General features: G+C 40.8%; 33 protein-coding genes, 1 long non-coding RNA gene, 1 other non-coding gene and 2 pseudogenes across 68 annotated transcripts; 14 read left to right on the forward strand and 23 right to left on the reverse strand.

Moving 5' to 3' along the window:
• Positions 1–10,623: 10,623 nt before the first annotated feature.
• On the reverse strand, positions 10,624–20,355 carry LOC103708505 (Plastid-lipid associated protein PAP / fibrillin family protein). 3 transcript variants are annotated; one of them, XR_005509400.3, is made up of 10 exons: positions 19,364–20,355; positions 19,165–19,290; positions 18,933–19,067; positions 18,741–18,836; positions 15,301–15,381; positions 11,720–11,806; positions 11,281–11,336; positions 11,071–11,190; positions 10,912–10,974; positions 10,624–10,828 (listed from the first exon to the last, which is right to left on the reverse strand). XR_005509400.3 is itself a non-coding variant. In XM_088718617.2 (9 exons), coding segments are annotated over exons 1-9 (858 nt in total). In that variant the 5' UTR covers positions 19,520–20,355; the 3' UTR covers positions 10,624–10,973. The 3 variants fall into 3 exon arrangements, 2 of the variants coding, with proteins under 2 accessions (XP_088574743.1, XP_038977076.1); XM_088718617.2 differs by having other exon boundaries at positions 10,624–10,974; XM_039121148.3 differs by lacking the exon at positions 10,624–10,828 and having other exon boundaries at positions 10,840–11,190.
• Positions 20,326–22,292, reverse strand: LOC103708503 (uncharacterized). The gene has a single exon (XM_008793460.6). The coding sequence runs from the start codon at positions 22,290–22,292 to the stop codon at positions 21,861–21,863; it is 432 nt and encodes a 143-aa protein (XP_008791682.1). The 3' UTR covers positions 20,326–21,860.
• Positions 22,293–27,890: 5,598 nt separating this feature from the next.
• EMB1687 (ribonuclease P family protein / Rpp14 family protein) lies at positions 27,891–38,078 on the forward strand. 2 transcript variants are annotated; one of them, XM_008793466.6, is made up of 5 exons: positions 27,891–28,095; positions 28,738–28,937; positions 29,110–29,247; positions 37,437–37,624; positions 37,853–38,078. In XM_008793466.6, exons 2-4 carry the CDS (start codon positions 28,760–28,762, stop codon positions 37,583–37,585), a joined length of 465 nt encoding a protein of 154 aa, XP_008791688.2. In that variant the 5' UTR covers positions 27,891–28,095; positions 28,738–28,759; the 3' UTR covers positions 37,586–37,624; positions 37,853–38,078. The 2 variants fall into 2 exon arrangements, with proteins under 2 accessions (XP_008791688.2, XP_008791686.2); XM_008793464.6 differs by having other exon boundaries at positions 27,892–28,095; positions 37,810–38,078.
• A 1,173-nt stretch (positions 38,079–39,251) lies between these two features.
• Positions 39,252–90,310, reverse strand: LOC103708528 (DNA mismatch repair protein MutS, type 2). 8 transcript variants are annotated; one of them, XM_039121125.3, is made up of 20 exons: positions 89,479–90,290; positions 89,250–89,378; positions 85,989–86,156; positions 85,813–85,896; positions 78,769–78,819; positions 74,892–74,948; positions 74,730–74,812; positions 67,237–67,366; positions 67,105–67,164; positions 65,082–65,336; positions 60,010–60,093; positions 59,764–59,911; positions 55,611–55,738; positions 49,888–49,935; positions 47,840–47,967; positions 46,620–46,702; positions 44,229–44,332; positions 41,343–41,413; positions 39,732–40,021; positions 39,252–39,606 (listed from the first exon to the last, which is right to left on the reverse strand). In XM_039121125.3, the coding sequence occupies exons 1-20, from the start codon at positions 89,719–89,721 to the stop codon at positions 39,440–39,442; spliced, it is 2,511 nt and encodes an 836-aa protein (XP_038977053.3). In that variant the 5' UTR covers positions 89,722–90,290; the 3' UTR covers positions 39,252–39,439. The 8 variants fall into 8 exon arrangements, 5 of the variants coding, with proteins under 5 accessions (XP_038977053.3, XP_038977057.3, XP_088574745.2 ...); XM_039121129.3 differs by having other exon boundaries at positions 67,243–67,366; positions 89,479–90,287; XM_088718619.2 differs by having other exon boundaries at positions 85,989–86,146; positions 89,479–90,284.
• A 1,828-nt stretch (positions 90,311–92,138) lies between these two features.
• LOC103708507 (AP-2 complex subunit alpha-1-like) lies at positions 92,139–123,413 on the reverse strand. Its single transcript, XM_008793467.6, has 27 exons — positions 122,789–123,413; positions 119,799–119,930; positions 116,479–116,604; positions 112,416–112,478; positions 112,237–112,334; positions 111,931–112,138; positions 109,430–109,501; positions 109,258–109,350; positions 107,829–107,930; positions 107,556–107,653; positions 102,978–103,059; positions 102,643–102,731; positions 100,210–100,315; positions 100,033–100,098; positions 98,681–98,787; positions 98,486–98,590; positions 98,236–98,356; positions 97,922–98,098; positions 97,601–97,840; positions 97,254–97,334; positions 96,902–97,066; positions 96,730–96,816; positions 96,496–96,621; positions 94,232–94,312; positions 94,087–94,158; positions 92,792–92,871; positions 92,139–92,716 (listed from the first exon to the last, which is right to left on the reverse strand). The coding sequence occupies exons 1-27, from the start codon at positions 122,918–122,920 to the stop codon at positions 92,557–92,559; spliced, it is 3,069 nt and encodes a 1,022-aa protein (XP_008791689.2). The 5' UTR covers positions 122,921–123,413; the 3' UTR covers positions 92,139–92,556.
• Positions 123,414–127,943: 4,530 nt separating this feature from the next.
• LOC103708508 (21 kDa protein pseudogene) lies at positions 127,944–128,570 on the reverse strand (annotated as a pseudogene).
• An 8,329-nt stretch (positions 128,571–136,899) lies between these two features.
• On the forward strand, positions 136,900–137,798 carry LOC103708529 (21 kDa protein). Its single transcript, XM_008793488.5, has one exon. It carries the CDS (start codon positions 136,988–136,990, stop codon positions 137,612–137,614), a length of 627 nt encoding a protein of 208 aa, XP_008791710.2. The 5' UTR covers positions 136,900–136,987; the 3' UTR covers positions 137,615–137,798.
• Positions 137,799–139,747: 1,949 nt separating this feature from the next.
• LOC103708509 (elongation factor G-2, chloroplastic) lies at positions 139,748–145,068 on the forward strand. The gene is made up of 4 exons (XM_008793469.5): positions 139,748–140,101; positions 141,746–143,160; positions 143,729–144,241; positions 144,714–145,068. Exons 1-4 carry the CDS (start codon positions 139,864–139,866, stop codon positions 144,879–144,881), a joined length of 2,334 nt encoding a protein of 777 aa, XP_008791691.3. The 5' UTR covers positions 139,748–139,863; the 3' UTR covers positions 144,882–145,068.
• A 1,265-nt stretch (positions 145,069–146,333) lies between these two features.
• Positions 146,334–150,976, reverse strand: LOC103708510 (jagunal-like protein). The gene is made up of 6 exons (XM_008793470.6): positions 150,661–150,976; positions 150,514–150,569; positions 148,945–149,068; positions 148,736–148,842; positions 146,652–146,721; positions 146,334–146,564 (listed from the first exon to the last, which is right to left on the reverse strand). The coding sequence occupies exons 1-6, from the start codon at positions 150,743–150,745 to the stop codon at positions 146,488–146,490; spliced, it is 519 nt and encodes a 172-aa protein (XP_008791692.3). The 5' UTR covers positions 150,746–150,976; the 3' UTR covers positions 146,334–146,487.
• A 4,713-nt stretch (positions 150,977–155,689) lies between these two features.
• Positions 155,690–162,020, reverse strand: LOC148714406 (hsp70-Hsp90 organizing protein 1-like). The gene is made up of 7 exons (XM_088718621.2): positions 160,909–162,020; positions 158,461–158,749; positions 156,770–156,855; positions 156,433–156,656; positions 156,273–156,339; positions 156,134–156,193; positions 155,690–155,949 (listed from the first exon to the last, which is right to left on the reverse strand). The coding sequence occupies exons 1-7, from the start codon at positions 161,776–161,778 to the stop codon at positions 155,836–155,838; spliced, it is 1,710 nt and encodes a 569-aa protein (XP_088574747.2). The 5' UTR covers positions 161,779–162,020; the 3' UTR covers positions 155,690–155,835.
• A 23,644-nt stretch (positions 162,021–185,664) lies between these two features.
• TTN1 (ARM repeat superfamily protein) lies at positions 185,665–229,839 on the forward strand. Of its 5 annotated transcripts, none has more exons than XR_015976473.2 (18): positions 185,665–185,956; positions 186,119–186,666; positions 189,529–189,631; positions 194,826–195,002; positions 201,630–201,821; positions 203,754–203,870; positions 204,145–204,249; positions 206,620–206,790; positions 206,920–207,135; positions 212,643–212,841; positions 218,049–218,254; positions 218,444–218,668; positions 218,764–219,315; positions 221,014–221,289; positions 224,534–224,578; positions 226,833–227,029; positions 229,036–229,221; positions 229,465–229,839. XR_015976473.2 is itself a non-coding variant. In XM_008814131.4 (18 exons), exons 2-18 carry the CDS (start codon positions 186,231–186,233, stop codon positions 229,750–229,752), a joined length of 3,393 nt encoding a protein of 1,130 aa, XP_008812353.2. In that variant the 5' UTR covers positions 185,681–185,956; positions 186,119–186,230; the 3' UTR covers positions 229,753–229,839. The 5 variants fall into 5 exon arrangements, 4 of the variants coding, with proteins under 4 accessions (XP_008812349.2, XP_088574749.1, XP_088574750.1 ...); XM_008814131.4 differs by lacking the exon at positions 226,833–227,029 and having other exon boundaries at positions 185,681–185,956; positions 186,119–186,429; positions 186,531–186,666; XM_008814127.6 differs by lacking the exon at positions 226,833–227,029.
• Positions 229,840–230,436: 597 nt separating this feature from the next.
• Positions 230,437–262,610, reverse strand: MAP1A (methionine aminopeptidase 1A). 3 transcript variants are annotated; one of them, XM_039121068.3, is made up of 18 exons: positions 262,314–262,610; positions 261,947–262,000; positions 261,729–261,806; positions 256,482–256,532; positions 255,191–255,364; positions 253,079–253,154; positions 248,817–248,864; positions 248,676–248,720; positions 246,497–246,596; positions 242,687–242,738; positions 242,546–242,587; positions 236,642–236,703; positions 236,461–236,559; positions 231,938–232,011; positions 231,767–231,836; positions 231,503–231,568; positions 231,350–231,438; positions 230,437–230,791 (listed from the first exon to the last, which is right to left on the reverse strand). In XM_039121068.3, exons 3-18 carry the CDS (start codon positions 261,800–261,802, stop codon positions 230,714–230,716), a joined length of 1,200 nt encoding a protein of 399 aa, XP_038976996.1. In that variant the 5' UTR covers positions 261,803–261,806; positions 261,947–262,000; positions 262,314–262,610; the 3' UTR covers positions 230,437–230,713. The 3 variants fall into 3 exon arrangements, with proteins under 3 accessions (XP_038976996.1, XP_008812354.1, XP_088574751.1); XM_008814132.6 differs by having other exon boundaries at positions 261,729–261,823; positions 262,314–262,525; XM_088718625.2 differs by lacking the exons at positions 261,947–262,000; positions 262,314–262,610 and adding an exon at positions 261,141–261,182 and having other exon boundaries at positions 261,729–261,786.
• A 5,333-nt stretch (positions 262,611–267,943) lies between these two features.
• TRNAN-GUU (transfer RNA asparagine (anticodon GUU)) lies at positions 267,944–268,017 on the reverse strand. Its single transcript has one exon. It is a non-coding gene; the product is annotated as a tRNA-Asn (tRNA).
• A 4,083-nt stretch (positions 268,018–272,100) lies between these two features.
• LOC103712206 (pectinesterase) lies at positions 272,101–274,075 on the forward strand. The gene is made up of 2 exons (XM_008798669.6): positions 272,101–273,035; positions 273,128–274,075. Exons 1-2 carry the CDS (start codon positions 272,129–272,131, stop codon positions 273,814–273,816), a joined length of 1,596 nt encoding a protein of 531 aa, XP_008796891.3. The 5' UTR covers positions 272,101–272,128; the 3' UTR covers positions 273,817–274,075.
• Positions 274,076–277,541: 3,466 nt separating this feature from the next.
• On the reverse strand, positions 277,542–280,605 carry PDLP8 (plasmodesmata-located protein 8). The gene is made up of 3 exons (XM_008814139.6): positions 279,788–280,605; positions 277,881–277,982; positions 277,542–277,798 (listed from the first exon to the last, which is right to left on the reverse strand). Exons 1-3 carry the CDS (start codon positions 280,515–280,517, stop codon positions 277,794–277,796), a joined length of 837 nt encoding a protein of 278 aa, XP_008812361.2. The 5' UTR covers positions 280,518–280,605; the 3' UTR covers positions 277,542–277,793.
• Positions 280,606–287,589: 6,984 nt separating this feature from the next.
• LOC103723263 (auxin-responsive protein SAUR36-like) lies at positions 287,590–288,451 on the reverse strand. Its single transcript, XM_039121033.3, has one exon. The coding sequence runs from the start codon at positions 288,313–288,315 to the stop codon at positions 287,734–287,736; it is 582 nt and encodes a 193-aa protein (XP_038976961.3). The 5' UTR covers positions 288,316–288,451; the 3' UTR covers positions 287,590–287,733.
• A 2,697-nt stretch (positions 288,452–291,148) lies between these two features.
• On the reverse strand, positions 291,149–302,166 carry LOC103723264 (uncharacterized). 4 transcript variants are annotated; one of them, XR_016399918.1, is made up of 5 exons: positions 299,956–302,166; positions 296,063–296,372; positions 295,350–295,515; positions 292,284–294,644; positions 291,149–292,191 (listed from the first exon to the last, which is right to left on the reverse strand). It is a non-coding gene; the product is annotated as an uncharacterized LOC103723264 (long non-coding RNA). The 4 variants fall into 4 exon arrangements; XR_016399919.1 differs by having other exon boundaries at positions 291,149–292,202; XR_016399916.1 differs by lacking the exons at positions 291,149–292,191; positions 292,284–294,644 and having other exon boundaries at positions 294,999–295,515; positions 299,956–302,012.
• Positions 302,167–313,393: 11,227 nt separating this feature from the next.
• LOC103723267 (NAC domain-containing protein 7) lies at positions 313,394–319,862 on the forward strand. 2 transcript variants are annotated; one of them, XM_008814144.6, is made up of 4 exons: positions 313,394–314,442; positions 316,964–317,148; positions 317,249–317,520; positions 318,876–319,862. In XM_008814144.6, exons 2-4 carry the CDS (start codon positions 316,989–316,991, stop codon positions 319,446–319,448), a joined length of 1,005 nt encoding a protein of 334 aa, XP_008812366.1. In that variant the 5' UTR covers positions 313,394–314,442; positions 316,964–316,988; the 3' UTR covers positions 319,449–319,862. The 2 variants fall into 2 exon arrangements, with proteins under 2 accessions (XP_008812366.1, XP_088574752.1); XM_088718626.2 differs by having other exon boundaries at positions 313,473–314,442; positions 317,249–317,524; positions 318,880–319,862.
• Positions 319,863–321,929: 2,067 nt separating this feature from the next.
• LOC103723265 (uncharacterized) lies at positions 321,930–336,206 on the forward strand. Of its 3 annotated transcripts, XM_088718627.2 has the most exons (12): positions 322,165–322,360; positions 322,794–322,908; positions 323,000–323,079; positions 327,248–327,388; positions 328,065–328,140; positions 328,230–328,294; positions 328,404–328,466; positions 330,379–330,460; positions 330,559–330,721; positions 334,787–334,864; positions 335,031–335,792; positions 335,875–336,206. In XM_088718627.2, exons 4-11 carry the CDS (start codon positions 327,302–327,304, stop codon positions 335,776–335,778), a joined length of 1,362 nt encoding a protein of 453 aa, XP_088574753.2. In that variant the 5' UTR covers positions 322,165–322,360; positions 322,794–322,908; positions 323,000–323,079; positions 327,248–327,301; the 3' UTR covers positions 335,779–335,792; positions 335,875–336,206. The 3 variants fall into 3 exon arrangements, with proteins under 3 accessions (XP_038976916.3, XP_038976918.3, XP_088574753.2); XM_039120988.3 differs by lacking the exon at positions 327,248–327,388 and having other exon boundaries at positions 321,930–322,360; XM_039120990.3 differs by lacking the exon at positions 327,248–327,388 and having other exon boundaries at positions 321,930–322,360; positions 335,881–336,206.
• A 429-nt stretch (positions 336,207–336,635) lies between these two features.
• LOC103705169 (Pentapeptide repeat-containing protein) lies at positions 336,636–362,737 on the reverse strand. 2 transcript variants are annotated; one of them, XR_015976476.2, is made up of 8 exons: positions 362,468–362,736; positions 362,210–362,378; positions 362,058–362,087; positions 358,415–358,521; positions 342,768–342,802; positions 340,490–340,618; positions 337,160–337,823; positions 336,636–337,040 (listed from the first exon to the last, which is right to left on the reverse strand). XR_015976476.2 is itself a non-coding variant. In XM_039121007.3 (7 exons), the coding sequence occupies exons 1-7, from the start codon at positions 362,580–362,582 to the stop codon at positions 336,849–336,851; spliced, it is 777 nt and encodes a 258-aa protein (XP_038976935.3). In that variant the 5' UTR covers positions 362,583–362,737; the 3' UTR covers positions 336,636–336,848. The 2 variants fall into 2 exon arrangements, 1 of the variants encoding a protein (XP_038976935.3); XM_039121007.3 differs by lacking the exon at positions 337,160–337,823 and having other exon boundaries at positions 362,468–362,737.
• An 8,708-nt stretch (positions 362,738–371,445) lies between these two features.
• Positions 371,446–374,475, forward strand: AFO (Plant-specific transcription factor YABBY family protein). Its single transcript, XM_008788791.6, has 7 exons — positions 371,446–372,105; positions 372,345–372,503; positions 372,660–372,813; positions 373,444–373,492; positions 373,638–373,713; positions 373,841–373,915; positions 374,075–374,475. Exons 1-7 carry the CDS (start codon positions 372,004–372,006, stop codon positions 374,147–374,149), a joined length of 690 nt encoding a protein of 229 aa, XP_008787013.1. The 5' UTR covers positions 371,446–372,003; the 3' UTR covers positions 374,150–374,475.
• A 16,958-nt stretch (positions 374,476–391,433) lies between these two features.
• Positions 391,434–393,240, reverse strand: LOC103712172 (protein GRAVITROPIC IN THE LIGHT 1). The gene has a single exon (XM_008798620.6). The coding sequence runs from the start codon at positions 392,938–392,940 to the stop codon at positions 391,570–391,572; it is 1,371 nt and encodes a 456-aa protein (XP_008796842.4). The 5' UTR covers positions 392,941–393,240; the 3' UTR covers positions 391,434–391,569.
• A 4,581-nt stretch (positions 393,241–397,821) lies between these two features.
• Positions 397,822–405,263, reverse strand: LOC103705166 (monocopper oxidase-like protein SKU5). The gene is made up of 11 exons (XM_008788790.6): positions 405,171–405,263; positions 404,556–405,044; positions 402,562–403,200; positions 402,267–402,376; positions 401,909–402,179; positions 401,676–401,814; positions 400,844–401,210; positions 399,939–400,304; positions 399,767–399,845; positions 398,343–398,542; positions 397,822–398,216 (listed from the first exon to the last, which is right to left on the reverse strand). Exons 3-11 carry the CDS (start codon positions 402,712–402,714, stop codon positions 398,108–398,110), a joined length of 1,794 nt encoding a protein of 597 aa, XP_008787012.4. The 5' UTR covers positions 402,715–403,200; positions 404,556–405,044; positions 405,171–405,263; the 3' UTR covers positions 397,822–398,107.
• Positions 405,264–414,783: 9,520 nt separating this feature from the next.
• LOC103705165 (beta-fructofuranosidase 1) lies at positions 414,784–420,236 on the reverse strand. Of its 2 annotated transcripts, XM_008788789.6 has the most exons (7): positions 419,414–420,065; positions 419,232–419,240; positions 418,200–419,065; positions 416,651–416,812; positions 416,337–416,572; positions 416,152–416,239; positions 414,784–415,263 (listed from the first exon to the last, which is right to left on the reverse strand). In XM_008788789.6, exons 1-7 carry the CDS (start codon positions 419,811–419,813, stop codon positions 415,048–415,050), a joined length of 1,977 nt encoding a protein of 658 aa, XP_008787011.4. In that variant the 5' UTR covers positions 419,814–420,065; the 3' UTR covers positions 414,784–415,047. The 2 variants fall into 2 exon arrangements, with proteins under 2 accessions (XP_008787011.4, XP_088574754.2); XM_088718628.2 differs by lacking the exon at positions 419,232–419,240 and having other exon boundaries at positions 419,414–420,236.
• A 3,528-nt stretch (positions 420,237–423,764) lies between these two features.
• On the reverse strand, positions 423,765–442,834 carry LOC103705163 (Aldolase superfamily protein). 5 transcript variants are annotated; one of them, XM_088718629.2, is made up of 20 exons: positions 442,709–442,834; positions 442,507–442,598; positions 439,078–439,135; positions 437,612–437,710; positions 437,435–437,534; positions 437,314–437,355; positions 437,169–437,232; positions 436,011–436,140; positions 435,819–435,933; positions 435,659–435,737; positions 435,490–435,565; positions 435,251–435,334; positions 435,081–435,185; positions 430,065–430,145; positions 429,876–429,940; positions 426,842–426,911; positions 426,693–426,770; positions 425,746–425,843; positions 425,521–425,656; positions 423,765–424,182 (listed from the first exon to the last, which is right to left on the reverse strand). In XM_088718629.2, exons 8-20 carry the CDS (start codon positions 436,059–436,061, stop codon positions 424,036–424,038), a joined length of 1,185 nt encoding a protein of 394 aa, XP_088574755.2. In that variant the 5' UTR covers positions 436,062–436,140; positions 437,169–437,232; positions 437,314–437,355; positions 437,435–437,534; positions 437,612–437,710; positions 439,078–439,135; positions 442,507–442,598; positions 442,709–442,834; the 3' UTR covers positions 423,765–424,035. The 5 variants fall into 5 exon arrangements, with proteins under 5 accessions (XP_088574755.2, XP_088574757.2, XP_088574756.2 ...); XM_088718631.2 differs by lacking the exons at positions 439,078–439,135; positions 442,507–442,598; positions 442,709–442,834 and adding an exon at positions 437,833–437,943; XM_088718630.2 differs by lacking the exons at positions 439,078–439,135; positions 442,507–442,598; positions 442,709–442,834 and having other exon boundaries at positions 437,612–437,740.
• On the reverse strand, positions 442,605–454,888 carry LOC103712166 (3-hydroxyisobutyryl-CoA hydrolase-like protein 1, mitochondrial). The gene is made up of 5 exons (XM_088718633.2): positions 454,756–454,888; positions 454,571–454,651; positions 454,323–454,391; positions 454,138–454,195; positions 442,605–442,794 (listed from the first exon to the last, which is right to left on the reverse strand). Exons 2-5 carry the CDS (start codon positions 454,571–454,573, stop codon positions 442,664–442,666), a joined length of 261 nt encoding a protein of 86 aa, XP_088574759.1. The 5' UTR covers positions 454,574–454,651; positions 454,756–454,888; the 3' UTR covers positions 442,605–442,663.
• A 1,056-nt stretch (positions 454,889–455,944) lies between these two features.
• On the forward strand, positions 455,945–461,948 carry LOC103705212 (beta-ureidopropionase-like; annotated as a pseudogene). Its single transcript, XR_015976857.2, has 5 exons — positions 455,945–456,007; positions 459,144–459,263; positions 459,613–459,842; positions 459,932–460,156; positions 460,558–461,948. The product of XR_015976857.2 is annotated as a beta-ureidopropionase-like (transcript).
• A 566-nt stretch (positions 461,949–462,514) lies between these two features.
• On the reverse strand, positions 462,515–468,569 carry LOC103705161 (putative trehalose-phosphate phosphatase F). Of its 2 annotated transcripts, none has more exons than XM_008788783.6 (13): positions 468,407–468,569; positions 468,177–468,304; positions 465,550–465,652; positions 464,986–465,479; positions 464,749–464,889; positions 464,542–464,613; positions 464,283–464,411; positions 463,790–463,846; positions 463,598–463,699; positions 463,428–463,505; positions 463,197–463,337; positions 462,991–463,083; positions 462,515–462,878 (listed from the first exon to the last, which is right to left on the reverse strand). In XM_008788783.6, exons 4-13 carry the CDS (start codon positions 465,286–465,288, stop codon positions 462,825–462,827), a joined length of 1,170 nt encoding a protein of 389 aa, XP_008787005.1. In that variant the 5' UTR covers positions 465,289–465,479; positions 465,550–465,652; positions 468,177–468,304; positions 468,407–468,569; the 3' UTR covers positions 462,515–462,824. The 2 variants fall into 2 exon arrangements, with proteins under 2 accessions (XP_008787005.1, XP_026659695.1); XM_026803894.4 differs by having other exon boundaries at positions 464,986–465,472; positions 468,407–468,520.
• Positions 468,570–511,245: 42,676 nt separating this feature from the next.
• INP1 (transcription factor) lies at positions 511,246–512,558 on the reverse strand. The gene has a single exon (XM_008788847.4). The coding sequence runs from the start codon at positions 512,297–512,299 to the stop codon at positions 511,367–511,369; it is 933 nt and encodes a 310-aa protein (XP_008787069.1). The 5' UTR covers positions 512,300–512,558; the 3' UTR covers positions 511,246–511,366.
• Positions 512,559–522,271: 9,713 nt separating this feature from the next.
• LOC103705160 (Exostosin family protein) lies at positions 522,272–524,876 on the forward strand. Its single transcript, XM_008788782.6, has one exon. It carries the CDS (start codon positions 522,392–522,394, stop codon positions 523,829–523,831), a length of 1,440 nt encoding a protein of 479 aa, XP_008787004.4. The 5' UTR covers positions 522,272–522,391; the 3' UTR covers positions 523,832–524,876.
• A 5,394-nt stretch (positions 524,877–530,270) lies between these two features.
• LOC103705159 (protein RGF1 INDUCIBLE TRANSCRIPTION FACTOR 1-like) lies at positions 530,271–532,012 on the reverse strand. Of its 3 annotated transcripts, none has more exons than XM_088719387.2 (5): positions 531,781–532,012; positions 531,452–531,650; positions 531,260–531,334; positions 530,903–531,043; positions 530,271–530,759 (listed from the first exon to the last, which is right to left on the reverse strand). In XM_088719387.2, the coding sequence occupies exons 2-5, from the start codon at positions 531,647–531,649 to the stop codon at positions 530,451–530,453; spliced, it is 723 nt and encodes a 240-aa protein (XP_088575513.2). In that variant the 5' UTR covers position 531,650; positions 531,781–532,012; the 3' UTR covers positions 530,271–530,450. The 3 variants fall into 3 exon arrangements, with proteins under 3 accessions (XP_088575513.2, XP_038971376.3, XP_026659671.4); XM_039115448.3 differs by having other exon boundaries at positions 531,452–531,698; XM_026803870.4 differs by having other exon boundaries at positions 531,452–531,631; positions 531,781–532,011.
• Positions 532,013–540,073: 8,061 nt separating this feature from the next.
• LOC120107596 (BURP domain-containing protein 6-like) lies at positions 540,074–541,349 on the forward strand. Of its 2 annotated transcripts, none has more exons than XM_039120927.3 (2): positions 540,074–540,217; positions 540,321–541,349. In XM_039120927.3, exons 1-2 carry the CDS (start codon positions 540,182–540,184, stop codon positions 541,149–541,151), a joined length of 867 nt encoding a protein of 288 aa, XP_038976855.3. In that variant the 5' UTR covers positions 540,074–540,181; the 3' UTR covers positions 541,152–541,349. The 2 variants fall into 2 exon arrangements, with proteins under 2 accessions (XP_038976855.3, XP_038976852.3); XM_039120924.3 differs by having other exon boundaries at positions 540,122–540,217; positions 540,309–541,349.
• Positions 541,350–545,012: 3,663 nt separating this feature from the next.
• LOC149768115 (BURP domain-containing protein 6-like) lies at positions 545,013–546,269 on the forward strand. The gene is made up of 2 exons (XM_089929971.1): positions 545,013–545,143; positions 545,251–546,269. Exons 1-2 carry the CDS (start codon positions 545,108–545,110, stop codon positions 546,079–546,081), a joined length of 867 nt encoding a protein of 288 aa, XP_089786097.1. The 5' UTR covers positions 545,013–545,107; the 3' UTR covers positions 546,082–546,269.
• Positions 546,270–549,320: 3,051 nt separating this feature from the next.
• LOC103705209 (BURP domain-containing protein 6-like) lies at positions 549,321–550,692 on the forward strand. Its single transcript, XM_089929708.1, has 2 exons — positions 549,321–549,556; positions 549,664–550,692. Exons 1-2 carry the CDS (start codon positions 549,521–549,523, stop codon positions 550,492–550,494), a joined length of 867 nt encoding a protein of 288 aa, XP_089785834.1. The 5' UTR covers positions 549,321–549,520; the 3' UTR covers positions 550,495–550,692.
• Positions 550,693–556,572: 5,880 nt separating this feature from the next.
• Positions 556,573–564,581, reverse strand: LOC103705158 (BAG family molecular chaperone regulator 7). The gene is made up of 3 exons (XM_008788780.6): positions 562,598–564,581; positions 559,708–559,992; positions 556,573–557,088 (listed from the first exon to the last, which is right to left on the reverse strand). Exons 1-3 carry the CDS (start codon positions 563,315–563,317, stop codon positions 556,855–556,857), a joined length of 1,239 nt encoding a protein of 412 aa, XP_008787002.3. The 5' UTR covers positions 563,318–564,581; the 3' UTR covers positions 556,573–556,854.
• Positions 564,582–564,768: 187 nt separating this feature from the next.
• LOC103705157 (flavin-containing monooxygenase FMO GS-OX-like 4) lies at positions 564,769–569,991 on the reverse strand. The gene is made up of 7 exons (XM_017842277.5): positions 569,094–569,991; positions 567,441–567,511; positions 566,902–567,054; positions 566,707–566,789; positions 565,979–566,114; positions 565,715–565,888; positions 564,769–565,116 (listed from the first exon to the last, which is right to left on the reverse strand). Exons 1-7 carry the CDS (start codon positions 569,854–569,856, stop codon positions 564,937–564,939), a joined length of 1,560 nt encoding a protein of 519 aa, XP_017697766.5. The 5' UTR covers positions 569,857–569,991; the 3' UTR covers positions 564,769–564,936.
• Positions 569,992–573,136: 3,145 nt separating this feature from the next.
• Positions 573,137–573,799, forward strand: LOC149768116 (uncharacterized). The gene has a single exon (XM_089929947.1). It carries the CDS (start codon positions 573,137–573,139, stop codon positions 573,797–573,799), a length of 663 nt encoding a protein of 220 aa, XP_089786073.1.
• Positions 573,800–576,716: the final 2,917 nt, after the last annotated feature.

The raw sequence follows: 576,716 nt of genomic DNA on the forward strand, positions 1-576,716 counted from the left end.
CCGACCCCGAACACCTAAACCTCGGCAGGGTCCGAGGGAGATAGCTGTGAAAGCCCTAGTGGTGATTTGGTTAGTGGCTCATACTCCCTTTTGGAGGACGGCACTAACCCCTCTTTATAGACCTACGGTCTGAAAACCGAGCTCGAAAAGCTCAGCTAGACCTCCAAGAAGCGGCCTAGCACGGCCCCACTTAGCGGTCAGAGGCCCAAACCCAACGCCTCTACAATCTAAGAACTAAACTCGGCGACCCTCGCGATCTTCGGATCCGAGCTACAAGACTTGGTGAAATTTCCTAAAATCTGAGCTAGGAGCCCCCCTAATTAGCGTAATTGGAGTTCGAACACTCAAACAAGTTAGAAGAAAGAAAGGCAAAGCACGGCCAAAAAACATACCTTTATTAAGCAGCCCGAGGGCTCGGATACAAAGTCGAGAGTCGGCAAAAGTACCAACCTCGTTCACAAGCAAAAAAGATAAAGGGAGAAAGGTAAACGCGGAGAAGTGAAAAGAAATCTTTTCATTAATAAAGAAACGCCGAAAGGCTAAGTACAAAATCAAAGGTCGACCGATCAACAGTTTTGAAGGCCGACCTCATCTACAATAAAAAAAAAGAAGAGAGAGAAGAAAGAAAATATACGCCCTAAGGGGCGGCGGCAGCATCGGCGTCACCCTCAGGGTCATCTATGGCGACGACCTGGGGGCCTTCGGCAGGCACGGGCCCGGGGTCTACGGCGGGAACCTCGGCGGACGCCTCGGTAATTCCGCAAGGGGGAACCTCCGTCGCCGCCAGCGCGGCTGAGTCTGCCTCAGCCTCGGTGGACTCCTCCTCGGCCGCGATGGCATCGGGAACGTCGTCGTTGGAGCCGCAGCCCAACCTCATCATCGGACGAATCGTGAAGAGGTCGAATTGGGGGCAGATCCAAGCCATCTGCCTCCGGAAGTTTTCGAAACCCCGGAGGAACCCGTCCACAGTCTCCTCCTCCAACATATCACGGAACTCTTCCGACTCCTTGAAGAGCTCCACGGCGTTCTCGGCCCGCTCGAGCGCCTTCTTCTCACGGGCCCCGAGCTGCTCGATCTTGAGGCGGAAGACCCCGCCCTCGTACTTGAGGCCCGCGATCTCGGACTGGGCCTCCCCCAGACGCGCCTCAGAGGCGCGCAGGGTTGACTTCGCCAGCGAATGGGCGGCCCTCTCCTCCTCGAGCACCTCGGCCATAGCCAGGCGCCCGGCCTCAGTGGCCTCCCTCCGCGCCTCGGCCTCGGATAGTGCCGCCTCTAGCTCGGCGATTCTTTTCTTAGCCGGCTCCAACTGCCGGCTAACTCGCCGAGTCTCTTCTTGACACCCTTGGGCGATGAACACCAGGGTGTCAACCTCATGAATGTGCTGCAAGAAAAAAAAAGAGGAAAACACTTATGAGCTGAAAGACCTACAATATGCTCGCCGATAACTTAAAGAAAATCAGGAAAGTAGCTTACCCGAGCGGTATTACGGTAAGTACCGTCGACGACTTCTTCCAGCGGGATGTTGGCAAACTCGGCCCGGTCCGCTGGAAGCATTGCACGCCGAAACACAGCTCGTGCAACGTCGGCATCATGGATAGCCGAGCGCCCCTCGAGGATTGGGGATCCCGGCTCGCCCGACTCCTCTCGCCGGGCCCTCGAAGAGCTCGGCTCCCCCGAGCTGGGGACCTCAGAGCCTCTGGCCGGCGCCGGTCCCGGGCGCCGTAGGTGAATGGGGACCGGCCTCCCCCGCTGGGCAACGGGAGCGGGACAGAGAGGGGCCGTTGTGCCCGCATCGCCGGCGTCCTGCGTCCGCCCCTGATCAGATACAGAGGCCCCCGCCTCCGAGCCCCTCGCCCCTGTCACGACCCCCGCCCCGTTCCCGGCGGGCCGCCGCGACGGTCCTAGGGTCCGGGTAGGCATAAGGCCACCAGCCACCGCGTAGAACCCTACTACCTATCAATCATCAATAAATCTTGAAAAATTTGGCATGATGCATGCACAAAATGATCACTTTTCCTATGGTGACCTGTCAGGATTATCTCATTACATACAACAACGCTACCTGTCAGAGCAGCAATCACATAACCTGTCACATAACGAACCTGGACAATATATATCAATACATCATCACAGGCATATAACTCAACTGTATAAAAATCTGGTTCCCATTCCATCCATGGTCAAACCCATATCCACAACAGGATCTATGACTGTAACTATACACTATATACAACAGAAGGTTTATAATACACCAAAAGGGTATAAACCTCTATCTACATTATACTATACTATACTATAGAGCGGCACAGCTAGTAGGCAACCACTAATCCTGCTCCTCTCTATACAATACCTGCCCTGCAATCAAAAACACCAAACTGGGGAGTGAGTATATAAATACTCAGTGAGTGGAGTAGAGAGTACTATGCACATGAGACAGAATATAATCATGGCTCGAGATGAAATCTCAAGATCAATAACAACATGAACATGAACTCAACATAGAGAATATGGAGTAAATCATCAATATCACCACAATCAATATCAACTCATCTGAAGCATATATGGAATAATCAAGTCAACATATATGCTACTCATGAATATGTTCAACAGATCATAATGCTGGAACATACAAATCAGGTGTCAATATGCTGAAATTATCACTAGACAGCTATCGGAAGGTGGGTTTTACGCCCCAGGCGAACCAGCAACAACTCCCTACTGCCATATGCATATATCGAATATGACACCACACCAATATGTAAATCATCACTAGACAGCTGTCGGAAGGTGGGTTTTACGCCCCAGGCGAACCAGCAACAACTCCCTACTGTCACATGCATATGCAGGATAAGACACCATACCGATAACATAAATGCTAGACAGCTATCGGGAGGTGGGTTTTACGCCCCAGGCGAACCAGCAACAACTCCCTACTGTCACATGCACATGCAGGATAAGACACCACACTGATCATATAAATGCTGGCCAGTATCCAGAACAGAAATCCATCTCACATCTACATACTAAACGGCACCTCGCGGAAATTCTACATCCGCGGAAAGCCATACTGCACCTCGCGGGGTCTTACTATGCCCGGCGGCAAGCAGAATATAAGTCGTAGGACCGGCCGATCCTACGCCTAGGGCCGTGTCCCCCCTAGAAAAGGACTGGGCTCCGCCCACCCAGAAGGCTACTATGTGCACAAAGGCCGATGTTCAACCCCATCGACTCTAGGTGTCCTGCAGATACTGCCAAGCCATGCATAAATGCCATAATGCACCCTCCCAATACTCTACTAAAAAGGAGTATAATCAAGACTACCACTCACTCGATCATGACCCAATCATAAACTAACATCAGGGTTAGGAGTGAGGGTCAAGGAAGTGCAATACAACTCAATATACCACTAAAAAGGCTCTACAAATCTTTGAAATGGAGAAAATGAAATCAATTTACAAAAGAAGTCATTTCACAATTTGGAACCAATTTAATTACTCATAAAAGAGTATAATCAAGCTACGACTCACAAGTCTTTAAAATAGAGGAAATGAAATCAATTTACAAAAGAAATCATTTCACAATTCAGAATCAATTTGATTACTCATCAACCCCTCGTAATTCCTCTCAATGTTCCCTCAAATGCATGTACAGAATAATCAAGCATGGAGAATCAAGATTATAGAGGAATCTACTACAATATCAATCAATATGCTCAAGTGAAATCAATTCACACTTGGCGACATTCATGAAAATGAATTAAGGATGCTCATGGTGCAAAGTACATGACTCCCACTCACCTGTCAATCTGGCACAGCCCTGATACGCCTCCAAAAATCTACAGCAGGCAGTGGGGAACTTCTTCCTCTTGTTCCCTAGCTTCTTGCCCAACTGTGACATGCATTTACAATACATTTAGTTTTGTATCAAGGGCTATAATCTACGTGCCAATTATAATATAGGGGACTTTAATTAATTCAACTCCCCCGTTCCCTAAATCTTTTCTTTTCTTTCTCTTTTTCTTTTTCTATTAATTAACTCATCATTTATGTGTATTAGGGACTCCCTTGCACGAGTACAAGGTCTCCCTTAGCCTAATCTAGGCTTAATACTCTATTATAGCATGAAATCCCCTATTTTCCACCCGGATGAACAGTAACCCGAACTGACAGTGGGTTACTTCATCCCGGTTTTGATCCACTTTCAAGACTCCAAATTTGATGAAATTTTTACCTAACATTCTACACTCACAGAGGATTCCAAAGAGATAACATGCATCATCATCGGAGGCCGTTTGACCCCCTAAATAATTTGCCGAAGTTGGGACTTCGACACAGTTTTTCCGTAGTGCCGGAAAAATTTGTCAAAATCCGATTCTTCTTCTTTTAACCACCTCTACAACCCTTATCCGACCCCTCTAGACTATATCCACCCTTTGTATAGCCTAATGTCATCAAAAGACTAGATAGGGATGGATATTTACCTTTTTCTTTTTGGAAATCGAGGTCCTTGCGTAGAGGGGAAGGAGATCTACGTTTTTCCCTTCAGCTGGAAGTGCAACCGGGATCCCTTTCCTCCTTGAATCCCCTTCCTCTTCTTCTTTCTTCTTCTTCTTCTTCTTCTCTTTTTCTTTCTTTCTTTCCTCTGTTTCACGCCTGAGAACCCCCTCCCTCTTTCTCTCGGTTTCACTCCCGTGAGCCAGCTCAAACCCTCCAATTAAATCACATCAAAACACTATTCACCCTTTTTTTAATATTATTAATTTTCCATTTTGCCCTTGCCACTTCGATATATCTGCAATTATGCCATTATCTTTTGATTCCTTTCCATTTTGCCCCTAACACTTCAACGCATCTACTATTATGCCATTAACTTTTGATTCCTTCCAATTTTACCCCTTATATCAATTTTAAAGGACTATTCTATCCTTTTTTTTATATAAAAAAAAAATATTTTGGGGTTATTACAGCCCCGGCCGATGTAGAAGCACCGGCCGACCTCGACTTCTTCCGAGGCTGGGGAATTGCCCCCCCGGCCTCGGCCTCCCACCTCTTCAATCGGGAGAAAAGAGACGTGCTGCTGGTCGGCATGTGAGGGATGTCTGAAACCAAAAATTTTTCTAAGTATCAGACCACCGTTAGGGAAAAAGAGAGAACAAGTAAAAACAAGGCGATGCGACTACTCTTACCCTTGGGGCGTGCCCAACTTAAGCCCACGCTTGCCAAGGCGCCCTCTCGTAGGAGCTCGGTCAGGTTGAACCCCTTTCCGAGAGCCCGCAGAGAGTCCAAAACCCTCGACTCCCTCCCCGAGGGATCGGAAAGCCTATTGAGGGCTTTCAGCCGCGGGTGCCCCCACCTCGGGTCGAACCCCCACGGCGCCTCGGACGCAAGAAAGAAAAATTTTCCCTTCCACTCATAAATAGAGGAAGGGGCACCCTGGAAGAGTGACATACCGCCCCGAAAGGCAAAGTATAGCCACCCCGCATCCGCCGGGTTTTTCTTCAATAAAAAACACCGGCGGAAAACGCTCACCGAGATCGGGATCCCGTGCCCAAGACACAAGGACAGAAACCCGATTATGGTCCTCCACGAGTTCGGAGTAAGCTGTGCTGGAGCGAGTTGGTACTCTACCAGCAGGTTGCTCACGAACTCGTGAACAGGGAACCGCAAGCCAGCCCAGAGCGTCTCGCGATAGATCGCGATCCGACCTGGGGGCGGCCGCGTCACCCTGTCTTCCGGCCCTGCGGTTTCGAGACGAAACCCGGGCTGGAAGAAGAACCGGGAGCGGATCAACTCCAACTCCTCCCCCGACAGACTCGACCCCACATCCTCTGGACCAGAACCCATCCTACAGGAAAGTGGAACAAGCCGGAGGAAAAGAAAATAAAGAGGAGGGGGAAGAAGAACCCTAACTGGTACAGGGTAGAGACCTACGGAGAAGTCGCCGGAAATCGCTCCGGGCACCGTCAGCAAGATTGGGTTGAGAGGAGGAGCAAAGAAGGAGACGGCAAAGACAAAGGCAACCAAATAGAACCTTTAGGGCAGGTTCGTGGGGTTTATATAGGCCCCCCTAACGGCCCAGATCGGCGGGCTCGGTTTCCGCCCCCCGCTCGGATTGCGCCATGTGTCAGCCTCAGAAGCCGAAGCACTGTATTGAATCCAGAGCAATGAATCGAGTACGAAATCGAAGCGCCGTCCCATCGGATCTCGCGGCCTCATCATGGGTCCGAAAAACCGGACCATCTTGAAAGACGAGCGGACGCCACTCCTGCTTCCTCCGTTTAATAGGCCTCAGGGACACGTGGAGCGTCGATCTAGCCCCCGCTTTCCCTGATCGTTGTCCCACCAATACGAGAACAGAAACACCCGACCTTGGATCGTGCCACGTATTCACTTTGAGGCACGAAACGACGTACCTATTTAAGAGGGGAGCCTCGACCACGAGATCGAGGCGCCGCCTCATTGGGCCCAGGAATCCTCATCATGAGTTCTCCGAACGGAGCGACTTCGGAGATCCAAGGGGCGTTGTCCTCGTTGTAGCCGCCTCGGGATGCCTAAGGGCGCAGACCCCGTCATAAGTCCGCCACCTAAAGGCGACCTCGAGGTACCAAAGGGCGCAAACTCCGTCATAAAAGCTCCCGGACACGTAAGGACGCGGACGCGATTCTCTCCGACCTCGATAACCGCAAGGACATTTTCTACTTCCCGCATCCGAGCCTGCAAGCTGCTCGGACTCGGAAGTCGGGGGGTAGTGTTGGGGGAATACGGTTTTCCCCCGGTAATACAGTAACCCCGCCGCTAGAAGGCCGCATGACCGCCGACCCCGGACAACTGAGGTCGGCGTCCGACCTCAGAGCCTCCGACCTGGAGAATTCCCGACCCCAAAGGTTTATCCACGTCAGCCACCTACTACGGCCGTACCCCTCAGAGGTCTGGCCAAAGGCCATACCCTGCCGCTGTCCCAGCATTTATTACGCGTGATCTCTGCAAACCTCTGGATCACTCAACAATTGATGAAAGTCTCCGGCCTACTCAACAATTAATGCATACCGCCGGCTTACTCAACAATTAATGCGCATGGCTCCAGTTATCTACGGACCCGCGACTCGCCACGGCAAGTCAGCCCAGCAGAGTCCAATCAACGATGATAAGTCTCTGATCTCGGCCATGCCTCCAACATCAATGCAATGATTCACCTGATCGTGCGCCAGTCTGAGCGGCATATCGAGCCGTACAAGCGGCCTCGTCCAATCACACCACAGGTACACCGACCCCCCCTTATAAAAGGGAACCTTCGCTTTTCAGAGGGGGGGACGAAAAATTAATAAACACACTTTCTTCTTCTCACATAGATTGCCCCCCTTCTGACTTGAGCGTCGGAGGGCCGGCGCCGGAAGACCCGGCCACCGGCTTTTTGCAGGCACCCCAACGGAGGACGCCACTCGCCGACGGACAGCCGCTCCGCTGCCGCTCCCTCTCCTCGACCGACGATCGCCCCCGGGTCCAATTTCCAGCAACACCCATCAATGCAAAAAATAATATTTTCAAAATTTATAAACACTTGGATTATGATTTTTGTGACGGCTAAATTTGTCTGATTACAATTTTGATTATCAGTTTTGTCACAGATATCCGTCACTACAATGGTCACTAAATTTTGGCGTTTATCCTATCCGCATATTTTGTGATCGATTTGTCACCAATTTATCACTAAGTTTATATTATGGTGATCAAATTTTTATATATTACTAATTTGTTATAAATAATGATCGGTAACGGACCGCCACTAACTTTTGATCGCGATGCCTTTGTTTTCTGATGGTGACAGGGTGGCTGTTTTTTTTTAGATTTTCCCATCATTCTTCGTGCCTCCACGCTACGCTTGTCGGAAATGTCGCATTGCCTCGGCAAAGTGGTGATCACTGTATAAAATAATGGATAAGGAGAAGAAGATTGCTTGTATATTGCCTTTTTTTATGGTTAAGTTCAAGTGAATGACAAACGTGTGGTCATGGGCTGAGATTTACGTAAAAAAAATAAGAAATGCAAGTTGGGTTTGCGGGTCGGTAAGAATAAAAAAGTCTCATATGAATGCAGACTTGCTTCGCAAGGTCGGTAATATGTATCTCACAATTATAATGCAAAAACTCTGAAGATTTCAGAAGCATTATAAAGTTGAATTATTACAGAAAGTAGATTTATCTAATTTATCGAGTTATAAAAAATGGCACAATAGTGGGATACCAGAATCTTTTAGAAAAGAACTAGTGATGATGATTTCACTCATATAAATAAGTAGTAATTATTATTTGTTTTCTATTTTTTTAATCGTGACTGGCAAACGTACGGGAAGAAGGGCCATGCCATTTTGCGGTACCCTCCAAGCTTGCTCTAATTGTCCAGAAAAAAGAAATCTGTGCGTGATAGAACGTGACAGCGATGTTTGAGGTGACGCTGCAGTGGACTTTTTGGAGTGGAACGCTACTGTATGAACACCAAAATAATAATAAAAAAGAATGCTACTGTAAACCTTATAATTTTTTTTTTAAAAAAAGGATCAGCTTTGATTGCTTGATGCCTGGGATCTACTTTTTTGCTTCGACTTTTCTTTTGCCACTAGGTTTTGCTGAGATCAAAAATGACTCGGCGCGGAGCGCATCTGCATGTTAAAGTAGTACCTTCCCTTCTGATAATGAAATAAAAAATTCATATATTCACTCTTTGGTGGACCGTGGGCCTTTGAATGACGATTTGCTCACTTGTCTTGTTCTCGCAGAGGCCCTGATTGGAAAACTTTTATTACCTATTTTCAATAAAAATACCGAATCCAATGCAAAAAATATATGTTTAGTTATCATAATTTTATTTTTAAGATTATTTTTATTATTTTATTAAAAAATAAAAATGAAAAATTTTACTTTTATTTTTTAAAAATAAATTCTTACGAAAGGTGCAGTCGAGCTGAGCCAAGTAGAACAGCTAGAAGTACGAGCTCGATTTAATCCAAAATACTCATATTTGAAACTCCACTCGACAACAATCGAATCTTAATATCCAAGCTCGAAGCCAGTTTGATAATAAAAAAATAATATTCGAAATCAATTCAATTCAATTCGACTCAAATATTGACCGAGCTATACTCAAGATCAAATTCAAAGAATTATCATATTTAAAAATATTATTAACACATATAATAATATTATATTCTAAATATTATATTTTAATAATATATATTATAAATAAAATATAATATTATTAAAAATATATATACCCGATTAGGCTCTCAGCCTAAATGGAAATCGGATTATATAAGGCAAACGTACATGCAAGGCTCCAACTACCAACATGGAAGCCCTTGTCACGAGATGGTCTCATGAACCCTCCTCTGATGGTTTGAGCAAATTTTTGGTTGGCTCGGTGGTCACCCTCACCTACGAACTTATGTACCCATAGATCCGTTACAATATCGAACATTTATCTTTCACCGAAAAAAAAAAAAAAACATTTATCTTGTAACAAGGCGCAAAGAGTATCGGCAACGAAAACTTTATTAGTGCTCGGTTATGCTCCTAATTCTAGCAGTGTCAAGTCATCAGCTTTATGCCTTTATCTTCGCCGGTCTCCTCTGGAGCTCTTTTCAGTGTAAGTTCGCATCTGACCTCTCCACTTATATATATATATATATATATATATATATATATATATATATATATATATATATATATATATATATATATATATATATATATATATATATATATATATATATATATATATATATATATATATAACTTTATTAGCATCGCAGTATTATGGGTCCAATTCTCTCTCTTGATAATGTAAACTCGTGCCTTATAGTCACGATGCTTAATTCTGTCTCAATATAAAGCAAAGCGAAAAGAAAGTCAAGCTCTATGATTTCACTGTGCCAAATTTTTCTCTATTGGAAGATTTCCAGTGTTCCAATTTCCTACGGCCCTTCTTGCGCCCGCATGACGATTGCTTTCGCGTTGCAATCGGTCCTGCACTTGGTATGAGGTACAGCATCCACCAGATAAGCTAGTTGATGGCGTGCATGCATAAGGCCACATTAAATAGGTATAGGCTGAGATATTATTCCATGAATTAGATTCATTATAGACCTAGAATAAAATCAATTTCTTTTTTTCTTTTCTTTTTTTTGCTCTCTCTCTCTCTCTCTCTCCTTTTATATATATATATAATACCCAAACATACCAAAATTATTTTTTCAGATATCATATTTTCAAAAATTAATTTCTTAAAAAAAAAAAGTTTGATTAAAAAAAAAATCTATCCTCAAACCGAACGGCTCCTTAAACTCTTTATGATCAAAATAGGGCCCTACAGGGATTTGGACAGGTCCACCATCGAGTAATTTCTCGGTCAGGCCAGACATCTTTTAACACCCCGATCTACTTCAGCCAATAATTCCTACCTTTGGCAAACTTGTCTGCCATGTGTTGCAAAGGGGATCACTGTATGTTTTTTTTTCTCTGCCGTTAACAGGATGGATTTTGGTTGGACCGAGAAAGATCGGAATCCAATTTGGATAAGACAAACCCGTTTCAGATCATATTGTCAAAATTGATGCAACACCGGAATCACGTTCCAAAATTTCAAGATTATTGTGTCCTCTGATATTTCATGGAACATCTTTCGAGAATTAGTTCAACTTACATATAATTAATCATATGACAAAGGAAACACCAATTAAGATAATTCGTGTTCATAATTTTTTGCTTTTACCCGTGATGCTTGATAGTTTCCACCTCTCAGAATCTCAGGTTCTGATTACATTACACCTCAGTAATCTGCCAAGCAATTAAAGTAAAATGATAATGTTAAAATTTAATCAAGCATTTAATTCTTCCTATGATCATACAAAGAACATTACCAGATTTCCTAAGTCCATACGTGAAGCATGAGATCATGATCTGGTTGTAAATCTAACATCAGTCTGCCAGCATAAATTCCATTGATATTAGTAACTGTCCACCATGCTTTGATACTTGTATGTCCATGGATATTTCAGTGGAAGGAAAAGCCAACTCACTATGATGCAAGAGGTTGTGCTCGGGTGAAAACAAAAACTCCACCACCCCCAACAGAACGGCCCAAAAGCATGTCACGGTCCATATATGATAGATAATACAAGCCTCCAGGTGATCTGCGACTGCAATGAAGTTGGATTTGAGCTATTCACATCCTATGAAAGATGAAATTGATATTTCCCGTACTTGAACAAAAAATAATAATAAAGTACCTTTCTGGGCTTCTCACTGGCACCTGAGCTCGAAAAGTCCTAAGGAACTGCAAAATCTGCGTTCACAAACACCATTAGGAAGGTGGGCAACAAAAAAAAATCTGCGCTGGGACTAAACCAGAGATTTCTGCTGTTTACTGTACAAGCCTGCTTATTTCTAGTTACATAATAGCATCTCCAGGGAGATCCAAAACTTATCCACTGACCCCAAAGGTGGTCAGAAGACGATCGTTCAGCCAACAAGCTAAATAGGTGGAGGTAAGATATGATTCAACCAGTTATTTTAGAACAATTAACAGTGGACATGTATTAACTTGTGCTTACCAATTTATTAATATGAATTTGTCAGGTACTTAACACTATCATATATGATCTGGTTTAAATTTCAACAACAGAATGAATAATTAGGTTGATAAATTTGTGGTGCCTCATGGCATACCTGTAGGCTTAAAAAAGAACGAGGAAGAATAGCTGGAGCTATCAATGCTTGCAGCTCTTCGCTAATCTTGATATTTTCCACAGCGACCTACAAGACAGTAGATCGGTAAATCACTAGAACTCAAACCACAAAATAATAAGCAGCAATGTAAAGAACTTTTCTTTTCAAAATTTTCTTGACCTAGAAAATAATATGCACAACAATAGACCCAGTCTTTTGGCAAATTAAGTGTACCATCATGCTACATAACTGATTCCATCTCTATTCTCATTACTGAACTTGAATATCAGAATGGACAAGCATGCAAGTTATGCTGCCATTGTTTGATATAGAAGTATAACATCACATATGATTACAACAGGGAAGACACAAAGTGAAGGAGAGAGCCTGAGAAAATATATCAATCAAAATGTCTTCTTTATCAGGCAGGGGCGGCCCAATATATTTGGAGGCCCAAGGCAGATTCAGTGAATGAGGCTTTTTTTTTTTAATAATAAAAAAATTAATAAGTATAAAATATTTAGAAAAAAGATATGAAAATAGATAGCCATCAAGTACATTATTTCAACAAAAATGCATGTATGCAACAAAGACAGATAAAAAATCCTTTCAGCTTAATATAATTTTTGAATGGAAGCATGGAAAAGTAATTATACTTAAGGAAGGGCCCATAAAACTGATTAAATAACTAAGATAATGCTTGACAGTACTGTTTACCATGTCAAGCAAGAGCAGAGTAGGAAAAGGTTATCCCATGGCACTTCATGGTCAAGGTAAGGGAAAGAATTTGTCCAGAAAGGAACCTCTCTATAAGAGAAAGTAGGGGCATTATGGGAAATTCACTCCATCTAATTAATAAAAGTCCCATCCCACCATCTCCCCTTCAAGTGAGCACCCAAGCAGCCGCTGCAACATCACGGCACAGCAGCCATTCAACCCCCCCTCCCTCCTTTTCTTTCTCTACCCTCCAAGAAGTCGACCTCCAATCCCCCTATCTTTCTTGCTGATGGCCCAGCTGGATCAGGAGTAATGTGAGGGAAGGAAAACCAAGACCAAAACCAAAAAAGAGAAGGGATGAAAGATAAGAGTGGCTTCAGACGTGCATGAAGCCAACCAAATCCCTCCTCTCTCTTTCTCTCCACCCAAAACAAAACTATTGTCCCCAACTTCCCAAATTGCCCCTCTGCAGGCCAAGAAACTCTCCACCTCCCTTCCATCAAGGGGGAAGACTCGTAGCCAGCTCCTGTTCCCATTTTATATGGGGCCTTTGCTTCCTTTTGGTCAGCCTCCCGGGGGCCTTCCATTGGCCCGGGGCCTTAGGCGACCGCATCGGTCGCCTAGGGCTCGGGCCGGCCCTGTTATCAGGTATATGTCTTCTTTATCAGGTATATGTCATGGTCATGGTGACAAGGCGCTTTGGTAGTGTGCACCTAATTGACAGGTATTCCTCCCTAGGAGTCCACTTTGACAAAATTTATCTTCACCGTACCAGAGCATGTGATGTTCCAAGTTTCTTTTCAAGAAATTTTAGGTTCACCTAGTTCATTGAAAGGTTTGTCTCACTCTGTCAGACAGGACATAACACATTACAGAGGCTCTTGAACTGCACTATACTTGAAGAAGATAATATACCCTTGCACCAAAGGACAAACCCAAGATTTTCAATGGGCTCATGAATATATCAAATATTCAACAATAAAATATAAGAAAGTGAGAGAATACATCTTCCATGACCTCTAGGATGCCATAGCCCTTTTGCGTAGGTAGATCCTAGTATGTTTGTGTTGAGTATCCATAAGGGCTTTGTTATAGGTTCTTATGCAGAACAGGTAATCGACGTTGATTAGGAAAGCCGCTCATTATTTTATTTATCATCAAGGCAATGTCTTAAAATGCAGTTTGTGTGATCATGAATGCACACACATATGCGGATGCAACCTAGTGACCATACCACATTGGACCTGGGCCACACTATAAGATATCAAGTGCCTACATAAGCCTAAGCAGCTCACATGAGACCTGAGCCCAGATGATTGTAATCATGATGAATGATATGTTATTTTCTGAATAATATTGACTTCGGAGTGTCTATTTGAATATTGGTAACTTACATACTGCATGTCTAGTTTACTAGGTAGGTACTTTAAGATTAACTACAAGCCATGAATCCTTGTTGCTCATTTTTGTTAGTTCATAATTTATTATTCATTGTGTTAGTGTATCTGAAATATGAGCTTAATGCAAAGGAGATTTCTTCTCCATTTAACATGGCAATAATATATAAGATAGGCTCTAAAATCACAAGTTACCAACCACATAGGTGAACTAAAATAACAAGTTACCAACCACATAGGGGCCCATACATGCACCCATATACCACATTGCACTAGGCAGTAATTTGATAGCTTGCATATCATGGCTGCTTTCCAAACATTGAGCAAGGGTCTGACATGGACACCTACAATATAATCTACTCACTGTAATCCATAAATAACTTACCTTCTACTTCATATAGAGAACCTAGTCAGCTTCCAAACGATGATATTGACTTCAACTAGCTTTTTAGAACTGAAGATTATGACAGAATCTTTTAATGAAAAATTTTATTATGTGTTCAAAAGGGTTTAGAGGGCAGGAAAAAAACACCAGAATGGAGTAACCTGTAAACGATGTTCCTGCAACTAAGCACAAACTGCAGAAGCAGTAACAGGATATTAAGAAAACAAATTGACCAGGTGAAATAATGTATATCTGAACAGTAATTTCAGCATTATTTTTAGGAGAATATGGTAAAAAGAATAGCCATTGCAAGTGCTTCTGTTGTATAAAGCAAGGAGTTCATGTCAATCAATCATTCTACAGTTATTTCCTCTAAAGCAGGCAGCAAGGGATCATAGGCATCAAAAAGATTAGAAACCAAACATATTGGAATGAAAATAAATCAGAGATCTACAAACGTACAGGACAACTTATTTTAAGGACCTTTATGCATCTAAAAACTACTTCTTTTAAGGACTTCTATCATCCAAAGCCAGCATCAAGCAACGCAAAGATAAGATTTTTGCTTAGAGTTGTTGGTTCAGGCTGATGGAAAAATGCTTTGAAGTTCTAAAACATTCTAATCGTAACTTTCTTTCCCCTATAATAGCCTGCTCTATTATCACCGAATCATAGATTTAGCTTTCAAAAGAAAAAGTTGCATCAGAAAACATGACATTTTAAAAACCATAATTTTTTTAAGTTCTCTATCCGAGAACATGGTATTTAACATATATAGTAGGGTATAAGCATATAAACCAGTTGAACTTTTGGCAGCTAGACTTCTACGTGTTTGCAAGTTAGCAGTTGGTCTAATATGCTATTCTGTTATTATATAACAATAGGCTTCCTTTTTTTTTGTTTTAAAGGAAAGGATTAGAAAAACTGTTATCCAATTTGAGCAAGCCTTTTTATGATTGAATAATTTCACTCTTCGTTTCATTTGGACCAGTATGAACAAGACATTTAAAAGCATGTGCAAGATGAATGGCCAACAAGATGTCATGTGTATAAGAGATACAACTAAATTCTTATGTACCCACCTCTTCAAACTGAAGATAGATGTTGCGCTTAGAAAGAACAGAAAATTTTGCAGAGACCAGCAGTGTTGCACCCTCTTGCTCCTATAAAGAAAATTTTTATGAGGTTCGAAACATCAAGAAGACCAAGCCCAAAAAATTGCAAAACATAAAAGAAATCTATAAACAATAGCGGCAGGACATGAGTAGAACTGTTGCAATTTTATGCAAAAAGCACACATACAACCCCCAAAATCAAATTCATGCATGACATGACAATTGGCCAAAATTTGATAAACACTTTATATGCAAGAATCCACTTGTGAGAGTTTTCTGATCTTGATCAGATGAAACTGAGACCACTGGAGGGCATTGCCTGTACTTACATAATGCACTTTCTTCTATGATATTAACCTTTAACCAGTTAAGGCCTGATATACATTGTTGACCCTTTACCTAATAGTTTAAGCTTTTGAGGACTAGAGACTAGTTAACATGGTATCAGAGCCTTATGGCCTTGGTGCAATCCACCAAACAGTCTTCCATTGCTTTTGGTGCTTCTTCAACAATCTTGCCTTTCTTCTAGTGGTCTTCATCTTTGGTATTGTTGTTAACTCAAGTTAGCTACTCTCTATGTTCATCACTGGTCAAATGCAGCTCAAAGCTTGTTCTTTTCTCTCTATTGAGCCTTCATGCTGCTGCTGCAATCAGCAATAGCTGATTCATTTCTCCAGCCTTATTACTCTTTTCTGTTATAGCATTCACAATCTGTTTGAGAATTTGCTAAAGAAGCACCAGCATCTTCCATCCAGATCTGACTTACATTTCCCATCATCAACAACAAGGTCTAGAAGCAGCTGACCATCTACCATTCCAGGCACTACACTTACAGGCTCCTCATGGATGGATGATAACCACTGCCACCGGTCCATCCTCAAGAGGTCGGTCAGGGATGCTGCCATAACAGAATCTCCCCTTATAAATCACCGATAGTAATTCACCAATCCAAGAAAGAATTATAGCTCCATCACAGCCGTAGGAGTCTCCCACCCCTTGATGGCTTGGACCTTTTTCTTGTCCATCCAAATGTTCCCATGCTCAATCTAATGACCCGAGAAGCATTCCTCTTGTTTGGGCAAAGAACACTTTTCCTTCTTTAAATAGAGTTGGTATATAAATAAATAAATATATATATATATATATATATAGAGAGAGAGAGAGAGAGAGAGTTGGACTTCAAGTGTTGCCAAGCTTGGATCCATTCGCCTCTGCCACTATTGGATTAGCATGGATCTTGGAACCTAAAAGCAAGCTGTTACCAGTAGCCCCTCCACCGTTACATCCAAAAACAAAAAACAAAAAAAAGACAAAGCATTAATGGGATGGGACAACCCTCAAACCTTTTTCCCCTTTTCTCGGATACAACACTCATTTTTAACAGGATGGGACACGACGTGCCGCCCTCTCTCCCACTATCTCTCCTCCACCCCAGGCCAAATCCTTTTTTGTTTATTTCTACAATGTTTATGTTTATTTCCGTAGATTAGGCATTTATTGTTTGGATATTGGTATTTATCATGGACACATTAGTGTCTATTTCTTTAGAGTTGTTGTTTTCTCCCAGTAGGTTAAAGTTTATTTTTGAGCACTTAGCATTTGCTCCTCCGAACTTTTTGTTTATCCTCCGTTGTTGTTTGCTGTAAGGTAGTCCTCACCTGACCAAGGGTGGCAAGATCTTTTTCTGTTTATTTCTGCGAGATGTGTGTTTATTCTCGCAGACTAGTTGTTCTCGTTTTGGTGTTTAGTGTTTATCTTGGATAGGGGTAGAGAGAGAGAATAGGATGCGTCCCCAGGAACAGGAGCTTCTCCCAGTGGCATAGACATCACGTCCCATCCCACTAATTAATGCTTCTCTTATTTGAGGAATGGGTGTTGGCATGGACAACATGTCCCATCCCACAAATTAATGGTTCTCTTTTTTTCCTTTTCCTGCGACGGACCAGGCTTGGCTATTAATAACTGTTTGGAATGCCTCAAGATCCATATTAATCCAACAATGGCAGAGGCGACTGGATCCAAGCTTGGCTTCACTTGAGTGTAGCCTAGTCCAACCCTCTCCCTCCCATATACATATATATGAGAAAAGAATATCACAAGATATCTTAGATTGTCTTAATCAGCTTGTGATGCCCATTCATGCTGCTATGCCTACCTCTTTACCTTGCTTAGCCTCGACCACATCTACCTCTAGTTGGATTCTTGATTCTAGAGTCTTCCACCAGATGACTGCTAATGCCTTCTCTTGGTGCTTCCATCACCACTTTACACTCCATTTCAAACAAATAGCTCTACCTCATCAGTTACCCACCATGGTACACTTACTCCTTGATTTGATGCTTCTAGTTAGTTTTCTATTTCACATGTCATGTTCCTAAGCTTGCCATGAATATTTATTCTGTCGATCAACTCACCGGTAGCCATTGTACTATTAACTTTAATTCTTCATCTTGTTTAGTGCAGGACCATCATACGGGGAGGGTGATTGGGATGGGCTTCAGACAAAGAGGCCTCTACTACATGAATCACTTACATCTCTTAGATTTTGCTTCCATTACTATAGCTAACACTTTACCTCTTACTAAGGTTCGTTGTACCAGTGCGTCCCTTTCTGTATTAAGCATACCATTTCATACCGATATGAAACTGAAACTCGGTAAGGGGGTGTACTAAGTCTAGGTATACCAAATTGACCTTCATACTGGGCAGACCGACATTGTACCAGTATGATATGAGTATAGAATCCAGTATCGAGATGATGTACCTTGATTAGTCCTTTTGACTTATGGCATAAATAGATGAATAGACTTAACTACAGATCTAACATGGCCTTTCCTTCCCTTAAGTTAGACCATTTTGAATAAACCTTTATAGCGCATAGACCTGGTTCTAAACTAAAACATAGAATTTCTATGAAAACTTTGTCAACTATAACTTCTTACCTTTATGTAATGTTTTTGTCTGTAAGCATCAACAGAAAACACACGCATTATTTAATGTTATTAACAAATAACAACTCCAAACTGCATACCAAAATTCCACCTTCAAGGAAAGAAAATTCAAGACAAGTTTACATTTTAAAGATTGTCTCTTTTATTTTATAATAGATATCAATTGTGCCTATTGCCCAACCTTTTTTTTTTTTTTTTTTGAGAAAGGCAGGGAATCCTGCCTGATCATAATTACTTGGGTCTGAAATCTTGAGAATGGAGGATGCACCACTCAAGACAAACACAGAACCTCCAATTCTTTTTTATGCAAGTTGATATGGAATACAAACACTATCCACTTCTACAGTTGACCAAAGGCTTCCAAGTCCTTTTTTCTCTCCAATTACAGACAAATTTCAGGGAGCAAAAGCAGGCAAAACTTTATATCAATGAAGAAAAAGCACATCTGTCTGTTACCTCTAATAGAGTTGGAATGCTCCAGCGCACAACATTCCTTACAATTCCTCCATCAGACCGTTCCTTACATTCAAACTTCTGAAAAATTTGTCCCACCTACAGAAATTTCCCAGGGGAATGGGAAAAAAAACCATGGGTGATCCAGTAGTCCATGGAAAAGAAAAGGAGAACAAAAGGGAGCAGGATCGGGACCTGAAGGAAAGGGAGCCTGGCGGCAGCCTCGAAGAGGACGAGAACATCGGAAGCCGAGGTGTAGTTGAGCCGCCACGTGCCGTCCAGCTTCGATAGGTCCACCGGCAAGCCTGCATCATATCCTTCCACGCGCACCTGCCCACCCAGCTCCGTGGGTTTGGTTTGGCACCAAGACAAGAAAATTCAACAAGAAAGAAAGAAAGACACAGTGCCGATGTCTTCTGGTACATACCAAGGCCTCCTCGATGGAGGAGCGCTGGTCGGCGGTGGTGACGAGGCCGCGCTGCGTGTCCTGGACAGCTCTCAGGAGATCGTACTTCCTCCTCTCCAGGTCCGCCTCCACCGCCACCGCCACCGCCTAATGAGGTAAAAGAAAATTTTCCAAGAAAGGGCACCAAAAGAAAGCAGGAGAGAGAGAGGAGGATAATTACTGGGGAAGGGGCAGCGGCCGCGACGCGCGTCGAATTGGGCCGAGATGTTCTCTTGGATGCTGATTTGGTGCAGGGGTTCGGCCACGGGATCCACTTTCTTGTTGGCTTCACTGTAGGGATAGGAGTTTGTAGGAGAACGGGGAAAGGAAGGTCCATTTGGTCGCTTGCACCTTCCGGGGCGTGGAACGCCGTTATCCGAGCTGAAGCTGTCGCACTTTTTGATTCTCGCTTGTTAAAATGCTATTTGTGTCTTTTCTTCAATTTTAAGATCTATCTTCCTATAGGTCTATTAAGAGGCAGTTTGAGTCAGGTCTACAGCCCGGGCTTGCTACAAATTGGCCTAACTGCATTATTAACTTGAATTTACAAAAAAGTATTGTTAATGCACAATTCACTCTGGATGCTGCAATCAGAGATCAGTGTTAAACATTGTAAGATTGATGGTGTCAGGGACCTTGCCTGCACTCAGCCAATCATTGATTTCCACGTCCCCAGGTGAACCGAGGAGTGATCAGCAGTGGATGATATATAGCTTTCTCCATTCAAAAATGTTAGTATGAGCCCTACCTCTTTACTAAATGTGAATCCTCTCCTTGGCAGATTAACTCAATCTTGAAAATGACAATTCTTTCATGGATTAACCTGTGTAAACACCTCTGAGTGCTACTGTTATTGATCATTATACCATTAGCTATTTGCCAAAACCACTATTCATATATCATGGAACCACCTCTACGATGCTGCATTTGGTTCTCAGAGAATTGGAAATAGAATTGGAATGGAATAGATATGGAAGGCAGGAAATTGGAATCACAATTCCCATTCACTTGTTTGGATATGCAATGAAGGAATACATGGAAAAGAAATGTGAAATTCTATATTTCATTGAACTAGCCATATATTAGTTAAAGAAATAAGTTAAAGCAATAACAAGATGAACGGTTTATATAGAACTATGGAAATGAAAAATTTGCAGATAGGCATCCACATAAAAGATAATGTATAATATGTAACCATAATACAAAAAGTCTTCTGCAATAAACAACTTTATCATCATCAACAAGATGTTCAGATAAAAAGTGTGCAATAAACAGATATACAAATGAGACTTGAGAATACATCAAGAGTGACCATCCTAGAGTACAAAGTCAAGCTTCACAGTTCTTAGAAAACAGTAAAGGCGGTGAAAGCTCAAGCAGGAGATGATATTATCAATGGAAAACATCACCATGACCACCTTTACAGCACAGCCTGAAGCATCCAAGAGCACAGCGAGAGCCTCAAAACATGTCAAGTATATGTTAAGAATTTAAACAAGCTCAGGACAAAATGACTCTAGTTTCAATGCAGTCCAACCATGGTATGCTTAATGAGATCAAACCACCCACTAGGATTTCCTCTTAAAACTTTGCAGCATTTAAAAGAACCATTGCTGCCTTGCCACGCTGTGGTTAAGCTCCTTGATAATTGTACATAATGTTAGGAGAATCTGCTAGAAGGAATTCTTATGAGCTTTGAGCAGGAATCAACTATCTCAGTGTTGTGACAAGCTACGTGATAGGAATCATCCTTTTTGTACCTTCAAAATGCAAGACATAAGGTTAGAGTTTCCACATATTGAAATGAAAAACGATTAACTAAACATTATTTTTCAGTTCTCCTGAGCTTCAAGCCCGAATTATCCTGCAAAATAATTTGAAATGTTCACAAATATCAACATGGGAAGCAAAAGATTCGTGTCATATATAAAAATATTTCATCAACAACCTGCAAGGCTGCAACTAGCTAAGAGACACAATAAAATAAATAAATAGATAAATAAAGTTTTACCAGAACAAAACAATAGGAATACATCAAGTGGACTGCCAAAACCTGTCAATTCAAGTCAGTTGTAGATAATAATACCACTGTTGCAGCAGACAAATTCCACACAAAGGATCTAACACATAAGCAGATTAAATGATGCCCAAAACTAACAATAGAAAATAAAGCATACTTTCAACATAAAGGCATTAAGAAAGGATAACCATGACCCAAACACATGTACCAAGGACAGTATTACAGAGCATTAAAATTGCAGTTCATCAAGAGAACATGGAAGCAAAGATGTCAACATATAATACCATCTGGATCATCTAATCAAAGCTAAAAATGATGACAGTTGCTTTAGAAGGCCCTCTGTCTAAATTATGAATCAACATACTGCTTGAAAGAAATAGTAGATCTAATCTGATTGCTTGAAACATTCTATTAAAAAAGAACATCCATGAATGGCAGTCAAATCTGTTGTAGGTTCTAATGAAATGTTAAACAGTTAGAATACGACCATTCCACTTGGATGGTACTACAAAGGATTTTTAAGAGTTTCACAACATGTCCATAACATATTTGGTTCACTTCCAAGTCTCAATAGAGGAAGGACACTCTTAATATGCATCGCAAAGGGAGCAAAGGAAGGTGGAAAAAGAAAAAGAAATGGAAATGGGACTACTGAGCATTAACTCATGTCCATGCCATCTCCAACTTGACTGCAGATTGGAGACACCACAGTGAAAGACCTCTCAAAAGGAGGAGGATGCAGCTGGGCATCTCGCCTGCGCTTAAAAGCACAGCCATCAGAGTTCTCTGCTTCAAGCTTCCTCCGAACTCCTCTAACTGCCTGCTGTTCTGCTGGTGAAAGAGGAAAGACCTGCCTGCTTACTCTGCAAAAGGAGTTATGGTTATCATACAAAATCCTCTGGTTACAGTTCTGGTCACAGATGTGTGTTATTCCTGTTAGTTTGCAGCGGTACATGTTTCCAAATACATGTTCATTTTGGCATCTCTTATCACATTTGTGGCTAGGGATTGGCTCTTCCCTGTTAAGAATACTGGACAAAAAAATCACATTACTTGGCTCAGCAATCATAGATTTTCCATATACCTCCATCACTCAGTTGATTGATATTTTTGTATGTCTCTCTCTTTCTAGCACCAAAGCCTCTGCAACCCAAAAAACCAGAAGGATTTTCTTTAGAATGGAGTAAATGTCTCACGTGAAATGTGCATCCATTATAATTAATGAATTTTCCCCTAATTCAACATTTTGACATGAAACAGTTGACCATTTAAGCTATACATGGAAAGAAAGCAACATCAGAAGGTATAAGGTGCTCTATTAGGAGATTTGAGGTCTAAGATGGACACAATCAAGGGAACAAATAGAATGGGGCATGAAGTAAGTATATCTTGTTACAATTTTTCCTCAGGCAACAGTCAATACAAGACTATTCTTAACAAACTTCCCTCATCACAACCTTATCTTCCTTAAGCTCTGAGTTTTCTATTACAACGGCAAAAGCTAACCATCAAAAACAGATCTCAATGGAAAGTTTCCACGAGCAAACTGCTAACTGTAGCATGGTCAGAAATAAGTCATTAATGTGTGCAAGATAAAGAATACTTAATACAGATAAAAGTTGATTAGATGGGTGCCATTAGAATTTCAATCATTGGCCATCTAATTACATCACGAAATAAACATATAACAATACGAATTGGCAATCGCCAGGTACCACTCCTGTTATGTCATTGCTATCCTTCTGCATGGGCATCAGATCCTAGTACGCAATGAGCACAGAATGATTTGCATATCAAAGACACACCCGGCAATGGTGCAGAGCCACACACAACAAGAAATGCTGTTTGAAAACCAAATTTCAAGGCTCAAACCATAGGACCAATCTTCTTCAACCAAGATATACACAGGCCATTTATTAAATTTACCATAAATTAGCAACCAAAATTGGGGCTTAAGCGCCACCTGACATGGCCAGAAAACATGCAGAAGAACTCCACGCTCAAAGTACCAAACCACAAAGAGGGCTCAATACTGCATCATCTATCTGATCATCTCACTTAAACAATATTAGTCTTCCTATCTTGATTTGAACATATCCGAGTCATAAAATTATAAATTTATAATATAGATCTACATGATATGGCACCCAATCTCCCAAAGCCAGCTAGTTGTAGTTAATGGCACCATGATGATGACTGATAAGATGGATGCTGAACACTTGCTTGTGCAGATATTGGATAATACTCTCTTCTAGTTCAGACCGAAGCTAAGGTGAGCGAAAAAAAACCGAGCAAGGGATACACTCAGAATGAAGCTACGACGAGACCCAAAAGAAATCCAGAAATAAACTGAAGCACATACAGCGTTACTCATCTTTCAAAGAAAGGAAATCAAATTAAGGGGGAAAAAAAAAAGAAAAAGAAAACATCGAATAAAAAGAGATTTCAGACAAAAATCCAAGCAGTGAAAACAGAAACATCACTCTCTTTTGAAAAATCAGTATCGATAAAGCCCACCAAACCCAACCAAGAATCCACCCCTGAAACCCAGTGAAATTTTAACGTTTACATTTCACAAAAAGATCAAAAAAAATTCAAGCATTTTTGTTCACCAAACCAAACCCTAGCACGTAAAATTCGAGCAAATAAAATAAATATTTTTTAAAAAAAAGGAAAAAAAAAAAGAAAGATAAGAGACTTACTCTGGGGTGGGTGGGGTGTGACCTCAAAACTGGAAGTCGAGGAGAAGAAGATGAAGAGATCAAAGAAGCGAGAATAAACAAAAGCAAATATCTCCCCTCAACGAACTCGCTCCTCCCTTCCCTCCTGTGACCCTGCTCCCCCTTCGCCGCGTGGCAGTCAAAAAACGCTCCCGAAGGCAACGTTGGCTCGCCTATTTATAGAAGATGGACCAAAGGGCGGGACAGAGGTTGTATCTTTTGCGCGAAGAACAGAGGTTGTATCTTTTGCCCGAAAGAAGGATTCTCCTTCCTTCGCGCGAATCCACCGTTGGATCGCGCAAAGGTCGCTTCGAAAGCTGTACAGCGGACGAATTAAGGGGTTCGGAGTGCTTTAAGAGCTGTGCGGGTCGAGATCCAACGGTCGACATCGGGATCAAGACGCAGCCCGAACCCGGACCCAAGGACCGACCTTTCAACTTGCCCGCTGAACGACCGGGCGCACTTCGCTTGCTCGGTCTAACGGCTCAGCTGAGTCAGCTCGGCTTACTCCTAAGGAAACAGCTCCACGCCAGTAGTATAACGAGACGAGTCACATGGAGGGTTTCTTCGACTCTTTAGCCGAGCCGCTGTAGCTTCAGAGCCACGCGTTGAGAAGCGAACGCGATTTTAGGTGAAGGGGACCCTGTGACCAATTACATAGAGAAACGTGGTCGTGGATCCAGTTGTGGGGCCCGCTGCAGCGACTCTCTTCCATGCAGAACTTAATACCGCGTTTGGCGTGCCGTCGTTTATGGAATCCGAGGAACGGTGCGGCCGTGACGAGACGTAGCTCGCTCGATGAAGATCGGACGTTCGGATAGCGGGGAGGAAACATTGTGACCTCCTCTCGTGTGCTAAGATCCTGGAATGCGATTTTAAATCGCTGAGAGCGGATAACGTTGACCTGTTGCGTGCACCGAGGAGGATTGTGCGCGGGGAAGGGAGACGTGGCACGATCAGCTATGTCCAAAATCCGCGAAACATGTTGGCTCCCGTTACGATGCTGACACGCGTCCATGACAGGAAGGGACGTTGCATTGCGGTGGGTGAGCTGCGTGAAGGATGAAATTTTCTTCTTTTTTACTATTTGATAATAAAAAGGAATTAAAAAATTGAAGAGATAAATAATGCATCAGAATTTTCTCTCACAAACATATTCTTTTTTTCCTCTGAAAATAGTGTGTTTGTCAACAAAAAAAAAAAAGAGACATTGTTCAAGATGATCAAATTGTCCCTATGTCCATAATAATTTTTTAATGTAATTTTCTTACCCTATAAGAAAATATTTTGTACTTTTTTATAATGATTTATTTTTTTATATTTTTGTAATAAATTAAATAGAGCCTAAAAGTCGCAAGGTGTGAATAGGTTGAGCCGGATCAGAACTTGCTTGATATTGATTTGACCCAATTTTATGTAGGGGTCCAGGATCCAAGCACAACCTAATAAGTTAGAATAAGTCCATGGATAATCTTTTAGACCCGGTGGATTGTTCGGGTGGGCTCAAGGCCATGTATGTCCCGATCTCAACATAATATATTCGGATCTAGATCAGATTTGGACCATGTTTAGCCGCAGTAAAAACAAAACTTTGGTTAAAATACTAGGGTTATTTCACTAAGGTGTCCGGTAAAATCAGCTTTACATCATTGACTTGTGAATAAAAGACCGCACCAAGGAAGCCATTGGCAAAGTTGCTAAATAGCCTAAAAACTGTAGTATATGCAGAAATTACATTCTATGCCATGTGAAATTCTAGATCAGTAACAAAGGTATTTGTTTCACATGCTTTATGAAATAAAAATACCAGCACAGGTTGCGAGGAGAGCAGGAGAAGAAAAATGCAAGAAAAATTTAGGATGACTGCAATCCTAAATGATCCATTGCTCTCGGGGTAATGTATGCATGCATAGGCTGAAATTTGTGGGTTGTGAGCTGAATCTATATGATCTTCCTCTCATTTCAGTCTCCGCTCAACTCTTGTACGAATCTATCAATAGTTGTAAAAGAAATTAGCATTGCCTGAAAAGATCTAGCACATATTCTTCTTCTTGCTCTAAAAGTCGTCTTGTAAAGGTCCGTTGGTTCAAAATTGCTAGCTAAAAATCTCTCAGGCTTCCATTCTTCAATTTGATTCCGGTCCTTTTTGTCCACATTGCATGCATAAAGATTGATGGCAATCTGTAAACAGTTGCGAGCTTCATGAGATGACCTATGTAACACTACAAAATCAACAAGCAGATTTTCAAAAGGTCTCTATTCCTCATAATGTTCGATTGTGTCCCAACTAGAATGTCATCACCTCCTAGTTGGGTGTCTTCATGGGCATGTCTAAGGGGGACAATAGGAGCAGGACAATACCTCCTTTGAGCTCCGTGGAAAATAGCATCCTAGTATGGCACCGCCTTTTTTTGGGTTTTTATATCGCGGGTTAATACATCCAATCATTTGGGTCAGGTTGGGTAACAAAAAAGAAGATCCAACATAAACACAAATAATATAAGGATTTGGTCGGGCTGGGTCCAGTCGAGTCAAGATTCTATAAACCCAGACTCGACCCAAAAATGTTGAACAAATCTAAGTTTGGGACCTGACCTACCCCTCCAGCTCCTTAGAAATCATATTGGATAAAAATGGGTTAAGTTGGATCGGGTCATGGGTTAACCAGATCCATTTGCAGCCATATGCAAATCCAAGAAATTCAACAAAGATGATGGAGGTGACAAGTTCCAACATAGCTACATGAGTGAAGTCCACCTAAGCAATTTGATCCATTAATATAGCCTCTATACAAAGATTGTACGACGTTAGTGGTAGAAGATATTTAGGGCCATGCCCTTATCTTAGAATTCCATAACAGCTATAAATGGCACTATTTTGGGTTGCCAAGACTCGAGGATGAGCACCTCGGATAGACATCCATGCCCCCATTGCCTGCTTGAGGATGACCATCCGAGCGATGACTATCCATGGCCCCATTGCCCAAACCTTAAGCAGGTCTTACTCAGTAGCAAAATGTAACCCCCCCAAAAAAATATCATCTAACTTGACTAGCAGTTGAAATTCATGCTTAAGGTTCCAATAAACTTTGAGGTCCAAAGTAATAGCTCCAATGATGGCTATCGACCTAGAAACTTTCTGACCAAGCAATGCTCCCATGCCTACCTTAAACAGTCGAGCTTAACATCATCGAACCCCATTGACTTGGTAAACCATACTTGGAAGGGCTCAATGACCTACAGCATCAGTGATTAGACCGACAAGCTGAGGAGCTCCCTCAGCCATCGATAGTAGAGAAATGGTTGCTTTCACCATCATGGCTAGCGGACCCCTTGAACTAGGGGAGGATAATGAGGTGACCAGACTCACATGCATGGCTTGCTAAAAGCAACCCTTCTATTGACAACATCCATGCCACTGCAGGTTGCTCTTAGTCATCCCTCTTAGTCATCATCGAGTATTTCTGTGTGTTGCATTTTAACGTATCTACACTTTCGAAACCTAGTTTCTTAATTTATAAACTAATAATAATAATATATATATTTAAATTATTTAAAAAATTAAATTTATTTAAAATAGTTCACAGACCAATTCCTATGGTTGAATAACCCCAAACCGTAGAAAAGAGTGAGAAAAAAGAGCAGAAAAATAGATAAAAGAAAAAACTACCATCTTTATTAATAATCCTTTCGGAGTTGATGGTTGTTTTTTTTGGGTGGGGGGGGGGGGGGGGGTTGGTGGTGGTGTGACTTACAAAATATCAAGTATGTTCCCGATGGTCAAGAGAAAATAGTGAGTTAAATAAGTTCAGAGAAAAATTTCGCAAACCATTTTAAGGAAAAACGTGGATTAAATAAAATAAAATGTGGGGCTTTACTGGGCACCGGATGGGGGTTCGGGTTGATCAGGCCCGGCCCGGGTTGGGTGGGGGCCGAGGGTTGAAAGCCGGGGGAAGGCAGCTCCAGTGGGATCCACCTGTTCCCAGAAAAAGCCCTTAACCTCCATTCAAGAAACCTCCGCGCGCTCTCACGGTTTCACCTTCCTCGATCGTTTAAACCCTAGCCCCGCCCGACGGTTGCGCGCGGACGGATCTCCGGCTGAGATTCTGGCGAGGCATCGGCGGGCTTCGGCCGATTCCATCTCCGGCGACGAAGAGCGTCCAAGATTCATCGGGTATGTACTTCCTCCCGTCCCCAACTCCACCGTTCCCTCTCTCAGCCCTAAATCTCGCCAATGAAGCCCCCAAAACGTCTAATCCCAGCCGTTATTCATAAATCTCTGCTCCAGTCCCCTACTAAACTCAGATGACGGCAAAAAATATAATTCCCTGTTCGAACCAAAACCTCCTCCCTTGGTGCTTAACGTCAACCGAAGGTTATCTTTTCTGTATTCGGTTAAGGCCTGCTTTTCCCCCTTGAAGGAATGATTTTTTCTCCAATAAATTGTCAAAATTTTTGTTAGAACAATTTGTCTTCTACTTGTCTTCGTGAAAAGGAAAAGAAAAAAAAGTTGTTGCCTTAACCGCAACAATATTGCATGTCCGACTGACTCCAATTTTCATAAACAATGTTCATAATGATAACCATAATTTTCGGCTCACGCTGATCAGATTTTAGCATCGAAATTTATTTATCGTGTACTTATTTGTCAATTTTATATTCATGATGCTTGTTGATTGACTTTATGGCTTTTTCCATGACCTTTTCTTTCATGCTGTTGTGGTAGTCTGTCAACTGTTTAGGTAGACAAATAATTGGCAGTAGGTTGTGAAATCATTTAGATGTTTGTGCTGACCTCTTTAATCGGAAAGTGCAGGTTTTATATGAATTAAAGCAGCATGGTGCAATTTAAAAATAGATATATGGTACTGGAAGTCTTTATAGATTCAAACAGAGACTTGGCTGACAATGATCCAATAATTATTAGTGATTTCAATGTGTCAAAAGCAATCAAAGATAGCATCCAATTAAACTTTGGGGAGTGTGGTCTGGCCTTAGCACTTGGATCATTCCAAGGTAACCTTCTTTTTGGCATCTACTTTAATAATTACAAATACTATCTTGGTACAGAATCCTGAGTTTATTTATACTTTTTAAGTGTTGTTATTTTTATGCGGCACCATTTCGTATTTTTTCCAAAGTCACATGTTTCTGAAACTTCTGGTTGTGATCATTTCTGATTGTATAGTTAAATATGTGAACCCTACGACGAAGATATGCATTATCAGAACCTCTCGCGAGGATCACAAAAAAGTATGGTCTGCTATTACAATGGTTAGAAGCATTGGAAAGTGCCCAGTAACATTCAACTTACTGAACTTGAGTGGTAAGTCAAGTGAAATTTGGAATTTTTAATTTGCATCGTGGATTGTAAACTGAACTTAAGCTGCATTATTTCCTAACATAATATTTAACGGGAACCCATATATGCTAATATGAATCACTCGTATCTGAGCTGTGTGCAAACTATGTTTCTTAGAAACTTGGAAACAAGGGTTAAAGTCATGTTACCGGTCCCTGTCTAGGTTTGGTCAAGGATTGGTACAGTACCATCATGGGTTAGGATGGAACAAGATGGACTGGAACAACCATCAACAATATGACCGGAGAGGGACAAATAACCAGGCCATCCCAAGTGTCTGGACATAATCATCCCAATCATTCCTTGCCGATACCTACCATGATGGTTGGGATATCCTGATTCATTAGCAAACCTCAATGTAATTGTATGATAGCGAGATGCATCAAGCTGTGAATCCTTGCTTAGCAAGTGACATTTATGTTGTAGCTTGAGTCATTAAGTGCATTATCTTCTTATCTCGATGCAAATTTATTAGTTTGGAAGTATGTAGTGAATTTTCAATGCTTGCTTCTTGAGCCTTATCTCATGTATGTGTTTGAGTACCATTTTAGCTGCATTTGTATAACATGAATTTAGAGCTTACCATGCTATGTAGAAAAGAAATATATGCAGTTCAATCACAGTAGTCCACTAATAAAGATTGTGCTTCACTATTGGCATGGCTCGATAATCTAATTAGGGCCAACTCATTTACTACTAAATAAAGAATAATTCATTTCTTTCAGCTAACACGCGGTAACCATCCTCAAACAAGGTTTGCAAAAGCATTCTGAATTCTGAACTGCTTGGTCTGAGGCATATTGAACCAAGCCGATGTGAACTTAGGTTGATTTGTTGGTTCAGTTTAGGACTCGGTTTGAAAATATCCGAACTGACCGGAATTGCCTTGTTGTACTTGGTATCACTTGATTTGAGTCAGTTTCAGGCCCTCCCACGAGTAAAAGGGGAGGAAAAGGCATCTTGATGCCTTTCTCATCCCTTTTTTGTTGAATGTGAAGAGAAGGGTGGGAAGGTAAGGAAAATCAGGGGCGAAGATTTTTTTTTTTTTTTTTTTTTTTTTGTGTGGTTTTGAGTATCCAGTTCAAAAACTAAATCTTTGATTTCTTTAGTAGAAATGGGAGCAAAAACATTGCTGTAATCCATGTGCTGTCATTATAAAGACAGTTCCAGTCAAGATTCACTTCTATGGAATCACTGTTCTAGAATGTCGTTTTGAAGAAATTGGTGAAAGCTGAGAGGATGCCCTCTTGATCTGAGAGCTCACTGCTCCATCTTGGAACGAAGTTATATTGTTTCTTCTTTTTGACAGTTGCAACTCTGAAAATAGGCAGAATTTCTATCTCCTTCGAGAATCCAATTCAGTTTAGATCTTTGCTGCGAGTACATCTCTTATTTTGCATAAATTTCATTAATTTGTGACTTCACTTAACTGTGGAGATCTCTCAGATCCTGTGCAAGTTCTCTGTCTTCTTCTAAAGTATCAGTGTTTCAATTTTTCTCAGTATTACCTGCAATGTTTCGTTTTGCTCTCTTCTTAGTTCCTTGGACCATTTTTTCAGATTTGTTCTTAGATCCTTAGATTGGAAACTCACACTGTAGCAATATCATCATCCTCTTGAGCTTTTACCCAACTAGAACTGACTATGGAATCCAAAAATGTTCCTCTTTTGTCCACCATTTCTAAAATATGAAAATGCAGCTAGAGTTTGCTCTTTTATAAAGGTGAAACCCAATTAGGGAGGGATCAGATTGAGGTTTTGGAAGAGCTGGCATTAGCTAATGGAAAAAAGCTTTTGCAATTCAAGTCAAAGAGGAACTTTTCCAGTTGCATAAGAACCAGCGACTCGCTCATGTTACTCCAAGCGTATTTTCTCCTCTTTTAATCTGTTTCCAATAAATCATTCCCTCTCATGAAATCAACAAATTTCAGCGCATTTGTTTGTTGTGAGGATTACTATTCCTGTTTGCAAGTAGTCTTGTAACATTGAAATCGCCTCCAATCACCCAATGCCTAATCTTCATCTGTATAATATTGTTGAGCACTGTAGAAATCTTTTTTGCTTTGTCTGTCATTAGGCTCATAAACTGTAGTAAAAGTCCAGCTGTTTTCTGTGATTATGTCAATGAATTAAGAGTAATATAAAAGTTTTGCAAATGATAGTTGGTATTGATAAATGTCCTGGAATTATAACCCACAATTAGACCTCCAGAAGAGCCAATTGCATCCAAGTATTTCCAAGCATTCACCTTGGGTGCACCAATACTTCTAAGGCGACTAACCGAAGGTTTAGCAATCTTTGTTTCTTGAATTGCTAGAAGTTCATAGTCAGTGGACGTTGCCAAATCTCATATTGCTCTTCTTTTAGTAGGTTGACCCATTCCTTGAATGTTCAACATAGGAAAAGCCGAGCAGAATACTTACATGAAAGAAACCCATCATAATATTCATTACTAGTAGACAACTTCCATATCCTATTCTTAGACTACCAAAACGACACCAAAGGTGCTAGCCAAACACTAAAAAAGGGCAAACCAAGTCTAAAATACATCCAGTACAATAGGATATAGACAAAAGAACCACAAGAACAGCACTAACCAACAAGAACAACATAACAATACCATCCCACCATGATCGACACATAATAGAAATAGCAAAATATAACCTCTTCAAAACAAGAACACATAGCCAGAATAAAACTGGGCAATGTTGCAGAGATGCTGCCACGACCTACCCGTCATAATTTCCGGGATAACTCCACTAGAAATACGACCAAATATATTTGCTTGGTTCTTTCCAAACCTTGGATCACTTTAAGTGCTTCCTTTGCTAGGTCATCTGCAAATAGAAAACCACATTTTTGTCCCAGTGCTTTGAAATCTTCAGCATCCAGAGAGTTGAGGATTAGTGTGTCATCTGGGATCCCCTGTATGTGGAAGAGCATGAGAAACAACAAAATTGTGTGTATTTGTTTTTTTTGGGGGGAGGGGGAGGAGTGTCCCTGGGAGAAGGGGGCCCAATTGGGTCTACCGCAGCTAAGTCCAATGGGGTTGGTGCAGCCATATGGTCTGATGAGAGAATTTCTGTTGAAGACCGATAAGATAGGACATGACTATAAAATTCCAACATTTTTTTCTTCTAGAGTGGAGTTATATTGTCTAAGTAGAAGGAGAGAGGGAATCTTTTGTAGAACTACCAAGTCAAATCGATGATCCCATATAACCATGAGGTAAAAGCATAGACTCAGGCAAATAGATAGCATGTACCTGAGGTCCATGTCCAACAGTTTCACACACCGCATCATTCATCAAATAATGAGCAAATTGTCAAAATTCTTTTGAAGCCCCTCCAAAGAGAAGGGTTAGGAGACCAGAGATTTTCAATTTCAAAGTGTACTTGCATTGATTCTGTCATAGGTTCCTCCACTGGTTTGACAACAAGAGAAATTGGTTCCGTGTCTGATTCAGGGTTGTGATTAGCAGCCAGTTCCGAGCTTTTAACTGGTATAGTAATAGAGCCAACTCCACTTTCCAACTCCTCCTTCACCCATTCCTCCCAGAGTGCTGCTTGATTTCATTCTAGATCGGTTCATTAGGTTGGTTCACTAGTTCAGCTTCATCCTTCATTTCAGCTTCATTAGAGCATGCATCAGAAAGAGGATGCTGTCCTCCAACATTAGGATTACCTTCGGCCACTGGCTGTCCTTGCCATTGCTGGGGTTAGAGGAGCTTCCAAGCCAGAATTCTTAGTCCTTATCCCAAACTCTTTTAGGTAGCATAGGGGATGGAGCAGGGTCTTCTTCCATAAAATAAGTATTAACAAATTTAACTAGATATTTGAAGTCACCAGCAATGATTGATATGGTATTTGGTATGCCAGCAAGATTGTCAAAATACATGGATAATTCAGACCCTGAAAGTTCTAGCTCATGCGGTGATTTATAGCTAGCGACATCAAGAATTCCAAAGCTACTAATGATAATTCTAAAATTGGTAATCTCAACAAACATAACCAGACTTTGAACATTGAACTTCTATTCCTGGCCCCATCTCAAGTGGACTATGGCTGAATGGAAATAAGGAAATTCTTATAATCAGAAAGAGCATTTCTCATAGCGTCAAACATGCTTTGCCTAGAAGGGAAGGTTACCATAAAAGAGTTGTATCCATACCTCCAGACTCTCCACGCAATACTCTTATAGGGCGCGATGCTCTACATAACTTCTTCAATAAGTTCCTCATTAGCTTCTGCATCTCTTGTACATCAGTTGTAGCTTTCACTACTGCTTCTCTGTCTGTTGGGGTAACAATGGCATGCTCAGTGATGGGGGCATACACTTTGGATCTCTCCACTTTCTCATTGATCTCCATATTCTTGTTGGTTGTGGCTTTTTTGTGTTGGTAGCTTTGTGTCCTAGTTCCTTGGAGAAGAAGCATGCTAAAGCATTTCTAGAACTCTGTTTATTAAAACCCTTCTCTTTGCATCGCTAACAACCGCCTCTTGGGAAGGGTTTCCCTCTGGTCTTGTTCTGAGATTCCTTTCTTCTTTCTTAACTCTTCTCGTTAACAGCTTTACCTACAATTTTTGATTTGCCTTTGACCACATCAGCCAAGTGAGGAGGATAAGATGCCTTGGAAATTTCTCTCTCTAAGAGCAGGGGGTTCAGAGGAGGGTTAAAAGACTACTTTGAGGTTTCGAACGATCATGAGGTCAGGAGGGAGAGATTCTATCTTGACTCTCACGATTGTCTTGATGAAACCTCTCAATCCCTTGGGCAATGTTATCACCATCTTTAATTCTTCTTAATCGATATGGAGGCTTGGAATAAGACCTCTTACTAGAGAATTTATTAGAGACTCCTCTGGTTGAATGGCAACTATTTCCAAGATTCCTTGTAGGTCTCCCTGGCCAGGATTCCATTGGTTGTTTCTCCTCTTAAAACCAGTAGATTTGGAAGGAAAACAGATAAAACTTCCAGATCTGTCTCTTGAAATCATTACGAAACCTTCCCCCATCTCCTTCCTCCTCTCCCCCTTTCATGGCTCCTTCCTCTCAACATCCTGCAGCCCTCAATTAGTTGCTTTCTGAGCCTTCTCTCATTGGAAGATTAACTGCTGTATATGACTGTCCTTAGCAGGGATAGCGATGGCCTGAGAGTATTCTGATTTTCCAAATTTCAGGGTCAAGGCTTCTTCTCCTGCTTTCTCATACTCTTGGATTATAATAATTGTAGTCTTCATTAAGGCATGCTACAAATATACTACTTCTATGCTTTTAAACAAATACAATATATGATATCTGGTCACTTTATTCTCTGGTTTGCTTGTGGTGTGCTAGAATAAGATTTATAAGTTTCTTCATCTTAATCATTATGGTTTAAACTTATGCCAGATTTGATGCGTTCTCTACACTGTCAGGTTTCCTTAATTTGAACTTAAAATCCCTTATTATAAACATTCCTTTTGTTCTCCTACTAAACACTATCCCAACCTACCTGGCAACTATTTTTTAGTTGAACATCAGTTTCTCTAACAATTGTGTCGTACGATTATCCCTGTAACTCCCTACTGTTGTTTTTGCAATTATTTTTTTATGGCTTATGTTGCTAAAAATTATTCTTAAAACTTTGTTCTTTTCGTAAGGACACATTGGATCCTATGATAAGACTGCCTTCAACAAGAAAACTTAGCAATTGGTTCATGTTTTTTTCAGAGGTTACTCATTTCATGAAGTGAAAATGCAGAAGTTTTAGTTTTTGCGTTGTCAAGACTCGAGAGTGCATTGAACCAATATATTAGCTGTATATTTAGTTAGTGTGATACTTGATGGAAACATTTATGTTTTTTTTAAATTGTTATTTGTTTTTGAAAAAGTAAAGTTAGAATTTTGATTATTGAGCCTTAAGCTAACTATGTGTTCTTGGATGCAATTTATTCTCTTCATCTGCTTATTCAGCATATATTAACATGCAGAAGATTAATCATGTTGTGGTATATTCTTGTACCATCTATTGCCATGGCGGATATGTATTTGCCCGCCTTGCCTATAAGGCTTGCCATGTCAAGACCAAGAAAAAGTGTTGTAGTTCTATTGGCTCTGACATTTGATAGGCCAACCTTTTGCCATCTTTTGATCATTTTACTTGCTTTAATATTCATAGGGCATAACAAACTCAGTTATGCCTATTTATACTATGCAATGGACATTCTAATCGGTAATCCATTCCTTTCAAGATCTATCAGGAGTGTCTAAAACAAAATTTCAAAGGTTTTGGCGATGTATCACCTGTGTGCCAGATGATCATGAAATGGATGGGTTTTTAATAGGTGATTTGTTTGATGTATAATAGCAATTTTTCCAACCACTTACGTCCTTGTATCTTTAAGATATGTAGAACTTCATGAATGGTCTGGATCATTGACTTGGATGACCAACCATGTCTTTAGTCATAAGAAGATTTAAAGTAGTTATGCCTTGATAACAATTAAGCCATATTTATATATGTGTATGCATTTAGATTCTTAAATGACACGTATATGCTATGTAGAAGTGTAAATGATTTCTATCTGTAAGCATTCACAACCCTTGGATCTTGTTAAGTTAATTTTGGTTATCTAAACTACACCATTGGCTATGCAAATACTATTCCAAATAATAAGGATCCAAAGGACTCAATCCCAAACCCATATTTTCCTGCCACACATGCTTTCCCAATTTAATGGGCATTACAAGAGACCTTACTCCTAAAACCTCGCTGTCCTCCGGAGTCTGAACTCCTTGCTTTCAGTCATCAAGGATACCCTAAGTTTTGACATCCAGTCTTTTCTAAAAGCAACAAAAAGTTGAGTTCTTCAATATCGCAATTCCAAATTCCAATTGATCTCCTTGCTACAAGTCCTTCATCCCACACAAATGAATTTGCTCACCAGGCAACTCCATCTTACAGTTTGCACTTCCCCCTCCTTTTTTCAAGTAGAACAATGACTAAGAAAACTTCAACCTTCTATGACCACCATGGTTTCAGGAAAAAAAAAATCCATTTGGGATCTACAGTTGCACAGATGAGAAGTAATATCTTAAAATTATGAGGTTTGTGACTTATACCATGTGTAGTCAACTCTAACCCACGCACGCATGTAGGTCTAGAGTTACTATAACTAGTATTTCTTATAATTTGATTCATTTTGTCATCAGCATTAACTGTCTTGATGGTATATTTGGTTTGAGTGAATAGTTTTAAATTATATTGCCCTTGATCTCTATATTAAATTAAACTAATGAGATCCAAAGCGTGATGTCGCATGATTGATCATTTCACATTCAAGTGAAAGAATGCAGAGTTTCAAACAGCACCCCTCTATCTGGAGGAGGTTCTAGGCAAACTACAGAGGTTGTTTCTGAAGTGTTTGACCTAGCTAATTGTCAAATATTTCTTTACAATAATTGGTTCCCTCCACATGGCATTTTGAAAATCATAATATTTTCTCCTTTTTTTTGGTGGAAAGAAGCCAAATAAGCCTCATTTGCTACAATTTCTCTCCTTGTGAATCCAAACAGTATTTTAGAAAAGTGTGATCACAGAGAGTGTGAGCGGGTGCATTATTTTTCTTTATTTCATGTTTTCTGTCATGTGCTTGTGCTGCTCTCGTAGAGTATGCGCATCCACTTGAATCTGCAAGTATATGTTAAACCCATGAGATTCCAGTAAATATTTAATTGCTCTTGTTTGATATTGATGCCTACCCTCATGTAAATTTTGATGGAAGTGGATTATGTTCTGCATTCTAGATCCATACGGTGATCGCAGGTTTCAAATTAGCATTGTGAAAGTAGCTGATAAAATCCAGGGATTGATTTTGCTTTTCCTGGATTAGCTGATTGTGGTATTTTGTCTGCTTTCTCTCTCTCTCTCTCTCTCTCTGCGTGTGTGCGTGTCTGTGTGTGTGTTGATCACTAGGGAGGAGTTGAGTGAATTTTTTGTCTGACCATCAGGGTTCGGTACGTTAGATAACTTATTACACACTTACCTTTTTCTTCCATTAGAATTACCCCAACCTTCTTGATTTGATTTATGGTTGAAGATCGGTTGTTTGTGTAAATTTTTGACGTAGTGTTGTTATTGCTAACATTTGTACGCTTTTGTTTCTCTCAATAGGAAGCATCAAAGCCTGTAAGAGGGCTGCCTTAAAGTGTGATGAAGCAAAGTTTGAACAATACAAGCTAAGTGCTGGAGATCGTGTCACACCAGAGATAACTCATTATGTAAAAGGTCGCTTTGAGAAAATCAAAACTTTAGAAAACTAGAGGCAGGAGGTTGCCCATCTGCACCAATTCTGAGTGGAAGTATGTATGCTTAACATTGCAAATTTTTGTGGACTCTTTCTTGTTTTGTACCATTCAGTTTATGAGCCTTTCTTTTCCCCCCCTTTTCACTGAGCAAAATATATTATGTATAAGAGACCCGGGTCTTCAATCTCTTGATCAATTTCTCATTTTCGTTCTTTTTTTTTTGTATTTTTCATTACCAGTTTCCTGGATTTGCAAAAGTTTTATTGGCAATGGTATCTGCAGAGGGAAGAAGAAAGATAAAAAGGAAATGGAAGGATCGGTTGCCAAAACAGGGAAAGAAGAAAAGAAGGGCCACACGCTTTGCCTAATGGAGTTCTAACATTAGTTTGAGTGGCAAAAGTGCCGTGTCAGTGTTTACAAGATTCTTCCAATTGAAAAAGAAATTGGATTTATATGCACTTTTTTGTTGGTATATATTTCGATGAAGGCCTGTGATATGTCCCAAATATCTAGTATCTTGTAATTCTACTTAGTCCGGTTCCTCTTTGTGTACATGAAATATTGCTTAGGGAGGCCATGATTATTTCTACAGGGAAAATAGTGAATTAAATAGAAAAAAAGCAAAATAATTAGGATCTTCGTGGGGAAGGATATTGTTTTTATAAGCAATCTTAACTGGTCCCGATGGAGTACCATGGCGTGAAAACCAGGTAGTTTAGCCCAGCCAGCAAATGTTTTGGTACTTGAGAGGATTAGAAGTTATTTTACTGGTTCCATTAAAAGATGATTGTGCCATTGTCCAGGACTTGCTGTCTTAAATTAGTTCAGACCAATTCCGAAACTACTACATAGTCTGGATGTACTGGAAACATGCAACGTGAGGCCCAGAAATCAAGTAGAATATATCTTGGAGGATAAGACTCGATGTAAATGCTTGCTCAGGTCGGTGAATTGCCATACCCTACAAATGGATGAAATCAGTAGTCCAACTCAGATAAACCATTATCATTCGGGCAAATCCCACCACATAAGAATGTCTATTGGACATCATGGCTGGCCTCTAAAAACTGTCATTAAGGTTCTCTAGCATGCACCGGCATTGTATACTTTGTTAGAATAATACTACCAATCCAAAGGACTTCTTTTTACCTTTTTCCGAAGAGAAATTCTGCAAGGACATTGTGCTTCAGGATTGGAAGAAATTGAGCTACACCAGATACATCGCAGGCATGGCTATTTTGTATCAGAGGCATCCCCTCGGCTGCCAAATTCCCTTCTTCAGCACAATGTCCACCTTCCTAAACTCCAAACATGATCCAGTTCAAACAGAAATTGGGTAAAGCGAGCAATCAATTATTGTTGTGGTTAATTTATAATTTGAAAACTCATCCAGTTTCAGATTGCCTGTCCATGAGAAAGGTGCCAGTCTTTACCACATCAAATCAATTCTCAGATTTCAGTTGTGCTATACTTGAAGGCAAAATACAAAAAGTTTAATAAAAGTTGCAAGTTCTTCATGTTTAACGGACCATAACAACAACCGCAAGATCCTGCTTCAGACTATAAAGCCGGTGGCCTCACCAAACACTGGGAAGAAACAACGGTTATTTGAAATTAAATATTGCGGACTCCTATTCTATGATTGCATTGCACTATATAAATTAACTCTGTATACAGAAACTTTGCAAAGAAAAGCCTATGAATTAGGGAATGATGTGTACATGTCTTGACTAATATTTATAAAGCTTGACCAAGTCATCTGCAATATAATTGTAAAACAGAAACCTATTACAAGGATTTGATGAGCTGTTGGAGGCTATTATCATGATTTATCAAACATAAATGCAGTTCACATGTCAACAGTGAATCTTACACTTGTTGGGTCTCAATGTCCCCCAATTTTAATCTCAGCTTGATATTACTGGTTTGGACTAGGATCTCTTTTTTGGATGCTTCCACTTTTAACACTATTGCATGCTTACCCAGAGAAGGAACATGAACTGCATCACCAATGCTTGGAATTTTGATTTTTTTCTCTGAAAACCAGAAAAAGAAAAGTGTGAGGAGAATACCTTACACCTATTTGGAGACCAATATGAGCTTTCCTTTTCCTATGAAGCATCGCCATCTTTAGATCATTTTAATGTGGCTTAATACCTACCATGAACAAGTGTGGTGTCCGACAGTCTGATCCTTTCTGTAGGAATGGTAGGTAAAGATGACTGCTTCACGTTTTCAATGGAGTGCCTGCTGCTCTCTGCCTCACCATTTTCTGGTGTCTTTTCAGTCATTGCAAATTCACGAACCTCGTGCAGTTTCTTACGAAGGATTGAACGTGCTGTAGCTGCATTCTCTGAAATTACTTTCACCTTTCTCTTTTCTTGAATAGCAACATGGTCTGCAACCTTCTGCTTTGCCATGAACAGACTTTCTTGAAGCTTTCTTGACAGCCTGACATTATATCAATAGTCAGATACAAATTAAACGTTATGAGGTAACAGATACTGACCTAAATCATATAACAATATTTCCGTTTCATTAAAATACAGAATGGATTTCCTGACTTGTGAACTTTTCATCGTTGATGCAACTAATGGTACAAAATTATTAATGACACATCCAATAAGAAGATCCACACTATTGATCTATCTAGAAATCAAAAGTCATCCTGGAGGTCTCCTATTTGAAGTGAACACAAAACATATGGTTTTTATAACAAAATACAATGTTTTTCCTATCAAATTTGGGCTCATGCATGTTTTAAGATACATTGACCATGACTATCAAGATATATTTGCAATACATCCCTATCATACATTTTTGCACATTATTGAGTAACTGCTACATCTATTTTTGTGCCCAAGATACATAGGTAGGAGATCTCCAAAGCATGTGATTTTTACTTATAGGCATTTTAGTGCAGTATGCTATCTTACGTGAACTAGGGCTCGTTTACCTGGTTGTGGGTGCAAAATGAAGTGTCAAATCCTTTTAATACAAAAGAATTTCTTTTTATAGAGACATTCAAATATCATACCATTGTTTGTGTCTTAAGCATTGATTATAGCTACTTTAGGCTAAATTTAAGGGTCCGGTAACATAGTAATGCATGTCTTCAATTTGAATGTTTAATGGGAATTTTATGATATGATTGGATCAACTCCTCCCAGAAGGTCGATTGTGATCTATAACATTCAAAAATATCAATTAAACTAATGACCGTGATCTATAATATCATCTAAAGATTAGTGACTTGGATGCCAATGATCAAGATCACATACAGTTAATGAAGAACTTAGTTTTCTAGACTATAACAATATATATATTTTTTACTAATAATATATAAAGATATATAATTTAAGCAAAAATAACTACACTCACAGTAGATAATGCCACACATCTCAAAAACATTCTTGGGGTATTGTTTGAATCTTTCCAATATCTTTTTTAAGGGAATGGATCTCTCCAATATCCACTATCAGCTAGAATGCACACATCTTATTATTATGTTTTTAAATGGATCTATTGTGCAAAATCAATGGTGGCGGGTGGCCAGTCAAGTAAAATACCTGCACCATTGATTGTCATTTACAACATTTAAGATACCAAAACACTAAAAATCATATTTTCCAGAGGTCATATGAATACCATGTAAAGAACTATGATTTGCATGCCAAATCCCAATCATGTGGTTTAAGAAAAACATAATTAGTCTGTAAGACTATATTTATACACGCAACTGTAAAATGCAAGCAAAAATAACTACCCTCACATTAGATAATGTTGTGCCTCCTGAAGATGTTGCTGGAAGTTGTGTTTAAATCTTTCCATATCAACTATGACCTGCCCAGAACAATTTACATGTCAAACAGAAAGTACTATATGGGTAATGAAAACAAAACATCAAGGTGTTGGAAAAACACACAATGTTCCACTTTCAGCACCTCACATCCATGAATTTTTAATTAAGCAATATAACAATTTTGAAAGTAACACTGGTAGAGTTATTTTTAAGAATTTACATTAGTGGGATTCTAATATGATAGAACATTTACTTTATCACTCTCTTGACAAAAGAAATTTACATACATAACAACCCAATTTTGCCGAAATTGGCATACAACTCATATACATAGTGATTGCATTATGAGAAAAACAATGAAACCCATACCTGTGAGGGAAAAAACAGAGTGCAAATTTACAGATACAGGGAAAATGTAAGGATTTAAGTATGATCAACCGATGTTTGAGAACACACAACCTTTTCCAAGTCACGGCCAATGTTTTCTAAATAGGCACCAAAGTTCAACAAGCTCAAGACCAGCAAAGGGCTTTGTAGAGTAGCCTACAAGACTAGTTGGTGAGTCTGACTAGTTATGCAGTTTAAACTATGGAAACAAGAGTAAAACTCGATGATATGCCTAAAGTCAGAAAGAGTAAACAAAGAGAAAAGATATCAAGGTTCATATATGAATTTTCTCATGCATTGATTATAAGACAAACAGTCAACAACAAGGACTATAATGCCGGAATCAGAGCCCGGACCGGTTGCCCCATGCGGCACAGGTTGGTACACCTCTATGCCATTCCATGTCGGGTCCATACCGACACAGTAGAGGGGGCGGGGGAGAGGGAGAACCGGAGAGAGAAAGGGAGAGAGAGGGGGGAGAGAATGAGGGAAAGAGAAAGATGGCGACGGAGGCCGACGAGCCACGCGGAGGGGTAAAAGAGGGGCTCCACCTCCGGTTCCCCTGTTTTGTTCGAAATATAGGAACCGGAGGCGGAGACCCTCCTCCGCCCCTCCGCACGGCTCTCTGGCCCTCGGCGGCCCTCCACCGGCTAGCCTCCACCTCCCTCTTTCTTCCTTCATCTCTCTCTCTCTCTCTCTCTCTCTCTCTCTCTCTCTCTCTCTCTTTCCTTCTCCTTCTCCCCCTCCGTTGCCAATTTCTTATTTTAGTTGCCGAAACCGTCCCGGTCCGTCGTCGGTATGGCTAGATATGCCCCGAACTAGGCGGTTCCGCCGACCATGGTCCACAAAAATACAATCCAATGCAAAACTCTACCTCTGTTTATATGAACAACAATATTTTGCAAGTGAACATTTTGCATTCGAAATACAGCAGTGTGCTAATAAGAAAAACAAAGGGAAGATGCTATCAGATTTGCAACTTTGAACATTAAAATTCAAGATTCTTTGACATATCTAGAGAAGAATTCTAGTGGCGATACCTATCCAAATTCAGTAATCACAAGTGGACACAAAAACTAGTAGCCTCAGTAGCCACCTTATCTATACTGCTCTGCTAAGTCAAATAATATATTTTGATTGGTTGAATACATCAGTTTGACCATTCTTATGCCATAAAAGACATTTGTCTAAATTTTCTGTAACAACTATATATTTACAAATAACATTTGATCCTAGATTAACAAAGAATACAGTCACGCAGAATGTTGTGTTGCTTTTGTAAAGGATAAAGGACTAAATTGACAAAATATGACTTGAAGATTTTTATAAATATTTCATATTTACTTAGAATGACTTTCATTAGCAAATAAATATAGCATAGGTATGCAAGGCGCAAGAAGAGAGAATACAAAATACATAAGAAATATAAGTCTGCTCAATGAAAAATGACTTATAAATGAGTTTGACATCAAAACATGCTTATCTATAGGAACCAAGATTTTAGATCCTAGTCCTGGATCTGGTGTAAGTCAAGGACTCGGTTGGATGATATTAGGAAGATACCATCTCGACACTTGGGAATTGGGATAGTGTTGGGATAGCATTTACTCCACACTTGGCATAGCATCCGAATGGTACTGTTTCAACACTTGGCACAGGGCTGGTATCACAGTAATTCGTTAGGAATTTGGGATGCCTTTTTTTTTTTTTCCTTTGTTCTTTGTTTCTTCTATTGTTTGTTTTCAATGATAATTTAGAGGCCCTTTATGGTTCTTCTATATTATGATTTAGATTAAGGAAGCTTTTAAGTTAATAAGTGACAGTGCTGGTACCAGTACCGGTACCGGAACTATGTTTCTTTTGGTTGATTCCTTCATCCAGAAGAGGAAGGAGAGAAAGGACAGAGGGGAAGAAGGGAAGAGGCATATCCAGCTTCTATTGCTCAGATCTAGCCTCCTCCAAGTCCAATCCAAATTAAAACCCAGTAATCTTCCCTCCATGTCTCCCACTTCATTTTTTTTGCCATTTTTTATCAGAAATCAGAAAATTCCATTATCAGTACCATAAGCCACCTATTGCCACAAGAACATTCCGTAATCCTAAATTATGACATAAATAAACCCTACAAATATCTAAACAACCATTAAAAATAACAAACAACATAAAAAATTGGTGTCTAAGTAAATTGTTGGGACTCCAACCCACCCAAGTTTGTACCAACTGGTACCGGTCAGAAGTACCTGATATTTCATGTACCGTGGTCCCCAACCCATCCTAGGACACGATATCTTATCGATCCAACTAGGGATGGACCGGACAAACCAGGGCTTCTAATCCTTGATAGGAACTGTTAAACATCAAATTTTTTTAGATAGATGCTCTCAAGACTTTTGAAGTAATAGTCACACTAGTAAAGACAATTTTGTAATTGAGAGAAACATGAATATAGAATTCTTTAGATAATTTTACCTCATTGATTTCAGCACGAGCTGTTCCATGAAGTTTGCGTGCTCTATCTAGAACATCAATGGGTAAACCTAATCTCTCGGCGATATTAACTGCATTTGAGCGGCCTGTAACATGGATGTTTTGAAAATTAATATCGACAAATTAAAGATGTTTAATGTTACCATCTGACATTACCATCTGAAAGAAATAAAAACCCACATTACATAAAAATGATAAGAATTGTATGAGGGGTGTTGCTCAAAGTCATAAGTAGGCTGACTTGAATTACTTTCTATCCATAGCTGTATTAGGAATAGGATAATTTTCTTTTGCATCAATAATAAATTCCCATAAGCATGCCAAAGGCCTCAGTTTTCAGATATTTGTTTTTATTTCTCCATATATTCAAAATTGTGAATCAAAACACCTTTAGGGTTTTGTTCTAGTCTACCTCATTAGCTTACAATTCCTGCACTAGAGATGAACACAATTTTTTTAAAAAATATCCTTGCCATCTTCCCTCTTTGACTAGACTATTTTGAGTTTAAGGTAACCTTGGACAGCACCCTCGACACCTTAAAATAATTGATATCAAACTAAAATTGGTCAGAAGCATTTAATAAGATCTTAAGATGCTCTTTACTTTTCTTATAGCCTGTTACTTCAAAAGATTTACTCAATTTTAGTTGTATCACTATCTGAAATCGTTTGATGGATTTGCGAAGAACTAATGATCTTGGAATCAGAACTTTGTAAACAATGCCTTTTTTCCTTCAGAGGAATCTGGTTGTAGCTTTCCATGTAACTTTATACTTAACCCATCCTACATCGCCTTATCATCCAGTATTAAAGCCTAGTACTCGATGAATATCATTTTTGATATGTTATACAGAACCATTTAGCTTTTGCACATCATCACAAATTTCACCTTCCATTGTACCTCCCATTGTACAACAGTATTGGTAGTATTGGAGATTTATTCATTTGTGCCGATGGCGTGGAAGGCTGCTGCTGGGTTCACTTGTCAACAAATCAATGACTGAAGCACTAAGGAACAATGACTACTGACTACTTTGGCTTAAGGCTAGATAAAGACATTGGGTGTAATCGCTCTGGTTCGCTCAGATCCTGCTCTTCATTGAGTTGGCTTTTCCGGAGGGTCCTCGCTTTGTCTAGACAGCGGTACAAGCAGTCCCCCCATTGGAAGACCTATTTTCAATTTCATAACCTTTTTCTTTATATGAACTATATCCACTACACAGACTTTCCGATACAGAAAGAGAAAGAGAAAAATCGCCTACCAAAACACTTTTTTCGATCTCCATTCTCTAACGAATATCTCTTTTCCAGTAGATCTATATTCTCTGGAAGATCCCCCTTATCCATCGGAAGATCATTTTTATCATAAATATCCTTCTGTGACCTCTAATTCTGCTCCTGCTCCCGCTCCCCCTAATGGATTCAAAGGTTCACACCTTTTCCAGATTCAATATACACTTTCCATTTTGTTTGTTATTGTTGTAATATAAGATTACAGGCACCTCCACCATGTTCTTTAGAGCACTTTCGTATTTATTTCTTTTGAAGTTTTCACCCAACTATTCTGTTTCTAGGTAGTATAAGCATTTAAATCCTGGCAGCACTGGGCATGCCAACCCGTGGCTAGCATGTCATGCAACACTTCTAATGCAAATAAAGAAAAGGGTCTCAAGCATGGAATGCCGTACCGGCCCGTACCGGCCGGTACGTACCGGTCCGGCCGTGGACCGGTACCGGAACGGATAAAAAACCGGTATTTCCCGATTTTTTATCCGAACCAGCCGGTTCGCACCGGTACGATTTTTTTTTTTTTAGAACCACAGCGCCGCGCGCTGTGGTTTTTGAAACCACCGCGTACCGGCCGGTACGGGACCGGTACCAGCCGGTACGTACCGGACCGGACCGGTACCGTACCGGTCCGGCCGGCCACCGGTACGCCGACCGGTACCGGTACGGCGGACCTTGGTCTTAAGCATGGCATGAGACAGTACCAACCTGCTGGGTGCCAACCCAGTGTTGGGTCCTGGCACAGGGTACAAACCCAATGCTGGATGCTGGTACTGGCCTGCAGGAACCAGCAGTTGGCAGCACTCAGCAGTTAAATCCATGGGTAAACGTCACTTACAAATAAGGTGAAGATTCGGATTGATGATATTTAACATGGTTCATTTAGAAACTAGACACAAGCTCTATTCATTATTCATGCATCTAGTTTAGAATATATGATGATTACTAAAATGAAAAAAATAATGAAGTTACTTGCTCATCTTATAAAAAAGTACCATAATCAAAAGCATCGCAAAAAGAAACAATCTTAATACATCATTAACATTCTGTTAATTTGAGCATAGGTGGATGAAATGTGGAAAAAACCTGGTATTCCCCAGAGTATCTTATATGTTGGCTTTAAGCTCTCTTCATCAAATTCTACACATGCATTCTCAAATGCATTATTGCTGCAACAAAGTCATTTAGAATTTTAATTTATATATTCAAAAGGCTAGAAAGCATTCTATGGACACAAATATCTCAGTCAAATAAAGATGAAAACAAGCAATGACTTAAGGTTTGAAATAGCTGATACATATTTGGTAAAAGAAGGGTCAACATCTAAAGATGCATGAAAGCTCGTTTCGATCTCATTGGTGGTACAAGTGCTCACAATAAGTGTATCAGACTGTCCAAAAAATTTTATGCAAATAAAAAGGATGCTTTGGTGATAGTTTGCTGCTTGACACTTCTTAATCCAGAGAAAACGTAGAGTGTAGACTTTCTAATTAGATCAATTACATTACGTTGTCCTTATTATCTAAATTTAGTTATTGTTGATGTTATTTACATTACTTGTTACTATTTGCTTCTTACTGATTTTTTCATGATATATAGAGCAGACAGCCTCCAAGACAATGTTTAACATGCTATTTTAGTAGAAAGAGATAACAGCTTGCATAGCAAGATGGACCAACAGCTGCTGCAAAAACTAAAGACTGCAGTTATAATATGGCACGACATGTCAGGCAGTTCATATAAAACAATGAACAAGGATGGCAAACAAAAAAGTTTCACTTTAGTTCATTTAAAGCAAGAATCAGACAGGACATTATGGAAAGACAAAAGTATACAAAGACTTTCACAAGAATATCACCATTATAATAACATCCAAATGTAGTGATCCTCCTTTTTATGAATGATGTACTAGTTGCTTGCCATAGCTAGTGAAAATATCTACTTCATATGCTGAATTGTCAATGCTAGCAACTGAATTAGTTACAACAGAAAATTCAGGTCCACCCTCTCGAATTACTGCCACTTTATTGTAGTCCTTGTTGAGCAAAAACTGTCTCTGGCCCTTGATTTCGGTGTCATTTTATGTTCAAATTCTGGCCCATCCAAAAATGTGTCCAGAATAGGTAAAACTGTGTACAGAAACAGGCATAAATGTGTGCAAAAACAGGTCTACGTGAACAGGACTAAACATAAAATGCTACCTGTGTCAGGGCTAAACATAAATTGGCAGTCAAATGAAGGACCGAGTGTTAAGTTCTCTTATTCATAATGATAACCATCTTCCGTTAATATGAACTGCTACAAACCTGTATTTCAATGCTTTTAGTTCTCCATGATGAGTAGTTGCTATGGTTAAAAATGAAGTTTCAGCAAAAGATTCTAGAAGTGACATCCCTAAAGCTGCCCCTTCAAGTGGATTGGTCCCAGCACCAACCTAACATAATAAGAAAGTTAATATTATATTATCAATAGATATTATAAATGAACCATTAAGAAATGTTTTTCTATTATTGTATCCAGTCAACAACTTGTCAACACACACAAACGTTTACTTGCAACCAGCACACCATTTTAAACAGATCCTACCAGACACAAGGAACATTATAAATAGGACCATGATTAGTTTGTTTCTTTGCATTGTTAAAAGAGGTGACTGATGGTAGTTTAGTGCTCTATCCTCAACTCTACCTTCTGCCACCGACTATAAGCAGGTACACTAGGAAATGTTGTCTCATGATTTACCATGATAGCAAGCCATTCCATTGTATGCCACTCTCGCAACATCTAAATTCTTGGCGTAGATATGTAGCTTGTAATTACTTATGTTCAAATTTCTGTTGAGAAATGATAGGATAAAAAATCTTTAGGTACCAATTTATACATAAGGATTTTGATCAAGCAAAACTCATGTAGGTGGTATAAGCCTTGCAGTTTAAAATTTTCTATCACCATGGATTTAGTTTTAGTTTCAAATTCTTCATATGAAGTCCTTGTAAGATAGAAGAGTAGGTGTAGATTTTAGAGCCTTTTTGTTTAATTTTTTTCCTGAAATGCAGTTTTACAGAAAATTTGGAGGGACGTAACTTTAAATTTGTAACCTGATTTTGACATTGCGTATGCTTCTAGAGTAAAACAGTTCAAATTGCAAAGCACAGCAAAGGATTTGTATGGACAGAATTATATAGCTCTAAATTGTCTTACGTTGTAAAGCAAAACGATTGTATGACTATATATCTAGCCGATATAGATGATTAGGTTTCACTCACTTTTTATCAATGGTTCAAATTGACTTAATGATTAAGTTTTTCACTAAATCATTCTTGCTTTTAAAGATTTTAAAGAGTCAAGCGATGAAGGCAAATCATCCCAAAAAGTTTCCTCCTTTTTTTTTTCTCGAGTGATTCTATAGAATAATATTGTCAATCAGAGGGCACTTAAGCCTTGTTCCAGAAAAAAGTAGAAATTCAATGGGAACAAGAAGACAGCTCTATGTATCGATATTTTTTACTCCAAGTTACAGAAAAGAAAATCAATCATTATTTTTCTATTATTACTTTTTAGAATAGCTTTCACTTTATGTATCTGCAATTAGGTAGCAATGACCAAAGAAGACATCATTTTCACCTTTTTGATTGTACATAACAATCAAGGATGATCCACAAGACATGGTTACGGAATGTATGACAAGAGCGCCATATGAGGGAACATAAGCAGAATTGGCAGCATTATTTTTAGGAATCATTACTTGCACACTAAATTTCTTTAAAAATTAGAATTCTATGAGCATGTAGGATAGGCAATCTTAGCTAATGTTCATACATAGTTTATTAACATATTTGATTATTTGTGTTTTTAAGATATAATAATCATCAGATGTAGAAATTATTAATTTTATTTAATCCACATTTAATGAATTCCAGTAAGCTTAATGTTAAAAAAATAAAAGCATATCAAGTTATCAACAATCGCTAAAGTTGAATCAATCTAGATCAAAGTTCGCCTCCTCGGTAGCGGACCCCTATGGTATCGGTATGGCACGATACAGAGTTTTTTTTGCATACCGAGTACACCTGTACCGAGTACCGGTACCGAACTGGTATGGTACGGTACGCCTCGTATCGCCCAGTTCAGGCCGGTACGGCATACCATGGTCTAGATACAATCATGGACTTAAACATCTCGAGCCACTCCATTAGTTTTGCATCTCAATCATGAAACATTCCATAAAGAGATCTTAATGAGAAAAAAGGGACCTTCTCTTAACATAAAGCTGTTTCTTATGCATAATTATGACTGATCACTGAAATCAAAAAAAAAAAAAAACAGCTGACCGGAAGTACTAGTTTTCACATACTTCATCTAAAAGAACCAATGACTTTCTCGTCGATTGTGAACGAATAACCTGGAAAAATAAATTCAAAAGTAAAATTAGTTTCAGGTATGGACAGACACTAAGATTATATATTGTTATCATATTATTTGAAAGATGCTGCAATTTTGAAATGCTTATGTTTCATTACAGGATGATAGGTGAAAAGGTACTAGAGTAAGGAAGCTAACAAACTAGACAATATATTACCATGTAGTAGTTTTCAGCCATCAGAACATTAGGTACAACCAAATCACATCAATAATGAAATACTGTGACAGATATCTAAAGTTAAATACTTGGTAGAATGATATAGTTCTAGAACAGAATATGCATTATCCATAATATCAGCTCCACAAGCTTCTTGTACATAATGTTGTGCTACTTCATATAGCAAGGTTCGTCGACCTTGTACTAGTACCATGCTGGTACAATGTCAACATGCCTAGTACACAGGTCCCCCATCCAAGTCTCGGTTCGATACCAGCCTGAAATAGTAATGCCCGGTACATCACGATATGCACCGGTACAGCGAATCTTTTTCTTATAGTCTAGTGCTTAACATGCAAATGGCTTGGTTGACTAAAAGAACTCTTCCATGATGATATTAATTTTTGCTCTGAATGCTTCGTATGGTCTAGTTATGAAATTTAAGGCGAAATACAACGATTTTTTCCTCTCGATGACCTTTCATTTCTAACCTAATGTAGGATACTTCATCAAGAAATTATCCTTGCATTTTTTATTCTAGATAATCATATGCCATTTTGTTACAAACATAGTAGTAGTTCAGCAATTTTAGATTATACTGGGTTAATTGCTACACTATATTATCTAAGATTTGCATAACTCTATCTTATAATCCTATCATTTCAAAAATTAATTTAAATTAAAAATTTTCCCTACATGTTATGTATATTACTTAACCTGCTGCTCATATTTTACAAATTTTATCAAGCAAGGTCTGCCGAACTGGTACCAGGATCCGTACCAGTTGGTGGCCGATACGGTTCAGTATCGTACCATGTCGGTACAGGTAGGGCATGCCAGTTCCATACCGGCACGCCCATTTTTTTTGGTTTAAGAATTTTTAATTGGTAATCACTCTTTTTAAACTTTTTCGATAATTTTAAGTCTAATTTGATGTTTTTTTGATGTTTTCTTTTTTTGATGTTTCTATGATCCTGATTTAACCTAAATGATACATCTTATTGTTTTAAAATGATACAAATCATAAAATGATTAGTGAGATGTTATATGCTACAATGAACAATATAAAATATCCTTAAATTAAGTAGTGCGGTGAAAATTAAAAAATAATACAATCAATTACATATATTTAAAGTACAACATACATACTGATATTTAAAATCGGGTCGAGTGACAATGCCTCTCGCAGATATCCGGATCATCAGCATAGTTAGGAGGTACATCAACCCACTCCTCTAATCAAGCAGCCAACGTCGGCAGAACCGGTACCGAGCACCCTACCAGTTGCTCGGCCGGACGAGTCGATACAGACCCGCGCCATGCTATGCCGTGTCAGGTCCGTACCGACACAGTAGACAAGATGGAGAGGAAGAACGAGAGAGGAAAAGAGAAAGAGAGTGGGGGAGAAAGGAAGAGGGAGAGGAAGGAAGAGAGGCCGGCTAGGTTCGGCCGGCGGAATCCGGAGAGCCTCTGCGTGGAAGAGGCGGAGGTCGAGGAGATTCAGAGGCGGGGCTCCGCCTCCGGTCCCTGTTTCGTTCAAACAGGGCCCGAAGAGGGCCCTTTTATTTTTGCATTTTTTAAGTTGAAGTCGGCAAACCCATTGCCGACTTCACTTATAATGTGGTCTCAATGCTATTGCCAATTACTATATTTTTCACATGATCTCAAGGTTTAAGTACTAGTTTCAGTACTTGTTTTGGTACACCCCATGCTGAGTTTATGTATGTTGCATACTTGCATCCCTTGGTACCGACACTCAATATGAGGGTGTTCTAGGTATTAGTTCCATATTGGCTAGTACAGTCCAATACTCAAAATGTTGATAAGGAAAAACATAAACCATCGAGCCTAGGCCCACTATTTGAGGCCAACTTTATGAATAATCATTCAACATTTATTTTTTATTTAGGTTTACCTCTTATGCTGTTACAACCTTTTAAATGTCCTTTTCACAACTTCCACCCATTTTAGCTCTAGGTCTCCTTCTCATCTTCCTAAATCCTTCAACATCAATTAGAATAGCTCTCTTTACTTATTTCTTTCCATAAGTTTGATGGACATGCTCATACCATCTCAATCCATTGTCAATAACTTAATCCATTAGCAGTGTAACTTCCATGGCTCATCCAATATTCTCTTTCCTCACTTTATCATTCCTAGTTTTGCCATGCATCCATCTCAAAATGATAATGTCTATTACATTTAACTTGTTCTTATACAACATGTTGGTCCTTATTGTTGTTTGATAAAGTTTTTCCTAGTTACAAAGGCATGCCTCGTTAATCATAACACACCAGAAGCATCTCTTTATATCATCTTTCCAATTGTAAGTCTACTACATATTTCTTCATGTATCTTCATCTGACACTATCACTGCTAGTCCCATGCTTGGATGAAAAAGGTGTAGTGCATGTCAAGCCATGGAAAAATTCTACCAAGGATAATTGGCTTGGAAATAGTCAGGACTCAAGTTGAACAACTCAGCCCAAGCTTGGTATGCCCATATCCAATTAAAGCCAAATTAAAATGTTCAGGTTGGGTCCAATCACCCAAGATGGACCAAGATAGACCTAAATCTTCACAAGGCTGAAGCCTTGGCATAATGTTGATTTGAATAAGATGGAACAAGAGAGAGAGAGGAGAAGAGATGAAGGGAGGCCAATAATTACAGGTTACCAAGGCAATCCATAGTAGCAAAAGCAACACGGCTAGGTGGTGATCCAACATAAAATGTAGACTAGTGAGTGCTAGAGGGAAGCAGAAAGAACATCTCATTGGGGTGGGAGCCCAAAAATGATGGCTTCAATACGAAGGTTAAGGGGAAGGTTAGTACTAGCTTCCTAGGGTGGCATCTAAAGCTACACTATAGTTCAGAATTTGAATCTAAAGATATGTCATTGTTCATGCATGATCGTCCCCAAAATCTACTGTTATCTCCTAAAAGAAGGCAATAAAGATAAAAAATGAGGGACTGAGGCAGACAACAAGGAGCTTGGAGCCAAAACAAAGATTATTGTATATCATGTTCGTGCAAGTAGCAGACAACAAGGTAGGCATATTGTTCTATATTATATTGAGATTCAGTATGTTCCAACAAAGATTCATAGCTCTGCAAAAGATTCATGATTAACATGAATAAAAAGACTACTTTATTCAATATTTTTGAACACCTACAATTATAACTGCTTTGTGTTCTTGTAGACATTTGTAATTAGTAAAGATAATCTTCAATTAACCTATAGAAAGCTAGGATTATAAATCATTTTTTAGACATCTATGCTAATTGCAATTTAACATGCATATTACATAATTTAAGTAATTTGTCATATAAATTAACATTATCCAACAATTTTACAAATTAGCAATACGAAGGCTCAAATTTCATAATAGAAATATAGGGGAACATGCAACCATGTCCGCACAAGAAAATGTTTAAAAACCTAACTGTTTACACATAGCTAGTACTATGGAAAGCTTATATACTGCTACATATGTGAAAAGCTTATTTCTTTAAGTTACTTTAATTGAAACATCAAGTATGCTCTATGGTCCTTCAAATTCTTGTTGCGAAAACAAAAAAAACAGGAAAGAGCTGTTGACCACCTAGTCTAAAAACAGAAGCTATTCAAGATGGTTGACTATAGTTTAATTGTTTAAATGAAAAAGCTGAGTAGAAGCCTATAGCATAATTTATCAGATTGCATTTATTGGTATTCGAAGAGAGATGCATTGACACGATCAGATGCACATTGATGCGGGCAAGCACAGGGCACGGAGATAGACACTCTTGCCGTGCCAATAACATGCTAGGATGGTATCGTAGATAGGTCATGGTATAGACAGACACTTGTTTCTTGGTCACCTATGTGAGCTACCATTATATACTATAGTAAATACTATACTGGAACATATGCATTGCAGAAAGTAAGGTAATCCAGTTTTGGCAAATTACGTCAAATATTACCCTTAAAAGGGCAGTCGGTCAGCAATCTATCAAAAGTCAAAACCCATGACCTCAATCCAACGGCTTTGGAGATGTTTTAAATTTGCTCTCAAGAGAAGTGAATGACTAAAATATGAGAAAGAATCATTCACCTTTTCTTCTTCTTGCTCTGCTCTCTTTTGCAGAATCCCCTCCAAGAGTTGTTGACACAGGCAGTCCAATATGTTCTTTATAAAAAACCTCTTCTATTATAGCTCCAAAGCTCTTTTCGACATATAGGGTTATCGCTTTTTCTGTAGCACAATCAATTAATTCATTTCCTTTTGACTTCAATTTGCCTATGTACAAGCAAGGTCCACAATCTCGATACTGGATACCCTATCGGTACCTTATTGGTTCGGTACAGTACGGTATGCCTTTGTGCCGAAATAGCTCTCTTACCCATTTTTCCAATTTTCATCTCGATACACCTCGGTACGGACCGGTATACACCCCAATATAGGCGATACAGGGCTTGTACTGACTTGAATGGATATTTCGTACCGATTTTCTTCCGTTATGGTGTGGTACGGGGCGGTATGATAGACCTTGTGTACAAGTATTCCTTTTCTCTTCAATGTCTTGTTACATTTTATCCTTCCACATTGTAGGTTCTTCAAACGACGGGGATGATTAATAGATCACATTTTTGATGGTTCATACTTCATACAACTGAATCTATATGCTAAATAAAATTTTCTTATCACCCTTCAAATTAATGTACCACCTAAACAAGGGCATTGTTGTTTGGCAATTGAGGTTTGTACATTGCACAAGCACTTCCTTGATCTTGAAAATCTAAGAGAATGTACCTTTTGCACATGTTCATTAAATCATTTAGGGTAGTGATAGAGTTCCATATAGAATTGAAAAGGTAGTTTTTTTTTCAGTGAAAGAATTTGTTATCAGTATTGACAAATATGCTGCAATAGTTATTTTAGAATGGCTCAAGCTTTTTAAATCACTGATATCACAATTTCTGCAGCTTGATAGGCTTATATACACTGATTGTATTCATTACATGCATGTTTTATGTTTCATCTTTCAACATTCTTGTTCTCAATCCTAAACTTTTGGGACCTTCCTACTGAACCAGATATAACTAACTTTTATCATGTTGCTCAGACGTTATGCCATAATAGTAAGCAACTAACTTAACTTTATGCATCACATCAGAATAAGCTATCCAAATGAAGTCTATCATGTCAGACAACTATATTTTGGATTCAATTACGAGACTGTTTTTCTCTTCAATATCTAGTATAAACCTCCTCTATTGCCCCGCTGGAGTAACATATGCCTTGGAAGTGACATTTTAAAGTTACTTACCTACATCATCCTCTCAACTCTCAAGGATAGTGCATATTTTTTTAGCAGTCATCAGGAAATCAAAACAGTAAACAAAGTTTATTATTTCTCTATATACTCACAGCTTTCGTCAAGGTGAAATAAATGTTTGAAAAATCAGCAGTAATCCTGATATAAATGGGTTAGAAACTGAAACTAAAGAACCTACACCAATCTGTTTTAGGTGGCCAGAAAAGGTAGATAATGATTGCGTCAAAGACTGCTCATCACCAATATCAGCAAAAATTGCATCGAACCATGAGATTTTAACAGGCTCAGAAGCTATAACATAAAGACCTGCAAAGATCAAGTGACATTATACATCATTCCATTCCCAAGATCTGAAACATAATTTTCAAATGTGTAAACAAGTTAAATGAAAAAAGAATGTAGATTCTCAAGATTTGCCTTGTCCAACAATCCTGACCTGAAAATTTGCGTGGAAAAAAGGGCAATACCATTTTGAAGGATGAGCAATATAATATTTCAATAAAAAAGTAACTAAATTTTGCTGATGCTACAAACTTCATAGAATTAGCCCCTACCTCAAATACCATTTCCGAGTATGATAAAGAAGTTTCTTTTGGGTTGAAATTTTCATGCCAGAGGACATGGACTTGGTTTAAATATGCAATTTTAGAATTCACAATTACAAATCAGCAAAAATTAAAAAAAAAATGGAAAAAGTCCAGATGGAGGGTGAGCCTTGGTGCAATAGTAAGGATACTCTATTGTGATTTGGAGGTCATGGGTTTGAAACACAAAAACAACCTTTCTGCATGTGGTATAAGTCTCTTATGGAAAAAGAACTACACCCCCCCCTCCCACATTGGCGGGAGCCTCGTGCACTACACCAATGGGAAAAATTCAGATAGTTAGTAGCAGTTTGAATATGTAGAGAACAAAAAGACCAATACCTAGAACTAGAGAAAAAAGCATTTTTTTACTACTGCCTGTTGCTAACATAAAACATGTAGTATGCTAGTATACAAGGTATGCCGTCTTAGTACCACACACCCCATTAGTATGCGGTACACCCAGTATAAAGGCCGGTTCAGCGTACTGAGTATCAGTATACCCACCTCCAATACCACGAATCGGTACCAAACTGGTATGATAGGATATGCCTTGTACCATCCAGTTTAGTACGATATAACATACCTTGCTATTATGGATTAAAAATTATCCACGCTAATCGGAACTGAAGAGCTAAACGGTGCATAACTAATGCAATTATAGTTATATAATGGATGTAAACTAAGCTCCAACAAGAATTCATGGCCAAGAGGGTAACCTTGAGCGATCATAATCTCTATCTTGGTTCTACACTTCTACCATATAGAAAAATGGAAAAAAAACCGAAGAAATATATTGTACAAGTAGAGCAGAATGAAATGGAGAGCTTGTTGAGTGCCAATATGACTACCACTATTTTTTGAGGCTTAATGAAAAACTTTTGTAAGTTAACAATGGTAAGGAAATGTTGTTTAAGTCAAAAATGTTGGCAAGCAAAGATGACAAAATAGATGATAGTTAGGATAAGAACACTGAACTGCATGTGTGGTAAACTAAGAATTATAGACTTAATTAAGGAAGAAAAAAAAGCAAAAACAAAGGATAAACTATATAGGAACCAATGATGATTGAAAGTGGCCTAATATAGGGGCCACAATTTGTTTAGAAGATTCAAGAAACACGCAGCCTAAGAATGTTGAAGCCTTATAATGTGGTATATATTATAGGCTCATCAATGAGTTAAGTCTGACATGTTGTGCTAAATACCCGACCTCACCCAACTTGAATACAAGTTGGGTCGGCCAAATCTTGGCATGACCCAACCTGACCAAGGAGGCCAACAAGACCCGACTTGGGAGCCCGACCTGACCCAATCTCCAATCAAGAGAGCTGTGAGGCGATCATCGAGGCCATCCCATCTTCACCCTCTCCTTTGCCTCCTTTTCCTCCCTATTTATTGCCACCTCTTACCTTCCTCACCCTCTTCTTTGCTGCCACCTCCTACCTTCTGCATGTTGGTGCCATCATCGACCCCTATTTCATCTCTACCCTCTCCTCTGGCTCCTCCCTCCAGCCCCTCTTTACAGCCACTGCCTCCACTCCTCCCTCTCTTCTCTATCATTGCTTCCTCCCTTACCACCTCTTCCACCATCACCTCCTGCCTTTCTCATCGTCGCTGGCCCTGTCCCATCTCCACCTTCTTCTCCACCTCCTCACTTCCCACCCCTCTCCACCACCACCTCCTCCCCTCCCCCTCTTCGCTGCTATCACTGATCCCTCCACTCCCCCCTCGACCCCCCTACCACCCCTCCCCCAAGGCGACAGATGGTGGAGGTGGAGGCATAGCTTTGTTGGGAAGAGAGGGGGACAAGGAAGAGAATAACAGATCTGTTTGGGTTAGGTTGGATCCAAGATGGCCAGGTCAGGTTGAGTTCAAGTCACCAGGTTGAAGAGGTCAGGACCCAACCCATTACGAGGCCTAGAATGTAGCCCTTAATGGAAATAGATGCTAACAATGGATTCATACTGCCAGACCAAAATAATAAGAATAAGGCTTGTCAGATTAATGCCATGGTTATGAAGCATGAAAATCTAGTTGCAACAACTTCTCAAAAAAAAAAACTGGTTGCAACAGATGACCACTAGCATTTATTGTGGCATTAAAAAGCCATGCATTCTCATATATTTGCATGTGTAGATTTATTATCCTTAAATAATACTTTATTTAATTGGAAGACCATGGTGGAATTGTCATGAGGACCAAAACTATCTTGAGGAAAATTATGAAACATTCCAAGCTAAAGCAACATTCTTACCGAAAGGAGATGGGTAAACTGGTTAAAATTATGGATTAGGGTCTAAATTGTAAAATGGAAATTTCAATGCTTTTGTACAAAAGTTCTATTGACATCCTGGTTCAATGTCTCACTCGAGTTATTACTTGCCAGTTAGATTAATGCATGCTTCAGCTGTACATTAGTATCATCCAAATTCATTAGAGTTCAAGTGGCCAACTGTGTTAGTCCACTTAGGCCATGTTAATCTACTTATAATTGCTGAAGTAGAGTTACATTAAATCAGAAAAGAGAGATCCGCAAATTAGATAAGCAGATGAAAGAGTATATATCAACCGATGATGGCATACAGTCCAGCAGATTAGTATACCAAGAAAATGATTTTTTACTTTAACTATTCTGGATCCATTATTTACTTACGCTGATGCACCTAAAAGGAACACTTAAGTGCTGGGGAGAGATCTCAGTTTAATTATGAATGGAGCTTGCTACACCACAAGAATCTTACACTGTGATACCACTTGTGGTTCTTCCCTTATATCTGCAACTTCCATTCAAATTATCTTCCAAATTAAAAACTCACATTATTATAGCAACAATGTGACATAAGTACTTTGAAACATATGAAAAAGGTTTCAAACATATTTGTTTAACTCATTTCACTTCCTTAAATAGCGCTTGAAAGCCTATCATGTCAAAACAAGAAATATTTCACAGAGTATTATATGAAAAGCAGACAAATGGGCTGGAATAAAATTAGATTTGCATCAAAAGACACCTTAGGGTCATCTAGCTTACTCCAAAATAATCAAGGCCTGCCGTACGGGCTTGTATCATCTCGTACCAGATGTACCGTATCGTAAGGTAAGGTACTGGTGCAGTATCGAGGTTCAATTGGGTTTACGAGCAAAACCGGTCTAAACCAACTGGAACCATCCTGTTCCACCCTATGCCATGTCGCAGCAACCAGTACCACCTAGTTTCATTTTGCACTATGTTCAGTCATGAGAAAATGCTATGTTGATATAGCATACCGTTTCGATAAGGTACCAATATGGTGGCCGGCAAGTGTGTAGAAAACCTTAAAAGTATATTGGTATCAAGCCATATTCTTGCAAACTTATGCATAGTTAATTGATAGCCTATATCTATGGGGTTAGAAGATTGTTAAAAGACTTTGCCTACTTTCATCATGTTACTTTTGAAAAGTTCTATTTCTGTTATGTGGCTGAACTTCCGTGGGTATGATTTTGGCTCATATATACCGGTGATCTGATTTACTTCATATCTTGTCATGAAAAATGCATGACCAAGTGCTTATGCACGAATGCAAAACCACAAAATTTTGGGTTTAATATATTCAATTCATATAATTTTTGGTTTTCTAAATTTCTTAATAGTAATTTTGTCTAGACAAGTGGTTGGCTGATTAAAGGAAAGAGTGCTACAATAAATGCTATTAAAAGGGTAAGCATGATAAATATTATAAAAAGAATTTAAAAAAGAGCCAACCAGTTTTAGCCATCAAAGATGCTAGACCAACTGTCTTCAAGCTGATAGTTTTGCCCCCTGTATTTGGACCAGTTATAACCAGCACTCCAGTTTTTGCAGAAATCATAAAATCTACAGGAATAGGATGATTCTTTTCCAATTCAATAACCTGAAAGCAGAACATAATTAAAATTAAAGAATAAAAAATTTCATACATGTGGCATGAAGAAAATTGAATTCCATTTCATTTCAAAATTTAAATATCACCTGGAGTTTCATGGATGCAAGATGTGAATCTATTTCATCTTCTTTTGTAATATTCTTCACTTGCAATTTTCTTCTCCTGATTTCCTATAGATTTAAAACCATCACAAAATCATGGGATGCAAAATCCAAAACAGCAAGCGATGGCAACTGAGGCCCTGTTTGGATGCACAAACAGACTATTCATGCATAGCCTCTTCGTATAAGAGATTTTTAGGGATAGCTACATGTGTTGGAAAGTAGTTTTAGCAGATCAGGAGAGGGATTGAAGTACAGTTTGATTCCTTTATCCCTATAATTTATTAATAATTTAAATCATCTTTTAGTCAAATTGTTTGTCCTCCTTATTCAAGTTAACTTGTATTGACAAATCTTTTAATTACCTTCAAAATCTACTCCAATGCATCAGTTGCTCCTCAGTTCATTCTTGTGTCAGAAGGTTATGCACAGATAATTCATCTGACAGGCCCTAAGGAAGCTTTGTATTTGACATTTTTCGTTATTCCAACATGTACCAGATAAACATTAGTTTCCATTCCAAAAGCTCTTAAATGGTGATTTTTTTATTTTTAACTATGAAGGCCCGGTCGAGCCCGGTGCACTTCCCTGGCCTAACTGGGTTTGGCCATGCTAGCCCTATGCGTGCTTCGCACGTGATTGGTGGAAGACTCCCATCAGGAGTCTTCCTTCCTCCCCTCTCCCCAACGACTCCGACTAAAAGTCAGAGAAGTCTTCCTTCCTCCCCTCTCCCAGACAACTCCGACTAGGAGTCGGAGAAGTCTTCCTTCCTCCCCTCTCCCCGACGAGCCCTAGGTCTCCACTATATAAACACCCCCCCCCGGAAAGCCTTCCAAGATGGTGATCACACCTTCTCTCTCTTTTCTCGCTTCAAAATCGCGGCCATTATTGTGCTAGCCAGAAATCGAGACCAACGACACCGTCCGAGCCAAGGTAATGCTGCGACCCGCTTTTCCTTTTCTTGTTCTTCTTTCCATGACCCGAAACACGGCCGTTGGCCGCGAAATCAGCGAAAAATCGACCGAAGTAAGCATCCCATGTTTTTGCCTCTTTACCCTTCTTTTCGACCACCGCCGCCGCCGGTGTTTGTCACCGAGGGCCTTGGGATGAGAACCTCAGCCCGCCAAGCCAAATTTCGGAGGAAATGGCCGAGGCCAACCTCGGCCAAGACCAATCAACGAGCCAAATCCACTGCTTGGAGGCTTGCCCAAGCAGTGGCCAACCTCGCCACCAGCCGGCTCAGCCTTGCGCAGGCCCTGCCCAGCGCCCGTGCGAGGTTCAAAGCCAGCAATAGCGGCACGCGTGCGCCCGTGCGAGGTTCAAAGCCAGCGGCGGCGGCACGCGGTCAGCCGCGCGCATGCCCGGGCACAGCCACGCGCGAACCCCACGCGCCCACCGCAGCGCGCGATCCTCCGCGTTCCCAGCCAGCCTCAGGCACGCGCGGCCAACCGTGCACACACGCCTCAAGCGTGTGCGGCCAACCGTGCACACACGCCTCAAGCGTGTGCGGCCAACCGCGCGCCAGCAGATTGCGCACGGCCCTCCGCGCGCACCACAGTCCGCACGCTGCCTCCTCCAAGCGCCCGACGCCCAGCAGCGCGCGGCCCCCCCGCGCACGCCCAGCAGCGCACGAGACTCCGCGCGCACCAGACTCAGTGCGCAGACCCCCGCGCGCATGACCAGCAGCCAGGCTAGCCAATGCCCAAGCGCCAGGCCGACCCGACACCACGCGCACCGGAGCTCTGCGCCCGCGCCCACATTGCGCGCCCGAACCTTGCCATGGCCAGACAGGGTCGGGGCACAGCCAGGCTACCAGCACCAGGCACATGCGTAACAGCTTGTTGCGTGCACACCAAGAGTGGGAATGGACATGGGTGATGATAGGGGGCACCAGCCCTTGCGCGCGCACCTGAGCACGCGTGCACAAGAGAAGGACCAAGCGCACGGCATGGCACAACAAGCACAAGGCTCGGCCAACACCGCATTCAGCCGAGCACGATCAGGCCAATCGGGTCAAAGGCAAGCGCACGGGTTGAGCCAAGCCAAATACATCCCAATCAGTCCAAGCCCGCGCGCATTGAACCATGCCCGGCCAGCGCATGTGCGCTCGAAAGCCAAATAAGGAAAGCTATAATCGGCCAAGCCTGGCAACCATCCGCGCGCAGCAGCAAACAAGAAAAGGCCCTGCAAGGCAGCACTTGGCCAAAGACAGCAGGCCAAGCCACATGGCAAAAATCCCAGCGCAAGCGCAGGGCCAAACAAGGAAAAAGCACGCACAGAATCAAAGGAGTCCGTGGGCTCTTCCATTAAGATTTGGCGAGCAAAGGCATGGGCGGCCAGGATGCATCAAGCCGCAAGATGAAAGGAGGATAGAATGCCAAGTCACTGATCCATGGAAGAGCAGGCAGCTGGATCCACGTCCCGGCCAACAAAGACCCGCATCCCAGCCAGCCCGGGAGCCCATCCAGCCAACCAACAAAGATCCCATATCAGGCCAACCGCGGACAATTGGTGGCAGCGCACGCACGGGACGCGCCCCCCGGCCAACCAAGCGACGCATCTCGAGCATCCAAGGATTTCAGCACATGGCCGAAGGAGGCCAAACTTAGTTGGAACCCTTGCGGCTAACTTAGAATCTTTTCAATTTTGAATTGTTTCCGCCAATAAGCCATGGACATTAGGCCTATATAAAGGAGCCATTAGGGCCCTTCAAAGGCATATGGAATTATCTTTGACTTGTCATATTTCTTCATTTTAAGGGTTGTCCCTTAGGTCCCCTAGATGGGAATTTCGGCCGCAAGGCTTGGGCTAGGGTGGGATAAACCAACTCTCCTTAGATTGTTCTAGGCAAAACATGATCCCTTCCCGATCTTGCTAAGAGTCCTTGTTATTTCGTTGCTTATTGGAATAGAGTCATCTTTCTTTCATATTGAGCCCCACACTTTGATTCTTTCCCATTGCCGAGCACCAATATTGGAGAAGCATAGGCGTGGTTCCAAAGGTAGCAAGAAGCGAGCACGTTACCCACATCAAAGACGGTCCCAACACCATCTCCATCCTTGGACCTTGGCGCGGGGTTTGGGACCGCAAAGCCCCGCGGGCCAACACCTTAGCCCCTTCCCTGCATCGGCCCCCAGCTGAAGCCGAACCCCCCAATATCGATGAGCGGATTGGGATTCGAGATCGACCGAGCCATGACTCCCCTGTTCGGCCCTATTTTTGGTTTGATTTTGGCCGGCCGGCTGCCCCGCCGACCGCCCTCTGCCTCATGTCTCCGCCGCATGCTGTCACCTTGCCAGACCATGACCATGGCAGCCACCAGCCTGCCTCCCTTCATCCTCTGTTTTGCGAAGAAAGAAGAAGAGAAAGAAGAGAAAAAGACGACGATGAGAAGAGAAAGAGCCATCCCTCTTTTGTTTCTCTCTGCCTTCTCTCTCATCTCCCTATTTCTCTCTCTAAGAAGACCCATAGATCCATTCTATGGACTCGAGTGGACCCCAGCAAGGAGCCCTGATCTGTCTCTGTGCCTAGGCCGCTTGCCAGACCGATCACCCTAATCCTGTTAAGTGCCAATAAAACCCAATATTGATGAACCCCATCAAATGGCCTTGGCCCTAATCGAGTCTGTGCTCCATGATTCATTGATCAAGTTGCTTAAACCTGACCTAACTGGGCAACCGTCATCCGACTAACCGTTTTTCTTTGTCTTGTTATTTCAATACTATTAAAGTTATCGAATGAAGATTAATCTTACTTTTACTATCTTTAAATAGGTTTAGCAGATTCGCCGAGTGAAATTTGAAAGTCTAAGACGGAAGAGGTAAGTAACCCTAACACGCCTTATCAGTTTTTAAGCATACGATATTACAAAACTCATGATTTATTGCGAAATAATGGTTCCATGATTATTTTACCGCTAACCACTATTTATGAACTATGAACTCCATATTTATGAAATTTGTATTTTGTTATGAAAAGAATAATTTCATGATTATTCTACTATTAAAGGTTTAATTATGGACTACAAACTCTTATAGTCTTTTACCGATTTATTCATGTATGATTTAAGACAATGTGATTTAAAAAAATGACTCAAGAAAATTTGTTTTAAAAAAAGATATGACTATGGACTCTTAGATAGCTATGTACGGCCCCCGCCAATGATTTACAGTAGTTGGCCTATGGCCCTCGCCAACGGATTACAGTAGCTTGGCATACGACCCTCGCTAGCGGGTTATAGTAGCTTGGTATACAGCCCCGCCAGCGGGTTATAATAGCTTGGCATGATATTGACTACGACCATATCATGGATAGAAGGTGATCTAAGCATTTAGTCTGAGAGAATTATTATAAATTACGATATGGAAAAATGACAAATGATTTACGACTTTATAAAATTAGCATGATTTATGATTTTGTTTATGCATTGGGAACCATTTATATAATTGCATGATTTATGCATATGCAAGAGCATGATTGATTTATGATTATACTGTTATTATGAAATATTCTTTTTTTAATGGCAGTTATCTTCTCTAAATGATTTATTGATGCATGTAAAAAAACTTATACTCGATGTAATAAGGTAGTGAAAAGTTTACTTACCGAGCTGTGTCACTCATATATCTCTATTTTTATTTTTTTCTCTCTAGACGAATAGGTCGATAGGAACGAAGGATGGTGCAGACTTAGAGTTCACGCAAGCAAGCTTGACAATTTTATAGAAGAATTTTAGTATTTTAAATTGACTATGAATTTATAGTTAATGATTTTCTGAATATTGAGGATCATGGGCTTAGTATTATGTTTGGATTTAGATGCTTTGATCTAGTATTGGTAGCATTTAATGGATAATGAAATTGAAATTTTATTTATTATATTTTGTTTGAGATGAATTTGAAAGTTAAATAAAATATTTGGCTTCGTGTTATCGTGGGTTGTACCCTTCGGTAGCATGGCCGTGTTATGTCCCAGATTTGGGGCGTGATATTAACTAGATATGGGAAAACAGAAACATGATTAGCATATTAGATATCTAGTTCTGAATTTCAACTCACAGCGGTAGCATTAGCAACATCCTTTTTGGCCCTACGCAAGTAATCATGATGTTGTTGAAGTAACAGAGGATGGTAGGCTTTTGGCATATATAGTTTCCATTCTCGTGGAGGGCGATGAGATAAGGAGACCTTGCTGAAAGTTTCATTTGGAGAGAAGTTACTTTCAGTGATGGATACTCCACCCTTATCACTTGGCAGATATAAGTCTGGAAAGGCACCATTATATGCAACACTGTACTTCGCTCGTGCAGTGATCTGCAACCAAAGAGAAACTCTAAAAAGAATTAGAAAATCGGGCATAAAAAAGAAGATGAAAGCTATTGCATGCTTAATTAGATATTGTAGAAGTGCTAGTTGAAGAAGACCCATCGAAAAAGTTGGAGAAAATAGATAGGAGGAAGAAAAACAATTAAAATAGACTCAATTGGCAAATGGGAGATAAGAACTAATAATTAAATGCAACTCAAAGAAAACTTCACTATGGTTAAGCACCCCTATTTGTAGATATAGAAGTCTTAGAACTTACACTCGAACCTGCTCGCATTCATCTGTGTTAAATAAGGAGATTTTTTCAGTTATGAACAGAAAAAGAGAAAAAAATCTAAGCATGATCTAATTTGGTAATTAGTTAGGATTTTGACAGAATCTCTAACTGATCAATGCTACGTTTATGAAATATTTAATCTTCAACTCTGGCCAGATCAGATTATGTGTGACTTATTTCATCAAATCTGCGAGATTTATATCCTAAATCGAACTAGCCAGCTAACCGCCAACTTAAGTCTAAATCAATCACTGGGATCCTTCACTTCTTATCAGCTAGGACTACGGCATGTGCAGCAGCACCAATTTTTGGCACCATATGATCCATCTAGAATTAACTAATACATGCACAATATACATCATATTCTAAGCACGCTCATGAACATCATCTTTAACTATGAGTAAATGAACATGAATTATTCTTCTAATTATAATGGTAGTTGGTTTACAATTGTGCATGAGAAATTTGGCAATCATTACAGACAGTGATCTCTCTAACCTCACTCCTTTGTCAAAGACGGTACATAAGTTCCAGTTCAGTGATGGACCATTAGGCTTACTTAAGGAAAAAAAAGGAAAATAAAAGAAATGGTAATTTGTCCTCATGCTTGAAGTGCATGAGACTAGAAGAAATGATGAGGTCAGTGTTCTAGTGGCATGTTTTAAAAGGAACAACTGAACAAATTTGCTCTATGCAAGGAATGAGGTATCATGTATTGGTGCTGTGCTAGCCTAGCACTGACACTGTACATGCAATGGTCTGCCAATGCTCGGCATGCTCTAGTACTGCATGCCAAGCATTGGCACGCAGCCAGTACCATGCCAGGGGTGTCAATAAGGCACTGGCATGGTGCATACAATGATGTATCAGAGTGTTGGACTCAACATGTACTTGCATAGTAGGTGCCTCCTTAAATTTTGTCGGTTATGCAAATTGAGTTTGGGTGGAAATACATTTTGAGGGATCTATGGGTTTTAACAAAGCTAACACTGGAAGATTTAGCATATTGTCGACTACTGCTATTAGTTAATGACATATGAGCAAACTATGGAATTATAACTCGAATTCCATATCATTCTATTAACAATTACACAAAAGTTAGGCGATACATAAGTTAGTTTGCTAAATATACCATTAATAAATGTAAACTATAATATCACTAGCAAGAGAAAATTTTAGGCTCTTGATATGAAGACAAATTGCTGAAAACTAAGGAAGTGCTCTGGAAAACACTCAAAATCTTATGGATTGAGTACAAAAGCAAGGGCAGGCAAAAGTGGACAACAATTAAAAAACATGTAATCCAGGAAATTAGATACATTATGCATACCATAGCATTAGCTGGTCCCAAAGAATCTCACCATAATCAATTGCAGACAGTAGTAGGTCTGTACATTTGCGGATGGATGTGCAATGTAGACATGATTCTAAATGCTATCATGAAGGTTTATAAGAGAAAAAACATTAAGAGTCACTTACAACATCAAGCCGAATTATGGTGTGCAACAAATTTTGGATGTCATCAAGTTCTGCCAGCATCTGTAAATAAGAAATGGAATAGTCAGATAAAATCATAACACTATCAAAAGCATAATGATTTGTTAAGCTTGCCTGAACCTTATCAGTTAACCTTGACAGCACATCTTCCTCAGCTCTGGCCACTAAAACTCTTGCTTGTTGAAACTCATCATTTAATGGAACAGCAACAATTGGCTCTATTATACTTCCAACACCTGATCCACTAAAACACATGATCTGTATCAAGAGAAGTGACACTTAGACATTTGAATAAATTATTCATGTTAACATTGTAGACCAAGTTTATAAAAAGGAACTATGCTAGATTCGCAGAAGCATAAGTTGAAAAGCCATGTGAAAAATAGAACAACTGCTGTCCACTTGACATCAGCTCTTCATTCCCTAGTTCCATCTTGGTAGGAACAACATGTTTCATATTACTTCTTTTCTTTTCTTTTCTTTTTTTAAGGAAATCTTCATGTTAAAATAGGATGAGAAAAAGATGCATGGTCAGCCCTAAATAAATGGGTTAACAGTTGTTAGTAATAATAATTGTAAGTTTGTAACAAAACCTTTCAAAATGCAAGTTCTTAACACCATGGTGCTTTATTCCGAAATTCAGCAAAAATAGATAACCAACCTTTTTTCTCAGTTATTTGGCATTTGCTCTGGAATTTCTATTTTGACTTCTGTTCCATGCTCAATCCAAATCTTTTAACATTGTAAGTATGTATATCCCTTTCTCAGAAACATGTTTAGTCTTTAAATACAATATCTGCACCTAATCTAGGACCCCTTTGACATATGCTGCAGACTTCCAATCCATTCAACAATTTTTCTATCCTCTACTTGTACTTTTTTTGACCTTCTATTGATGTAACAATCAAGGTACACCATCTCAGTACTGGTGCCACCCTATTACTGTGTCGGTACACCTAGTACGAAGGCTGATTCGGCATACCGAGTGTCAATACACCCTCTATAGTCTATATTGCATACCGGTACCGAACCGGTATGGTACAGTGCACCCGGTATACCATAATAACAACTCTAAGTTCTTATTATCTTACAATAGAATCCATGATTTTTTTTTCCATGCTTTCTAATTCCTTGGGAAAGCCAAGAACAAGGAGCGCATTTCATGCTCAAAGTTGCTGCATTGATTATAAAGAAAAAAACTTCTGATGGCATTTGTAACATGTTGGAACAAAAAAGTGAACTTTATAAAAATCAGCATTATGATGTTTAGTTACTTGGACTAAAACTAGCTCAGTTAAATTTCTTTTCACCACTTTAACAATCTTGAGACACATAAGCACCACATCCACTTTGCAGGCAGATTTAGAAGATACACTGTAGTGATGGGCATCGGGCCGTGCCGGGCCGGCCCGGCCCAGGCCCACTGGGCCACGGACTAAACGGGCCGTGCCTGGCCCGGCCCGCTTCGTAGCGGGCCGTGCCGGGCATGGCCCGCTCAGCGAAAAACCGAAGCCCGGCCCGGCCCCAGGCCCGTGGATTGGCGGGCCGGGCTCGGCACGGCACGAGACGGGCCGTGCCAGGCACGGCCCGTCTCGGGCGCAAACGGGCCGTGCCTGGCACGGCCCGTCTGGAAGGAGGGGAGAAAATAGCCGTTTCCAACGGCTATTTTTGGTTTTTTCCCAAAATACCCCTCCCAACAGTCCAAAAACGGCTAATTTGAGGGGTATTTTGGGGAAAAAAATTTTGGAGTCCTATAAATACCCCTTTCCTCCCTCATTCTCACCACACCAAACCAACTATTCTCTCCTGCTCTACTACTACTATTTCTCTCTTCTAAAGTGCTCTTCTAGCAATTTAATTTTTAGTTTGCATTTAGCAAGTGTTCAAGTGCTACACAAGAGGAGATTCCTGTTGAGAAGAGAAGGTCACTCCTGTTGAGAGCACAAGAGGAAGCTCAGAATCTCGGCTCTACCTCTGCCCTCTGACCCTCTACTCAATTCCTCCTTGTGGTTAGTTTTTATTTTTTGCATTCATCAATTTAGATATGTCATCTTTTGAGTAGAGCTGATCAAAACCGGGCTCGGGCCGGGCTCAGGCCGGGCTCTACAGCAGAAATTAGGCCCGATGGCTATGCCCAGACCCGGCCCGGCCCGACTGTCGGGCTTAAATTTTTGTCCAGGCCCGACCCAACCTTATAAATCTGGTCCCAGGCCCGACCCGAGAGGCCCAACCCGACAGGCCCGACCCGACAGGCCCAATTTTTTTTTTTTGTTTGGAATCTAGAAATGGGCAAAAATGGCCCAACAGCTTAATGAGCTCTCTAAAACTAGATGTATTTTTCTATCTTTATTTTATTTCTCCAATGATTAATTGGTTAATGTTAAGGATATAACTAGCCTATTTCAAATAGATAGTGAATAGATAGTGTTGGTGGTGGTTTTAAACTTTGAAATTTGGATATATCTACAAACATTAAAAAAAAAAATTGCATTTTCAAGCCAATAGAAAGAAAATAAAATGTATGAAACACTATTGTCCAGCTGAAAATTACAACCTAACAATAAAAACTACAAACTTAGACAATTACATATTTAGACAAAATACAAATTACATTGTCCCATTAACATTATAACAAACATGCATCTTTGTGCATTCAAAAGTAAATGTAATCATAATTCTTGAAGCCACTTTCATAATAGAAAACTGTAGAAGAACATCCTTGCATCTTCTAACTTTCAAAACCTACAAACACAAAATTGAAATATTAGCTATTGTTAATGATTGAACATGAATAATTAAAAAAAATAAAGTTCCATCCAACTGGAAAAAAAAAGGATCAGAAGTCCATCTCAGGGAGAAGAAACCAAGAGGAGAAAATTAAAAGAATCTCCACCCTCCAAGAAATCCATCTCCAATCCCCCGATCTTTCTTCCTGATGGCTGGAACTGGAGCAATGTGAGGGAAGGAAAACCAAGAACAAAACCAAAAAAGAGAAGGAGCTGGAGCTAGAACTCGTAGCCACCTCCCTCCCCCCCCCATCTCTCTCTCTCTCTCTTCCATCCTGGAACTCGTAGCCGGGATCGAGCTCGAAGAGGAGGAGGACTGCCGGCTCGCACCCGGCCGTCACGGCGGCGATGGTCTCGCGGAGGCGGTCCACGCAGTCGACGAAGTCGAGAAGACGGGGTAAGGAGGAGGTCCTGGATGAGAGGCGGAGGAGGCGGCGCTGGAGGGACTCCACGAGAGCGAAGCTGCGGAGGAGGGAGAGGGCCGGGGGGACGGCGCGGTTGATGCGGGCGTGGAGGGCCTTGGTGGCCATGGCCTGCGACTGTAGCGGTGCCACCGCCTCGGTGACCGCGTCCAGGGAGTCGAGGCTGAGGGAGAGGCGGGCGTCCACGGCGGCGAGGCCTTTGTCCATGCGGGCGGAGGCACGGAGAATGGAGACGATGTTGGAGCGGGAGGCGCGGAGTGCGGCGATCACCGCCTCGTCGTTGTCGTCGACCGCCATCGTCGCTCGCTGCTCCTCCTGGTGCGGCGGCTCTCCGCGAGGGAGGGGGGGTGCGGCGGCTCTCAGTGAGGGGGGGGTTTAGGACTTTAGTCTTTAGTCTTTAGGGTTTCTCAAAAAAATTTTAATATATTATATCAATGTTTTATGGTCGGGCCGGGCCGAACCGGGCCATTTTTAAAAGTTTCCAGGCCCGGCCCGATTTTTTTGGTCGGGCCGCTTTTCCTGCCCAGGCCCGACCAATGGGCGCTTTTTCAATGCCCAAGCCCGAAAATTTTCGGGCCGGGCTGGGCGGGCTGGGCGGGCCAGAAGGCCCGTGATCACCTCTACTTTTGAGGAAAGTCATTTTGGCATTCCTCCTGTTTCTGAGGGAGAAGAAACTAATCCCCAACCCCATGTTCCTAGTTCCTCTAGAACTAGTGAACCGAGTGGAGATCAAACCTCTTCTCGTAAGAGGACTAGTGCTGTATGAAATGAATTTGATAGAATTATGGTTGATGGAGTCTGGAAAGCAAAATGTAAAAAATGTGCCAAACTTTATAGTTGTAGTAGTAGTGGGGGAACAGGCCATTTAAAAAGACATCAAGAGAGTCATAGGATGCATGATTCTCATGCTCAAACTCAAAGTACCCTTAATATACAAGGGGGATCACTTGTAGGTAATTTTGCATATAATCAAGAAAATCAAAGAAAAGCACTTGTAAAATGGATAGTTAAGGATGAATTACCTTTTAGTTTATGTGAATCTTTTAATTTTGAAGAATATGTTCAATTAAACCTACAACCTGCTTACAAAAGAACTAGTAGGCGTACATTTAGAAGAGTAGCTATGACTAACTTTTTAGCAATGAGACAGTTTAATTGAAACACTCTCTACTTTAAATGTAAAAATTTCATTAACTTCTGATATTTGGTCAGCATCTGTAGGTAGTAATTGTTTTATTGCCATTACTGTTCATTATATTGATAATGATTGGCAATTAAATAAACGCATTCTTGCTTTTCGTGCTTTTGATTTTCCACATTCTGGGCAACAAATTTCAAATGTCATTTATCAAACTGCATGTTCATATAATATTAATGATAAAATTATGTCTATTACTTTTGATAATGCATCTAATAATAATTCTGCTGTTACATTATTAAAGGACTCATTGCATCCCATGTTAAATAGAAATTTATTGCATATTAGATGGGCATGTCATATCCTAAATCTTTCTGTTCAAGCTGGCATGGGCATGATTCAAGATGTGATTTCAAAAATTAGAAATGCAGTTTCTTTTATTCATGCTTCAAGATCAAGACTTCAAGAATTTAAGGAATTATGTATAAATCATGGTAAACGTTTTAAAAAATTTAAACTTGATGTAATTACTCGTTGGAACTCAACATATAGCATGATACATGATGCATACCCATATAAAAACTTATTAAGTGCATATATTAATGATCGTGGATTAGGCTTTACATTGACTGAAACTGATTGGAATAAAGAAAAAATTTTGAAAGATTTTTTGCTTAGTTTTTATAATGCTACTAATGCTCTTTCTGGTATTTATTATCCAACTTCATGTTCATTTTTACAACAAGCATATATAATTAGTCAAAAATTTACAGAACATAGATATGATGATGTTTTAATGCCTATTATTGAACAAATGGAATCTAAATGGAATGAGTATTGGGACAAGATATGTCCTATGCATAACTTAGCTGCTGTATTTGATCCAAGAGTTAAATTGAATGGCGTGCTAATTTTACTTGATGCATACTGTGAAAATATGATTCAAGATCCTGAACCTGTTAAAATTGAGGTAAAACAACTTCTTTATGATATTTATGCTATATATGATGAAAAAATTCGTGGATCTAGATTCTCCGTACAAAGCTCTATTTCTTCTTCTAGTAGTTCTCGTTCGTCATCTATTTTTTCATTCATTGCACAGAGAAAACACACACATGCTTCAAGTTCATCTTCATCTTCTTCATCTTTAAGTAGTGAACTAGAATTTTATTTACGAAATGATCTTCAGTCTGCATATGATGAAAATCAAATAGAGAGTCTAGATGTATTATCTTGGTGGAAGAGTGTTAAAAATCAATATTCTGTTATGTCTGCAATTGCACGCGATATTTTAGCTGTGCCGATGTCCACAGTAGCATCGGAATCCGCTTTTAGTGCAAGTCGGCGTGTTCTTGACGAAAAGAGAAGTAGGATGACTGGCGAAAAGGTTGAGATGCTTCTCTGCTTCAAAGATTGGTTGGATGCTGAGGCGAGACTTCAAGATAAAGGTGGACATAATACAACATCCTCTGATGATGATGATACAAACACTACTGAATAGTGAATACTGAATCACTGATGATTAGTAAGATTTCTTAATTTTTTATAATTGTACATTTTTATTTTTTTAATTGTTAAAGTGAGTCATCTCTATTTTTTCTCCTTTCTTATTATATTCTGGAGGTCAGACCAAGGTCCAAAGTCCAAACCTCCCTTCATGTACCATTTTGATTTAAATTAATAAACTGGTAGGGGTCTATGCCAAACCCCCCACCATTAAGGTGGCTTTATATTAATAAATCCTTAGTTTTCAATATTTATTAGTTTATAAAAAAAAATTATTTCCATTTATTTTAAGGGAGACGGGCCGTGCCTGGCCCGGCCCAGGCCCGGTTCAGGCCCTTATGGGCCGTTCCGGGCTGGCTCGCGGGTCGTGCCCGGCCCAGGCCCTTATGGGCCGTGCCGGGCTAGCCCGCGGGCCGTGCCGGCCCGCGGGCCGCGACGTTCTTGGCCCGCGGGCCGTGCCGTGCTTGGCCCGCGGGCCATGCCAGCCCAGGCCCTAATGGGCCATGCCGGGCTCGGCCCGCGGGCCAGAAAATGGCAACCCAGCACGGCCCCCTTTAATGGGCCATGCCAGGCACGGCCCGGTACTGTAGCACGCGGGCCGTGCCAGGCACGGCCCGGTACTGTAGCACGCGGGCCGTGCCAGGCACGACCCGCTTCGTGCCGGGCCATGCCAGGCCATGGGCGGCCCGGCCCAGTGCCCAACTCTAAGATACAGTCCACAAAATTAGTTACAAAGAGTAAATACTTGGTGGATGCGGTACCTTTAGCATGAATAGGTAGTGGTAGAAAATGTGCTACAAATTGGAGAAAAATTATAATCTAAATAGGTATACTAAGACTGTATGGATGAAATAACAACAAACAAAACTGCTCGACTCTACTCTTTAATCTATCACTATGCAGAGCAGAGTACAAAATATGGTACGCATCTATACAGTATGATAGATCAAGGATGCACTTGTTTGGTCCTTATGCAGTTGTGCTTCAAATCACCGAGAGCCTGGGGGGAGGAGGGGGAATACAGTAAGTAGGTCTCACATGTCAACTCAAAGGAGAGAGAATGGTAGGAGTCGTAGGACCATAAGAGAAATAATAACCCACACAGATTTTTAAAAAGCTAACCACCACTGAAATCTAAATTAAACATCCAATCCTAAATTGATCTGCACTACAGAGAAGCATAGAAAAAGAAGGTTGTTGGGCCTAAAAACATGAAAATATTCAGTTTTTTTTCTTTTTTGTGGGAAAACAAGAGTCTCACTTCTTAAAAAAAGCTAGACTATGCATCCAGTGGTGAAAAATGGATAGTTTGACTAACATGAATAATGCTTATATTTTGACCACTGGAGATCTCCAAATCAGATTATTTTTTGATAACAATCAGTTTAGAGAGTAGATCACATCCAACAGCTTGTTTCACCAATGCTTGGACCCTAGTCGTCCAATCAAGATCGACTTTATTCGGACTACTATATGGGGAGTGGGGACCCACATATTAGCTCTATATATATGCACATATGTGTGTGTTGCTTAGCCAAACACTTAAATATCGAAAAAATGCCAGCAAGAACAAACATTGCAACGGCCAACCTTCATCTTGAGACTGCATTAATGAAATTTATGCTTTTCAGCTGAACAAATATTTGCACACACAGGCACAGCAAGACACAGCAGACACTAAGAAATGCATGGATAATACTTTTTTTGATGAATGCATGGATAATACTTAATGCGCATGGATAATATTTAACACACCTGGACAGTAGTAATCCATTGAACGTTGTAAGCTGATCAGCCATCACTTTCAAGCAGCACCTGCCATTAACAACACAAACTTCCTAAAGCAAATCGTGAAGGATGTTCACTACTTACCCATGCAAGATGCAAAAGGAAATTTTGCCAATATTAAGACCATACCAAAGTGGATTCTTCATTATCATTGTTCCTTATTAATTCGACCAATAGCTGATATAACTGAACAAACAACAGGAACAATCAGTAGCTGGAGAGCTAGTATCTGCAATTTAAAATGAGTAATCATGCACCAATATGCTAGATAACAATATAATGCAAGTCAAGGTGTAAAATACCGATACCAAGATGCCTATCAGTATTTCATTAGGACAGTAAGGTACTGGGGCAGTATGGTCCCAATGCGTAGAATAGTCCTGCATGCTGGTACTATATTGAGACATATTTTTTGTATTTTTTTATTTTTAAATCTTCATTTAAAAGAATAATTTTTAGTGAATATTCTTTTGTTTTCCATGTTTCAGTGGTTTTTGAACAACGATGGGGTGTCTAGCACAAGTATCAGTCTCAATCAAGGTCTGTTGAACCGGCCCGAACCGGCCGGTTCAGCACGTACCGTACCGGTACCTGCCCCAACTGGTACGGTTCAGCTATAAAAAAGGATTTCGGCCCTACAAGGGCCGGAACCGGCCATTTTCCGCCGTGTACCGGTGCGAACCGGGCACTGGCCCAAGAGCGGCTTCCCTGCGGGCTGCGCAGGGAGCAACGCGCTTGCGTGGGCCATTTAATGCCACAGACTGTGGCATTTAATGCATCCGCGCGCGGACGCATTGTTTTTTTTTTTTTGCGTCCACATGCAGATGCGCGAGCGGGAATCACGCACCCAGCTCGTGCCCGTGCGCGATTCCCCGCGCATGGAATCGCGCCCATGGCTGGTTCTCGAGCAAGGAATCGCGCCTGTGCATGATTCCCCGTGCGGGGCAGCGCACCCATGCGAGCGTCGCATCCATGCGCGCGTCTCTGGTTCGGGACCGGTTCCAACAGGTACCAAATCGGTACCGTATCGGTACTAGTGCCCACCGGTACATCGGTACAGTCGGTCTGGCCGACCTTGATACTCTCGATACTCATGGTTTTAATAATATTTTAAAAATACCAACAAATATAAATAAAGCATCTCTTTCTCTCTCTCCTCTCTCTCCATCTCACTTTCTTGGTCTCCACCTGTGGTACCCTACGACTAAGGCAAAGTAAAAGAGAGACTAGCTCCGTACTACCTATGTCATTTGGACACCCATTTTTAAGCTATTTGAAAGTGTCACTTGGACACAACTAAGATATGCTGCCGGGCCGGTTCAGCACGTACCGAATCGGTACCGGCGCCAACCAATCTGGCTCGGATATACAAAACGGTTCCAGCCCTATGGGGCCAGAATTACAATGTTACCGAGCTAGAATCGACCTAAACCGACCGATATGAGAGGCGTAATCGGACGAATCGGCTAGGAATCGATGCGAACCGGTCGGTTCGCACCGGTTCAATTTTTTTCTTTTTTTGCCACAGCGCGGACGCCCTATGGCGCACTGTGGCCTAAATTGATTCAGTACCGGTTCGAACCATTACTGGCGCCGACCGGTACGTTGACCGGTATCGGTTCGGCATGCCTTGGATACAACAGAAGATGGCATCCCAAACAGTTGGACACTCCTAGTTGAATTGTCTTGATGATATCAGTACAAGTACACACTTTTTCTAGAGTGTGATGCAGGAGACCCTTAGTTTTAAGTGACGGACACTTTTAATGAAGTGCCCTTAATTTTTTTTTGACACTTCAAGTAGTTTTAAGATTTTAAAATAAAATTATCAAATCAAGTTTGTTGTACACGTATTGGCTATCATTGAGTACCTTACTAGTGCAGTATGGTTGGTATTGTATAGTATGCATGCTATATTGACACAATAATTTCTCAAACCCAACCATGTTATTGCCCAAAATCAGGCAATCAGTGTCAGTACAACAACCAACTAGACAACATGAGGCGATTTCACTCTATTCAGACTAGCGCAGCTCATATATCGAGCCGAATAATAGTACCCTATCGGTTATGATATAGGTGGTATGGGGCAGTACAAGTTGGTATGACAAACTTTGTTATCAAGATTAAATGGATATTTTAATCAATGTATTATTACACGTTTACTATAAAATTATCACAGTTATACAGACACTTTAAACAAAATCTCATTATATTTTAAATACAAACATATCATGATTAGTTATCATTAAGTATCTCATCACATCTCAAAAAGTAAATTGAACAACTTGCAAACTTTCCACTAATTTATTTGTTAAATATAATTCTTACTTTCTCTTTTTTTTCAAATAAGCATCAAAACACACATACTATAACTTTACACATACATAAATAAACACACAAATATGTAGAGACAATATAAATGGATTTTATATATGTGTTGTCTCCCCATGCCTAGATTTTTGGATATTGCCATGCTTGACACTTGAGGACACTTAGGCAGTAGGCACCATGCCAAATATCTATGTAACATTAGCCACTACTTTTCTTTTTCTCTTAAAAGCACCATCAATTGATCTTCATTGTTGTCAAGTTTTAAGAAGAGCAACCAATGCCTATGGATGTTAGCATGGTTTCAACTACAAGTCGTGTGGGACCAAGGAAGCTGGCACATATTGTGCTAAGCTAGTATGGACACTGGACACAAGGCCAGTATCATGTACAAGAGCTTCTTAGTATCGAGCAAAGCCGATCCGCGTCTACTGATGTGGATCTGGCACAAGCCAATATGGCTTGTTTCGAAGCCAAAATGGCTCTTTAGTTACTTGTTTATTTGTTTGTTTTGAACAGCACAACACGTGTAGCATAGCACAACATGGCACAACATGTGTAGCATGGCACATGGCACATGCATGGTGTATCCATTGGCTAAGCTAGCATGACCTATGCCAGCAGCATGCAAACCCTTACTTCCCATCGTCCTAGTAACATGTGTGTAATGCCTATAATGTGTTGTTAATGTGTGTTTATAGTACCAATCCCCTATAAATTTTTATAATAAATTTTGAGCTTACTTCTATTGTTAATGTGCAAATATAGTTGTGTGATTTTTGCATTGCTAAAAACTTGAGATTACTCAATGCACATGTTAAATATCAGTCAACAAAAATATCTAGACGATAACTATCCCAAATTCCTAAGTTTCAGTTGAAACAATGCTTATTTGATTTGAACATGTATACATAGTATAAAGCAATTCAAATTAATTTATGTCAAAAAAAATGAACAGTATAGCATATCTTAATGAACCTTTTAAAAATGCAAGGAATGCTGAACCAGGTACCGGCCGATTTAGCCCGTACCAAATTGGTTCGGTCTCTAACAGGGTCAGTTCGGGCATAGAAAACGGTTCCGGCCCCTTCGGTCTCTAGCAAGGTCAGTTCGGGCATAGAAAATGGAACCGGCCGGTACAAGAGTGAACTAGACGGAACCGGACCGAGTCCGATTAGATTTGCAGCAGGAGCGCGCTATGGCATTTTTGGCAACCGATTTGGACCAGATCGAACCAAAACCGAATTGGACCAAGCGTCGATCGGTACGCACCTGGTACCGGTTCGGCAATCATTGTTTCTATGCCACCATTCCAAGTGTCAGAATTTGGTACCCTTGCTGTGCCAACATTGGCTAGCAAGGGCATGATGCACATTAGTTTGCTTTGTGGTAAATTTTCCAAGCCATATATAGTTTGAAAGGAAATCGAACTATTTGCAGCAAATCAAATTGGATAATCTGAAACACAGAAATAAATTGGTATCCGTAGTGGTCCACTAGTGGTGTTAACCAGTGCTTGACTGATGCCCAATCTGCAAGTGAGACATGCAGTATCCATACCCATATTAGTCAGTTTGGTATGTGGGTTGGGTCCAAAAATTACCATCCTGATCAGAGACAAACCAGGATTCTCCATATAAAGAAGTTAACTTTAGATATAACATATGTAAAATACCTTCCTTTCAAGGGCACGAACTTGATCTCGAGATCTTTTGAGCTCAGGACTCTGAAAGAACAAAAACATAAACTTTTCAATTAAACTATATAGAATTATGTTGTACAACTAGTATATGCAAAAATTTAGTAATTGGTGATAGTTTATCAAAAAGGAAAAACAATGTCAGTAACAGTGCTTTTGTAGAGTTGATGATTGCTTCACCAATATATTTTGAGAAACCAAAGGTTTAAACTACATAGATAACAAATTGTTCTTATAATTCTTGCTAAAAGAGAATTTGATGTAATAAATACATATATATATATATAAAGAGCTTCTGCTTATGTTCACTTGAAAAAAAAGAGCATCAAAGTTCTGACACATAAGCAAGGTCAGCATGTACGTAGCCACGCAAATATGCTTCTCAGAAGTCATTGACTTAATCTCTCAGAATTCATTGACTTAATCTCTAGGTGCAATTCGAGAGTCATGTGGCTCGGATTAGGAAACTAACAGTCACATGCACATATGCTGATTGAATGAGATCGAATCGATAACTTCACTAGAGGGGAAAAAAGATTATGAAAGTAATATTCCACATAACTTCTAAGCTTTCATAAATCATAAAAAGAGACCATTCGTGATACTTCTTTAGCTTTAATCACTTTAACATTTCATGTCATAATTGCATCAATCCACATACACTACAAAGATAGCGAAATCTGCTCCCTTCTTTATAAATATAACATTAATATGCATACTAGTACACAACAAAGTTGTCAAAAAGCTAAGAACTCATGATTAGTTGCGAGCTAAGCAAGAACACAGATTCTGGGCCCATAAGCTCATCTTGAACCAGGATAAATCTAGATTACCAAAGTTAGCTCAAGCCTAGATATGATGGGCTTAGCATAATTCAAGCTTGGCCTCATTTACATCGCGTAATTTTACATTCAAACATATAACATAGAAGTGAAAAGGAATTCAAGTAAAAACATTAACTATGTTAATTAACAAGTATATTTACTTTTTCATACTTTCAAACAAGGTACGCTGAACCGGTACTGGTAGGCGTACCGGTCGCCTATCAGACCAGTTCGAGACCGATTCCGGTAGGAACTGGGGGAACCGCGCACAGGGCGCTCTGCCCCACCGCGGGGCATTTTGCCCCGAGGGAGCGTGTGGCCCAAAATCCAGTAGGAACCAAGGGAACCGCGCACGGGGCGCTCTGCCCCTTTCAGGCCACGCGCTTTCACACCCCAGCACACGAGCGTTGTAGTTAAAAAAAAGGTACCGGTGCGAACCGGCCGATTCGCATAGGTACGGGCCGGTACGAGACCGATACGCAGCTGGTACGCATGCGTACTGATCGATACCAGCCTGAAAATAGCTGGAACCGGTATCCAGATAGTGGATACCGGTTCCAGGCCAGACCGGTCGGTTCGGCAGACCATGCTTTCAAAACTTTTCTTATGATAACGATCATATGTTCTGATATATATTTAATGGTACAGGGCTCATGTTAGCCTGATTTAATACATACTGAAATATTGAACTGAGGCAACCAAAGCCCCTCCACAACACCCCACACCCCCACACCCCCGGCCCGCAAAAAAAAAAAGAGGAAAAAGAAAAATAAAAGAAAGTTAAAGAGAAGAGATAAGATCCAGCATTTGAGCCTCACTCCTAGGATTTAAATCCTGACTGGAGCAACAAAAAGCTCTAACAGCTCTTTGACAAACCTAATATACAATTATTGTTCCCATGAATATAACTCTACGTTTCAGACATGTATCCCATCAGATTCTCCTTTTTTTATCATCTCCATACTTCACTCTCACCAGCGAAAAATGCAGAAGTGGCTTGTGATCATGCAATTTCAATGAAGACTCACTCCAGTAAAGTTCCGCTTATCAGGGTCTTCAGATTTTAGAAGATCAAGATCATCCATATATTTGATCTATTAAGATGAGCATACAACTAAATACTTGGCGAGGTTCTGTATTTTTTGGATGCAGACCCACTAAAAAGCACCAATTATAAAAGTTGTTTAGAAGACTACTTATCCATGATATAGTTCATCAACCCTCCTGCTCTACCCTACCAGGACTGAAGCATCATATATATGAAGCATATACAATTTTTCAAACAAAAATGAAAACATGCGGTAAAAATCAGCCTATAGCATTACAGGATCCATCATCCTTAACAGCAACGGCATAACAACTTCATCTCCAGTGTAGCCTACAGCATTTATTGGTGGAATGATATGTTTATAATTGGGGCCAAATCAGCCTCTCCAACATGCTTCAATTCAGGTTTAGGCCTTTCCCTGTTGCTAGCAGTACTACATAAATTTGAGCCCCTTCCTTTGCCAAGAAGTACTTTAGTCTTTGTTGCACTTGGAGACACCATCTTTATTGGTTTCCATATTGCAAACATTGATGCAAGTCTAAGCTTTGTTCATGTCACTTCCCCTCAATTTCCCAACTTTACCACATCCACCTCAATGTCATCATTGTTGTTACTTACTGTAAGTTATGCAGTTGCTACATATAACATTATCTTGTAATATGTTTTTCTTCTAATCCTAATAGAAATGCAAGATCTAGACCTTCTAAGCTAGCTTGCAGCAACTGCTCGAGACAATGTATTACCTTCTTGAACTTGCATAACTTACAAAAACCCTCCATGTAGCTTGAATCCTAGCACCGGTGTCATGCGATTCCTATTCACTCAGAATGTCTTCTTAATCTTTAATTGAAGTTCTGATATAAATGTTATAACTTATAAGTATCTGGATAAAGGTAAATATCCTACTTTTATGGATTTTCTCATATAAGTAAACATCTCATGAAGGATGTCCACCTCATCCACCAGATCTGCAGTTGATTATAGTGCCCAACCTTGATTGAGAGAAAAATACCCCAAACATCAAGAAATCCTCAACAAAGACTCTTTTCATATGCTTGGAGGAGGGAGATAACAATTTCAATATTGGGTCCATATTTAGCTTTAAGCCCTTGAACCTCTTCAAACTGAAAAGAAAAGAACAAAAAGAAGAAAAAACCCCACTCCCGAGCAATGAACCTTCTTAACACAAAGCTACAAGTTCAATTTCTCATGGAATACGGATGCCTGGTGATCAGAAAAAAATAATCTATAACTTCTTTCATTATAAAATCTAAGACTGATTAATCATTTGCAGGATGTTTTCGCTCCGTTGTCTTAGAAAATCTTTCTAGGGAAATCTCACTTTATATAATATTATTATAGCCTGTATTGCAACTAGGTAAATAAAATGGTACAGTAAGGTTCAGCATACCAAGTGTTAGTATAGTACAGTGACAGGTACGGTATGATACCGACCAGTACCACAAACCTTGCTGACCAATCCCTTTTCTAGAACATGACAACAACAATAGATAATTAGATATTGTAGAAGAGAATTTGTAGGTTAAAGGGAACTTGTAGCCCAAAACAAGACACTAATGTTGGGACAACCCCCTAAGCTAAGGTCTCTACTAGAAGCAAGGGCAAACTTTGGATGTACTTCTAATTCTGGAGTCCACTAAGTGTTGAATTAAGTATTACTCATAGAAGCTAAGGAGAAACAAATTATAGATTTACAGAGTACATACGGGCTTATTAAAATTATAAGAAGGCTTACAGTTAACCTAAGAAGACAAGAATTGTTAGACAGAACTTATAAAAAAGGAGGAAAAAGGATGGTTAAAGAAAAATCATGGATTAAAGCTTTAATATAGAAACTAGTCTTGTTGAAAGAAATTAAGGGATAAAAGATTTTTGAGATAGCCTTCAAGATATACGAGGAAAACCCGGCTTAACTAACATCTAAACAGTAACCGGAAAAACAACGAAGAGGGACAGATAAAACAGAGCCACCACCACTGTTTGACACGGAGTTGTCATTTGGGGCTAGAGTCATCAATGTAACTCACTCAAATACCACCAATTAAAAAGAATCTTTTCATTTTTTTTATAGTTTGCATAAAATTTGACACCCCTTAACAACTATATATCAAGACTTAAGAAGCGTCTCAAAACTGGTACTAAATAATTAGATTACTTCCACCTATTAGGAGCCTTTCATATACATCCATCATAAAATATGTCACCCATACTAAATGACCTGTATGGTTCCCAAAAAACTCAGATTACAGCCCAAAAATACCTGCAGCACCCCTAATTGTGTCCAGATTTATATCTTTAGTAAACAAATTTGCCAGAAAGAAGGATTAGTTCCTTATATCCAACCATGCTTTCCATGTTTCAGTGCTCAGAGATCCTTGGAACTTAGCTTGCTAGATTCTTTGAGCTTAATTTGTCTACCCTCAGACTCCAATTGAATAAATAGACAGTACTAGCACATATTTCCTAGAATCAAATGGCTTATAGGTAGTCATTCGATATAGTGTCATTGGGGCTAGAGAGAACTATCACCAATTAAAAAAGAATCTTTTCACTTGTTGTTTTAAATACATAATTTGCATATATTTAATTTGCATAAAATTCAACACAACTTTACATCTATATATCAGGACTTCGGGAACAAACATACCAAACTAGTATTAAGATAATTAAATTACTTGCCATATAATAATTTAGGAACCTTACATATACACCATCATAAAATATGGACTCATAATCTCACACAAACTAAGCAACCTGTATGGTTCACATAAAACTCAGATTACAACCCAAGAATACCTGCAGCAGCTCTAATTCTGTCCAGACTCATCTCTTTAGCTTAAAAATAAAGTGTCAGAAATAAGAATTAGTTCCCTGCATCCAACCATGTTTTCTCTTTGTTTCAGTTCTCAGAGATCCCTTGGAATGTAGCTCCTAAATTCTTTGAGCTTAATCTGTTTAGCCAAAAATAGTTTTCTTTCTGGTAAAGTAGCTTCCAAAACCTAATGGCAGCCCCTCTTTATTCAAATTGCCACCCTTAATGTGGTGGCCACTCCAGTAGGGAGGCCAAGTTAAGAGTGAGTAGAAGGCTCTCAAACATCAATGAATTGTATGGTGATCTCAAAGGCCAACTAAATAAAGAGAATAATGCTAGTCAGAGTGCACAACTTATGCATGCCAGAACATCCTAAATGTGAAATAGAATATCCAATGAAAATACTTGGTCTACCCTCAGACCCTACACTGGAATAAATAGACAGCACTAGCACATCTCCTCCAATCAAATGGCTTTTAAATAGTCATCCCATATGGTGATTCCCACAGTCTGCTACGCCGGTACCGGGCACCATACTGGTTGCCCAACAATACGAGTCAGTACGGGCTAGCGTCGTGCCGTGCCGGGCCAGGCCTATACGTCAAGAGAGGGCGAACGTAGACCGTAGGAGAAAAGAAAGAGAGGAGGAGAGAGGGAGGGAGAGAGGAGTCCGACGAAGGGTGGCGGAGGTTGGCACCCAGGCAGGACGCAAGGCCGTGGCAGGGTCCTCTGTTTCGTTCGAAATAGAGATCTGACAAGGGCCTCCGCGTCCTGCTCGGGCACCGACCTCCGACGGCCTCCCTCCCTTTCCCTCCCTCCCCCACTCACTCTCTCTTTTCTTCTCTTTCCTTCTCCTTCTCTCCCTCTGGCAACAGCATCTCGATTTCGTTGCCGGAACCGTCCTGGTCCACTGCCGGTACAGCTTGAAATGCCCCGAACCGGATGGTTCCGCCAACCCTGATTTCCTTAGCTGACAGGCCTTCCCAATCAGCATTATGCTCTATTGTTTTCCTAATGCAATCCAATGCATGTGCCCTTTAGTCCTTTGGTTCTTTAATATTGGCTCTTTGTATGATCCAAAGACAGCAGAACCGGTACCGAGCACCGTACCAATTGCCCGGTAGGACAAGTCGATACGGGCTTGTGCCGTACCAGGCCGGGCCTGTACCGACACATCTTCTACAACGGGAGAGAGGAAGAACAAGAGAGGAAAAGAGAAAAAGCGAGGGAGGGAGGGAGAGGGAGAGGAGGAAAGAGAGATCGGCTGGGCCGGCTCCGTTCGAAATAGGGGCCCGGAGGCGAAGCCCCGCCTCCGCATCTCTCCAGCCTCCGCCTCCTCCGCACGGAGGCTCCCCGGCCTCTCTTCCTTCCTCTCCCTCTCCCCCCTTCCCCACTCTCTCTCTCTCTCTCTCTCTCTCTCTCTCTCTCTCTCTCTCTCTTTTCCTCTTCTCTTTCTTCCCCTCCAACAAGACGTCTCGGTTTCAATGGCGGAACCGTCTCGATCCGCTACCGGTACGACCCGGGATGCCCCGAACCGAGCGATTCGGGACGTTTTGCAGACCTTGGGTGCATGACTATGATCCTTTGTGCATTTGATCATTTGATCTTATCTATAGGCTCAGTCACACATGTTCTCTCAGATCAAAATAATTCAAAAATAGTTACTCCTTGGTCAAGTATAATACATAAATCTGGTGATTCCTTAGCTGATTGTCCTTTCCCGATCAGCATCTGTCCTTAATTGTTTCTTTGATGCTATAAGATGGATTCTCATTTCATTGCTTTGGTTCTTTTGCATGATCTTTTTTGCATTTGAACTTATCCTAAGACACAGAGTTGCATAAGATAAATCACTAGAAGCCTTAGACATTGCTCTCGTTCTCCTTTTTCATGAATATTTCCGAAATACAGTGTTCCCTATTATTTTATTCTACTTCACAAGATCCATTATATGTTTGGCTTTAATTATTTTCTTGTGTAAAACTAATTTTTTTGAGACTTGAGAGTGTTTCTATCAACAATGTGAACTGCAAACTTGTGAAACAAATCGGATTACAAGAAATTACATAACTTTAATCAGATAAAAGTTTCCAAGAAGTAGGTTGACCATTCTGAAAGTAATGGGAAGCTAATATACATAGAAGGCGAAAGTAGAAAAATCATGAAATATGATCTATTGTTGCATCTCACTTTAGTGTCTACCACAAATTATTTCTTGCAGTTTCTAATTAATAGATGATACAATAATAATCATATGCTATTTTCTCCAGAGAATAAGCAGCCAAATTTTAGGACAGGGGTTTCAGGAAACAAACTGCACTATCTTTGACGGAGCCATCTTCATCTATCACTTGTTGCACCAACTTTGCAAATGATCGGCTTATAGCAACATCCATTATCTACAGTTAACTCAAAAAACAAAGAGTTAACTATACGCACAGCAGCAACATAATAGAAATAATATAGAGTGAAATATCACATAAAAGCTTACCATTTCTGAAAGAGGCATAAAACGGTTGTACCAATTTGCATTTTCTTTGACTGCTGTTTTCAGAGTAATTTGCAGATTTTCAGCAAACAGTATGAGGCTAAGAACAGCTATTGCTTCCCTTCCATCTAACAGAGAACCTCTAGAAGCACGATGAATTGCTGATTTTACCTTTGAAGAGTGACCAGATTAATAACAACAAAATGCAAGCAATCACTGATTAGTGCAGCAGGTGATGAAGCAAAAGAGTAGACAAATTCTATAATCATTAATCACCAAAACTATAAAATGATAGCATATAAATATTATGACATTGAGAAGTTTGACTGGAATAGCATTCTAAAAAATCTAGCTACATAAAATTGGTGTATATATAAAGCTCTAGATAAACCACCTGATATGACTGCCATTACCAAAGAAAGGTCACCCCTTAGTATTCTATTATTATTTTTCTGAGGACTATTCTACATGTATGCACAATGTACATGAAATCTAAAAAATAAATTTAATAAAAAATATTTGTATCGAAATAGAAAAGATTACAAAGGAGGAATTGTTTATATGGAGAGTGTGGGCTTCTAAGGCGGTTCATGGAGAGCAAAGAGAAGAGATTATGATGAAGGGAAGTTTCTATCCTTAAATTTGAATTGATTCTATGCTACTGAGAGAGCTGTATATTTTACCAATTTTGCCCATGGACACGATCTATACAATATAAAGATTAAATAGAAAGATGAATTGATTTTCCTATACGGGCAAATTTGACAGAACCAAGGACTTGACTCATGATTTTTATTACAATATAACTGTAAGAGCTATTTGGTCTTTTTATTGGTGCATTAAAAGCCATAAAATAGTGCAAGTCAAGATACGTTGTCTTGGTACCGGACCCCATACTCGTACCATTCTATTATAATGTCGGTATGCCCCATATATGAGTCAATTCGGCGTACCAAATGTTAGTACACTTCCCGTACCGCATACTAGTTCGGTACTAGTTTAATACGGCACCATCAGTACACATTAGTACCGACTAGTATGGCAAACCTTGGTGCAAGTTATTGCAAAAGAGCTCCACAAGCATAAAAAATAGCCATGAATGTGAACCTAGACAATTCGACAACAGAGTGCAATTCATTTACTTCAGAAAGGAAAAGTTTAACTGGAATATGAATATATATACAAGTAATACTTTGTCTTAAACCAGTTCATTCAGCATAGGATGAAACGAGCATGTTACTGCCAGCATAATCTGCCAAATGGAACCATTGTTTCTATCCATAAAACTGACTAAACATCTCAGACAGAACAAAATGTTAGAGAAATATTTTTGGTTGAAACCCGGTAATACTGAGGGTTTACACCTTACAACAATAGCAGGATTTCTAAAAGGTATATAATTTAATTGCATATTTATTACTGTAAGCAGTAATGGTGATAATTATTCAAGAGGAGCAGCACAAGATTCTAGGAATTAAATTAAGAATTGTTTGAGGCAACAATTCAACATTATAACCTAAAGCAAAGATGATGCCAATCACCTACAGGATGGCACTATCTCATAAGCAATGGCAAGGGAATACAGGCTGATAATAAATGTCAATCCTAGTGATGAAGGTGTTTGAGTCACATGGTTGACATTTTCAGGCCAGGAGAACATCATAGCAATGCAGATATGCAAGTAGGAAAAGTAGACAGCCTAAACTACATGAATGTCAGGGAAAAGGAGACGGGTTAGTCTTTATAGGATGCCTGTTGCGCAACTAAGGGAAAAACAAACCTCAAAATGGTCCAGCTTCAGATGATGGACAAAATATGGACAATTGAGGTCAAAAAAGAAATTCTGGAAACTATTTAGAAGGTAAAGGTTGAGAATTATTATCTTAGGATTCCTTTGAGTTTCCAGCAATGGAAAGACAAATACATAGAGTCCTCAAATCTACAGAGCATTTTCAGTAGTCACCAGCAACCAGTTCATTATATTTTAGCCTATTCAGCAAAAGAAAACTATTAGTGTAGACAGAGAGGATCTTACTGTGAGGATTAATCTAATGAGAGGACCCATCTAATGATGGTCAGATACCCAGTTACATACTATTAAAGCTTCAACATGGTCCAAAGTTAAATGTTCATAACCTTAATATGGTGAAATTTCAGGAGCTAGTGTTTTACTGAATGCTTTATCTCATTCCGGCTTAACCTAATATTTAGAAGACTTACACCAAAATGTGGGAAACCAAACACCAAGGTTGCAGCAACACAAACTCTACACCAAAAGGCATATGAATAATTGACAATGTAACAAACATTTTTGTTCTCTAACATACGTACATACATGCACGCACACATGCACATGCACACACACCCGTGCACCCACCTGCACGCACACGCATGCACACACGTGCACGCACACGCATGCATGCACATATATGTATGTATGTATATATGTATGTGTGTGTGTGTGTGTATATATGAGATTGCCTTACCTCCAAAAAAAAAAAAGCATGCTAATTGGCCTAATTTAAATTCCTTCTTGGGACCAAGAGAAAAATATATCATTATCCAGGACAGAACATTTTTGTCTTTCAAAAAAAAATCATTCTGAATTTCTGATGTCCCACAGAAACCAATCTCTTCAAAGTTTAACATACAGAACAAAAAAAAGGTGAGTATTTCAATCCACAACTGGAATATGACTGTCTTCCTCTGCAGATTGTAACATAAAGCACCACAAGAAGCTAACAAATCGTTGTTTCAAGGAAAAATGATGGGTGCAGATATGCTCAAAACTATTTTCATTGAAGGAATATATGCTTAAAAAGTGTTATCAAAGGCTATCAGAAACGAATGAAATGCAACTAAGAAAAATTTTCAAAATTAATATTTAACGTTCTTCTTCAAGATTCTTCAAGGCTAGGCTAATTGAGAAAGTGACTTGGGAGTTGGGACCTGATGACCGAGAATTGTATTCAGTTATTTTTATTTTCAAAAGGGCGTTTTCTTGATTTTCTCAGGTCATAAAATGATCGAACTCGCGTTCTTTAGAAGGGTTCGTTGGTAGCAGAAAAGAAGGGTGTAAATACATATCAATTTGAAGCATCCATATGCAACTGCACGCTCTTCAAGTTCGCTCGTTGATGGAACAAGCGTTAAGGAAAAATCTAAAAAACTGTTAACCTAAAAAGTTCCGAAAAAGAAAGAACAAAAGGAAGGGCAAAAAAAAGAGTAAGAGAAAAGAACGAAAGAAAGAAAGAAAGAACTCACCAAATTAGTATCTATACAGGCAAAATCCATCCCACCAGCACCATACTTGATCAGTTCAATGGCAGCGGAGGTCTCGTCCAAGAGCTTCTTGCTCTCCTCGTAGCTCACATCTACCGACCAAAGCTGCGCCTAAGGCATACCAGGAAAAGAGCAAACGGTTCAAGAACCAAGAAACGCGTGCGGCGCGAGGAGAATGACAAGACCGAGGGAAGGGAACAAAAGAGGAGACCTTGGTCGCTTCTCGGCCCAAGGCCGTGCCGGCGAAGGAGGAGACGGAGTCGCAGACTTTGTCCCATTCCAGGAGCCTGAGGCTGTCGGAGATGGCGGCAGATTTGGGAGGGCGGCCGGCGGAACCGACCTGAATAGGGAGGAGACTGGCGCGGGGGTGGAGATGAGAGGCTCGGCGGTCGGGGAAGGCGACGGCGGTGGCAAAAATTGGTACAGAACGGGAATCGAGGGAGAAGAGGAACATGGGAAGGCGAATCGGGTTAGCGGAGAGCCGTTGGGTGGAGGCGAGGGAAATCTTGATACGATACGAGCACGTCCGGATAGGTGGTGGAAGTGGCTACAAATAGACTGGGGCATTACGCCGTTATTTCTACGCTAAATGGTCGTGCCGCTGAGCGGCGAGACTGATTTTGCCGTGAGGTTGTCTCAGTTTTTAAGAAATTTTGGTTCAAATTCCATCATCGTCCGTGTTGAAATCTAGCCGTGCAGAAGCCCACCCGCAATTGTAAAGCACGAACCACTACCATCAAGGCAGGAATTATTACAAAAGGTGCTATTCAGCCAGCTGGTGAAGTCTAAATTATGTTATCATCGGCCCTTTGGGTTTGTGAGGTTGGGGGAAGGCTATCCATGGAAGTGAGACCACCAAAATAAAAGTACGATCTCTAATTTCTGATCCACCTAATCAAGGTTGGGTTTGGGGGGTATTGGAACAAGGCCATTTATTTGTCTTAGCTCGCTGAGCAGGGATGCGCCGTGGATAACCCGTCACCCGGTATAGCTTCACCACGCGTCAACTACCAGTATTAATGATAACTTGAGACATTAGCACCGAGAACTATTGATCCCATCTTTGCATGCATATTTTTATATAGGTATCTGAAAAAATAGCGTTTTCGTTTATGTGATCCAATCTATTACTCTTATAGGTAACATGTAAGAAATGACAGATAGAAGTCATCTTCGGTATCAGAACAAGGCCGAGAAAAGATTTGCAAATGTTGAGACATGAATCATTTGTCCTCTGAATGGGGGAATATTGGTTCTGGAAATGCCTTCAAAAGATATGCAAGGAAAGTATGACAACAGCTCACACTTTTTTTGGGTAAAAAGTAGGAGGGGAGTGGGAGGGGCAGAACTCCACCCGCGTAGTTTCCACAGAGAATGTTCGATGCGGATCGCAAGTTTCCACATGCCCTCCCCAACCCGTGAGAAACTTCACTGGGCCATCCACGTGTGAGTACGTCACCCTAGCGCCACTTCAGTACTGATGAAAAAAAAGCATATCCACACAGAGCCATTCGGAAGTGAGGCATGCGGTCCCCTAATTTAATTGACACCTGCGCGTTTCGAATCCGAACAACTCAGGTGGAGTCTAAGCCCTCTTACCACCAGGCTGCCACCTTGGCGGCACAGCTCACACTTTGAGCTTATGAAATGAATACAACAGACAAAATCGAGACATTGACAGCAACAAGATTGGGACCTGAATTGACAAGGCCCAACAGATTCTAATTCATATGCTCCACTGACGGAACAGAGCAATAAATGAGTACGCACCCTAACTTACCTAAATTACCTTATGGACTGTCATAGTTAAATTATTTTCACCTTCGCTTTAAGGCTCGTTTGGTTCACGGAAAGCATTTTCCCTCCTACGAATATGATTCCTACGAAATAAATTCCTAGGAAGAGAATGCCTAGGAAAGTACTTTTGATATGTTTGGTTGACCATGGGAAAGTAACAAATTTCCAAAGTGCTTATGTTTGGTTGGTCATCTAATTTCCTAAAAAAATTATGTATAATTCCTATTATGCCCTTAATAAAAATTAGATCTTTAATACCTCTTTAATGTTTCTTTAATGCTGAAGGGCCTTTTTGGGAAAAAGTAAAAATGAAGTAATTCTCACCCCATGGAAAAGTAACTTTCCTATGTTTCTCATGAGAAAGACTTTCCCATGAAATGTGGGAATCATATTCCCATAGGAATACAACTTTTCCATCTCTCTCCTTTGAAAACTCTAACCAAACAAGAGGCATCTCATTACTTTTCTGTTGATCACACTCCACCCCCCCCCCCCCCCCCCCCCCCCCTTCTTATTGCCATGTGTCATTTCTGTTGCCTTCTTATGAGGCAAGTCAGCAGCCTGGTGTAACTTCTTGGCATGGAGTAGAACATTTTGTTCCTCCATACCTTTTCCAAGCTCGGCATCAACAAAGTTCTTACAAGAAATTAACGACAAACAGGCGTACCACAAATCTTTACTCAAAACGAAAATGAAAATCTGCAATATGCGGTTGGGTGAATGATGGTAGGGAGAGCCTCTGGGTTCAGTTATGCACCTTAACTAACAATCTGCAGCATTCAGTAATGCAGGGACTTGCTGAGAACGTTCAGTAGGCACAACTTTTCACTCCCCAATAAACACACACTATGGGAGAACCCTGTAACCTCTTGGCCAACAGTTGAACGCTGCAGCGTGAAACTGGGACCAATGAACCTGAATAACAGTAATATTGTTTTGCAACACCTTAAATCACTATATACTTCTTCCAATGCAAAAATGTAGATAAATGGTTCAGGTAACTGATCCAGATTTCTTGGGTATAAAATTGCAAGAGAATAAAGGTTACACATCTCCACGAGAAAACCAATAATATGTTCCAGTTTGCTCTACCCTTATTAAATACATAAAAATATGGAATTGATGTCAAAGAAAGCATTTACAGCGGCCTTTTGCAAACAGTGAATCCAATACATTGCTAAACAGATTACAAATATTTGACCACCAGATCTTAGGGAAAAGGGATTATATTAAAAAAAAAGGAAAAAAATTTCACACCATGATAATACCTCTACAGAGGGCCTGGAGCAGTGGCCCCAAAGAATTTAACACTTCACTGGAGAAAATCCAACTAGAAACCAAGTTAATCACAATGAGCTTGCCTTTGCCCCGCCAGCACTGGCACTTGCAGTCCTCTCCCAAGCATCCTTTCCTCTCCAACAGGACTTTTGCTGGTCTAAGGACATTCTCTGGAAAATTAAATGAGCACATCCAAACACAACCGCTTAAGATGTCAAAGTAGCCCAGCAAGCATGACACCAGGATCAGTATATCCTGCTCGGGTAATTGGTGATTGTGGTTGTAATGCAGCTGCAGCAAGGGCAGGAGAAGGGGCAGGGGCAGGGGTTGGTGTGGGGATGTTGATCAAATGTTCCTTGATAAACTCCTTCAACCTGTCATAATGAACGCTTATAAAAGTCTGCTAGTGGGACAAACCAAATAAAGGGAGAGTCGAGAAAGAGACATACTCAAATGTTAATGTTGGATCTCCTGATGCAATAGTTATCCGGAGCTGGGTTCTGTCTGATGGATCTGTTTCAACTCTAATCTGGAAAAAATTAAAAAAAATCTATTAGATAATAAACTAATAGAACTCCAATGTGTAGGATAGAACCATTGACCAGAAAATCAACAACTCATTCAAATTTAAGCTCGACTTGTTCCACCTTTAATTATAGTAGGCTAAGAAATCAGGAATAGAATGCTGCTTAGGGAAAAAGAGAACACAGTAAAAACTCAATGACTCCTCTTGATAAGAAATAAGCCCACTACTCTGAGACTACAACAAAGACCGCACATGCAGTCTGCTACTCGTAACATAAACAAAAATGCATAGAACAATAGGTAACTTTAAAATTACTCAAGATAGCAACATTATTCATAACATTTAAAAAGTAAACAGACTATTTTTCTTTGACAAATAAACCAGAAGCAACGAGGATAAACAAATTGCAAAAGAAAGCATAAAGTGAAATCCCAAAGTCCTTATCGGCATACATTGCAATAGATGGGGCATCCCAATGCTCGAGGCTCCCGCCATTGCAGGGTTAGGGTCAGATGTAGCCTTATCCCCATGAGTTTAGAGGTTATTTCCATATTTCGAACTCATGACACCTAGGTCATAATGGAGCAACCTTAGCATCGCTCTAAGGCTCATCCTCTATGCATTGCAACAGATAATTTTATAAAATTGGAAAGCAGCAGGGACTGCATGTAACCTCACACTTAAATGTATCCGAAAGAAAGAGATCCACCAACATCTAGCACTGGTTTCAAAGCTTCCCCTAGGAGAAGGGGATGCCCTCAACATCCCAGTCACCAATTTGGATCCAGGTTAGCCCATGGGTAGGGGGAGGTTATTCAATTATACAGCCCAACACTATTGCCTCTTGGGTGTTTGGATCCCCCTCCCTGCATTTTTTTTCTCCCCATTCTTCCCTTCTGCGCTCACATTTTACTCCTCTTTACAGCTGCCATTTCACCCAAAAGTGGCACATAACCACTTATTGCATGCCTTTTTAACCCACCAACATTTTTGCCACACCAGCAAAAAGAAATGGATAAGCAGCAGCAGCCAAACAACAGTTTTTTCAGCTTCACGAAATGGATAAGGTAGGATACCAATAGTCACAGTCATCCAACCCCTGGTTAGCTATCCTGCAACCAAATGCAGCCTAAGGGTTGTTCAAAGGCATTTTTAGTAATATAGGGCAGCAAGAATTTTCGTACCTATGGAAGGAAACAGAGATTTTTATTTTCTTACCAGGCAAAGCATGGCTCGAGTGCTCTCTGAATAGAAGCCAGTGCAAGAAACCAGATTATTTGAATTTGTGTCCTGGTAAAGAACATCAAACATTAACTATCTGAAATAACAAAAGCAGTTAAAATTCAAACAAATGACAACTTACAAGTCCTGGAATAACTCCCAAGTGAAGGCTAGTAAACAAGTTTGTCATTTCAGGAAGAGACATCGGTTTTACCACTCTAACCTGCTCAAATGGTCACATGTGGTTCATCATAAAAATAGTTCATGAAGAACATCAATATGAATCTAATTTACTACCAGAACAGAGGAAATAACTATAAGCAAAATGTGGTAGGGCATGTTCTACAGGCTGATGCTTGCCTCAGTCCCATAGGCCCTTGTGGCTTTGATGATTCACCCCAAGGAGCACCCAGTGACATTTAAATACATGGAGAGGGCACAAGCAGTTTAATAGTAGCAAACAATAATTTGATTGGGTACAAGATGGTCATTTTATCAAACCCATAATCACTAAATGCAAAGAGACAATAGAGGCAGCAAACAATAATTTGATCGGGTATAAGGTGGGCATTTTATCAAACCAATAATCACTAAAGGCAAAGAGACAATAGAGACATGCCACATCCAAATCCTAAATCAGAGTAAAGCAAGAAACCACATGAGTTATCACTCGGATTGCATCCAAACCCAAAATGACATTAATATCTGACAAAATCTATTAGTGATATCTAAAATGACAATTAACTGGAACATAGTAAGTTAAGTATCATTTCGTTTTGCCAATCATTTTTGTGACAGTCAGAGTTATCATTTGACTAAATGCCTCTTAATGGGCACTATTAAGAATCATGGCAAATCAGGGTCCCTAGTCATCTAATTCTGCAGAAGATTAGGAAGTAAACAATGAAAAAAGGGAGAAAAGATGATTGCTGGCAAGGTTTGTGAAAAAGCAGATATAACACACTAGCAGATATTTATGACTTATTCCACCTCCCAAGACAAGTCGCCAAGGACAGCAGGTTAACCAAACAATGCATGAAAGATTAAGTAGAAGTGTAGAACCCTTCAAATTTTGACATGAGAAGTGGTAAAATGGTGCATCTTGTGAATTGGGGGAGGGTTTGTCAAATTTCTAAGGAGAAATGAGATGAATTTAGCATCTTCATGGAATGACTGAAAATTTTAGCTGAATTCGGAATTGGTACAGAATCAGATCTGGTTCCAGGAAACAGCGAAATATGGTAGCACCTAGGAAACAAGCACAGAAGAGGGTATAGGAGCCCAGGAAGAAGATTCCAGATACTAGCTAAAGACTACTAATAATAACATTAGTCTTTTGAAAATCATTGCGATATCCTACAGATAATGAGAAAAGCACCAAACTGCAACATCATCTCCTTCCAAATTTGGGACCGTTTTCCAAAGCTAAAAGGGTTGACAAAAGTAACATGGTGAGTGCATGGTATTGCTGTCACACTGATATTCCCCACAAATTTCTCTAAAATCAACTTTCCTTGTAGATTATAGGCAAACTGTTAACAATAGTTTTATTTGGAATCATTGTCTCAGAAGGAATATATATATATATAATAAATGGACATGATAGTCTTATTTCTATCTCGATGTTAATATAATTGGCCTTCAGTATTGTTTTATGGAAAATTCATGCTGCCATCAATCCTCTCTAAGTACAAACCCTTGTACGAATAGTATAACATGGCAAGCAAAAGAACATGGGTTGGATAGCAACTGGCACATGGACTCTTAGAGTGGTGAAGAAATCAAGCATGTAATGTTTTAGTGGGCTACTGTGACAACTAAAAACATCAGCTAAAAACATCAATCATGAAACTCTTCCAAAATGAATAGCATCTACATGCAAGAATTGTCTAAAATAATTTAAGAAAGAAAATTCTTGAAAAGAGAAGTCTTCAAGCACACTGTTTGCTGGTTTGTTCGGTTATGCAACCTAAGGGATTTGAGAAGAAGTCGACTTTTAGGTCAAATGGATTGATAAAACCTTGCCTGTTTTAGGATGGAGCAACTTGCGGATTGGGAGGAACTTATTACTGGTCGAGCTGTTTTCTGTTTCTGATCATGCTTTCCATTAGTTCATTTACCTTTGTTGTCTATTAACTCTATCCTTACCTAGTCCCTTGAGCGGTTATGTATCTCATATAACTTAGATTTTGGATTCCTTTTTCCTGGATGAAGAGATAAGGTTTCCATGTACCATTCTTTGCCATTTTAATCCTAGTAAAAGCTTCAGTACCATCATATAGCTTTGGTTACAATATCAAAACGACAACCTAAAAGCATTTTATATCTATTGGTGTCAGCCTCATACATTCTTCTTCACCATATGTCTTCAGAAAGGACTAAATCAGGAGGCAAGTGCAAGCTTACCACTTCTTGAAGCTTCAAAGGTGGTCCAGACAATGATTTCCACTGGGGGAAAAACTCTTCAGCAGAGACTGACTTAGGTTGCAAAAACTTATTTAAGACAGCTGGAAGCCGTAGCTTTACACTAACCTGAATGAAGGAAATAAAGTATATTATCATAAATCAGGGAAAAAGGAAGCATCTGCTTAGACTTATAGACAAGAAGTGGATAAAACCAAGCTTAGAAGTAGGACAGACCACTGTAGTTCCAAATTTATACGAGAAATCAAGAACGGCAATGTCCCTGCTTGCTCGAAGATTTACAACTTCAAGTGGGCATTGCACCTAGAACATGTAAGAGAGAAATGTTGATGGACCATCACACAAGCAAAAGAATTCACAGAAGGCAACACATTGTAATGCTCCTGACCTGTGCTCTTGGAGGAATAGTCTCGGGTACTAATGAGAGTTCCACCTTTAAGTGAGTTGGAGGCAATATCACAGCTCGCACTGACAAGAGAGGTGAAGTATTCTTGTTTCCCAAGAAAAGAACAAGATGCCCATGATGGGCTCGCCACTCCGACTTTATGCCAATCTAAACAAAAAAGACAGGAAATACAAACAAACATTTCGGAGAAAAAGGAAAAGCATGGAAGAATCTGACATCAAGATAGCATAGTTAATTTCTAAGCATGGTATTGGAATGAATAAGCAGTATAGGGCTTTTTACATGCCAATTATCTGATTTATGTCCACATAATAAAAGTTGTTCGGTAGCAAACCTGCATGTAGGGATCCTCATATAGCACCCCACTGTCTTTCAGGCACAGTGCATGAAACCTTTCCGCAATATTAACAATTGGCTGCAGAACAGGCAAATAATTACTTGAACAGCATGGACAACCCAAAGGAAAAAAGAGAAAAAAGGGAGGAGGGGCTACCGTGAACCCAGGACAAGAGAAATGCATTATTTATAGAAAAAAGGTATTTGTTTCTAAGAGTAAGGAATGGTGCCATTTAAAGGTTAAGTGCAAAATAATTTGCATGCTGTATGCTAAAAACAAGATCATCGAGGTATCAACTATCTCAAAAGCTTGGAAATTTGAAGGCATGGAAAAATTATTTATACCTGGACTGAGTTTGATTGATCACCAACAGTTGCTAATGCTAATGCATCTGCAGCATTAGGAGTAGCTTCCAATCCCGAGATCATATTTTGCTCGGCTGAAACTGTAGCAGCTGGAGGGCCCTCTATTGCCAGAGGACCTAAAAGATCTCCAAGGAAATCTGCTGAAGGGGCGGGTTCTGGATCAACTTTACTGACAGCTCCATTTTCTTTGGTCAGTCCTTGATTGTGGGAGCTAGCTTCCTGCATATATCCACAACTTTTAATGAACTCATCACAAAATGACTATTTGCAGGATCATGAACAGAGAAGAACAGATCTAACCATTTTCTGACTTGGTATTCTAACAAGGCCTAGCTGGTTGATCGGAAGAGGTCCATTGACAGGTTGCTGATCAGTTACAACCAGCGCATTCGATGTCTGTTGTTGACTCCGTAGTTTTATGGCACTTTGTTCTGCTGTATCAACTTCAGCATCTTCAGCCTTTTTCAGCAAAGCAGACTGGTTTTGACGATGGTAAACAGAATTAGTTTCAAGCATGATGCCTCAAATCCATCCCTTGCATCAGCCTTCTCAATTTCTTTCAAATAACAAAGTTTTCTCAAATTTTTGATAGAAGGTCTTATGCAGATTTGTACCTGTCGTTCTGGAAACTTAGGCATTTCAGCCAAAACATCCGCTAAAGCTGCACCTTTCCTACTCAGTACAAAATATTCAACTGCTCTTTGCTGTATCTCGACATCAATATAACTCTCATATCTGACCAAAATGCACAAAGGGGTAAACTTTCAAGGTCATGGTTATGACACAAAACCTAAATTAATAATAAGAGGCTAACAGCAGTACTTACAGAAATCAAATAAAAGACGAGCTAATGGTGAAACTTACTTTCTGAATATTGCCCAGATCTGTTCCTGCAATTCTGGATCGGAGGGTTCAGTGTGCATCAATATCTTGGCATAAGTTGAAAGAAGGATGGCAACCGTAGGCTTTCTGAAACACATGACATTCTTAAGCTTGTAGAAAACATCCGGCAATGTTATAAACAGGAAAGGACAAAGATGCAAAAAATTATCATCTTACGATACTGTAGGAAGCTTCTCATTTATAATAGTAAAAATTTCCTTAGGGTTACAGCCAGGTCTTCTGGCCAAAAGGTGACTGTACTCCCCAAGAATATAAGCACTGACCTGTTGCAGGAGTTGCAATAAATAAGATTTCTGTAGAACTACTATACTTGGTAATAGAATGCAACTCAAGTCCAAATTAATAACACTTCTCTGACCTATAAATGTTTTGCCATGTCATGAAAGAAACGTGTGTAAAACATTAAACCCAAAAAAAAACATTGCACTAAGGTTGGGTAAAGTATTTCAAGTACAAAGATTTCAACCTTGGATCCAAGCTAAGTAGAAAATGAATATAGCTTTCAAGCCCAGACCAAGCTCAAATAGAAAAAAATTGACATGGCTTGGGAAAGCTGTTCTTGCATTCTTTATAATGTCTTTGGACTTAAGCAAATGAGCCTACCAATACCTTCCCAACAATCAATCTCCATCCAAGGTCAACAATATTTATGACCTCGCAATTGGTTCAGCTCTAGGTCAACAAAACCTAACTACTATCCTAGGTATTTCAGTATAGGCTTGTAATATTGTCTTTTTGGGCAAAGAGTTTGTCATCATGACAGCCCATGCATAGGCAGACATGCTACATGCATAGGGTTGATGAGAATAATATGCTATGAAACTAACAGAAACTAAACAAGGAGGTTAAGGGGAGAGAAAAAAAAGAAAGAGGTAGCTAGGTGGAGAGACAAATGGGGTAGGATGAAAATACTTCCTATCCAATGTTATTTGCAATAATCAGTCAAATAACAAATTCTAGAACTTCATAATGGCTTTCGTATGAAGAATCCAATAACACTTCAAAACAGAATCCTAAATGGCTTCACTAGTTATGCCCAAAATGTCAGGAAACAAAAAAAAAATATTTTTAAAGAAAATTCCATGTATGGTTGGAAGAAGAGCAGCATTCATATTTGATATCACGAACACATTTCAAACCAACTTTAAATTGAAGTCCTCAATAAAAGGCCTTCCTTACATCAGTGTACCAGAAGAAGTGTTAAATATTTTTGAGAGACCAAAAGGTGTTTAATATATGATCACTTCTTTAACTTGCATCAGCGTGAATTTGAATTTGCAAATTTAATTTTAGCTAGTCGAAAGTTCTGACTATTTTAAAGATTCCTTTTAATATTTAGTTTGAAATCTTTTTGTGTGAACCATGTACTTTCGTGCAAAGGACTAATCAGGTTTGCTCCAAGACAAAGCATGTTTTCAATGCTTAGCTTTGTTAAATACTTTCAGTTGCCAATTTACGTTGAACATCATTGATATGGAAAGAAATGGAGATTGGGACAAGACAAACACCTTGACCATTGTTTCATGCAAAGCAGGCTTGTCAAGGTACTCTCTCGCCTTGGCCGCGGCATATGGCTGATACATTACAAGAATCAGATTTCTAAACAAAAAGAAAATGTGCAATGATAGCTTAGAAAGTCATATTAATCAAGAAAAGCATCAATGATGATCGCAAATTAAGTACACCTGTAAATCTTCATTGTTGGTGACAAATTGAACCACACGATACCATATGTCATCACTAACAAAATCCCCTGCTTTGTCAATCAACTGAAGAATAACATCAACATACCTATAAGAAAAGAAGGATTAGCAATTACAGATCTGACCAATGAAAAACTTGAAGGTAAATAAGCATTATGGAAGATATCATCACATCTGAGATCCCACCCAATTCATAAAACTTAATCACCTAACCACACCTCAACACATGCATTTGTATCCATACAAAATTTTAAGCAAAAACCTGCTAATTTTTCAGAGGATTCTATAGTAAACAGAAACAAAGGGATATATCATCTGCTTTCGAAGGTTCGCGTCTACATAACTAAAACTGTTTTACCAATCTTTTCCATAGGCTCAAAAACCTGCCCCATAGATAGTTTTCCAACGACCTTATTATAGAACAATGATGTCTCTGTTCACTTCCATCCTATATATGGAATACCATGCAATCTTCCATCCATACTCAAAACTAAGTCATAATAATCCCATTTAACTTATTTTGGGCATCCATTTTTCACTGATTAACCCTTTGCAAGGTTCAGATATTTCTTCTCCCAGAAGTCTCCATCTGAAAGGGTCAGTGCTACATACATTCCACAATCTTTGGAGATGAGTGTTCTTGCTCTTACAAATGTCTAGACGCCAATAGCAATAAAGAAGTACTAAGCTGACTTCTCAAAGCAAGGAAAGACAGATATATTAAGGTAGCGAGAATACTATAAATAATAAACATAAATACCCCCCCCCCCCCCCCCCCCCCCGCCCAACCTCTTCCTAAAAAGCAAGTGGGCCTACCATCTTACATGAGGCTTCCCCATGATGTGCATTGTCTCTGATCTTAGTTGATAATAAAGCCAGTACTTTTAGGTACTTAGAGCTTGCAAAAGCCAATTCCTAGATAGAATATCCCTCAAGAACATCACAAGTGTATTCTTTTTATGGAAGCAGGAGAGGCCTTAAGAACACAACCTATTACTATCCAACATTCTCAAGTGATGGAAGCAGAATAACCACTAACGAGTACTCAAATAATTTTTCAATACTTGATTAGTGCCCTAAACATAATATAAACCAAGGTTTTCTGCACCACCATATGGTTCTGTACTGAGACAAAGGTACAACTACTGTCTCACCGCTAGTAGTCTACCATGTTGCTACAACAGTCTACATACTGACCTGACCCATACTATTAAGCTACCATTATGGGGTTCAATAATGAAAACCTTGATATAAACAATAATCACACAGGCCTGACCCATCAAATTGAGAACCATGAATGCAAGGAAAGAATTGCAAGAATATTCCATAACTTCTCAAAAGGTGCACATTACATTAATCATAAAATGATACATCAACTTAGACTGTGATTGGTTGGTCGGCACTGACTTTTTTTAAGTTCACAGCTCCCCACCCATGCAGATGGGTGGGGGATGACAGAAGATGCAGTTACTCCACATAAAACTCACATCAAGAAAGCTTTATTAACATATATTTTGGTACAATTGCCATTTCAGATTTGAGACAATAGATATGACAATTCACATGGTAACTTATAATATTAACCTTTAAAAAGCTGGTATCAAATAATCAATATCCTAGATATGTTCGTACCAAGGTTCGCCGTACCGGTACCAGTCGGTGTATCGGTGGCCGGCCGGACCGGTATGGTACCGGTCCGGTCCAGTACGTACCGGCCAGTACGCGGTGGTTTCAAAAATCACAGCGCGAGGCGCTGTGGTTCTATAAAAAAAAAATTCGTACCGATGCGAACCGGCCGGTACGGGCTCCGTACCGGCCGGTTCGGCTAAAAAACCGAAAAATATCGGTTTTCTTGTAGTTCCGGTACCGGTCTAGGACCGGACCGGTATGTACCGGCCGGTACGGGCCGGTACGGCATTCCATGGTTCGTACCCTTTGGCTGCCAGCCACTTCACAGCATCATGAAGATTATGCTTCAAGAAAAATCATGCTTCATAGTAGAGACTCACCTCCAACCTATTTTTTTCGAGCAATATGGTGGTAATGTGCCACCACCAGGGTCTGAACCCTGGACCTCCCGCAAAGGCAAGCCCTTAGGAGAGGGGTGCCAACCAGCCAAGCTAACAGCATTTGGTAAACCCACTTTCAAGTTTCAATCTATAGAGCTATTCTTTTAGAGTGGAAAAAATCAGGTTTCCATGTGTTATTTTCAATGAGAAAAATATAATTTCCTCCTGCATTGCTGATTAATTGTTCTCTGACCAAAGCAGTGGAATCAAATCTTAAAGCATGCCATCAACCCTTCGAACAAAAGTTAAAAAAGAAAGAAAGAAAAAATAACAAGGCAAACACTTAATAGGATATAAAATAAGAAAAAGTTTTATATAAAACCCATGTGGAAGCTGGTATTCTTACCAAGAAAGATCTGGGGCAAATTTCTCTGCTAGAATGGCAGCTTTTAGTGCCAGTTCTTCACGCATTACAAAATCTGCTGTGCTCAGATACTGAGGAAAAGAAAAACAGTGAGATAACTTTCATAATTCAGGTGCCAACTGTGAATATACGACATATATTAACCAATTCCTACTGCAAAATCTGCGGTGCTAAGATGCTGATGAAGAAAGAGAGTTGAGATAACTTTCACAATTCGTGTTGCAACTAAAAATATACAACATATATTAATTTAATAGTTATATGTAGGCACTCATATTCAGAAAAAGCTCTTTCTATATCATAAGGTTCACTTGTACCTGCAATAACTCCTCAACTATATCCTTGGCATTTGTCACGTCACACATTCCATAGAGCAAATCAAGAGCACGTCTTCTAATACTGAAAATAAAACAGCAATATGAGGGACAAGATTCGCTATAGATAAGGAAGAAATCGCATTTATGCAGGAGAAGACGCATTCAATAAAATGTTTGACAATCCCATACCCTGCAATTAAAATTACAAGTGAACTACTAAACATGCTTAAGCACCACAAATTTCTGAAAGAAAAAAAGTTTATTCTAATATTGAAGCATACCAGCAGGAATATGTGCTCAAGAAAGGTAACATCCAAATACAAAATAAGAGACGTCATGACAGATTTTATTTTTCAAAAGCTAAAGCCAAATATGACCTAAAATTTGTTACCACTGGTTTTTAAATCTAGATACTGTAATTTAAGCCTTTACATTCATCATAATTAATGGACCAGGAAAATATTCAGGGAACACTATGAAACATGAAGAACATCCACATCGACAGAGGTTTGGAACTCTGGAAAGTAATTTATCCATATGAAGGAAGATAGTGAGCGCAACAGTTAGAAATGTTAAATATTTTCCACTGAAAAAAAAGGAAGCTTTTTCTTCTTTCCTCAAAAAAAAAATGGAAGCTTTTTCTTAGGGATATTCAAGCATGTTCAAGACATTGTAACAATGAGAAACAATCCGGAAGAGAAGGGTGACTAGAAAAAAAAGTTTGGAAGCACTAATTGTTATATGCCATTTCAGAATTTGACTTGATTTTACCTGCCACTAGGCAGGCAGATTTAAATTGACTAGGCAGTCAGATTGAAATTGTCCACAAAGGAAAGCCAGAGGGAATTGGAGGTTCTGACCTCCTTAGTCAGGAATGCTTTCAAAAAAGTGTTTGAATATATTGACCCTGCATCAATCAGAGCCCAGAAGGATAAAAATGACCATATATAGATATACATATATATGCATGTAATATACTTTTTAGTTAAGAAAACCACAACCAACAAGTACTGCCCCCACTATTCTGGCAGGTTTTATGAAGCTCTATTTACAAGAAGTCCTATCTAGGGTTATCAATGAAGTTATTTTAAGCTTTTTATGTACTTCTTCACAACCTCCATCCAAGTTACCTCAGATCTTCCCCTCCTTTTCCTACACATTCTCCAACAAAAATTAATGTGCATCAAACTGGGCACTAACCAAGTAGTCGCACCCATGCTCCACATGGCAGGATGTTTTGGCTTTGAATCTTGGTGTAGTTTCCAACATATTGGGCCTGGATAACTATATTAGGTGGTTCTCTCAACTTCTTTTGCCTTCATGCGAGGCGGGGCGGGGGAAGAAACAGCTGCAAAATTGTGCGATGATGCTGTCCCATGGAAAAGTGGACTTGAAAAGAATAAAATGTGGTAAATTCACCACGATCATTTTCATTTTCCCCTCTTTTTTCCCCACTTCTGCATCTCCTTTCCGGTGGACATGATCTAACAAAAGCAGGCCTCATCATTTAAAGTTGACGCCGCAGCTCCTAAAACTAACCACATACAAATGACATACAGCATGGTAGTGTTAAGGTGGTACCGAAAGCTGGAAGTCCTAATAAGTGGTAGTGAATATCCAAATTTCCTGGGGATGGACATTGGACCAGTGATTAAATGTCCAATTTGGAGCTAACCCCCGCCACATCAGCTACCATACTCTAATTCAGTGGTAGAGTCTCACTAAGGATCATGTGATTATGAAGCAATGGTGCAGGTGAACCAATTTTGGCTTAGATTATGCTCTTTTTAATTTATATCCAAGTTCTATTTGCTTTTTCTTCAATAAGAAATATTCGAATCCAAAGAATCTTGTGCATTAATTCATAATATGATACTACAATCATTGGTCTGACTCTAGACATTGTTGACATCAGGTGGAAAAAACATTGGTGTAGCTCCAAGCCCTATCCAATTAATTCCTATACTTATGGGCATTAATTTATGATATTAACAAGACAAGAATTTCCTCGTTTTTCAGAAAACCCTTCATGGCAAGTCTATGACAGCCTTGCCCAAGAACTAGATTCCATGGTTTGACTGTGGCAACTTTTTTCCTCAGAATGCACAGCAGTGGCTCTAATAAAACCCTTCTTTACTTAGTCTTTTAGATGCAATTGAAAATAAAGTACTTTAAAATTATTACCTATGGATAGAATTGTCTCTTTTGTTATCATTGGGGTGGAATAGGAGTAATAATAAGAAATTTAAGTTCTAAAAAGACAAGTGTTATTCTCCCTTCAAGCAACCACTAGCCATGATATTGGCTAAGTAAGGTGGTTCAAACAAGCTATACCTAATGTCTTTCAGTCTCTTAATTGATCATTCCAGTTAAACAACGGATTTGGTGGAAAACTTGCAGCTAGATGATGGCACATGCTTATGGTTTAGCATTCCCTTTTAAGTATGTATAGCATGTTTACATTATAAATTATTGTCTTCTGTACAAAAGTATGTACACCTATATACAATTATAACTTAAATGTACTGAATATGATTTACTTAATAAAAATAATATACTATCATAATAGATGTATAACATATCGAGGTTTTTAAGTATTGATACCAGCAAACAACTGGTACGAGCATCATACCAAGAATCAGTATGGTATGCTGAAACAGTATCTAGTGTTGGTTTGAGGGGCATACCTAGCACCAATTTCCTACTGATCTGTTATGGTGCCCCAAATATAGACCATATTTAAGACCTTGATACAAACCAACATAATATAGCATGTTTTTGTAGTATATTATGCTTACTGTTAGCATGAAGACTTAAGCAGCATCAATATATTAAAAATATATGTTAACATGCTACAATAAATAATATATTGTACAGCATTTTAAATAATATTCAACATAAGATAAATAATTGTGGGGCTTTATTTCCACTGTTGCCCCTAGAATAGAAATGGGTACTTAAACCTAGAGTAACCAAATTCCACCATTACCCGGGAACAGTCATCCTTAGATGAGGGGCATCAAGTGGAAAAACGATTGAACCTTATTCTTAGTACAAACTATGGTGTTTAACTGGAATAACAGTTCCCCCTTATCGAACACTATTCCCCAACTTAACTAGGATGAAGTGTTCCTAAGGACTAACATCACAAAAGAGTTAATCTTTCAAATCAATGGCCTAGATGATTAAAAATAGTTTTCAATAGCCAAGAGAACATTACCATGGGAAAATGACAGACAAATAAATAAATTTTAGTATTAGTTAACAGCATACTGAACCCAATCATTTCTTAACTAGGCTCCCTAATTATAAAATTTTCTACTTGTGCCACCCTCCCCGAACTTTGTTGAGCCCATATCATCTATTAACATTTTTTTCAGTATGAATCATGATCCGAAGATGTTCCTAAAAGTCAATACGACAAACTGTTGATATTAGTTTTCCCAAACTTCTTTGAAAGTCACATTTAACAAGTATTACAAACTTTTTAATTTAATAGAGAATATACTGTCACTGATAAACTGAAATGCACTAAGGGCCTGGTTGGTTGCTTGCAATGAGGAATGCTGCATAAATGGAGCTTCATGCAGTTGCAATTCTAGTATTTTGAATTACAAGTTAGCTGTTGGGTTGTTTGTGGTGAGAAATAAAACATAAGAATCTGGTTGCGTTATATATAAGACACATTATTGAAGCATATATAATATCATAATCTTACTGCACATGACTATCATAAATTCATAATATTGTTATTGTACCTTTATATATAAACTTATCTTGCCAAAATCTTGCAATGAGCCTCAAACTGACACTGCTGCATTAACATGTTGGACATTAAGCTAAGTGAAGCTAAATACTGGATTTTAGTTGCAGATACTAGAATCGCATCAAGTTCAGTGACATGCAAGCAAACAGGCCTTAGATATTACAGCCTCATGCAATGACCAGACTAGAATACCATAGCTATTCTCATTAACTATAAAGCATGTTTAAGGCATCTAAAACTTTAAGACATGCCAGATCTAATTAGGATTTCATCGTGAAAGACTTCATTTTATTGACAATCTGTTTGAAGATGATCAACAGAAATAATAGATACAGCAAGAGAAGACAGAAAGTATCAAATCAAACATGCAATTCAGTGGCATATACCAACATATTTTTATAATCATTTACGAGGTAAATTGGATCAGCAAATCACACAAAATTGCCAATTCCCTTTTAATAAACTCAAAAGCTCTGGCACACCTCTGCACTTGTTGAGTCCACAGTAAACGCACTGCTCATGAATACAAGGAATAAAAAGACTGAGACCCTGATAAGCTCACTAAACCCACCAGGTCCTGGTGGGTTTAGTGAGCTTATCAGACCCACATTCATAGATTGCACACGAAAGTCTAAACTCACAAGTCAAACCAACCTAACAAACAAATATAGATTACGAAGCAATGATTTGAAAATATGAAGCAACAAAGGTTATGAGTACACAGAATATAGCATCAATATATGCATATTGCTGCCAACATTTGTCATGAAAGCAAAAACGATGATTTATTCTTGTGAAGACTTGAAAGCTACCTGATATCAGGATCTTTCAAAGAAGTAACGATCTGTGCTTGATGTCTTTTAATAAGATCCTGCACATCTGTGATCAACAACATCCTGGTCATATTCTCCTGCACCAATTTATTAGAATTTATGTAAGAATACAGCTGACATATTTCAATATGACCAATGGGCTGTCATTAAAGAACTTCAATATCCATAAATGATATACCTCCACTAGCACAAAGGCCCAAAGACCAAATGCAAATAAAAATCCACATCGTAATTTTGATTTTGCACACTTACTAGGCCAAGATATCGAATATTTGGTTCTCGGACAGCTATAAATTTCCCAAGCAAAGCCACACACTGAGACATCATCTCCTTTTCAGCATCAAGGTGCATAACCTGTAACGGAGAAAAGGAAGGAAGCATTATAAATTATTTTTGCTACTTAACACCAGGATGCCTATATCAGATATTGATTAATACCATCAAGCAGTAAAATTTTACACTACCCTATAAAAAAGCAAGCTCCTATGGTAAAGATTCATGTTATCGAACATAAAATTTTTGACAAAAAAAGCAGAAGCTAGAATAGCCGACAAGCATACAAGAATGAACAGTCATTCCTGTTTTGACTTTAAAAAAGATACTAAAACTTAACAAGCAGGAAACCAGATAAACAAACTCAGCTGAACAAATGACCATAATTGCTAAGAATTTCTCATCAAGAACCATACAAGCACATGAAGAAAACAATTTTCAATTGAACAAACATATAATGTAAGTAGCAAGGTATTCCGAACTGGTACCGGTAGGTGTACCGGTGGCCTACCGGACCGATTCATCGTTCTCGGTACTATTTCGGTACCAGGCCCGTACCGAGAGCCCCAGCCGGAGCCAGAGAAGACGAGGTGAAAGAGAGAGAGAGCGGGGGAGGGAGGGAGAAAGAGAGGCCTCTGCCGCCCGCGAGGGAGGGGGGCGCGGCGGAAGCCGCGGCTGCGGCCCCTATTTCTTTCGGCGTCCGCCACGCCCCCGCGGCATCCGCCGCCCCCTCTCCCCCCCCCCCCCCCGGCGGGCCCCGCCGGCCCTCTGCAGCCCTCCGCGGGCGGCAGAGGCCTCTCATTCTCCCTCCCTCCCCCGCTCACTCTCTCCTCCTCTTCTTCCCCGACTCTGACTGGGTTCTCTCGATACGGGCCCTGTAGCATTTTTCACTGCGGAACCAGACCGGTCAGCCATCAGACCGGTCCAATACAGGATGGTTCAGCATACCATAGTAAGTAGAAAAATTTACATCTATAGACAGAATCACCTTCAATAAAATAATATCCATGTATATGTAAGTGACATAGTCAATTCGAATTGATAGGCAAAAACAAATTGAGGACTAAATTCCGAGAGCAAAACAAATAGCTTTTATTTTTATTTATCTTGATAATTGTTTCATATTAAAACAACTTTATAGACAACTAACTGTCTAATTGACTCAGGCTTGGCCTTCACAGGTTCATTTATTAAAGTTGAATAATAAAAAATATTTTTTAATAAATTGAGACATTTTAAAATAATACATATGCTTCATGGCAGTCCTGAAATACATGCAAGAGTTTCGTAAACTCCTATTTTTTATCCTGGTAAGATAACTTGACAGTATGGTGTAGACCACACAATCTGCACAAAGTGAATTAATACAGTGCACTTACGTGCGCCAAACTTTAAGCCGCAGTCTTACCAGAGCAAGGGCTTCAAAAAGAACAGCATGTGATGCGTTGTTCTTGTTAACATTTTTAACAACATCAGTGCCCATCAAAATACGTTGCAGAACCTACAAAAATGACATGGTATATGAGAAATTCTGAGCTAACCGAGCATACCGACATACTCCATTCCAGAAAAAGCTGTACCTCAAACAGAGCTCTTCTGGTGTTTGGATCTTCAACAGTTGGAAAATACTGAAGAGCCTTCATCGTCTTTACCTGCATCAAGTAAAATATCTACTAAGATGCTATGAAGATTTTTGTTCTATAAAAGTTTTAATTTCCTTTTGTGATCCTTCAGTTCAGTAAGCAACATGGCTAAATGAAGCCAGTGGCTATAAGCAGCTGTCTTACAAAGTGCAAAAAAGCAGTAGGCTAGCTGAAACAGATCTCTTGTAAAAAAATCAATTTTCTAGTGTTCTGTCCTATTAATTGTATTCATGTTTGTTAGCTTAGTTTCAATTCATCTTCTAGTTGAATAAACTCAAAGTTACATATATGTATAGTTATGTTATTAATATAGACATCTAAGCTTAAGGGACCTAAAATACAAATGGAGTCTTATTAACTTATTGACTAAAGATGCTCCAATCACAAATGTAATAAATGCTGTCCTTCCAGAAATGGTGCAATCCTCCATTGGCAATAGATTTCCAAGGGACAGATCCAATCCTCTGTTCATAAAAAATAACACTTATACATAAGGAAATGCCTAAAACTTAAAATGTCATTTAAGCATAATGACAGATAATATACAGGGGCGTCCAAGCACCTAGATTAGAAAGCATGTCCACCTAAGCTTGGGATTTCAATGGATTCCTAAAAAACCATTTTAAAAACACCTGAAAATTAATATAAGCACCTGGATGCACCCTATAATAGAGTTAAACTAGGTACTGCTTCTTAAAGAAGTCTCAAACCCTGAGGGGTCAAAAACCAAAAGATGTGTGAAGTTTTTAGAACAAGCTAAAAGAATCATAAACGGAAATCCAGCATCCAATATCACTTGAAAATATGTCTAGGCATGGGCTCATGTACATGTATAATGTATAGCAAATTGAATGTTCTACAAAGTAATGTATAACGCTATGGTTCTATTGTGGCCTCCTCTTCCAAACCTTTATTTACCATTATAATGGAAGTAACAAGGTTATTTGCCAAGTCCAGCTTGGAATTAGATAAGGGATGTTACCATGGTCACTATTAGCCTTTACAATGTAAAATAAGTATAACTACACAAAAAAAAAAAACTTTAATCAATTATATCGCTGCTCACAGAATAAACTATTGTCTTCAAAATTGATATGGAGATTTGAATGCTCCAAAGTATTGAATAATGGGAGTCATGGGACTGTGTTTTATTTAGCTATTAAAGATTTTTGTTTCATAAAGAGGAACACTTACCTATCCTAATATTTATCTTCTCCCTCTTCATCTTTAGAACTTTTGTACTTCAGGGGAATTCTGGAGGATTTCTGTTAGGCTGCATAGACCTAACTTGCAACCATATAGTAATTTACCCCATCTCCTAACTAGCCTTACAGATATCCATAGCAAACCCCTCGCTTCTCTAAATCAGCCTTGACTGGGAAGGCACCAAGTTCTAAAGGGTTGGCATCAACACAAAAGTTGATTGCAAAATCCTTGCATGTAACCTTCTCAATTAAGTGACATGCCCAAATTTCTTTGACATTATGAGAGCCAAAGTAGGAAAAGTAGCCGATCAAGGATTTTAATAAGGGTTTTTTAGTGCGTTGTTTAGGATTAACACATTCTTTCAAAGCATCTAATAGGAGTATTATTAGTGGCCAGCCAAGCCACTATGAAAGGAATAGTAGCGGGCTGTTTCCGGGGAAGATTACCGGAGTTGTACATGAGATTTCCTGAGAATAAAAGTGGATGTAGGTCTTCACTTTCCTCCTTTCTCATCTTGTACTTCTTATTTATATATATATTTGTCCCACATTCATCTATTATTACTCAATCTCTATTCTAACGTATAAAAGAACAGCAGAGTTAACAGGGTTTCAGATCTGAAATCAAATCTGAGCCAACTTTCTGCTGTCATCTTCTTGTAAGCAGCAGATCTATCTTCAAATTTTGAAGGTGATAGCTGTTGCAACTGAGTGAAGCATGAAGATTGTTATATAACTCAGATTAAATCAGATTTGAACCAAAATTGGGTGCAGAACTATATTTTGTATCCTTTAAATCTCAAGGAGGATGCATCATATGGTGGACATGGAGAATGTGTAGAAGAGGCACGCCTTGCAACAGCTATGCCCATAATGAAGAAGTGCTATTCTAAGCAGTAGCATATCACCTTCCTGTACTCCTTCCTTATCTTCTATCCCCTCCAACTCTATAACTAACCAATCTAGCCAATTAAAAAGACCATCCCTGACATGTGACTTCCATGTTCTACATGTCGATAAACTTTGTTGCTGAATAGTGACCAAATTGGAGAGATGACGGCTTTAACAATATAAAGTTATAATGGACAATCATTTAACAGAATAACTGATATCAATGCATGTAGTTAGACTAATAGTTATCATATGAAGGCCACACCATCTCTTCTCTCATTCAAAATACTGACTTTCAGTCAATAATTAGCGTCAAGAATAAAGTAACAGAATTTCACAGACCTGAAGCCAAGGAGATGGAATTCCATAGTAAGTGTATTCTTGTGGAATATCTTGATTCCTAGCCAATCGCTCTAAAATTTTCGCACATTTTGGAAGACAATTCCAATATGCTTCATTGTTATTCGAGACCAGTGCAACGAAAAGGCTCATGACGGATGTCAATACACCCAAATCACGTTCATCGAGAAGCTGTGACATACGATCAGACCTGAAAACAAGAAAACCCATCAAACATACAGTTATACATACATATAATAGTGCATACATGGATGCATGTACATTGTATATGTATACATATAAGCCTACCACCCATCTATATTGACAACATCTGGGTTCTTCCTATAAAGACGCAACAGGCATAGTGCAGCCTTTTTTCTGACGAGCGGTCTGCAACTACTTGAAATCTGATGAAGAAAACAGTAGCTCCTTTTTTTAGTACTCCTCACATGATAAGAAATAAGAATGAAAATTTCTGATTATCTTACAAGCAGTCGTTGGACATCAGGAGCTAGTGATTCAGCAAACTCCTTCCCACCAATATTTCCTACCTGCAAAGGACAAGAGAAATAAAAAAAATTCAAAAAAAAAAGCACCCAAGCAAGCATAAATACACAGCCAATTTGTTCTTCAAAAGGTAATATATTTTATTGCCTACAATGGCATAACAAAGCAACAGGGTCAACAAATCTTATCCTCATATTCCACCTCAGTTTAATATATTTCTACGTTTTTTGATTTTTTTAATTTCCGGCCAGATTTGATAAAAAATAAAATAATTACTCTCATGAAGTTACCAACTTGGCTTTCTTAATTTTATCTAAAGTTTGTCTGGACCTACTAAATTTCTATCTTGATCCAAATTAAGCTAAAGGCTCTATCTGTTATACTAATGTATATGTGTGTGTATGTTGCACCATTCTTCAAGTTAATTTCCAAAACTTGCCCTACCAAACTTCACCATGGGTTTCACTCTTTCCAAGCATAGATTGTTTCTAAATGAACTCAACAAATAGCATGTCTCTCGTTAGATCCAACAGAACAATTCTCCATTACTAGATTCCTTAATTTGGAGGTTATGAGTTATAGAGGAAACAATGCCCATGTTATCTCTGAAGCGATAAACCGATGCTAACCTCCTGAACTTCATAAACTCCAGGGGTAGAAAATTTCATTAATTATAAATAAATTTAAAAGGATGCCATGCATCACTTTTTTTTAATCACTTTTAAAACCATGCAAGATGAATGCAAGCTCTGATAAGTTTGAAACATCAATAACAATTTTCAACCTAGTATGTAAGAGAGACATCATAAAAAGATGCATGTTGAATGACAAAATAAAGATGAGTTAACCAATGATTTAACCAAATGCAGATCACTAACTATGTGGTTGAAAAGCATCTCTATGGAGCCATGACTAATGCTTACATTCAATACCCATAACGATGCTGCCAAGTGCCAAGACTACACTTAAGTCAACCATACATATTCACTGCAGTTCAGATTCTAAGGAGCATCCATTAATTATATTACAGAATGAAGCAACTTGAGCAAGAACCATGCCAGGGGATACACAATTTCACACACATATACACATCTTTAAACTATATAAAAACAGATCAACTCTCTAATTTCTCAATTCCAAAAATAACCTAATCAGATCGCTCCATTGAAAGTTTTGAGTGTTCCTATATAACCCTAATTGAATTTTTCTCTTAAATGGTTTAAACCATGCTAGATTTTCATAGAAGAAGGGATTCTAACATTTCTGGTCTACAAGCAAAATTCAATTTAGCAAGAAAAGAATATTTCAAAAACTTCTAAAAACGATATCTTACTACATCTGAACTCTAAGACCTTTCAAGGGAGAAGGAAGAGAGATGCTTTCAAACCAAGAGACAAAGGTAAAATATGATGCATTAAAAAAATAATAATGAATTAACTATTTTCAGGTCCTTTTAGAATTAAGGATTTTAGTTAATTATTCCAAATTTAAAATCTTTAGCCACCACATGCATCTGAATGTGCACAAAAACACGATCCATATAATTTATGAGTTAAAAAATAAAAAAATTAAAAGAATAAATAATTGGATGTCATACGAGACATACAGGCATTGGACATAATTTTATGTGACGTAATACCATCTCTCGCACTCCCTCCCAACTTTTTAAACTCAAGGAAGCTATACACCACGAGTTTGCTGGAAGACCAAGTAAAACATGATGAGAAAGTTTGTGAAGCGACATGGAAGAAGGAACACACGGAAGGTATCATAAAAGCTTTCAATGCATTGATGCATTACGCAAGTTAAAGCACTGGAGGCACAATGCCAGTGACTGTGTAAGTTTGCAAGCAAGATTAAGTCAAATTGATGATCATGGAAGTGGCATATCATAATAGAGGCAGTTGGATAGTGCTAAAACATATAGAGTCTACTATTGCAAGAAGCCTGAATTATCCCACCCCAATGGCTTGGATATTCTCTGAGAAAAATACCTCAATAAGTAGACGAACCTGATGATGTTAAGGACATAAGCTAGGGTGCGATGACACAACTGACAGAGTAGTAAAAAAATCAACAGTACATAAAGCAAACAAGAAGCAAAACAAATCACATGGACAACCATTTAAACTAGAGCATATATGATGCCAAGAATCATCAACCAGAGAATGCCGAAGGAATTAAATATATTGACACTATCAAATGTCATACAGTTGTCAAATTACATATGTGGTATATACTACTCTCACCAAAATTTGCATAATTGCATTTACATTTGTATGTGCAAGCATGAACAGAAAGCAAAGATGATAACTTTACTATTAACAGGTTATATGCAGATGATATTTTTTTTCTTTTTTCTATTTTTCGTTGGGTTTGGTGGTGGTGGTGGTGGTGGGGGGGGGGGGGGGGGGTGGGGGTTACATGTCAGAAGAATGAGAGATGAGCCATCATCAGAAAGAATTGGAGATCAACGTGTTTTAATTTCTTTTCAGAGGGAAATAGCTCTCTTCCTAAGGTATCTTTGGTTGCGGAATGAATTTTAAGGGATATCCTTTGTATTGTTGGAGGGATAGGCCTATTCCGCAATTGGCATCTGGTTGAAGGAATAAGTGCAGGAAATAAGGTACATTTAATATGCATTGGATTTTGAGATGCTTTGGATTTTATCATGGTGACCAAATTGCCCTCCAACTTTTCGATGTGTTTATCTAGTGGATAAGGGCAAAAAGGTAATTGGTGACAATATACGTCTGATACACCAAAATGGTGGAACAGCATTATACTGTGTGGGCCCACTTAAACCCCGACACAATATAAGCCCTTATTTCATGGCCTTTTTTTTGACATTTCGCAATGGTATCCCCCACTTATTCCGCAACCAGATAAGCCCTAAATGTGTGATTTGTATGAGTGTGTACAGGTACAACAACTACTCTACTTTCCCAAGAATAACCAAAATGTGCCCTAAAACCAAGATACTAGTCAATCATCCAAATTAATGGCACACAGTGATCATGATTTTTTTATCTTGAGATGCATGCTGACCAAGTCATATTTGTTTGAATTTTTTCCAACCATGATTAATATAAAATTATAAACCATTTAGCTTGTTATGAAAGAAAAAAATGTTTGGTTGTTGATCATGTGTTGCAAATTTAGAAGCCCATAGAGCATTGGTTTTATAGTGCTCGGTCCTTTTGAGTGGTGTACATCATGATAAACATGTGGATCCTCGAGTTTGAATGTCCCAGCATGCATTTTGACTCTAGGGCTTAACTATTCAATCATGCCCCAAGAACATAAAAGAAATAACTTATAAGTATACAATTTCATTCAACCTTCAATATCACTTGACACTTATTATTGAGTCAAAAACCCCTCCCCCCACCCCCCATAAAACAATTGCCCTCAGCCTTTATGATAATGAGGATTAATTTTTAACACATTCTTTCTATCTCTTTTCAAATGGAGAAAGAACTGCATTAGGTCAATGAAAAAAGGAGTTCAATTGAAACCCTCTAATCATATTGCCATTTCATGTAAAAAGTCCTAATCATTCATACACTAAACTCTAATCTGTTTAAATTGGTTATTTTAACATAAACATAAAATTTCAATATATGTTCAAAATACTGTTGCTTATGCATCCAAGTATGTAGATACACATATGTGCACCATGCATGGGTGGCTGCACACTGCAATGTTTGTTTTTATGAAGATTTGCTGTATCAAAACCCATAAACATGGCCCTTGTAGCAGCAGAGTTCATGTGGGCGATAATCATTGACATGGTTGCAAAAAGTTCGCGGATGAAGTGTATGGATCCAGGCATAGATATAGTAAAAAGTGTTAAACTAAATTTCTGTATTGTATAAAGGTGATCAAGTTTTGGTGAAAAAGAAACCAATGCTACAGCATGAGCACCTTTTATAAAGGCTTACATACAATGTACAAAGAAGATTAGTTCTAAACAAAGAGCCATCAAACAGAGTTTGCACGAGCAAAAAATTCTCAATCTAACAGAAGGCAGCAATATCATACCATTGTAAGTGCCAAGCATTGGAAGGTTTCATTTCTCCCAATTATGTCATTGCGTACAGTATTTATAACCATTCTTAGGAACTCATGGCTCTCATTGAGTAAGCAAGATGTCACAATGTATCCCACCTGCAGCATCATCCAGTAACATATAAGGAGAAAGCAATGATGAAATCACTTAGCATGTCATTTTCAACGAAAGTAAGCTGATATCACGATGCATCACAGATAAACAAGTATATCATCATCAAAATTTATGCAGCCAGAAAGCTATAAAATTCAGGATCTTGGGCAAAAAGAAAATTACTAAGTTTGGAATTCCCATCATCAACAACACAATTAATTCAGCCATTTCGTAAAAATCTGTTGAGAATTGTGTCCCAAAGCTAATTTTTTAATTGTAAGAAATTGGTGTGTGTATATGTTTTATTAAAATGAATAAAAATTTATTCTGGCATTTTTCTATTCATCACAAGTGTTACAGCTTCAAATTGAACTCCTGTGTATTGTGATGAAATCCTTACGACTAATTTAGTGGATAAAGGAGGTTTTATCATTTAGTCCTTAAACCAGTTCGCGACCAAATGATGAGCTGTCAATTGGACGATAGCTATGTCAAGTATAGGTCGTTGTGTGCCATTTAGTTGGTTGTCCTCTTAAACCAAGGAGTGTGGAGACACTGTATGGCATACAGGTGAGATGTAGGAGTACATCATTACTGAACAGTGACTCACCTGCGTAGCACTCCACTGTCGGAAGTTAGCTAGCAAAGCGTATGGGCATAAGTACCCCTTAGACCTGAAACTGTCACAGTGACTTGCAAGCAACTCACTATACTTAGGCACTGGACGACCTGAATTTCTAATTCAAGAATCGGAAGGATGCTGGGTGCAGTCAAGTACTCGTGAAGTCTGTGTATGAGTCAAGATGGGATTGACCACTCCAGATTATAGGAGTTGATGTCTCGCTGTATTTCAATTCAGTAAAACCTTGGCCAGGGTAAACCAAATGATAGGTTACTTCATTTGATTATTTGAAATACACTATGGATGACCGAACCCAGAGTTCGACAGTCCACTCTGAGGTCATCTTGAGCATAGGGATGAATTATGCAATAACCATATGTCTAGGTTCTTGAATGTTGCTTTGCATATTCGACCTATCCGGACGTCGGGTATCATTGCTAGATGGTCACCTCGATTAGTGCATGGAGTAGTCCATGTACTACCGGCTTAGTGTTCGAACCTATCAGAGTCACGCACATTAGTCAAGCTAAGTAGGAAAATCTTGACCCAATTTAATTAAGAATTAAATTATGGGTCATTTGGAATTTGGTTCTGTCTATGTTCAGCTAGCACTAAGCATGAGGTACATGCTAAATTTCATGGATGAACAACTAATTAAGTCTGTATTCAGGGTCAATCAAGTTTCATTTAATGTAATTGAACTTGATCAGGACTCAATTGTTGAGATTGGGTTTGATTAGGTCTTAATTAGAGTAATTGGGCTCGATCATGATTTAATTGGGATTTAATTTCGTATTTGTTTTGATCTAAGTCGGACTTGGATCGACCCGAGACTGGACCCAATTGAACCTTCCATGAGTCGGACTCATGTGGAATTTTTTTTGGTCAAAATCATTCAATTGGGCCACCAATTTGGTTTAGAACCAAGTAGGCTAACCCAATTTATTGAACTGCTGACCCAATCCCAATTTAAATAACCCATGGACCCGTGGACCCTTAAGCTCCCATGGACCCTTAAGCATCCCCTATGAGGGGCGATGGATAAAAGCTATGAACCCTTAAGAAGTGTCCTGTGAGCCGCGATGGGAGAAAGCCTGGGAGAAAACAGAGGACTTTCCGCCGATGCTTCAAAGCCACGCCACGTCTCCATCCGGACTCCATTTGGATTGTCGTTTGGACTGGAATGTCCGGTTTTGAACCGGCTATATTCCAGTTCAATTTAATTTTTGAAATACGGCAGTTATCGGCATTAATCGTTGTTTTTTCCCTACGATTGTTTTTGAAACAAACGTTATGAAATTCATTCATATTAGATAACGAATGAATACAATAACGCTCGGCCATTTACGCCTCTTAACTCCTCTCAGCATTAGCCTATTTGTAGACCACCGTTTCCTCAAAGAAGGAGATGAAGAGAGAATTTTTTTTCTTGGGAAGAAAACGTCAGACAGAGAGAGGTAATCTTGATTCAGCAAAGAAGAAGAAGAGAGAGGAAGTTCTCTCTCTCTCTAGTGGTACGGAGTCCAGCTCAGATCCGGCGTTCTCTTCTGCCTTCCCTCTTCCTCTGTGATCGGGATCAAACTCAGGCGTCACTGCTCTCGGGCGTGCCGTGAAGAAACGGGAGAGGAAAGAAAACAGTGATTTGCTGTTAGGGAAAAGGAAAAGAAAAGAAAAAGGGAATTTCTTTTCTTCTAGGGTCCCTTTTGCAAAAGGTGTTTTGCACGAATATCAAAGTCATCCTTCCTTCCTATGAAGCTCGACGTGCGTGCGAAGTAGAGGGCCTGCAGATCCAGGCCTCGCAGAGCTACCTTCAAGGATCCAGATCCAGATCCGGCATACCTCATCCAACTTCCGCTGCGGGATCGAGGTATGTTTTACATATTAGTATGTTTAATATTTATAATTGTTATAAATAAAAATTTTAAAACTGATTTTTCATGCCTGGCGTCCGATTTTATCGAACAACTCGGGAAATTCTCCCTTCAAAATCAACGTCTGATAATGAACAGAGAGCAAGGACCATTGCCTTCAAAAACAATTATTAGCCTGCAGTGCAGTTATACCTAATTTTCAGCTACTAACATCTTAAAAAAGTGAAGGTAGTAAATCATATATGAAAGAGAGGAGCCATTGTTCTAAATAACTTGAGAAGAGCCCATTTGAAGACAAATACAGAAAGCTACGCTATTCATAGAATATTTTGTTTATACAATCTCCTCATGGCAGCAACTGGCTTCATGTGTGCAACAGCTTTTGAGGCATTTATGTTATATGGTAGGGATGACCGGTACTTAGCATTTTCTATCCTTGTGTTTAAATTGATACACTGTGTGGAATATCTCTACCCAGCACACATGCATCCATAAACACGTATATGCATATACATGTATACAGAATAGAAGTCTATAAACCTCACAACACCAAAAGGTTCACATTCTAGACCTGATAAGAACCCCATATTCCAGGAAAAGAAAGAAAAGCATCCTGGTAAAATGAATATAGAGATTCTGGAGAGTTAATGAACTTGAGGATCTGATGTAACATAAAACTGCAAAAATAAACTAAAGAAAATGTTACCTGCTTCTCAGGATATTTTGGTGCAGATATTAAAGAAAGAGCCTCCATATGGCCAAAATCAACATCGTAGCCCAACATGTAAATGTAAAGCATTTTCCAGACATATTTCTTTTTTTCATTAGGTGTCAAGCCCTGTCAAAGAAAGTGAATCTTACATCTCTATCTTTTCCACTGCAATCGAATAAAGATACTAAAATCATGTGTAACCTAAAGACAGGTTTTCCAAAATTAACAGGATTATCAGAAACACGCATAATTCAAAGTTGGGGTTTCGGATATTAACAGGATATCAGAAATATACCAACTTCTCATCGTCTCCATGTGCAAAAAAAGTAAAAGGTTTTTTCTTTTTCACATCCCCCAAAGGAAAGGTTAGCAAGAAGAAGGTAACAAGCAGCTGGCTATCAAATATGGTAGCCAAAAACTCAAACAAAAGTTAAAATAAACATGTAGTTCTCAAAATTGGATAATACTTTGATCTGAAGATACATCTTTTTCAAATTAATCAGTGCCTAAGAGAATGTTTGAAGTTTTTCCAAAGAATAGCAACAAAATTATATACTCCAAGATCATTACTATAACTTGAATTAAGAATAATGAAAAAAAGCCAAAAAAAACTTGATTTTGTCAAAGTAGCATCACTAAAGCAATTGCACAAGCACCGGCATACAGGGACCTAATTGTACGATGATCTTCTGTGATTCTTCTTGTATAATCCAGCAATTTTTTTTCCAAGGAAGATAGTCCAAATAAGAACAAAGCATTGTTTAATACTACCAACGCATTGTTTTAGGTTTTAGACAAAATTCAAAAACTGAAAACAATCTTTTTGATTTCACTCAAACTCAATCCAAAACAAAAGTCAGTTTTCTCAGGTTTGGCTCAAATAAACTTACAAGTCCATGTTTGACACATAAATGGGCAGAATTTGCTTTGTTTGATCATTTATTCATTTATCCATTCGTTCATTTATATGAATCTCAAGAAGTATTGTATCAAAATTCGACAAGGATTTTGCAGATTTTGAGAAATATTGAAGCATTTAGGTGTTTGATTCCAACAAATTCAATAGAAAAAGGAAAAATTTTTCAAGGTTTCCAGAAATTTTAACTTTTTGGGAAAAGAGGTTCATATAGTAAATTGAGACCCCGAAAAATGGATTTTCAAGCTCTGTTCTTCAACTTACAAAATTCAAGCAAAAATTTCATATGTGAAGTATCAAACTAAAATCCTAAAAAAAAAATTAGGCATGCATCTCAATCCAATCCTCATTACTCTAATATTTGTATACTTTATCATCTCCATGTGTAAATTTTGATTCATGTAATCATGAAATATATAGGGATCATTGTTTGGTGTAGTTGTAAAAGGCTTGGGCTAACCAGTGCAATGGGGCATGTTCGAGTTCTGGGACAGTCATTTTGTGCAAAAAAATGCCAAAGGTTAGGTCTGCCCTCAATTTGCCCATCCCAAGACCCCCAATTTCCTGGACCATAACTAGGTAATGGTGTAATTATGAAAGATATTGATATGTTAGTCCTGTACTATTTTGCATAAACATTAGCACAATTCATATCGCACCAGCTCATCCTTTTTACTCATTATGTTGTCATGAGTTAAATTAACATTAAATAGTTAGTGATTTGCTACCCTCTAAAACAATATAAGCATACTTCATAACATATCAACAGAATTATCTTGAAACAACCAAAAATGTATTGTCAAATATCTCAAACTATGCAATCCACTTTAAATGATTCCTATTATGTTATCTTACATCATTTTAGGTTTTATTATTTTCAGTTCTTTACTTTTGGATTGTCATATCTTTTACTATATTTTAGTTGAAACCTTAGCAACATGAAACTTCTGCCTAGGTTAATGCATCTGCTTTAGAATCTCCTTTTGAAACATGTTCCCACAACCGCTTCTAATTGAGGTAACTAAATCTGAAAATGCTGAAAGTAAAGCTCATTCTGCCCAACAAGAAAACCAGGATGAGGAACAAGATTATACAACTTATTTATAAATTTTAATACTAATTTCTGTTGTACCTCAATGACATGATCTTTTGGTAGCATTAAACATACCAACAGTGTCATTTTGACCAAGTTATCAAAGCCAATATAGTTTTATATGAGATTAGATCTTTTTTTACTGTGTGATTTGTTTTCTATATGGTTAGGAGATGTCTTATTGTAGGCCATGGATTATATTACTTTGGATTAATTTACTTTCAAAACCCATTTGGTACAAGGTCTATATATTGAAAACATGTTTATTATTGACTTAATTTTGTCCAGTAATTAATTTTCATATTCAAAGCTCAATAAAGAGAATATATTCATGAAATCTCTTCCAAGTGGTGGGACTTCATTGAGGCTCTATTGGACGATAAATCAGACTCCAAGTCCTGTTAAAGAACAGATATTACACCAATGATTATCTTTTCTCGTCTTTTTGGATACCTAATCTCAGAAACATATGAAAGGGAAAGATTTGAACTTGATGTTTCATTCATGTTCATTCCATTCGAAGTTTGTTGTTTCATCGTATCACAATTTGCAATAATCATACAAATCTACTCAGTAAATTGCGGAAAAGTTACCCAGTTACCCCCCTCCCAGCCCCGCCCCGCACCCCCCCCCCCCCCCCAACCACCCCCGCGCAGAAAAAGAAAAAAAAAAAGAAAAACCCATACGTTTAAAGATGCTTCTGAAGCATGGTCGAAATTTGAATCCATTTGCCGTAACGAGCTAGATATTGATGCTCTTATTTCCAAAGGAATAATTCAAGTAAGTTAACGGACAACGTGTTTCAATAGATCATACAGACATGTCCCAAGAATTCACTCCGGAATCCAGTGACTGGCAGCAATATTACAACCGTGTGCACAAAACCAAGGCTTTTAGCAAGAAAAGGGCGAATCAAGAACTGAAACAGGGAAGATCACATAAAGAGATGAGAGGGAGGGAAGAAAAGAAGCTTACCTTCTCGTTCTTGAAGCGGGTCCGGATGTTGCCGAGCTCCTTGTCGATCCTGAGCCGCTCCTGCTCCTTGTTCTGGCAATTCCGGACGTCGCTGATGAAGACGGAGAGGCCTCTCATCCCCAACAATGCCATCGCCTCCTCCTTCGATTCACCCTAGCCCGGCCGATCGGATACGCCCGCCACTGGGCCTGATCGATCGCAAGGCGCCTCGGATCCGCCGGATCTGCTGCCGGATAGAGAGATCTACCGCCGCCCACCGATCTCGAAACCCCAGAACACCACCAAACCGACCGAGATTTTTGTTCCGGGGGGAGGGGGGGCGGAGAGAGAGAGGAGAAGACCGGGAGCTGAGCAGATGATGGCGGATTTGGAAAACGCGCCGATGGCCGTTTCTTTATTTTGTTTTCTTTTCTACTAATTTGTTTTATTTGAATTTTTTTACATATCATACATATCTAAGTTGAATATATTTAATAAAATTAGAAAATAAAATATTACTCAACAGTCAAAAAAACGATCTACCACAAAAGAGGTAACTCTACCTAGCCCTCTCTACTTTATGGTAAACATATTTAGCCTCCTAAAAAAATATACACCTTCACATTTTTCCAAATATCAAGCAAGAGCCTTAGCTAACACCGGACACCATATGACTATGAATCCAGCCAATTACTATTGTTGAATCCTTCTCGATAACTAAGTAGTCAACTCTCAAAACTTGCCTCATTCTTGCCCATATCGTCGTTAGCTCAACTTCTGAATCGAGGTACCAAATATCGCAACTTGCCTACTGCAATCAGCCTAGAGTTTAAACTCCGGATTACAAACTCCACTCCATCTCTGCTGCCATCGCCCATCATATTACTATTGAAATTGAACTTAAGAAAGTTCAGAGATAGAAGCTTCTACGTGATGTAAACCAACCAAATCGTTGCATAAACAGAAAGAATATCTCAATCTCTTGAACTATAGTGAGAGAAAAGACCTCATCAGTCTGCACCAACACTCTCTCTAATCCAAGCCTCAACACGTGCTGCCCTTAAAAAAGGACATTTCTAGTAAGTCGGATATGATAGGCGGTACTCCAATTTTTTTTGTTTTTTCGTCTTTTATCTTGGTTTCCTTCTCGTACGCTGGCCAAACTAGCCATGAGGGAGCAACATAACGCATTTCACATTCTCGACGATTTTGATCATCAGTGGAGGTTATGGCTTATTTTACCTGCGACGAGTTGCTTGGATCTGGTAACCATTTCTTTCTGGTTACCTCAAGTACCTCGCCCCTATCCTTGAAGAACAGATGTAGTTGACCGAATGTTTCCCTTCGTAGCCGGCTTTGATCCGTTGTTTAGGCTCTTACAGAACCATGGAATGACTTACGGAGCTAGGTAATAATAATCTCATCGGATTTCAAAATTTCTACTGTGAATTGTGAATCACGCTAGCATGTAAAAGGTCACGAATAAACGGCATTGTGTACTTTTTCTGAGATTAGTCACATAAAAATTCTTTATAAATCATCTTTTAGAAATATTTAATAAGATAAGCAATGCAGTATACCTTTTTTAACGGCATTACATCAGCTTCACATTAGCTGAAGCTCACAAGCGTGTCAAAGTATAAGTTTACGAGTATAGCTGATATTGTATTATATAAAAATGAATGTTATATAAGCTAATCCCATGAGAAAGGTTCCACCAAATGGAACGTGAGGATTATATCTTATTTTGGATATGTACATGAGCCCTTTGTAGTTAGAAAAATGTCATAAAATTGTCTCCATCATCCGGAGGTTAAGAAAAAAATATTCTGTTAATACTTATTTACCAAAAAGAAAAGGAGGATAATACTTCAAAGCAAAGGATGATTTCATGTCAAAAAAATTAAGAGGCTCAGGTGCAGAACGAGAAAATAGGCGTTATCTGAACTACAATTTCAAATTTAACAAGAACGGAATTAATTAATCAAATAGGTGGATCTCTGATACAAAAGAAGCACATGATCTGCTATAGATCAATTTGACCATTTTGAATTGGTTTAAATAAGTTTGAGTGAGATCTTCTATATAGAGGACTTACCCGGATACTAAAATTTCAGAAAGTCAGTAGGTTGAAGAAATTCCCCTCTCTTTTTTTTTTTTTTTTCTTTGACAAGATCATAGAAGGGCAAGACTTCTTTGCTTGACAAAGATTACTGTTGATATTCTTTTTGCTTTCAATTTTTGGTTGGGAATCCATGCAGTGTATAACTGGTCGCAATGCAAAACCCATCGGGTTAGGAAAAGGAAAGGAGGTAGGAATCATGTTAGAAATTTGACATCACAATATTTAATTACAAAAATAGCACGTGGGCGAAGGCCATTCAGCCTTTCAACGAGATAGAGCTTGAGGATCCAATGATTAATGAGGTGGACTTAGTATCAAGCTTTCTCGGAACTTATTTTTTTTATCTTTAAAGTAGTCCTGAGCACGCATGATGCATCTGTGAAGATAACAAAAGGCATCATCTCACGTAATTTGTGTTCTATTTTAGTGTGATTATATTAATAAATACCCTACCATCTCTACCCAATAAACTTGTTTATGCTTCTAGTACTATGCAGAACCAAAACAAGTGTGAAGAGAGGTGTATCGATCGCAATTGGTAGGACATGATCTTTGATGTCTCAATTCCACGAGCGGAGTTGAGGATAGCCTGGACGGGTATTATCTACATGAGGCAGATATTGAGGGCTAATTTTATCGCCATCGAGAATAACATGGCAATGGTAATCAACTGAATCTAGAGTCGGACGAGTTTTGAAGCTGCTCATTCGCCCCGATACGACATCTAGAGATTTTTGAGGAAGTATATCTTCTTAGTGGTCACACATATCTATAGTGAAGCAAATAGTATTCCGGATTAAGTTGCTTCATTTATGACAATGCATTTTGAGTAGTATTGCAAATTAGGTGCTTTGGACTAATTTGTCGGCTGTTTTGAATATAGTGTATGATATTTTATTTTTAAATTTCATTAGATATTATATTTATATATATATATATATATATATATATATATATATATATATATATATATATATATATATATATATATATATGATCCATCCATTTTATTAAAAAAAATAAAAAGACCCCCCCCCCCCCCGAAAATAATTGTAGAAATATCATGAATTATTTCGTAGGAATGGTACCACGCAAGCAATCACCCACACAAAATGGATGGTACAACTGCTATAATGCAGTTTGACAGGGCCTTCCGTCCTAGCGACTTGACTGCACTCATGAGAGGTAATTTCTTTTTTTTTTACAGAATTGCATGCGATTTCTATAAATGAAATACTTTCTTACTTGGGAAGTCAAACCCGTTGAAGAAGGGAAGTAGAGGAAGGGGATTCTAAGCTCGGAAGAAGGCCAACTCATTTATCGTTTAGTTACCCCCCCCCCCCCCCTTAATAATCAAAATTCAAAGACCTTTGACAAGGAACTTTGTATTTTTTTCGGAGACAACTCTGACAAAAGGACATTTGAATTGGCACACCGTAATTAGATATTTGGAGCTAAATGTCTTTTTCTTCCGAACATCTTCCCGGTGTAAGTACTGAGCATAATGTATGTATGGAGAATTTATAGAATTGGGGTTTTAAAAAGTTCTCCATTATACCTGCATTAACTAATGTCTTAATGATGTAATCTGCCATTAACTTGTTAAATCCATTAGATCTCTATCTAATTGATGATGAAGGTTTCTCTTTTTAGTCTACCATAAGCAATTGGTTAACTAATAATGTCATTTTAGTCTACCATTAGTTGCAGATTAAATTTTGAGAGGCTAAGGAAACTTATTCAGATTATAGGACTTATTCCAAGTTTTATTTTTTGGTTAGAAGGATAAGTACAGGAAGTAAAGTGCATTTAATGCGCATTAAATTTTGCAATAATTTGAGGGAGTAGATGGATTAAAAAGTAATTGGAGGAATAACTTCTCCTTTGGTGTAAGTCTATTCTACCAAAATAGTAGAATAAAACTATATATTTGACCATCTATTTAGCCGTTCTCATGGATAAGCCTATTCTCTCCTCTCTCTTTTTTTGGGTTTTTGGGTGTTTGGTGGGATATCCCCCACTTTGGAGAGATATCCTAACCAGATGCATCCTTAGGCCCGATCTCCCTTCTTCATATTATCGGATTTAATATCTCTATTTCTCGATGGATATCAACTTTTGTATTTGACAAAGCTATTAGGTCTGTATCCAGTGATCAAGGTTCCGATCCCACCTTCACCTAGTCAATTAGGTGAGGGGTAACCCCTTGTTTCAACAACAACGCACACGCGCGCACAAAAAAAAAAGCCTTGAGGGTATGACCATTGAGATAAGCCACAATTTGTGGTTGTGACTGGTTATTTGATTTGAAAAAGCTCAAACAAATTGATTGGTTGTTGGAACTTGAACCTGATCTGGATGATGTGGAGTTTTATCATTCTTACATTCAGCAAAAGTTAGCTTGGTCAATCGAGTCAGCTGGGGCTAGGTCTTTGGAAATTATTTCTTGAGTTAGGTCATATACAGCATATACATCAATAAAAATTCTACAGCACAGCTACCTACCTTGACCAAGCACCATGACAGGCCCTGCCTGTGCCCACAGGTTGAGTCCAAAGACAATATTTGAGTATGCCTAACATGTATGTCTTTCTACATGTAACATCTATGTCTTTCTACATGACCTAGCTAATTCCAGATAAAAATTCTATAGCATAGCCGCTGTAGAGTATCATATAATAAAGATCTCATATTCTGCAACTTAGCTGATTTTTGAATCTTAAAGAATTAAGTTCTAAAGTGAAAAGCCTCGTTAACTTGCTCTCGAGACGTCTCGACTGGCTAATCTGCCTGGATTTTTTTTTTGATGAAAACTAATTGAGCGGATTGACAAGGATTATAGCACAGCCTGGCTCATGCACATTCTGATCAGAATATATATAGGATAGCTCTGCACTCAGAGTCTTTGAACTAGAATAATCCATCGAATATATAAGCCACTTTGAAACATTAGTTATAAGCTACATCAGACCCCTTGCACAGATAAACGTGAAACTGTATACATCAACGCATGGTAACCCTTGCAGGCTAAACAACTCCTAGCTAGTGGCATCATGGAGACGAAGAGCCGAGACCATTGACAAGAGCCAAAGCAATGCTTGTGAGCCGTTCAGCGTTCATAATACTGCTCGTGACACCACCATCCATGCTGCTCCCCGCTAAACCCTCCCTACACATGGTCACGTCCGTCAGCGCCGTGCTCATCCAGGTCTGTATGTCATTGATCCGAAGAGCCACGCCTTTCTTTCCTCCGAGGCTCCCCATCGACCCCAGGGACTTCTGGAGCTTGTCCGCAGAGTCTCCCATGGTGGTCTTACAGTCACTGACCGCGCCCGCGTCTCTGGCACTCATGCCCCCAGTGGTTGACAGCCTCGACAGCACGGCCGATGTGCTCCGCGCGCTGGCCAGGCACACCGAGATGGCCGTCTGGGCGAGCTGCGAGGGGTTGTCCTGGATCGTGCTGGCATGGGCTGAGAGCGTATCAACGCAGAGTCGTGGGTAACTCGTGGTGCCGCATTTGGTGGCGATGAAGTTTGTGCCTACTTTCTTCTGGACGTGGATTCTCGCTGCACTGCATGTTGTTATGCCATGGAAACCAGAGAAACCAAAGGTGAGCAGAGTGATGAGAGCAGCTGTGACATAGCAGGAAGAAAGATAGGTGCTACTATAACGTGCCATTTTTTCCTTCTTGTATGGTGGTGATAGAAACAGTGTTGGGAGGACCAGGAACAGGATTAAGGAAAGGGATGGATGACCGAGGGATTGTTTCCAAGTGGTTTGGGTGGATTATATCCCCTCTCATGCTGCTCTTATATAGTTGAGAGAATGGGCCGGGCTTTAGTAAGGTCATGCGTTCGACGGATGGGATTCTTCGGAGGAGGTTCTCGAGACACGAGTCCATCCGAGTAAGACTTGAGCTGGCTCACGTGATGCACATCGGTTGGTGAAGCCGAACAACTCCGGAAGGTTCGTCCAGTTGTCCAACGGTGTTTGACCGTGCCTATCGCATTGGCTTAGGTCAACTTAGTATGGTGCCAACCTGGCGACCATGTCGTCAGACCCAACTACGTATCTACGGTTAAATCTAGCACCCGTGCAATACTACAGCGCCTCTCCGTGTTCTTACTGAGTCATGCCGACTAAGGCCCGTAGTTTTTGGAAGGCTCTTTAAAAATATTTTTTAAATTTATTTATCAAATACTAAAATACTATAGCATTTTATAAATATAGTTATCAAATAATAAATAATTTTTTTATAAAAATTTTACTTTCAACTGCCCTTCAAACGGAGCCTAAGGCACCACTTTCGGCAGCTTCGGGACCTGCCCAAACGTGGCAGACACCGACATACCAATGTAGTTTATTGTCGATTGGCCACTGATGATTTGCCCAATGAACCACGCTGTGGCACTGGATGGGACAGGATGGTTTTTTTTTTCAATTTCCATAAAAGAATACCGTGAAATGTGGATCTTGTACACCTAAATCACGACCATTAGTTGCCCATATAGATGGATGTTAGTCTTCGCTGGGGGTAGGCGACATTGTCACTGGTTGAAAGACTTTGCTGTGAACTCAAGTTACAGAAACCAGGGCCTACGGATTTAAGTAGTAGACTCGGTAAGATTGTGTAAGATTCCTCATTTATTTATCCATGGCTCTGTGCACGTGAGAGATTTAATTACTGGATAAGTATCACAGTGCGGTACCGTTGAATTTTATTTTGTTTGGTACAGTGGTAGAGTTGACTTCAAGTAACATTAAATCCAGCATTCTAAAGTTTTGAATTTCTTTTCCGAAGTTGCTGCGTGGGTTGTTCATCCAAATCTGAGTGTCAAAGTTATAGTCACACTTGACCCACATGTAATTTCTTTAACTATATAGTGCCATTTTAAAATATAACTTGAATATGTCGTTCTTGGATCTCTCAAACTAAGCGCTTGCACCATGAATTAGTATTACATCAAACGTGAATTCAAGCCATTCTATATAGAGTGCCATACTTGACCGACATAACCCACATGTAATTTCTTTAACTATAGAGTGTCATTTTAAAATATAACGTGAATATGCCGCTCGGGTATTTCTTAAACTAAGCGCTTACACCATGAATTGGTATAATATTAAACATGAATTCAAGAGATGTGCCACTCAATATAGAGTGTCCTACTTGACCCACATGTAGTTTCTTTAACTATAGAGTGTCATTTTAAAATATAACTTAAATAGGTCGCTCTTGTATTTCTCAAACTAAGCGCTTGCACCATGAATTGGTATAATATTAAACGTGAATTCAAGAGATGTGCCACTCAATACAGAGTGTCATACTTGACCCACATGTAATTTCTTTAACTACAGAGTGTCATTTTAAAATGTCACTTGAATATCTCGCTCTTGTATCTCTCATGCTAAGCGCTTGCACCATAAATTGGTATAACGTTAAACGTGAATTCAAGAGATGTGCCACTCTATATGGCTCATGACAGCTTAGAAATTCTAGATTTGGGAAAACCCCAAGTGCTTGCTACATCCAATTCAGGAAGGAAAAAATCAAGGGCCTGTTTAGACACCCGCATGGGCCGCACAAAGTGCACCCCTTTTATGTCTATGTTTAACATTGGCAACGACTTATAGGAAACTAGACACCTCAAGATTATCGACTTTTAAGGAATAACAACTAAAATCGCCTCTTGGGTAGAATTTGTTATCTGAAAAACTGAGAGTAGAACGTAATCCATCCACGGATGAGAAATCCACGCATCCAGACAAGCTGTAAGTGCTTCCTTTAGTTTACCAATTTAGGCATGTTTGAACATTGCAAAATCCATCCAAGTGGAGCCATTGGTTTGAGGATGCGGCATTTCTAATTTGGTTCAACGTGTACTCAAATACTTATCATCTCCGTGGACCCGAGTGCAGTAACCAATCGATGGAGTTGAGATTAGGTTTGGGCAAATATATCCGATGATATCGTGATGAATGATTACAGGCGCAACATAAATAATGTCTAATGAATGCGTTGAGGTCATGCATGGCACTTGGGACGAAAATAAAGCTCCTACTAGATTTTTCTTTTTTTTTTTTGGGTAAAGCTACAAGAGCAGCCACCCAACTTTTATTAAAGATCAAAGATCAGGAGAATTTACAAAAGTTTAGGCAGAGAGATACAATGAAGAGGAGTAAAGATACAAAGTCAAGAGCATTACAACAGAAAAAAGAAAACAATACTGAGAGGAAAAACAACATAATAAACTCCTTAAGCAAGCACGGCAACTGTGGCCTTGCTCAAGCTTATGGCATCTCCAAGGAGGTAAATAAGCAAGGCCTTTCTGCATGGCACCAGGGGCATCAAATGTTCATTTGCAAGCATGCTCTGGAAGTTCAGGGTCTTGTCAGAGATTAAATACTTTGTTTGGTTATGCTGGAAGAGGAAGTTAAACGCGAGAGAAAATTTTGGTGGACAGAATGAAGGACTAACTTTAATCCATCAAAGCAACTGTTTTCTTTCACATTGCAGGTGGGTAGCTGATGAAGGAAGTAGGCAAGAACCCATACATTTTATAACACATGAAATATTCTTGGCTTCCGCGCCTCTGTAATGCAAGATCAGGCTCTTATACCGTAAGAGGTCGGCGTGGAGAGCTCCATCCATAGCGCTGGCAATATAAAGATCTCATCCATCTATACACACCCGTGTTTTTGCCACTGTAGTTTCATTTTTCTTCATTCTTTCCCATTCTCGATCTCTCTTCTTACTTTCTATGTATATTGTTCTCTTCTTTTTCCTTCGGAAGAGCAGTGCTAGCTTGTCCTCTTCTACGTTCTTGCACCCTGTGCATTCCTCTATTAACAATATCTAGGTGATTAAAACAGAAAAGATTGCCCTCAAGATCGATGCATGCATAAAGGGTTTATATTTGCACCAGATTTGCTAGAACATTTTTTATTAACTTTCTATCATTAATAAATATTTTTTAATTTTATTACTGGTGCATTTTTATTTTAGTCTAAATTCGATAGTTTTTTTTTTTTTTGATAAGCAACGTTTACATTAGTTTACATTATCATTAATCTGCACATTTCTTAATGCTGCTATTTACGAACGAACGATCTTGGTTGCATCTGTCGCGTATCTTCGCATGTTGGATCATTCATGGCACAGATCTCAAAGTACTCTTGAACTCCGCCTTATCCATCTGCACAAATCACAAGGCGTGAAGTTAGATGATCCAACGGTGGCCGGGCGCGAAGGAGAGAGTGTCCTTTCGCGCGAAGGGTGGAACCATGATGCATTTACGAAAGATCTAGTAAAAATGTGGGCTGTTTTTGGTAGATTAGTAAATGAGGATTAGATATTTAGTTGATAAATCTATATTTTTTTAGCATGACACGACCCCCGGCACTGAAATTGAAACATGCAACTTGTTGGATGTTTATGTACACCGTTTTGATGATAAATCCCATCACGGCTAACTCAAGTGGAGACAGCACACAAAGAAGGACAGTTTTGATAAATCAACACTATTTTGGACCCATGGAAGAACCGCCTTATTCTACCACCATTCATGTGACAGCGGTAATGTCTCATGCTTCAAAGAGAAATCCTTTTTTCTTTGAGCAAATAAACGGACCTTTTTCGCAAAAGATTGGCTAAATAAATACTGAGCTCATAGAAGTAGAAGTTCATAAAGCAGTCTCTCTATAATTGGCTATATAAGTCGTAAACCAATTTACTCTACAGTTTGCATTCCTATAAACATATCGAGCATTAAAATAACATAAGTTGGCAATCATATATCTGCAATTTTACTGAAAATGATAAAATCGATAGCTATCTAATAACTGCCGCACAAAAAAAGAATGTGTGGGGCATCCAAAATTTGTTTATACATCATTTTTTTTTTACTGCTTGCAGTTTGTCTTTTTTTAAAATCATATGGTATCAAAAAAATCTAACTATGCCTGTAAGGATAAATAATTTTGCTGAACTTCTGATCACAAAGCCTGAATAGAAAAGAACTTTTGAAGATTGGCAAGCGATAGATGGCACCTGTGATGGCCAATCCTACTGACCAGGCCTTCAGATAATTTGAGGAAGAAAGATGCCGTTTTATGCCCTCATGGTACGTTGTGACTTGTGAGCTTCCAATGGATCACTTAGATTTCTTAATTGAGAAAAAAAAATATCATAAGAAACCACGAAGGCACATAGGAAAGTGGAACCAGACTCGGACACTTCATTTTCTCAGACCTATGGCTTGCGGGCCCCATCTTATCGCTCCATCATTTGCCGAGATGGCAGAACAGTGAAGGCTGGTAACATTTTGAGAACTTGGCTTCTCTGCAGCATTTATTTCTGTGTCCGGATTTCTGTGATTTGGTTTGCTGAAATTTACCCCAGAACGCGTAACTATAGATTTATATGATTTATTTGTGTCCAGATTTGTATGATCTGGTTTTAGCACGATAAAAGTCTAAAACCTGTCAACTTCTCCTTAGAATTGTTTGATCCAAATACTATTGATTAAATTCTCCATCGGGATTACTATTGGATAGCATAATTCCTGATTTCCTCATCAACGATTAAAGTTGGAAACCCGACCATCTTTAAGGATGGATTGTTGGTTTGTTATTTTAGAAAAATCTGAAAAATCTGACATTTATTCCCTTGTTTGAAGAGTTCAGATACTAGTCAATTTGACGCTGAGTAGCCTGAGTTGAAAATATCCAATCCTGCAATCACAACCTTCCTACCATGTTTTGCTCATTTTTTTATTTTCTAGATATTTTGTACTGTAAATCTTATTTTAAACATATTTATACAGGTTGATGATTGCAAGCTAAATGACCATCAAAATCAAGTTTTGCAAGCTAAATTCCCCGTCAATGACTCTTGATTGTTAAATGACAGTCGAACAATAGCCGAAAGTTAATATTAATCTGCTGTCGGTAACTTATACGGATACCCATGGCCTGATCAATTACCCAGTTACATGTAGTAGATCCCTTGGTTTATGATAGATGCATTGGCAGTAGAGAATATATGATTTAAACTGTATTTGTACTTGAGTAAGTCAAGTGGTTAAAGCTTATCTTGTTGCTCGTTATCTCTTTATAAGGCAAGCCAACCCATACATACACATTAAAATTCTAACATCTCAGCAAGACATGACCATATAATAACAATATTAAGTAAACCATGAGTTATATACGCGGGGCTACTAATACATTTGATTAAATTATTGCGGATTAATACCAATACCTGAGCTTAATCAACTGCTCTCACCTAATTTTTGACCAAGTTTCCTGCTTTCATAGTTCCTGAAAAGGTGCCCAATATGCTCTACATTTGATCTTACAAGAGCCAAAATGAGATTGAGTTCATAAAGTATACAACTTGGCACAAATTTGAAATAGGGACCTAGGATGTCAAATTTAGGGTTGAGAGATGATAAAGAATTTAGCAAATGAGTGTCAACTGGTTCAATTGGTAAAATAACTAAGAGTCGTTATCAATGCCCCAAGTTCGAATACCTTCCCTTATCTCTTTAAGATTCGTTATATCAATAAACTAAGTGAAGACTAAAATCTCAATTTAGCGGGCATCTATACTAATTGATGTCGTCCTTTATCTACGAGAGCAGTGTAGATGAGCATGACAACATATTAAGCACATTAAAATGTATAAGTTATATCTTTAAATATAATACGAATGCATGGGACTAGATGATCTACGAGGACCATCAGAATCAATGCAGACTACTTTAGCCGCCATGAAGAGGACTTGATAGAGTATAGAAGTTGCCACATTAGAAAACTAAATTCCACATCAAACTTTTGGAAGCCATAATTTGCCCATGTGGCATCTGATTGATTTGCTTTTTTTTTAAAAAAAAATGAATAGCTTTTCGAGCTTTATGGAGGGATACCATATTTCTTCAAGTGTGTGATGCATTAAGAGATCAAGACTAAATTCCATTATTTGGATCTCGAAACTAATCAGTCAGAATAATTTTTTTTTAAAAAAAAATGATTTATATGTTCTAATTCAAAAAGAATTAGACAAAGCGATTAAAGATAAAGTCTATATAGCAGTTGAGATTTATCTCTCGTGGAAATTTAACTTTTTAATGATAATATCCAACAATCATGTCTATTTCAAAAATACTGTAACATGTTATAGATGGCAGAGGAACCCCACTTAACTTGGATAAGAGTGGACCTTACTAATATAATTAGAGTCTTGGTAACTTAATTTTATGATTCATTAATATAGAAAAAGGATACTTGCACCCTACTTCTTTTATTTATTTATTTTTTTTTCAAGAGACTCAAGTTGGATGGGTTGAAGCAATTTCTTTATTCTCCTCTATAGAATCATAAGGTTCACTAGAAATTCCTTAAGTAAATCATTGGGTGCGCATTTTCCTTGTATACCCTTTTACTTTCACTCTAGAACAATCTAGGAATTAGGAAAAACTAGAAATACATGAAATTAAATATTATGCGTTTAAATCAAAAAAAAGAAATTAAATATAATGTGTATTTATCTGAACATTATTGATTCCGGAGATCACATCCGTCAAATACTCTCTTTTATTGAATTAATCATGCACATTTAACCCACCAAATATAGCAGGAGGTCCACGAAATCTTTACGGTGCTCGTTGTATTAAGCAAGGATAAATTAAATTATCGTATTAACACACCCAGGTAAGCATTCTGATTATCGAAAACATGAGGACGCCCCGCAAAGTGGATGAGCGCTAGAGGGCATGTAGCGGAATCTGAAGCCCGTGAATCGCTGGGACGGATAGAGGCCGTGTTCATGGCTCCATCAGCGTCACGATGCATGCAAACCAAATTGCTCTCAAGTTGCATGGCTGTGGGTGTCAATGGACACATCATCCTAAGCGCCCTACCTTCATTAGCCTTATCAACTGCCAGGTCACACCTAATTGTCATTCATCCCAATGTTTTGTTTCTTATATATATATATATATATATATATATATATATATATATATATATATATATATATATATATAAGGAATTGAACCTTCCAGTTAAAAAAAGAAAGAAAGATAAAACCAATAATATGGTGCATTATTTATTTGTAATCTGTAAATTCTTGAATTAGTTTATGTATATTCATATAATTTGAGATGATCAGATAGTTCCCGATTTTGTTTGTCTATATTATTTTGGTCAGACAGAGAGATTAAGAATAATTTTAAAAATTAATAATTCTTTTTCTTTGGGTTGGAGGGAAGGAATAAGTCAGATGATATTGTTATACAGCCTGGAGCCACTAAACCGTGACCATGATATGAACAAAAGAAACATAAGTGGGTTACAGGGGCTGCACGCCCATGGTAGGAGCCACTAAGCTAGAGCATTTTGGAGTAAGACATGGATCCGGCCAAAGAGCTTTCGCAAGTTGGAGGAAGAGACACATATCGCACTTGCTGTGCTCTAAGCCACAAGCACTGCTCTTGGTCTCGGAGATGGATCTGCTTGCACGAAAGAAAGATGCCATTTTTCTCCGGAGGATGGGGCGGCAATAGAGAACTTCTGCCCTAATAAATGGCAAAAAATCCGCTGGCCAGGAAAGTCTCATGACTATGACTGAAGTGGTCGACAACATTTATCCACGTATTTTTGAAAATAATTAGTTACTTGCAACCGTTGTAGCAGCATGGTGGTTCTACTCCGCAATTTGATATCATTTTATAATAACTCAGTATCTCATCTAAAAAGATTAATCATAAGATCTTATTTAGATTTCTTGATTATATATTACTCAAAATCTATTTAATGAATAATTGATACGGGACAAAATACATGCCCAAGATCTCACGAGGACAACAGCACAATAGTGATTGCAGCTAAACTTTAGCCCAAATTATAGTAGTACATTCATGCAACCAATATCAAGTGGCGAGAGTTGTGGGAGCCACAAATGGACTACTAATGTAGCTATAAAATGGCACCATATTCCCACCTATATCCACTCGCAACTACTCATCATAAAGAATCTAGTCCCCTGCCCCTTCTCCCTTCCGTTCCCGCTATCTTCTTTCTTCCATAGAGCGATGGAAAACCATGTTAGTGCTGCTGCTTCTTCCTTCTTACTCGCCGGCCTGTTTGCTCTTCTATTCACTAGCTTTCATTGGAAAGCATGCGATGGAGCAAGAGTAGGTCCTCAAAAACCAACAAACACGGAGTTCATAAGAACCTCTTGCAGTGCCACGGAGTACCCCATCCTCTGTTTCGACTCTCTCTCATCCTACGCGAGCACGATCCAAAACAGCCCCATGAAACTAGCTGACGCCGCCTTGACGGTGAGCCTCTCCACCGCCCGGTCCACGTCCACCATGATGTCGAGGATGTCGGCAGCGGGAGGCATGAAACCTCGAGAGGCGGCTGCGGTGAGCGACTGCATGGAGAATTTGGGCGACTCGGTCGACGAGCTCCAGGAGTCTCTCGCAGAAATGGCGCACATGAGAGGCAAGAACATGGGCCTACAGATCAATGACATCCAGACTTGGGTGAGTGCCGCGCTCACCGATGACGACACCTGCATGGATGGGCTGGCCGCCAATGCCATGAACGGCGAGGTCAAGAATGCCGTAAGGGGCCACGTCGTTAACGTGGCGCAGCTCACAAGCAATGCCTTGGCGTTCATCAATGCGCTCTCGTCCACCCGGTCCTATCCTTGATCGCACGGATGCGACTATATATCCTATTTGGATTGTTGGATTAATTCTAGAAGTTAAAGATTGGTGTGTGCATGGATGTATAAATTTGAGACGGTCAAATGCTGCCATCTTCATTAGTGTGGTTTCAATTCAGTTGCTCGATATATATTTAAAAGAGAAAAAAAAACAAGCATTTCGATGGTGATGTTCATGTAATTTTGCAGCGATTCCTAAACTTTTCTCCTTTTTTTTTAAAAAAAAAGGTTTGAAAATGAAAGAAAAGTAATAAACCAGGGTTCGATATACTAGAGAAATCCTGTTCTTCTCGTCGTTGTCCTCTTCTTCTTGCATGAGTAGGCTCATGAGGAAGCCAAGCCAAGCGGAGAGTTAGGCTACTGAAAGGTTCAGTTCACTATACAAAAGAGGCGTCAAGTTTGAACCTAGCTCATGCTCATTTGACAGGACATGCTCAATTTTGGCTTCTTGGTGAATGGAACTTGAACAAGCATTTTATCAAGTTAAGTCGATCTCCTACTTGCTTTTGTAAATCTAAGGAGTTAAAGTCCAACTCTTCTATGATTTGAGCTTTAAAATGTTTGATTTGGCTCTTATTAGGTTGAAAAAAGAGCGCCCACATGAGCCTGTAATCTAGTCAAGCAAGAAAGGCTATCCATGGATAATAGCTCAGTTCGCTTGCAACCTTGCAAATGAACATGCAATCCGTCACTTGGTTAGCCATCAACAGTACGCGTGACAGGCCTTCAAATAATGATACTCTCGTGGCTTGTTTTACATTCTAATGCACATGAATACATAGCTATCATGTACAAATTGTGGATGCCCACAAGCATCACTAAACATTGCGTTAGTTGTGCTTGGCATCCCAATAATCAAACCTCCACTATGATATTTGGTTAGACTTCCCCTCAACTTACCTTCTTTTCTTTTTTTAGTACATCGACTACTTCCACTGTTTTCGCATGAGCACAGCCAGCTATATCACTAACAAGAAGACTACACAAAGCAGAAGAAAAATATTGCTGGGTCTAGAGAAATTCTCCAGAATGATGAGCAGCTAATGAGGCAATCCAATATGTAGTTTGGTTTGGCTCATGAAGTACATGTCTGGCCTGAATAGCACAGTACTCCCACAGCATCCGTCGTGTCGCCTAGAAGCGGGTGCTCTGCCGTTTCCCGCTCTTTCTATAAGTGCTTAATCAACGAAGTTGAGTCGCCTTGTAGGATGATGCAGCTAGCCTCTAGTACATGTCTCGCATAGAAGAGTCCCTCTCATGCTGCCCTAAGTTCCGCCCCAAATGCTGAAGCCTCGAAAGAAAGACGTCCCTCCGTAACAATCAGCCTAGAGTCGTGATCTCTGATCACTCAATTTACCTTCAACGTGCGGTTCAGTACCAGTGTTGCCAAGGCTAGTTTGCAAGTTTAAAGGCCTTTGCAGCAAGTTTCAAACACGCATAGCAAAAGAGCAGATCTCGACGATGATAAAACCTACAGCCCAAATGCCCAAGTTGGTGTCCAAACAAAACCACCTGATTATAATTAGTGTGCAAGTTCTCTGCATTCACCAGGGTCTTAGCGGCATTTACTATTAAGGAGGGTTCTCTATTTGTAGTTCATGATGGCATGCGGACCTCAACCACTAAAAATAAAGTTCGCCACTGTCATATCATGGAAGGAACGGAGACCACCCTGCATCAAAACAAAACTTGTTGACCGTTAACTTGTGGCCAATGACGACGAAACCTGTTGAAGCAAGTATAGCGAGTGGACCTGAACGGATGATAAAATACTAGCCGTCCAATCCCTTTATTGCGGATAGAATGCCTGGTGACGTGGATCCTTCGCCGCCCTTTCAACCAAGTACCCATTCCTACCCTTCCCCTCTTTCACAAGCCACTCAACAAATCACCATCCAATCACCCACTAAAATGTTAAACTTAAACCCCATCACGGAGAAATTTAGCTTAATCCCTGACCCAGCCAGCTAATCCTGACCACCCGGCTCGGCCCAACTCAGAAAATTACGATTAATCTCTGCCCAAGATTTCACGATCGGTCATGGCAGTATCGATATTTTAATGAATGCCTAGGCTAAACATGTAGCAGTTTTTACTTTTTTTTTAACTCTCTTCCTCCCCTCTCCTGTTTCAAATGGTAAGAGTGGCAGAACGAAGCGGTGAAGCGAGGGGAGGAGGGTAAGGGAGAGCGAGGGCAACGGAGAAAGGAAAGAGCGAACAAAAAAGAAAGAGAAAATGGCGGGGGAAACAGTTAGGATAACGGCTTCGGCGGCCTGTGGCTTCCATGGCTCCCGCCGTCCCCTCCCTCTTGCTTCCCATCGCTTCCTGGGGCCTCACTACTTGTTCACCTCCGGCCTCCGCCGAGCCTCCTCCTCCGACCTCTTCGGCGGCCTCCGCCTGAGGCCCAATTCGAACGCTTCGACGTTGCAGGAAAGGAGAAGGAAGCCCTCCGTCGTTGCCATGGCTGCCGATGGTCAGTCCTATACCCTGCTCCCCTTTCTCTTCTCAGTTTCTAGGAGTTGCTATGGTTTCTTGCCTTCTATTTCTCTTAAACTATAGTAAGTTGAAGATTGTGGGAGTCTTGGATAAAGATTTCTGGTGTCTGTATTTCACTAACCAACAGAAATGGTAGTTAAGATGCATGTACTGTGGAACGCATTCAGTATGTTTGTGTAAATGATTCAGAAGCAGAGTACTCACTGAGTAACAAATTTTTTTATGTCTTAAATTCTTCTTTAGTATTAGGAATCGAGGTGATGTTCCTATGTCCCCGGAAATTCTCGTGTAATAGTTGATGGAGAAAGGAAAAGTTTCGGAGAGTATTATTATTATTATTTTTAAACCAGAGCCTCTGCTTTGCTGGTTAACTTATCATCTCAACTGATACAGACTCAATGAAACCATCATCTTCCAATCCGAGAATTTAAACATTATTATGAATATTTTTTTATTAAACTGAAGCGAGATGAGCGGTTTGGACATGGAAAGGTCCAATACCTACCGCTAGACTTGCTACAAAATGGCTAGATAGCATGTCCATTCTTCTTCTCGAAGTTTGTTCAAGTTTATGATGGATAAAAGGCTGATGATATTCCCAAATCTGGCTGAAAAATCTGGAGAGTTGAATTAGGTTGATAGCCGGTAATGAGAAGCATGTTAAAGTATGAAATGGATCCAATTTGGTATTCGAGGTAGCATAGATGAAATTTGTGAGAGAATCTTGAAGTATATTTGGCGAATGAAGATCCATGTAGCCAACTCCAAATAGCAGGGCGATGCTCACCATTATAGCTTATGATGGTAAGTTGTTTTCCTCATAGTTACGAAACTAGCACACATTGTATGTGCTAACATGAAAAACTTCCCATATCTTGGTTGTTCATTCCTTTATTTATTCTTCAGATATAAGTTTTATCAGCCAATATTTTCCGGTACTGTATGTTAACAAGGTTCTGTCTATAAGGTTTATCCGAGGCTGGGCTTGCCTTCCACCTCAAAACAAGGTTCCTCCAAAATGCCTTGAAGAGAGGTTCATATCAGGCTTACGCACCTTGCACCTCATCTTATACTTTGTATGAGAAGCACTGGTAATTTCTAGTCAAGGGAAGGGTGAATCTTCTTTTCTATTTACCAGATCATGGCATTCGAGCCTAATTGTGGTAGAAAGTATTGCAGTACGTTAACCGAGTCTTGGACAATTGGCTTTGTGATGTGTAATTATTCCTACCAAGTTTGGAACCAACTTTATACATGACAGTTGTATTACTTCACCTGGTATATTCACAGCATTCTTTTTTTAAAAGATTTCTAACTTTTTCTGGATTATCTATGAGGCTTGTGCCGTATATCTTGAGTCTTATGCCTTATCTTATCAAAGATATGAAAGTTTCACTGAGCTATCTGCATATTTAGGTATTTTCCATGTCATAGATGCACATGGTACATGTGTGTGTCTATTTCACGATGCAAATAAAGACAGGTAAGAAAATATACTAAACGAATTAAATTGTTGGAAATTTTTTGTCTATGATTTTTAAGATGCCAAAAGTCATTTTTGAAAATAATAATTGTTTGTCTGGTATATAAGCGATACATTTTTTAAATGGTTTCTTGCCAGAGACGAAGCGAAAAGTACCGCTGAAGGATTACCGCAATATTGGAATTATGGCTCACATAGATGCAGGAAAAACTACTACCACAGAGCGGATTCTCTACTACACGGGAAGGAATTACAAGATTGGTGAGGTACATGATGGAACAGCTACAATGGATTGGATGGAACAGGAGCAAGAGAGAGGCATCACTATAACGTCTGCAGCAACTACCACCTTTTGGAACAATCACAGAATTAACATTATTGATACTCCTGGCCATGTTGATTTTACGCTTGAAGTGGAGCGTGCTCTCAGGGTCCTGGATGGTACTATATGCTTGTTTGACAGTGTCGCTGGGGTGGAGCCCCAGTCTGAAACTGTGTGGAGACAAGCCGATAAATATGGAGTCCCTAGAATATGCTTTGTTAATAAAATGGATCGCCTTGGGGCTAATTTTTTTAGAACTAGGGACATGATGGTGACAAACTTGGGTGCTAAACCTCTAGTTGTTCAATTGCCGGTGGGTGCAGAAGACAGCTTCCAAGGAGTTGTTGATCTGCTGAAAATGAAAGCTATTTTATGGACAGGGGAACAGTTAGGCGCGGAATTTGTATATGAAGACATACCAGCCGATCTTCAAGATTTGGCTCAAGAATACAGAACCCAGATGATAGAAACTATTGTGGAATTAGATGATAAAGCTATGGAAAACTATCTAGAAGGAATTGAACCGGATGAGCAAACTATGAAGAAATTAATTAGAAAAGGCACAATATCGAGTAGTTTTGTTCCAGTTTTATGTGGCTCGGCATTTAAAAACAAAGGTGTTCAACCATTGCTTGATGCTGTTGTTGATTACTTGCCTTCACCAATAGACTTGCCACCAATGAAGGGTTCTGATCAAGACAACCCAGAAATTACCATTGAAAGGCCTGCTAGTGATGACGAACCGTTTGCTGGTCTGGCTTTTAAGATTATGAGTGATCCATTTGTAGGCTCTCTTACATTTGTGAGGGTCTACTCGGGGAAGTTGAGTGCTGGTTCTTACGTTCTCAATGCAAACAAGGGAAAGAAAGAGCGAATTGGAAGACTTCTAGAGATGCATGCTAATAGTAGGGAAGACATCAAGTTAGCTTTGACGGGTGATATCATTGCTCTAGCAGGTTTGAAAGATACAATCACTGGTGAAACATTGTGTGATCCTGAGAAACCTATAGTGCTTGAACGAATGGACTTTCCAGATCCTGTTATCAAGGTTGCTATAGAACCCAAGACCAAGGCTGATGTTGATAAAATGGCAGTTGGATTAATTAAGCTTGCTCAAGAAGACCCATCCTTCCACTTCTCTAGAGACGAGGAAATCAACCAAACTGTTATTGAAGGAATGGGGGAGCTGCATCTTGAGATCATCGTCGACCGGCTGAAGAGGGAGTTCAAGGTTTGTACTCTAACTAATAATAACTATCTTGAGTCCTAAAAATCTTTTTACTTTTCTAGAAACATGTTCTTAAGCTTATAAATAAATGATCCTTTGTTCCATAATAAGAAGCTTTTGTTTGAGTTCACTCAATTTCGTTCTATCTTCTTCATGAGTTGTAATGGTTTTTTAAATGTTATACAAATTAATCCACATATTTATACTTTAAAATTATAGTACTGTCATATTAGATGACTTTGTAAGCAAAATATGGTAATCATATAAGAAATTAGTGTTCTTTAATCACTTCACTGGGACCTATCACTTGTAGCTAAGAAAATTTTAGTCGTGACAATTTTTGAGTGCATAATTAAACTTTCTGATTTGCATGTTCATGTGTGAATGCTGTTCTTGAATTCTGAAACCACGTTTAGTAGCTAAACTCACGCATGCTTTATCATTTTCTTATTGGATCTCCCTGTTTGGCTGGTGTATCCTTTTATTTTTCATGGATGTTTCTTTTCCTAGCTCTTCATTTTCCAAGTTTTGCCAGCCATGTTTTTCATCATGGATTCCACTGCATAAACAGGTCGAAGCAAATGTAGGTGCACCTCAGGTTAATTACCGTGAAAGCATATCAAGAGTCTCAGAAGTGCAATATATCCACAAGAAGCAGTCTGGTGGACAAGGGCAATTTGCAGACATTACAGTCAGATTCGAACCCTTGGAACCAGGAAGTGGTTATGAATTCAAGAGTGAAATAAAGGGAGGAGCAGTGCCAAAAGAATATATCCCAGGAGTAATGAAAGGGTTGGAAGAATGCATGAGCAATGGCGTGCTTGCTGGCTACCCGGTTGTCGATGTCCGAGCTGTATTGGTTGATGGTTCCTATCATGATGTTGATTCTAGTGTTCTGGCATTTCAACTAGCAGCCCGGGGTGCCTTCCGACAGGGAATGAAAAAAGCTGGCCCGAAAATGCTGGAACCTATAATGAAGGTTGAAGTAGTCACTCCAGAAGAGCATTTGGGTGACGTTATTGGTGACTTGAACTCTAGGAGAGGCCAGATCAATAATTTCGGTGATAAGCCAGGTGGTCTTAAGGTATGTTAAAAAGCACCATAATTTATCATCCTGTTTAGTGTGTCTTACTTTTTTTTCTGGTTATTGCTAAACCCCTGTAGCAGAAGGCAGCATGGTAGACTCCAAAACCTGAATTGGATGAACACTAGTTTGATTCTAGTTCTTTTATTATTAGTAATATTCTTCTTCATAACATTGATGAATATAATATAATCCTCTTTTTCAAGCAATCATCTCCAATAGGTCTATCCCACTTACTGATCAACTTCCCTATTTAGTATTTATATAACTAGTTCAGATGCTTACTGTTAATTCAAGGGGAAGAGGAAAACCGTAAACTAATTGTTCATCCAGGATTATGTTCATGCATTGCTCAGTTATTAAATTCTTTCATCTTGTAGGCGAACTTTTCGTTTCACTACTAAGTTGTGCTTGTTTGTTAATGCTCTTCAATAGGCATTCACTGGGTCCTTGCCAATACTTTCAAATGCAGGTTGTTGATGCCTTGGTGCCCCTGGCTGAAATGTTCCAATATGTAAGTACTCTTCGGGGAATGACGAAAGGGCGTGCATCTTACACAATGCAGCTTGCCAAGTTTGATGTAGTCCCACAGCATATCCAAAACCAGCTCTCTTCAAAACAGGAAGCAGTTGCAGCTTAATACAGTTGATTGCGGAATTCATGCAGATAAGCAAGGCTGTTGGAGCATGGAAAGTTTCAACCCTTAAGTTTGAGAGGAGAGAAAACATTTTGTACTTGTAATATTTATTGAAAATGTAATAAAGATATATAGACCCACAGTCATTATCTCGTAATTCATAAAGATTGTTAATTCATAATGAGGAAAATTGATGTTAATGCAGTCATGACATTCTTATTGCCGACACTTGGACAATAATCTTAGGGCTTCTCCTCACACTTCCCATCAGTTGATACATCTCAAAGACTTTTTCTTGGGACCAAACGACTGCAAATTAGCCACTTGTGAAGACCAAAGCAATAGTTTCTTAACTGTCAGAACAGTGACTAATCGCATTCGGCCAACTTTTATTCCTCAACCTCTGGCAAGTGCTTCTTTTTTGAAATTTTATGGAATAGTTTTAAAAATTGCAAATATTTTATACATAAACGGCATTCCTTGGCTATCAGCTCGGTGCTAAATTTACTCAAATCAGAATTATTGTTTCAACATGATTACATCCCTTTGTGAGCAAAAAATCGGTGGAAAAGAGCATGATTACATCTCGCCAGATATTCTCGATTTAGAACTTAATTGGAAAAATAATGCATTTTTCTCCATTTCTATATCAAGATGAGAATTTCTTTTTATATGTTTCATGGCTCTAACTCTGATGGTAGATAGTACAGACACGTGGATGCTTTGCATACCAAACCAATAATATGGGGTGTGTGCAAACTTTTATCTTATTGATCATCAGCCACCGATTGAATCAATATGCACGCTCGGTCAAGCGGGGGGACGCCTGCCTCATTGCCACTTGCCAATTGTCAATTGGCAACTGGCAAAATATTCTTTTGGCAAAGAGAATCGAGCCAGTGTCTCACGGCCAGTGTCTTGGATCTTAATTCCACGAAAAAGATGAGTCAAGAAGGCATTCTCATCTGAATTATAAACTAACAATCTTATTTACGGACTATATTACTACACCGTATGAACCTATTCCATCAGCCAAAAAGGTATCGAGTACAAATTAAATAGAGAAGTACATATAAGCCTTAATGTGCCGTCGGGTACCATCAAAAATCTAAATATCTTGCTTCTTACCAGAGCGAGTTTCAGGAAATGTGTATTGTGGTCGTGAAAAGCAGTGTGACTCGGCATGCATTTTGATGTGGTGCATGATGGGCTAGGCATATCAAAGCTGTTCCTTACCAACATTAATTTAATAAACCAGAACTTAATAAATCCATAAAATATTGGTTCAACCGTTCAAACTGTGTAATATTATTTTTTAAAAAAACAATACTGATGAATGGTGTGTCCTCAGTAGGAAGGGAATGTGAAGATATATTCATTAGGATAACACAGCTAGTTGCTTATGCTGTCGTTTAAGGAACAAAATTCAATTATAAAATTAAGCTGGAGGAAATCTTCACAGCACTAAATGGAGAAAACTCTCTCCAAAAAATACTCCTTTAGTATATTGGCAGATTTACTCTGCAAAAGTAACTAAACACTTCTTTTGATACAGCATGCCAATATGTAATTTCTAGATGAGTAAAGTACTGCAGCTAGCATTACAAACTTAGGAATCTCTCCTGGTAGACATGTTCTGCACCAGAGTGACCGTCGTGATGATGACAAATATTTGCAACACCATGCCTGGTAACAGCACAGAATGGCAAGAGTTCAATAGTAAGATTTGTCATCATATAACTCAAAGAATTCAAAGGGAATAGTTCAACTCACTCAGTAAAACATGCACAGCCTCAATGAGTTCATAAGTTGATATGGCTGAAATGTTGTGATTATGGACAACCTAATAACAATCAAGTAGTGTCAGAAGGATTAAATCATGTTATGAATTTCCTCCAAACAATTTGCTTTTCAAAAGGAGAAGTAATTTTATGCAAGTAATGAACCTTTTGAACCAGTAAACAGTGTTTAATTAGAAGCATGCGAATAAATGCCTAACCATGTTAAGGATACAGACTTGTTAAATTTGTAAACAAGATGCATCTTCTTCTTTTTTTTTTGAGGGTTAAGGAAGGTATTATCCACCAAAAATATTTAGGAAGAGGAAAGGTAAGAAAATTACATGAAGAAGAAGAAGAAGAAAGAAAATAGAAGAGAGGAGAGAAGAGAGGGGGAAAAAAGGAAATGAAGTAAATAAGATGCATCGCAATGTTCATATATAAAATATATCAAGTACCTGATACTGTTTAAGTAGGAGAGATGAAATCATCTAGATCATGTGGTATATTTGAAACACTAAAGCCGGTCTTTTTTCCACTAGCACCATATGTGGCTGGAGTTTACTTCTCAAAAAGTGAACTTTGCAATTCCAACTCATCAATTCCACAGCAGCTTATATTTTATGACTAATCTTTAAACCTTTATATGCAATGTAAATAGCATAATCATAATCATGCTATGTTGACTCTGATTGTTTTATGTTCTTTCCTATATATATAGGAAAGAGTAACGACCTAATTGACTCAGAGAAATATTCTTTCAGCATGAATTCAGATCGCGAGATACATTTTGGAGTCCTTTGAATTCACCTGTTTTTTCTGCAATGATATTTTAGAGGATTGTGTGGATCCTGTTTTCCACATTACATAGAACTCCTTAAAACTTGATTCTAGCACTTGCATCACTGGCATCCACACAAGTAAATTGATGCTGCCATTTTGAAACACCACCGGTTCCCATATTTTCTTTAATATGAACAATTTAAATGTTCATCATCAATAATCCTTCTATACATTTTTATTTTAAAAAAAGAATCTATATGCATACCTTGATGCTTGCTGAATGAAAGTTGCTGAATTGAACTTTAATCTAGAGTTTACATTGTTTATCAATTTTGTCAAAGTAAATTTAGTTAACATAAACAAAGAGGTGAAGGAGGTTTCTCTTCTTTCCAAAAGGTCCACAGCATCCAGTATGATACAAGTTAATTTGCATGCTTGCATCTGTGAAAACCAAAAAGGCAAAAATGGAAAATAGAAAACAACAAATTTCAAGTCCAAATTTGCTCATAGAAAAGTAAGTCATTCCATAGTTCTTCCCCTTCTTACACATAGTGCACTAGAACGCTTTGAGATTATGGAGTCTCAGTTTTGGATAAACCTGTGAAAGTATCAGCTATCAAACTATGCATGCAAGAGAACATGTCATTGCTCTTATATGATAGAATATCACAACTACCCTTTCGAAATGCAAATGAATTTAAATAAAAAAAACAAAAAAATTCTCGAAAGCTGCAGCTGAAACAAGATCCATGCGTGTATGCATTGACAAAAAGCAAGCTCCTTATCCATGATGTCTTTCTAGGGAAATTATTCTGACCTTAAGATAAGTTTGTGGATTTTAATAAGAAAGGAAATTCTAAAAAGTAACAGAACAAGGGAAATTTTGGCAAGTAATGATTGATGACATTTTCAAAGGGTAACAAGCACAAAGTAATGGAGAAGCTCGTGGTGAGCAAGGAAATAAGTGGGGTTATTACCTAGAGGAGTAGTTGGTAGGACCAGAGTCTAATGTGACATTTTTATAGGCATCTCAGTAGCATACTACATGGTTAAAACTTAAGTACTGGAGGTTGATGAATGATAAGTGGGTCTAAAACAGGTTGTTAAAAAGTGGAGATGGAGCTGAGTATGCTACAGAGAACAAGGTAAGACTATCAATAAAAGGAAGGAGAAAAGAAAGGATGAGAAAACAACACAATGTGGAAGATGTTAACATCTAGTTAGGCAGCAATCCCATATAGCTAGCATGAGCAAAATATTTGAATAAATAGCAATAGTGTAATGAGCCTTCTGTACCTTCAAAAATATTTCAGTTCTAACCATGCATGCAACGGCAAATGCAGTTGCAATGGATGACATGCTAGTGTAGAGTCTCAACAAATTAGCTCGGCTGCGCCTCCGTCCTATTCAAACACAAAATCTAACATAAGTTCGCCTTTACAGCTTTATGTCATCAACTACTGCAAAGCAATCGCTTCAAAAAATAATTAGATTTTATGGCATACCCAGTTCTCCAATTATAAGAGAAATGAAGCCAATAGTAATTGATAGGACAGCAAAACTGTTAACATCTTTTGCTTCTAATGCAGTCAGATACACCCATAAAGATCCAATCACTTGATTAACAGTCTGCAATTAACAGATCCAAAAATAAATAAAGAAATTCAAAAGCAGTTCTAAAGATGGGATTTTAAAGGCACATCACATATTAGAATAATAAATTTTATGAACTGGGTAAACAAGCAAATATAGAAAAGGTTAGATTAAATAGATCCTACCAGCTAAAACATGTAGAACCTACCGAAGGTTACTTATGTAACTGGAACTTTACTACAAAACTTAGGTCCTAAGCACACCAGACTGCAGTTCTAAGCCCTATGCAAGCCTATAACAAGGGCAGTTAGCTCAAGGCTGCGTGGCCATGGGCTGAAGCCAATGGAGATCATGCACTTGTGGTGAAGATGTGCCAGGTATAGTGCACTATATTGGGTGCCCAACATTAACCTGACTCCTATGTAATACTGATGATGTCCAGAACATAAGCCTGACTTATGTGATATTTATGATGCCCGTGACATAAACCTGGCTCTTATGTAATATTGATGCAAGTCATTTATGCAAATATTATAAAAAAAAGTCACAGAAAAGAAATGGCAATCGTAGGACAGCCTAAAAAATAAAATAATCAATTCCTAAGCAGAATAATGCATCATCGATGCTGGATATGGATAGCAATTTCGGATCTCTTAAATATCTATATCAACACTCCACAAAGCTATTCTTTAACTGCTGGTTAGATGTTTGTATAGCACATTTCAGCAGGTAAGACATGGCAGTTCATGAACTAGTTCTGTTTAGGTAGGGCATTGCAAGACATGGTAGTACACATATGCGAAACTATTCTATCCACCATAAAGACGGGACCATATCTCCTCACAATGTTGCAAACGTAGTTTCAACTGTTCAAAAAAGCAACTGTGATGCGTAACAGGTAAACCAGTTATCTTTTCCAGATTGCTCAAAGGATAACCTACAACAAACCAACATACTTGTCCTTTAGTGACCAACATACTTATCCATTCCCAAAACATAAGGGGTCTGTTACTGCTAAACTCCAGTATCCATTGAGATGCTAAGCCACAGGAATATCAACAACAGCCTAAATTATAAGTAATGGACATATGATACAAACAATAATTGCACATCAAGAATGAAACCCATGAGACCAAAAAGCAAGAAAGATTTATATCATAATAGTAGTATACTCATAGCCTACATTCCTACATGTAGCTCTAACCCTCTTTCTTATCCACCGACATCCACTTAGAAACTCCGTCATAGCATTAACGTTAACTAAATCATTAGATCTCAGATCTGAAGCGTCCAATTGCGGTATCAAGACATAACGAAAAGATACAAAAAGAAACATTTTAATTTTCTCAACCATTACATGGGATTGAAACTGCACGCATGTTAATGGTGATCTTCTGTCTCCCATATCAACGGGAGAGAATAAGTGGGAAAATAAGAGAAGAAATCAAGAAAGGGGGATTGTAGGGTTTAAAGAATGGAACCTGGGCCGCCATCAGAGCTCGAAGGCGAGACTTCCCTTTCGCAACCTTGGTGTATCCTGTGATCGGGAAAACAAAAAAAACATCGATCTCTCCTTTTTCTTTTTCTCCTTGGGAAAAACACAAAAGAGCAAGAGAGAAGAAACTTACTGGAATCGACGACCATGCGGTAGGAGAAATCGGAGCCATCGGTTCCCGACGGCCGCCCGGAGACCGCTATTTTCCTCTGTTGCATCAGAGCGGGAGTCTTTTTCTTCTCTCCTTTCCCTTCTTCTCTGGAATCGATCTATCGAACCCTTTTCCTCTTCGCTAGTTCACGCTCCGCTGGTATAAAGAATCGTCGCGGTGGCGTCAGTGATCGCTTTTGTTTTTTTTCCTGATCACCGGCACCGGCGACCGCTTGGGGCCTTCCGAAACGGGCCTCGAAGCAAAAGCCGAACCGCTTCAATTTTTTCTTTCTTTCTTCTTTTTTTCCCCTTTCTTCCCTCTTATCTGCTTTACTTTTTAGCCATTGGCTCGGACCGGGCGGTTCAAACCAGCTGATCTGGTGATGATTCCTGATACGGCAGCCATGGGCCCATGGCCATCTACATGGGTCAAACGCATGGCGATCTGCTTTACTTTTTACCTAATTTCTATTAATTTTTTGCATGTAACCTGAATGGGTCACGCATTTCTACATGGACTCTATTCACTTTAAACCCGATTACGTTCGAATTTGATGCTTAGTTCTTTGTTATTTTCTTAAATTCTAGTTTGATAACTCTTATGACAAAACTCATAACCGTGACAAATATAACATATGGGGCTACATATAATACACAGTGCCAATGTCATTATCGCAAAACACTGCAAGGAATTAGTGGGAAATGTTATTATTTCATGTTAAGTAATTGCCATGGATCTTCGATTGTTGTTTTTTGGTCATTGACAATATGTGATATAATTGCAATCTGATTTCATAGATTCCAAATTTTATGTTAATTGCAAATCTACCTAATTGCAGCAATCATATGCAGTCAGTCTTTGTGAAATAATAAAATGAAATTTTAAAATTTTTGGTTACATTTAAATTTATTTCATCGATGTTGTATGTATGATTGTTGCAAGTCAATTGCTTAAGTACTCATTATTTTCCGAGGTTCGACGCATTGCATAGAGATAGCGAAACTAGAAAAAGGATTTGACATGGTGGGCTAGGATAAATCTAGTAACAATTGATTTATTTTTTTAAAGAAGAAAGGATTAAAAGTGGGAAACCATAGGTGCATAAATAGGCCTAGCCTATCAGGCTCAGGAAATGCACCTCGACGTGCACCCACAAATAAATGGGGTTAAACTTTGGTTAACTCATATCAGCCTTAAATCTAAATCATAGCAAAGGTAGGTCCAAGTGACTGACGGTAACACTTGCTTATGCTCTACAGTCAAAAATTCACCCCGCCAGACATGCACAGTAAAACCTGAGGCTGTGGTTGGTATCGTTACTATTTTTTTTAAAAAAAAAATAGAAATAGAAAATCTATTTTGAATTTTTTTAGATTTTTTAGATAATATGTTTGATTCAGTCTCTCATTTTTTTAAACAATAAGAACTGATGGGTAAATATTATTTTATTATATTATATTAAATATAACTACAAAAATCTATTTGAAATTATTATAATAATTATATATTATAATTAGAATAAGAAAGAAATATTTCATTCATAATTTTTTGAATATTATCATAATCATTATATTATATTTTTTATATTATTATAATAAAATTATATATTATTAAATAATTATTATATTAATTATAATAGTTTAACAACTAGATGTAGTACTATATATAATAATAATAGTAACGTAATATAATATATAATTATTATAATGATATTGTTATAATATAATATGTATAATATATGTTTATTATAATATTATTATAACATATAATTTATACTTATTCTAAAATAATGTTATATCTTATGTAATATAATTATAATAATATTTCCTTGATAATTATATAATATTTATTACATTAAAATAATATCTAATAATTATTATAATTATTGTATAAGAATAAAATAATATATATTATACATTATGTACATTATTATTACAATTGCAATATTAATATAACTGTAAATAATATATTTTATATAATAATATTATTTTAATTAGTATTATGTAATTGTTATAATGATATAATATATATATATATCTATATATATATATATCCTAATTATTATATAATATTTTTTGTTAGTAATTATTAAATCTTTTTTTAATAATATAATATGATATATATGATTTATAATATATAATCTATCATAGCATATGTAATATTATGATATAATATATTAAAATATATATTATATTTTATAAGGCCGAAGGGCGGTGCCAAGGTTGAGAGGTTGTGGAGAAAGGATAAGAGGGGGTATAAACCTACTTTGAAAAAAAAAAAAAAGCAAAAGTGAAATTTTTTCTCTACCATTTTTTTTAGAAATAATAAAAGCTATGAAAAAATAAGAAACAAAAACATAGTGACTAAACTTTTTTTCTGGATTAGATTCTGTATTTCTATTTTATAAAAATAAAATATCAAATGGGGCCTGAATCTTGTAGGTACATCATCTACAAGGTTCTATTTTCTCATATAAAAAAAAAAATCTTGTTGAGAAATGAACCAGATTCCCTTGTCCAATGACGGCCTATCTATTTTTCTAAATTTTAATAAATGGGGAGTTTGTCCTTTTAATATGCGAAGCGGACCGGAACAAAGGCGAGGTGACCAGTTCACATGAGAACACAAAACCATGACCTAAGGTCCAAAAACAAAAACCGAAGAAAAGAAAATAAAATTTGACAAAAAAAAAAGAAAATGCTTTTGAGCAGATGACAGTTTTGCATGCATCAACTACTGAAAATAAAGAATTTCTTTGATAACTCCTAAATGGGTCAAGATGCAACCAGCATTGGCTTTGCATTCCTTCAACCTGCCCAATATGAATTTTGTCCAATGTGTCTGCCACATTTTGATCTAAAATTAATAATGCAACATAAATCATAAAATATCTAAGAAGAGTGTAATTGGATTTCTTTGTGCACCATCAAGAACAAAACAAATAATTTGGTGTCAAAAAACACTCAATCCCTCGTGAATAACTTCAATGAACTGATATTAATTTTTAACCAGACTTATTTTTCAGTGTTTGAAGTTGGTTAATAAAAAAAGAATTCAAAGTTGCAATGTCAGTATTGGAAAAGAATTTGACCAAGGGAAAATATTAGGAATTAAAAAACAAAGCAAAAAATTTGATAAGAGTCCAAAAAAGATTCCAAATCATAAAATAAAAATAAATTATGAAAAGTAGAGAATTAAAGGTCATGAAAATATTATATTAATTCATGCAAAAAAAAAAGAAATAAAATAGCAAAACAACAAAAAAATAGTAATAAATACCACCATTAAAATAATCGACAAAATTATTAATTTCTAATAATCCCGAACATTTCTTAATTGAGTTACTAGTAAATAAATAAAAAAAATGAATTTCAGTCAACAATTGTTAATTCATTTCTGTTATTTCTTTGATCATGGAAGGTAGCTATAGTTATAATTTTTGTTTTTTGGAAATTAAGTGGAGAGCAACTACTCTGGTCGTAACTTTTGAAAGATTTTAGTTGTACTTTTGAGGCTTGTACTTTTGTTACCATAAAAAAAGATTAATTTATTTAATTTTGTGAGAAAAATCCAAGAAGGGCTCAATCAAATGGAAAGGATCTAAGGAATAGTTCAAGATTTTTTCAATATAGGCTATTAAAATTAGAGAATTAATCATAAAGAACATCTAAATCTAGTATTATGGATTCTTGGACGCACCATGTACTATTGTGGAAACTAGTTGGATCATGAGTTTAAGGCGAAGCATAGGATAAGTGAATCCAACAGCTCATTTCTTGAGAAAAGTGAATCCAATAAATTGGTAATATGTATTATTTTAATTATTTTATCCAGGGTTTGCAAAGGGTTGATGTACAATATTGTCCTCTTTTATGATAGCTTGAGCTTTTGGTTAAATTGGTTACCATAGGTTAATAGAGACTATAAGTTCACATCTTCTTTAATCTAGGACAAGGCACCGGCTTGCAATAGTATAGGCCATACTCTTGGCCACCCTTATGTCAGCTACTTGGCACACCTCTCCACTTGGAAGAGGTTCGGACTTTAAACTTTAGTGGCAGTCTTCCATTCAATGATCAAGCTAATTTAGAGCTCTCCAATTTAATCGGCATCAGTATCACCAAATTTATATAGTGTATTATTTTTAACATTTTACTCAACGATCCAGCACCATATAACTTGCATTTTTTTATATCTCCTAAAATGGAGAGGGAATGAAAACACTTTTATTATAAAATATTGTTGTTATCCTTGTTGTTGTATGCGCACGCATCTTAAAAGGATGTTAAGGATTCGTGGTTTGAACCTTGAGCACCATTATTCTTTAAGATTTTGTTTTGAGCATAGGTGGAAATTTACTCAAAGTGAAATTCTTAAGGTAGAATCCTAAGTTTATGACCACTCCAGTCATCAGGACCAGTGCCATGAAGTAGAAGGGTAAGAGCATAGAAAAAATCCATCAAAATTTTAAATTTTATAAAATAAAAAAAAATTAATTTCTCCATGAAATAAGATCCCTGCCGTTCCGACCATCGTACCTACGATGGTCCCAATCCCATGCATTCCAACAAATAATCTTCTTTCCTCTCCTTTCTTTTTTTTATATATTTTTTTTCTTTCTCTCTACCTACTTTTCTTTCTTCTCCCTTTTTTTTTATCTTTTTCTTATCCATTCATTTATTTCTTTTTTTTCTTCTTTTTCTTCCCTCCTTTCTTCTTTCATTCCAATAGGAAGGCGTCACCTATTGAAAAAACGACCCTCCGAAAGAACCATAACATCACGAATCCCGCAGCAAATCTCTGAAACCACCGAGAATCCAAGCATTCTGTCTTACATAAGTTCAATTATATTGGATACTTTTTCTGTATCTTCTTAAAGAGGTCCACACTTCTGCAGGAAACATTTTCTCACAACACACATTCAAATTTACTTAGTCCACGATTTGAAAAATTAACAAAACCAAGAAACAGAGGGATCAATAAACAACTAGCCACAATTGCAGAAACTAAATTTAGTAAAAAGTAAAATCCTCTCTTGACAAAATATTAAGTCCACGAGACAAACAAAAACCTCAAATTAACAAGTATCAGTCCAAGAGGTATCCAATGATACATGGGCAGCTTATGTTAAACACACTACGGTTGAACAAACATCGTTCATCTCATTTGGACTATTCCAGCGCCAACAAGCTTCTGTATCTTGTGCATCACCTGAGGATTCTTAAGATGTTCCTGGGCAGCCCTAGGGTTCTCCTGGAAGTCGATCAATACCTGCCCACATTTAATTCAAATCATTATGCATCAAGTTACTGCCAGGCAAATTGAGGCTTATGTGACAACCTTAAGCACAACCATGACATCATCTTAATAATACATTTCATTAATAAAAACATTTTTCCTCTAAAAAAAGTTCAAAAGTTCATTTCTTTTTAAAAATTTCAGCACAACCAGGTACCTGACGCATAATGGGATCAGACAAGATATTCTGTATTTCTGGATCCTGCATAGCCTTTGCCTGCAAGACAAACATAGTTAATATACTACTCCAGCAAATGACTACAGCAAATAAACACAGAACATAGAGAATAACTGACCTGTCTCTCTTTCAAATCCTCTGCGCTTATCTCGCCCCTATTAGTCTTATTAATCTGTTCTATGCACCTGTAAGGGGCCAAGTACACAAAATTTGTAACACCAAGTAGCTGGATAACTCCAGCTTTATAAAAGCCTGATGTAATATCACAGGTTTATTACCTCCTCACACCATCCATCAGTTCCTGATTGTTTGGGTCATGTTTTAAGCCCTCCTGGTATGTTTCTAATGCCTTGTCATGTTCTTTCATTAAGAACTGAAGTGCACCTTTCCTTGTGTATCCTTTGGAAAATGATGGATCCAGCTCAATGCACTTCTCTGCATCTTTCAGACCCTCAGGCATAGCACCCAACTTAGTGTAGCAAGCAGCTCTGTTGCTGTATACCTGTACATCACATTTTTCTTGAATGCTTAAAAAAATGGGCCAACAAATGGTTCCTAAACATCAACCGCCTTCTAACTTGTACAACATCAGCTATAAGAGATCATGGGCGTTACCCTTGGATCCTTTGGATTCCTTCTTAAAGCTTCAGTGTAGTGTTTCACTGCTTCTGGGTATTTTTGTTGCTTGAAAAGCTCGTTGCCTGCACATCAGTATGAAATCAAATAAGTTCATAAAGAGACACGTAAGTAGTAGAAAGAACAAATAAAAAAAGGAAAATGAAAATTGCCACTTTTCATATCTAACAAACAAAAATTCCATGCTCGACAGGCAATAAATTGACTACGTTCAGAGAATAACAGAAGTAGAAACAAGTGGCAATAAATGAGGGGTAAAAGGCAGATGATCAGTTTTTAATAAACAACAGATTTGCCATGTGTCAAAAGGTCAGCAAAGGCAGGTAATAGGCCAAAGGCAATCAGGCTTGACATCATCAGATAGGAGGAGGAATTATCCGTGTATGATATTTTAGAACTGTGCTTGGCCAAAGTGAAAGTAGATATAGCCAAAGAACAAAACTATTGATTTTTTTGCAAAACAAACAAGAGATGGACACAAGAGAAAGCATGTATCAGTAAATATATCAGTTAATCTCTTTTCCTCTCCCTCCCTTCCTCTCCAGCTCTGTTTTTGTCCATATAGCCAGAAATGGCACAGCATGGTCCCATACTGTAATGCAGGGCAACCAGAATGGTTGCGGTACCAGTACAAACAACCTTGGAGCAAACAATTATTATTTTAGAAGGCCATAAGCAGCAAACAGGCAGAGAACAGGTCACCTAGCACCTATGCACCAAGTAGCATCGAAAGTCAACATGATCCAAAAGTATATTATAAAAAATAATAAATATATGGAGAAAAATTGAAAGTTAATTATAATCCAGCACATGACATATAATATATCAAATAAGATGTAGCATGCCAATAGAGGGTTATCAACTTCGCAACACTCAATAGTAATTTATAAATCTATCTCACGCTTCATACTCAAGCATAATCGAAAACGTTATGCGGGCACTTAGGTGGATAAACTCCATAACCAAAGCAACCGTCTCATAAAACAGTAAGTGATGTTTCATTTGAAAAAAATAAATAAATAATTGAGCATACAATTTTATAAAATGATCATCACAAAAGAATTAATTCCTAGTATAGAGGTAACATGAGAGTTTGAAATTACCAAAAATTGAGAATAAAGACAACATACCAAACATAGTAGCCAAGCTATAGAAAAACGTGCCTAAGACTAGCCTAAAGAAAGAAAAAACAAAAACAACGAAAATAGCGATCATACATTAACAACAAAGCATCACAAATGATGGAGGGGGCACAATCTGACCCTTGAGCACTAAACATTATTCTTCGAAAGGTAAAAAGAAAAACTCATAAATCATCACAAAATTAATATGCCATCATAAACGAACACCTTTTAATTAGCAAGATATGCCAATTATAAAAAAAGTTGAAAACACAGGAACTGATCGAAAACATATTATTTTTGGCATAGAGCTAAGTAGGTGAAAAACAAAAACAACCCATAACTGAGTAAAGCTTATATTAAAAGAATGCATGAATTACAATATTGACATACTGCTAGTACACCACAAAAATTACCCAAGAAAAAACACACAGCACAGATAGATGCTGTTAACGTGCATTATTATTTAAAAAGATAAGCACAGAAAAAAATGAAAGCAGAATGAGAACGACAATAAAAATAACACAAAAATTGAGAGTTGAAACATACCCTTCTCACGTTCTTCATCAGCTATTTTAGGATCAAAGTACTCTTGCTGCTCTAGTTCTTTCTTTGCCCTCTCAGCTTCATTAAGCTTTTTCAACGTGTCAGGATTACGATGTTCAGTTAGAGCTTTCTGGAAGGTCTCAATAGCAGGTTCATAGTCCTTTGAGCATTTAGCAAGCTTCCCTAGTGCAGTTCCTTTCCTAGTCAATGCCTTTGCTATCATTTTAAAGTCAGAATGAAGCTCTCTGCCCCTCTCAACAGCTTTATCACAATCCTTTATACAATCTTCATACTACACACAAATGAATAAAATTTGTCAGGAAATATAATGAAACAGCCCGAATTCCTACCAATATGATAATGGAAAAAGCACAATAGTATCAAAGTAATGTTAGAAAAACCATGTAGCTTGTTTCTAATGCTAATCAGTGGTTGAGAAAAAGCACAATAGTATCAAAGTAATGTTAATGAGCTGCACAATAGTATCAAAGTAATGTTAATCTCAACAGCTCAACGCTACTATGGGCAATGCAGTGCAACATTAAGCAAAATAAAGCATCATAAGTCACCTAGATTCTACAATAAGTGAATATCACTTTCCAGTAATTGCTGACAATTACCAAGATAGCCCTAGGCATTCTAAAAGATGCAAATTGCATGATAGGAACTAGATCATCAGGCAGAGAGTTCATCTATTCACGTCATCAACAACAACAACAATATATTGAGGTAAAACTTCAACTGATAGTTAGAGATAAATTTGGAATCATCCTCATTCAAGGAATTACTTTATTAAGTATATCCTGATCAACATAACAAGGAAGCCCTGACTTTAAAAAGGATCTTGTAGTCTTTCATTACAAGATTAGAGCTCTATATATCACAAATAGGATAAGAAGAAGAATAAAAGTTGACGAGTCTCTGACCATCCTCCTGGAGATTAATCGAGATCTTCCACTTGGACAAATCATGTTTATCACATGGGAATGCATACCAAGAGCACTTCTATGACAGGACCATTTTTCTATTTCTCCTACGCATGACATCGGATGAGCAAGTTCACTTTCATAAAAACACCTCTTAATATTCAATACATAAACAATGACTATGACTAAGAAGGAAATTGTAGGGAAGCTTATAAATATAAATCATAATATATTTATCAAATTGCAGCTATTCATCAAGTTCCTCTCTCGAATAAACCATGAGAATACTAATTCAGACAACCATATGATGGGCCACAGCCATCCATCAAATGCTCAATCATTTTAAATAAGTCGCATGCATCACATGTGCCCAAAACTAGTGCTGTATTGTATCAATTGTCAGGAATGATTTTATGGGTGCTGACATAAACCATAGATGGTATTCACATGCGTAGAAAAAATGTAAATGAGGGAGATTTGGAAGAATATAAAAATATATTCTTTTTTGGTAACACAGTAGAAAGCAAATCAAGATTTTTCAATCTGAGATTTGAATATGAAACTAACAAGGATATAATCAAGAATACACGTTTGTAAGAACAACAAAATTTGCAAGAGATGCTAAGATCGAAGTGTGAACATCTGAGTAACATTCAAGGTGCAATGCGTCATCGCAAAAGAGCCAAAAAAAAATTTAAATTAAAGATACATACCTTGACTACAAGGTCTCCATATACCTTAAATTGCACTACTTTCAGCAACCTTTGCTTAATTTGCTCGAAATGGGAAATTTTAAACTGTTGAAGGATTATTCAGTTTCATCCTAAAGCCATCCATTGCTTTCGATTAGCTGATACATTTAAACCATATTACCAGAGTTCATGCTTAACCTTCACAAGATAAGTTCTTTAAACTGGACTTTCTCACTCCATTTCATAGATTCCAGACAACTTGTGTTTCTTCATAATTAAAATCAGATTACTAACCATTAGCAAATACTTCTTAAAATATGCCCTAAACAGGATTATTACACATCAAATTCATTGCAGCATTCATAATTTCTTTCTACATTTTGAGTTCATCTAGATGCCCATCATATATTAACAGGCCTCATCGATGTAATTATCACTACAAGCAGCCACCATTATCCACTTATAATCTTGAATTCTTGATAATAGAAAAGCTAATGACTTACCTGCGTCATTATATTCTATCAGTTAATAGAAAATTCCTAGAACTGAACACAGATAATTGGTAGCTACATTTGTAGTAGCAAAACTAAAGAACAAATTTTGTCCATTCAAATTAACATTATTAACCATCTGATAATATTGTTAAAAAACAGATTTAGTCTTCAAGTCAAACTCTCCGTATGAATTAATCTTCTGCATGAAATTACTAATTTAAGAATGTAGACCTTTTACTTTTTGGCATAGCCATAAAACAAGCAATTTATATCCTATAGCATAAGCAAGGGAAATAAGAACTTCAACCCACTCAGCTTATGTACGGGCAAAGCCATTACCTTTCCCATCTCCAGGTAAACTGCAGCCCTGTTGGTGAGGAACGATATGTCCCCATCATCAAGCTCTATCGCTCGAGTGTAATGCTGGATTGCCGTCTCGAAGTCCTTCTTTTTGTACGCCATATTACCCGCCTCCTTCTCCTTCTGTGCCTCCGCTTTCCTTTCCCTTTCTTCCTTCTCCTCCTCCGATACTTCCATCGGCTCAGGCTTCGGCTCTGGTTCCGGTGCCCTCTTTGCAGGCTCCTGCTGGGGCTTCACTGGCTCTGGTTCCGGGAAGTCCCTCTCCATCTCATCAGTAGGCGCCCTCATCTTCACATTGAGAAGGACACCGAGCACCTGCATCATCCTCTGGTCCGAGAGGTACAGGTTGATGTTGTTAGGGTTTTTCTGCACGTCTTGGATCATCTTGACGAAATCCGACTGCTGGAGGTACCCCCTGGTGGTCGGATCCGCGGTGAGCTTGGCCCACAGATCCGGCCCCTGGAAAATCTTGCCAAAGGGCGAGGCCCCCGGCAGCCGGGCGCGGCGGCGGGCGTCGGCGAGGCCGGACTTGAGGGCCTCATTGGAGGGATCGAGCTCGAGGCCCTTCTCGTAGGCGGAGACAGCCTCGTCGGCGCTGCCGAGGCCCAGGTGGGCGGCGCCGAGGCGGCTGTAGCCCTTGGACCAATCGGGCTTGAGCTCGACTGTCTTGAGGGCGTCGGTGAGGGCCTCGGCGTAGCGTTCGAGGGACGCGTAGGCAGCGGAGCGGTTGGAGTAGAGGACGTGGTTGGTGGGGGCGAGCTCGATCGCCTCCGAGAAGTGGCGGATTGCCTCCTCGAAGCGGCCGGCGGAGAAGGCCGCGTTGCCCCTGCCTTTCGCCTCGTCGGCCATGGGAGCAAGCAGGAGAGAAGAAGAAGCTGCGATCGAATATATCGAAAGTGAAAGATAGCGAGACTAAGCGAGCGTGGAAGAGTGGGAGGAGAGGTTGGAATCAGGAAGCAGAGAGTTGAGCGGCGGAGAGGGGAGGGGGGCGGGGGTCAGAGGGGAGCAGGTGCCCTTTAAGAGGTTGCAGAGAGTTCTAGGCGTTCCCTTCAGCGTGGTTCTGGAAAGTTCGGGAGTCATACGAGGCAGACGGATCTCGGTCGACGGACCGGGGATATATATCGCGCACGTGCGGGCGCACATCTGATTCGGGTACGAAGTCCAAGCCAGGCGGACGGCCCGGCCCAGAGAATTGCTGGACATCTTGGTTCCTTCACAAGATGGATATGTGCTTAAGCTTAAAAACAATGAATACTTTCCGATCCTTAAAATGGTTATGTATTTAAGCTTTAAAAAATTAGATACTTATGGATCGGTTCTGTCAGATCCACCTATGTATTTTAGTTTCTATTAAAATATTATATATTTATAGAAAAACTAATAGTATTGGTGATTGTCATCACATATCTATAAAAAAACTAATAGTGGACAATTATACTGAAACTACATGGCATAATTCTTTAACAAATGTTCCTGCATAATTTTTAAATATTTTATTTTCAATTTTTTATGAATGTATCTATACTCATGTTAATTAATTCATCCAGCATACCTCAAAAACAAATTGTGAATATTTGATACACTAGGTATTGAACTTGCATTAATTTTATTATAACTCTATTACAAACCCACAAGGGGCTCGTTTGGTTCGCGGGAAGCACTTTCCCTCCTAAGAAAGAAGATTCCTAGGAATGGAATGCCTGGAAATGTATTTTTGGCATGTTTGGTTAAACATGGGAAAGTGATAGATTTTCGGAGTGCTTATGTTTGGTTGACCATTCACTTTCCTGAAAAAGTTATGCATAATTCCTATTATACCCTTAATAAAAATTAGGTCTTTAATGTCTCTTTAATGCTGAAGGGATTTTTTGGAAAAAAAATAAAAATAGAGTGATTTCCGCCTCATGGAAAAGTAACTTTCCCATGTTTCTCATGGGAAAGATTTTTTCATAAAATGTGGGAATCATATTCTAATGGGAATACAACTTTCTCATTTCTCTCCTTTGAAAATTCCAACCAAACAAGAGGCATCTTATTACTTTTCCGTTGACCACTCTTTTCCCTTTCTTTTCCCGCGAACTTGACGAGCCCTAGATATCTATAGTCCTACTTACAGAGCTTTATCAGACGCCAGCTTTTAAGTAACACAACACGTGGATACAGTCTGCCTAGTCGCAACAGGTGCATATCACCGTGCACTTGCACGATTGCATACAATCCTCTCTCTCTCTCTTCTCGGTTCTGCACCTTAACTAGTTCGAAATATTCATGCTCTTAGACCTAGATCTACCGTGATGGTGAGGATCTTAATTCAGACGATGAGGATTTCAATTTCTTACTACCGATAACTTCTATAGAGTCTGGAAACTGAAAACCAACCCGCATATTATCTTATTTTTGTGGAAAGTGATATGGCTTAGATTGCCATGTAAAATGGAACCTCTGCCCAAGGGAATGTTAAATCTAATGGATATGGTTTTTGTGATATGTGCAGCGATATTGAAGATGTTGATCACATCCTTATCAACTGTTCGGCAGCTAAGGACGCTTGGACGAAGTCGGGCTTCACGTTCTCCCCTGATTTGATTTTGTAGCTTTCTCCGATATCATCACTGTTGGATAAGCACGACTTTTTTATTCTCATCAGTGGTTGCTTATGCTGATTGGACTTCAGGGTGTTATGGGAATCAAAGCGTATTTTGAGAGGAAGAATATTAAACCCGAGGATGTTGCGGACCGCTCAATTTAAATGGCTATTGAGTTTAATGAAGCTCTTTACCCTGGGCGTTGGCAGCTCTACGCGCCCCCTTCATTTTGAACCGATTTTGGTTAACTAAAGATCTCATAATCTTACTAAAATGATTTTAGATATCACATAATAACTTGTATCAGCTAATAATATATATATATATATTTTGGTTAGCATGCTCTTGTATCAGCTTATATTATTTTTTTTGTATACAGTTCATACACTAATATATACAACTCTTAAAATGTATGACAAAACAAAGAAATAAAAATTTTTTTCTCTCTCTCTCTTTCTTTTTTTTTTCTTTTGCAAATATTCAACATACTACCAGATCCACCAATCATCTAATCTGCTACTGTTATCTTTCTTTTTAGAACTCTTAAGATGTATATATAACTCTTGAGGCGAACAAATAAATAAAATTCTCTCTCTCTCTCTCTCTCTCTCTCTCTCTCTCTCTCTCTCTCTCTCTCTCTCTCTCGTGTTTTCCTTCAGCAAATATTTCAGCTGATAAATTGTGATGGCTCATTTTTAGATGACCAAGTAGGTGCAGGTTTTTTGATTAGAGCTCACGATGGAAAGTTGCTGATGGTTGGAGCTAAATCCTTTAAAACCCATTATATTTCATATGCATGCAGAATGCTAAGGAGGGTCTTCTTGTTTCGGTTAATTCACTGCATTGCAAGTGTTGGGGGGAATAAGATTTTTTCCCAAGTGACATAAATGCCCCTAAGAAGTCGTACAACTTTCGACCCCGGACGGCCGAAGTCGGCGTCCGACTTCGGAACACCCGACCTCGAGACCTCCGACCTAAGAAAAACCCCGATGTTCGAGGTCTACTCTTGTCAGCCACCTACTACGGCCGTGCGCCTCAGAGGTCTGGCCGAGGACCATACCCCGACGCCCCTCTGGCATTTATTGCGCATGGTCGCCGTAACCCTCCGGCTTACTCCACAATAAATGCGGATCTCCGGCTTACTCCACAATAAATGCGGATCTCCGGCTTACTCCACAATAAATGCGGATCTCCGGCTTACTCCACAATAAATGCGGATCTCCGGCTTACTCCACCATAAATGCGCATGGCTCCTGTCATCTACGGACTCTCAGCTCTCCACGGCAAATCAACCCAGCAGAGTCTAGTCAACTATGATAAGTCTCCGATCTCGGCCATAACTCCGACACCAATGCAATAATTCGCATGATAGCGTGCTAGTTCGGGCTGTACGACGCCCTCACCGCCGACATCAGAGCAATGATTCGCCTGACCATGCGCCGACCTGAACAACACGCCGAGCCGTACTACGGCCTCGCCCTGTTACATCGCAGGTAAACCGACCCCCGCCTATAAAAGGGGGGCCTTGGCCCCACGGGAGGAGGATGGGTACACTCTACAGACACCGTTTATCTCCTTTCTACACTGTTTGCCCCCTCCCTGACTTGAGCGTCGGAGGGCCGGCGCCGGAAAACCCGGCCACCGGCTCGTGTGCAGGCACCCGGACGGAGGACGCCGCCAGCTGACGGATCGTCGCCTCGCCGTGTGGACCCGCCGTCCCATCTCTCCGACCGCCCCAGACGGAGGACGCCGCTCGCCGACGGACCGCCGCCCCGCCGTGAGAACTCGCCGCTCCCTTTCCTCGACCGAAGATTGCCCTCGGGTCCAATTTCCAGCAACAGTTGGCGCTAGAGGAAGGGACTGAGTAGCAGTCATGAAGTTGAGAAGTAAGGGAGCCTCTAACGCCTCCCGGCGTCCCCCGCAAAGTCCTGGACACTCTGTCCAGAATTCTCCAACTCCGGCGGACCCGGTTCCTCAGGTCCAGCCGGAACAGTTTGACGCCTTGGTACAACAAGTCCAGGCCCTGGCCACCGCCGTTCAGGGTCTGCGGCGCGAGGAAGCCTTACCTACGCTCCCCCCACGGGCTCAGGCCCCGCCGGAGTGTCTCCCCAACGGCCCGGTTTTCCCAAGCCAAAACTTGCATGGCTCTTCTAGAGCCAACAACGGAGAACGAGCTTCTCCCCGGAGGGAGTTACCGGGAGAAGGTTTTGATCGGAGACCCCAACTTTCTGAGGCAGAGTCAGCCCCAGATCACCGTGAGCCGGCGCAAACCACAGCGACAATCCCACGGGTGGGGGAGCTCGACCGGAAAGTTGAGCATCTGGAGCGTCAGATTGCGGCGCTCCACAGCAAGAAGGCAAGACAAGAGGGAGACTTTGAGTTCACCACCAAGTCCCCCTTCTTCCGCCAGATCGAGGATGGGCCGGTTCCCGCGAGGTTCAAAATGCCTCAGGTGGAACCCTACAACGGGACGACCGACCCCCTCGACCACCTGGAGAGCTATCGGGCCCTCATGGCCCTACAAGGGTCCTCGGAGGCCATACTCTGCAAGGCCTTCCCAGCGACCCTCCGAGGGACCGCTCGGCTTTGGTTTTCTGGACTGAAGCCGAATACGGTGTCCTCTTTTGAGCAGCTCGGCAGGCAGTTCGCCACCAACTTCGCTGCCAGCCGGCGCCAGCGACGGACGTCAGACTCCCTCTTCGACATCAAACAGAAAGAGGGGGAGCCCCTCAAGGAGTACCTGGACCGCTTCACCGCCGCCACATGGGAGGTTCGCGAGCTAGACCAGTCGATGGCTATGTCGGCTCTGAAGACTGGGGTTCGCTCGTACCGATTCCTCTTCTCCATCGAGAAGAGCTTCCCGGCCGACTTCACTGAAATGTTGGCCCGAGCCCGGAAGTATGCCAAGGCCGAGGAGGCAGTTGCATCCAGGCGGGGGGCAATTGAGCCCGCCTCCAAGAAGCAGAAGAAACGCCGCGAGGAGCGCGGCCGACAAAGGAGCCGATCCCCCCGCCGAGAGAAGAACCTCCCCAGACTGAGAAGCCCGCCCCAACAGCAAAGGCGATCTCAGCAAAGGACCTCTCCTCGGCCGAGGTCCCCACCACGGCCTCGGACGTACCCGAGAAAGTACGAGAACTACACACCCGTCAACGCTCCCCGGGCCGAGATCCTGATGGAAATCGAGGGTCGGGACTTCTTCCGACCACCGCCTCCTATGCGAGACACGGGATTCCTCCGGAATCCCAGGAAGTATTGCCGCTTCCACCGAGATCGTGGGCACGACACGGAGGACTGCTACCAACTCCGGGATGAGATAGAAGCGCTCATCCGACGGGGAGTACTCAACCGGTTCGTGAGGAACCGACCTGAGGAAAGGAGGCCGGCGGAGAATGTCGCACCAACCGAAAATCCGGGCGACAACAGGCCCATCGCCGGCACCATCAACATGATCGGGCGGGCCTCGGCAGGAACGGCCGCCCAGGGAGCACCCCCGAAGCGCCCACGTACTGGTGAAGCCATCTCGTTCTCGGACGAGGACTTAGAAGGGGTCGAAACCCCCCATGATGATGCTGTGGTCATCTCTATGATTGTAAATAGGTTTGATGTAAAGCGTGTCCTAGTTGACAATGGAAGCTCAGCCAACATTTTGTATTATCATGCCTACCAGAAAATGGGATTGACAGAAGGGCATCTCCGGAGAGTCAATGCCCCGTTGGTTGGGTTTACCGGAGATGCAGTCCCGGTTGAAGGTGAGGCTAGCTTCCTTGTCACAGTCGGCCTCGCCCCCCGGGAGAGCACTGTGAGGATGGACCTCCTGGTGGTCCGTCTGCCCTCGGTCTACAACGCCATCCTTGGGCGCCCAGGGCTAAATGCCCTTCGAGCCGTGGTTTCAACTCACCATTTGCTCATGCGGTTCCCCACCGACCAAGGAGTAGGCGAGGTCCGCGGAGACCAGCTGATCGCCAAGCAATGCTACATGGCGGCCCACACAGTAAAGCAACCAGCCGAGGCGCCGGACCACCCGATGGGACCTTCGCTGCCCATAGAAATCCTCGATGCGAGGGACACCCTCTGGAAGAAGCAAGTAGAGCCCGGTGAGCTCCTTATTCAAATCCCACTACAAGAAAATTTTCCCGAGCTAACTGTGCAGGTCGGCTCCGGCCTCGGCGCCCGCGAGAGGGATTGCCTTGTCAGCTTCCTGCGGGACAACGCTGACGTCTTCGCCTGGTCGCCTGCGGACGTGCCGGGAATTGACCCTGGAGTCATGGTCCACCGACTCTAGGTAAGGCCGACCAGCAGGCCTGTAAAGCAGAAGAAAAGAGGCTCTGCTCCGGAACGACAACGGGCGGCAGCTGAAGAGGTGGACAAGCTCCTCGGAGCCGGTTTCATCCGGGAGGTCTCCTACCCGGACTGGCTCGCCAACATAGTCCTCGTAAAGAAGGCCAACGGAAAATGGCGTATGTGCGTGGACTACACCGACTTGAACAAGGCCTGCCCAAAAGACAGCTTCCCCCTTCCGAGCATCGACCAGCTCGTCGACTCCACTTCAGGACACCAACTACTAACTTTTATGGACGCCTTTTCAGGATACAATCAAATCCGAATGGCGCCGGAAGACGAGGAGAAGACGGCCTTCATCACCGACAAGGGCACCTACTGCTACAAGGTGATGCCCTTCGGCCTGAAAAACGCTGGGGCCACCTATCAGAGACTGGTCAGCCAAATTTTTAAAGACCAGATCGGCCGGAACATGGAAGTCTATGTGGACGACATGTTGGTAAAGAGCCGGGCGGCGGAACACCACATAGCCGATCTCAACGAGACATTCGCCAAGCTCAGAAGATATCAAATGAAACTCAACCCGGCGAAGTGCGCGTTCGGGGTCACCTCGGGCAAGTTCCTGGGTTTCATAGTGACCCAGCGCGGAATTGAAGCCAACCCGGAGAAAATCCGGGCACTGCAAGAGATGTCGCCTCCAAAGACTGTCAAGGAGGTGCAACGGCTCGCGGGGCGGGTTGCCGCCCTGGAAAGGTTCGTCTCTCGGTCAGCCGAGCGATGCCTCCCCTTCTTCAAGAGCCTTAAACGGTCGAAAGACTTCCGGTGGACAGAAGAATGCCAGCAGGCCTTTGAAGAGCTTCGGAGCCTTCTGGCCTCTCCCCCGCTGCTCACCAAGCCCCAGAAAGGCGAGGTCCTTTACTTATATCTGGCCGTCTCCCCAGCTGCAGTAAGCTCAGTCCTCGTCCGGGAAGAGGACAAGCTCCAAAAGCCGGTCTATTACACCAGCCGGGTTCTCAGGGATCCTGAGACCCGATATTCTAAACTTGAGAAGACCATCTTCGCTCTCATCATCTCGGCTCGGAGACTCAGGCCTTACTTCCGAGCCCACACGATAGCCATATTGACCGACCAGCCTATGAAGCAAATATTGCAGAGGTCGGATCGTGCGGGGAGGATCGCCAAATGGGCGGTCGAGCTCGGAAAATTCGACCTCGAATATCGGCCCAGGCCGGCTATCAAAGCTCAGATACTCGCCGACTTCATCGTGGAATGCACCCTTCCGGACGACCCCGAGAGGCCACCCGAATCCGTAGAGGAGGCCCCGAGGCAGCCATGGGTCCTGCACTCGGACGGGTCTTCGACCTCGGGGGGTAGCGGGGCCAGACTCATCCTCACCAGTCCAGACGGAGTGGTGGCAGAGCAAGCTTTGCGCCTCGAATTTCCGGCCTCGAACAATGAGGCCGAGTATGAGGCTCTCATCGCCGGGCTTAAGCTGGCGAAAGAACTAAAAGTGGAAGACCTGACGGCCTTCAGCGACTCCCAGCTGGTAGTGAACCAGATCCAAGGAGACTTCGAAGCTAAAGAGCCATCCATGCAAAAGTATCTCCAAAAGGTGCGGAAACTCATATCTACCCTGAATTCCTTCAATATTCAGTACATTCCCAGAGCGGAGAACCTCAGGGCAGACCAGCTATCCAAATTGGCAACCTCCCGCATGAGCGAGCTTCCCAAAGGAACAGCGCTCGAATATCTTCAGATCCCCAGCACGGAGGAACCCGAGCCCACGATGTGCATCGACTCCGAGCCAAGCTGGATCGATGGGCTCGTCTGCTACCTTCAGGACGGAATCCTGCCTCACGACGAGATGGAGGCTCGCCGAATCAAGCGTCAGGCTCCCCGGTATGTCTTGTACGAGAATAAACTCTATCGACGATCATTTACTTCTCCCCTTCTCAGATGCCTCCGCCCCTCCGAGGCGGATTATGCCCTCCGAGAGGTCCATGAAGGGATCTGCGGAAATCACCTGGGGGGTCGGGCACTAGCCCATAAAGTCCTGCGACAAGGATATTATTGGCCCACACTCCAGAAGGATGCAACGGATTTCGTCCGGAAGTGCGATCGGTGCCAACGAAACGCCAATATCCAGCGCCGACCTTCAGTTCTGCTGACCCCCATCATCGCCCCCTGGCCGTTTGCCCAATGGGGGATCGACATCCTGGGGCCCTTTCCCCTGGCCACCGGACAGAGAAAGTTCCTGGTCGTCTCCATCGACTACTTCACCAAATGGGTCGAGGCCGAACCCGTCCCCCGGATCACCGAGCAAAAGATGCGAGACTTCGTGTGGAAGTCCATAATCTGCAGATTCGGACTACCCCGTATCCTTATATCTGACAATGGTCGACAATTTGACAATATTCATTTCAGAAAATTTTGCTCTGAGCTCGGCATTGATCACCGTTTCACCTCAGTCGCTCACCCCCAGACAAACGGGGAAACTGAGGTAACTAACCGCACTATTTTGCAGGGGCTCAAGGCTAGGCTTGATCGGTCCAAAGGACAATGGGTCGAGGACTTGTACAATGTCCTTTGGGCGTACCGGACCACGTTCCGACTGCCCACGGGAGAGACCCCCTTCAACCTAGCATACGGCACTGAGGCCGTCATCCCGTTGGAGATCGGCCTGCCTTCTCCAAGGGTGGAGCATTACGACCCCGACACCAATTCTTCCCAGCTCAGGAGCAACTTGGACCTCGTCGAAGAGACAAGAGAGGTTGCCCGGGTCCGCATGGCGAGATACCAACAGCGAACGGCCCAATACTACAACTCTAGAGTCAAGCCAAAGCTCTTCAAAGTGGGGGACCTCGTCCTCAGGAGAGCCGAGGCTTCTCAACCGACTGAGCAAGGAAAGCTCGCCCCAAATTGGGAAGGGCCGTATCAGATCGCCCGGGTACAACGACCAGGGGCGTATAAATTAAAGTCCCTAGAGGGGACCCTGATCCCGCGAGGCTGGAACTCCGAGAATCTACGAATGTACTACCAGTAAAACCCCTAGGGGTTCAAGACAATCAGGACAATGGACTCAGCTTCCTTTTCGCAAACAATTCTTTTATCTTGATGGCTGTAATTCTCTTCTAATATTGGGTCGTCTGTGATCCTCAGATTTTCCGGCCGAAATCGGGATGCCTCGAGGCTCGACCGTAGAGTCCCAAACTCCCTCGACCTCGGGAAGAATCGCAGGACGACGAAACATCGACTTGGCGCGAAATTCCCTCGACTAAGGTCAAAATGCCCTGGTTCGTCGAGATGCCCCGAGACGTCGGGATGCCCCGGCCATAGGGATGTTCGAGACGTCAAGATATGAGCACGGTCCTCTCTGACCAGACGAGCTCGGCTCGTTCTCCATCAACTTCCACCTATGAGCACGGTCCTCTCTGACCAGACGAGCTCGGCTCGTTCTCCATCAACTTCCACCTATGAGCACGGTCCTCTCTGACCAGACGAGCTCGGCTCGTTCTCCTACCTCGACTAAGGTCGGGATGCCCCGAGGGTCGACCGTAGAGAACCAGACTCCCTCGACCTCGGGAAGGCGCCGTGAGGGGTGGAAAGGGTGGCTCCACCCGGGGCGCCACAAAGTGGACCCCCGGGAGCGGTCGACGATCTCCGATCCCCGAAGCGAGCGATCCCTCGACTAAGGTCGGGATGCCCTGAGGGTCGACCGTAGAGAACCAGACTCCCTCGACCTCGGGAAGCGTCGCAGGTCGGTAGAGCGTGCCCAGACCCGCCGACTTGACGAACGATCCCTCGACTAAGGTCGGGATGCCCCGAGGGTCGACCGTAGAGAACCAGACTCCCTCGACCTCGAGAAGGCGCCGTGAGGGGTGGAAAGGGTGGCTCCACCCGGGGCGCCACAAAGTGGACCCCCGGGAGCGGTCGACGATCCCCGATCCCCGAAGCGAGCGATCCCTCGACTAAGGTCGGGATGCCCCGAGGGTCGACCGTAGAGAACCAGACTCCCTCGACCTCGGAAAGCGTCGCAAGTCGGTAGAGCGTGCCCAGACCCGCCGACTTGACGAACGATCCCTCGACTAAGGTCGGGATGCCCCGAGGATCGACCGTAGAGAACCAGACTCCCTCGACCTCGGGAAGGCGCCGTGAGGGATGGAAATGGTGGCTCCACCCGGGGCGCCACGAAGTGGACCCCCGGGAGCGGTCGACGATCCCCGATCCCCGAAGCGAGCGATCCCTCGACTAAGGTCGAGATGCCCCGAGGGTCGACCGTAGAGAACCAGACTCCCTCGACCTCGGGAAGCGTCGCAGGTCGGTAGAGCGTGCCCAGACCCGCCGACCTGACGAGCGATCCCTCGACTAAGGTCGGGATGCCCCGAGGGTCGACCGTAGAGAACCAGACTCCCTCGACCTCGGAAAGCGTCGCAGGTCGGTAGAGCGTGCCCAGACCCGCCGACTTGACGAACGATCCCTCGACTAAGGTCGGGATGCCCCGAGGGTCGACCGTAGAGAACCAGACTCCCTCGACCTCGGGAAGGCGCCGTGAGGGGTGGAAAGGGTGGCTCCACCCGGGGCGCCACAAAGTGGACCCCCGGGAGCGGTCGACGATCCCCGATCCCCGAAGCGAGCGATCCCTCGACTAAGGTCGGGATGCCCCGAGGGTCGACCGTAGAGAACCAGACTCCCTCGACCTCGGGAAGCGTCGCAGGTCGGTAGAGCGTGCTCAGACCCGCCGACTTGACGAACGATCCCTCGACTAAGGTCGGGATGCCCCGAGGGTCGACCGTAGAGAACTAGACTCCCTCGACCTCGGAAAGGCGCCGTGAGGGGTGGAAAGGGTGGCTCCACCCGGGGCGCCATGAAGTGGACCCCCGGGAGCGGTCGACGATCCCCGATCCCCGAAGCGAGCGATCCCTCGACTAAGGTCGGGATGCCCCGAGGGTCGACCGTAGAGAACCAGACTTCCTCGACCTCGGGAAGCGTCGCAGGTCGGTAGAGCGTGCCCAGACCCGCCGACCTGACGAACGATTCCTCGACTAAGGTCGGGATGCCCCGAGGGTCGACCGTAGAGTCCCAAACTCCCTCGATCATGGGAGGCACCACAGGTCAGCAAAGCGTCCACGGACTCGCCGACCTGACGCAAGATCCCTCGACCAAGGTTGAGGCGCCCGAGGTCCTACCATGGGGTCTGAAACTCCCTCGACCTCGCAGAGAGCTACAATTCAATAAAGCCTCGCCAAATCCTCTCAACCTCGATGAGCGCTGTTGGGTCCGTGAGAAACCCGAGCCCCCCTTTAAGTCAAAATGACTCCGGAGGTCAACGAGGAAAGGAGGCAACCTACTCCACCATGCGAAGCGTGACTCGGAGAATGCAAGAGGTACATCCAACTAGACGCCCTCCTTATCAAATTTTATCTACATATTGCTGAGCGGAATCCCAACGTTGGAGTCTTATCTCGCCCCAAAGTCGGGCCTCTCCAATGGGTCAGCTTAAGATCGACCCCCTAACTACATTATGCAGGCTCCGTTCAGTCTCTGCAATCTGTACGAAGGCTTCATAAATTAGGGCCCAACTCGGCTCTTCTACGAAAACTCCGACATCTAGCTGAGAAAGTGGTCCCGACCACGAGTGTATCAGCCAAACATGGATACCAAGGCAATTTTTGGAAATCCCAGCCTTGCTCACCGAGATCTCGGCAGAGTCCGAGAATGATAACTACGAAAACCTTCGATGACGACTTACTTATTAGCCCGCGCTCCCTACGAGGGGTTCGGAGTTAAGTTCGGAAACCCGACTAAAATCCCCGAATAGCAGCAGGCATAGACCTAGTCCGGTCTTACTTGAAGGGCTAAGGCCCGACCTCGATGCCTTGGGATTTCCCTAAAGGCTAAACGTGATGACTTCCACGATTCTTAGATCCGAGCTATGGGACTTAGAGGAATTTTCTAAAAACCTAAGACTCGGACCTCCTCTTGGTCGGAATGACTGGAACCCGAGAAGGCTAAGACATAGCCCAGGAAAAGGGGACAACTTCGTTAAGCAACCCGAAAACTAAGATGTGAAGTTAGAGGTCGTCGAGGCAGTTAGCTAAGGCTCTAGCCTCGTTCGCAACAAAAAAGAAAGGCAAACACATAATGATGAAAGTGTTTTTCATTAACAGAAGGCCGAAGGCCGATTACAAAATTGGAGGTCGACCATTTAAGAGCCGACCTCGGATACAATGAAAAAGAAAGGAAAAATACGCTAAGTCCTAAGCGGCGGGAGCAACGTCCGGGGGGTCGTCCGGCACATTAATAACCTCATGATCTTCATCCGGAACAGGCTCGGGGTCGGGGGCAGGAGCTTCGAGCACCGGCTCCGGGACGGCGTCCACCTCGGCCGCTGGAGCCGCCTCCACGACACCGACCGCCTCGGCCACCCCCGTCGAAGGCTCGGCGGGGTCTTGTTCATATATTCCCACCTCGGATGTCAGGATGGCGGGAAGGGCTTCGACATCAGACCCCCAGCCCAGGTCCTCCCTCGGACGGACCGCCGAGAGGTCGTACTGAGGGCAGTACCGGCGCATCTGAGCCCGGAAGTTCTCGAAACCTCGGAGGAACCCGTCCACTGTCTCCTCCTCCAACATGTCGCGGAACTCTTGCGACTCCTTGAAGAGCTCCACGGCATGTTCGGCTCGCTCGAGTGCCCTCCTCTCCCGGGCCTCAAGTTGCTCGATTCGGAGGCGGGAGACCCCGTCCTCATGCCTGAGGGCCGCGACCTCGGCCTGGACCTCCCCTAAGCGCGCCTCCGTGCCGCGCAAGGCCGACCTAGTTAGGGCGTGGGCGGCCTTCTCCTCCCCGAGCCCCTCCGCTATAGCGAGGCGCTCAGCCTCGGTGGCCGCCCACCGAGCCTCGGCCGCGGCCAACGCCGCCTCCAGCTCGGCGACTCTTTTCTTGGCCGGCTCCAGCTGTCGGCCGAGCTGTCGGACTTCTTCCCGACACCCGTGGGCGATGAACGCCAAGGTGTCGAGCTCGAGAATATGCTGAAAAGAAAGAAGCGAGGGTATTATGAGTTGAAAAGCACACAAGTACGCTAGTAACTCAAGGAAATTAAGAAGGAAGCTTACCCGGGCGGTGTTGCAGTAAGCGCTGCCAACGACCTCCTCCAGCGAAACATTCCGGAACACGGCCCGGTCCGCTGGAAGTACCGCACGCCGCAACATGGAGCGCGCGACCTCGGCATCCTGAAAGGCCGAGCTCCCCTCGGGAATAGGGGAGTCCGGCTCGACCGACTCCTCTCGGAAAGCCCGGGAAGAGCTTGGCACGACCGGGCCCGAGGTCCCGGAGCCGCTCGCTTCGGGGCCTCGAGCAAGCCCGGGTTCTGGCTGCTGCGGGGCCATGGACGACTCCCCCCGCTGGGCAAGGGGGGCAGGGCAAGGAGGGGCCGACGGGCCCGCATCACTAACGACCCGCTCCCGCCTCGGGTCGGCTGCAGGGGCCCCCGCCTCGGGGCCCCTCGTGCCGGCTGAACTGGAGGCGCCGTCCGACCTCGCCCTCTTCCGGGGCTGGGGCCTAGCTCCCCCGGCCTCGGCCTCTCGCCTCCTCAGGCGAGAGAAAAGTGATGTGTTGCTGGTCGGCAGGCGGGGAATATCTGAAATCAAAATTTCGTTAAGTGTCAGACCAGTGACAGTAAAAGCAAAGAACGAAGAAAAAATAAAATAATGTAACCACCCTTACCCTCGGGGCGCGCCGAGCTCAGACCTACGCTCGCCAGGGCGTCCTCCTGCAGGAGCTCGGTCAGGTCGTTGCCCCTCCCGAGGGCTCGCACAGAGTCCAGGGTCCTCAGCTCCCTCCTCGAGGGCTCGGAGAGCTTATTGAGGGTCTTCAACCGAGGGTTCCCCCACCTCGGGTCGAACCCCCAAGGCGCCTCGGACGCCAGGAAGAAAAACTTCCCCTTCCACTCATGAATCGAGGAAGGGGCACCCTGAAAGAGTAACATACCGCCCCGAAAGGCGAAGTATAGCCACCCTGCGTCCGCCGGGTTCTTCTTTAACAGAAAACACCGGCGGAAGAGGCCTACCGAGATCGGGATCCCGTGCCCGAGGCACAGGGACAAGAACCCGATTATGGTCCTCCACGAGTTCGGAGCCAACTGCGCCGGGACGAGCTGGTACTCGGCCAGCAGCTGGCTCACGAACTCGTGGGCGGGAAAACGCAGGCCAGCCCAAAGTGTCTCGCGGTAGACCGCGATCCGACCTGGGGGCGGCTGCGTCACCCTGTCCTCCGGCCCCGCAGTTTCAAGACGAAACCCGGGCTGGAAGAAGAACCGGGAGCGGATCAGCTCCAACTCCTCCCCCGACAGGCTCGATCCCACTTCCTCAGGACCCAAACCCATTCCCACAGAAGAACGAAATAAAAGTTAAAAAAAAAGCGGAAAATAGAAGCTGGGGAGGAGAAGAAAAGAGGAAACCTTAGTGAAAACAGGGTGAAAACCTACTGGACATCGCCGGAAATCGCTCCGGGCACCGACGACAAGGTTCGGTTGAGAAAGGAAGCAAGGGAGAAAGGCAACAAAAATAAGAAGCAGCCAAACGAGACCTTTAGGGCAACCTCGAGGGGTTTATATAGACCCCCCTGACGGCCCAGATCGATGGGGTCGGTTTCCATCCCCCGATCGGGTTGCGCCACGTGTCGACCTCGGAAGCCGAGGCACCGTATTCACTCCAGATTAATAAATCGGGTACGAAATCGAAGCGTTGTCCCATCGGATCTCGGGGCCTCATCATGGGTCTGCAAAATCAAATCGTCTTGAGGAACGAGCGGGCGCTGCCCCGCTCCCCTCATTTAATAAGATCTGGGACACGTGGAGCCTCGATGTGGCCTCCACCTCTCCGGAATTGTGATCCAGTAACACGAAATCGGAAGCGTCCGACCTTGGGTCACGCCGCGTGTCCGTTTTAAACCCCGTAACGGCACACTCATTAATGAGCGAGAAGCCTCGATTACGGGATTGAGGCACCGCCTCGACGAGCTCGAGGACCCCCATCATTAATCCGCCGTAAGGCGATCCTGGCGATTCAAGAGACGCCACCTCCGCTTCAAGAAGCGTAATGATGCGAGCTTCATCATAAGCTCACCGAATAAAGCAGCCTCGAGACGCCAAAGGGCGCAGGTTTCACCATGAAAGCTCCGAGAAGCGCAAGGGGGCGGACGAGACTCGCCCCCCAACCTCAGTGACAGACTTTACTTCCCACGTCCGAGCCCACAAGTCGCTCGAACTCGGAAGTCGGGGGGTAGTGTTGGGGGGAATAAGATTTTTTCCCAAGTGACATAAATGCCCCTAAGAAGCCGTACAACTTCCGACCCCGGACGGCCGAAGTCGGCGTCCGACTTCGGAACGCCCAACCTCGAGACCTCCGACCTAAGAAAAACCCCGATGTTCGAGGTCTACTCTTGTCAGCCACCTACTACGGCCGTGCGCCTCAGAGGTCTGGCCGAGGACCATACCCCGACGCCCCTCTGGCATTTATTGCGCATGGTCGCCGTAACCCTCCAGCTTACTCCACAATAAATGCGGATCTCCGGCTTACTCCACAATAAATGCGGATCTCCGGCTTACTCCATAATAAATGCGGATCTCCGGCTTACTCCACAATAAATGCGGATCTCCGGCTTACTCCACCATAAATGCGCATGGCTCCTGTCATCTACGGACTCTCAGCTCTCCACGGCAAATCAGCCCAGCAGAGTCTAGTCAACTATGATAAGTCTCCGATCTCGGCCATAACTCCGACACCAATGCAATAATTCGCCTGATAGCGTGCTAGTTCGGGCTGTACGACGCCCTCACCGCCGACATCAGAGCAATGATTCGCCTGACCATGCGCCGACCTGAACAACACGCCGAGCCGTACTACGGCCTCGCCCTGTTACATCGCAGGTAAACCGACCCCCGCCTATAAAAGGGGGACCTTGGCCCCACGGGAGGAGGATGGGTACACTCTACATACACCGTTTATCTCCTTTCTACACTGTTTGCCCCCTCCCTGACTTGAGCGTCGGAGGGCCGGCGCCGGAAAACCCGGCCACCGGCTCGTGTGCAGGCACCCGGACGGAGGACGCCGCCAGCTGACGGATCGTCGCCTCGCCGCGTGGACCCGCCGTCCCATCTCTCCGACCGCCCCAGACGGAGGACGCCGCTCGCCAACGGACCGCCGCCCCGCCGTGAGAACTCGCCGCTCCCTTTCCTCGACCGAAGATTGCCCTCGGGTCCAATTTCCAGCAACAGCGAGGAAGTTGTTTTGGAAGCAGGCTCTAAAACTGTCACTTATTGGATTACCAATCGATCTTGTAACGGAAAGTCCATTCCATTGTTGCATGGTATTTTTTAGCTGATTGCTACCTTTGATTCTCTTGCAGCTGATCATGTATTCAGAGAAGGAAAATTCCGTAGTGGATTGGTTGGCTACAAGGCATGCTACAATGGATCTTCATTCGACTTCTCTTTTTCCTTCAGATTTTGCCAGTATTCTTCCCTCCGGTGCTATGGTGTGCACTTATTTTAGATTTCCTTAGTTGTTTTTTGCTTTATTTCTTTTTCTTCCTTTTTTAATCTGCTGTAACTTTTTGGCCAATCTACCAGAAAAAAAAAAGGTGGTCATGATATACTGGCACCGGGTGTAGTGTAATAGGATCAACATCAGGGACAAATATAATGAGCTCCTTTTGATCATTTCTCGCCAACATTGCTTGGATTATGTTTGGCTCGTGACTGAATCAAAATAATCGTATTCTCTGATGCATTTGGTTCATAACTGAAATTAAAATCAAAATCAGAAATCAATTAATATAAAAGTATTTTTAAAAAATAATTAAAATAAAGTTTTTTCAAAAATATTTTTTAAAATAAACTTGGCTTTGAATATTGCGAGAAGTTACTTATTCCCCCTTGATTAGGTTTTGAGAGGTCAAAACATTCTTATTCTCTCGTGAAATAGAAATGAGAATAGAACTTTCTCCAACCAAATAATTAGAGGAGTCACTCATTCCTATTTTTACTATAGAGCCTAACTCCCTTAACCAAATATGTCCTCAATATTTTTGGTGTGGAACGGAGGACTAGATTGATTCCAAGGATAATAGAAGAAAAAGGTCTATAGATAGCCTTGTGGAATGGGTGTTTGGGAGGGTGAAGAAGTGGTGAGATAAAAGAAAGTGGATAAAGCTATTTATAGTAAAAGTATGCTTTTTGTTTTACAATTATATGTTTTCTATTGGAAATGTTTTTTTTTTTTTTTTTTTTTTTTTTTTTTTTTGCTAAAGCGGGTAATTCATACAACACGGGTACGAATACACCCAATAGAGTCAGAAAACAAAAGGTCCCGAAGTGCTCCGGGCATCTCTCTCTCTCCATACCATAGGGTGTCTCCTGAGTGGCTCGCAACATATGCCGCCACCCAGTCGGCCGCCCCATTGGCCTCACGGTATACATGCATGGCTCGGAATGTAACACACTCCCTTGCCATCTCAAAAATGTCGAACAGTAAGGGATGGACCCCCCCATGGCTGCTTGGGCCCTTTCGGACCCAGCTGATCACAGTAGCCGAATCTCCCTCTAAAAGGATAGACCGCGCCTGAAGCACTCGCCGCGCATAGCACAAGCCCGTCCAAGCCGCCCGCAGCTCTGCCCCAGGTACCGAAGTGTCAAAAAGATGGCAGCCCCCCGCTGCCACTGCGACAGCACTCGGCCCCCTGATGACGAATCCCGCCCCTCCTCTCCTACCTCCATCCAAAACTGAGCCGTCAAAGTTGACCTTGAGGAAGCTCGGGGGTGGGGGCTCCCAGGTAAAGAATACCCTATGTGGAGCAGCCGAAGCAGTGTGGGGGCCCCAGATGTCCCGAGCTGTCAAAGGTCTGTAGGCTAGGTCTACATGTGTGATCTCTGCTGCCTGTGCTCGAGCCCGCTCCATCACGAACGCGGAGATAGCCTGCCCTCGCCAAAGATCCGGGCGTTCCTGGCTAACCATACCTGGTAAGCTGAACAGGACGCCTGAATAGCCAAGCTGCGCATCTGTGGAATACCAGCCCATCGCTGAACCGCCTCCAAAAACCAATCCCTCCGGCTCCAAACCTCCTCCGGAATCTCAGTCAGGCTCCACACACCTCGCGCCCGGTCACACTGGAAAAGCACATGATCCACCGACTCGTCCATCCCACAATCTGGGCATAGGGGGGAAAGACTCACTCCTCGTCCACTCAACACTGAGCACGTCGGCAGACGCTCCCAGGCCACCTTCCAGAGGAAAAGAGCGACCCTCGGATGTAGCCCAAACCTCCACACCCAGCCACAGTCCAAGCCTGGCACTGACATCCGCTGAATAGCTCGAGAGACATCACCGACCCCAACTCTCGCTCTACAAGTAGTGCTCCAAACCCTAACATCTGGGCCTGCGGATCCCGGAATGGGGAGCGTCCGAACCCGCTCCGCCAAATGCTCTCCAAACAACTGGCCAAGTCTGTCACCATCCCACTCCGCCGTCCCTGGCCTGAGAAGGTCAGAAACTCGAAGCCCCTCTACTCCCTCGCCACTAAACATCGTCGGCCATAATCTCAATGGGAGTGCATCCACCCACGGATCCTCAATCACATCAATGCTCCGTCCGTCGCCGACCAGCCATCTGGACTGTGCCAGGGCCATCGGCACATACCTCCCGATCTCTCGCCACATAAAGGAAAACCTCCGGCTGCCGACCGCCTGCACAGTGGCTCCGCCTCGACGATATCTAGCAGTCATGATCTGGCTCCAAAAACTATGTGGCTCGAGAACAAACTGCACCGCTTGCCGTGCCAGAAGGGCCTCGCGCCGCGCCAGGAGTGACTGCACCCCGAGGCCACCCTCACGCAGGGGCAAGCATACTCTCTCCCAAGCCACCAGATGTACTCCATGACCCCCCCCACAAGAGCCCCATAGGAAGCTCCTCATGAGCCTCTCGATCTCCTCCAGGACCCTCTTTGGCAAGACAGTATGTGCCATCAGATAAATGGGCATGGAAAATAGTACTGACCTGATCAGCGTCAACCTGCCCATCATAGAGAGTGATGATGCTCTCCAACCCTCTAGCCTGCTCCGCACCCTCTCCAACAAGATAGAGCACTCCGCCACCCGCAGTCTCCTCCCTGTGAGGGGGACTCCTAGGTAAACCAGGGTCCCCTCGTCCTCCTGCATCCCCAAAATCGCCCGTACCTCCCGTCGTGTCCTCCGCTCCGTGCTCGGACTGAAGTATATGGCAGATTTTTGGAGGTTGACTCTCTGCCCAGACATCTCACAGTATCCCTCCAAAACTCCCTGAAGAGCTCTCGCATCAGTCTCTCTCGCCCTGGCGAGCAAGAGGCAGTCGTCTGCAAAAAGTAAGTGAGAGATGGGGCGGGCACCCGGGGCTGGGCTATAGGCTACCAACTCCCGGTTCCCACAAGCAACATGCAAAGCACGTGATAGTACATCAGAGCAAATGATAAATAGATACGGGGAGAGAGGACATCCCTGACGAAGACCCATGGTGGCTCGAAAGAAAGGCGATGGTGTGCCATTGATCAGGATGGAAAAATTAGGCCCGTGCACACATCCCAATATCCAGTCAATCCAAATCTGGTGGAATCCGAAGCTCTCTAGCGCTCGCCGAAGGAAATCCCACCGTATCCGGTCATAGGCGCGCTCCATGTCCAGCTTTACTGCCATCAAACACCGCCTCCTCGAGGCGCGCAGTAGGTCCCCCATCATCTCTTGTGCTAGCAGAATATTGTCAGAAATATTCCTCCCCCCCACAAAAGCTCCCTGCTCCTGGCTAATGATCCTCGGCAATATATCTTTCATCCTCCTCACCATGATCTTCGCAACCACCTTGTACATAGTAGTGCATAAGCTAATAGGTCTATAGTGACTCGGTTCCGAAGCATCCTGACGCTTCGGTATCAATGTTATAAAGGTGGCCTTCCAATCATCTGCCATCACTGCCCGACCAAAATAAAACTGTACTGCCTCCACCACTCCCCTCCGAATAATGCACCAATATCTCCGAAAGAAGAAAGGTGGGAATCCATCCGGTCCTGGGGCCTTATCCTCGGCCAGACTCCATACCGCCTCCTGCACCTCCATTTCTGACACTGGCCGGATCAAAGTTGCATTTTCTGTCTCCTCAACTCTCACCAGCGGCCTAGGGAGCTGACCTGTGACATGTGTCCCACCATCCTCCGTCCACCTGGATCTGAAAAACTCCAACAGCACCCGTCTCACTGCAGCATCCTCCTCCACCCGTGGACCAACTCCAACCCTCAAGGAACGAATCATGTTCCTCTGCCTCCTGATGACTGCCGATTGGTGGAAAAAACTAGTATTCCGGTCACCATCCCTAACCCACTGAACTCTGGACTTCTGCCTCCAAAAGATCTCCTGCTGGCGGAGCAAGGAATGATGAGTAGCTAGTGATCGTCGTAAGTCCACCATCTCCGCCTCCGTGAGCTCCTCTCCCCGATCCTCCCGCCCCTGGAAATCCACTATCTGAGCCTCCACCCCCTCCAATCTCCGAAAAATATTACCGACGACCTCACGGTTCCATCGACGAAGGCGTCGCTTGGTAAGCTCCAGTCTGCGCGACACCCTCTGCATGGCATCCCCCCGTACTGGCATACCCCAAGCCTCCCTGACCACATCCCAGGACTGGGGGTATGACAACCATAACTTCTCGAACCGGAAGGAAATGTTTTTAATGAAATGAACTTTGCTTGAAAGTAAAAATATTTGGGCTAGAATTGATAAGATGGTGTAAAAACAGATGCATTCCACTTTATTTTGCCAAACAGCATAATTTTAATGTGGTTAATTAGGATATATTAACTTTTTCAAACTTTACATTAACTAACTATCCAATCTAACCTGGAATAAATATTTCACCGAGAAGGATATAGTAATTTATTCCAATTGTAGTTCCCATAAGCGTAACCATTCCTTCCAACTATATTTTTGTTTTCTATTATTTCTCTTCTCTTGTGAGCTAAACTTTTGATACCCCACTTTTTTGAATAAGAACCATATAGAGTGGGCACCGTAGAACAAAATATGGAGCGATCTTTCTATTTTGCCATATTTTTCTAAATACCCATTAAAAAAAATAAAAGTCAGAAACTCGGCCTACTAATAATGTCTTTAGTCTCAAAATTAAAAATTAATTAAAAAAAGAAAAGCAAATCACATGCAACATTTTCTTTATTTCTCATTTTTAGAACATACTTTTTAATGGTATGTATTATATAGTTAGGTGATACACACCAAGCAAAATAGCCATCTAGCAAATCAATATATACCTCTAGGTAAATCAACATACCGTTTTTAGAATATGGTGCTCACCAACGGTACATGATTAGGTGATGCATACTTAGTAAATTAGTTACCCAATAATCCGATATACACCTCTAAACAAATTGATATATAATTTCTAAAACATCATATTCACTAGTACACACTACATACATGGTTAAGTGATACATATTTATCGACTTTTTAATATATAGTATAAGCTTATTTGATACATATATAACACTAATTCAATACGTAACTTCGGATAAATAGATACATAATTTTTAGAGCATTATTTGTACTAGTATACACTATATGACTAGGTAATACATACCAAGCATATTAGTCATCTAACAAGCCAATACATATCTCTATACAAATCAATATATAATTTTTAAAATATGATGTTCATTAGTACTAGTACACAGTTTTAGCTTTGTCTAATATAAAAAATTATATATATATATATATATATATATCTCATTCATTAGATTTCATAAAGTATAAGGTGAACAATTCTAGATAAAAAAAATTGAAAGAGAAGAAAGAGATTTAGAAAAAAGAAGAAAAATCTCACGAATGAGAGATACAGTTTGACAAGAAAGAGTTTGGATGAAGAGGCTTGATGAAGAAGAAAATAGTCACGTGGGTGAGGTTCTCCTCACCCTCCTCTTTTCTTTTTTTCAAGCAAAGAAGAAGTAGGAGGAGGAGGAGGAGGATATTGCATAAAATATTTTGGATATTTTTTTAATAACTAGACTGGTAGCTATGTTGATAATTTTTTTTTTTGTCTTTTTATATATTTATTTATTTTTTCAAAAAGGCACTGGAGAAGGTACGACCAAATAAAAAATCTGCTCTGTGTTTTATTCTCTCGGGCCTGCGCCATGTGATTTTTTTCGTTCCACTTTCTTCTCCCCTCCGTGCTCCAGCCGATCAGCCCTCCATCTCCCGCCTCTCCCTGCCCTCGCCTGTCTCATCCCCCCATCACCCTCTAGAGGACGGGATACGTAGGCCGACATTTGTTTTTTTCGAAGAAAAAACACCTACACAACGGCACAGGGCGTGAGCCATTAAAAAATAAATGGACCCAACCGCATCTAAATTTTCTTTTCTTTTTTTATTTTAATTTTTTTGTTGCCCCTTAATTTCAAGAAACCCCAAACCTTTTTCCTTCATTTGGGAGTTTTGGAGAGAAAAGAAAAGCAAGAAAAATTTTAATAAGGAGGGCTCCTTCTGCCCTTGCCTGTCCCATCCCACCATCACCCTCTAGAGGACGGGATACGTAGGCCGACATTTGTTTTTTTCGAAGAAAAAACACCTACACAGCAGCACAGCACAGGGTGTGAGCCATTAAAAAATAAATGGAGCCAACCGCATCTAAATTTTCTTTTCTTTCTTTATTTTAAATTTTTCGTTGCCCCTTAATTTCAAGAAACCCCAAACCTTTTCCCTCCATTTGGGAGTTTTGGGAAGAAAAGAAAGAAAAATTTTAATAAGGAGGGCTCTCCCTGCCCTCGCCTGTCCCATCCCACCATCACCCTCTAGAGGACGGGATACGTAGGCCGACATTTGTTTTTTTCGAAGAAAAAACACCTACACAGCAGTACAGGGCGTGTGCCATTAAAAAATAAATGGAACGGACCGCATCTAAATTTTCTTTTCTTTCTTTATTTTAATTTTTTCATTGCCCCTTAATTCCAAGAAACCCCAAACTTTTCCCTCCATTTGAGAGTTTTGGAGAGAAAAGAAAAGAAAAGAAAATTTTAATAAAGAGAGAAAAAGAGAGAGAAAGGAATAGAGTAGACTTTCCTCTCCTCTTGTTTGGAAGTTTTAGAAGGGAATAGAAAATACTTTCCTCTCCTCTTGTTTGGGAGTTTTAGAAGGGAATATAAAATACTTTCTTTCCTCTCATTTGGAAATTTGTAGAGAAAAGAAAAGAAAGTATACATTTTTATCACCTTTACTAAAATACCCTTATTATAAAAAGGGCATGCTTATGGCTAGAGGTGCAAATGGATCGGGTCGGACTGAATCATGAGAGACCGGGTCAGCTGAAAGTGCAGCTTTGGAGATGGAGCTCCACAGAGGTGCAGCAGATGGGTATATGGAGATGGAGATGATATATGAAAGGTTAAAATAAAAGATGCCCTAGAATATATTTGTCCTTTTAATTTGATACTTCTTTAATTTAAGAATATAATAGGTATTATAAAAAATTTATTAAGTTATAATTTCTTTCTCTAAAAATTCTCCCACTTATGGGAGGAAAGAAAGGAGAAAATTGGAATCCAAATTTTTCCTCCTATTCTCTTTTTTTTTTTTTTTTTTTTTTTTCCTTCACTAAAAACCTTCCAAATATTAAAATTTTTAATTTTTTCTTCCATTTTGTCCTCAATTTCAAGTTTTCAAACAGAGCCTTCCGTTTGATCCGGTCTGCTCGCCTTCTCTGAACCCGGTCAGACCCTATTTAGAAACACCCTCCGGCCTGGAGACCCGTGAGCCCCGACGGCCACTTTGCATTATAAATTGAACCGGAAGCCTGATGCCGAGTGGCCACCGCCCGATCGGCTCTTTAGCTTCAAGAATCAAGAAGAGAGGGACAACCGCCGTCAGACTTCGCAACTCCCCCATGGAAGACGCCGTCGACGCCACCTCCGTTGTCGCCTCCCCTCTGGACGCCAAAGAAGACGACGAACATGATTCCAAGGAGAGCGTCGTCCTCCGGTACTTCCTCCAAGAATGGGAGCTTGTCAAGTCCCTTCTCGACCGCATCGTCTCCAATGGCGGCGTCTCCGACCCCTCCGATGTCCGCAAGATCCGCTTAATCGTAATCCTTTTCCTCTTCCTCCCCCTCTCTAAATCTCATTCATTCTCCAAGATTTCGCCCTTCCTCATCTCTCTAATCCCTAAAATCCTAAGAAAAGAAACAAAAACCCTTGTATACTTCAAGATTTTCCAGTTTTATCTGTTTATCCTCGTTGTAAATCAGATGGACAAGTATCAAGAGCAAGGTCAGCTGCTGGAGCCTTACCTGGAGAGCATCGTTTCTCCTCTGATGCTCGTAGTGCGCTCAAAAACGATGCAGCTCGCGGCCACCTCCGATGAGATTCTCGAGATCATCAAGCCTCTGTGCATCATTATCTATTCGCTTGTTACTGTCTGCGGATACAAGAGTGTTATCAAGTTCTTTCCCCATCAGGTCTCGGATCTTGAAGTTGCAGTTGCACTTTTGGAAAAGTGCCACCAAACAAAACCGGCGACGTCGCTGCGACAAGAAAGCACTGGAGAGATGGAGACGAAGTGCGTCGTGCTCCTGTGGCTTTATATTCTTGTTTTGATTCCTTTTGATATCACTTCAGTAGATACCAGTATTGCAAATAGTAATTATCTGGGTGGATCAGAGCCTTCACCACTGGTTACGAGGATATTGGAGATTTGCAAGGATTATCTTTCAAGTGCTGGTCCTATGCGTAGGATATCAGGATTGTTGCTCGCGAGGCTCCTCACTCGTCCAGACATGCCAAAGGCTTTTAACAGGTTCTTTCTTCTTACACACACCTTATATATTCATACAAATTCTGCCTATGTTGTTAACAGTATGGGTAACATGGGAGCTTAAGCCTGTTCTAGTTTCTGATTACGCCCAGAACTTCAGATGCAAATAATGTTGCGGGATCTGTGTAGCTTCATCTTGTTCTGATTGAAGAAAGATTCACATTTATGCAACAACATATGCTTACATATTACATGCATTATACTTATTTAATATACATCAAAGTATTCTTTCTCCATATGGCATGGACTTATAACAGAGTTGAGGGGCTTGAGGAAGGATATCCATTCAGAGGAAATTTATTCTTGCCAATAATATCCTTTGACTTTTGAGTTTAATTTAAACAACTTCAAGGATGGGTTTCTTCCTAGCTTATGCATTTTTCCTTTTCCCTCATTACATGATTCTGTTTCTAATAGAAACAATCTATGCTACTCATCATTGCCCCTATGATGATATGTTGAATCATCACCGAATCCCTGTTTGAGACTTGCATTACATACTGCAATGACTTGTGAATCCTGTATCTATTGGATCACTCTAACTATGATTCTTGTTAGCGCTCAACAACCTCAATTATCAATTGCAAGTTTCATTAATTCTTGATTTGCTTTTTTTTTTCTGAGGCTACATCGATTATTCATCATTTATAGTGTTTTGCTGCATTAGGTCACTTAAGATATCACCCATGTTCTTTTTCTGGATGATCAAGCAATATTGTTGTAGACTTTGTTAGGAAAGTTTGTAATAATACCAGTTATTATGCCATATTACACTAGATAAGTCGACAATTGACATGAAATTGTTTCTTATTTTATTTTTTTCTGGATAATTTTTACCCAAGGTATGCCGTACTAGCCTGAACCGAGCTAGTACCGTACCGGTCGGTACCGGTACCTGGTACGGATGGCGTACCGCCACTCGGAACACTAAAAAAATTCGGCACCATATCGTACCAATATTGTGCTAGTGTGGCATCGGTAGTCCAGTACAGAGTTCGGTATCGAGACGACAAACCTTACTTCTTATCTTTGATACTTTTTTTTTAATTTGATATTTGAAATGCTATTAACGTTCCAATATAATCTACCCAGGTGTCCTTATGAGCATTTTATCTTCTCCCTCAGCACTAAGCACTATCTTGGCCATTTGCAAGCTGAATTTATACTAATTCATAATTTGGGCTTCTTTTGCAAGTGACATCAAGTTAACATCATTCCCCATAATTCACACAAAAAACAACCACACTTAGAGAGAAAGGGACAGAGAGAGAGGCTTAGATTGGTTTGGTCATAGAATCTCTCTTTTTTTTTCCCTTTCTTTTGTTTTCTTTCATGTGATTCTTATTCATTGTAAGCCTTTGAATCACCATCTAATTACTTTCCATATGTATGATATGTAGCCATCTGGTTTCATTATATATATGTATAGTTTACGAGATGTATTATGAAGATTCATTTATTAGTGGAGACATGAGAGTGTGTAATCTCCATCTGCCACTTGATACCAAGAGAAAATTTCAAAGCCCACAACAACATTTAAACAACATGACACATATTAGGATATTAGGTAATGAAGGGTGCCTAAAAATAACTCTTGCATGACATTATGTAAATCCACAACAGTTAAGGTTATGCAGAGTACATGAGAGAAGCTCTAGGAGTTGCATTGACCTGTGTTAAGAAAACTCATTAATATAGTCCATGTTAAAGGTAAGAACTATCAGAGAATAAAAAGTTGGCACACATATGGAAGATTCATGAAAGCGATGGTGAGGCTTTGGTGGCTTAAATCTCCTGTATGGTGTGCTACACTTGCTTTAGCTTATGAAAAGATGGTAAATGGATAATAATGGATGTAGAACAGTTATCTGATATATACTGGCCCAAGAATCATCTGATTTAATAACTATATGTGGTATAGGATTGCACCCTTTGCTCTCATATGCGATGTCTTCTAGGGGCTACATGGAGATGGATTGTACACGATAGTTGGTTGTCAAAATTCACATTGATCCTAGTAATAACTACAATAAATGATGCCATTAAGGAAAATATAGATAAGATGGTTGTCAAGAGGATAGTGTCGAGTGTCAAACAGTTGGCTTACATTTATGAAGCTGGTAAAATGAACAAGACAATGTCCTTATGCTATATATGATAAACCCCCCCTCATCCTTAGAAGTTTAACTTACCAGCCAGAACATGGGATGAAATATTGACTATCATTTTTTTCCCTGAGAGAAGATTGACTATTCGCTCCTTGGGACCACAGAGCTGCGAAGATGGGGGGCTCCTGCGGGTCTACCATTTGATACCTGTCCTTTTTTCAGCAATCCGGATTTGCCAAAATCCAGACTTCATTTCAAACTTGCTAAAGATCGTGATTCGACGGTTTAGAGCATTACCCAGATAGCTAGTAAGCTCCTAGTAGCTCTTAGTAGATAGCCGGGGTTTATACTTCCCAACTACTGATAGAAAGGAATGGCTATATGCTTAACACAGGGAAGTCGGACTGACGTACCTCGAAATCCATAGTCGAAGAAGTCGACAGGAAAGAGAAATGTTAATCACATCATTTAACTTGCTCACTGTCAATTTCTCAAATGCATTGATTATTTTCCTATTATATTGCTTGTTTAGAGCTAGAACTTTTGTAAACATAGTGCGAGTTACTTATAATTTTAAACTTTTTGGTTGCTACTGTTTATCTGTTTTTTTTATACTTCATGAATAGGATTTCTACATTTTTATGCTTAGAAATTTAATTATATGTCGGTTTGAAGTATATGACTGGTTTGAGTTTAAGCACAGGCTAACTCCACATTCTTCATGATTTATCCTCAGTTTTACTGAATGGGCACATGAAGTCCTGTTATCTGTAACTGATGATGTTGTCGACCACTTTAGGTTACTTGGTGTGGTTGAAGCTCTAGCATCAATATTCAAGGTCTGTTTGTTTACTCTTTTCTTTTATTTTCTTTCCTTTTTCGATGAAAAGTAAAATATGCATGTTGTAATTTCTAGAAATGTCCAGATTCTTCACTACGAAATAAAAATGAGGCCTCAAGGTTCATTTTTGGTCTCTTCTTTTTCTTAAGAAGGTATAAAAACTCAGACTTTAGGCTAGATTCCATTCCATCTTATAGGGGACCTTCTGAAAATATACAGAAAAACCAGCCTTAGCACATCATTTATAAGATTGCTGCCATGTGATATGTATTTATGCTCGCTCCATCTTGCAGGCCAGTCTGCTGCCTGTTTTGTCTCTTCACTTAAAACGGATACACATATGTGGTAGCTGCTACAAATTCTGTTTCTTCTTAAGAGAAAGAAACTGATGCATAGATACAATCTTTAGAGTTGTTGGTGTAAGCTAGTCTTTTGTTTTATGGAATTTATATTATTTGGACCTGTATGCAGTTAATCCATTCCAACACGTTAAAGTTGCATCATCCTTTCTGGATAGGATAAAATGACGTGTACTAAATATGGTAGGACAAAACCTAAGTGCATCACTTGATACACAAGATTTCTTGAAAGCATTATGTAAGAAGGTGGAGCTGGTTTGCTTCTGTATTTGCTGGAGGGAAGTGCCGATATCAGGTTGAACATGGTTATCAAGCTTCAATCACTTTCTCTGCCTTTTTTGCTCATGGTTTCAGGGACAAGTTGGTTCATTTAACCAGACGAGAGAAGCTGCAGGATAATTTCTTTTTGGTGTAATAGTTCAAGTAGTGGTGTTGTTGCAAACCCAAGTACTAGCAGGAGTCCTATCCCTCCATGTTATATAGTTCATATCAGTGCCAGTTGCGAGGCAGTCCCTAGTGACTTTATTATATTATATGTAAACTATCTGAATAGTTTCTTTGGGAGCTTTGCTTTTAAATTGCAAGGCATATGTATGTTCCAGCTTTACAACATGACGCAACATTACTCCTATATGTTCTATGCTATCTGATTTTTTTTTTAGTTGTCCGTCTTCTCCAACAAACCTTTCTCTCCTGCTACACTTTATTCAAAACTCTACAGATTCCTCCACATCGTATTATCATAGGTAAAGATCATATTAAATTGGAGTGGTTGCAGGTTATGTAGATGAGTCATGAGGATGTATGAAAGCAACAGGAAACGGAGTTCTGGAGCATAATAAGCCAGCATCCTATAAAAGTGGAAATAATGAAACTTCAAGTATCTAATGTCAGGACTTGAAGTTTATGTAGAACCCTGAGACTCAAGAAAGAAAGAACTTGCGCATCAGTTTTAGCAATACTTGACTAGTGATTATCTCTTGCATGGTCGCAAGAAGATAATGTTCTTCGCAATCCAAAACCAGATACATCAATTCTTTTGATCCACTCATTCTTCATGTTGATGTTCATAGACATTTATTCCAATTTTATCTCTATTTTAAACTCTTCTTTTAGATCCCTTGAACAGGAAAGAAAAATATGTTTCTGTTCACATTTATTTGTGTCTCCAAGCATTCTGTGCATCAATGCATGTGTACACACTTGTGTACATGATTGTGCATGTATATGCTCAATTTACTGTCTGATTAAATTACAATCTTTAATGTGTTCTAGGTGCTTCAGAAACTTATACCTAGATTATGTATGTCATTTGTTCACTTATAAGGCCTTGTGAATTTATATAATGTGTTATGAATAAAGTCTCTTGGGGATATCTACAATGACATGAGAACTTCTTAACAATATTTACATCAAAAGAACACTTTTTTTTTTCTTGACATGCATGATCTAATGATATGCACATAATTTAAAATTGATTCAGTTAATGAATTAGCAGCAATAAATTAATGCATTAGCAACAATAATAAAGTCTGTTCAAGCAAAGATGCATGAAGTTATATAGATGAACTGATAATAGCTTGCTTTTTCTTTGTTAAAGATGATTTCTGTACTTTGATATGATGTAGAACGATGATTCACATCATAAAAATGTTTGGTTCGAAGATTGAGCCTTCAAAATCATGAAGGATGATACTTTAACTAAAAATGAGGTCCAACAATTTCATTTGAAAAACATAAGAGAAAACACTTAAGGAGGCTATCATGGTTCATATTTGCTTTACACTGGTCTCTGGCGAACAGCACAGACTGATACACACGACAGTCGAGCAGCAATACATACTGCTGTATTTTGCCCATATATATATATATGTATATGTGTGTGTGTGTGTGTGTAGTATGATGAAGATGCGCATGTACTAGATCTTTAGTAGTTGTGTTCATGATTGTTATTCCCGATGCATTTTAACATCTTATTCTCTGCAGTTTTTTGAATTGAACTTTTCCTCAAAGAATGCATCTGCAGAAGATAATATTTCCCCTTGATTTCTACCACTTTCTAGTTAATTATTTTCTTGCTTTCTTCCCTTTTGTACCGTCTCTCCTTAGGAAAATACTTTCATATCTCTCCTGCACCATTCCTTTTTCAGATTCCATAATGTTAAACATAAAACAGAGACAAAATCTGACAATATATATTTGACACTCAATCAATTTTATGATAGGTACTGTATCCGTTTCGTATGTAAGAAACCTTAATGTATCATGGCATTTACTTAGATGCACCAAAAAAAATGCATTTTTTTTTTTTTTTTTGCTTAAACGGGCATTTCATACATCACGGGTACGAATACACCCTAAAGAGTCAGAATACAAAATGTTCCGAAGTGCTTCGGGCATCTCTCTCTCCCCAGCCCATAGGGTGCCTCCAGAGTGGCTCGCAACAAACGCGGCCACCCAATCGGCCGCCCCATTGGCCTCACGATATACATGCATAGCCTGTAGCGTAACACCCTCTCTCACCATCATCCAAATGTCACGAAGCAGAGGATGAGCACCTCCGTGACCAACCGGGACCCTGCGAATCCAGCTAATCACCGTAACCGAGTCGCCCTCCAGAAGAACCGAACTCGCTCGAAGTACTCGCCGCACGTAGGACAAGCCCATCCAGGCCGCTCGCAACTCTGCCCCTGGGACCGAAATATCAAAAATCTGACGGCCCCCTGCTGCCACCACATCCGACGTCGGGCCCCTAACAACAAAACCGGCCCCTCCCCTCCTACCACCGTTCCAGACAGAGCCATCAAAATTGACCTTGAGGAAACTCGGGGGTGGGGGCTCCCAGGTAAAGAATACCCTATGTGGAGCTGCCGAAGCACTGTGGGATCCCCAGATGTCCCGAGCTATCAAAGGTCTATGAGCTGGCTCTGCCTGGATAATCTCTGTCGCCTGAGCACAGGCCCGCTCCATCACGAAACGTAGGGACAACCGACGCTCACCAAACACCCGGGCGTTCCTGGCCAACCATATCTGATACGCTGTGCAGGACGCCCTAATAGCCAATCCCTGCATCCGAGCAGAACCAGCCCAAAGCCGAACCTCCTCTAAGTAAAACTCCCTACTCCTCCAGGTATCCTCCGGGATCCCAGTCAGACTCCAAACACCTCTCGCCCATGCGCAGTGGAATAGAACATGATCCACCGACTTGTCCACCCCACAGTCCGGGCATGAGGGGGAAAGGCCCATACCGCGTCTACACAGCTCTGAGCATGTCGGCAATCGCGCCCAGGCCACCTTCCAGAGGAAAAGAGCAACCCTCTGGTGTAGCCCAAACCTCCACACCCAGCCACAGTCTAGCCCCGGCTGTGTACCTGGCTGAATAAGCCGGGCAACATCACCGACCCCAATGCTCGCTCTACTGGTGGTGCTCCAGACTCTGACATCTGGACCTCCGGACCCCGGAAGGGGAATCGACCAAACCCGCTTTACTAGATGCTCTCCAAACAGCTGGCCCAGCCTGTCACTATCCCACTCGGCCCCTCCTGGTCGGAGCAGATCGGAAACTCGGAGACCCTCCCCCGCCTCAGTGCTGAGAGTTGTCGGCCATAGTCTCAAGGGAAGTACACTCAATTATACTTGACCTTAGGTTTCCCTCCCCTAACCCATGAAACACACACACCTAAAATATCTAACTTTATGATGCCATTGTGATAAAAACTTTGTTGCTTGCAACTTTTGCTTAATACATACATTGGCATAGACTATGAATCCTCTGGGTTATGCTTTAACATCTCTACTGGTGTATCTTTCAAAATATTGTATTACCACTCTAACTATTCCTAGCCAAAAACTAACAACAAATTAACACCGCTAGGAGACTTTAAATCTAACGAGATTTTATGTAATAAAAAAAATGTGGGTCTAAGTCTAACAAGTACCAGCCATGCTATTATGCCGCACTGGATAATGATTAATACACTTGGATATGGAGTGAGATCCTACATTAATGATACAGGTTTATTGCAATTTTTTTTTACATTTTAAACAAGGTTCATTTCCCCTGGCTTTATGCTTAAGCATTCAATGCATGTAGTCAATTGTCAATCTTGACATCAAAGATATTGATATCAACAAACTGGAGATTCTTAATATCACCTTATGAAGGACTTGCTTGTTTCTGGCTATTATAAATGAAAATAGAGCATGCTCGACATATAAATTACTGTTGTCTTCATGGAAGATAAACAATTAACAATCTACTATGATTGGTTTAATGGTAATATTCTTTAACTTAGACATTAGATATTGTTCTTTTTTTCATGCTGCAGTTGAACCCTTTGTTTTGCAAGAGTTGTCATGCAGCATATATAGAGAAAAAATGGTCTAGTTCATCAATCTTATAGCAGGACCAATATTGTGTTGCCATGGTTTCAGTTAGGCTATAAATTCCTTTTAGCTATTAACTAACCCTGAAAACCACATTTATTCTGTGGAACTTGAATTATTTTCTTATAATTACATGATAATAGCTCTTTGTTACGGAACTGTTTTTTTCCTTAACCTCTGCAATCTTCCACTTTAGTTGTGCATATGTTAACACAATGAAGATAGAATTATATTCTTGGATGTATCCTTTTTTTTTCTTCTGCCAGTTATAAGAGCTGCCTTTATGAGTGGTTTTCACACCTTTTCTTGTGTCTCTTTCTTAAGCCAACAATGAAATGCTTTTAGGAATTTTAGTATAATCTATCACATATCTTCTGGTCTTTCAACTTAGTTATTGTAATTTTATACGTAATTTTATTCATGTGATTGCTAATATTAGTGATGCAGGTTGGAAGTCGAAAAATCCTGCTCGATGTGGTTTCTACAACCTGGAATGATAGTTCCCTCCTGATGAAGTCTACAACTGCAACTCGGAGTTCTTTACTTAGAAAATTTTTGGTTAAATTATCACAACGTGTTGGTTTAACTTGTTTGCCTCATCGTTCTCCAACATGGCGCTATATGGTTTGTCACTGTCTTAAACATCTTTTTAGTTGTTGAGATAATATATCTTCTGCTTATTATATATAGTTGTACTTTGTTCACTACATAGTCAGACTTTTTAGCTATATCAGACACCAGCAAACTTTTATTTCATATTGGCTTTTTTAGAGGTATCATGTTACTTTTTCTGTTGCCAGGTTCGAGTTGCTTTACACTTGTTTCTCTATCCATATCTGATTTCCTAGGATGGTGCTAAAGTGTGCTTTTGTATGTTTGGTCTCACTTCTAGCCTTTTGGGTTATTAAGATCAATAATAAATGGCCTGGCCATGATGAACTCGTTTAAGTGTGGCTATTTTGTTGAGTGGACTGAAAGGTGCATTTCTAAAATAATTATGTTGTGGTTGAAATGTTTGAAAGAACCTGGCTGCTTGAATAAGTTTTCTCTGAATGTGGCCTAACTTGGTTGAAGTGTTGAAGATACAAAGTGTATCTCACTTTCTATTCTTTGTTTGTGATATTCTGAGCTTGTATGTAGGCATATTCTTTTTTAGCTGAACGTCTATTTTAAATAATGTATTAAACTATGTAGGGCATATATCAAAAGGGGGTGCATAACTTGAGATATCAGATTTTGAGCCCTTGTTTCTTTCTTTCTTCTTTTTTCTCCCATTCTTTCTAGATGTTCTTTTTCTATTCCATTATGACATTGCTCGCTTGACAACCTGTGTAGTTGTATTTAGGTAGGCAATACTTCAATATCTGGCTATTCTTCCTTTAATTGGATCAAGGAACTAGATTCAGTATTGCTGTATGAGACTAAGGCCCCGTTTGGGAGAGCTTTTGGAAGGCCAAAAAGCACTTTTTGGCACTTTTAGATAAAATATGGGTGTTTGGTAAAAATTTCGAAAAGCTGTTTTAGTTTTTTTCAGAAAGCTAAAAACAACTTTTTGGGAGAAGCTCCATTTTGGAGCTTTCCGGAAAAGCACTTTTAGGTTCGGTTGGGAAGCTATTTTTTCGACCAAAATACCTATGATAAAATATAATAATTACACAAAATTTTTCTTTAATAATTGCTAAACAATTTTATAACCTAGTTAAAAAAATTGTTATAGTATAAAAAATTTGTTATAGCTAATAATTATAATATTTTATACCTTTATTATTGTATTATACTATAGATATAATATTATATTACATTATATCATAATACATTGATATGTTATGTTAAATAATTTAATATTATATTAAATTATTATGCTATAGTATAAAATATTATATTATTATATTATAATAATATTATATTACATTACAGTACTATATCATATGTTTATGTATTAATATATATTATATTGTATTATGCTCTGTTGTATAATATTATGCAATGTTCTTTATGGTTATTTTGTCATATCAAAAGTACTTTCTCTATTTCTTTACCAAACACATGTTAAAGCGGTACGATACTTTAGAAATATAGTTACCAAACAACAAACAACTTTTTATAAAAGCTCTACTTCCAAAAGCTCCACTTCTAAAAGCTCTACTGCCAATAGCTCCCCCAAACGGGGCCTAAGTCATGGCATGGTATTGGACTACCACAATCCATACATCTTTTATATATTTCATCTTTGCTATTCCTTTATTTTCTTCCTGTTCTGCGAGGAAAGATGCTAATCAAATCTGAAATATATCTCTGCCCTTGTTAACTTGTTGGATACTTCAATATCTGGCTATTCTTCCTTTAAATGGATCAAGGAACTAGATCCAGTACTGCTGTACGAGACTAAGTCATGGCATGGTATTGGTGTACTGCAATCCATACATCTTTTATATATTTAATTTTTGCTATTCCTTTATTTCCTTCATGTTCTGCGAGGAGAGATACCAATCAAATCTGAAATATATCTCTACCATTGTTTACTCATTGGACATGTGGATTCCATGATTATTCTGGTGTGGAGATCTTTTCTTTATGCTAGATGGACAAACCTGCCACAAAGAGGAGCTTAATTACCTATAAGAACTGTCCAGGAGCAGATTTGGGTACAACCGTACAGGTGTAGGGAAGGAAACCTATCAATGGAAAGAAGAAAGAATGGAAGCACTTAGGAAGCTGGTGCCGGAGCAAGTTTCCTGAGAGGTTGCGAAGCTAATGCAGTATTTTAGATAGAAGTTTCCTGCTACTATAACCGTTCACATGGTCTCCCTGCATTATATACATTAATAATTGCTAAAAAGGCTAAAATGTGCAATGTTCTTTTTCTATTTTTCTCCTTTCGGTTGCTTGGGAAATTGGAAGCATCAGTGCACAGGCCAATTGTTGTAAATGTTCTCTTAAAATAATTACAAGAATGTTTTGCAAACAGAGGGCTTATTATCTTTTTTAACATCTGTGTGACGAAGATCCTCAGTTCATCGTGGATTCAGCAGATTCAACTTTATATACAAAAAACAAATGGTGGGTATGTGCAGTGGTCTGAGAGCGAGCTAGTATATATAAATGCAGGGGAAAGAAAAATATCATTTTTTTCCTTTTTCCTGTTGGACGTTAAGGTGGAGGAACAAAGTTAGAAGCATGGTCTGCCGTATCGATCGGTACGGGTCGGTACGTAACGGTACCGGACGAAACCGGTATGGTACAGCTATATTTTTCGGTTCCGACTATTTGCAATCGGTACCGGTCCGTACCAAATCGGTACCGGCCCGTACTGATCACAAATTTTTTTTGGCTTTTGGCCTGAACCAGCCGAACCGGTACGGTACCGGTGCCTACCGGTACGTCGGTCGGTCGGTACAACGGACCTTGCTTGGAAGTGATTTTCAAAATCCCACAGTTACATTCTGGTTATAAAATCTTTATCAGCCAAAATTCAGCCTCAGTGCAATGCTCAATAAACCTCGAGAGAGGTTGGGAACCGTTGAAGAAGTATTCTGTTAAGATGAACTAATCTTTGGTTACCACATGGCACCATGGGCCATACCTACCAATTCCTAGAAGCGAACCACATTCACAAGTGAAACTCTTCTGTTCAAAGACTAGCTCTTCCATCTCCTAGCACCTTATAAGGTACTAGTGAAAAATCATGATGATAATCTTCAAACAGAGTGAGGTTGTATTCATCGAGGCAAAATATATGATAGTTGTTGTGAGGCCCAATAGTCCTACATCGGAAAGACTCGTTCCAGAGCCTGGGCATATGAGGCGGGTGACTCCAAATCCTGCAGACGCGTTTTGGGTGGAAAACAAAACCGGGAAGGGGTGAAGGACGCTTGCGTGAAGCCCCGAAACCGGACAATATCTGGCAGGGGAGCCCCGCGGTCCCTCCTCATGTGGCCCCCCACGTGGGCACTGGGTGCCTCACGTGCTCCGCAAAGGCGGGGGCGTGACATTTGGTATCAGAGCCGAGGACGGCTCTTGTCCGATGGTGGGAAGGGTGTGAGGCCCAATAGTCCCACATCGGAAAGACTCGTTCCAGAGCCTGGGCATATGAGGCGGGTGTCTCCAAATCCTGCAGACGCGTTTTGGGTGGAAAACAAAACCGGGGAGGGGTGAAGGACGCTTGCGTGAAGCCCCAGAACCGGACAATATCTGGCAGGGGAGCCCCCGTGTTCCCCCCTCATGTGGCCCCCATGTGGGCACTAGGTGCCTCACGTGCCTCGCAGAGGTTGGGGCGTGACATTTGGTATCAGAGCCGAGGACGGCTCTTGTCCGATGGTGGGAAGGGTGTGAGGCCCAATAGTCCCACATCGGAAAGACTCGTTCCAGAGCCTGGGCATATGAGGCGGGGGCGTGACATTTGGTATCAGAGCCGAGGACGGCTCTTGTCCGATGGTGGGAAGGGTGTGAAGCCCAATAGTCCCACATCGGAAAGACTCGTTCCAGAGCCTGGGCATATGAGGCGGGTGACTCCAAATCCTGCAGACGCGTTTTGGGTGGAAAACAAAACCGGGGAGGGGTGAAGGACGCTTGCGTGAAGCCCCAGAACCGGACAATATCTGGCAGGGGAGCCCCGTGTTCCCCCCTCATGTGGCCCCCACGTGGGCACTTGGTGCCTCACGTGCCTCACAGAGGCGGGGGCGTGACATTGGTGTGAAGCCCAATAGTCCCACATCGGAAAGACTCGTTCCAGAGCCTGGGCATATGAGGCGGGTGACTCCAAATCCTGCAGACGCGTTTTGGGTGGAAAACAAAACCGGGGAGGGGTGAAGGACGCTTGCGTGAAGCCCCAGAACCGGACAATATCTGGCAGGGGAGCCCCGTGTTCCCCCCTCATGTGGCCCCCACGTGGGCACTTGGTGCCTCACGTGCCTCACAGAGGCGGGGGCGTGACATTTGGTATCAGAGCCGAGGACGGCTCTTGTCCGATGGTGGGAAGGGTGTGAGGCCCAATAGTCCCACATCGGAAAGACTCGTTCCAGAGCCTGGGCATATGAGGCGGGTGTCTCCAAATCCTGCAGACGCGTTTTGGGTGGAAAACAAAACCGGGGAGGGGTGAAGGACGCTTGCGTGAAGCCCCAGAACCGGACAATATCTGGCAGGGGAGCCCCCGTGTTCCCCCCTCATGTGGCCCCCACGTGGGCACTAGGTGCCTCACGTGCCTCGCAGAGGTTGGGGCGTGACATTTGGTATCAGAGCCGAGGACGGCTCTTGTCCGATGGTGGGAAGGGTGTGAGGCCCAATAGTCCTACATCGGAAAGACTCGTTCCAGAGCCTGGGCATATGAGGCGGGTGACTCCAAATCCTGCAGACGCGTTTTGGGTGGAAAACAAAACCGGGAAGGGGTGAAGGACGCTTGCGTGAAGCCCCGAAACCGGACAATATCTGGCAGGAGAGCCCCGCGGTCCCTCCTCATGTGGCCCCCCACGTGGGCACTGGGTGCCTCACGTGCTCCGCAAAGGCGGGGGCGTGACATTTGGTATCAGAGCCGAGGACGGCTCTTGTCCGATGGTGGGAAGGGTGTGAGGCCCAATAGTCCCACATCGGAAAGACTCGTTCCAGAGCCTGGGCATATGAGGCGGGTGTCTCCAAATCCTGCAGACGCGTTTTGGGTGGAAAACAAAACCGGGGAGGGGTGAAGGACGCTTGCGTGAAGCCCCAGAACCGGACAATATCTGGCAGGGGAGCCCCCGTGTTCCCCCCTCATGTGGCCCCCATGTGGGCACTAGGTGCCTCACGTGCCTCGCAGAGGTTGGGGCGTGACAGTTGTGAGCTGGATGGTGCTAATAGGATTAAGAAGTGCTTATGTTGTACCTTAGTTATTCTTTACTTGTTCTCTTGTTAGATGAACTTGGGGAAATAAAAATTGTCAAACTATTGGTGGGTAGATCCATGTTTGCTCATTAACCTGATTCTCCAATCTAGATATCCCATGAAGGAATTCCAATATTGCCATTCTCTTCTTTTGCAATATTTTCAGATTCACAAGATGTGAAGAATACATACCTCCATGAAGATTCACAAGATGTTTGCACTGTAACAACCTCTTAGACTTGTTATTCGGGATAAGGCCTACAAACTGAAATGCATTCTTCAAGAGTATGCTTTCGCAAATTCAATTTCTTGTTCAATTTCTAGTTCCTTAAGCCATGTTGCACCCCTATATAGTTGAATCTCTATGAAATGTATATAAACTAATAGTTTCTCATATCAAATAATACTATTGGGAGAGCATGTTCTTTTGATGATTCTTCTCTAAGAATCTCTTTGTAGGAGGGTTCAAGAGTATGAGCTCACATAACTAATTATGTGTGGGCACCTGCACTTGTGTATGCATGTGAGTGTATGGTGCAATCCTTTCATTCTAGTTCTATGACATTTGTGTATCATATGATTATGACACATGCTACAAATTTATTAGATAATAAAGCACATTGCTAAATGCCTGTGTTTGGAAATAAAGCGTTAACTTATTGTTAAATAAAAAACAAAAGATAGAAGAGTGCAATTAAGAATCTACCTCTTCCTGTTTTTGGACTTACTCAAGTCCTGTGTTTCCACTTGTTTCTTCCAAGATCAAGCTGTAGGTTCGTATCAAGCTGAAGTACCAAGATGACTCCTATGAGATCTGTATCTCGTGGTAGCAGGTATGCTTGTCACAGCTATTTGGCTTGGCTGCATCTGTTCCGTGTCTTTATAGAGGTCCACTTGGTCAAGTGAAAATCCTAGTGCAAGCAACTTAATTTTTGCAGCAATTAACAAGGTTACATTTTTTGTCACTAAGGTGCCCCATATGTTATAACATGCAGTAATGATCAAGCTAGCTTGTTCTGCAGTTTTCATTGCTCGACATTATAGATATGATTGGTGCATATGGTTTTCCTGCCATTGCATTTTACTACTGAAGCTTTAGCTAATGCCTTCAGCTTTATATTTTACAGAACTTCCGATTGCGTCATCTTTATTTTCCTCATAAATTATGCACACTCCACTCGTTTATGTAAAATTTCATATCTTCAGTTAGTTTACATGGGATTGGTCATCATATGTATCTTAAGATGATGGAGTAGTAGAAGAGATCATGATGATTCTCATATCATGCTTATGCAAAATTATCTAAAGAGGCAACTTTAGTAGCAGTAACCTGTTTGGTTTCTCCATATGTAGATGCATGGGCTTTCTTTTGATTGATCTATTAGCTTCTTCATGCAGGGAAAAAATAGCTCATTAGGAGAAAATCTTTTGCTGAATGCTGCTGGAAGAAGTTCTTCAACTAACTATGGTCAACATGCGGACAATTGCAATAATACACAAAATGCAATTTGCCTAGAAGAAGAGGATATGGATGTTCCAGAAATTGTGGAGGAGATAATTGAGCTGTTACTTTCTGGTTTAAGAGATTGGGTATGTATGTGTGTCAAAATTCTGCCATCCTGTTTCTTCTGATTTAGTGTAAATTTGTGAAAATAAAAGTTGAGCTTTATCTTCCTGTATGTGCAAGATAAGTCATTTAAAAGTTGTGAAAATCTTCTTTTTTTAAAAAAAAATGCTGCATCACTGTTTTGAACAAGGTTTTAGTAATGCTGTTAGAAATATGAAATGACTGGACAAGACTGTCATTGGTCATTATTATGTAATAAAAGAATTGTTATTTGGCTTAAAAATTTAAAAATATCTTTATTAATTTTATTACTGTCTTAGAGTGGCTGTTATTAAATATAATTCGAAATAATGCATAACAACAGCAAATAATGACACTAATTGACAAGTCATTGTTCAATACTATCGTCTATACTGATCCTCATAAACTTGTAAATATTGATTAACTTTATTATTCTATTAATGAACACTGATAAGGTCAAAAAACAGCCATAAAAAGCACTCTTCTGATGTCCGTTATGTAACTGCGATTATTCTATTTGGCCATTTATATATATAAATGTGTATCGTAATGGGGTACCATGAAACAGTTAAATAGTGGCTATTGCTATGACATATGTTATTTAAAACCATAACTTTTGAGAATTTATATATTGAGGACAGCAGAATTTCTCATGTAACTATATAGGTATTTGGCTCATGATATAATGTTAAGTTTCAATCAATACAGGAATATCTTGTTTCTTTGGCAACATTTATCATCATAAATACAATAATGGAAACTAAAACATGTCCTAACATCCTTTCTGCTCGGCTACTGAATGAGAATCCAATTAATCAAAAAAACTGAGCAGAGCATTATTTCATTCCCCTCGCCTTGCTCTTAAATCTTAATGCTTAGTCAGCTGGCGAACAGAGAAGAGGCCCCAGTGGGAATGTTTCTGAACATTCGCCATTTTCATGTTTCCGAACTGCTTTATGTTTGTTTCCCAAGCAGGTTCATAGTATATGTTGTGGGAACATTGTTTTCTGGTATGTAGGAACAGAACTGATTTAGGGCAGCCATGTAATCTATTTGAGAAATATGCTAGGATTAACCATGATTAGCAGTAGCAAACACTCATTTGCATGAACTCTTGGTACACAAACATTTTGCATGAACTCTGCAGTCAGCAACACATGCAACCATAAGAGTTACTACTTACAAGCAAACGAACAATCATGTCGACATGATTGATGATGATTCATCTTTGTGAACACCACATCTTCTTTGCTTTTATATGAACTTGGGAATGCATGAAAAGGCCATGCAAAATAGTACACAGTACACACAATACAGTACACGGTGCCAAACATAGGGCCATTGTATCTAGGTCTAAATACCCCAGACATGCACTCTCCCCTAAGGAAGAAAAAGAGTGGAAGAGTGATTAGGAGATTGTCTTGTAGTTAGAGGATACCATGCTCTAGTAACACAAGTTTCGGGGAACATCACATAAATGTATGTGCTTTCATGCATGCATGTGTAAGAGATTGGTTTGCATGAAAAAAGTTACCATGAAGGGTCTTCTTTTACAGTATTATAACTTGGTCTTTTATTGCATAGTTGACTGTTGAGACGGTATTATGTACAGTCCGTTTTTTCTTGTGGTGGAACAGTCCGTCATTTTTAAAATGGGAAGATAATGACAAGACTGTTGCTTCGAAATATCATTATTTGGCTGTATAGCTATTCACTGTCCCACAACAGTGAAGCTATAGCGGCTGGTTAGGATTAAGTTAATCTCTAACAATGTTTAGATGAGATAATTACATATCTCACAAGATATATTTTAGCTTCTTTATGTTTTTAAAGTAGAACTCTAGAAGAAGTGTTGCTTAGCCGGTTCAGGTTCTGTTTCTGTTTATAACTTTATATTGCTACTTGAAGCATGTTATAATTATTATACAGTGCAGGACACAGTTGTACGTTGGTCTGCAGCAAAAGGCATTGGTCGAATAACTGCACGTTTGACATCTTCCCTTTCTGAAGAGGTGTTGTCTTCCATATTAGAGCTGTTTTCACCTGGAGAGGTTTGTTGTCCATGCTTCTTCTGTTTTGCTTTTTAGAAATTTTAGCTAGTTGTTAAAAAAGTGTTATTATTTCTGTTGTCCGAAGAAGCCTTTCATTTCTAGTGCTTTGAACTCTTTGCTCATTGATTTGGCCATCAGAAGATGTGCCTACCAGAAAAAGGGGAAAAAATTACACTTCCTCAACATCATATCAATTATGTACCATTTTTCTCCAAGAGAAACGAATGACTTTGGAATTTTGTTTGGGAGTTTCTGATTTATTGTTGTTTTGCAGGGGGATGGTTCCTGGCATGGAGGCTGCTTGGCTTTGGCAGAGCTGGCTCGCAGAGGCTTGCTGCTACCTGTTAGTCTTCCTAAAGTAGTTCCTGTAATAACTGAGGTAAAATGTGCTTTTCATCTTGAATATCTAATCTGATTCGAAAATCAGTTGTTTATTATATTATATTTTTTCAGAAACATATATTTGCGGTCTTTCTGGAATTTGGTCGTCTTCCTTCCAACTTCATTACTTTATACTTTGCTACAATTTTGTTATTTCTCGAATTATTTCTGTTAAGTTCGGAGTGCTAATTTCTTTAGTTTATTCACAAGAAGTTTGGTCACTTTCACTTTTCCTGTGTAACTTTTTGAGTGACCTTTCTAAAGGTTGCTGATGTGGCATATACATCCAATCTGCATGTCATGGCACTCAGAACTTATTGGCTTATTGCTAATGGTTTTTACCATGGTTTGTTGAATAAAGCATTGTAATTTATACCATGTCTGAATATATGAGTGCTCTATAATTTTGACAGAGCAGTTGGAACATATTATGATGGTGAACTGGACCCAATTTATGATGGTTATTTGAACCCAATAGCAAGGGCATTACTGTGGACCATAGAGACATTGGGAGAGAGAGAGGGTAGAAAACATACTACGATATGAAATTATGAATGCTCAAAATTACATATATCTTAACTATGAAAGCTTGATTTTATATACTATGATACTGCTGCGGTTTACTAATACTTATCTTTCTACTTTTGCCTTGATGCTGACAGATGTCTATATGAATATGTTTAAACCAACCAAGCACTATTTTAGATTGCACGACATAGATAGAGTAAGCAAAACTAAAATACTATAATTTTTTTTCTGATAAACGATACTTGATCATACAATGCCATTTTTAGATGCCCAAATGCTCATACTTCAATTTTTAGCAGAGCTGGTTTCCTATTTCCACAGCCAAATCTACTTTGGTTCAAGCTTGTAACTTGTAAGCCTTTCTGCCCAAGTCCTTGAGGTCAAGGTCTACCATTTTTTTGGGTACAAATCTACCTCAGTGAAATTAGTTTGGCTAATGGAGACCCAATGATGGTTCAATAAGGAACTTTATTAAAAATCTATTGCTCTTTGAATTTGTATTTATTTTGGCCTCGAAGATACCATATCAAGGTTCGCCGTCTCGGTACCAGACTCCGTGCCGGTGCCACACTAGCATTGTGTCGGTACGGTATGGAGTCTTTTCGGTGTACTGAGTGTTAGTATGTCACTCGTACTAGTACCGAATCAGTACGGTACGGTATGGCGAACTATGCACCATATGTAAACCATCGTGGAAATCAATCATTAAGCTAATTGCATGATGGTTCAGTGAGGATCATGAAGTTAGTCTAACCCAAAAAGAGACCCAATGATGGTGCACTAAGGAACATGATGTGACTTTATTAAAAACCTGTTGCTCTTTGAATTTGTATTTATTTTGGTCTAGGAAACACCATATGCAAACTTGTGGAAATCAGTCATCATAAAGTGTTATGGACTAGCTGACCCAAATAAAGCTTATTGTATGGATATATCTACTTGTTCGCTGCCAATTCATGACTCCTCTAGGACTAAAGCTGGTCCCATCTTAAGTTTCCAGAGACATGGTCTGATTTGGACTTGGCTATGTCAAAAATATGAATGAAAGAAGAGCATTGTTTTGGGTTGGGTGGGATGGGGAAGTGTGGGGCTTGTGCCAAGCTTTTGGGTAGTTGTGGCTGCTGCGAGCACAAGGTGTTGAGGGAAAGATCTAGTACAAGTAGGCCATGGTTGGAGGTGATGACCATGTATAAATTTCTTCAATCTTTGGGCTTAGCAACATGAGCATGGCTTGGCTGAATGGCATAAATTGCCTGGCTCAGACTTGGGGTAACTCAGGCCCAGTCAGGCGCATCTTGACGGACCTCAGGCTAAGCCTGTGTCACCACCTAGGCCATCACCATCTTCACTTTAACTTGTATGCTTCTTGCTAACTATAGCTTCCCCATGTGCAGAAATCTTGATGACATTAATCGAGGTTCTAAGTTCACAATCTTGTTCCTTTCATCTGGAAATTTTTAATTATGTTTGTTTTACCACAACGCGGGATAAAGTTAAATCTTGTTTTGAATTATAAGAATTGTATTTGCATACTTTCTAGTTAGGCAACTACTGGAGGAGTATTTGAATATATGAGGTCCTTAATTCCTCCTTTGTTTGATCTGGAAAATCCAATAATGATGCAAATCCATGCAACATAGAAGTAAATATGAAATAATGCCCAAATATGCTTCTTTGCATATATATTTCTTCACTTTCTTTATAAACAATACTAGGGTACATATAATCCACTTTGCTTGATATTTAACAGTACTTAAGCAACATAAACCCAAGTTAAGAATTGCTTAAGACAACAAGTATTGTAACAGCAAGTACTTGCTAAAAGCATAGTTTTTTTCAGGCCTTGCATTATGACATACGAAGAGGTTCCCACAGCATTGGGTCTCATGTACGTGATGCTGCTGCATACGTGTGCTGGGCATTTGGTCGCGCATACTCCAGCTCTGATATGAAAGGCATTTTGGAGCAACTTGCTCCACATCTTCTAATAGTTGCTTGTTATGATCGAGAGGTGATTAGATTTTCTTTTGCCATAAGTGAGAGTCTCTGGATTTCTTGTGTTGACAGCTGTCCAGAACTCTCATCATGGTCTTGTTCAAGATGTTGGGATATAATTATTATTTTTTTCCAATTATGTTAGGTTAATTGCAGAAGAGCAGCTTCTGCAGCTTTTCAGGAGAATGTTGGAAGACAAGGAGCTTTTCCATATGGCATTGACATTGTGAATGCAGCTGATTATTTCTCTCTTGCCTCACGAGCAAATTCTTATCTTCACGTTGCTGTTCGCATTGCTCAGTACAATGATTATCTTTATTCCTTTGTCGAAGAATTACTATGCAATAAAATAACACACTGGGTATTCTGCTTTTTCTATAAAACAATGTCAGCGTGCTCCACTTTGACTTCTTATCTTTTCCATATTATTTCTGAAAATCTGCACCTTATTTAGATAAGCGTTTATTATTATTATTTATTGTAAATCCTGTTATTCATGGTGAAGAGAGGCATCTAAGATAGACATTGCTGCATATTTTATGTAGCTTTTCTTTTGTTATCTAGTCCTTATTTTAATATTGCTATGTTTGTAAATGCCTTCATCCTTTTCCTCTCACTTTAGCAAACAAAGCTATTATATGAATTTCTATGTGCTGTATTGCCTTGCTAGTCCTTCTAAGTTTTACCCCTACCCTAAACCCTTATACATTCCCTTCTTCCTTATACTATCCTACAATATAATGCCACTAATGCTGATTGGAACCAGTGTTTTGGAGGAAAAAAAAGGTAAAACCTACCTTAAGCTCTTCCTCTCCCCTTCTCCTTTTTCTTGTCTCTTTTTCTCACTTCTGCATGCCAAAATAGGAATAGAGCCTCATGCTCTTTCTTTTCCCACCAGGTCGCAGCTCTGTCCTGGTTGGTGCTGGTTTACGTGACCACTAGTGTGGCTGGTTCTGGCTGGTATTAATATCGAGACCTTATGGTTTGTATGGACCAAGGGTGGAGAAACTGGTATCGGGCACCGTACCGGTTTTTCAGCGGTTTGAGTCGGTACGGGCCGTGCCGAGCGGCTTGCCTCTGAGGGCCAGCGAAGGCTGCGGGGGGGCGGTGAGGCCGTTTGCCGATTTTACTTAAAAAAATTAATATTTTTTAATTTGAAATTTTTAAGTAAAGTCGGCAAGTTTCGAAACAGGAGATGCGGCCGCGGCCTCCGCCGCCGTCCCCCTCGTTCACCCTCCCTACCCTGCTCGCTCTCTCTTTCTCTTTTCCTTCTCCGTCTCTGGCAGCAAGCCGTTTTCAATGGCGGAACTGTACCGGTGAGCTATCGGTACAGCTCGGAACTGGTGGAACCGGTCGGTTTGGCTCGGTTGCACATTCCTTGGTATGGACCTATTTGTACCATAATCATCCTAGGATCCAATCTCCCGCCAATCCTATCCAAGGTAGCCTGGATGGACCAGCTCTTGAATCCATGCTTGAAACTATGTTGAAAAATAGTTCTTCTTGACATCCAATTTCTCATAAAATGAAAAAGGTCTGTAGATTGGATGGTGAAAACAATATAAATTTGGTGTTAGACGAATAGGAATGGTTGGCTTGGAGGAGATTTATGTGGAATCTTCATGATGAGCTCAATATCCAAGCTTTGCTAACCCAAGTAGAATAGGGAATATTTATTATCAATTTAATTAATTAAAATGGAAATTTGTTGCATGAGATTGTAAAATTTTATAAATTAGTATAAAATAAAAAATAACAAGGGTCCAGGTGAACAAGAATATTCTAATACTTACGAGAATGTTGTGATGTTGACTAGGTTTACTAAGAGTTCTTTTAACTTGTAACCTGAGAAAAAAAGTGAGGCCATAAGAAGGGGGAAATTACCATAGAGTTTACAAGTCAAAGTATGAAAAAACTCCTTCAGGTTGGCAGTCCTTAACTCTTAGAATGAGCAGTAGACTTGTCAAACAGAGAAGCTTGAAGCTCATGCTTAATTGCTCTAGAATTGAACAAGAAATACGAGCTGAAGCAAAGAGAAGCAAAAGATAGAGAATTAAAATGCGGGAAACATTTTTGTACTAAAACAAATATGTACCTTCAGTTTTAGAGGAAATGAGACTCAACTAAGAGAGATTTATTCGGTTTAAGCCAAACTGGATTTGCAGAAGAGTTGGTATTACTTACAAACAGCAAGATATGGTGTCAAGCACCAAAAATAGATGAATGAACTGTTTGATGGTGACCAAAATTTAAGAATTGGAATGAGGTAGAAAATTAAATATCTGTCTAACCCTTTTAACTTGTGCCAACTATTAACATAGTATAAGTATCAATGATCCTCCATAGAAACCCATAAAATGTTTGGAATTTGGTGACCTTTACCGGTCATCTCTAGATTCACTTCCAACTACATTATAGTGAGATCCTTGGTCATAATATGACATTTACAATCTTTTTAGTGCACCAAATCAACATTGTGATTTTGTCAAATAAGGATGGTGTCTAATGATGATCCCTTTAGCTTTGCATTTGTCCTCTTGTGATGGTTTGGGTACTTTGATATGATGAGATTTGAAGGAGGCTGTGATGCAGTAAATTGGATGTCTTATTATGGATACAAAGCACAATCAAATTAAAGTCTTCAACCAATTATGATGTCATCATACATGGGGCATATAATCCATGTACAGATTCATAATATGGATTAATGGACATAAATGGGTGGCATATTAAAAGAGTCATGTTTGTAAGATATGCAAAATAATATATTTATGACTTTCAATATCTGTAAATATCAGGCATAAAACATGGATTGCACACCAGTTTGTTTATTGAATTATTAACGACATAGTGAACCATGCTCTTGAAGCGTATTGGATTATTAAAATTAATTTCACTATAATTTGCATGGGGAATGTTAAGGGGCCATTGCTTGGCGCAGCAGTAAAAGGCTTGGGTACAATGGCATATGCTTAAGTTCTGAAGCAGCCACTTTGTGCAAAAGAAGCCAAAGGTTAGGACGGTCCCCAACTCCCCAATGCCCCCCTCCTAGGACCACAGATTATTGGGACGATAACTAGGTAATGGCCCCCTTTTTTCAATCTTCATGGGGAACATTGTAGGTTTGGAAGCTTATCTTTTTTAAATTTTTCTAGCAAATGCATTTGGATGCTTGTTCTTTACTGAATTATATGCTATGTGCATCCAACAGAGGAAAGGTTTGACCATTGCAGGATACTTTATTTAGGGATAAGTCCTTTCGAGTATTCAATGTTAATTTTATCTTGGTCATTATTATTGTGACATGTTTATACATGAAATTACAGGCTCTGTCCTGCCTCTCTCTTTTTCGTTGGTCGTCTTGAGAAATCTGAGGCATTATTCCATTCTAGAATTCTCTCATACTTATTTCATGTCCATTTGAAGCTTCATCTTCTAGAGGGCATCAAGTTGAAGACTCCAAACCTAACAACAGTTAGCAGTCTGAAAAGAAAAACTATTTTTTAGAGAAGAAATTGATTGGGCTCATATTGGGCTCTACAGTCAGGAATCATAATGCAATTTGAGTTTTGTGCATGCTTTTATATATGTATCCTCAATATATACCCCATCTTCATTATTGTGGTACAAATCATATTGCTCGAGTGATTTATAGAGGGAAACAGCAGTTCTGGTTAACAGCGATCCCAAGTTATTTTACTGATAAGCTAATAGATCAGCAGACCAACTTCTCATTACATAGCTCTACATTCAACGGTAGACCAAGAAATATCAGTTAATATAAAATTTACTCACATGATCATGCCTTGATGTTTGATAGGTTGTACGAGGCAGATATATGGTTTGCAAAGACAATGCTTAGTGTCTCTGTATGGAATTTTGATTTCAAGGTCTTTTTGATGCCTTGACTCTTTTCTGTATTACCTTGTCTATATCTCTTTCATTTATGTTATGTAGAGTGAACAAACATATATGGCGTGCCATCAAGGCACAATTGAAGATCATGGTCAGGTGCATTTATGATGTAGTTGGACAATCCAAGTGCCGAGCTGAGTGTAGTTTGTAATTAACTGTGGTTTATGGGTGCTTACCCACTGTTTTTTTGGCCATAGAGCTATGTCAGTTTGAGTTGTCATGCAGATGAGTTAGATTAAGATAAAGTATTCATGAGCAATCTCTCCACTGCACAGTGTTATTGTTCTTGTCTGAGTATCACATTGAAAGTTAGAGCCTGCATTACTCAAGTTATGTAATGCATAATATGGCAGACATGGCTCAGGAGGAGCTTCTGTCTAAACCCAATTCTCCTTTGTTTCTTTTCTCCAGATTACCATTTTGCTCATCTCACAGGCATTCTGTGTCATATTACAAAAATCCAGCATTTACAACTATTGCAGTCTGTTAAGTATGATGCAAAGTTATTTTCGTTTGAACTAAGTTAAATTCATTTGAAATAATTTAAGCAAGGGAAAGCTAGGCTTCAACTAAATGGTGAAGAAAAGCAAAGTTAGAGATAATATGATATCATTGACAAGTATTGGTGACTGTCGGAGATTGTTAAAACACCCAGGATGATGTTAACTTCATCCATTGTTGATGTTGGAGATGGTCTTCTCTTTATCCCCAGTACTTCCCTTGCTCTTAGAAAATCTCCCTCTTGTTAAGATTTGTACTGATTTTGTAGGATTATGTAATAAAATTAGCTGTTTGTGAATGCAACTTTGAACTCAGGTGGCAAAAATTGCTATAGGATTTTTTTTCCTCTGAAGGTGACTGTCGGATATTTTTAAAAACCCAGGATGATGTTCAATTCATCCTTTAGGAATGTTGAAGATGGTCTTCTCTTTATCCTCAGTACTTCCCTTGCCCTTAGAATAGCTCCCTCTTGTTAAACTTTGCTGTGATTTTGTAGGGTATGCAATGGAATTAGCTATTTGTGATTGTGACTTTTCATTCAGGTAGCAAAAATTGCTGTAAGATATTTTCCCCCTGAAGCTCCTGAGTTCTTAAATACATCTCTTTTGGCATTGTTGCTGTTATTTTTCTATTCAAGATTTTCAAGCTTCTTTCCCCCATCTCCCTCTCAGTTTATATGGTTCTATTTGATTTTGATAGCCATTTATCATAGATACAATATGACACTAGAGTAAAGATATTTAAGCACATATTTTTAGTGAATGACCATTAATTGTCTGTGAGCCTTTTGCTAACAATAGTCTGTATTATATATTTACTTCAACATTTCTAGTAATTCTTTTAGTATTTAACCATATGAGATGAGATGGAAAACTTGAAGGGCCAATTTGTCTTAAGTTTAGTTTATTTTTTCAATAGTATTTAAAGGTTGTGCTTGTGTAAATTAAAAATCATTGGATCTTGGTTTGTGAGTGAATTCGCAACATTTGCAGTTATTCATTTCTTTATTTTGCAATACCTTTTTAATGCCATTCTTATTGAAAATATTTCTCTTCTTGTAATGTAACACTATGCATGGTTTGTGTTAAACCTTCTCATGATAATCTTGATAGTGAAACCCTATAATATTATTTCTGTAGATGTTAGTAATATGATGCTATATTAATCTTGTATTTTGAATCATGTCTTGCAATGAAAAAGACTATATTTCTTTTATTTTTGTGGGTTTGGCACCAAGCATAACATCTAATGATTTGCTCATATTATCTTCATTTTCCACCCTTCCTATGATCTAAAATGTTAGCAAACTATGAATGGTTGTTGAGGTCTTTAAGACATGCATAATATGTACCTGGTTTTTCTTTCTAAAAGCTTGCTTTTATTATATTCTGCTAAAATATGTTTACAGATTCTTTATCAATATCTAATTTACTCACCCTTCTTTTTTCTCAGGATAAGAGCTTGAGAGAATTGGCTGCTGAGGCTCTTTCTGCTCTTGCGAAATACGATCATGAATATTTTGCAGGATATGTCGTTGAGAAATTAATTCCCTGCACTCTATCATTGGACCTGTGCACACGCCATGGTGCAACATTGGCAGCTGGAGAACTTGTGCTGACCTTGCATCAGCTTGGGTTTGTTTTTCCTATTGGTTAGTATTTTATCTACTTTGAGCTTTGAGCTATATGTATCTTTGTTAAATGGGAATCCTTTGAAGAACAAAGAGACTTAGGATAAAAGAGGTACTCTTCTCTAATCACTATACCAAGGTATGCTGAACCGGTACCGACAGGCACGCTACCCACAGCGCGCTGTGGCGAACCGGTCGGTTCGCACCAGTTTCTAGCTATACTGGACGGAACCGTTTGGTTACGTCGGTACATATCTAGTACCAGTCGGTTCAAGCCGGTTCCGGCCTGGTATTGCTGGGTTCCGGCCCCATAATGCCAAACCGGCCCGTAACGATATGGGCTGAACCGGCCTGTAACGATATGGGCTGAACCGGCCGTTACGGGCCGGTTCAGCATTTCTTGCACTATACTATATGTTTTGCTATCCTCTATGACATCTGCTATTTTTTTCCTGCTACAGAGACTCTGTTCTGACGCAAAAGACATGGTTTAAGTCTATTAACTTCTATCTAAATTCTTAACACCCAAATGACTGTTTAATCCTTAGTAGCTCGAACAACTCTAAACCTCTATACATGATATTTACGAATTCAACCATGAATATGCACATATCTATAACCACAAAAAAAAAGAAAAAAATAATTGTATCCATTTAACTTTTTTGGGATGGAGTTGGATATTCAAGCCAAACTTATTCCTGTAAGATGGAAAAATTATAGTGCATCACTGCAGGGATGGACATAATTTTACAAATTCTATCAGATTACTACAATATTTATTTGTGCGTGAATAGTCCAATGGTAATGTTATGTAAAATTCGTCAAATGACGTCCTTAAGTGCAATAAGAATAAAGGTTAGTTAATAATTCTTCTACTTCTTGTATTTCTTTATTTTGTCATTTTAAGACCTTTCTTCATTGATTGCCTTTGTCATCGATTTTCTGTTTGTGCCAGATTTATACCTTTACATTATTTAAGCATCTCTCAAAGACTCAAATGCTTTTCTTGTTACACTTTTGTCATCTTAAGCTGCTTTTTTGCTTCAATATACCTAGAAATTGGTAATTTGCTTTTGTACTTTTTCTGCTCATACATTTGATCATAATATTACTTTAAACTTGTTTCAGGTACCAGCCTGTGCTGGGTCAGTAGCGGTACTTGGCACAGATCTTTATGGTACCTTTTCATTGTTTTTTGGGGTTTTTTCATTTTTTATAACTCATAAGGATATTAGTTTTTTTTTTTCCTTTTGTTTTAATTTCTTCCTAACATAGCATGTGCCGTGAGGGTTAATGGCCTGCATTGGCACCTAAATTCATGGCTTGGATATCTCTCTTTCCTCCTTTAGCTTTTGCTATGCATATTCTTTGGCATTAGCCATGCTAGTCAAGATTGTACTCATGGTTCTCTTCTAAGCAAGAGCTATCAATTGTTGAAATCTTTAATATCACCAGATGATATCACCAGATGCTCAGTTCTTTTCGAGATTAGTTTTTTTAAATTATTTTAAAGAATTTTTCTTGATTAAAAATCCAGAACCTTAAATATATATCTTCCATCTGATTGGGTTGGTGTTCTTTCTAATAGATCTGTAGGTTGCAAGTAGCTTTGGATGATATTTTGTGGGAAATTGTGAAACAGTGAATCAATATGCTTTATTATATTGTTGAATAGAAAGCAACACTTTCAATTTTGGAACCACTCACAGTAAATCTTATAAAATTATCACCACAATTAAGGGTGCCAGCTGGAATGCATGGTAAATTCTCTTGCGTTGACACAAGAGCATGGTCTGCTGTACTAGCCTGTACCATTCGGTACGGGGCGTACCATACCGTATCGGGAGAAAATCGATACGAAACTTAACTTCAAGTTGGTACAAGCCCTGTATCGCCTCATACCAAGACGTACTGCCCCATACTGAGGTATACTGACCTATTCCGTGGCATGCTGAGATGCGTACTAGTCCGTACCAAGGTGTACTGAGATAAAAATGGAGAAAAATAGTTAAAGAGCTATTTCGGTACAAAAATATATCGTACCTGTCACGCCCCCGATCCGAGATCGCGCGCCGGGGGTCCGCGCCAACCGCCGCACACCCGTAGGAAACTCTCCCCACGAGCATGCAAGGCATCTTAACCAAATCTCAAAAATGTAACTAAAATAATTCAGCTGAAATAAATGCAATCTTATTCCATTGACGGACACAAATTATAAAGTCTCACGGTTCTAAATATGCAGCGGAACAATAAATTACTAGCATGTAAAACTTGGTTCTTTAAATAACAAAACCTTACGATGTCTAACAATAGTCTAAGATAAAACATCAATTTAAATAAACCCTAATCTAAGATAACTTGTGCCACAGTTCTTCTAATCGCTCTCCCATTTTGAAACCCTGATAGGTTATTTCTCCGAATATGTAAAACAACAAGAAATTGTATAATAAGCTAGACAACCCAGTAAGTAATAAACACCTTAACTAGTCAATTCATATAATAACATAAAATATAAATTACAAATTTCGATGAATCAACATAATAACATAATCAATTCATTTTCAAACACAAATTCATATAAATTCGTATCTTTTAAATATCCATATGCATAATTGTAAATCTGATTCAAAACAAATTACATCCATCTCAACAGCCTTTAACTACGACCATACTTATACCCTGTGGCTAGGCCAAAAACAGAACCGCACTTATACCCTGCGGAGTGGGCCAGAATACCGCACTTATACCCTGCGGAGTGGGCCAGAATACCACACTTATACCCTGCGGTGGGGCCAGAATTGCCAATGTATAACCCCCAATTGGCAGGGTCCAGAACATAGTCAGGCTGAGAGTTCCAAATCTGATGCACATCAAAATTCTTTTGGTAACATAATAAGCATATCATAATCTGATCTAAATATGCATATATGATGCAAGAGCAGTAAATATAACAATAGTCCGAAAAATATTACTCCAATTCACATATTTATTTTTCATTCAAATCATCTCGTAAAATTCATAAATCATATATAAATTCATTAACAAGTTATTCAATACAAAAATAATATTATATAAATGAAGAGTCTAGAGAAGGCAGTTCATTACTTACTTCGAACGCGATCCACAACAAATCCAATTAATTTCACAAATTTCTTGCAAAACTTAATATCCAAAAATCATATTTTTCTTGTAAAATTCATCACAATATATATAAAACTTAAATTTTAACATTCTCCTAGGGCCGACCCTGCAGAGGTGTCTAGCACCCCGGGTTCGGGTTCGGATTCGGGTTCATACCCGTAAACCACCCTCCTCCCTTTATTTTATTATTATTATTATTATTATTATTATTATTATTATTATTCTTTCTTTCTTTTCTTTTTCTTTTTCTTTTCTTCTCTTTTCTTTTTTCTTCTCTCCTTCTCCAGAACCTTCTCCCGACTTCTTCTCTTTCCCCCCTTTTCTTTCTTCTTCTTTTTCTTTCTCCTTCTCTTCTCCCGACTTCTTCTCCTCCCCCCCTTTCTTTCTTCTTCTTTCTTCTCCCGCGAAAGGAGGTCGGCGAGCTCGGGAGAAGCCAAGTCGAGGCCGGCGGCGCCCGCGACGGCTAGCCCTCTCCTTCCCGCGGAGGAGGCATGCGGATGGGAGAAGAAGAGCCCGCGACGGTCGGCCTTCTCCTTCTTCCCTCTCTTCTTCTTTCTTTCTTTCTTTCTTTCAAATGGTATAATAAAGAAATGAAGGATAGAAACCTTTACCTCAGCCCCGGCGAAGATCCGGCAGCTTCTTTCCGGCGGCAATGGAAGAAAAGGGTCGCCCGTGCTGTGGCTTCTCGGCTCTCTCTCTCTCTCTCTCTCGATCGGTAGCCCAAGGAAGAAGGACCCCCAACCAGAAGGGGACTTGGGCTTGGCGGCTTTGCTTCGGATGGCTTCAAGGGAGGAGGAAGAAGCCCTAAAAAATCAGGCAATCCCGGCTTTTTCGGGATGAATTTCTCCCTTCATCCCGCGCCCTCACGTGCGTCGCACGTGAGGCCAAAAGCTTGGGTTGGGCCGGTCAAATGGACCGGGCCCAGTTCCAAGATCTCATAGTACCGTACCGTACCGAACTGATAAGGTGCCCGTTGCAAGATTGCGGATCTTGTACAAGAGACTTGGGTTCAATTCCTCCCTCACTCCGATTCTTGCCTGGCTTCCACCTATCCTAGTTCTCAGTAAATATGCATGTATACATACATGTGTGCATATATGTCCAGTTCCAACTCTTTGTAATTGTAGCCTTCTTGCTTATTTCCTTCTCATTAATCAATACTATACCAGAAATAATTGTTCATAAAGTTTTGCTAAATTGGGCAATTACAATTATTTGGTATTAATTGGCAGGGATGTTACCGTACGTGAGGTGATTCTCAAAATCAATAGCATAGATTAGATGCCATATGGCTGAGAGATCATGTTATGTCAACTCGTTTGTACAAGACTTCACACATAAGGAGAAAATGAAATAAGCGTGATTTTTAAAAATATTTAACTCTCTTTTAGCATTTATTCCCTTCATGGCCTTTTTACATTTTGTTGTGGAAAGTGTTATGATTTGCAGGTCAGAAGTTGCATAGACATCTTCCTGAGGACTAGAATATCAAAATTACCTATCTTATCAGCAACATTGTTTGCTAATTGTCCCAATGTATGCATGTATTTCAAGCTGTTCACGTATAATCTCATGTATCTTTTTAAAATGTTATGTACTTAGCTTTCATGTACTGCTTGAGCTTGTGCCATTTTTTTTGCTGAGGCTGCATGCATATCTACATGTCTATCAATGTATCTTTCTAGGTTTTCTACTTCTGTTTTTTTCGCTCTGGCAGAATTACAGTCTATGTTCTTCGTAATGAGTACCTGATTGCAGAAGGATGTGAAAAATGCAATTTTAGTTCTGTTATTATTTTTACTGGTTTGGACTTATTATACGAACTTATGAAGACTTTTGTTAATGTTCTTATTACTTGATTTATTTTTTTTCCCGTTTCATTTTTGTTTCTCTAAAGAAAATCAATGTTCACACGAACTGTTTGAATCATAATCTCTTCTAAATTCTGTTGTATTCTAGTAATAAGTTAATAATGTACAGACAAGTCAAATTGAATAGATATGCAGACAAAGAACTTTTGTTCTTTACAGGATCATCTTTTCTAGTTGCTGTTGCATTCCAGTGATAAGTTAGTTTTTCATGTACAGACAAACAAAAAACTTTGTCAGGAATTGTTCCTGCTATTGAAAAGGCGCGCCTTTATCGGGGAAAGGGAGGCGAAATCATGCGTTTTGCTGTTTCCAGATTCATTGAATGTTTATCTCTTTCTGAAGTATCCCTACCTGAGAAGACAAAAAGGAGTTTGCTTGATACCCTAAATGAGAATCTAAAGCATCCTAATGCTCAGATACAGGTATAAACTCGCCCTACTTTGCATCTAACTAGCAGTTACTAACACTAGTTCACTTGTGGAATTTATGATTACTGACATATTTCATTTATGTGCTTTTGATTCATCATCTCTTATAATTTATGGAACTTAAAGTCCTTTAGTTGGATTGCATGCTGATCTGAATTTCTATTGATTAATTTCTCTATGCAGTGTGCTGCTGTTGATGCATTAAAGCATTTTGTTCCAGCATATCTTGTTGCTTTGGGTGATATTGTTGCCAATGAGGTTACCTTAAAGTACCTGAAACTCTTAGATGACCCAAATGTGGCTGCAAGAAGAGGTGCAGCATTGGCTCTTGGTATCTTACCTTATGGATTCTTGGCTGTGAGATGGAAAGCTGTAATAACGAAACTCTGTAGCTCTTGTACAATTGAGGTAGTAGATTTATATGTTGAATCAATCCATTTGACTTAGGCTTGGCGTAATTTTTTGATTGATGTGGTTGGCATTGTAACATCCTTTATGTACAGGATAGGCCTGATGATCCTGATGCTGAAGCTCGTGTAAATGCTGTCAGGGGAATAGTTTCAGTTTGTGAAACATTGACTAGTTTTTCTTCTGATCTTAAGTTTGAAGAAGACCTTTCTCTTTATTTGCTAATCAAGAATGAAGTGATGCAGACATTGTTCAAAGCACTTGATGACTATGCTGTAGACAACAGAGGTGATGTAGGTTCTTGGGTGCGGGAAGCTGCAATGGCTGCCCTCGAAAGATGCACGTATATACTTTGCAAGAGAGATTCTGTTGGCTCCATGAAGGCACTAGGTTTTGAGCATCCACCAAAGATGCATGATTATGATCTGATTAGAGATACTGCACACCCATTATTTGATGCAAAAGTTGCTACTGATTTACTTGGAGGAATTGCAAAGCAAGCTGTTGAAAAAATAGATAAAATAAGAGATATAGCTGCCAAGACTCTACAAAGGATTCTATACAACCAAAATTACTTTGTTTCATACATACCTCATAGAGAAGCACTGGAAATTATTATTCCCAGGGATGCAGATCTTAAGTGGGGAGTAAGTTGTAGTTGATGATTGCTGATTATGATAACTTTTAATGATTCACTTCGTTCTCACACTTGCCCCTTATTTTAACATTGCAGTTGTTACATTAGATCTTTTGTTTTCCTGTAACTAATTATGACATTGTAACTACTATATTAAACTTCATATGCTTCTGCTAGTTGATTTGTTTTCTCAACAAAATAAGTTTTTATTAGTGGTGTAGTTATTACTAGCAATACTTTCACATTTAAATTAGTAATGAGCTGGTCATTCTTGTTTTCTTATAGAGGACTAGATTACAGTGGTTATTTTTAATCAATAACTAGATGCAAGATGGCCTAAAATGTGGTAGCAGTTTCTCATACACATTTGGCTTACTTGGATGAATGAAAAGTTGCTTGCTGCATTATCCACATACCTATAATTCAAATTGCAAATTTTTGCATATTTCTGTCATACGATAACTGTCTGCTTTTAGAAAGATTTTTTTAAGAATTGATTTTCTAAGTTCAGATTTGATTTTTTGAATATTATAGTATGGTGTAATTGCATTTAACTTGCAAATTTTTTTGGGGGAGTCATAATTTTGGAAAAATCGTTTCTCTATAATTAGGTTTCATTATGTCAATTTAACTACTGAAGTTTTTGATTGATTGTATATTTAATAATGCTTTCTTTGATGAGTGTGTATGGTGAGTGCTCTTTTAATTATATACTTCGTCATATATAATGGCAAGCATGTTATCGTTTTCTCTTTTCTCTTTTTTTCCCATTTTTCTTTTCCATGTAAGTAGTTCATATGGTAGGAAAAAATGCTACATGAAATTATTCCTCTACTGTGTAGGCAAACAAACATGTACCATTCTTTTATATTTCTCTTTTGTAATGTGTCTCACAGGGCGATGCCCTGGTCAGACTAGCCTAAATTATACAGAAAGTGAGGTTATGCGGATCTCTAGTTGACACTTAATAAACTATGTAAATATGTATACTTCTTGAATATTTTTTCCCATTTTTTCATAATTGAAATAGAGCCAGCAACTTCATAGCTTAAAGTATCATTCTTTAGCTTTGTTGGACCACATCAGACCTGCCAATTTCTGATCTATGACCCCCTCTTTTCTTGCTTGCACAGTTTTATGCCTTCATCCTGCCTGTGGTATTCTGTCAAACTAATTATTTTCCTAGCACATTCACTAGAGCTTCAGTGTTTGGTTTTGGTTGAAATAATTTTAGCAACATGATTCTGAAGTAAGCAGCTTTGTAATTTAGTTATTGATTCATCACTCTCCTGTCATTCAGCTGCTTTCTTTTAATCTACTGGAATTCATGAACTCATGCATTTGTTGGATTTAATGCAAAAACGTAATGGTTCTCCAAGTGATAATAGAAAAGAACCATAGGTTAAGCTTCTGAAGTTTTTATTTTGTCAAATTTTGAGTGTTTATCACTGTAACCTGGTTTCTTTTCTACAAGAACTTACAATTAAGAGATCACCTATTAAAAAAAATAGTTATGCTAATATGATAAGATATACTCTGAGTTGAATAGTATAATATCTTCAAATCTTATTTGTACAATGCGCGCTTTGTACAAGTGCATTAGATTATGCCTTCAATTTTCAGTGTAGATAGTGCTGTTTGCATTCTTTCCAGAAAGATCAAAATTACTAGAGATATTCTAATACATTCTTATCTTTCACTTGACCAGGTGCCCTCCGTGTCTTTTCCACATTTAGTGCAGCTCCTTGGGATCAGCTGCTATAGCAGATCTGTGCTTTCTGGGCTTGTGATTTCTATGGGTGGGTTGCAGGAGTCATTGCGGAAGGCATCAGTAACAGCTTTGCTAGAGTATCTTCAAGCTTCTGAAGCTGATACTGACACAAATGATGTGAAAAAAACCAGGGAGTATGTATTAAGTACTGATCTTCTTTGGGTTCTCCAAAAATATCAGAAATGTGAGAGAGTTATCACACCGACATTGAAGGTACCTAGATATGTGGGCCTTGTCCGATATCATGTTGCCAAGACGCTTGGGCTATCTAGTTTTTTGTCTCTTTCTTTACTATTTCAGTCTTTTAATGTGCAAAGTTTGCTTCTGTTTGAGTGACCAAATCAGAATCGTACAATATGGTCAGATTGTTTTATAATGTAAGAATGCAATGTTGGAATTAATACTTAAGATTTACAATATGCAGCGAATATATTGAATTAATATAACAAAGTGCATTCAAAGTTAGGTACCCTGAACCTTGCTTAGTGATACTACACTTAATTCTGGTTGCTGACTCAGATGCTTGTTGCATAAACTATTGTCCTTCACTGATGTAGTGCTCATGTGTTTGTTACATCGTTTATGAACTTTCAGATGTACATCGATTGTATGTGCCTCATGTATGTTTTCCTATCTTTAGGATGTAGATCTCTGATTTACTGTATTAGTTTGTTGCTTGTGCCTTGGTGAATTAGTTCATTCACTCAAGTTTCTTGACATAGGAGGGAACAATTAAGGCCTTAGCAAAAGGTTTAGAGTTTAGAGAGCCTCCTCATGTGATTTGCTCACGCATATTCAACTGCTAGCATTGGATGGAATCATTCTTATCTTCTCTCTATGTGTGTCCTTTAGCAACGGTTGAACGAAAATGGGATCCCCATACTTGTTGGCTGCTAGCTTGTTGTCAAAAACTCCTTGAATTTCAATTAGACAATTAAGGTTTTTGTTCATTGGATGATGGACTTTGAAGGAATCTTGAACCTTTCATACCTGAAGGGGTTTGAAAAAATTTTTATAGGAAAGTCACTAAAATCTTTCTTATTTGCATATTAATCCATCAATTTTTTCAATATGCATATTAATCCCTATAAAAATTTCATCTGTTAGACATAATATTCCTTCTGGTTGCCCTACCTCTATCCAAATGGTAAGCTGATCTACATGCCCTCGTCTATATTTTAGGTTAAGCGCAGATGAGATTAAGCTTTTATCCTCAGTAGTGCTTGCACGTTAGGGGTTCCTCTCTCATTCGATCCATCTCCTCCCACCCCTTCTTGTCCTTTATCCTTCTAGAGAACACAAGTAGTTACTTCAGTAGTCTTATACAGATTTTATGAAACAGGATGATATGCAATATTTGATTGGTGTTCAAAGTATCCACAACTGAATTTTTTTCCAATCAATTTACTATAAATCTTTACTCATATACATTTTATGAAATAGGAAAAGATGCAATATTTGATTGGTGCTTAAGGTATCCAAAACTGAAAATTTTTCCAATCAATTTAAACTATAAAGTTTCAAATTAAGAGATGGATGGGTTTACTTGAGAGAGAAATAAGAATTTTCATTACAAAACCATAGTTAATTCAAGGGATGAATATGCAATGTCTTAAATGCCTGGATGGCCTAATGCAAATTTGAAGCAAATTAAGAAATTTTCATTGATTTATATATAAAAGCCCTAAAAAAATCTAAGGGTAAAATACTCTAAAATATTTTGGACCATTACAAACTGAATGCCTACTTGGGAATATTCCATGAATATATGCTGTAATTGTGGTTAACTAGTCTGTACGGAGCTATATGCAATAAGTTATATAATTTTACGGAATAACATGAAAATTTAAAGAATCAAGGGATTAATATGCGAATAAGGTAGACTTGAGGGACTAGTATGCAGAAAATTCTTTCAACTTTTGCATAACCTTTCTTACTTTTGGTTTGCTACATGTCCAATTCTTTACCCTTTCAGATCTTTTGTTTCTTTGTTCAAGGGTAATAATTGTTATACTATGTTGCTTGTTTGCAATTTTGCTTCCAGAACCTATAGTTCTACCCTATTAGAGGATGTTCTAGCTCTTGGTGTTTTGAATTAACCATTTTCCTGAGGCTGCTTCTTGCATAGCTTGAGAGGGTATTTACTCCACAGGACCAAAATCAATAACCAGCCACTCAATTTGAAAATCCACACCATTGATCATGATTTATATTACTGAAAATGCCTACAAATGGAAAAATCGCATGTTTTAGTGATCTATAAAGTCTAAACCTATGCATCAACTAGAAAAAATGGATAATTTCCATTGTGCTAATGTGCCAAAACACAAGATAAAGCAGTTAAACTAAAAATTCACCTCATTGATCATGATCAACACATGTTAAAATATATATAGATTGAAAATCAATAGATTTTAATGCTTTGGTCAAGCAAAACATGGTGTCATTATCACTTTAATCGTCCATTTTTGTGTCTACTTGATGCATAGGTTAGAGAGGTTTTTAGTCATTTTTAGTAGTATAGATCATGATCACTGTGGATCTTTGGTCTAGGGGCTCGATAATTGATATTGGACTTGAGAGGAACAAAGTCCATCTCATGTATTTTTTGTCTTATTTTATGAGGTTTCTATCTTCTTGTTATGGACATCACCGACTTAGATTTCTTATCTATTTATCCATAATTTTTCTCCTTTAGGATAGTTCCCAATTCCTTACAGTTCTTCTATGCCACTTTGTCGTTTTGCATCTTTAAACACTTTCTGCACTCAAAATTTGTTCTTTATACCACATTGGCCATCTCTCCTGCTTTAGAGTTAGGTGGTCCTCCAATTACATCTAGAGCTTTTGATTTCAACCTATGATAAGATTGTCGTAATCATGGTTTAAAATTTAACTTCACTTGATCAATGCTTCTTTTTTTTTTTTGGTTGGGGGGGGGGGGGGGGGGGGGTTGGATAGAGTTTGAAAGAGTGTAATAAAGTTGTGAGCTATTTTAATACTCTTTTAATCCTTTCGAGAGTTTGTATACTTTTGTATTTTCGAAGTGTGTATATGGATTGTATTGTGTCTTACACAGGATTGACTTTATTGTACATGTTAATAAATGGCTTTATAACCTAATCAGATTATGCATTCATTTTAATACCAAGTATTCAAGTTACAGACTTAAAGCTGATAAGTGATGAAGACATATCTGATAGTCTAGCACGTGGCATTAGTAGGATGTTGCATCTTACTACCTTTTTGTGACAGCAGTTTATCTCACTTCATCATATTAAAATATTGTGTTTTGTCAATTATTTCTATCATTTGTTAACTCGTGCTCTGGCATCAAGGTTGCTTATTTTCCTACTAAGATTTCCTAATCATGTCCACCTTTTTAACCAAGTTTCTGTGACAAAATGGCTTGATGTTCCTTTTTGGATTTCTAACACAACCGTTCTTGTTGGTGCAGACAATTGAGATTCTTTTTAGCAAAAAAATCTTCTTGAATATGGAGGTCAGTTTATATTGCTCATCGAAAGTTACTTTTTTCTAATGGAGCACATGTTCACACATATATGTTATTGGAAAATTGTATGCTCAAAAGATAGCAATATTTTAGTAGTCTAATGATTTTAGAACAATATTAACATGACAAGTCTACTCAAGGTATGTTATGCTGGTACCGGGACACATACTGGTTGCCCGACGGTATGGTACAGTACTGTGCTGTTCCATTTCATACTGAAAATTAGAGTTGGTGAGGGATGGGAGAGGGAGGAGAGAAAAAGAGAGGGAGGGAGAGGGAGTGGAAGGAAGGGAGAGAGGAAGGATGTTTTTGTGTGGCCGAAGGAGAAGGGGCTCAAAAGCCTTCTCTCTCAGCCTCTCTCTCTCCCCCCTCCCTCTCCCTCTCTCTGCCTTCCTTCCGCTTCCTTCGCCTCCCTTTTTTCCTCTCTCTCTCCTCCCTCTCTTTTGTTTCGCCGGATTTCTCAACTGAGCGGCAAAATTGTGCTAGTCTACCGCCAGTACGGCTTGGTGCACCTTGAACCAGACAATTCAAGGCGGTACAACATTCCATAAATCTATTGTATAACCTTATTAATCATATAAAACTATAAAAGATTGACATTTCTGAAGATATTTTTCCTTCTTCATCAGGTTTTAGAGCTTCAAAAACAATTCTAACTCCTCGACATAGTCAACATAATAGAAGTATGAATATCTAAATATCTATGGTTAAAACCTACCTTTACACCTTCAAATATTCAGAGCAATCCTATAACTGACACATATTATTATTATACTACATATCTGCCTTTATAAATCTTGTTCCATCATTTTGCCCTCTATTTTTGTATGTTTACCCATATGCGGGCATGCTTTGTAAGTTTGTAGTTTGTAGGCTGTTTTTTTGGCCTTTTATTGCAATTTGTCATTTTTATAGGTTAGTCCATCACTCTATCTATGTCAGTTTAGCACATATTCTACAGTACCCATTTGTAACTGTTTCTTCCTTTTATCATATTATCATCCTTGTTTTTTTATTGATTGCAAGTTGATTACATCATATATTACAGCTCTTTCTTTATTTTTGGAAGTTGCAATACCTTAGCTGAATCAAACAAAATATGCCATTAAAACGTAAGGGTTTAAAGGACTTAAGCAGCACAAAAACTCTGTAATGCACACCTTTGAACTTGCATAAGGTTTAAATTTCGTTAGGAGCCAAGTCATCATGACCAAGATGCTTTTTCAACTCTCAACATTAGTGCTAGTCTGGATTCACTCAATGTATATAGGTCATCCAAAAATAATGAAAATAAAATACAACTATGGGGATATAAAACGAAAGAGAAGTTTATTACAAAATAACAATATATTCATCATTGATGATAAATACTTTAGCTTACTTTTTTATCTATTAGCTTACGAACAAGATGATGTTGTTCCTTATTTATCATTGTACCACTATCTGCAAAATTTCAACATTATTAAATAAAATATAGATATTCAGCTCCTTAAATCCAAGGACTTAAATACCTATACTGACAGTGGTACTGATTTTCCATTGGACCTGTATCGTACCAGAATGTATTATACTAACTTGCAGGACAGTTCATTTTCCTGGTTCCATACCTGGAGACTTTTTTTATTTTATTTTTTTCATTTTTAGCCTTTTTTTATCTTAAATGAATATTGAGTGACTTTTTTTTGTTTTTTACATGCTTGAGTGGTTTTTATGGGGGTATATGATGCCAATACTTGTACTGATACTCATGGATTTAGTTGGCTTTAAGAAATTAGCAACAGAGTGGGTGGGTGGATGGGCTGAATTTTTTCTCTTTCTTGTTGCGCCAGTACCTTCTTACAGAAAAAAGAGAGCAAGCTGCCTACCAACTCAACACCCCCCCCCCCCCCCCCCCCTTTTCTCAAAATGGGTGGACCAGTGGGCCAGGTGCAGTACCAACCAAACCTGCCAGTTTCAGCATGCTGCACCTTGACCCAGTATCGTTTCTTGATGGTAGCTTAAGTCTTGGCTAAAACAATTCCAGAGTTAATATTGTTAATAATATTAGGTCTTGGTAGCCTTCATATAAGGATGAGTATTGACATTAATTTAAAAAATAAAATTGGGAGGACGTAATTAAAACAAGGGATAATATAATTAATAATATTGTGTCTGAGTTTTGATATCCTTCATGTAGTTGTCATTGGTTTCTAGATAGCACAGGACATGCTGTTCTTATACATGATTCCATTTGGCATTTCAGTTTATCATGATAAAGGACATGTTTGAAGGTGGTCACTCCGCTCAGGGCTTGAATTCCCCTTAAGTTTTACATAGCGAGCAAGCCATGTTGCAGAACAAGCCAAATAATTCATATAGATGACTGACCATGCAAGGAGATGATCTTAACAAATTATAAGAACTGCTGAGAGAGGAAATATAGTAGCTAATGATATCAAGGTGGTAACTTCTGAACTTCTCATAAATGACTATTTTGGCATAATGTTCATTTCTAGTGTCCTGATGAAAGGATATTTGGCAACGGTTACATATTTGGAAGAAATGGCTTCTTAATCAATACAGTTTTACTTCTAGTAAAAGTTAGGCTGAGGTATAGAAATGTTCAACCACTCATCTTTTTTCCCATGGGGCATCTTCATGCACCATTGGCTTTAGATACCTGATTGACTTAGCAGTTAGACCTTGTATAAAATCTTGTTACTTTTGATGCTGCTGCTTCTGTTGTTTGATGAAGGTAAAGAGGAGTAATAACTTGATTCTGGAGCTCAGACAAGATCTGATTGCTTTCTAAACTTATAAGCATTTCATTGGACAATTGTGAAAATGGACTTGGATGGTATATAAAAGACTGGAAAGATGAATATGAGGTAAAATCAAGAAGGAATTGAGTGCATTAGCGAGGTACAAAGTCATGCCAATTTAGGATATTCGTGAACCAAGGGTGTAGTTCCAATGCAAATGTGTTAGAGGTAAGGAGTGGAGGACATTTATAGCATATATGGAACTAGACCACGGGCACCAACTAGATGATATGGTTACATCACTGTAGTGCTTATATCAAAGCGATGAGGTTTGTTTATGTTGAGATATTACCCTATGCAGATGTTTAATGTACTATATGTCATTATCTAGTTCCCAGCAGAGTTGTTAAGAATATGCAAAATGAGCCATTAAGTAGAAAGTCAAGTTTAGTATTCAAAAATCATGGTTGCTAAAGAGTCATCAAAGTAGTAGTTCAAGAGTTCAGAGTTTTCGTTTGTTTCCTTTTATATATTGCTAAATCCTATGTTTAATTCAAGGTGGAATATAAGGAAGAAGATGGGTTGAGTTACATGGATGATGATCCTTTTTCTCCCCAAGCTCCTTTAACCTTCTCAGTGGCTAAGGAGGTGGAATTAAAAGGTTCTCTTGCGTGCATGCGCGTGCGCGCACGCGCGCACAGAGATGAGCTGCTCTTCTTCTTGTTCTTGCTTCTTGATTCACGGCAAGGGGTTGCAATTGGAAGGGTTGGGGGGAGTTGAGGAATGAGGGGGAAGGAACCTGCATACATAGTATATAGACATTGGTGATCATGGGTTGAGTAAGGGATCCAAATTGTTGTGGTTATATCAAGATACAAGATGAGGAAAATGAGAGGTTAGGATTGTCACACTATGGGAATTTTAAGTTCTCCAAGTTGGACTAGGTGGATGGGCGAGCTGGATTGTGTCTCAGCTTAAGACCTGATCAAGTGTAAGTGGCAGTCCTGCCCGGGCCTGGCCTGGGCCTGGCCTTATGGTTGTTTATACATGCCCAAGTTTGCCGAATGACTGCTGAACCTATTGGGTTTCAGGTTTTGATAGAACTTTTGTGGAAGGATTTGGAAACTAGGATATAGTGGTTAATGAAGATTCATGAAGCTAACCCAGATAGGAAAGATTTATAAGTTATGAACTGCCCTCCTTTCTTCAAAATTTTCATGATTAAATCTACATTATTTGAATACGTGGGATTGGAGGTCACACTTAGGACAATGGTGCAGCTTTTTTTTAATATTGTTGCCCCACCATATTATCTGGTACAGTAAATCTTCAGATTTTTTACATCAGTCAACTTGTTAAAAGAACATAGAAAATATGGAAAGAATAAAACTAGTAGTGAAATTTGAGAACTGTTAAGGTTTAGAGAGAGAGAGAGAGAGAGAGGAGGAGGAGGGGGGGGGGGGGGTCTACCTGCGCTTAATTACCTAGGCTTAGATGCTTGATGATGCACCATCCAAGACAAATCCAGAAAGTTTGGTTGCTAAATAGAGAGGGATGATCACTGGGTCAAGCCATAGTGGTCATGCACTGTCAAGTATTTTGCTTTGGTGTTGTGTTCTATGGTTCCTTCATTGTTTTCCTTGTAATCTGCATAAGCATACCTAGATTTCTGGCGGCTTTGTTATATTTGATCACGGCTAACAGGACCATACTCAGCTCTTCTGCTTGGGGGTTTTGGAAGCTTTGGATGTTGAGTTGAAAGGATCAAGGGATTTCACTAAGTTGTGCACCGGCCTCTCGATTCTTGGGTTTGTTGCTTCACTTACGGAACCAATCAACTCCCGTGCATTTTCTCAGCTTCTTTCTTTTCTTGGCCACAGATACCCCAAGGTAACACCGCACATCCTTTTCTTTTTCCAGGCTTCGTAGTATGTGACTACTAAAATTTCAACAAAATACTTTTGTCCTTTATGTCTACCCTATTGGCTATCGTTGGTCAAGCTGATTTCATTTATTAAAATGATTCGTGAGGCATTAAGTTATATGCTGTTGCATTTTCTATGCGGGGAACTAATTTTCCTCATATCTGTTTGGCACAAATTATATTAACACATCATTTGGTTTGTACTTCAGATACGGAAAGCTGCTGCTGATCAGGTTTATCTCGTTTTGCTGCAAAATGGGAATCTCGTGGCAGAGGACAAATTGGAAAGAGCTCTTGAAGTCCTTTCCGAAACATGCTGGGAAGGTGCTGCAGAGGAGGCCAGAAGTAGGAGGTTGCAATTATGTGAGATGTCTGGCTTGGATGGGGGCGCCCGTCAAAAGGCTAGTGGAGAATCTACCGAGTTGGTCGGGAGAAGGCCTACATCAGCTGATGAAAACATGTCATATTCCTCATTAGTTGGTTTTAGCGGCTTTTAAAGACAACATGTTTAATATTGTTGAAGTTTATATTTCTGATTACTTTTCCCAGGACATATATATAAGAGATTATATATTTTCGGGTTAGTTTTTTGTTAGTGAAATTAAACATGCTTCATATGCCATTGAGAGATGAAGCAAATATAATTCACTTTTCTCTATCTAGATTCCTGTGGCAAACTCCGCCATTGATACATTCGTTGGAGAAATTTGCCATGAACAAGCGTGAAATCCTACAGGCAGATAGGCTAGTCTCCAATGACGCGCAAAAAGAAAAAAAAAAAAATAGAATAAAAAAAGTTCCTCCAAAGCTCCGGAGCAAGTCTGATCTAACTTTTTGCACTGCCCCAAAAAAACCCTACCGTCGCAGATCTTTGTGATCCATGAACAAGCGCGTAATTTACATCTTACCTCTAACATATGTATCTAGATGATGGAATAGGCCTTGCCTTCCTGCTGCCATAAATCGCTGTACAGTCTTACCAACTTTTCTTCCAGGAATGTGAAACCAGCCGCACAGCGTGAACAGCAGTTTGGTGTAAGCAAGTGAAAGGCCACAACACTGTCCAGCAACTACAGAACAGTCAGCTCCGAGTCTGTCATTACATTATACTCCACGCTGGCAGACCAACGAATCCCCCCTCTGAGCATTCACAAAAAGTTAACGACCAATGAATACCCCAGTTTTTCACCATTAAAAAACTTTAATATGGATGTATACTGATGCAATAAAAATTGCCGGCATACAAGGCCTGATGGAAATGACAGATGATTCCCTATCAAAAAAAGCAGCAATCTGGGCTCAATCATATGGTACAACAAAACAAATGGCTGGAAAAGCTGATCGCTGATCTGTTACAAATGTGAACAGGATCAAAACAAATTCTGACAGAATTAGATGTCACCGCTGCGTCCGCTGATGGCTTTGTAGTTGAAAAGCAGCTGGTTACTGCATGCGTGATTAAGGGTTCAACCAAGGAAAGACATTTGGAGATGAAGGCAATCGTGCTGTTAGAACCTCAACCCCCGTCTCTGTAACCTGAAGAAGAAATTTGTTGCTCAGAACACAGAAGACAAATCTCAAATAACCCCTACTTATTGGAATGTTCTAGTATCAAGTGATACAAATAAACACAGGCACAAAATGTAGTTAAACCTAAGTGGTATAAATGTCACAGCAGCTATATAACGTAAGCATTTTTATTGAAGTGGTTGAGAATTAAAATACTCTTGAGCCAAAGGATTACATGGATATCATCTGTAGAGACGACCTTTTGAAGAAAGAAACTTTTGACATACTTATTTGGGCATATGCTAAGCATATTTGTGGTTCAACAGAAAGGACGACTGAGTTTAAACTAGCCTAGAAAATTCAGTCTACTAGTTTAATTGACAACATGCTGCATTTACCGAACGTAGTTTCAATTATCTCTGGTAACTAGACACCATACAAATTCAACATATATATTTTTGAAGGAAATGTACAAATTCAACATGTAAAGCAGAGAACATCAGTACAACAAATCTGTTAAATAGTTTTTTAAAACAAGATATCATATGAGAAAACTAATAAATATAGGTGAATAGGTTTACTAACCAAAAGAGTGTGCTCGAACTGAGCACTTCGTTTACCATCTGCAGTAACTGCAGTCCATCCATCTGGCCATAATCGGTCACGCCAAACTCCTGCAGAAAAGCAGCCCTTTAAGATGTTTAAATACAGATATGCTTGTCTATCTCAGATGATTACCTGCATTTATCATTGGCTCAATAGTAAATGTCTGCCCAGCTTTCATGACACCAACAGCTTTATTTCCTATGATGTGTTAAGGAAAGAGCAGCCCAGATTGTCAGGAATGTTTATTATGACTGAAGAATAGTTATAGCAGTTCTTTTATTACAATTTACACACATGGAAGTTGCATCCAACAATGCTATATTTTCTTGACATGTCAGAACAATTGAAAAGTAGAGAGCAAGATTTCATTTGAAAAACTAATAGCAACCAGGATACTTCCATAATGCGGAATATTTGGGGCACAGTGGAACAGCTCTCCAATACCATGTCCGCAATATGATTTCACCTGCATTTAAAATAAGTATTTTATGCAAATAAGTAGTGAAACAGTAATCTACAAAACATTAAGAATCACTTAGATCATCATATACGATACATCATCCTTACCACAGAGAACCCTGACATCGATGTATGCCGATTAATGACTTCCCCAACCTCACGAAATCGAACCCCAGGTTTAACTGATCCAAGAGAGAGATAGTAACTGAATCAGTTTATCTCAAAATTAAAGGTACCAACAATATAAACAAGCAGATGATCTATGTCACAAAATTTAACATTAGTATAGAAGATGTAATATGACTGTCATCAACAAGATGACAAATAAAATATAATAATAACTTAGACTCGTTTTCAAACGTGGTGAAAAAATTACGGTGAGTATGTCTTGAGTTTACAAGCCCTAGAGAGCCAAAATGGTCCCATGCTGCCACACACGTTTTGTTTGGGTCACACAAATAGTTAGCCAAGGGTGCGGGGGCAGAACTCCTGCAGGCCGGGCTAACTTGATTATTGTAGGATACCAATTCTAGTCTAAATGGACTTTATTATATAACTCTCTTGTAACCCTAAGAGAAGAGAGCAATTGAGTGTTCTAGAGATCGGATGTATTGGGAGCTAGGGTTTTTGTGGAAATTTTGTACTATGTGATCTCCAATTTCTTTAGTGACACTTTTGCAACGTTGCTGCCCATGTGCGTAAGTCAATAGATCGAACCAAATAAATATTGTGTGCTCTTGTTCTTTTCTTATTTTTCTTCTTATTTCGTTATTCTCCCTACCTATCGCAACAAACTATTGTAACCTAGAGATGTTGGTAAAGAGTTTTAGTACTCCATTTTAAGATATTTTCATTTTACACCATATAAAACCTCAATGTTACAAATAAATCCCTCACCTTTTCTTGATTCCACACAAACCACTAACCACTTCCAAAGTTCATATAGCTAGATAGATGGATAGATAGATATAGATATATATAAATCCAATCACTCTGGTTATGCCTCTAGCAAAAGTAAAGATGACACATTTACCTAACCAAACATCCCTCAAAATCTTGCACACAAAAGCTCCCACTCCCTCTTCCAACTTGACTGCTATTACCCTCCCCAATTTCATCCATCATTAATGCCCCTTTCCCCCTCTATTTCTCTTGTTGCATTTCGGGCAAGTGAAACCCCTCCCAATGACCGCCTTAACTGACCCGTAGATATGCGGCACCAAGCACCCCATCAATGATTTCTAGTTTTGTAGTGGTAACTTGTGTTCCATGTGATTATTGCCAATCTGCAGTGTCAACTTTAGTCTCAATGCCATTAGCAAAACAAGCAACCAGATTATGTAGACACAACAAGCAAAACCTAGTCAACCCTAACTCAAGCATCATTTACACTGCAACTACCTTAATGACCACATTGAGACTGCTTCACCAGCAAGGTTCACATCCACTACCCCACCCACAACGAGCAAGCACAAGATTGGATCACAATAACATCTCGATTTGCAACACAGATGATTTCAAAGGTGTTTGTACTCTAAGTCAATTGCATAGTTGATGTTAAGGTTTTAAATATTGGTACCGAGCTTGTACCATTTTTTTTATTAGAATGGTATGATAACAATATGGTTCCGATATCAATAATACATATCAAAACTTACTTTTTCAAAAAAAAGAAAAATGGTCAGCAATGGTCATCGAACAGACCCAAATCGGGTGGTTAGGCCCATATGAAACTGAACCAACGCTAAATCAGAACGATTCAACAGGATGGGCCGGTTCAGTTATAAAATCCTGCCCCCCTCCTTGGTTCTATGGTTCAAGAACCTTCAAGGGCTCTTGTTCACATATCAATGGATGCTGCTTGCTCCCCCTCTTTGAGACCGTCACTGGTATGCCCCTCCTCTCTCTCTATGTTAGGATCAGGGTTAGGGTTAGAGCTAATCATGGGCCGGGCCTCAGGCCTAAACTCTACTTATTTTTAGTTGGGCTTTGGTCCTGGCCTATTTAAAATTTGACATTTTTTGTATCCAAGCCCAGCCCATGATGAGCTACAGTTAGGGTGTAGCCCTCAAACCCCCATTCCTGGTGTTCTCTTCTTTTTCGGGCATTGGTGCTATGTCGCTGAGGTTGAGCAAGTGGGTGGAGGTATGCCGATGGTGGAGCTAGGACAACATGATGGAGAACCAAAAGAGCCGCCAAGAGTCACTGATAAGCCTCCCCCCTCTCTCCCTCCTTCCCTCCCTCTCCCTATTTCCATACAACTGGAATGGCACAGTACGGACCTTTATTGTACCGAATTGGTCATCGTCCGATATGAGCCTTGATACCGATTTGGAAAACCTTGATGGTTGATTTATGATATGACTAGCATGTACCAGTACATAGTGTTTTGATATCCCAATACCCGTATGAGTGCTGATTCCACGTTGCAATATTATGGTAACAATCCTACCATCCTATTCTGGCAGTTTTGAAATATTCATTGTAGCAACTACAACCACAAGAGGAAGATCAAATGACCACTTCTACCCCACTCTTGGGAGAGATACTAGCCCATGAGGGAGATCATGGTTGTTGCATTATTAGAGATAAACTGTAACATCACATTAAGGTGGAGAATCAAAAAAATGTTCCATGCTTTTGAGGTATTTGCACTACCATCAAGATGTTGATAAGCGATATGAGGAGAAAAAACTTGTTTAAGTTTGAAGACTAAAAGCATAATCACACCTTGCCACCTAAAATAAAGAGTTCAAATTTAAGTATCATACACCAATGAGTGATTTTCAAAGTTCCCAGAAATAAAATGGATCAACTCATATTATCAATAAATAGGTTTGACCAAACATATTGTAACATTCATTCAAAGTGTGGCACATACACATACTGCAACTATGAAGGCTTGTGCCAACTATTTGGAATTGGCGTTATCAATTTTCATTTGTCAATAATTCCAATTAACATCAACCATTGACATTATTGCAAGTTTTCCGTACCTTTAATCACAAGTTCCTTTGCATGTTACTTCAGAATTCAGATATTCCCTCATACTATATCCTTCAAGAATTGACATAGATTCAAGCACATTTCCTTGTGGAAAACTTCTCAAATCTTCACCGCATATGCTGATACCATATTGACCGACAATCCATCAATTTGTCTTGAACTAATGTAACTCCTAGATATTTAATATACTTATTGCTAACTCTATCCTTTCTAGTTTACCCCTCTAAGTCCAACCCAACATTCTACATTCTAGTACATGCATCTTCTTTTCTTGGACCTTCTTTACTTGTAACATTAAAATTTGTTGATTTGATTAAAGAACAGAGAAATCTGAAAATGGAAACAAAAATCCTGGTGACAAAGATTTCTAAAATGGACTTCTAACAAATAGCACCCAACCATCTCAAAAGACTCAACACTTAAATTAGGACTACCAATTCAACCAGGATATCTTTTAGAGAACAAAAAGTCAATTAATAACATAGGAGTTTGTTTGGTTGCTTGGTCCTCTACAACCCTGGTTGCAGCAACGGAACTACTTGAGACTATTTAGAGAGATGCGCCCGATTGAGATGCAGAAACTTTAATTGCCAAACACGATGAGATGTAGCAACTTGCGGAGGACAAGCTATCACAGCTTGAGTGGTGCAATCAAAATAATCAAGCTGCATTAAGGTAACACAAATCCTCCCAAAAACCAAGTCTTCTCATCCCACTCCCAGTATCAGCTCTAGCTTACATCTCTCCATATCCTCTTCCTTGCCTCATCAAAGCTCTAGCCTAATTAGCCTTTCCCGTGATACAATTGGCCATTCTGGCAACTGGTTTTCCATTCCAGAACAGATCATCCATTCTAGGAATCCTCCAGCACTGATCATCCTTAGCTCTTCCACCGTCACCTCTCTCTCTTCCATCTATCCACCTTCCCAAAATCCCTCATCCTAGCTGATGAAATCCCCTCCCCTCTTCATGGCCTTCTCTCGAACCCGACGGCAGATTTCTATACAACTGCAGACATTCAAATGGAGTGCACTGTTCAGATGAGGGAGATGAGTGAAGATGGTATTTGTCCCATTGGGAAGTATAGGGGTGCTGATGGGGTTGTGAGAAGGGAGTTCGTGGTGGGTATTGTCTATGAGTTGAAATATAAGAGCAAGAAGGAAACAAAGAATCAAAATTGTTGGCAAAAGGATGCAAGGGTGTCCATGATTTTGAAATCTAGAACTGAGGTTGAAAGGAGGAAGGTGTTTGGTTGTGTTCTACAAGTGGAGGACTTTTTTAGAAGTTAATTTTTACCATGCAATTGCTAATTTGTACCACTATGTTCTTCTTTGGCACACTTATCTTATTTCAGTGATTAATTTATGCAGAATAAACCTATGCATCAAGGAGAAGAGCTTGTGAAGAACCAAAGAGGCAGTTAACTGAAGTTAGCAAAATTAATAATGCTGAATAAGTTTACTTACAAGAATTGATCTCAATGAAGGGAAATTAACTCTTTAGAAATTATAATCTGTCCATGATTCATGACAAAATCTAACTTGGAAGAAAAATCATCAAATGTTTAATAAGTAAATGATTCCACATAATGCAGAACATAAAAACATGTATTTAACAGGAACTACCTATTGAAATAGCTTTCTCTAAGCACTCATATGTACAACGGACAAGCTGTTGAGAAGCTTCATCCACATTCCCGACAAAATATGTTTCATTAAGATCACCTACAGATTCATCCAATACTATGGAGTTATGTAAAGGAAAATCGTTTCAACAAGCTACTAGTAACCAGTAGTGGTATCTCACCATGGACGCCTTTATAATATACAGTCACATCAACATTGACAATGTCACCGTCTTCAAGTCTCCTGCATAAAAAAAAGATATAACATTAATCAATTGGATTGGATAATACTTACTAGCCAACAGCTATGGCACAAATAAGCTAACTTTTTGTATATACATCCATTAATTTCTCTAGCATGAACATAGTGCAACAATATCGGTATGTAGAGAGCAATCACAAACTAACCTAAACAACCTTATGCATAAGAAGTTAGCCTATATTTCGTGCATAAAAACACTATTAATTTAAGCACTTGTACTTCATCAGAATTTCCAACTGCATAGAAATTGTGCTTCACCCTGCATATTATAAAAAATGTGCAACTTTTCTTACACAAGTAGATAAACATGGCATTAAAAGAAAAACCACAACGAAAAGCCCTGAACTTAATCTCTAGTATCTTGAACTACGAGACTCTTGGAGGTTATTGTTCCCACCAAACTTTCAAATGGCAGATGAAAAAGCAAGGCATTCAGATTTCAGAGTCCCAATAAGGAGAAACATAAGTTTCATCCATAAGGCATAAGATAAGGCATAAGCTTCATAAAATTTCCTTCTTGAAAGAAAATTTGAAGGAAAACATGTAAAATGTAAAACATAAAAAGAGAATGCAAAGAAGTAGAAGAGTAAAAGATATCCTACTACATGGTTTGCCAAATCATGTCGAACCGGCTGGTTCAGCTACCGGGACGGTTCGACATATCCATTCGATTCGGTATAAAAGTCACCCTCGCTCATTGGCCTAGTGTTCAATTCACGGCCTCACCTCCCCGCTGCGTTCGCAACCCTCGCCTCCCCCCATGCTCGCGACCCTCAATGCTGCATGCCCTCCCCTTGCTAGCATCATCAATATGCATCCCCCCTCCCCTCTCTCTCTCTCTCTCTCTCTCTCTCTCTCTCTCTCTCTCTTACGGGGTTAGGGACAGGGTTCCGAGCCCTCTCTCATTCAAGCCCCCCATACCCAATTATGAGGGCTTTCCAACCCTCTCTCTATTGGCCTCTCTCTCCCCCTCCCTCTCCCTCTTTTCCCCCCTCCCTTTCCCTCCCTCTCTCTCCTTCCTCTCCTCCCTTTTGGCTCTCCTTGTATCAGTATGGCACAGTACGGACCCATAACGTGGTGAACCCACAATCGGCCGATACGTCCTCCAATAGCGGTTTGGCAAACCTTATCCTACTATATATCCTAAATCTTGATGTTCATAATATGAACATCTAATCATCATTCTTATATGTGTATAAGGCTTCAAGGTTGTAATGTCCAACAGATTTTGAAGCCAAAATGTCAACATGGTGCCAAGCCTACCTAAAAGAAAATCCAACAGGGTCACAAATTCATACAACACCTAGAAAGATGCATCAGAAATACTATTCAAAATAATGATCCTTTTAAAGAACTTTCTTCCCTCTATTGATATCTGTGCACCAACCGCAGCTATTGATGAATGAAAAAGAAATTTGTGTACAACTTAAACCAATTTACCCTAACACTGGCCTTCTTAGCATCTCAATTAGAGCAACATAACATATTGTGAGATCAAGTTCTGTGCTCTTAAGAAGATCTTTTCTCGGTAATAAAAAAGGGCCTAGGCCCTTAAAAGAATAAAACCATCAGCATCAGTTATAGTGAGATGGAGTTCACAAGGTTAACCCGGAGGTGCAGTTGGAAGATATGCTAGATGTATGATAACTGTTAGCTAACCAATCAGCTGGTATGTTTGCCTCCCTAGAATGTTTGTTGCACCAAACATCAACATGTATTCAAATGCGTTACTTCAATAAGGGTCTCCACAACTTTCCTCATATTTGGCAAATTTATCCATGTGATATCTCCTAAAAAAATTGAGAGGGTGCAAAGAGATAAAGCAAAAGGATGAAGTGGAAGCAATGTTACCAAGTTCGTTGGTTTGCTTAGTTCAGCTACAGATTCATACCGCTAAGAGTACGATCAAAAGAACATTTCTCGTACAAACATTAAGAAAGTTCTATACTTCGCTTTGATTAGATACGGATGGTGTCAACTTCTAATTCAATAATAATTTTCCATTAAACTTTTGCTTTGTTAAAACCTGATCCATTTATTTATCGATTAAAAGTGTAAAATATATGTTATAAGGCTTCAGGTTTACACATTGTTCAGTTATGTATGTCAACTCACATAGAAAAGATACTTCAAGATATTTTTCTATCTATAACCACAATGCCCCAGCACTTATTAATATCCAGCAACTATACCCTCCACTCTCTTTTCAAATTCAAAATGCCATTCTATCTAGAAAAGTTACCCGACTTAACACCCCCAACATCCAGGATTTCAGCAAGACATGGCCACCCTACAACCATCAGAAATCCAAATCACCAACAGGTATCCACCCAATAAGAAATAGCTCATTTTGTCCAATCTATAGTAAATCGTATTGCAATTCAGTGTAACCGACTAGCAATATGTGGAGTGGAAAAATAAAAGGTACCCTGAATTGAAGGATCACAAAAGTATTACCAGGGACACCACCTTTCTTGATGGATTTCATAATCCCTGAAAACTCAGGTTTGAAGAGCAACGACCTCTAGGCATTAGGCCTATCAGTGAGTTGAATCTAACCCATATATGACCCAATTAAGTCATGTTCAGTTAGTCTTTTCATCCATAAGTTAGCCTGATTACTCGACACAATAATTAGATTGGGCTTTGGGCATAGGCTGACTTTACCCGATCATGGCCCAAACTAACATAGGTTTATATAATACAAATTATAACAAGTAATTATTTTTAAACAAACTTTACACAAATCATTAAATCAAAGACCTAATGAAGGTTAAAGGAGGTGAAATTCAGAAGGTAAAGGGTCTTCCCACTGCTTGATCTCTCTAAGCTTGGATGCTAAGCAAGTGTTGGCAAACTCTAATCCTCCTCACTTCAAATCTCTCTCCCCCCAATTTCCTCCCTGCTTTCTTCCTCTCCATGTGCCTCTCTCTCTCTCTCTGCCTCAACTTGCCCACTATCTCTAACCTCACCACAACGAACTCCAAACCTTCATCCTTAACTGCACCTTTACCTCCAACTACAGCCACCTGTCCACCTCTATCCTTAACCACTTCCTGCCTTGGGTGCAATCGCCGCCTCTACCTCTGATCCCATATCTCCCCCAAATTTGACCTCACCTGCTCTCCTACCTCTGACCCCACCATCAACCCCACCCCTCCACCCTCAACTCCTTCCTATCTCAAATCCCAATCCTACCCTGAATACAAACCCAAACATTATCAGCTTACCTTGACCTGGACCCCAACCCCTAGCCAAATCAGATCAAAAATCTAACTCTTGATTAGGTTGGTTTACAAAGAACTTTTGACAAACTATTGGGTTTGCTCAATGAAATTACTTGGTTCAGTTCAGGTTGATCCTTGACACGCTTATAGGCCCACCCCTGAACTTTTGTATTCCCTTTTTTCCTCCATATGGTACAATCATCCTGGCAGATAAGCCTGCAAACAAATCAGATATAGATTGGATACAAGTATATCCATTATCCATATCCATTTTTATTTGATAAATACAGATATAGATACAGATATTAATTGGATGCAAAAATTAATATTTGTATTTGTCTTAAACAGTCACAGATACAAATAGGACAGAAAATATAGATATAAATACATGTATATGTCAGATAATTGAACTTTATGACAACCAAATCAACAATATCACTGAATAGAAAGTCAATTAAGTCAATAACACGTCGGTATTGTCATTTATTTCTGCTAAAAGTTCATGAGTGCTATATAAGATTAAATAGGTTTACAAACGGAATTGGATACTTGGGTACGAATTGAATAGTTGTCTATCCGTAGTTGTATCCATTTTTCTTTGACAGATGTGGATACAAATACAGAACTAGTCGCATGTTCTAATTTCTATCCCTATCTAGAAAGATTCATATACAAAAATGGATGTGGACAGGTATTATTAAATCCATTTTCACCCCTATCAGCAGAAGTATCTCCTGGATTGGTTAATCTGACATCTAATCAAGCTCTTAAGGTTTATCTTGACTCTTTAGCCTCTTGCAACATTCAATTCATCTAATCCATGGATGTATCATAAAAACGTGTTAAAGCAGACCGTACAAACAAAACTTACTAAAGTAACCACGGGGATTATAAATCCGATGAGCTAAGAAAAAATGTTAGGTTTTGAACATTTTTATTTAGTTGAAGTCATTGTCACACCATATACATTCTACTAAGATAGCCATCTCCATGCTATCATTAGATCCTCGAAGATTAATCCAGCTTCACATGCATCATCGGTTTCTTGCACCTTTTTCCACAATCATCTGACTAGTCTAAAACCTTGACAAAGACCTAGTTACATCTACCACCTATGCACCCGTCATGATCTAGCCTTTCATCCAAAATGCATGCTCTTAGAGAATCAGCATGCTCCTAACATGACCTACAAACCCCTGCTCTAGTTCTGATCAATTAGCCAGCTTCTCTAGCAATTTAACTTAATGACAGTCCACTTTAGTCCTACATCATTGACCAGATCAGAGGTTGATTTTGCCATCAAAATTGCCAGTTAGGCTTCTTTCAAAGACTAAACTACACTTTTGGTCAAGGTCCGCCATACCGGTGCATACCTACTGTACCAATATTGAACCGAGACTCGATACAGGGGCATACCAAGTCTCGGTATGCCAAACTAATCTCATTTTGAGCATACTGACACTATACCAACATGGTATCGGTAAGGGTGAGACAATAAATCTTGCTTCCAGCAATTCATATCAGAACAACCCATATTGCATGCAGCTTCAAGATTACTCGCCGTGCATGCTATATTCAGCTCATCTTGGTACTATGAACACATGTGCAAACCTACTCCTTGCATTGCACTATCATGGCTATTGTCATGAATCACATCTAAAGCTTCCTTGTGGTCATGATCTCCCATTAACAGGTACACAAGAACAAATCTGAAAGAGCTTGTCATTTGAATTCAGCAACATCGACACTGCAAACTGAGCAACATGTGCATACCATTTTGCCAATTGGTTACTCTGGAAAAATCATCCATCTCAATATAAAAAGAAGGGCCTATAAAAGTTAGTGACTTAGACCAAGTGATGCATAATGCATCATTTAAGTTCACCATCATGTCCTATTGGAGTGTGTGCAAGTTTACAAATTGTACAAAATCACAATTCAAGCATGATTGTAACAATAAGATTATTTATATAAAAGTACAAGGAATACAGAAATTAACAAACTTGGCAAGGAGAAGTGCTAATACGCCAACTGATGGCTAATAACAAGGTTGTGAATTGATGTCCCAGAATTGATGGCGACTCCATTGTGCCCAATACCATAAACCTAAAAATCTAATTGTTACTTTCAACACAACTAAATTTTGTCCCTCAGAGAAGGCGTTCATCTCTTACCCTCTATCATGATCGTATAAATTTATTTATGTCCCACATATTCAAAAAGTACTACACCTAATCTACCAATCTCCTTGACCACCCATCCCTTTCCAATCCAACTAGTATTCAATAAGCACAATTAAATAGATTCAACAAAGGATTCCTTTACAACTTTAGTTTTATACCTAAAGGTTCTTCATATTCTAGTATATGCAGAAGTTCAAGCTTAGTCTACCACTATCAAAAATAAAAAATTATGGATTTCTCAAACATAATGACCTTAGATAATCTACATTACTTCAAAGCAAAAAGGTTTTGATGTACAAAATTTACCAGATTTCGACATCTGATGGAATCTTTGTAGTAAATTCCCTTTGTGAAAATCGGATTGGGTATAAGCAAGGCAAAGTACGTAGATATACAAGTTAAGATAATTCACACCTGGCATCTGGAATTCCATGGCAGATGACTTCATTAACAGACCTGTATTTTAACAGAACAAAAAAAGGTCAACAAAATAAACCTAGTTTGACAGCAAATTCTGATATCTTAAACTAAAAAAAAAAAAAAAAAAAAACTTACGTGCAGCAAGATTTTGGAAAGAAATGGTAATTTAATGGAGATGGGTATCCTCCTGGAAAATAATTAAAATAGATTAAGAACCCCCACAAATACATGATAATGCAGGCATTATATTCAGAAAAACAAAAAAAACTGTATATCATCTACACCAAAGTCATAGATGTACTGTAAATTAAAGCAAAATTTCCATTAATCACCACCATAATCAGAAGTTTCAATGTGTACATCCTACTAAATATCCCATATTCTGAAGCAAAGACTTCCCTGCTATTCTGATTAGGTTACACTTCAGCACATTGTAGGTTAGCAAATTAGGCAAAGAATATAATGTAAATCAGGATTAAAGATGTTATCCGCTCCTTTTGACCAGGGATAGAAAGTTACCAACAAATCCAAATAAGCTGGTCATGCAGCCATAGCCCATGGGTAGCGATGGATCTAACCATTAGTGGTCAAGGGAGTGAATTGTCTATAAGCAGCATGTTATAAATTCCCAGAATATCTACATACACGTATGCATTCTTACATACATAATTCTATTTATACTCTTCATGCACATAATTATACATTTATGCATTATCAAATATTTTTTGTTTTCTTCACTTTCATAGCAGCACAATGCAGTGCCATTTTAGTCAAGTTTCTACAAATCTTGTGATTACACTTTTGCCATTTAATTATAAATTTATCACCACAAATATTCATCTAGAGAAAAACACTAGCGTATGTGCATGCTCTCGAGTAGAAGTAGTAGAAGTTACAAGATGATTATAAAGCACTCAGCGCAGAAAGTATACAAAAACACTACAAGTGTCACAAGTTCAGGTTTTGCCTAAGTATGGATGCAAGTGAGTTTGGATTTAAACTGTAGCCAACCAGATGTGGAACCAAATTATACCCAACATTTCCTGCTCGTGATCAGCTACTGCTGTAACCTATGAGGGGAAACCAGAAAACAATAACCAAACCACCAATAAGGTCACGCAAGGCTCTAGAAAAACTGAACCAGCCCCAAGGAAAACAAGAAGCAACCTTTCCCATCCAGCCAGTGGTTAAATTCTAGCTCCAACTCCTCAACCCGGAGCACATTTAAGTTGGATTTGGATAAGGCCAGAGCACTTGGAATAATATGCACATGCATGCATGTCTATTCAGACATACTATCTACATAAAAAGCATTAAAGTATTTAGATATAACAATTAGAGAGGCACAGTCTGGAAATAATCCCTCAAAGGTCTCAAGAGGAATATAAACAATGATATTCAATAGCGACCATAACTGATAAGACAAGGCTCAAAAACTCAGTTTCCCTTTCAAACTGAGATGATTGTTCTCCAGTTTCAACAATTTCAGCGACTTCAGAAGTCTCATTTGTGTTTCAGATTTCAGCCAAAAGTAGTCATCAATATATTTGTCATAAAAAATAAAGGAAAGTATAGCAAAAAAATTTACAAGTTGATCAAGAGTACATTATATAGCTTATTAGAATCTTTACATGTCATATGCTTACAAAATATGAAAACATCTAAAATAGGAGAAATTAAGAAATAACATGAATTGCAAAAATAAATTAGATACCACCATAAAGTTAGATGATATTTGGTAAGAATCTCATACAATATAAACATTTATAAAAATAAATCCTAGTTCTTGAATTTAAATCATTCCATTCTAACTAATTCTGATTTTCAATTATCATGTGGCTCTAGCAAGTTGTAAAGAATAACAAAAATCTCACCATTGTTTATACTATGTGGATATAGGAAAGTTGATGCAATTTTAATTTGTGTGATTGATTTTATGAAGATAAATTTAATGATTCCATATACAATTATAACACATATTAGCATCATGCTGCCTTATTTTAATCATGATTCAATAGCAAATCTTTTCTGCATTTTAATATCATTCTCACCGTTCTACCAAAAAAATTGTTCTCATCACATATTTTCACCTTGACCATATCATATATTAGAATGACTACCAAGTCTCATATACTAGCCAGCAGTTCCAAGCTAAACTTTATTTCATAACCAAGGTTTCAAATCTCGACCATACCATACCGTATCAACCACACACAGCAAACCATATCACCCCGCATGGGGGTATTGTCCAGTTTAGCAAACTGTGAATAGACAAGGGGGTTATACCACCCACATCTCTTACAGTATGGATACATAAAAGGTACATGGTATATACCATAAGATTTTTTAACCTTGTTCATAACTAACATGTTAGTTTTTTTTTTAACAGATGAGGTCTAAATTAGGACTACAAATATGTCATGAAAATTATCAAATTTCAATCTATGGGTACTCTTCCTAATTTATTTGCCAACTGCTTTGTTAAATCATGTAGTGCACATAATGTGGCTAACTCCCTTCATCAGTTACAACAATAGCTCCGCGATGAGTATTGCATCTAATTTTGCCTAAGAGTGATAACTTCTACAGTAAACAAGACTAACATTAAAATGGAAGATCCCTATTTGTTATTGAACTTTCAGTTTTATCTTTTCTCGAATGATAATATTACTATCATGAATTGACGATTGCACATTTGGTGCTTGTATGAATGATAAACTCCTCACCACAACCCACCATGTTACCATGAGCAGAATTTGCAAATTTGTTGTATCTAACACCATTTCTCTCTCATCAATAACACTAGCAGCATCAACATTTTAATATTCTTCTTCATTTACTTCTCTAATTTAAATATTTTTTGTTTCTTTCTGTCCACTTATTAGTACTCAGAATTTTCTACTTTAGGTACCACGCTTGCTTCAGAAACTCCCCATAGCACGGTTGCTTAGTATTTTCTTAATGTTTCTTTTGGGAGCTCTCATCCCCCCTCACACCCAAATCCAGCATAGCACCTTGTCCCAAATAAGGTAACCAAGGTCCAGTTCTTTTTTATTTTTGTTCATTTTTTTCCCTCCATCCTTTGGAGACCATTCAAGGTTATCCAATTTCATTGCACAAATATAGATATAAAAGCACATCAGCCATCAAAAAGTCGTATCATAACTAATTGGTATGTAAGTAGAACGTTATCACTTATACATCACTTGGCAGGTACTTCTGTCAATGATATCAAGTATCAAGTTTTCCAATCATCTCAAAATGCCAAGATAATTGTGTGATTTTAAGCAAATATAGGGATAGCAGATACTCCTCATGTGTACAATAAAAAAATTCAACTTCACATGCTTTCATAGCTTCACGCCATGTTAGTCCTCTCAACTGATGCAGAGCTGCAAGCATCACGCCTACTGAGAACTAAACCCTCCGTACTAGGGCTGGAATTGGGTTGCTCGTGGGTCGGACTTTGCATTAATTTTAGTCGCGTATTCAGGACAATCCTATTGAAACTTTATATCATCAACAGAGTAACAGCCCACTTATAGCCCTACTTCACAGTTTGCACAGTTGCATTTGACTCTTTTTTTCATTCTTCTTCTGGTAGAACAGTCAAGTATATCTCTAAGTATAAGCTTATGCCAATTCTACAGTTAAAAGCAAACTTCCGAAAAGTGTGTGAAGCTCCACCGGGTGTCCTTCACATCCTGTGCACGGTACATGCCACACCCTAGTAAAGTTACACTTCTAAGATTTCCACATTGACTGCTTCTTATGAGACATAAATGTGATTAGAAACCAAATTTGTAAAAGAATAACTTCCGCATAGAAAGGCATACTTCATTATCTGATCACTGGATTTGGCAGAGAAGTTCGTACAACACATTTACATGTGCAATAAACTCTTAGCTAAAAACTGTCTATAGGAAAATGACAAAAACAACTTACCAGCAGCTATTGTTGCCTCGTGAACCACTTTATCAATTTCATCTGTTGTAATTCCAGGTCGGATGATACGAGCAGCTGCATCCAAAACCTCCCTTGCAATCTGATTCATGAATAAGTTATAAGACGTAGAATGATACAATAAGAAACAATATGAGAGAAATGTTTATTCTCTCACACGTTCATCAGATCATGTCATCATGAAATGCAGACAGGTTCCCTTTGCATAAATAGGTACAGAGATCTTTGTCAAAACCATCAGATTCACAAAATCTAGTTAGAACAAAGAAATGCACAAAATGCAGGCACAATTTTCATTATTCTTCATGACATTAACTATCTGCTGAAAAGCTTAATTACAATTCTAAAAGTCAGACCAAACTTATAAACATAAATTAAGGAAAATCAATTAATTCATTTTTCTTTGGAATAGGAAACATGCCAAACAATGTCATTCATATTAACATACTTGGCTTTAGGAGTATAGTTTTATAGTTCTTATTAGATGATATATTTAATAGATATAGCGTAGTCTTCAACAAATACTCTCCTCTTGTGTATGTATGACCCCAAAACATTAATGGAAGGAGAGAAGCAAGTGCATGTTAGGAAAAGGAGTAGATTTATGCCCATTTCTCAAAAGAACCATTATATGAAATAGATAATATATCAAGCTGACACAAGCACAATAGAGGGCAGTCTCAAGAATACTGAAATAATTTTGAAGGTGAAATTTAGGCCACACTTAAAGCCTAAAAACTAATAGCGCAAAGGCAGGAACCAAGATTAAGGACCCTTCAGTTCTAAGCATATCCACCTAGAAGACTAAACCCTATTGTAATACAAGAGTTGATGATTTTGAGCTAGGTGTTTGATCACATCAACAAAAGGAAAGAGCAGAAAGAGAAAAAATTATTGTTTAAAAATGTTTAAAGATGTTTTATATTGATATCAATTTGCACAAAGAGTTGATAACTTTTCCAGGTAAAATCACGGCATTGAAAAAGAAAAAAAAATTCAAATATTATGGTTGGTTGGCAAACTACCATGAAGTAAAAAAACATTATTTGAGATAAATATAAACTTTGAAATCAGTTTCACAACTTGATCATGTAATGCCAAAACAATTCTAATATAACAAGGATATTTCTCCAAAAAAAGAATCGAAAAGAAAAGATAACAACAGAAAACAGAAAAAAAAGTTATTACCGACCTATTCCTAGGGGTCCATTTCAGTGGCTGGACAGTTCTTCAAAATTCACAAACTGACTGAACACTCCAGACCACCACAAAATAACTTAACTAGTTCCAAAAGGAACAGCAAACACAAAATAATAATAATTGCGGACTGAACTTAATTTTTCCCATTTGAATAGCTCATAGCCAAGTAGAAGAGCCTACTCCAATTAGAATTCTACACTGCTATCAATATGCAGAATTACTCACCATTAGAATATGTTTTACTATCTACCACATAAAAGCATCCTGTTGGACACCAAAGCTAACTTCTATGGGGCAGATCAAACTTTCGATCAGTCACGTTTGAATTATGCAATACTGTATGAAAACTATTTATATGATATATACATAATTTGACAGCAGTACATAATAGGTAGATAACCTCAATAAAAAGAGCTTATAAATTTTCTATCAGTCATAATAAGTCAATTTTCGCATAATACTTTTTACGAAGTGAATATGCTCTCTTTACCAATAAAGAAAATCAGTGGTAAGTTTTCAAGGTTCGCATTGTGGACAGTGTTAATCTAGCCAAAAACAAACTTGTTGACAAGTAAACATCTTCAGGAACTTGATCACATTATCCATGAAGTGGGAAGTTCTATATATGCTACGAACAGCAGAAAGTGCTTTCAGCCACGACCATGGCATTGCAGATATCAATTTAATGACTTTGCAAGGAATGCACATATGAACACGGAGAAAAAAAAGGAAATACTCATAAACCCAGAATTAAAGGGGTAAAGGCACCCAACAAAATATGGCCTCACAATACAGCAACAATGAGTTGTATACTTTTAAAAATGATCTCCAGCCAGCTTGTTGCTATTGTTTAGCTCAAAGGCATAGGAAAAAAATTATGCAACTATGTGACACAAGCCTGAGAAGCATACTGAAACAGGCAATTTTGTATGGGAAACATATGCATTACAAAAATACTTACTCGACATGTTTCTCTCATCCTCTCTATCTGCTCCGGCGTCTTGATCTTTGAAAGCAACAATGTAAAGATAACATTAAACAAATTTCATAAGAATATCCACCTGAAAACCCAGCTATGATATAAGTCCCAATTCACACTTACCTCCACAATATTCTGCAAGTCACTATTGGGCTCAATTTTGGGGATACCCTGCCAGTGTGGGTAAACAGTATGATAAATACAGTATACTTTTAAGTAAGGGTGAAACAAAGCCCCCTCATATGAAACAAGCAAATAAAAAGCAAAAACTAGATTCTTCTCTCAACAAAGCTTCTGCATTTGCTTACCAAAGTCTCGAGCAAACTCATGAGTAAAATAGAAAAACAACTACATAGAAAATGTATGACCCATTTTTATTTACTTGCATCGGATTGATATAAGGGCAATATGCTTCTAGCCACAAGAGTCTGCCTTCAAGGTGCATATCAAGTTCTATGTGTAAGCATGTGTTTGCAACACAAGACGAGGGGTATGGAGCACATTTGAGCAAGTTGTGCACAAAGTTCAACATGAGAGGATGGGAGTATGGTTTAATTTTGAATATGCAAAGATGGTTAGCTGTTGTAATCAGGTAATTTAAAATGACAGGATGATTTTCATATCGGTGCTAACACCGGTTCAGGCTTGGAACCTTGCGACATCTTATAAGAAACGCAGTGATGAAGCAGTCTGAACTAAATAACAACTCTATATATAGGTGATATCAAGAACCCTCTTAAACTCAAAGATCCTAAGATCAAACATGACAGACTGCAAAAATCTTGGTGAGACAAGACTCTGTTTGTATATTAGATGCAGTGAGTGCAAGTATAATCAATAGTCAACTTCAATTAAGTAAGCTCTTGTACATCATGATATGTTTTATTCATCTGATAGTGTGATTTGATTCTGGGATAATATTGCACAATCATAAAATCAGATAGTAATCCATGACCTATGGGGCAAATACGATACCAAAACCTACTCAAAAAGAATGAAGAAAAGAAGTTTATTTATTTTTCTGCACCAACCTAATAATACAGAAGTCATACTCCTCATGCATCAGACTCAACCACCCATTCACCATTCATATCTGCACTAGGATATCCCTCATTTTAGTTACTTCTACTCTCCTCCATTCATAACAATAATAATTACAACCATCTCTACTGCATATAATCCAATTGTCCCACTGATTGTGCAGGAGACCTTGGGGCTCTCACTTTTGAAATACACTCCTCTTACAAAAAAAAAAAAAAAAAAAAATTGAGAGAGCATTGGAAAGAGAAAAATAACTTTACATGAATCAAAAGTCGGATTATAACTATCAACATGCGAAGATAAACAATTTTATGGTTAGAATTCTTGATGGAATCACTATTATTTATTGTATGTTTCTGCCTATTGAGTATATCACTTCCAACACCAGAACATTTGTTTTTAAAAAAATCAAAAGAATGAAAGAAACCACTTTATCTCAAAATAATCCAAACTCTAGGCAATTGCCAAACCAGATTTTGAGAACCACTACGACGACCTTAGCTGAAATCCATGCAATACACCAATGGAGTCAAAAGTAGTCAATTGAAATATGTACTAAATTTCTATAGCTGACGTGTGAAGACAGAATTATGCCTACGAAAAGGTAAATGACGTGTTTTGCCCAAACAATGTGTCTAGAATTTAAATGAACTTGGGAAGTAAAGCTGGGAACATTCAATACTTATCAAGAAATCAATACACTCCACCATACTCAAATGTAATGCAAAAGATCGAGAAAGGTGCCTATGAAACCATTAGGCAGAACTGCCTACAAAGCCAAGGCAGCGAGCTTTTTTCTTCTCTTCTTTTTTTTTGGCAAAATGGCACAATGTTAAAGAAGGCAAAGGCTTTGGGCAAGTCAAATATTCTTTAACCGAAATGCATAAGCCATTTTATAACAATAAAATGGCAAAATGATAAATGGCATGCTAAGCAGACCAAGGAAATGGGCATTGTGTTTAGAATTAGACTTGGTACTGTACCTAATTTTGGTAAGCAAAGATCTCCTATTGCATATGCCAGTTGTGCGCAAATCTCGAAGGAATGGTATCAAAAGGCTGTGAAAGCACAAAATGATTGTGCTTTGATGTCCACAACTCCATATTAAGTTTCAAATGTCCGATGGCATGTGCCTTCATAACTAAGAACACCAATTAGTCCACATGTCATAAAAAACTAATGGATATCCATTGCTTCCGTTCCATTGGTTGTGAAAATAATTAAATATTGACTGTGTGCCTAGTGCCTACAATGGACATAAAATGAAAGTAAAGGTCTGCACCTTGCAAGGGAGGTTGCACAAACCTCTCTATGAGAGATGTGTGCTTCACCAAATATAGAACCATCTACACACCCCTAAGCATTTTAACAGCCTTGCCTCAAGGTGTGAGGCAAGGTAAGCCTCCAATAGACCTCTTTTCAACAATGCTTTTGCACTCTAGAGAGCCCCAAGACTCATAGTGCATACAGATATACAGCCAGTCAACATTTAAAGAAGAAATATGTACTTATTACTAAGTACATTCTAATTCATTAAAGTACACCTCACTTCTTTCTTCCACTTTCATGTAATTCTCTTTTGTGACACCAACATGGTCCGTAGAGGTTGAAAAGCATGTGTTTGAGAAGATGATGCCCAAGAGCTTGGACTATAAATACCTCAACAATTCCATATGAAAGATCTAGTTTCACATTTACTTGACAAAAAAGCTAAGGTCCCCTAAAAGAAATTTGGATCGATACCAACAGTTGCAATCTTTGAAGCGAGGTTCACAATGACAGTTTAGTACCCGTGCCAGTACCATTTTGGCATAGTGTTAGTATAGGTTGGTTCATGGTATCGAGGACTTGGTACGTCCTCCCATGCTATCAGTTCACTACCATTACGATATATCGAGGACAGGGCTGTAGAGTCGGGTATTGGTAAACCATGGTGTGAAGGGTTTACAAATTATAATTAGCACCTGCAAAGAATTTTGCCAAAACCATTCCTATACACACAGCATCCAATGAGATTGTGAAAGGCCTTGAGGCTAAAAAACTATAAAAACATAAAAATAAAAAAATAAGGCACATAATTAGATTGTTTAATACAATTTCTATCTATTCTATGCATCGATAATCATGGACCACAACAATTTTGAGAATATATAAGCAATGGCACCCAAATACGGCCATCCTTGGGTTTTTCACCATGTCCCCATAGGGACATGATATAGTACATCAGATACAGTGTCATACACTAAGGAAAAAGTTTTTCAATAGTCCAAGCTCACTCCCAACCCCATGGATTGCCCAAATCATCCCTTTCCATCTTTCCACCTCTGTGCAATAAGCCATAAGGGGCAAAAGAGCCCAACTCTCCTTCTCTATCATCCTTCTTACCTAGGTGAAGCGTAAAGAAGGAGGGAAGGACATGGAGGAAAAAACAAAGGAAAGAAAGGAAGAGGAAGAAGAGTCATGGTACTTACCTGATTCTCCTCTTCGCCTCCAAGGCTTTGCCCTTTGAGTTTCCCCTTCAAGTACCCCTCTTCTCCATCTTCCACTATCTACTTTTCTCCTTCCTCTCTTCTTCAACCAGGGCAGTCTATGACTTCTGCATTATCCAACCGTACTACTGCTCTGTCCCCTTTCTTATGGCATGCTAAAGTAATGCGAAAGTCTCCCACAGAAAAAGTTTCATGACTGAGGTGTAACTTTTTAAATAATCCTCTCATTGACAATCAGCACCATGTCAGGTACCAGCTGTCAATAAGAGGTCAGAGTTACACATTGATTGGCTACACCTAGGAGATTTCTGCATGTAACCCTGTTCTCTTTCTTCTAATAGCTTTGAATACTTAACTTTCAGCCATTGCATCATCACCGCAATATCACTGTTATTTTGTATAGATCACGAATTGCTTTTGGTCAATTTCAATGTCTCATTGCTCGGCAATAATTTATTATAGGTATATCTAGTCATGTCCCTATCTGAATTTCTCATAGTTGCCATTTTGCATTATTCGGTTGCTTGGACACTTGACACCCATGTCCTGTGTCCAGGTAACGCTGCCTAAGATTGTCAAACAAGTTAGATATAGTAAATTGACAAACAGTAGCCACCTATGTAACCACTTACATCGGTATATGTATTCTTTGGACTGTCACATACCAATGCATAACAAACAGTGATATTGCCATTCATAAAGCTCCAATGAATGAGGGCAGCAACATGAGCCAGTGAAGAAAGGCATTAAAAATGCAAAACATCAGAATCATTCTCTTCCTTTAAACTAACCCAACCATCCCCAAACAAGAAATTTTGGGAGCAAGCAATGAGAATAAAAAATAATTAAACTCACATCAAGGGCCCAATCAGGTTTTTCGATCCCCTCTGGCACCAAACAATGCTTTGATATTGGATATGGCCTTAATGGTCTGCAAGAACATAGAAGGCATTTGTTTATTGCCACAAAATAGCACAAGATATTCTCCACAAGTACAAAAGAAGAGACACAAGTAGGCCCCAGAAAGTGTTTTATTAATCAAACAAGCACTAAAGTGATGAGATATCAAAAGAGCAAGGAATGAAGTACAATGTATCGTGCCTGTGCCAATTAGAACCTAGAATGACATGGATATCTTATAGTGCATACACTGGCATTGAAAGAAATCAAATTCTGTAAAGAAATTCACTTTTGGCATGCCAAAATACTGTTCCATATTCAATCTTTCTAAACACAAACCAGTTTTAATCGCTTTATAGCACAACAGACATGTTGTCAACAGATAAACAAAATTTTAAGTAATATGCAGATACGTATGATCGGATGATCAAAAATCATCATAGATAACTGTGACAGTTGCAATATAGCATGTGCTTAGTTTGTGAATCAACTAGCTTCCTAGTTTAGGCAACCAATATTATGTAAAATGGCTTCCTAGCCACCCACCTTAACAACTTGCATCATGCTTGACTATTGGAACATGAAGGATGACATCAATTTATAAATTAATACTAAATATTGCCAAGTTGGTACTTCCCATCAACTAACATTATCTTATTTGATATGTCATGTTTCATTTTATAGGTACATGGAGGATATTCATGAATTAATACTAAATGTTGCAAAGTTGGTGCATCCCATCAACTAGTTATATCTTATTTGATATGTTATGTTCATTTTGTAGAATATGGCCACTTTTTTCTAGATTCTCTTTGATATCGATTAAATTTTTCACCTGCTTTGACCTCCAGGTGTCTGCCCAGGCACCGAGGTCCCAGACTTCTCTTCTCATCAGCCACCCACAACACTTTAGAAACTGTAGCAACTATTTGATACATGAGAACACAAAAAAACTTTAAACTCAGAATAAAAACCACACAAGGGCATGTAGCTACACATTAGCAACATATTTTAATTGTTGCATAATATGTTGCATAAACACTTAGAGTCTATGAAAACTGCAAATTTGTAGTACCATGGGAACAATATATACCATGGTCAGTTTGATTTTTAAACTTTAACTAAATATGGAATGATAATATTTTAATATTTGTTATTATCATGTCCAATCTATAACAAACCATCTCAAATTCAAGAGGACAAAAAAAACATGTAGGGAAGAGTTTCAGGCCATCTAAACTAGAAAAATGGTTGTTAAAGATGGTCGGGGATAAAAAATCATTATGGGAAATTAGAATGCAGACCTGTGTCATTACATATCATCCTGTACTACGCAACTCAAAGCAATAAACACTGACATAGGCTGATAGTCACTGATGTGAGCTAATGCAAATAGAATAAAGGTATGCATACATCTAACATGTCAATAACCAGTGAGCATGATCCATATCATGGAAATGAAATGAAATAGATGGGCAGTTATAATATCCTTGCAGAAAACAAAGATTTCATGGCTTCCTAGGTAGTTTGCTAAGCAATAAAGTAAACATGAACATGCCCTATTAATTTCTTTTTCCATATTCATCTGCACGTCTATCACAACATGAATGAGAATTTGATGAACAGCTATCTTTTCTATAAGCAGAATCCACACTTCATTTGCATCTTTTGCCAGCTCGCATAACCATAACCATCCACCCTTATCCCCAGAATTCAGGGTTAGAGTCATGGGTCCTCATTCACCAACTATTCTTATTTAGAGCCACCTTTGATGTTATTTCAAGATTTTCCATATCATCCATATATGGTGGACATATTTCAACTTGAATTTTTCTGCATTCTTGTAATTTGGATCAATATTTCCACATTAATTCATAGTTGTTGATATCAATTAAGTAAATATTCATGATACAGTAGTGCACCATCAGATCTACTCAATTTGGTTATTCAATCTGCATTGATTTTTGATGCCAATGTAAATTTACAAGTCTATCCAATGACCAAAAGGATTTACAATGACTCGAGCATATCATACGGCCAATCATCCAAATGAGAAAAGATAATTACCCTGTCCAATCAAAATGGGGAAGCACAGATGTTCGAGTCTGGCCTTTCTTTAAGCAATATAGCCAACCCTCTTGAGATTGTTCAGATGGTGTACTTGCTATACCAGTTGCTAACTTCGACTTCAGGTGCACTGACTTATGAGAACTCCAGGCTGCCTTGAAGCAATCCTGCGTGCTGCAAGCAATAATAAGCAGAACATTTTTTCTTGTCAAACAGAACTCCTAAGTGTGTGTAGCAAGTTGTTCAAAATGAGTCAATATAGGAGGAAAAAAAAGGAGAGCCAATGCTCAGGGAAAAGAGTTATTCAAAAAGCCTGTGCATCTATGCCTACAAGTACAAAAGCACAAATATGTTCAGGTCAACAATGTTACTACTTAAGAAAATCTCATGACAGAAATTAAGCTTTTCAGATCTCATTCTTTGTTTAGGGCATGCATAAGTCGACATCATGTACCCTGGAAGGATTTTAATCCAGGAAGGCTAACCTTATGGAAATAATTTGGTATCCCAGGACATATAACTGACCTTCAGCATAGCTGTAGGAATGCAAACTTGGCTGCATGCAGGTTGGCTAAAAAGTAAACAGCAGGGAATGTATTATATTTAAGTGATTACTTAGCTCAATGGGTGTCAACTGTCGTAGATTATTAAGCCTGTTTCAGTTTCTTTTGAAATGTGAATTGGTTACACTTAAATCACTTTCAGCTCTGAACTGAAGAATTAGAATCCTCCTCCATTATTTTGATATCCTTGCATTACCCTATTTTTGGGTAGAAAAGCATTACAAAGATTCAAATTTTAAGCAACATCAAAAGAAAAGGTGACGACACGAAGCGAACTAACTATCTTCAAAAGAAGATTCTTCATAAGGTTATCATAGAAATTAATTCAAGTACAGAAAGTGGAATTAGTACAAGTTTGTAATGAATATCAAGCAATCACTTTCAAACAGTCTTTAATTTCTTCCTCATATAGTTTGTGGAAGACCTTCCTGCCATAGGATGCAGAATGTTGTAAAAGGCAGGATTTATGAGCTAGACATGCATCTAGGTGAAAGGCTCAAACCCATGGAAGTATCACCACGGATTCATAGTTTCTGTGTGCGTAGCACACCATAGCTCAGGTGGAAGCCACAGAACTTCTGGATTGGTATGCTTTTTGAGGCATGTAGATTTTAGTTACCTACAAGCAGGTATCAATTAAGCAATTAGCACCATTCTTTCTAGAAGTACTTATAAAACATTAAGCACTAAACAAAAGATAGAACCCAGGGCAGGAAAACTTAACGAACCAGAAAGCAGCACCTTCTCGAGGGAGCTTTAACTCCATGCATTTTGGACATCTGTGAACAAGGGCAGGCAGATAATATAATGCATTAGACATTTTTCAAAGGTATAAGCATAAGTATCAATGCTGGCATTTAAAAGGTTAAGATCTCTAACCAAAAAGTTATGAGCAAACAAGAATAGTTACCATGAACTATATATATGCAATAAATGCAATGAAAAAGGTTTTTGACAGCACAAGAGACAAGGTCAGCAATGCAGCCCATTTCTCATCTAGTTAAGGAAAGTATTTTAGGTTTCAACAGATAATGGATGATGGATTTTTTATGTTGGAAACCCCCTCCCCCCTCCCTTCGCCCTTTCTTAGTTTCTTCTTCATCAATAATTAGATCAACAATGGCAAGACATTAAACATGGGAAGAAGTCTAAAAATCAGGATTAAAGAGACAAAGACCAAAGTCTGTGAGTGCAAGTTGCATTATCACAGCCAAGGATGTAAATAGCCTTCAACAAAGGTCAAGATCTAAAATAGTGGCTCCATGCACGATAAGAAGGATACTGCAGGGAATCATGAGAATAGAGTTCACAGGATTGGAGATATGAAGGCTATGTTTCTCTCTGTCATTTTCCATTAACTTAAAATAAGAATGTGAAACTAAATAAATATTGGCTACACATGGTTGTTCAGATAATTAGATTACTGGATTGAGGATCTTGATGGCTTAATATTTTAAGTGAGATGCCCTATAATTTGGAGTGTCCATGTACAACAACAAAGTAGATTTCATAATTCCAACCGAAAAATAGAACAAGAGTCTCACAAAATGTTTCCATATGATATATGCTTCCTCATTTCGTCTCCCAAATCCTTCACCTCCCTATGACATCCCCCCACCAAAAAAAAAGAAAAAGAAAAGAAAAAAGAGAGAGGATAACTCCACTGCAACCCACTTCCCTATCCAGGAAGGAGATTGTAAGTAAATAAAGCATGAGTTTAGTGTGCGAAGGAAGGAGGTGAAAGCAGAAGCTTCTTTCAGAGATTTGCTAGTCCAAGCAGAACTTAAATAAAGAATCTTGTCTTAATGAAGATTGGCACAGCAACAGGGTTCAAAGGATTGTTTTTATCGGAAAGGAAGAGAATGTTGCATGTGTCCATTAACAAACACCTAAAGGGGACAATTGACATCCTTACAGGGTTAAAACTATCCACTTGTTCCTCTCGAAAAGGAAACGAAAGTATCTACTTGTAATCAGGGACTAAAGTGCCCTTCTATATCTTACCACATCTGCAATATATATTGTGACAGCACTCCAATATATTGTGACAGAAAATGCATGAGGGTAAGCACTTCTGAGCTCTGCGTGCCCGTCATTAACATGTCGCAGCCCATGTTGATGCATATCTCTTCAATAAAGGCCACGATGTTGCTGTATGGACTTGTACACCACTTTCTTGTTTATGCCTCTGCTTGACCATCCTAAACATCATATTTTTCTACTCTGTGCTTAAGAGCTGTTCTTGATTTTTTTTTAATCTTTTTGAGGGTATAAAGCCCACAGGACATCATAACTATAAGAAGTTATCACTTTAAATAGGACTGCAAGTTAGAAACCAAGATCATTTATAGCATATAAGCTTTTCATGGTTCTATTGCTACTATTAGCATTGGCAACATGTGTAAATCACTTAAAATTGAAATATTATTGCTTAGTTTTTATCAATGAATACAGAACTGTCCCGAACCGCCCGGTTTGGGGCATTCTGAGCCATGCCGGCGACGGACCGAATGGTTATAGCTATGATTGGAAAAGGGCGGGCTCAAATTTTAAATGAAGTCGGCAGACCCCTTACCGACTTCACTTAATTTTCAAAATAAAAAAAGAGGCCTTGACGGACCCTGTTTCAAATGACCCCTTTGGGGCCCCTCCTACGGCCCTCCCTCCCTCTCCCTCTCCCTCTCCCTTCCTCCCCCTCTCTCTCTCCTTTTCTCTCTCTCATTCTCCTGCTCCCTCACCCTCTCTGTTGCATCGATACGGGCTCGGCATGGAACGGCACAGGGGCATATTGAACCGTGCAGCCAGCCGACCGGTACGGGCTACCGGCATGGCAAATCTTGGTTTTTATCATGAATTTTTGGCTTATTTGTGTTCCCAATATGTAAAATTGTTGTCTTGATAGGTTTTATAGATTAGGTAAAACTATATAATGTATAGCTGAAATGCAATCAAAGAGATCTAGATGATTTTTTGTTTTTGAGAGAGAGAGAGAGAGAGAGAAAATAGGGGAAGCTGACATGTATAATAACTACCCAAGTTTGAATACTTAAAGATGCAACACCCAAGCTCAAACCCAAAACATCTGGTTATTTGCCCACAATTTACTAGATCGAGAATAATTTGTACACCAGGACTTTTATAGGTTAGTCAGAAACCATATTTGTTTATTACAAATGTCTATATCTTAATATAAAGCAAAAATTAGTTTGTGTTTTAAAAAGATGAACAAAGCAGTGCATCTTAATTCATAAATTGCAGTTTTTCCTTATGGATGTGTATGTTTCTATGCCAGCACATATAGACATGATACGACATAGAGTATGCATACCATGTCAGTCCCTAACTTTCTTATAATGACCTCTCACTCAAACAGAATATGATACATTCATGTCAACTCACTCAAAATGAAAGACTTAATCTAATCTCTAATTCTCTGTATTTTGGTCATAAGTACCACAACAATTCTAAGGGAGCTAAAATCCCAAAACCAATGATGGCTTATAACCACATACAAAGGAAACTAAATAAACTTATGTCATTGGTTTATCAATTAACTTGGGATCAATTGTGTCCTATTCTCCAAAAGATGGTCTACAACCAAATTGGACTTGTTGAATTTTAATATATTTGCAATCTCCTTTTCATTCTTCATCATTAAGACATCCCATGCAAGAGATTAGGAAGATAGTACATTATCATAGGACAACTTAAAAGTTAACATTTATTCTCTCGTAAAGGGATCGGCATTCACAATAATTTACATTATTCAAACATTCTTATCATATTTTAGTGAGGCTACCATGAGGAGCAACTTATATATCCATGGGTCAATTAGGTAAGGCTACTTTAGGAATTTGGCTAAGGGATCGCTAATACTGCATGCAGGATGGTCCTTGAATACCGAGTTTCGAGTTATGGATCAAGTCCAAAGTAGTAAACATAAATGAAATCCTTAGTCATAGGTTGATTAACAGTTAGTTAGAAAGGATACTACCTCCCTTGCTTAAAACAATCAAAACATCGATTCATGCCAACCTCTTGAAATGAATCCTTGGAGTTCATCAAGTTAAACTGAGTGTCATTGCATAAAACAGGTATGAAGATTTATAATGTATCTTAACTAGTAATCAACCTATTACCATTATCTATAATGTCATTTCATATAAAGTTATAAACAACTTTGAAAGGTAGAAGGAAATTAGAGTGGCGAACAATTTAGGTTAAGAAGAAGTGAAAAAGAATTAAATTCTCAAAGGATAAATAGGATGTGGAAATTAATTGTATTGCGGCTGATTTTTTTACCGCTTTTGTGAAGAAGGCAGTTTTTCGTGGCAACAAAAAGTTGAGAGGAAACTGATCTGGTGACCAAGCATCTTACTAAATTAAGGGATGTGGAAATTAAGGATAAGCATCTCCGTGTCATTATCTATTCTTGACCCTCTACTCTCTACAAAAGTAATGGGTGATGTTAAAGATCAGGACCTTGTGGGAACTTCATTACAACTTGACAAGGGTGCACATCAACTCATTGAACTAGCTTAATGGGAGAAAAAAAATATACTTTTATACCTAGATTTTATAATGATATCTTAAGAAAAAATAAATAATAAATGATCAAAAATAATGCAGTGCCACTCAAAACAACAAATGATATTATACAAAATGGTACTAACAACCATAGGACTGAACTTATAGTTACAGATACAATATAAAGTTATGAAAGAGGTAATGAAAAATGTAGCAATAATTTCTCTGAGCCAATGAAGATTTTTGCCAAGGAGAACAGCAATGAAGGCAACTTTCATGCTTGATAGTTGATGTAAAGAGGAAGAAAGATAGGGAAACCTACTGCCGTATTTATTCACATAGAAGAGGCAAGCAATAGGAACACTTTTATATGCAGCATCTCAAATGGTAAGAAATAAAGGTGTACTTGTAGAGTACATGCTAAAGATATAAACCACAAATGTTTTGAGAATTTGCACAACCATCCATGGCAAGACAAAACAAACATTCCGTAGGAGCAAACAAAAAAAGCAATGACTTTCCATGGGCCAAAAAATGTGGTTCTGAATGTGATAAAGTTCCAAGCAAATATTCATGTCATCTAACAAGCTTCTATTGGGAAAGAAAACTCTACATACCACTAAAGTTCAAGCTTTCATAGGAGTTCCTGTGAACAAGTTTCTTACTTATAACAACCTCCAAATCAGTAATGTAGCCTTGCTAGCTGTGCTCTAGAGAACCTATTTTCATAGCAGTTTGCAGCACAGCGACTATTACTCTTTGAGCTATATTTAATATTGCAATATTTGGTAAAGAATTTCTTCTTATGAAAACTTAAATAGCTTTCAAATGTAAGTCATGTCAAGTAGGGTTTATCATGCCTGCTGTTTTAGTTGGAGGGCGAGCAGGATAGGCAGGGGGCTCTGGAGAATGAGAAAATGAAGAATATTTTAGAAAGAATGAGAAGCAGCACACACTATGTAAAAGCGCCAAATCCAATTCATTCTGATGCAGTAAACACTTTAGGGACCTTAATGCAGTGTCAAACAATTTAAAGATTCACTGCACCAATCAATCTTGATATTGTCATATATTATTGAACATGCCGATCTAGTGGTTTATTTTTTGGTGTCATTGGTTTCTACCACTTTGTTATCACAAACCATATCTTGTTAGTTGTTACCTAATTCCATTGCCAATACCACGACCACCCAAAAAAAAAAAGATAACTAATAAATTCAAAATTTCTGCTTGACTGACAAGCATGAAACCTTACATCCTGTGATAAAAAATAAAATAAAACCCATGTCAAGACATCATCCTCCGAATTAAGCTTGATTACAAGAAAAATAAAATAAATAAGAAAATTCAAATGATCATAACAATGGCCAGACATATCACATCCATTCAATCGTTACCAGTTATCCATATTATATACAGTCAGGAATAAAAATAATGAAAAGTCTTACTGAAGGTAAGCAGGTTTTCCACAGCGAGCACAAGACAGAACTGATTCAGCTGGTGAGCTCGAACGTTTGTCCATCGAACTGAATTCTAATAATAACTGCATCAACAAAGAATTACCCTACCGCTAGATCACGGAATAAGAATTATCTAACAAGCATAAGCAGAACAAGAATTCCCTATTACATCAAATGGTTACCCAAGAAAAAAGAAAAAAGATCACCTAGATTTCTACCGAACCAGCTCCGGTAGCAGATTTAGGTGGCCCGCCTTATACCTGGGTAAGAATCAAGAAATATCATTGCAAGGAAAGAATCACAACAAAATCTTAAAAACAAAAAACAAACGACTCTCAAAGATATCAACCCGTAGCACTTTCTTGAAACAATCGTCCCGTGAGATTCGCAGGAAATAAGAAAAGAAATCAAGAAAAGTACCAAAAAAAGAAAGAAAGTGGATGCTCGCACTCCGATATAAAAGCAAAGATGCTTTTTCTTGATGAAAGAAGAAGGTAAAGAACAAAAAATAAAGAAAGAAAGGAAAACTTAAGGAATGAAGAATAAGGAGAAGGCGGCGGCGAGCTTCCATACCGGGGATTTATGGCGAGAGCCCTCCTTATCTCCAGGTAGAGATCGATCTTGCGATGAATTTACTTCTATTATATATGGATTCGGTCTTTAAACGGAGATGAGGCGAGGGATAAAGAGGCTAGGGTTGCAGAGGGGGGGAGGGAGGAGCGCCGAGGGAGGAGACTGAACTCCAGGTACAAGGGTTCTCGAGAAAAAGAATGAGAAAAGAGGGAAAAGAGGCCCAGGAATAACAATATAATAAATAGCAGATTAATTTTAGAATTCGACACGCGGTGCACAAAAATGACCGCGTGCGCTGTAATACTAACCTTCTGTGGGAGTTATATGTAAAAATGTCTCCGGTATTGTGCTTGCCGATATTAATTCAGGCCCCACGTACTGACTTACAACAGGTTATTATTTTGGGGTTTTTTTTATAAATATCAAATTTTGCATGAATAACCTTTCAAAATTGATGTTTGTATGTATATCCTCATAAAATACTTGTTTTACTATTTTACTCTTTTTTATCCTTATTTTTGTACATGTATCCATGCCATCTAACGCCATTAAAAAATAATGATTTCAAATTAAAATGATTAAAATATTTTTAATGAATAAATATGCCAAAAAAAATATTTATAAAATTATCGTGATGGAGAATAAAAAAGTAATTTCAAAATTTTATTTTATTTTTAATTAAAATAAATATGGTTTTTATTAATGGTATTTGAAAAAACGTTATATTAGGAGTATTTGTGCAAAAACAGTGTTTTATGAAAATATAAAAATAAATATAAATTTTAAAAAGAAATTTATGTAAATTTGAGTTTTGAGGAAGATATTTATGTAAAATAAATTTTGATTTTTCTGTGTGTATTGTGCCCATGTTGCGTCTGATTCTTTGGTGTTACGTGGCAAGTTCCTGGACAGATTGCAGCAATTTCTCTCTCCCGCAAGTGCATGCATCCGACCTTCTTTGAAACCTCACGGTTGGTTCACCGAGGGAGAAGAGTGTACCCTGGCATGTACCTCGAATAAGCGCCAAACCGGTTATGTACACATACATTTAATAGAGGGATTTTGACAGGATAGTTTCCTTCTTTTTCTTGTTTTTTTTTTTTTTTTGCTTGGAATCCTAAATGATCTCTTTTTTATTGGTAATACAACTAAATCACAGATATGTCCCTTAATATTTTCTCCTGCTTACTTTGATGGTGGTTTTCTGACGGTGTGCTTTTCTATTTGGATTTTTACATCTGAATCTTTATGTGGATCTTTTATTGCAGAAATTTGCACTTCTTTGTACATACCTCTGATTTGTAAGTCTTATGTGAACATTATATTTGTGGCTTATTTTCAGGACTTGTGATTATTTTTGCTTAAAATTTAGGTAGAATTGCAAAATCAAATCCTTATTCTCTATTTTATTTAGCCTTTAAATATCTAACTTTAAATGTTTATTGAAATTCCAAAAGTTATACTTTGAGAAACAGTATTTTAACTAGTGATGGGATGAGTGGCTTTCTAAACATTCCGTTTTGTTTCTGTAAGAAAATAGGACCACGATAGGGACAATACTCCATGAACGCAAAGAAAGAAGAACAAAGAGGAAAGAAGTCATGGTTTCGAATCCAGCAAGTCAGATTTTTTCAAAAACAAAAAGAAGAATAAAGAGAAGAAGAAGAAAATAAGTAAAGAAGAATAAAAGGATTGTACAAAAAAACAAAAAGAATAGGAGGGAAAAAAATAAAAGAAGGAAAAAAATTTAGAAAAATAAGGAAGAAAGGGAGAAGAAAGTAAAGGACGAAATTAGAAAGAAAGAAAAGAAATAAGAATAAAATGAAAGAAGAATAAGAAAAAGTAAAAAAAAAAAGGAAAGAGAGAAAGCAAGGATAAAAGAAAGAAAAAGAAGAAAAAAAGAGGAAAGAATTGAAAGGAAGGATAAAAGGAAGAAGAAAAAAAGAGATAGAGAGAGGAACAAATGAAAGGAAGAAAGAAGGGAAAGAAAAGGAAAAGTAAAAGAAACAAAGAGAGAGGAAAAAAAAAAAAAGGGAAAAAAATGTATGATACCTACTAAGATGCTTAAGTGAGATGACTAGCGAAAAGAGATAGGATAGTGAAGCGTCCTCTTCTATGAAGAAATCAGTACACCCCCACTCACAGGATTTAAATCTTTGTAAAAGATAAATTTACTAAGAATTTAAAACCTTAGTAAATTAAAAATAAATTTTATGAATGATTTTTATGTCCCTTTAAGCTCCACTCATCCTCATAATGACTGGATATTGCTTAAATGGTTTGCAGATGTTTTGCTCATCCTTGTATTTTGGCTGCATGGAAGTAAAGAGATTAACTAGATCAGTTATTGGTTGGGACAAGATTGCTTGCTAGATTAACTAACATGTTGCTAACAAAACTATTGTTTCTTGTATTGTTCCTAAGTGTAATAATCTAATTTTGGCAGACTTGGTACAATGAACCTCAATATATTCAGGTCCAGAATATTGTGATATTTTTGAGAGAGCAAAACTTTGGTATAGCAGACCTCAGTATGTTACAGTGTTGTGAAAATCTAGTATGCGAATTGTTATGCAAACTATTAGTTATGCTGCAAGCCTCATGCACTATATATCGTTTCACTTGTTACTGTGCCACCACTAAGCAAATTTAAGTTTTCCCCAGGCCTACTCTTATTAGTCCTCTCTGCTATGTTCCATTGATTTTTTCTTATTGCATGTATGAATTCCACAATTTATCTCATATTTATTGTACGAGTCTACTTCTTAAGTAGACTTTTGTTCTTATATATATATATATATATATATATATATATATATATATATATATATATATATATATATATATATATACCACCAATACTTCTTCCTAAGATTTCAAGGGCTAAAGAACGGTTATCGTTCATCCAGTGCGTGCGTGCGCGTGTATTTCTGTGTTTCTGGTTGTTGTTGTCATTAGTTGTCGATAGTTGATTTTTTTTTTTTTGAAAATTGATAGTTGAAATTCAAAGACTGCTTTTGCTAAGGTGGAGGCAGGGCCAAGATCATTTCATTGCCACTTTGTTGGAGGTGGTATATTTGTTTAACCTGATTGAAATAAGATGGATATCTGTAGTTGACCAAACATTCCAGTATTTTCCTTGTCTCACAAGTACTTTCAGATGTATTGTGTTTAGAAATATTTTCATGGACCTTGGTGGAAAGGCATTACAACTTATCCTTTTTCCAATATTATCGCATAGGTGATAGCTAAGACATTCACCTCATAATTTGTAATTAATTTTTCATAAGTTTCATTTGCTGCTTATTTGCCTTGGACGCATAAAACAGGTGCAAAGCTGCAATGTTCTAAATTCCTTGCAAAACTTACCTAAAATGTTTGAAAACAACACTGATCTAAAATATCATTGCAGATTGCTTCTTGTGTTCTGTTGCTTTATCTGCTCCCTCGGTGAGCACTGATATATAAGAAGTTTCTCCAGTCTTGTCTGGAAAGAAATGATGTTATTTGAAGTCCTCACAGTAAGATAAAGAAAGTGCTTCTCACTAACTGAACCTCTTCGTAGAAAGTTTAGAGCCAACTGAGATTCATAAAATTTGGTTCAGATTCAGCCACAAAAAAATGAATGAAGCGGAGAAAATGGTGATCTGCTCCTGCAGGTGCCCAACAGCACAAAATCCATTGCTGATTGAAATATAATCAGCATATATTGTATCATTTACTTTGAATCTAGACTAGTATAATGCCTCTACTAAAGGACACTTGTGTGATCCACTTCCACTTTTGCACATCCCACATAAAAATGGAGGAAAGATTTTGTTGGAGTTTTTAAACATATAAAAAAAGTTAAATTTTAAAAAATAAAAACCAATCTTATCCCCTATGTGTTAAGTATTTCGAAGGCTTTAAAACTCTTTTCTTTTTAATCCCACATCACATATGTGGAAGCAAGTCTTATTTCTCCACAAATTTTATCCCAATCTTATCACCAAAATTAGGTTTAGTTTTATTATTAATTAAATAAGGTAAAATTTTGATTATTTAGCTTTAATGCCCATCTTATTTCTCCACAAATAACCCGGTCTGGGTAAATGCTGGGGTACATGCCGGGCCGCACAAAATACTATTCAACAATAATATATATTTTAACTTCAGATTATCCATAGGATGGAAAAACTGTACCATATTAGAGCTGCTCCTTGGTCCATTTTAAAGCCTAAAGATGCATGATTCTGATTCACCTCAATTATGGTGATTCTAACCTAATTCTAGCAATCAAAATGACTAATTAAATTTTAGAATATATATCATATATACGATTTTGAAGTGTTGTATGCTTTTTGTATTGTGGCTAACCAACCATGGACCAAAGAATATAGAACATATATAGGACCCAAAATTTAGGTATTTGGCTTGATAAATTTTCAAATAAGCATAAAAAATATTCTACCTTTTTCAATAATACTATTTCATTGTTGGACAAAAATTTGAGATTGTCATAATTTTATTAGTCTTCATATCTTCACTCCACTATAGATATTCTTATATTTAGAAAATATGTTACTATGTAAGTTAACTCTTAGTTATAGGATAGAGTGACAGAAGAAGCGTACCTTTCATGACTACGAGGGCTAAGAAATTTGTAATAATAAGATGGAAAGTATACCATCAATCACACTTCTTTTGATGTGCATTTTAGATGTTAAAAGGTGCCATAAAAATAATCATGTGCACCCCATATCTAGAAGTTAGTAAAATTGAAATTAAAATGATGCTCAAGAAAGGATTCAAACCATCTTCATCATCCCAAAAATCTTTTAATTTAAGATCACACCTAAAATGGCTTGCTTTAGACTGATTGTAGGTTCACCTTGGCCTAACCGGATTGATAGGCATGACAAAATGAGAAAATAAATATAAAAAATTTAAATGGGAGAAAATAAAGATCAAAAAATAGATGTTAAAGAGATAGAGGAATTGTCAGACTGAAATAATTCAACCTAATTTGATCCAGCCAGCATGGCTTCTCAAAAACATATGTAAATACAAAATTAATATAATAATGAGGATAGGATTTGCACTTCCCATCATATGTTGTATAAACAATATATAGGGAAAAAAATCAAAAAAAATTCTAATAATAAGATGGGAAGTATATCATCAATCATACTTTTTTTAATGTGCATTTTAGATGTTAAAAGGTGCCATGAAAGCAATCATGTGCATGCCATATCTAGAAGTTAGTAAAATTGAAATTAAAATGATGCTCAAGAAAGGATTCAAAGCATCTTCATCGTCCCAATAATCTTTTAATTTAATATCACACCTAAAATGGTTTGCTTTAGACTGATTGTAGGTTCACCTTGGCCAAACCGGATTGACAACCATGACGAAATGAGAAAATAAATATAAAAAAAATCAATGGGAGAAAATAAAAATCAAAAAATAGATGTTAAAGAGATAGAGGAATTGCCAAAGTGAAATAATTCAATCTAATTTGATCCAGCCAGCGTGGCTTCTCAAAACATATGTAAATGCAAAATCAATATAATAATAAGAAAAGGATTTACACTTCCCATCATATGTTGTATAAATAATATATAGAGAAAAAAATCAAAAATTAGCAAAGTCGCTGGAGGAAGGGCTTGAACCTTCGACCTTGTGGTTAACAGCCACACGCTCTAACCAACTGAGCTACTCCAGCTAGCTGGAGCACACTTTGTCAAGCAATTGATTATATTGAATAGAAAACTTATAAGAAACATCCGGAAAACTTGCAAATCCGGCTTCGCCCCCAAAACTATGCCATATGAGCCCATAAAGAAAATAAAGGTGGAACGCTCCTGTGCAAGAGGTCTACTCCTCATTATGCAAGATAATTTTAAAAAGACAAGGAAAGGAACGTGTTAGCACAAGTCAATCAAATATTTGTGATATCGTTGGAGAAAACATGAGGTTCCCTGAATGAAACCTCTGAGCTGTATTTGTTTGTTGCAACAAAAATTTCTCAACTGTTGTATGATTCTCAAGTTTCATTGCCTGATATTCTCTTATTTATTAATTTTATTATTTATATGTATTTGTGTGTATGTGCATGTATATATAGATATGTATGCGTGTAAAATAATCCAAGGTAGGTTTAACAATTGTATCACATGAGAAATCATCATTCTAGAAATTACATGTTTCTCATTGCTCGACCTCTCTTTCTCTCTCTTAAAGGCTCGAAAGATAACATCAATTGACTCTTAGATTGAGGGTCCTCTCATTGGAAGATGTAACAATCCAAAATCTTACCCAAAATGGCTAGTATCTTTTTATTAGAGGATGTAACAACCCAAAATCTCATCCAAAATGGCTAGTTGGAAGATATTTTTTGGGGTTCCTTAATTCTGTATAAGTACGCAAGATCTTTCTGACGAATAATTGATATGAGACTAAACACACGCTCGCATGGGTCCTCACATACTCCATTCGTTTAAGCCTTGACATCTTCGTTATGCTAAGGGTCTAAATCCATTCAAATTTAATTACAAGCACCATGATCGGCCCGTAGTTGGCCTCAATGAGCCTATGCTACGGTGTTTCCCTAGTCCACATGAGCTATAGGCCGGGTCTGTTCTAATACCATTTGTAATAACCTAGGATCTTATCCAAAAAAGATAGTATTGGCAATTTTTTTTGGGATTTTAGTCTTGTATACGTATCTAAAATCTCTCCGACGAATAACCGATGTAAGACTAAATACATGCTCGTATGGACTCTCATAGAGGATTTAGATCACATTGTGAATATGGTTACCATTCTACTACTTGGTTGAGGTGCCAATGTGGCCAATCTATCTAATGGACATTCAATTCTCAAAGTACAATTTCGAATATGTGATTGGTAGTCCTCTTAAATGACGCTATATGTCTTTAATATATAATCCCCATAAAATAATGATTGTTCTTTTGAGAGAATTCTTGTCAAGACTTGCAAATTAATTAGGATGCAACTCTTATAGTAATCATTAATTTTGCAATCCTTAGCCCAACATCAACATTGAATAATAAGTTGCATATTTTAACATAAAACCTAACTTTTTAGCATAATAGCTTTAGCTTTTCAGTCAGTTTGTAAGTTAACATTACATTATAAGTAAGGCCATTGAATGGATGCTGAGCCACATATGCATTTTTTTCCTTCCCTAATAGCATAAGCTTTTGAAATCAAATGGTTTATTAACATCATTTAAATTAATAATATTACATCAAGAATATTTTTCCATTATGTTGGACAAAAAATACTATTAATATCAGGAAATTATAGGTTTTGAAACTTAGTTGAGTCTAAAGATAAGTAGAAAGTCAACAACTAAAAGAGCATATCATACAATTTGACAGCGCAAGCATATCATACAATTCATGAAAAATTAATTATTCAAATTTTAAGAGGCTAAGGGAGCATATCATACAATTTGACAACGCAAGCATAGAATGCAATCTGATGCACGTTATAAAATATCTCAATATATACCTTGTAGAATTTCTCGATACATATATATTGCTTGTTCCATAAACATGCTTCATCTACTATAGTGAACTTGTGTCTTTATTGCTTAAAACAACAAATTAAGCCTCATTCTCAGTCTTATAGACATCTAAAACACAAATTGACAAGTCACAAGGCGAAATTTTGGTTCATATTTAATATAATTACCAAGGACACCGTTCACATCCGTATATGTGCCAAGCCTTGATCAGATTGCATAAAAAATCATTTAAACGTTCTTACTTATATGTTACCATTATTTCAGCTAGGGTTTCTCCCATCTAGTTCTCAAAAATTCACATCTAACAACTTTACACATAGTCACGAGGGGAGAAGTTTGATATGAATTAGCAATCCTCAATTTGGTGAAAAAGAGAAGAGTGCTATGGGGTACTTGCATGCACAAAATGTTTCATAACTACAGGAGGATTAGTGTAAAAGTTTTGAAATATAACAAGATCGCTGTGCCGAGTTGCCAAACCAAACAATTTAGTGCACACTTAAACCAATCACTCAGAGCTTCGTCCAAGCTAGCTAGAAATATGCTATCTTAATCCACAATTTTTTTAACAATTTGCCATTCTTTCTTCTTTTTTCCTTTTTCTTAGTAGCAACTAAACCGGCCAGGCTGTCATTGTTAACTAGAGATTAAAGAAAGACAAGGGGGAATGGTGAAAATGGTACTTTTCATCGCTTAATTGGGTTCTACAAGTTGAGCTGCGAAGACGATGCACCATCCATGTGAGCTGTCCATTGGACGCTTTGCTCGAGGCTAATAACTTCATCGTTTTTCTTTCGTTGGTTATAAATCAAAGTTTATCCATACCTAAACAAGCATGCTTAGTGAAGTCTTGCGCCCGTACGAAATCGCGGTAGCTGGCCGGCAGGTCACGTTGCCGCTATTGGCGGGCCGGTTTCTTCTGTTTGACTTCCACGTTGCTCGGCGGCCAGCCTGTCTCCGTGCCTTGCGTTTCACTTCCCAGTGAAGACCGCATCTTTGGATGGCCAGCTGTGCATGCAGCGCGGACAAGGCTCTTTCCGCCTCAAGAGTCAAGACTCGTCCGCATCTTATAAGGGCGGCGTCAACGGTCCCGTTAGTACGTCATACCAGCGTCGCCGGCTGTGCATGCAGCACGGACAAGGCTCCTCCCGCCTCAAGATTCGTCCGCATATTATAAGGGCCGCATATCCTGCAAGGAAGAAGACCGGAGAGGGTTAGGAACAAAGCCATCTATATGTGCAAGATATATCTCAAATATTTTGATGGAAGCTTCCGATCTAAGTTAACTACCATTAACCAAAAAAGTTGGTTCCAATTTAAGTGTCAAAATTATTTCTTGCACCACATACACCAAGATAGCGTGGTTGTGCAAGCGTACGATGAATAGAGTTCATAGAAAACGAGACGAAGTAATTGGTGTGACACATGACCACATGGTGTAGGGTGTAATTTCTCTAGGAGTGCCTATGTTTATTTTGATTTGTTTGTGTTGATTCTGGCGCCCTATCTAGAAGAACTTAGATGTATTGTGCATCTTAAGATTTGTATGTGACAAATGATGTAATACAAGTGCTGGCACATGCGTACGTTGAAATGATTATTTATTGAACATGAATATGAAAATACGACATGAATCTCAAAATATATGATGCACTATATTATGATTCACTAACATCTCTCACCTCACCAAATATAAGGAATGATATATAGACTTTTAGCTTTCATATTCGAGTTGGATTAGATCAACATGCTATTCCAAAATTTTATATAAATGTCAACTTGATCGAGCTTAAGGGCATGTTTGATGCGCGATCGGAATCGAAATAGATTAGAATGAGAATCGGATAGCCATGTCCCCAGCATATTTGATTTATGGTCGGAATCAAAATCGGAATAAAATTTGAATACTAGAAGAGAATAGAGATTGGGTTTAGGAGGATTGAGACATTGCCATTCTTTTTGGAATCTGAATGGGACTCCTCTTAACGAAACAGTTGGAATGAGAGTCAATTACTCTTATTTTTATTTTAGAGTCCGACTTTTTCAAACTAAATATATCCTAAAATCCTTGGACCCCTTCCTAAGCATTTCATAGTCGATCCATCTCGTCCCATTTAGGTGCATGTTGACCAGTCCCTATTGCACCCATGCCTACAACATTCCACTGCATAATAATCAAATCAAATTGATCATCTTCTCGGCGATCCTTGCCCACGCAAGGTAAAGACAGACAACGTTATAAAGCCCGCACAGCCCAAGCCTCTACCCTCTCCTTACTCGCATGCCTCGTCCTACTCCCTCATCATCAACCATGCATCTCATCTTATCATTCCTACTATTCCTCACTCTCATTTCCTCTCTCCCATCTCTCTCCCTCTCCTTCCCCGACTCCAAACCCATAGAATGGTGGTGTCGCAGCACTCCCCACCCACACGCCTGCCGCTACTATCTCGCTCACTCCAAGTCCCCTGAACAACCCAAGGACGAACACCAATTCTACAAGCTCCACCTCCAACTCACCTACGACCTCACCGCCCGCGCTGAGGGCCACCTCGGCCGCCTTGGACGTCGGTGCCGCACCGCGCCCGAGAGCAAGGCCTGGTTCGATTGCTGGAAGCTCTTCGGCAACACCGTCCTCCAGCTCAACCGCACCCTCCACCCCCAAAAGCCCACCTTCACCGCCCTCGACTTCCAGACCTGGCTCAGTGCCAGCCTCACCAACCTCGAGACCTGCCGCAAGGGCTTCGCTGACCTTGGCGCCTCCGCAGAGATCATCCACCCAGTCATGCACTACAACATCTCCGACCTCATCAGCAACTGCCTCGCCATCAACCAGCCCAACGGCACCACCAACACCACCGCCGCTGTCGACGTCCCAAGCTTCACGTCGGTCGCCAACAGGAAGCTATTACAACTTTCAGCTCGGCCCAATTTCATCGTGGCAAAAGACGGCTCCGGGAACTTCCGGACTATCCAAGCGGCTCTTGACGCCGCCGCGGCATTACGGTCTCGCACACAGAGCGGCAAGATCGTGATTCGAGTGAAAGCCGGAGTGTATGTTGAGCACTTACAGGTAGTAAGCAGTCTGAGTGATCTCACCATGGTCGGCGATGGCAAGGGGAAGACAATAATTACCGGTAGTCGGAGCGTGGCTACAGGCTCCACCACCTTTAGCTCCCCAACTTTCAGTACGATTTAAACCTTTTGTTCTCTCCCTAAGCTTTAGCAGTAGCTTCAGTGGTGTAGATGACTAACCATTGCATAATATGTACGTACGTAGGTGTGTTTGGCGATGGATTTATAGCTAGCGACATCACATTTCGCAACACATTCGGTCCAGGATCTCAAGCAGTGGCACTGCTATCAGGATCCGATCGATCCATTTTTTATCGATGCAGCTTCGAAGGATACCAAGACACTCTCTGTGTCTTCACTCAGAGGCAATTCTACCGAGAATGCGACATCTACGGCACCGTCGACTTCATCTTCGGCAACGGGGCGGTGGTGCTCCAGAACTGCAACATTTTCGCCAGGAGGCCCCGGCCGGGCGAGTCAAACGTGATCACCGCACAGGGCCGGACCGACCCGAACCAGAACACCGGCATCGTGATCCACTCCTCCGCCATCCTCCCGGCGGCCGAACTCTTGCCGGTGCGCGGAACGGTCCGTTCATACCTTGGCCGGCCATGGCAGCAATACTCGAGGACAGTGTACCTCCGGAGCTCCATGGATGCCATCATCGATCCAGCCGGGTGGCTGCCGTTCAACGGTAATTTTGCACTGAATACACTGTACTACGCCGAGTTTGGGAACACTGGGCCGGGGTCGGCGCTGTCACGGCGAGTGACGTGGCCGGGCTACCACGTGATCAAGCGGCCGTCGTTGGTCAGGCAGTTCAGTGTGGGGCGGTTCATCGCCGGCAGGACGTGGATACCGTCCACCGGCGTGCCGTTTAATGCAGTTCTTTGATGTCAACACGTCTGGTCATTGTCATTGTTACCTATTAGTTTATAACTAGGAAAGTTGGCAGCGTTGAACTGGAGATTAGTGAAAGGAGACCTTCTCCTCTCACCATTTATAGTTTTACTCAATTGATCTAAAAAGTTGGGAGCGTTTACTCTATTTATTTGGGTGGGCGTGCCATGTATCCACAAGTTCTACCGTTTTTATTGTACTAAATCGACATTCATAATACTAAATGGTATGGCGCCACTCAGGCTTCTAGACAGCTTACACATTTGCAAATATAGTATTAGACGAGGTAAATAATTAATAGTTTAGATTATTGCTGTAGTTTTACCTCATTTCTTTTTTTTCAAATGGGTGCTCTGATTTCTAAGTCTGGGTCTTAAAATCTACAAGCTTATAATTGGCACAATGTGTGAGATATGTTTTCTTTTTCTTGTTTTCAAACTAGTTTTGCAGCATATAATATACTTGATGCAAATATACGCTTAAGCACTTTACATTTGTTTTATTGAAAAAAAATGTTAGATAATATTAACCTTTAAATAGAGGAGAGGATAGATATGGTTTACTCTCTTGGAATAGTATAATATATTATATAATTATTTAGTAGCAGTTGGATTAGTAAGAAACTTTGATAATTGATGTATCTATATATTTTTTGATAATTGGTCTGAATAAATATTTTAACGAAAATACAAAAACTTGAATATAGTTTTTTTTTTAAATACTGAGAATATTTTATTTTTTTCAGATGGGGGCTCGGCTGGTTCATACTTCATACTTATTAGTTTAGACTATCGCTTTACTTTGACCCCTTCTTTTTTTTTAAAAAAAAAAAAAAAGGGTGCTCCGATCCGTAAGTCTGGATCTTAGAATCCATTGGCGTCAAAGTCAGCACTCAGCAGCCGCAAGTTCGAGGAGATCGCTAAAGTGGCGCATGGATTGAATGCATTGGCTTTTTGTTTATTAATTAAGTTTTCAGAGGGGATTTGAGAGATAGAGTGTCCGGTTCTAGGGATTGGACCGGGAGAATTTAATGCGCGCCTCGCTCGGCGGATCCGCTCCCAGTCGGATCCAGTGCGCGCTTTCTTGGCGTTCGCTGTATCGTGACAAGAGCCGGGTTTGATAAGCCAGCTTTTCAAGCGAAGATACCCATCAAGGCGCGCATACCGCACGGACCCAATTACTAAACAAGTCTGTTAATATGTGACAGGTGATTTCGCTCAATGGAAATCTCCCGAAAAAGAAAAAAATTTTACGGAGCTGATCTCTCTCTAAGCATACTCGTCTGGTTCTCCTTGCATGAGGATATTGAAAGGAAATCATCTTGGACAGGAGAAGCAAGAAATTTATTTACTAATTATTTTTTTTAGATTTAAAGAGAGTAAAACCTGATCAAAGCTTATCGTACCATGAAAAAATGAGCATGTATAAGCAAAATGAAGAAAAAAAAGTGCAGGAAAATATGTTAGCATGCTAACGGAGAAGATTTAAGAAGCTGAGAAGAAAACAAAAATCATATGTAAAAACGTTTAAAGCGAGTAGACTTAACGAGAAACTAATATGGTATAGAAAAAGTATATATAGACGCTTGTCTTTATTGCATGAGAGTTAGAGAACGGATCCTCTTCAGTTTGGAGACTTTTGAGATCCATCCAATCCCAAATGTCGAATTGTATGAAGCGAAAAGGACCTCGACATAATTAAAGTTGTGAGTATTGCTCTTTGTTTCAAAAAAAAAAAATCTAAACTTTGTAGGCGTGTAAAAGTTCAAATTATGCTCAATGATTTGTTGCTGCTTCTTCCACTGAAAGTCAAGGTTACAAAATAACCTCTTTTGGGATTTCAATTTTGTTTTAGCAAATTATGCTGTCTTCTGGGAATAATGGCCGTTTGTTGATCAAGCTTTGTGGGGCGAAAAAAATGATTGATATAGGCGGATGTGTGCCATCGTAGTGATGATGCAATCTATTGCGGTACACAGATGCCCACCAAGAAATTAAATTTGTGATAAATCTGAAAATGGTTCTGTTGGAGGGCGCCGAATTTAGTCCCACATCGGCTAGTAGCGAAAAGGTTCTGTACCTTAATTGAGAGGCAAAGCTCTTTTCTCTCGAGGCGCCGGCAAAACCGTGAACAATGGGGGACCAGAAATGGCCCGTTGCACAAAGCTCCGGCCAAAGAGCCGTTCCCGCAACAGGTTCGAAAATAGTTGCACACTTGCCTGGGCCGCGTGAGAAGCATTCATGACACCACCTTGCGTATGATGCCAATCCTAATGTGTGTTATGTTGCATACGAGATGGAGGTCTGGACACGGTAAATTGCGTTGGGTTTGGATTAGGTTCCGTTCTTAACCCACATAGCACTTTCTAAACGTCATGTACATGCTATACAAGCGGACATTTTGTATCAAACTTTGTTCTTGTCAGTAATTTCAAAGTAACAAGAATGCATCTCAGTATTGGTGCCTGGCGCTGGATGCTAGTGGGATTTGCTTATAAGTTAATCGGAGTAAATATATGTCAAACATGTGATTGGAATTCCAGTCTGAAATGTACTGGGAGGTGCGTAAAGTGTACGCGGAGTATTAGCTAATCAATAAGTGTGAACTTTGTCTATTAACACTTAACAGTGACAGACCACCATTGAATTATGTCAATTTGGGAAGCTATACTGCTATACTACTAACATCATTATTGGCAACTTGCTTGGTTTGCATACAATAGTTTCTTCTTTTTTTAATAACGCGAGTGACTTTGCCTCCCTTACATCCAGAAAAAGAAAAATCCTCTGCTTAATCAATATTCTATAAATTGGTTAACTATTATTTTTCAAGTGTTATAAGAAAACAGATATTCCGGTATTCTGTGATTAATGTTTAGCTAATGCTGGCTTTCTAAATAAGCAGAGTTTCACATGTGCTCTACAAGGAGTCCCTTGAGCCAAGGATAAGATTCCTATTGCAATATTTATATGGTCCGAATTTAATGCCCACAAAAATTGTAATTGTCAGCTTAGTCGATAAATGGCTGAGCGATATATAGTGCTTGCAATTAACAACAGGGCAGACCTCCAAGAGAATAGCATGGATGATTATGACCGGTTGCAATCTTGGGGCAGCAAATTAGGAAAGATGTAACAATTTGTTCGAGGATCTTGTGGTCAGATCCCAATGGACTCTCGACCTCCTCTTTATACAAACTAAGTCAGGGGATCCTAGGTATCAAATCATTTACCTCGCTCATAGCTCGTAGCTGGTATTCTTCAACTCTCCTTTCTTCCTTAAAACTTTGTTTTACTAAAGATCTGCCTAATTTATGAATCAGAGGGTCCTATGCTAGACCCGTTCCAACAGCCTCTAATTTAGAAATCAGAGGATCTTATACTACATGCCAACCTTATCCAAGCCGTTCAATCACTGTCATCAGCACCAACTCCATTAGGTCAGATTTTTTACAGCAACAAATACCATTGGGAATTCTCTCGGAGCTATGTGAGGAAAAGCTTCCTAAACTTCTCTCTATGTTTTTATGTGAATGACTTCGCTTTTTATGTTTTTATGTAAATGTGGCCCACGGTAGAGGCTGGAGAGCAAATTTTCTACGGACAATAGTCCATAAAGACACTATGCGTTTAGCTTAAGTCTTGGACTATTGTTAAGAATAAGACTGGGGGCGTGTGGCTAGGTGGTTTTCTTGCATCTTATTTATCATCAAAGACAGGAAAAACAAATTGCTGTCCAGGAAAATTTTATTTTAAAAAAAGACTGTTTCTTTTTTTTGGAAAGATCATTTGTTAATGCGAGAGTAATGGAAAATGGACTCTTTCGTTATTGAACAAAATGAAAAGGATGAGGGAAGCTGCTTGTAGCTATTCGGAATGCAGTCCTTTGCCATTACTTGAGGAGAGGCTCCGCAGCCAAAATTCAGGCCCCCAAACCCACCCGTCTCTTTGGAGAAGGATCTACTCTGGTGGCTAGCCTGCACGCAAGAAAGCACATATTCTAGTTAGGCACTGAAATTCAAGGAATAAAAATAGGGGAAGGGAGGTGAGGGAACTTGCATGCTTTTCTGAGAAACGAAAGGAAGACCACGAAGAGGGCCACTCCTGCCAAGATGCCCACGATTATTGCTACAGTTTTTCCAATCTCATCGCCAGGGTATGCTATCCAACCAAAAAAAAGCAATGGCAGTTAGCATGAACAAGATGCCCACGAGGCGCTTCCATATATAGCCATCCACCAACTACATGAACAGGTAATTTTGTAAGGAAGTAATTGCAATCCAGAATCTCATCCAAAATGGTTGGCCGAAAGATATTATTTAGATTTTTTTGATCATGTATAAGTACCCAATATCTATCCAGCGAGTAATCAATGTGGAACTAAACACGCGCCTGCACGGTTTTCATAGTAATCCTTCAATAGATGTCCTCTGATCCATCGCCGGAATTGGTGTCTCTACCGGCATTTCTTCCCAATGGATGATATGCATGAGCAAGACATCACCAATTTGGACGAATTAAAAAAAGGAAACTCTTTGTTTAGAATACACTGCAGAGTGATATCAGCAAGTGCGTACGGAGAGTGTTTTAATGGTCGATCGGTACTTAATCGATTCATGGGCAGCACCAGGAAATCAGTTTATGGTGCTCGTTTTAATTTGCAGCTAGAAGTGGGAGCACTTGAGGTAATGATGTGGGCGGCTCATTTTGGTTATATAATCTAAAGGGCAATTTAGTGGTCTCCTTTTAACAATATATAAGTTATCCTGATATAAAAATGATCAGCACTGTGGCTTTAGTAGGACTAAGATTGAATTCAATATCTTGTGGTGACAATTAAATAATTAAATCTAAGAGACGATGTTCTGGAGTGAGCATACAAGTAAATCAGTGGCTGAATCTCCTTTTCCGGAAGATTCTGATCAGGCCCTCCATTAATTTATTTTTAAATTTAGACATCAATTTACGCATTTCATTGGAACGATCAAATAACAATTTTAACAAATTTTAAAGATCGTGAGGCTTTTCCTAAGTTTTCTAACCAGAAAAAAAATGTTTGCAAGTGATTGCAAAAGTAGGATGTAATGCAACTATAATGTAGTTTCAAGGATGATAAGATTGTTCTACGACACACTTATTTAGAGAAAAAAAAACTTCATATCATGGTTTAAAATATCACCTCTTGCCATTAGGTTTGTCTTACAACTTCTTTAGCAAGCCAGCCGGAAAATAAATTTTGTGGTATGCTCGATGGGACAGTACGAAGCGAACACACCCATTCATGTGTCATGATGCGATAGGATAACAACAAATTCAATTTGACGAAAAAACTAGAATGATCCTATTGCATAAGGTTTAAAATCTTATTTCACGATTCCCACTTTTTGCTTAAAAATTGGAATAGATTGAAATGAGAATTGGAATGGCTATATTTCTCATGTATTTAGTTCGCGACTGAAACCGAAACCGAAATCAGAATGAGATTAGCTAGGGGAGAGTTGGAATTAGATTTTGGGAGATTGGGGCATTTCTGCTTTTATAGAATTGAAATAGAATGTGAGTCCTCCAATCAAGCAATTGAAACGGAAGTCACTTATTCTCATTTCTAGTTCAGGGAGCATAACTCTTCCTAACCAAAAATGCCCTAAAGATAGTGGATTCACTCAAGGACCAGAAATTCCTTAAGAAACTTAGTCGCCAGTGTCCTATTTCAAGTGGAACCCATGACAACCCTCTTGTATCAAAGGCAGAGCTAAGGCAGGAATTGGTGTTCTATGTTCCTTGTGCAATCTAATCCTTCGCAAAATTTAAACGTTTATCGAAGTTCATCCTGGATCCGTTAAGGCACTCCAAACTTTTAACAACACCCAAAGGGTTGTCCCTTCCACTCACTCAACAACAAAATTTAACAAACACGAAGCATAAGAGCAGCACAACAGCGCATGGCTTCAAAGTTCAAACCTTACCTGTTGTAGATCGGAAGTAGTGCCCGGAGGCCCAATACCTAGCATAGCACTGTGCCAAGTAAACGTCCGCGGCCATCGCCGACCCGCAGGAATTCTTCAGCTGCCCAACGGCCTGAGCCAAGCATGAAGTGCAGTCGGCTGAGTTCAGATCCCCGATGCACTGAGCGTAGCCCTGCACCGTCCCGGAGCTGCTAACTCGAAACCCCACCCCAGTTTGGAGGTCGGCGAGCACGTCATCCCTCCGCCGGAAGAATTGCTCCTCGTTGCTCGTACTCGAGCTGCACTTCCGGTACACCAGGCTCGTGTCAGCCCGCCCGAGGAAGTTCTCGTTGCTGTACCGCACCAAGCAGCCGTCGAGCTGCAGCGAGGCGGCGTAGGAGTCCGGGCAGACCAGGTTGAGCTGGCCTACGGCGCTCTGCACGCACGCCGAGCAGTCATCGGCCCTCAAGTCGTTGCGGCACTGGTAGAGGCCGTAAACGGCTGCGCCGGGAGGTGACGCGGAGTCGTTGCCTGTCGCAAAGCTGTTGTAGGTGGCCTGGGAGGCGGCGGCGGCGACGGAGGTGAGGAGGGAGATGAGGTTGGTTTGGGAGGGGGTGCCCGGCTGGAACTTGGATGGGGAGCAACTGGAGTAGATGAAGTTGGCGGCCTTGGCTCGATGGATGGGATGTAAGAAGACAAAGAAACAAAAGAGGAAGGAGGGGAAGGGTTTGTGAAGTTTCTTGAAGGACATGCTTGTGAGCCTGACTATACTTGTTTTGTTTTGCAGAGCTTCATTGAAGTATTAGGAGTGCTATGGCTTTATCAGAAAAGAAGGGAGTGCTTTTGCTTTTGTATGGGGCGGGATTGGTATTTTGTTTAATGGCCGGGGGGTGGGGAGTGCTTTTCCTACGATTCCATGTCGTTATCCATGGGCCACCGGCTGAAAGGAAAAGGATTCGTGTTCCCTTTTGGTGCTACTTGAGTTTGGTTTGTTGGAGGTAATAATTGCAAGTTCTTCCGGTGTCTTTTATTCGTTTCTCATTTGGATTTGGGGTAAGGGTAGATTATCCCTGTTCATCTATGTAACAAGTGGCAAATACAACTATCTGGTTAAACTCTAGTGATTATATTTATAAGGAGTACTATTTATGCCTAAAATCTCATGATACAAGCTTAAACATGTATCGCATAACTTGATTTCAACCCCACTCTTGTTCCATCTTTTATTAGATAAATTAATGACTAATATATGCTTCTAATAATATAATATGATATTGTATCATATTATTGTCATGTTATTATAATCTTATTATATCATAATATTATGAACAGTATAATATTATGATATTATTCTAATCTATAATATACTATATAATATTATTATAATGTAAAATAATAGGGACTTGAAAGGCAAGCTATTCCAATTTTATGTAAATTTACTTTTCATCCCCTTTCAAGTAACAATCAAATAGTATTTCTTGTCCCTTGTTAGCATTTAAACAAACAAAGAGATAAGGTCTAAGATTTATACCCATTGTATACCAGTATTGTCACACCCCAAATTCAACACCCGAATCTGGAACACGACACGGCCGCACACTCTCTAGAGCAGAATCCTAAAAAATATGCTCGGCTTACAAAAATATATCACAACTTCAATATCCTTGAACAATAATGATCTCAATTCATAATGAACAATAAAACCGATCCAATTATAGAATTAATCATCCAACCAGTATTAGTGATGCTCTATCTATTCATCCCTTTCACTTATAATCTCAACCATAGCTAAGTATTACGTAGCCTGCAACTCTAAAAAAAAAGAGAGCAAATGAGTTGCGAGCTTTATCTCTACACCATAAGTAAGAATCTCAAACCGCTACACCATAAGTAATAAGAAAACAATCAATTGATAATGCCAGATAAATGAATATCGTATCCATAGTTGAAAAACTCATAAATAATATCCAAATAAGTTCTCATTATCATCTTTTCAAAGATATATATATATATACACGCACACATATATATCTTATATAACCAATTATTCAACAACGATTTCTTAAGTCATGTTATATGTTGCTTATTAACTTGATTTTCAGGTTTCTTAACAATTTTTTCGGCTTTGGACTAACCAAGATCATGACTCACTCCAGTCCAAGTCTGATACCGTACCATGTTATAGCTCGTGGTGGCTATCCCACTCGTAGTAGCTTTCCACGCGTAAGCCCGTGGAGGCTATCCCACTCGTAGTGGCTTTTCATGCATAAGCCCATGGAGGCTATCCCATTCATAGTGGTTGTCTACGCGTAAGCCCGTGAAGGCTCCCAATATATCAGCCCATGGGCACTATGATGGAGTTAGTCCAAACAATATCTTATCTATCTGATTTATCTGTTACTCTTGTCAATTATGAAATATACAATGAATTATTTTCAAATTCAAGGTATTTTTGTTTATATACAAGTATATCGTTACATGCTAAACCAATCTAAATCTCACGATACAATTCCAGCGCTACAAACCAATATCAAGGTTTACGCGTTGGGGTTCAGAGTACCTCGGTCAAAACCTTCTTCTATAGACGACTCTACCTTTACAAAATCAAACTCAATTATCAAAAATAAGTCAAACAATGGACTAGAAACCTTAACTGCCTATCGATGTTTACTAAGGGTCCATCACTATGTCCCCCGAGACCTTGTTACCATATACCTGGGTCAACTAAAGAAAGAGAGAGTCACCAAGAGAGAAATAAAGAGGAAGAAGGAAGAGGGAAAAAGAGAGAAGGAAGAGAGAGAAGACAGAAGAACTCTCTTCTTCTTCTCTTCTATTGTTTTTGAAATAGGGGAGACACATCCCTCTCCCCTCCCTCTCAACCGTTCCAAAAGAACTCATGGGTCTGTCTCTCCTCCTCTCAACCATTCCAGGAGAACTCCATAAGCGGCGGCCACTGCAGCTCTTCGCCAAGCGGCGACGGTGACCCTACAGTGACGATCCTTGTCAGCGGCGGCGGCGGCTGCCAAAAGCAAGGAAAATAGAGAAAGTTAATAGAAAAAAATGAAGAAGATATCCTTCCATCTTGGCCAAGATAGTGGTTGTTTTCTCCAACCCATGACTATATGATCTTAGGGTGCTCCAGAGGTGGCAAGGCTCAACCCAAATTCGATGGCCGTCAACAGTGAGCATAGGAGAAGAGACCGAAATAGGGCTTCCTTGTTTTGGACAGTTTTCCGATGATTTGCTAGCTCAAACCCCAAGCAACAGGGGTGAACAAACAAGAAAAAGGAGAAGAAGATGCATGAACATGTATCTCGGTCTGGCGAGGTGGTCCAACATCTTCTTTGGCCAAAATCTAAGGAAGAAGGAAGAGAGCTCGAAATTGTAGTGATTTCTCTCCAAATGTTTGGTGGACATCAAAAGAATAGGAGGGGAGTTAAATAGGCGTGATCCTAGAGTTCAAGTCGAACTCGGATTGTCTCGAATAACTTCAATTTTCGGTAGGATGTTAATTGAGATCGGATCCTGGAGGGGAGTTAAATAGACTCCCTACTGGAGTCTTCCTCCCCCATTCCCCTCACGTGCCACGCACGGGTTGAGCTGGGCCTGGCCTCTTCGGGCTGGGCCTGGCCATCCGGGCCGGCCCACAAGCCCAAAAATCTAGATTATTACAAGTATAAATTAAAATCTTTGATATAATTTTTTCTTGCAAAGTGAATACTTGCAATTATTGCTTGATATAGTGCTATGTTATCCCAATAAAAATTATGATATATATCCATTTATACTAGTATAAATTAATATTTTTGGTATAATTTTTCCTTAACCCAAAAATGTCATAGCCAAACGTTGCCTTAAGGTGTATGTTGTTGTGGTCACGAAGAACATTGTCATGGGAGAAGTATCAACTTCTTTTGGAAAGAGGTATCATTGAGGTTTGCTCCTAGATTGACGACAATTTTGCTATTCATTTCTTTCAATTAACTTTTATACTTAATTATATTCTGTTACATCTGCTTCATGATTTTGGTTTATATTTTATATTTTACTTTTTTTATAGATGTGTATGAAATAGAGGTATTAGGATATGTTTGGTATGCAAGTAATTAAAATATACAGAAAAGGAGAAGAAAAATAAAATTATTTCTATAAAAGTTTGTGGTATAGTAATAAAATCTTTAAATTTTTTAACTTTTTTAAAAACAACTCAATTTTAATAGTTTTGTCAAAGAAGAATAAACTTTTCACGCAATTTCTCTTCCAGTCATACCCTCATAACCTCATGTATAGAAACAAGTCCAACTGGTAATCATTTATAGAAAGAAGTTTAATTATGGCAAGAGACAAGCCTAGTTAATTAACTATGCACAAGGACAATTCAACATGAAATGTTAACTGCGTATGAACTAAACAGCAGTTAAATAAAGGGCATAGAGTTAATTAATTAAGTTCCCTTTTGGAAAATTTTTGGTTTGTTGGGTTTCTGACATTACAGACATTGCACTCACACCTCAGAACACTATAGTCAAGAGTCAGCAACAGAAAGAGTATCAATAGTGGAGATAATGCCACATCAATTAAATTGATCCATTTGTAGTTGTTGTTAAAAGGTGGAAGCATCATGAAGCCGCTAGAACGGGAATCACAGGATTGAAGCATTCTTTACGTCAGTCACCCGAGAATTTGGTTCTTTTATCCTTTCAAAGCGGCCCACAAACTTCACCAAAAAAGTTAAGAGTTTTACAGGTTCAGGAGGATCTTAGTTGGATCAGATTCATCAGCTCAGTGGTGGACCAGTCCAACCAAGAAGCAACAGTGAGGGGAAAAAAAAAAGGAAGAGAAAAGAGAGCCAGAGGCCTTTCGAACGTGTTGCTTTCTGGTTGAATCGATCTATTGCTGAGCTGGTAGATCTGGTCTAACTAATAATTTCTCCAATTAAAAGGCTATTCAAGAGAGATTCTACTTGCTCTCACCTTTTTCTTGTGAGATACTGCCTTTGCCGTTGTCCTGAGAGATTTTTGAAGCATTTCTACTGCAAACAAGACATGATAGTTTAGGGTGCCTTGCGTGGAACCACAAACCACCAATGGGATACATGGAATGACAACTAGTTTTTCGAAGAATTCAAGCATGTGTTATATTTGTACGGGAAAGGTTTTGATGCACTGAGCTAGGGCAAATTTTGGGTATGAACAATTTTGGCGTGTGCATCAGAAGGTTGTCTTGCAATCCATCATCTGACATTATAGATTCTCTTTAATCCGGAAAAGGGTTAACTTTCAGTTGTGCTTACTTCAAGAGAGCTTTCAAATTGTGTACTTGCGTGCGTAGAACTAGCGGTCATGAATGGTGCCTACGTACGCTATAGTTTTAATTTCTTTCCAACCAACCTGAACTCGCTTTAGATCTTCGGCTTGGTCATGTATGTTGCTTGTCTACTTGGTGGATCAAGTGGGTCCAAGATTGACGGCCAATTAACGATATGGCATCGGATCCGCTCGGGTTTGATTTGATTGTGAGCACTTCTATGGGATCTAGAATAAATGTTAATTTATCATATGTGTCAAGTTCAAATTAAATTAGTTAAGGTTCAGATTTGGTTTGTGACAAATTAGTTTGTGCATTGCAACCTTTACAGCGCATGTAGTTTATCAACGCATGCATTGGTATGTTCATCATCCTGCCATAAAGCATTGTATTATATATGTCAAGAACAAACTGGATTCTTCATTGTTCATGTGCTTCCAAGTCCTTGTCAACAATTTACCACAAAAAAAAAAAGTTCTTGTCAACAAGCTTCTTGGCTTCCAATCAAGAGAGCTGCCCCTCCAATAGAAAATCCATCATACGATGTCCAAAACAAAAATTCCGGCAAAAACCATCCTTGATTTGCAGACCATGATCCAAGTGGAACCAATGTCAGGTCTGCAATTTGGAAAAAGGGGCCCAACTGACTAAATGACGCAGCTCCCGTCCAAAATAGTGTTTCTGCTTTAAAATGATCAATTCGGAAAAAGCACAAATGGAAACTTCACTCGTCTTTCCGACACTGCTTCCTCAACTCCTTGCTTTACGTTAGCGGACCTACAGATCGGGCCGGAGCTCCTTTCTCTTTCTTTCTATATGGAACGATGCAGGGGAATGAGTCGACTCGACGAACAACAACACAACTACATTTTCTTTTTTCTCTCCATAAGATGAGTCCAGTGCATTGGATCCGTTCATCGATGGTTAGCAAGTATGATGATTCTAATGATGATCCTGCACGTATTTTGTGCATATCTTACAGGTGGATTTAAAAAACTCCGCAAATTAACTTGGGTTACCGGTGTGGTTTTAGCTGTATTGACTGCATCTTTTGGTGTAATTAGTTATTTCTTACCTTGGGACCAAATTGGTTATTGGGCAGTAAAAATCGTGACAAGTGTACCTAAAGCTATCCATGTAATAGGATCGGTTATATTCCATAATTTGGTGTTAGGATTCAATCCGAATAAAAAAAAAAAATGGTGTTAGGATCGAGGAGCTTGTCGGCATACATTCATCTAGCAAACAATGGTCTAAATATTCCAATCACGTGAACTTCCCAGGTGATAAGAATATCTACCACATAATACTGTCCCTCACTTTAACCCGAGCCCTCGTCTCCATCTTTGTTCATACCACTCCAACCTACATGGAGACGTAATATTTGCTCAAAATTGGCTTGTAAAGACCGGTAACCAACCGCCAGAAAAGCAATTTCGGGGCCCAAATTTGTCCTCATTCTGAGAAAAAGGCCAAACTTGAACAAAGACCGGGACAGCAGTTTGGGCAAACGGTCCTGACCAAATGGATCATTCCCCCTTTTCATCCCCCCATGCCGCCTCGAATCCTGCCTTATTATTATTATTATTTTTTTCCTGCCCTTTTTTGGCACTCGGCCAGTGCATCAATTGCGGGATGGCTTGGACTTGTCTTGGCTTGTGACCTCCTTTGTGGTTTCCTGAAGCTGATAAAATGAACGCCCTTCCTGCTCTCGTCCTTGCGACGGAGCTTCTTTAAATATCCGTATTTATGAGTCTAGCGAAACGGCCGACGGTTTTGACCAGTAGGCCTGGAGAATAAAGCTAAAACCCCAAGCGCAAAAGCAGCGCCTCACAGCATTTGGTTTGGACTTGTCCAGAAGCCTAGAGACGAATCAATCGCAAATGCAGGTCTAATGAAGTCCACGGCCTAACTTTTCCGCACTACGGATTGGATGGTTCTGCGATGCCTAAAGACGAATCAATTGCAAATGCAGGTCTAGACCGTCCTATTCCTCTTATTGATCCGCTCATCCAAAATAGTATGATAATATAATATAATATAATAATATTTTTATAATAAATATTATGGGAAAATGGATATCTCTTATTCATTTATCTAAAAAATAGTAATACAGAAGAAGATGGGTGAAAAAATTCAAATGTCATAAAAAATATAAATAAATTATTTTTTATTTAAATATTGTCTGACAAATATTCATGTAAAAAATATAAAATTTTCGATTAGTTATTTACCTCGGGAACCGTAATCTCCTGTGTAAATTCAGTTGACTAGATCATTTATGTGCGGGCGTTTTTTCGCGCGGAACTGGAGCTCCATCGTCCCTCTCCTTCGAAAGGGAAGGAAAAAAGAACTCCCAACTCACAAGAAATAGGAAGAAAATAAACTCTACAAGCCCTTAGAAAATAAAACCCATCCCACTGTGTGCAAGGAAGGTAATTTCCAGTTTATCTGCACCAATCTCTTCTTAAAAGTAGAAAAAAAAACACCTCCGAGAAGAAGAAAGGCACCTAACGAGAACAAAGCTCCTCCTTGTTGGAGCTAATATATATACACTAATAAGAGAAGAAGACTAGGAAAAAAAAAGTACAGTTGTTCCTTTTTCTAGAAGACATGGCGTCAGAGATGTTTGATGCTTGGTTTAGAACCAGGGGGCCGGGCTAGGAGCTCTTCCGGCAGGCGGCGATCCGAGTCTGGACGCGCTCGAAGCGAGAGACGGGACAGGGGATGGTGATCCCACCGGGGTGGTGGTAGCCGAACTCGTCCTCCGCCTCCCTCAGCAACTCCGCGAACAGTGGGTGGTTGAAGTCGATCACCGGCACCAAATACCGCTTCGGCGGTCCCCCGTCCTTCTGCCCCCCAACGTACACCACCAGGTGCCCCTTCGGCGGCGGCGGCTTCTGGCGTCCTCCTCCTTTCTGGTGCCCAACAAGCTCCGCGTCGTCGCCGTCGGCTTCCCCGTCGCCAGGGCGGCGGCAGTGCGCTTTCCAGCCGCCGCCGCGGCCGGAGGAGCGGATGCGGCTGGTGAGTGCGCGCCCCCAGCCGTATAGTTTTGTCGTCATCGTCGAGGTTATGGTCTTGGAACAATGGGTTTCGGATCGGATTAGGGATTGGGATTGGGATTGGGTGGCGTTGAGGCGGATGTAATTCTGTGGGCGGCGGCGTCGGAAGACCCGTCGCCATATTCTCACCAGCTTTCGCCCCAATCTGAAACCCCTGGATTTCTTCATGCTTCGCTGCATGAATCAGAATCAAAAGAGACAGAGGGAGATTAAGCCAGGGATCAGCGACGGACAGGGATCGGCGACGGACATGTATAAACAGGGGAGAGGGAGGCAAACATCAGAGAGTGAATGGGAGGTATTGGACATGTTTTCCTCTTATCCCTATCCTCTCGCAGAGAAAGAGCTCGTTTCCTCCTTTGTTTTTGGATTTCTTCAGTATTCCCATCGCGCTCTATTTCACTCGATTGGTATATCGGAATACTGACACCAGAATAGCTCCAGAAGAAGCGAACGGGGGAGGTGACAGGGGTTGATATAACCGCAAATGATACAAAGGGGAAGGGGAAGGGTCCAAGGGAGAGAGAACGGAAGGCAAGGGAGCGGAATCCGAAACGCGATCGATGTGGGATAAGACCAGGGAAGAGACTTGTCACGTATGTGGTTTAAGAATAAGGAAGAAACCTAACTGGTGCTTAGTTTTATAGTGATGGTACGGTGGGATACTTGGGTCACCATATGATTGGGCCCTTGAGATTATATTATTGTTTAATTTTGGATTTTAATGGTTGGGCTGTCAAGATTGTCTTATTATTTATTTTAGATTTTAGGCGCTTGTTTCTCGTTGGAACAATTGAGTCTCGTCCTGTGCGATCCGTGTGGGTTCGATAATCGGATACGGAGAGATCTCCACCCGGCATCTTGGAAGGTAGGAGTTATGGATCCGATGTGGCGATGTCTACTTAAAAAATACAGATTCAGATCCTGCCAAAAGTTTCAAAAATTAAACGGATAAAACGGGATTAGGTAACAGAAATGATGAGAATATTACGTATTACGGCATTGGAGACTGGCAAATTACTTTTGGAGTAGAATTAAAGGCGAGGATAACCAAACGAGCCAATAGGAATCCATTTGTGTGGTTTGATCACATCCACGTAAAGTGGAGCGAACAAATAGCGCGGAATTCGGGTGGAACCGACGAGGGGACGCGCGGGTGGAAACGGAATTATTGCCTGCCCCCCACTAAAAACGGAAGGTCCCGTAACGTACGGTGCGTTCCGCTTTAAAAGATAAATATAAATGGAAGCATAGCAAAGAAAAAGTTTATGGAGTTTTGTGGCAAAATAATGCATTATATGAACTTTGGACGGTCATGATCATGCTTGAAATGTTTTAGCTGCTCGAAACATGACAGAAAGTGCTTAGCTACTTTATTTCAGCAATTTCCAACAGAAAATTAGAATTGCCAATGTGTGCGAGCATAGAAAATTAGAATTTGAATGAGAATTGTGGTATAACTGCAGCGCAGGCACACGCAAGTACACACAAATGCTAAAATGGAAGCTCCACACAATCTAGCCTATTTGATTATATATTTTATTATCTATTATATATTATATATAATCAAAAAAGAGAATCACCAAGCTCATCATTCGCCTTCTGTATTAATAATATTATTAGTGCAGTTTTCTAATCTAATATCTAATATGTATACATACACTAAAATAAAGACTTTACTTGTGTAAAGCTTTCATTACAGGCATCTATTAATGGCGTTATTAATAGAGATTTTTATTTTGGATAATAGGTATGGCTCTTATTTTATATAGTTTTTTTATCAAAATATACTAATATAACATCATTAATAAAATGCTTATTAACTTATTAAATTATATTAAATAAAAAATATTAGTACTACTAAATTAGTAAGAAAATATATTATTAATAACCATATTTACTTAATATATAGCAATATATGCTTATTAAATAAAAAAAATAATCAACACCTGTAAATTAGTATAGAAATTAATGATATTATTAATCACAATATTTGCTCAATATATACTGATATTAATGCAAAATAATAATAATAATTATTGTAACCTGCTAGTATCCTACGAATATCATTAGATAACACTAAGATTACATTAATTTAATATATTTTATGATTATGATATTACTTAAAAATGAAAGGATAACTACTAGTGACCCAACTATATTGCATTTAAATATCAATAGATGCAATAACTTCTATTTTATTATATACAAGTTGATCACGATCTTATTATTTTATAATAATATATTATTATACTATATCGATAGATATACATATATTATTAAATTTTACATGGTGACAATATATCATAATATTAATATCAAAATTTTATTTTAGAATTTAATTAGGCTCTTATATCTATTCTTCTCTATTTTTGCTATCTTTTCTATTATATGTATTCAATATTATATTTCAAAAATAGTTAGAAAAAGAGAAAAAGCTGCATCCTTTGCATCATACATATTACATGCTAGTATATATACTAGAATAGAGGCTCAACTTATGTCGAGCTTTTCTATTAGCCATGGGGACATCTATATTAATGATATTATTAATATAGTCTTTATTTTGGATAATACATAGAATTCTTACATCTATTCTATTTGATTATATATTTTATTATCTATTATATGTAAAATAAAATAGAGATTCATTGAGCTCTCGATTCACGACATGGAATCTTTATTAATAAAATAATTAATATGGTCCTTATTTTAAAAAATAGCTAGACATTTATTTCTATTAATCTAAAAATAATTTGAAAAAAAAGGAGAAAACTACATCCTAGACATCTTTGAGTTGTATATTAATCTAATATATCCAATATATATAATCTAATACATCTAATATATATACGAAAATGGAGACTTTGCTTTTATAGAATTCTCAATTTGGCATTTTCCATGTAGATGTCTATATTAATAATATTATTAATAAAATATTTTTATTTTGGATAATAAGCGGGTCTCTTATTTAATATGGTTTCGTTGGCATTTTTTTGTCCCGTCTAGGTGAGCGATAGAAAACTCAAAATTCTAAAAAATTTGATTGGCTGGTGGAGGAAGGAGTTGAGCTATCTACTGTAATGAAGTTGGCCTGCGTGAGCATGCCGCCGATATTTGACCAATTGGAAAGATGATGATGAGGATTGAATAGAGAATAGAGAGTGCCATGGATCTATGTGCTTTGACCTTCACGAACTTCTACCATTGTCACATCACTATTTAAAGTTAGATAAGGAGCTTAAAGGGTTAGGCTACGGTAGAGATGTAACACTGGGCTTTAGTAATGATGTAGTGCAAAGGGTGTAGAAAACAAAATTATGCTTAGAATGAAAAGTAGATTAAACTAAGATAAAAGATAAAGATTTATTACATCGATCGTCAACAAAACTTTCTTTTAGGTTACACTCATATATTCATGCATGATGCTACTCAAAACTGCCTATTTGCTGTCATTTATGTTTAACTTTCACTCTCCAGACGGTTCTGGATTCTGTTAACAACCACTTCTCACATCCCACATCTGGATAACTATCCCATCATGTGTAAACTACCACTCTAACAAGTGCTACATGTAATCCACTAGATGATTCTCGATCTAACAAGGAGTTATATACTTGACATTATGGCCCCTGAACAGCTCCCAAGATGCAAACGTAAGTGTGCCCTCCATTACCTTATTCTGTGCTTCTAGCGACCAACGCTCTCTTCACATCCGGCCAGATGGAGGACGAGAGTGACGCAGTCGTGTCGATCGCTTCTCTCTCAGCCTGTTCTCGCTATTGAGCGGCTCCAATGATGCGTCAGCCAACTCGTTTGCTCAGCCTTCATTGTCGTGTGGCTCCTCCAGCAACATCAGTTGCAATGTCATCAGCCGGCATGGTTCGTAGCAACTCCCGCAGTGGTGTTGACTTTGATCGACCTCGTTACCCACGTTTTCCATAGCCTCTGGAGATCAGATGATAGCAGATCAGGCTGAAGCTAGCATTGAAGTCATCAGCGTTGTCCTTGGAGTGGTTCGCCTCCTCGCTACGTCAACCATCTTCGGCGGCCTCCCTGACAGCAAACTAGGTTGAACTGTAGCATTTGTTTTGTTTGAACTGCATAACCGCTGACAATCTTGGAGTTTAACGGTGCCGAGGACTCACCTTTCGCTGTGGAGCTCTCGATCCCGTTCAACGATGAACTTGAAGTCGAGGGTAGGGTTGGGTTCATGGATGAGAAGGATGATGGCGTCGGCAGGTCCACGAGTTCTCCTTTATGGGGTGAAAACTTAACATGGCATGGTCTCCAAATTTAGGTAACCAAGACTTTCGATCAATGATATCCTATCAGACCTGACCACAGAATTTGTTACAGTGGGAATGCTATGAAGCCGAAAACGTGATGAACTTACTATGTTCCAGAATGGGACAACGTACGTGTTTGAGGCTCGAGCTTATCAAAGTGATGCAGAAGGAGTCAAGACAGTCGCCGCCAAAAACGAAAAATTCCAAGGACTGGGATAGATTACGGTATCGACCGTTCTCCATTCAAGGCACAAGAATTAATAACCACTGGCTAGTATGGTGGCAGGTCCAATCTTGGTTGATATAACCAAAACAAAAAAAACAAAACATTTGCCTTCCAGTTTGCCTACCGCAATGCCGAACCCTCATTCATACTTCGATGCACGTTCGGAACAAATGTAATATCTTTTGCTAAATCGTTAGGTATAGACCTCGGAAAGAGATGGTATATAAATAGTCTTTTTCACCGCCCACCTTTGAGATGTCATCATATTTTACTTTTTTTCTTTTGTTGCTTTCTTTGTGACGAAGAGTTATGAAGTTTGTCCTCTTTCCGCTTCAACGCAGGCGTGCTTGCGGTCAGCTTTGGGTGTTGCCGGGAACCTTCGCGGAGTATTGATATTTTTGTCTGGATTGTTTAGCCCCTCACAAATTAGGACCAGAAATTTCATAGAACTAGCAAATATTGTGCAGTTCCGTATTTTGTCGAAAATTTGCTACAAGAACAGCCACCTTGATCTCCACCACAAAAATTACACTCTTTTTCTTTGAAAGAATCAAAAAAATCTACCTCGATGTTAACAGAAGATGGGGTTTAAGATTCACTGCCACACATATCTATAATCTAACATTGCCATTTTGTCTCTCAAAAGTGATGTTATACCTAAAATGATGATGAATCTCCTTCTCTCTCTCTCTCTCTCTCTATCTATCTATCTATCTCTCTCTGCGTGTCTCTCATGTGCAAATTTTGATGAATCTCGAGTCTTTGAATCAGCCGTAGAAAAAATAAAAAAAAGGGTTAGGTAACCGGCACCCAAGGCAGCGAACCAATTTGGACGAGTGGATTAAATTGGAGGTTGGTCAAAGATACTTTGCACAATCGTCGAGCACTTCAAATGATTTAACAAAACTGAGAGTAATCCGCGTATTAAAAATATCCAGGTCTTGTCTACCAGAGGGTTAATAAATTACCGCCACCTTCACAATCACGAGAAGAATTTCTGGGTTAGTTTTAACGAATCACAGAGTTTAATGTCGTGGCACCCAAATTGACAACACAACGCTGCCATATTGTGCCCCACAAGTCTTGTTTTACCTCGAACTTTTAATGCATCTTAGGCTTAAAGGACGCTGAAGCACCAAACTTGGGCAGCAATGGATTACAATAGAAACAATTATGTGCGCATAAAAAAAAAACCACAGACGCATGATAATAGTTGAAACATGCACTGATAACAAGCACCGTGAATGGTCTAATGAACGTTATGGGAAATAATCTTCAAATGTTCTGAGTACAGATTGCATTCATTTTGAAGAGAACTCAACTACGGTGATCGAGTAGATTCGAGATTAGCACAGCAATGTTGGCAAGCAGCTGCTGCTTTGCAACATATACAAATTATCAAAAGGGTGTAGCTTCTTCTGGACCATATATGTCTATCGAAAGGCAAATAATAATAGATAGTGATCTTTGCGACTTATCATTCTAGAGAGTTTTTTTAGAAAAAATCAAATATTTATTTTTTCTCTCTTCGTCAATTTTTTTTTTCTGATTTTATTGGTTGCACTCTTGCATTCTTAGTATGAGGCGTAGTTGTATAAAAAATGTTGGAAAAAGCCTTGCTGGTTTTAATGCAGCCTCCATGACGTTAAGGTACCTAACGACTCTATCTCGCCATTATAGCAGGACAAGAAAGAAGTGGAATTGGATATTAAGAGGAAGAGTCGGCACTGGTAAACTCCTTAATTGACGGTAAGCTATTAATGTAGGACCGAGTCCCAAGAGAGGACATGAATTTATCCCGTTAATCCGGCCTTTAGCACGGGCGAAAGGTCAGCATGTTTCTCCCTCTGGCTCGTTCTGTGCAAGTTCCCTGAACTAGTGGAATCTATAAACGTTTGAATAGAAGTTAAGTAGCAATTTTAACCTACTTGGCTCTTTTGTTTTTGTTCGCTCCACCAAATTCGTCGGAGTTGCTTTCCTGATATTGGGTGTACCTGCAAGTTGTGAGGATAGTGACTTAAAATGCTAAAAGGGTCTAATCAAGAGAGAGAGAGAGAGAGAGAGAGAGATGAGTGATATCATAACACCTTCTAAATGGTTTTGCAAATTAAACTCTCTCAGCTAATTGTTATAAATCCCACATTGTTAAGGTGAAAAAGAACAAAGTTGAGGGCTTAGATAAATTGTTCCCCTCTATTAACAATCTCCAAAATTATTGATATTTGTTAAATGCTACAACTTGCATTATATATGCCATGCCATTCAATTTGCCAAGAATAAGAAGACAGAATCAAATTTTAGTAAGACGGCAACAAGAAATCTTTTTTTTTTTTTTTTTTTTTTGTGGGGGGGGGGGGGGGGGGGGGTAGGGATAACTAGAAATTTAGTAGAGGAGAAATATGTGCAGTCGGATGCATCAAAATTTAGCAAAATGAATCCAGAATTTCATTCAAGGCTAAAAAAAAATCTGGGGACAGATGATGCTGCCAATAGAGATAAAGCAACAGCTAAGGAGCAAGAGAATTGAAATAAAGATAATGAACCCTAATTCGTTATCAAACCTGGAGAGACTAGGGAACAACAGGTTTTTGATTCCTATGCATCTAATACTTCAAGCAAAAAGTATATAGGCCACTTGGTCAAAAGATCAATAAAATCTCAGCAAGCTAGCTCACCATGTCCACAAGATTGTCAATTACCTTGCATGGGTAGAATGGGATGGTTGCATATGAATTATAAAAACATTGGTTCAACCACCAGAATGGAATCCTTGACAAGTATGAGTCCATACCCTCAAGCTTGGATGCAGTCAAATTATACCTGGTCTCGCAAGCTTGGATAAGCCGCCCCCTAGATCCTGACATACTTTTGAACAAACAACAAAGAAAATATTTACAATATTATCTCTAGAACAAAATGAGAGGTCGCTAACCAGCTTCTTAACAAAAAGCTGCCGAATTGGCCTATTTCTTGCGCGTACCAATTGAAGTATTTTGAAATGAACTGAAGAAAAAATTGAAAATGGCAATTGGAGTGATATTAACTCCTATTTATTTATTATCTATGTCACGTCAGATGTTCTATGGATACAAGCTATTCAATGTTCCACACTCTAATTTTCGCATTTCGAACAGGCATGGATACAGCATCTATAGGATAACTTCCATCTTGAGAGTTATTTGCGGATTTCATACGATATCCGCAATCTCTCTTGATTTGTAATTCAATACACAAATCAATTGGTTCCGTCAGGTTAGCTATATGTTGTGTCGTGTCAACTATTTCCACGTAAGGTGGTGAGATAATATCTTTAGCGGTTACGTATCTAGGCCCCCTGACGCAGATGGATGCGTCTATGCCATCAGCATTGCTAAATTTGACGTAAATAATTGATGTGAATGCATGATCAAACCTGATATATTGCATTAGCTTACGGGTCAACTACCTGCTTGTGCGGCAACAAATTTCTTTGTGGTTCATTTTCGACTTAACCAAACTTGATGATGATCCTGAAATTGTCAATATGCCACTGTCATGTTGGAAAGCTTTTGATGTCTAAATTCTGGGTCTCATACAGGCTGCTACCATACTGGCTGCATTCTGCATGAACCTTTTCAAATTGAAGATCCATCTTCCAACTTCTTGTCTCTCTTGCCTGGCTTCAAGCCACAGGCTTGAATTAAGGCACCGATGACAATTCAGAATGCCCAAACTCTTGTAGCCTGGCCAGATTTGACAACAGGGAAATGCGACGTGAGATCAATTTCAATTCCAACTTGCAGAACTAGTCAGAAAATTGGGCGGTATCAAGCCATAGAGAGACACATTTCAAGCAAGAAATACCAAAGTCAACTGTAAGTAACAAATCTTATGAACACCAAATATAATCAATATTGACTAAAAAAGGAATAATAATTTAAATACAAACATCATCTGTTTGATGATGAAGTACTAGAAGTTTCATGGAAAGGTACTTTCCATGAAAAACAGAGTATCATTTTGTAGTAACGAATTTTCATGTATTAAATGTTACCTGGTCTTTGTTTAGACATAAACAGGAAAAAGACAATGCACTATGGTATTAATTCATCTGATAAGCAATAAATTTAGAGTTTCTCCTGTTACTCGTGCTGCTGGCTGTTCTTTCTATATAATAAGTGGCATATATTTAAATATTGAGCTCAATCAACTCCCTTCTCCCAAGGGTAAATAAAATTGAAAGTAAATAATAAGTGGAAAAACCAATGATGTTAAAGAGATAATAATTAAAGAAAAATAAGAATATATCTCGTAGCAGTCTAAAATTTAAACAATCAACAAGATTTATTAGTCAAAAGAGTTCCTTGGTGTCTTTAACATTCAAATTCAGTATGTCCATAGATGAATATATTATTACAATTTAATATTATAACGTCCATATCAAGGTCTGCTGAACCGGTACTGAGACTCGTACCGTTCGACACCTGGTACGGTTCGGTACCGGTTTGGTACCATACCGAACGAATAGGGCGTGGCAGTGAACTGGAACACCCTTTTTTTTGTACTTTTTCAATAAATTTAAGTTTAATTTAATGTTTTCTTGATTTTTTTTTTTGATGTTTTTGCAATCCCGGTTTAACTTAGATGATGCACATTCTCGGGCCTTCTCAATGCCACCTGATGCCTTAGGTGACAGTGACAATAATGCCATACCCAATCCGGTTCGAAATCGGGTTAACTCGGTGCGAACTTGCTGGTTTGCACCGAGTCGGCATTGAACCAACCGGTTCCAGCCGGTTCCGATTGGTAAAGGACCAGTTCTGGCTAGTTTAATAGCGATTCCGGTTGGAACCGAATAGGATTGCCAAACCGACCCGGGTTTGCATCGGGTTGGCTCGGTACCGCTCGATTCTGGCGGTTCGACCCGCTTCGGCAGACCCTGGTCCACATAGTCATACATTGGCAAGTCTTAAGGTCCTGTATCTTTATTCAATAAAGGAAAACACCCAAGCATGTGAAAACCACTGCAACCAATAATTAGTTTTGGAAAGTTGAGGAAGTAAACTATAGAGGAAAAACAAAATAAAAATTAACCTTAACAATGAGTTAGAAGTATGTGGAATGGAGATCTCCACATGAAAGTAGGTTTTCAGCATCACTTTCAAGAAATTACTTGGCCAAAAGGCTTGACAGAATGTGAATCAGGTCAAGCTCAAAACAATACATAAACTCATAATGGTGACTAAATGCAAAGGAATTGCACTGTTTTTGTGACATCGCATATTAATAATCACGTTCTAACTGTAAATAAATCAAAATTTGATGTTTGGTCCCTGAACCTTCCTAAAGTTTTCCTCAATAATATTGCTACAGGTAAACAGATCATCTTAAGGATGATGAATCTTTTCAACAATGGTTATGTAGCTAAATAGATCATAAGGTTTCTTCTCCTCTTAGAGATCCAACTAAGAAGTTAATGGCTTGGGCAACAAGAATCCGAGGCTTTAACTAACAGAGGCTTTAGTTTGTGCTTAAGTTCAATACAGCGTAGAGGAAGACCTAAGCTAACACAGATGTATACAGCAAGAGAAGATGTAGAAGAACATAAGAGATATACATATTGTGAGGAAAGATTTGGAAAGTAGTAATAGTTCATGTAGAACCTTAACAAGAATGACTGGCCGAGAGGATTTCTAAAGTCAAAGCCTAAAATATTGTAGCTATGAATTTAACATGGATATTAAGTGGTCCAACATTCTGTTTGACAATCTTATCTCACTAGGACACCTCTATGTTGTGTTAACTCCATTTTACAACTTGGTGATTTTTTCCCCAGACCATAAAACATGCATAACATATATATCATCTTGTTTTATCCAGGTTGTGCATACCATTGCTTAGAGGATGTGCTTCTTTGGCCATGAAGATGTCAAATTATGTTTGTATTTCCACGCCTTATTCTCATGCTGTGCAAGGGTGGTGTCAAGTTTTCAGGCTGAAAAATGAAGTTCATCGATTCCAATACACATTGAGTGGTTTGTTCTGTTGTTTGTCATGATTATCTTGCCAGAATGTTTTATGGCATCCTATCTCCTCCCTTCACCTTCTTCATGAAATCTCCTTCCAATACACATTGAGTGGTTTGTTCTTGTGTTTGTCATGATTATCTCGCCAGAACGTTTTATGGCATCCTGTCTCCTCTCTTTACTTTCTTCATGAAGTCTCCTTCATCCTCAGCAAACTGTGTAGGATTTACTCATTAGTGCGAGGACGGGCATCATTGACAATTTATGTACATCATCTAACTTCTTTTTGGTGTTGTTTCCCCTGTATTTCTGGCGAAACTTCCACTTATAAAGTGACAACACTGCTTTTACATCATGCATGTATATCAAACTAACATCCTCGTTCTACATGATGCATTTCTTAATGAAAGGTGGTGACAGTCAGTGTTTTGTGAAAGCTGCTTCAAACTCATTTTCAAATTTTTATAGCCATATCATTTGCCCTTATGGGAGTTATTTATTACTGTCAATTAAAGACCTAACCTGGAACTAACAATACATATTACGAAGTTAACATACAAAACGTTCACCGATGACTTTATTAACCTAAAAACCATTCACTGATAATGTTACAAATTCAAAATCCCAAGATAGAGCTTGTATAATAAAGCAAAGATAATCCCCAAAGCCCCAAAACTACCTAGCTCAAACAACAATGCCCAACCATGCCCACTGTTTTAAGTACCTCAATAAACCTTTCCTAAAGATGCCACTGCAAAAAAAAAGAAAGAAAAAAAAAGGATATTTACAGAAATTGAGCAAAAGGTTCCTTATCCAACTAAGGACATGTTTAATTGATTGAGCTGAAAATTCTAATGGATTCGTGGATTGAGCTAGTGCAACCAGCAAAATCATAGTATTACAGGCTGGGCCATATAAGGTTAAAATGCGAAATTCATTTGTGAAATACTTTTGAATCAACTCCTTCAAGGATTACAGATGCATTGTTCTTTTCCAAGATGGCAAATATCTGTGGGGTGATTAACATTAAGTGTTCGCCTTCTAAAATATGATTGGTGGATACAATGCCATCTGCAGCTCGGTATAATAATACTTGCCATTGGAGGCTACCTGATTGCCCACAAGGCTCTGTGATACAAACATCTTGGAGCAAGAATGGTGCCTTCATGTGGAACTCAGAGAAGCAAGAGAACAATTAGTAACTTCACACAGAAGTTCCATATATTGATTTGACCAAGCCAGACTTCCAAATATATAAACTAATAGAGCATAAAGAAAGAGAGGACAATAATAAATTTACCTGTTAAAGGAAGGCCTTGAAGAAAGATACACCCCAATAACCAATCAAAACCCTCACGCATCATTTCAGCAAATTTTGATGCTAAATGAGGCATATTAAAAATGAACCATCAGTAGTCACAAATGGGCATGTTTTCCTCTATTTCAAAAGCCATGTTGATTTGTCCTTGCCTATAGCACATTTCCGCCAGATCTCTTTGTTTCTTGATTTGGTGTCTTTCCTCTTTGCAGCATCATATTGAAAACTCTCTGGGCCTCCCACAACTTGTTATTCTCAGAGAGAATCCAAAGCAATCTGTTATAACTTCTGCAACATGGCACATAACCATGTTAAATGTAAATTTGTCTTTCCTCAGCTTTTGCTCTCTGCGAAGACAACCTATTATTGGATCATAAATAGCAACAGTACGATTTGAAGCCTTCCTCAACCATCTGATTAAAGGCTCCAAAAGCCAAATCTATGTCCCCATGCTTGCAGTAAGCATTTATAACAATGGAATAAGTAGTAATGCTAGGAACAACTCCCCTAATCTGCATAAGATCAATGAGTAACACTGAATTTTGTCCATCAAATGACAAGCAACACCGAAGTTTCTCGTCTGTGCACAGAATGCTTATTGTACTGTTGAAAACAACATCCACAGGGAGCGCCACACTTGTCACTATCTCATCTCTGTACAGAATGCTTATTGTGATGTTGAAAACAACATCCACAGGGAGCGCCACACTTCTCACTATCTCATCAAATATAGGCTCGGCTTGTTGTTCTCATGTTTCACTTGAAGAGTAGCCAGATGGCCTAGATAACTTTGGAACATCAAAATTACAATCTGCCTTTGCCAAAGCCCGCAGAGCCTTGATAACTATAGTAGGTTCATGACCCTCTAATGAAGTGAACATCACGCAATCAAACAATCGGTCAGCCTCTACCAATTTGTTTTCCTTGCAAGGTGTCGTAATCACAGCTGTGAAGCACTGTAAATTTGGTGCTAAGCCACGCCTAAGCATTGCATCAAGAAGCTTCAGTGCACAATCCACCCGGTTGTTCCTGCAGTACCAACTGATCATGATATTGTAAGCCACAGCATTTGGTTTCAAGCCTCTCTCCGCCATCAGGTTGTAGAACTCCCATGCTGAATCAATATCCTCCAAGCTTCAGCAACCCATAGATCACCTGTTGTAGGCAGAAACATCAGCTCCAGGGCTGCCCATCTCTCTCATTCTCACGAGGACATTCCGAGCCAACTCCATCCTTCCTTCCTTACAATACCCAGTTCCGCCTCCATGACCCTGTTTCCCTTGCAAAACCCGTACACCAAGGACTCAAACGGGCAGTAGGGGAAAACCCGTGCCAGCCATTAGCGAGCCTCGTCCAGATATCCTTTCGAGCACAGCCCAGGGATCAGGAGATTAAAAGCCGACAACGGTGGGAAAACACCGGCCGCCGGTAATTAGATAGAAGAGCTCCAGACCAAAGCCTCCAAGTACTTCAATTCCGCACAAAGACTATGTAACAAAGCATCGTACGTCTCTATGGACGGCAAGGACCGAATTTCTATCAGTTGGTTCAAATGGGCTTTGGCCTGAATCAAATTCCCGAGCTTGCAATAGCATTCTATCATGGGATCGGGCATGGAGGGATCGTTCGAAGGGAAACCTTTGGTTGCATGGGAAAATAGGGCCTCGGCCTTGAGCAAAGGGTCGGAGGCGACGAGGGAGAGGAGGAAGCGGCCGTGGTCGAGAGGGAAACCCGAGGCGGCGGCGCGGTCGATGGCAGAGGCAGCGGAAGGGAGGGGGAGCGGGCGACAAGGCGGCCTGCGGCGCGCATGACGCGGCGGAGGAGGGAGAGGAGAGGGAAAAAGAGGTCGTGGTGGAGCGGGTGGAGGTGGAGTTGGTTCAGAGAGAGGGGAAACGGGGTTGAAGGGCCCGTGAGGGGAGCATCTCCGCTGGGAGTTAAAGAATCGAGGGGAAGAGGGAGAGCTTCGTTCGAGGATGACGGCGGTTTCGGCGGCTGAAAGAGAGAGAACAGCCCAGGCTTGGCGGGGAAGGGATCAGGCTTTCGAAGTTTTAGGGGCGGAGGAAGCCCAACAATCAATGTTGGCCCATATGGCATATAGGCCAAAACCATGGGCTTCTTGGTGGGCTGACAGACGAGGGGAGTCGGAAGTCGGAACCCTTCCTCTCTCTCTGTGTGTGTGTGTGTGTGTGTGTGTGTGGACGGGAAAAGGGAAAAAGGGAGACCGATTTTTGCCTGCCTCATGTAGATTCCTTGATACAGTGAGGAAGTCAATGAATTGAAATAGAGTGATGCTTAACCACCGGCCAACTAGTCAGCACGTTGGTTTTGCTTCCTTGAAAGCACGACTGCCCTCAACATTTTGCTTAGTGGATATAGTAACATAGTTATGGTGATGAACGGACTGGCTTGGAAGCATAATTTCGTGAAATGATGCATAAAATCACCTTCCGATAATACCATAAAGCAATACTGCTTGTCCTATATATGTGATCACACAAATTTCTGCTTTGAGACTTGTTGTTTTCTGATCTCATTAGATGTATCCGTACTAAAATTGTATGAACCATCCGTTCTAGCACAAAAAAAAAAGAAAAAAAAAAGAAGAAGAAGTCAATCCTTATTGGAACCAAACATGAAGGCAGACACTTGGTGGCTCATATCTTTCTTAATTTTAAGTACATAATCCAAACTAATATCTTTTTGCAGAAAAGGGTCAGTGAAATTCACCATTTTAGATGCAAGGCTATGTAGGTTTCTAACTGAAAAGGAGGGTGTTAGAGAAAGAGCCGTCAGAGGAAAGAAAATCTGAATGGAGGTTGCTTGATCATTTCAATGGTACCTTGAAGCAAATAAGAAGGGAAGTAAAAGCATTTAATATACATCTCATACAAGTTAAGTTAAGAGGAAATATGATACGCGTACACTAGAAGATGCTGTGATGTATTGATGATCTTATTTTTACATAATGTGTGTAATGTGACAATAGCAAAAGAAACTACAACAGCATGGATGGACTGCAAACTTGGAACTCATTATTCAGTTGCACAGTTCGACTTTACATGTCTTGATCGGAGGCTAGTCTGTCCAAAGCTGGAGTTTAGAGATCATGCTTGAACTTTCATAATCTGTTTCTCTTTGTTGTTTGATACTACGTACCACACCTGCATCATTGTGCGAGATGCCAAGACTAAATACATGCCAATACTGGAATCTGATTTATGAGAAAAACTAAAAGATATTGTAATCTTAAAAATCTTGACAAAAATAGTAGAGAAGGTGCATTTTGGAAGAGACAAGTTAACTTTGCTTATTACTCAAGAGGCACATTTGGCATGCGAGCAAGAAGCTTCCACAGCTTCCTCTAAAAGGTATTAGCTTGGGTCTTGAGGCATTTTGGAAGTGTATCTCATTCAAACTTGGTAATGGAAGAAGTATCAGACTCTGGGAAGATAGATGGTTGTGTCGTGTTTTCCTTGCTAAGATATTTCAGGATTTGTACTTTAGGGTGGTGAAACGTAAATGCTTCTTGCTTCATATTGGCATGGTGAAGTGAGAAATTGGAAGATTAGAGTTTATGGTCCGTTCAACTCCTTTGAGCCGGCTCAGTTGGACAAGCTATTGAATCTTCTTTCATCAGTTTAGCCTACCAATTCTGCAGTAGATGTGTCGGTGTGGATAAACAATAGTGATGGATTATTCGGTGTAGCTTCTTATTATAGCTTCATCAATGGTGATGGGATTCTATGTCAATATTACAAGACTATCTGGAAGGCATACGTTACAAAAGTTTAGTTGTTCTTATGGCTGGCTCTGTAAACTGCATACAGGTGAAATATTGCCAAGGAAAGGATGGAGAGTAAGTGCAAGTTGCCCCTCTTTGTGGATCCTTCTCTTCATGCTTGAACTTTAGTGGTCGGCCTCCAAATATTAATGCCCTTTGGACTTTGTGGTGAAGAAAAGTGTAAGCTAGCTGAAGGAAGGGATGGGATCAACTGTGCATGGCTCTCATGTGGCACTTATAGCACGAAAGTAATGCAAGAATTTTCTTGAAGCAAAAGGCTTCTACCGCTTCTATCTTGCAGAAAATCCTACATTATTTTATTTTGTGGGGTACCTTTGTATGGCTAGATTATTAGGTGGCCACAAGTGGGCCTTATCCAAGTTGTCCTCGTTATATTCATAACTTTTGCCTTCTACCCCTCCGAATCTCTCCTTCATTGTAAATACTTTGTTTTCCTTTTAATAATACTATAGCATGGGGTAAGTTTCTCACTTGCTCCATGTAACAATCCAGGATCTCACCCAAAATGGCTAGCCGGAAGGTATTATTTGGATTCCTTGATCCTGTATAAGTACCCAAGATCTATCCAGCGAATAACCGATGTGGGACTAAACACACGCCCGTACGGATCCTTACATACATATTCCATAAAAAAAAAGAGAAAAACTAAAAGATAGAATAAAGTAATAAGTTGGTTTTCCATTTTATGAAGAGCGTATTTGGCATCTAGTCTAGGAGATGCTTGAGGCTGTTGGGTAAAAATTTCTGCGACTTCCAGCTATGTAAGACCAAGGTAGCTAAAAGCCAATGATGTGAAAGCATTCTTTGTTCGACAAACTCCATTTTTCAGACATTGCAAAGGAAATTAGATCAGAAGAGAGTTTTGAGGCCAACATTAACGAATATAGCTAAACTTCTTTTTCCTGGCAGTAAGATTGTGTGTTTCTTGCAGTGATTCCGTGCATCGGGTAAGGAAAACCTACGATACGGTATTACAAGTTGTCAGCAAATTAGTGAAAAAAAATGATGTGATTTCATATTTAAAAAAAATAAAGAATCTATAATTAAAAAGCATGACAAGGCTAGTAAAACAGACCATATATAATAACCAGATATGAAGCATTTGTTTCCGAATGACCGGCAAACAAAAAATAAAATGCTTGGGAGATAACCTAGAATCACTGAGAAACACGAAAAACAAAAAATAAAAATAAAAGAGATTCATGAAGAGACCGGCTAGGAGCAACCTCTTTCAAACATTTCATACTATCTTGACTTGGTCTGAGATTTCCCTTGAGTTTTGCATTGTGCTTTCTTAGACATAACCTATGAAAAATGGGAGCTGAATCAAATCTACTTCCAAAGCAAGTTCATTTCATTTTATTTTTTTTGTTCACGATGAATCGCAAGTTGACAAGGAAACACAACGTTCTCTGGGACCTTTTCCTGTTATTCAAAAAGGAGCAAGGTTAAAAGCAAGATGAAGAGCCTAGCATGCATTTTATGCTTGTAAATCAATTCTATTTTAAAGGGAGTTTGCAAAATTATTCTTAATACTGACATCTAATCACTTGTTTCCCTTCTCATGAGGTAGGTATTGCGCCAAAAAAAAGTGACATTTTAAATTGCTCACTTCCAAATCTGTCTTGTATTAATTTTTCCTCTATTCACACTGTTTCTATCTTTTGGAGGTAGAGATATTGCAGTAAACAAGTGTTGGAGTTTTAAATTTATAAAAAAAATTAAAATTTAAAAAATAAATAAATCACACTTATCTTCTAAATTTTAGATAGTTTAAACACTTTAAGATATTTATTTTTTTCTTCGTACGCTTCTTTCAAAAGAGTTGTAACTCTTCAGAAAATAACGCTAGTTTTGTAGGAATGCGATATTTCCGAAACATCGCATATCTCGAAAATACCGCACTATTTCGATAATTAGAGAGAGTCTATAAATAGGCTCAGCGTCCAGCATATCGGATCACTCAATCGATTCCACTCTCATATCTATTCCTGCTTCACAAGAGAGAGAATACAATACTTTTCTTTTTTTTATTTCTTCTCTATAATTTCTTTTTGATTTTTTTCTCGGCATTTGAAAGAGTCGGTTGGATCAAGCCTTTTCAGCAATCGTGCTCGTAGGAGAAGTATGGGGCTGAGTCGAACTTGAGAATGAGAAGCCACAAACCTGCATGTAGGAGGCGAATTACGTTCTTAGGACAGTGTATATCACATGTTTCGATCCAAACAAGCTCTTTTCGATCTTCTAATTTTATTCTAGTATATTATTCTTTTATAATACTTTATAAAATAAAAATATAACAATTTTAGGCAAAATATATCTAACAATAAGTATATTGATTATTAAACTTGATAATGGGAAAAACTCAATCAAATCGACCATGGCCCACGCCATGGGATCCATATAGAGGCGTGCTACTCAGCATCAAGAATTAATGTTTAATTAGTCCAAGTTTGGGTAGTACTCTGAACATGTGATACGCCTACCTGGAGAACTGCAAATTTTCTGATGCCTTATTACCATGAGCCAATGATATCTCTTTCAATAAATGGGAGGAGATACTGGATATTCCTTATGAGTAGATGATCTTAATCATTTCATATTCCACTCCTTGTTCTCTTTCATCGTTGTGTTTTAATTATACTCCGTTGCTATAATAGGTACTATTATTTTTAAGGGGGCATATAAACCAAACGCAATCAAGCCCTTTCTCGTTCTTATTATTATCTTTAGGTGAGATCTCAGACGTTTCACAACTCCCTCTCCTTTCACGCTTCGCAAAGCAGCAACGCAGAAACACCATTATTAGCCCCACTAAGCCGGAATGGTGCTATTGGTTGGTATACGAGGAGTCAAGGGTCAGGGACGAGTTGACTATTCTGGTGTTCGGGTCAAAGGTTCGATGGTCCCAGCTGATTAAATAAAGATGAAAGTGTTAGGGACAAACGTGGACAGCGGGTTTATTTCTATTTTTAAATTTATTTAAATATAGATAGAAATTTGAGTATCCAACTAATATCGGTATCTATATCTATATTTATTAAAGAAAAATAGATATAGATAGACAACTATCCAATTTATGTCCAAATATTCGATTTTATTTATAACTCTATTTAATTTTACATAGCACTCATAAACTTTTAATAAAAATATATAACCAGATTAATATACTATTAACCTAATTTATACTCACTTAGTAATATCTTTGATTCTGTTATAATAAAATTTAATTATCCGACTTATATACATACTTTCATTATCTGATTTGTATTCGTATCTATTTAAACCAAATATTGACATGAATTTTTGTATCCAACTAATATATGTATTCGTATCTGTATTTATCAAACAAAATAATTATAAATATGGATATACTGATATTCGATCCGTATTCGATTGATTTCAACCCTAGAAAGTGTATGAAAGTTGTATACATCATATATAGTTGTATAAAAGTCACTTCTACTTTCTTCTTTTTAAGTCTTCTGAATGGCATTGGATGATGATCATGAGCCTATACAAGACAATATATTTACATGAATTTGCACTTCAAAATTGATGACTTCATTGGAACTCCAATATCGGATTGGCTCAAGATAAGATGCCTCATGAAAGAAGGATCCAGGAGCTGAGACCTCATTACTTCCTAAATTCGCAAGGTATCGACATCGTTTTTTGACTCAAAACATATCATGGTGGCAACTAATTACCTCCAATAATATTTTAATCACAAGCAATACTTATTTTGTTGAGACTAATAATTTGTTTACTGGCCCAATAAAAAGGAAAGGTTGTCAAGTAAAGGTATTCGAGTTAACTGACACGCCATGGATGACGAGCTCATTGCATAAAAGATTGGAACTACAACTACTACTCACGATCAAGGAAAACTAATGTTTGTTAGACAACTAGATTAACTATTGTCCCATATATAGCTAAGGAAAAATTACTTAGTTTGATTTTTATGACTGATTCAGAAGAAACGAATATCATATTATTGGCTGTGATCCTATTAATCAATGAAGAACAAGGAGATAATAGATGGTTGAGCTTTACCTGCATTATTTGTTGAAACACGAGACAACGTTGCTGCTTATAAATGATATAAGGCATGCGGCATGCATGACGTGGACGAGTAACTTAAGATGAAAGAGCGATGCATGCACAAGAAATGCCAACTTTTTCCTAAACCTCTTTGTTGGGTGGTGCTATGTCATGGATGTGCATAACGGTGATATATATGCGGTATGTGAACCTTATCAACTAACTGTCTTGTTTTCCTTTTGAAAACATCACTTTCCTTTAGACATGACCCAATATGAGCAAAATAAGCTTGGGCTTTGCAAGGACTTAGCTATTTATTGTTTTGAGACAAAATACATAGTTTACGTAGCAGTTCAAGCGTGCCTTATATCTCATCAGTCATCACATTAGTGAAACTTTCAACCATGTAATGAAATAAGATGGACAATAATTTGCCATATCTTAGCGGCCTGCAGGTTGTATTAATAGCAGAATAATGATACATATGCGTAAAGATTAATGATTTTTCTTTTTATCTTGACATTTTGTTATTGTATCATACAGTCAAACTTTAAATGAATTTTCATATAAAATATATGTATGTCAGTGCACAAAATCCCATGCAGTCAGAAGATTACTTATAATAACCTCTTTATAGCGAATCTAAAAGCCTCTCCGGCAACACTTAACTATTTGACGTATTTAATTTATTTCAATACCTTGCTGACCGAGTTGGATTATTTATTTAATAGAATGGCCAAGTTTGGATGCGAAATTTTGATCCGTTTAATATTATGTTGGTAGATTTTTGATCTATTATATATCCGATGCGAACTTATCTTGTTCGATATGATTCGATTGCCACTTCTCTATGCTATCAAACGAAACGTACATTTGCTCTAAAATTTTATAAAATACGTAAGACAGAAGTATATATTCTCCTTGTACTTGTATAAATTATTAATTTAAAGATTTTAATTTCCTCAAACCTGCGAAAGGGACTGATGGTGGAATACCGTATGTTCCTATGTCCGCAAAAGGGGGAATGATCTTAATTTTTGCCAAGCTTAAGGCACGGTCCAAAACTTGATCCGCTGCCCATTCCAAACTTCACACAGCACTCCTACCATGCCAGTCCAAGCTTAGTGCAGGTTCAAAATCCATTTCCCATCTTCAACAGGACGCCCAGGTGACTACATGTTGATTTTTGTGTGGAGAAAAGGGTGTCTTATGTTCTATGGAAATTGAGGTCGAGAAGATTTAGTGGGATATGGCGGGGAAGTATATGCGAGAAGAAAGCTACAAGTGGGGCCCTCGGAGATCTGTAAAGATTTGTGGACAACGCGGTAGACCGTAGATGGGAGAAGACATGATGGTAGAGGATCGAAGGTGGTTGGCGGGGCCCGACGAGTATTGCGGAGGCCGCATCCCTTTCGCCGTAGGCTGCGTGCGCCCGAATGCAGCCACGCGATGGCTCCACGTCAGCCAAAGAGGAAGAGTGACACGTGGAAGACGGGAGGCCATCATGGGATTACGTCGTCGACGATCGTGTGGCGGGCCGACATGGACCCGCCATAAGGTGAATTAGCAAGATGACAACGGACAGGGTAACGTCTTCCCTTTTATAACGTCTTTTCGCTTAACCACCAAATGAGAAGCACTTTTATATTTCTTTTACTTTGGGAAGCTGGGAACCATTCTTTTTGGAGCTACCATCAGTTAAATATAAGCAATGCTTGAGTTCGCCAAACTCTAACAAATGATTCTAAAAATTTAGGGTTTGCATTTCGAAATTAAATTGTTGGCTATATCCTTTTGCCTGTGAATAATTGGTTAGCATCAAACCTAAACTTTTAGAGCTATTTCTGAGCTTGTGTTTGGTATTTTTTCTTGCTATATGAGCTTATCTAGCTAGGAATATAACGTATCTAAGGTTAAATTTGTCTACATTGAAAATGAAGGTATCCACCTCCAAACATCAATAAGAGATTTTAGGATTGCAGAAAGTTTGCTTGGATGGAAGTATATCCTTATTAATCCAACTTAAGATGTATATTGTATTTGAGTTTTGAATGTAAAATTAGCTTAACAACTATTATGGGGCAAGTGCACTAATTTGTTTATACTGAATTTTAGATAATGATCATAGCATTTTAAACCATTTTTGTCAGGTAGTATATTAATTTATACAATTATATTATTGATAATACTCAAATAGCTAGTTGGCTTGAGACTTGTAATAATTTTTCTACAATATCAAATTATGGATCTAGGTTCATATCTAAAATAAAACTCTTTTTTCGATTTTTTTGGTTCAGAAAACTATAACAAAACTCATCTTATCACTACATCTTTGCATGCCTTACATTCATGAACTACATTTTTGTTGATCTATATGTCGCATATTGCTTAAGATGCTGAAAAAGTAGGTTCTTGTGCAATATAGATAAGGCATGTCACATATGATCTCCATTGTTATAATACTGCAGTTGCCAAAGTTACAACCTAGAGTTACTTACATGTTCATTGAATTCATTAGTTGGCACATATTCCACTAATGCTAGCTTCTAATTAAAACATGGCATTTCAGAGCTATTGATAGGACAGTGATGTATGGAGTAAATATTTACCCAGTTATATTATCTTTTAGTTGATATCTTTGCTGTCTTTTGTCATTTATGTCACCAACCCCCTTTACTTTTATTAAAGTTCGAAAGCACCATGAAGCTAAAACTTTGTCGCACTCTTTCTAAAAAAAATTACCAACCTCTAGGCCATCAAGTCAACTTGCTTTCAATTATTAGTGACACAATTTATTTGGATGTTATACGAGTAGTCTAATCATAGAAGGACAAATCTTAACTACATTTAACATATCATTTTAATGCAAATCAATCTCTATAATTCTCATATTTTAATCTTTCTTTGAATTATGCCTATATCAAATTAGATGTAAAATACCATTTTGTTCATTCATTCTACTATACTTGGCCTAGAACATTAGAGAAGTACAGATGGGAAGCAACCACTAGACTCAAACTAGCAATCTCTCCAATATGGAGATGGGTGCCAACTAACTAAATGAGTTCAATTTATTACACTTGGCTTAGTCCAGTATGTTATTGGTATATCTAAAACACTAGTCACACACTCAAAAAGTTATCTATCTAAATCACCAGTCACACACTAAAAAAATTAGCTTTAAATAATGTTTTCTTTTTATTGCATATGTTGCTTTTATTTTTCCTTTTCTTTTTGTATGAAGGATTTACCTAGTACATTGATGGCAAAATGTTGCTTAAGGATTGATAGCATGTTAGTTATAAGCTTTTGCATCTATATATAGAATAGGTCAAAGCAAGATATCTTGTAGAAGTCTTACAAACCAACTTCACATAAAATATGAGGACAAGAAACTTTATGAAATACTTATGGCTTAAAATGCAGTTTGAAGATTACTTGAGAATTTAAAAAATATTTGGGCCAGCTGATTTAGAAATACATAATATATTTTCAAATTTTCATGATGTTCGAACCAAACAATCTCATCATTTAGATCGAGGTTGACCTCTAGGGTCATGTGGATAAATCAAAGGCATATGCATCCTAATGATTCTCGACCAAATGGTGGACTCTGCACAAAATGTTTAAAACCAAGACCTGCTTGAACCATTCACATACAAAGGTATGGTTAAACTAGGAGCTTAGGTTGGAATGTAAAAGCTTTATCAAAGCTTGGTTTAGTCAACAGCTTACATGAGAATGAAATATAATTAAGGTACGTTGTCTCGGTATTAGGCTCAGTACCAATGCTACGTCTTCATTGTGTCGGTATAGTATATATAGTATATGACCGATTTGACGTATCGAGTATCTGTATACCCTTTATATCCTATACATATACTAAATTGATATAGTACGATACATTCCGTATCGTATCGATTCGGTACGGTATGACATTGTGAGGATTCGTGCGGGCGTGTGTTTAGTTCCACATCGGTTATTCGCTGGGTAAATCTTGGGTACTTATACAGGATCAACGAACCTAAACAATATCTTCCGGCTAGCCATTTTGGGTGAGGTCCTGGGTTATTACAAATGGTATCAGAGCGAACCCAGCCCATAACTTATGTGGACTAGGGGACACCGCAGCACGGATCCATTGGGGTTGACCACGGACCGATCATGGTGTTTGTGATTAGATTTGAATGGATTTGAACTCTTAGCCCAACGAGAACGTCAGGACTTGAACGGGGGGAGTATGTGAGGACCCGTACGGGTGTGTGTTTAGTCCCACATCGGTTATTCGCTGGATAGATCTTGGGTACTTATACAGGATCAAGGAACCCAAACAATACCTTCCGGCTAGCCATTTTGGGTGAGGTCCTGGGTTGTTATAGACATACTATGAATCTAATTGTTTATGATGCTTATGCAATGCTAGCGATATGATAAGGTTTAGTTCAGGATGCATTGCTATATCACTTCTTAAGGATACATCTTGTCAACATATCGCTAAAAATTACTAAAATGAAATCTTGGAAGAGGATATATATAGTACCGGTCCCAAATTTCGGACAGGTGCTACATTCTAACAGTTCACGTCAACTAGCTTGATTCTTCGGCAAAAGTCAGCGCTTCGAATAAGAAGATAACGGCCGCTCAAATTGTTGTAAATTGCAAACCCGCACTAATAATTCGATGACATAAAAGGAAATCCTTCCGAATTAGGCAAATTTCTTTTACCCGGCCGTTAATAGCATTTATACAATTATACCCGGGAGCCTTCAGGCAGCTGATGCTGGCCACCGTCGAGATGACTGCCGGATCGCGTCATCGCGTGTGATTCTTTTGCTTTACTTTTCCACCAAAGATATACCTATTTAAATACGTACCTCCAAGATTCTTTACATCTCCCTGAAGGTATACATAGCAATATAATAATTATCATTATTTTATGTAGTTTTGTCGCTCCACGGGCACCGGCGTCCCGACGCCCCGAGAGAGAAACTAACCCGGCTTTGCCGCACGTGTCGACCGCCGTCCCAAAAGGGTCGGGGGGAGCTGGGTCCCACGCTCTGGAAGTGGCTCCCACCGGACAGCCGGCCAGCACCCAAGTTGCGAGCCTAATTATCGGGTCGAGCCCACGCCGGACCGGGAGCCGCCACGTACTGACGCTGCGTGCATCATTCCGGCCCGTTGGCCCCACCCTCCCCCCACTGCTCCTTGCCCCCTCTGTTCTCCTCTTCCATTCTTCAAGCCGAGTCTTTGGCTCGAGATTTATTTAACTCGGCTTCTGTGGTTCTGCTGCCATGAATCGTTTGATTTCTATCTGGAGAAGGGTCTCTGTCGGAATGCTCAGGTCGGTTGAGGGGCCCCACAAGAGGAAAGAGACCCACGGCAAAGTGAAGGAATGGAATGGAAGGGAATGAAAGGGGGTTATTACTCATTGTTAAAAACCAACCAACCAACCAACCACAGCGAAGCCTATTGGTCCCCCTAGCCACTTGTTCATCGAAGTTTCCGTAATGCCCTCAAAGCACCACCATGTTCGTCCCAGTACAAACAGCAGTTAGCTAGTGGTCGCAACCTCACAAACAGTGGCAAAGTTGGAAAGAGAACAAGGTCCTAATTAAGCTATATTTTCCTGGAAGAAGTTTAGAGAGGCTGTTCTGTTACGTCACCTCGGGGTCCTATTGTGGGTATATTTATTTGTTTTGTTATTATTTCTGAGTGCCTTTAGTCCTGGGTGGTGGAAGGGAGAGAGAGCTGAGAGAGGTGTTTAGTGTTCTGGACTCCAACTCTATACACGGGCTTTTTAAGAAAGGTGGTGCCCCGTTATCTGTACTCCGTTACGTTGCTTTTCATCTCTCTCTCTCTCTCTCTCTCTCTTGCTCTTTTGGCTTGGGACAGTGAAGCGGAGGGGCGGAAGGAAAGAGGTATATTGCGTTCAATCTGGTCGCTATCTGTAGCGGGTGGTGGCGGTGGCGGTTGCGGCCAAGAAGGCCGAAGGAAAGAAAAGGGAAGGGAAGGGCTCTTTCTCTTTATCTTTCCGGCCCTTCCGCCATTCCTCCCGGACGCGGAGTCTTTTCCCGCAATCCATCTGTCCATCCCACCGTATCTCTCAGTAGCTCCGGTGACAGAGAAAGCTAACGAAAAAAAGGAGGAGAGAGTTTGGAGTTTTATTAAATATATTTGTTTTTTATTATCCTTGGTGTTTCGGAGGGGTGTTATTTAACGCCAAAGCTCTTGCTTTGTCCTATTCCTCAGCCTATCATTCATTCTTACATCGCACGGGCTTTGGAGTTTCTCTCTCTGTGCGCGAGCGCGCCTTTCTGTCTCTCGGGGGGACTCCCTCGAGGGGCTGCGGTCTTGGGATCTGATCCCTATTGGGATTCGGGAGAGGTTAAGAAAAAGGTGGTGGGGAAGACGAGGAGGTACGGAGGCTCAAGTCCGGAGGGTTCTGTCGAGCGAGACAAAAAGAAGAGGAACAGCAAAAGCTCTCCATTTTCCACCTCTTTTGAGCTGACTCGGATGATCAGGTATTGTCTAGCCCCACGACGACCGCATTGCATATACTAGCAACTGAGGCCTCGGAGAGTGGAGTTTTTTCCATCCAAGTTGTCTCTCATCTTCTTTAACCAGTGAGCTCTCTCTCTCCCCCCCTCCCCCTCCTCCTTTCCTCTCCCCCATAATTTTGCCTCTGCGATGTAAAGTAAGCATGCTATTGAGGGGATGGGAAGTTAGGTTAGATTTACTTTTCATGGGTTTAAAACATGAAGATCGACAAGAACAACCCTAATCCAAGTCTAGTTGTGGTATGGTTGTTTCGTGCTTATGTTGTATGGAATCTGATCTAGGATACTTAATGTACGCATGTGGTTCTTTATGTTTTGCTTTAGTTTGTGATGATGAAGCTGAACAAATATGCATTACCATCAGTTGCTTTTTTCCTCAGCGCGTTACCTAGAAATGCAATTTTTCAATACTCTCTCTCTCTCACACACAGACACACAAACACGCGCGTACCTCGAGCACGCACGCATGCATACACATACAAAGATGAGAGACCTAATTAGGAACTCGAAAGTAAAAGGAGATATTAAAAATAACTTGTGCCTTCCTATTAAAAGGGGTTTACATAACACAAATTTATTTTCCATCTGTGAACTATGTCCTACTTAAAAAAAAAAACTGTGAACTATGCCTAGAGGCCAATGAGTCAGATGAACATGAAAACCTCTCTCTTCATTTTCTTTGTAAAAGTTTAACATATATTTATTTGTTCTCTCCTATTTTGAACAACTACCTAACGTAAGATAATTTAGACGTTAGGTTTAACAGTTATCCACATTTGTCCCCATTTGCTCCCTTGAAGGAGTGGAGTCTCATTGATCTATGTTCATAGGCTGTATAGTAGTAGTCTATAATGAAGAAGAAAGGAGAAATGCATTTTCATGTATTATTCATGGGGACAACCACATAATTAATTACTTGGGTAGATATGCATTTGGGACGCTTTATAATTAGTTGTAATATTTTATCGTAGTTTACTGAAGAAGATGAGAAGTTTCTCTCTCTCTCTCTCTCTCATATTACTGTAAGCCACCTATGAGTTACTCGGTTGATCATTATATCAGTAGAACAACATTTCTTTTGCAATGTATATGATATCTATGGAATATGGTGCTTCCATACATTTTCTTGGGAAAAAAGAAATTTGTAGAAAAATATCTAGTATTAGCAAATTATATTCTTTTTAACTAATATGATTCTTTCATCTATAGTTTTAATGAATAGGCACTATATATATCCAATGTTATCCTGGCGAAGTAATTTTTCAGTAAGAAGTATGCAAGTCTAGTAAGATCGGTTGTTTTAAAAAGCATGGAGATATTTGACTGGCTTCCTTGTATTTATTAATGTCATGAATTTAATTATTCCCACTTGTAGAATTAAGATTTTTTTTGGATTAGCCTGCTGAGTAGATGCTAGATTGTCACATAATAAAATCCCTAGTTTCGGTTCAAGTCAGCAAACTTGAAGGTCATTCAAATCTTGGGAAATGCTTGTTTCAATGGCCAAAAGGAAAATGAAGTCTTTAATTGCTTTCAATCTATAAAACAAGGGAAAGAATGAAAAAAGGAAAGGAGATAAGGGGAAAAAAAGAAAAATAGTAACTGCTCCATATGCAGTGGATAGACCTATTAATCTACTTTTTATTATGACAAGTACCATGTGTTGATATCAAACAAGAACTGAAATATTTCATATATATCTTATATATAAAATATAAGATTAGGAAACCTAGGGACATATATATATATATATATATATATATATATATATATATATATATATATATATCTCTTACAAAAGCCTTTTTTTTAAAAAAACAATATGTTCATCGATCATCATCAGCATTATTTTTTTGGTATGATTGATCATCACTCAAGCAGAATACTCTCACACAAATTTGAGTAACCAACTGCTTTTTGGCCTCCTCACCTCTACAGTAAATGACATTACATTTATACATAATTTGTTCATACCATTATCGACAAGCGAATTATATGTAATTCCATGGGGTTGTGAACCATCTTGCTACCAAAAGCACTCTAAAACTCTTTTAAGTAAGGCCATCACAAGATTGTCAAGTATGTTTTAACCTTTACATAATGCACACTTGCAGCCGCATTATCAGTGATTTCTTCAGTCCGGAAAATGGAACGCCAGAAATTAAGTTAAACTCAAGGTCGAGTACATTTGTTTGCATTCCTGGATCCTCAGGCAGTCAGGCTTATAGGATGCAATTAATAAATTGAATGGAATTATTATTTTTCAAGTAAAGTATCCAATTTAAAATAACTAACAGGGGAATATACTAGTATGCTAATTACACATCAACTATTTCATTAAGTAACAAATTTTGATGCAGATGGAACGCTTTTAATTGATTGATGATCTATTTCTATTCTTTTTCCGCTTTCCTATCATATGAAGTCCTTTAGTTTTCTACATATAAGAAATTTTCTTATACTACAACATATATAGTACTCCTTAACTTGCATCATACATCAAATTCTTCTGCGATCTTGTTGCTGTATCACTAATGAGAATTTCAGGTGACTTAAATACTGATTTTGCATTCTACGTTATCTGCAGGATCTAACTACATCACATAGAAAACATGAATACTTTTTCACATGTTCCCCCAGGATTTCGTTTCCACCCTACCGATGAAGAACTCGTGGACTACTATCTTAGAAAGAAGGTAGCATCAAGGAGGATTGACCTAGATGTCATAAAGGATGTTGATCTGTACAAAATTGAGCCATGGGACCTTCAAGGTAGCATTTTCATGGACAGCTAATGCTGGTTATGGCATGATGATATTTTTTTTTACCGATATTTTATTTTGCACTGCCTGTCTTGGCCTCCTTTGAACAGAGAAATGTAAGATAGGAATAGAAGAGCAGAATGAGTGGTACTTCTTCAGCCATAAAGATAAGAAATATCCGACCGGAACTCGCACAAATAGAGCAACAACAGCTGGATTTTGGAAGGCAACTGGAAGGGACAAGCCAATATACTCAAAGAACAACTTGATTGGAATGCGGAAGACTCTAGTCTTTTACAAGGGTCGAGCACCAAATGGGCAGAAGTCTGACTGGATCATGCATGAGTACCGGCTTGAAACAAATGAAAATGGGACTCCCCAGGCAAGTTCGATTATGGATAGTTGATTGCTTACATATGCAGATTATATAATATAGAGAACTAGTGGTACATACATTTTCTTGGGGATTGCCTACTTTCTATCTGAAAAATAAAATCTCTAAATAAAAGTTATCTTCTTTGAAATAGAGTGTGATATGCAACAACCTCTTATATATATATGCTTCACTCTAGTATTATCTAAAAGCAATCTGAAAGTATATATTCCTTCTCTGAGCTTCTTTGCAAAGGGTTACCCATTAATCAGGAAGGGCCAATGAACTTAGGACATAGGAATGAGTGGCTATGTGCTTAAAGCTCTTAGAGTGCCAAAATTGGAAATTTTATTTGATGATGTCCTCATGAGAACAAACATATGATACCGATTATTGTAAGTTATGCAATAATCATGTTTATATAAGAAATATAAAGGGAGGATAACTTCACTTTGTCAATTATATATATATATAGGAATGACAACTCTTCTTAGCAGTGAATTGGGTCTTGTTCCAATGGTCACATCCCTCTGCTTAGCAACCTTAGGTGTTTGTGACTACGGAATTAAAGCATGGATAGGTACCTTTCCCTCCCCCCTCCCTCTTTCTCACTTAAAAGGTAAAAATTAATAACCCTTCTTAGCATAGGGCGGCCTCAAAGGTACTTGATGATCACATCCTATTCCTTGTTTAAATGGTTAGAGAAGTATCAACTGTACAGTCGGGTTATATGTTAGGTTCTCCAAACAAAGGTCGAATACTACTAAAACTTCTCTCTTTTTTGAAGAAATATAATTCTAAGGCTCTAAAAATTTAATTACACTCTAGAAAAATAATGAATGCTGATGATTTCATGGGCAAATTAACATTATAAATCAAATACTTCATCAGTTAATTGATCACATGTTGTTAATTGTTTGGATGATTAGAGTAATATCTGCCATGTACATGGTGCAGTTATAGTTAGATATATTACTAAGACTTCTTCTTCTTCTTCTTCTTCTTGAGAGAAATATATCACTAAGACTTACAGATCAAATGACAGTCGAAATAAATAATGGATGTTGAAATGTTTTTATGAGATACAATTCTGCCTATTTAATCAAACAATATCAGTTACATAAGCACATCGTAGAGGCAATATCACTTATCAAAATATCATAAGAACATCTTCTTAGCATAATCACTGAATATCAGGTAGCCAGATCTTTCATTAAACTTTGGTTTCATATAGATGGGTCTCTCAAGCATGTCACTGACCGCATGTTTCTCCTGCTAAACTAGCAGTGCAGTCTTTTCCAATGAAAATATATTCCCTTGAGACTGTCATCTGCTGCTATCTTGACTTTATTATATCTTTCCAGGAAGAGGGATGGGTGGTCTGTAGGGTGTTCAAGAAGAAAGTAGCAGCAATAAGAAGAGTAAGCGAGCACGAGTCGCCTTGTTGGTATGATGAACAAACCTCATTCATGCCGGATCTAGATTCTCCAAAGCGGATAGCTCCCCAGCTCGACATGGCCTATCAGCACTTCTATTCATGCAAACCAGAGCTAGAGCTGCACCACCTCATGCCACATGACTCATTCCTTCAGCTCCCTCAGCTAGAAAGCCCCAAGCTTCCCAACTATGTCGACCATGGATGCGCTCTCCAGCCATCTGCAGTCACACCTGAAGATCCAATGCAGCCTGGTCACCAACTTCAGATTATCTCAATCTGTAATTGCAGTGGGAGCACTACTGATCCATCGGTGGAGCAGGTAACTGATTGGAGGGTTCTTGATAAGTTTGTTGCATCTCAGCTTAGCCATGGTGATGTCTCCAAAGAACCTAACTGCTCCAATCCAGCCCTAGTATTTCAAGTTTCCGACAAGGAAGAAGCTGCAGTAGAATACGGGTCGACATCCACCTCTAGTGGGCAAATCGATCTATGGAAGTGAAGACTGTGCAGCAATGGGGTTGTATACACATATATACATACTGATCATAGGAATTGAAGTATTAAACCAACGTACAAGTTATGATGCAGGTTTATGTACATAATAAACTAAAAGTTGTAGCATATGGGGTTGCATCCAACTGTTGTAATATGGGTTAATTAATATCCCCATCCTAGTTGGACAAAGAGAATTCTGTTGTTAATAAGGTAATAGATGGATGGTATAGCCGGGGGGTTTCGGTAACTGACTCGGCACTCCAAAAGGAGGCGTCTTGCAGGCAATACAGCCTGCATGTAATGGACTTTATTATGTAGTCCATTGTTCGGCAGCCCGGGGGGCTGTCAGCATATTAATGTCTACAAAATCTGTAGATGTATTTCTTTTTTCCTTTTATTTGAAATGGAGTTTGATCAAGCAAGTTTTTTTTTTCTTTTTTCATTGAACTAACTTTTGTCTAGAAATTCTCTTTCAGGGAAACTAAATCATTTCAGTTTTTTTTTTTCGTTTTCTTTTCTTTGATGGAAATGCCAACAAATCAATATGTACTTAATGAAATGGTCAATGTGGGTGAAACAAATTAATCTAAAAACTTATGATGCAGTTCTTGGCAATAATATCTAAAAGCCTATAATTAATGAACAGTGATGTGATTGCTTGAGAATGATAATTCGTGGTACGCATATTTTGGGTTGAATTATGAAAGTGTTATGGAGTGGGAGTTTATATAAATGCACTTGAAAAACGCAAAAGGCCAAGACAGTCTTCTGCAGGGTTTATTCTTCCACTATTTATACTCACTCTCGATCAATATCCCTTCTCTGAATGCGAAAGGAAAGAATCTAGTGATCTATCTTGACATGCACAGATGTGCGCTTTTTATCGGCCCAGTGCATGGGCGCAATGGCGCAAGAGCCCAAAATCTTTTCTCTAACTTCCAAATAGTTTACTTAGTTCTCGAACCTGAGTATCTTGAGGAAAAACCAAATGCCTTCATTTTCTCAAATCTTGAATAATATGATTTTACTTTTTAAAAAATGAATTCTGATGAAGGGAAGCAATTTTCTTGCAACCAAGTTTCTTCCATTGTAATTCAAAATAAGGATGAGATGACTCAAAAGTGGCTGTAATTGTTGAGATGTACAGGAGAAGCCATGAAAAAATGGACCAAAAATACACCTCAAAAAAGAAAAAATGCACCAAATTTGACAGCTTTAACTATAGACTAATTTTGTCTGACTGTTCAGTTGCTTGTGATCAACTCGTCTTAAAATTGGCAAAATCAATAAAACCATCTATGAAAAAACTATTTAAGCTATTGAAACTGGGAGAATGTTTCAAAACAGCCTAACCTTTTATCGCTTAAAAAAAAGCCTAATATTTAAAAAAGACAGATGAAAAATGCTTCCAAAATATTCAAACTTCAGGTTTTTCCGATGCCATTGATTCAGTGAAATGATAAAAATTTCACTCTCTGGTGAGAGACAAGTATGCTTGGTTGTAGCACATATTATTTTTCATGGCTCATCCTAAGAGAGCAAAGGAGAGCTTCAAGATCAGTACCATTGGAAATATGTAAAAAGTTATAAGGCTTATCGAGAGAAGTTTCCCTACTAGAACCAAGTTCATGATACCTCCCGTGGCCATCTAAGGAAAAGAGATGAGAAACATGCGCCTTGTAACAAGGGTTCTTAAGTCGCCAGACTTACTCGAGCCATCTCGGAACTGGGGCAAAGTGAAATCTCTAGGCCCCAAGCACATGGAGAAGGTACGAAGTTCTGAAGCCTTTGATTAAGAGAAGGCTATTTTAGGAACAATGAGAAGTGGAGCGTTCCGCAGCTACATTGCTTTTGCATAACGCGAACCACAATGGTAGTCTCCACCATGCAAAATAAGGTGTTTTAAGAAACGTTTTTTTTTTAAAAACAAGTACAAGAATTATTTTTCTTAATTATGATTTTTTTTTGGCTTGTCAGTTTGATATTATTGAATATTTTAGAAGACCAAGTCGAAAATTTGCATTGAATTACTTATAAATTTGATAGTTTAGAGCTTTTTATGACTTTTTTAATATTTTTTTAATAGAAATAATTACCATGGTAACATATATGATATTATTTTGATGACATGTTTGGAGTAGAATGGTTGTTTTCTATAGTGGAAGGGATGCATATTGATAGGGTTCTTTGTCAATTAAATGACCAAAATGGTTGAGTCTCATGCACAATTATTTTTATTTTTTCATGATAGATCTATGTTTGCCAATATTATATATTCGTTCATTTGAAAGCCCTGACTATAGTAATTTGAAAATTAGAGATCATGCATGGAACTCAAACTAGAATGGTATCATGGAATGATACAGCCTCATCTTTTATGCCCATTGCTGCATGAGATAATGACGTGCCTACGCATCATTAAAGTATATCAACCAAAAAACTTGAAAACATTCATTTTTAACCATTTATTCCTTTTTAACAAAACACATCTAATGAGGCTCCAGGTTAGGTGGTTTTTTTTGTTCTCAACTATTCGAGAGATAGGTAGAAGCGAGGCGGAGTTCCCTAGTGCTCTTGGGATTGCTTTTTTTATTTATTTATTTTTTTAAATAATCCCAGTCCGCAAGATCGTCTGATCGTGTAACGCGGGGAACGTCGTATCTCACCGTTTGTAGATCGGACGCGTGGTAAACGGCCGATCTCGGACTCGTTTTCGTCTCACGCGAAGATATGAGGCCCTTTTCTCAGTCGCGTCTTCTCTCCAACGGGAGTTCGGCCTCCTCTCCCTATCGCCCACCACCGCCCACCACCGCTTCCAAGATGGGAGACTACAGCGATGCCATGATGCGAAATAACGCCGCCGTCCAGGCCCGCACGAAAGCCCAGAACCGAGCTAACGTCCTTCAGCTCAAGCTGGTGCTCTCTCTTTCCCTAAACCCTAATTCATCCGGCTATCGCTTTCGAGGATCTTGTTTTCTCTCTTGCGATCTGATTCGATCACGATAATCTTGTGGTTCGGGATTTCATCGAGCACTAGTTTTTGGTGATCGATTGAATTCTGTTTTGTGAATCAAGAATTTATTGGATTCGTATTAAATCGATCTTCTTCTTCTTTTTTTGTTGTTGTTAAAATCAGTTGATTTAGTTGCTTCAGCAATGCAAATATTTTGATTTGTTTGAATATATTAGGGATTATTATTATTATTTTTTTGTTTCTTTTCTTTTCCTTTTTTCTTTTGGGTGACGAAGAATTTCAGGGATTTTTATGGCTGTTCTCTCTTAATTTGACTTGCTATAATCGGTTGCATGTTTTTTTGTTCGGCCTTTGTGGTGGGTTGTTTTGTTGCAGATTGGGCATAGTCATCCAACTGGCCTCACCGCCAATCTTTTGAAGCTTTTTGAACCCCGACCCCCTTTGGAGTATAAACCTCCTATTGAGAAGAGGAAATGCCCCCCATATACAGGTATATTTGCTTTCTTTTGTTTATTGTCGCTCAATGCTTGGGCCTAATGAACTTGATACTTCGAGGTATTGACTGGGACTTTCTTTTGCAGGGATGGCACAATTTGTGAGTCATTTTGCTGAGCCTGGGGATCCTGAATATGCTCCGCCTGTCGAAAAGGGCGAAACCCCGGTAGGTTTTCCCTTGAAATGTTATAATTTAGATACATGTGATTTTGTCACCTTTTTATAGCAGTACTTTGGAATCTCTTGTCTTATCATAGCATGGGTCCATTTTTTTCCAGATAATACGATTCTTCTTTTCTTTTCTTTAATGATGAAGACAAAAGACTAAAACTCAAATGTACAGTAATTGTATGCAATTCACTTGATTGATTGTGCTCCTGAGCTGTTTACCATGCTATTTCAATGCTGGATGTTGTCATTATCTTTGTTGGTGGAGGATTTCTTAACATGATCCTAAGTCCTAACACATGGTTTGCAATTTCCTTAATATCATTGTTCTTACCATATGTGTTATTTTGTTGCTGCAAGGCTAGAAAAAGAGAATGCACTTCTGGCTTCAATCAACAAGCCTTTTATAATCTTTATGGAGGGTTTGGCTTATATGGATCACAACAAGATTTGATTAGTGTATACGATTACTAATGATTTATCTCTAGCAGATGCAAGCCTTTCGGACTGCATGAATTCTTAGATAGGCAACTTGAGAAAGAGTGGGGGTTACCATGAGGCTTAGCATAGTAGAAAGCTTTTTTTCTTTCTCTTTTCCTAATGAAGAAAAGGAACCAACTTAGGCGTGCATCCAATGACATCCAATTCAGCATCTATAAATCATACAGTAGGGTTGGAAGCGAGTTGAATCAAGCCAAACGGTATATTGTTCAACCTTGGCTTGTCATATGAAAGCGATGTTTGAGGTCATGTTGAACTTCAGCTAAGCTTGACAACCTCTATTGGAGCCTAGCATTTTTGTGGACTGAACTGAGCTTTAACAAGCTCCTTATCAAGCCCAAAGTGTTCAGGCTAATTTCTTATCCTGATTTACGAGCCAAGTTCTAAAAGAAAATTGTTCAAGGTTGGCTAATTTCTTAGCCGAATCAAACTTGAATGAGCTTGTGATTGGGTGAGGTCAAGTTGTTCATGCATAGCTTGTCTCATATGTAGATCTATCACGTACAGGCACACAACTTGAAGGGTTTGATTCCTTGGGGTATTGGGGGTGTGCATCTAGAGTTCTACATGCTTTTGATTGTGAGCCATGCATTCCATAGAGCTAGCCATCAGTGGTTCCATATCAATGGTATAAAACATAATTTGATGATGATTTTGAAGAATATAAGAATTCAAAGCTGCACAAATCACTGGAAACTTCTGAAATAATATTTTTGTTGCATTTTCTGATATATGATTATACTATATTTGTCAGACATTAATGCCTATTTAGTTTATAAAAAAATCTATTAATTATGGGTTTTCCTCCCTTGTTTTCCTATATCCTTCCCTGCTCCCTCTCCTTTCTATTGCTTAGGTTTGGTAAATGCTAAAAGGGGTTTACATAATAGATTGCGAATGTAGGTGTTGTAAATTAGTTGACATAAAACAACTCATAACCTATCAATCTCTAAATTTGGATGCAGAGCAAATTTGGAGGGGTCGGGGAAAGTTATGTCATGTATCATAGAGGAATAGGGCATTTTGGTGTTTGGTTGAAGGGATGGGTAGAGTGGGAATAAAGTACATTGGATTTCATGATAGATGTGGATTGTATCACAAAAACAAAATTGTCCTCCCACTTTTTGGGTTAAATTGAATAGTGGATAAGGGTGTCTTTGGTGGAGGGGGAAGAATGAAAATAGTAAAAGGAAATTTAGAAAAGCCAAAATTAGCAATCGATGATTGAATTCGAAAATATTGACATAAAAGTTTTCATGTTTTACTAATAGCTACCATGATTGATTAGTTACCTGCGTTAATGGAAGGCCAAGGACCTATTTTTGATGCATCTGCTTCTTATTACATAGTTTTATTGATTTTGAACCACAGAAGAGTAGATACCTTTTCTCGAGAGAAGCATAGTCCATTCCTGTATGTATGTATGCATATAGATATATATATGTATATATGTATATATGTATAAAATACATACATACATGCATAGGTATATATACACAAATACATATGTATGTATATTAGAAAAAAGCACCATAAAGCATGGTAACTTATCAAAATAATATAGTTTATACTTGACGTGATAGCATTAACTTTCACAAGCTCATTGTTGAGTCATTATTCCATGAACCATAATGCATACCTTTATATTTTAAAATTAATATTAGCTACGAAATAGGTCCTCCCTCTCATTTTTGGAGGTATTAAGGAAGTGCCTAATATGCATCCAGAAGTATCCAGGCTGTTTTTTTTTAATTTTGAAAAAATATGATATTCAACACAAGTATTGAACACGAATGCAAGGAGTATCCAAAAATTATTGATATCCAACACGTATATAATATAGAAACAGAGATCCACGTCGTTGATTATGATCTATACTATTAAAAATGCTTAAAAACCAAAAATTACATATCTTGGTGGTCTCTAACTTGTGCATCAAGTAGACAAAAAATGAATGATTTTGTATATGCTAGTATGCTAATGTCCATTATAAAGCACTTAATTGAAAATCCACCTTATTGATCATGATCTAGACATGTTAAAGTATGTATAGATTGAAAATTAATAGATTTTTATGCTAAGATCATAGCAAAACATGGTGTCATATAATTTTAATTGTACATTTTTTGCAACCACTTGGTGAATAGATTAGAAACCATCAAAATACATGATTTTTGGTCTTTAGGCATTTTTAGTTGCATAGATCGTGATTAACGGTGTGGATTTTCAATTTGGGTGTCTAATTGTTGATTTTCAACCTGAGACGAGTAGATATCCTCTACTCTTGTTCGGAGAGTAATCATCTCATGTATATATACATATATAGATGTATACATATATGCATGTATGTACGTGTGTATAATATACAGACCCATACACATGTATATATCCTTGACATATTTTAACCATAGCATATCTTACCTTTTCAAGATTTGTTGTATCGTTGTATCGGTATCATTTCATATTTGTATCTGTATCCATATCCATGCTTCACAGCTTCTAGTTTTCCTAATGGATATGAGTCTAAGATGGCAACACAAATCGGGAAAGATCCTTAACCTGCTTTGACATAGCCTAGGCCTTGGAATCTTATAAACTAATTCTTGAGGCCGTGCTTATTATGGTCAAGGAGGCTATTGGTCTTGATAAGGCTGGAGCACCAGTGCAAGCAGACTGATGGAGATTGAGCCATTTAGAGTAGATGCTCCTTTTGATTGATCAGACTAGAAAAAGAATGTGTTGCATATTGCAAACAATGTTGAATATTTCTTAGTTAACTGGGTTCCCTATCTGCCAAGAGATTTCTTTTCAGAACATTTTACTCATTTGCGAAACCCCACCCCTCTAGAATCCTGAAAACCATTTTTTCATGGCTCACTTAAATCCTTGTGTGGAGTTGCTGAAATTTCTCATGCGTACCACGAGCTAGTTCCGTCTGCTCATTATCATGTGAATGTGTAGGGTAGCAGTAGGTCTTCTCAATTGTTAAATAATTTCCCACCTCATCTTCAAGATCTTGCTTCAATGGACAATTCTGATTGTAATCAAGCAAAATGAAGTAGTAATTTATTTACTTATGAAAAAAAATAAAATGTAAATATTTCATGTTGATTTTATTGGGTTTTTTGTATGAATACTCTTCTAAAAATTCAAATTTGCTCGAATATCCTTTTAAAATTTATATTTATTTCTGTACGGTCATAAAACACTGTTTTTGCAAAAATGCTCCTAATATAACGGTTCTTATAATACCGTTAATAAAAACCATATTTATTTTAATTAAAAATAAAATAAAATTTTGAAATTACTTTTCTGTCCTCCATCGCGATCATTTTATACATATTTTTTTTGCACATCTATCTATTAAAAATATTTTAGTTATTTTAATTTGAAATCGTGAATTTTTTAACGGTGTTAGATGGCGTGGGTACATATGCAAAAACAAGAATAAAAAAAAGTAGAATAACAAAACAAGTGTTTTACGAGGATATACATTCAAATATCAATTTTGGGAGAGTGTTCATGCAAAATTTGATATTTAGGAGGGTATTCATGCAAAAACCTATTTTTATTTGACCAGCAAGGGCTGGCTAAAGGTATATGCAATGCTGCTTCTTTATGCTTCTTTGTTTGCACCATGGATAATTATTTGTTTTTGCATGCAGATGTGTCTGTTAGTTTGGTAGGGAGCTGTGGCTTGTGCATGTGGGAGGGGGAGTATGTATGGGTCTGGTTGGACTTTGATTCGCGGGATGTTGCATGTTATGCCATGTAAATGTCTGCTGTGCATGAGCGTGGATGTGCATGTGAGTATCTTGTTTATGGTGTTAGTTTTGGACTTAGGGTGGGGTGGGGGGGTTGTGAATATGCACTTCTAGAAGCAGCATGAATTTAACATCCTTTGAATATGCATGCTTGCATGAGCCAGTAAAATGTGACTTTATTGGATCGCATATTTACTTGTTTAAGCTGCAATTGATGGTAAATGTTGATTTTAGATGTCTTTAGCTGGCACTAAATTACCCAATAATCTGAGCTTTCTCCATTAGCTTGTCTTTCCAAACCATCCCATGGACATCAAGCTGCTGAACCCCAGGCAGAATAGCATATTTTTCCCCCTCCAGAATCAGTTGAGTTATATGAAAATAGCTATGAACTAGCATTATGAGATAATTTATTAGTGGAATGAATGCATGAGATAACCTCCATGGCTAATATTCCGATTGACCCTATCCATGTTGCAATCACGGCCGCCATGCATTTCTAGTTCTGTTTTGCTTTTTTCTGTGCTCAAGTAGTTTTCTGCAAGAAGGCTTACCTGGATTTTCTGATGTTAGTTATATTATTGGCATCATACTGAGCTTGAGTACACTTGATATGTGGGAACTTGTAGGATTATGCATGCAGAGAAAAAAATAATCCTTATGAAATGTGTTGGCTCTGCTTATGTTTATACTGACCTTGAGTCTTTTTCTGGTAAAGGCACAAAGAAGAGCTAGAGTCCACAAGCTTCGGCTGGATGAAGGTGCAAGAAAGGCTGCTGAAGAGCTCGAGAAATGTACACCTACCAATCTTGAAAAGAAGTTATGAATAATCACATGGTTCCACATTTTGTTGGTAATATGCTTTTTTCAAAATTTTATGCAGATGATCCACATAAAGACCCTAATATAACTGGGGATCCATACAAGACACTGTTTGTGGCAAGGCTTGTGAGTAATTGATTCTTTATTTGGTTCTTATCATTTCCATTCTGTACAATGCTATTGTTCTTCATAAGAGACGAGCAATGTCATTGAATATTCTGGGAACCCCATGCAGAACTATGAGACTACCGAGCACAGGATCAAAAGGGAGTTTGAAGCTTATGGGCCAATCAAACGGGTAAGTATACTAGAGCAATCCCGATGGAAGCTCAAGTTATTGATCTTGGGTAAGGAGTTCAGTCATTCTAACTGGTAAAAACTAAAAGAAGGTTTATCTGACACTACTCTTGCTTTGCCTTGCTGGAAGTTTTAGCTTCTTACTTCTGCTTTCAGGACTTGAAAGTGATTTAAATTGTTTCTTTTTGGCGTCATAAATATTAGTCTTGATCAAAATCAGGCAATACACTGGTATGTTTTTTTTTAATCGCTGGGAGCTTGACATAGAGGGGGAGAATAGGAATTGTTAAACGGTATCTGATCTAGTTATTTTATGTGTCCGCCTCCTGTTATCTTTTATTCCTTGCAAGATCTTTATCTAAGTCAAAGTTCAGTTGTTCGTGCCATTGGGTTAAGTGGTCATGCTCATGTTCTTTTCTACACGCCATATGAAAAAAATAACCATGCAGCGTCCGCATCAACATGATTTTTGGAACTTCAGTTTTTTATTCTATTTTAACAGGGACAAAAGAAAATGCTTGACATTTTTGACTGTTGAATTATTAGTGCTAGAAATTTGGTAAGTCAGGTATTTTTCTTGAATTTGGTGGAGTCAGTTTGTTACATTTCTGCCACCTATGGCGAGTTCCTCTTTTTACACTTCAATAGTGAACTAAATCTTATTAAGGAAGCTGTAAGATTTGCTAGATAAATGACTAGGAAGTTATGGCAGGTGAGTTTGCCTTGAGATGATGACGTTAGTTTGATCATATCTATGTTGTTTTGGTAAAATTTTTAATACGTTGATGATTGATGGATGCTATTTAGAGATCCACAAGACTCGTTGGGTGGACAAGTTTGGAGGACTTCAGGTAAATTCACCAGTTTGCTGTGCTACCATGATTAGTTCTTATTATGTGGTGCTGCATACCAATTATTTGGGGATTGAGACGACATCTTAGCTTTCAATAGAAGGTGTATGGTAAGCTATGCAAGAAGACTCTAGCAAGGATATTATCTATAATATTTTGACACTAAAAATCCGTAATCAGTATTATCTATAATATTTTGCCAATAAAAATCCATAATCAGCACCAGAGTTGCTGGAAGATATGTAAGTTCAAATAATGCAGCAAGAAATGAAGCGGAGACACTTCGATGCAACTTGCAGTACCAGCTTATCCACAGGAAGGATATAAATTTATGAAACAGGAAGTGGAATTTGATAATTTGTTGGGTATAATTTTGCTGTTTACAATAACTAGCCCCAATTATAATTGGGCACCATTCTATTCTTGAAATGTTATTACATTGGTGTGCTGCAATTGGTAAGGGAAAGCTTTAAACTTAAGGTGAGCAGAACAGTACCTATCTCCATTTTCAAGAGTTCATCTCCCTGTCTTTATCCCTTGGATTATCTGATGCTGCATCAACATTCAACACGTTTCAGGAGTACTAGCAACTTCCTCCCCTGTTATTTGATTGTAGCTTTGTAACTGTTCTGCTGCTACTAAAATTTTTATCTTCTGGTTACAAAGGCCAATTGAAAAATCTATCTGCAATCCTGAGGATATCCTGGTATTTTCTCCATTTTACGTAGTGTATCAGTTCTTTATTTTAAAAAAATTCCCTGGTAAGGGGTTGGTAAATATATTGCACATCTGGCAAATGGTCACATACATCAGTTTTTCTGCCAACTCGATTGATATGGTGGGATTCGTTCTGCATGGCGAAGCTGTACACCTTAAAAGGTGAGCACGGCTGGTGAGGCATGGTGCCTGTCTGTCGTGCCATTTAGGATTTACAGTTCTTAAAAAAACTCCTTTTGTATATATGACATATAATTGATTATCTAACCCATCTTTGTTGTTTTTGGAAACCTCTACATCTGTTTACTAATAATTTCATAATACATTGTATTGCGATCATTTCAGGTCCGGCTGATTACTGACAAGGTGACAAATAAACCTCGAGGATATGCCTTCATTGAATACATGCATACTCGGGATATGAAAAGTGTGTTAACATTATTCCTAAAAAAATAACATCCAAAATTATTTTTCTGTATTTAATGCATTATCCGTACCTTTATGCTGATACATAGCATCATGCAGCTGCTTACAAGCAAGCTGATGGGAGGAAAGTGGATAATAAAAGAGTACTCGTGGATGTTGAGCGTGGTAGAACTGTTCCAAATTGGCGACCTCGAAGATTGGCTGGTGGACTTGGGTCAACCAGGATAGGAGGTGAAGAGGTTAATCAGAAGTATTCTGGCAGGTAAATTACCATTTTTGTATCTACTTTTATTTTTAAAATTTTTATAAAACAAACAAAATACTTCAGCTTTCTCTCTCAAGAGATATATAGTTTGCATGTCTGTGGGCTTATGCTTGTATATATATTTTAGATGTTGATATATATTATGTCTCATTTGTTCCTGAATATTTGAAGATCATCATCAGTGGGTAGTTTCAGTTTCCCCCTAACTACTTTTTATAGCCAGTGCCATGTTTTTTTGTACTGTTACTCAAACCATGTATAACTTGGAGTGATGTTTTAAAAATTGGTACTGGTACCTGTATTAATAGCTTACTTGTGTGGTGCTGTACTGACACATGGTATGCTTTAATGTGCTGGCACATCTACGATTTGAGTAGTACACATGTTGGAATGGTCATGTTGCATACCGGTTTCGATACCTTATGGATATGATAAGGTGTGATCCATTAAATTCACATGTTGGAATGGTCATGTTGCATACCTGTTTCGATACCTTATGGATATGATTAGGTATGATCTGTTAAATTCATGACTTGGAGTCTGTTAACCTGTACAAGGACGGACAACCATTATGTTGACCAATGTTATAATACCATGTTAAAATATTATTTTTGGAAACATCTTTGGTATCTGATACTTGTTCAAAATAATTGTAGGTTGCTTCTGTGAGACAAACTTGTTTCATGTTTCCTTCCTAGAATTAGAAATTGTAAAATAAATATGTTGCACCCTAAAAATTTTGCTGGTCTTTTTAACAATGTGTACTAGCTTTGTAAGTATCACGACAAGGGGAGTTAGGATGGAACCTTGTGCCCTAGACAAACTTGTTTCATGTTTCTAAAGCAAAGCCGAACACCCACCATCTTTCCTAAATCAGCAACATGTCTAACTCTATAGTACACTGGACAAAAAGGCAGAAATTTTTTTCAAATCATATTCTCAAGGAGTTCGCAGTTTTCTTATCCAGCTAGACCTAAAGTAGGGCCTTCATATGACCTTCCTACTCAAAATAAAACTTAAAAACTCACCACTAAAATAAGCCCAAAGTATATGGTAAGAAGATTGCTAAAACATATGAAGTCCTAACCTTTGCCCAGAAGTCATACCTGCAAGACTTCTAAGACTCAATAAGATAATTTATCTAAAAATAAAGCCTAAGAAATTGAAATGAAATGTAAGTCTAGGCTAAACCTAAACTACATCTCCTTCTCTACTTATAACATTGAAACTAGGTTGGGTTTGGACGTGGTAAACCTTTGCCCAAAGTTGTTGAAGGCTTAGGGTGCATTAAGAAGCTGAGGTCTCTTAGAGCCTAGGTGCAAGGCGCAATGCAAGGCATACACTTTTACAAAGTGAGTCACAACAAATATAAATATATGTATAGACAATAATTAATACATTATTCTAAACATATATTTAACAATGAATTATCAATTAATGAATGCAAAAAGGACATGGCATGTTGAACATCAAAAATTCGGATTTAATAAGACAATAATCAGTTAGAACACAATAACTGGTATGGTGCTACCAAGTATGAACTACATAAAAGTATTAAGCTACAAGAAAGTTAAAGTGTTCAAAGATAAATTGTTTGAACCCAAAGTCAAAACATGAAACTGATAAAAGCAAACATGCAAGTCCAAAATGCAACTGAGACCAAGATATCTACTCCTACGACATCACAGCCTGAATCCCTAAAATTCATCATCGTTAATAAGTGCAGCATTATCTTCATGTTCATCTTCATCGGATTTATATTCTCATTTCCCTATTATCTTCCTCTTCAGTCTCATATGATGTGTCCTTTTCTTCATTAAGATGATCTGCTAGATTTAGGGCAGGAATTAGGCAGTGTCAGGTTGGGTTTTTATGCCTGAGCTTGTCCTAAAATTTTTTTTGGGCTTTGGGCTCGGCCAAGGCCTGAATTTTTTTTCAAAATTTTGGCCTGAGCTCGACCTGAGCCCAGACCCTAGCTTCACTCAAAACCTGATTGGCTGGTCTGGAGAGGGGGAGGAGAGAGTGGAGAGAGAGAGAGATGTGGGAGAGACATTGAGAGGGGGAGGCGAGAGTGGAGAGAGAGAGATGTGGGAGAGACATTGAGAGGGGGAGAGAGGAGTGGGGGGAGAGGGGGCCCAGAGAGGGGAGAGCGAGTTCCGGTGGGAACGGAGAGAGGGGAGAGATATAGGGAGGGAGAGAGGATAGAGCGAAGAGGGGAGATTGATCGAGTGGGAGAGAGAAGGGGGGGAGAGAGAAGGGAGGGATTGAGATAGGAGAGAGAGTGGAGAGGGGGAGAGAGAGATTGGGTGGGATAGAGAAGTGAGGGGATAGAGATCAGGAGGGAGAGAAGAAAGAGGAAGAAAGGGGGGGGGGGAAGAGGTCATGTGGGAGAGAGAGGAGAGGAGATGAGAGGAGGGAGAGAACAAAGATGGGGAGAGAGATTGAGTGGGAGAGGAAGAAGGGAGAGAAGAAGAGGGGGGATAGAGATAGATTGGGTGGGAGAGGAAGAAGGGAGAGAGCGGAGAGGGGGGGACAGAGATAGATCGGGTGGGAGAGAGGAGAGAAGGGAGAGTGTGGGGAGGGGGAAGAGTGATAGATTGGGTGGGGGAGAGGAGAGAAGGGAGAGAGCGGAGAGGGGGGGGGGGGGGGAGAGAGAGAGTGCCTATGGAGGGAATGGGGAATAAGGGAGGGTGGGGTTTGTTTTGGGTCATGTTCGGGCCTCTCTTGAACTCAGGCTTCGGGCTTGGTTACGAGCTCGAGCTGGGTCAGGCCAAACTCTGTTTGAAATTCTTTTGGGGCTTATTTTCAGGCCCAAGCCCGGCTCTAATTGCCTCGGGCCTAGCCAATGGCTCGACCTGAAGCCGGCCCAACAGGTCTCGGGCTAGCATGGGTCCAGTTCCAGCCCTAGTTGGATTGAAACCTGAACTTGGATACTTGCTTTTGACCTCACAGTTGCTGCTCTCTTCTACTGTTACCTGTTGGCTGTCCAACTCTAGCAGGTCTAGGTACAATACCCCCATCCCACATCATTAGAAAGTCACCTTCTACTACTCCATTGCTGCATCCATCCTCCTTCCAATAAGCCACTCATTGCTATTATCTATGCCTGTTAGGGATAGAGGATCGATAGTCTCACGCAGCTTGTATCGTTGCTTTAGATTTTTGGATCTTATTTATACCCTATGGTTAGATTGGACCAGGTTTTTTTTCAGGTCCAGCTTGGAGACAGGTTAATTCAGTCAGCTTGCAGCCCTTAATAGATGTAGGTAGGTATATGATTTGTGGAATGAGTAATAAGAGGGACATGCATCTAAGCATAGTTTGAGTTTTATTAATCCCTCAACTCAGAAGAGAAAATGAGGTAGCCTTGAAACAGTTTCAAGATCGGTGAAGCTTTCACAATATTTTTATGTGAAAAACATCTTCATTTTTACCTGATTTTTGAGCTTGGACAACTGATACAAGAAAGTATGTGAACTTTTGACTTCTCATTGGTGACAAATTGTTTTATTCAGACTTCCATGAAGGTTCATTTGTTAAATTAAAATTGCTTGAGACGGAGGTTTGTGATTGTCTGCTAATTTTTTTACCGGAGTCTGACCTACTAATTTTAGAAAATGCTTGATGATTTCTTCATATGTTTGGGCTGGGTTCCTCACACTTAGGTTTGTAGATATCTGCACTGCGATACAGATGTAATTGAAGGCAAAGAAGGAAGATTTCGTGAGACTCTGCTTGGTAAACGGGTTGATTATTCGGGACGTTCCGTCATTGTTGTGGGTCCTTCTCTTTCATTACATCAATGTGGATTACCTCGAGAAATAGCAATAGAGCTTTTCCAAACATTTTTAATTCGTGGTCTAATCAGACAACATGTTGCTTCTAACATAGGGATTGAGTTACTGCTTTAATATTTAATTGTGTTTAGTCTGTTCCTGGCCTTTGCCTTGTTCTTCTTTTTATCCTTTGATGCCAGCTTCTTTTCAGGTCTCTGATGATACTCTAATCTGTCTTTTCTTTTTTTTTAAGTTTTCTCACGCCTGGGTTGTTCTTTCTGAACAGGGAGCAACAGCAAGTTGCATCTGGACGTCCTAGATCAGAAGAGCCTAGGTCTAGGGATGAGCGCTATTTGGAGGATCGGTAGAACATTATTGCTTTTGTCTTTTTAGTTGCAAATTTATAATGTCATCTAGAATAATTACTCTATATCTATTGAATACTATCACTAGATTCCGTTTTCTTTTTTCTCTCTTTTACCTGTACTTATACTCCATGTGTTCATCAATAAACATTGTTCTTGGGACAGGGAAAAGTCTCGAGAAAGAGGAAGGTCACGTGAGCAAGAGAGGTCACGTGAACGGTCCTATGACAGGACACGAGATCGTGATCCCAGAGAAGAAAGACATCACCACAGAGACCGGGATAGGAATAGGGATAGAGACAGGGAAAGAAATCGTGGGCGTGACCGTGACCGTGATCGGGCTAGTGACAGAGACAGGGAGAGAGACCGTGGCCGCGATTATGACCGAGATCGGGAGCGTGAGCGTGATCGTGACCGTCCTCGCGGGAGGGAGCGGGAGAGGGAACGTGACAGAGATTATGACCGTGCAAGTCATGAAAGAGGCCGTGGGCATACACATGACAGAGATGCTCGCTATGATTATATTGAGCCAAAGCATGATAGGGAGATGCCTGGGATGAATGTGAGAGACTTTGATCATGGAGAATCCAATCATGGACGAGAGTGGTATGATGGGCCTAAGCATGGGCAGGAACATGATTATTATCGGTATGAACAACAGAGAAATCAGGAACAATATGATTATCAAGAACACCATGGCCTTGCTGATCCCCAGCATGATTTGGAGCGTTCTAGGCAACATGAACATGAATTCTATAACCATATGCCTTATGACAAGGTGGATCCTGTCAATTATCACAGTGAATTTAATCGTGCAGGATCTGAATCACGTGAGGAGGGTGAGGCATTTGGTGACCAGGATTACGAGCATCATCACTCAGAGAGATCACTTTCCCATGAATACGAGAACTGAAGCTTGAACATGTGGTAAGTACTGATGACATGTCTTATTTTATCTCTTGAACCTTTTGCAGATGTGCCTATTGATGCTCTATGCCCCTTGCAATAGTTTCAGCTCCATAAGAATAGAGCCAAGAGGTGGATCTAATGCTGCTGTTCTGGATCTTGAGAGTAAGACTGTTGGATGTTTGACTTGTGGAGTTAGTGATCTTGCAACTAAATGCGTGTATCTGTAGAGTGTTATTTGCTGAGACAGGTGTGGGTGATGAACAAAGTTGCTGTGGTTATCGTATCTTGTTTTCAGTTTTAGGGACATAATCGAATTGTCCGGCAGTTGGTGTATAACGCTGAAAACTTTCCACTTTGTTCAGCATAGCCTTTGTTGTGACTTGCATTAAGTGCTTTTATGAGATGGGGCATCTGGGACCTTTGGCTGCTTTATTTGCAATATATTGAATGAACTCATGCAGCTGTCATATACATGCGCACTTATTCAATCTCATAATCCCCCAAAGAGATGGTTGCTCGGCAATCCGATTGCTTTCGACTTTTGTAGTAATTAGCCATTTTCTTCTTGGAGAAAATCCATTACTGGTCATTCATTGTTCAACTGATTCAATGATTAGTCATCCTCAATGCCTTTAGAGAGGCCCGGCTAACAGAAAACATAGGTCCAGGTTGCATCTGATAATATGTTATATTCAACTTATGATCAAGATACGAAAATGTACTTTCATATGGTTTGCCACCTTATGGAGGGTGAGAAATATTGGTGAGTTTTCTACTTTAGGCAAGCCCAAGATGCAGTGTTCTCCTTATCATCAAATGTTTGTGATGAACTGTATGGGAGGTTGAACTCGGATTCCACCATTAACCAATATCTTATGACGTCAAAATTTCTCATCGTCATGTAAAGCGTACCATCTCATTGTCAGAAATTAAATTTGATATCCTGAACTGTGAACTTTACCGATCAATTTACATAAAAGACGAGCTTTGCAGATTTACACTACCAACTCTTAATTTTCTTTCAACCTTATTATTTGTACAGCATCTGCTTGATCTTTAAGGACAAATCTTCACTCAGTTTGCATCACAAAGGCCAGTTGCATCATCGCAGAGCCCATTGCGGTCGAGCAGTTTTGGAGGCGGGGCACTCAGGAGAGGGGAAGAAGGGCTCCCATAGGCACTTCTTCGACTGTTCCCACATCCTAGACTTTTTCTTGTGTTCACTCCAGTCATCGGATTGGTACCACTTGCATACTTGCACAACGCCTGCAATGGGTGAAACAACGGAGTTATGATGTCCCTATAGAAATATAGAATATGGAGATGAAACTGTCTAATATGCAAGAAAATTATCTAAAATTTTTAGAATATCACAGAAACAATACCTAGTGCCCCTAATTTCACTGGTTATAGTTGGTAGTTTAGCGCACACTACTGATCAAAGTCCAATCCCTCTTAACAAGCTCCTGTGGGAATATCTCCCTAAACTAAGAACATAGTTCTTAGCAATAACCCGAGTTAGCAGCCAAGATGATGGTCTGATTATAGGCATGGGCGCGTGGCCCTCTTAACAAGCTCCTGTAGGACTCTCTCTCTCTAAACTAAGAACATAGTTCTTAGCAATAGCCCAATTTAGCAGCCCAGCTGATGGTCTGATTTAATAGGGAAGGCACCTTGACATGATTCAAGTGACAAAAGGCAACTCCTTGGGCTCACTCTTGTGCATTGATCCCATTTGCTTGTCCATCATGTTGGTGTACCATGTCCAAACAAACAGAATTGCCTTCGCTACAAGAAGAGTCTTTAGGCAAAACTTCAACCATCTTCAGCTTCCCAAATTACAGTGAAATCTCATATAGAACTTTAAGCACCAGCAGTAGTAGGATTATCATGTCCATCTCAAAAGGCAAAGCTTGTAACATCCATAATACATTGCTCTCCATGTCTAACCTAATTAATAAGATGCTTCTCAACTCCTTTATGCATTATAAAAGGAGTTTTTTTTCCCCATAAGAGGCTGGTTGCTTCTGTTCGAGAAAGGAATAGTTTCTGCATTTTCAAATATTTCAGCACATGAAAAGGTAGATTTAGTGAATTAAAAGAATGCTTAATATTTAGCATGACATTCCAATGAAGATTATGAGATCAACTGCTCTGGTGTTTGCAAATACATAGATGCATGCATGCATGCATACATACTTAGGTACATGTATGTATGTATGTATATACATATGTACATAAATACATACATAAATACGTGTGGCGCATGTTCTAGGCTAAGGAGTCACACCGGATCATGATCTATGCTGTTTATGAAAACCTAGAACCAAAAGGTTGTGTTTTGGAGGTTTCTTACCTATACATCAAGCAAACACAAGTTAGGCAATAGTTGGAGAGTAAATAAGCTAATAAATTTTGTCGGCTGTATACAATATGAATCCATGCCATCACCCTCGATCTAGACATCTAAAATCATGTACAAAACAACATTCAGCTTATATTCTACTAAAAAAAAAAAGCATTCAACTTATATTGATGGTTCTAAACTATAAATCAAACTGAAAGATTCGATCATGCTACTAAGTTGTCTATTTTGTGACCACTTGATTCATGAGTAGAAAAACTTTTGAAGCTTCCAATTTATAATTGTTAGGCATTTACATTTGATCATGTGTAATAGCATGGATTTTTTATCAAGATGATTCATCATTGATTTTGCAATGGTACTGTTGACACTTCAACTGTACTAGAAGGATAGTAACTTAACACACACACACACTCTCTCTCTCTCTCTGTGTGTGTGTCTATGAGCATGCATGCATGCATGCAATCGCGTGCTTGCACGTGTATATTGATGAGAAATGAAATACTGAAAGTAAAGTAGTAAAAATATAAAAAGCACATGAAAGTAGAATTATAAGAGGCCCCATACCCTATCGTTAGTCATTAGTGGTTGTCATGGAGTCAACTTCAAAAAAGATCATGAGTCTCTCTGTTACTCAGTTCTAAATAGCCAATGAGGGAAGAAAGATATGGCAAGGAACAAAGATGGTCTATGAGGACAATGAGTAGGAGACTTCACTGAAGTGGAAGCAGAATTGAAGCAATGACAATTGGTTGAGGAAAAAATTCCCCCTTATGGGAATTTCATCTGTAATTCTCCATTCCTCATGTTCCTGGGGAATCTGATGTATTATAACCTAGATCAAGATGATTGTTCTTTGAATTCCTATACATGTGAGTCCTTGGAAACCTGGTGATATTTTTGTTTTCTTTTGTGCATATTTCTTGATGCAGTCCTGTATTTTTCCATTTTCCTGGAAACCCCTGGAATAGTTTTTCGGTTGAATGAACCAAAAGGAATAACGACTAGTTTGAACCAAGTCTGAAAAATCAACATAACCAATGCCAAGTGGTGCTTTGGGTGCTCTTCTAATACCTCCTATTCCTGAGGGGGTGATCAAGATTAAGCTGCATGCATATTTCTTCATTTAATTTCACTTAAACATTGCTTTATGTAAACTACATGTGTGTACCCTGAAGGATAACCTTAAAAATGATTTGTAGGATTCATATTAGTCTAGATATTGTTAAACAAGCTAGGATTCTTTATGCGTTGTCCGACATATCCAAGGGCTTCATGAAAGTTACCATCTTACCTTTATACCGATCTGAAGTTTGGAGAAACTCTACAGCTGCTATCGTGTAAGTATCGTACTAACAAGAAGTAAACCTAGCCTTGGTACATTTAGCTCTTTCAGACTACAACAGTAAGCTGGGTATAGGCTCAAAACAAAAATTTGATTCTTATATAGAAAAAATATGTCAACACCTTAGGCCTTAATAGAGGCACCATAAGGGTCCCACTCAACCTATACCTAGATTCATGGGGGGCTTGGCCTTAAATTTTGACTCAAAACTCCATCCATTTAAGGACTGAGTTGGGTTCTGGTTCAGGTCCAGGTATGTCAACACTTAACACCCATACTCTATCCATCAACCATCAGGTTTGAATCAGTTAAGGATATAGTCCCAGTTAGAGTCTCAAGTTGGTATCAGTATTTCATAATTTCAACTCCCTTCATGCCCTTCAGACACTTTAATAGAGACACAAATCCCAAAGTAAAATTAAGTAATTCTATATAAAATGAGCAGGATATAAGAGTAAAGTCATATGCTGTATATTAGGTCTGTAAAAATCAGCCCCCAGCGCAATTTTATTAAATTAACAGATCTGATTGGATCCATGTTAGGTAACTGGACCCGGAACCAGACCTAGGATTTTGCGATGAGTCTATCTCTGAATCCATACCCAGCCCATAGGTCTACAGGTCCAGATCAGGTCTGGGTCAAGTCTGAGAAGTCCAGGTCTGTGGGTCAGTGACAGCCCCAAGTCCCTTCCTTCAACCTTAGCCCCTATCAAGGGATCCAAAGATATGCTGAACTAATCTCTTTCTGCAATCTGTCTGCTACAAGTATATAGAATGCTTATGCCCAGCAGTTTACTTAAGCCAAGCCTTTGCTCATACAATGCATCCTACCCTTATTTAGTATTCAATGTTGTTACTAAAATTTATGGGTTAGAACAGATATCGGTGAGACGTGAACAAAACAACAACTATAACAGTAATTTTTTAACATTATGTGAAATGCGACTCTAAGAATCCAAATGCATGTTGTAAGAGGTGATCCAAAACATTCATACATGATAATACCTGTTTTTGCAGTAGGTCCAGAACAGCATCACTGAAGTCAGCACCTTCAATGATTGCACCACCAAGATCACTTCGTGTGAGAACTGATCTAACGAGCACAGCATTTGTGAGATTAGCTTCATTAAGAACCTGCTCAGAAACATTTTTTACATTTAAAATCAAAATGTAACCCTACAACAGATTAAGTAAAGCTTGCAAATGTTACTGTTTAAGAAAAAAAATAAAGCATTCATACAGTTGATCCAATTGGCTCAACTCCATGGCTTAAGAAATGGCCCAAGCTTCATGTTGAAATTGATTGATCTCAATATATCTATTAGAATGACAGACAAAAACTTTGGACGTTCATGGAACCTATATATTTTATATTTTTAATTTGCAGAAAATAGAATGATTAACTTTCAGTTAAGAGTAAAAATAATAGCATGATATGGCGCTTTAGAAAGCTCAATGCACAGACATAATAAGGCTGGCAATAGTAAGTATTCCTCCTTTTGGTTCATAATTCAAAAAAACTACCATTTATTCTAGTGGCCTAATTCTGAGTTGCTTCTTTGTTTTTTCTTTCCTTTGTTTGGATGCATGTTTTGCTGGGGGGAGGGGTCGGGGAGGTTTGGAGTTAGTATAGTCGTTATTTATAGTGGATGAGTTTCCTTTTTATTTTGAGCAACATATATTGCATCATTTATGATACACATGCTATATGCATAAATCTGTTCATTCTTTATACAAGTTTTTAAAGGGATTACATGTACAATTTTTGTAATAGATATAGTCCCTTACTGCAGTTATATGCATGATGTAAGCTTAATATGGCAAAGCTTTCAATCCTAAAGAACGGAGAGATGGCATTTTTATGGAAGACAATAGAAAATGATCACAAAAATCAAAAAGTACAGAACACTTACTTTTGTAATGTGGTGAGGTAAATGAATAGAGAGACTCAAGGTTTTTCAAATGCAAAACATTTAAATCCAATTTCTTTTATTACCTGAGAAGGAAATAACATTTAAACAGTGATCCTTGGGTTTGCGGCTGAGTTTTCCCAAAGGTACATAAAATATCCAACAGACACCAGCCATGGACAGGTTGATGTAGACTTTGCTTTCATTCTGTTGTTTATTCAAGCAATCTTATCATCTTGAGAGGTTTTGGGTTGAACCTCTTAATACATACTCTCATCCTCTTTTTTGTCACCAAATCAATATTCCCAGCTTCTTAGAAAATATAAAGGTGGTATCCTTTGTCAAAAAAAAAAAGAAAGGGAAGAACTGTAGAAGGATAAGTAGTTTTTATATCTCCAGTGGCTGTGTCGCTAATTACGACAGATTAAATTATCAGTAATCATGACCATGCAGATTGGCAGTCAGCACAATATGCAGACAATGCTGATACTTCGTAAATGCAAGGCTGAAGAGATTTACTTAGCATACAAGAATACACTACTTTATCCAAATTATTAAATATTGATCAGTTTTAATTATTTTATACTAGTTTAAAAGACAAATAGGCAACAGCATATAACTTGCCTAAGTCATAAAAATTTAATATTATAAATTATCCCAGGTATTTTTGCAAATTAATGTATAACATGTGTTCTTTGTAGTATATTTGCTTCCTAGAGACATCCACTGTATGAGTTCTTGCAGTATATGGTTATATATATATATATATATATATATATATATATATATATAGATAGATAGATAAGCGCGCGCGCGCGCACATATATATAGATATACACATATATATATAGATAAACTAGGGATAGTTCCTGATTGTCTCAAATAGAAAAAAAATATGTGACCATGACCGTTATGCATGGTTTTAAAATTGAAAGTCATATATATTGTTTCAAAATCAATTAGAGTTTGATAAGCAGTGATATAGACCAGCACAGAACTGTATATAAGTATATACCATTGTGGAGTGCCAATATCCTACCAGCATGGCACATTTTGCAGATTGGTATCTTATTTCAATACTTGCCGATTACACTTGGATAAGCAAATGCTGATAAAGATTGCCCAACAACAGAGAAAGTTACAATTATTGTTCAACTTATTGGGAAGTGTATGCAAATATGACATGCAGAATTCCTCTAGACAGAAAGCTTTCTCATATTACAATGAATTATTTTCCAATACTTGGGTAAGTTGCTAGACTTTTGTTTTATACACATTGTTTTAGATACATGTGCTTTTGAGGAAATATATAATATAAAATTCAAAATATGAAGAAACTTTATAAGATTGTGCTATAAATCTATCAGCTTTACCATGCGATCCATCAAAGTATCGCTCAAATCAGCACCTGCATAAGATCAAACAAGACATAATGTAGAAAATTAGATTTTAATAACTAATGATATGAGAAGGCCGTGATCATATGCATTTTTTTAATGTAGAAAATTACCATATCACGCCCTAGGCCAAAACTGCATGACACATGCTCTGAGTGGAATGTGTATAAAATTTCTTGTTGACAATTTACAAAAGAAATTCAGATATATAACTATAGTACTGGATTGTTTAAGTTATGAGACCTAATCAATGCACTTATTTGAAGACAAAATTTGCATTGTTAGATTCATGTTGTCCAAAATGGCGAAATTGTGTTCATTCATACATCTACAACTAAAAGTTTGTGCAAGGCATTTCACAAGTTGTTGTATTTAAACATTTTTAGGAAATGATGTTCATTACTGTACTGATTTACCGATCAATAAGATATGCAGTGGTCAGCTGTACCTAGAACCATCATAGTACTACAACAGAATGATGCCATGAAGTAAGCATACTGAACAACAGCATTTTTTGAAACAAACTTTTTCTCTGCTACGATGGTTATTAACCATTACAAAGTGATATAATGGTTTATAATAATGAAATAATACTGCTACAAATAGTTTGCATCTAAACAGTAATCTTCTATACATCTATAGGATTGTATATTTATTTCAATTTTAAAAAACTACTGGATATTTCGACATTATATCATTATTACAGTTAAAATGCATTTTTAATGGAAAATATTTCTATCAACTTCAGAGCCCTTGTAATATTGGTCATGATGTAAAGGATGTCCAAACTATTGTTGTAGCTGATGTAACATTAAAAGTAGCCATTATTTCCATCGGAATACCGCCTATTTGTCCCAAAACATCCCAATAAGTACCATAAAAAAATCTTGGATTTGATTCTCTTTTGAAGCTACCTAGATCTTAATTTTAGGAAAAGTTGAACAATCAACTAGAAAGTCCAAATAACTACAATGATATCATGCTGCCAAGGGGGAAAAGAAAATTTGCTCGTTGAATTGAACCTTAAAAAATAAACACATGATGGATTTTTGTGATCAGGAAAAGGCTTGGCAAAGGCCTTATAGACCATGTCCGAAACACTAAAGCATTGTTGGCCACTTGCAGATCTAATCATCTAAACAAGACCAAGCAGCTTCTTCACGTTGTAATTTTATGTATATGTTGAATTTAATATCTGTGGAGCTCTTGAAAATGGTCAGCAGTTTCTAAATGAGCATCCTTTTCTGTTGTACATTGAAAAGAGGGAATGTAACTTTCTTGTGTCTTGCTTGATCCTAAAGGGTTGGACTCAGTTCCCTTGGGATATGATTATAGGGCAGGAAATATATGGTAAATTGGAAAAGTAACATGCAACTTCTCTGTCAACCTATTGCCATGGGATTTACATAGATTTGCAAGGATAGGTATAAAGTTAATACACCCCAGAAACCTTCAGCATAAATCTGGGCGAGAGTTGATTGTGAAGAGCTTAAAGATAAATGGTGGGCTGTAACTGGAAATAGTTGGCATGCAATGTCTGCTAAGAGGAGGTTCACAATCTGTTCAGTGAGCATAGCCTATTTTTTCTACAACATTTCATCTCTATTTCCTACTTTTTTCCTTTATTCATCACTTCATTTGCAGGACTAAAGCACTTATTATGATTGGTCTTTCCTTTTAAGGATCGTCCTGTTGAATCAAAAAACCATTGAATAAAAGACCATATAATGACCTTAAGCCATTTTTTTGTTCTTGCTTTCCTGTTTTGACATGTGGGAAGAGATTAGTTTATATAAACACCACATCTTTTCCATTTTCCTATATTTTTTCAGTTGCCATAAGATCTCCATGGTTTTGATGCTTGATCTCTTGCTTTCAGGAACCTTTTTGACTTAAACCAGGGTGAAGAGTTGGTGCTACCCAGAAAGCATTTGCATGAAAACAGGGGCCAAAAAGGTCCAGCTGAGTAGTGTTCATATCTTGGCTGCACTCTATATGTCAAAAGTCCAGGGAATTCAGATCAAGTAGAGACAACCCCATATAAATGCAGCAAAACTTTGCAGATTCAAGCACAGCAACCTATTATAATAGTGGTGGAACATGAAGAAGGGTTTTAAATCTTTGAGCCTTGATGACTTACATGAACATGCTCAAACTTTAAGGATACAACTGAAAATCCAATTCCAAAATGCATACGCATGTTTAGATTCAAAGGAGGATCTCAAGCCAAGAGAGCTACCATGTAGATGATAGGTCTCATACATGAATATTACGAAAAAGAGAATGGGAATGTTTCAGACCAGGACAGTCGGGCTGTACATAAATTGGTAGGTAGACACTGCATGATCAACCTTAAGACTGCACTGGAAGAAAGAAAGAAAGAAAGGAAATGTATGTTTAGCCTTCTTAGTTTCGCCAAATTCCTCCTGAATTTTTATGCCATTAGGACAACAAAATTCAAGATTACAAGACCAAACTCACCAAAGTAACCTTTCGGGCCAATACTTAAGTATATGCTATCATGGATTAAAGTTCCATGTTGTGTTGGTCCATGTTATACCCTTATTATCTTGTGTGCTGGTTCGTGCATGCACTGGCATGGACTGACACTATAATAACCCAGGACCTCACCTAAAATGGCTAGCCAGAAAGTATTATTTAGGTTTCTTGATTCTGTATAATTACCCAAGATCTACCCAGCGAATAACCGATGTGCGACTAAATACATACTCGCATGGGTTCTCACAGGGTTCTCACATACTCCCCCATTTAAACCTTGAGGATGATAGTGTTATTTTGATGATTAACAAGCAATTCTCTAGAGTATGCTATAAGTTAAAATTGATACTTCATTTATAAGTTCATTGCTCTCAGTACATTTGCTTAATTGGAAATATATATATGGTCTTGTTCATTTGGATGAAACTAACCTTGAGAATGCAGCAAAGTGTGGATTGAGTCGACCCATAGGTTGATTGGGTCGACCCCGGCACATCGAGGAATCATCTGGCACACTCCTGCAAAAACAGCACAAATGAACAGTGAGTTGGGTCGACCCAAGGTAAGCAAGAGTCGACCCAACCTCCAAAGAACCTCAAAATGCAAAGGAAGAATGCTCTCTGGATTTACTGAGAGGGTCGACCCAAGAAGAAGTTGAGTCGACCCAAGTAAACCTTGAGTCGACCCAAAGAAAGGTTGAGTCGACCCAAGTGAAGAAAGGCTGAAATTCAAGGCTCTGAATTTTCTTTGGGTCGACCCAAGGCAACAGAAGGCTGAATTTCAAGTTTCTGTGTTTTCTGAGAGGGTCGACCCAAGAAATGGTTGAGTCGACCCAAGTGAAGGTTGGGTCGACCCAAGGACAGGTTGAGCCGACCCAAACACGGGCTGAACATAACGGCTAGTTGTGCAGAAATGCTTTTTGGACTCCCAACGGCTATAAACGGCTAGTTTCTTCAATCCAACGGTCAGAAAGGACTATTTGGAGGTTGGAGAAGTATTTAAGAGGGAGTATTCATCAGAGGAAGCAAGCTTTTGGGGGAAAATACATCAAGTGCATTCAAGAGAGAACCCTAGCAAGACAAGCTTCATCAAGAGCTTCATTCAAGAATCAAAGAAAGGGATTGAGCAGATTCAAAGAGGCATTAAGAGCTCCTTCCCCCATTGAAGAGTGAAGCTTCCTTGACCAAGAAGAGCAAAGCAACTTCAAAGCGATAATTTCTTTCTAACTCTTCTTGTTGTTCATATTGCTTTATATGCTCATCTAGGAGTTTAAATCTTTTCTTTTCATTTGTTTAAACACTTTGTAAAGGTTCGTTGGTAAGCCCGCAAAACCAACAAAGGTTCGTTGGTAAGCCCGCAAAACCAACAAAGGTTTTTGGTGAACCCGGAAAACCAAAGTTGTATAGGTTCGTTGGTGAGCCCGCAAAACCAACAAGGTTCTTGGTGAGCCCGGAAAACCAAGTGTATAGGTTCGTTGGTGAGCCCGTAAAACCAACAAGGTTTTTGGATTGTGAGCCCGGAAAACAATCCAACTGTAATCCGCAAGATTATAGTGAATTCCCAAGGGTACGCTTGGGGAGTGGACGTAGGTGCTAAGGAGAGCACCGAACCACTATATATTGGTGTGTTTGCATTGTGTTTGTGCTTTCATTTTTTCTTGCTTTATCTTCTCTTCTTGCATTAGATTAACTCACTTAAATAACCTAAGAGAGCATCCATCGCACTTAATTAAGAAAGTTTTAAAAGTACCAAAAATTTAGAAGAAACCAATTCACCCCCCCCCCTCTTGGATTGTCACCTTGGGCAACAAGTGGTATCAGAGCAGGTGCTCTATAATTCCTTGCCTTTTTTTTTTTTTTTTTTTTGACCTAACCGTCAAAGAGCCAAAGATCATGACAACTCAAATAGACAGTTTTCTAGGAGAGGGACAGTTAATTGATCGACCTCCACTATTTAATGGCATAAACTATACACATTGGAAAATACGCATGCGGATTTTTATACAATCAGTTGATTATAATTTATGGAGCATTATAGTCAATGGAACACACACAAACACTAGACATAATGAGAAAATGGTTCAACAAAATTCAAAAGCCATGAACCTATTATATTGTGCGTTAGATAGGAATGAGTTTAATTGCATATCTTCTTGCATGACTGCTAAAGAAATATGGGATATGCGTGAAGACAAATATGAATACACTAACAAATCTGAAACATCATGTGTAGAAGGAGAGCAGTATCATATTGAAAATCCATGCTTGGTGGCACAAGAGGTACATACTGAAACTGAAAGCAATTTTACATTTGATGAACTCCATGATGCCTTTTTTGATTTGTATTTAGAATATAAGAAACTTATTTGTAAGAACAAGAACTTGAAGATTGAAAAACAAATAGATGAAAAACTGAAACTAACCAGTAAAACTGAAATCTTAATTAAAGAAAATCAAGAACTAAATCAAAGAGATCAACTTCTCACTGAAAGTCATGATAAACTTAAGAAAGACAATGAATTACTTTCAGAAGATAACAGAAGATTAACTAAAGAAGTTGACAGATTAAAACCTATTGTTGAAAGATTTACGCTCAGCTCTGAAAAACTGAACCTAATGATAAATAATCAAAGAGCTGAATTTGATAAAGTTACATTAGGATATCAACCTTGGTACACTCAAAAATCTTTTAAAAATATGTTTGTTAAAACAGTTTTTAATTATTCTAAAACAGATTCTTATAAACAAAAGCTAATTAAAATCTCTTCTGTTGTTCCTAAATCTATACATTACAAATTTGATAAACCAAAATGGGAGAAACAGAAAACTGGAAGTTTTCCTACTACTCATGTTCGATCTAAGTTTGTTAAATTCAACAAGAGGATACAGAAATACATCCCTTGTAATACTAAAATCTGTAAATTCATGGACAAAATAGCTATTAAGAAAATATGGGTTCCAAAAGGAACAATTATAGCTAACCTACAAGGACCCAAAAGAGCTTGGGTTCCTAAGTTGAAAATATGATTATTTTTCTGCAAGCATGTCTAGCTATCCAAGGTTCTAATGAAAGACGTTATCTAAACAATGGGTGCTCTAGACATGTGTTAAAGAATTGAATGTAACTAAGAAGAATGATTCAAATGAAAGAAAGAATGAAATAAGTAATTCTTACATCTTCTCGTGTTGAAATTACTTCATTAGTTGATTAAAACATAACTTGCAAGTATTAATCATTTTTGTGATATAAGTGATATTTTTTTATGAAAAGAAAATATATTCAAATCACTTCATTTTTATAGTATGCTCCACTTACTATTGGATAAGTTGCAAAATGGTTAATTAATTTATTAAAAAATAACTCGATGAATTCTCTATATGCTTGATTAAGAATTTTTATCCATGGCATTATTTTTTATTGATCATGAAAATGATAATGTGTACTTGGTATGCTTTTGAATATTTGCACTATGAATACCAAGATTAAAGAAACCATCCTTGGCACATAGAATCAACTCATGCTAGTATGTACTTACTCCCAAAAGATCTTGCCATAGGCCCACTTAGATTATCTACTTAAAGGTCAAAGTTTTGCTATGCATGCTAACTAAGGAAACAAACAAAAATCTTTTCTAAATCTAAAGATGTTGTTTCCATCTCTAAGTTTTCAAAAGCTTACGTTGGATTTATTCTTGGAAAATAAAACTGAAGTATTTTTCTGTATTTACTAAATCTTGTAAAAGTGTTTCAAATGATAAAGGTTTCCAAACTGTGAAGATAAAGAGTATCATGGCACAGTGTTGAAAACCAAAATCCTGATAAAGGTTATACAGAAAATAATATTAAATCCAACGATTTCAGCACCAAGGACACCATAAGTAAAATAGAGTTAATAGAATTCTTGAAGAAATGCAAAAGATAATTATGTATGATAGTCATCTACTTAAATAATTTTTAAAAGACTATCATCACTGCGTGTCATACATATGATCTCTCTTAAATCTATTTTTTGATGAAAACTTCTTTTGATCTTCTGAAAAATAGAAAAAGAACTATTGCATATCTCTCATATTTTTCAGTCGTACATGTTATGCTTGATATGTTCCCATGAAAATAATGCCAAATCTGATAAAGATATTTCTATCCTTGGATATCATTCATCAAGCAATGCATATAGAACATTCATGAAAACTTCTAGTTGTAGAAGTATCAATTCACTTTATTCTTTATGAGACTAATAATTTATTATCAAAATACTAAAAACAAATTATATATATGTATATGGTTAATCTTTTACATATAACAATCTGAAAACATGTTAATAATTAGAACCAAATTGAGTTTTTCAGAAATGCACTTAATGAAGAAAAATTGATGACTACTAAAAGACTAAATCAAGAAAAGATAAAATAGATCTTGATGAGATTCTTGTATGATTAGAAGTAAAGATCACCATTATCATTTGCTTGCTTTATGAGCTTTATATGCTATCAAATGAATGTGTAGAACTCACCCCTATGTGGTTATTTCATTAAAAAGGAGATCTATGTAAAATAACCACCATACTTAAAAATACACATTACATATATGATAAAGCAATATGTGATTTGGTACAAGCATCAAAAGCATGATATATAAAAGCTTAAGTAACCTTTTTGATAGAAAGTAATAGTGATAAATCTATGCATCAAAAAGAAGAATTTGTAATATCTTATTTGCTCAAAGTATGCATTGATGACATCATTTTTGGGTTCTACTAATGAAGAATTATAATGAAGATTTTACTTAGCTCATGTAAGGTGAGTTTGAAATATGTGTGATAAATGAATTAACATCTTCTCTCAATCTCCAAATTAAGACAAACAAGAAAGGGGATCTTCATTGACCAACGGTAGTCCACAAGAAAATTCTTATAGAAGATTGGCATGAAGAAGGTACATCTATGACCCCATCTTGTAGAATTTGAAAAGGATGAGCAAAGTAGATCTATTGTTTAAAGCTGTATTGAAGCTTGATAGAATAATTATTTCATCTTACAGCTAATAGACCAGAATGTATGCTCATTATGTGCACTTGGGCAAGACTTCAATCTAACTTTAATGAATCTTATTTTATTGATAACAAATAAATCATAATCTGAATTTTTGATAGAAACAACTGATTAAGATAAAATTGATTAAAACTTAGCTAATATGTCTTATTGATAATTATCTTAAGGAAATAGAATCTAAGCTAAATTGATTCTGAAAATAAAAATTGACTTGACCTTGATAAATCTTTCCATTGCTCACATGCTTGTCATTGAACTATCTTGGTTAATGAAACTATCTCTTTAGTTCAAGTGATATGTGCTTGCTTATATTTAGGCAATCTCTTGAGTAAAGTGACTCAACAAGCAACTATTGTCATATCTTATATTGAGTCATCTAGTTTAAAACAAAGAATATGTTGGATGAATGTTTTGTATCTTGAAGAAACTAATGACTCTCCTTCAAGAAAGAAAAGGAGTTTGTTAATAATGCAGGATCCTTGAGCAAGAAAAATGAGAGATCTCAACTTGAAGGATATCTCCATATAAGGTACAATAAACATTCACATGCAAACAAGAGAGAGGACCTTCCTCAGCCAAAAGTTCATACATAAGAAATCTAGTAGGTATTTGACTGAAGAATGCAGAATGAAATGGTAATTCTAGATACTTCTCTCATAAATTAATTGAGCAAAGTCAATAACTTAAATCTTATTATGGCATGATTGAGGCCTTTAATTATTAATTTTTGATATCATGTCTATAATTGATTGACTTATACTTTTAGAGATTGTTTCATGGTTTGCCCAAACTAGAATATATCTTTGCATATGTCATAACCATGAAATACACAAGTTTATGCTTAAAATTTTGATCTAAAATAACTTGTGTGAAATTATGAATCCATGAACATAATGAAAATGTTGTTTGTATGATACACAAGATTAATTCCTCATTCTGCTCTTTCATGTAAATTACTTGAGAATAACAAAAAGAGAGAGAGATAAAGAAAAGAAAATGAATATTATTCAAGAGGTGTAGAATCTAAGCAAAGGCAAATACTCCAATCTTAAGGAAAAGTAAAACAAGCATAATATATTCGGGACATTTGGAAGGGATAAAATCCATAATTAATTACACTAAAACAGGAAGAATTCGAAGTAAACATTTTAACCCTTCTATATTGCTCATCATAGGGATGGTGCCAATGGGGAGGCTAGTGGTAGTACCCGGCACTATTTGACCCAACTATTCGGTGTAGGGCATATTAGGGACGGCACAAGAGGGAGGCTAGTGGTAGTACCTCGTGCCCCTTCCCAACTCCACCGGATAGGGAGCAAATAGAGTATAGAGCATAAGAAAGTAAAAATGAAAGACAAAGTAAATGAAAGTATATAAGAAGAATCAAGTCAAAATGGTTAATCACTTGAAAACATACTTTAAGGAATATATCAGTGCGAAATTATATTTAAATAGGGGGAGTTTATTTGAAAAGAACTGATTTTGATCCTTGACATTCTTGTTCTTAGTATTTTAATGCATGACTTAACACATGATATATTTTACTAAATAAAATATTAATGTAAGAAAAACAGAATTAATTTTGATGCCTTGGTTGATTGCTCTGATACGCATCCGAAACATATCTTTTCTTATCATTAAAATGTACTAATATTGGTCTAAATGATGTGTCTTTCAATGATCTTGATTACAAGCAAACATTTTTAAATATATGATTATGTTTTGATATTTAAAAATTCATTGAGCTTCATGTATACATTGCTGAAAAACTGTGATTAAGAAATTGAATTCTATAAATACACGTACCTCAATGATCATCTATAAAAACTGTGATTTAGAAAATCTCTTTTGATATTCACTAATGAATCCTAATTGACTTGATCTTTAGAACTTAAATTGTGTGCCAATTCATATTTTTATGTATCAAATTGTGCTTATTTTCTAAAGGGATAAAAGAAAGTTTGTAAAAGAACTCTAAGATGTATCAAAAACTACATGAATTCACATTTTGGTACTTGTGCCCCAATGCTCTTTTTATCATAAAAGAACCTTGAAGTCATTAAAAGTTAATGATCCAACATGATGATATGACTTTCAAGTATATAAGTTTTGATCTTTCACTCTGAAAATTAATTAAAATTACTCTCCTGTTGATAAAATACTTAATAAATTGGGCAAAAGGTCTTAAACGAACAAGCTTTCATACTTAGTGAAGAGAGAGTAGATTTCCACTCATGTCCTTCCTTGAATATCATTCATGGTACTTCTTGAATTAACCTAAGGAAGATTCCACCTACACTTGATTAGAAAACTATCTTTGGAATCTACATTTAGAAATCACTTCTGGCTTACATCCTAAATATCTCATTTCTAAAGACAAACACATAGAAATAAGATAAGGGATCATGTGCAAAATGGAAACATATGTATTGAGCATATATGCACTGAAAAAACAATTAGCCGATATATTCACAAAATCCTTGAGTGAAGATAGATTCTGCACGCTAAGGAGGAAATTAGGCATATGTGATCCTTTTTATTGAAGAAATATAAAAGGGAGCAAGTAGTCTCATGATACATTCCTCCAATTTCTAAAAATCCATGAAACATGAGTCAAAACTTGTTATCTATAGATTCCTTACTCATGTATCATTGTCCCATAAAGAGTTTATAAGGATTGGAAGCAAGGAAAACATTTTAGAAGCAAAACGAAAAAGAAAAATTCTGCACTTGGGTCAACCCAACCCAGAATAGGGTCGACCCAACGTTGAGTCGACCCAAGAAATTTCTTGAGTCGACCCAACGTCGGGACCCCACTATTAAAAGGGGGACCCGTGAGCTATCTAGGGCACTGTTTACCCTTTGTCCTCTTCCGAAAACCCTATTTCCCACTCTCAATTAGAGTCTCCCTAGGCTGATCTTAGCATCTATATTTAGAGCCTAGGCTAGAAATCTAGTTCTCGTATGTATCTTGCCTTTTCTCATATGTATCTTGCTTTTTCCCTTATGAATCTTGTCTTTCCCTTATATCTTTAAATCTTGATTGTGGAACATTGTACTTTTCATCATTTTGAGCATTAATATATGAAAATGTTCCTATTTTGATCAATGAAGTCTGAAGTTTGTTCTTTATTGCATCTTTTCCCATATATATGTTTTTGATGATAACAAAAAGGGGGAGAAGAGAAGGAAAGAGTATATAAAGGAGAAGAGAAGGAAAGAGTATATAAAAGAGAAGAGAAGGAAAGAGTATATAAAAGAGAAGAGAAGGAAAGAGTATATAAAGGGAGAAGAAAGAGTATTACTTTTGTGAGAAAGAGTGAGTAAAGAAGTTATGAAAAGAAAAGAGAAATAAATGGGCAAACAAATTGAAAATCATATAAGAAAGCTTACATATCTAAGGGGGAGCAATTTGTAACAATGAAAATCATCAAATCAAAAATTTCTATCATAATTCAGAATTTGGCACATATAAATTCAGAATTTGGCACGCTCCTTTCTCACCCCGATACATAAGCTGAAACTCTTATTTTATCTCAAATTTTTGAAGTTTCATTGCTAATGAATTATAAATGAAAGGGGGAGCCATTCAAAAAATCAAATTGGCAAATTTTGAATGATATAGGGGGAGATTTCACTTATATATATGAAAAGCTGAAATTCTGAAATTCAATCCCTTTTATAAACTGATTTTAAAGACAAGTATCAATAGGCTTATACTCTTTATTTTGTAATCATCAAAAAGGGGGAGATTGAGGATGATAGTGTTATTTTGATGATTAACAAGCAATTCTCTAGAGTATGCTATAAGTTAAAATTGATACTTCATTTATAAGTTCATTGCTCTCAGTACATTTGCTTAATTGGAAATATATATATGGTCTTGTTCATTTGGATGAAACTAACCTTGAGAATGCAGCAAAGTGTGGATTGAGTCGACCCATAGGTTGATTGGGTCGACCCCGGCACATCGAGGAATCATCTGGCACACTCCTGCAAAAACAGCACAAATGAACAGTGAGTTGGGTCGACCCAAGGTAAGCAAGAGTCGACCCAACCTCCAAAGAACCTCAAAATGCAAAGGAAGAATGCTCTCTGGATTTACTGAGAGGGTCGACCCAAGAAGAAGTTGAGTCGACCCAAGTAAACCTTGAGTCGACCCAAAGAAAGGTTGAGTCGACCCAAGTGAAGAAAGGCTGAAATTCAAGGCTCTGAATTTTCTGAAGCTGACCTTGGGTCGACCCAAAGAAAGGTTGGGTCGACCCAAGGCAACAGAAGGCTGAATTTCAAGTTTCTGTGTTTTCTGAGAGGGTCGACCCAAGAAATGGTTGAGTCGACCCAAGTGAAGGTTGGGTCGACCCAAGGACAGGTTGAGCCGACCCAAACACGGGCTGAACATAACGGCTAGTTGTGCAGAAATGCTTTTTGGACTCCCAACGGCTATAAACGGCTAGTTTCTTCAATCCAACGGTCAGAAAGGACTATTTGGAGGTTGGAGAAGTATTTAAGAGGGAGTATTCATCAGAGGAAGCAAGCTTTTGGGGGAAAATACATCAAGTGCATTCAAGAGAGAACCCTAGCAAGACAAGCTTCATCAAGAGCTTCATTCAAGAATCAAAGAAAGGGATTGAGCAGATTCAAAGAGGCATTAAGAGCTCCTTCCCCCATTGAAGAGTGAAGCTTCCTTGACCAAGAAGAGCAAAGCGACTTCAAAGCGATAATTTCTTTCTAACTCTTCTTGTTGTTCATATTGCTTTATATGCTCATCTAGGAGTTTAAATCTTTTCTTTTCATTTGTTTAAACACTTTGTAAAGGTTCGTTGGTAAGCCCGCAAAACCAACAAAGGTTCGTTGGTAAGCCCGCAAAACCAACAAAGGTTTTTGGTGAACCCGGAAAACCAAAGTTGTATAGGTTCGTTGGTGAGCCCGCAAAACCAACAAGGTTCTTGGTGAGCCCGGAAAACTAAGTGTATAGGTTCGTTGGTGAGCCCGTAAAACCAACAAGGTTTTTGGATTGTGAGCCCGGAAAACAATCCAACTGTAATCCGCAAGATTATAGTGAATTCCCAAGGGTACGCTTGGGGAGTGGACGTAGGTGCTAAGGAGAGCACCGAACCACTATATATTGGTGTGTTTGCATTGTGTTTGTGCTTTCATTTTTTCTTGCTTTATCTTCTCTTCTTGCATTAGATTAACTCACTTAAATAACCTAAGAGAGCATCCATCGCACTTAATTAAGAAATTTTTAAAAGTACCAAAAATTTAGAAGAAACCAATTCACCCCCCCCCCTCTTGGATTGTCACCTTGGGCAACAAACCTTGACGTCCTCGTCAGACTAAAGATTCAAATCCATTCAAATCTAATCACAAGCATCATGATCGGCTTGTGGTCAGCCCCAATGAATCCGTGTTGCAGTGTCCTCTAGTCCACATAGGTCATGGGCCGGGTCCGTTCTGATATCATTGGTAATAACCCAGGATCTCACCCAAAATGGCTAGCCGGAAGGTATTATTTAGGTTCCTTGATTCTGTATAACTACCAAAGATCTACCCAACGAATAACTAATGTGGGACTAAACATACGCCCGCACGTCTCCTCACAAACAGACTACACAAAGACTCAAAGTTTTTTATTATGAGCTTTGGCACATAATCAGACATGTGATTGGCAAAGTATGGTATGTGCCAACCTATGACCAACATGGATGAGCTCACAACACTTTAATCCTTGTGAGCCTAAGCATTTTGTCAAAAATCCAACAATTGATACTTGATTACTTAAAAACTGCAATATAAAAGATGAAAAGAGTATGGTTGCACTAGGAATTCTCAATGGAGATGTATCAATTTATATAGAGCAAAATCTAGGTTTGTTTCTTAGGGGCAAGTTAAGGAACTTTATACAAATGCTCAAATTATCTCCAGAGGAATGATGTGACTCCTTCATTCAGGTGATTATGTTTTCCTAGGATTCAATAATGTCATGATTGTTATTCTATCTTAATCTTATAACAAGGGTCCAGGTTCAGACCTGCTAAGTGGGCCAGAACCAGAGACCTGCAGTCAGCACCCAAGGAGAGAAAGGGTCAACGGTGGCATGGCCGTTGTCTGGCCAAGCATGGGCTTGGAGAGGGAGGAGCGAGGCTCCTCTTCTATTTCCCCCCTCCCTCCACCGAGAGCCACGACCATCGAGTCTCCCCCCTTCCTCGCCCTCTGTTTCCTCACTACCAGGAACCACCACCACCGTCACTATCTATCTTCTTCCCCTTCCTCTTTTGCTAGGTTTTCCTACATGGAATGAATGCTGTGACTAAATTTCATGTTTTATGTAATGCATCTTATTTTGGATCCATACAGAAGAGGAGTTAACTCGAGCATGTACAATTATGACCTTAAAAAAAGGGATGTTTAGTCATTCGACCAACTCCATATGAATACTATAGATGGATATATCCATAAACAAATAAACAATCTACAACCTCAAATTGCGAACCCCTCCTTTCCTCATCTTTTACTTTTCATTTCTCTCTCATTTCATATGTTCTTACATTTAAACTTTCTGTCTTTTCATCCCCATCTTCCTTTTATACTGTATTTTCTTGTCTCTTTGGAGATTCAATCCATTGCCTTTGACAAAGGAAGCTGACCATAATAGTCGATTCAATCCCTTAATGGGACTAATGGTTTCTCCTATATGTGTAGGCACATGAGAATTTGCATCTCTAGCAAAGTCGGCGGAACCATCCCGAACCGGACGGTTCCAGCCCACTCGAGCCAAACCGGTGGCTAACCAGTACGATTCCGACAACAAAAATGAGACCCGTTGCCGTAGCCAGAGAAGGAGAAGGAAAGAGAGAGCGAGCGGGGGAGGAAGAGAGAGGGAGAGGTGGCGAACGCTGGCGGAGGGTCGGCGGTGGCTGTGGTAGGCGAGGCCGCGGCCGGTTCTCCTGTTTCGAATGAAACAGGGGTCCGACCGCGGCTAAAAAATTTTGAAATTTTTAAGTGAAGTTGGTAAATACTTAAAAATTTTAAATTTTTTTAGCTGTGACCGGGCTCCTATTTCGTTCGAAACAGAAAAACCAGTCGTGGCCTCACCTGTTGCGACACTGTTGGCCCCTCGCGGCTCTCCGCCAACGTTCGCAACCCTCCGCCAGCCTCTCTCACTCTCTCTCTCTCTCTCTTTCTCTCTCTCACGGTACCAATAATCTCTCTCGGTACAAGCCCGACACGGCCTTTACTGAGTCATCCCAACGGAGAACCGGTACGGTGCCCGGTACCCGTTCCTTCGACCTTGATCTCTAAACTCTAGCCACATGACAACGCAAATAATTTGTATACGAGTTTTGCTCCTTTATCTATCCTCATCAGTTTCAAAAATTAATACTTCTGATGAGTCTAAAGCACAACAAACTGGAATCAAAATTGTTTCTGTCGTGAAAGTCTAGAAGACTCAGAAGTTCACCAAAAATCTTAAATAGCCAAGAGAATAACTGATGTGCATGATTCGAAAAATTACAAAAAGTTAAAAAATTTTGGTTGAGATAACTGAACTTTTGAAACAAAATAAATATTTTTCGATTGTTTGAAATAACTGAACTTTTGAAAAAAAAATTAATTTTAAAAAGTTCCTTTTTACTTAAATATGATAAGCTAAGGATAGATGAAATATACCAAATTATGTCTAAGAATTCTTCAAGTAAGGCCTTAGATAAGCATCAGTTTGCAAAGGAATATTTTAGTTAAAAAAAATTACAGCTACGTAAGCAGTAAGCACCTTCAGACATGGTTAAACTAATTGTTGGACAACTGATTCGAATGTGAAGATTCTACATAGTCTCCCCCAAAGGGTATAAATTACTGAAAGATGTTAGTAATTGCCTTCCTTATGGTATGAAAGCAACCCTGACATAGATACAGATGTGTTAGTGTTCCATAAACTCCACCTTTAAAAATATGAGATAGCAAATATATAGTCGATACAGACAAAAGCTTAAATGCCACAAGAGGGAAAAAACGAAAACTTGTTTAACACATGTACATAAGAGTAGCATTATCAAAAATTTGCTAACAGTTACCTGAAAAATTTGCTTTATAAGCAACTGCCTTTTCAAGATAAGCACCATTGAATGTTGAACCACTAAAATCAGATTCTCTCATATCAGCGGCTGTGAAGTTAGCCCTTCTGTAGTATATACATTGCATTCTTAAAAAATCATGACTGAGTATAAACTGCAGAATAAAGTATTTGAGAAAGTTATTGTCACCTAGAAGGTAATGACCAAGAGAATATGCTAGAGGGCTACGTGAGCTTTCGAGGATTTGTGATAGAAGTGCTCCATTATTTTTCTTATAGCTAAGGTTCAAGATCAGACTTCCAGAATATTTATTGCCTTGTTTTTCAAGTGCATAAGCAAATCATTAGTTTCTATATAAGTTTTTCAGAGAATAAGTGACAAAATAACAGGAAACAGGTATACTGAAATTATTAAGGTTATACTGGGATGTGAGTAACTATTCCTATCACTTATAATATGAGAAGCTAAATTCCGTTAATCCACCCAAATATGATATGCACCAATCATGTTAGAGATTTTCCATTATGGCCATTTAATAACATTTATTAAAATTCCTAATCATGCATTCGCATAAATTTGGAAGTAGGAACTGAAACAATACTGCTGCAGATGTAGAGATTCAGTTCTCAAAATTTTTTGGAAGTATTATATTGAGGATTTGTGTCCTGATAAAGTGGAGTGCTCTTACAAAATTCCCTTGGGCACCAAATCCTGCTAAACCCGATAACATTCCTTATAGGACTACCGTCCACTTAACACTCCTTTTGCTAGTGAAGATGGTGGCTGTGCTGTTTTGTGCAATGTGTATCTGGCATATAGTCCTATAATGTTACCATGGCAAGACTAATATCTGATAATGTATATTTGCAAGTATTCTGAAAAAGTCTTATAAATGACAAGTAACTAGTACAAAAAAACCATTCATGATAATATTAATATGCGTACAGATAGTACTCAGAAGCATAATTCAAATTTCAACTAGACCGAGCAGGTACAATTTCCAAAAGTGCCATTCTTGACTCCATATGGCTTTTATGATTAGGGTCATAAATATTGAGGCTACTGCAACACGAATATTGAACTTACTGATTAAGCTACATTGTATTCTAAATTTCTTATAGATGAAATCTTCTTATTCCTTTTACCTTTTATTTTACTATGATACAAAAGACAGTTTATATTTAGACAACCAATAGTCAAGTAAAAAACCTCATATTGAATTTCATATGCATTAACAGACCAGGAAACTCCCTAACTGGCTTGGTTGGACTGCTTTGTCTACTCAGCCTGGCTACCATCAATTTAGTATTTCAAAGCCCTATCCTTGGTTACCACTTGATTAACGCTGACTGCCTAGTTATAAGTTAAACTTGTCCACTATATGTCGCTTCAACAAACCGGTACTTTCAGATACCCATATCTGTGTCACATGTGACACTTAGTGTCAAATATTTCAGCTGAAAACCAATTTCTAAAGTGCACATATCAAGAAACCAGTAAAAATGGAGTCATTTTCTCCATAACTAGAAGTTGACTACAGATCTATGCTCCCTAAGTTGCAAAGCTCTTAATTCTTAATTCTTTAAATCAGCATTTTAAATTAGAGATGACCAAAGTAGATAACCAAAAATCCCAAATAATGAGCATATTCTAAAACAACATCTAATACATTTTCTTAGCCTATTCTATTTTTGTTTTCGAGTATTTACTATTTTTATTTTTTTTTAATTTTAAGACCTTTATTAATTTCTGTTCAAATATTAAAAACGGAACAAAAACTGCCAAAGCTGCCAAAGTTGAAACACAGTTTATTTGATTGAAATCAAGACCAAAGCTGACTTTGGTTAGTTTATAGGAAGTGTGCTACAGGTGTGGAACTTATCTGAAATAATCACTAATTTTTTCTCTATAATTCAAATTCAAAAGCCTTTTTATTTGCAGTTGAACTTTCCTCTTTGTAGCCAAACAACTCAATATTTTGAACTCCAGTTCTTTGTAGTCAAACTCCTCTATATTGTAAGCATGGCCTACTTTTGTCACAATACACTGGGAAAGCAAGAAAATCCAGAAAGAAGGAGAAAAGAAGGGCTGCCCTTGCCAATTTTTAACTGTATGGAAAACTGTGGGGCCTTACAAGGCACTGGGAATAGCATTTTATTTGGACCCTTATATAAAAGACCAAGACCTCACCCAAAAAGGCTAGCCGGATGGTTATTAATTGGAGTTTTGAACCATGCATGTATATCTTGGTATGGAGTCCATGATCTCATGCCAAATCTCTGAATTATTTCATAGAAAACTATTCACACTTATTAGGCTTCAACATAAATAGAGAAAGAATGTTCATGGATACTATGTCTCTGGATACTCAATATCCACGTTTATATAAATGTATTTTTCATTTGATAGCACATCCATCCTCTATAGTCCATACCTACTCTCCAAGTATATAGATTAAAGAGAGATCAAGTTTATCAAATTCTCTCCAAACAATCATATTTGATGAATTCAAAATTGTACATCAAATGTTCCTTCTTTTGAATAAATCACATGCATTGCACATGTCCGGAAGGGACTTGTAGTAAAAGGGAAAGCACATCTGACTTGTAGTAGTGATGTTCTTCCATGGTCTTTAAGGAAGTTAATTATTATTCCTTTATAAATCACTAAAGCTGTTGGTATCAATGTATTATTGCATAGTAATTGGCTGTTGCAGCCAAAGGATTGCTCGAGAAGTGGGCTATCCTAAGTAGTTCGTTACTACTGTAGTAGCAGCATCCATTATCACTTGATTAGAACTAATGGTAAATGACACTATCCTCATTTTTGCAAAAGCGGGGATTATTAAAGATATTTTCACAAAACAACTGAGGCAAACTGAGTTTGTGAAGCAATAAAAGATGATTAAAATGCGCTTATAAAAAAAAGATTGGTCCAAGAGAGGATGTGAATTCATTAGCCAAAAAAATAAGAAAGTGAAGCTGGACTTTCTGACATCCTTAAAGGTAATGATATCAGGGAGCCACATTTTAGTTGGACAGAAGATGTTTGCTTCATTTAACTTAGTGTTGGAGTAGCATAACTGAGCCAGTGCCAGGTAATAGTAATATTTTGAGCTTGAATCACACTTTTTTTTAAAATCAATTTGTTCCTTTTATAAGGGATATCTCCTCTGTCCATTTGAGCTTACTTACCTTTATCTCCATTCTCCACTGATTCACTATGGTCTTCTAAGATTTTCATCCAAATGGATTGATAACCATGAGATGTTCAACTAATGACATCAAACAAGGTGCCAAAAACATAAAATAAACGGATTCAGCGCTAGAGATAATCCCCATGACTGCTGGGTCGACACTTAACATATGGCATGTTATATTTATAAGAGGCATTCAAATTCACTAAGTTTCAAATTTCGACATAGAAAGGATGAAAAGAATGATTTGAGCAAAAAAAAAAAATCATCAAATTTTCTGAAATAGTGGGTCAATTTTATACGTATCAAAAAAAAAAAAGCTTTAATGTCCTGCAAACCTTGTCAACACCAGTAGCTCTGTACATTACCATCAAAAAGTAACACACTTAACTCTCAATACAGACAATGAGCAAAGACATATACCAACTGAAGAAGCAAAGATCTTACCTGAAATTTTCGTTGACATGGACAGCTTTCCTGCTCAATAAGACCAAACAAACAGGGAAAAAGAGAACGAAAAAGATATTACGATGAATTTAAACGAAAAACAGTAAATTCGGAAAACAAAACGGACAGAGCAACTAGTTGAAGAGCCGAACTTGAGATCCGCGGAACCAAATTGAGCAGCGGAACCTATCCCGAACTCGCCCCGCATCTCCGCTTCGTACTTATTCAGGTCGGCCATCGCCGTCATGGGTCCAATGCCACCGAAGCTCACGATGGCAGCGGCTAGCGCGGTCGAGACGACCGCTCGCCACTTCTTGGGTTCTGCACTCAGGAGAGTCAAACATTAACACATAGCACATTAACTGTTTGGTTAAATGCCGCAGTGAGAAGCAGAGGACAAAGGCACTCGCCGGAGCTGTGGCAGACGATGAGAGTCGAGCGAGGCCGCGCATGACGCTGCGCGCGAGAGAGAGGGAGCGTTCTGGGCACTGCAGTCGCGAGCAGAGAAGCGGAGGCGAAAACCATGATGTCGGGGAATGGAGACGAGAACGGGATATTGGAGGTGAGAGGAGATGAGCGGAGGTGGGAGAAGGGAAGAGGCGAGAGCGAGAAGCCATGATGGGGAGGTGTTGAGTATCCCGACTCGGTGTTTTCTGGCTCGGGAGCGAACACGTGTGACTGCGTCGAAAGTTTTCTATCCAACCACGAAACGAATGCCTATATTCGCGGCTACAAATGGGCTGCAAATGGGCCGGGTTCACCCATGTCCCGATCCGAACATGATTAGATCTGATTCTGATCCGGTTTAAGAACAGGTAGGGTCGACCAGTTCCACATTTCAGATCGGATATGGGTTTATTGGGTTCTAATCTGACCCAATCCAACCTGACCCGTTTGACTTGACTCGATTCGATTGTTATATGGATTTAATTTGGGTTTTCTGGCCTATTACCTGACTCGATACAAAATATATGGATTTTGTCTCAACATACTTCAATTGTGGAATTGTGTAACCAGAAAAGTAGGTAAAAAAACTAAAAACCATAAATAATGGAACCTTTAAGTACCTTTGTTATTAAATTTCTTGGCCTTATTCCTTGTTTTACTCGATGATTATAAAGTATTAATCAGAGAATAGATTGTACAAATTTATTTTAATTGATGGTTTAATCCACATATAGGCTTTAGCATATAAAAAAAAATCTGTGAACTACATTTGTAAACTTCAGCTATGCATAATATGGTAGGAATAAAAGCATAGTGATCGAAAGCATTAGGAATTGTGTGCTAGAATTTGTAGAATTATCTAATGGTGGCATCCATCATCAATCAATTGGTTTGAAATAGCCAATTCGAGCTTCTTGCTATGATGTTATTCATATGACATAGAAGATGTTGAGACAAACTTGATAGCTGAGTGATATCCTTGGATGAAAATTTTGACATTTAGATTGAAGATTGATATCGTGACTAACTGGCATCTTATCCATGCTATGTTTTCCTCTATTAGATATCTTTAAACATAATAATTTATATAATCTATTGGGGAAGCTCGACTTTTGAAACTCTTTTCAATCGCTTTCTAAGCCTTGTTGGAAAAAAATTGTCATGCTGAATGCGTCATAGCATGCTTCTAAAGAGATATTCATGTTTTATGATGAAGTTAGAATTTTCTTTTGTCCAAATTCAACTCTTTGACTTTAAAACTCCATATTTGTGATCTGAACCCGATCCCAAGCTGCACTTGACCAAAATTTTTTAGGTTGGGATCGAATTATACATGCACCCGACTAATCTAATTGATCCCTTGGGTTAAAAAGTTTAACTGTGGATCCAATCCAACCCAATCCGATCTTCTATTAGGTTGGGTTTGGCTCCAACATTGGAATCCAAACAACAAATCGGATCGGCTTGGTGTCACTAATGGTCTGTTCAACTCGATCCATTGGTACCTCTTGCTAGAATGTCTTGTCGGATTCGATCCATTTGCACCTTTTGCTAGAATGTTTTGTCGGACTCGATCCATTTGCAGCTCTTGATAGAATGTCTTGTTGGAGTCGATCCATTTGCATAGTGATAGCTACTAGGCCATCCACATTGACGAGTTATCAGCACGTACGTCGCACGTGATTACTTCAAGGATGAGAACCCAAATAATGGCTATGTCCCATGCACCAATCAAGACAGTTTGCACTAGAATGGAGCAACAAAGTAAATAGAACCTGTGGAAACGGCTTGAAAAAAGTCCGCGCTGCAATAGTAAAGATTGAGTTTCAAATGTACAGCATCCAGCTGGTAGAGAAAATGACACTTGGTTGAGTGTTTGACTCTTTGTGGGCCAAGCTTGTCCTGGTATAGTTTGACACTGTAAGAATGGCTTTTCAAGACCTCGTGGCTCGGGTAAAAAGTTATCATCCTTAAGAATAACATTCATGTCAAAAACACTAGAATGCCATCATGTCAAGTAGGTAGAGATCCATTCTAAAGACAAGTCCTAAATATATGGACCTAAATAATGAACAAATTCTGAACAAGAAGATCTGGGTAAGCACTATCTCTACTGAACATTTATTTTCATGCACCTGTGTCTGATTATATGGCAATCCCAAATAAAACACCCACTACAACAAAATACATATTTTCCGACGCTTGTTAAAGTGTATACCGACGCTTATAAGCGTGGGTAATTTCAACGCCAATGCTTTTAAAAGCGTCGCCTATGTCAGAGTGGATTTTTTTTACCGACGCTTTTGGAAAGCATCGGAAATAACGGAATTTTTGCCGATGCTTTAAAGCATCGGCAATAGTTATTATAACGACGCTTTAAAGCATCATTATAGTTATTTTTTAAAAAAAAATAAAAAGCTCAGTTACAAATTTAATGATGTTATGAATCTACCGTATTTGGGTGGATGACCACTTAACCTTCACCTCTTGAGTTTCCCCACCTCTTGGGTTTTCCATCTTTTGTAACTTCTAGATGTGCCCCTTATCCCTTGGGGATGTCTACATTCATCCACCTTTTCACCTTCTCTTGTCCTTTAATTGTCTTGTGATTATGACTATTATATCTCCTCATTATAACCCTAGGCCTATAAAAGGGTACCTTGAGGAGGATGAAATGTACACAAGTAAAAAGAGAAAGAAAGGCATTAGAAAGAAATGGAAAATACTATTAGTTCATGAAGAACTAATTTTCTATAATTTCTGTGTCTTATTTATTTTCTTGTCTCCAATCTCTTTACCTTTTATTTTACAACAAATGACACTTCAACGGGAGCTTTTGTTTTCTATTTTTTTGGGAAAAAAAAACCCATGTATCCATCAAGAAAAAAAATTAAGAAAAAGAGAATGAAAGAAGGGGTTAGGGATCACTGTGACTTGGAGAAATTTCGACCTGGCAGTCAATGGGTTAGGGATCATTGCACCGGTTCTTGCTCTCCACTGACCATTAGGTTTGACATCAAATGGCAACACTCAAAATCTTACTCCCCGAAAAACGGCGAGACTTAAATATTCTCAATTTCATTAGACAGTACGAGTCGATCAACGTAGGTAAAAATAATTTATTGGATTTCATCTGGAAATAACAGAGATCCGAATTGGAGCTGTAATACCTTAGACAAGAAGGGTTCAAGAACGGTGACGACTGTAACGAGGGATGGATCCAGCCCTATCTCTTCTTTGGCCTCCCTCATGGCCGTCTCGCTATCGTCCGCGTCGCTCTCCTCCGCCTTCCCCCCCGGCAACGACACTTCACCTAATTAATAATACCCAGCAATGAATTAAAGCAAAAGCCCGAATCTCGACAATCCCTTTGGATCAGAGAAAGGAAGGGAGACATTAGTTGGAGATGGAACGAACCGAAGTGGGTGGAGAGGTCGGAGGAGCGCTTGGTGAGGATGATGCGGAGATCACCGCGGTCGCCCTCGAAGAGGCACATGAGGACGGAACTGCTCGAGCCGTTGGAGGGCGGGCGGCACGGCGGACTCGGCCAGCCCCATCCTGGAGAAGACCTTGCCCCGCGCGTCCACGGCATCGTCGTCGTCGGTGTCGGCCGGGGAGGGAGGGGGCTTGTAGAGACAAAGGTCGGGAGCGGAGAGAGGGGAGGACTCGTCGAGGTCCTGGACCGAGAGGAAATCCCTCACGTCGATGGAGCCCAAGAGGACGAAGGCGGCTGGGGGAACGAAAAAAGTGGTTTTGCTGGGGGTTGGGATGAAGACGGGGTTAGGGATTTGTATCAAAAGAAAAAAAAAAGTCCGTCCGCGGGTATTGGGGGGATATTTTGGCCGCTCGCGGGTTTTTGGAAGGGGGGGGGGGGATTTTGGCCTTCGACGATGCTTATAACCCTTATTAGCGTCGTCTAATTATAATATTTTTAAATGCTACGTACCCACAAGCGTCGGCAAATATTGGCATAGTGACAAAATTGCCGACGCTTCTCTCTCGCGTCGGCAATAAAGGGTTGGAAAAACCTATTTTTACTGTAGTGACTGCTGTTCACCACTCAATTTCACCGGATGTGTGGACTTGCCATATCTTCGTGTTATACCCCATAATCATTAACTTTGTCAGATTAGATAAAGGCTAAGTATTGCTGCAATGGAAGTTTTCATATATGAGTTTGGATTAATATTGAAAGTGATCCAAAAAGAATGGTTTGAGAGAGCTTTGCAGTGTACCAGCAGTCAACTCAGTTCGTCTACGTTTTGTTTTGAGAGAAGATGCGGGCAACCGTTGATTCATTTCACAAGACTATTTATTCAAAGTCATACAAGAGAAATGGTTTGAGAGAGCTGTCTAGCTAGTGAAGTAGCAGTCAACTAGGTCATCTATGTTTGGTTTGAAAAGAAGATGTATACAGTTTTAAGGCCCTAAATACCTTCAATCATCACATTATTTCTCTGCCATCTCCTTGCAGCCAAATTTCTTGCCAATTCCCTCAAACTATGACGTTCTCATGCTCTGTAAAGTTTGGTAAACTCTAAAGAATAAGCAAAAAGAGAGAACCTAGCAAGTATCAATTGTACATAGATAATCCCTAATAAGCGATTATTCTAGCATTAGTCAGTCATCAAATAACACCATCAAAATTGATTTTCTATCAATTATCTAGTCAATGATTTGACCAACATTATTTTTTTTTATCATACTCATGACCATGCATGTATATCAAATTCTATCACCATTAGCCGTATCATTGTCACTAACCCAACTTAGATTAATGCAACCAAAATCCTTTTTTTTTTTTGGAGGAATACGGTGGGAACACCACCAATAGGATGCAAACCCTTGATCTCTCACAGGTCGAGAGGGATCTAACCAGCTGAATAATCCAATATCGACAAAAATGGTTCATGGTCAAAGTTGGACAAGTTAAAAAAGAAATAGAAAAGGGAAGCATCTGTCAAGAATTTGTTGATCATTTAAATTCTACCAACCGGCAGAGAGAGAGAGAGAGAGAGAGAGAGAGAGACTTCGCAACAATTCAGTTTAGTGCCCAGTACGTACATTGCATGTGTATTTAGGATAACTGAAAGAAGCGGCTCATTTATCTATACATCATCATTTATCTCAAGAATACATGCATTTGTTCTCCAATACACAAGTATATATGATCAGTTGGCGCGTTGACATGACTATGTTTAATGTCACAGCAGAATGCTAACGGTCTAGGTTTAGCAGTATGCATACATGAAGTTTGCATATACATGCAGTCTATGGTTTAGCCCAAGACAGCATCCTATGTATGGATGTGCTCAAAATTGATCAACTGTCTGAAACTCTTCAAGGATCCATCAGTTTAACGAAATACCAGATAAACAAATAATTCTCGAAACCGGATACTAATCTCTGCCAAGCAGAAATTAATCTTCTTGCGACAATACAAGTCATCGGTAGGAGCTAAAAATCACGAGCCTCCATAACCAAAAACGACATGTCCATTAGAATAAGATACGCAGGCTATGTTTTTCTATAGTTGGCCTTATTAGGCTGCAAGCAAGCTGTCTGTGAAGGAGGTAAGGTAGGAACGCTAGATTCTTCCCATGGTCGCACTTCTTTACAGTGGAGTTAATTCTGGGCAATCCCAAACCAAAAAAGCCTACATTTTGCACGGTGAAGATGACGAAAGTGAAAAAAAAAAAAAAAAAAATTCTCTTGCTCATTTCATTGCATGATGATTGATGTGGCCACCGTCTGAATCATCCCACACCATCCATGTTTGTCCTTTACTCCTAAATTTAACCAAAATATATAACACTGCTAACTTTTGTACTGAACAAGTCGACGTATCAAGTAATTATAGTACTTTTAGGATGTAGACTGGTGCAACGCATGTGCCTATCCCCGGCCTGTTATTGTTATTTTTCGGCCACAACAGCGGCCTAAATCCTAGGCAGCGGAGCATGGAGCCTAGCAACGTACTTCAAATTGGGCTTAGCACATTTAGTGAAGCGTAACAAAAGGTAACCGTGGCTCTTACCATGCACCAATAGACGAGGGGAAAAAGGTTTGTGTTCAAGGAAAGGTGGGAAAGCAAGCTTTTAAGGTTCAAACCACGCGAGCACGGGCCGGTCTAGATGCCGAACCAAAAGACTAAACCGTACCCAGAGAGCCGTACGAGGAGGTACACCGACTACCCGGCCGCTTTGTATCTGAGGGTCGCTGGGCTACATTGTGAGAGCACCATCACAAACATGGACCCCCAAGCGGATCTTAATGGCCCCCGATCGGAGCCACCCGGCGTCAGTACAAGCCACCTCTCACCGTGGCCCCTCCTTCACTGCGCCCCTCGTAGACGGACTGCTCGCTCGGTTTGACCCGGCAATGACTCGGTCAATTAAGCTAGCTTTCCTCTCTGTCTCTGTCTCTCTCTCTCTCTCTCTCTCTCTCATGCGTCGGTTAGAGAGACGATTTGAGTTGACTTTAGAGGATATCACTCCCTTTAATATATCTTAAGATATATTTATGGATGCCACGTTTCTGTCTTGCAACGTTCAGGGCACGTCCAAATATTACCTCGAAGTGGATGCGTAGAATTTGTGGCCTCACTCGGTCTTCTGAACTCTGTACTGTTGTTGCATGGCAGAGGAGGGAGAGAGATGAGAGGGGTAGAAATGGAATTGGTGGTTGGGTATAGATTATCATATAAAGATGTAGATATAGATGTTTCATGAGTACGAGAGAGAGAGAGAGAGAGAGAGACGTAGATATAGGCGCATGGATGGATGGAGAGATGGGGAGATGAGTGAATGGAGGATGGAGAGACAAGGGTGATGGTGGTCAGGGGTTGACACCAAACAGCCAACAACACGGACAGAGTGCATTAACTTCTCACCCATCGCTTTGCTTTTCGTTATTTTTTTCTCTCATCATCTCCTCCCTTAGTTCGTCCACGCCGACATGATCATTGTAGATCCGTGTCCTCACGTAACGCTTGGAGGGGAGGGGCGGGGGAGGAGACGGCGGAGGTAACAGTAGAAGTACGAAGATGGCGGAAAGCCCCCTATAGTAGGTGACAACGTGGCAGTCAGAGGGGAGGGTAAAAGTAAGTGGCGAGCGAAGACAAATTTTGCCAAATTCTCGTATCACGAGTTACTCGTGATGCCCAGCCATTGAATGAGAGCCGCTGCCACCACCACCCAGACCGGACCGGATCATTTAAAGGGCCCTCCCCCTCCCTGCTGGCTCTACTTCGGCATCAACCATTTCCGCGGCCAGTTGAGAGGCCGACACGTATGAAGCATCATGGCCCAATAATAAGAGCATGAACCATGGCGATACAATGGCTCCAAGGGGGGGGGGGGGGGGGGGGGAATGATGACGTGGCGGCAGCTGGCTCCAGGATGAGGACGGAGATGGGGGTATGGGCTGGTCCTGGGGGTCATATTTGGAATTTAACGGGTGGGGGGGTACTGTATACCAAGGACTGGTCACCCCAAGGCAGGCCAAAATAATACAAGAGCTAAAGCTAAAGCAAGGAAGCATGAGTGTGTGTGGTGTGGGTGCAGTGCAGGCTTTAGTGTAAATGGAGAAAGGGGGGTCGGTCCGGGCGCAGTGAAAAAGTAGAAGCACAAGTTAGGAAAGGAGGGAGGAATGCTTGGTTCGCATGCGGGTGGTCGCTCGGTTTTGGGCTCAGAAGTTAGTAAGAGTTTGGTCGGATAGAAAAGCCTAGAAATGTGTGGAGGAGAATGAAAAATTTAAAGAACCGGAACCAGACTAGTTAAGACAACAAAAATTACTCAAAATGAGCGACGAAAATAATAAAAAGAAAAGAAGCAAAGAAAAACAAGGGAATTTTAGCAAAGGACAAAGGTGGTAAAGATGAGAGGGAGAGAGAGAGAGAGAGGGGGGATTTGAAGAGAGAAGGAGAGTGAGTGAGAGAGAGAGTGGAGGATCTCTGTCCTCTGCTGCTGCTGCTGCTGCTGCTCTTTTGTTACTGAGCGAGAAGGGGTCATGTGCGGTCAAATCATAAAAAGTGGAAGCAATTCTTTTCTCTTTTCTTTTTAATTTTCACTATGTGTATGCTTCTATTTGAACTTTTGAGGCAAAGACAGCACCCTTAGGAGGCGGAAACGGAGGCGGAGGCTAAGCGGGGCTATGCCCCTCTCTGCACTACTACTACTGCACTGCAGCTATTCTGGGCTATTGCCCGGGAGGCAGAAGAGGGGATCCGGGAAACGAGAAAGGCATCAACCTTCTTCCTACTCTCTTTCTTGCTGTTTTTTTCTTACTTCTTTCTTTCTCGCTCATTACTACGAAAACAACGGGTGAGTGAGGGAAAGCTAAGCGGCCCATGCAAACGTCCCTTTCTCGCTCCTCTCCCCCACCTCTGCCGCCCCTGCCCTCTCTCTCTCTCTCTCTCTCTCTCTCTCTTTCTCTCTCTCATTGGGAATGCCGACCACCACACACGAGTCTTAAGTCTTCGCGTCTTCTCTTTCCATCTCTTGGGGGAACTTACTATAGGAGTTTCACGGAGGACACACGAGGGGAGGGGTCACTTTCACCGTCCATTCCGGTGCAACCCGCGACACACCAAGATTTCCACACCTCAAAGATGCGTTTGAGGAAAAGGAAGTTGATCAGATGGTCATCCATCCATTCCAATCCATGGACTCCTCAAACGGGATTCACCACCACCCTGGTGATCATTGGCGTCCTTTGGACTCCCAATACCTTAATTTTAGATAAACCCATGCTATCTAAAATGCGAGCATGTATCGTTTTTACATAAAGTTCGCATCAAAGGTCCCCCCCCCCCCCCCCCCCCCCCCCAACTTATCTTTATTATTGTATCACCTGAAAGCCAGAACCCCCGGCGTATGTTAGCTTCCCTGGCTCATCATAGCTCCTATTATTATACAATATCGTATCGTCTATGAGACATTATACGTAACATGATCACTATACATTCGTTCATGCACCAGCGCCAACAGTAACTTCAACAGACAATTCCCCATCACTCATTCATTCTGATTGCTTTTATTTTCTTTTTATTTTCATCTCGGAAACAGCGGTGGTAGCTGTCTTGTGTGTCACAGAAGAGGGGGGAGAGAGAGAGAGTTGGGGGGAGTGGGGGTGTGGCTTGGCCTGGCCTATATCTTTATCTTTCTCACCCTCGCTCTGAGCCATCTACCCATCCAACCAAGACTTCTTTCTTGCTACCTCTCTTTCTTTCCTCCTTTCTTCTCTTTCTTTCCACCATCTTTCCGTTCATTCTCCTCCTCTTTCTCTTTCCTTCTCCCCACCCCACCAATTATCAAATTCAAACAACAGATCCGAGGTTATTGAATCAGCGGTCAATCAAAGCATCAAATCAAGGCATCAAATCAGATCATCACATCAGCGGGAGGAGGAGAAAAGAAAGAAATTCCCTTCCCCAGGGATCTCCTTCGGTTGGTCAATCAAATCAGGAGCAGCGCAGCAGCAGAAGAGAGGGAGCAGCATGTCATCCTCCTCAGCCGCCTTTTCTTTGGACCACCTCTCCTCACCCCCCTCCGAGCAGCTCTGCTACGTCCACTGCAACTTTTGTGACACCGTCCTCGCGGTATATACCATTATTCTCTCCCTTCCCCCTCTTCTTCTTGTCCCTCTACTCCCTCCCTCCCTCTCTCTACTCTTTCCCTTTAGAGACCTAATCCACTGTTCATTTCCTGCTCTTCGTTTTTTTTTTTTTTTTTTCTGTTTCTCATTCGGTCATTTCTCATGCCAGCTCATTCGACTTACCCAATTTGGTGTTGCTTGGTTTTTCTCCTCTATTTGCTTTCTTACTCTGTGGAGTGGCAGGTGAGTGTTCCCTGTAGCAGTTTGTTCAAGACGGTGACGGTGAGGTGCGGCCACTGCACCAACCTCCTCTCCGTCAACATGCGGGGGCTGCTTCTCCCTGCCGCCAACCAGCTTGGCCTTGGCCACCCCTTCCTGGCTCCCTCCCACCACAACATCTTGGTAGCCCATTTTAAGCTCTTGGAGCTCCTTTTCTTCTCTTCCTATATTTCACTAGCTTCTTCTTTATAAGTTTCTTCTAACTTGGTGCATGTTATCACTTTTTTTTTTGTTATTTCCTGCGTTTATTGTTCTTTTATTTGTGGTCTTAACGGTCAGGATGAGATAACGTGCCCACCACCAAGCTTGCTGATGGATCAGCCCATCCTCCACAACAACAGCAGCAATGGCAATCATAACCACAACCACAACGCGATGGCGCCTGTCAAGGGGACCGAAGAAGAGCTCCCTCAGACTCCAGTTGTCAACAGACGTGAGAAGACTCTTCTTGCCTTCTTCTTTCTTTTCTCCCTCTTCGATTCCTTAGTGATCTCTTCCTTGCATAGTTCTACACTATTGTTATCAAATATTCGTTTTTTCCTTGAAACAAAATTTTTTTGACGGTAGTGCAGTTAAAATAATATAAACAATTGCACCAAAGTCCTTTCAATGAAATTCTTTCTACTTGATTGTCACCATCTACTACCAACCTAATCAAGAAAATGATTGAGAAAGATAAAATGTGGAATAAAAGAGCAAGTAAAAAAAGCCTGCCTGAAAAGTCTCCATCTACACATTGATAGTTGCCTTCTGTGCTGTTCTATAAGAAAACCATTAGCTGGATTTACTCCAAGCATGCACCTATCTTCTTCCTCGTGGCATCCTGTAGCTATAGTAGCTCTTCCATCCTCTCTTCCCCTTTGTCTGTTCGGAAATCAAACCCCATGTTATCATATCCAAAGTACTATGCAATTACTTAATTTAACAAAGAACTCAAAGAACAGTTCAGGATCTACTGACTACCTCCCTTCTATTCGTCTTCTAGCTAGTCTTTTTCTAGAAAATAAAAGGTTAAACAACAGATTAACTAGCGTCTTTGATTGCTTTGGTGTTGTGAGTGCAGCTCCAGAGAAGAGGCAGAGAGTTCCCTCGGCATACAACCGATTTATCAAGTAAGTAGAAGTCCAAACTTTGATTTGGTAACACCAAAAGAATCAAGAAGAGAAGCAGCTAGCTCTTCTCTCTCTCTCTCTCTCTCTCTCTCTCTCTCAGTAATTGATGCTAAGAAGCATGGTTTTTTTTTTCTGGTCATCATAGGGACGAAATCCAACGCATCAAGGCTGGGAATCCGGACATCACCCACAGAGAGGCCTTCAGCGCCGCTGCTAAGAACGTATAAGACTACTTCCCCTCACTACTGCTCTACTTCGCTACTGCTAGGCTTCTTTGCGAGCCACCTTCCTCCGTCTTTTAGGGTTTCCATTTATTAACGTAATAACGTTTTTGCTTCCTATTTTTAGTGGGCCCACTTCCCCCACATCCATTTCGGCCTGATGCCCGATCAGGGCCTGAAGAAGAGCAGCGTCCGCCAGCAGGTAATGCAAAGAAAAAACTAACTTGTTTTTATATACTTAAAAACTAAAGTAGTTTATTAAGCATATTCTCTGATCACCTCCTCTGTGGACTGTTCCTCTCCTTCACGGGTTTCCCCTTTCAGGGTTTTGATTGATTAATTCTCTTTCTTTTATATATAGGAGGGAGAGGACGTTCTCCTCAAGGACGGTTTCTACGCCGCCGCGGCAGCGAACATGGGCGTCACTCCGTTCTAGGCGGCAAGGACTCTGGCTGTGGTTGGTTCTAGGGTTTCGTTGGGCTTGTGCTGCTTCTGCTGCTGCCACTACTGTTAGGGTTTCCTCTTTCTTTCCTAGCTTTATTATGTGGAAAGGAACTGTTAACAGCCTTTATTTCTAGGGTTTCTCTTTCTTTCGTTTTTACTCTCTTCTTGGCTTCAATGTCGAGTAAAAGGGGGGCTGTGTGCTGTGAAAAAGGTTGAGAACGCCTGTGGGAAAGGTCGGTATGCTGCCTTATATTCCAAATGTGTTGTTATGGACAAACATCTCTTTAAAACTACTTATTAGTCTACTGTTGCCATTTACTCTCTTTTATCTCTCCTCTTCTGCATCCTTCTCTTTTTGCTCAGAGCTTTACTCCTTTTTTAAAGATTTTTAAGCCTTTTGTTCGCTATGTTATTCTCTTCTAATATATAGATATGACAAGGTTCCTTCTAAGGACAACGTTATTAATGTTAAGATATCAAGGTTATAGATGATAGACATTGTTGCACTCACCTTTAGAGCTTAGTTGTCTCTCAATCCCGCCTTCTTGTTCTCTATGAATGTCATCGATGTAGACATATGTAATGGGGAAAAATAACTAAATGGAGAACGATGAACAAAGCACTACAAAATAATGACAATAACTAATAAAAGATAGAAACCAAATGGCAATATGAGCAGATAAATGAAGCACCTCGATACCAAGTTAACGTTGGGGAAGTTCGCTCTCACAACTAGAAATATTTTACGGTCTCCATGGTTTAAGGGGGGAAAGTGATAAAACAATTTTGAGGCAAATATACCTTCCACCTTCTTGCTGTCATTTTACGGTAAAATTTCATGAACTAGGGAGCCCTGCTTCCAGGTTGGTTATGTTTTCAATTGTTAAGTTTCTCATTGATTTTGTCCAGTGATCCAGAGTCTTTCTTCTCCTTAGCTAATATGTTGGTGATAGGGTCTTAACAGCCGCATAGGGGAGTCATTGTATTCTTGTCTAGAATGATAACTAAATCTAATAAGAATTAGTCGTACTTTCTTCACCTAAAATAGTACTTCTTTATTATTATTATTATTATTATTATTATTGCAAAAGCTTAGGAAAGAGAGCTTAATTGTCTCAGTCGAGCACCACTGCTAACTATATTGGCTTAAAGGAGTCATGCACCAACAGTACCAGACTTAAGACCTATTCTCGACTCAAAATGCAAAATACATGACATTCATACTGAACTCCCATGTACGTATATATTCCCTTCTGACATGAATTGAAAATTTTCATTGGCCACTTATTTCCATGATTTTAAACTCGATCTCACCTGAATGGCCCTACTATATATCTGAACTTTTTTCGCTGTCTAACCTATCCTTCCCGTATGCCAACTTGACAGTAATGTATATATTTCTGAACTATTTTCACTGTCTACGGGATACTCCCCGTATGCTATCATGAATAAATGAACCTATAGTCATCACGCTAGAGAAAGTGGGGCAGTGGGGCAGACTTGAGCTGGGAATAAAACGGTTGCTTCATGGCATTTGCTTCTGAGATAGGATGAGAAGTTGCACGAGTCCCCACTAATCTGTCAAACCTTGAATCTGTCAGGGTTTGCTGTTCCCAGACCAGGATTTCAAATGTCGCATGTTGGAAGACCTCTAAATCCCATGTTGCTTTCAGCATCAAGACATCCATCACCTTCAATTTGATCTTTCTGCAGACAAATAATATCAGTTGCGCCCATCTTGATAAGATTACAGACTGAGTTCTTCTTGTCAGGGACCTCGAGTACTACTATTCCAAGTGACATCACAAACACCTTAATAATTGATTCTATATCAGTGTCACTATCAAACTTCCCAAACCTCAGTTGAAAATTATAGCCTCCAATTAAAAAAAAGATGAATATTTGTCAACACAGAATTTTTGACTAGATTGATTCATCAGAGAAGCCAGATCACTCTTCCATGAAACTGGACATCTGCTAAGCCTGTACTCAAAGCATATAGTTAATATAGTTAGTCTCTCTGAGACCTTAAAACTATAAAATTCAACGAAAGAAGTAAAACTAGCTACAAGGATCTACAATCACCTAGTTATAATTCTATTTGATTTTTTTCCAACAATCAAAGACTAATATGGTATCAGTAGTGATGCATTGCTCGACGGAGGGCAGACCAAGCATGGTCCTGCTACTTCATTGACGTCCACAACGTTCACATTAGGTTTTGAAGTTGTCTAGTTTGGTATATGTCTCATTATAACCTCTGTACCATCAACCGTAGCCCAGATCTCAAACCTAATTTCAGCCTCATTTGGTACGGCAGGAATACTAAGACCTTGTTCTATTTTAGTTGAGCATGGTGAATGAAATGAGTACATGATGCTATGTCTAGTAGTAGAGATTACGATCTCATTCACTCAAGTTCTGGTACAGTAGAAAAACTTTAGACTTCTCAACAATCTTATAATATAAATTCATGCTATACGAACGAGTTTATATAGCTAAACTGGAAGAGGAAGGTCATTTGTTTCCATTTTCATGTGTTTTTCTCTGTTCTTCAACTTTCAATGGACCAACTATCTGTTGGTAAAATTGTAAAACATAAGTGTCATGTTTTATCCAGACCCCATCTTTTTTTGTTGGGGGCGGAGGGCGGATTGGGAAGGCCTGGGGCGGCAGGATAGCCTTGACATAAACTTATTATGTTTTTTCCTTTTTTTTTTTTTTCTGAATGGAAGGAAAAGGAGATAGCCACCCAGCTTTTATTGAAGATTAGAAAAAAAATTAGAAGAGAGGAAAAGAAGATCCTCAGAAGTTGAATTACAATCTGATAGATGAAACAAAACATAAGAAAATGAGAAAAAGGAAGTAGACATCTTGTAGAGTAACATTCATAAAAATCTCTAGGGATATTTCCAACCTTCGTCTCAAACTCTTCCGAATTCTAATGGAAGATTCCGGTCACATAATAAAGACTGGTCATTGAAGATGCCAAATCCTTCTTATGCCACGGCTGCAATAGATGAATGTTTGTTGAGAAAAATCGTAGAATTCTATTCTTTCTAACGGACACAAGCGATAGCCATAAGTAGCATAAAAACAACTGGCTAAACCTTTTTAAAGTTCCTCTGAATACAGTCGAGATATAGGTAAGCACAGGAGGATTGAGGATGGAGCATTCTAAGTGTCGAGCAAATAGCCTTCCAAATGTACATAGGAGAAGAAGTGGCAGCAAGAAAAAACGTGGTCTATTATCTCTGAAGTCTGGCTGCACAATACACACTTGCCAACGTCCTCACAGAGTTTCCTCCCAATTATTTATTTGGTGTTTAGTTTTTTCGCCAACACAACCAAAGAAAACATTTAATCTTAAGAGGGCTTCAAAGGCTCCAAAGAGAAAATGTTACCTGCATTTAATGCCTCTAGCATTAAGAAATTGGTAGAGAGAAGCATTAAAAATTGCCTGTGCTGCTCAACTTCCAAATGATCTGATCTCCTCTTGGTTCAAGGTGACCATGGCAAGAAGACCTAACAACTAGCTAGGTGAACTGGGATTAGACCAGCGAAGAGGGGGTAGAAGGCAACCTGATTCTCCAATTCATTGTTCCTAGATAATAATTTGTGCATCACAAGTATGATTGTAAAGTTTGAAGATGAAAATTGCAAGACTTTACTCGTCAGTTCTTCCTATGCTTTTCATAATGATGGTAGTCTCTACCGTTTCACTTGCATTTGCCTACATTTCCTTTGTGATAATAAGATTTTATTTATGAAAAATTGTTCTAGTGCATCTAAATTGAGCTTTAAACTGTTAGAATTTCAGATAATGAATCAGCTCTTTTATATGGAATGAAATTTCAATCTCCCTTGTTAATTTCACTTCTGACAATGCTACTTTGAGCTAAGGGAAAATCTAAAAGCTTTGGATTTGTGCCAAGTATTTAGCATGTAATTTTTTTTTGACTTAATTGAGTATAGTTTAGATTCACTCATGGTTCCTTTATGCTTGGTGTTGTGAAAAGATTGGATGTTTGATTTCATAGATTAGTCTGAAGCCATGATATGGTCAAAAAAGGGGAAACACCTACGATGGCTATGCTGAAGTGGAATGCTGATCATGGGATTTCTCTTGCACTACCAATAAGAGGAGGTAGGTTTCGACTAATCTAACTGATAAATAATGGTCAAAACAATGACATCGGCAAAAACATCCAAATAGGATCCTAGGAATAGTATAAGTAATTGCTAGAATTTGTGCAGGTATGTGTTTAGTCCTACATCAGCTATGTACTAGCTGGATCTTGGGCATCAGAGGTTTGTTCTATCTTATGCTTATATAAGACTAGCCTTATATGGAAGAAGGCATAGTGAATGATATGACATTTTGAATGCGAATTTAGCCTTTGTCTTTGGATCTTCTTATCTTTTCACTCCTAAATCCTTGGTGGTTTCTTAGTGAGATAAGAGTGTTTTCCGATTTCAATTGTGTTACCTCCTTATCTCCAACTTGGCAGTCAAGCCCACTAGTTCCGGTGTTAGATACGGTATCAGAGCTTAGGCCGTCATGGAACATGACTTGCAGGAAAAGAGACAAGTGTGAGACCTTCAACAACATGTTGATAGCAAAATTATGGAAACAAATAAAATGTCTACAAAAGCATCTGGTTCATAGTAGGCCTCCAAGACATGATGAATCTCTTCACTCTTTGGAGTATAACATATCATACAAGGATAAGGATTACATTACACTCTTTCACTCATGCACATGAATGGGCATTAAGTTAAAAGGCTTTCCTATCATGATACAATTAAAGATATGCAACAATCAAGATAATTTCTTTTATGGTAGACTCAAAGTGCACCAACTCTTGATTTTGATTCACATCCTATCTATGATACTTCTCCAAATGAAGTTCTTTATGATGTATTTTAATCTTTCCTTGCTATTGATTCAATTCCTAGAAAAGTTGAGTCCATCATAGTTGATAAAGTTGAGGACATTGATGAGAATGGTATACAGGTCTCCATTCCAATGCATTTTCAAGAATCCTTGAATGAAGAATTGGCTCTTGATCATGATGATAAGTCTCAGCTTCATCATGAGAATCAACTAATTGATCCCTTAGAAGATTTGGTTGAGAAGAGAGAATCATATTTGGTCTTCCCATTAGTTAATTCAGGAATATGAAGATCCCTTTTGCAAGGAGTAACATGCTCATCATTTTTGACCGATAGAACATTATCTGAGTCAAAAGAACATGTGTGGCTGAAAGATTTGCAGAATTTTCTTGAACACAGCATTAAAGGACTCTACCTACAATTCTGGCGTAAGATGCTTGGTGCATAAGGCGCCGTAAAAGAGAAAATTAGAGTTACATGGTGGAAGGGTATTGATTGGATTATATCATCAAGTTTTGTACATAGACTTGAACTCTTGGGAATTAGAAGAACATTGGAGATATTCATTATTTTTTTTGCTACAGAGATATTCATTATTCAAGCCTGAAGATCCTACAAAAGAAATCCATACTTGAAATCTGTTAGAAAGCTCATTTCATAAATTAAGCTCATATTACAACGCTCTTTTGGATTCTCAATTATTTGCCATTTATTAGATTAAGTAGTGGTTTAATTAAATGTTAGATTTAATGTTACAATTAATACCTGCACTCTTTGTTGCTTGTGCAGTCTTTTGCAGAAACTTGAAAAGACTTATTGAAAATTATTATGTCATTAATGTTGCATGCCTAAAATTGGAGACTTATTCCATCCTATGCTTGTGAAAGACTAACCTGGTATGGAAGAAGGTATCATAAATGATATGATATTTTGAATGAGAATTTAGCCTTTGGCTTTGGGGAAAGAGTTCCTTCTTGTTATCTTTTTGCTCCTATCCCCTTGGTGGATTTCTAGTGGGAGAAGAGTGTTCTTCTAGTTCCACTTGTGCCACCTCCTAATATTCGACCCGGTATTCAATTCTAGTTCTGATGTCAGCTTCCTCTCAAGTTATTTGCCACAAAAATCCTGAATTTTAGGAAAAAAGAAAAAAAAAAAAAAGATGATCTCTCTCTAAAAGTTAAGTTTTATAACCTAATAGGCACTTCAGCATTAAAACTTATACAAAAATACTATAAATGAATCACTTCAATGAACACCCAAGAGAATACCTTTACCCTGTGGAACCATCGCATCTGCCCGTTTGATCTTTTCACTTGAAATTCAATAGCTAATTAAGACACAAATAAGATTTGAAATTTTGGAGAAAAGCAAGAATTTAGATTTAAATTCCTCCTTCATGTCACGCTTGTTGGGCACAAGTTCAATTTGCCTAGCCTTCATATTCCAACAACTAACGTTTTGGCACTGATCAAACCAATATTGTAATTTCTTCGGAACTTTTTTCCTCCCCTCAAGTGAGTCCCAGCTACCAACTCTAGACTACTCCAGTAAAAAGGATTTTTTTTCTTTCATATATTTGATGCCTATCATGGCTCAGAAATTTTATTCAGAGAGAATACATCCCGTTAGACAAGATACCTCGATCCCACCGTATATTGCAGAACTCCACAGCCATGCATGAACAGTAAGAGGTGAAGGAAGCAACATCCGTGCAAAAATTGGAAACAAAATTTCATTGCCTTGCTCCATGTCTTGCAACCTCATCAAAAAACTACTGAATTAATGGATTTGGGGAGGTTAGACACAACTTCGATCTGCCATCTCCATAGAATCCGAAAAAAAAAAAAAAAACTTCTTATCTTGCGCGTGTACTCGTACGAGGCATGTAGGTACAAGGCTCATTGGAATGGCTTTTTTCCCGGTCTTCATTTAAAACCACAGGCAATATCCTAACTCCTTGGTCTTCCATGATGTTCCAGAACCATAGATTTACAAGCACCAATGATGAGAACTAATGAGTCTACATGGCAAGACAGTAATGCCAACTAATGACACAGTGAAAGTAAGATGATGGCAGATGTCAGCCCATGCGTTCTGAATGATTTGAGGCCCTGGCTTTTTGAGTGATGACGACATGTCCGGCATCCAAGAAGTGGCTGTTGATACAGTGGGAGGTATGGGAGATGATGGACCATGTGATCATGAACGCAATGAAGCTGTCCATGCTTCATTTGTCTGCAAGTCCCACTAGGTGTCTCTCGTTCAGATAAAAAGAAAGCCTACATTCTATTACACGTGGGGACAAGAGCAAGATGGTGCTCTGAAACAGAAGGGTGAGAAACGTCGGGAGGAAAAGGTTGAGCGAATAGGAACGACGCAGAAGGGGTCCTTTTGCGGGTGAAGTATTTGTCCTGTCATGCTCATAAGGGTGTCGATGTGATCCAGCATGGATACTGGTGCAATATGTCTTAGGGTTCTAGGGCTTTCAGAAGTTGACAGGCCATACGTTTTTAGCTTTGGGTATCATATTTTACAGTTACCATGAGCTGAGCTTCACTCGCTCCACAGAAACGACAATATTCCAGAGCTCAGTGATAGTTATCATTTTCCGTACCTTGAAAACAAGTCCGCCTCGAGCTATAAGGATCATTATCTAATAATAACGAGATGTAGGTATATGTTTCCTCCCTTTTCCTTGCCTATTCTAGTTGCGGTAAAAGTTGATATTATAATCACTTCTGAAGCTAGAGACTAGACCCTATTGGTGTTACTTCTACTAAGTTATCCGCAGTGAGCAGATATATACAAGATGCCAGACAATGTAGTAGCACCATAGAGATTCGTAGTCTCAAAGCAGTGATGAAGGAGATGAGGCAAAGTCATCATACAAAGATGAAGTAGATGAGATAGAGTCCTGAGACAGAGATACAATCTCTGAGGACATAGTTTGACCAGATTGCATCTATGTTGCATAGGTTTGCCTCTCCTCAGGTAAATAACTACATCTATTTGAATATTTTACATAATTATCATGTATTTTTGTATGAGCTTAATGATTTTCATATTCTTAACTTCTAAATTTTATATTTTTTTCATATAGGTTCATGATACTTCATCTACTTGTAAAGATGATGATGATGGTGGTGCCATTGATCCCTGATACCTCGTAGACTATTTATTTAGAAATTTCATATGGATATTTTTTATGTTTTCAAAGCACATTGTAAATGTAAATCGACAATATAAATGTAATCATATTTGAAAATATGAATGGCTTCACACTTGATTGTGATATGTGACTCTTGTTGTGTATGTGTAGAGATGGGCATCGAGCCGGGCCCGGGCCGGGATCGAGCCGGGCCCGGCCCGGCCCAGACCTACCGGGCCACATACCAAATGGGCCGTGCTTGGCCCGACCTGTTACTAAACGGGCCGTGCCTAGCACGGCCCGCTTAACCTAAAGGCTAAGCCCGGCACAACCCTAGGCCCATGGGGTGACGGGCCCTGCCGTGCCCGGCACGAGACGGCCGTGCCTGGCACGACCCGCCTGTCCAAAAAAAATAGCCGTTATAGGTGGCTGGCTATTTTTTTTGGTCCATAACGACTATTTGTGGCTTTTAACCCATTTTGCCCCTCTCAACAGCCATAAAACGGCTATTTTGTGGCCATAAAAATAGCCATGCCGTGCTTGGCCCACGAATCGTGCCAGCCCAGGCCCTTATGGGCCGTGCCAGGCTCGGCCTGCAAGCCAGAAATCCTTAACCCAGCCTGGCCTCCTTTTATGAGCCGTGCCTAGCACGGCCCGTTACTGTAGCAAGCAGGCCGCATCGTGCCGGGCCATGGGTGGCCCGGCCCAATACCCACCTCTATATATGTGTTTGGTAAATGTATATAAAATTTTAAAATATTTTAAAATATTTTTTTAAAAAAATTTAACTCTAGTGACGCTTTAAAGTGTCGTTAAAAGAAGTAACTGATGATGCTATTAAGCGTCGGCAACTGACGACGCTAATAAGCGTTGGCAACTGCCGAAACGATGCTTATTAGTAGCGGTAGTTTCCGATGCTTAATAGCGTCGGTAAATAAAATTTCGACGTTTACATTGCCGATGTTTTTGCAATGCTTTAGAAAGCATCGGCAATAAAAATACCAACGCTTATAAGCGTCGGTATATGCATTAAAAAGAGTAGTAGTTTTTTTTTTTTTTTTTTTTGCTATAGTGATAGCACCCACATCAATTCATTTCATCAGGTGTCAGAAGGACTATCTTGACATATCTGGATCGCCATGATTCTTATATCGGTTCTCAAAGGAACAATAAGAGAACATAGTTGATTTCTAAGGTCAGATTAAGAAATTTCCAAGTCAGGAAGATAGAGAGGTCTTCTCTTTTCCAAGTGGAAATCCAATAATAATGAAGACTGGGTAGAACAAAGCTAGAAAGGACTTAAAATGGATCAAGGAACTCTTACGTGTCTAATTGAAGGTGTATATGTGCCTCGGGATGTAGATTGATCAATAGCAATTTAGATTCACCTGTCATGGTGGAAAAAAGAATTGCATGTGTTGAAAATTAGTATACCAGGAACTAGTCTGACAATGGAGAATGTGGACGGTAACAATAAATTTTCTCTTGAAATGTGCAAGCAATGTTGGATCTCAAATGGAGAGTTCCTCTACCTAAACTATCTTATGAGATTTCAACCGGTACACAACATCCAGTGTAGCAGGGATGTCTAAAAGACATCCTAATATTTCCCATTCATTCTTATCAGGCTGTCTCATGGCCTCACCTACCAAAACCTCATCCATAAAGCAGCTTATTCCTCTACGACCTTTATTGGAGACCTTTGAAGTTATAAGATAATGATAGCTGAAAAATGATACGTTTTCTTCCTACTTTCATGGCCGAAATTTCTCAACGAAAGAATCCATTGGCTAATCATGAATAGAAACTTGAGCTGTCTTTCGTTGAGGTTTTTAAGTTTTTTGATGCAAATACAGTTTTGGTTTCCAGGGCTCCATTTGGTCCTCTTTCTTTTTCTTGCTGCTTGGTCTTTCATTTTCGCTAGTTCAATGAAATGAATTTCTTGTTACATTCAACTGACAGACTAACTGCATAGGATAGGCTAGCCATTTCGAAGATAAATTAGAAGCAACATAAACATTACAAAGCAGTAGAAAGCAATGCAAGGGCAGCCTATGCCTGAACTTACTTTCCAAGAAAAGAAGAGTTTATATTTAAGTCAACAAAAAATATGCTTCATATGTACATCATAATGCCTTGGGTTTACCTACCTCTTTCACTCAAAAAAAAAAAGAGGGGGTGTACATCAAAAGTTGCTAAATTCTAGCTCAAGTTTCATACTTTGGTTTGTAAGGAACTCCTATCGAAAGAAGAAAGACTAATAGTAGTTATATATTCTGACATGTTAAAAATAGTAGGAAACATTGATCCAATGGACATGCCATAATTTAGTATAGCCATCCTCACACTAGTATTTGAGTTGATTCTTGACATATCCAATGATCTTTTTATTGCTAACTCCATCAACTTTTTCAAGGCCTCCTTCTCTCATGCATCTCTTCCTACTTAAAAACCAAAAGAAGAAAATTAACACATCATAAATGATGTAAATTGCTTGAAAGTATGGACTGCATGACTAATCTAATATGATCTTTGTTTTTAAAAAAAAGGGAAAAAACTATCAAATTAAAGCTCACCTTGGATCTCCTCCATCTTATATGATATTGAGGAAAGATCCACCAACTTATGGAACCGGATTCGTGATAAGAAAAGTGATATAATCTTAGGATCGTTTTCCTACTGCTCGTGGTTGTGGTGTCTCTTGTCATAAAAAAAAGAAGAAAGAAAATGAATAAGCAAACACTAATAAGAGAAGGGTGAAACAGATGGATAAATGGAAGGAAGGAGAGAGGGAGTGCTAGAAACATTCTCTATGCCTAGTGAATCCTTTCCTTAACGTACATGAGGACAAAATAAATCAATAACAAGGATGGAAAGAGAAAATTAGAGATGGACTTGACGCCATGATGAAGGATCCATTTATGACCCATTTCTTGAAAAGAAAATCTAGTGAATTAAGCTTTCCTAAGATAGGTTTGATGCAATGTATATAGCATATATGTTGTTTGGTTAGATAGTTTTAGCAAAATTATTATTTCTAAAACCAAAATTTCCATAATTTTATGAAACTAGCTGTTTGGCAAAAGTTTCTTGACAGCCAAAATAGGAAAAATAGGTTTTATTTGAAACACCGGGGTTTCCATGTTTTTCTCAAACGCAAGACCTCGCAATCAGGATTTAGATGGACTCTCCGAAGTCTTACACAATATCAGTTTCTCTCGCCGAACGATAAATCTAGTAAAACATGTTCTACCAGAACGTATTTTTACAAAACTATCATTTCTTAAAAACAGTTCTGACAAAGCTGACAACAACCAAACAGCACCAAAATGATACAAAAAAAAAAATCAATAATAATATTAGAGAAATTTACGTGATTATGCTTCCTGATATGAATATTTTGTTATGTTAAGCATTTAAAACAAATGCATCGAATCTAGTTTGTTTCCTATCAGGTGCTCGCGAGATTCATTCAATGATATTGCTTCCTACTATTAAGAGGGGGAAAAAAAAAGACTAGTCCCATCAGCTCTATAAAGAAATCACCTGTGCGGTATTCCATCAAAAAATTATCTGTGCTATATTTCAATCACAACCGCTCGTTCCTGTAGCAGTGTACTAAAGTATGCGCTTGATAAATGGAGCCCACAAGCATGAGCATTTGTGATTGCTAGGTGCAGGCAGTGTAGGAAATAATTTTTTGTTTTCTAGAGTACCGTTGATGTTTCCGGAAAAAAAAAAGTTATGCCATGTATATATCTTCCCTTTTGGCACATAATCTTTAAAATAATTTAGAATTTTCAGTTAATGATGTTAGAAAATGTCACTAAGATTAGATTTGATCTAATAGTCAATCCATTGGTAAATGGGCCATGCCAGCCCAGTCAACCCAGATATATGGCTTGAAGGAGGAACTGTCGCATTCAGTTATGAGAGCTAGGGTCAAGCCTGCAGGAGCTTAGGTCGAGCCCATTGTATAAGTTTAGGAAAGCTAAACCAGAAAGAAATCCGGATTCGAGCCCAGCGTTTGGCCAAACTGGGGCCCGAAGTTTTAGAACGGAATTTGGCCTACGTGGCCTGGATGCAGCCCAGCCTGGTAACACCCCTAGAAAAATTTGCCAAGATGGTAACTTTTTAATCTTTAGACCATAAGTCTCCTACTGATCAACGTGAAGTGTGAGGAAAAGAGAAAAAAGCACCGTAGTCTATCGTAATATAATCTTGGTTTATTACTTACTGAACTATATATATTCATCCATAGCTCATGCATAGGTTTTTTAGTCCATCACCCATGCAAAGGGAAAAATCTAAGTCTACTCATTTGTACGCCCAAAGTTTGTTAAAACCACATGGTATTAGAGAAAGGACGGTGCATGACTCCATCAAGCACCAGAAGCGAGCAGGTGGTGCACGAGGCCAGAGTCAAACATATGAGAAACCCCTGTCGTCAATTAGCTTTGGCGACATTCATGGTTTCCAAGCAGCTATGAGAAAAGAGCTAAAGCAAACCCTAGATCAACTTGATCGATTTGATCCATCTGGCACATTGGCAACCAAATTAAGCACTATGGGGCTTATGGAATAATAACTACTATATAATAGACGGACATCCATACTTGCTGGACATTACTAATCCAATGCTGAACTAGATAGAATCTCAACTCCTTCAGGTGGCTCTTCCACAATACAACAATTGAGGGAAGAAAACTTTTCGGCGAGCATTGCTCGGTAAACTGTTGTAAAGAGTAGTCAAATGATTGTCACTTGAATTTAATATTTTTTAAAGCTCTTGCCATATTTTCTCAAGATAACTGATCGATCGACGGTGGTGGTAAAAAATAAAAAAGAAATTAGATGGTGGCAAATTGTCACCGATAATAATCTAAGAATTTCTATAATTGTCTCTACATAAAGTTTCATGCATTTGGTTGTGCCTGGTGACGCGGAAGCCTAGGTCCTATGTGGCCAAGACCCTGTAGTCTCTCTATGCCTACTCATCTAGTGAAAGCGCACGAGTCATAACCAGAAGTTCACAACTGTTATAATAATTTTTTGGCCCGTAGGATCCATAAAAATGGAGATGGTGGAGATCACTTCACAATACAAATCCAGCATCCTCAGTTTTGGGGATTGTATGATATGCAAGTTTCCAGGATATAGTGATCTGCATTAAGAGTAGGCGTCCTATAATAGAGTTTATTCCAAGACGCCTTGGTCCATGAATTCTCCAGCCATCCACTTACCTCGCCCTTGCCGCTAAAGATTTGCTCATCAGTTTTGTCTCCAACTTCGTGGGCTGCTACTCAAAAGAGTTATAGCACCAATGTTTAGCATTTTGACTCATTCTTTGAAGATCTAATACAGAAGCAATGTAAGAGGATGGTAATTTAGTTTGGGCGCAGTTCAGGTTCTCAGGCCGGTGGAAACGTGGTTCCGAGAGGAGCAGGAGATAAATGCAACCCAGAATTTGAGATTTGTTGTTCAAAGATGATCACTTCCATGCAAGCCTGTCTAAAACGTTTAACCTACAAATATATGCCAAGAATAAATCTCAAAGATCTGACATGCAGAACACGCTTCCCCAAGGTAAACTCTCTGTTTCTGCAGCAAACTTAAAACTACGCCGTTTGATTTTGGTTTAACTTCATCATATGATTAGAATATAACACAAAATAATGAAACGGTCAGTATACTGGAACTAATATACTATGTACTGCCATTGAAGAGGTATGCTACATGCTAGATGCGCAAACAAGACATCCAAATACTTAGGGATGAATCTAATTATGTGCTTCACTTTGGGCCAATTTCTACCCCAAACAAAAAAGAAAAAAAGTGCCTACAGACATCCCCACTTGTGATGAACAGTAAAGCTGTCGCAACAAGTGCACAAAATAAACACTAACACTGTGTATCGACCGAGATCATATGACCTTTTGGGCATCCCAAAACAGCGAGCCTCTTAGTATTTATTAAGCACCTTCATCTCCTCAATAAAGCCCTACGGAAGTCACTGGAACAGACCTGGGTGGTGAAGTCAGCTAAGAAATGGGAATAGTGCCGATTACTTTTCACCATTCTTCGCAAATATCCATTTGCTGGTAGCTTAGAACTTAAAAATGAAACAAAGCACAGATCAACGGAGATAGCAGCTGAAGTGTTTCTAATCATAAAACTCCAATGGAACTCTAACCTCGAGCAAGCATGACTTGAGTCCTTGACCAACAAAAGAAGGCCCGACTCTAAACCGATAAAGACAGGCCACCGGGGCTAGCTTTATGCCCAAGCCTGCTGAAAGTCATGGGGCCTGAAGGAACTATTTGAAAGGACCTAGTGATCCCCACAGCAATGACTAATGCCTTGTCAAGTCGGTTTTGCTAATTTAAACCAAGTCTTCTCATTTTGGAGGTTGGAGAACAACATACCAAGACTGATATCAAAATAGTCATGTGAAGCTAAATTTCTAGGATAGTCCTTGATGTGTTCGTTCCGACCGCCTACAGCCATTCAGACCTCCATGCTGGCAATCTATTGATGGCCAGCTATGTCAGTTCAGCTGATTTAGATGAGGAAGAGTTTCATCTCTGCTATATTAGATCTGTCCTCTGATTCCATGTATTATGCTGATTATTATAAATTTGGGTCTTTATTGTTGAGATCGTAGGAACTTAAATTGTTCTCCTGCAGCATGCTCGGCCATGATGGAGTCATAAATGCACAGGAATGAGGTCCCTTGAATACTGTCTCAACCACACTCATGATTCAGATTGGTAAGTATATTAGTGAATGAGTTCACCTCTCTTTATACAGAGGTTTGGAAGTGGTCCAAGGGAGGCGAAGATCGCCGAACAGCAGAATTGGCGAGGTAAAGGTTTCATATAAGCTTTCTTCAGAGAAGAGCACCAAAATATGCTAGCTATGCTACGTGATAATTTTACAGGAGATTCATCTTAATGGCGAACAGATGAGCCTTTGGGCCTCCTAAACTAAAAATACGTGAGTAATGAGACACCTTGTTCATTTAAATTTTACAATCATAAAACCAGCACATCAGTGAGTCGAAGGCTAGCGATGCGCATCTCCAGTTAAATTATATGGTCATAATTATTCAAAGGATTGCTTTGTCATACGATAAGGATCTCCAGTTAAATCATATGGTCAGGCAATGGTTGAAACAAAGATCTTAAAGAGGTTCTTGCCAAGTAAGAAAAACTTGTATATAACTTATGGCCTTGTATCATTTGTGAAAAGAACAATAGAATAAGATAAACATGGTATCCAATCTACATATTGTAGAAATACAAGGTGTTGGCTAGAAAGCTTTGCTAATATGCAGATACGTCATTTGTCATTGTAGCGTAACCATGAAACAAATTTCTACCTAGAAATTATGCTAAAAATTAGAGATTAATGGCTCCTAACATATTGGTGACCAGAGAGCCAGCTTTAACTAGTTTTTCTAGGTATTGGTGGATGCGTCACTCCTGCAACAGAATATACCAAACGAATACCGCACATCGATAATTTTGTATTGTTAAAAATAGTTTAAGTCAGGTAATGTACTGCAAACAATGTCTTGAATCTTCTTTTGTGGGGTATATGACTGTATGCATGCATCAATGTAGATAAGTATACATTTATAGCCCTGCTTTCCTGAATGGCTGAAGAAACATAAGGTAAAATCTGTATTCTTACAGTTAGGTATGAATAACCAAAAAGTCCTAACACTAAAGTTGGTGTCCTACAGCTTGACAAGTCATAGGAACAGACGGAAGGGGATAACTTCACTGGTGTATTCTTTCTCAACCTAGAGAAAGAAGTCCTGAAAGACTTCCAGACATTAGTGACCAATGTCAGGAAAGGGATCTAGCAATCTATGTACAGAGGTCAAAAGCAAAACTTCTCAATGCTCCACCAACTTTTCTTGTTTTAACGAAAAGGGCAAACCTTCTCATCGTCACATCATGCATCATGCTGCCTACTGCAAAAACTGGAATCTTAGCAGATGAACTCATGAATAAGCAAAGAACATACCTGCTTCATTCACATGCAGGCATCAATATATTAAAGGTAAAGGAAACCAGCTGATATCCAGATGTAACTAGCTCCGGTAACCAAATACACTTCAGATTATAGAGAATGACCTGATAAATGTACACAAGAAGTCTAATAGAATTAGAAATATATTTAGCAGGTTAGTAAACAAAAATGCAGTTACTAAATGTAAGCCAGTATCAATTCCATAATCACCATGCCCAACCACAGAGATATTTGGATTCAGAACACCATGATTGATTGAAAAAAAAAGGCTCATATAAATCACCTATTAAGCAATAATTTACAGAAGCAGGGTTGCAAATCAATATACAAATGACCTCACTTTAGCAAAATCACAGGAAAGTGGTCTAGCATAATCTTCTTTTTTTTTCACAAGCTTGCATTGTGTGGAAATTTTCACTAGAAAATGCTACAGCCAGCTGAAGATGCAGAAACTATTTTCAATATGATTACGGCAGAAGCTGAAGCCTTGAAGGTCTACTTCAGTAACCATAAGGAAAAACAAGAAGATTTAATACTGATCATTGTCAGGATGCAACTCTACATCTAATCAAAAAGGGCACAACGAAAAATTAAAAAGATGTGCCAAAAGTGGCTGTAAGCTAGATATCTACCTTGAAAATAAGTAAACAACGATGACTCAGGCCCAATGCAACATCTGTTAAACCAAAATAATAATAATAATAATAATAATCTCACACCATCTGTTCCTCTGACTCTAATATACCTTGATTATGGAATGCTTCACATTCCATTCTAACAGACACATAGGACAATATTTGGAATTGAATACTATATGCTAATTCATAGAACTAACACATTATCCAACATAAAATAAGAATTTAGAGAAGAAGCTCAACACAATCAGTTGACAGAATAGCTGAGATCTAGACCTACTCACAGCATTCACAATGAAGCGTCCATCAGATACAACCAATTTGTAAATTCTATTGTATATTTTTTTTATATTCATGATAAAGAAACAGGCCTCTGGTCATAGAACCAAATGCATTTCCTTAAAGGAAATGACAAAAGAAACACTCTTTGACCTATCAAAACTAAAAAAAATGCCATCGAGGTCACAGACTTAATCAAGATAGCTTACCCAAAACAGCCCTTAATCAAACATGTGTTGAAATGAGTCAAAGAAAAGTAGGCCTTACAGCAAATCCAATTAAAAGTTCAAATAGATATTTCATTAAATTCTGTAATCCTTCATTTTATTAATACAATCTTTGCATACCCTTTGTATCATCTCCTATACCAAGAGGGCATCTCTAATATTTCCATTTACAATGTTAAACATGGAATTATACTACCTCCTTCAAGCCATTCAGATACACCCTACTCTGTATCACTGTCTTCCCAACCCGAAACCCCGGAACCACAGTAAACCCGACCTTCGGTCGTGACTTCTTCTCACGGTCCAAGCCCATGGTGACTGCCCTTTGGACAATGCTCTCCATGTAAACCATTGAGAACTCAGTCCCCTTTGCCACGTGAAAGATTCCAACCACCGGATCATACGCCCACGCCAACTTGTGGAGGGTCCAAATCGAGCTGGCCATGCTAACAAATGGCTCATAAAGAGGGCCTGAGGCCCGCAATGCACCCCACTCGAATTCCCCATGGTCTGAATTTCTGCAAAAAGTGGACTCCATGGCAGGATGAATGAGTTGCTGGTACTTCCTCTCACAGAACTTCGCAAAATCGCAACTTGAGCTGCCGCTAATCAGCTCCAACGGATCGACGGTTGAATGCTCGATGAATTGTGTAAGAGAATTCATTCTCTGAGTATTTACATCAATCCCATCCAACCCAATTCCACCACTCCCTTCGCGACTGAAGCCCTCAGAATCGAACCCTCTAAACATCCCCAGACAGATATAGGACAGAATTGCATACGAGCAATGCTCTGCTTTGGCGTAATCCACATTCGGGTAGATCGAGTTGGCCGCCATATCCAAACTCCATCCGGATCTCTTCATCAAATCGACCAGGCGCCGAGTGAACCGGTGCACGACCCGGCAAGTATCCTTGAGCACCGAGTCGAAGACCCCTATCGACAGCAAGGCCTCGACTTTCCCATCAGGAGGCGTGCAGGCCCTGTCGAGCCGCCTCGCCAACTTCGAATTGGCCGTCTCGACGTCCCGGAGCCTCTGCTTCAGGGCGGCGGCCTCGGCGTCCTTCCGGTCGATGTCGGACTGGAGGCGGTTAACGACGGCTTCGAAGGTGCGGAGGAGGTGCTGGTTCTCCAGCACCTGGGCCTGCAAGTGGGAGGAGAAGGGGAGAACCGGCCTGGTGCTAGGGTTAGGGTTTTGGAAGTAGGAGTCCTTGAGGTCGGAGAGGCGGCGGAGGTGGGAGACGGCAGCGCGGTCGGCGGAGCGGACGGCGTCGGGGAGGAGGGGGGAGTGGGCGGTCTGGAGGTGCAGGTAGGCGGCGCGGAAGGAGGAGAGGGTGGCGAAGAGAGCGAGGATTAGGGTTTCGGGGTCGAGCTGGGGGGGAGGGGGGAGTGGGTCGGGCTTGAGGACGACGACGCGCTGGCCAGTGATGATCTCTTCCGGGGCGGGGTCGAGGTCGATGGCGGCGGAGATGCTCGCTCTGTCCTCCTCCTCCTCTTCGTCCTCGGCGAAGAGCTCGATGGTTTTAGTCTTGAAGGCTAGTGCGAATTTTTGAAGCATTTTGCGGGTGAGAGGGACTGACCCGACCGATGGGTGAGAAAAAAAAAAAGGGGAATTGGAATGGACCGAGTAGTTCACGAGGAAGAGAAGTTTTCTTTTCCTCTCTCTTTTAGTTTTTTCTTTCTCTGGGTCGGGAGCACTGCTTTTGCTCTGGACTGCGAAGGAGAGGGGAGGACTGAGGAGAGAAGACGGAATGTCGGGTGAAGGAGAGAAGGTTGTGTACGAAAAAAAAAAAGAGAGAGGGTTGGATCTGGAGAAATCCCAGGAGAGAAGTTTTGTCTGCTGAGCTGGGAATGGGCCTGGCTTCTCTCTTTCCGTTCCGACGATCTCCTTAGCCTGCTAAACATCATTTTTGTTTTTTATTTTTATTTTTATATTATATATTTTTATTCTTAAAATAAATTTAAAGTAAAAGATATTTGATTATTTTTTATTTAATATTAATTTATTATTTAAAAAATTACTTCTAAAAAATTTCAAAAATAAAAAATACGTATTTTTTACTATCACTTTTAGCGTCATCTCTACCTCCTACCATCGGCTTTACATGTCAATATATCATGATCCCTACCACTAACACTGCTGTAATTGTTATTTTAGTTGTTATCATTGTCGATTTTATTACTGCTGTCATCATCATTATCATCATGATTTTATTTTACCATCATTGTCGTTGTTATAGTGATTGTTACTATATTTATATTTATCAAATTGATTTATATTTTTAAAATTTAAATAAAATAAAAATATACTTTTATTTTTTATTGTTAGAATAAAAAAAGTAAAAAATGATGCTTTGCTATTTTTTGATATGGAGCGCCGGATGGGATTACAATGTTATAAGTGGTATTTTTTGGATAAATAATATTGCATTAACTACTTGTCAGAGGCTTGAAGAATTGAGATTGGCATGGCGTGCGTGGTCTATGGATTGCGGAATTGGATTACTTAAAGGAGTGATTAGCATTTTCCTAAGACTCTTGGTGGTAGGCATCACACGGTAGGTGGAACGTTAAATCTCGAGAAGAGAGTGCTTGCCCTGCGCTTCGTGTACTAATTATTGGTGTGGTATCCGCGGATGAACATTCCATTTCCAAGTCGCGACAGGAGAATCCAGAACGAGAGGGTCTAAATTATATTTATTGTTTTAATCAAACTTTAGGCTGGGTTAATTTAAAATTGATAGCTTTTTGGCCCAAAATCGGCCCATCATCAGCCCTATTTGTTACATAGTACGTATGGGTGTGGAGAAAAGGTGTCCCACTTTTGTTTTTTAGAATATACTCTATTTTGGTCAAAACCCCTCTCTAATTGTGGCTGGGATTGACTTGAAGGTTGAAACTAATTAAATAAAAGAGCTACAACTTTGTACTAAAAGGACATATTTTATTTGGATGAAGGTGAAGTTGGTGGCTTGCATTCACCAAGTTGATTCCAAGGTTGTATTGAGTTAGGTTAATGACAAGGAAAGTGTTTTGCCCAAATCTTAAACTAACTGAACCAAAATTGTTGTAGTAGAGCTCTGAATCCGGCCAAGCCAGACCAAATAGCTTATATGCATTAAAATATAACTTAAAACTATATATATGTATGCACGTACCCATGCATTTATGTATGTACATACTCTATGCGGTTCATATGATGTAGGTATATACGATAACCACGTGTCATTAAAATAAACATAAGGATCCTCGATCAGAAACATGCTGCAGTATCTATCAACTAAATAAAAGGTTAAATATAATGATTAATATGACTTACTACATGTAACTGCCAGGATTCCTTCTTAGATAGCTATTGTTGTATCACATTTGAAATCTTCTAATAGCTCATCTCTCTCGTATGGACTTGACCAGATTGTAACTGAGTTAGAAAATGTGAAGTTAGGCAGGACTTGGATCTGCAGGTGGGTTTTGGTCGGTTGGTAATGAAGATGAAATTTGGGGTGGCTCGCAAGCCAACTGCATCATCCTAACTGCCCTCTAGGTTAAAGACATTCACAAACAAGTGTATCAAAAAGATAGTGAATCATCAATTCCCGTACACAATATTGTGTGAATGAGCGTCATTAAAGATAGGCATTTGAAAATTATTTTTAAAGATAGTGAATCAAGTGTTTCAGATGTAACAAAATGTTGTAATGATTCTGATAAAAAGTTAGAGAGAAACCTAGAAATGTTTAAAGGAACCAAATAACTACAAGAAATTAACAAAAAAAAAGGAAAATAACTTTTCCTATCAATATAAGTGCATAGAAGAATTGGAAGCAAAGGCATTGACAACAAGGTGCGGAAAAGGCAAAAGCAACGGCACATGACATCAACTATTCAAGGTCAACAAATACTTGATCTGTAAACTCTAAATAATTTGCAATATTCATTGATTCTGAACAACAGTTACTAGAAGAAAAAAAAACCTTCAAGGAGTCATGCGGTCAAGGAAAAATATGAACACTTAAATTTTAAAGAACAATGAAACAACTGACTTGTATATAATTCATGAAAATCAGCATAGACCATGAGAAGTAATCTAGGTTGTACAAAATGAACAAGATCATAACCAGCCAAAGTGAACTTGACTCGAAAATCCAGTATAGGCTGGTAGAACCTTTTTTTGGTGCTCTCTTTCTACTTACTCAAGGTTAGGCCCAAAATTATAGCCTAGGGTTTCCGATCGCTTCAAGTTTTTTGTCTTACGACACTAACAAGCTTCAAATGGATCAAATCCTTCCCCTCGAAGCTCATCTCATGGAATAAATGAGAAAACTCTCAGTGGCCAATGAGATTGATATATAGAATTCAAGTTTTCTTATAAATGAATGGATTCAATGGTTAAAACATTAAGGGCATGTTTGGATGTCCATTCCAAAGCTACTTCCGGGTATTTATGAATATAGGCCTAGCGCAGCCAGCAATCCTATGATTTTGCTGGTTGTATTGGTCCAACCCACAAATTCTATAGGATTTTCAGCTCAATCATTCAAACCGATAGTGACGATGTCAGTCCCTCTCAATGTTTCAATCTTAACCGATAGTGACTTGCTGATTCCATCTTCGCTGGGCCTAATGATTCTGCTCCAAAAAAAGCTTACCAGGTCCCTAGACCCTAGCTGGTGAAGACTCCACCTTAAGCCCCAGTGGGAGAACCTTTCCTGCTTTTCTGTTGCCTCTTTAATCTCTTGTATCATTCCCTTTCTTATCTGGAATTTACAGCAATGCTTTTCTATCATGACACTTCATACGAGTTTATGAGATAGTTTTGGCCATACGAGTTTATGAGATAGTTTTGGCCCTACAAAGAATGTACAAGTAGGGTATATCTAGCTATTTAACGACGGTATCCACATAATATTTTTAGAGCTAGAAGTGAGAAGCTATTCTTAGAAGGAAAACAGCATCTAGAGCAGTATTGGTGCGAAATGAGTTGATAAATACTCATTTGCTTTTGTATTATTGATGCTCCTTGCTTTCTGAATTCTGAGTAGGTTCTCTTGTCGGTGAAGGCTGACAACATGATAGGCAAGGATTTCGGTGGTAGGCTCGACATTGATTAAAAAAGGGGAAGCATTAAAAGAGGAGGACCGAAAGCACCATGCACACCAAAAATCAAGGCAAAGTACGCATGCTTTTCTTGGGGTCGCATGCCGGAATCATATTGCTTCGGTGAATTGAGAGTTTGGGACGCACGGTAACATGCATGAGACTATTTCTTCCTCCGTTTACACCGAGAAACATATTTCGGAGGCCCCCCCAAGCCCGGGCAAGTGGCAAAAAATGAGCCAAGTCTGGGGACCGCGTCTTTAGAATCCTCTCTATTAGTCGACAGCACGCGGGCAACACAGCCACCTGAACAGATAAGTAGGTATGGAGAAAGAGGAGGCGATCAGGGTCATCGCTCCAGATTAATTGCAGTTGGAGGGCGACACATTTTTGATGTAACAATTACAGAGACGGAGCTAACATGAGAGGGCATCACCTACACGAAGTATGCTCTAGGGGCTGACCGCATCTGCCTTGGAGGGAATTTAGCTAAGGTGATCAAGTTAATATGGGACAAAGTCTGATGGGAGGGATGGACACCCGTTACTTGCATGTGACATTTATAGGCTCGTGAGAGATTGCGGCTCCTTTCAGGCTCTTCATATATGCCGAATAAGGCCGCAGATTGAGTTGCCTCTTTTGCTGCTCAACATTCGAGAAAGTTCTTCCGAACATAGTTATATAGCTGCCCATTCATCTCTGCATCATCTCCTTTCTCTTGACTCTATAGGCTATACTCATGCAAGAGCTGTGTGAGCGGCCATTGTACCAAAAAAAAAATAAAATAAGCAGATATATTATTGAAACAGATATTACATCATTATAGTGTCTATAATGCATCATACAACTACATACCACTTACATGTATCCCAGAAGTTCTATAAAGGCCGTAGTTTGAGACTAAAGTTTGGAGTTACCATGTGCAGACTAATATTGTTTTTGATCTCTTATTTGCTTGCTGAGATGAAAATGCTTCTAATCCCTCAGGAAGAGATATGATAAGAATGAAACTTTTCCATCTCATTATTGATTTTCAGAACTAGCAAGAGCTTAAATTGTTCTAACTTCATAAACAGAAGAGAGTAAATAGAAGCGTTACAATTACTTATAAACCGCTTCAGCGGAAGGAACATGAATAGCTATACGAGTAAATAGAGACCATCGTGTTTTGTTAATTATTTGTTGAGATAGCTATACGAGCGGACATGAACAGCTCGCATGCATGCCTCCCGTATCCCAATCTGAAGAAACGCCAGCACTCCTTTCTGTTTCTTATCCACAGTTCGCTGTGAAAACCAACAACATAGCCAGTGGAAGCAAAAAAGATCAAAGAATTAAAATATAGATGGAAACGCTAGCCAGCGGATGCAATTTCATTTAAGATCGACACCGAAGCTTGTATTACATAGCCACACAGAATGGAAGCTATAAATAACAGGTACATAAACACAAGGTTGAAAGAATGGTTGGTCCCCCTAAATAACCCAAACTGAAAATTAGATGGGCACAATCCAGGAAACAAGTTATAAATCACAGAGAACACATCCATAGCAAAAGATGCACAACCTACAAACTCAACCACATAATTGCTCATGGGGTAATGTTCCTCACAAGAAAATTGGACTTTTTTATGGCAGCACAGCAACCGAAACCAGAAGCAGCATCAGAATGAGCAAAATGCCTCTTATATAGGTGGTTGAAGAAGATGAAGTTGCTTTGTGATGAGGAGTCTGCTCACTGAAAATTTTTGAAAGTAACCAAAATATCAGTAATTGTAAACTTCAAGCAACAAGAATACATGCATCATGTTAGCAAGCCTATCTTCTAGCAAGAAGATAAAGTATGCAGGTTTTGTTGACATACTTCTGATACTTTTGGAGGCGACCGCAATAAAGGGCATTATCTGGCACAGGCAACTCTGTTTTGTTGGTCATTTCTGGATTGACAACCCTTACGTAGACTTCCTGCCCAAGGTACCATGAGTCAAGATTCTGCGCTCGCACATTCCAGAATCCCACATTGTCCAGAGAGACTAAGATTGCAGTCCATGCTCCTGGGAAAACCTGAGAATAATGCGGGCAGACATGTTACTAAGTGATCATTGTCTCCACAGTTAGGATATCACAGTAAGCAACATTTCAGCATGTTCCTGATTCCCAGTATACAAAATGACACATTTCTTATAAAAAGCATTCATACATAGGAATGATAGAGCAATTAACAGCGACCTTGATAGTTTGTGTGCTACAAATCATACAGAAAGAACATATCGTGCATCTAGGAGTATTTTCAAAGACTATGTTATAAAACTGGATACTAGGTACTGAATACTATAATAAATTCAACCAATCAAAACAATGACATGAACACCCAGAAAATCTGGCCTTGCAGCCCCCACACTGTTTAAAGCCGACGAAATCCTGATTATTGCTATAGGAACCCCACCACCTAGTAACATGTCTTATTCAGCCACTTCTGAATTTTGAAAAACAGTCCAATTTCGCATGCGTTGCTCAGGAAAAGATAGCAATCCGTCCTTCTCTTAAGTTCATTTCATATGCCAAACACTAGTTTGAAAAATGGAAACTGGAAGGTAAAAAGGAAATATGCAAGTTCTGAACTAGCAGGTAAAAAGGCATTAGCTCTAATAATTCATGCTAGTAGGTTTCAAACCAAGAATACCTAGGATCTAACAAGAGTATCATCATCGACTAGTGAAAACTCCTTGAGATGGTAAAGTTACTCGGTGTTGGGTACCAGTGACATAGGTTCAAATCCATGGCCCTGATTTAGGCTGGAGCACTGGCTTCCCAAGCTAGTTCTTAAAAAAAATAAAAATGAAAAAAGAGGCAAAATACTACTGCTGAAATTCTGAAATAAAAAAGCAGTTGGCTAGATCCAGAAAAACTTCTTTATATTAGAATCAAATAAAAAGTATATAAAATAAAATGCTTCACATCCAGAAGTAGGATAATATTTGGTGACCTTTAAAAGTTCCAAAAATACTATTCAAGTAGCCAATTGATATCTCGGTCAATAAAGTTTTTGTAAGGAGCATTGCTAAATTGAATAGCACAGATGTATTAGATGCATCACAAGTATCACTATAAAACAAACCCATCTTAAGAAGCTCAAGCTGATGGCGTTAACAAAAAAAAATGAAAAATAATCAAACTATCAGGTAATTTTGATGATTCATAAACAAGCAGATTCAAGAATACATAAGGATGATAACTTAATCTTTGTATCCAATTGCATGAGAATGAGGAAAGTTTCAAGCTCTACACCTGTGTCGTGCAGCGTGCTACACCATCCCCTTTATTATATGTTCCTCTGCTATCTTCTGTCCACTCTCCATAGTCCATCCTGCAATTAACAGAAGCCCATGCTGTTAGCAGCAAGATAAGTGAACACATGCATATGTACACATTTAAATATGAACTGTGATGCAGTCCTTACCCAACAACAAAAAATGAATATCCATCCATATGGTAACTCTGAACTTTAGTATCATTGTTCTGAAATACGATTTCCATGAATCCCCTGAATGTACCATTGATCACTGATCTTCCAATCTTAGAAGCACCCTTGAGTGGCCTTGTGGGAAAATCAAGTGTGTATACTCCCTCGATATTATACAGATCAGCAAGCCTCAGTGGTGTTGCAGGAGGAGAATATGAAATTCCATTGATTGTAGATCGACTTTTTCCATTAATAACCACCGGTGGTGTGTTTTTCAACACATACAACTGGGTCACATTGATTGAAGCATATCTGAAAGATCCCTGAGGATTGGTCCGTGCAGCACCAGAACTTAGATTCCACCTGATAGAGTACAATGAACTCTCAGAATGAAGGCTAGGAAGTCATATATGACAAGCAGGAGAAACAAGTAAACATGCAGGTAGCGAGGGAGCCGACTCTCCCTTCATTTTCTTTCAGAAAAGAGAGAGAAGGAAAAAAATAGAAGTACCCAAATCTCCCATCAACGCCACTTAAGGTGAGATAAGAACCAAATCTCTTCTCAATACACCAACAAGGTCCACCTATCTAACAAGAAGTGATTAAAAAAAACTGTGGGTGGAAGGACAATAAAAATCATTGTAAATACCAGAGATCAGTCATATATGCTTTATCTATAAACAGGCTCTGATATAGACATGGTCAAAAACAAGAGCCTACATAGTCACAAATATAAAGTGGCAAAGTGATATAATCCACGAATGCAGATATAAAGTGGCAAAGTGATATAATCCATGAATGCCATTTTATGATGAACAAGCAGGAGCACAGATACCAAAATTTTTAGGAAAAACAGCCAAGCTACACCTGCAAATGAACCATATTCGACAACGTACACAGACCTGATGGATCTTGCCTGATTCATTGAGTAAGTCTTGTCGTAGAAATCTTGAGGAGGATCTGGAAGAGGACCGGATGCTTTGCCTTTGGAATTTGAATAGTGCAGAATGGCAACACCAGTAACTCTTACCCAACGTGACTCATTTACAAACCTAGCACTTGCCACAATGTAGTAATCGCTACTCGCATTCTGATCCATTGTAACCAAGAAGGAGTATGACTGCCCCACATGAATATCTAGGTTGGTGTAATTCTGTTGCACAGTGTACGAGCCTTCTGTCTCCACAAGCAGCATGTTATGATTCTGGATTCTGAAGTTCAGACTAGTAGAGATGCCAACATTGTGCACACGGAAACGGTATGTTTTGCCTGCTCCAAGGCCAAATCATAGTCAGCCATCATATGCCTAAATCAGAAAAGCATACAAGATTTTTAGTTCCTTAAATTTGTGCCAATATATATATATGCTTTTGTGAACTTCTAATATAACCAAGTATATAACTATTGCAGTACATGTTACATTCTATCCATTTGGTCGAGGACTAAATTCAAGATACGGTATTAACTTTTGACTCACAGTTTTTTCTTTTTCTTTCCTTTTTTTTGTTCTTGATGGAATGAAGCAGATAGGCTATTTGTGCATAATTTATGAAAATTGCTATAGAAACATCAGTCTCAGCTTAAATGGATGATGGAGTAGAGTTTCTAGGCTATACATAAAATTCCTATCAGGAATAAAAGCACCAACTCAGCATATCACAAAACTAAATGGCAGAACCAGAAAATGCCTCATATCCACAGAAATATAGAATCATTAACAGGAAGACTAATTACCAGGATGAACATTGATAGACTCGTAGTCGATACCAGCCGGAACAAGTGTCTTATTGTATCGATACGGGCCCTTCCCATTCATAAGAACACCATCTGGCATCCCAAGATCTTTTCCTTCATTAAGAGCCTTCCTCAGGTCCTAAACCACCCAAAACTTCCCGTCAAGCTTCTTGAGCCAAAATCCAGTAGTTCATATCAGGCATTCTTTGTTAAAGTTTCGCAATTGTACTGACCGTATGGTTCCTGATATACCAATCCCCAATGAAAAGGGTGATGTCCCCGTCCGGCTTCCCGAAGGGCACGGCGATGACATCCCGGTTATTGATCGTGATCCCGCCGAACCCACCGGCCGCTCGCTGGAAGTTCAGAGGGGGGAAGTAGAAGAAGCTCCCAATCTGGTCCTTCACCTGGAATTGGTATGTCCAGTTCCAGCCTGATGGGATGGGGCAGTTCGTGCCCGACACTCCGTCTTGCCAAGAATTCTTGCGTTGCTGGATGCCATCCCTATAGCCACCATAAAAGATTTAAAGATCCGGTGCTCATCACCATGAGAAATTTTAAGGGGGTTGAGAGGCTAACGGTCGGTACTACCAAGTGAGGAGGAGATCCTCATCGAGATCGTTAAGAACGTTGACGACAATGTTCCAGTTCGTCGTCACGTTGACGATTGGACCGGGGAACTGGCCGTTGATAGCTATGACCTGCCACCAACAAAGAGAAAAGGATTGGAGGAAAGGAAAAAGTTAAAAGAATAAAAACGAGGAACTAAAAAAAAAAAGGCTTTAAGTAAAAAAAATAGTTTCAATTGATGAATGGATTCCAAAAATTACGTCGACAGGTCATTTATGAAAAAAAAAGAAAAAAGAAACAGAGGGAAGAGGCAGACCTGCTGCTTGACGCCAAGGGGGGCGGCGGTGACGTAGGAGACGTCCCAGTCGAAGTAGGCGTAGGGATCTTCGGCGGAGCAGGGGACCGCCACCATCGACGCCCAGACCACCGCCGCCACCAATGCCGCCGGAATACGCCACCGCTCCGCCATTCTACTATCTGACCGCACCTCCAGGGTAGTCCAAGGAACCGGAGAGAAGAGGGGGAAGTAAGACGCGGTCGCCTGCTTACCAGTCGGAGTGCCTGGGATTCACATTACCGGCTGCTCGCCCTTCGCGTGCAAATGGGGGCGTGTTGCGAAGGAGTGAAGAGGGTTGAGTAGAGAGAGAGAGGAATGGCGGAGGGATGAGAAGGACAACGTAAAGGAGCAAAGTGTGCTGCCGCAATCAGAGTGCCTCGCAGGCTGCTCCCCTAGTTGGAGTACGGAGAGCAGTGAGGTCTGGTGTTAGCTACCTGCTGCTTGGACTGTGATAAAGTTTTTTTACTGATTAAACCCGTTCAACGAAAGATGAGCAAGGTGATGGATGGTCTAAGTTTTTGTACAATGAATTATTCCATGGACAGCAAACTGGTGCTCACCTACAGTCTAAAAGCCTGCAATTGGCCCCCATGCAATGATGGATGGTTTCGAGGATTGCTGAAATGAAGGAGGAGTAAGTAAATTTAGACAAACTCGAATATATATATATATATATATATATATATATATATATATATATATATATATATATATATATATATATATATAATATCAAATGCATATATTGTTTGGAACTTAGTCGAGCCATGGGACCAAGGGTTAAAGTACCTAAAATCTTCAAAACTAAATGGCTTTTTGATAATAAATAAATAAAATATGAGATGCTTGTTTGACCAAATTTCTTAGTTGCAGAAAAACTGGAAAGAAAAATTATGCCTATGAGATTCTCTCTCTCTCTCTCTCTCTCTCTCTCTCTCTCTCTCTCTATATATATATATATATGTATATATATATATATATTTATATATATTTATATTGGCTGTGAGACTTGAGCTCATGTGAGACGAGACGGACCAAGATGGTTGATTTTAAAGAAAAAGGCTACTAGGCTCAAACTTGTTGCAAAATTTGTTCTTCCTCGATTGGTGTGGCACTCCATAATAATCAATTGCCTCTCAATCACATCCACTCATGCGAGGCATTTGTCAATTTCACGTAGTTCATATTTGAAGTGCCTCATTCTTTGTTTTTCCTCTCTCCCTCTCCATCACTATTGGAACCCTGACCTGGCCGTAGTGGCACGCTTCAGCTAACAACCAAGGACATAGAGAAGTGGTGAGGATCTACAACTTATACTCAACCAAAAGTAGGCAATTCCAATTGTTTGCTTTCTCATAGCTAAGCTTAAGATCTAAAACATTCTTGATCATATAAAAATGTTGAATTTAATTCCGAAGGATTCTCATGTCTCCAAGATCAAGTTTCAGTTGCATTTAATACTGCTCTAGTAACGCTCATCCTCCTCACTCTCTCCTTATAAAGAAGCTATTTATAAACATCAAATTTGTGACTATTATAAATTTATGTGATTGATGCATCACCCCGTTTGTTCTATCTTGGTCCTATTTGTCCTTTATTATCTTGTTTCAAGTCATTCAATAAGACAGTTGATGAGGTATATGCTATCAAAACTTTGGGTCCACTACTTGCAATGCCTCTCCATCGGACAGGAATAAATTTCAACTTTAACCTCCATCTTCAATTAATGAACAACAAACTTTGAGGTTTGCATGGCTGACTATACTATGGAAAATACAAATCATCAAAGTTACAACTCGATGCTTTGGAGCATACCTGGATCATGCCCTTAAATCATAGGTGGAGGTCACTTACTTGGAGAGATTCTGAAGAAATTATTTGAACTCATTTTGTATCTGTTACTTTATATTTGTGGATTATTTGTGGGCTGCCCCTGTATCAAAAAAAAAAAAAATCAAAGGTAAGTCACTTACTTGGCACTCAAAGATTGGAGCATTGAGGCGTATGGTATTCCTCTTCGAGCACCCACGGCTTGAAAGTGCGGAGAATATCCTGAATCCTGATTGGCCGACGACGACGCCAGCGAATCGCCAGGAGAAGGCGCCGATCCGTGGGAACGGCGGAGGATCCGCTGTGCACTTCTGTACACACCGAATGGTAATCAACAATTCGGAGCTACCAACATTCGCAACTCCACACGTGTCAGCAAGTAGCTCGTTGGTTAGGTACGTGATGTTGGATATAGAACTCTTGATCTTTGCTACATCTGAAGAGGCATGTGCACTGTGGGCCCCCGCACTAACTTCCACCGGAGTCCGGAGTCCAGCCAGTAGATCTGGCGCGGTCTGTTCACCGGAAGTGTGCTCACCTCCCCGCTCCGCTCCGCCACACAAACGCCATCTTTAATGATGCGATTTCCGCCTGCAACTAGGCAGGATCTGGTCCACCACTGAAGGTTTTGTCTGCTGATATAAATTTTCAAATGAAACAGACGATGGGGCTTGTTTAATCTTAACCTTGTGGAAGCGGGCCGTTGGAGGAAAGAAGAGAGACAAGAACGGTCCGTAGGCTCAAGGCTTGCGACTTACCTTGGTAAAACTCGCACTCATCCAGGACTGCAGAGAGCTGCCAAAAGGTTTTCAAAAAAAGCCAAGATCCAGCGCTTGCTCCGTGAAGCACGTCCGCTAGTACAGAGCTCTGTGAGACTGCGTTTTCCTTCAAGGAAACTGCTCGCATCGATGAGCTACACCTTCCAATCTATCACAAGAAAAGGAAACTTTAGTCATCATTCACCGGCAAACGACGTAAACGCCACAAGTTTAAATATTAGCTACCAACAAAGGTTATAAAGTACCACCACTATGGTCTATGGATCTCTAATTTCTCGATTCTTATTGGTCAAACGGTTGGCATTTGCTGATCACCGCTGGAGCTTCCACCGGGCTGGGCTGCGGTGATGGGAGCTCGCATGCCGATTGCTGCATTCCCATGTTTTGTCGTTAGGATGCTCTCAGGCTTACAAAAGCGACAGATTCTGAACAACGAATGTTAATTTTGCATTGTGAGCAATCATGTCGGCGTGTATTTAGTTTTATATTAGTTATACATCGAGAAAATCCTCAGTACTTATACAGGACTAAAAAACCTAAAAAATATCTTTCGGTTAGCTATTTTGGATGAGGTCCTGAATTGTTAAAAATAGTATCAGAGTGAACTCGGCCCATAGGCTATGTCGAATAGGAGGATGTCACGGCCCAAAAAAATACTTTTGGTCTATCTGTTTTGGGTTGTTTGATGCATCCTAATGAGATTTGATTAGTCTTCCGTCCAACCAAAATGAGTTGAGTTGCACCTTCAGTTAGACTAACCCTCAGGTGATGATCTAATTATCAAGTTAATGACAATAGCACGGTTGATGGCGATGGTGAGACAATATCCTCTTTCAATAGAAGGATAATCCTACTTGGTTTATTACCTCCGTTGCAAACAAGAATGTTGTGCACACAATTAGAATAAAGGAAACACTTCACAATGCATATGCTGAAGAAAGATAAGGAGCGGTCATGAATTGTCTCAAAGATTTTGGTGAACCACAAGATTTCACAGGACAATGAAATAGGCAGAAGTCAATATATTTCACAGGACAATCATGGGCATGTTTGTAAGTCCATACAATGCGGCCCTGCATGATTTTTTTTTATTTTATGAGTGAAGTCTTGGCAAGCCTTGGCATTTTAGAAAACTAATCCTTCAAATTGGAGAACAATAGAATGAATCCTTATGGTATTTATTGAATATATTCCATGTACAAACTTTTTGTTTAACTCCTCTCACTACAACATTTAGAGAAACAATCCTAGAATCTCTGATAGGCTCGTCAACAAACATGTCTGATTTTATTTCCGACTTGTTGGATCTAAATTTTTTCCAGGACCGGCTCAATCCTTAGGCAACTGAGGCAGTCATCTAAGGCTCCGGCCTAAAGTCTCTTAGCTATAAATACATTGAGGCTTCCAAAAGGCTCTTAGCTCTAAATACATTGGGGCCCCCAAATAATTTTCAAATGCATATATTATTATTATTAATGAGTTCGCTTTAGGCCTCCAAATTTATTGAGCCGCTCCTAATATTTCCGTCCTGCGTGCTTGTTTAGCTTGTTTACCTGGCCCCTCTACTTTCTTCTGCTGCGGCCACACAGGTGCCTCTATTAGAGTCATCATGCTGGACTCTTACGTTGGCAGTCTCTTGGAGCTACGAGGAACTCAAGATGACGAGCTACAGAAATTTTGATGTCAAAACCCATTTCCAAAAGTTTTGACTGGTGTTAGAAAGCATATTGGCTCATCATGTGGTCCTTTCAGGATGATTAATTTAACTATCAATAGGTCTTTATGATGCAAATGGAGCCACCAAAGCGATGCCAAGAGTGTCTCAAGAAAATACAGAAATTTCGGGCTAGGTCAAGATTAAGCTGAATGGTTTTGATGTGCTTGGAAACAATGTATGGTTTGCACCGCAAAGTCTGATGTAGCACTCGATAGCTGCCATCAAAAAATGAATGGTCATCAAACAAGACACGCCATATATGGCAGAAAAGAGCGCCTTATTTAATGGCCGTCCATCTTCTGAAGATGGCCGTCGAGCACTGCATCGGACTCTACGGTGTATACCGTGCTTCAGAGAGGATCCATGCACTTGGCAATTAACCAGCATGCATTCAACATTTTCATTTTTGGGAAGAGGTTCATATCTATATATAGGCCGTTGGCCTCCAGCAGGCCCATGCATGCTCTTCCTTGTAAATCAAATAAATGTAACTCTCCAAAACTTTATGGACGTATACAATGTCATGGGAAAAAACAGATGGGTGGACCATGCTTTTTTAGCTTATGCTCGAACCTCCTATATTGCATATTAATCTCTATCTTTTTCACATTTATATTAAAAAAATTGTGAAACTTTTTGTGTATGCAAATCAGCCCTTCCACTAGTTTTTGTTGATTGTTTAAACATAACTAGGATTGCAGAAGAACATAATCCTTGGCGTAACAACTGATAAGATTCAGGATCTGACGACTTCTTGCTGAAGACTTGACTGGTCCGGGATCAGCGATGGAGGGGCAAGGGTTAAAAGGTCAGTAAAGTGCAAGACTCGGGGCAAAAATATCCAGAAGATGTGGAATTAACAATGAGTATAAGCAAAATTTTTGTTATTAACTCAGGACTTCTGCTTCTATAAACTTGAAGTTTGAAGAAGGGGTGGTGTGAAGCAAGGATGAGCTATTATTAGATGCAAAAAATCAAATTCTGGATGCAGAATATCTAATGCAAGTTTGATTTTACCAACACAATTAGGCCACATGAAAAAAGATACTGGCCAACACTTATATAGAAGTGGTGAAAATGCTAGATTTGAGATTCATTTGCATCTAAAACCTGTCACGAAATGGTAAAGTGGTGGGCTGGTTCAGACGCCCAATAATCTTGCAGGACTTGATCTGCAACTTTATCTTTAGAGTTTCATTTGTTATGACACAATGAAAAAGTTTGTGAAATGAGTTTTAGACTAATATTTTCTTCCACAAATGAGTCTTATCCTTTGCCCTCTACTGCCCCTCCCCCTACCTAGGTTGGAGCCCAGGTTCCAGGATAGACCAAGAAACCACTCGCGGAACCAAAGATTCATACATCAGGGATCCAAGTGAGGGTCGACATCCTTCTTGCTACGACCGCTAAGGGTTATAGCATCCGACCAAACGTTTGATAACGGTCAAGAACTATTTCAATTCTATACTTTCAAATTAAGCTGCCTCCTTGGGAGCATGCATGCTAATGAAAGCAATCTGCTGGGGATATATAATGGATTACTAGCTACGAGGCAATCTTTAAAAATGTTTCCTTTTAACTTCCTCAACTAGCCATGAACACAACCTACTGAAGATAAAGAGAAGTTGCTATAGATTAATAGCGTTTGCAAACTTTAAAAACAAGCATATACTTTTCATATGTTGCTTGATCTTTACTTAATGAATGATTTGTAACTTTGGGAAGTTAATCAAAGGCATGGCAACAGCAAACCAACAATGCCAAAAAAGTTTGCTTAGGCTCCAGTCATGTCTAAATAGAGTGATGATAAGAATGGAAACAAGTATGACCCTGCCACCACCATTTTTTCTAACAATTCAGGATCTCATCCAAAATGGCTAACCGGAAGGTGTTATTTGAGTTCCTTAATCATTTATAAGTACTCAAGATCTACCCAGCAAATAACCGCTATGAAACTAAACATATGTCTACACAGGTCCTCACATACTCTCCATGTTTAAGTCCTAACGTCCTCGTCAGGCTAAGGGTTCAAATCCATTCAAATTTAATCACAAACACAACGATCAGCCTATGATCTGTTCCAATGGATTCGTGATACAGTATCCCCTAGTCCACATAGGTTATAAGCCGAATCAGTTATGATACCATCTGTAATAATATAGGATCTCACCTAAAATGGCTAACTGGTAGGTATTATTTGGATTTTTTAATCCTATATAAGTATCCAAGATCTACCTAGTAAATAACTGATGTGGGTCAAAATACATGTCCGTACGGATCATCACAACTTTAGTTCCAAAACAGCTTGCAGCATTAGACTTTACTTTTAAGCAAATTGCCGGAGTGAACTTGAGGGAAAGTCATTGACAGCTTTGCTCAAAAGTGGGAAAAGATGGTAAAAGGCATTTCTGGTCGTGAATTTAAAAGGTAACCACGTCTTCTTAACTTTTAAGCGCTAAAAGTGGGAAGAGAACGTGAAAAGATCTCCTCACGAGCACGGCTACTGTGAAACGGTGAGTGGAGCTCAATTGACCCTCAAAAGGTAACCTAACGGCCAACATCAAGCTCGCTGCATGGACAGCACCAGGCCACCAGCGCAGGTTCATGGGCTGACGCCCAAAATAAACCTTTCAAAGCAGAAAAGGGGGAGACATTGTTAATTGGACCACTGAACATTGGTTGGCTCCCAAGGTACAGTCCATGGCAAGGCACCGATTCTATCCACGTATATATAAACCTCAAGTTCCGCGAGCAGATGAACCATTCACTTTCCTTCACGTGAATCCAACATTGGATTGGGCAATTACTATTTTGAGATTTGTGTGAACAGATGAATGAAAGAGTTTAAAGTGCTTGAAGATCTGTGCATGATAGAATCTGGTTGACGTCGTGAAAAAAGATCAATAATTTTTTTTACGAAAAGTAGAACCTGAACCTTTTTATAGAGTCTGGTCTCTAATCCAAGCGGGAGGTGGACACAAGGTAGACACATAGAGAGTAGCCCCTCCGAGCCTCAAAAGAAAATAGGGCATTAGGGGGGAAGAAAAGGGGCGAGGGCCGATGGGTTGAGGAAAAGTTTTTAATTAATGAGATGTCAGCATGGGACGCGAAAAATTGACAAAATCCCACAGAAAATATTATAAAAAAATAGATTATGTGTTTTATAAAACTCTATAAAAAAATTATACTAAAATTGTGCATGCAATATGTAGCAGTTATGATATCCAATATTGTATATGCCATAATAGACATAATAGACGAGATTACGCATAATTCTGAGAACTGTAATGCTTTAAGGTAACCCTCTGATTAAGTGTGTATTGGTGTTATGTTGGACACCAACCATCGGTGATGTGTAAATATTCATGCTTGAGAAGCTACAGAGGATTTGCATGCTCACAGTGTTCAAGTTTCAGAAGTTTAAGCCATTTTTGTTTGTGGGGGAGCTCCAGATAATCCCACATAAACTAGTAGCCAATCCCCAACTTTGTATACTTTAAGAACGGGTGCCTATGTAAACGGCGGGAAGATCTTATCAACACAAGGCATCTCGCGGACAATCATATTCGCTGTACTTTAAGCAAAAAAAATCAGAGCACAATTTGAGGCTTTCCGACTTGAAAGAGAAGGATCTTGGAAAAGTAATCATTACTTTTTCTTATCTCTTATCTGGAATCAAGGTCGGAGTGTAGCTTAAACGACCTTGAGGTCAACTAGAGACGAGCTGAACAAGCTGGCTAAGATACGAAAAAGTGGAACTCCTCCAAAGGTGGAAGTCCGTTTGTCGGAGAGTTTCCGACGGAGGACCCCCTGATATCTAAATCAGAATAGAGAGAAACAGTAAAGCTATAAATGGGTCAGGTTGACCCATGACCCGATCTATTTTGGAAAACTTGTGGAGCCGGGTTGGATCCTAAAATAGGACCCATTCTATTTTTCAAGTTGGGTCTGAGTTTACTAAATTGGGTCCGATCCGACCCATTTGAAATTTGAGTAATTTTAGGTTTTCAATCTTACGACCTGCCCCAACACGATCTGGTTCGAATTTGTAAAATTATTTAGGCCTATGAGCTGCGGCCTGTATGGGTGCAAATAAGTTCTCTTAAGGCCTAGCACAAGCTCTGTATCCATGTAAACATTGAAATCACGCTCATGCCTTAGAGGCCAAAGGCCCAAAGCTGAATGAGCATTTATAAAATAGAAAGCGAGGCTGCGAGGCCCGCGACTCACTACTCATGAGGGTTTCTAGTACCGTGAAGGAGGCTTAGGCAAGGGGGAGGGGCAATCGGATGGGCGACGAAGGCACGGGAGAGAGAGGAAGGGTGGGAGAGGGAGAGGGAGAGGGAGAGAGAGGGAGAGCTTGTAGATGGGATCTGGCCGGTCTGCAAGGACATGAGGGCGATGGAGGCAGGGAAGCTGGTCTCCCTGCTCTAGCCTTCATGGCGATCGAGGTGGGTGGCTTTAATGAGGTGGAGAGAGCCTATGAGGTTGACCTCCACGGCTCCACCATGAAGCGTCCTCTAGCAACCCGGCCTCCAGTTCCTGGGGCACAAGCACGAGCACGCCCTGGTTGCAAATGAGAGCATTGATGGGGCCAGCCTCCTCAAGGGCCCGAGCTAGGTGGTGGGGTCCCGGACGTTGGTGGCGAGGGCGGCGGCATCGACGCTAGTGGCGAGTTGGATGACGTCGTGGGCCTCCTGGAAGCGGGCGGTAGTGGGGGTGGGGGGTGGGGGTGGGGGTTGCAGGCGAGGATGGAGATGCGAGCGCCCTCTGCAGCTGCGCGGCGGGCGAGGGCGAGGGCGAGGCCGGTGCCGCTAGACCTGCCGGTGATGAGGACGTGGTGGCCCTTGATGGGGATCCGGATGCGTCATGGGAAGACGACGGCTGTCAAGTGGAGGATGAAGAGGGCGGCGCAGGGGACGACAAGGAGGAAGAGCAGGAAGAGCGAAGCCATGGATGGGTTGACTCGAACTGGATCCGATTTTTTTGAGTTGGGTCCGAGTTATACATGGACCGACCCGACCCGAATGATCCGTTGGGTCAAAAATTTAGCAATGGACCCGACCCGGCCCGATCTTCTATTGGGTTGGGTCTGGGTCCACAATTAAGATTTGAATAAGGAACTGGGTTGGATCGGGGTCACTTATGATCCGACCCGACCTATTTGCACCCTTAGACAACAGTATAGATGGAAGAAATTTCAGTAGAATATCATCCTCTGTGTATTATGTTACCTTTGTCCCCCTGAGGTCCCCAAGCCGCCCCTTTATATAGGGAAGCTCGTTTTGTCGTTACCTGGGTTGATGTGGAATACGCTGATGGTTAGGTAACGACCGATAGTATGATTGCGGCGCGAGAGCAGTTTGCGTGGGCGACGTGCAGCGTTGGTCGAGCGCATGCTGTGGTGCTGCCACGACTGCGAGCTGTTAGGGCTGTCGGTTGTTGGAATTGTCAGTCCTTGTCGACATGTGCTAATTGTTCTCTTCGGATGTTTGGCTTCTCGACTATTGACTCTTCGGCCAGGGGCGCCGGAGTTATTCTCAGTTTATATCCGAAATAAAGAAGATCGATCTAGCCCAAGATCGAAGTCGCCAATATTTTGTCCATCACCTTCCAAGCTTATAAGCTTAAATTTCTTTGGAAAGAAATATTCGTTTCTCCATTGCTTTTCTGAGCTTTGCATGACGAGGTTCGAGAACTGACAAAGTTGGCTGTGTTCTAAAAGACCAAGTAGCATTAATTTTAGCTCATCCTTATCTCCATTTCCTGGCCTTTAAGTCTTAATGTCTTTTGGATTCTTCCAGTAAAAACCGGGGGGATTGCCCCCAATCCGACAGCTCCATATGCAACAGACAAGACGATAAAAGATGGAGTCCAGATTTAACAAAACGAGGACAAGCTGGAGTTTTTGCAGAAATTATGATGTTGAAAGCCCAAGCTGCTTCTCTTTGTAAAAGCATCTGAAAAACATGAAGCACTACCCCAAGACTCGTGGACGCCTCATCCATTTGTATCAGTTTCAGCCAATCATGCGAATTCTTGGGTAGATTTTAATCTTTCGCTAGCTCAGGCAGCAATTACGTGCAATAGCATCAATGTCAATTTGGGAATAGAAGCTTGAGAGAGGCAAAATTATCGGCGTTCCTTGGCTATCAAGCAGGTTCGGAATTAGAAACTTAGGGAGCGTTTGGTATGGGGTGATCGTCCTAGGATCAAGAGTGATGTGGGTGGAGGTGATGAGATCACCGTGTTTGGTTGCACCACGGTGATCCTACGTGGCGGTGATCTTAAATCACCTCCACTCCTCAAATCATCCCCCAACTCGGTGATGGGATACCCGTCCTTGAGGTCGGAAATCCAAGATCACCCCAGGGCAGTGATCCTGGATTGAAAGTTAAAGACAAAAATACCCCTCAAGTTAGCAAAAAAATGGATATATCAATATACCATCAATATATTATATCAATGTTATATATATATATATATATATATATATATATATATATATATATATATATATATATATATATATATATATATATATATATATATTATTGATATTATATATTATATTAATGATATGTATTATATTATAATATATTACTAATCATATTATTATCCTATTATTATTGAAGAATAATTTTAAATTCTAGTAGAAATATATTGTTATATTTTATATTTATATAATGAAAATATTTAATATATTACTATATTACTCCTATTTACCTTATTTTTCTAATCAAAATAAATATTAGTATTAAAAAATCTATTATAAGTATAAATAAAAATATTAATTCTATAATGAAAAATAACATATTTTATAAGATTAATAATTTATAGGAGTAATAAATATATTTTTATAGAATATATTCATAAATATATTAATATTTTATTATAATATATTTTATATGATTAATAAATATATGATAAGGGCTACTAAAAGTAGAATATGTGATAAAATTATGGAGCTATTATAGAAATTAGTATATTGACTTATATTTTTAATTCATGAGAATTAAAAATACATAAAAAATTCATCTAAGATATATCAAGGGTATTTACGGTATTATGTAGCCAGTGATCTTGAATTTCCGCACCATACCAAACAAGTTACTCATGGATATCCAGAAATTTTTAATCACTGGACCATGACCTACCAAGCACATTGATCTTAGATCACCGGAGATCAAATCATCCCAGCATTCGAATCACCGGGGATCTTGAATCACCGTGAGGATCCTGTTGGGGTTACCAAACGCCCCCTTAGGAACACGGGTCGTGCACGTCAGGTTTGGCCTCCATTATTTTGGGTCTGCAGCCATCAGCACATGTGACACGTGATGTGGTCCTAAACATTAGTCTTTTGGGCGAGGACAAACATTCCTATTCACTTTGACGAAGCAAGAATGGACTGTAAGCAATTAGGGTACACCACTAATGATATAAAACTTAAAACATCTATTTCCTTAGATACGTATGACCAACATGGCATGACTCAGCTCACACGACAGCACGAATATATAGAAATAATTAATTTCAGCAAAGTGCCCACTTTGTATTATTGTACGGAAAAGAAAACGTGTTAACAAGATTCACTCAAGCTAGATACTAGAATAATGCATCACCATCATGAATGCTAGTCTCATTGACATTTAATTAGGGCACCAAGAACCCTAGAAAAGGAATTAATATCAAATATTTATGTTAGAACCCTCGCTTATAGTCCTCTCTAGAGGAGGAAGCTCTATCAAATCTCTCTCACTCACCCACTTAAAACATCAGTTGAAGGCATGTGTAATTATAGAATGCGAAATAAATGTTTTTTAATCAAACTGCACGCTTGAGCAATCCACCAAGACCAAAGCGGAACATATGTAAAGGAAATTGCCACCAGACTCTGACCCATAAGGTGAGAGGACTGAGGACAAATATGATATATAATAGGCTTACAAATACTGCCAAAGTGAAGGAAGGAAAAAAAAAAAACTCTACAGGCTTTTCCAATGGGACCATATACAACTCTATTATGAATATCTCGACAAATGGCATTAGCGGATGCAGATAACGAGATGACATGCATGGAACATGGATTATTTGGTAGCTCGCTGGAGAACTGAAGCTGTTGAAGGCTGAAGGAGATTAAATCGCGAGCTCTTCAGTCTGGGCTGAGTACGGATGAAGGAATGCAGAGTCCATCTGCCATATCTTGAGTGATCTGGCGATCATGGAAGCGTCGGTCGCGTTGTTGAAAAGAAATACTCTCGCCGCATCATAAACTGCTTTCGTTGGGTAGACGCGTGATGTGATGCTTGTCCTCCCACCTTGAGCAAAGCTCTCTACTATGGAGTGATCCACCTATGATGAATTGAAATGGTGTGAGAACTCATCCTATCTTCAAGCATTAATTAGCTGTTTACCAGCGGGCAGTGAGATGCTAGCTTCTAACTAGATACAAGAATAGTGGACCCCCTTATGTTTTGTACCAAAGATGAATGGAGTTCCTAAACCAGACTTTACCTTCCACCGTGTTATAGTTTAGGAAATGCTAGAAATATCTTTCCTGCCGATCGACAAATGGTAGTGATTTGCACCATACAGTAATATGCAGCATTTAATAAATTATTACCTGGACAGCCATTAAACAAGATAGCATGATGTGTCATGCATGACACATGTTATTAGGATTTGTGGCAAGACTTTTTTTTTTAGCCTCAATAATTTTATGAAGGATTTGATTGTAACTGATTGATATCAACTTCATAAACCCTAGTAGGTGAGAAGATGGCCCACTGTCCTAACCCACGGGGATGAGAAAAAGGTTGTAGGTTTAAAAATATTATGCTACGTGTCCTGATTTTGACACATCACGTTCTATTAAGCATAGACAACCAAAAGTGCCAGAAAGACATAAATTTGAACAGTTGATGGACACAATGCTGATGTCTAGATCCATGTTTACTTCTATTATTTTTATTTTTTGGAGAATGATTAGGGGGTTCCTAACTCCACAGCCTACCCTTTCACAGCTGCACCCCTTCATCTCGGCCAAAACTCTAATCCTAGAGCAGACCTAGCCTAATGCTCGTGAAACCGTGGCATACTGTGAATTGAATCCCTGCCGGTGATACCATCCAAGCTAATTGATAAAATGCCGAGCAACAGCTCTCCATTTCAACCATGGGAGAAAATTTAAAGATAAACCAATTACTACCACAGATTCATTATCCAAAGAATCCAGCTTACCAGAATCCTCACTGTCAAGCTTTCACCATCGAGCACGGGAACCGCACTGCCGTAAACCCTCCTCACAAGGTCATTTGCCAACGATGACCTGCGAACGTTTTAGCAAATTACCAACAGTCAGATCCCATTAGTGTATATATGTATATATATCAAGGAGCAACAAAAAGAGCAAGCAGGAACTATGCCTCAGCTCATCCTGACAGAAGAATGTCCTTAGGCTGCCATCGGTTCTCCTGCCGAGGTAAAAATACGCTGCGGTCTGCTCCTTCAGGTCCGGATCAGCCAACACAAGCAATCCGAAGGGTCCCAATGCACCACGCCCGGCAGCACCGCCGCCGGTGCTGCAGTTGTACCCGACGTCGGCCTCGACAGCCCGTTCCAAGGCCGATGAGTCTATCTCGAACTCGGCCTCGATGTCCACCTGCGATGCAGATTGCCTACCCGTGATCAGGAGTGACACGAGGAGATATTAGCACAAGAGCGCATGAAGATTTACTACCTGCGTGGCTTCGGTGACGTTCAATGGCACCACCGATCCTGTGCTAAGTTTGATGTTGCTGAATTCTTGGCTGTTCAATCTTAGGCTCTCCACCTCGTCAACTGGCCACTGTATTAGGTTGCTCTTCGTCTTGTCATCATATAGGATCGTCCTTGGAATGGCCTGTGGTGTCAAACTAGATAGAGTTAAGGGATAATTCATGGGGAATCATGGATTTCGGGCGACAACTGCAGTCCCGGCCAGTTTGACGGGGTAAAGTTATAGTTACTAATTACTGGGGATCAAGTGTGCAAAAATGATGAGTATCACTTCACTAGGAAGAATATGATGATAACTCATCGTCTATCTACCAGTTATGTTTGGAAGTTAATGAGTTGACAATTATCCGATTCCATAATCGCCCACGACGGTACATTGGACAAAGCCTATAAACTTATTGATTCAAAAATAAATAAATACTATACTAGTTATTTTGCTACTGCAATCAAAACCCTTCGATTCGATAACAATTAAGCCTAATGCAAAGCCTGTGGGAATTGCCATAAAATTGTAATTAAATAAGAAAAAGAAAATTGATCAGCATGGAAGAGTATGGTGATTTATTTTTAAATAATTTTATCTATTGCTTGTTCAAACAAGACAAGTCGATCAAGTAAGAATCTACTTATCTACTTACTTGTACGGCATTCTATCCAATTAAAAAAGAGTCATATATGGCCGGACACGCCGATCAGGTAAGAATCTACTTATCTACCGTGTACGTGTCAAATACTAATGCTGCCCTTCGAAGTAGAAGAAAGAGAAATATAAATCTCTTCACCCACATGTTTCATGTCTTTTAGACAAACAGATCACTTAAACATATGGAACAATTTTTCTAGAAAAGACAAAATTGGAAAAAAATGATGCAACTTAAATCTTTTACTTTGTCTCCAACTACATCATTGATCCACTAATTCCAAAAATAGTTTAATCAAACAAAAAATAAAATAATTTATATTTTTTCTCCTTCCACATGATTTATTTAGTTTAGTTATCCTAAACTTTTTATTTCACTTTCAAAGGCGGCCAAAGAGGTCCATTTCTAAATTATTATCCATCAACTAGGTAGATAGGATTAGTATTCATAGCGTGCCAGGTGTAGCATGCACAAGGTAGCAAATTGAAGTGTCTCAGTTTCCTACGTCTGTCTAATCCGCCTATTTTCTTTATTAACACGGGCCTCAATATTTTTAAGAAACAAGGACGACGGATTGACGATATTTTGACTTTTCAAGCTGACATATTACCGGGCTCGGATTGTATCTTTCGTGCGAAAGAATGACCGTCGGATCATGCCCAGCATACATCTCAAAGCATCCGAACTCCTCCATGAATCCACCTGCAAAGATCTCGAATCCCCCGTTGCGGGATCCAACGGTGGATTCTGGCGAAGGAAGGTGAATCCTTCTTTCGCGCGAAAGATACGACCCGTGTCCCATGCCACCTCGCGAATCCACCAAGTAAAACACGGACAAAATCTTAACGAAAAAGGGACGTTCACTTTTACCTGCAGGGAGGCCCAGCCCTTCACGAGATCGGTCCGTTCGCTATCGGTCTCCTCGGTCCAACCCCACAGAACTCGCCTCTCCTTCACCGGGTCGTAGAACGACTTCGACGCGTAGAACTTGCCGTAGTCGTACCTCAGCCCGATCCCCACGTCCATCTCCGGCTCGTCCGGCGTCCAAGTCCCCTTGTCGCCGTCGTACGTCCCGATCGCGTAGTAGTCGCGCTTGTTAACGTCTAGACTCGCCTTCAGCACGTGTTTCACCGCCGGCCCCGGCCCGGTCGACGTGTCCAGCCCCACCGCCGACCCGGTCGACACCGGGTAGAAGTCCACGCACTCCCACATCCCTGTCCCGTTCACCCCATGGAGCAAGCCCGGCAGCAGCTCGTAAGATGTAAAGTCCTTGGTCTGGTACACCAGCGCGATCCCTTTGTGGTCCGCGTCCTTGGCTCCGATGGCAAGCCGCCAGGCCGACTCCGTCGGCACGTACCAGGCCGTGGTCGGATCGCGGAAGTCGGTCGGCCCGATCCACGGCGGGGGGGCGAGAACCGGGTTGGACTCGTACTTGTTCCATCTTATAAGGAGCGGGTCGTCCTGGTCGGCCGGGAAGGCGAGGTTCTGGACCTGGACCGAATCGGCGGTCGAACCGGTGTAGACCATGGCGATCCGGCCGTCCGGCAGCAGGGTGGCGGAGCCGGTCCAGACGCCGCCGGCGTCGTACCAGTGGTCGGGAACCATGGCGAGGGGAAGGTAGAACCAGTGGACGAGGTCACGTGATACGGCGTGCCCCCACGTGATGTTCCCCCACACGGCCGACTCCGGGTTGTACTGATAGAAGAGGTGGTACCACCCCTTGTAAAGCATCGGCCCTGCGATCCATTAGTTAACAATCAAATCCAATCCGACGGTCACAATTCATTCCCATGATTCCATCCCCAAAACAGAACACAAATCCCATAAAGAAAAAAAAAAAAAAAAACAGTACACCAAAAGGTGTGGAAAACAGTTCATCTTTTTCTTATTAAATCTTCTTACCATTAGGGTCTGACGCACGGAAGCCAACGCGAGTGAGATTCCCCGGAGATGGGAGATGAAAAGCGAAGAAGAAAAGATAAGAATTAGTATGGACATCTCCTATTCTGTTTATTTATTTATTTATTTTTGAAGTAAAGAAGGAAGAAGGGAACGAGAAGGGAGAAGAAAGTTAAGGAAGGAACCATTCATCCAGTTCTTCTGGGGCTGGAAGTGGAAGGCTGTGCGCTGCCAGGCGAGCATGACGTTGGTCCAGGGGTAGGCCGGGGTAGCGCCGAGGATCGGCCCGTTGGACTTCTCCGACACGCCCTCGGCCGTGCCCCGGGACACTGTCCACCGGTCCACGGGTGTCTCTCGTGCCGGATCGAACTCCAATTCCCCTCTCAGTCCGCCGCCATGGTAGAAGAGAGAGACGAGGCCCAGCAGCGTTATGGCTGTGATGCCAAGCAAGACCAGCCTTAAGGCCCCCCTCGGAGGTTTATGAGAAGAGTTGGGAATGGTGGAGTCATCGCAGTCCTCCACTTGTGGTAACGGAGGGTAGGAATAGGGGATGAAGATGGGGGACTCGAGATCTGCGACGTCCATGGATATGGAAGGATGAAGAAGGAACAGGTGTAAATTTAGACTATAATATTGTTGTTGCAGCAGTATGAGAACATATATATTATGTGCAGAGAGAATGAGTACTGGGAGTGGTGGAGATTGGAGAACAAAGGGGGACGTGATCGCTAGAATTAAGCTCTCAGAGAGAGAGAGAGAAAGACGAGGGCCGTGAACTGGTTGGTTGCCTCTCCGGGTGCACGGGGACCAATTAAGGAGCCGGTTCAAGTGTACGTTCTCGGCTAGCTTTATAGGCTGGAAGTAGACTGTAGAGGGCACATGGATGGCAAAGCGGCCTTGAGACTTTGTCTTTAGTCGTTGGCTCAAATTAATTTAAAATAATTCTTCTGCATAAATGCTGCGAGCTTGGGACGGTTCCAATTTCACGTGGCGCCAGCTTGGCTGTTCGGGCCGTTTCAATAGGCATGTCGCATGTACCACAAAAAAAAAGAAAAAGAAAAAAAAGAAGGCATGTGCCATATAAGAGGGGAAGGAGAGTATAAAATATTCAGAAACTTACGGTTGTTTAAAATATATATATATTTTGCATTATTACCTTCTAAAAATTAAATTTATATTAATATTTTTTAAAAAAAATTATATTTATTTTTATATCTATATAAAATACTATTTTTGTATAAATGTACACCGTTAATAAAAATCATATTATTTTAATTAAAAATAAAATAAAATATTAAAATTATTTTTTTATTCTTCATTGCGATCACTTCATAAATATTTTTTTTTACACATCTATCCATTAAAAATATTTTAGTTATTTTAATTTGAAACTGTTAATTTTTTAATGGTGTTAGATGGCGTGGGTATGTATGCAAAATTAAGAATAAAAAATAGATAAAATAGTAAAATAAGTGTTTTATGAGGATAAAAATGCATATATCAATTTTGAAAGAATATTCATATAAAATTCGATGTTTAAATAGATATTCATAAAAAAAATCTGTTAAGAAACGCACACTTATTAGAAAAAAAAAAGAAGAAGAAGTTGGAACCATCCTAAAGCGAACTTGATACAAATAAAAAGGAAAAAAAAAAATCCTAATTTGTCATCTGATGCCCCGGCAGGTCTCAAAGATGGCGATAATTGCAACGGATTGGATTTGGATTGGTCGCCCGCCGGAGGGCTGTCCAATAATCATAGAGTCAGGGAGGGACAGGTCGGCCAACGTCCACGTATGCTCCCTGGCGTTATTCAGTCATATGATAGGAATTCATGGGTCTTGTGACAAGTGGAGGATTGGCACAACGTACACGAGAGCTCTTGCTATAATTGAGAGATGAGCTGTTCTAAAAACACCGAATTAGGGTCACTTATTGGCGAGAAGCTTTTTTTCGTGGGACCCGCCGACGCTCCCCGGCATTTCTCATGTGGCTGACGTGCCTTCATTTGAACAACATTTCAGGATAATCCGACCTTATCCTAGCTTAATCCGAAAGCGGGCCACATATATGGACTGGATAAATAGAACGCTTACTTTTTATATATCAAATCCTGTCTACGTGTCTGCACCTGTGCAATGGCAATGAAATAGAAAATAAAAAAAAGCTAGAGTTAATCCCAAAGTCATTGGAGCTAGCCTAGTCCGTTTATAAATTACATCTAATATTCTAATGATACCACGCCTGAATCTTTAATAACTTGCTTTCTGAAAATACAAAATTGGTAAATCAAAGATCGCAAGCATTTAAAGATTTAAAAATTATAATAAGGATGAGAACATCATAAAGAAAGAAAACAAAAGAAGAAATAATAACTTACAGCTAAACAAGAAGAAGCAACCCGTAAAATTGATTGCAGAAAAGAGTAGTTGAGTGCAAATCAAGTATGGCATTGAAATGATTGACGAAATCTTGATCAACCTTATACTTTGGATCATTTATTACAGTTTATCGGTTAATTTTTGGATGAAAACATAAGAACAACCTTATATCTGTATTAATTATCAAATGGCACTCAAATTAAAAAAAAACAGATATTAAATTTTTCTTCTTAATTTACAAGCCTCTCTCTTTCTCATGGATCATCTACTGCACGCTGGCTGGGTTATTTCTGCAGTTGTAGACTTGTAGTCCTTCTTGATTGGTCACAAGTGCAGAAATGTAGTTTCAGTTTCCAGGGCATCTCTCTCTCTCAAGTCGATCCCAAGAACCTAACACAATGATAGCGGGCCTATTGGCATGACGTGGAGATATCGCTTCCATATCTTTTGGTGGATACGGAGATAAGATCTTGACACCGATGCACGGGGCTAAGAGAGATCGACTGCCATGGCCACCACCGTCCACGCGGATAACCCAACCCCTGTCATTTGCCACGTGTCAAGTACTATCTTTTTCTGACATTGAAGCCACGAGGAGGATTCGGGCAATGAAACTGATCCCTATGATACTTCCATGTTAGCTTGATTTCCTTCCGAACCCCACAACTTACGTACGGATTTGAATGCATATACAGAGCACGTAGAAGAGCCAGGATGGAGAGAGGGGGGGGAAGGCATGAGGCGTGGACAACGAATCCAGCTTAGAATTGGATCCGAATGCCATGAATTTTTCAGCAATTTTATTGTTAGATCTAGCCACATTCAACTCCCATAGGGCAGGTCCAATTCCACTAGATCTATATCTGGCGTAGCTGGAATTTCGATCCTACTACAGCACATATACCTGACCCAGAGGTTTGGACTTCAACAGGCCACTAACATCAGAGTGGGACGTGCATAATTTTGTTTAGAAGAATCCAAGTCTCGAATATTAGGCAATAATTGTACCACTGGGCATCACCAGAACCAGTAGTTTCTTTCTTGTGAGGTCTTGTTATTCCATTTGCGTGTGGCTTGTTCAATATGGCCAGTGTTTAGCTCAATTATTGAGCTAGGGCTTTGTACTCTTTCATCCACCTCTATACTCTCTCTCTCTCTCTCTCTCTCTCTATCTCTCTCTTTCTTTTGAGCTGTAGGGAAGCTCAGCCACCCAAAATTCGCCCACCTCTATACTCATCAATTGAAGCAGGCCAACGATTTTTCATCCTAAGGAAGGCATTTTTCATCCTTAGGAAATTAATTCCAGCAAAAAAAAAAAATATCCGACCTCTTATATGGGTGTCAAGTGGCCAATATATATATATAAATTAATTAACCAAATCTTGATCTAATATGTTTGATTATTATCTATAGTTGGCAAATGACCGGCTAAGTTTTGGGCATAAATTATTCCACCATCTTGTCGAACCTAAAGTTCCCACAAAAAATGTTTTTAAAATAATCAGGAGCCATCACTGATTTGCTAGCAATTTAATTTAGCTGAATGAACGAGCCGGCTACGAAGAAGCATCATGCTGCCGGTCCCCACATGTGGGTAACTGAAAACAGAGGCTATGGAGTTTGTTGTCACAGTATTAAGGTTGGAAATTTTGATGAGCTCACTCATGACACAACTAATTTGAATCATCCCTTTTCAGTCTCATTAGTTAAAAATAATGCGACTTGGTTGACTTTGGACAAGAAACATGGCTCTAACCGAGCATAGCCGAACATACCAAGTCTAGAATGACCCATCTGAGTTGAAACTTGTCAATCTTCCATTTCTTTTAATCAAATGATATTTCTAGATTTAAGCAATTTAGCCACATCGATACGCATGGAGAAGCATAGCTCATCAGAGTTGCTGAGTTGGCTTGCCCACTAAAACAATCAGTAGCGGTCACGTCAAGTCTGAATCAAGAGTTTTCAAACCTCGCAAACTACCACAATTCCACGAAGCAGCAACAATTATGTTCATCGAATCTATGCTCAATCAACGACAAATAATTGGTCTTGGACAACAGCAAATAAAATGATTTTTTCGTTTTAAATTCATGTCTTTCTTGTGCCTGGGTCTAAAATCTGAATTCAATCAAACAGAAATCACTCTTTCACCTGAGATAATCTTTGTATCCTGAATGGGTTAAAAATGCCCCAACGCCAAGAATGAGTTACTCGTAAAATAAAGCATTGTAGTGCAACATCCCGTGGTGAATTACATCAGAGTGATTGTTCTCTGGTAACACATGGTGTGTAATCAAAAATTTAATACAGCGGAAGAAGAAAGGCAACTAGGACGCTGAGCAGCGCCAAGAAGAGTTCCATCTTGACAGGCCAAGTCACTTTATTATTTCCACTAATATCTCAGAGCTCCCATAAAAGAGAAACTACACATTAGGGGGCGGCCATATCTTCCCAAGAAGCTCCTCCAAGCGCTGTGCTTGGTTCGCATACCCTTCCAGTCCGGCAGCCAAAAGCTCTTTAGCCCCAGGTCCCATAGCTGCTGAAAAGCTCTCTTGGTCCAACTTCACTAGCTGTACCAAAAAAAGGAGAGCAATGTGATTCTGTACCTTAATGAGAGCAAATGCTAATTAGATTCTAAGTGCTACCAATTATACATTGGCATCCAATGAAAGCACAGGTCCCACACTAGAGGACAAATGAGTCATAATCTTAATTATTCAGCCTTATCTTGGATGTGCTTTTTATATAAATGTGCGCATGGGCACGCACGGATGTGTGAAGCAGTACCAAAAATGGCAATAAAATTCTAGGTTCTACCAATTACACATTCACATCTAATGAAAGCACGGGCCCCAGGCTGTAGTTAGACCAATGATTAATTGGTCAGCCTTATCTTGGATGTGCTTTGCATGTGTGTGGTCAGGCAAATAATGACTCGTGGGATGTTGGTCTGTCAGAACATAGTTTGTTCATAGATTTTATTTGTACAAAATATGAACTCTGACAGTACTCTGACAGCATGGTGGAACCTGGAAAAGAGATGAGTGTGTCTAAAATGACTAGATCTTCAGAACTTGTTTCCCATGTGTATGTGTCGAGAGCGATCAGGCAAATAATGACTCATGGCATGTTGGTCTGCCTGGAACATAGTTTGTTCATAATTTTTATTTGTTCAGAATATAAACTCTGAGAGGCAAATAATGAGTGTCTCAAATGACTAGATCTTCAGAACTTGTTTTCAGTGTGTGTGTGTGATCAGGCAAATAATGACATGACATGTTGGTCTGCCGGAAAAAAATTTCCTCATAGCTTTTATTTGTAGAGAATGCGACCTCATACAGTATTTGCCTGACTCATGGCATGTTGGTCTGCCGGAACATAATTTCTTCATAGTTTTTATTTCTAGAGAATACGAACTCAGACAGTGTTTGCCTGACTCATGGCATGTTGGTTTGCCAGAACATAATTTCTTCAGTCTTTATTTGTAGACAATATGAAGTCAGACAGCACGCTAACAGCATAGCAGAACAAGGAATAGAGATTTGACTCTGTGTAGGACTTCATGTTCAGAACTTGTTTCCAGCGTGCGTGTGTGCATGTGTGAACAAGGAAAAGAAATTTGACTGTGTAGGACTACATGTTCAGAACTTGCTTTCAGTGTGTGTAGGACTACATTTTCAGAACTTGTTTTCAGAACCAGAAAACTTTGCAACATGAACCTGCTAATTTGTTGGGACAATGGTTGTGTATTACAAACATTGGTCATAAAACGATAAAGCTCCCTCCTTGAATGGGGTCGTTATCAATGTAGGGTATGTATCAAGGTGGTCCCTTGTTAGGAATCTTACGAAAATAAAAGACTTACTGCTAGGAATCTTTCCAAAATTGAAAAAGACAACCAATCTTACCTCTTCTTCACTAAAACTGTATGCGGTGGCAGAACTAGGAGACATCCTCCTAACAAATGAGTACTTCTCATCAGGATAGGTGAGAGATTCTTTGAGAGACTGCAATATCTTCAGAGGTGCAATTATATAATCAACCCTAACAACAAAGAACTGAGTTTAGTTCATAATGAACTCTAAGAACAACAATTGCAACATACAAACAAAATATATGAGAACTGAACTTACCCAAGAAGGCTGAATATATCCTGTTTGTTGCGGATTGCCGCTGCCATCAATTTTGATCTATGCCCATATTTGTGAATGTAATTGTATGCTTTTGTTACCTAAACATGCATAAATAGACAATCAAAAATCTAAAGAGAATTCAGCCAAAAATTTGTCTTTTTGGCCGTTTCCATGGTTACATATTCAAAAATCTACTTTAAGCTGAATAAGTAAACTCACTGCCCTACTCATGGAGCTATTACTAGAACATATTTTTGAAGCAAATTAATGCATGATGGTCCATAGCCTATTTAAGTGCTTCCTCTATACAATTTAGATAGATTGTACCATCATGTTAGAAGTCATCCCATCTATCTCATCATACAAAACAGCAAGCATAATTCATCACCTTTGAAGAGTTGTTTTGAACACCCCCCATCCTTGTTAGCACACTGGGTAACTTTTCATCAGATGAGAACAACTACATCCAGTGTAACCCCAGAGTAACCTGATTATTATACACTATAAGATGCAACAGTCTTAAATGCGATCCCCACAGGAAGAACATACATGAATGTAAGGGTGGCTGGTGATGGAGCTGGAGCATAGAAGAACATTAATAAAAGTTATCTTGGTGAACATGTGATTGCAAATGCACACAAGAGCATGCACAATCATCAATTATAAATCTTTTACCCAGTAGATGACCACTTCTTCCCAAATTAAATTCACATCATAATTGATATACACTTTACATGAAATTCTCATTTCAGAGTTAGAAAGCCAATTAGCAGTACCACTACATCTACTAAGCATGATGAATTAATGTGGAGAAAAAAGCTCCAAAACGGCATATTAGAATGGATCTTCCTATTTGAAGTTGTTAAGCAAAATATATATTATACAAAGAATTCAGAAATGCATCTTTGAGATAACAAGAACTAAAAAAAGAAAAAGATGGAACTGACCAAAGCCAGTCCAGGATCTTCTCCTTTCTTGCAAGCAGCTTCTATCTCAGGATCACCAGAATGATTGCGAGACCAATCCTGCAATAAATCTCATCACAACTATATTCTACCGCTATCTAAAATATGCACACATTGATACGAAGAATTACCCTAATGCGACCGACAAATATTTGGATGACAGATGTGCCTGCTTGAGCTGCAGCTGCTACTTGAGCAAAGCTGCACAAGGATATTGAAACCATCATTAGAACAAGGACATCAAGAACTGTATCGATTAGAACTATTTCAGAAAACAGAAACATCAAGGGAACATGATCGTCAAAATTTCCAAGCTCAGTTAGAGTTACTTATTGTAAAACCCAATCACCTTACCAGGATGACTGAAGCAGTCAATTACTAAATAGTTCACCATAATGTACAAATTGTGAAATATTAAGTTGTGCCTGGAAATTACATCACTTGTTATCTACCTTGAATGCTCAGTAAGCTTAAGAGAAAGTAGAAGGCAGTGCAAGCTATATGATTGTCAGATCTATGATTTTATTTTAGTGCATCAAGGGTGCCCTAGTTATGGCTGAAATAATTGACATATGTAGGAATATGAATATGACATCATTTTTGACAATATTAATAAGAAATTACTGTCAATTGCACCCTAGAAAGTAACAAGATTGACAAATCTGTAGATAACATGCAAGATGTGATTAAAAAAAATGGATTAGCAACATGTATAGGCATGAAATACAGTAAATGCCCGTTTATGATATCGATATAGTAAAGGAATAAGTGCCAGCTATCAAACACCAAAAAAAGCAATTCCTCTAATAAGAAAAGGTTCGGTGAGAAGCATATGTTGACTGAACCATTGCTAAGGAGATTAAGCTTCTACGACCCAAGGGATAAGAGAAAGCTTCATAAATAAAGTCCCATATAGGAAGTATAATTAGATGCTCTACAATTTGGACAACCTTCTGGCTGTTATTCGCACTATATTGGCTCTTTCAAGGGGCGAGGAGTAAAAAAATTGCTGTTTGTTCTAGGATGAAATCTAAGGACCAGGATGCTGATGAACATTATGTCAACGGAATGAATGTGAAATGTGGAGCCACTATGAATCAGAAATTGAAGGGAGCACTATAACTAATTGGTCGAGGTTCTCAAACCTATCTCTGCTTATTTAATTAGAACCAACATATGCAGATTACTGAGAGTCTCATGTCTGCCCCATACACGAATAAACAGATCTCTAGAAGCATGAGGTAGTTATTTGCTTATCTGTCTATTTGAAGGTGAAAGCTTTAAAGGAACTCCTAGATCTCTTTTTTATAGAATTTGATGGTGAAGAAGTAGAAGTAGTGAACATGAGGTATGAGAGATCATCATTTGAATTACCAATTTGTAAAGAATGTGTACTATCAAGCAAGAGGTATCCTAGCATGGTAGCACCCTAATGTGGATTGAGAAGCAATCAGGAAAAGAAGCTCTACCTATCTGCTAAGACATGCAAAAAAATGCCATGGAAGTAGGAAAGGGTTAAAATGGTAGAAAAGATGCTTTGGGAAAAAGACAGCTTAGCATCCTCAAATTCAACATTTAGAGGAACAGAAGATTCCCAAATGGTTCTTACAAAATTCTGAGAGACCAATAAAGACCCTATGCACAAGGCAAACTGGCAAGGCAATATTACGGTAAGGGCATCTAATATATGCGAAAAGATACAAGACCAAATCAGCTGAACCGAAAGAAAGTCCTCACAATAATGTCATATACACAACATTGCAAAAATGATTGCAGAATCTACAGCAGTAAAGTCATTGAAAATTGGATAAAGCATGCAGATATCTGAGCTTACTGCTATCTTAGGTTGTAAGAGATTCACTTTGCTCAGCAATACTGAAATTGCAAAAGGGCATCTTGAAAAATAGAAGTCAGGCATGGAAACATGAAGTGATTACTAAGTGTTGGAGGCAGGTTAGAAAGAGAAAAACATGTTAGAACTCTAACAGGAAAAAACCTTTATAACAAATTTCCATATTTCGAACCAGCAAATTGGGATGTTCTTTTCCATAATAGTTGTGAGAAGAAAAATGAGGGTGAGACTAGGAGACAATGGATTATCACTTCCTGCAGTAAAGACCAGAGGAACTGCTAGCCATGGTAGGCCTGCTCATTCTCATTATCCTCGTTGCAATAGGTCTTGGAATGTCAAGAGGTCCCAATTGAAATGTAGGAAGAAGGCAAGTGATAAACTCACTAAGAACTGCACATTAGGTATGGGCAGGAAAGGTCTTCTAAAGCAAGAAATTTTTGGAAGGACACAGTAAATAAAATTGTAATTTGTCAAAAAAGGCATTTCTGTAATCAACAACGATAATTAGATGATTACTAGCACTGATTATATTAACTTTTTTCCGTCAAAATGCTTAATTATATTAACCTTCTTCATGAAAGAGCTGAGCTATGAAAGGATCTGAAGGCATTCTCGAGTAGCTTAAGATTCACAGGCAGTAACGGATGATGTCAACTAGGGCTAAAATCAGAGGGCAAATTGGGACATTGCATTTTGTGATTCAGATGATCTTCAAACCATAGATAAACCATAGACAAGTAGAAGTGAGGAGTCTGATATGACTACCAAGACTCAGAAGGATAAGCCATCTGAATGGAATCGTTATCTGCCTTGGTGACGTACATGGGCATAGCCTGGCATTGAATAAATTTGTTTTATACAATCTCGAGCTGGAAAAAAAGTTTGTGGCTAAGCTGGATAGGTTTTCTGCAAACACGAATAGATGGACCTCTTTCCCTGGTTCCTTCTGCACCTTTCTGCCACCAAGCATCAGCAATCCTGCCAACTTACACCTTAATTCACCTCAAGGGCAAATAAGATCTATTTCAAGTGTTTAAACATATAAACTTCTGCACCTTATTTCATGGATGTTACAAGAAAGGCAGTGTTGATGTCAGCAAACCCTCCATTTACTTCCACTACAGAGCAATGGAGATAAGGTGAAGTTGCAAATCAAGAATCAATATGGATGTCATCAAAAGGAGATAATAGGGTACAAATGTTTCCACTTGTTAGCGAATCATGTTTGGAATATATACTTGAAAACTAAGAATAGTTTTAACTGCCTTTTTCTGATACAAAAAAAACTATATGTTAAAAATCCATACAAATACCTGTAAACAAATGTCAGGTGCGTTTGTATTCCTTCAGATTCCAGAACCCGTGAAGCTTCTATCCCCTGAGTCGAAAATGAAGATTTAGGTTATAGATGAAACAGACAAAGATCAAAAATTACACCATGTCACATATTTTTAACCTTTCAAGCTAGGGGAATTAGGGAATGAATGACAGGTATCTCTCACCTGCCAAGTTGAAGGAATCTTAAAGAGAAGACGCTCTGGAGGGACATCTATTTCATAGTACAACTTCATTAGATCACGCACCTGAAATTTTTTTTAACATGATAAAACATGACTATGCCTTGGTTAAAGAAAAATAATGAGCAGAATTTTATAAAATTTCCCTTGAGTAGATTATTTTAGTACATTCTATTAAAAATTTGGTTAGCAAGCAAGGAGACAAGATTATAGCCAAACTTGTATTGTTTAGACCAAAATGTAACAAAAGCATCTGTCTTACCCGTAAAAGAGATGCAATAAAAATACTCAAAAGGTATAATTAAGAAGCCTAACACTATCCTAAACTTGGGCAAAAGGTCATAATAAAACTAGGGCAAAAGGTCATTTTTTTTTGAAAGTTTTCAGTGTAGAGGAACACTTGAGTTTAACTATATATTGTTTGCGAAAATTATTGTAAATTAGGATATCATACCAGGATTTTTTTATTTAGGTGGGAAAAATAATGCAAATTAGGGTATCGCACCATGAAATTTTGATTTAGGTATAGCTTTCATTCTTGCAAGAACGTATGTTTAGATTGGTTTCACAGTGAAACAGGGAATGAAATCAAGAAAACAGGAATTAATAGCGAAAAACATTTGACAGCCAATTAATGGAGTCATTACAACCATCGAAGGTCAGGAGTCATCGCCGAAGTATTTAGAAGAAATCGTTATTATATATGGGCTCTGTGCTGGTCAAAGCAGCAAATTCTCTAATTTTCTTATATATATTTAAAAATGATGCGAAGTATTGCATCTGCTAGAATACAGAGTCTAGAGAGGGTCAATCGCAACCTTTTATTTTCTGATCGGATTTACTCTTGAGGAACTCTTACAGCAAATTTATATACCTAAATGTATCCAAAAAAAAATTCATACAGCTGGTATCATACAAAAGCCCCGAGAATAAAGAAAATAAATGAATTCAGGAAGCCATAAGTGTTGGGGTCACATAAAAGCATGGTACGCTGTACCGACCCGAATCAGGCGGTACGAGATGTACTGTACCATACCAATTTGGTATCGATTTTCGGTACGGATGATGTACCGATGCTCGGTACGCTAAAAAAATCATGTATCGTACCGTACCAACACTGTACCAGCATGGCACCGGTACGGAGTCCAGTACAAAGATGGCAAACCTTGCATGAAAGAAACGAGTTTGGCCAAACAACCCAAGTTTCTATCCTTCTAGGCACAAGAATCTTTAATATTTCTAACCTGAAACTATGTCAATTGCATCGTGCAAGACATATCAGAGAAGTTGGCCGCTTTGCTAATGGGAAAAGTGCAGTCTTTCTAAGAAGATGATGGAAACTTCTTTATTTAAACTTGGTATTCTTTTCTCAAAAGCCTAAAATTTCACTTTTGCATGACGCGTAGTGCAACAGAAGGGCCAGTCACTTCAACGAAAAAGTGGCTGCTTAGTATGCCTTCTAAAAAAACATGGCCTATAAACTTTCTCTAAAACAAGTTTATTCCTCAGAAAGCAAAATGGGGAAACCAGTTCAACTTCTCAATGACCCAGCAGTATCCAGCACCCTCTGCCTCTTCCATGCATTACAGTCTTCACCCATGACTAATTGAGTACTGTGACCTAGCTATTACCCATTGTGATCCAAGTCTCATACTCTAAATATCCCTGTATTGGCTTTTGCAATCAAATCCAGTACACTCTTATAGAGGTGAATAACAAACCAAAATTTCTAAACAATGTCCTTCAGGGGAGGAGCTACAATAAAAAAGAAAAAAAGAAAAAAAGAAAAAGAGAAAACATATTAAAGAATAGAAACAAAAGAGAAGACAAAAGAAAGAGGGGAAAGAGACTAAAGAAACAGTTTGGTCTCACACTCTAGATATCCCTTTTTCTTTTATTACAAAGCTAAGGAAATCACTTAGCTGCTTAAGAGACAGATTAATCGATCACTAAAGGGAAATAAATCATGTATTTGCCCAGGGGAGGAAAACCTCAAGTATAACTCTTCCAAAATTACATAGAGTATGAACATTATAAACCCACTAATAAAAAAATTGCTACCAATATTTCAACTAATTCCCCCGAAAGACCAACCATCTCAGCTTGCCAAGGTGTATAACTTGCCTTGTCGAAGTTCCCAACTTAACAAATTGAAAACTTAAATCCAAAACTTAAAACATGGGTGGAAACTTCTTGTTTTTCAAATATGTTACCAGGACAAGTGATAATCAAGCTCCTAATGCTTGGTTTTCTCAAGTAGTGTCAGAATAGTCGTCCAATGTAGTGAAACCCTGATTATTACAGAAGTAATGACATCCAATCCAAATTTTCATTCCAAACAACAAATTTTTAAAGATGCTCACAGTCTGCGTGCAGCATGTCCCGTGGCTTACTATTCAGCCTTTACATTTGAATAAGCAACAACACCCTGTTTCTTTGCACTTGTGAGAGTAGTCAGCCCCAAAATACACAACAGCCTGCCATTGGTCTTCTATCCATTGAAGAATCTCCCAAGTCTTCATTACATATAATGCCTTATAAAAGATCCCTCTTCCTGGAACACATTTTCAGATCCCTCAATAAGTGAATTAGAGCTTCAGAAATTAGACGTTACGTGTCCATACGTAAATAGACTTTCAATACTCATAGCGACAACAATTGCAGGTCTCATAGTTGTCAGACAACCAAGTAATAAATGAAATCTTCCTAAACCAGTTAAAGAACTTTTTGCTGCAGGGGCAATAGCCTAGCAACTGAGAGGGGGAGGTTCCATTTTTGAATCATAGTGCAGTGTGCATGATTCAAAATGCAGGTGATGGGAGTGCAATCTGCCAAGTCAGCAGTCCAGATAGTGGGGGTTAACATGATTATACATGGTGCAATGCAACTCAGGCACCAATCCCTTGTAATATACCATGGTTAGAATGTAGTTTAAAATTAGTTTAGTCCTCACATGGCCAATATGTAAAATGTATCCATCATACGGGCTGCTTAGCGAGTGGAATGAACTAAAGACAAAAGAAAAGCTAACAATTCCATTGACTAGAAGCTACATATTAGGGCCCGACGGATATTGACTAGCTTACCACCTGAAATAAAACATTATTATGAAAAGATTGCTACATGTCCATTGTAGAAGATCAATCTCCCATCCAGAAAGTGCTACTTCAATGTTCAGGAAATAACAAAACTTTTTCAGGTTTTTTAAGATATTTGAAAACAATTTCGACCATTCAACCCCAAAATATTGTTCCCTGCTATGATCATTATATGGAAATGGCTTAACCTAAATGAGCCAACATGAACCACACATTCCCACTTATAATGTGATGCGTGCATGAATTAGATGCAAGGCCCATTGTAAGGGAGTGAATTATGTAGCTCTCATTGCAAGTGAATGAGTTCTGCATACACATCGGTGTATGTCTACCACTCCGATTTCATAATATTTTTGAAGGTGAAATTAACAATGATGCTCCTTTAGAATCTTGAACTCACAACCATAACTGAAATGATCAAATGACACTTTGATTCGAAATAATCTAAAGATTGATTCTGTCAGTCCACATACCTTTGATCCCCCTCCCAACTCCCCACCCTTCTAATAATGAACCCATGCTGTTCTATTTATATGCTTTCTCTTGCAAATCTAATTGAGGGTAGCAAAAAAGTAAGCAAACACACAATTGAGTCAAAAATTCCAACTTACCGAGTCAAAGATTATAAATTTACAAAAGTCTTGTAACAATCTACCTCGTATGCTCTTTTGCATTATTTTACTACTAACCATGCTTCAAAGTGAAGAGCATTTTCATTTTAATTGTTTTTCTATCAATGAGCTTGAAAAGACACCTCGCAAAAGTAGTTTAGGAAGCAACACAAAACAGAACAATGATATATGACATGACAATGCACCATGTGTGTCTATTTAATGTCTTTATCCATTTATGTGCATACAACCTTCATCTTTTCCTCCAACCAAGAAAACTAACCTCTTTTTTTGCTACAAGTAGAGTACCTTATCGACACCCACCACATCACTGATCTCAGAGACCTTTCTATAGCTTCCAAACAAAAAATGGTAAACCAACACTTATATCCACCTAAATTATCTGTCAAATAGCAGCTGGAAAAATATGTGGAAAATGGTTTTGAGATCAAATGTATCACATACAATTGATTTTACTGTAATCCTGCAAACATTGAAAAAGTAGGTGAGAGATAGGAGATCACGAATACCTAAAATCTTAGACAAGGTACGCCGTCTCAGTGCCAAGCTCCCTACCGGTGCCACCTTGTTGCTATATCGATACATCCAATATGGCGGGCTAGTTTGGCATACTGAATGTCTGTACGTCCTCTGCACCATGTACCAGTACCAAACCGGTACGGTACAGTACACTGTGTACCGTTCGGTATGGTATACTGTGTACCATCCGCGTTGGTTTAATTAAATGATTTCGCCAAACACTAAACTGAACGAGCCCTGTACGGTACATTGTGTACCGTCCGGTACGGTACAATATGGCATACCATGATCTTATGTGAATAATCTCATTCCTAAATGTCAGATAAATGGCCTAAACAGAAGTATAGCATAATTGGGCTTGTATTAGACAGATAATGGTTGAAGACAAAAATAAGCAGCATACAGATTTGTAGCTGCCAAAACTGGATTGTGGAACAGTAATATCAGTTGTCATGTTTTTCATGGCCCAATAATGGTCAGTAAAATAACAAACTGAGTTAGCCATCTCGTGAAGCCCTATTAAAGCTAGTACAGTTATGATCAGCAAAAGAAGGAATTAAAAATATTAGGTAGGGTTGATGTAACCTAAACCAATTTGATCCAGCTTTTTTTGGCTCACAGAAAAGCTACTTATTATCTTATTAAAGTAATAAACACCTAATAATGTACTCTTATCAAGTTACACTGAAATTTGGATTAGTCCATTAATAAGGGGACAGCTGAAGAAGCATGTCTAGAGTTTGTAACCATACCTTCCGAACAATGCCATGTATATCGTAAGCCAGACGAGCATCCACTTCAGTTGATACCCGACCGGGGACTAATTTAACCAAGTCAGCTCCAACATTCACCATCGCCTGCAAGCCAATAGAATTAAATGTCTTCCTTAAATCACCAGAAACCCAAAACTGCAGCCACTGACCTTATCATAGAAGCAGGACAGTCTGTCATTGGGATTCTGCTGCTCATAGCATTCGCTATCCACCAATGCAGTCTCTATAGCACTCTACAACCCAAAAATCCATCCATGTCAAACCAATCAAAAAACAAGCCCTTCTTTTCTTGCACAAGATTAATAGGAGAGGCCAATTAAGTTCTCCTGGATGACTAACATCCAGTTATCGACAACTAATTCCCGAAAAGCCTGAGCATTCTCCTCACCCTGAACTTGGTGTCGGGAAGGCCGGAAATACCCAAGAGGAGGGAAGAACTAACAGTGGCGGCTGTCGGTGGAAACCTATAACCCCATTTAAAGAATTAGATAACTAGTCAAGAAGACAGAAGAGGCTGGAAGCGAGAATAATTGACGAAATGGAAGAGAGAATCTTGCCTTTCGAAATCATCGAAAACGACGGTGTCCGGAACGATCTCGCTGAAACTGGACACGGCGTCCAGCTCGGTGGTCAAATCTTGATATCGAGAGAGTGGAATTAGAAAAATAAAGCGATCCAGAAAAAGAATGAGAGATGAGGGAGGAGGGCATTTTTAACCAGTATCGATTGTTGAGGATGCGTTGCTGATGGAGGCGTACACCCTCGGCACAGATCGTCGCAGAGTCGAGACTAGATTTAAGGGCAGCCGAAGGGAGACATTGCATCTCGCGAACTGTTTCGGTCCCAAAAAGATAGGAAACGGTTTAGATCCCAGCGCGCGCGCGACAGAGAGAGAGATGAGATAAAAACCTTCGAAGTGGTGAAGAGAGTGGACGAACAAGGAGGCAGGGAGACGGCCATTTCCGCAGCTCGCCGGTGCTCAGCTGAGAGACGCCAATCCGATCGCTATAATAATTTTGCTGATTGCTGCTGTTATGCCCTACTTTGGAATCAGATAATATAGATTAAATGATGTAACAGCACATAGCGATGCAACTGAGTCTTGGAAAGCCATTATAATCTACCAAAGAGCAGAATAAATTACAAAGGCTGACCTGCCGCCCATAGTCTCTTTTTTTTTTCCCCCTCTTTCCACCCTTTGTTCGTTGCCATCCTGATGGATGGTTGTAATTTTTTATCTTAAACGAGGTGACCACCAGTCAAGAAGTGCTTACGTCCTTGGAATCTATATATATATATATATATATATATATATATATATATATATATATATATATATATAGCATAGAACAGATAGATTATATATTACTGTAATAAATAGATTCAATAAAATTAAAAACAGAAAGATGATTTAAAAATAAAATAAAAGAATGATTTCAAAGCTTTTATTTTTTATATATTTTTTTTAAAAAAATTGCTGGAATGTTGAGCAACAAGAAACGCAACCTAAGAAAATCCTTTACCACGGCGGATGAGGCCATAGATAATTTTTATTTCAATGCAAAAAAAATCGCCTCGCAGTTTCTCCTACTACAACAAAGCCTAGCTGTGGAAGAAAGCACGGGATAAGTATTTAACACCTGATCGTTCTCAATTACGCGTGAAACATTCGAGTTCCATTACCTCGAGACAGGAAGAGAAAATACCTACTTTGAGACTCGCATCGGTTTCTTATGGATGTCTCCCTCAAGCCATGCATCAACATATCCCATACCAATACACTCCCAAACATGCACTCCTCTCCAATAAATGACCATGTCACTGCACGTGCTGAAATCTAGTAACGATGATGCTCTGATGCAAACTATAGCTCAAGGATCTATATTTTCATCAGCACAGCAGCGAGGTTATAATACAATATATTTTCTGAACTGACATGGGGGAAAAAAAAATTCTCTGCTCCCATCTCTGCTTAGGAGATGTATGATGAGCCAAGGTCCACCATCCACAATTAGATAAAAGCTTCTCGCAAATGGGTGGGTAGCTTTAGTTCAGGCTCGAACTCACCAAGAGGTGAGAAGAAGTAGTCAACCATGTCATCTGGAACTTGCTCCAGAGTCGGAGGATCCCACTGCATCAGGTTTAAATCAGAAACGTACCTATCAAATACACCAATAAACAAATAAATAGATCAAGGAATCAAGGTCCATACCTTTGGAGCCAAGTCTTCATCAACTAATCGTGCTCAAACACCCTATAGAATCAGGAGGTAGGTCAGTAATTTTAAAGAACAAACTATATCATGTTTCATCAAGATGAATAGTTCCAAATACCTCACAGAATTCTTAAGAAAACTGTTTTGAGATACCATGAAGAGACATGATATTCACGAACAAGGCATTCATCCAGAGTCTGAAATCTACCTTCCCGTATCTATTTAGCAACCACTAGCATTATCAGCAGGCATGTCACAATAAAGAAGCAACTAAAAAGGTGCTCAAGTTGCTTACAGATCTCAGGGTAACTTTTAAACTCAAAGGAGAGGCTTCTTTGAGTTTCTTGACTGCAGATGGACACCGATCCTGATTTGGTCTAGCTGCCTCACTTTCCTGTCGCATGTTACTTAAAGAATAATTTTTAAGTGGCACAACAAGAGGACTATTGCATCTTATGCTTAAACAAAACCAGGTGCATAACAAACATGCCGAAGTTTCCTGTTCTCTAGGTTCACCTTTGTGTAAAATGTCATCTACGCATAAAAGAACCAAGGTTCCACTGAGTGACCACCAGAATGACTTCTGCTGAAGCTGGGCTAATCTTCCAAATGAGTTATGAGAAGTTGAGACCATATTTTCTTTCAGTAATTTCTGAAGGATTTGGCAAAAGTTGTTCACTTTTGAGAGAATCAAAGGGACACTAAATTCACTTTGCTAGAACATATTTAATAGGCATGTCACATCATGCATAAAGGAACAAGGCAGAAATGAGAATGCTTATATGATGAGAACAAACCCAGGCAATTATACAGTTGAAAAGTGCATTTCCAAAAAAAGGCTTTAAGTAAATTGTTAAGTAATATAATAAAGTGACAGAGATTCTTCTATAAAAAGACAGTGCTGGAGAAACAATGACTTGGTTTCCTCATTGCAAAGGACCACATACAGGCTGAAGCATGTCACTCGAAGGGTGTTAAGAATGCCTGGAAAGGGAAGTTGATAGAGAAAATACATACCACAAAGATGGAGAGCAAGGTTGGTTGTACCAAACCGGGACCCATACTAGTTGCTCAGCGGTACAGTATGGTACAGCATTGGGAGGGGGAGAGGGAGAAGGAGAGAGAGAAAGAGAGGGAGAGGGAGAGGGAGGAACAGAGGGAGTGAGGGAAAGGGAGCAGAGAGAGAGCCCAAGAGAGGGCTTAAAAGCTCTCATCTTGTCGGTCGTCTGCCGTTGGCAGAGGGTCGCCCCTATTTCATTCGAAACAGGGTTGTGCCATAAATTTTGTTATGACTTCACTTAAAGTCAAATAATGGACAGCAAACAACGGATGAGATGAGGGCTTTCAAGCATTATCTCTCCCTCGCTCCCTTCCTCTCTCTCTCTCTCTCTCTCTCTCTCTCTCCCCCCCCCCCCCCCTCTCTTCCTCTCTACCCTTCCCTCTCTCCCCTCCTCATTGCATTTTTCGAACCGAGGGACAAAACCATACTAGTTCGCCCTAGGTACAGTTTGGTACACCCCAAACTAGGCGGTTCAGGACGGCATGGCAAACCTTGATTTTTGTATGACCTATAAAAAATGGTTGTAATAGAACTCTAGTGGTGATCCTAACAATCTAAGATTCATTACCACGGTTGCATTCATCATTCTTTTGTTTTCACCTCTAATTTAATAAACTGAAATATGATGCTAAGAGCAAAATGACACTTGCATAAGTTGTCAGTAGCCTATGGAGATTAATAGATAAAACAGGAACACTCACCAAAGCATCCACAATTTCAACTTTATCATGGCCAAAACACTTATCGATGACCCCCAGCCTGAACAAAATACACCACAAAAGTCAACATACCAAATATCATATCCAACAATTTTTTTTCCTAATATTACAGAATTGACAGAGAGACTAAGCACGAAAACTGATTGCATTCCCAAAATACATTGATAAAAATTCTACATATTCTACATGAGAAACATGCCACAGACAATATATATGAAATTACGGATAATGGGTCAAAAGCATGATCTGCAATATATTCAAAAGGAAATAAAATCTTATTTTAATATGTTTTTAACATACAAATTCAGTAGCAGCTGGCAACCCTTTTCATATATTTCCAGATATAATACCATATATATACATATTACATATATATGTATATATATCTTAAAATCTGCAATACCTTTGAATGACCTTTGCAGATGAGTGCTAATACAGTAAGGAAAATGATTTAAGTATCCAAAGCAGGAACTACAAGGTAGCAGACTCATTGTCAATAGTAGCAGAGACTTCTCAATGACCTTTAACCGTTCCGGAAGAAAATATCAACTTACGAAGATAGTTGCTTGATTTTATACTATGAAGACAGAGCAACCCATGCTTATTACCAGTTAAATTTTGGCACAAGCAAGTTATTCATGGTTGCTTTCTTTATGAGGAAGTCTCTGCATCAGAAACTATCAACAGAAGAAGTAGAAAGAAAAGGGTTTTCTTCAATCTTATTATTTGGTTTTATATCAGAAATGCAAGAGTCTTGATCATCTTTTAGTCAGTAAGTTGTCCCTCCGAAGCTTTGGGCCAATTCCCATGCCTGAATTCTCAAACAAGTAGCTGATAGAATCTCAAAGTAATAATCCAGACTAGGATCAGTCTCAGGAGCATGGAAGCAGAGCTCTTCAAAATTTTTAGGAAGTGGCAGTGTTTCTGCAGTTATTTGATTTCTATAAAGATTAAAGACATGTCCTTTGTGAATAGCTTTTCACTATAAGCAAATTTAGTTATTTTATTTCATAAAAAACAAGATAATATAAATAATCAAAATTTCAGGAAAGCACCATCTGAACCGAGATTGATTTTTGTATAACATGTCATCAATGACTAAGTTAGAAAACATAATGTGACAAGAAGTGGGTGCAGGTATGAGAATCCAGAATAAGCTTGCCACTTCAGCAGATGGATCCCAATGCTACGTTCGAAAGGCATCTTACAGAGTTGACACAGGTTTAGGCTACAGGCAAAAGAAGAAACAAAATGGAAATATTCAAGACTTAAGACTCCTTTTTGAAACAATGTTAAACAAAAATTGCATTGCATATGCCAAAAAGGTTTGTTTAATTGTACTCTTGGGTGATAAGACAATAGGCAACATATTCTATTTAACAAAAATCACGTGCAGACCTGGAAGTATTTTACTGTTTAGATTTTCTTAATGGTATTCAAGATGATTAAAGACTATTCTCATAAATCTTGAATCAGTTGGATGGATTGAACCATATAAAAGGCAACAAAGAAATCTACAAACTAGCTATCTCGAGGGAGAGAAAGAAAAACCAGAGGCATACAAATGAATGTGTTAAAGTAGAGTAGCATTTTTTTTGTGATAGAAGAGGAATCTTAAGCAAGATGGATGATAAATTATTTCCTAAAATATTGAATGAAGATTCTGCCAAAGGTATTTGTTCAGAGGAATCAAAGTCAGGAAATGACTTCTTGTTTCATCAAGTTAAAATGGTGAAGTAGAATTGTCTTCACTCATGAGAGAAACTAGGTCAGGCTACTAGCTTAATAAATAATAAGAACTTAAATCAGTAAAAAATGTTAAAGTCTTGTGATATAAGAATAAATCTGATGTTTAAAAATGCATGAAATACTCAGGAGTGAAAGTCATGAATACATAAAGAAGTTATAGGTTCTTCTCTCCATCGGAACAATAGGGTTGTTATGCTTATTACTAAACTTGTTGAAGACATGAAATTGAACCAAGGTCTATCTTTTTTATCAGTTATAGATTTTTTTCATTTTTTTCTGAAAAAATGGCAATATCAGAGAATTAGTATATATACGCAGAAAGTATGTCAATTAAAGACGCTATTCCTAACTTGAGAAATTGATCCATAAAGAGAAAAGGTCATAATTTAGAAGGTTCAACGTTTCAGTGAAACTGATCCATTTCGGCTGAGAGACAGATTGGTTTTAGCCTGGGCCAAACTGAGAAACACATTTTCATGTTTCAGTTAGTTTAGGCAGGTTCCAGGCAAAAGCCGTTATACAAGATTTGTCTTATAATCACAGTAAACCACTATTACAGTGCCTTAAAGAGACTAGTGTGAACAACCGAATTCTAAACACCATCACTACAATAACAGGCATGTTTTTACATAAAACAAATAAATGTTCCATAACTAAATGCATTCAAATAAATCGCCAGAAAACCTCAAAAAATATGAGAATAAAGTGATCAAATACAGGATTTTTGCATGTCCTATCCAAAATTATTTAGAAATAGATTTCAATAATACGTTAGGCATGCTTCGCACCGGACAGAACCGGGCGGTATAGGATGTACCGTACCATACCAGTTCGGTATTGGTACTCGATACGCCGAAAAAATCCTGTACCAACATAATACTAGTGTGGCACCGGTATAGGGTCCGGTACCAAGATGGCAAGCCTTGACACTAGGTGCTAAGGGGCTCAAAGCTGTTACACATAATAAATTTTTGAATGATTTAGGTCCAATAAGTAAATGAAAGAACCTAAACAACATGAACTAGTCCAAAATGTTATATAATAGCTTGGCTTCTTTCAATTTAATCCTAATTTTGTTCCTTTTTCTTTTCCCCTTTTTTGACCAAAAATACACAACATGGAGAACTATTTAAACTGTCAAAATTTTTGGAGTTGAAATTCCACAGGCCCAATTGTAATCGAGTTCTCTGACCTTGATTGCACAAATTGTGAAATCTATGAAGCAGCCATTTTGGGTTTACTTATGGCTTCACAAAATATATTGATAAAGTGCAGGCTATTATATGAGGAAAAAAAAAGAAATGAACCTGGAGCATTTTCTTTACTAATCGGGGCAGAATCAATAATATTTTCTGGGTTTTTGTCTTTTTAGCATAAAGTTTGGTGATGCTAAAATTATGGGAACATGGACATTATGGTACATAATAGAAACAGACAAACTTTATGTAACTTGCGGAACATCTACATCAGTCATCTTAAATTTCCACTCTCTATTTCTGACACCAAACTTTTAGTGTTCAAACAAGAAAATAAAGTGACATTATATGTTTAGATTGCAAAAGTTGCATTTGTAAATATTTGTTCTACTTGATAGCAATGATTGTCCTTAATGATCACTTGATATAATAAAGAACTGCAAAGAATTTAAAATATGAACATCACCTGTGCAAAATGTTCTTTTTTTATTTGGATACACAATATCACCATATTGTGCAAGAGAAGAGCCTATGACAGAAGGATCATCAATTAAGCCTCTGTTAAAAGAAAAAAAAAAAGCATTAATACGGAGGTGAAAGAAGATATTTCTATCTTAGAAATTCTAGATATAGAGTTCCAAAATATAGTAGGGACTGAAGGAACAAACAGCACTCATTGAATAATGCGTAGCAAGGCCAACTACAAGCATGTCTATCCCATTGAGCCTTTCACCAGTTAAAGCCAGATATTCCCCTGCAAAATGAATACAGGGAACCAATTTGCACAACAGTGATGAGAAAACAAATGCAACGAGTATGCTGCAAGAGAAACACTAGTTAAGATAGTCATTAAAAGCAAAAGATAAACAATATGAAATGAAGAGGTGCAAACAAGCCGAACATGAGCTTGTGCAAGGCCTACTCTAGCTAGGCTCATTTTATAATCAAGCAAAGCTCGAGCTGCTCATGAACAACTTGTTTAAGGGATGAAGTAAAAAAATTAAAATTATTTATATATTTTGGGGTAATAAGCTCGATTATATTTTAATTTTATAGTTAAAATTTATGCTATTCTATATAACGTGTATTAATTTATAGCAAATAATTATAAAATAATTATTTATATATAATAATAGTTTAAATAATAATATATTATAATATACATTATTTATATATTTATATATTTATATTTAGAGCTAATTTGAGCCGATCTCGAGCGAGTTAAACTAACTCTAACTCAACTTGTTTCCTAACTAAGCAAGCCAAACTCAAACCAAATTTTGAGCAGAACTTGAGCCAGCTCGCAAATAGCTTGCTCATTTGCCAGCCCTAGAAAAATGAAATGTTAGGTTTTGATGGTGTTTATGAAAGAAAATATAAATACAAAAATAGATTCCCTTGAATGCAAAATTAGTCACTATGGTGCAAGGTGATTATGTCTCGCCAGCATGCACCTTGGATGAATTCTTAATATCCACTGTACATGCTTCAATAACATCTGCACAAGCACGCAGAGGCATATGACAATGGGGACAAGAAATGCAACTTAAGGCAGAGATTCATCTTGGATGAGAATTGATAGACCACTTCATCTCAAAAAAAGATTAGTCTAATCAATTACTATGTGTAGGAACTACTCAAATACATAAATGTATATTAATTGAGGAAAAAAACAGAAACATGAATACATTTTCTAATAATAAATCACATGTACCCTAGAATTTATCATGCAATATATAGTATGTTGTAAATAATACCTGGCATTACCCCTCAACTCATGCCTCAAAATATTAACATGTGTTTAAGGTCGCCAAATATTAACATGTATGGACATATTATCAGTTATTATCATTCTTTATCATACTGGATAACATTAGTCAATAGTGATTAACCTAAAATTTATTGAATTGCACTTGGACAAATCTGCATTAGTTGAAAGCTGTTGATATGGTGGTTCGCGCATTTCCAGTGATATTTTTCAGTAAGAACACATGTCCACTATGAAGCACTGTGATGATATGCTTATAAAAAATAATCATGTATTCTGAGGGCTCAGAACATGTTGCTTCATCTTTATAAGGCTGGTTGAAATCATCTATATATGACAATTAAATTTTTTATTAACATATATTTCTGTATTGCTATGGTATATGATGGCAAGGCTACATAGATTTCAAGGTTTGCCAAGTACCACTTGATACTCTGGAAATTTATATTAAAAAAAAGAAACTTGAAATCATATTCAAAGTAAACGTGAATAAGTATGCCAAAGTTTTCACAGTAAGAAGTCAAAGTCATCAGCAATCTGAGGCCAAGGATTAAGAGTTTTCAGAAAAAACCCTGTTAAAAAGAAAAATAAACCATAGAAAAGTGAACTATACACCCAAAGTTTTTAGATTACAAGAAGGAATAGTTCTTGGACTTGTGAGACAATGGAAAAACATTTTCCAGAAGTTGTACCCATGTGAGAAATCAATTTCAACCATAATTCCAATAGATGGTAATAATAAAATGCTAGCAACATGTTGATATGCAGTGAGTAGATTATAGGTATAATCCAGCATATACCACAAGTAGGATCAGGGTAAAGAATAAAGAATTGATTTCGGGTGCAAAATGATGGACTGACCCAAGGAACCTTAGAAAGAGAAAAACGAATATGAATTTGTTACTTGGTAGGATTAAGTAAAATAGCTACACTGGATTTGTTAATTGGAGTGTCAAAAGCATTCCATTCTTCAGAAAATGTGAGAGTTATGAAATGAAGTACATATCTTATTTTGTCTCCAGCCACATCAGTAGCAAGACTTGAAAACTTGCTCTATCATTTAACTTTCATCAAATTAATATATCATAGTGTCAAAATGGGCATCCACATCAAGCTTGTGTGAGCTTCAAATATCAAGCAGTAACAGACACTGACAGATGACTATACCTTCAAGAAGTGGACTATAATAATAATTTTTTCATGAACTTTTAAGTCATAAGCAAGTTCAGCAGATTTCATCCCAAGGACTTGCCTGCATGACCAGTTAGATGTGACAGGTAAAAGGAAGCCCCAGCATCAGGATGCAAGCCAATTTGAGTTTCAGGAGTGGCGAAGATATGAAATTGTTCATATAGTCTTAAAGTAATTTAAATAAATTCTATGTTCAACTAAAGATGACAAAATCAAGACAACACCTTTATAAACATTCATTTTAACTCAAAAGCATGCAGACAACTAGGATATCCTAACGTATATACTGCACAAAACCATTTCCAGTTCATCACGGAGCTATTAATTCGCAAATAAGCATAATATCAGATGCATATCATTCAACATGCAGCTAAACAATTTCTCACAAAAACCATGTGCCTAAACCAAGGTAATGCAATGCTCTAAAATCTGAGTTCAGAACACATGCTTAAGCTGAATTCTGCTAATGCATTGGAAGCATAGACTTATACATGGGCATCGGGCCGTGCCGAGCCGGCCCGGCCCAGAACCACCGGGCCACAGAATAAACGGGCCGTGCCTGGCCCGGCCCGCTTCGTAAACGGGCCGTGCCCGGCACGGCCCGCTTAGCCTAAAACCTAGGCCCGGCCTGGCCCTAGGCCCGTGGGGTGGCGGGCCGTGCTCGGCACGGCACGAGATGGGCCGTGCCAGGCACGGCCCATCACGGGCTGCCAGACGGGCCGTGCCTGGGTCCAAACGGGCCGTGCCTGGCACGGCCCGTCTGGCAAAAAAAATCTGCCCGTTACGGGCCGTGACTGGCACAAGACGGGCCGTGCCTGGCACGGCCCGTTTGGACCCGTTACGGGCCGTGCCTGGCACGGCCCGTCTGGCAGGGGGAAGAAAATAGTCGTTTCCAAACGGCTATTTTTTAGTTTTTCCCAAAATACCCCTCCCAACAGTCCAAAACGGCTAATTTGAGGGGTATTTTGGGAAAAAAATATTTGGAGTCCTATAAATACCCCTTTCCTCCCTCATTCTCACCACACCAAACCAACTATTCTCTCCTTCTCTACTACTACTATTTCTCTCTTCTAAAGTGCTCTTATAGCAATTTAATTTTTAGTTTGCATTTAGCAAGTGTTCAAGTGCTACACAAGAGGAGGTTCTTGTTGAGAAGAGAATGTCACTCCTGTTGAGAGCACAAGAGGAAGCTCAGAAATCTCAGCTCTACCTCTGCCCTCTGACCCTCTACTCAATTCCTTCTTGTGGTTAGTTTTTATTTTTTGCATTCATCAATTTAGATATGTCATCTTTTGAGGAAAGTCATTTTGGCATTCCTCCTATTTCTGAGGGAGAAGAAACTAATCCTCAACCCCATGTTCCTAGTTCCTCTAGAACTAGTGAACCGAGTGAAGATCAAACCTCTTCTCGTAAGAGGACTAGTGCTGTATGGAATGAATTTGATAGAATTATGGTTGATGGAGTCTGGAAAGCAAAATGTAAAAAATGTGCCAAACTTTATAGTTGTAGTAGTAGTGGGGGAACAGGCCATTTAAAAGACATCAAGAGAGTCATAGGATACATGATTCTCATGCTCAAAGTACCCTTAATATACAAGGGGGATCACTTGTAGGTAATTTTGCATATAATCATGAAATTCAAAGAAAAGCACTTGTAAAATGGATAGTTAAGGATGAATTACCTTTTAGTTTATGTGAATCTTTTAATTTTGAAGAATATGTTCAATTAAACCTACAACCTGCTTACAAAAGAACTAGTAGGCGTATATTTAGAAGAGTGGCTATGACTAACTTTTTAGCAATGAGACAAAGTTTAATTGAAACACTCTCTACTTTAAATGTAAAAATTTCATTAACTTCTGATATTTGGTCAGCATCTATAGGTAGTAATTGTTTTATTGCCATTACTGCTCATTATATTGATAATGATTGGCAATTAAACAAACGTATTCTTGCTTTTCGTGCTTTTGATTTTCCACATTCTGGGCAACAAATTTCAAATGCCATTTATCAAACTGCATGTTCATATAATATTAATGATAAAATTATGTCTATTACTTTTGATAATGCATCTAATAATAATTCTGCTGTTACATTATTAAAGGACTCATTGCATCCCATGTTAAATAAAAATTTATTGCATATTAGATGTGCATGTCATATCTTAAATTTTTCTGTTCAAACTGGCATGGGCATGATTCAAGATGTGATTTCAAAAATTAGAAATGCAGTTTCTTTTATTCATGCTTCAAGATCAAGACTTCAAGAATTTAAGGAACTATGTATAAATCATGGTAAACGTTTTAAAAAATTTAAACTTGATGTAATTACTCGTTGGAACTCAACATATAGCATGATACATGATGCATACCCATATAAAAACTTATTAAGTGCATATATTAATGATCGTGGATTAGGCTATACATTGACTGAAACTGATTGGAATAAAGAAAAAATTTTGGAAGATTTTTTGCTTAGTTTTTATAATGCTACTAATGTTCTTTCTGGTATTTATTATCGAACTTCATGTTCATTTTTACAACAAGCATATATAATTAGTCAAAAATTTGCAGAACATAGATTTGATGATGTTTTAATGCCTATTATTGAACAAATGGAATCTAAATGGAATGAGTATTGGGACAAGATATGTCCTATGCATAACTTAACTGCTGTATTTGATCCAAGAGTTAAATTGAATGGCGTGCTAATTTTACTTGATGCATACTGTGAAAATATGATTCAAGATCCTGAACCTACTAAAATTGAGGTAAAACAACTTCTTTATGATATTTATGCTATATATGATGAAAAAATTCGTGGATCTAGATTCTCCGTACAAAGCTCTATTTCTTCTTCTAGTAGTTCTCGTTCGTCATCTATTTTTTCATTCATTGCATAGAGAAAACACACACATGCTTCAAGTTCATCTTCATCTTCTTCATCTTTAAGTAGTGAACTAGAATTTTATTTACGAAATGATCTTCAGTCTGCATATGATGAAAATCAAATAGAGAGTCTAGATGTATTATCTTGATGGAAGAGTGTTAAAAATCAATATCCTGTTATGTCTGCAATGGCACGCGATATTTTAGCTGTGCCGATATCCACAGTAGCATCGGAATCCGCTTTTAGTGCAGGTCGGCGTGTTCTTGACGAAAAGAGAAGTAGGATGACTGGCGAAACGGTTGAGATGCTTCTCTGCTTCAAAGATTGGTTGGATGCTGAGGCGAGACTTCAAGATAAAGGTGGACATAATACAACATCCTCTGATGATGATGATACAAACACTACTGAATAGTGAATACTGAATCACTGATGATTAGTAAGATTTCTTAATTTTTTATAATTGTACATTTTTATTTTTTTAATTGTTAAAGTGAGTCATCTCTATTTTTTCTCCTTTCTTATTGTATTCTGGAGGTCAGACAAAGGTCCAAAGTCCAAACCTCCCTTCATGTACCATTTTGATTTAAATTAATAAACTGGTAGGGGTCTATACCAAACCTCCCACCATTAAGGTGGCTTTATATTAATAAATCCTTAGTTTTCAATATTTATTAATTTATTAAAAAAATTATTTTCATTTATTTTAAGGGGGACGGGCCGTGCCTGGCCCGGCCCAGGCCCGGTTCAGGCCCTTATGGGCCGTTCCGGGCTGGCTCGCGGGCCGTGCCGGGCCCAGGCCCTTATGGGTGGTGCCGGGCTGGCCCGCGGGGCCGTGCCGTGCTTGGCCCACGAGTCGTGCCAGCCCAGGCCCTTATGGGTCGTGCCGAGCTCGGCCCACGGGCCAGAAAGTGGTAACCCAGCCCGGCCCCCTTTTATGGGCCGTGCTAGGCACGGCCCGTTACTGTAGCAAGCGGGCTGTGCCTGGCACGGCCCGTTACTGTAGCAAGCGGGTTGTGCCTGGCACGGCCCGCTTCGTGCCGGGCCGTGCCGGGCCATGGGCGGCCCGGCCCAGTGCCCATCTCTACATAGACTGCCATACCACCCCGAACTGTCCGATACAGGGTGTACCATACCGTACCAGGTCGGAACTAGTATGAAACTCATATTCAAATAGGTACAAGCCTCATATTGTCCATACCAAAGGGTGTCGACACGTACTAAGGTGTGTACTGAGACGTACGAAGGTGCATACAGAAATGTACTAATCTATACTGAGCAATACTGACATAAAAGGTAAGAAAAATAGTTTAAGAGCTGTTTCGGTACGAGATACATGATGTACCATACCGGCCCATATCGTACTGAATCATAATGTACAGGTATTGTGCCCGGTACCAAGATTGTAGACCTTAGTTACAAGTAGTTCGCTCTCACGTGTAAATTACTTGTACAAGTTAATTACAAAGTCCTCTAATGGCCACAAAATGATGGTAGGCCCCTGATATTAAGTCAATTAATAAGTCCTCTATGAAATGATTCTGACCATATACCCTAAATAACTGTTACCTTCCACAATTGTTAGAATGAGGAAACAGCATAATAGTTCTTTAACGAATAAGATGGCTGAAATCATGAGAACATTCAAACAAAAAGGAAACATTGACGAAAGCAAATGAAAGTCTATAAATATATTTACTAACAGAAACATGGCAATTTAACTGTTGATCAATTGTTGCATGTTGCATAAACATTAGTTTGACTAGAAAGGTCAATGTAGTCAGATCTTTACTAGTGATGCCATTTTGGTGATTTTAATTTTTGCTTGGGAATATAATATGTTATGCTGTCCAGTATACGGACCTGATGAGAAAATGGAAAGAAAAAGATGGCTTGATCTCCAATATGAAGAAATAGCATAAACTCCAACAAGGGAAAAAAATACCAATATACATGATATGTGGGTCTTGCTAACTTTGCATGTAAAGAAATTAAATGGACTCCTATCAAAGGAGAGAAGGAAGAAGAGAAGAAGGAGGAGGCTAGGGTTTTTTTTATTCAATCATTCAATGCTTAAATCATGAGAGGGGTGCCTTTATATAGGCCTTACATCTTGAATTGACCAAATCAATCAATTAACAACTAACCAAACTTGGACCCTTCAATTAATTGACTAAGTCAATCAATTGATTATATACCGAAATCGATCCAATCACTCGACCTAATTACATGACTTAACAGCTAACCCAATTGACTTGTCTAATAACAAAACAACTGACCAAATTGACTTGACTTAAACAAGAGCAAAATGCAAAAAATAAAGCAGACTCAAATGGACCCAATCTGGGCCTGACTCAATCCGGTGGCTCAGGATCCTCTCGTAGCCATAATGATGTCATCCCGTGGTGCGAACGCGAGCGAGCGGCTCTGATGGCTCGATTGTTTGAACGAACGGCTCTGATGTCCCCATCAAGTCGTTATGCCTATTTCATTTCTTGTATAAGAAACCTCAAAATATTTATAACCTTCATTTTAAGACAACATTTAGTTTGCTTGTGACATAAGTATCTATATGCTCTTCCATGGAGTCACCCAGACAGAAGGCATGTCAATTTAACCAGAAGAAAGAACAATCATGTAGCATGCTTCCAGAATTATATAACATCACATGCTTGAAACTTGTTTACTTATTTGTTGACAATTTGAGCACAAAAGCAAACAATATATCATTACAATTTTTTGGAGCAGATATATATTACTCATACAGTCTTATCAGTTGCAATACGAAATGTCCCAGGAATTGAAACTCCTGCTCCACCCCCCATGGTAATACCATCCAAAATGGCCACTTTCATGGAATAAGGTAAGTAAAACTTAACATAGCAGCCAAACTGTTGAATGGCAAAATGAATGTCTAGCAAATAGCATTATTTAGAAAGGGAAATATTTCTACACAATTTGTTAAAATATTATATCAACTAAATGCTATAGGAGGGGAAGAAATGTCTTCTGCGAAATATTCTAGAAAGAAAGAAAGAAAGAATAACAGATCCACCACATATGAATACATCTAGTTCCTTTTGAAGAGGAAAACCATGATCATTCACAGTTTTCTAGGGAAGTAGAAAATATTATCATCTGTACAAACTAAAACCAGAGATGCACTATAAAGCATTGTAGATGAGCATATTTAGTGCTTGTGCAAACAAAAACTAACCACAACAATATTATGTGTATACCTGACTTCAAAGTGGTCAAGTCATAGTTCATTCTGAGCTCTTCTATTCTCATCTAAGATTCTCATTACTCAGGAAACAATTTCTATTGCCATCGTGCCATATCAAAAGAAAGTAGGAAATGGGAATTTGAAATGTAAAACTTTCTTCATAATTGATGGTCGAATTATGATTAAAATTAGGAAAACAATTTCTATTGCCATCATGCCATATCAAAAGAAAGCAAGAAATGGGAATTTGAAATGTAAAACTTTCTTCATAATTGATGGCCCTATTTAATTTTACTACTTTTAATCAAGAGAGCAAAGCCGGTGCAAATTACATGGGCTAATAAGTTGATTCTCCTCTTCCTATTTTCATAGAGCTTTACAAAATTATCATAGGAAGAAAAAGAATCTGTTGCTCTTTTTTTCACAGCACTGGAAAAAAGAAAAATAAAAAAACAGATTTGCACAGAGCAAAAATCATGTAATGCCTAATCAACTTCAAACTTAAGTTGAGGAAACGATTTCCAATTTTGTAACTAATTCTCAATGTACATACTAGTGATGTTACTACATACGAATAGAAATTCAATTTTGAAAAATGATATAATTTAATACTTGGGTGTCAAAAATCATTTTAAAACTTGATCCTCTGGCTATGGCTAGAGCACAGCCTTACATATATGCAAGCAAAATGGTTAAAAAAAAAAAAAAGAGAGTAATTCTTACAGTCCAACTACTACAATAAATGGAATTCTACAGATCTGGTTATATGTAATTTCAAATAATTAATATTACATTAAATATCTGTATCAGTTGTTAAAAAAACACTCCAAGGTCCTGATTCAGTAACACATTTCCAACATCTGAAGGTTTAGGAAAGCTACAAACTTGCATGAGGCTTCAAATATGTGCCTAAAATGTAAATGAACATATATAGGTTCCTGAAAAAATCCTTGCAATCTTCCACCTTCCCTGCATACAACTAATAATAACTTGTAATACAGTCAAATGATAAGCACAATTGATCTAATAAAGCTACAATACATAATTTAAACATGCAAAGCCACAAGTGTAGTGGGTGTCATGTAAAATATTTTGGGCTTGTTTGGTTCGCGGGAAGCATTTTCCCTCCTAGGAATATGATTCCTGAAAAGCAGATTCCTAGGAAAAGAATGCCTAGGAATCTGCTTTTGGCATGTTTGGTTAACCATGGGAAAGTGATAGATTTTCAAAGTGCTTATGTTTGGTTGACCATCCACTTTTCTAGAAAAGTTATGCATAATTCCTATTATACCCTCAACAAAAATCAGGTCTTTAATGCTTCTTTAATGCTGAAGGGCCTTTTTGGGGAAAAATAAAAATGGAGTGATTTCTACCTCATGGGAAAGTAACTTTCCCATGTTTCTCATGGGAAAGACTTTCCCATGAAATATGGGAATCATATTCCCATGAGAATACAACTTTCCCGTCTCTCTTCTTTGAAAACTCCAACCAAACAAGAGGCATCTCATTACTTTCCTGTTGACCACACTTTCCCCCCTTATTTTCCCGCGAACCAAACGAACCTTTTATGTAAGAGGAATGGCAGTTTCCGGGGACTAAACTTATAAGCGGTTAATTTATACAGATGGCATAAGACAAAATTAAAATTTCGGACTAACAAAATATCAGAAACAGGCTGAAAATTAGTTCTGTACATGAATAAGTTTTCATCTATCATACTTCTGCATTTGGTTATTGATAAATATTTAACATGGGATCGATAAATATAGTTTATCTCTTCTGAGTAAAGCATCAGTTTCTTTTCCTTTTTTCCATTAACAGTTTCCCTATCTATGCATGTTATCTTAATAAATAGCTTCTACCATTAGGTCTGATCCAAACACCATTTTCTGTGGGAAAGTTATAGAGTGTCCTTATTGATTAGAGCCAACAGTTAGACTACCCTCTTGATCCTCTCTACCTTTTTGAAGTACATGGAATGACTTTAGATATGCTTATAAGTTATAAGTCATCTTGTTCTTTTCTGACTATTTTGCTGTTTTTACCAACTAGCCAAACAATTTTAATTTTAATGCATAAATTTTTTTTAACCTTTGTTGCCTTGGCCTCCTATTAAGGTATGGCATGAAACATAGGCTGAGATGTAACAAATCGGCATGGTATTAAATGCATTAAGGGAAACCATGGTAGATATCATCACATGTTGGTCCTCCTAAACAAAGCTTCCAAGGTGGAACTTTAATATCTCATGTGGTCATTTTGAATTCCACAATTCAACAACCTCCAGCTCCCAAATGAATCCAGATCATCATTATTCATCATCCTCTTCTACTCTATTCTACTTCTCCTTCACTTCTTCCTATCTCTTCTCCTTATAACCCTCCTTCTATCCACTAATTCCTTCTTCTTTTTCTCTTTTCTCTGCTTCTCCCTTCTTATTATTATCTTGCTAATCCTTCAATATTCTTCATCACCTTCTTCTTATCCATTTCCACTCTCCTTTATCTCCGCTACTAAAAGAAACCACCCCATCTTTTCTATCCCATCCAATAAAAAAAAGAGTGTATTCTCTCCCCGTCCCCCTGCCCCAAGTTTATATCATTGATGCTTAGCCTAAGGTGTTGGAAGGTATCACTTGAATCTTAGTACCATTTTCTTCTCTTTGTTCAGGCATGTACTATTGTATCTTCCTGCTCTTCCTATATGGATCATAAACTAGTTTAAAACATTATACATGAAAGTTTTTGCATTATATTTTTGTTTGATTGGTGATACTCCAAAATCGTATACAAGGCTCCTAGATGCGATTCTTCGAGACATGTTCGAGTTCTAGCAGATGGAACTAGCAATACTTGGAAAGATCCTCTGTCCCTTTTGATGCATCTCATGAATTCATATATAAAATAATAGAACCATATACATTGAGCACAAAATATCACGTTACATGTACCAATTATAAATGTTAAATTAAAATGAGCTTTCAATCTAGATCAGAACAGCAAGCCATTAACTAAAAGCGATACTGACCTTCACTGAGCAATCGGTAGAGGGCGACAACATCTCCCCTGGCACAGAATGCTCTGCACTTGAGAAATTAAAACCACATCTAAGTTCTCCTCATACTGCTAGAGAAAATGAGTTCTCTTAACACATAACAAACCCATGTTAAGATAAAAAGAGGAACCTAGCATCCAAACAAACTGAAATCCTACCTTCATTATGACAAACCCGATATCAGGATTATCTTCCCACGACTCGTACAGCTTCTTCAACCTAAGCGCCTAAAAATAATCATCACCGATATATGACCTTTTATTAAACAAATCTAACTCCGCATTCATTGAGACAACAAATCAAACGCCGCAACTGCATACAAGGGGCGAGAGAGGAAAATATAAAAATAAAAAGAAAAAGAACCGATCACAAAACCAAGCACGGATGGGATTCAAGAAACAAATACCATGCTCGTCGTGAGAACATTCGGAGCAAATGGCCTGTTAAGGATCGCTGCCCTTGCGCTCGCCTTGCCCTCCACGAGTACCTGGAATTGAATCGCCATCAGCAAAAATAGGAACAGAGCTACGATGAGAGAATAGGAGGACAGAGGGAACGACACGAAAAGGAGTGGCCAATTGGCGAACTGACTTCGTTGTGGAGAGAGACATCTTGGGCGGCGCTGGTATGGGGGTTGGAGAGAAAGCGGAGGGCGCTATGTGCTACCTCAAGAAAGAGTCGAATATCTTCTGTGCCCCTTGCTGAACTTCCCCGTTCAACAGTTTGGGTTTAAAGCAATTTTTGGCTACAAGAAGACTCGACTATAATGATCAAATGGATTTCTGATCTCCAAGATAGTTATAACAACTCAGAACCTCATCTATAATGACCAACGGAAAGGTATTTATATAAGAACTTATATGGACATATGTTTGATCCTATATTGATTATTCATTGGGTAGATCTTGAATACTTATATAGAATCAAATAATCCAAATAATATCTTTCAGCTAATCTTTTTAAGTGAAATTCTGAATTATTACTAATAGTATCAGAGCGGATGTGACCCATAATCTATTAACCTGTGTATACTAGAGGACACTGCAGATCTGCAACATGGATCCATTGGAACTGACCACGGACCAATTGTAGTATTTGTGATCAGATTTATATGAATTTGAACAGTTAGCAAGACAAAGATGTTGGGACTTAAACAATAGAAGTATGTGAGGACGTGTGCAGGCTTATGTTTAGTTACACATTGATTATTTATTGGGTAAATCTTGGGTATTTATATAGAATCAAAAAATTCAAATAATATCTTTAGACTAGCTGCTGCTGCTGCTTTTTCTTTCTTTCTTTCTCTTTTTTTTTTTTTTTTTTTTAAGTCCTAAACTATTATAATAACAGTCTATTCTGCCTCCCTTTTGCCTCCAGAAATAAGAACTCTTGTTCTAGCTGACAGAACAGGAGTTCATTTCCCTAGTTCTTAGTTGTTTTTTTTTTTGGAATTTTTTTTTTTTTTTTGGAGTCTGTGACTCCCAATCGTACCCAAATAAGCACCCACCGCGCTTGCCGTTTTGCTGAACAGTACCAAACAGCGACACATCGTCCAGACCATCCTAGCCGTCCACAAGGCTTGATTGGTTGAATACGAGCAAGTTTCTAAATGCTTATACCTTCTTGGCTTCTTCGCTGCGGCGAACCTCGATTCCGTTCTCTCTCGCCAGCTTCCGAGAAGAACAAAAAAATAAAATAAATGGAATCCCAACCGAGCGGCCAGCACCGAGAGGAGAACGGAGAAGCGGAGGGGAACGGAGAGATCTGAGCGGATGGATCGATTCATGGCTTTGAATCCTTCCATTGCCTTCTCGAAGCCAATCTAAAACCCCAAGTCTTCCAGGTTCTTTGTCTTCTCTCATACCCTTGCTTTTAATTCTTGTCTTTCCCCTCGTATTCTACGATCGAGATTTATGTTTTAGGGCGCTTGCTCAAGATACATTCTTCGGTGTGGTTTAGGACTAAAATCAAATACTAATATCACTAGCATTTGTTTAAGTTGAGTGGGTACTCCATCTGATTCTAGGATTTTTCTTCGGTAGTTGATGCATGTTGGGAATTAGTGTTGAATTTGATGTTTTATTTCTTTATTAATACGTCCAAACACAAATAAAATTAGGAGCGAGTCTTAATTGGATTTGATCAAAAAAAAGAAAAAAAGTTTCTATCTAATGATGTTAGTTCAAGTACTTATCATCATTACTCATTAGTATCCTTGATGTGGAGAACTGTGGTCAGAGAAATATTCTTATGCTAGTATATAAAGAATCAAATCTCTGAACATATACCGGACGAGGTCTCTCTTCTTTGCTTCAGCATATTCAGTATTGCGAGGATGTCTAAATAATTCTCATTCACCTCTTTGTCGAGCTGGAAGGCCCATACTTGTTGGTTCTTGAAAAGTCAACTCAACTAAACATTAATCCCAAACTAGTCGAGTTCGGCTGTATGAATCCTTCTCCTCCATTCCACTCTATTTAGGGCCACACTTTCTGAAAAATATATAGATATCAGGTCCTTCCTTACTACTTCACTCCATGTAATTTTTAGTCGATCTTTATCTTTCTTTCCCTGATTCATAGTTTACATTCTACATGTCTAAACCATCTAAGATATTATTGTCTCAATTTATCGTCAATTAGTTCTATCTCTACCTTTCTACGAATATCTTCATTTCTTATTTTATCTTTTTTTATTACCATATATAGATTCATGTTCATAGGATGTGACTATAGTTTTATGCTGGCTATCAACTCTGCAACCCTCCTCCCCAATCCGGGCTTGGGACCAGCTACGTACAAAACATAGATGGAGTTCTTATTGGTCCTTGAAAGAAAATCCCTTTCTTTGGGGGACTATCTTACTGTAAGATCCACTAATTGATTTTGTAGCCGAATACAAGCTTGTGACTATAGTTTTTCGAGGGGACCAGCTATGTAGTGTTTGGTTTTGATAGAAGGGGCTACAAAGCTACAAACAAAGGTGAGCATGATTAATGTTGATATGAAGTTATATATACAAAGTTAAGCCTTCATGTGGAAAATGTTGTTTACAAAAAATTAGAAAACTGAAACTAGAATATGAATCTATGATGTGCTAACCATGTTTAGGACAATGGGCATAAGCTTCTGTCCAATGATTAGCACCCACCTTCTGGGCTCTAGGTTGTACATTTAGCCATTCTAGCTGCATGTCTCTATAGACTTATTAACTTATCTATTCATCTATTGTTATACAATTTGATTGTCAATGAAGATAACGCCATCAGCTACTTTAGCTCTTCAAGGACCTATTAAGATATCTTGCTAATGTAACCGTGTGATATCTCTTGGAAGGTATTAGAAGATGAAGCAAGAGGATGGGAGTCGGGGAGGATCAGGGTAGACCAATGGTCTTGCAAATTCAATTTTTTCAAGATACCATGTATCATTCTTTTGATGGATTATGAATGTCAAAAATCTTGAGATTAAGAGATTGCCAGCCTCCTCAAACTTCTCTCTTCCTCTGTGCTTCCACCTTTCATAGGCCTGTTTGCCCAACCGTAGTACAAGGGATTGGAATGCCATGGATCTTCTGATCCCAAGATATTTGTCTCATTCAAAATCATCTGTAGATGAACATTGATATAACAAAATCCTGCTTACTGAAATCTAATGTCCTTCCTTTTTCCTACCATTTCCTTTTGGCTTCCTCCACGTTCTCACTGCAACTAATTTCCACTCATCTAAAAGATATCACACAGATTAGTGGCTAGGCATATGCAAAGCCATGGATGGCCATTACAAGTATGTGTTCCTGGTTTCCATATTCTTTCTGTATCTCATGCATGAGTAAGGATTGGTTGAAGGTAGGAGTAGACTGAAGCAGAAAGGATTGAGAAGGCCATCAATATGCATTCTCAAGTTATGTAAGCTACCAGGAATCGCCATCTAAAAGATATCACACAGATTAGTGGCTAGGCATATGCAAAGCCATGGATGGCCATTACAAGTATGTGTTCCTGGTTTCCATATTCTTTCTGTATCTCATGCATGAGTAAGGATTGGTTGAAGGTAGGAGTAGACTGAAGCAGAAAGGATTGAGAAGGCCATCAATATGCATTCTCAAGTTATGTAAGCTACCAGGAATCGCCATCAAAATGGATTATAGTACCCTGAAAGTCTCATGATTGTAGGATAAATGACTTTCCAGTTCCTCCTACTTCTCCCTTTCTTTATCTGCTTTGCAATATCTTATGAATCTTAAGATTCCGGATTCAATGGCTTTCCTATTCCTGCCCATAGCTCCAGCCTCCTCTTCTTAACAAGTTCCAACTCATGTCAGAAATATCGTATGGATGTGGTAACCGGATTGAAGGATTGTTAAGGCCATTGATCTTGCAAATGTAACCCCAGGATTTCCAGGATATGGGATCACCGAAGAGATCATTTCTGATGGTGAGAATCTTGGGTTTGAAAGACTGCCAGATCACTTCTACTTTACCCTCCCTTGCCTCCTCTCTTTCACATGAAAGATTTTTGTCTAGATACTAAAACTTGTGATTATCACTTCTACATTGGTTCATGACCGTCTTCCACCGATAAGCAAGATGTTCCTAAAATGCACTGAGTTTGGGAAAGAAAAACATTTCTTTTAGGAATGGCGGCAAAGCCACCTGATTTATTCGGAAAAGAAAATCATTTAGTTTTCATGTTGGGTCTGAATAAATGCAAAGCTGATTATACTTTTCTGGGCTAGCGATTCTTACGTGAATATGATGCCAAACTATTAGCTCACTATTAGCCAACTATTAGCTCACTGATAGAAGTTGTAGGCTTGCAGCATTAGCCAACTATTAGCTCACTGATTGTAACTAAAGTGGTACCTAGGGAAGGAGATACATCTACATGGTTTTTGATTTTTTTTCATGGGCTTACTGCTTCCATGCTGACAAAGAATTATTGCGGCAAGCTTGAATTTTTCGTATGGGTCTTGTCCAGAACTCTATTGCCCTTCCAACTACTGCCCGCTTTGCACACCAGAAGAAAGCTATCATGCAGAAAGTAAAACCCATGATTGATGCAGCTGGTGCTTCTGGTGTCAACATTTTATGCTTGCAAGTAAGTTCTATGCACTGTTTAGGTTTCCCTCATCCCTTCATGAATTCTGAAAGTAGTCTTTTTTGCTTTGTACACATTGTATAGATGCTATCAATTTTCATCAGATCTTTCTTACCTTTTATTATTTTGAATCAGGAAAATCCCGATATCGAAAACTTAGCAACTTTTCCAATTAATTTACAGTTTATCGTTAATACTTACACACCATTCTGAGCCTTTTCTCCTTATTGTTTATCATTCTTTTTTTTTTAAAAAAATGTTAGATCTGACAGTTACAATTCTTGCCAGATTAATTACTTATCCCTTTAATGAAGTTATCCTGAAATTAGCTTTGTCTCTATGAATGTAGGAGGCTTGGATGATGCCCTTTGCCTTCTGCGCCCATGAGAACAGATGGTGTGAATTTGCAGAGCCTGTTGATGGAGAGTCAACTCAATTTCTTCAGGACCTTGCACGGAAATATAACATGGTAATTGTGAATCCAATTCTCGAAAGGGATGTAAACCATGGAGAAATAGTTTGGAATACTGCTGTCATAATCGGAAAAACCATGGTAACATAATTGGCATCCATCACAAGGTAAACTGTAATGCTGCTATTCAATTGTTGCCTGTAGTATTATTAATCACCTGTCTCCATGTACATATCTCTTATAAAAGTTTCATCAGAATCACATTCCTAGGGTTGGGGATTCCAATGAGAGCACATACTGTGTGGAAGGAAATAATGGGCACCCCGTTTTGAAAACTGCTTATGGGAAGATTGCTGTAAACATTTGTTATGGAAGGCACCATCCTTTAAATTGGTTAGCATTTAGACTCAAGGGAGCTGAGATTGTTTTCAACCCCTCTGCTACAGCTGGAGAACTAAGTGAACCAATGTGGCCTATTGAGGTATTTGCACTTTGGTTCCTTTTCCCGTCTTACTAGTTTTTCCCCTTTTTCATGGGTTTCACAGTTTATGGCATATTTGGTGGCGGGAGTTGGACTCCGGAATGCAAATGGAAATGAGTGACTCTTATTCTGGCCGTTTGGATAGAAGGTGTCTCATTTTAGTTTCGATTTCGGGAGGAAATAGAAATGCCCCAATCCTCCCAAATCCAATCCTACTCTCTTTTAATATTCAAATTTTATTCCGATTTCGATTCCAATCACGAACCAAATATGTTGAGTGATATGATCATTCCAGTTTTTATTACTATGCATTCTGATTCCGATTCAGATTTTGGTCGCGGATCAAATGTCCTTAATTGCTTTATGTAAGAAAGAAATTGTCAATCTTTGTGATGTTGCAGGCTTGGAATGCTGCAATAGCAAATAGTTACTTAGTTGGGTCGATCAATCGTGTAGCGAGTGAAGTCTTTCCAAATCCATTCACTTCTGGTGATGGGAAGTGCCAGCATTCAGATTTTGGGCATTTTTATGGTTCTATCCATTTTTCTTCTCCTGATTCATCTTGCACCGCATCTGTTATGCTACAGAGATGGGAATTGTATGCAGCCATTCTTTCTCAGTACTTGAAACCAGACTTTCCTCCCCAGGTCTATGATGAAACCCGTGCTGCCCAAGAGACCATGAATCTGATTGGAGATTGTTGGAATTTGATTATTCTCGCAAAGCAATGAATGTGATCCTCTCTTATGAGCATGCAGATAACCTTTTAAGTTGCCACTTCAGTTTGATGACCATCCTATGGAGTTCTAATTCTAGGCTCTGGCATATTATCATCATTTTATTTTTAGTGGTCCCATGTGAGCTTGTTATATAATGTAATATAGCTAAATAATATTAACCTTCCTCATGTCAATAATAAGGCTTTAATGAAGTATTTGTGTATTATAACTTTATGCACTTAGGGGTTCCGGCCAGAATTATGCAAGATAAATCACTTTGTTCTCATTTCTGCAGAAACAAGCAAGATTTTATTTCATTTATCTTTTTTTACTTATTTATTTTCGGAAACAGTTTCCGTTGGATTGCACTGGATGGTCATACCCATCCCCATGGCTATAACAATATCTTTATTTGTGCATCAATGTGTATTTATCTGGGCATGCGTTATCAATATGTGTATATTGAGTACGGTGTTATGCACTAAAGAGCATGTTCTCATTTAAGTGCAGGGCATCATAGTCCAAAAAAGCTAGAAATGGATGGTGTTTGCACAATAAAAGTGATTCAATTTTGCAAAAAATGCAAATACAATGAACTTCTGCAAAACTCCTGCATAGTTGTACTGTGGAGCACAATCTACATCAGCTTTGGCATTTCATAGAGCGAAAAGGTAATAGATATAGGGAGTTCAATTTTCTAATGTTACCTTCATAAATGCTCGAATGTGTTTGAACTCAGGATGCGATTGATCTGGTGAACATGGTAAGGTGCCATAGGCAGCAATTGTACGCTCCTTTGTTGTACATTAGTATCTATGCTGTAAGATTTAGGGCTTGCTTCTGCTCGGGCTTGGAATGCAGTGGTCGTTCGCCCAAGTTAAGCTTCTTGCATGGGCTGTAACTTTTGCATCGTCCTTTAAATGGGCATCTCTTAAGTAACGCAGATGAAAACTGCCACCTGCTTAAAATAGCCACCACTATCCTGCAACATTAAGATTCTCACTGGTTGACTTGAGGTGTGTGGTAATTTCCTTCAAGGTCCTGCATATATATCAAGAACATTTTATGTAAAATTAGCATCTCCTGGTCGGTGTAAACATTTTGTTTGCATTTTTTCCTTTTCTATTTCATGCTGGCGAGAGGAGTTAATTAGCTTGCATGGCAGGATGCGGCTTCCCCTGGCAATCTGACTGATTGGATTTTTAATAGTATTTTAAAAGAAAAACCAATTAGACACTGGTCAGTTTTCGAGTTGCTCATCAGGGATAGGACTTGTTGAAGGAGAGTGGGAAGCCGGGGCGGTGGGGTGGGCGGGAGAGAGAGAGAGAGAGAGAGAGAGAGAGAGAGAGCATTGTCTATATCCTAATACAGTCCACAATCCTGACCTGTCTCTACTCGTAGTTTCAAACACTCAGATTTCTCACTGATGCTATGAGTGACAGCCCAAGAATGTAATCGCGGAGCATCAGTACAGCTCAGCACCGGTGGCCTATGAGCAAGATCGAGAGTTGCACTGTCCAACCAACAATTATCTCGACCGATAAAAAGTTTCCTGAGTTTTTTAACTGGAGGAGAGAAGAAATCTAAAAACATTTTCTCTCCAACGCTTTGCAAGACAAGTTTAATAAAACCAGAATACTTCACAAAACAACAATCGATTAAGCTTTGAACTGTCAACAATGAATGAATAAACAAATATGCAGTATGAACTGAAGATGAGCAAATAACTAGAGAATCTACTACGGATCAAAATGGGAGAGCTTGCAAAAAGAGAAACGCATTGCCCTATAAAATAATAACAAATGAAAATCAAATGCCAAACTCTGGCCCGCAGGGTAAAAACTCAGTTCCTTCAATCACATTTGGGCCTTGGCTTATTTGTCAGACACAACTATTTATATATATTTATAAACATTTATTGTGGGTGGAATTATTTGAAATTCCTCTTCTTATGATGCTGCCGACTTCTTCCATTTCACCAGCGCATTCAGAAATTCCATTACCTGCAGAACAGAATGAAAGCCATGGTAGAGGTTATTAATTTCTTTTTTGAAAAAAAATAAACATAGATTCGGCAAGTTGGCGACGCGAAGTTGAAAGCGAGAATAGATATACCTCAGATGGATCTCTAAGAGAGTAGAAGGCCTTGGATTCTTTTGGCACTGATGACACTAAAATACCATAGCCACGGTTTCTCTCCCTTAGAACCTATTACGAACCATCAAGAATAAATATCCATCCTATCCAATGGTGTTCACAATGGGAAATATACTCTGGCAAATTATTTAGTTGCACTTCTAAATCAATCATTTTTCCTTTACCTTGAATGCATCCTCGTCAGTACGGTCATCCCCAATATAAATCGGGAGCACATCATCACAATTGCTTACTCCAAGGGATTCAAGCAGAAACTCGACAGCTTTACCCTTGTCCCAATCAATCACAGGGCGGACCTCTAAAACCTGAATAATAAGGGGCCAAATGCAGAGAAGATTGGCTTCGGCGGAAACATACAAAGCAAATATTTACTTGGTATATTGTCTTCTTCTTACCTTCCGCCCATGAGTCAATCGCAAACGAGGGTAGTCCTTTAGGACATCGCGCACACAATGTGCAACGGCAGGCCAACTCTGGAAACCATAGACCAACAAAGAAAAGCTTCGATCAAGTTACAAGCGCAGCAACATGCAAACTGTCATTTCAATAAAAATTTAGCATTTACCTTTTCATCTACAAGGCGGTAATGTACAGAGACACAAAACTTGTTGTTCTCAACTTTTGCACCTCTTATATCTTTAACATTCTCAACGAGGGATCTAAAAACCTAATCATTACGAATATGCACTCAGGATTCAGTGGTTCAACATAAAATGTGGTGGATGACATGTAGCCTTAGATAACAAGGATCACGTACCTCGTTGATCATTGGTAAGAACTCACTAGCAGGCTGGAAGAGATTTACCTCCTTACCCTAGAAGGAAAGCACAAAAAAGACAGCAATGAATAGATATACGAACTGAGATCCATATAGGAAGCATGAATTCTTAATCAAGAATAAAATACATTTATATCGATAAATCATGAATTCTTAATCAAGAATAAAATACATTTATATCAATAAATCAACCTATCATTATCATCTTTTTGATTGATGACCGTGATAAGGTATCAGGAAAATATCATCAGAGCAGGCATTTGATTTGATAGTCTTAGACCTCATATCACCAAATCTCTGGTTCACACTGCGTACACCACAAAGCATCTCATAGAGTTTCTAGTTTTGCAGGTCATCATAAGAGATGACTTCCTTTAAAAAAATAATAACATTTGCACAATATGGGGAGAGGGTCAAAGGAATCACGATTACTTAAAGATGTAACCTAACATATATATAAGGGATTTTTCACCTGCTTGTCAGTAGACCTAATGCAGTTTGGATGGTCATCGATGGACTTAGATTCTCTGACTGGGCCTATAATGTCCATTCCATGACTACCAGCATAATGCAATTCTGTTAGTCCTATGAATTCATACACCTGAAGAATATCCAAAAAACGATGAAAGAATACAGCCTGTTAAAAGCTTTCAGATTGAACAGGCAACTCAAATTAATACGCATAGAAGTGTGAGAAATATTAAATAAAAAAGAAAAACAAGTAGCATTGCCTTATCACGACTCCTTCCACTAATAATTGCCGTTGGAAAATATTTTGCAACATTTTTAACAGCAGTACGCATCTGAAAATAAAGAAGATAGTTAGAATGACAAATAATTGCAGCTCAAGCACCAGAAAGAAGATAACTATAGATATATTAACAAATTAACTATTACTTAATTAGCCTTGTAATAATTTCAGTAGGAAATCAGTTTACCGCAGTAGGCATATAAGCATGGTCAGGGTTGTCCACAATAGGTGAAAGAGTTCCATCATAATCCAAAAACAACGCAATCTTCTTGCCTTTGGCACAAGTGGTGATATGTTCTAGTGCATTTAATGCTGATGGGTATTTCAACTGTGAACAGAGTTTAGTTCCATAAGTTGTTATATGCATTGGTTTATAAAGTTTATACTCAAGATATTTCCATATTCACGAGCAAATTGTACATACCATCCAGGTACGATATGCAGCATCTTGTTCAACTGAAGCAGACTCAGAGCTGAAATCCTTGTTTAGCTTTTTGCGAGGAGGTGACGAAGATCCCATGGCATCTGGCAAACCACCATGGCGGACATCATCGAGCTTACTGGGCATGGGCTTTCTTCTGGAAATTGTTAAATACATGCTAGAAGAAGGATATGCAGGTCCTTGAGGTGAATATGGTGTAATATTAGAAGGCAATCCTAATCTTGAGTTGTTTACAGGCACTGGGTCGGTCAGAACAGGGGAATTATGTTTTGGCTTCAAATCCATTCAATCCAGACCACTGCCAAAATTATCCTCAACGGACTAATGATATCTAACAGCTAGCTCAGAAGCTATTAAATCACCTTCTCTGCTCCTGTTATTTAACCAACCCTTTTGTCAATGAAAAACCACCTCTTTAGTGTCTTCTTGTCACTGCAGTTGTGAGTGCAGTCCATTAAGCGAAGGCTTCCTGAAAACTGATGACCAAAATGTCATTATAGTGGCAAAAAAAGATGCATAAAAATCTAAGATCAACAGAAGATATACCTTCTCATTGCCAGAACTAAAGAGCATTTAGATCATGCAATCAAACATCTGAGTTGGAAGTGGTCTACAAAAGCCTATCACCTTGACCGGATGAAATTATTGACTGCATATATTGGAAAAGAAGAAAAAAATGTAAGCTACTGGACATAGATGAGTACAAATATCTATAGTCTAGGGGGAAAAACAGTGGCAAAGTGATGCTAGAATGCTATGAGGAATCTTTATGCCAATATTGAAGAAAACATATATGTTTTAACATACCAGAAACCTAGAACCAGAGAAGTGGCATAATAATTATCCTCAGGCGAAAAAAAAGACTATTTCATAAGCAAGATATCCATCTTAACTAAAAATACTAACATACTGACACTGAAAATAAGGAAAATCCCCTGAATGTCATTACTAGCAGGAATTATCTCAAACACCAAAACAAAGTCGCTTACCTAACATAAGACTTATCTTATGAATCATACAGCTGAAATTTGCCTTCCCTAGCACACAATCACAGCTCAAAGAAGTAAATTTGTCACATGTAACTCTAAAGTACTTTATTTTTCACAAAATTAACATGAATATTCCAATGTAAAAGAAACTTCTTTTTCCAATAAATTTATTTTGCACATTCGAGGGCTTCCTCTTAACCTATTAACGTAGGCACTCATATATAAGGAGGCCCAAAAAAGAAAATAGAAATGCAACATACAAAAGTTATTAGGAGGAAGAAAACCAATTTTCCTCCCAATATTATGTTTCCTTTCAGCAGTATGGCGAGTGAAATGTAAGGTAACCAATCTATATTTAGAGTCAAATCCCTAAGAAGTGTAGATGGCCCCATTATCATATTATAATAATGAGTCTTGGTACTAGAGAGCTGTCATTAGCAAATCTAATGCTCAATCCAGAAAATTTAATATAGGCCAACAAACCATTTCACTAATTTATAATATTACATCAAGCTCGGAGTCAGAATGCAGGTGACAGCTATGAATAAAAACTTCACAAATCTACATGTGTTTATGCATATTGTCAGATTAGATAATGGCACATGAAACTAATGAGGCAAACCAAGGTCCCTGCACTCTTCCGGTGATACATAATGAGAACACACCACTTTATGGCATCAATTAAATGCCAATACATCTTGATCGCCCAAAAAAAATAACATATGAAAGACAACTCAATTTTGAAGACAGTTCTCTTATATTAACATAATGAGATGGACAACTTGGCTTCAGCTCATCTGGATTCTAGACCGTCAAAATAGAAAATCTGTTAATATATTCTTAAACAAACAAAGTAAAAGGTCCATGCTATCGTGAACATTAGACGACCAGCTGCTGCACCTAACTAGATCAAATCATCTCCATAATAGTGTCCCAGCACAACTAACACCCCCAATGAAAATGGTGAGCGGACCCCGACTAAAAATGATTAAAATGATAGCCGACCTTCACGAGAATATAATTTGGCGACTTGAAAATAAAATAAAAAAAAAAAACCCTATGATTGATTGATCGCTAACATGACAGCTCTCATGAGATGGTACACATTCAAACAAATCCTTGAAAAGAAAAACGTATGCCTAGGTGTGAGAAAAACTGGACATTATTCGGTCGTACACCATACGCCACGCAAATATTAGCAACAAAAGGTAAAACCCGCCAAATAAAACCCCATAAAATCAAATGCAACAATGGTAAAAAGAGACGGCTGGAAACGGTGGGACATGCCAAGAAGGCCCACATCACATGTGATAAAGAATGATGTAACAGAACCATGAACAACGGCCGAAACAAACAAGTTTCGTTAATACGCAAGGTAAAACACGCTACTAAACGACTTAACAAAGGGTACGGATGATAATAATTAGGCACCCTGCTACAGCCGCAAGAAATAATAATCTATGTACAGAAACATAAGCATTACATAAGGGGTAATATTTCATCCGATTTATATTTCTCTAACTGTTTTTTTAGACGCTGGGGTTCCATCAGGGAACACAGATTGGGACAAAATGGGGACGGTGGGGCTTCTCTCCTTTTGTCCATTAAAGGTACATACACCCATAACGAGAGATGCAAGGAAACCATGGGCAGCCCAAGAAGAACGAAGACAACGAGACAACGCGAGCGCTAGACATCGCTCCGATCTGTATACAGCAAAAGCCGCAAGGCGACATTTGTCCGGCAACCATAGACTGTGCAAAGTACCCCAGATTTCACGAAATCTACCGAGGCCCCGCATCCGACCGTGATAAAGCAAGGGGCGGAAAAAGAGATCGAGTAAGGGACGAAATATTAAGATCTCGCCACCCAGATCCAAATAGGACATCAGATAGAAATCAAGAACCCATCAAACAAACAAGAAAAACTCTCATAAAAAGGGAGAAAAGGAAATCAAAGCAATGCCAGATCACCAAACAAACTATCATAGGTTAGATCTATTAAATAAAACAATCAACAGTTGATGAAAATACTGAAGATTCGAAAAAGAAATCAAGAAAATGTCATGAATCCGAACCTACTGCACTAAAGACCGAAGCCATCGCCGGTGGATCGGATATAGAGAGAAACAAAAAAAAGGCTCTAATCAGAAAAAAAAGGAAGACGAACAAGAACGTAGAATACCTGATCGAGAATCCAAAAGGCTATACACCAGCTTATTCCCGCGGAATCGAGATCGAACGCGATCGGGTTCTTGCGATGCGGCGAGAGATTTGAAGAGCTCGGAGAGAATCCAAAGCCTACAAAGGAGGCTAGACAAAGAAAGAATCAAATCAAAGAAGAGAATAAGGAGGCTAGACAAAAAGAGAGAGCGGAAGTGGTCAAGAGGGAGGGGAGGGGTCGTCGTAACGAACCCTAGAGATTTGCGGCGGAGGGCGAGGGCGACTTCAACGCAAGCGTAGGGAGAGCATGGATGGAGAGGAGAAGGGAAGGCGAGGCGAGACGTAGTATTTATAGCGTTTTGCCGCGCAGGAGACGTGCTCGAGAAGGCACCCGGTTGCCGATCCAGGAAACACCAACACCAGGGATCACATACGCCCAAAAATATAATATCAGAAAAAAAAAATCGGGAAATCTATAAAAATGTTCACTGTATCAAATTATCAATAAAATATTGACCAAATCTCCATATTGTGGGCTTCCCCAACTCGAATGGCTCTAGACCCAAATTAACGTGACCAACTAACGTGGCATATTTTTAACCTCACGTATGAATGGTGACATAGTCATCGAAACATTGGGGCCAAACGAATGGTGTTGGGAAGACGTGGCGCCAGCTAGTGTCATCACCTTTTTTTCCCGAGGAAACCGCCGGTCCCGAAGCACACGGAAAATCCGCATACTTTTTTTTTTATAAAAAATAAGTAACATCCTACATAGTTTCCAAATAACTTACTGTATTTTTAATTACTGTAATACCAACTTTATATTTTTTTAATTTATTATAATATCCCTCACCTACAGTGCGATCTAAGAAAGATATCTTTTATTTTTAATTTTACAAGAAAACCAGTCTCGGATGAACTTCAAGCAGCAAACTTCACATATTGGTTCTTTTTATTTAAAAATCTTTTTTCCTCAAATTTCACTCAAAATACTCGCTATTTGGTACGCCATTTGCTTCGGACAACTAAAAAGAGGTCCCGCAAGCATTTTTAATTTTACAATTCCAATGAATAATCCTACAATAATCCGACAATTTTTTAGAGTTTTGTTCTCTATTTGGTGTGTATTTGCCGACAACAATTGTGCTTCATATATTTTGTAATTTTTTAAAGTATAATTTCTAAAATTGGATTTTTTTGTCCGCATCCTTCTATTATGTTCGTGATCTATGTATGCATTGGTTTTGCTTGTTTTGCATGAATTTGATTGTTATTGCACGTGAGTATTGCATTATGGGGGGTTATACAAGTTTGATTTAGTGAGCAATATGCTCATTATGGGCACTATGGTCATTGCGGGCACGACGGGCATTAGTGGTCTCTTATAATAATGATTAGTGCTTTGCCCACAATTATTTATCCCATACTTTGGCTCATACTATGGCGTTGTGGTCCACATGTGACAATTATTTATTCTTCATGCACTATGGTCCTAGGTTATGTTAGTCTTCTTGTGACATGTTTACGTGCTTCCTTTTGTGTTCTTGTAGTTTTGTCAGATCCTAGCGTAATCTCTTTCCGAGTGCATCATGGAGGAAAGTTTGCTGAGAGGATTTTAGCAAGATTTTGGCAGAGACTTAAGTTTCATATTTTGAGATTGGGGCTATTATAGAAAATTTTAGTTATGTAAAAGGGGATCAGCTGTTTTACTTTAGGGATGATAAAGGACTACATGGAGATGCGAGTTTGTCATAAAGGTAGGAAGTGGATTGATATCTATGGATAGTTCGCTCAGTCTATGAGTCAAGGTCAAGTAGAGAAATCTGCTGTAATTGTAAATCCTAGAGTGACTGATAGGGACCTAGGTGGGATAGAAAGTTTAAGTGACAATGATGCTGACAATGAAGAAGAAGGTGGTGATAATGAAGAAGAAGAAAGTAAGAAAAACGAGTAACTGATAAGGATGTCGAAAACGATGCAGTGGGTTATAAGGATACTGAAGAAGATAGTGGGGGGAGTGAGCAATTTGATGACAATGGGATATACTTCACTGAAGAATTAAGTGAGAATGAGGATCTATTTGATGCAAGGGCCAAGGACACAGCTGAATTACGTACCCTCAGTTGGTCCTAATGGTGGGTCAGGGAGTCGAGTCAAGGAACAACAGGGTGGGAGACCCACTGCCTGCGAAGAAAAGGGTAAAGAACCTAGGGTACATAGATGTAGATGAAAATGCTGAGGAAGCCCTAAGTGATGAGTTGTGTACTCCACGACCTTCTAATCATAATACTCCTAGGGGACCCAAGGATATTGAATTTGATCTAAGAAACATGGATGATCCTTAATTAGTTATGTGTGGGGTTATTGTTCAAAGATGTGTATTAGTTGAGGGAAGCATCGAAAAATTTCACTATCACAGATGGTAGAGATATAGCATTCATCAAGAATGAGAAGACGAGAGAAACTGCTGAGTGCAAGCAGTGATGTGGGTAGAGGCTTCATGCTTCCAAAGTTACCAAGGAGATGTCCTTCCCGATTAAGACTTTTCGTAGTGATCATAACTATGGAAGAAGTTTTACGAACAAACAGGTAATAGCAAAGTGGTTGAGCAAGAAATATATGGAGAACTTGAGGTCTAATTCTGATTGGAAAATCTAAGCTTTCAAGGATCAAGTTAAGAAAGAGTACCAGGCAGATGTGAGCAGGCATATGATCTATAGAGCAAAGAAGCAAATTGTGGAGGATGTGCATGGAGATAACATGGAGCAGTCGTAGGAGGGTGTAGGCCCTTCATAGGTTTGGATGGATGCTTAATTCATAAAGAATGAATTTGATGGACAAATTCTTAGTGCAGTGGGAAAGTATGGCAGCAACAATTTCTTCTCTCTAGCATATGCAATTATTGAAGGCGAGACAAGAAGCTCATGGGAGTTCTTTCTAGAGTGCTCATTGGACTGCATTGGCCCAGTGGAGCAGCATGGATGGGTTTTCATGTCAGATAAATTGAAGGTATAGACTAGGCTTTTAGCGCTTGATGTTTATGGCATGAATATCTTCTAATTTCTCGTGTTTTGTTGCAGGGTTTGAAAGAGACTTTTGAAAGTGTGATTCCTGTAGCATAATAGATAATATGCATACGGTATATGTATGCAAACTTCATGGATAGAGGGCAGAGAGGCAAAGCTTTGAAAGATGACTTGTAGCTGGTTAGCATATGCATACACACAGTTTGATTTCAACAAGGACATGAAGAAGCTGAAAATGAAATCCAAGTCAGCTTATGCTTATGTGGCCGGCCGGCATAAGGAAGGAGACATGGGCAAGATACACATTAATCAGCACAAGGAGCAAGGTAGATTTAGTAGTGAACAACCTATGTGAGTCTTTTAATTGTTACATGTTGGAGGCAAAGGATAAGCTAATCCTCACAACGGCAGAGTGGATTAGAACTGCCCTTATGCAGAGTTTCAGGTGAAAAGAGATGGGAGTTAGAGCATTCAATGAGAAATCAGCCTCAAATCTGTGTTTGCCTACATATGCTGAATATTTGGTATACCAAGTGAGTTGTGGCAATAGGACATTTTGTATTGATCTAAACAAATGGTCTTCTGGGTGTTCCAAGTGGAAACTCACAGGAGTCCCTCTTGTAAGCATGCAATTGCTGCAATATATGCCTCAAAGCAGCAGCATGAGATGTATATTAGCCATTAATATAGGAAGAAGGCCTATATAAAAGCTTATGAGCCTATGATATATTCTATTCCTAGCGAGGAACAGCAGGTGAAACAAACTTCAAATCTCTTGATCCTTCTACTGTGAAGAAGCAACCTGGAAGGCCTAAAAAGTGTAGGAAGAGAGGCCCTAAAGAGCCTAAAAAATAGGCTGGGGTGAGACTTAGGTAGCATCCTGTGAGGTGCTCAAACTATATGCAGTCTGGGCACAGTTACAAGACCAGTAAGAAGCCATCAAGGCATCATATCAAGTCAAGACAGCATTGCACTAACTCAAGACATCACTGCACATGGTTCTGAAAGAAGATAGCGACTGCTAAGAGATTGTTACGGCTTCTGAATATTTTGTGAATGTAAATGAGCTGTGAACATATGATTGAATGTCTTGTGAATATGATATACTGTTTTGTGATGGACAATGTCATGTAATTGTTAATGTATTGTGAGTGCATTTAATTTGAATGTGATACACTGGTTTTGAATGTATTGTGAATGCGATATACTGGTTTTGTATGTATTATGAATGTAATACATTGTTTCAGGTTTTAAGTGCCTAACAGTATGTTGAATTGATTATGTTGGAAGTGAATGCTTAAGATTGTGATTACAATGGTAGAGCCTGAATGTGTGTCCAATTTGTTTAGTGATGTGAAAAAAGATTAAAATTGAATAATGTGAATTTATTTAACTAATATATCAATCTTTGTATTGGATTAGCAGTTAAAGTGCTGCTAATGTACTACATATCAGATCCTAGGATGTATATCACATTAACTTATATGTATCAGATTTTATATTGCTGCGATATGAATGGAAACCATTTTACATGCTTCATATCAGATCTTAACAACTGACGTGTTAATAGATCGGCTTTGCAATGTAATTGGCTTTGTATAGACTGTCTTTATAACTAAGTGGCTTTATAAATAGACATCAATCCAGTTGCACCATAAGCAGAACATGCATGAAATTGATTTGCATTGCTATTAACAACTTTTACAAGAAGTCAATACATTGTCATGGTAGGTAGGGTTGACAAACAGATGGATTAGGCCTATATGCTAGGAAAATCACAATAATCATGATCAAACAAGATATGGCTGCAAATCGGTTGCATCTTCCTCTCCCTTCCCTTAACTCAGATTGGTGTGTTAGCTCAGCAAGATGACTTCCAAGTAAAGATTTCTCTCAGTTCTACACTTTCCTTCTCAATCTGGACCATTCGCCTGTCAACCTCCAACTTGTCAATTTTTATGTGGCTTGCTGATTATCTTAGATGCATGTCGGGTCTACTTGGGTTCTAACCATTGGAAGTACTTGCAACCTCCATCAACCTGTAACAAAAATTAAAAATGGTGTTTGTTACGGGGGAACTTAGCCACCATGCCCCACGTGACCGGCACGCGCGCCCAGAAAGACTACGGCTGCCCCTTGATCCAGCAATCCGACCTCGGGTCGAATATCTTCGGCTCCGCAGTCCGACCCCGAGTCGGCTGCCCCTTGATCCAGCAATCCGACCTCGGGTCGGATATCTTCGGCTCCGCAGTCCGACCCCGAGTCGGTTGCCCCTTGATCCAGCAATCCGACCTCGGGTCGGATATCTTCGGCTCCGCAGTCCGACCCCGAGTCGGTTGCCCCTTGATCCAGCAATCCGACCCCGAGTCGGTTGCCCCTTGATCCAGCAATCCGACCTCGGATCGGCAATCTCTTGACAACAACAGACTGTTCTCCTGAGGCACGCCGCGGCCCCCTGCTCCACTACTCCCTGCAACAGCCGAATCCGGCGCTGCCCCACGATCCCCTGTAACAACCGTACGAAGCGGAGCTCCACTACGCCCTGCCATGGCCGTACCCGGCGCTGCCCCACGACGCCCTGTAACGGCCATGTCAGTGGCAACCCCATCGTGCCACACGATGACCAATCCCCAGAAAAACCCCCCAGCCTGATATATATGGGGCTGGGGGGGAAGGGGGAGGGTGAGCAAGATTCTCCATAGCATCATCTTACCTGCTACCTCTCCTTCTCCTTCGATTTCCTCTAACTTGATCGTCGGAGGGCCCCCACTACCCCAGTGGTGGTGCGAGGCTTGCTTGCAGGTTTCCCGGCGGAAGGTGGAGCGCAACCAAAGCAATTCAAAGGGAACCCCGTTCACACCGCTGTGCCAATCGTTCTCGGTTTGGACCCCCAGCAACAGTTGGCGCTAGAAGGAGGGGCACGGATCTCAGAGCGATCGTAATGGCACGGCGAGGTGGTCGTGGAGCTTCCAATGCTTCCGGTCGCGGGGCCTCTCGCGCCACTGGCCGGGAGGCCGCTGCATCTCCAACACGCTCTCAGCAACACTCCACCGCCCCACCGCCCATTCAGATGGTCGAAGCCGCCCAGTTCGACCAGCTAACCCAGCAGGTTCGCACCCTCGCGGAGGCGGTGCAGAATCTGCAGGGTGCGATGTCCCGGGCGCCGCAGCGGGCTCAGGAGCCGCTGCTGCCTGAGCGTTCGCCTGTCCTCCTCAACCCGCGCTCCTTCCTCTCCCATGGGGAGGAGCGCCGGCGCGAGGAGGATTCTCGAGCACGCTCCATTCTGCCGGGACCTTCCCACCGGAGCTGCGCGGGGTACGAGAGGCGGGCCCGGGCGCGTTCCCAGACCCCCCAGTCCTCGAGGAACCCGCGCTCCAGTCGGTCCCCCTCTCGCCGCTCCTTGTCTCCCACCCACCGGTCGCGCTCCCTGGACCGGCGGGTGGACGATCTCCACCGACAACTCCAGGTCCTGAAGGGCCATTCCAAAGATCCCTTCGCCGACTTAGAGATCTCCTCCCAGCCGGCGCTCGCCTCGAGGATCCTGCGGACCCCGAATCCGCCGGGGTTCAAAATGCCGGCGATCGAGCCCTATGACGGGGCGGCGGATCCACGGGATCACGTCGAGAGTTTCAGGACCCTTATGCTCCTCCACGGAGCATCAGATCCCCTTCTCTGCAAGGCTTTCCCGGCAACCCTCCGTGGCCCGGCGAGGGCATGGTTCGCCGGGCTGGAGGCTGACTCAATCCGGTCCTTCGACCAGTTCACTCGCCTCTTCATCACTCATTTCGCCGTCAATAGCCGGCGGCGACTGGTCTCCGACTCCCTCTTTGATGTCCGGCAAAACGAGGGAGAAAGCCTGCGGGATTATCTCACTCGCTTCAACAGGGCTACGCTGGAGGTCCGGAACCTGAGTCAGGAGGTAGCTCTTTCAGCCCTGAAGCGTGGCTTCCGGAAGGGCAGACTCACCTTCTCCCTGGACAAACGCCTGCCGCGGAGCTTCCCAGAGCTGTTGTCCCGGGCGAACCAGTATGCGGACGCCGAGGAGGCGGCCGCCCACCGGAGCAAGGAGGCCGCCGAGATCCCTCAAAAGCTTGGGAAGAAAAGGCGGAAAGAGGCACGCCAGAGGAGGAGCCCGACGCCTCAGCGTCGGCGCAGAAGCCCGTCGCCGGCGAAGAACCACGGCGCCCCACGTCCTCGTTCTCCGCCCCGACGTTTTCACCGGTACACCCCTCTCCTAACCCCCCGGGCCCAGATCCTTATGGAGATCAAGGGGCGGGAGGACCTCCCGGCCCCGAGACAGATGCGGAGGATCCCTGGGAAGAGGCCCTCCCGGGCGTACTGTGAGTACCACCGAGACCACGGTCACGACACGGAGGACTGCTTCCAGCTTCGGGACGAGATCGAGGCTCTCATCCGCCGGGGGCGTCTCGGTCGATATGTGAGCGACTGACGTCCCCCCGCAGACCCGCGTCCGGCCGACCCGGCCCCTCCGGAGCCTCGGGAGCAGAATCGACCCGTTGCGGGCGTGATCCACACTATCACTGGGGGCTGCCCCCGGCCCGTGAGGAACTCAGGGGGCTCGACGGAAGCGTCAGGGGCGGCCGTCGCAAAGAGGCAGAGGGTCGGCAATGTAATCACCTTTTGTGATGAGGATGTAAAGGAGGTTCAGACCCCCCACGATGACGCCATGGTGATCTCCCTCACTATGACAAACTATGATGTAAGGCGTGTTCTTGTGGATAGTGGAAGCTCAGCTGATATCTTGTTTTACGAGGCCTTCCAAAAGATGGGCTTGTCCAGACAATTGTTGCACAAAATATCCACCCCCCTCATAGGATTCACCGGTGACGCTGTCCCGGCGGAAGGTGTCGTTGAGCTGCCTGTGACTGCGGGCGTCGCACCCGCAGAAGCCACGGTGCGACTCGGGTTCTTGGTCGTCCGTGTTCCCTCGGCCTACAACGCTATCCTCGGACGACCCGGACTGAACGCCCTTCGCGCGGTGGTCTCTACGTACCACTTGCTCATGCGGTTCCCCACGGCGGTCGGGATCGGGGAGGTCCGAGGCGACCAACCAACCGCGCGGCAATGTTTCCTAGCGACCCTCAAAGGGAAGAAGCCCGCAGAAGCCCTAAGCGTCGAGTCCCTTGATGCCAGAGACGAGGTGGCCTTGCGGCAGGGGGAGCCGGCCGAGGGTGTGGTCGAAGTTCCCCTCGAGGAAGGCCGCCGGGACCGGGTGGTCCGGGTCGGCGCCAATCTCGACCCGGGAGCTCGGGCCCGGTTGGTGGAATTCCTCCGAGCCAATGCCGATGTATTTGCCTGGTCGGCGGCCGATGTACCTGGGATCGACCCGGAGGTCATTTCTCACGCCCTCAACGTCGACCCGACCCACCGGCCAGTGAAGCAGAAGAAGAGACACTGTGCCCCGGATCGGATCCGGGTGGTCGACCAGGAGGTAGACAAACTCTTGGAGGCAGGATTCATAAGGGAGGTGAGTTACCCCGAGTGGCTGGCAAATGTTGTACTTGTCCGGAAGGCGAGCGGGAAGTGGAGGATGTGCGTCGACTATACCGACCTGAACAAGGCGTGCCCTAAGGATAGCTTCCCGCTTCCGCGGATAGACCAACTGGTCGACGCGACTTCCGGATATCAGCTGCTGTCTTTCATGGACGCCTTCTCCGGTTACAACCAGATAATGATGGCCCCACAGGACGAGGAGAAAACTGCCTTTATAACGGACCGGGGGCTGTACTGCTACAAGGTAATGCCCTTCGGTCTGAAGAACGCTAGCGCCACTTACCAGCGCCTCGTTAACAAAATCTTCAAAGAGCAAATCGGCCGGAACATGGAGATATACGTGGACGATATGCTGGTGAAGAGCCACCAGGCAGACCAGCACATCGTGGATCTGGAGGAGACTTTCACCACCTTACGGAAGTTTCGCATGAAGCTGAACCCAGCGAAGTGCGCCTTTGGCGCTTCGGCCGGGAGGTTCCTTGGTTTCATTGTCAACCAACGGGGTATCGAAGCCAACCCGGACAAAATCAAGGCCATCCAAGGTATGTCCCCTCCGACCAAAGTAAAAGAAGTTCAGGAGCTCGCTGGAAGGGTCGCCGCGCTCGGACGATTTGTGGCAAAATCGGCCGAACGCTGCCAACCATTCTTCAAGGTGTTAAAACGCCCAAAAGACTTCCTCTGGACGGCCGAATGTCAAGCAGCATTCGACCAGCTCAAGGAATACCTGGCGTCTCCTCCCCTACTGTCCAAGCCGCAAGAAGGGGAGATGCTCTACCTCTATCTGGCGGTCTCCCCAACCGCGGTCAGTGCGGTGCTGGTTCGGGAAGAGGTAAAGCTCCAGAAGCCTGTGTACTACATCAGCCGGGTCCTACGGGACGCCGAGACGCGGTATACGAAGGCCGAAAAGATCGCCTTCGCGCTGCTGACCGCGACCAGGAGGCTCCGCCCCTATTTCCAGGCCCATTCTGTCACCCTCTTAACTGATCAACCGTTACGACAGATCCTCAGCAACCCCGAGAATGCGGGACGGCTGGTGAAGTGGGCAGTAGAACTCGGTGAGTTCGACATCCGCTACCAGCCTCGACCCGCCATCAAGGCCCAGGTGCTCGCGGACTTCCTCGCTGAGTGCACGGTGCAGGAGGCGGAACCTAGACCGCCGGAAACGCCCAGCCTCGACCTCCCGACCTGGACGCTTCACATCGATGGGTCGTCGAACCCCGAGGGTGGAGGGGCCGGGCTGGTCCTTACCAGTCCTGATGGAGTGATAGCCGAGTATGCCTTGAGGTTTGGATTTCCAGTTACCAACAACGAGGCGGAATACGAGGCCCTAGTCGCAGGACTCAAACTCACCGGGGAGCTCGGCATCCGGCGTTTGAAGGTCTTCACCGACTCCCAGCTGGTGGTCGGGCAGGTCCGTGGGGAGTTCGAGGCCCGGAGCCCGACCATGCAGAACTACGTCTGGAAGGTGCAAGCACTCATTCCCGACCTCGGCAGTGTCGACATCCAGCAAGTCCCCAGAAGTGAAAATGCCAGGGCCGACAAGTTGTCCCGCTTGGTGGGCGCAGAGGCGCACAACTTGTCGAGGGCAATCTACCTGGAGACCCTGGATGCCCCGAGCATCGGCGAGGCTGGAGCGGTGATGGCGATTGATCCGGAGCCGTCTTGGATGGACCCGCTCGTCGCCTACCTCGCCGAAGGGATCCTCCCTGAAGACGAAGATCAAGCTCGGCGACTCGTCAAGAAGTCCGCCCACTACGTACTCTATGAAGGGAGGCTGTATCGGACCTCGTTTACCGCCCCCCTCTTAAGGTGCCTCCGCCCCTCGGAGGCGGCCTACGTCCTCGGCGAAGTCCATGAGGGCGTCTGCGGATCGCACTCGGGGGCTAGGTCCTTGACGCACAAGATCATGAGGCAAGGCTATTATTGGCCTACCTTGTTGGAGGACTCAAAGGATCACGTACGGAAATGCGACGCCTGCCAGCGCCACGCCAACGTCCAGAGAGTCCCTTCTGTCCCCTTGGCACCAATCACCGCACCCTGGCCCTTCGCACAGTGGGGAATGGATATCCTCGGACCATTCCCCGTCGCTTCCGCCCAGCGGAAATTCTTGATTGTTGCAATCGACTACTTCACCAAGTGGGTGGAGGCAGAGCCGCTGGCCACTATCACGGAGGCGCAAGTCCGGAAGTTCGTGAAGAAAAACATCATTGTCCGATTTGGGGTACCCCGGGTCCTCATCTCGGATAATGGTCGACAGTTCGACAACAAGCATTTCCGTGACTTCTGCGAGGAATTCGGGATCGAGCATCGGTTCACATCTGTGTCGCATCCCCAAACCAACGGTGAGGCCGAGGTGACAAACCGGACAATCCTCCAAGGAATTAAGGCGCGAATCGGTCGGACGGGGCAAGCTTGGGTCGAAGAACTCGAGAACGTCCTTTGGGCGTATCGGACCACGCATCGGACCCCTACCGGGGAGACGCCTTTCAGCCTAACCTATGGCACGGAAGCGGTTGTCCCCGTGGAGCTCGGACTCCCCTCGCCCCGGGTGGCTACGCACCGACCCGAGGCCAATTCGGAGCAACTCCGAGGAAACTTGGACCTCTTGGAAGAAGCGAGGGAAATGGCGCAGGTTCGGATGGCGATGTATCAGCGGAGGGTGGCCCGATATTATAACTCCAATGTCCGATCAAAACTTTTCAGAATCGGAGATCTGGTGCTAAGGCGAGCCAAAGCATCTCAACCCGCGGAAGGTGGGAAGCTGGCGCCAAATTGGGAAGGCCCGTATAGGGTTCGCTGGGTAAACCGACCTGGCTCCTACCAGTTGGAGGCCCTAGATGGTCGAGAAATTCCAAGGAGCTGGAATTCCGCTAACCTACGGGTGTATTACCAGTAGAAAGACAAAGCCAGAAAGACAGTTCAAAAAATGTATAGTCCTTTTCATTTCAATAATTCCTGGTCGCAATGGCGTGTTCGTGTGATTACAAAGAATTCCCAGAGGGGGATTGGGGAGTAAAGAAAGTAAGGAAGAGGTGGGGACTCCGTAGAGTTGAAGATCCGGGATCCCGAACCCTCCACCCGAAGCAGCTGCAATCCCACCGGACGTGGGTGCTTCTCCCCGGAGGCGCCATCGACGCCTCACGCAAAAGACGAAGAGCCGGCGCGGACGAAGAAGAAGTGGACGAAGGAGGAGTTCACACTGCTCCTAGAGGAACGCCACCTCCAAAGGATATTCCGGCCCTCCCCAAGAGAAGGGGAGGGAAGGAATACAAGGGAGAAGAGCGCGAGGAGGCGCGATCCCGGATGAAGTGTCTGGCGCAGAGCTCAATCGGGAGGTGGGACGGAAAAGAGGGGGGATGTGATCCCGGATGAAATGCCTAGAGCGGAGTTCCACCGGGGAGAATCTCCCCGTTGATCCCAGATGAAACGGCTAGTTGGCGGAAGTCGCGAGGGGCGCACCTCCCGTTCTTCCGGCAGGGGCTTCCCAGCCACGCACCGGAGAGGAGGTCCACGATCCATGGCAACCTGAACAGCTCCGGCTTGGCAGGCTCCACCGCACCTGCACTTATATTTATAGCCAAACTGTGGCCCCCCGGTCGTTTCGATGCGGGTGGCTCCAATAAATGCGGGCGCATCGAATCCGGAGCCGTTCCGGCTCTCGAGGCGTATCCTACCACGACCTCCTAAGCGTCGTTCTCCTTAATTGCATTCTTCATGCAGGACACTCCGGGCGGCGTGTATCCCACGGCACACGTATCTCCGCACGCACCCAGGCCGCATCCGCCTCGAAGAACGCGCGTATCGCGGCCGCTTAACTGGCACTCCTCGCAAGCAGCAACTGGCCGATCCGATTTCCCAGGTAACGCCTCAATTAGCATTTAATAGCCTTCTGGTGTTCCCCAGGCGACGCGTCGAGAGGAGGAGAAATACGATCGCAGCTGGCCACGGAGAAACCCCGTCGAGCGGCAAGTGATAGGCGCGCGACCAACGAGCGGAATTCCCCGAGGCTCAGTCCTCGGATGCCAGGCTAACCCGATGATCATCCCGGGAGCAGACTAGCCTGAAGCCCCGACCGGTCGCCTCGGCTTGCGCCAGCCTTGGCCGACCAACGAGCGGAATTCCCCGAGGCTCGGCCCTCGGATGCCAGGCTAACCCGATGATCATCCCGGGAGCAGACTAGCCTGAAGCCCCGACCGGTCGCCTCGGCTTGCGCCAGCCTTGGCCGACCAACGAGCGGAATTCTCCGAGGCTCGGCCCTCGGATGCCAGGCTAACCCGATGATCATCCCGGGAGCAGACTAGCCTGAAGCCCCGACCGGTCGCCTCGGCTTGCGCCAGCCTTGGCCGACCAACGAGCGGAATTCTCCGAGGCTCGGGCCTCGAATGCCAGGCTAACCCGATGATCATCCCGGGAGCAGACTAGCCTGAAGCCCCGACCGGTCGCCTCGGCTTGCGCCAGCCTTGGCCGACCAACGAGCGGAATTCCCCGAGGCTCGGCCCTCGGATGCCAGGCTAACCCGATGATCATCCCGGGAGCAGACTAGCCTGAAGCCCCAACCGGTCGCCTCGGCTTGCGCCAGCCTTGGCCGACCAACGAGCGGAATTTCCCGAGGCTCGGCCCTCGGATGCCAGGCTAACCCGATGATCATCTCGGGAGCAGACTAGCCTGAAGCCCCGACCGGTCCCCTCGGTTTGCGCCAGCCTTGGCCGACCAACGAGCGGAATTCTCCGAGGCTCAGTCCTCGGATGCCAGGCTAACCCGATGATCATCCCGGGAGCAGACTAGCCTGAAGCCCCAACCGGTCGCCTCGGCTTGCGCCAGCCTTGGCCGACCAATGAGCGGAATTTCCTGAGGCCTAACCCTCGGATGCCTGGCCTAGCGCCGGAGGAATTTCCTGAGGCCTAACCCTCGGATGCCTGGCCTAGCGCCGGAAGAATTTCCTGAGGCCTAACCCTCGGATGCCTGGCCTAGCGCCGGAAGAATTTCCTGAGGCCTAACCCTCGGATGCCTGGCCTAGTGCCGGAGGAACTTCAAGAGTCAGGAGTCGGCGAGACGCTACCAAGAGTTAAAAAGAGGAAGGACGAAAGTGAAATGAGGAAACACTTTGTTTGCATTAACTTTCGTTGCATCAGGGCCGAGACCCATACAACATGGCAAAACGCCAACATACAAAGAAAAGAACAAAGAAAAAGTACAGAGGGTCAGCTTGGAGGAACCCCTGGATCGGGAACGGCGAGCACGTCCGCGAAGGGTAGGGAGACGGTTGGAGAACCGGCAGGCAATGGCATCGGAGGGGAGTCGAGGAGGGAGACCCCACTCAGGTCAATTCCGGGGTATTTAGTGGACACCCTTGCCAGGCCTTCATCGAAGCCTAAGGCAAAGGAGTCGGACCCCGCATCCGACATGTCACGGATGAACTCGGCGGACTGACGATAGGCCTGTACCGCCTGACGCCCGATTTCTGCGCTCTTCTCGGCCAGCGCCGCCTCCGCTCGCTCCGTAATCTGAGCTTTCGCTTCCATGACCTTCGCCACAATCCGCTCGTCCGCCTCGGAGGAGACCCTCAGCAGATCGGCCCGAGCCTCCATGTGCTTCGCCTCGGCAGCGATGCGAGCAGCCTCAGCCTCCTCCAGGCGCGAATGAAGCTCCTGGTTGCTCGCACGAGTCCCCTCTAAGGCCGACTCCAATTCGGCCATCTTGGCTTCAAGAGATCGGGTTCGGTTGCGGGCGTTGTCGGCCGACTGCTGGGCCTTCTCCCACCTCTCCCGGAAGTCGGCAGCCTTCCGGGACTGCTTTTCGGCTCGCTCCTCCGCCTTCCTGATCTCGCTTTCGAGGCCCGAGGCAACCTTGAGTTGCTTCTGAGCCTCCAACAGTTGCCTCTCAAGGGCGGCGAAGCCGAGTGCCCGCTCTTCGGCCACCTGGAGCCTCGTCTCGAGGTCCCTGGTCGTTCTCCCCGCCGCAGCTTGGCCTCCCTCCTCTACAGCTTTCAGTCGGCTCTCGACCTTCGCCAGGAGCCTCGCCTGTTCCTCGTGGCTCTCCTCCAGACGGATCATGTACTGGGTGAGCTAAGAGACAGGAAAAATGAGAGCGTCAGACGGGGATCAATAGAGCCTATAAATGACGAAAGCGACCAAAAGAACACTCACCGACATGAGGCAGACGCAGCTGGCAGCTCCGACTTCAGGGATCCTCATCTGCCGGACCTGCCTACGGTCACCCTCCAGCAGCACCGTCTCGATGAGGTTTCGGGCGGCGGCGAAAGTGAAGGCCGACCCCGACTTCGCCCCGGAGCCGGACGGTGGTTCTGCGGCCTTACCCTTACCCATTGCTTGAGGGAGAGTCATGCCGACCGTGCTCGGGGCGGGGGCCGCGCCAGAAATCGACAGGGTCCCGCTCGGCCGAGGCCTCGGCGCGCCCCTCCTCGTATCATCCGAGGCCGACCGAGTCGAAGGCCGGGCTGGGGACCGACCACGTCCGACCCGGCCGTCTCGGGCGCGCCCGGATGACACCTCCGGAAAAGCGGTAGTCTCATCACCGGAGGGCTGATACGGCGTCAACTGTCGGACCGAGCTCGCGGCGTCCCCCTGATCGGTGGGCCCGGACCCGTCTGTCGGCGTCGGAGTCGCCTGCTGGCGGGGCTTCTTCGCCGGTGGGACCCCGCTCGGAGGAGTCCGTTTCTTCCTCCGGACCGCTTCCAGTAGGGACGCCCTACTAACAGCCATTGCCCTGTCCGACTGCATGACGTCGTCGATTTCTGCAAAAAGAACGAGATGGTTAGAAACTGAGAAACTGATGGAAAGAAGAAACGAAAGAGGAGAAAAGAGCTAAAAAAGAAGAAGTGATGGCGGGCTCACGGTCGGCGGGGACCGAGCTCAGACCGACGTTCACCAAGGCATCCTCGAAAATAAGGCGAGCCACCGGGGGGAGCCGGCCCTCGACAACCAACCCCCTCAAAACGGCGACGCCATCGGACTCCTCCCTTGACAACCTCGATAGGCCGATCGGGGACTTCATCGGCGTCTCCCAGGTTGTCCCGATTCCCCAAGAGGGATCTACGTCGATGAAAAAGAAACGCTCCTTCCAGCCATGAATGGAGGAAGGAGCCTCCTTGACGAGGCCGCACCCTCGCCGCGCCGCAAAGCACCACCACCCTCTGTCCCGGGGGTGGCCGTTCAGGCCGTAGCATTCCCAAAAGACATTCAGGGTGGCGGGAACCTCGTGCATGCGGCAGAGAACCTGGAAGGCCGTCAGGGTACGCCATGAGTTCGGCACCAGTTGCGTCGGCGCCACTCTTAAACCTCGAAGCACCTGCACGACTAAGTCCGAGGGGGGAAAGCGGAACCCAGCCCGAAGGATGTCCTCATTAATGGCGACCTTCCCTAGAGGAGGATGGGACATCCTCTCCTCAGGCCCCGGGAGCGTAACGTTGCAGGCTTCGGGAAGGTGGTACCGGGCCACGAACCTATCTAGGTCTTTGGGGACCAGCTCCGACTGAATGCGGTCCGCTCTTACTTCGTCCATCCCTAGCGGCCAGAGAATCTACGGTCAGGACGGGGTCAAGAGGGGAGAAGGGACCGGAACGACTGGGGTACACTAATACGAAATAAGAAAGTACGGAGAGCCCTAAATTGAAGAGTGGGGCAACTCACCGGAAGGGAAGGAAGAACGGCTCCGATAGCGTCAAAGGAGGAGCGAACGAACAGTCCGACGGCAACGGCAACAGCACAAGGGAGAAACTCGAGGATGCCTGTGAAGAGAAAGGCGGACGGGGGAGGGCCCCCGGTTAAATAGGCAGAAAGGCGGGTGACGCCTCGGTGACGCCAGAGGACGCCTGGCTACCGAAGGATCGTTCTCGCCCCAAAGGCGAATCGACGCCATTAAGGAAGGATGTCCGCCGAAATCCGCAGACCGCCAGATCAGCGACAACCGCCATACGCCATAAAAAAAAAGGGGCGGGGAGCTCGGAGCGCGCGCGCCTTTCCGAGGGATGGCGGCAATCTCGAAGCATCACTCCCTTCACCCGTTCCCCTCCTGGTTCCAGGCTCGAAAGTGGGGGGCTACTGTTACGGGGGAACTTAGCCACCATGCCCCACGTGACCGGCACGCGCGCCCAGAAAGACTATGGCTGCCCCTTGATCCAGCAATCCGACCTCGGGTCGGATATCTTCGGCTCCGCAGTCCGACCCCGAGTCGGCTGCCCCTTGATCCAGCAATCCGACCTCGGGTCGGATATCTTCGGCTCCGCAGTCCGACCCCGAGTCGGTTGCCCCTTGATCCAGCAATCCGACCCCGAGTCGATTGCCCCTTGATCCAGCAATCCGACCTCGGGTCGGCAATCTCTTGACAACAACAGACTGTTCTCCTGAGGCACGCCGCGGCCCCCTGCTCCACTACTCCCTGCAACGGCCGAATCCGGCGCTGCCCCACGATCCCCTGTAACAACCGTACGAAGCGGAGCTCCACTACGCCCTGCCATGGCCGTACCCGGCGCTGCCCCACGACGCCCTGTAACGGCCATGTCAGTGGGGCACGATGGGGTTGCCACTGACATGGCCGTTACAGGGCGTCGTGGGGCAGCGCCGGGTACGGCCATGGCAGGGCGTAGTGGAGCTCCGCTTCGTACGGTTGTTACAGGGGATCGTGGGGAAGCGTCGGATTCGGCTGTTGCAGGGAGTAGTGGAGCAGGGGGCCGCGGCGTGCCTCAGGAGAACAGTCTGTTGTTGTCAAGAGATTGCCGACCCGAGGTCGGATTGCTGGATCAAGGGGCAACCGACTCGGGGTCGGATTGCTGGATCAAGGGGCAACCGACTCGGGGTCGGACTGCGGAGCCGAAGATATCCGACCCGAGGTTGGATTGCTGGATCAAGGGGCAACCGACTCGGGGTCGAACTGCGGAGCCGAAGATATCCGACCCGAGGTCGGATTGCTGGATCAAGGGGCAGCCGACTCGGGGTCGGATTGCGGAGCCGAAGATATCCGACCCGAGGTCGGATTGCTGGATCAAGGGGCAGCCGTAGTCTTTCTGGGCGCGCGTGCCGGTCACGTGGGGCATGGTGGCTAAGTTCCTCCGTAACAGTAGCCCCCCACTTCCGAGCCTGGAACCAGGAGGGGAACGGGTGAAGGGAGTGATGCTTCGAGATTGCCGCCATCCCTCGGAAAGGCGCGCGCGCTCCGAGCTCCCCGCCCCTTTTTTTTTTATGGCGTATGGCGGTTGTCGCTGATCTGGCGGTCTGCGGATTTCGGCGGACATCCTTCCTTAATGGCGTCGATTCGCCTTTGGGGCGAGAACGATCCTTCGGTAGCCAGGCGTCCTCTAGCGTCACCGAGGCGTCACCCGCCTTTCTGCCTATTTAACCGGGGGCCCTCCCCCGTCCGCCTTTCTCTTCACAGGCATCCTCGAGTTTCTCCCTTGTGCTGTTGCCGTTGCCGTCGGACTGTTCGTTCGCTCCTCCTTTGACGCTATCGGAGCCGTTCTTCCTTCCCTTCCGGTGAGTTGCCCCACTCTTCAATTTAGGGCTCTCCGTACTTTCTCCTTTCGTATTAGTGTACCCCAGTCGTTCCGGTCCCTTCTCCCCTCTTGACCCCGTCCTGACCGTAGATTCTCTGGCCGTTAGGGATGGACGAAGTAAGAGCGGACCGCATTCAGTCGGAGCTGGTCCCCGAAGACCTAGATAGGTTCGTGGCCCGGTACCACCTTCCCGAAGCCTGCAACGTTACGCTCCCGGGGCCTGAGGAGAGGATGTCCCATCCTCCTCCAGGGAAGGTCGCCATTAATGAGGACATCCTTCGGGCTGGGTTCCGCTTTTCTCCCTCGGACTTAGTCGTGCAGGTGCTTCGAGGTTTAAGAGTGGCGCCGACGCAACTGGTGCCGAACTCATGGCGTACCCTGACGGCCTTCCAGGTTCTCTGCCGCATGCACGAGGTTCCCGCCACCCTGAATGTCTTTTGGGAATGCTACGGCCTGAACGGCCACCCCCGGGACAGAGGGTGGTGGTGCTTTGCGGCGCGGCGAGGGTGCGGCCTCGTCAAGGAGGCTCCTTCCTCCATTCATGGCTGGAAGGAGCGTTTCTTTTTCATCGACGTAGATCCCTCTTGGGGAATCGGGACAACCTGGGAGACGCCGATGAAGTCCCCGATCGGCCTATCGAGGTTGTCAAGGGAGGAGTCCGATGGCGTCGCCGTTTTGAGGGGGTTGGTTGCCGAGGGCCGGCTCCCCCCGGTGGCTCGCCTTATTTCCGAGGATGCCTTGGTGAACGTCGGTCTGAGCTCGGTCCCCGCCGACCGTGAGCCCGCCATCACTTCTTCTTTTTTAGCTCTTTTCTCCTCTTTCGTTTCTTCTTTCCATCAGTTTCTCAGTTTCTAACTATCTCGTTCTTTTTGCAGAAATCGATGACGTCATGCAGTCGGACAGGGCAATGGCTGTTAGTAGGGCGTCCCTACTGGAAGCGGTCCGGAGGAAGAAACGGACTCCTCCGAGCGGGGTCCCACCGGCGAAGAAGCCCCGCCAGCAGGCGACTCCGACGCCGACAGACGGGTCCGGGCCCACCGATCAGGGGGACGCCACGGGCTCGGACCGACAGTTGACGCCGTATCAGCCCTCCGGTGATGAGACTACCGCTTTTCCGGAGGTGTCATCCGGGCGCGCCCGAGACGGCCGGGTCGGACGCGGTCGGTCCCCAGCCCGGCCTTCGACTCGGTCGGCCTCGGATGATACGAGGAGGGGCGCGCCGAGGCCTCGGCCGAGCGGGACCCTGTCGATTTCTGGCGCGGCCCCCGCCCCGAGCACGGTCGGCATGACTCTCCCTCAAGCAATGGGTAAGGGTAAGGCCGCAGAACCACCGTCCGGCTCCGGGGCGAAGTCGGGGTCGGCCTTCACTTTCGCCGGCGCCCGAAACCTCATCGAGACGGTGCTGCTGGAGGGTGACCGTAGGCAGGTCCGGCCGATGAGGATCCCTGAAGTCGGAGCTGCCAGCTGCGTCTGCCTCATGTCGGTGAGTGTTCTTTTGGTCGCTTTCGTCATTTATAGGCTCTATTGATCCCCGTCTGACGCTCCCATTTTTTCTGTCTCTTAGCTCGCCCAGTACATGATCCGTCTGGAGGAGAGCCACGAGGAACATGCGAGGCTCCTAGCGAAGGCCGAGAGCCGACTGAAAGCTGTAGAGGAGGGAGGCCAGGCTGCGGCGGGGAGAACGACCAGGGACCTCGAGACAAGGCTCCAGGTGGCCGAAGAGCGGGCACTCGGCTTCGCCGCCCTCGAGAGGCAACTGTTGGAGGCTCAGGAGCAACTCAAGGTTGCCTCGGGTCTCGAAAGCGAGATCAGGAAGGCGGAGGAGCGAGCCGAAAAGCAGTCCCGGAAGGCTGCCGACTTCCGGGAGAGGTGGGAGAAGGCCCAGCAGTCGGCCGACAACGCCCGCAACCGAACCCGATCTCTTGAAGCCAAGATGGCCGAATTGGAGTCGGCCTTGGAGGGGACTCGTGCGAGCAACCAGGAGCTTCATTCGCGCCTGGAGGAGGCTGAGGCTGCTCGCATCGCTGCCGAGGCGAAGCACATGGAGGCTCGAGCCGATCTGCTGAGGGTCTCCTCCGAGGCGGACGAGCGGATTGTGGCAAAGGTCATGGAAGCGAAAGTTCAGACTACGAAGCGAGCGGAGGCGGCGCTGGCCGAGAAGAGCGCAGAAATCGGGCGTCAGGCGGTACAGGCCTATCGTCAGTCCGCCGAGTTCATCCGTGACATGTCGGATGCGGGGTCCGACTCCTTTGCCTTAGGCTTCGATGAAGGCCTGGCAAGGGTGTCCACTAAATACCCCGGAATTGACCTGAGTGGGGTCTCCCTCCTCGACTCCCCTCCGATGCCATTGCCTGCCGGTTCTCCAACCGTCTCCCTACCCTTCACGGACGTGCTCGCCGTTCCCGATCCAGGGGTTCCTCCAAGCTGACCCTCTGTACTTTTTCTTTGTTCTTTTCTTTGTATGTTGGCGTTTTGCCATGTTGTATGGGTCTCGGCCCTGATGCAACGAAAGTTAATGCAAACAAAGTGTTTCCTCATTTCACTTTCGTCCTTCCTCTTTTTAACTCTTGGTAGCGTCTCGCCGACTCCTGACTCTTGAAGTTCCTCCGGCACTAGGCCAGGCATCCGAGGGTTAGGCCTCAGGAAATCCTTCCGGTGCTAGGCAAGGCATCCGAGGGTTAGGCCTCAGAAAATTCTTCCGGCGCTAGGCCAGGCATCCGAGGGTTAGGCCTCAGGAAATTCTTCCGGCGCTAGGCCAGGCATCCGAGGGTTAGGCCTCAGGAAATTCTTCCGGCGCTAGGCCAGGCATCCGAGGGTTAGGCCTCAGGAAATTCTTCCGGCGCTAGGCCAGGCATCCGAGAGTTAGGCCTCAAAAAATTCTTCCGGCGCTAGGCCAGGCATCCGAGGGTTAGGCCTCAGGAAATTCTTCCGGCGCTAGGCCAGGCATCCGAGAGTTAGGCCTCAGAAAATTCTTCCGGCGCTAGGCCAGGCATCCGAGGGTTAGGCCTCAGAAAATTCTTTCGGCGCTAGGCCAGGCATCCGAGGGTTAGGCCTCAGAAAATTCCTCCGGCGCTAGGCCAGGCATCCGAGGATTAGGCCTCAGGAAATTCCGCTCATTGGTCGGCCAAGGCTGGCGCAAGCCGAGGCGACCGGTCGGGGCTTCAGGCTAGTCTGCTCCCGGGATGATTATCGGGTTAGCCTGGCATCCGAGGACTGAGCCTCGGGGAATTCCACTCGTTGGTCGGCCAAGGCTGGCGCAAGCCGAGGTGACCGGTCGGGGCTTCAGGCTAGTCTGCTCCCGGGATGATCATCGGGTTAGCCTGGCATCCGAGGGCCGAGCCTCGGGGAATTTCGCTCGTTGGTCGGCCAAGGCTGGCGCAAGCCGAGGCGACCGGTCGGGGCTTCAGGCTAGTCTGCTCCCGGGATGATCATCGGGTTAGCCTGGCATCCGAGGGCCGAGCCTCGGGAAATTCCGCTCCTTGGTCGGCCAAGGCTGGCGCAAGCCGAGGCGACCGGTCGGGGCTTCAGGCTAGTCTGCTCCCGGGATGATCATCGGGTTAGCCTGGCATCCGAGGGCCGAGCCTCGGGGAATTCCGCTCGTTGGTCGGCCAAGGCTGGCGCAAGCCGAGGCGACCGGTCGGGGCTTCAGGCTAGTCTGCTTCCGGGATGATCATCGGGTTAGCCTGGCATCTGAGGGCCGAGCCTCGGGGAATTCCGCTTGTTGGTCGGCCAAGGCTGGCGCAAGCCGAGGCGACCGGTCGGGGCTTCAGGCTAGTCTGCTCCCGGGATGATCATCGGGTTAGCCTGGCATCCGAGGGCCGAGCCTCGGGGAATTCCGCTCGTTAGTCGGCCAAGGCTGGCGCAAGCCGAGGCGACCGGTCGGGGCTTCAGGCTAGTCTGCTCCCGGGATGATCATCGGGTTAGCCTGGCATCCGAGGGCCGAGCCTCGGGGAATTCCGCTCGTTGGTCGGCCAAGGCTGGCGCAAGCCGAGGCGACCGGTCGGGGCTTCAGGCTAGTCTGCTCCCGGGATGATCATCGGGTTAGCCTGGCATCCGAGGACTGAGCCTCGGGGAATTCCGCTCGTTGGTCGCGCGCCTATCACTTGCCGCTCGACGGGGTTTCTCCGTGGCCAGCTGCGATCGTATTTCTCCTCCTCTCGACGCGTCGCCTGGGGAACACCAGAAGGCTATTAAATGCTAATTGAGGCGTTACCTGGGAAATCGGATCGGCCAGTTGCTGCTTGCGAGGAGTGCCAGTTAAGCGGCCGCGATACGCGCGTTCTTCGAGGCGGATGCGGCCTGGGCGCGTGCGGAGATACGTGTGCCGTGGGATACACGCCGCCCGGAGTGTCCTGCATGAAGAATGCAATTAAGGAGAACGACGCTTAGGAGGTCGTGGGAGGATACGCCTCGAGAGCCGGAACGGCTCCGGATTCGATGCGCCCGCATTTATTGGAGCCACCCGCATCGGAACGACCGGGGGGCCACAGTTTGGCTATAAATATAAGTGCAGGTGCGGTGGAGCCTGCCAAGCCGGAGCTGTTCAGGTTGCCATGGATCGTGGACCTCCTCTCCGGTGCGTGGCTGGGAAGCCCCTGCCGGAAGAACAGGAGGTGCGCCCCTCGCGACTTCCGCCAACTAGCCGTTTCATCTGGGATCAACGGGGAGATTCTCCCCGGTGGAACTCCGCTCTAGGCGTTTCATCCGGGATCACATCCCCCCTCTTTTCCGTCCCACCTCCCGATTGAGCTCTGCGCCAGACACTTCATCCGGGATCGCGCCTCCTCGCGCTCTTCTCCCTTGTATTCCTTCCCTCCCCTTCTCTTGGGGAGGGCCGGAATATCCTTTGGAGGTGGCGTTCCTCTAGGAGCAGTGTGAACTCCTCCTTCGTCCACTTCTTCTTCGTCCGCGCCGGCTCTTCGTCTTTTGCGTGAGGCGTCGATGGCGCCTCCGGGGAGAAGCACCCACGCCCGGTGGGATTGCAGCTGCTTCGGGTGGAGGGTTCGGGATCCCGGATCTTCAACTCTACGGAGTCCCCACCTCTTCCTTACTTTCTTTACTCCCCAATCCCCCTCTGGGAATTCTTTGTAATCACACGAACACGCCATTGCGACCAGGAATTATTGAAATGAAAAGGACTATACATTTTTTGAACTGTCTTTCTGGCTTTGTCTTTCTACTGGTAATACACCCGTAGGTTAGCGGAAATCTAGCTCCTTGGAATTTCTCGACCATCTAGGGCCTCCAACTGGTAGGAGCCAGGTCGGTTTACCCAGCGAACCTTATACGGGCCTTCCCAATTTGGCGCCAGCTTCCCACCTTCCGCGGGTTGAGATGCTTTGGCTCGCCTTAGCACCAGATCTCCGATTCTGAAAAGTTTTGATCGGACCTTGGAGTTATAATATCGGGCCACCCTCCGCTGATACATCGCCATCCGAACCTGCGCCATTTCCCTCGCTTCTTCCAAGAGGTCCAAGTTTCCTCGGAGTTGCTCCGAATTGGCCTCGGGTCGGTGCGTAGCCACCCGGGGCGAGGGGAGTCCGAGCTCCACGGGGACAACCGCTTCCGTGCCATAGGTTAGGCTGAAAGGCGTCTCCCCGGTAGGGGTCCGATGCGTGGTCCGATACGCCCAAAGGACGTTCTCGAGTTCTTCGACCCAAGCTTGCCCCGTCCGACCGATTCGCGCCTTAATTCCTTGGAGGATTTTCCGGTTTGTCACCTCGGCCTCACCGTTGGTTTGGGGATGCGACACAGATGTGAACCGATGCTCGATCCCGAATTCCTCGCAGAAGTCACGGAAATGCTTGTTGTCGAACTGTCGACCATTATCCGAGATGAGGACCCGGGGTACCCCAAATCGGACAATGATGTTTTTCTTCACGAACTTCCGGACTTGCGCCTCCGTTGTAGTGGCCAGCGGCTCTGCCTCCACCCACTTGGTGAAGTAGTCGATTGCAACAATCAAGAATTTCCGCTGGGCGGAAGCGACGGGGAATGGTCCGAGGATATCCATTCCCCACTGTGCGAAGGGCCAGGGTGCGGTGATTGATGCCAAGGGGACAGAAGGGACTCTCTGGACGTTGGCGTGGCGCTGGCAGGCGTCGCATTTCCGTACGTGATCCTTTGAGTCCTCCAACAAGGTAGGCCAATAATAGCCTTGCCTCATGATCTTGTGCGCCAAGGACCTAGCCCCCGAGTGCGATCCGCAGACGCCCTCATGGACTTCGCCGAGGACGTAGGCCGCCTCCGAGGGGCGGAGGCACCTTAAGAGGGGGGCGGTAAACGAGGTCCGATACAGCCTCCCTTCATAGAGTACGTAGTGGGCGGACTTCTTGACGAGTCGCCGAGCTTGATCTTCGTCTTCAGGGAGGATCCCTTCGGCGAGGTAGGCGACGAGCGGGTCCATCCAAGACGGCTCCGGATCAATCGCCATCACCGCTCCAGCCTCGCCGATGCTCGGGGCATCCAGGGTCTCCAGGTAGATTGCCCTCGACAAGTTGTGCGCCTCTGCGCCCACCAAGCGGGACAACCTGTCGGCCCTGGCATTTTCACTTCTGGGAACTTGCTGGATGTCGACACTGCCGAGGTCGGGAATGAGTGCTTGCACCTTCCGGACGTAGTTCTGCATGGTCGGGCTCCGGGCCTCGAACTCCCCACGGACCTGCCCGACCACCAGCTGGGAGTCGGTGAAGACCTTCAAACGCCGGATGCCGAGCTCCCCGGTGAGTTTGAGTCCTGCGACTAGGGCCTCGTATTCCGCCTCGTTGTTGGTAACTGGAAATCCAAACCTCAAGGCATACTCGGCTATCACTCCATCAGGACTGGTAAGGACCAGCCCAGCCCCTCCACCCTTGGGGTTCGACGACCCATCGATGTGAAGCGTCCAGGTCGGGAGGTCGAGGCTGGGCGTTTCCGGCGGTCTAGGTTCCGCCTCCTGCACCGTGCACTCAGCGAGGAAGTCCGCGAGCACCTGGGCCTTGATGGCGGGTCGAGGCTGGTAGCGGATGTCGAACTCACCGAGTTCTACTGCCCACTTCACCAGCCGTCCCGCATTCTCGGGGTTGCTGAGGATCTGTCGTAACGGTTGATCAGTTAAGAGGGTGACAGAATGGGCCTGGAAATAGGGGCGGAGCCTCCTGGTCGCGGTCAGCAGCGCGAAGGCGATCTTTTCGGCCTTCGTATACCGCGTCTCGGCGTCCTGTAGGACCCGGCTGATGTAGTACACAGGCTTCTGGAGCTTTGCCTCTTCCCGAACCAGCATCGCACTGACCGCGGTTGGGGAGACCGCCAGATAGAGGTAGAGCATCTCCCCTTCTTGCGGCTTGGACAGTAGGGGAGGAGACGCCAGGTATTCCTTGAGCTGGTCGAATGCTGCTTGACATTCGGCCGTCCAGAGGAAGTCTTTTGGGCGTTTTAACACCTTGAAGAATGGTTGGCAGCGTTCGGCCGATTTTGCCACAAATCGTCCGAGCGCGGCGACCCTTCCAGCGAGCTCCTGAACTTCTTTTACTTTGGTCGGAGGGGACATACCTTGGATGGCCTTGATTTTGTCCGGGTTGGCTTCGATACCCCGTTGGTTGACAATGAAACCAAGGAACCTCCCGGCCGAAGCGCCAAAGGCGCACTTCGCTGGGTTCAGCTTCATGCGAAACTTCCGTAAGGTGGTGAAAGTCTCCTCCAGATCCACGATGTGCTGGTCTGCCTGGTGGCTCTTCACCAGCATATCGTCCACGTATACCTCCATGTTCCGGCCGATTTGCTCTTTGAAGATTTTGTTGACGAGGCGCTGGTAAGTGGCGCCAGCGTTCTTCAGACCGAAGGGCATTATCTTGTAGCAGTACAGCCCCCGGTCCGTTATAAAGGCAGTTTTCTCCTCGTCCTGTGGGGCCATCATTATCTGGTTGTAACCGGAGAAGGCGTCCATGAAAGACAGCAGCTGATATCCGGAAGTCGCGTCGACCAGTTGGTCTATCCGCGGAAGCGGGAAGCTATCCTTAGGGCACGCCTTGTTTAGGTCGGTATAGTCGACGCACATCCTCCACTTCCCGCTCGCCTTCCGGACAAGTACAACATTTGCCAGCCACTCGGGGTAACTCACCTCCCTTATGAATCCTGCCTCCAAGAGTTTGTCTACCTCCTGGTCGACCACCCGGATCCGATCCGGGGCACAGTGTCTCTTCTTCTGCTTCACTGGCCGGTGGGTCGGGTCGACATTGAGGGCGTGAGAAATGACCTCCGGGTCGATCCCAGGTACATCGGCCGCCGACCAGGCAAATACATCGGCATTGGCTCGGAGGAATTCCACCAACCGGGCCCGAGCTCCCGGGTCGAGATTGGCGCCGACCCGGACCACCCGGTCCCGGCGGCCTTCCTCGAGGGGAACTTCGACCACACCCTCGGCCGGCTCCCCCTGCCGCAAGGCCACCTCGTCTCTGGCATCAAGGGACTCGACGCTTAGGGCTTCTGCGGGCTTCTTCCCTTTGAGGGTCGCTAGGAAACATTGCCGTGCGGTCGGTTGGTCGCCTCGGACCTCCCCGATCCCGACCGCCGTGGGGAACCGCATGAGCAAGTGGTACGTAGAGACCACCGCGCGAAGGGCGTTCAGTCCGGGTCGTCCGAGGATAGCGTTGTAGGCCGAGGGAACACGGACGACCAAGAACCCGAGTCGCACCGTGGCTTCTGCGGGTGCGACGCCCGCAGTCACAGGCAGCTCAACGACACCTTCCGCCGGGACAGCGTCACCGGTGAATCCTATGAGGGGGGTGGATATTTTGTGCAACAATTATCTGGACAAGCCCATCTTTTGGAAGGCCTCGTAAAACAAGATATCAGCTGAGCTTCCACTATCCACAAGAACACGCCTTACATCATAGTTTGCCATAGTGAGGGAGATCACCATGGCGTCATCGTGGGGGGTCTGAACCCCCTTTACATCCTCATCACAAAAGGTGATTACATTGCCGACCCTCTGCCTCTTTGCGACGGCCGCCCCTGACGCTTCCGTCGAGCCCCCTGAGTTCCTCACGGGCCGGGGGCAGCCCCCAGTGATAGTGTGGATCACGCCCGCAACGGGTCGATTCTGCTTCCGAGGCTCCGGAGGGGCCGGGTCGGCCGGACGCGGGTCTGCGGGGGGACGTCGGTCGCTCACATATCGACCGAGACGCCCCCGGCGGATGAGAGCCTCGATCTCGTCCCGAAGCTGGAAGCAGTCCTCCGTGTCGTGGCCGTGGTCTCGGTGGTACTCACAGTACGCCCGGGAGGGCCTCTTCCCAGGGATCCTCCTTATCTGTCTCGGGGCCGGGAGGTCCTCCCGCCCCTTGATCTCCATAAGGATCTGGGCCCGGGGGGTTAGGAGAGGGGTGTACCGGTGAAAACGTCGGGGCGGAGAACGAGGGCGTGGGGCGCCGTGGTTCTTCGCCGGCGACGGGCTTCTGCGCCGACGCTGAGGCGTCGGGCTCCTCCTCTGGCGTGCCTCTTTCCGCCTTTTCTTCCCAAGCTTTTGAGGGATCTCGGCGGCCTCCTTGCTCCGGTGGGCGGCCGCCTCCTCGGCGTCCGCATACTGGTTCGCCCGGGACAACAGCTCTGGGAAGCTCCGCGGCAGGCGTTTGTCCAGGGAGAAGGTGAGTCTGCCCTTCCGGAAGCCACGCTTCAGGGCTGAAAGAGCTACCTCCTGACTCAGGTTCCGGACCTCCAGCATAGCCCTGTTGAAGCGGGTAAGATAATCCCGCAGGCTTTCTCCCTCGTTTTGCCGGACATCAAAGAGGGAGTCGGAGACCAGTCGCCGCCGGCTACTGACGGCGAAATGAGTGATGAAGAGGCGAGTGAACTGGTCGAAGGACCGGATTGAGTCAGCCACCAGCCCGGCGAACCATGCCCTCGCCGGGCCACGGAGGGTTGCCGGGAAAGCCTTGCAGAGAAGGGGATCTGATGCTCCGTGGAGGAGCATAAGGGTCCTGAAACTCTCGACGTGATCCCGTGGATCCGCCGCCCCGTCATAGGGCTCGATCGCCGGCATTTTGAACCCCGGCGGATTCGGGGTCCGCAGGATCCTCGAGGCGAGCGCCGGCTGGGAGGAGATCTCTAAGTCGGCGAAGGGATCTTTGGAATGGCCCTTCAGGACCTGGAGTTGTCGGTGGAGATCGTCCACCCGCCGGTCCAGGGAGCGCGACCGGTGGGTGGGAGACAAGGAGCGGCGAGAGGGGGACCGACTGGAGCGCGGGTTCCTCGAGGACTGGCGGGTCTGGGAACGCGCCCGGGCCCGCCTCTCGTACCCCGCGCAGCTCCGGTGGGAAGGTCCCGGCAGAATGGAGCGTGCTCGAGAATCCTCCTCGCGCCGGCGCTCCTCCCCATGGGAGAGGAAGGAGCGCGGGTTGAGGAGGACAGGCGAACGCTCAGGCAGCAGCGGCTCCTGAGCCCGCTGCGGCGCCCGGAACATCGCACCCTGCAGATTCTGCACCGCCTCCGCGAGGGTGCGAACCTGCTGGGTTAGCTGGTCGAACTGGGCGGCTTCGACCATCTGAATGGGCGGTGGGGCGGTGGAGTGTTCCTGAGAGCGTGTTGGAGATGCAGCGGCCTCCCGGCCAGTGGCGCGAGAGGTCCCGCGACCGGAAGCATTGGAAGCTCCACGACCACCTCGCCGTGCCATTACGATCGCTCTGAGATCCGTGCCCTTCCTCTAGCGCCAACTGTTGCTGGGGGTCCAAACCGAGAACGATTGGCACAGCGGTGTGAACGGGGTTTCCTTTGAATTGCTTTGGTTGCGCTCCACCTTCCGCCGGGAAACCTGCAAGCAAGCCTCGCACCACCACTGGGGTAGTGGGGGCCCTCCGACGATCAAGTTAGAGGGAATCGAAGGAGAAGGAGAGGTAGCAGGTAAGATGATGCTATGGAGAATCTTGCTCCCCCTCCCCCTTCCCCCCCAGCCCCATATATATCAGGCTGGGGGGTTTTTCTGGGGATTGGTCATCGTGTGGCACGATGGGGTTGCCACTGACATGGCCGTTACAGGGCGTCGTGGGGCAGCGCCGGGTACGGCCATGGCAGGGCGTAGTGGAGCTCCGCTTCGTACGGTTGTTACAGGGGATCGTGGGGCAGCGCCGGATTCGGCCGTTGCAGGGAGTAGTGGAGCAGGGGGCCGCGGCGTGCCTCAGGAGAACAGTCTGTTGTTGTCAAGAGATTGCCGACCCGAGGTCGGATTGCTGGATCAAGGGGCAACCGACTCGGGGTCGGATTGCTGGATCAAGGGGCAACCGACTCGGGGTCGGACTGCGGAGCCGAAGATATCCGACCCGAGGTCGGATTGCTGGATCAAGGGGCAGCCGACTCGGGGTCGGACTGCGGAGCCGAAGATATCCGACCCGAGGTCGGATTGCTGGATCAAGGGGCAGCCGTAGTCTTTCTGGGCGCGCGTGCCGGTCACGTGGGGCATGGTGGCTAAGTTCCCCCGTAACAGTAATAGATCGTTGTTAGATATACATAAAAAAGTTTAAAATATATATCAAAAACCTGTTGAGTATATATCGCCTAAACATGTACAATGTACCGATGAATTCGATATTCTAGAAACCGTGCAACAATTTGCTTAGAGATATGTATGAGTTATTGGATGACTAATTTATTAGATGTGCATCACCTAGTCATATACTACATACTGGTGAACATAGTACATGGCCACGGGGAGGAAGGGACTTCAAATTTCGAAAGAGAAGAAAGGGACTCAGAGAGAAGGGGGAAGATCTCATAGATGGATGGAGAGGAAAAGATGTCTTATTGAGGAAGAAATTAGGAATATAGATGGATAGCTTGACGAACAATGTTTTACGTATTTCTTTTTTTCAAGTCACAAAATGGATGGATTTTACTAGTACAAATCTAGTCTCATGTTGACTCCAATACTATAGGATAAATAGTTAAAAAAGAAAAATTGCTTCACACGGCCTAGACATGCCCCGGAGGACTTTTGTTCCTCTAAAAAGGCACGCGAAAGGGACGGAGGGCTCCAAGTACCGGACAATTTCTTTTCAGTTTTCACTGAGATTTTGAGGAACTTTTAGGGCTCGTTTGGTTCGCGGGAAAAGAAGGGGGAAAAGTGTGGTCAACGGAAAAGTAATGAGATGCCTCTTGTTTGGTTGGAGTTTTCAAAGGAGAGAGAAGGGAAAGTTGAATTTCCATGGGAATATGATTCCCACATTTCATGGAAAAGTCTTTCCCATGAGAAACATGGGAAAGTTACTTTCCCATGAGGCAGGAATTACTCCATTTTTACTTTTTCCCAAAAAGTCCCTTCAGCATTAAAGAAGCATTAAAAACCTAATTTTTATTAAGGGCATAATAGGAATTATACATAACTTTCCTAGGAAAGTGGATGGCCAACCAAACATAAGCACTTTGGAAATTTGCCATTTTCCCATGGTCAACCAAACTTGCCAAAAGTACTTTCCTAGGCATCCTTTTCCTAGGAATTTGTTTCCCAGGAATCATATTCCTAGGAGGGAAAATGCTTCCCGCGAACCAAACGAGCCCTTAGGGAAAAGAGGATGGTTGGGACGCATTCAATTGAAAACTTGGCAAAGAAAGAGTGGGTTTGACCAAACTTTTTTGGGTGGTATAGGTGTCGGTGCTGCCGCACATGTGGAAAAATTGGATTTACCGGACTAGGATTTGTTAAACCGATGACCTTGTCGAGTTTAGGGAGAGTGACTTTAAGCTCCTTTCCGTATTAAAATATTGTTGTGTTACAATCATAGCATAGAAGAAGGCTTACGCATATGCAATTATTAGATTAGGAAAAATTATTTTTTTAACTAAACACCTTTCTCATGTCATCTGATTAGTTGGTAAGACATCATAATGTTGCACAACCAAGTCTTCAATCATCAATGACGGCGTTGTTAATAAATAAGTATGATTCTTTTGATTAGTATTTCGTGGATATTTGCCTATATTGCGGAGACGGACGTGCCACGAGAAAGTATTTCTTTTTCCGGCCTTTCAAATGAAGTTATGTGCATCAAATCATATATTTTTTTTCAAAATATTTCTTAATCTTCCTTGCTTGTTAATGAAGACAAGGTATGCAATGTTTGAGAAGTTTACAAGTTTTCCCTACCTTGAAATGCGACGAAAAATCACGAGGAGATAAAGGAAGTGGTCTAGACACTCAAGGGCATCATTGGGATAATGTAAACTTTCCTTTCATTCACTATCCTCACGCAATTTAAGATGGTGGACAAAATGTTATAATATCTTGTCAATAGCAATAGGACATAATTATCTAGCTTGGGATTACCGTTGCTCCCCTTTACATTCAAATACAAGAAATACCCACTCTAAAGCGAGGGAAAAACCATATCGGCTGAACCTAATCAATTTTGGCTATGTATTGATCTCATGAATATTTACATGGATATGCAAAGTGATAGGTTATCTTAGCAAGATGAACATCTATGCTAGTCTAGTTGGTGGCATGGTAGATAAGTGAGGATGAATTGGTATTAGATATGTTTGATAACTAAAATATGCGGTGGGTGCTGAGAACAAGATTTTGATAATACACATCAAAGTGAAGAAGTTGAAGTGTTGGGTTTGGTGCAAGGTGAACTTGTTCTCTCCACATTTTTGTTCAATGCAATTTATCAAATATTTTCACCAAAATTATAGTATAATGGAGAGGGAGATGAGGTCGTAGAAGTGATAGAAGGTCTTAGGGTCGGCATTATCTTTGTTGCTACTCCTGGCAAAAGGGTCGAAATATTCTTTTTGCACTTGTAAAAATATTTTGTTTGCTATTCTCATGGTTTTTTGATGATAAGTTTATCTAACATGGACATAAAATCCAGACAATGTTGATATATAATAAAACCTGAATGCCTATTATAAACTCCTGATATGGCAATACATAAATGTCATCCTTTTACATTGCATACTTTAATTTATTCCTCCATGTGCAAGCAATACGAAGAGTTGGTAATGTTTGTCAATGTCCAATTTTTATGGAGTAGAATGCTACTCGCATGCCCTTTGACTTTGCCATTCTCATGCTTGCATTGTTCTATATATTATGAATGTATGGTGAAGTACTACTGTACTATATCATTAACAAAACTTTAATATTCCTTTTCAACTTTGATTATGGCAAAATGTAAACCTACAAGGCAAGTCCTTTTAAAAGGCATTTATTGACTTGATCCTCTATGTGAATGCAACTTGAAGGGTTGCTAATATTTTAACAAATGTAGCTTTTAATTTTTTCGGAGTGGGATGTTGTTCATGCACTCTTTGACTTGGCATTCATGTGTCTCTATTGTCAAGGTGGATTAATTAATATAGATATATTGTTCTATATGATATGCATGTGCTGAGGCACCACATGGTTTAGATATAAAGATATTGCAAAAGCAATTTTGATCTAAAAGTTTATGAATGGCTTTGCTATAAGTAAATTGTATTCAAGCCTAATATCATTGAGATTCGTATTAATTTTATTATTCGGTTATATAAAATTAAGCAAATTAAATTTTTTTTGATGCATAGAATTATCCAAACTCTTAATAACTGAAAAACAGAAGAAGCAGTAAATCCACAATTACATCATGAAATGACCACTTAGCGGATGTCCAAGCCATGGTGATACTTACTTCCACGTAACCCATAGCATTAGTTTGGTTTTAGACCAAGATCTCACTAAAAAATAGTATATTAATCAACAGAATGCGTTTGAATCGCTACTAACTTTCAACGGACACACATGCAAAACTCCAGCCAGCCCTGTCCATCATGTGACGTAACATCCGCCGCCACTCTTGAAACCACATGAAACAACTGATAAAGAAAAAGATGGGAAAAAAAGAAAGAAGAGAACTGGTGATTAAAGTCACCAAACAGCTGCATTTTATGAGATTAAACAAGGGTGTCATCATATAAACGCCCGACAATTGGCGACGGGCGGAGGGAGGCGACCTCGGATCCACCTCGGATCCACGAGGCCAGCTTGTCGTGGACCGAGGATCGACAAGACCCGCCGGGCCCCACTGGCCACTCGTCCTGTCTCCAATTGTCCTCGTGCACGCCCAATCTGGGACTCGACCACCGTGTACGGCAGGCTACGTGGCGCGATGGGCCCACCTCGCCGTTCCGCGGGCGCGTCCAACTAACTAACTACCACGCTGGGCCCCGCCACCACCCAGACTTAGCTGTCGAGATGACGTGGCAGCGCGCAGCTCCCGCTTGGCTCGGAGCTGAGGTGGACCAACGCCAGTTGGACTCCTACCAAAAGTCGTCGCGTCCCTTCCAATTCCACACGCTTCAATGATCGCAAGTTGGAACTTGGAAGACAGAATTGATTCCGCTTACGGTCACGTCTGGTGACAATTACCACAAATTATGCAGGGCGGAGATTCTCTGAGTCGCCTTCAGGAATCACTTGAGGTCAAGTCCACAAAGGAAGGCCTGCAACCACTTCATGGAAGCCTCATGCAAGTGTCTGTAAAATTGCCACCGAGAGCATCATCAGACCTTAATGGCCATGATTGAATCAATGACCTTAAGCTTCACAAGGCCTTGTAGACTTGTCACCAATGATGCAGCAACAACCATGGTGGCCCGATGATTGTTTCGAAATGTTGCGATTGAACATATCAACTGATATCTGGAACTAGTTTGAGTGCGCCAATAATTCGGTGCACATCTGACCGGTAGGTCGAATCAATAAGTGTGCAGATAAGTGCGCACATTGCACTCATGGGGGACTCACCGTGCGCATGGGAACAACAAGGTTTTGACATGCATAATATTAAAGGTGTAGGGTGTTAGGCTGCCACTAGTTGTCTTGTTATTGAGACATGGAGTTGGATCAGCGGGAGGTAATCGAACACATTACCATTAGTGCATGAAAATCTTAATTTAAACACCAATTACCCATGGCATACAAGCAGAAAAGATGCACCTTGCCCCATGGAAGTGTGTATTATTTTAATTAACATGCGCACTTGTCTAACAAAATGTGGGCAAGCATTAGTATAGTGGTGATTTGTAACAGAAGAGTTAGGAAAGTTAGCCTGGTGGTTTTTCTTTAGCGACTGAACCGACCTCATTTGAGACAATAGGATGGTAAACAACTAAGTGAGATTAATTTTAAGAAATGGCTGCTGCCATGCACCCATCACACAATAATTGGCAGACGAACCGTAGTGCACTTGTCCGATTTTTTTTTTTTTTTTTACTTTATAGTATCTAGATATTTCGGAGGTCAAAATAACAGAGATTTTTTCTCAGCAACAATAAGTGATAGTATGGACAAATCACCAGTATACTAATGCTTCACCATACCAATATGGACAAAAGAAAAGTACAGCACTTACAAGACATGTTAGCTAACATAGTTAGGATCTGCAAGCCTTATGACGCATAACGTAATAATTTGTACCATAAAGAGAGATGACCAGTAGAGCATCCTATGCTTCTAGTTTCAGAGATGGAGTTGTTTTCCGTCCTCGTATGAGAAGAAGGACAAGCGAAAAATTACCGAAAGGCGTGGTAAGACCCACACGAAAAATAGTTCGTGCGGGCCTACAAACCTTCCCTACCATGACGAGACATGACTGAAACATTAAGATATGCCGTCACTTCCAAGATAACGTACGTTTCTCAAAGATTTGTCCGCAAACAAAAACAAAGAAATATTAAAAGATATTATGAATATAGAGGTCCAGAAGAAGTACTAGATAGTGTAAACGGCCATACTTGATGTGCCTACAAATCATATCAATATCAACTCCAACGTACAGGTGAAGAACACCGGCATGTGACGTTGCGTCCCACAGTGAGAATGGTCGCATTCGTCTTCACATGTTTTTTGTCAATTTTAATGGTTGGCTCCTACAGCCTCCTGCTTGTTAGGGCTTTGCTCATCCTGTAGAAAAATTTTAAAACAGAAACAGGAAGAGAGACAAAACTAGAAAGGCCATGCCTTGAAGGCCTTCTTGTTTTTGGGCTGGCATATCTTGATGACATAATTTTGATGGCAAATCACTGTAGTACAAAGTGCGCGGAAGACTACTCATTATTATAGGTGGGGACTGCTTCAAGTACACTGTGACATTAGAACCGGCCTCCAACATTGGATCCCCTTATTTCCTACAGCTAGTCTGGGGGACTGCACTTCTTTTTTATATCCCAAATACACGTGATATCCAGCGTTATTCTCTGGCTCATATACGCGGCCAATCTCCTCTCAAAATGAAATCAAAGGCTCTTGAATGAAAATAGAAATAGAAATAAGTGCCTCCCATTCTGATTCCGATCCCGACAGAAATGGAGATGCCCATTCCTCCAAAACTCAATCTAAACTCTTCTTTACTATTCAAGTCTCTTTCCAATTCTAATTCTAGCCAATCCGAATTTATACCGCATGCCCCATCACTACCACATTCCCATGTTTTGCTGTAGTTCATGGAAAAGAAGAAGAAAAAAAAATAAAGATCCAGAAAATAGTTTGCCTTTGAAGGAGATGCTGCCACCAAGGCTGCATGTAGATGCACCTGTCTAAGAAGTATCTGATAACTACTTCCTAACAAATCCCATAACCTCAGTTCCATAATTGAGTCCTTGATCCATGTGAGATGATGGAAATAATTGGGTGGCTACCGGGAGGCCACCACCTAATGCTACAGTGGCTCATATGGAGACCACACCGCGGCCGAGATTGGCGGTTAGGGCCCAGAAATATTGCAAGAGAATTTTCTCAACTCCTCCAAGCTTGTCCGAGATGCTGTCCTGATGGCATGAAGCCCTTGTGAGTTGTGATTGAGTTAGATTTGCACTGTTGCATGTCTAGATTTGCACTGTTGCATGTCCAATCAGGTGTTGCCACAAAAGCCTCCAACTGTCTTTTAAAGGCCGCTCCATTTCTCTCAACCCGGACGGAGACCTAACACCGGGGCCATCTTAACGACCATGGCGTTCCCTCCACAGTCGAAGCGATAGCAGGGAGGCATGGCACACCCTCACAGGGCCCAACTCCGGGTTGTACCTAATTTGCAATTGCTGTTTGGTCCCATGTTATTGTCAATAGACTTTGAGTTATAATAAAATTTTCTGAGAGTGCACTTGGTTCGCGATCAAAATTAAAATTAAAATCATAAGGGATTGGAATCGAAATCGGAATAGCTAACTTTGCTAATACGTTTGATTCATGATTAGTCCTAGTTTATGGAAGAATGCAAGTTTACCTGATTGATAAATAGCGCATAGGGCTTGAAGTAATTGTTACAGAGTCGTACCTGGACTGTACAGAAGGCAACATGTTGAGTGTCACTAAGCAAATTTTTAAGTCATCGTAAAAGCATAAAAATCTTAGTGTTTACTTTGGCATCAAATGACGACAAGAAGTTGTTTATACTAAGTTTAATAGCATCAGGCTCCAAACTCAATCCAAAGGTGATCTATCACTGAATATTATGCAGGATCATGATAATTCTCTGATTTTCAGCGTCCATCTATCTCTTTAAAAATTGAAAGTCCTTTGCAGTATATCTGATAGCACCCTCACATTACTTGCCAGTACACCCAAATGCTCATCAATGGCAAATAAAGTTCAAGTAGATCAACCAGAGCTCTTTAAGATTTCATCTCTTTTGACAAATGGAGACTGAATGAATAACCAATCAAAATTTTTACCAATGGACATGATTTCCTTAAACTCGTTCTAGAATATGTAACCTAATTGCATAAACTATTTCTATACCAAATATGCCCTCCTCTAAATGAGACATCTCCTTGGCTTGCAATCCAAATGTCACATTAGACCTTACCCAACTCCATATTAGGTAGTGTCCCAAGATGAATATTCTTTTTTTCTCAATAGATCAAGCCTTTGATCTACCAAACTACATCAACAGCTTCATCATGTCTATGGTCTGCATCATAACTCACAAGCACTTATATAGGTCGTGCTCTAAAGTGTATGGTGGTTCCGACTTATTACATGACATAACATTCCATAAAGGGGCTTTTGTGGCACGAACTATCATCGCAAATTAATCATCATCATATTTTCCTTCAACAAAGTCCGTCGCTAGCCCTCGATAAACAAGCACAGGACGTTGCCTGATATTTATGAGTTTTTTATTTTGAGGCATTTGCCCATGGCTGGCTAAGATATACTTTTTCTAAATATATATTTTTTTTTAAAAAAATCAAGATAGCTTTCAATTTTACAAGAAAGTAGAAGGAAATAGTAAAGGATCATGTTCAAAACACTGAAAATAGCTTTCCGAATATATTATTTCAAAAAATATTTTTTTTCAAAAAAAAGAAGAAGCAAAGATAGCTTCAATAAGTACTTATTTTATCCAAGGGAGTATCTGATAGATGGCTATGATACCAAGGATGAATTTAGATAGAGTAAATTTGATGAATATACAATAAAAGTAGTGCACATCTGCTCTCACTGGAAAGAGTGTTCGCTGGAAACAAATGATACGTACAAATGGTGTTGAAAAAGTACAGGTGCAATGTGTGGACCCAGCAGCAGTTTATGTGCAATAAAAATGATAATCCATAGATTTCTTTCCAAAATATCAGAAGGGGCAGCAACATCATGGATCACTTTGTAATCTTTCACTTAATGTTCGGTGTTGTTTTAGATCTTTTCAATCATCTTCTGGCTAAGGTAAACATAGTCAAATTTTGTTTTGAGTGCATGTCCAAATGCTTTCCCTGGAAGTGCCAGGTTCTAACAGACATCACATGGTTCAGGGAGATACCCAATGATGCTATGTTCCTAATGTGGTAGCTCAGGACATTTGATTTAGATCCCAGGTACCAAAAATACTTCAATCAAAGATCTGATATCAGATCTTCTGCACTAAGATACCTAAAATCAGGTAGTTAGAAGTGCCAATGTCGACATAGGTTGCAACAAGAAAGCAAAGATTATGAGATTGCAAGTCCCCAACAAAGCAGCGCAAGATATTGCCTGGTATTTTTATCATTATTTTTCTGGGAGCCATCTGCCTTTACTTGGCTTAGATATATTTGCAAATTTAAAATGACTTTATTTTTTTTTCTTGAAAAAAAAAAGATAGCTTCAAATATTAGCACAAGATAAGAACAAAAGGAAAAAAAAAAACAAAACAAAGGGTCATAAGATGTTCAAATCAGCTGACAATAAAGGGACAACTGCCATCACTGGATGCCATGACAAGCCAGCTATCTAAAACAAACAATCCTGGCAGCATCACCTATGGACCAAAGACAGAGCCATTCTTCTTTCAGAAAACTAAATGGGTAGACATATCACTGCACCTGGAAACCAATGTCATATGGGTTGCTTACAGGAGCATTTGCCATGTATTGTCTCATGTGCTTTATCCAAGGAAAGGGAGTATCTGATGGACAACTGTGACATCAAAAATCAATTTGGTTCAAGTAAATTTGATATTTTTCCATTTGTTATGATGCCTTGTCCTTTTTTCTGTCGTTTAATTTAGAAAGAAGAACATCTGAATTAAAAAAGAGGGAGTAAATAAAAGAGGGAAGAGAAGTGCATGTCCGCTCTATTGAAAAAGAAAAAAGAGAGAACATAATTGTACTTCTGCCCATTAATTATGATATATAGGAGTAGCCTTTATATTGAACTAGGAGGTTTATATAGAACTAGGAGGCTGACGAAATTTAGTAAGGCTGACTAAGTTTGGCACAATCAACTACAAATCAATCGAGGTGAAATTTAGTAAAGCCTAACTAAGTTTGGCACAATCAATTACAAATAAATCAAGATTCTAGTCAATCATATGATTTTAACACTCTCCCTGTAGAATATGTTTGTTGGAGAGCAATAACCCATGCAAGTGGAGTTGAAAAGGTAGGGGAAGGAGATGCTTTGTCTCCACGCCCTAGAGTTTGCTTTATATAGACGAGATTTACTGCTTCATTGGCTTTCAAGAAGCAGTTGTTTGGTTGATAGACAGACTGCTCGGACACTCATAATTGTTAGGGCCACCGCAAGTAACAGATAGCAAATTCATGGCCATGATTGGACCCAAGTCCCACAACTGCATTGATCTCCCAAATTTGACAAGCAAAAGAGAGTCACAGAAAGGCAGATGGAAGTCATAGTTCAATTAGTTGGTTCCCTTCTGATCAAATTTGGAAAGATTCTAAACTATAATATCAAAGGAGGCAGCAGCACACTTTGGGCCCTACAGGGTCTTGTCAATTTTCCAATCTTTTCAATCATTTCAATCACCTTCTAGCAAGGTAAAATTAGGCCCACTTTCATTGAATGTATGTGCAGTATTCTTCCTATTAGTGCCAAACTCTAACAACCAACACATTATTGATGGCAACACTCTAATGCCCCCATTGTGCTATAAAAACTAGTGCCATCACTGTTTATCAACTCTTTGACAGAGAACCCCAGTGAATTGATTGAATGAATCTTTCTATCCATTAAATTCAAAGTTAAATCTCCCAAATTAAAAATGACTACCTTTTAAAGAACTTACAGTTTTGTTACAATATTGAACTTTTAAAATATTAAAATCAATCCATATATATAGTATGGCTACCTATAAAGATCCCTCACTGCACACTTTCTATAGTTCTGTATCCAGGATCGGCTGCATGCTCGAGTTATGAATCGGGTATCAGTTATGCAAAATATTGAGTTTCCACTGATATTCAAAGACCGGGACACCATCATAAATATCAGTGAAAAAGATTTAGCCAAAGCATGTATATTGATATTCAAAGACCAGGGCACTATCATAAATATCGGCAAAAAAACGCATATTTGGCCAAAGCACGATAATGATTAACTAAGAATCAATCAACCAAAAGTTATACCATCAATGTCTCATAATTATTCCAGTTCTTTGAGTAAATTTAATCTTTTTGTCAGATATTAATTAGTTTTCAAGATGATTAGCATATTAACAGAAGCAGATAGCACTATAGCAGATTCATGAGATTTGGCATGGGTCAGTATTGGGATTCTTTCGCACAGTATTCTGTTGTAAGCTTAATTACAAGTGTCATTTCCTGTTCGTGGAGAATTCGTAGCCTGGTAAAAAAAAATCAGGGTAGCATAGATGACACTTCTCATAATATAATAATGATAGACTTATCTGAGTTTACAATATTGTACAGCTCAATTAAAAAAGGACAGCTTCTCCATTTAGCATTAGAAGATTAGGACCTTCTCTATGGTAGCCAATAAGTAAGAGAAGGGTAATGTGCCAAGATCAGCATGTCATTAATTAGTTTAACTAAGCAAGCACGTCTCAGCTAAACTACTTGCCCATTCTTCATAAATTTACATTGACAAATATCATATGGCAATTTCTCTGATAGAGTGGCACTAACAGAGTGGTTGCTTTGATTCCTCTAGCACACAACCCAAGTTGTAGCAAGATTAGTGGAAGCCCCCTTGAGCCCTCGCCATAATGACAGAAAATATACTTAAGAGACGGGTTCATACAGTCTATTCCATTCCTCACTGTTTCTAGATTCCTGAAACAGTAAGCCATGAGAAACAGAATTTAGTTGATTTACCCTTTATTACCAAACCTATGCCCATAAAAAGCCATTCCAACCTTCCAACTTCAGTCCACCAACAGATTCAGGTTCCCCGTTGACCTCCAAATCCTCAACTCAACTTAACTAAGCATTAATCCCAAACTAGTTGGGGTTGGCTATTCGCCTCCAAATCCTGCAAGATTTCATTTAAGACAGTTTGTTAGTTTCCCTTGCCTAAATTAATTGAGCCAGACAAGATTATGGTTTCAGTCCAGTACAGAAACAAGCATCTTAGATTAACTGATCCTGGAGATTACACCTTTCGGACACAAGTAGCTTCATTATGGTGGCAGAGCAAGAGCTTAGTATGGCTTAAAATAATGGCATGAATAATATGCTGCTATAGAACCCCAGCCTTGCAGTCTTGTACAAAGCAAACTAGGTCTAGGGAAGGGTGACAAATCCTTTTGAGCCCCAACCAAAGATAATTCAGATTCAGGTTCCCCACTGTCCTCCAAATCCTGCAAGATTTTATCCAACTTAATTTGTTCAAGTTCCCTGTTGCCAAAAATAATTGAGCTAGACCAAAATTACAGAACATCTACATTAAACTTCATTTAGACTAGAATTTACTCAAACTATTAATTCATTTTCCTAGATTCTCTGCATATAAAATATAATTATATAAAATCCTGCAAGATTTTATTCAACATAATTTGTTCAAGTTCCCCTTGCCCAAAATAATTGAGCTAGACCAAAATTACAGAACATCTGTACTAAACTTCATTTAGACTAGAATTTACTCAAACTAGTAATTCATTTTCCTAGGTTCTCTGCATATAAAATATAATTATATAAAATCCTGCAAGATTTTATTCAACGTAATTTGTTCCAAATTCCCCCTTGCCCAAAATAATTGAGCTAGAACAAAATTACAGGACATCTGTACTAAACTTCATTTAGACTAGAATTTACTCAAACTAGTAATTCATTTTCCTAGATTCTCTGCATATAAAATATAATTATATAAAATCCTGCAAGATTTTATTCAATGTAATTTGTTCAAGTTCCCCCTTGCCCAAAATAATTGAGCTAGACCAAAATTACAGAACATCTGTACTAAACTTCATTTAGACTAGAATTTACTCAAACTAGTAATTCATTTTCCTAGATTCTCTGCATATAAAGTATAATTATATAAAGCAAGATCAGAATAACCGAACCCTGATAAATATGATTTCTGTCGCTGAACTAATTTTTACAAACATTCATTGGTAAATCTTCACTCTAGACTCTCTTTCTGAACCTTTAGATATTGCTAACCCTAATGCTCTAATAACAATTTTTGTTTTGTGATTCATGATGGAGGTTCCTAGGTAGAGGTTCTATTTTCTAGACAAAACTAGTTGTAACTATCACTTAGCATGCGCATGATGGCTTAAAAAGAAAGTACTTGGACAATGTTTGCTTTCCTTCTAATCCAAAATATACAATTTAGTAATATTTCTACCTACTAAACAAATTCATCAGAATTGCATACTTGGACAATTAAACAATTACATTCCTCCTTGGATTGTTGAAGCTTGAGAAAACACATGCATCCCTTTTCCACATAATCACTATAGATAATGGCATCTTCGAGCTCATCAGTAAGATGAAAATGTAGATTAAGCAGAAGTTGGATTTTCTGAAGGTGTGTGAGATAACAAATTTTGGTCAAAATCACATAATAAATGAAATATGCAATAGAGGGAAAATACCATTTGAAGTTGAAATTTTTCTATTATCTGTCAGTAAGTGATGACCATGATTGTTATCTCTTGCTGATGTTTCACTTTTTTTCACTACAGGGCCTACTCTCCCTTATTATCATCGTAAACGTGTTAGCAAAGGTAATATGACAGCAGGATTGTTATTACCTAATGTGTTTGACTAATTATAAGCAATCAGTCACATCATCTGGATATTTATGCTCAATGGGCAAATGGTTTTAAGTGCATGTACATATAAGACTTATTGCAAAAGATTTTCTCAATGGTGTACATAAAGTTGAAGCACATATCTTCAAGTATATAATACCATGCAATGGACTAAATAAAGATGCCTCAAATTCACATCAACTTGGTCAAAAACTTCAAACCATGTTTCACAACATACTACTCAACATTCAACCTTCAAATATTGCAAAAATATCAAATAAAATCAGAAAGAATTTCACAAAGATGGTGTAGAGAACTTACAAGACCACTGCTGAGTCTTCAGAAACCTTTCTTTTTGTTACTAAATTTGTCCTCTTAGCAATAGTAATCGCTTTTCAAGGTCCTATATAAAGTTTGACCCTCACCTGTTACTAAAGGCTTTGCCAACCGCAGAGAGCTTGAATCTCCTTAAAGAGAGCGAGATTCTCGTGCCTCAGTCCGATTGGTTTCGTCCTCTTATTGTATTTCCCCCAACAAATAACATTTCGATTTCCTTTGTATAAAAATTTGAATACAGTGATAGAAATGGATATACAGAATAAACAATGAAAGAACAAAGAATTTGCAACAAAAAGGACCCAAATTCTCGCTCGTATGAGAAATGACTCAAAAAGAAAGCCATTCAAGATCAGAAGCGACCAAAGACATGCAAGAATCCTTAGAATCAAGAAGAGCCAGGGGGCGACGGAGGCATCCGGCACTGATCGAAATGATGCAGCAGCTCAGGGTCCCGGAACCCCACCACGAACTGGGCCAGCGCTTCCAGATAGAGGGCGGCCTGATACACATCTAGGACCTCGACTATCTCCGCCAGGATGCTCCGCCGGAGCCTGTTGGCGTCCAAGAACACGCTCGCCAGCTCCTCCAACTGAGCCCCGGTAGCTCCATCCACTGCCTTGGCCGGCGGCAACGATCCTTCCTCCTTGCCCCTGCTGGCGGCCCACTCGGCGGCAGCGGCCTCCAGGAAGCTGGCCTGGGCTTCCCGGAGGCGGCTGGCGAGGGCGGGGACGATGAGGCGGAGGCCGCGCTCGATCTGGTCGATCCGGGCGGTGAGGTCGCGGGAAGGGCACGTCCAGGCGAGGGCGAACGGGAGGGGGCGGCGGGGCTCGTCGGAGGGAGGGTGGAGGAAGGAGCGGAGGAGGGTGGTAAGGACGGCGGGGTGGAAGTCGCCGAGCCAGAGGAAGGGGGTCTCGAGGGGGTTGCGCCAGTCGGGCGAGAGGAGCTGGGAGACGTCATGGCGGGCGGCGAGATCGAGGGCCTGGAAGTAGGCCTGGAAGTGGGCGTGGAGGGCGTGGACGTGGGTGGAGAGGAGGTCGGAGGAGGAGACCATGGCTCCGCCGCCGAGGAGGCCGCGGTGGGCAACGGGGTGGTCGAGGGGAGCGGTGGACATGGAGTGGCGGAGGAGGGGGAGGAGGGTCGACCGGAGGGCGTCGACCCACTCGGCGTAGAAGTCCCTGAGGGGGCGGGAGCTCTTCTTGCGGCCAATGCGACCGGTAGGGGAGAGGAATCTGGAATTAGGGTTAGGGTTGAGGTTGGTCTCGTTTCTTGGATTGGAGAAGAGATGGCAGGAGAGGAGCTCACCCGCGGATCTCATCATCTTGCCTGGAAGGTGGCGAGGCAAGAAGGGAAGGGGGAGGGTCTCTCGTATTCAAAACGAGTTTGGAGGGAGCCCAACTTGCTGTGTACGTTGGGCTTATATAGCCATTAAGTTCTTGCGCCAATATATATATGTGCTGCGTCCAGCGAGCGGCCAGCGTGCAGGCCTGATCAACGGGTGGGCCAGGCCGGGCTTAGCTCAACAAATAACGCCCATTTAGTTAGGCCTAAGCCCGGTTCGGCCCGGCCTTCCATCCTACTTCCAAGTCCAAGGGCTTCGCGCTTCTGGGCTTCGGACTTGCTGGTTTTCTTTTGCTATTCAAGACCCGATGGTGGAGCGGCTTGGGAGAGAGGACCCAGTGCTGGCCGTGGGGCCGGAACTGGAGGCCCATGTCCTTGACGAAGAGCGTGACAGCTTGGCAGATGCGGTGGTTGTCGGCGGCGGCGTGGTAGTCGTGGCCGAAGAGGACGTTGCCAGGGTGGAGCAGCTTGGGGGAGTGGAAGTCATGGCTGGTGTCGACCTCAATGAGATTCATGTAGATGCCCGAATCACAAAGGGCGGCGGCAAGGGCGGAGCCCATAGACAAGGGGATGGGGATGGTGCGGTGGGCCTCGCCAGCGGCGGCGACGGCAAGCATGAACTGGAGGAGGAGCCTGATGATAATCCTACCCGCCGTGACCTCCTTTCCTTAATCAAAATATGGCTCTAGTTACCAAAAAAAATAAATATCAAAACCATGCTGAAGTTGGGAAGAGTGGGCTTTTAGAGGAAAACTGGGATCAAGTTAACAAAAAAAAGGTAAGAACCAAAACCGGGCTCCTAAATGTTAGGCCCGGTTCGGCCCACCGAGATCAAAAACCAGATTCAGGCCCGTTCGAAAGGGTCCGGGCTCATGTGGGCCTCCCAGCTTTTGAACAGGTCTACTAGTATGGCAGAGAGGAGATAAACTCTCAGGATACAAAGTAAATCAATTGAAATATTTCGAAATAATATTAAGATGTAATTATGTAATCTTAGATGGAGCACAAGTGGAGAATGAGATAGAATAACAAATCGTTAATCATATGCGCAACTGACTTATTTGTGGAAAGTGGTGAATTTGAGACCAGTTTGGTATTATTGCTGTTTTTATGTTTTTGTTTCCTTGCAAATTAGGGAAAAATTGGATGGAGATTGATGTAGAAACCAGCTACTTACACCATTATATGAATTTCTATCACTTTTATGTTCAGTTTAATTTTCCTCCTCCTTGGGTTTTTGACAACAAAAATAGAAAACAAAACCAAGGTACTAGAAGTAGAGCCTACATGGAAGCTTTTAGAAGTAGAGCTTTTATAAAAAGTTGTTTGCAGTTTGGTAATCACATTTTTAAAGTACTGTGAAACTTTAATATGTGTTTGGTAAACAAACCGAGAAAGTGCTTTTGGTACAACAAAATTACCATAAGACATTACATAGAATTATACAATAGAACATAATAAAATATATAAGATGCATTAATACAAAAATATATGATATAGTATAATATTAATATAATACAATATAATATTATTTAATATAGTAATATAATATTGTATACTATAGTATAATAATTTAATATAATATTAAATTATTTAACATAACATATCAATGTATTATAATATAATGTAATATAATATAATATTTATAGTATAATACAAGATATAAAATATTGTTGCTGGTGGTCCAAACCGAGAACGATTGACACGACGGTGTGAACGGGGTTCCGCCTGAGTTGTCTTGGTTGGTGCTGGTTGCGCTCCACCTTCCGCCAAGGAACCTGCAAACAAGCCTTGCACCACCACCAGGGTGGTGATGGCCCTCCGACGGTCAAGTCAGAGGAGATTGGAGGAGGAGAGATGATAATCACAAGTGGGAGAGAGTGCTCTGGGAGGTATTGCTTACCCCCCCCTTCTCCCCCCAGCCGCATATATACCTGGCTGGGAGGTCTCTCAGGGGGGTTTGTCGTCGTGGGGCACGATAGAATGGCCACCGACATGGCCGTTACGGGGCGTCGTGGAGCAGCGCTGGGTACGGTCATGGCAGGGCGTAGTGGAGCTCCGCTTTGTACGGTTGATACAGGAGATCGTGGGCAGCATCGGGTACAGCCGTTGCAGGGAGTAGTGGAGCAGGAGGCCGCGGCGTGCCTCTGGAGAATAGCCTGTCGTTATCAAAAGATCTCCGACTCGGGGTCGGAATGCTGGATCATAGGGCAGCCGACCCGGGGTCGGGCTGCGAAGCCGAGGAGGTCCGACTCGGGGTCGGAGTGCTGGATCATAGGGCAGCCGACCCGGGGTCGGGCTGCGGAGCCGAGGAGGTCCGACTCGGGGTCGGAGTGCTGGATCATAGGGCAGCCGACCCGGGGTCGGGCTGCGGAGCCGAGGAGGTCCGACTCGGGGTCGGAGTGCTGGATCATAGGGCAGCTGTAGCTTTCCTGGATACGCGTACCGATCACGTGGGGCATGGCGGCTCAATTCCCCCATAACAGTAGCCCCCCACTTCCGAGCCTGGAACCAGAAGGGGAACAGGTGAAGGGAGTGATGTTTCGAGATTGCCGCCATCCTTCGGAGAGGCGCGCGCGCTTCAAGCTTCCCGCCTTCTTTATGGTGTATGGCGGTTGCTGCTGACCTGGCAACCTGAGGATTTCGGCGGACATCCTTCCTTAATGGTGTCGATTCGCCTTTGGGGTGCGAGCGACCCTTCGGCGGCCAGGCGTCTTCTGGCGTCATCGAGGTGTCACTTGCCCTTTCGCCTATTTAATCGGGGGCCCTCCCCCGTCCGTCTTCTTCTTTACGGACATTTTCGAGTTTCTCCTTTGCGCTACCATTGTTGCCGCTACTCCGGAGGTGCCACCTGAGCCTGCTCAAGACGGACGGGTCGGACGTGATCGGTCCCCGACCCGGCCTTCGACTCGGTCGGCTCCTGATGACTCGAGGAGGGACGCGCCGAGGCCCCGGCCGAGCGGGACCCTATCAATTCCTGGGGCGACCCCCGCCCCGAGCGCGATCAGCCGGACTCTTCCCCAGGCGATGGATAAGGGTAAGGCTGTAGAACCACCATCCGGCTCCGGGGAGAAATCGGGGTCTGCCTTCACTACCGATGGCGCCCGAAATCTCATCGAAACAGTGTTGCTGGAGAAGGACCGTCGGCGGGTCCGGGAGTTGGATGTCTCTGACGTTGGGGCCGCCAGCTGCGTCTGTCTCATGTCGGTGAGTGTTCTTCTGGCCGTCTTTCACCATTTATTGGCTCTGTTGTTCTCCGCCTGACTCCCTTATTTTTCCTATTTCTTAGCTCGCCCAGTACATGATCCGTCTGGAGGAGTGCTACAAGGAACAGGCGGGGCTTTTGGCGAAGGCCGAGGACCGGCTGAAAGCAATGGAAGAGGGAGGCCGGGCTGCGGCAGGCAGGACGACCGGGGACCTCGAGGCGAGGCTCCGGGAGGCCGAAGAGCGGGCACTCGGCTTCGCCGCCCTGGAGGAGCAACTGTCAGAGGCTCGGGAGCAACTCAAAGCCGCCTCGGGCCTCGAAAGCAGGGTCAAGAAGGCGGAGGAACGGGCTGAAAAGCAGTCCCGGAAGATCGTGGACTATCGAGAGCGGTGGGAGAAGGCCCAGCGGTCTGCCGACAACGCCTGCGACCGAATCCGCTCTTTTGAAGCCAAACTAGGCGAACTGGAGTCGGCCCTGGAGAAGTCATGCACGGACGTCCAAGAGCTCCGTTCGCGCCTGAAGGAAGCCGAGGCCGCTCGGGTTGCTACCGAGGCGAAGCATAAAGAGGCTCAGGCTGATCTGCTGAGGGTCTCCTCTGAGGCCGAAGGCCGGATTGTGGCGAAGGTCTTGGAGGCCAAGGCTCAGATTATGGAGCGAGCTGAGGCGGAGCTGGCCAAGAAGAGGGCGGAAATCGGGCGTCAGGCGGTAGAGGCTTATCGCCAGTCCGCCGAGTTCGCCCATGATATGTCGGAGGCAGTGCGGACCTATCGCCAGTCTGACGAGTTTGTCCATGTCGCGTCGGACGCGGGGGCCGAAGCCTTCACCTTGGGCTTCGAGGAGGGCTTGGCAAGGGTGTCGGCTAAGTATCCCGAAGTTGACCTGAGCGAGATCTCCCTCCTGGACTCCTCTCCGGCGCCATCGCCTGCTGGTTCTCCTGCTGCTTCCCTACCTCCCGCGGACGAGCCCGGCGTTCCCGACCCGGGAGTTCCTCCAAGCTGACCTCTTGTACCTTTCATTGTCTTTTTTATTTTTGTATGTCGGCGTTTTGCCCAATTGTATGGGCCTCGGCCCTGAAAATTAATGCACGTTGAATATTTCTTCATCTCGCCCTCGTCCTCTTTTTTTTTTTTTTTTTTTTAGCTCTTGGTTGCTTCTTGCTGACTTTTGATTCCCGAAGTTCTTCCGGCGCTAGGCCAGGCATCCGAGGGTTAAACCTCAGGAAACTCTTCCGGCGCTAAGCCAGGCATCCGAGGGTTAGGCCTCAGGAAATTCTTCCGGCGCTAAGCCAGGCATCCGAGGGTTAGGCCTCAGGAAATTCTTCCGGCGCTAAGCCAGGCATCCGAGGGTTAGGCCTCAGGAAACTCTTCCGGCGCTAGGCCAGGCATCCGAGGGTTAGGCCTCAGGAAACTCTTCCGGCGCTAAGCCAGGCATCCGAGGGTTAAACCTCAGGAAACTCTTCCGGCGCTAAGCCAGGCATCCGAGGGTTAGGCCTCAGGAAATTCTTCCGGCGCTAAGCCAGGCATCCGAGGATTAGGCCTCAGGAAATTCTTCCGGCGCTAAGCCAGGCATCCGAGGGTTAGGCCTCAGGAAACTCTTCCGGCGCTAGGCCAGGCATCCGAGGGTTAGGCCTCAGGAAACTCTTCCGGCGCTAAGCCAGGCATCCGAGGGTTAGGCCTCAGGAAATTCTTCCGGCGCTAAGCCAGGCATCCGAGGGTTAGGCCTCAGGAAATTCTTCCGGCGCTAAGCCAGGCATCCGAGGGTTAGGCATCAGGAAATTCTTCCGCTCGCTGGTCGGCCAAGGCTGGCGCAAGCCGAAGCGACCGGTCGGGGCTTCCGGCTAGTCTGCTCCCGGGATGATCATCGGGTTAGCCAGGCATCTGAGGGTTGTCAAGCCTCAGGGAAATTCCGCTCGTTGGTCGGCCAAGGCTGGCGCAAGCTGAGGCGACCGGTCGGGGCTTCCGGCTAGTCTGCTCCCGGGATGATCATCGGGTTAGCCAGGCATCCGAGGGCCGAGCCTCGGGAGATTCCACTCGTTGGTCGGCCTAGGCTGGCGCAAGCCGAGGCGACCGGTCGGGGCTTCCGGCTAGTCTGCTCCCGGGATGATCATCGGGTTAGCCAGGCATCTGAGGGTTGTCAAGCCTCAGGGAAATTCCGCTCGTTGGTCGGCCAAGGCTGGCGCAAGCCGAGGCGACCGGTCGGGGCTTCCGGCTAGTCTGCTCCCGGGATGATCATCGGGTTAGCCAGGCATCTGAGGGTTGTCAAGCCTCAGGGAAATTCCGCTCGTTGGTCGGCCAAGGCTGGCGCAAGCCGAGGCGACCGGTCGGGGCTTCCGGCTAGTCTGCTCCCGGGATGATCATCGGGTTAGCCAGGCATCCGAGGGCCGAGCCTCGGGAGATTCCACTCGTTGGTCGGCCTAGGCTGGCGCAAGCCGAGGCGACCGGTCGGGGCTTCCGGCTAGTCTGCTCCCGGGATGATCATCGGGTTAGCCAGGCATCTGAGGGTTGTCAAGCCTCAGGAAAATTCCACTCGTTGGTCGGCCTTGGCTGGCGCAAGCCGAGGCGACCGGTCGGGGCTTCCGGCTAGTCTGCTCCCGGGATGATCATCGGGTTAGCCAGGCATCTGAGGGTTGTCAAGCCTCAGGGAAATTCCGCTCGTTGGTCGGCCAAGGCTGGCGCAAGCCGAGGCGACCGGTCGGGGCTTCCGGCTAGTCTGCTCCCGGGATGATCATCGGGTTAGCCAGGCATCCGAGGGCCGAGCCTCGGGACATTCCACTCGTTGGTCGGCCACTTGTCGCTCGCCGCCCATCGGGGTTTCTCTGTGCCCAGCCGCGACCGTGTTTCTCCTCTCCTCCAAGCGTTGCCGGAGCCGAGCTTCCAAGTCGAGGTTGGCACCGACCCGGACCGTGCGGTCCGGGCGGCCTTCTTCGAGGGGAACTTCGATTACGCCCTCGGCCGGCTCCCCGTGCCGCAAGGCCACTTCGTCTCTGGCGTCAAGTGACTCGACGCTTAGGGCCTCCATGGGCTTCTTCCCTTTGAGAGTTGCTAGGAAACACTGCCGTGCGGTCGGCTGGTCACCTCGGACCTCTCCAATCCCGGCCGCTGTGGGGAACCGCATGAGCAAATGGTAGGTAGAAACCACCGCGCGAAGGGCGTTCAGTCCGGGTCGTCCGAGGATAGCGTTGTAGGCCGAGGGGACACGGACGACCAAGAACCCGAGCCGCACCGTGGCTTCTGCGGGTGCAATGCCCGCAGTCACAGGCAGCTCGATGACACCTTCGGCCGAGATAGCGTCTCCAGTGGATCCTATGAGGGGGGTGGATGTTTTGTGCAACAATTGTCGGGAAAAGCCCATCTTTTGGAAGGCCTCGTAATACAAAATATCAGCTGAGCTTCCACTATCCACAAGAACACGCCTTACATCATAGTCCGCCATAGTGAGAGAGATCACCATGGCGTCATCGTGGGGAGTCTGAACCCCCTTTACATCTTCATCACAAAAAGTGATTACATTTCCGACCCGCTGCCTCTTCGCGACGGCCACTCCTGATACTTCCGCCGAGCCCCCTGCGTTCCTCACGGGCCGAGAGCAGCCCCCAGTGATGGTGTGGATCACTCCCGCAACGGGTCGATTCTGCTCCCGAGGCTCCTGAGGGGCCGGGTCGGCTGGACGCGGGTCTGCGGGGGGACGTCGGTCGTTTACATATCGACCGAGACGCCCTCGGCGAATGAGAGCCTCGATCTCGTCCCGAAGCTGGAAGCAGTCTTCGGTATCGTGGCCGTGGTCTCGGTGGTACTCACAGTACGCCCGAGAAGGCTTCCTCCCAGGGATCTTCTTCATCTGCCTCGGGACCGGGAGGTCCTCCCGCCCCTTGACCTCCATGAGGATCTGGGCCCGGGGGGCCAGGAGTGGGGTGTACCGGTTGAAGCATCGGTGCGGAGAACGAGGGCGTGTGGCGTCGTGGTTCCTTGCTGGTGACGGGCTTCTGCGCCGGCGTTGAGGCGTCGGGCTCCTCCTCTGGGGTGCCTCTTTTCGCCTTTTCTTCCCGGGCTTTAGAGGGGCCTCGGCGGCCTCCTTGTTCCGGTGGGAGGCTGCCTCCTCGGCGTCTGCATACTGGTTTGCCCGAGACAACAGCTCCGGGAAGCTCCGCGGCAGGCGTTTGTCCAGGGAGAAGGTGAGTCTGCCCTTCCGGAAGCCTCGCTTCAGGGCTGAGAGAGCCACCTCCTGGCTCAAATTCCGGACCTCCAGTGTTGCCTTGTTGAAGCGGGTGAGATAATCCCGCAGGCTCTCTCCCTCGTTCTGCCGGACATCGAAGAGGGAGTCGGAGACCAGTCTTCGCCGGCTACTGACGGCGAAATGGCTGATGAAGAGACGGGTGAACTGGTGGAAGGACTGGATGGAATTAGCCTCCAGGCCGGCGAACCACGCCCTTGCCGGGCCGCGGAGGGTCGCCGGGAAGGCCTTGCAAAGGAGAGGATCCGATGCTCCATGGAGGAGCATAAGAGTCCTGAAACTCTCCACATGGTCCCGTGGGTCCGCCGCCCCGTCGTAGGGTTCGATCGCCGGCATTTTGAACCCCGGCGGGTTTAGGGTTCGCAGGATCCTTGAGGCAAGCGCCGGCTGGGAGGAGATTTCCAAGTCGGCGAAGGGATCTTTGGAGTGGCCCTTCAGGACCTGGAGCTGTCTGTGGAGATCGTCCACCCGCCGGTCCAGGGAGCGCGACCGGTGGGTGGGAGACAAGGAGCGGCGCGAGGGGGACCGACTGGAGTGCGGGCCCCTCGAGGACTGGGGTGTCTGAGAACGCGCCCGGGTCCGCCTCTCGTACCCCGCGCAGCTCCGATGAGAAGGTCCTGGCAGAATGGACCGCACTCGAGAATCCTCCCCGCGCCGGCGCTCCTCTCCATGGGAGAGGAAGGAGCGCGGGTTGTGAGGAAGAGGCGAGTGCTCGGGGAGCAGCGGCTCCTGAGCCCGCTGCGGCACCCGAGAGATCACACCCTGCAGATTCTGCACTGCCTCCGCGAGGGTGCGAACCTGCTGGGCTAGCTGGTCGAACTGAGCAGGTTCGACCGTCTGAATGGGAGGAGAAGCGGTGGAATGCTGCTGAGAGTGTGTTGGGGACGCAGCAGCCTCCCGGCTAGAGGCGCGAGAGGCTCCGCGACCGGAAGCATTGGAAGCTCCGCGACCACCTCGCCGTGCCATTACGATCGTTCTGAGATTCGGCCCTCCTTCTAGCGCCAACTGTTGCTGGTGGTCCAAACCGAGAACGATTGACACGACGGTGTGAACGGGGTTCCGCCTGAGTTGTCTTGGTTGGTGCTGGTTGCGCTCCACCTTCCGCCAAGGAACCTGCAAACAAGCCTTGCACCACCACCAGGGTGGTGATGGCCCTCCGACGGTCAAGTCAGAGGAGATTGGAGGAGGAGAGATGATAATCACAAGTGGGAGAGAGTGCTCTGGGAGGTATTGCTTACCCCCCCCTTCTCCCCCCAGCCGCATATATACCTGGCTGGGAGGTCTCTCAGGGGGGTTTGTCGTCGTGGGGCACGATAGAATGGCCACCGACATGGCCGTTACGGGGCGTCGTGGAGCAGCGCTGGGTACGGTCATGGCAGGGCGTAGTGGAGCTCCGCTTTGTACGGTTGATACAGGAGATCGTGGGCAGCATCGGGTACAGCCGTTGCAGGGAGTAGTGGAGCAGGAGGCCGCGGCGTGCCTCTGGAGAATAGCCTGTCGTTATCAAAAGATCTCCGACTCGGGGTCGGAATGCTGGATCATAGGGCAGCCGACCCGGGGTCGGGCTGCGGAGCCGAGGAGGTCCGACTCGGGGTCGGAGTGCTGGATCATAGGGCAGCCGACCCGGGGTCGGGCTGCGGAGCCGAGGAGGTCCGACTCGGGGTCGGAGTGCTGGATCATAGGGCAGCTGTAGCTTTCCTGGATACGCGTGCCGATCACGTGGGGCATGGCGGCTCAATTCCCCCATAACAAATATTATTATAAAAAGACATTTTATATAATTAGTATATTTTATAATGGGTATTTTGGTTCAAAAAAAATATTATAACTTAAAACAACTTTTCTACAATTTCTAAAAGTACTTTTTCGGTTCAAAAAGCCATTCTAGTTTTCTGAAAAAGCTAAAATAGCTTACTGAAAATTTAGCAAACACCTCTATTTTATCTAAAAGTATTTTTGGAGGGAAAAAAAAGTGCTTTTTGGCCCTTCAAAAGCTCAACATTGCTCTCTAAAAAAAAGAAAAAAAAAGTATACTTTGCGTGAAAAATATAAGACTAGAGTAAATCCCCAGAAGACCCAACGTGGGGAACCACCAATATCCTCAGCCCTTTCAGTTGACTGAGGAGGCCCACCCACTAGTTCCGAATAAAGGGTTCTTCTCCTTGGTGCTCCCAAATCGGGTAACTGGTTCGCTCCGTACCCGCCCAAATTCCGGTTGGAGAGCAACCAAAGCCAAGCATGTGATGTGTGGGAGATTGGCCGCTCACCTTTCTCGCTACGCCACTCGCCCAAACCCCACCGCAACCGGCGGAGTTCGTGCAAACCCAACTTCCCCTCGCCGCACTCCACGAACCAACCCAATTCCTCTGGGCCAGTCCACCCTCCACAGTCTAAACCCGTTCCCAAAATAAACCACCCCAACCCGCCCCCATCAACCGTTCCCTTCCCACCTCTTATGCCTTCTTCCTACAAAACTGTAAACGGAAAGGGAAACAGGTTAGTAAATAAATCAATTGATCGAAACAAGAACCGGAGAAGAGAGATCCTAAATCGTCCACTTCCAATTTTAGGAACGGCGGCCGAAAAGAAATAACAAGATTCTGCTTTCCTCCCTTCCCCTCTGTCCCGTTCGCATCCATGGCTCGCCCCACCCTTCTCGTCCTCTCTATTCTCCTCCTCGTCCCTTACCAAGCCAAATCCCGATTCTCCCCCAAAACCGGCGGCGGCCTTCCGTTATTAGAAAAGGGGGAGGAAGTCCTTGCAGGAGAAGAGGGAGCAGAAGCGCAGCGGCAGCGGCGGCGGGCGGAGTGCGAGGGGCGGTGGATCCACATCCGCGACCTCCCGCCGCGGTTCAACACCGACCTCCTCCGATCCTGCAACGCCTTCCCCCTCTACGACGACGGCGACTTCTGCCCCTATCTCGCCAACCACGGCCTCGGCCCCCGCACCCACAACCGCTCCCGGAGCTGGTACCGCACCGACCCCCACATGCTCGAGCCCTTCTTCCACCGCCGCCTCCTCGAGTACCCGTGCCTCACCCCCGACCCCGCCCGCGCCGATGCCGTCTTCCTCCCCTATTACGCCTCCCTCGACTCCCTCCCCTTCCTCTACAACCCGGCGCTCTTCAACTCCAGCGCCCTCCACGGCCGCGACCTCGCCGACTTGCTTCGCCGCGACAGCCCCGCCGTCTCGGCACGCCGCGGCGGCCACGACCACTTCCTCGTCCTCGCCCGCCCCGCCTGGGACTACTCCCAGGAACCCGACGCCGACCCCCCGCTGTGGGGCACCTCCTTCCTCCACCTCCCCGACTTCCTCAACGTCACGGTGCTCGCCCTCGAGGCCCGCCCCTGGCCCTGGCAGGAGCGCGCCGTACCCCATCCCACCTCCTTCCACCCGGCCACCCTCGCCCGCCTCGACGCCTGGCTCGCCCGCGCCCGCCGCGCCCGCCGCACCACCCTCATGCTCTTCGCCGGCGGTGGCGGCGGGGGCGCCCCCAACATCCGGGGGAGCATCCGGGCCGAGTGCGAGAACCGGACCGACCTCTGCGAGGTGGTGGACTGCTCCGATGGGTCCTGCGCCCACGACCCGATCCGGTTCATGCGGCCGATGCTCCGGTCCAGCTTCTGCCTCCAGCCGCCCGGCGACACGCCGACCCGGCGGTCGACCTTCGACGGGATCCTGGCGGGGTGCATCCCGGTGTTCTTCGAGGAGATCGGGGCGCGGGCGCAGTACGGGTGGCACCTGCCCAAGGACCGGTTCGAGGAGTTCTCGGTGTTCATCCCGAAGGAAGAGGTGGTGTTCGGCGGGGTCCGGATCGGCGACGTGCTGGAGTCGATACCGCCGGCGGAGGTGCGGCGGATGCGGGAGCGTGTACTGGAGCTGGCGCCCAGGGTGATGTACCGGCGGCACGGCAGCTCGGCGGGGCTGCGGGCGAGGAAGGACGCCGTGGATCTGGCCATCGACGGGGTGCTAAGGACGGTCCGCCACCGGGTGCGGGCGCTCGAGGATGGCGATCCGGATCTTCTCATCTACGATGACGACGGCGATGACCACCACCACCACCACCACCTGTCTTAGGATGTACGGTCACAGATTTTGTCCTTGTTCGTTATATCAATTAAGCAAACAAACTGAATTAGAAATGAAGTGAACTATTATTACCTTTCTTGTTATACGAGAAAAAGCTATGGATACTTGATCTCTTATAGTAAGCAGGTTTCAGAATAATTCGTAACCAATCTAATAAATGTATCTGGAATGCTGATTATGGTGAACCTAAGCAAGTATTTCAACTACTAACAAGCTAATAAAATGTCCCGTGAAAATGGCCTGAAAGGTGCGGCAGATTGGATGGCCTCTGTGCCGCAGATTGAATTGCTTCCTATACAGCTCACCACTCAAGAGGCTTTACTTGGGCAGATCACAGGCCGGTGTCAGAGTCTTTATGTAGTATTTTGTTTTCTGATTTTATTGGCCGGACAAGTAGAACCCAACTACATGAGTTTAAATAACTTTAACTGCACCGATGGCCAAACCTACAAAATCCTCCGTGCAACGGATTTCAAACAAAGAACTCAAGGACATAGCACATGCAGCATTCTACTTAGTATGCAATTGGAACTTACTCAGTTATTCCAGATCCTTAGTGATTGCGTGCCAATCTCATTGGATTCGAAGGAAATTTTTATTTTATTTATCAAAAAAATATTATGTCCTGATGATCATACTTGTGCTTCTTTTGCAGTGCTTTTCCATACAAGATAAAGGAAGATATAGAAGATGGGACTTTTCCTGAGCTTTTGATCGACAGAAAATATAGTGCAAACAAAATGTATCTTTGTAGCATTTTCTTTCCTCAACAATAGCTTATATTTAATTCTTGATCTTTTCATTGACAAGCAAATCTAGCAAACTTGTTTAGCCAAATGGTTGCAAAGCATAGGTCAACAATCAATATAGCCTTGATTATACATTTTTTACGAGGAACTATTAATAACTATTGGTGTCATGATTGAAATATATTTCTAACTTCTTCGATTAAATATAAACATATAATATATAAATATATATCGGATAGGCTGCAAATCTACAATCCACTAGGAGTGTCTATCCTACCATGTCCAAAATCAATAATCAAATAACCAAATCAAAAATTCACACCATTGATTCTAATATGTATTGATAATATTGTACAGAAATTAAAGTCACTAATTTATGAGGTATCCAATATATCACTTAAGTTGGTACAAAAATAGACAATTTTTATCGTGCCATTATGCTAAAACATCTAAAAAATGATTAAAATTGAGAATCCACCTTATTGATCATGACATATATGTGTGTGTGTGTGTGTGTGTATTATTATTAGTATCTTCATCTTAGCCACATATTAAGGATCCATGATTTTAAAAATTTTGAATTCTAAATTCTGAATTTCAAATAGCATAAATTAGAATTGATCTTAAAGATCCATTAATTATTTCTTTCTATTTTTGTATCATCTTAGTTGTTGTATATTCTCAACTATAAATATACATGATGACTACCTCATAAGGGAGATAAAAAAAAGTTCTTCACAATATTTTCTTTCCCATATATGCTTATTTTTATACATGGTATCAGAGCCTTCAACATTTGTTACCTCCATGGCATCCTCCTCCAACTCCATACCTACTCCTACCACTCTACCTTTAGTTGCTGTTCAACTTAACAGAGATAATTTGATTACCTAGAAGGCACGTATCCAACCTCTCTTAACAACCAACCGACTATGGGTTCTTATAGATGGCATGACCTCGTCTCCACCTCCAACGATTGTCTTAACTTCAAATGATGGAATAATAAAGAAGCCAATCTCTAATCCGGCTTATGAGTCATGGCTTCTCCATGATCAAATCGTTCTAGCGTGGCTCCTCAACAACATATCTGATACAATGATGGTTCATGTGGTCGGATTATCCTACAGGTTGCCATTAGTACCGGTGCCATCATCCTTCTTCTGGGCTCATTTTCACATCTCGTAATATTATCTTTGATGAGACGGTGTTTTCTTATGCACATAACTTTTCTAGTGACACTTCCAAGTCAACCAGTAGCCCTCATAATGCCTCTTTTTTAGCATGACTTACACCCTAGCCCAATGATTCATTAATATTAACCTACATTGATCCACCCGCATCTTTAGCCCCATGTCCTCAAACTCAGCACAGTTCTTTACAAACACATAACAATGATCTAGCCACGATATGTGACCAACATTCTATAGCCACTTTTGAACGTATTTCTCCTGAACCGATGACGTCTTCTTCTTACATTGGTGGTCATCACATGGTCACCCACTCCAAAAATGGCACGCTCAAGCTACGTCACTTTAGCACAAAATATCCTTTTGGCATATGTGGCTTCCACTATCCCTCCAAGTCTACCTGCTTCACTTAAACTCAACGTGATCCTCAACGGCACAAAGCGTTGATTGATGAGTGCAATGCCTTGCTTTCTAACAGTACCTGGCTTTTAGTTGCATCCTCTCCTTCGCAGCATGTTAGTAATTGCAAATGGGTATTCAAAATCAAAAGATGATCTAATTGCTCTATCGAGCGCTATAAAGCCCACCTGGTTGCTAAAGACTTTAATCAATAAGAGGGTGTTGATTATGATAGGATGTTCAACCTAGTTATTAAGCTTGTCACAATTCTCACTGTTTTTCCTTTTGTAGTTTCCGAAGATTGACCCATTTGGCAATTGAATGTCAAAAACGCATTTCTCTATGGGCATCTCACCAAAAATATTTATATGAAACAACCTCCTGATTTCACTAACCTAGACTATCCCATTTATGTTTGCAAGCTACAATGTTCTCTTTATGGTCTTAAGGCGCCACGTGCTTGGTTTCAGCAGTTGAGCTCTCACTTACGTTCTCTTAGCTTTCATGGATCTAAAGCTGATGTCTCACTTTTTATTAAGTGCACCAAAGAATATGTAGCATTTTTTTCTTGTTTATGTTAATGATATTATTCTTATCGGTACTCTTACTATTCCATTGGATGACCTTATTGCTTTTTTATAAACTGAATTCGCCATAAAGGATCTAAGCCTTTTTTACTACTTTTTGGTCTATGAGATTAAGACTATTACTTCTGGACTTCATTTGACTCAATCAAAGTATATTTCTGATCTTCTTCTCAGTACAAACATGAATAGTTTTAAGCCTGACTTGACACCTATATCTACTAGGTCTCAACTTCCTCAGTCTGATGGTTTGTTACTTTTTGATCCAACTCAATATCGGAATGTGGTGGGTGTGCTTTAGTATCTTACTCTTATACGTCTTGACATTGCATTTGCAATCAACTAAATATGTCGGTTCATGAATAGGCCCGTTTCCATAGGCTTGTAGTCAAGCTTATTCTTCGCTACTTGAAACATACTATTGACTATGATATTTATTTAACCAAAAGCCCATTTTCTTCTCTTCATGCCTATTCTGTCGCCAATTGGCCCATTGATCCTGATGACCGGCATTCTATAAGTGACTTCAATATTTTTCCTGTAGTGCTAAAAGCAACGCACTATGGCACGTTCAAGTATCGAATTTGATTACAAAAGGCTTACCAATGCTACTGCTGAATTAATTTGGATTCCATCTTTACTACAGGAATTGGGTATATTACTTTCTTAAGCTCCTAAACTTTGGTGTGATAATTTATTTGCCATATCTCTGATTGCCAATCTCGTGTTTCATGCTTGGGCCAAATATATTGAAATTTATTTTCATTTTGTTCAAGAGCGAGTAGCTTGTCGTCAGCTTCATGTCCAATTTATCTTCTGCAACGACTAACTCGCTGATATATTCACTAAAGGTCTTGTTCCCCAATGCTTTCAACAGTTGCATTCCAAGCTCTTAGTGGTAGCCACCTTAGCTTATCGAGGAGGGGGGTATTACCAGTATCTTCATCTCAACCCTATATTGAGCCATATATCAAGGATCGATAATTCTAGAAATTTTAATTTTTGAATTTCAAATAGCATGAATTTGAGATTGATCCTCAAGATCTATTTATTATTTCTTTCTATTTTTGTATCATCTTAGTTGTAATCTCTTGTACATTTTCAACTATAAATATACATGATAACTATCTGATAAGGAAGGTAGAAAAAGTTCTTCACAATATATTTTTTCTCACATATTCTTTTTTTCCATAATTCTCTTTGCAATCACCTAATTTTCTATGCTATTTCACAATGGATGATTGGGTAAGGGGGGGACATACATGTCAATCCCACCCAGTCACCCCATGTTGCATGATGCACGAACAATGGATGTTAGCGGTATGTTTCAGTACGAAGACAGACCGAAAAGGGTCCTAATTTCCGGGGGGGTAAGCAGGAAGGCAGCGTGGGTAAAATGCTGTCATTTAGAAGCTGAATGGAGCTCACCGTGCTTAAGAAAAATGTGAAGCTCACCGTACCTACAATTTGATATGAAATAATGTTGATGCAACAAAATATAAAATAATTTGAATATTTTAGTTGAGAAATTACGTATACACACACACACACAAAGAGAGAGATGGAATATTCTTCTCTCGAAAGGAGAGAATATCTAGTCCTTGTATATTGGTAATTAATAATCGAGCATCCACATTGAGGATCCACGTAATTGGTAATGGTTTAACACCATTAAAAGTATTCAAAGACAAAAATATGTTGTATAAAAAAAAATGTATAGTCAAAATGATACTAAACCTTTCTATATATCAAAATTAATTGGCTTGCAGTCTATACATATTGGCAGTATCTTCATCTCAGCCCCACATCGAGAATCCATAATTCTAAAAATTTTAAATTTTAAATTTAGAATTCAAAATTTTTAAAATTATGAATCCTTAATATGTGGTTTGATATGGAGCTGAGATGAAGATACAACCAATAAAAATATCTAGGTTCTTGCTTGAAAGGTGCCAATCATTTTTTCATCAAATAGTTTACACTACCATAGAATATGATATCATAGAGATCCAAGACTTTTTTTTCTGTTTAATCTTTAATATGCTCTTGCTCTTGGCATCTAACATGCTTTACCTCCATATCATGCTGTTGTTTTTTTTCTATGTACATATGCATATATACACACACACATAAATACACATACATTATAACTTTATTTAAAAATTGTATTTCAAATAATAATTTGACAATAGCTTATGTATTAGAAGTAACAACAATTCCTTGGACAAAAATTCATTATCTTTCTTTTTCATCCAAAATTTTATTTTGTCAAGCACAAAAAAATCTACAGAGTTTCTTCTAGCTAGCAGCATCCGCCCATACTCTTAACAGTTTCTCATACACATTCAAAAATTTAAGAAATAATGTCTAATGATATCAAAACTCTTAATTTTGCCGATGATTTTCTATTCACAATTATCACATAGGCACGGAGATATGATTTGCAATTAATCGTCATCTTCCTTTCTTTAAAAATAAAACTAAACTTGAACTTCTACTTAAAAAAATCATAGCTTTCAAATCCCACTCCTCAATCATCTCGGTGCCTCAAATCTTACACATGCAAGGCATGAGCGAATAATACATACATACATACATACATACATACATATACATATATACACATACATATATATACATACATATATACACATACATATACACATACATATACATACATATATACACCATATATACATACACATACATATATATACATACATACATATATACATACATATATATATATATACACACACACATATATATATATATACACACACACATATATATATATATATATACACACACACACAGATATATATAGACGCAAGCACGCACGCACAGATATATATAGACGCAAGCACGCACGCATATATATATATATATATATATATATATATATATATATATATATATATATATATATATATATATATATATATATATATATATATATATATATATATATGAGAAGCAGGCTATCAAGCATAGCAGGGTGGCTTGTTCTTTCATCATTTTGTTTGCTACTTTAATCGCAACCCTTAACCAGATTAAAATACTACATCTAATATTTTCTGATTAAAATACATAAGATCATGTTCCCCCTTCCAAGAGACAGATCGTATTCCACTTTTCTCCCAAAAAATAAAAATCTACCAGCTCGTGAATCCATGCACACAAAAAAAGTATGGTTATGTACACATCATTCACAACAGGTGCTGAAAAAAAAAAGCGGACATCTTCTTTTCCTCAATTTTTTTTTCTTTTACCTTCTTTCCTCCCTAGATTTTTGTCTGTTTTCCTTTTGACCACCATTTCCTCTTCCAAGAAACCGGAGCAACCCAAACAACTCTCTCTTAACAAAAATTCCCATTATAGAGATTGAGTAATGGAGATAGAAAGAAAGACGCTTCATAAAAAGTTTGAATTTTTGAACTAAATTGTTACGAGAGACAGTTTTTTTTTTTTTCAAAAAAAATTGAACTGGATTGGAGGTAGAACATCATACGCATAATTTTTCTTCTTTTTTTTTTCAAATTGCAGATGAGAAGATTATGGGGAGTAAGCTCCTTTACAAAATTGGGAAGATATTCTTTTCCCTTTTTAAATCTCAAGATATCCCAAAATTTAGTCCCCAAATTGTTGCATCCGAAGCGAACCTCACGGAACCGGGCCCACCTCCGGTTCAGAACAGCGGCGACCGGGTCGGGACACCTTTCCTCCGGTTCGCCACCTCCGGACAGGACGGGCGGCCCGCGGCGCTCCGCCGCCCCTGGGAGAGGGACTCAGTCCCGGCGGTGCTCCGGGTGGCCCGGGCCCCCGCTCCGCTGCCGCCCCCGGCGGAGGAGCCGGAGGAGGTGGCGGACGCGGACTCCAGGATGGAGTCGGGCGTGAGCTGGCCCTCGTCCAGCTCGCACGAGCTCGGCAGCGGCAGGAATTCGCACTCCCGGAGCTCCCTCGCCAGCCCTCCCTCGCTCCTCAACAACAGCTTCACCTGCTCTCAGACCAACAAGAATGGCAATCATCAGAAGGAAGCGAGAATTTTCGGTTCTAACCTTTCAAGAATCGTTAAGAATAATTGAAGGCATTGCATGGCTCTAGATTGTTCGCAAAATGGAATCGGATTCGATCGAATACCTTGCAGGAGAGGGAGCAGTAGAGGTAAGGGTCCTGGAGGGGGCGGTCGCAGGAGAGGCAGGCGTTGCCGGAGCCGCGAAAAGGCCGGCTCTGCGCCCGCTGGTTCAAGAACACCACCTTTGCGCCGTTCGTCGTGTACGACTGCCACCAATTCCACGAGCGATTCAGCACAAAAATAACCCATTTAATCCAACAGTACGATCCAGTAAATTAATCCAAAGAGGTTCATATGACTCCAACAATTCGTTCTTTTAAAAAGTAATAATTCTCGTCCACTTGCGTAAGGTAATTCCAAACTTCTCTCTTTTTCTTCTTTTTTTTTTAAAAAAAAGAAAAGAGCAAATCCTGTTCACTTACTTGAACGGAAGAACCGTCGATCAACTTCTCCAGATCGTCGACTCGAACAACATCGTGGTACACATATCTCCGAATCTACCACAAAAAAAAAATCGAAAAAAAACGATATAGAAAAGAGAAGAATCGTGCCTCTGTATCCTTTTCTGCTTCAAAATCTAATTTTTTTTCCAAGAAAATTGGATTAAAGAAAACCTGGAGGAGGCGGTGAAGGCGGTGAAGAGGGAGGCACTGGGGGCAGAAGCTTGAGCAGCAGTCGAGGCAGAAGATGTTCTTCTCGTTCTTCTTGGCCGTCTCGTGGATCGTGCATGGATTGAAGAATCTCTCTCCCAGCAAGGCTTCCAGCCAGTTCGGCATCCCGTTCGTGAAACCAACCTGCCCAAGAAGCCCCATCCTTCTCTCTTTTCAATTCAACAAAAAGATCGAATTTCTATACCAGCTACTGCAGCAATCAATTAAATTCTCATGCAAACAAAAGAGAAACACCATCCAAAAAGATTCAACAAGAAAACAAGACAACCCACCATCTTCGCTTCCTTCTCTCGGCTCAGTAAAACTAGAAGAAGAAACTAGAGCGCAAGTCTCCCAGTTTTAAGCAGCAGTAAGTCTCCCCATCACCTACTCCAGGCGAAAGACGAGGAAAGAGGAGTAGAGAGGAGGCAAAAGAGGAAAGGCGAGAGAAGGAAGAGGAAAACGGAAACGGCGCCTGCACCCGCTGACGAGGTAGGGGGGTGTTGCCAAAAAAGAAGCAAGAAGGAATGGCGAAGCCAGCATTTATGGAGAGAGCAGCGCTGGGCTCCCCCAACCCCACCTTTTAATATAAAAATACTATTTGAATTTAGAAAAAAAAATCCAATTCTCTCCGTATTTCTCTCCTAATATATTTTTATCACTAACTTAAAGTTAGAAATAAAGATTACTTCATTAACTCAATCCAATTTAAATACTTAGTCCGAGCCCACAACCCTGACGGCAGCGGATCTTTGGCGCAAGGTGACAAGACTTGAGACGGCGACTCCCGCTCCCTCTCATCTCGGTGAAAGAAACCAAGGAAAAGAAGCCGCTTGCGTGGAATACGAGAGGATGGCGGTGTTTGGGTACTGGAGCTCACCCACCCCCACCACCGCCCATTGCCGTGCACCATTTTATTTTAGCTTTTATTTCTTTGTTTATTGTTCATTTATAACGGTTCTTTTTTTTGTGCTCCGGAAACAAATAATGGGACTGACAAAGTTACTCTTTTTTAAGTTTCGATTATGGTGATAAATAAACAGAGAGGAAATATCTGTAACGCGGTTTGCGAGCAGCGATGCATGGGCCCGAGATTACTACGGTGGACCTTAATTGATCGACAGCCGGCCTGGAGCGTCTAAATATGGGTACAAAGGCCCAGTACCCCGGCTCTGGTGCAGCTTAACAGAGTTCACACATGGCTCCAATCAATATTGCAAGCACAAAAAAATCCCAAAAATTATAGGATGCAGCCGGGTTGTAACGGAAATCGGAATTAAAATGGATTGGACGAGGACCGAAATGGTCTCTGATTGATTTGATTTATGATATATTAGGTGATTAAGATATTTTTATTTTTTAATATATATATATATCAAATAATTGGAATTGAAACTATTTATTTTAATTTTTATAATATCTGCCGACCAAACAAACCTGTAATCCCTGGATGGGGCATCATTAAGACATGATGTCATGTGCCAATATCATTTTTGTAATTTATGTCATAAAAAATTGGATGAGAATGATTTGGTTGAAAGAGAAGTTTGGATGATAGATCGGATGCTTGCAAAGAATTCTTTTATACACGTATGTCATTTGGAAGAGGGTCTTGTGGTGTTATCCCTATCCCGACAGGAACATAAAACCTAATGCCACGTTGGCGAGGGTCCATTTAATCGACTGTTGGAGGCAGTACACGTGGTCCATGCCCAGACCATTTTGACATTCAACGTCTTTTCGTCACATGTCGATGTCAGAAAAGTGTAACGACCATTTTCATAATTATAGCACCATACTTTTAGTAGATACAACTACGAAGTTTCTAATAATATTTCACTAATATTTTTGGTACATAAACTATAAGTTTTAATTGTTATTGAATAAGCAAACTAAAGTAGTATATTTCTAATTTTTTTATTATATTCTATATGGTACGTAACAAACTAACCAATACAAACTCGGCACGAAGCCACTAACTTACCAATAAAAATCTAGTACCTTAAAGACATGCAGAGAGTTCTCCAAATTTTAAATTTCTCCGACTAACGACAACTCAGTCACGATTGCAAATAGTTCTCATAACTAAATGATAAACGAGCAAAATGTGGGGATGAGATGAGTGAAATGTTGGTACGTACAATCTAGTACCAAAAATGGCTGGTCTGCATATCCAATTTTTTTGACCATGGGCGTCAATGCTTGGCTATATATATAACCTACTCCAAAGATTCTCTAGATAAAGTGCTCTTAAGCTTTTGAAATGCTTTTGCATCTTTTCTCTTACGCCGCTGCTCTATCATTCTTACAATATTTTTTCTATTTTTTGAGAGCTGTGTTTAACTTAAATATTAAAAGCCCTCGCTAAATACTCTCAGCAGCAACAAAGTGTATTTTCTAGAAAATGTAAAATAATAACTAGAAAACTACTTTGCAGCTATTCTTGTTGCATCGCAATCATTTGGATTGACTGATAATCGCATGTGTCAAGAGAATTTTGAATCTTTAGTGAGCGCATGATTAAACATAAATTCATGAAATCTTCATAATGAGAAAACTAGCCTTCTGATTTGTAATGTTATCGATACTTTTATAAATGGCCAAGGAAGACACGCAAGATTGTCTTTTTTTAAAAAAAATCAAGGCACATTATTAAGACATCAAATCGTCAACAATCACAATCATAACAGCACTCGTCTGGATTTACATGGATTCTATATTTACCATTAAATTCTGCTGAGAAATAACCCATTGCTTTCAAACTTTATCCAAGTCATTAACCTCCCATTTTTCAGTTCTAGACACATATTCAAACCATTCTTCTTATTATAAACACATATGTAAACATTACTTTACCGTCTCAGTCAAATTCTAGCATTTTCTCTCTGATGCAATACCTTCTATGTCTTCCCCATGCTAACTCATATTTGTCTCATGATTCCTTCTTTTAAGACGGTTCTACCTCACCTAATTAAAAGGAACGCTTGAGGGAAGAAAACCCTTTACGATCCAGATTTTTCTAATAGAAATTTGTAGGGTGAGAAGTGTTGAACATTAATCAAATTTTCAACCATATAATATTAATTTGTATCATTTGATGCTAAGTTATCCTTTTCCATTATGACTGATTTATACTCTTTACTATTATAAAGCAAACTTTAGAGATTTTCATATAAAGGCTTTCCAATAAAATAATTATTTTTCCTCTGCTTTATGCGTCATTCGACTCCATAAGGAATATGGGATAGGAGTTGGACTCAAACTCTAGCTCTGTTTTTAACTAGCAAGAATGCAAGATGGAGCTTTCACCGTGTTTTTTTCTCCCCTCATATCCCTCGCACTTGCTCTAGATCCAATATTAAATAAGTTAATGTGCGAGCTTTTTATTTAATATATAAATTCACTTTTAGTTTTTTTCGACAATTGTAATTTTAATCAAAATGAAACTCTTTCTAATTAGACAGTCACTTGATTTTATTTTTTCGACCCGTTCATCTACCAAATCTATTTCTCATATTTACTATATTTTATTTTATCATAAAGAAATCAAAGAGAGAATCCAGAAATTAAAAAGTAAGGGAGTCTTCAAGGAATGTTTTCCTTTTTTTAATTAAATTTGATTTTTTGGATAAACAATATTTCTTTCCTTGAATAAATAAAATATACTTAACAATTATCAGCATTAATGTGGGCCATTTTGGAGATTTTAAAAATTAAATTGCTAACTTTAATGCTCTATCTTGGACGGGGTGATCATCTATCTCAGAAGCTAACTTCTCATGCTGAATTTCTGATGACTATAACTTATCGGTATCTCATCCAATTTGAGTTTTTAATTTAAAAAAAATTGGATACCTTTTTGAGCTCTACAATATAGCACCATTCTTAAGGGTACAAGGCACCTAGCGATCATTACTAAATTTCATATCCTAAATAGGGCGATCAAAGCAAAAATTGATTTTCCAGATACATCTCTTAATTGAGGAAGAATTAGATAAAGTGGATAAAGACAAAATTGATATAAAAGTTGAGATCCACCTTTGTAAAATTTTAGCTTTTAATGATTATTTTCACTGGATATTTATGTTTCAAATAATTGCATCCTTTTTCAACTAGACGAGAAATTCAATTCGTACTATACATAGAGGAACCTCACTATTATATATAAAAATTATGTAACTCTATTTTATAATGTATTAATAAAAAAATCTAGGCTTTAAGAAAATTAAGTTGGGCGGCTTAAGCTGCTCTGATGAGATCAAATTGTCCAAGGATTGAATGGGTTGAAAACAATACTCATAATATTATGTTTTCTTTGAACACTATCAAAAGGCATGGTGTTATATATAAAAACAAAGCATAACTAAGAAAATCTGGTTTTTGATCCATTGCTTCTCGGACGTCTACCAAATTTACCCTACCGCAGAAACTCATGCAATAGCATGGGATATACTGATACCTACCATTAAGGATAACAATTAGTGGTAAGAAAATAAAATGATTATAAAAGGCTATCTGTGTCTTTACCAGGGAGTGATTATAGTGCATGGAACCCAGACTGCATTCCACTGCAGGCATCCACAGGTTCATTGCCTGACCTAATTCCTTGCCTAGGCTTAGCTTTCAATTTTGGAAGATATTTTATTGATTACCAATATTATCAGATCAAAATATCAGAAATAAATGTTTAATAAATTGGGATGGGCCGGCAGTAAAATAATATATTCTACCATGGTAAATAGAGTCGGAGGGAGACAGCTCGGGGTGAGAGAGCGAATCAAGGAACTGGGCGGCGAGGCCCAGGTGGGAAGCGAAGCGCGACCACCGCTCTCGGGATGCGCACCTTCCGCAAATGACCCCACGATCAGCTGCGCGAGGTCGGCACGCAATGCCACGTATCCTCTTCCTACTGGCTCATCCTCTTTCCATCGTACGCCCTCGAACCTCTGCATGGCATCTTACCGCATTTCCCGCCCCCTCCGGCCTTCTGGCATCCGTCGGGAGGATCGATCGGGACCGCTGATCGCGTCGGAAGGCCTGTTCCGGATGGATGACGTCACGGGATCGGGTGATTAGATCTCGCGCGGTCCCTTTCGGACGGGACGGCGCGGGAGGCCAGGTGTGCGTCGCCGCAACGCGCGCTGCCGCGGGGGCCGTCGCATCGGGAGGTGCAACCGTGACGTGCTGTTAGTCAACGGACAGTCAACGTTTATAGGTTGTCACGGCGTTGCCGGTCGAGCTTAAATCCCGCGCCTTTAAGCGACCGGTCTCACGTGCTGCTAGTTTCGAGGCGTCCAGTGGTTTGGCCAGACAAGCGTCAACCACTGCACTCTAATGATACAAAGCGGGGCTGTATTTAAAGAACAAATTTATATTTCATTCATTTATTTTATATACACTTGTTGGTTTTGAATCTTTAAGTTAAATTTAAAGCATGACTACAAAGAAAGAAATTCGCAGTATACTAATATTCTTGGGTCCTGAAGGTGCTGGAGCCAAATGTAAAATGATTCAATTAGCAAGATAATCCAAGCTTTATCTAATTATTAAAAACTATGAATTCAGAGACTTTTTTTTTATTTGGATGAGTGGTTAGCTCAGATTCAAAATTTTCTGCTGAGAGTCTGAGACACATATCACTCTAAAAAATTATATGTAAGTATTCATGTCTGCCATTGGTACAGCTTTTTCAAAGTCGTGCCTACCTACCCATCTGCGAAACCATGCATAAAAGGTAAGTTGGCTAGTGGCTACTTCACAGGGTCGCATGGCCGAACAAGATGAGTTCATGATGGGCGAAATTTCTAATCAAATTTTTATATAATCAAATTCTATTAAAAAATATTTTTTGGGAAATTTTAAAATTGAGCAGCACATCTATTGACGGGATTCCACTAGAATAATGGACATATCTGACCTATTGCGCCGTTAAGATCGGAACTTATTATTACAACTAAGAAATATCTAAAAAAGATAATAAAGATGATTTGTCTAAAACCTAGGTTATATTTACTGGGAAGCAATAGAATACATTGCTTTTACAAGTCTTAACCAAGAGAAATGAGCTTAGAATAAGAGAAAAATAATCAAGAAATTATATAAAAGAAGTACACCAAGAAATTGCCGAGGTTAATTCTTATGAGAAAATTATTTTTGCCTCTCTCTCCTTCTTCTGTTCTGTCTGTCCCTCTTTTTCTTTCCTTATCCAACTCAAGCATAGGAAACTACCTTCGCCTCTCTATGTTCGCCAGGGGCTCAGCTAAAATATCAAAAGTTTCATTGTCATTTTGTGACCAGGACTTAGAAGTGGCCAAGTCTTAGCATGGGAGAATACTAGAGTTGGGCACTATTTTTCCCCTTATTCCGGCTGACAGAGTCAATGTGCCCAATGCGTACTAGAGCCTGTATGCGACACTAACGTATCTGCGATTTTTTTTTCTCCATTTATTCCTTTCTTAATCACAATCTTTGACAAATAAATTTTAAGATTGATACTTAAAAATAATTGATAATCTTAGATCACATATGTCACCCAAGCTATCAATATCCAGATTCTGAAAGATTAGATAGTAAGATTTTAAACCTTTTTAGATTTTTGCACCTTTCAACTTGACTGAGATAAAAGGGGACCACAACTCATCTTGCTTTAGTCATCCGTTGAGATGACCAAAATAGATATCATCAGCTCCTGAAAACCTTGCTCTAGAGCTGTCAATGATCTGAGAAGCCTGACTGGGCTCATGTCAAGCCCAGAAGAACTTTTATCGGGCTCCATTGACATCCCACCAACCTTAAATAAAAGTTTAAGGCTTTGGTTTTAGGATCAAGCTCTCTCTATGCCATTTTAGGACATCAATGGAGAGATGAAGGCAAATCAAAATCCCCCTGCTTCATCTACGAACTCCTCAGATAATCGTGCATCAACTGCATGCAGCATTGCCTCCACTTCCTCCACCATTTACTTGCCTGCTGCCTGAACGATAAAGCCTGCCTCCTAAAACGAGGAATGATCGGTGCAGGAGAAGTGTGATCAAGTGCAGATCAAGTACTTGATTCCATAAACCTCTCAGCTCAGTTTAATTGGTCTGCTTACCACCTTAACAGAGCATAGAACACAGAACAGAGCATCACCGAGCTTTTGTTCTACTGCAAGGAGCAATGATAATATATGTGCTTCTCTAAAATCTCAAATCAGAATGTCTCGATTTGGAGCCTGACTGCTATTCAAAAGGACGTGCAACCACCGTGTAACTACAAACAATGAAGACCATTTGTGATGACAGAAGGGTGGGGCCTCAATTACTGCAAACTAGGGCTATAAGACCTTAGCATGCATGAATTCCCAAGAAGACAAGACACTTTCCTACTTATCTTTGATCTATCATCAGTATCTCAAAGTCCAAACACAATTCCATTTATAGGATCATTATCATCATATCGAGGTATAATAACATCAGCAATGTGCATTATAACAGGAATCCAATTGTAATGTCATTCACCTTAACTAAGAAAGCTGCTGCACACAGTGGGGTGTAAGAAATCTCTCATATATGAAACAAACATTCACATAATTTTTGTTGGAATATTTCAAAATTTCAATTCTGCCCTTCTCTATCATTTGCCTTTTATCTAGTGTACTTTCTTTAGTCCCACATTGGAAAGAGATAAAACTCAAAAGATCAGAATAGTGCACCTTCCAATTCTGTCTTTTTTTGAGTTACAGTATCATTGCTCATTTCTTGAAACAACTTCATGACGTTCAAGTTATTAAAGCTATAGTGCCCCTGATCTTGATAAAATGTGTCTGTCTTTCTCTACCTTTTCTACAAACAAAAATGCCTTGATAACGCAAATATGTTACTCAAGAAAACCACTGCGAATTGCATTGTGAACTGTACCTCATAATAAAGCAACGAGAATGGAGGAAGAGAGTTAGGGTGATTTTTCTGCTCAACTTGCTCATTCAATAAATCGACAGGTCTTTCTTCATTTACTAAAAGACAAAGACCCAATTTTTTAAGAGCTGCCCAAAACCAAGGTCGGTGTTTTTTTCTCAAATCACATGGAATCTTTGTATTATTGGATATAAATAAATGAAGACCGTTCTTGACTCTATTCTCTCTCCTCTATTTCTTTTATAAATCCGCCAAAAACAAAGACTCAATTTTTTAAGAGCTCCCCAAAACCAAGATCAATGTTTTTTTTTCCCTCAAATCATATGGAATCTATGAATTATTGGATATATATATATATAAAAAGAAGACCTCTGTTAACTCTATTCTCTCTCCTCTCTTCAAACACTTCCTTGATTTCTATAGTTGCTTAAACAAAGACCCAATTGTTTAAGAACCGCTCAAAACCAAGATCGGTGTTTTTCTCTCAAATCATATGGAATCTATATATTATTGGATATAAAAAAATGAAGACCGTTCTTGACTCTATTCTCTCTCCTCTGTTTCTTCTATAAATCCGCCAGCTCTAAAAACAAAGAGCCAATTTTTTAAGAGCTGCCCGACACCAAAGCCGATGTTTTTTTCTCAAACCATATGGAATCTATACATTATTGGGTATTAAAAAAAACCGAAGACCGTGCTTGACTATTCTCTCCCCTCTCTTCGAACACTTCCTTGATTTCTTCTATAAATCCGCCAGCTCTTGTGTGTTTTGAGCATTCACTGGTGTCGTCTCACGGTCATGGATCGCTTCCTTCCTCTCCTCTCGGTTCTTGCGGTAAGAGAGCTAATTACCTCTTCCTTGTTTGTTTTTGCTCTATCTAATTGCTTTTTATGAGATTACTCTGTAGACCACTAACCCGAACTAGATATTGCTTCAGCTTGCAGTTGGAGTAACCCATGCAGCCTCGCCTTCTGAGCTCTACTGGCGCAGCGTCCTCCCCGACACTCCCATGCCAAGTGCCATTGCTGACCTAATAAAGCATAGCACTAATGTTGGGAAAGAACTAGCTCTCAGCCATCCAGCAGTGAAGCCCATGGCTACGAGTTCTAAACTGCGTTCTTCTTTCTTTCTGGAGAACGACTTGCATGCGGGTGCCAAGTTTACTTTGCACTTCACAGGAACCGGCTCCAGGCCATCCCTTCTGCCACGCCAAGCGGCCGACTCCATCCCCTTCACCAACACCAAGCTTCCAGAGATCCTTGCCCGCTTCTCGATCGCGCCGGGTTCTCGCGAAGCCAAGGCGATCGAGACAACCCTTGAAGAGTGCGAAGAGCAGGCAGGGTACAGGCAGATCAAGAAATGCGCCACTTCACTTGAATCCATGCTGGATTTCACTACATCGGCCCTGAGAACTCGCGACATCCACACCGTTTCGACGAAAGTCGGTAAGGAGGACTCGCCGGAGCAGCAGTATAGCGTGGTCGGCGTGCGAAAGGTGACGGGTTCCTCCGATTGGGTGGTCTGCCATGTCCAGCCCTATGCATACACCGTGTTCTACTGCCACACGAAGGGTAAATCCAAGGCATACATGGTTTCCATGGTGGGGGTGGATGGAACGAAGGTGGAGGCGCTGGCCGTGTGCCATGACTACAAGGAGGGTTCGAACCCTAAGATCCTGGCCTACCAAGAGCTCAAAGGGAAGCAAGGGACTGGAAACTTCTGCCACTTCCAACCCCAAGACAATATTGTCTGGATCCCCAAAAGCTAGACGAAGCTTCTATCAGGACTTCTCTTGCTTCTTTGCGTTATGCGGATGTCCTGAGGGTATATATCGCATTGTCTATGGGCGCTTATTAGGTGTTAATGTTTATCATGATCTACATGATGAGTCTGTTGTTGGGTGATGCATCCATGTATGTGTTCTAGTTATTATATAAATAAATAATCTCTTATCGAGTTGCTCACAGCTCACATACGTTTGGTTTAGTTGTTTGATAATTATTGGTGGTGGGTAGCTATTTACTATCTTGGCCAAAATAGTTTCCATGATGAAAGGAAACTCAATGATACCAAGTCCAGTCTATTTTTGAACCTGTGATATTCTGTCAATTTTATAATATTTATGGAGGCATGTTAGAATACTTCTTCTTCTTGAAATTTCTTTGTGGATAAATTTTAATCAAGTACTTGAATAATCATGACTAGAATTTGCATCATCAATATTATCACAATATAAATTTATTTTATTTGAGATATTTTCTCGCACTAGGAACTATAAGTACATGCAATGTGATCAAATCCATATCCAATGAAGTAGGTTTACATCTAGAGATGGTTGCAATAGAGCCACTAATGTCCGAGGCAAAACAAAGAGAGCCACTCTAATGTTAGTCGATGGAGAGTCAACGTACCACTAGTTTCAACCTACTACAAGCGTCAACCACTACCCAAAAGTTGCACTATAATTTAATACAAACGGGACCGTATTTAAAGACCAAATTTATATTTCATTCATTTGTATTATATACACTCGTTGGTAATGCATCTTAAAGTTAAATTTAAAGCAAGATTAGAAAGCAAGAGAGTAAGAAGATAGAATGAAGCTATGGCCAGGCTCATGGACCAACCCAGTATATGTTCTTGGGTCCTGAAGATGCTAGAGCCAAATGTAAGATGATTGAATTAACAAGATAATCCAAGCCTTATCTAATTATAAGAACTATGAATTCAAAGACTTCTTTATTTTCAATGAGTGGCTAGCTCAGATTCAAAATTTTCTACTGAGATTTATATTCGTATAAAAATTTATATATAAGTGTTCAAGTCTGCCATTAGTACTACTTTTTCAAACTAGTGCCTACTCCATATGCCAAACCATGCATAAAGGTAAGTAGCCCTCCATGTGCCAAACCATGCATAATGGTAAGTTGGCTACTTCACAGGGTCATATGGGTGAACAAGATGAGTTCATGATGGCAAAGCCCTAGGCATATGTAGATTTTAAAAATTAAATTTTTCTATGATCGATCTTCCATAAAAATTCATTGTTTTTTGGGAAAGACTCGAAATTGAACAGTACCTCTATTGACGGGCTTCCACTGGAATAATGGATATAACTGAGCTATTGCACCGTGAAAAACATAACTTATTATTGCAACTAATAAATATCTAAAAATGATATTAAAAATGGGATAGAGAACACGACCAACTTCAACTAGGAAAAATCTAAAAAAGATAATAAAAATATGTTATAGAATAAAACTAACATGAATACCAAGAATTAACATGATTTCTCTAAAACCTAGGTTATATTTGCAAGGAAGCAAAAGAATACATTACTTTTGCAAGTGTTAAGCAAGATAAATCAATAAGAGAAAATTTCCAAAGAGATTAGTATAAGAGAAAAATAATCAAGGAATTATAAAGAAGAAGTACACCAAGATATTGCCGAGGATTTGAAACCTGTGATAAAAACTAAGAGAAAAATATTTTTGCTTAAACAACACAAAAACAATACAAAAACAATACAAAAACACTAGTTAATCTTTTGCTTAGTCTTTCGCGAAGAAGAAAAAGACTAGCTAGACGAGAGATAGAAGGGATACAGTTACTAATCAGCAGATCCGAAACTAGTTCTTGAGTGAAAAGCCATGAAGAGAAGCGTGGAAAAGAGGAGGGGAGTAGAAGATGAGGCCGCCTCCCACAGGGCCAGCCCGCCAATCGCCACCGCCGCCGCTTGGGGTGATGGAGAGAGAGGAAGAGTAGAAGAGACAGAGGAGGTCGGAAATGGAAAGGGAAGAGGGAGATTTGAGGAAGAGGAGGACTTAGACGGGGAAGCAGATGGCTTCTTGAATCTGGAGATCGAGAAAGAGAAAGATCGATCTCAGATCGAGAAAGAACGACGGGGAGAGAAGGGGGGGGTTAGGAATTTGTAAGGAGGGGGCGGCTGGAGGCGTTAGGGATCAAGAGGCGAGCGACGGAGAGAGAAGGGGGGGGGGGAGAAATAATAGGAAATATAATGTGGCCTCCGACGACGCTTTTGAAAACGTCGGCATTCAAAAATGGCCAATGTGACGACGCTTTCTAAAGCGTCGTTTTTATTTTGGTTTTCGACGACACTTTTTAGTGTTATCTAAATCAGGCTCTCGCTCATGAACGTCAGTATTTTCCGATGCTATTTAGAATCATCGGCTTATTTAGGTGTTAGAATTAACTATTTTTCTTGTAGTGGTCTGATAAAACTTTTATTGGGCTCCATTTTCGAGCCCTAACATTTCACAGGCACCAAAAAATGGAGCCGAAAACATTTGGGCAGTCCTTAGATTTGTTCCAAAATAAATAAAAATAATGAAGCCCCCATTTAATTTTGGGCCATCTTGGAAAATCCTCATACGAATTGGGCTAATGGTCCTCAGTCTAGGGATGTAAAAGCGGGTTCTCCTCGCCTATCTCCTCCGCCACCTCCACTTCCTCCTCTCCTCCATCTTTAGCATTGTTGCCTCTTCCTCCTCTTTGCCCTCCCTCTCCAGTGCTACCGCCGCCCACCTCCTATGCCTCGAGGAGCACGATAGAGCATGAGTTCTAAGGTGGAAAAAAAGAATAAAATATTTTTTCAAAAAAATAATAAAAAATAGAGAGTATAGCCAAACTAATAGAATATTCTTTTTTTCAGAAAAAAAATTGCTCGAAAACCCTCACCTATTAGACGATCAAGATGTCTCCCATCTTTTTATTTTAAAAACTATAAGAGGATGTTTGGTATGGGGTGATCATCTCAAAATCAAGGGCAATGTGGATGGAGGTGATGAGATCACCACATTTAGTTGCACAGCGAAGATCCTACACAACATTAATCCTAAATCAGTCTTACTCAAATCACCGTCCAACTCAATGTTGAGATATGGAGGTCTGGTATCGAAGATCACCCAGGGCAGTGATATTGGGCAGAAATTTGAGAAAAAAATATGCCACTCAGTCTAATAAAAAAATTTATATATCAATATACTATAAATGTATTATATCAATATATTATATTATATTGATATTATATATTTTATTATAATATATTATTAATCATATTATTAGTCAATAATTATTTCAAATTGTAGTAGAAATATATTGTTGCACTTTATATTTATATAATAAAAAATGAATTATTCTCTCCCCTCTATTTCTCTTACAAATCCGCCAAACAAAGATTCAATAATTTAAATGCTCCTCAAAACCATGATCGGTGTTTTTTTCTCAAATCATTTGGAATCTATATAATTTTGGATATAAAAAAATGAAGACCGCTGTTGTCTCTATTCTCTCTCCTCTGTTGCTTCACTCCCTTGATTTCTTTAGTTGCTAAAGCAAAGACCCAATATTTTAAGAGCCGCCCAAAACCAAGATCGGTGTTTTTTTCTCAAATCACATGGAATATTTATATTATTGGATGTAACAAAATGAACACCGTTCTTGACTCTATTCTCTCTCCTCTGTTTCTTCTATAAATCCACCAGCCTTAAAAACAAAGAGCCAATTTTTTAAGAGCGGCCCGAAAGCAAGACCGATGTTTTTTTCTCAAATCATATGGAATCTATACATTATTGGATATTAAAAAAAAACGAAGACCATTCTTGACTCTATTCTCTCCCCTCTCTTCTAACACTTCCTTGATTTGTTCTATAAATCCGCCAGCTCTTGTGTGTTTTGAGCATTCACTGGGATCGTCTCACGGTCATGGATCGCTTCCTTCCTCTCCTCTCCGTTCTTGCGGTAAGAAAGCTAATTACCTCTTCCTTGTTTGTTTTTGCTCTATCTAATTGCTTTTTATGAGATTACTCTGTACGTAGACCAGTAACCCGAACAAGATATTGCTTCAGCTTGCAGTTGGAGTAACCCATGCAGCCTCGCCTTCTGAGCTCTATTGGCGCAGCGTCCTGCCCGACACTCCCATGCCAAGTGCCATTGCTGACCTAATAAAGCATAGCACTAATGTTGGGGAGGAAATAGCTCTCAGCCATCCAGCAGTGAAGCCCATGGCTACGAGTTCTAAACTGCGTTCTTCTTTCTTTCTGGAGAACGACTTGCATGCGGGTGCCAAGTTTACTTTGCACTTCACAGGAACCGGTTCCAGGCCATCCCTTCTGCCACGCCAAGCGGCCGACTCCATCCCCTTCATCACCACCAAGCTTCCAGAGATCCTTGCCCGCTTCTCCATCGAGCCGGGTTCTCGCGAAGCCAAGGCGATCGAGACAACCCTCGAAGAGTGTGAAGAGCCGGCAGCGTACGGTAATATCAAGAAATGCGCCACTTCACTTGAATCCATGCTGGATTTCACTACATCGGCCCTGAGAACTCGCGATATCCGCACCGTTTCGACGAAAGTCGGTAAGGAGGACTCGCCGGAGCAGCAGTATAGCGTGGTCGGCGTGCGAAAGGTGACGGGGTCCTCCGATTGGGTGGTCTGCCATGTCCAGCCCTATGCATACACCGTGTTCTACTGCCACACGAAGAGTAAATCCGAGGCATACATGGTTTCCATGGTGGGGGTGGATGGAACGAAGGTGGAGGCGCTGGCCGTGTGCCATGACTACAAGGAGGATTCGAACCCGAAGATCCTGGCATACCAAGAGCTCAAAGAGAAGCAAGGGACTGGAAACTTCTGCCACTTCCAACCCCAAGACAATATTGTCTGGATCGCCAAAAGCTAGGCGAAGCTAGCTTCTATCAGGACTTCTCTTGCTTCCTTACGTTATGCGGATGTCCTGAGGGTATCGCGTTGTCTATGAGCGCTTATTGGGTGTTAATGTTTATCATGATCTACATGATGAGTCTGTTGTTGGTAGATGCATCCATGTATATGTTCTAGTTATTAGATAAATAAATAAACTCTTACATCCATGATGTTTCTAATGAAGTAGGTTTATATCTAGGGATGGTTGCAATAGAGCCGCTAATGTTCGAGGCAAAACAAAGAGAGCCACTCTAATGTTAGTCGACAGAGAGTCAACGTACTGCTAGTATCAAGGCATCTAGTGGTTTGGCGAGACAAGCGTCAGCCACTACCCAAAAGTTGCACACTATAATTTGATATCAACGGGACTGTATTTAAAGACCAGATTTATATTTCATCCATCTGTTTTATATAAACTTGTTGGTTATGCATCTTGAAGTTAAATGTAAAGCAAGATTCGAAAGAAAGAGAGTAAAAAGATAGAATGAAGCTATGGCCAGGCTGGTGGACCAACCCAGAAGACTAATATTCTTGGGTCCTAAAGATGCCAGAGCCAAATGTAAAATGATTCAATTAACAAGATAATCCGAGCCTTATCTAATTATAAGAACTATGAATTCAGAGACTTTTTTTTATTTTCGATGAGTGGCTAGCTCAGATTCAAATTTTTTTTACTGAGATTCATATTCGTATAAAAATTTATATATAAGTGTTCAAGTCTGCCATTAGTACTACTTTTTCAAACTAGTGCCCACTCCATATACATGCCAAACCATGCATAAAGGTAAGCAGCCCTCCATGTGCCAAACCATGCATAATGGTAAGTTGGCTACTTCACAGGGTCATATGGGTGAACAAGATGAGTCCATGATGGCAAAACCCTAGGCATATGTAGATTTTAAAAATTAAATTTTTATACAATCGATCTTCTATAAAAAAATTCATTTTCTTTTGAGAAAGCCTTGAAATTGAACAGCACGTCTATTGACGGGCTTCCACTGGAATAATGGATATAACTGAGCTATTGCACCATGAAGAACAGAACTTATTATTGCAACTAAGAAATATCTAAAAATGATATTAAAAATGGTATAGAGACCACAACCAACTACAACTAGGAAATATCTAAAAAAAGATAATAAAAATATATTATAGAATAAAACTAATATGAATACCAAGAATTAACATGATTTGTCTAAAACCTAAGTTATATTTACAAGGAAGTAATAGAATACATTACTTTTACAAGTGTTAACCAAGAGAAATCAATAAGAGAAAATTTCAAAATTAAGAGCTTAGTATAAGAGAAAAATAATCAAGGAATTATAAAGAAGAAGTACACCAAGAGATTGCCGGATTTGAAAACTGAGATTAACAGTAAGAGAAAAATATTTTTTGCCTTCCTCTCCCTTTCTTTCCCTCCTTTACTTTCCCCCTTGTTCTTTCCTTCTCCATCTCAAGCTAAGGAAACCGCCTTCGCCTCTCTATGTTCACCTGGGGCTCAGCTAAAATATCTAAAGATTCATTGTCATTTTGTGACCAGGACTTAGAAGTGGTCAAGTCTTAGCATGGGAGAATGCTAGAGTTGGGAAATATTTTTTACCTTATTCCAGCCGACAGAGTCAATGTGCCCCATGCGTACTAGAGCCTGTATGCAACACTAACATATCTGCGAATTTTTTCCATTTATTTCTTCCTTAATCATGTTCTTTAACTAATAATATTTCACCTAAGCTTTCAATATCTAGATTCTGAAAGATTAAATAATAAGATTTTAAACCTCTTTAGATTTCTGCACCTTTCAACTTGACTGAGAAAAAAGGGGACCACAACTCATCTTGCTTTAGTCATCCGTTGAGATGACCAAAGTATATATCATCAGTTCCTGAAAACCTTGCTCTGGAGCTGTCAATGATCTGAGGAAGCCTGAGCGGTCTGATGTCAGCCGTGAAAAACTTTTATTGGGCTATGTTTTCAAGCCCAAACGTTTGACCAGGCCCCAAAAGATGGAGCCGAAAACTTTTGAGCAGTCCTATTTGTTCCAAAATATATTAAAAATAATAAAGCCTCCATGGTATCTGGCTCACAGTCCTCAGCCTGCGTATGTACAAGCGGGTCCTACTCGCCGGTCTCCTCCGCCACCTCCACTCCCTCCTCTCCTCCATCCTTAGCATCGATGCCTCTTCCTCCTCCTCATCCTCCCAATCTAGCGCCGCCGCCGCCCACCCCCTACTCCTCCAGAAGCACGATAGTGCATGAGGGCTAATTAATGAGGGAGAAAATAATAAAATATTTTTTTAAAAAATAAAAAATAGGGAGCACAACCAGAATAATAGAATATTCTTCTTTTTCAAAAAAAAATAATAAATGTCATGGAAACCCTTACCTATTGGGCGGTCAAGATGTCTCCCACCTTTTTATTTAAAAAACTAGAAAAGGATATTTGGTATGGTGTGATCATCTCAAAATCAAGAGAAATATGGATGGAAGTAAAAAGATCACCATATTTGGCTGCATAACAAAAATCCTACAAAGCATTGATTCCAAATCACTCCTACTTTTCAAATCACTATCCAACTTGGTATTAGGATATGTGAGGTTAGATATCGAAGATTTCCTAGAGCAGTGAGTTTAGACTGAAATTTGAGAAAAAGAATACTATTCAGTCTAGCAAAAAAAATTGCTATATCAATATACCATTAATATATTATATCAATATATCAATATATTACATTATATTATTATAATATATTATATTACAATATATTATTAATCATATTATTATTATTCAATAATTATTTGAAATTGTAGTAGAAATATATTATTGTATTTTATATTTATATATTGAAAAAATGAATTATTCTCTCCCCTCTATTTCTTTTATAAATTCGCCAAAAACATTGACTCAATTTTTTAAGAGCTCCCCAAAACCATATGGAATCTACAAATTATTGGATATATATATATATATATATAAAGAAGACCGCTGTTGACTCTAATCTCTCTCCTCTCTTCCAACACTTCCTTGATTTCTTTAGTTGCTAAAACAAAGACCCAATTTTTTAAGAACCGCCCAAAACCAAGATCGGTGTTTTTTTCTCAAATCACATGGAATCTTTATATTATTGGATATAAAAAAATGAGCCCCGTTCTTGACTCTATTCTCTCTCCTCTGTTTCTTTTATAAATCCACCAGCCTTAAAAACAAAGAGCCAATTTTTTAAGAGCGGCCCGAATGCAAGACCGATGTTTTTTTCTCAAATCATATGGAATCTATACATTATTGGATATTAAAAAAAAACGAAGACCATTCTTGACTCTATTCTCTCCCCTCTCTTCGAACACTTCCTTGATTTGTTCTATAAATCCGCCAGCTCTTGTGTGTTTTGAGCATTCACTGGGATCGTCTCACGGTCATGGATCGCTTCCTTCCTCTCCTCTCCGTTCTTGCGGTAAGAAAGCTAATTACCTCTTCCTCGTTTGTTTTTGCTCTATCTAATTGCTTTTTATGAGATTACTCTGTACGTAGACCAGTAACCCGAACAAGATATTGCTTCAGCTTGCAGTTGGAGCAACCCATGCAGCCTCGCCTTCTGAGCTCTACTGGCGCAGCGTCCTCCCCGACACTCCCATGCCAAGTGCCATTGCTGATCTAATAAAGCATAGCACCAATGTTGGGGAAGAACTAGCTCTCAGCCATCCAGCAGTGAAGCCCATGTCTACGAGCGCTAAACTCCGTTCTTCTTTCTTTCTGGAGAACGACGTGCATGCGGGTGCCAAGTTTACTTTGCATTTCCCAGGAACGGGCTCCAGGCCATCCCTTCTGCCACGCCAAGCGGCCGACTCCATCCCCTTCACCACCACCAAGCTTCCAGAGATCCTCGCCCGCTTCTCCATCGAGCCGGGTTCTCACGAAGCCAAGGCGATCGAGACAACCCTTGAAGAGTGTGAAGAGCCGGCAAAGTACTGTAAGATCAAGAAATGCGCCACTTCACTTGAATCCATGCTGGATTTCACTACATCGGCCCTGAGAACTCGCGACATCCACACCGTTTCGACGAGACTCGGTAGGGAGGACTCGCCGGAGCAGCAGTATAGCGTGGTCGGCGTGCGAAAGGTGACGGGGTCCTCCGATTGGGTGGTCTGTCATGTCCAGCCCTATGCATACACCGTGTTCTACTGCCACACGAAGGGTAAATCCAAGGCATACATGGTTTCCATGGTGGGGGTGGATGGAACGAAGGTGGAGGCGCTGGCCGTGTGCCATGACTACAAGGAGGGTTCGAACCCGAAGATCCTGGCCTTCCAAGAGCTCAAAGAGAAGCAACGGACTGGAAACGTCTGCCACTTCCAACCCCAAGACAACATTGTCTGGATCGCCAAAAGCTAGGCGAAGCTTCTATGAGGACTTCTCTTGCTTCCTTGCGTTATGCGGATGTCCTGAGGGTATATATCGCGTTGTCTATGGGCGCTTATTAGGTGTTAATGTTTATCATGATCTACATGATGACTCTGTTGCTAGTAGATGCATCCATGCATATGTTCTAGTTATTAGATTAAAAAAATAAACTCTTATCCAGTTAGGATCTTCGATTGATTTGTTTTCCTCCATTTCCGGCCAGATCACAGCACCAGTTGTTGGATACATAAATATGGTTTAGTTATTAGTTAATTATGGATCGTAGGTTTTCTTGATGGAAGAAAACCAACCAGATTTTTGTTATTCGATGAAGATCCCTAGCCTATTCTCTTTTTAAACATCCGACATTCCATCAGTTTTATAACTTTTATAGAAGCATAGATTAAAATCCTCCGTCTTCTTAAAGTTTTCTTATGGCTAGATTTTGATCAAATAATTGAACGGGTATGCATCACCAACATTATCGCTGCATAAAATTATTTTGTTTGAGATATTTTCTCATACCAAGAACTATAAGCACATGTAACATGATCAAATCCATATCCAAGTAGTTTATTATCAAGGGATGGCTGCAATAGAGCCACTAACGTTCGAAACAAAATAAAGAGAGCCACTCTAATGTCAGATAGACAGACCCAAATTAAGTTTCAAGGTAACAACTCAAATGCTATAATCTATGTTGGTGCAAAGTTTGCCCAAAAATAATATATATTGGTGCAAATCTAAAATATATGATGCACGCAACTATGTGGCGCACAAGATCCATGCTATATGGGACTATATATATATTGATGGGGGGCAAAATGGATCGTCCTATTTTTTGGCATAAGTCACCCAATTTTGGCTAAGCCCACCTCAGAAGGCCAACTCCAGAAGGCCGAGCTTAGGAGGCCGACTCCAGAAGGCCGAGCTCAGAAGTCCGAACTCCCGAAGGCCGACCCAGGAGGCCGAGCTCAGAAGGCCGACCCCAGGAGGCCGAGCTTAGAAGGCCAACTCAGAAGTCCGAACTTCAGAAGGCCGAGCTTAGAAGGCTAAACCCATAAGGCCGAGCTCAGAAGGCCAAACCCATAAGGCCGAGCTCAGGGGGCCGACTCTAGAAGGCCAAGCTCAGAAGGCGACCCCAGAAGGCCGATCTCGTCATCCACATGATGCAGCCATGCCCTGCAGCAGCCTCACCATACCATGCTTTGCTTGTCGGCCACGCCACGACATATCAACCAGAAACCAAACCCTGCAACGACTGTCAAAGCCTTATCGTTCCCAAGAACGGACTGCACTGCGCGCCACAAGCAAGCTCTGACTGCGCACCATCTCCTCCCATGATGGGAACGGGCCATATCTCCGCCACTTGAATACCTCTACAGGGACTATAAATAGCCCCATAAGGTAACGTAAGAGGAACCTTTCTGGGCTGGACCAAATATACCCCACTCTAACTCGAGCATTGGAGGGCCCTCACCGGAACCCCACCGGTGAGGCTTTGTGCAGGTCCGCCGCCGTGCGGGAGGTGGCGCTCGTCCTCTTCTTCCACTCACCGGCAACTTCCTCGACTCCTCCGGCGTGGTCACCCTCGGGCCAGATTTGAACCACAACATATTTGGCGCTAGAGGAAGGGCCTGAGTCGTGATCATGAAGTTGAGGGGTCAAGGAGCTTCAAATGCATCAAGGAACTAGGTACCAGCTCTCAGCAACTCACTCCAAAGTCCACCCCTTGCAGAGCCGACAGACTAAATTTTTCAAGTCCAGCTAGAGCAGTTCAATCTGCTTGTCCAACAAGTCCAAGCACTCACTGTGGCCATTCAAGGCCTACAGCAAGTAGAAGACCAACCTCTACTCCCTCCTCACGAGCATGAATCCTCAGGACGCCGCTCGCGATGTCATTTTTCTGTAGAGCGTCGCCACCACCGAAGCTCCCACCGAGCTCGACCCCCAAGCCGGGAGGGCTTGTCGTGCATCCATTATCTTGAGAGCTTGCGCCGAAGCCTGACGCCTCGAGCACGGGAGCACCCATCTGAGGCGGGGTCTGCTCTATGCCAAGCTGCAACAGGAGCCCCATCCGAGCGCCGAGCTCGGCAGAAAAGTCGAGAACTTGGAGCGGCAGATACAGACGCTTCAAGACCGAGCCCCGATTCGAGATGCCGACCTCAACTTTACAACAGAGTCTCCATTCCCTCAATGGATCATAGATGAGTCAATCCCCCAGAGGTTCAAGATACCACAGATTGAGCAATATGATGGCTCATCCGATCCTCTGGATCATTTGGAGAGCTACAAGGCCCTTATGACACTCCAAGGAGCCACAGACGCTCTACTCTGCAAAGCCTTCCCCGCGACTCTCCGCAAGGTAGCTCGTCTTTGGTTCTCCGGACTAAAGCCCAGCTCGATTCTCTCCTTCGAACAGCTAGGCAGGCAGCTCGCCATCCATTTTACCGCTAGCCGGCGTCAGCGCCGGACCTCAGACTCCCTCTTCGCCATCAAGTAGGAGGAAGAATCCTTAAAAGACTACATCAATCGCTTTACCTCGGCCACATGGGAGGTTCGCGATTTCGACCAGTCAATCGCCATGTCGGCATTGAAGACTAGATCTTGGTTTTTCACCAAAAAAAAAGACTGGAGCTCGGTCTTACAAATTTCTCTTCTCCATTGAGAAGAGCTTTCCCACCGACTTTGTTGAAATGTTGGCCCGAGCTCGCAAGTACGCCAAGGCTGAGGAAGCCATGGCCTCCCGGCGGGAGGCAACCGAACGACCTACCAAGATGCAGAAGAAGCACCATGAGGAGTGCTCCCAACCAAGCAGCAAATTTTTCTAGCATTAGAAAGAGCCTTCTTGGCCCAAGAGCCTAGCTCGCCTGAGGTCTCCCCTCCAAAAGTTTCAGACATACACTCCCCTCACATCTACTCGAGCAGAGATCCTCATAGAAATTGAGGATCAGGACTACCTCCGACCTCCATTAAGGATGCGACCGACAGAGTCGCGGAAGCACGGAAGCGCTCGAACAAGTACTGCCACTTCCACCGAGATCGCGGCCATGATACAGAGGATTGCTATGAGCTCCGTGATGAGATCGAGGCACTTATCCGCCGAGATCGGTTGAGTTGTTTTGTTCGTGATCATGCCTACAGGAGAGAGCCCGAGGAATAAAATCCAGTACTGCGTGAGGAGATAAATGACAACTGACCTATCGCGGGCATCATCAATACCATCAGAGGGTGGGTGAGTAAAGGCACCTGAAGCATCGAGCTCGGGAGAAGGAGCTTCCTCAAAGCATCTGTGCACTGCAGAAGTCATCTCGTTTTCCGATGAAGACCAAAAGGGTGTTGAGCCCTCTTTATAATGATGTTGTAGCTATTTCCTTTATCATTGTAAGACTTTAAAAAGGATTTTAGTACATAATGGGAGCTCGGTTGATGCCTTATTTTATAATGCCTTCCAAAGGAAAAGCGCTTCTCTGGCCAGATTCACAGGAGATTCCACCCCAAGAAAGTACTATGAAGTTAAACCTTCTCGTAGCCCACGTCAACTCGGTCTACAACACTATTCTTGGCCAAGGCAACAACGAGATCGGTCCGGCTTGGCAAAAGAAAATGCTTTTGGGTAGCCATGGATCCTGCATGATCATGGCTCCTCAACCTCGGGGGGCAGCGACGCGGCCTCGGGGGGCAGCGACGCGCCCCAGAGCTCAACGCCTACCGCTAACGGCCTCCAACGACTCCCAGCTGGTGCTGAGCCAAGTCCTGAGGGACCTCGAAGCTCGGCAGCTGTCAATATGTCTCCAAAAGGTATCTCCATCCCCAACATCGCCCCCTCATTTATATTCTCGAGCTCGTCTAAGTGCTCGAGCTCTTCTGTCCTCGAGCTCATCTAAGTGCTCTCTTCGATCCTCGAGCTCATCTAAGTGATTGAGCTCATCTAAGTGCGCGAGCTCTTTCGAGCTCTTCTGTCCTCGAGCTCATCTAAGTGCTCTCTTCGGTCCTCGAGCTCATCTAAGTACTCGAGCTTTTTGGCCCTCGAGCTCATCTAAGTACTCGAGCTCTTCTGCCCTCGAGCTCATCTAAGTGATCGACGTCATTTCAACGTCATTTCGGCGTCAATTCGACGACATTCAACACCAATTCGAGGATATTCGACGCCATTTCGATGCCAATTCGATGCCATTTTGACGCTATTTCGACGCCTTCTGCGACGACGTGCCCCGATCTAAGTGTGGACTCCCTGCTGAGTCGACTACAAGCCAAAAAGGGCCGCTGAAGTCGACCTCGAAGCAGAGCCGCTTAGCTCGGCTTGAACAGCTCGGCCTAAAGCCCTTAGCTCCAACTACACGAGAGTACACCCTACTCGGCACATACTTCTCCAAAGATACTTGGCTATATTACAGGACGATCAGCAATTGGACTACTTCCTTCGTCCGAGACAAAAGACACCTCGGACTCGAAAGTCGGGGGACAAATGATGGGAGGCAAAATGGATCGTCTTATTTTTCGGTATAAGTCACCCAATTTTGGCCAAGCCCACCTCAGAAGATCAACTCTAGAAGGCCGAGCTCAGAAGTCCGCACTCCAGAAGGCCGAGCTCAGAAGTCCGAACTCCAGAAGGCCGGGCTCAGGAGGCCCACCTTAGAAGGCCGAGCTCAGAAGGCCAAACCCAGAAGGCCGAGCTCAGGAGGCCGACCCCAGAAGTCCGAACACCAGAAGGCCGAGCTTAGAAGGCCAAACCCAGAAGGCTGAGCTCAGGAGGCTGACCCCAGAAGGCAGAGCTCAGAAGGCCGACCCCAGAAGGCCGACCTCGTCATCCACATGCTGCAGCCATGCCCTGCAGCAGCCTCACCACACCATGCTTTGCTTGTCGGCCACGCCACAACATATCAACCAGGAACTATACCCTGCAACGACTATCAACGCCTCATCGTTCCCAAGAACGGACTATACTACGCGCCACAAGCAAACTCTGACTGCACACCATCTCCTCCCATGATGGGAATGGGCCATACCTCCGTCACCTGAATACTTCTACAAGGACTATAAATAGCCCCGTAAGGTAACGTAAGAGGGACCTTTCTAGGCTGGACTAAATATACCCCACTCTAACTTGAGCGTCGGAGGATCCTCACCGAAACCCTACCAGTGAGGCTTTGTGTAGATCCACCGCCGTGCGAAAGGTGGCGCTCGTCCTCTTCTTTTACTCACCATCAGCTCCCTCGACTCCTCCAGCGTGGTCACCCTCGGGCCAAATTTGAACCACAACATATACTATCACTCAAGTTTTCCTACAATATCATTTTAGGACCATCAGAAGGTTCTCAAAAAGGGTAGAGGTCGTATCTTTAGCGCAAAAGAAAAAATCAACTTCTTTCACACAAATTCACTGATGGATTGCGAATCATCACTTCAAGATCCTTGCAACTTGTTGAATGAGAGAGTTTAGCATGCTTTGAGATCTATGCAACATATGATCTAATGAACAATGATGTAAAAGAAGATTAATCATTCTTTCATGCGAAAGATACAATCCAAACCCTCTTAAAGAGAAGCACAACATCCATCCTTTTAGATGAAACAAGCAAAATACCCCTACACGAGAGGTCAAATAAATAAATAAATAATATTAAAAAAATAAAATATAAAAATATAGATTTTAACTAAGATATATTATTTCTTGCCTGATAGATTATGCACACAAACAAATAAGTTATATTAGAGAGCTCCAATAAGGTTATAAAATAGTGAAAGGAGAATATACCATTTCCTCGAAAGGGGAAAATAAGGGTGGGGGTGAACTCTGGCACCTGATATCAAGATGACTCCATGTTCCATGGGATGCAAATATGGGTGTAGATAAGGTGACTTTCTGCAGTTCGGATCTTTGCCAAGTGTGTTTCAGTCCAGTCCTTCAAATTCCTGTGCATCGACGATAAAGTCAGCTGATCATTTTTTGGGATTGGATTATCTCCTGTTGTTTCCATACTGTCCTGTCTAATGATATCACCTACCATCAATTCACAGCAATAGGAACTAATTACACAAGCAACATATTTAGTCCAAGGAAGCATCTTCTGGTGACGACCAGTTTACCACCAAAACGGTGGTAACAGGACCAACCTGATTCCAGACAAAGAGGCAAATAGAAAATATGCTGCTTTGGTTAGGACATAATAGGTCTAGCAAAACCCTCCCAAATAGTTCCACCAATGAAATTAAAACCACACTACAAAAAAATAGCAAAGCAAGCAGCACAACTCTTGTAATGCTCGAAAATAGTTAGAAACTGCAAAAGTTCTCTCCCTGCTTTTTGAGGGAAAATCTTCCAGAGATTTAGAAAATGGAGTGGCCAGCTCACAAGATGTCAGGGGATGCATTGCTTTGGCTATCTTCTTGGTTAAGCATATGGACGACCTGTGCCACACCTACAGCCATATCATCTAAGATGGAACCACCAGCAGGCAGATCAAATTTTCTGCGCTTCATCGAACCCAACTTCCCAGATGGCTGCGGATCCACCACATCCAGCATAGCCTCCAGCTCCTCCACCATTAACTTCCTTGCTGCCCGAACCATTAAAGTTGAGCCCTAAAAAGAGAAGCAAATGCAAGAGCAGTCAGATTGAGCACAAGCCATTTGTCTTGGGTCGACAGACACCAACTTGAGCTTACTGATTTACTTACCATAAAAACAGGCAATAGAACGTGAAAAAAAAAAGCATGACTGAGCTTCTTTTCAGTGATCCAAAGTCATGGGAATTGGTTCTATACTAAAGCCCTAATCAATAACAAAAACCATGAACTCTGAGTTGGTGCACTATGCTATCTACTCTAAAACTTAATGTACCATTCTATATAGTCCTGTGCCCCTAGAAACCAAGGAACAAAAACACAAAAGACTGTTTTTGTATGGATGCAAATAACAGATGGATGTGTATCAAAACAGAGAAATAGAGTACATAAAGGGAATAGCTACTTTTCAGCCTCTGCAGTAAGGGTCTGCCAGACTCCTTTCTGGATGGATTTCTCAAGACAGACAGACAAACACACACACACACACACATAGAGTGAGAAGAGAGAGAGAGAGAAAGAGAGAGAGTTATAAGACATGAGAAAGGACTGCAGCTGACCATGCATCACACTTCACACCAGAAAGGTTATTGCACAATTCACAAAAGTGAAAAAAAGGATGGAACATGCATGACCACATGCATGTCCGGATGATATCACTGTCCTTGTTTGTTTAGGTGTTCTACAACTATTTCCTTTTCAATAAACACTTGAATATGTTTTGTAAAATAGGATTCACTTCATGTATAATATGCAATTTTTAGACCTTTCTCTCCAGGCAGCCATTTTTAAGTCCCTAATATCAATTTCTTCATCATCAATGAAATATTTTGGTCCATGTCCATGATAAACACTACAATAGGGATAGGTTATTCATAAATCTCTGAAAGGATAGTCAGATATGTGATCCACTCTCACTTGGTTTCTCTTTTAGGTTAAGAATAAATGACAATATTTTTAACTAAATCTACTTGCTGTTCATGAAAACACAATAAAAATTTCAGTACGACAATACATGAAATGATTTGGTCAAAATTATTGTTTGACATGAACCATAATCACTTTTCTTCCTAATGGATTTAGATTCTTGAAGTCAAATTCAACATGACAACTAAATGCAATTTAGATTATGATTTCACAATATAATGCAGTGTTCTATTTGCTTTTACATTATTTACCTTTGGAGGCTTAATTTGGAAGTAGTAGTTCAAAATTATAAAGTAGGTTCACTCATCAACAAAATATAAAAACAGAGCTTTCAGTGATATTCATGGCGCCATATTGAAGCCACACTTCACTTCATAGTCCTGTTTATTTTATCAAGAAAAGATGGTACATCTACTAAATATTAGATGTAAATTTACCAGTGCACAGAAGATCCAACATCGCAATAAAACAAAAATTATTTCAAACTTTGATATTGCGACTCCTAAGGAGTGCCTGAATCAATTCTAGCTAGTCAAAAGCTTATCCTCCATACCTAAACAGATTATCCGAAGACCTGTAGCTGAAAAAGAAGTTTCCTATGGAAAAGAATAAGGATTGACAATTTAAACAGGGATTGGCAAACATGAGAGTATAAAGAAGAATTATGTTCAATAATTGGGTTAATCAGAGTTTCTGGTTAGGAAATAGACCTGGTAGAGAATGATAATGAAGGCCTTAGGTGAATAACTTTTAGAAGAGGATGTGGAAAAACAAGGAAAAGTAATACAACGGTTTGCAGTTAACTTCAATGTAAAGTCTGGAAAGGTGGTTATAGTCAAGGAAAAATTTTCTTGTTTAACAATGACCATGTAAATAGATCAAAAATCAGGTGGAAAGGAGTAGGTCTAGGGGTCTATCTTATAAGATGAAAGATCTAGCTAGGGTTACATCACCTTCAACACCAAAAGCTTGTTCATGTGCTTTCTAAACATGTAAATGAAACACCTGAGGATCATGAAAGAAGCATTTCTTTCAAGAAGAAAAAATTGGATTTCATTCTCAGTGTGCTTAGAAATATCATCACCATTTTCTAGGGGAAGGAGACAAACAAATGTGAAGTCATCAAGTGATGCTTCTCCTTAGATCATTCTTATGACAAACATAATGGTTTCAACTCAAGGTGCAGCTGTACACTTGGCAGTCTCCTAATTTTACAAGAGACTGCCATTAAAACTGAAATGTTTTGATTCAGCAGTGTTAGTTCCTAATCTGTCAAAAAGACATGCAAATCGTGAAACATATCTTTATTTAAGCCATGTCACTGATGAAAATTAGCAAGATGTTTTAAGCTAGCCATTGTGGCGTATACCATGTTGTGACTAGCAAGGTTCTTCAATAGACACGAGATACAATGATTAATAAAATGCACACAGTGAACAGTGCTGATTGGATGGAAAGTTTGAGAAGAGAAATAGATAAAATTTAATAGTGGTAGGAAAGAATACTAATATGGGCTATGAAGTAAAATGAAGCTAAACAAACATGCCCATAGTGACACTAAACCAATTTGAGTTCCATGCACATAATTGAGTGGCCAGAATCAACACAAAGACCTCTCAGTCCACAACACAACTAGATAAATACATATGAAGAAATTTAATTAGTTAAAAAATAGAATTATGATAGATTTTGAGAATGGTAGAAACAGTACCTCAATGGCATCTACTGTAAGGAGGAGAATAATAATTCTCTCAGAGAACCTTTGGCGTTCTTCTGCATCAATAGCTATACGTTGACGATAAGAGAAATTGTTGAATAAGGCCCTAATCTCCTTCAACTTGGTTTTGGCCACTGCCAGATCCCGAAGTCCACGAAGTACTTGAGAACGCTGGACCAGATGATTTCTATAACTCATCTGAATTAACATTGCAGCATCTTGTGGTGATAATTCCTTCTTCTTACCCTTTTCTTGGGTATGAGACCTCTTGGAAAAAGCCTTAACAGAGAGGAGGAAAAACAATCTGAAAATTGTTAACAAGGCATCCACGAAATGCAAGATGATATTAAAAGTGCTTAACTGCTTCAGTCATACTGAACATATTTTTAGAATTTGAAATTTAACTAGCCAATCATTTCTTTCAGTTTGTCATTTCAGTAGTAGTCACTTTGATCCAGAAGATGACCACATATATAGCCAGAGCTTGCTGGTTTAAGATCTAGCCACCATTGCATTTCATCCATTCAAGTCGGTAACAGCAATTTGCTGTATGCAGAACTCCTTTTACATACAAATGACCATAAGTTCACAAGCTTATAACTTTAAACTATAAAGAAGATCAGAATAGACATATTAGCATTGAACAGTGAGAAATTGGCAAGTAGAGACATTATCTAAAAATAAAATCAAATATGCTGATGTGATGATGTTTCATGGGCATTCAATTTGTATCAGCATTGGTGGCTTTACTTTGGAAAATCTGTACTAACATTCTAACATGACAGACTAGCATGTTAAATCTCAATAAATATTAAATACTGGATTATAAATTTGTACTAACATAGTGGATTATAAATTTATTCCTGATGGCATGACAGACTAGCATGTTATATCTCAATAAATATTAAATACAACTCAGATGACACTACTCAAGATTGTCAACAAAGACATTAATAGAAACCATATAAGAGGAACCTTTGCATGACCAATAATTAGAGTATCATAATATCATGCATTAGGTGACTTAGGGTTGGCATATACAAGTATCATGGTAATATCATGCTGAAATATGGCATGCACTGACAAAGAAAAAAAACAAGTTTATCAAATGTTTGCAATTAGTACACTCAGGTAAGCTACATTTAAGAAAGTCATGGAATTGCTTTAGCATGGTCATTCATGTTCCGATGCATGATTAGTAAAATTGTTATCACAAAACACATAATATGGCATGAAGATGGCTATTCTTAAACCTGTAACTGATCATTAGCTCTGACTTCCACCCTGATAATAAATGATTACAAGAGTAGAAATGGCAAAAACTTTTCCTCTCTTTGTTTTTTTTTTCATGAGACAGTTTAACAATTTCTCAGTACCATATTAATTTTCAAATTCATGTAGTCATAACTGTAAACTTGGCTACCAGTTTTTCTGAGACGGTTTCCCAATAGTACATCAGGCATCTATTGTTCATGCCAATTGAAAAGCAAAACAATCACCAAACCACAAACTAAATAAATTAACGATGGCAAGAATATCACTTTCATATATTCTCAGAGTAACACTTCTGGTAGTGACTATCAGTTGACTATCTGGGACAATCAATTGACTATCTGCGACAAGAAGACTTTGTGAATCAGTCCTAAATGCATTAAACTGAAAAAAGGTTAGAAAGAGACAAGAGTACTTTGCAATAATAACTTCCTTAGGGTTTGAAAATTTATCTTGCATGAAGATTTCATTGCAAAGAATTTTTCTTGTGGATTGGTACATAAAACAATAAAATTCTTTCACTCCTTGAAAACTACTGCTCATTCCTCATCAACCCATGAAATCAGATAAAGCCTTAAAATAATGGTTAACAAAGTTAATATTGGCAATTTTGGAAAGTATTCCAGGGACTGCTGATTATACTTGCCATCAACTTTGGGCACGGTGGTGGCACCGATGATGGTCGATAATGCAAGCAAAAGCCAGCACAATCAGTAACAATTTCAAACTTTTATAGTCAACCTCAGTCTCTAAAGTAGTCGTTGCAATGAATTCTGTGCATGACGAGTACTTGTGCTTGTATTAGCTTGAAAAATGTCATTAATACTAGCTGTTGAGTTCCCAACAGAGTAAGATCCATCACAGTACAAGTTTCCATAACCTGGTTTGGGAAGGAACCAGATATTGACATCATAGCTTATACATCTAATTTAGCATACACAAACACCTAACTGTAGTAATCTGGATTTTCCAGCAATTAATCAAAACAAATTTTGAGAGAAAGCCTCATGCATTAACGAGTTGAGTTGTTACATTGACTGCCCACCTAAAGACCTCATGCCTAGGAAGCCTATTTTTTGAATACGGTTTTTTTTTTGGCAAATAACAACAAGAGATGATAATAGAAGAGACCAAGATTGCTTTTGGTGCTCACCATGGACCAATCTCCACCTTATGAATATCAAATAATCCATCTTGTCACATTGGACCTAAACCAACTCCTCTATTATCCCTCATTAAATTACCCCATAGAGTAATTGGCTTATAATTTGTCTCTACTCTTTTCAGTGTACCATCTGCAGGTCCCTACTTTCACTCATCTCTTTCATCTCTATGCCTAACTTCGTTTTCAAATCCCCAATTCTAGTATTTCCATCAATTGCTCTAACAAGCCAAGTTACAAACTAAATTCTTATCTCTTTCAAGTCTAGTGAACAATCTTATCTCTTTCATTGATTGTTACTGTCTTGCGTCCATTTTTTTATCTGCATCTAAAAAGAAGCATTATAAACTATAATCCAATAAAATTTCATAAATTTATAACTGTTGCTGAAAAATTAAAATTAGTAAGTGAAAAAACAAATTCTTATTAAAAGGAGCTAAGATGACGGACCTTTCTTGAGGTGACGGGCCTATGATTCGAGGACTCTTCAATCTCCACCACCCGTGCGGTGCTCCCCACCCCCTTGTTGCTCTTCTTCACCTTCTCCAACTTATCATGCTTGGCCCCAGCCGGAACCGTAGACGCGTGGAACGAGTAGGTGTGGGACATGGGTTCATCCTCCCCCTTCCCCTTGATCTCCACTGTCCACCTGACATTCCTCTCTAACCCTCGCTTCGTCTCCGCCATCAATTTATACTTCCGATCGCGCCCCTCCCCCCTCGCCCCCTTGATCTCGGTCGTCCACTTGTACCTGCAGTCACCGGCGTCGATCCTGGAGCCCAGGGCCCTGTCAAACCCCAGTTCAAGTGCAGCGACCCGGTCGCTGAGGTTCCGTAGGCAGCGCTCCGTCTCCGCCCGCTCCTGGATCCGCCGGGGGACGGCGGTTGGCAGCGCCAGGCGGTCGATCTGGATCAGATCGGCCGCGCTGTCGAAGAAGTCGAGCGGGGAGATGGGCGGAGGGAAGGGGAGTAGGCATTGGAGGGGGAGATCGAGGGGGCTTGGGCTAGGGTTCAGGCCGAGGTGCTCTTCGACGAGCTCGACGGCCTCCGCGAAAGGGGAGGGAAAGGGGAAGAGAGCCCTTGGCCGGGAGAACAAGGAGGTCTCTCTGTAGAAGAGAGAAGAACAAGAAGAAGAAGGATCGAGGAGGTCGAATGGCTGGAAGCCGCTCATTTTTAAAGAGGGAGAGAAGGACCGAGGAGACGACGGTTATTGTGGGAAGAGAAGGAGATGAAGAGCAGGGTAAAGAAAAGAAGAAATGGCGGAGGAGAGGAGGGCGGATTGGAATATGGAAAGTTGGGCGCAGCGTGCAACGAGGATTGGGCGGATCGCCGCATATTTCTGGTCCGTTTGGAAGCAGTACAACCTCCATGTTTGGAAAAATTACGGAAATGTCTGGTATACATTACGGTTGGAGGAGTGATTTCGAGGAAAGAGAGGGGCTTTTGTGGAGATTCAAAGAGCGACCTGAGCATGCAGTCAGCGACGCATGGAGAGAAGGAACTAGGCTCAAGCCGATGCGTTGATGAAAAAGACCGGGATAGTTGGAACGAGATGCGAGAACTTCTGAGACGGGCTATTCCCGTGGGATGAGACGCACGAGAATTGTTTGCTATTGGACGAACGAACGGCCCAAGAAAAGTATTGCATTGATCGATCAACGCTGGAAAAGGGTGGGCACAGAATCCGACGTGGCGAAGTGGTCAGAGGAAAGCAGGGGACGATGAATTAGTAAAAAAAAAAATCAATATTTTTTTTTACTAAAATAGATAATTCACTGGATGTATAAAAAAAATAAATAAATAAAACTCGAAACACTTTAGTTACATCTCCAAAGTAATTGGCCTTTTACAAAGTCATCCGGTCTTTTACTAGGTCATCTGGTTTGCAATTCTGTTAGCCTTTTTGTAAAGATGTTTGACCTAAGAAAAACTACGCCACCACTAAACCATCCGGTATTTTCCTAGATGATAAAGTTTTTTGGAATGTTACTTTTAGAGCGCGGTCCAGTGGTAGAAGAGTATCCGTGATACATGTTGTCGCTTGGTTGCAGCAGGGGGTCGTCATGTACCAGGTCTTACTGTAGTTGGGGCAGAGCTTCGAGCTGCCTGGGAGAGGATTACCTATACGAGACGGGTGCTCGGTGCTGAGCGGGTGCACATTGAGAGAGACTCATCGACGGTGATCGAGTGGATTCGGTGTGCTGACCGGTATGGGGATGGTCACCCACTTATTTGCGATATTCGCAAGCTGGTTGCTGAGCTAGGCGAGCATCAGGTTGCACATGTTTTTCGGGAGGCGAACAGGGCTGCAGACTGGGTCGCCTCCTATGTTGCACGACATTTCGGGGAGTTCTTGTGGACATCCAGAGCAGAGCTCCCGCCCCCTTTGTACTCTTTACTTTCTTTTGACTTGGCAGGATGTACTCAGGTTAGAGCTATATGAATTGCCGTTTTCACCAAAAAAAAAAAATACATGTTTTTGTACACTGTTCCAAATGAACTCGAAAAAGGCCTGAAGGAACCTGATACACGATCACACCTGCACCACCAAAAGAAATATTCCACTTATACACGAGGTGATATTACAAAGCAATGGAAGTAGGTCACATAGGAAGCCATGTATTAAACCCAAGAAGAAACGGCATATATATCTTCAAGTTCAAGCTACCCACCAATCAAGCAGGATCAAGCTGTTAGAAACAATGTCAAGCCGAACCAATGCCAGCTCGAAATACATATTTCTACAAATAGTTATTAATAACGCAAACAATTGTCAAAAACAAAATGTGGTCATAAAAATTTTTGAAAATCTCTCTGTGCTTCTGCAACTAAATGATCATCATCCCATTCATCTCGGTAGCTCTCTGGATGGTCTCTTCTATTCTCTGCAGCTGCCTCATACATCTGCTTCCTCCACTCTTCCACGGCGGGGTATCCGCATTCATGGGCAAGCCAGTCGAAGTACTCAAACTGCAACATTGGAAAGCAAGTGGGGTCAGAAGACCTGCAAAATGTTGCAAAAGGCCAACATTTTCCATGCCACTGACTGGGTGTTCTCTGCATTCTCATTTTGATGACAATCTAATGGTATGTATATTTTGATTAAAGTTAACTCATGCTATATTTTCTGAAAAAAGATTCACTTAATGCTATATATTAGCCAGGATAAGAGCTTTAGACGCTCAGAAATAGAAAAAAACATGATCATGCACAAGATTTTACGAAATAACAGATTACCTTTGCTAATCCTAAAAGCATTCTTTTTCTTAACATTCGGTTTCCATTATTGAGAGTCCTCACAGGAAGAACTCTGATAAAAGCCTGGAAATGAATTTGCAGCATACTATAGCAATAGTATATCTCCTCCCCTTTTTGAAAATGAAGAAAGAAAGAAGGGTCGAAGTTTAGACTGCTCACAGTAGTCCTACCCATAGAAAAGATCATGAAAGAGGCAATAAGAATGGTACCCGAATCCATTTGCAATCCCTGAGACTCATGTCATTATCCTAATAATGCCAGGTTTTTCAGAAATTTCAACAGCTCAATGATTGTCCATATGCATAAGTACCTGAAATTTTGTGAGGTTATGTGTGTATCTTTTGGGCCATCCATCAACTACCATTTGCAAGTAAAAGGCTTTCACATCTTCCATCATTTCCTCCTGGGTTGGAAGTGCGATCCGTCCTGATAAAACACCTGCTACCCACTTGCTTTGCAGTTCAAACGTGGGGAAAGGGAGCACCTGGCACCAAGGTTATGATAATGTTCAACATTATAGTGCCTTAGAAGGAATCTCCAGAAAAAGAAGCAGAAAAATATCTACGAAGTACACCTTCCATGGTGTTCCTATGAAGGAAAGGCATGGGGCCAGCTCTGGGGGGAAAATGTGCTTATAGAGAGGCCCTACACGATTGTCATCCACATTCACAATACCATTGGTCTTGAGGAAAGGAAAACTATACCTGTACCTGAAAGAAAATAAAGAAAAGTGGAATATCATAAGAAAAATATCATCCAAATATTGTCCTTATGAAACTTATTTATAAGTGCCAGACTAGCATATCTTGAAATCACTGAAACAATATAAGATCACATGCTTAGCTGAGATGTGTAAGCAGCAGAAGTAAAACTAGCTAAAGCTTACATCATGCCACACTTTCAGCTTGTCTATGAATGTTTTTAACATAAAAACCGGTACATAAATTAGTGCATGCTTTTTCTAAGCACTATATACTTCTTCCACAATAACCATCATAATTTTTGAAAGAAAGAGGGTTGAGGCATGTTGTCAATATAAGTCAGGATTTATCCAGCAAAGAAAACAAATAGCAAACCAACAGCAAAACAAAAACAAGCATTTTGACAACTTTCAGCATGTTTTCACTTCTTGAAAATCAAATTAAAATGTTAAACAATGTGAACAGTCCACCATCTACTTTCTTTAATTTTTAAAGACTTCTATTACCCTCTGCTATATAATCAACTTTGCTAAGCCATCCCTCACCCAAAATTAAAGATTTTATAGGAATTGAATTCTGCAACAAATGTCTGTATGCATACCCAGTACAATGCATAATGACATCAACGTGGACTGAGCTGCCATCTTGAAAGACCACATGACCATCTTCATTAGCACTTTCTACCTGTGATAATTCAACTGACATTAGAACTTATCTACATTCAGAATATTACACTCAATGGACACGATCATCCCGATTCTCCCTCACGTGACTCACCAGGGGAAAGAATATTTACCATGGAATGAAGCCACACATTGCCATAACCAGGCAGCTTATTGGGAGTTCCGACAAGTGCTGATCTACTTGCAATATGAACCTCTTTAGCAGATCCAGAGATGTCCCTTGAAATGTCATGAGCACTAGCTGAGCTCCCAATTACAACCACCACCTGTCAAAAACATAAAGTGTCCGACATGACACTGGCTACAGTTTGCAGATCTTTTGGAGCTAGATCAAGATAGTATTATCTATTTAGGACAAAATTTGTCATACCGGTCAGTATCAGTATATACCGACCATACTGCACCGTATCGATACCGAACCGCTATATGGTACAGAGAACGTATCAATACTCGGTACGTCCTAACCAGCCCCTGTACCAAATGTACCGATACTATAATAGGATGGTACTGGTACGAGGTCGTTACCTAGATGGCAAACCTTGATCTAGGATGTTGTAATGACTTCTTATAGATGATTTTCCCCCAAAACACATTTTATAGATGATGTTTTGTGAGAGAATAAATCTTCAGGGAAATTTAGCTGAATGCATACTTGGTCAATGAATGGCTTTGGGACACGATAGTTGTGGCTGTGAATTTGCTTTCCGGGCCATGCATCAATACCTGAAAATATCACATATTACCGATCAACAGCAAGTTTAAGGAGCAAATCAGAAACCCTACAGTGAATATGGATAGATTATTTGTCCAGCATTACATATAAGAGCACTTCCTTGGAAGGTTTTGATGATAATAAGCAAAACTTTTGATAGTTCAAAACAATGAAAACATTTATCATCTTTTGTTTCCTTACCTCTCTAGGTGTATCAATGTATATTGCTAAGCAGCACTTCTAAATAACAAGTGAATTTGGTCAAACTGTGAGTAGGGCTTTAGAGGCGAAAGAATTTTTTTAAAAAAGAATCTTGTGGAAGACATAGCAAAAGTAATATTAGTGCCAACCGATATAGTAAAAGTCATAAGAAACAGCAAAATGGATTTAATATGAGAAACATAAATCAATGGGTAGTTGGATGTCATAAACACTGGCTTCAGTAACCCATAAAACAATTGACAAAATTATTATGTTAGGTTATTTTTTGAAATTGCATATATGTATATGCTTGTGCATGCATATGTATGTATATATAATGCATGGTACATAATATGCATTTAACAATAATGAATTAAATGAGATAAATGTGAATTATTTGCCACATATATCTTTAGCAAGCTTAGTACCATCAATTCTATCCACTCTTTACACAGAAGTTCTGGAAACATTGCTATAATTATAATAAATTAGAAATAATATGAAACTATGGAACGTCTTTGTCTACACTCGAAGTGGAAAAGAAAACTATGCAATGGCACACAAGAAGTTTTTTTTCAAGTGAGGCAACCAAAATAGGGTGAAGTACTCTACAAATAACAATTAGACGACAGATTTAATGACTCTAAACTGAAAAGATTTCATAAAGGCAGTTCATGATGAAGATGTAAAATTATCGACAAAAAAATTTCCTCAACAAGACAAGAGTTTTCTCGAGGAAGGAATATAAGTAATAATATAGTGACTCGCTGGGTTGCATGCGTTGAGATGCGACTTCAAAAATGAACGAAAAACAATACCAAATTAACAATTTTACCAAAGGAGGGGGAAAAAAATGAAATGGAACGTCTATGACACCTAGCTATTGCACCTACTAACGTTCCATTCTTAACTGGAATTGCCTAACAAGAAATAGTGAAAAAAATAATCCAGCATCGAAAGATAGCAGTACATTTTCATTAGACCACGACTATATAAGAGAGACAAGGACTCTATGGAAAAGAGTTAACAAGTTCCTATCAAAAATAACACCAATCATCACTAATATTTGTGATACCAGGATGTTCCAAAGTGAACTTTAAGTAATTTTATGATGTTCTAGTTAAAACAATTCCGATTCTCTCATCAGGGACAGGGGACACCCTGGAAGAAACATCCCAAATCAGAAACAGAGGTCAGAAATAACTTCACTTCAAGATTATTATTATGTGGAGTGCTTGTGATCATACTTCCTTGTATAACTAGAACGGTTTCATCAAGAAAAAAAATTATATGAAGTCTTAGCATTTTAACACGAGTCAATCTTCTGGTTATCCTTCAGCAATAACATGAAGTCAAGAACAGAGTAAACATCGACGGAGAAGGAAAGAGTACCAGGAATGTCGGCGACCCGAGGCTCCGTAAAGTGGCCATTGCAAACGACCACCGCATCATAGACCTCGCTCTCGTCACCTCCATCGCCGCCTCTGACCCTCCTTGACCTCACCGCCCACCTCCCGTCCTCTTCCCTCTCCACCTGGCCAACCTCCGTCCAGAACCGGACCAGCCCGTAGAGATCGAAATCCCGAGCGAAATCCTCCAGGTAGCGCAGCACTTCGGCGTGGCTGGGGAACCGCCGAGGGTCCCCCTCGCCGTCGTCGTTGCCGCGGCGGTGGTGGGTGACGAAGGGGTAGTCAAGGAAGCCCATGGACTCGCGGGGGAGGTTGGTGCGGAGGGACTCGTAGAGGCTGGAGTGGACGACCTCGCGGGCGGGGTCGAGGCTGAGGGGGTCGGACTCGACGGCGGGAGTGTAGACCCAGGTCCCGCCGACCGAACCGCCACGCTCGAAGACGACGACGCGGTGGCCCTCCCGCCGAAGTTCGCGTGCGGAAACGAGGCCGGCGGCGCCGGCGCCAATTACAGCGACGCGGCGGGGGGTCATCGGGGGGAGGGAGGCGGAGAGGAGGTGGCGGGGAGCGAGAGGCGAGGAGGAGGGCATGGCAGATAGAGAGGGCGAGAGACGAAGCGAGATGGAACCTTGGCGTCGCAGCGCCAGGGGGGAATAGCGCCAGGGATTGCGTCTAAATACGAAGGCGTCAAAAGGGGCAGGAGAGGCGTCTTGGTCCGCGAGATGAATTGTCCAATCTCTCCTATTCATCACCCCGAAAAAAGAAATGGTGAGCGCGGGGAAGGATGACCACAGACCAAACTCGTATTCAACGTGCGCGAGCAAGCTGGATGTGTTCAATCGATGCAAGCAAACTGGATGCTATGATGATTACGAAAGGTATTGGTGCATCATGGATCGTAGCGGCTGTGTGCGCTAGCAGAGAGAGAGAGAGAGAGAGAGAGAGAGAGAGAGAGAGAGAGAGAGCAGGAAGAGGCGAGTACTGTAGGAGAAGATATCAGAGGTGACCCAATACATTTAAAGGCCTAAGATAGATTCAGTGAATGAGATTTTTTTTTTTCTAATAAAAAATTTCAATAAATATAAAATACTTAAAAAAAAATAAGAAAATAAATAGCCATCAAGTATATTATTTCAACAGGAATGCATGAATGCAACAAAAATAGATAAAAACTGATTAAATAACTGAGATAATGCTTGGCAGTACTGTTTACCATGTCAAGCAAGAGCAGAATAGGAAAAGGTTATCCCATGGCACTTCATGGTCAAGGTAAAGGAAAAAATTTGGCCAGAAAGGAACCTCTCAATAAGAGAAAGTAGAGAGAGAGGAGCAAGGAGAGGCACCCCGGAGGGAAAAAAAGGTCGCCGGGTGGGGTGGGGATCTGTGGGGAGGTGATCGCCGGGTGGTGATCTGTGGGGAGCTTTGAGATTAGTGCGGGTGGGGTGGGGATCTGTGGGGAGTTAGGTCGAACAGTTGTGGGGTGTGGACCATGGTCGGTCCTGGAGTTGGGCGGGAGTCGCCGGAGGTGGGGAAGGTTGGTGGGGATGCTCCCAAGTCTACGACGATGGGCCCGTCGTGGGCGGATGTGGCAAGGGGTGCGTCGCGGGGAGCGACGAGGCAGCCGGAATGGACGAGCCATCGGATTTCTCCCCGCGAACTAGAGGTAATGAAGAACCGCTTTACTGAGGTGGTGGTGGTGCCGGAGGAGGAGCTGGAGGCGGCACGTCTGGAATGGAGAAGCACCACTGTCTTGGTGAGGAGCTTGGGGAGGATCGTTTCCGGTGAGTGGGTGGCGAGGGAGATGCAACGAGTCGGGAAGCTGGGTTACAGGGTTGGGTGTTTCCCGTTGGCGGAGGGCTTCACGGCCATCAGATTCGCAAATGAGGCGGATAGGGAGGCAGCTTTGCGGAATGGACCTTGGATGGTCGGCGGCCAGATGATGGCCGTGGAACGGTGGCGGCCCAATTTCATTCCGGTTGCCGGAGGAATCGGGCGTGTAGTTGTTTGGGTCCGCTTGCCGGGTCTCCCTCTGGATTACTGGAAGAAGGAAACTATCCTTCGGATTGCAGCGAGGGCCGGCAACCCATTGGCATTAGATGGTTTCACAGAGAAGGGTAGCAGGTTCGGCTTTGCTCGGGTGAAGATTGAGCTGGACGGCTCCGCCCCGCTCACACCGGGAACCTTCATGATGGGGAGCTCGGCAGGGGTAGAGACGAAATTTTGGCAAGGTTTTGTGTATGAAAACTTGCCGGAACCGTGCTTTAACTGTGGGAGGATTGGCCATTCAGAGGTGCAGTGCACCTTCAGGTCTCCGGCGAGGGAGGCGGTGGAGGAAACGGAGATGGAGGAGGGGAGGAAAACTGGTGTTGAGAAGGAGGTTATGGAGGCTACTGGGCAGGAGGTCAGGGAGGAAGAGGGATCCGGGGGGGTGGAGCGGGCTTATGGTCCGTGGCTGGTCACTAACCGGACCGAATTCCGACGGGCTCCGATGCCGTCTAGCCGGAGGAAGGAGGTGAATGAACCTAGGGCGGGGAAGAGTTCGGTGCCCACAGTTTCCTCTCCTGGTCCGAGTGTGGTGGGGGCTGGCTCGTCTTCGGCGACCTCTCCGGTGGATCTTGAGGGGTGGCAGAAGCCAACCAAGGTGGCTCGCCGGCGGACACCGGAGAAGGACGTCTCCTTGGGAGCGGCCACGGGAGGACCGAGTCAACTCGCGCCCGAATCCGAGTCGGGTGCCGAGTTGGGAGAGAAGCCGGAGGGGCAGGCCGATGTCGAGTTGGGCCCGGGTGTGGGGAAGCCCAGTTCCGGAGTTGGGCAGTGCTCGGGTGGACCGAGCCCGAGTCCGTCTAAACGGGCGAGGAGCCCACCTAAGACGGTGGGCCAAGAGATGGGAGGTTCGTCCACGGGAGGGAAACTTCTCTCTGTTCCCTCTGTGGTGAAGCCAGGGCGGCCGGGGATTATCTTCCGCCGGAGGTCCAAGAGCTCCCCTCCGCCTCTTGCGACGGTGCGCGGCCGGCCTCCCCGGAGGGAAAAGGTGCTCCGGGCTGGTAGCAATGGTCCGCAGGCATCGGGGGGAGCGGAGTCGTTTGGGAGGCGTTTGGCTCCGATGCCTACAGCGGCGGCAGCTTCGGCCGAGATGAAGGCGGCGGGGTTGTCCGGTGCCGGCAAGGGTCTGATGGTGGAGTCCGATGGTGGAGCGGCTGGTTCGGATGCTGGTGTAAAAGCTCCAGGTGGTGTGGGGAATAGTCCGAAGCAAGGTGTGTGCCGTGCGACATGGGGGCACAGCGGTGAGGTTGCTCCGATCCTACCAAACCACCCTTCTTCTGATTTGGGATTGGGGAAGAAGGTGGCGGGTGAGTCAGGCTCCATCAAGCTTGGTGATGCTGCCAACATTGAGGTAAGAGAGGGGCTGACAGGGGAACTTGTGGTGGATGAGGATGCTACTGGAGACCGTGGGTGCCATTTGGCACAAGCTGGTGGCGGGAAGGAGCACCACCGAATGGTTGCTCGGTTGATGAATGCAGCAAAGGGGGCGAGGATGGCAGGCTCGGAGAGTGAAGGGACTAATGATGATGCTGTGTTTCATGATTGCAGCCCCGGGGTAGGGGGTTGTGATGTTTCCTTGGGTGACCCATGAAGGTCATCTTATGGAATTGCCGTGGCGCGGGGAAGCCCTCTTTTGCGCCGGCTTTCCGCAGGATGGTGTAGTTGCATAGTCCGGAGATATGTGTGTTGTTTGAAACCCGGCTATCCGGAAGGAGCCTACAGAAGGCTAGGAGAGCGGTTCCCCGGTCGTGGGGATTTTATGCAGTGGAGTCCCAGGGGCTGGCGGGTGGTATTATAGTCACTTGGGCGCAGGGCTCTTGCAGGGTGGATGTGTTCCATGTATGTACACAGGAGGTTGTTGTAGTGATTTCGGAGGGCAGCAGAGTTTCATGGGTGCTTGCTGCAGTGTATGCCAGTACTGACTTCAGGGAGAGGCGGAGACTGTGGGAGGAGGCGTCTCAGTTGATTAGTCAGGGGTATCCTATGATGGTGGCTGGTGATTTCAATTGCATTGCTGATCCTCAGGAAAAGATGGGGGGGAAGCCTTTCTCTTATGAGAGGAAGGTTAGGGAATTCCAAGACTTTCTGACATCGAATGGTTTGATAGATCTGGGGTTCTCCGGTTCCAGGTTTACATGGTGCAACAATCAGCAGGGCCAGGCGAGAGTTTGGGAGCGACTTGATAGGGCCTGTGCGACCGCTGGGTGGGTTCAGTGCTTCCCGGATCATCGTGTGAGCCACTTGCCCAGGATTGCGTCGGATCATAATCCATTACTGGTGAGTACAGACACTTATATTCCAGTACGATCTCCCTTTAGATTTGAGAAAATATGGCTTTGTTATCCGAGATCATGGGAGATTGTGAGGGAGGCCTGGAGTGCACCAGTTAGAGGAGATGCCATGTATCGGGTGTCTCGTAGATTGGAGTTGACGAGGAGGAGGCTGAGGAGGTGGAACCGTGAGGAGGTGGGAGACATTTTTAGGAGGATTGAGGAGTCTGAGGAGGCTATTGCTAGGTTGCAGGCTCAGGAGGACCAGGGGGGTGGCCTTGCGGATGGGGAGATGGGGGAGCTCAGATCATTATTGACATTGCATGATGGCCTTCTTAGACAGCAGGAGATTTTTTGGAGACAGAAATCGAGGGTATAATGGATTGTGGAGGGGGATAGAAACACTAGATTTTTCTACCAGGCGACAGTTATCAAGAGGCATCAGAACAGAATCAGAGTTATCAGGGATGAGGGGGGGCAGCTGTCGGAGGATCCGGAGAAGATTCAGAGGGTTATGGAGAGTTTTTTCAGGGCCAGGTGGACAGAGCAGCCTACAGGTGGGAGCATAGTGGATATCCTTTCGCCTGAGGTAGGGGTATCAGAGGAGGAGACTGCAGATTTGACTAGACCAGTATCGGAGGTGGAGATCAGAGAGGCAGTGAGGTCCCTCGCAGGGGACAAGGCTCCAGGGCCGGATGGCTTTCCACCCTTATTCTTTCAGAGATATTGGATGATAGTGGGTCGAGATGTGACGGCGGCTATACAGCAGTTTTTCAGCACAGCTGTGATGTCAGCAGAGTGGCAGAGGACTTTCATTACCTTGATACCGAAGCGGCAGGATGCCACGGAGCCTAGTCACTTTCGTCCGATTAGCCTTTGTACGACCATGTACAAGGCGACGGTGAAGATCCTTGCGGCCCGATTGCGGTGTGTTCTTCCTAGGTTGATTAGCCCAGAGCAGGGGGCCTTTTTGGAGGGGCGGAGTATCTCTGACAATGTACTTATTGCCCAGGAGTTTATGTTCGATCTTCGTAGGGCTCCGGTGAGGAGGAGTTTGATGGGGATCAAGCTAGATATGGAGAGGGCCTATGACAGGGTGAGATGGGATTTCTTGCAGCAGTCCTTGCGGAGTTTTGGTTTTTCTGAGACGTGGATCAGGTGGGTGATGGGCTGTGTGTGTGCCCCTTCTTTTGCTATCCTGGTGAACGGGACGCCATCTCGGTTTTTTGTGTCGGCAGGGGGGTTGCGTCAGGGCTGCCCCCTTTCTCCCCTATTGTTCATCATGTGTTCAGATGCACTGTCCAGAGCACTACGACGGGCAGTGGCCTCTCAGGAGTTGGAGGTTTATAGACCGGTGGTGAGAGCTTCTCCGATTTCCCATTTGTTATTTGCTGATGACTGTTTGCTCTTGGCCAGGTCGTCGGTGCAGACGGCCCGGATCATCTGTGGGATTATTCGGGACTATTGTGCAGTATCATGACAGCGGGTCAATTTGACCAAGTCATCTATTATCTTCAGCCCAAAGACCAAGGTGGCAGTGAGGAGGTCTATAGTGGAGACCCTGGGGGTGGGGGAGCAGGAGGGCATGATGACATATCTAGGGGTCCCACTCTACGGTCAGCGGTTGCGGCGGAGGGATTGTATAGCTATGGAGCTCAGCATCAGACGTAGACTAGAGGGGTGGCAGATGCATACACTCTCGATGATGGGTAGGATCACTCTGGTTCGCTCAGTTCTTACCTCGGTTCCTATCTATCTACTTTCTAATACTCTCATTCCAGTGACAGTCCTGAGGTCTCTTGAGCAGCTGTTCAGGAACTTTATTTGGGGGAGATGCAGTGGCAGGGGGGGTATCTATTTATTGTCTTGGGATGTTGTGTGCCAGCCGGTTAGCTATGGAGGTTTGGGGGTGCAGTCCCTAGTGTCGACACGGGAGGCACTGATTGCTAGGCATGCAGCTAGACTTGTGCTTGAGCCAGAGGGTATGTGGTCCTCGTTGATGAGGGCCAAATATGGTGCCTTGGTTCCTGGGATGCGAGCTGGTCGTCACCATTCTCCGATTTGGAGGGAGATTTGTACTCGAGCAGGGGTGGTACTTCCAGAGATTAGATGGATCATAGGCGATGGGCGATCTATTGATGTGCTGGAGGATAGCTGGGTGACCGAGATACCGATCTGTCGTATGCCGACTATGGTTGATGCGACGAGTTTAGAGGGCTGTAGGGTTAGCGAGCTGCTGACATCAGAGGGGGCCCGATGGAGGGAGGAGATGGTCCGGGAGGTCTTCGGGGAGCAGTTGGCGGAGTCGGTTTTGTCTCTTCCGGTTCCCATCGATGGGGGGGGCGACAGGCCAGTATGGGGCCCGACGGGACGGACACGCGTGCGTGTTAGAGATCTCCGTGCATTGTTCGGTAGGGAGCCAGCTCGTCAGATTGAGGGAGGTTGGATATGGAGATTGCGGATTCACCCGCGAGTGGCTTTATTCATCTGGAAGGTGGCCTGGGGCTGCCTTCCTACGAGGAGTCTGTTAGCCTCGCGCGGTATGGCGGTCTCTCAGTGCTGTGAGGAGTGTGCAGATAGTGAGGAGACGATCGAGCATGTCATCTTGCAGTGTCCCAGAGCCAGAGAGATATGGAGGAGATCACCGGTCCTACTACCCGACTCGATAGTCTCTGTGCAGGATATGATACAGATGGTGAGAGCATCCATTTCGAGCCCTCGATCTGTGGAGGTAGGGATTTTGGTGGCATACCTGTCCTATCACATTTGGTTGGATAGGAATGCTGGCCTATTTGAGGGGAGGAGGTCGTCCCCGAAGAGGGTAGTGGATAGAGCGACGCTATCTGCGAGGGAGGTTTTTGCGGCTACTATACGGTTTTCTTCTGGGATAGTCAGGGACATCTGGGGTACTCTCCACGCTGATTCAGCGCCCCGTTTTGCCCTTGTTTCTTGGGTACCCCCACCCCTTGGCTATCTCAAAGTAAACTTCGACGGCAGCCGGTCAGTGGATGGTGTGGCTGGAGGGGTTGGTTTTGTGGTTAGGGATCATCTTGGTAGGATGATAGCAGTAGGAGGACGGCGCACGCCTGGACTCACAGTGGTGGGAGCAGAGTTGCGGGCGGCTTGGGAGGGATTAACCTATGTGCGGCGGGTACTTGGTGTGGAGCGGATTTACCTTGAGGGAGATTCATCTGTGGTTGTCGACTGGCTTCGAGGGGCGGATCGGTTCGGGGATGGTCATCCCCTTATTCGGGAGGCCCGGAGGATGGTGCGGTTGATGCACGATGTTCAGATAG

Source organism: Phoenix dactylifera, chromosome 3, assembly GCF_051530095.1.
Source record: "Phoenix dactylifera cultivar Ajwa chromosome 3, Ajwa_hap1_PhDact_Kaust_v1.1, whole genome shotgun sequence".
Taxonomy (NCBI): Eukaryota; Viridiplantae; Streptophyta; class Magnoliopsida; order Arecales; family Arecaceae; genus Phoenix; species Phoenix dactylifera.

Excerpts from the sequence above, each read along its gene's own strand:
- LOC103708505 (XM_088718617.2), bottom strand. The coding sequence starts at position 19,519 with ATGGACCTTCCTTTCCCCGTTCTCCTACAAACTCCTATCCCTACAGTG. Across the intron at positions 19,068-19,164 it reads CCTCCATCGAGGAGGCCTTG|GTGCGCGTGGAAGGATATGA; the intron begins GTATGTACCAGA and ends CTGGGTGGGCAG. Across the intron at positions 11,807-15,300 it reads TCTATCTTCAGTTTGAAGAG|GTCGCTGTGGAAAATATCAA; the intron begins GTGGGTACATAA and ends ACTGTCTTGTAG.
- LOC103708503 (XM_008793460.6), bottom strand. The coding sequence starts at position 22,292 with ATGGAGGTATATGGAAAATCTATGATTGCTGAGCCAAGTAATGTGATT.
- EMB1687 (XM_008793466.6), top strand. The coding sequence starts at position 28,760 with ATGGTGCAATTTAAAAATAGATATATGGTACTGGAAGTCTTTATAGAT. Across the intron at positions 28,938-29,109 it reads AGCACTTGGATCATTCCAAG|TTAAATATGTGAACCCTACG; the intron begins GTAACCTTCTTT and ends CTGATTGTATAG. Across the intron at positions 29,248-37,436 it reads CAACTTACTGAACTTGAGTG|GAAGCATCAAAGCCTGTAAG; the intron begins GTAAGTCAAGTG and ends TTCTCTCAATAG.
- LOC103708528 (XM_039121125.3), bottom strand. The coding sequence starts at position 89,721 with ATGTTCCTCTTCTCCCTCGATTCCCGTTCTGTACCAATTTTTGCCACC. Across the intron at positions 74,813-74,891 it reads ATAATGAAGAATCCACTTTG|GAAGTTTGTGTTGTTAATGG; the intron begins GTATGGTCTTAA and ends GATTTGCTTTAG. Across the intron at positions 49,936-55,610 it reads GCCACCTAAAACAGATTGGT|GTTATTCGTTCACAATCGAC; the intron begins GTAGGTTCTTTA and ends TTATTTTTCCAG.
- LOC103708507 (XM_008793467.6), bottom strand. The coding sequence starts at position 122,920 with ATGGCATTGTTGGGGATGAGAGGCCTCTCCGTCTTCATCAGCGACGTC. Across the intron at positions 98,099-98,235 it reads CTAAGTTTCCAGAACGACAG|TCTGCTTTGCTGAAAAAGGC; the intron begins GTACAAATCTGC and ends CGTCAAAACCAG. Across the intron at positions 94,159-94,231 it reads TGGGAGTTATTCCAGGACTT|GACACAAATTCAAATAATCT; the intron begins GTAAGTTGTCAT and ends GTTCTTTACCAG.
- LOC103708529 (XM_008793488.5), top strand. The coding sequence starts at position 136,988 with ATGGAAAACCATGTTAGTGCTGCTGCTTCTTCCTTCTTACTCGCCGGC.
- LOC103708509 (XM_008793469.5), top strand. The coding sequence starts at position 139,864 with ATGGCGGGGGAAACAGTTAGGATAACGGCTTCGGCGGCCTGTGGCTTC. Across the intron at positions 143,161-143,728 it reads GGCTGAAGAGGGAGTTCAAG|GTCGAAGCAAATGTAGGTGC; the intron begins GTTTGTACTCTA and ends CTGCATAAACAG. Across the intron at positions 144,242-144,713 it reads ATAAGCCAGGTGGTCTTAAG|GTTGTTGATGCCTTGGTGCC; the intron begins GTATGTTAAAAA and ends TTTCAAATGCAG.
- LOC103708510 (XM_008793470.6), bottom strand. The coding sequence starts at position 150,745 with ATGCAACAGAGGAAAATAGCGGTCTCCGGGCGGCCGTCGGGAACCGAT. Across the intron at positions 149,069-150,513 it reads GAGCTCTGATGGCGGCCCAG|ACTGTTAATCAAGTGATTGG; the intron begins GTTCCATTCTTT and ends TGTTAATTGCAG. Across the intron at positions 146,565-146,651 it reads GGCTGTGCATGTTTTACTGA|GCATGGTGTTGCAAATATTT; the intron begins GTGAGTTGAACT and ends TGCTGTTACCAG.
- LOC148714406 (XM_088718621.2), bottom strand. The coding sequence starts at position 161,778 with ATGGCCGACGAGGCGAAAGGCAGGGGCAACGCGGCCTTCTCCGCCGGC. Across the intron at positions 158,750-160,908 it reads TTTACCTGGAGATGGGAAAG|TATGAAGATTGTATAAAGGA; the intron begins GTAATGGCTTTG and ends ATTTGTGTGTAG. Across the intron at positions 156,194-156,272 it reads AGGATTTGAAAGAGAGACAG|GCAAAGGCTATGCAGGATCC; the intron begins GTCAGTTATTCT and ends TTTGTCTTGCAG.
- TTN1 (XM_008814127.6), top strand. The coding sequence starts at position 185,672 with ATGCCGAGTGGCCACCGCCCGATCGGCTCTTTAGCTTCAAGAATCAAG. Across the intron at positions 189,632-194,825 it reads CTCTAGCATCAATATTCAAG|GTTGGAAGTCGAAAAATCCT; the intron begins GTCTGTTTGTTT and ends TTAGTGATGCAG. Across the intron at positions 195,003-201,629 it reads CTCCAACATGGCGCTATATG|GGAAAAAATAGCTCATTAGG; the intron begins GTTTGTCACTGT and ends TTCTTCATGCAG.
- MAP1A (XM_039121068.3), bottom strand. The coding sequence starts at position 261,802 with ATGGACAAACGTTCGAGCTCACCAGCTGAATCAGTTCTGTCTTGTGCT. Across the intron at positions 255,365-256,481 it reads CGAGAAGGTGCTGCTTTCTG|CACGCAGGATTGCTTCAAGG; the intron begins GTTCGTTAAGTT and ends TATTGCTTGCAG. Across the intron at positions 231,569-231,766 it reads AAATATTCCGCATTATGGAA|GAAATAAAGCTGTTGGTGTC; the intron begins GTATCCTGGTTG and ends AACACATCATAG.
- LOC103712206 (XM_008798669.6), top strand. The coding sequence starts at position 272,129 with ATGCCTCGTCCTACTCCCTCATCATCAACCATGCATCTCATCTTATCA. Across the intron at positions 273,036-273,127 it reads CTTTAGCTCCCCAACTTTCA|GTGTGTTTGGCGATGGATTT; the intron begins GTACGATTTAAA and ends GTACGTACGTAG.
- PDLP8 (XM_008814139.6), bottom strand. The coding sequence starts at position 280,517 with ATGTCCTTCAAGAAACTTCACAAACCCTTCCCCTCCTTCCTCTTTTGT. Across the intron at positions 277,983-279,787 it reads CTACTTCCGATCTACAACAG|CATACCCTGGCGATGAGATT; the intron begins GTAAGGTTTGAA and ends TTGGTTGGATAG.
- LOC103723263 (XM_039121033.3), bottom strand. The coding sequence starts at position 288,315 with ATGCAGCGAAGCATGAAGAAATCCAGGGGTTTCAGATTGGGGCGAAAG.
- LOC103723267 (XM_008814144.6), top strand. The coding sequence starts at position 316,989 with ATGAATACTTTTTCACATGTTCCCCCAGGATTTCGTTTCCACCCTACC. Across the intron at positions 317,149-317,248 it reads TGAGCCATGGGACCTTCAAG|AGAAATGTAAGATAGGAATA; the intron begins GTAGCATTTTCA and ends TCCTTTGAACAG. Across the intron at positions 317,521-318,875 it reads ATGAAAATGGGACTCCCCAG|GAAGAGGGATGGGTGGTCTG; the intron begins GCAAGTTCGATT and ends ATATCTTTCCAG.
- LOC103723265 (XM_039120988.3), top strand. The coding sequence starts at position 322,175 with ATGAGGCCCTTTTCTCAGTCGCGTCTTCTCTCCAACGGGAGTTCGGCC. Across the intron at positions 330,722-334,786 it reads AATCAGAAGTATTCTGGCAG|GGAGCAACAGCAAGTTGCAT; the intron begins GTAAATTACCAT and ends CTTTCTGAACAG. Across the intron at positions 334,865-335,030 it reads GAGCGCTATTTGGAGGATCG|GGAAAAGTCTCGAGAAAGAG; the intron begins GTAGAACATTAT and ends TTCTTGGGACAG.
- LOC103705169 (XM_039121007.3), bottom strand. The coding sequence starts at position 362,582 with ATGGTTTTCGCCTCCGCTTCTCTGCTCGCGACTGCAGTGCCCAGAACG. Across the intron at positions 362,088-362,209 it reads TTTGGTTCCGCGGATCTCAA|GAAAGCTGTCCATGTCAACG; the intron begins GTTCGGCTCTTC and ends CTTATTGAGCAG. Across the intron at positions 358,522-362,057 it reads CATGTCAACGAAAATTTCAG|AAGGGCTAACTTCACAGCCG; the intron begins GTAAGATCTTTG and ends TATATACTACAG.
- AFO (XM_008788791.6), top strand. The coding sequence starts at position 372,004 with ATGTCATCCTCCTCAGCCGCCTTTTCTTTGGACCACCTCTCCTCACCC. Across the intron at positions 372,504-372,659 it reads CCTCCCACCACAACATCTTG|GATGAGATAACGTGCCCACC; the intron begins GTAGCCCATTTT and ends CTTAACGGTCAG. Across the intron at positions 373,493-373,637 it reads GCATACAACCGATTTATCAA|GGACGAAATCCAACGCATCA; the intron begins GTAAGTAGAAGT and ends TGGTCATCATAG.
- LOC103712172 (XM_008798620.6), bottom strand. The coding sequence starts at position 392,940 with ATGCTTCAAAAATTCGCACTAGCCTTCAAGACTAAAACCATCGAGCTC.
- LOC103705166 (XM_008788790.6), bottom strand. The coding sequence starts at position 402,714 with ATGGCGGAGCGGTGGCGTATTCCGGCGGCATTGGTGGCGGCGGTGGTC. Across the intron at positions 402,377-402,561 it reads CCCTTGGCGTCAAGCAGCAG|GTCATAGCTATCAACGGCCA; the intron begins GTCTGCCTCTTC and ends TGTTGGTGGCAG. Across the intron at positions 401,211-401,675 it reads GTCTATCAATGTTCATCCTG|GCAAAACATACCGTTTCCGT; the intron begins GTAATTAGTCTT and ends GCCTTGGAGCAG.
- LOC103705165 (XM_008788789.6), bottom strand. The coding sequence starts at position 419,813 with ATGGACGTCGCAGATCTCGAGTCCCCCATCTTCATCCCCTATTCCTAC. Across the intron at positions 416,813-418,199 it reads AGGGCTGGGCCTCCCTGCAG|GCCATTCCAAGGACGATCCT; the intron begins GTAAAAGTGAAC and ends TTGACACCACAG. Across the intron at positions 416,240-416,336 it reads TTCTGTCAGGATGAGCTGAG|GTCATCGTTGGCAAATGACC; the intron begins GCATAGTTCCTG and ends AAACGTTCGCAG.
- LOC103705163 (XM_088718629.2), bottom strand. The coding sequence starts at position 436,061 with ATGGCCGTCTCCCTGCCTCCTTGTTCGTCCACTCTCTTCACCACTTCG. Across the intron at positions 435,738-435,818 it reads ATCCTCAACAATCGATACTG|ATTTGACCACCGAGCTGGAC; the intron begins GTTAAAAATGCC and ends CTCGATATCAAG. Across the intron at positions 425,657-425,745 it reads GATATATTCAGCCTTCTTGG|GGTTGATTATATAATTGCAC; the intron begins GTAAGTTCAGTT and ends CTTTGTTGTTAG.
- LOC103712166 (XM_088718633.2), bottom strand. Across the intron at positions 454,196-454,322 it reads TCGGGTTTGTCATAATGAAG|TGCAGAGCATTCTGTGCCAG; the intron begins GTAGGATTTCAG and ends TAATTTCTCAAG. Across the intron at positions 442,795-454,137 it reads CTACCGATTGCTCAGTGAAG|GGGAATATCTGGCTTTAACT; the intron begins GTCAGTATCGCT and ends TTCATTTTGCAG.
- LOC103705161 (XM_008788783.6), bottom strand. The coding sequence starts at position 465,288 with ATGGATTTGAAGCCAAAACATAATTCCCCTGTTCTGACCGACCCAGTG. Across the intron at positions 464,412-464,541 it reads GTGGAAGGAGTCGTGATAAG|GTGTATGAATTCATAGGACT; the intron begins GCAATGCTACTT and ends GATATTCTTCAG. Across the intron at positions 463,506-463,597 it reads ACCGCCTTGTAGATGAAAAG|AGTTGGCCTGCCGTTGCACA; the intron begins GTAAATGCTAAA and ends TATGGTTTCCAG.
- INP1 (XM_008788847.4), bottom strand. The coding sequence starts at position 512,299 with ATGATGAGATCCGCGGGTGAGCTCCTCTCCTGCCATCTCTTCTCCAAT.
- LOC103705160 (XM_008788782.6), top strand. The coding sequence starts at position 522,392 with ATGGCTCGCCCCACCCTTCTCGTCCTCTCTATTCTCCTCCTCGTCCCT.
- LOC103705159 (XM_088719387.2), bottom strand. The coding sequence starts at position 531,649 with ATGGGGCTTCTTGGGCAGGTTGGTTTCACGAACGGGATGCCGAACTGG. Across the intron at positions 531,335-531,451 it reads GCCTTCACCGCCTCCTCCAG|ATTCGGAGATATGTGTACCA; the intron begins GTTTTCTTTAAT and ends TTTTTGTGGTAG. Across the intron at positions 531,044-531,259 it reads TCGACGGTTCTTCCGTTCAA|TCGTACACGACGAACGGCGC; the intron begins GTAAGTGAACAG and ends AATTGGTGGCAG.
- LOC120107596 (XM_039120924.3), top strand. The coding sequence starts at position 540,182 with ATGGATCGCTTCCTTCCTCTCCTCTCGGTTCTTGCG. Across the intron at positions 540,218-540,308 it reads CTCTCCTCTCGGTTCTTGCG|ATATTGCTTCAGCTTGCAGT; the intron begins GTAAGAGAGCTA and ends AACCCGAACTAG.
- LOC149768115 (XM_089929971.1), top strand. The coding sequence starts at position 545,108 with ATGGATCGCTTCCTTCCTCTCCTCTCCGTTCTTGCG. Across the intron at positions 545,144-545,250 it reads CTCTCCTCTCCGTTCTTGCG|CTTGCAGTTGGAGTAACCCA; the intron begins GTAAGAAAGCTA and ends ATATTGCTTCAG.
- LOC103705209 (XM_089929708.1), top strand. The coding sequence starts at position 549,521 with ATGGATCGCTTCCTTCCTCTCCTCTCCGTTCTTGCG. Across the intron at positions 549,557-549,663 it reads CTCTCCTCTCCGTTCTTGCG|CTTGCAGTTGGAGCAACCCA; the intron begins GTAAGAAAGCTA and ends ATATTGCTTCAG.
- LOC103705158 (XM_008788780.6), bottom strand. The coding sequence starts at position 563,317 with ATGAGCGGCTTCCAGCCATTCGACCTCCTCGATCCTTCTTCTTCTTGT. Across the intron at positions 559,993-562,597 it reads GGCCCGTCACCTCAAGAAAG|GCTTTTTCCAAGAGGTCTCA; the intron begins GTCCGTCATCTT and ends CTCTCTGTTAAG. Across the intron at positions 557,089-559,707 it reads TTACAGTAGATGCCATTGAG|GGCTCAACTTTAATGGTTCG; the intron begins GTACTGTTTCTA and ends TTCTCTTTTTAG.
- LOC103705157 (XM_017842277.5), bottom strand. The coding sequence starts at position 569,856 with ATGAATAGGAGAGATTGGACAATTCATCTCGCGGACCAAGACGCCTCT. Across the intron at positions 567,512-569,093 it reads TCGGGTCGCCGACATTCCTG|GTATTGATGCATGGCCCGGA; the intron begins GTACTCTTTCCT and ends TGATATTTTCAG. Across the intron at positions 567,055-567,440 it reads CAAAGCCATTCATTGACCAA|GTGGTGGTTGTAATTGGGAG; the intron begins GTATGCATTCAG and ends TGTTTTTGACAG.
- LOC149768116 (XM_089929947.1), top strand. The coding sequence starts at position 573,137 with ATGGTGGCTGGTGATTTCAATTGCATTGCTGATCCTCAGGAAAAGATG.